The sequence below is a fragment of the Lepisma saccharinum genome, chromosome 11, assembly GCF_977018435.1.
Source record: "Lepisma saccharinum chromosome 11, izLepSacc3.1, whole genome shotgun sequence".
In the NCBI taxonomy this organism is placed as follows: Eukaryota; Metazoa; Arthropoda; class Insecta; order Zygentoma; family Lepismatidae; genus Lepisma; species Lepisma saccharinum.
The window spans coordinates 15,523,027-15,981,924 of record NC_139239.1 but is presented as its reverse complement, the minus strand read 5'-3'; the positions used below and the strand labels follow the sequence as shown (position 1 = coordinate 15,981,924).

The 458,898-nt window shown below is 39.3% G+C and overlaps 1 protein-coding gene across 1 annotated transcript; it reads left to right on the top strand.

The window, feature by feature from the left end:
- Nucleotides 1–5,010: 5,010 nt before the first annotated feature.
- LOC145995381 (uncharacterized) lies at nucleotides 5,011–424,973 on the top strand. Its single transcript, XM_083131984.1, has 7 exons — nucleotides 5,011–5,613; nucleotides 81,645–81,655; nucleotides 182,785–182,827; nucleotides 278,681–278,739; nucleotides 390,672–390,805; nucleotides 418,280–418,584; nucleotides 424,818–424,973. Exons 5-7 carry the CDS (start codon nucleotides 390,745–390,747, stop codon nucleotides 424,971–424,973), a joined length of 522 nt encoding a protein of 173 aa, XP_082988110.1. The 5' UTR covers nucleotides 5,011–5,613; nucleotides 81,645–81,655; nucleotides 182,785–182,827; nucleotides 278,681–278,739; nucleotides 390,672–390,744.
- Nucleotides 424,974–458,898: the final 33,925 nt, after the last annotated feature.

The window sequence follows — 458,898 nt, the reverse complement described above, 5'->3', positions numbered from 1 at the left end:
CTTCCGCCTGTGAAGACTAGGATTCACTATGTATTTATAGCTCGGATGGATCTTGGGCCGACGCCAGTGCAGCCGTTTTTCGAATTTGCCCCTTCTTTGGAAAAAGCGCTATGGTATTAGAAAATCTGAAAAAATTACATATGGTTAGAATTGCTTTTAGTACAACATCCACGTGAATCTTCGTGTGGTTTGCTTTTCTTGTTACCTACAAGCTATCAATAGTTCAATTGACTTAAGTAGTAGGCCAGAACTATTGAGAATATCTAAAACAACAGCGAATGCAAATCATATGAAGATGTGGATGTTGTAGAAGGAATTCTAAGCATATGTAATTTTTAAGGTTTTAGAATATTATAGCGGTTTTTCGAAGCAAGAGGAAAATTCGGGTAAGGATGTCGAATCGACCCTTCCTAATACAAATATGTATAATACATCGTTGGAAAGGGTATGAATTGAGGATTCCAGAAATGTAGAATTAGTGGTGAGGAAACAGTTGGAAGTGGAAATAAACGTAGTTTTTAGTTTGAGGAACCTCCATTAAAAATGAAACATAATGAGCCTCATTTGCGTGAAGATGTAAGTTAAATGCCTAATTTGTTACATAAGGGTTGTTGGGTTTAGTTATCTTAGCATAAATAATACATTTACAGTGTATTTATGCTACCAAACCTAACAACGTAGGCATTCCTCGAGAGACGTCACAACGCAAGGTTGTCCTCACGTTGTGCGATAAAGAAGACAAGTGAAGTCAGGGTCTCCCTTATCGTATAACGATCAGACAACCTTGAACAATAAAATAAACAAAAACCATATATTTCAAAAACAAATTGAAGGAGAACATCTTATAACAACAAGATAATTTACAGCTATTAAAAAATAGAAACTTCAATATCCAAAAATAAAATGAAAACCATAAATACGAATGAAAACACGAAAAGAAGAAAGTTGAATCCTAGTGGAAATTAGCATCTACATCCACGTTAGAAACCAAAGTTCGACCTGGCAATACTGTGTGTTTACAACATGGAAATACGATCAAGGAAAGCTGTTATGGTGAGTAATGTAAGAAAGTTTGTATTATTTCACAGAACAGGAACATCTAATTGAAAAATGCACAGTGCCAAATCGAAGCTCGAATTAAGTACTACGAGTAAACATATATTTTTCTTACGCCGAAATGGTGAAACACAAGGGTCTATTGTACATTATAGCTAAAATTCGAAAAACAGCTGCACCGGCGTCGATTCTCAAATAGACTGGCGATTCTGGATGCTCAGCCGTGGCGGAGTGGTTAGCACAACGCGCTACGACACCATGGGTGATGTGTTCAAATCCTGACGTAGGTGTATTGTGAGTGTCCCTTCTTTAGTTTCATCATATCATCATTCATCTTTGAATTGAATTAAATTGAATTTATTTTATTGCTGGACGAGATTCGGCTGCTGCTGGTAAACTATATAAACCTAAAATTGATTGATTGATTGATTTGATGTTTTAAGTCCACTTTATTCACAGTAAGGCTAATTGGGACTGGACCTACAGTTTAAATTGGGATCGGAACCACTATATGCCTCCTCCAGGTATCGAACCCACAACCACTTGATCACAAGACAACGACGCTACTACTACGCCATCGGGGAAGTCCTCATCTAAACCTAGAAGTACATATAAAATTAAAGATTACGAAGAAATGAAAGTAGAAGAAAATACAATAAGAATAAAATCCTAAGAAAATTTGAGCAGTAAATTAGTAATTGAGTTGAACAAAGTAGGCCAAAAGTGGAAGAAAAGCGAAGAAATAAACTAAATCAAACTAAGAAACTGGATTCTGGAGCGCTGTGACAAAAATTTTACAGCATAAAATTGAAAAGAATCTAAAATACGCCTTAATTTTAGTATTATGCTATCTTTCCTTGATTTATCTTATGACCTGTATAGGTATAATTTGTGCTTTTAAGGCGATTCTCAGCAACATACACAATATACACAACTATACACTTTTGAATCTTTTCCCCCAATTTCAAAACTTACAGTACCTGAAGTTCTGTGGATGCTAGTTTAGGCAATAGACACGTACGTCTTCAAACGCCCATTTCCTTTTAGATATATATAGGTTTATTCATATTATATTTACATAAGTTAATTCTTGTCCGTTATTCGCAAAATTACATTTCGGTCCCCCCTTCCGGAAGAGAGAGTGTAGACTCGCGTAGCCACTGGCTCCCCCTCAATACCAAAAAAGGTGGCTGAAGGTATGCGTGTTGTGTACCCGGTTTCCCACATGAAATAAACTATTGGAATAATGTGAGCAAGTGTGTATATTAAAAAAAAGAAAGTCAACATCCCCGTCGGTTCACATAGTAAGGAAAGAAAGCTCGCCCAGCCGCTTCCCTCAGAGAAAAAGATACCTCTTACATTGCTGTACTCCGCCAAACATCTGAGGCCGACTGCTCCCCTGCCCTTCCTATTTATAGGCCCCGCTAATGACCTAAACCGTTACTGAAAACTTACTGCTCCCCAACGGCCAAGAACTCAAACGTACAGGAATACATAGACATACACAATATATAACATAAAAAAGGATCCAGTAAAGATCGCATCAATACAGACCATAGAAATAACTCAAGATGTGTTTTCAGTAAAAGCTGATTCTAATATCCTGGCCTATTCATTTCCTTCAGAACGAACACTTGATATTTTGCCATCTGGACATACATAGCGCTCCGCTTGAAGTCTGTTGTGAATTGCCCTAGGTTTTACGCCTTCATTCGCTAGAAATTTCATCATAATACGTATGCTGTCCCAACCATAGGCTTGTTCGCCATGTAACAATTGACTCGAGTTGGCCTCGACGTTAGCGCTCCATGTGGTAATAATAGACCATTGCCTCTTATAATCCAAGTCTTTCATGTAGGTCTATGTGTGTTCCGTTATCCCGAAAAATCGAAGTCCCGGTTAGGCTTGAACAACCCCCTTACATACTCTAACAGGCGTGGTTCAATCGAGATATCCATTAAACTTACTTAATATTCAGTATGGTTCTTTCGGGTGCTCTATGGATAGTCAACAGGTCCCTGGTTCAATTCTCTTTTAGTTTATTCTGATTCCATGTAAAAACCCCGATTATCTTAGTATAAAGTGAATTTAATAACTTTAATACACCCTTATGTTCTTAATTTTTATTGATGACTACTCCGGATAGATAGACGGACAAATGAACACAACTGTTGGCCTCCTACGCGTCATAGTTCTCTATATATGTATCATTCGTTCGGTAGGCTGAATGAGAAACGTTTACTGAATTAGGATAGTATTTACAAAATTACATTTTGCATCTTCTGTATCCAGCGCATTCAGCGATACTCATGATCACTTTACTGAACCTTCCAGGGGTTACGGGTTCAAATCCTCAGTAAGGCATGATGTTCGTGTTTGTCTAGCCTGGATGAAAATTAGAGAATTAAGTCGAATTTACATGAATTGGAATGACAAGGGAAACTTCCGTTTAGGTGTTCCCTTTTCTTAAAATAATAAGAAAAATGGTTGAATGACGGCACCATATGCCCTCACTTTTTCTATACAATCCAATGGAGTTAATTTCGTGACGGTCCCGTATATCCACACAATATGATTATATGCTTATTTTAAATGTTAATTTATGTTAGGCAATTCACTTTCTATTAAAAGTTGAAAAATATTACTTTTGTATAACTGTTTCTGTTATTCATTTTCGCTAAGCGCTGTATAAATGATGAAATATTGGAATCTTTCCGTTACTATGGTGAGGACTCAACAACCGTGTATTGGCTGATATTCAATAACCGAATACGTCGTCACCTTGTAATCAAGGGGTCCCAGGTTGAATACCCGGTGAAGGCACATAGTGGTTCGGATCCCACTTTAAACTGCAGATCCAGTCCCAATTGGCCTTACTGTGCATAAAGTAGACTTAAAAAAAAACAACTCAATATCCGAATAGAGTTAAGAGTGACCAGCAGCTTGCATTGTTTTATTTCTAATACGTAAACCCTCAGAAGTCATGTCTTCGCCTTCGTGTTTTTTTTTATTTTTAATATCTATCATATCTTTTCTACTAATTTTGGCTAATCGCCACGATTATGATTATTGATAATATGATGAAATTAATGAAGGTTTTCTTACAAAGAGCAAGCATTCGCAAGGTGGGATTCGAACCTGGGACCCCTGCCATCGTGCTTGCCACGGAGGTCGGCCCGCCTTTGTGTTTTCTTTACAGATGTTCATTAACAAACGAACTAATTGAAATTGCTTAATATAATAATCGTTGCAATATTTTGCACTGTATGGGTATCCTATGTACAGCCACGAACACCTCTGGGTTGTAACAACACCATTGACTTTCAATTAAATCATTACAATCCAGAATTGTCCGTACACCAGCGTTTCACCTTTAAGAGGTACTTTGTATAATGTTGCTACCTTATTTGCTTTTCGTCAACGGTTAATTTTTAAGTTTGCTTTTGTTTTCTCGAGTACTAAATTTAATAAAGGAAAGAGAAGAAATTGACTGAATATTTTTTAAAGTTCATTTTCAAGAAGCCTTTTCCTCTTAATTTAATTTCTTCTTCAGTAGCGACACTTGAAGGTTCAAAGTTCGATTCCCGCTTGACGCCCAAGTTAATTAATAAAGAAACTCTGGAATTAAGAGAGTCAGAAGGGAGACGTTTCATCGTAAGATGTTATAAAGGACTCCACAATAAAGGACGAGAGAGGGGGGAGGGGATGGGGGAAGAGAAGCACGGAAAACAAAATTAATATTGTAACTTGAAAATATCGACGTTCTAAACTTTACAACCGTATACTCTCCTAGGAGAAGGGAGCGTCCCAGGTTTCCTTGTCCCCGCTTTCTCCGGCGAGGATCGAAGCGGCAGCGTGTCTGCGTATAACAGCGTTCTCGAATTGGGTTGGGCCTCAGTTCTGAGTCGGCGCTCGATCTAGTCAGACGCGGCAAAATTTCTGGGGTCAAAAACTCTTCAGTTGTTCGCAGGTCGTTTTCCGTTGTGCGTGCGTATGTGTGTGTGTGAGTGAATGTGTTGATTCTTCTGTACTGGCATCAGCTAGAGAGGAACAAGGTTGGAAGAGAGTGGGGTGTCCGTAATCACTCAACTAGTTGTGGTGATCATAACAAAATATATATCAAAAACCAAATAAAATTTATAGAATAAAGTGCTTGTATATCTTTGGATACTTATAGCTTCACTGCAACTGAGAAAATAGACAAAAACGATGGAATAACTAATAAAAAACTACAACTTTGGAACAAAGTACTGCACATATACTTTTTAGTTCTCACTAGTGCTTGTGGTTCTATAAAATACTTCTTACTGCTCCATCTAAAGTATTCTGAAGAATACAATTTCATACAAACAGCTCAATAATAGCTACGTAGAAAAGTGAACAGTGTGGTGTTCCAACTGCATATTTGCACATCCTAAATTTTATTAAGTGAATTACAATTATTAGTGATAGTAATCGACTACAAATTGTTCTGTGTTAGTGATTTTTTAATCGAACCAGCTGCAAAGTTTTATCATCCAAGTACATCAAACCTGTGATTCTTTTTTCTATACGAAGGTAAGTGTTGCCATCGCACTGTGAAAGGGTTGCATTTAGGTAAGTTAGTGACTATATTGAAATATACACACACTGAATTTATCACAATGAAACATATCGTTAAATTACCTTCCCGATGGTGTAGTAGTATCGCTGTCGCCTTGTAAGCAAGGAGCCCCGTGTTCGATCCCCGGTGGAGGATTATAGTGGTTCGAAACCATCTTAAACTGTAGGTCCTATCCCTATCAGCTTATATAAACATAAAGTGGACTTAAACAAACTTTATCACATCTTTAAACATTGATGATAATTTGTTTCATTGCGTTTTTGTCGAGCTGTTGATTTTGTTTAAGGGTCTAACTTCGCTCTGTTTATGATGACCGCGACGAAATGGCAGTAAGACAATACTTGCAACAAACAATGACTAACAAATATCAAGGCACTTTCGGAGACTTTACTTAAAATATACTGAATGATTAAGAACGCACAGCAGAAAAGCTTCAAGCAGTCCAATCGGATTAATCCCGGAATTTACCGAATCCGAGTCTCAAACCAATTTGGTATGAACGGCCACAAGAACTCTACTCTCGGGTGTAATTTTATCAACTCCTCGTCCTGAGCCATTGAGCATCGAATTTCATTTCCTACACTATTCATAGACACGGAATATTTCCGCACTCTTCGCCAAAGAAACTTTCAGAAATTTTCATTAGATACAATCTGACTTGAATATTATATTGTACCATTAAAGTTTTAACTTCGTTGGTAATCATAGTATCTTGAGTTCGACTCCCTGCGAAACACATTCTAATACTTGTGTTCTAGTTCTTATTTGGTCCGCTCATCGTTGAATAAAAACACTACTTTTCGAATTTTACGCGACTGAAAATCTTATTCATTACACTAATAATTATTCAGTTAATCTTCGTCTATGATAGTTATGTAGATATGTTTATAGTTGATGAATTTACCATATTACTTACTGCAAGCTAACAACATCGTGAGTTAGGTATCACTTAGACAAAGTTGGGTCATTTAGAAATTACATGTATTTTAACAGTTTTCCAGCATCTCATTTTTTTTAACGTGATCCCTTACAAAGTTAAATTTCCTCTTATAGAAACCCTTCTGCAGGTGAAGGTTGAGGATCCTAGACTTCCAAGCGCCCTCTCCTGACCAGAGAAAAAGGATTCATAGAAATGTATTTGGAATATTTTGTTTTTCTCTCTATTTTGATTAATTTTGGTTAATCGCGACGAGAAGGATAGATGGTGAATAGATGAATGATGGGACAACAACAGTGATAGGATTCGAACCTGAGACCTCTGGCTTTTGTAGAGAGTAACGTTGATTGCTCTCAGAGAATTTGATATACTGACCAGGTGTACGTTAGTGTTTTTGAACTACACTACTTATTAAAGGTTATTGAAATTACTAAGCCGTGTGTCTCTGAATAAAGTTCAAATTCCAAAACATTAGATACGTTATTGAAATATCGTTTTCCGAATTTGTTATTGAAACCGGACATATACTGATCGTGAGGAACGTGTAGTTTTACTTTAGCCTTTCGAACACTCATTCTCCAAGATCCATCAACGCTAGGCAAGCCCAGGCAACTGTTGACCCCTTGGGTGAGAATGAGAAAAGTACCGTAACATTCCTGTTCTCTCAAATGTCAATACCAACTACTGTGGAAAATTCAAAGAGCAGACGAAATTTTAAAGGTTAAAGAGCACTTAACATGATCAAGAGTTCTCCCAAAATTCCTGTGGTATTCTGAAGTACGTATATGTATTTTTTCGAACTGTAATATGCCGTTAAGGTTCATACGTAAAATTCAAAATATTGTATTAACGGAAATTGAAATATCCTGTAATACTTATAATATAATGATTGAATGATTTAATTGATTGATTCAGTTTATTTTACGTCGCGTTTTGTGCCTCTTGGCTAATTTGCGAAGATGGGGATGAGTGATGAAATGATGAAATTGATGAATGGACACTCACAAACAACCGAGCCCGAGCGCGATTCGAACCCGTGACCCTTGTCGTCGCAGCGCGATGTGCGAACCACTTATTATTATTATTATTATTATTATTATTATTATTATTATTATTTAAGGAAAGTCCCTAAGCGGAAGCTTCACCATCACACTTCATTCGCTCACATAATTTCATTTACATTTCTATTTCAGGACTTTTCAGGACAGACAATCACAAATACCCATGTCTTACTCGGGACTCGAACCCGGAACCCCTGGCGTTGTAGCGCGCTCTGCTAACCACTTCGCCACGGAGGTTGATATCACTCGGCCACAGGGTCCGGCATTATAATATAATGAGTGTAATACCGCAGTGCCACCTATGTTCTACGAATAAGATATAAAAAAAACTAGAAAAGTGACAGTCTGGGGGGTAGATTTTTAGCAAATATGTCTTTAATGGCATTCCCTGTTTTCGAACTCAGGAATTCTGGCGTCAGGAAGTGACACGCTAACAAGACTGGCACGATTGTCCTTAGTGACGCTAAGTGATCTAAATTTAACATAACGTGACCGCTTTTGTTCACGCAGAGGTTAAACGGAAGTTAAAAGTTAAAAGATCCCGCAATCCTAACTTGCGGTTTCTTTGTTGACAATGCACAAGAGACTACGGTGCATTTAACGGCGAACAGTAGTTCGAATTGTCGTATACAGAGGAATCTCGCTATAACGGACACGAATTAAAGTTTAAAATGTCCATTATTGACAAGTGTCCGCTATTTGGACAAGTTTGGCCTATGAAAATTATATTTGTGAAATAATATTTGTTTAAACATACATTTTATTAAATAAACTAGCTGATTTCCAGGCGTTGCCCGGGTATTTATTTATCTTAATGTTCTATTACACAGGAATATAATGAATTCTAACTATAGTGTAAAATGAACTTGGAGTTGAACGGCATTGGGATTGTCACTATTCATCTCAGCAGCCCCGAAAACTATGGACTCCACACTAATATCGGTCGTTGTACATGTCACCCCCTTCCCAACCCCACCCTAGGGGTGCCAGGGGTGTCTTGGAGTTGAACGGCATTGAAAGTGTCACTATTCATCTTAGCGACCCCGAAAACTATGGATTCCACACTAATATAGGTTGTTTTAGTTTATTTTTACATGCCACCCCTACCCACCCCCATCCCTAGGGGTGCCAGGGGTGTCTTACCCCCACAGTATTTCTTTATAAATTGCAAGTGATACGCGTACCAAGTTTGGTTGAAATCGCTCCAGGCGTTCGAGAGTTATGCCGGAACAAACACACACACACATACATACATCCATGTTTATATATTAGATTAGATATAAACCATTTTACTTGAGGAACATAAATACTTCAGGTTCCTTCTAAATGTAACGAACAAAATGACTGTGGATATTACAATATAATGTAGTCACAAGAAATAAAATGTGAAATCTAAACCCTGAAATAATGGCTTTCCTGCAATGCGTTGTGTGTGTTGCCCAACTCAACGGCGAAAAGAGATATTTTCAATTACAAGTTCGGCTGTCACCGTATAAGTTAGGCCAGTTAGGCCATACGCATAACGTATTCCAGGATCTATACTCTGTCCCAGCTAACTGTGTAGCAGGCAAACGAAAACAAGTCTCTGCGCAAGTAGTGACGCTAGACAGCTCCACCAATGAACACGTGTGAGGAACGGAATTGCTTGGAGTGTGGGAAAGCGACTGAAGTTACCAGCCTTCCCAGCAGCGTGTACTGCTTTGCTCTGGCCAATAAGATTCCTTCGTATCTCTGACGCTATGCGCACCTTGCTCTACAGTTAGCTGGTACAGGGTATAGGTTCCATATTAGGTTCCATATTAATTGCCCGTGACTGTACATAGAGTTTCACAAGATATTCTCTGATTGGACTATTGTTGAGTGGATCCAAATGATTAGGACTAATCAAGTATTTCCGAGTAGCACGACAGAACCCTGAAAAATTATATTGTCTACTTCAAACCAGAAACTTTGGGAAGAGCGTATTTACCAACATAGTTTTCATTATCAGTTCAAGATAGGAAGATAATATTCTTGATACTTAAAATTTCACTGCTCTGCCTTTTGTCGACAGCAAATTGTGCGGTAATATCTTTAACATTCTCTGACATCGATAACTTCGACTTCTTTATTAAGACAATTTCATTGTAATCATTACTCAATTTAGATATTTCCAAATTCCAGGAATTTGTATTTTATTTTACACGCGTCCATTATTCTGAAATTTTGAATCGGTGACGTGGCATATTTTTTATGTCTGTTATTGATAATGTTATTTTTTTTGGAAAGTAGCTCTCTCCATACTGTTATGTATTTCTTTCTGGGAATTTAATAATGTCTGTTGGGGCCTCCGCGATGGCGTTGTGGTAACTTGGTCGCCTTGTAATCAAGGTAAAGAATGACGCATACGCTTTCTGGTAGCTAACCAATAGAGAAAGTTTCTACCGTGAACCTGTCAAACTAATTAAAATCACACAATTTCGTAAGATTGCAATGTTTCTCCAAATTTTGATGGAGAAATTTTTACCAGACTTTCGGACATCTAGAGAAAATATTGTGACGTTTTTGTGGTATTTAGTCAAGGTAAAAATTACCCTTCGCTCTCCTAACGGCAAACACTGGAAAGTAGTAGGCAAGCGTAGGAAAGAAGAAGAAATTGAAGGAAAGAGTAGGAAACAAAGAGAGAAATTCAAGGAAAATGGGTACAAAGAGAAACTGAAGGAAAATTGGGAAACAAAAGAGAAATTGAACGAAAAGTAGGAAGCCAAGATAGAAATTGAAGCAATAGTAGGATAGGAAGAAAATAATTGAAGGAAGAGTAGGAAACAGAGAGAAATTAAAGGAAAATTAGAAAATAAAGAGATATTATAGAAAATTAGAAAACAAAAAGAGAAATTGAAGGAAAAGTACTCAACAGTAAGAGATATTGAAGGAGGAAGATTGGGAAACAAAGAGAAAAATTGAAGGAAAACAGAGATCAAAGATAAATTGAAGGAAAAGAAACAAAGAGAGAAATTGAAGGAAAATTGGGAAACAAAGAGAAATTAAAGGAAGATTAGGAAACGGAGATAGAAATTAAATGAAAGGAAGAAAATGTAAGAAGTTGAGGAAAATAGTAGGTAAGAGAGAGCGAGAGGAAGGAAGATAGTAAGAGAAAGAGCGCGTTGGGAGGAAATAATGAAGGATAGTGAGAGCGAAAGAGAGATAGCGAGGGAAGGAGTAGAGAAGAACAAATAAAGAAACAGAGACTAGACAACATGAAAATTATTCATCCCCCATGTATCCCACCTAAACAAAATTTTCTGGCGACATCACATTGTTTACGTTGAAAAATTTTGTAATCGATCGCGTGATCGAGTCGCATTACGGAAGAACGAATACATAAAAATAAAATAACTACGAATTCCACAATCTCATTACGAACACATTAAATCTATTCTATGAAAACCTAGCCACACAAGCACGCGCCCTAACTTATTGCGTCGTTTCTCCAGACTGCAATACAGTACGGAGAGCCAGTTGCATTACATTCAGTAGCCACACCCACAGTTCATAGCGTCATCGGCATAACTCGCGGTCGTTAATTCCCGCGTATTCACCCGCTTGCATATTTTGTTCCGTGAAATATGACCTTTTCCCTCTCCGGTTCACTTTTTTTTCGGTTCAACAGGAGGAAGCCTTTATTATGGAATATTGTGACTATTTATTTTCAGGCCGGTTTTCGGTGTAGGCTCAATATGCAGTGGGAGAAAGGTTGGTGGGGGGGGGGGGGGGTATTTTGTGGAGGGGGTCAAAATTGTAGCTCGTGCGTTCTGGCGAGGTCGGTTTGTTATTTATGTACCGATTGCTTCCATGCGGTCTCACGCTCGCGGTGCAGTGGTCACGCGATTAGGGGTTTGACTCCTGGGCTGACGTCTCTGGTTCGATTCTAAAGGACAATATTACTGAAATAAGAATTGCAATACTCCTGGCAATGCGTATATCAATTGTGTATTCATTAGATAGTACTTTTTGCCAGGATGTTATCAAAACTAAATCCACGCACTAAAAAAAATGTACAATTTTTGCAATGTTCTTTGTAGAATATGTGACAAACGTGAAACATTAGATTTACATACAACTACTCTGTTCAGGGAATCTCTGGAGGAAGTGAACGAAAACAAGTCTCTGCGCAAGAAGGGTCGCGAAGCGGCTCCATCAATGAACACGTGAGAGGGACGGGATTGCTTGGAGGGGGAGAGCGTGTGCAGTTACCAGACTTCGCAGCAGCGTGTACTGCTTCGCTCTGACCCACACTATCCCCCCTTTTCTGCCGCTATGTGCTGCCTTGCTCTACAGATACCGAGGATAGAGTATAGCGAGTAACTATTTCTTTCTTTTTCTCATGTATATCAGGAAACAAAATATTTGCATCATTTAATTTTCACATATTTATGAACTTCATTCCATCGTCTTTTAAATGATAAGCGAACATTGCCCTTTACATGCAAATCAATTCCAAATATTAAAAGTTCTGTGACGCCCTGCGTTTCATAAAAATCTCACTCTATCACGTTAATCTCTGGGGCAAGCAGGACTCGAGACAGCTCGACCAATGAACGCGTGTAAGGCAAAGTGAGTGCATGCAGAAGTAAATGTGTCTCCAGCTACCAGTCGTTACAGCAGTGCACACAGTTTTGCTCTGCCCACTCGGTTTCTTCCCTTCTATACCGTTATGCGTGGGTTCGATTCACGGAGTCCCGAGACAGACTGTAAGGTATTTTCAGCGCAAAGTAAAGTACCTAACCTACAAAATGGCGGTCGAGAGTACCCATATGTAACATCAGTCTTCGTCAAGTGACTCTGAGGTATATGGTCAGGAGTCGAACCAGCACTCGATTCACCGTTTTATACAGGGTGATTGGTAATTCGACCTATTCCTGGAAAGTGGTAATACTAGAGCATATTTGCAACAAATTTGACCCTATGCACTGGGGGTCGGAAATCAATGGGTTTCGAGTTATTGCAGTTTGTAGATTCTCGTGACATATTCCGACTTGCGACCAAAAGAAACTACTAATTGTGAAAAAAAACTACTACACCCTGGGCACTTAATCGACACGTTGCTAACAGCTGACGAATGAGTGACTACTGGAAAAAAATCATGCCCAAAATTCCCATACCCACAGAAAAAAAGTCATTGGAGCACACGTCATTAGGAAATATGAAAATTATCTTTTAAATCGAAGAGGATTACTCAAAGAATGGTAACACACTTAGCGTAAAAATTACGGAAAATACTTCCTATTTCATAAGCTCTCCAAAAAGATACAAATGTTGTTAACTGGCACACGGGTTGGGGGAAAAAACTGAATAAAAAGCGGAGAAGGCGCGTTGTAGACCTCTTTGTAAAGTGAAAAGAAGTTATTGCAATCACATATACATACACATATATACACATACTTTTACGTCAATATAATTACAAAGGCTCGTTCCAGGTCCACTTTGTGGTCAGATAAACTAATCGGGACTGAACTTTAAAATTGGAACTGGGATGTACCTCCTTGGGCGTCTGCAAGGGTAGGGGGGGGGGCACGGCTCCGCCCTGAAAAATGGATGTTACCATAAAATTATATATTTCACACAAATATTTCACTTCAGTCACGGTAATTCATGTTAATTATTGAAAAACAGTGTTGCAGGAATATGATAACTTCAATCTGAAGAAATATTTTTGAGGTGGCAACACTACTATGGGGGAAATGTGTCTCGTTTGCCCCCTCCTGCAGAAGTTACCTTTCTTGCCCCTCCCCAGAAAAATTCCTGCGGATGTCCGTGTGTACCTCTACCAGGAAACGAATCCTGGCTCCTTAATTACAAGGTGACAGAATAAGGAGATAGATTTATGTGAAACTGAAGTAGTTATACGTTCTTTGTATTAACAGTGCTTACAGAAGGATATAGTCTAAGCTTGAGAATACATTTCCTCAGATGATTCATTGAAATATTTGGCGTAGAATCCCTTCGCTTGTGTCAATCAGTTAACTTTATTGCTTGGTAACTAACAAACCCCGGATTCGATCCCCAGTGTCGACTTAAATAGTAAATACAGTTCAAATTAATGAATGTTTGCAAAATTTTATTTTGTTTTGACTTTTCTGGAGAAAAGATTGCTAAAATATTTCTTGTTCGTTTCACTAAAATGCTATCAATACTTTTTATAATACTTAGTCAACAAAAACTTCCGTGTACATTAGGGCATAATTTAAGAGAACGTTTTTGTTGATTTTGCTTATTTTCCTAACACACCCTTAATTTCCAGCACCCATCCGCCTTGTTGTCGATGCAAACGCAATTATGTTTCCTCCTCTCGCGAATTCTCTAATGGGAATAATCTTAATTAAGAATGTATCGTACCGTATGCTTTCGTGAGCATTTCCATTCGCATCACCAACAAAAGACGCTATAAATTATCGGGTTTTGCGACAAATCCGTAACTATCAAGTACTTTGCCAGTTTTCCTTCCATTTTTGTTACACATCCATTCGCTCGAATTTAGAGATGTAATTAAGCAATGGAAGTTTGATTCAAATGCATACAGGAAAGTGGCAACGAGATTGGTAATTGCAACTCAAGGAGATTAAATTAAGAACTCAGCCACGGAAATATCCGCCCGTCTGTCTGTCAGAATGAATCAGTCGAAAAAATTATTATCATGAAATTTGAATTTTATAGCAAACCCACTTCACGAAATTACTTTCATGTAATGGCCGAGGTAATCTTACATTCGTCTCTGTTCCGTATCGAGACGAGACCAGATCTTTCGAGAGCGATATCGACCTTTATAAATCGATTTATGTTCGAGGCTTTCGATCGCGTTCCATACTTTGGTAATGTTATGATATTTAAAATCCAAATTTCTTCAGTTTTCTACTTATCCATGTATACCATGCCCCTAATTATTTTGATAATCAAAATTGCAAGGTTATTTCATTGTTAGCAACTACAAACTTTTCATCATGGTTGCATACATTCAGGATAAAAGTCAGATTTTTCGAGTATTTGTAAAATCGAAATAAGACATCAGTGAGAGAAAACTTGTTGCGTTTATGACGACGTAAAAATTTATGCGGTGACATACTTATCAGTGTTTGAAAGTAACCAGTTATTAGTAAGACAGCTACAAGTAACAGTTACTTTTTAAGAAATTTAACTGTAACCAGTTAGTTTGAAAGTAAGTAACTTACAAGGGAGGTTATCTAAGTGTCCTCCTCCGATTTCCATGAAACTTGGCAGGTGTATAGAGCGGCCCAAAGGAAGAAATACGTGTTTTGTGTTTCAGCTAAAAAAACTGTTTTAGGGGGCAAAACCCCTACTTAAATGTCAAGATGAGGACAAATTGAAGTGGGGATCTTACAAAGAAACCACGTAAATATGGCATAGGAAGAACACGCATATATAATTGGAACACAGACAGCACAGAACTGTAGGATTGTCGGTACCAAACGCAAGTGCTATCGTGAAATACGATGGCGGTTGAAGTACTGGCAGATAAACAAGTGGGACACTTGAGATATGAAGTGCTTATCACTGGCAAACACAGCTCTGTGCTGTGTGTGTTCCAATTATATGTGCGTGTTCTTCCTATGCCATATTTACGTGGTTTCGGGGTCAGATCCCTACTTCAATTTTTCCTCATCTTGATATTTAAGGAGGGTTTTACCCCCTAAAACAGTTTTTTAGCTGAAACACAAAAACACGTATTTCTTCCTTTGGACCCCTCTATACACCTGCCAAGTTTCATGGAAATCGGAGGGGGACACTTAAATAACCTCCCTTGTTAGTTACGTTTTTTGCAATATATGTTATCAACGTTATCAATAATTACATTTACAGTTACTTTACGACATTTAAATTATTAATAATAATAATAATAACCCGTGGCGCAACAGCCCGTGAGGGCCAGGGACTACCTACCGACTGCCAGCGTCACTCCTACCTGCCGAGGTGGTTCATCGAACCGGTTACGAGGTGATGTATGGTCACTTCGACCAACCCCCACTCATTGTTGTTGGTTTCCGTGACCGGATTATGCTACTCATTCGTAGCTCCATAATTTCCTCACAATGGTGGATGGCCACCGGTCTCGTGCACACGCCGAAATCTCAGGAGAGAAGTTGTTACTCTTCCCCCAGGAGACTCGAAAATGCGCGAAGCCTGACACTTTATATTGCTCGGCCACGGTGCAGAACACGACACTTACTAGGTATATTGTTAACTTGAAAGTTTCTAACGTGGAGGGAAGAGCTACAACTCGTTCAACTATGTGTATTCTCTGGATGCTAAGGTGAAAGTATTTTTGTTATATTGCCTTAGGCAAGGAAATTAGGCTTCGTCGCATGCTGAATTTGAATCATCCACACTTTTCTTCAATTCATCATTTCTAATTTCGGATGGATTGCTGTCATCATCTGGAACGTGGTAGTCAAGATAGAAACAAGTCATTGTTTAATGATCGATCATTCAGACGACGCTGATTCCTTGTTCCATCAATTATTTTGTTTTGTAATATAAATGTATAAAGGCTTTATATTTTGCACCAGAAATATAAATAAAACACCTGTAAGTATTGATTTGTGTAATTTGCTTACAATTTGCAGCAGAAAGTAACTTTAAATGTAACTCATAGTTACTTTTGAATTACCAGTAATTACTTTTAAAAAGTAAGGTTCCGAACACTGCGTATAATACGAATTTGGGGACGAGAATGAGATGGTTATTTATAAATGAAATCATGGTTCAATATTAGGTAAAAAAGATAGGAGGAAATTTTATAAAAAATATATAGAGATTATCGGAAAATTTGTATTTGTCGGACTTCTGTTTTTGTTTTATCACGCATGTCTGCATTGATGTTTTATTTCTATTGTATCTAACTAACTTTGGTGGGGTGTATAATGAATAAATATAATAAATAAGAATTGTTGCGGTAAAGCAGGTCAAATTTTTAGAATACGCCACTGGGAACTAACGATATTTATCTTGTGCACTTCTTTTTCCAACTCCTGGAATTTGGAAATATGAGCATATTTTGAGGAAATGGAAAATTTGTATTGTATGGTTATGAATTAAAGCTATGTTAAAATGTCATAGAATATTAAGATAATAATTCAATATAGGATAACCTGGAGAAGCCTCTTGAAGACAATCTGGAAATTACTGCACTTAAAAGCAATTGTAACGTACGCAACTTGTTGCTTACATCACGGGTTTATATGTATATATACGCATTGCGTGTATGTGTGTGTTAAATTAAATGAATTTATTGTAGAATAAAGACACTATATACGTGACGTTTCAACCTCATAGCAAGATCTTCCTCAGACTCTGAACCAAATTCAAGCATCTTCAAGAGTCTGAGGAATATCTTGCTATAAGGTTGAAACGTCACGTTCATAGTATAGTATTTTGTTTGACAATACATTCTGCATTGGTTAGCATTTTGAGTGTTATATTACACATGAAAACAAGGCTTAATGGAGTTAGATATGTGTGGGTGGGTGTACGTCAAATATAATTCAGTACAACCATCTTTCGAAATAATTTTCTTGGTGCGCCTAAGCTCACAAACACCTCTATTCCCAGACCGGGATTCGAACCCGATACCTTTGGTGGCAAGATCGTTACTGGGTCACATGTGATAACAAACGAACGTCCTAGAATCATAATGATGATGATGTGTATAGTCCACGTGTTTACTTCGTTAACGTCGAAGAACTAAAGAAAGTCGCCGCCACAAACGTGGGTGGGGATAAATAGCGGGCGAGTTGTTCTCGTCCAATAAACTTAACCTTCAGCCAATGGGCGCAGCTGTCATTCTGCTCGTCTACTCCACATGGAGTCTCAGTCACGTGACTTTACTTTGCAACTTCAATGTGGAAACCGTGGGAAGGTTCTTGTGCGCGGATGGACAAGGTGGCGGAGAGTAGATGTGTGGCAAAACTTTGCGTTGAATGAGATTGTTGCAGCTGGTGGGCGCGATCCGTGGACTTCAAAGCCAGCCGGTCGTTAACGTAGCTAACGCGTCGACTATAGAAACTTATTTATTGACGAGTGTTTATGTAGTGAAGTAATGAGGACGATGTAAGAATGAAAGAACAAAGGAGATTTGGATATGTGAAGAGAGAGAGAAAGAAATTCACAACGAGGCGTTACACGGAGTTTAATTAAAGGCCACAGTACATTGCGAGGCATTCTACAGAAACTGTGGAAGCTGCGAACTTTACCTAACCCTGACGTAACGAACTGTGGCTAATAGTCGGTTATCCTGGTCGGAGCACGAACCCACCACCAGGCCGAGGGGAAATTGAAAATTGATGAATGCAGAATGCTTGATTCAATTGCTCTAATTTCCCCACACCAATTGCAGATAAGGCGTAAGGTATTACAGCGGAAATTGTGTTATACTGCCCAGATTTGCTTTGCTGTTTTAGGCAGATTACCTGAAGATTGGAAAATCGTTATCAGCTTATGAATGTATACACAGTAAACCCTCGTTAACACGAATCCCAAGGGACCGAAAAATCAAGAGTTCGTGTCAAAAAAAAATCGTGCTAACTGGGGACTCAAATTTTATTGTTGCAGTACAGTTAATTCTACACATTAACCATTTACAATACGTATTATGTATGTCATTAAGTATTGTAGACAATGTAGATTTGGCAATTCCATACTGTTTAGCAATTGTCGTTTTGTTCAATGTACCACGGTCTACTTCCTCGAGGATTTTCTGTTTTGTTTGCAGATCTATGCCTGTCTGCTTCCTCTTGGCAATGACTTCCGTCTTACTGCTTGCAACTTGATGTTACTTGTACTGGCTACGTTTTAAAGAATAGAAAAGCAAATCTGAGCACAGAACTGAATTTGTTGGTTAAATACGTATAAGCTAATTGTTGACGCGATGATCGCGATTGTCGAGCAATTGCACCCAAGTGTTAATCTTGATGTTACTCTTACTGGCTATGTTTTCATGAGTAGAGAAACACATTTAAACACATTGTAGATCTGAATCTGTTGGTTACAATACTATATAAGTTGATTGTTGACAAGTTGATAGAAATTGTTGAGCGATTTCTTACATATCCAGCAGAGGAACGACAGAAAAAATTATGAAAAACTTTTCAAGTTCGTGTTAAATGAGATCTGATGTCGTAACGGACTAAAAAACAGTTCGTAATTCGTGGTAACCGAAATTCGCTTTAACCGATAAAACTTTCTATAAGATATAATACATCGCTGCCGGGACAAACATTTTGTTCATGTTAACCGAGTGTTCGTCTTAACCCTAGAACACTACCGTACGTGAAATTTACGTATGCTTCGCGCTCAATTCCTTCCCCTACCTCCCACATCGCACCCACCTACCCCTCCACCTATGGTATTCCTCGAGCATTCTGTCAGGTGCGTGGCAGCACTGTGGTAAGGAGGGCGGAAGCAGTGAACGTCTTTAGTTTGTGCGTTATGTGAGACTCTGTACGTCAATAATACGTAGCGATAGTAACACAAGAAAAATCTTGCACGTAATTTTGACGTGCATGTAGTAATAACGCCATTTGTATTCACGTAAGATTTGCGTGAATTTTTCTATAATATCTCATTTTTCTATAATATGATCAACATCGCAGCGATCAATGTATACATTATTCACACTCACAACTTCTACAACAATCAGGGCAACTCAGAAAAGAGACCATTCTCACGAATTCAGTTCATGCTTCACCTCCATGAGAACTTGACCAAGATCTGGCAGGAGCAAAGGCTAATAAATCCGGGAGTGTCACAGGAGTTAAGAAAGTTAATTTTGAAGGTACTGGGGAAGGAAGAGACAAATACAGTACAGTATCAGCCACGTCACAAGGGAACAGAAAGTATTGCAGTTTCTGCAACTACAAGAAAAGGAGGATGACAACTAAGTACTGCTCCTGTGGGAAGCCAATTTCTGGAAAACTACCGTACGTAAAATTTACGTATGCTTTGCGCTCAAATCCCTCCCCTACCTCCCACCTCGCACCCACTCACCCCTCTGCCTAGCAGTGCCTCAAGTTGTCTGTCAGACATAAGGCAGCACTGTGGTAAGGAGGGTGCAAGCGCTGATCGCCTTGATTTCGTTTGTTATGTTGTGCACTGTACGTCAATTTTACGTAGCTGTGTAAAACGAGAAGTATCTTCCACGTAATTTTGACATTTGTAAATTCGATTTGGATACTTAGATTTTGAAAACAAAAGTTTAGAAGCATGCACTATTTTCTTGTAAGACTTTAAAATTACATTTGTTCCTTATTTACAGCGTTATGAATATTATTATTGTTTGCTTTCATTGTTCGAACTTTTCGCCTTCATTCTCAATGTACGAACGGGCTTGTCAAGCAAGACCTTCTCTTAAAATATTCTATGTTTAATAAAACCATGCTTATACATTTTAAAATGAAGAATAACATTCCAATATAAGGAAAAATAAACAAAATAATGTTCACAATGAATAGAAATTTGTTTTCATGATGTAGAGGTTGTTTTAAAAATAGATTTCTTCATGTACGTAAAATTTACGTAGCGGTAGTTATACTGTAATATTGGAACACGGTAGTGTTCTAGGGTTAAGCGGGTTTTTGATAACGAGACTTGTTCACAGGACGTAGAAATGTGCAAAATGGGCACAGAGATAGTGTACGTTGCATTATGTTTCTGTTGTAAGTAGTAGTTTGTTTAAGAATATGATTGATTATTTTTCATGTAAATATAATTGAGAGATACTTAGTTACATCTTGATTGCGCCTGTTGACTTTATTTCGACCTGCTAGTGTTGCCAGCTAAGGTGATATGCTTCTAAAATGGCACTTTTTCACTTAACCCATATACTCGCCAACCTCAAATTCTGTGCGTGGTTCCTCTTGGTCACAAGTGGCAAATGAACATAGCATCTGTTATTAGACGTATAATTAATTATGACTCTTCGATCATTTCTTTAATATTTTTCTCACCAAAAAATAGCATTTAGGAGAAAAATTAATGCTGACTTACGCTATTGTTTAATTTATAGAATTTATAGAAAGCTATATAATGCAGAAAACCAGGTGTAAATATATCTGGTTTTCATCTTATAAGTGGTCAAAATATAGGTTGCGCGACTTTAGAAACACACTGTATTCTTCGGTGGAATCACGTAGTGGTTCGGATCCCACTTTAAACTGTAGGTCCAGTCCCGATTATCCTTACTGTGCACAAAGTGGACTTGAAACACCAAATCAATCAATCAATCAACACTGTATTCTTGTGCTAAGAGATTCAACGTTATATAAATTATGTAGCAGTAAAATATATAATTGCCAGTCTCCGTGGCAGAGTGGTTAGCACAGCGCTCTTCGACGCCATGGGTCTCCGGTTCGAATCCCAGCCTGGACAATAGTGTTCTTTGTGAGGGTCCCTTCATCAATCTATCAAATCATCACTCAATCTGATCAACGCGATTATCCAAAAGTTGTATAATAGAGACTCAAAATAATTATAATCGAATCAAAATCAAGGGTCGCATATCAGTCTTTTGAATGTCCGTTGAAGTTAAAGGAACACACATTACCCCTCACGCTGTACTCATAACCCTGTTTAAATGGCTTGTTAGAAATATATGCTACCAGAATCGTTACACAACACCTACACGTTGTCATTCTTTCCGCTGATGCAATCCAGTTTTTTCTCCCAGCAGGAAACAGTTTCGAAAATCGACTCTCTTCCTTTGAAGATTTCATACTGTTGTTTCTTTCAGGCAACCGTTCAGGCTTTCGGCTGAACGACTTTTAATTCTCGTCCGTTTTCCCAACGGGATCTGGGAAACTCCCAATAAAGGAGGGAAAGCACATACTGGGATTACTTTGGGTTTAGCTGGAGCAATTAATCCCTCTGTGGGTTGAGAGTTCCGTCAAGAACTTGGTAGAGGGACGCTTTGATTTCAGGTAGCAATCAGCTCCCGGGCTTCGAAAAGGCAGCTGTTGAAACAGTAATTCTTTAGGTCTCACCCAGCCACTCCGTCAACACACGCACTCAAACAAATTCAGTTTGGTGTTTCCAGTATTTCTAGCGTTTGTAACGAGTAATTTAGAAATGAGTGTCACATTCACTGCTGCTTAGGCTCCACCGACTCAGCGTGTTTCGTCACCCTGCGCATGTGCATGAGCCATGCGCACATTCACTGCGCAGATTGGTTGACTAGCTTGAGGAATCAAGGCACGCTCTGGCTCTGTCTAAAGGGTACAAGTATGAAGTATCGTCTTGACGAAAGTGACGTCACCTAGTATGGTTCGAAAATGTCAAGTTCACGAGGTATTGATACCACAGGGCAGAGCACGCCAAGTTGCAGGCTTGGTCACGTGACAAGCAGACTAGTTGTTCATTTGTTTGAAATCGCGGTGGTAGAAAGCCAGCAAGTTGTTGGTTGCAGTTCTTCTAATGTGTGGAAATGTATGTATAAGAACATTTGCAAATGCTACGTGATTTCTGTGGTGAAAAACAAGTGTCCAAAACAAACGTGACCTCGGTAATATCTACTGATCGTATTTGGCGCTGCAGTCGAAGTGCAGTTCGAAAGATCTTCACTTCCAGTCCACGACTTCAAGACCGCACTGCGAGACCATTCTCAAAGTATGCTCGCTTCAAGTACGGTCTTCACCTTTCGGACACGGCCTCTATCTCCGGAATCTGAATAAAGGGCGCGCACAACGACAGAGAAGGGGGAAAAGCGAGTGGGTGGAGCAGAGCAGTGCGCTCTGCTGCAAACGGCTAATAGCTGCATTTGTCGAGTCACTACTTGCACAGAGATTTGTTTTCGTTCGCTTTGCTCCGGAGATTCCCGGGCACTGAATGTAGATATATCACGTGCTGGAATAACCTCAAATATGGCTCTTTAGTATGTTAAGTTTGGATTCAACGCAGGAAAATAATGAACAATGTATCGAATCTTTCTGTTACAAATGATGTGAGGGGACAAAGGATTGTCGCAAATGATCAATCTTGCGGCAACTCTATCATAATCTTAGAGCCTTTCACTGGATTTTTTAAGTGTTCCAGGTATACTGGAGTACGACAGAAGCATACGCAACTTGTGACAAGACAGATACAAGCATCTAAAACTTAAGACATGACCGAAACGAGCTTCTAAATCTTAAGACAAGACAGACACAAGCATATAAAACTTGGGACATGACCAATACAAGCATCTAAAACTTGGGACATGACCGATACAAGCATCTAAAACTTGAGACAAGACCGATACAAGCATCTAAAACTTGAGACAGACCGATATATGCATCTAAAACTTGATACAAGCATCTAAAACTTGAGACATGACCGATAAAAGCATCTAAAACTTAAAACTAGACCGATTCAAGCATCTAAAACTTGATACAACACCTATACAAGCTTCTAACAATTGAGGCGACACAGAGACAAACTTTTAGAACTCGGGACAAGACGGAGACAAGGATTTACAAATCGAGATAAAACAGAGAACGAGTCATACAGTTATGACTCTCTGCCTGCTCTTGTTTCGTCTCGACTCGATCCATTTCATTCCTACAGAGTGTTGCGATTTAATAATAATTTTGTCTAATTTAATATAAAATAATTAAGTTACAATTAAGTATTAATAACGTAATAAATAAATTAATATTGTATTGCTATTATTACATCAATACGTAGAAATACGATATAAGAATAGAGATATAACAGCAGGTACTCATTATCTAGCTTGAGTGTATTCAAAATCACAAAAGCAAAGCATGGATATTAATGTCAAATAAATAATGAATATTTATAGAATAAGAAGAAAATGATGTTAGATCCAGTTAACGAAAAGTAAAGCTTCTGATTAATATTTTAATATCATAAGTAGTAGTATTCAGATATCTTCTTTGGTACTTCCCTTGAAAGCCATATGATCCTAATATAATTCTTGCCTTCCAGTAACTTCAGAGGAAATAAATAAGCATGGATTATACAACAAATGCTAAACAAGTACATTTTCATTATTTAATTTATGTACTTCAGGAACCCCTGGACCCTCCTCCGTAATACGTCCTTGTAGACAAGGTATTGCATGGCGGCCATAGTGCGGGGGCAAAAGTGGCAAAAGGAATGAGGGAACTGACCCCGATGCCCCCCGAATCGCCGCTACTGGTTTTAGCTTATGATACTCTACTCGCATTAAGAGGTTGTGTGACACCATTTAACACAGAGGAAAACCGCTTGAATTTTTCTTGTATTCTTATAATTGCTTTCTGCAGTACTTCGGAAACATGGCTGCCATGATAAATAGAAAGAGTTCCAATCTCGCCCTACCCCGCCGGAACATTCCCTTCTTCCTCAATTCGGCGAGTTGTTAGGAAGGAAAGAAGTCATTGGTAAACAGTTGCATTTCCCCAGAGGATCCATCCTCATCCCACGGGATGTGCTCACCGCCAACAATTTGGAAACTTGTAGCTCTTCTCTCGTGCATCGAGTAAATATATATTTAGCAGATTTAAGATGGAGGTTTAAACGAAAAAGCCCTGCTCTTAAATGAATTTCTCAGAATTCCTTTCCGGGAAAGGAACAAAGGAATGAGATTTGCGTGTTGCGAATGTAGTGAAGGAAGCAATGAAAAGTAATGAGAGCAACATTCAGGAATTCTTGGGGGTTACCTCATGAAATATGATCTTGATTCAACATCTTGCATATAATTCGTTTCTCTTTGTCGAGCGTCAATCGAAATGCAAATTGGACAAACATGTTATGACGAAAGGTCATATGTGGCCGTTTAATGCAATTGATACTTATATGAATCATAGATGGTGCTGGCTGCATTCATATGTTCAATTCGGTAATATGAGCAAGCTTAATTAAAAGTTTGAAATATGGTCAAGAGATGGAACTCTCATATCAAATGAAACAATTAAGGACTGAAATTTTATCATGATTTGCATCAATATTTAGTAAATTCACACAACGAGAAGTTCTAGCGATCATTATGGTTAAAAGCATCAAGCAAAATTAACAAATAACCTTTACGCAATAATTGTACTAAAACATTAGAAACCTTTTATACATCACGTTTGGCGACAAGTCATTATTCTGTGATATTATGAAGAAGCGGGTTGAGTCACTATTAAGTGTGGTGTGTGTCTGACGTGGGCATTAAAATTTTGTAAAAGAAATTAATACATTAGAATTTACTAAAGACATTTCGATGAACTATAAACAAACAGATATGGTTTTCTTTACATTCCATCTGAGTCATACCGTGTAACGCGAGAAGTACCCACTAGCATCCCTTCTTTCTACTTCTCCGAACTTAGCGTCCTGGCTGCAGTGTTGCCAGGAGCATAATATCTTTGCTAGATCATCCCCAACACCAGTTCTCTAGCCGACCATGGCAATAGCATGTTATGAGATGCTTTCTTGCGACGAAGAACACGCTGTCTTTGGCGTAAAGTGGCCACGACATTGGCAAAGTTTTATCCGATATAACTTAAGTGAATACAGGAATTTCGCGAAACAGGAAGTTTGTGAAATACCAGCGCTGATGGAACGTGTGGTTAAAATCTGTCACACAGAAAGTGCTTCCGTGTAGGAAGTAGTTCAGTAGCCTTAGCAACGGTTCCAGAACGTGTGAAAGATGTAGCTTGCATATCAGCCCTTGGGTCTACACTTTTTCAAGTGGATCACTAAAAAATGTAACTACGGAAAACTCAAAATTTTCAGAACAGGAATGAACTTAGGATCGTACAGCATCTTAATCATTGGTATAAACTTTAAAAAATTCGATCTTCCACATTCGGTCAGATGAGATTCCGAATAGTTTTCCAAGTACTTAGCAATACTTTTCTCGTATAGCAATGTTATTTAAACCTACAATAGATCAAGCTTTTTCTAAAATATTTTCCCATGTATTCACCTCTTTATTGATAGACTTTTTGAAGCTTTATTGCTTTAGCTGATGCAATTGCCATCTAGCATTATGTTAATAACTATGCAATAGTAGTTTAGCAGGGTAAACAGTGTTATGAACATACAAGTAATACGTATTTATATCAAAGGCGCAACCACAAAGTTTTGTCTGGGGGGCATTATTATTATTATTATTGGTATTTTATCCTCGTATTTTGCCAACACGTTCCATTTTACATTAGCTAATAATGGAAAACAAGGACACAAACCGTATTTTTTAAATACACAAATGACGAATATAGTCCTTTTTGTGCATTTGACATGTGTAACTTTCATGTACAACATATGTTTTACACATATGCAACATGGAGCTACGTAAAATAAGAAAATACATGTGCAACATGTTAACACTAAATTGTGTACGTATTCAATGTTTCTTTAATGCATATATATATTATTTAAATACATTACACATCAGAACCTCATATCAAACCAACAAGATTTATATGTAGCGTTTACCAGTGCTGTACAATTTTTAGTGTGTACGCCAAGTTTCATTAAACCTTAAATCGAGACAATGTCAGATTATGGTTACATTATACCTTCTGTCAAAAAAGTACCGGGAATTTGTAATTTAAAAAACCCGCGCAAATGTTTTTTTTAAAAATCTTTTTTTCCGTACGTTGATAGCTCTGTACTTAATTACTATGCCAAACATGAGCGCGATCTGTCAACCAGTTTGTTTACAGCAGGAGGTTGAATCAGTCGACTTAAGTAGTGCATCACAATTTTTACAATGAACGAAATTATTGAACAAAGACTTTGCCTTAAATTTTGTGTTGCGAACGGGATTTCGTGTGCTGACTCGCTAAAAATGTTAGAAAAGACTTATGGAGAATCAGTTTTATCAAAAACACGGGCTTACGAGTGGTACAAAGCGTTCAAGGAGGGCCGAGAGATCGTCGAAGACATGCCTCGTTCTGGACGACCTTCGACCTCTTCAACCGATGAAAACATCGAAAAGTGAAGGACATTGTGCTCGACAATCGCTATTCCAGCTTAAGAGAGATAGCTACTGACCGTAACATCTCTCACGACTCTGTTCGTTCGATTTTGGTGGATATTTTGGGCATGAGACGCGTCGCCGCACGGCTTGTTCCAAAATAGCTGAATTTTCTTCAAAAACAGTACCGTGAGCAGGTCTCTTTAGACATGCTGGATCGCGCCAATTCTGATCCCACATTCATGGAACGCATCATAACTGGTGACGAGACATGGGTTTACGAGTTTGACATGCAAGCAAGTGAACAGTCATCAGAATGGAGGGCAAGAGACGAGCCGAAGCCGCAAAAACCACGTCAAAGTCGCTCAAAAGTCAAGGTGATGCTCATTGTTTTCTTCGATATTCCTGGTTTGGTGCATCATGAAATCGTTTCAGAGGGACAGACGGTTAATAAAGAATACTATTTGGCCGTATTGAAGCGTTTGCGTGAGACAATCCATCAGAAACGGCCAGATTTGTGGAAGATCAATTCGTGGATTTTACACGACGATAATGCGCCATCGCATAGAGCGACAGTTGTGACCAAATTTAAGGCCAAAAACACAATAAACACCATCGCACAACCATCGTATTCACCAGAACTGGCCCCGTGTGACTTCTTTATGTTTCCAAAACTAAAATTGCCGCTCCGTGGTACCCGTTTTGACTCGATTGAAGCCATAAAGCAAAATTCGTGGAAGGAGCTGAAGGCCATACCGGAAAGCGCCTATAAAAAGTGTTTCCAAGACTGGAAAAAACTCTGGCACATTTGTGTTGCATCAAATGGGGCCTACTTTGAAGGCGACAAAATAAATAGTGATGAATAAATGAAAATTGTGCGTTTTATTTAACAATTCCCGGTACATTTTTGACAGAATATATATATATATATATATATCGTATATATACGAGGGCCATTTTTTTTCAACCTCCGAAGGATCATAAACATTAGACAAGTGTAAGTAACAAAATTAATTTATTACCAAACGTTATGTTCATACCTGGTTACTTTTCGACATAATCGCCGTGAAGATTCAGGCATTTGTCATATCGTGGGACGAGCTTTCCGATCCCCTCTGCGAAGGACGTTGCCGCCAGTGATGTGAGATGGGGCTGAACGTTGTTTTGAAGCTCCTCATTGGTGTGGAAACTTTGGCCTCCTAACCATTTCTTCAATGCAGGGGAGAGATGAAAATCACTCGGCGCTGTAACCGAAAACCTTCTGGAGCAGTTTAAATGGAAAGTTTTATTTAGGGATATTTCACACCGAAACGACACGTGTCGCTTGAGGATATAGGCCACATTACAAACAAAACGAAAGTAGAAGATATAAGCATCCTAGCAGATTGTCAGATTAACGAGAGGGTATACCCTTGACTAAACACAAGGCCATAAAATTTGGCGGATGGCACAAGTTCGCGCTGTTGAGAAGTTTACATTGAGTTTACAGCCCTGGCGTTTATGGAATTACCTAATAAATTTAGTTTCATCCTTGCACATCTTCAAAGTAGTAAGAACATGTACACTCTTTCCCGGGAATAACTGTAGAAAGCGAACGGAAACAAGTCCTCTGCGCAAGTAGTGACTTGATAAGGTTCGACCAATGAACGCGTGATAAGGGAGGGGAAAACGCGGCTGCAGCTACCAGCCTTTTGCAAAAGAGCTGCGCGCACTCGCTTTCTCAAGTTATCTACTGTTATGCGCGACCTTGCTGCACAGAATCCGGATTTTAGTGAGGCGAAGATTAACATTGTGTATTTGACGTTTCCGGGAAGGAAGGATACTAACGAAACTAATGTTCAAAAATATCACTGAAACATTAAAATGCATACTTTCGATTAGTCATGAATAAGTCGCATACTTGTAGCCCTCTCCCCAGATAAATACCATACGTGTATTCCAGATAGAAAGTATTTAAGCGGTCTTTAATATCTTAACAAACTGTATCTTGCTGTGTTTAAGAGTTCACTTCTGCGCATGCGCATGGGTAGAAATATAGCGGAGCTTATTCTGAGACGCCAGAATTTAGACTCGCCTCGAGTATGCCCATAAGATATGAGCAGGAATGTTCTGAAACTATTAGATTTACCGGAACCGAGAAGACAGAAGCAAAATGGACATATAACTGCTAGGAGTCGTGCGCAGATTCCAGTGTAGTTAGAATCATTGCAATTCATTCAAGAACGTAGCAATACTACCTTCAACTATTCCCCAAAGTAGCTCCACATACACTGTAGTGTAGTAATTCATTAAATATTATTACCACATACCACACATTAGTACACTTTAACAAGTACCTCCATTATAAACGCCTGAAACAACATTCAACGCAATACCAGTGCGTGGCACTGGTTGCAGCCCCTTTGAGGGTATGAATCTTTTTGCCTTGCCCTTCTCAAAACGGCAATACATTTCTCTCCGATACGCCCTTTCCCTCTGACCCACTGGGATAAATCAGGTTCTTACAGCAAGGGCTGGATGTTTTTCTGATATTCTCCATCGTTCAGCGGAATTTATATTCCAAGAGTTCCAGCCGGGAAAAGATATCGCTTCGCAGAAACTGGGAAAGGTTTCTTTCCCTTCCAAGTGGCTACTGAAAAAACAATGTACAAGGTTACGCAGACAATTGAATTGGCATATATTATTTGGTTAAGAGGAAGACAATTGTCCCGAAAGAAGTAAGATAAGTAGGCAGTGCTCCAAGTTGTTCGATAAAATACATTTTCGCCTTTGCAGTGTCCTAATGCAGTTTCCTAATATATGTACTGTCTGCTGGAATTTTGCCCAAAAAAACTTTACAGACTTTCCCTCTACCCTCGAACCCATGCGCTGCCGAAAAAATCTTCGTTGAAATTTAAAGAACGATATCATAGTATTCTTTTATTCGTGACTGAGTTTCTTTCTTTGTTAGGTTTTGCTGGTAAAGAAACTTTTCTTCTTTTCAAAATTCCTGATTTATTAATGCGGATGTGTTACCATAACAACAGCATATTGTTGCAACAGCACCCATCTCCCCATTCATTTGGAGTTATGAGACATAGTAACTTAAGTCGGGGCATAATGTTGACCATGAGCGTAGTCTAGGACGGTGAAGAGTATCGTAACCTTATATGCCATTTTACGTAATGTATTTTAATATTGATAAAAGACACATCCACATGACGTTTTCAAAAGCAAATATAATATTACAATTTAATCAAGTCCGGATTTACATATTTGGAGGTAAGGTCTATCAAAATTGATAGCCTCCCCATATTCAATTTCAACTATAACTTTTGGCTAAATTAGTATGCCCTTTTGATGATCATGATCTGGGACTGTAGCCCCACAAGCCTCTCGCTAAATATTCGGATATGATTTCAATATACGTAATATTTTGTAAAGTAGTGATTATCGTTCCACTATTACAATCGTTTGTACAGAGAGAGAGAGAGAGAGAGAGAGAGAGAGAGAGAGAGAGAGAGAGAGAGAGAGAGAGAGAGAGAGAGTATGCATTATCATGATTTTATCAGGTTGTATACTTAATATCTATCACGGGAAACAATAATATTTATCCGTACATACTGAAGTATTTATTGAAGTTGATGCCTTTTGAACTTGAAATTCTTCCTTTAGAAAAAGGAGCAAATTTTATGTTGTATGGTTTCACGGATAATGTAGCCCGAATAATGGTAGTATGCAGCATGTGCACATGCCCTTCCCCTCTGGAAAACGATTTATTAAACCTTTTCTCCTCTTCATCGTGCTTTTTAAGGTGGAAAGTAAAATAAATGTTATTCCATTCTCGAAAAATTCCAAATGAAGTATTGCACCCCGGGAAAAGTGTTTTTTATCCCTCTTAAAAAGTGGTGCGTTTGCCTTCCTGGAAAAAATCTAGGTACGCCTGTGTCCGAAAAGGCACCAGAATGAGCACGAAAAATACAGAGATCACGTACTCTTTAATGCATTAAAAGTACATTCCTCCATTCCAACACTTTTAACCTATAAATATATGCACAACATATGAAAAACAGTACATCATAAGCAGACTACAATACGAATACAAGACTACACCATTCACGAAAATGTACTATATGGCCAGTGGAAATTGCACAAAGTGCTACAGAATGCTATGACACGTCTAGTTCATACTGTAGTTTGGTTCTAATGTGCATAATTGTTTTAACTATTTCTCTTGCGTATATTAAATCGTTCAACAGTAGGTTCCAGGTACGACTGTCGGACGGAACCTTGAATGCGGTTTCCAAGCTGATCGATCGTAACATGCAAAGCAGGGAGATGCACGGAGGGGAAAGCTAGATGCGAGCGCTTTTTGCTCCCGCACATACCCTCTACCTGTCAGTAATAGTTATAGTCGGTTTGATTGTTGGAAATTGAAGCCGACACTATAGGCATGCAATTATCTGATGCACCAGTTAATTTCTAGAGCTCTACCTGAGGTTATTTTGTTTCCCGCGCTCAACGGCACTAAAAAAAAAATCGAGTTACATTGGAAGTAAATCTGCATTATACAGATTTGGATAGAATTGACATGTGACACGTAAAAAGTTGTGAAATTTGCCAGAAAAATTTGCTATGCATAAAATAATTCCTTCTAGTTCGCTGCACTCTGTACTCTCTCACGCGTCTAGTTGTTTATACGGTGCAACACCGGCTCGTCTACTTCGTTGATTTGGTGCTAGTTAGTGTATTTGGTGTCTGCACCGTTTGCACTACGTTCTGGAACGACGTAGTGTGTGATGTATGATCACGTGCTGCGTGCTAACTTATCAAATGAACGTTGAAAGCAGCAGAAGGACATTTGTTGAATCTTCTGAACTTGAACACCCCTATTCGTTTACTTAGGTTGACGTCATTTCCTTTCACCAGCCTGACACCATGATATAAGATAATAAGAACATGTTAGGTTTCATGTATATTTTACTCTATCATGGTAATCCTTTTTCAGGTATCTTATTTATATGTTAAAAAAGTTATTTATTGGGGTTTTATTTTATGGTTAATAAGTAGAATCTATTTATTAAATAATACACCTGCGCTACACAGAGTGTTAAAATGTGCAGCGAACTATCCGGGACAAATATGTTTAGCCTATCACTTTATCAGCTTTCTGTCAACGATCAACGGTTCTCGGTATTAGGATGATTGTGAGAACTCATGGCGTGGCTGTGTTTTCTCCCCGCCAAAGTATTCTGATGTTATAGCACACAAGGTTATAATTTACATAAACAATGCCATTAATGCCAGATAATTACAAACATGTACGTAATACTGAGGTGATTTTTCTCTCGTATCTGGAATGAAAATATCCAAGAAACTTTAGATAGGCCTAATCATAGTATAGAAATACATATGTGAGAATTATGCACTTTGGTACACGATCATTCGAACTTTCCAGTCTGCCTTGATATCCTAAAATCGGGAAATGGTTTACAGAAAGAAGGAGGAGGATATTTCCCGATCCTGCCAACGAAATTTCGAAACCTCATGGTTGATTTTTTGGGGTTATTTTACTTGTTTCTTCTGCCACGATCTTGATCACACTAAAGAGGGGACACTCACAAAGAACACTCATACCCAGAACTGAATTCGAACCCGTCGGCACGCAGTGCATGAATCCCAAGGTGATTTGCAATTGAAGTGAGTGATGACAATTTTTCCGTCACTCGCAGGGCAAAATCAAATTAGTTTAACAAAAGCGGTCCACACGGGCGAAAAGAATGCTTAAAGAGTGCTTAGCATTTCAGCACTCTTTACGCATTGGTTGTTATGGCTGAAGGAAGTAATAGGAACGGCCACACGGACTGACTAGCCTGCGGATGCTGAACGTCTGCCGCATTCCGTAAGCATCACCCATAGCGGACAAAGTGCGGAACGACGACTGGGCTGACTGCTATTTCTCTTGCGTCTTATGGTATCGTCCACATGAGCGGAACGTCTGCTGGGCTGAATGATCACGTCACGCGCTATGTGCATTGTTTCACACCACGTGGTGTTGAGTTCTAGCGTTGTGTTTCTGATAAACATTGTTTTTGCAAGTGAAGATGGGTGATCTAGATATAGATAAATTAAACACAGAAGTATTTATTATGGAAGTGGAAAAGAGGCCATGTATTTGGGATATTCGGTGTGCGGAATATAAAGACAGAAACAGAAAAGATTCGGTGTGGAATGAAATTTGCAGTACTTTGTTACCAAACTTTGCAGAGCTTTTAGTAGTTGTAGTACAACGAACCACTCTTTGGTTTATTCACACGTTCATGCTTCCCGCTTATTGCTCCTGTGCAGTGTGGAAAATTAGTATGATTTTGGAAGCAGTTTGCAATATTCTTCCTCTTCTTTTCCGTTGGTTGAGGTGAGGAAAGCACTGGCTCTGTAGAGTGTCCCATATTGCACGACAAACTGTTCTGACAGCCTCACTGGCCGTAGATTTGCCAATTCTATTGGAATAGTGCAGCTCAGTAAGGTAGCAACCAGTTTCGGTCCAGGAACCTTTTTTCCCCGAATCAATTTTAATACGGTCCAGGAACCTTTTTTCGAGAACAATTCAAATACGGTCCAGGAACCTTTTTTCAGCTTTCAGATACAGAGAGGAAATCTGTTGGTAAGTCATGACTCATGTACGAGAGCTTATTCATAACACACGGCATGCAAACACATTAATCCGGATGAGTAATAGAAGAAAGGGTTACTAGTAAATATCTCAAAATACACCGACATAAAACCAATTCCCATCTCCCAAAATGGGAAGGGGCTCAACTTTTTTGTTTTGGTGAAAATATTTTTTTTAAATGTTTACATTCCTCACCAAAATATAATTGGCTGTCACTTGAATAAAAGTTACGTATTTTCAGTTTCCGCTGAGTGTCAGCATTTTCTCTGCATTACCTTACAGACACAATGCGGAAAGAATGCTTAGACGTTAAGCACCTTTTAAGCATTATTTCCGCCCGTGTGGATCGGGTTTACTTTGCATAAGAACTAGTGAACTTTTACAGCAATATTACACTTTCGAAGGGGGATTGAACCCTAAAAACCCTTCCCTCACGGCATGCCCCTCCTCGTGAATCGAACAACAAATCAGGTTCAGTCGCATATCAATGAATAGGAAGTTAATTGTTTATATGCAGGTCTCAGTCATAACATGAGCAACAACTAACACAGTGTTCTGACGTAAGCCTTCGTTGTTAAGTTTAGTTCTGTTAGCATAAATACACTGCAATTTTGTTTGTACTTGACTACAGCATATTTTATGCTAAGAGAACTAAACCAGAGAAGCCTCACCTAACAACGAAGGCATTTCCGCACTGTTCGAACACGGTGTTGGTTGTTGCATCTGTTACGAGTAACACCCGCTTTAGACGAAAGCATTTTCCTTAGCATTTTTCTTAACATTTATGCCATGACCAAAAAGCTACCGTGTAAAGTGAGAAATGTTATGGCATTTCAGATTCCATGGTATATTTCATGGCATTTCTCAAGGATAGGCTCGGTCCGTACCATTTTTCTTAGCGTAACCAATCAGAAGCGACCTCTAGGTCACGAGTGCAACTGTAATGGCGGCCGCGTGAGATGTAAACAATCTACCACTTCACATTTTTAAAAGCCTATAAGTATTCAACCGAGAGGAATAATGTTTTATATAAAACGGTATTAGGTACAAAACAATGGCGCTGCTTAAATACATATATTACAACATTTACGGTATACGTATGTAAGAATATTTTAGTTGTTTCAATTGTAAACACCCTGCACTCAGCATAGATGGTGTAACTCGACATGCCTTTCGTGCTGTGTATATTATACATTGTAATCGCAAAAGCTTACCGAAATTTTACATAGAATGCTTCCGTGTGAAGTACCATCTGCTATAAGATTTTTGGAAGATTTTATGCAGCATTTATGCTAGTAAAAATGCTTTCGTCTAAAACTAGCGTATGACCTGTCTATCTGGTAGATATTTCAGTTGGCGCACTTTAGAATATGGCGGGAGAAGACAGAGAGACTCTAATGCACAGATTGACGGTAAGAAAGTGAAAATATCCAGGATTGAAATCCATCTCTTCTCTTCACGAAATATAGACGCCAGTCCAGGTCGCTTTTTAATGCATTTTTATTTGTACAGCACCTCAGCATAATATTGCACTTTCGATGAATATCCTCTTATCTCCCATCATGCCTAGCGTACTGGGAAGAGCGTTTCGTGCGAAGTCTGCTTTAAGCTCTGAATGGATTCATGCTTCATATATATTGAAACGTCTCATTCTCTCTGACGTCATCACTCAAGAGCAGCTGACTCACGAAATCTAACCAAATATCTTCACGGTTCCCGGAAGCTATTAGCACCGCTTCGCACGTAAGGGACGATATCGTGTTGAATGCCGTATCTCAAACAGTGCACTATAGCATCTGTTGCGATAAAAATATACGAGTGACAAAAAGTAATATATTTTATATATTCTTCCAGAACGTTATAATATTACGGATAATAGACTTGGTAAAAGCTGATTATGGAAGGAAGAATATTTTTATTGTAAATTTGCATCCGATATTTTTGTAAGAAAAGTTACTGTTGTGAATAACTTGTTTATTTAATTGTGTTTCGGTTATTTTAAGTTGGACTTCGAATTAAACACAGCCATCTTGGACACGATCATTTTCTGTAAGAGTTGGATCTTGAAATGTGTTGAGTGTGTAACGTTCTCTTAAATTTTCTATATATTCTTATCGAATGTGGAGATTAAAACTTTTAGACAGTAAAACGTAAACATATCTGACATTGTTTCCACCAGCAGCAACAATATTTAGAAATAAACTACATTGGTCAGCTTCTTCCCAGTTTCCTCGTAAGCTTAGCATTATAAATATTAGGTTTGATAAAGAAGTTCTGTCAGTGATTTATATTTATAATCACTTAATGTATAACACAAATATAATTTAATGTGCAAAATTATATTTTTCAAGCAAACAATTTGAAGTGAAGGTGCTTTATAAAACTGGAAAATGAAATGGCGTCATCTATCCACTGACACACGAAGCACTGCACAGATTTTGTAAAAGAAAGTACAAGGAACAACATACATGCATGATGCATGCGTCAATTGTGGGAAAATAATTATTATTTTCTTTCACTTCAAATCCAAGAAATGTAATATAAGCTTAGTTGAGCGCTCTCGTGTAAAATACATACTTCTCCTATATGAAGAAATTAGAATGTAGAAATGCTCATTAATGTCGTCGCTGAGCAAGCTGTCCTTTTTCCCACAATTGACGCATGCGTTCAGGAGACACCTCTGCATGCAATTAATGTGGTTCTACAGTGTGGTTAAGTTAGGAATGCTCTTGTAGAAGATCCTATATTGTGTCCTTGTAGTATTTTGCTGATTTATTTTGTAGTCACTGCAAACTCGATCGTAATCTTCATGTTTGCCGCTTAGCATTGTATAAACCAAACAATCTCCTTCCTGAAGTCAATGTACAGTAATTAAATACAGGAGATTCCTCCCAAATTCTTGCTGAAAAGTGAACATGCATGCGCAGAACACACAAGTCGAACACTATGGATTCGCACACCTCGCGAGGTTCGTCGACTAGCTTAATGATTAGATCAGGATTTTCTGTGGCCAAAATTCTTGCCAAGTTGATAAGTGTAGCCTCCACTGCTCTTCCTTCGCGCATTTCATGCCACCGCAAGCGGAACAGCAAACCTCGCTTGGACAAAATGTCTCTTATATAGCTAGAGGAAACGTAACTGTGTGGTGACAAAGGTTCTTCGCACTTGGATGCGTCCCTTATTTCCGCTCAAACTTGCAAGTCCTTTCTTGTTTGGAGGGAACCACAGACAAGGAGACCTTGATGCGGGAAAATCCAAGACTGTAGTTACCGTAGTCTACAACGCTTGACCACAATGATGTTTACGCAATCGTGTCTTAGAGCACAGTTCCATAGGGCGACCAGTAACTATCGTAACATTTCCTTTCAGAATTTCATTGTCATCTTAATTTCTTGTTATGAATTCATCTTCGTATTGACGCACTGCATTCAATGAACTAAATAGAAATGTTCTGCATGAAGTATTTTTCTCCTTCATGCTCATCCGACAACTGTTTAAAAAGTAAAGACAATTGAATGAGCATACTGCCCAGTAGGACCCTATAATGTATGCATGTATCGGCTCGGTATACCAACATATGTAAGCGTATTTGTAGGTAAACACTTACAATCCCTCTGCAATGGATTATATCAGTATAGAGCTACGTAAGTGCACCACGATCTTCTTACGAGGTGTAAAGAAAATACAGGCACTTACAATTAACTATATCGTTGTGTTATACGTATACACTCACAACACGTATACACTTTTCCGCACTCCTGCCTAGGGAAACTGTTTACATGAGGTTGGAAGCCGGTGTTCCAATAACACGTCACTAGTTATTGAATAAATGATATCGAGCACTGTAATGTTTCTGTGATAATCAATTACATATCACTGCTCTTCACTCAAATGTCACGAATGAAACGTATCCACGTTGGGCCTCCGTTAGCCTTAAATGCCCGAGTGGCTTCTACACGAACACTGAAACTGCAGAGTGCAAAGATATGGCGCTAACAAGACACCGCGCTCAGAATGAATTAACCAATGGGAGTGCAGGTTTCAAAGTAAACAATTGAAGTTATGGAGAAACAAATTTATAGCAAAATGAGTAAAAAAAAGGTCTGTTAATGCGAATATAAAGATATATTAAATAAAGATAAATCTGAATAGTTCTTTAGCAGTAGTTTGCCATCTTAATTGGCCAATATACGTATATTGCCTTTCTTCTCTCAGTATTCCTTCAAACCTCTGCCATGTCCAATTCGCAATGCCCGAATTCTAATATGGAAAGACCTGTCCAGGAGTCTATGGCACAAGCGAACAAATGGAAGTCCTCCGAGCAAGTAGTGACTCCAGAGGGCTCGAACAATAAACGCGTTAGAGGGGAAATGGTTGCATGGAGGGGGCACCTCAACTCGGCTGCAGCTACCAGTCGTTTGCAGCAGCGCGCACTGTTGCATTGCCCACTCGGTTTTGCTCCTTCTCTACCGTTATGAGCACAAACTCCTGATATGTAGTATAGCTTGTTGACGTGATGTTTAATGAAGAAAAATCAGGAGAGGAAACGAGAAAACGAGTGCTTTGAATGAAAGTCTATGGTATAATGAGAAAGGAAAACTTGATATTGGGAGAAAGGCTTAGTTGCAGATAGCATAAGAATACCAGAGGTTTCAAAGAAGATTTGAGATGGAAAAAAGTGTCGAGCGTTGATAGGCTTAGAGGAATAGCAAAGAGCAGACGGTTGAAGGAGCCATTAGGAGATAAAGATAAGAGATTTCAATGAAGGCTCAGGGAGAAGAACAATGTAATCACCAGAGGTTTGAAGGAAGAATTAGGGGAGAAGAAGATAAGAAAGAGAAACATGCTATAGGGTTGAAATGAAGCTCAGAGGGGGAAGAGGAGACCAGAGCAGAGGGTTAAAGATGTGGTACATTCTTCTAGAATAAGAGAACCGGAGGTTTGAAGGAAGCCCTTCGGAAGTAAAAGAAGAGGAAGGGCTATACTGAAAGAAGATAAGAATCACCAACTTGAAGGGCCTAGTGCAGACCAGAACAGTAGCAGAAAGTGGACTAATGGCACGAAAATTGTGACTCACAGATCTTACCAACGAATAAATGAGTGTGGTGATACTATTGGCACGGCACTTCCCCGCTTTTGACCTTAGATATTCATTACATAGGTAAATTAGTTCCTTTCCGCAACCACCGAGGAGATAATCTCCCTACAACGACATAAAAGTAAAGAAATCAGATCCCCTGACGCCTTATCACCTTGACAACCACAACTCCAGCTTTCAGCGCTCTAACACTCCAGAGCATAGACAAGGTTGGTTACTTAACGCAAAGAGACGGTTGGTTGACCTTCAGAAAAATAACCAGAGCCGTTCGTAGGAAACTCATGAATGTTGAGGCAGAGAAAATGGATCCCACGCCACTGTGCCACTATGCAATCCCTTTGCCGAGGTTCCGTTACAAGCTGTGATGTGTTCCGAATAATTAATTATTTGTAAACAGGTCTCGAACAGCTTTCGACTTTCAATTAAGTTGCCTCGTTCAACCGACGCGCTGCCTGACAATGTAATTTTGGAGAAATAGACTGCGTACCTTTACATGACGTCAGGAGTGGTTTTGGAAAATAATTTTTGGAGGACTCCATCAATTTGTATATTTTAATTAGTATGTGGGGGTTACAACTTTTTCTTTGTGGCACCTCTATCATATTTTTCGTCTTGGTGCCACAAGTCAGAATTTGGCCTTAAGCGTACTTGAAGCCAGTCAGGATCTTCTCTACGAAGAAAAAAGCACAATAAATTTTTAGCATTAAATAAACACCATTCTTGATTTTTCACAAAATATCTGTTATATCATTCATTCATGGATTCGTACGAAAAATTACGTTACGGTAACGTAAGGTACGCTTTTGTCACTATCTGATTTAAGAACTGAAATAAATATCCACGAGATGGCCTTAATTAAAAATCACATTTGAGATGGAAATCTAATGTTGACTTGATCCAGTAATATGGGCTCCACATTATCTAGATACCGCTTTTAACATGAAACTGCAACTTCTGTACGCAGAACAGGAATCTATGCTTTTGTTTGATTGTGTACATGGAACATGGCACTGGAGTAATAGTAATGTGCCAAAAATATAATTTTCAAATTAGGACATACATTATATTAGAATGAACAGCAGGAATTAAAACCATACTTCCGAAATTGTCTTAGTTATAGAGAATCGTCTTTCTGAATAGTGAAAAACAAACATAAAAGGGAAAACCGTGTTTCGTAGCCCCCAATGTGTACATATACGCGTATTAGATCCTTCTACAAAACCATACACATAATTAGTTCCTTTTAATATTTTCCATTCAATCATTTGTAGATGTTAGCAGATGACTGTTGACCATTTCTACTCTTTAAGTCTCCACACATCTCACTTTGTTTTCTGTAGTTCCTGGTGTATATAATACAGAGCTTACAAAGTGGTTACAACAACACAGATTTGGAGTTGAACTTACGTGTAACTTCGAAGACTCTATGTAAATAACTTACTTTGTAATCAAAAGTTTGCTCGTTTTATTTCTGGTGAGAAGTGTTCTTCAAGCTCATTATAAACTGTAGGTTCTGAACCTATTGGCCTATTTTTGCGTAAAGCGTACTTTGATCTAACTTTTCTTCAGTAAAGTAGCCCTTTAAGCTTACTGATTTGACTAATTTCACTTCGTGTTTTTATGCTTACACAAAAATTCTGTCTGCGCATGTAGCTTTGCACATGTTGTATGGTACAGAGATTAACAATTGAGCATGTGTAACAATGCTGAAAAAGCTAAACGAGTAAAATACAGAAGCACCATCTTGTTATAAACTTGATTAAAAATCTGACACCAGATGCCGATTAAAAACGCACCAATTTAAATTTATATTTGGTGTCATCTTACACCAGTCTGCTCTTGTAGGAGTGGTGTCCGGGGCGACACCAGCGCCAAATCAACCACCGCGGAGGAAGGAAATGAAATTTAAATAGAAATTTCACGCACACCACTTCCCGGATCGTTCGATATTCAATTTCCTGTCGGGACATTGGCCTATGCACCTTTTCCGGAGTGACGATCGTGCCAGCATTAATTTGGATTTAGTTGGTACTGTTTTCTCTCTCTCTCTCTCTCTCTCTCTCTCAATAACTGTATATTGTTATATCAAATGTCATCGTCCTTCATGGTTTTAAGCCTGAATAAATGTAATTCAACCAACTGAAATTTAGCATCTTTTCATAAGAAACTATTGAAACTAAGAGACTAATACATAAGCAATAAAATACCCTTCTAAGACGATAGAAGTATCCCCCGTACTTCAACCAAGGTGATGCGTTTTATTAAATGAATCCTAACTTTGAATTAATACGCGAACAAGTAAAATATTGAACTAAATTGAAAATTAGTTAATGTTGTAGAAGTGTTTATTCGTAATGTAAAAGTTTCTCCTCTTTAATTTTGATCTCTAATTTTTTCTTTCTATTTTTCTGAGAACTTATCAGGATTATCGTGAACTTTACTTGTGTGGATTATGATCGATTCTTGACATATTTTATATTGATTTTCAGCAAATTTTGATGTCTATGTTAATTAATGTTGCAATTAATTCCAATTTCAAATTTATTTCATTCCAAACAAGTACCAATCAAACTATTAGATTCACACGATACTATTTCCACAGTTCAACTTTAGATGTGTGGTTATGTATATATATATATATATATATATATATATATATATATATATATATATATACATATATACATATATATATATAAGCCTTTGAGAGAGTGAATTGGGTTAAACTTTCAGAAATCCTGAAGAAAATTGGTGTAGATTGGAAAGAGAGAAGACTTCTAAGCAACTTATACATGAATCAACGAGTTAAAGTGAGAATAGGAGAGGAAATGACAGAAGGCTGTGAAATTGGAAGAGGAGTACGACAAGGATGCTGCCTATCGCCTACTTTGTTTAATATCTATTTAGAAGATATAGTGAAAAATTGTTTCCAGGACACAGGAGGTGTCAAATTGGGAGGAAGAAGAATAAACTGCATAAGATTTGCTGATGACATGGCATTATTCGCTTAGGATAAAAGAACCATAAATAGTATGTTAGAAGGGTTAAACAGCAGCTGTGAGCAGTATGGGATGAAGATTAATGTAAACAAGACAAAGGCAATGGTTATAGGACGGTAACCAAGGAATATTAATGTGAGAGCAAACAGTGAAAGAATCCAGCAAGTGGATAGCTTCAAGTACCTCGGATGCACTATAAGCAGTGACACGAGGTGCAACCAAGAAGTGAAAATGAGAATCTCAATAGCAAAAGAAGCTTTCAATAGAAGAAGAAATGTTTTTTGTGCACCCTTGGAAGAGATTTGTGAAATGTTTTGTGTGGAGTGTAGCACTATATGGTGCAGAAACCTGGACGTTGTGAAGAAATGAACAAAAACGACTCGAAGCTTTTGAAATGTGGACATTGCGAAAAATGGAGCGTGTAAAATGGACGGACAAGGTAAGAAACGAAGCCGTACTGAAAAGAGTTGGTGAAAAAAGATCTATGCTGGAGACCATCAAGAAGAGGAAAAGAAACTGGTTAGGACACTGTCTGAAGAAGGAACTGCCTGCTAAGGGATGCCTTGGAGGGAATGGTTAAAGGAGGAAAAGTCCGTGGAAGAAAGAGATATCAGCTTATGGATGATATTAAATTAACTGGGTCCTATGCTATTACGAAGCGTAAGGCAGAGAATAGGGAAAGCTGGAGATTGCAGTGAAAACGTGCCAATTAGGCAGAAAACAATGAATGCATGAAAAAATATATATATATATACATATATATATATCTTCTTCTTCCATTAGCATCACAACCCTTTGTGGGTTTTAGCTTTCTCAGACAAATCATTCCAATCTTTCCTCTTCTTTGCCATTTCTTTCCAATTTCTAACTTTGAGAATCTTTAAATCTTCGCATACATCTTCAATCCATCTCATCCTAGGTCTTCCAATTGGTCGCCTTCCCATAGGTTTCCATTCTAGTATACGTTTTATAGTTCTCATGTTATCCATTCTTTGTATGTGGCCTAACCATTTAATTCTTTGACTTTTAATATGTCGTATAATGTCTGCACCATTGATTAATTTTTCTAGTTCCACATTATTTCTTATTCTCCATATATCATGTTCTATCTGTACCGGGCCAAAGATCTTCCTTAAAATTTGTCTCTCAAATATACTTAGTTTGTTTCTATCTTTCTGTGTTAGGGTCCAGGTTTCAGCAGCATATGTAACCACTGGTCTTATCATAGTAAGATATATCTTCATTTTTGTATTTCGTTTCAGAAGTTTCGATTTTAGCAGGGATACATTTGCATAATAGGCCTTATTACCTTTCCTTATTCTTTCATCTATTTCAGATTCTATTTTATTGTTTTCATTAAGTATAGATCCAAGGTATGTAAAATTACTAACACATTCAAAGGAGTAATTATTTATTAATATTGATCTATTATTATTCATGTTAGTTCTATTAATATTCATGTATTTAGTTTTCTTTTCATTAATTTGGAGTCCTACTCTTGCAGCTTCCTCTACTAGGCTTATAAACGTTTCTGAAAGAGCTTTCTTAGTTCTTGCTACAATAGCTACATCATCAGCATATGCTGTGACTTGTTTTAGTCTCGTACTGATGTCTCCTCTCACATCTAATTTTTTAATCACCGAGTCCAAAACTAAATTAAATAATGTTGCTGAAAGAGGATCTCCTTGGCGCACTCCTGTCATGACATCGAAAAAGTCCGATCTTGCATTTTCAATTTTAACTGAGGCTCTAGTGTTTTGAATTGTCATTCGAATTAATCTTACTAATTTATTTGGTATTCCAATTTCTTGTAGCCTTTGTAGTGTTGTTGGTCTATATATTGAATCGAAAGCTTGTTTGAAATCAATAAACAAGACATGCAAATCTATATCATATTCATAGCATTTCTCAAAAATCAAACGCATCATCAGGATGTTATCTGTAGTACTTCTGTTGTTCCTAAATCCACTTTGATACTCTCCTATAATGTCTTCAGCATAATCAGTTAATCTGATGTTAATTATTGCTGCAAGTATTTTATATAGGTTGTTTAATAGTGATATGCCTCTATAATTTTCACAAACTGTTTTATCTCCTTTTTTAAGTATAGGGCATACTAGTGCTATGTTCCAATCATTTGGCATTTGTTCTCGATTCCATATATTAATTATAAGTTTATGTATTCGACGATACATTTCTTTTCCGGCTGCTTGTATAAGTTCACTATTCATATTGTCAATTCCTGGTGCTTTCATCTTTTTAAAGTTTTTAATTACTGTCTCCACTTCCTCGTATGTTGGTGCATCAACTAATATGTTTTCATTATCCTGCTGATTCATCGTATTCCTATAGGGCACTTCTAAATCCTGGTTGTGTTTAACTCCCTGGAAGTGTTCTTTCCATCTATTCATTATTTCTGCTTGTTCAGTTAGGATTTTAGGTTTCTAGTTCTTGGTTTATACTGTTGTGTTATAACTTTCTGGGTTCGATAGAATTTTCTATATTCTTTTTTGGTGTTTAGATCTTGTAACATTTCTATTTGTGTTTTTACTGCTTGGCGTTTCTTTTCTCTACACATTTTCTTAGCATGCTTTTTCAGATTTTCATATTTTTCTCTATTTGCTCTTGTAGTTCTATTAAGACATCTATTTCTAGCTTCATTTTTTGCTTTAACCACCTTTTTACATTCTTCATCATACCAATCTTCACTTTTTTCATATGCTTTGGTTCCTAAAACCTGATTAGCAGTACTATCTATGATGTTTCTTAAATTATCCCACTCCACTTCTACATCATCTTCTTCTCCTATTTCATCAAATTTTGTTTGTATTTCTTGTCTGTATGTGTTTTGTATAAAAGATTTCTTCAATTTTTCTATGTTCCATTTTTTAGTTTTCTTGTATATTCCTTCATTAACCATGCTAATTCTTTGTCTTATTTTAGTTCTAACAAGATAATGATCCGTATCGCAACTAGGTCCTCTATATGTTTTGACATCAATTATTAATGTAGCTCTCCTCTTATTGATCAATACATGATCAATTTGATTACATCGTTGTTCACCGGGTATTTTCCAGGTCCCTTTGTGGATTTTTTTATGCTTAAATCTAGTGCTACTGATATCAAGATTTTGTAATTGTGCTAATTGTATCAGCTTTTCTCCATTGTCACTTGTTTCTTTGTGTAGGGAAAATCTGCCTGACACTCCGCTGCTGCTGGATTCATTACCTATTTTCGCATTAAAATCGCCTAGTAGAATTAGTGTATCATGTTTTGGTACTCTATCACATACATCTGACAGTTCGCTATAGAAATGTTCAATATCTTCTTTGTTTGTGTCTTCAGTTGGTGCATATATAGATACAAAGGTCATATTGTTGAATTTTCCTTTTATTCTTAATTTACATATTCGGTCATTTATTGGTTCAAATCCAAGTATACATTTCCTCACATTTCCAGTAACTAAAAAACCTGTGCCATTTCTTCCTTTAATTGTTGGATGCCCACTATACATAAGAGAGAATTCTTTCTTTTTAATCCATCCATCCCCATTCCATCTTATCTCTTGTAATGCTGTTATTTGCATGTTATATTTTATTAGTTCATCTGCAATTTCATTCATTTTGCCTGGTTGAAGCATGGTACGGACATTCCAGGTTGCCACGTTAAAATCCACATTCCTTAGCCTTTTACATTGCGTGGGTCGTCTCTTATAGATCCGTCCGGCTTTGCTTGTCTGAGAGTTCGTAGCGGGAGGTTGTTTTACGGGGTAAGGGTGCTGGCCTTACGCCCAACCCCCAACCTGGAGGACCAGGGATTTGTATTCGAGGTTCCTACCCCTAGGAAGACGGGCTTCACCATGCCTAAGAGCTCTTCCTACCCCTTGGTTTTCTGTCAGGGTTTTCCTTCCCTTAGCCTTTAGAGATCCCTCTCTTACCTGCAAGGCAGCAGGGGCAGTGCTTATTTAATGGCGGCACTTACTCGCCATGTCTCAGTGTCGTCGCTGGATTTTTGTGGTTTTTAAATGAGAGTTATCCTGCCAGAAATAACTCTCTCCACATCCTGTTGACACTGACGCTCATTGTCCGCAACTGCTTATTTGTCGCAGCTAGCCTACATACCTGTAGGCCGTTCCCCTATCCGCAACCTGGGGATGCGCTCGGCAGCATAGAGCTCTGCTCCTGGGAATGTTGCCCAATATTTTATATATATATAAAATATTGTGCGTGTGTATATGTTGGTGTTTTTCCAAAATTGCCCACATTTAAACTCTCCAAATACATAGTACGTGTATGGTAGTTTTACTCTGCTAGTAATGGTTACTCGACCCCGGATAGTTATCCATTTTGCATGTGCAAATGCATATTATAAACGTAATAAATGCACATTGCATATGCAAATGCATATATGAATCATGTACCTACATAAACGTCTTGCATATTTTATAGCTAGCAACCATTACTAAAATTGTATTTTACGTCAGTGCGTTAGGCGAATTGTCTTCTTCATAAAATAACTTCTTATTTCCTTCCTTCGCTGCTGTTTAGTTTCTACTTCCTTCTACGAAACAAGGAGGTAAGACTTCATTCGTCGTCCTCGCGGGAATATTAGCAACTACTCTTGAGAGATGCACAACAACAATGCAAAGGATAGTCTATAGATATCTGAACATGTCAGAAACTGTTGGGTTTTTGCTGTAACTCAAAATAAATAATATAAGAAGGTATTGTGTTTTCTAAAGTGCATATTTGTTTTTTCATATTTTGCACCTTTTTAGTATTATTTGCATGCATATTTTAGGTATTTTAAGTGGATAACTATCCGGCCCCGAGAGATTACATTCTTCGAACTTATTCATCATAATATATTTAAAGTTCGTTCTATTTTTACATTTTGAAACTTGCCTTATAACTAGTGCCCTGATTTTATTTTAACCTCTTTTTCTACCATCCCTTTTGACGCTATAAAAACAAGTGTTGATCTCACTAAGTCTATAACATGTTTCTTATCGAATCGCAAACGTGAGAACCATAATGAAAGTGCGTGTTTACATTGAAAACAATTTGTTGTTTTCTTTTGTAACTTTTACGTATGAATTGCATACAAAATTTTAATTAACAGTTCATAAATAAGTGGATTTGTATATACCCTGCTAATGCATACAGAATATTGATTATTTTTACATAACTGAACTGACATGTAATTAATTTTAAAACTGATTTGCAACCATAAAGCTGTTTTGGATCATTGTACATGAAAATCCTCCCTTTTTGCACTCTCACATATTCATTAAACTGGTGTTGAAAATTCGCACTTATTATGAACTGAGCTACAATTCGATAATCTGCATATTCCCAGCACAAGGATCAGAGTTGATCAAAGGTTTAATATTAAAATTCATGAATATTTCAAATGCCGATATAGTTGGCTATCGGAAGAATGTAATATTTTTCAAATTTCAAACATTCAACATTTTAATTTTGAATTTACAAATTGATTGTGATTTATGAATATTTCAAACCCAGATAGGCGTTTCAAATTTGTCGTCGTTTGTTCACATTATATCCAATGATTTGCTGTTGGAGCTGCTCGTTGCGTTAAAACTTCCACGTAGGTCATATCGACCGATTAGTAGACTGAATTATTGATACTTTCAATGCCTTGTGGAATTCTGAAAATCTGTGTGACGTCATACAATATGACGCAATTGGCATGCTTCGAATTTGATAGTAAATAATGCAACCAAAGTCGATAACAGTTAATGTTAGCTAAGATCTGATTACAGATTTTGAGAGGTCGTCTGCATGTACTCTTTCATGCACAATATGTCTATGGATCTCTCCTTTATGGTTTGTGAATGGCTAGTGTGTAACGCTATCTAGATGCTGGAAATTCTTGAATGTTTGTGTTAACTTGTGACGATCTTAGCACAATTGGACTTATCCAACTCGGCTATACTAACACCATCATTCGAGCGAGCACCTCTTCTGCACTGTAAAAAATGTTGGTGTTAAAACGACACAGAGTGTGCTCCCTGTGGTCTACCCCACATTTTGGTCAACGTTTAACCTCACTGGTGTAGAAATAACACAGACAAATGGTTGCAATCAACACCTTTTTGATCGTGTTCTAATAACTAAACGCCAGTCTCCCTTTTAGTAGTCGGTTATCGCGCCAGATTTGTAGTAAACCACAGGTTAATCGTAAGTTTGATCTCCACCACCGGTTGGTATAGATCCATTGTTACCAACGTTCAAACCAGTATTGTAACTTTATGTACTACTATTGAGAGTGTCTGCGATTTGGGAGGCATGCTGGATCATTCGGCTCTACGATAAAAGTCTCTGATTGCACTTTGGAATAAATATACATATATTTCGCCATGTAAATTTATACTTCGAAGTTTATAATGATATGGGACAACAGGTTAGGATCGGCCGAAATCCTTTGAGGTTAATGACTCTTGCCTATTGGACATGCATTTGTCACTGTTGCCCCATATGTTTTCATTCTTCGAATTTTCTTTTGACCTTCTTCAAAATTTATTCAACATCCATTTACTTGGGCAAGGAAGCAAACTTAGACATGCAATGCAATGTCTTTCGTTTTTCAATAGACAATGTCACCATTGGCGTGGATCTTTATGCAAAGCTCAGTCTACTAAAATTTTTCAATCCCGAGTAACCAGTAGAGTTCGTAACTTTCATTCTGCTTAAATCTTGCCCATATTGAAATCTAATTATGACACATTTTGTCGCAATACTGTAGGAAGGGGCACGTACGTAAGCTTTTGTTTGCTACTGAATGGTAGGCCGTAAGCTTCGTCTACGGTGAGAAAAACGACAGGGTTCTCTTCCCTGGTACGGCTTCCTCCTGGCAACACACACACAGGTAGCTACTTCCTGCACATATATTTGGATTTTTCCATGAAGACTTGCATCAAATTAGGAATCTGGGTTCATCGAATCTAACATTCAAAAACAGGGGATTCTGTATTTTAAATTAAGGACATTTATGGATTGTAAATTGTAACTGAGTGTAATATAAGATTTCGTATGTGTGGAAATAAACCATCTTCTGGATAAAAATGAATCTAAAAGATAGGTCAAAGTAATCTCCCAGATGGTGCAGTTACCGATTGTTTAACAAAAAGAATCGTTGATTTATTTCATGCTTCACCAACATCTCCCTTAAGGTCTCAATAGTTTATTCACTGCCTGTACCTGAGAGGGGTCAGAGTATCCCAATTAACCGTCTGAGTTTTAGCCGAAGTGTAATTAGAACATTAATGTATTGGAAGACAAAGGCAGGCTAGGGTTATCATAATTGGCAGCTGAGTGTGTTATTGAAGGAAAATAGTGAAGAGCGAAATTATATATATATATATATATATATATATATATATATATATATATATATATACGTAGATGAACTTCGTCTACAAAGCTAAGGTCAACCCTCGCGTATGAATAAGCGCGCGTAACGGCCATAGTAAGACTCGCAGGTAAGACGAGCAGAGCCGCGCTCGCTGTGTGAGAGAGGTTGAGTTGACAGTAGCGTAGAGAACAGTGTCACGTCCATTCGTCAGCTGCCGTGCGACCGAATCGGTTGTGCATTTTCGCCTGTGCCTTAGCGTAATTGCCTTTGCATATTGTGCAATTGACTATGTGAGTGATGCAAGTGCGGCGTCGATCCCACTTCATGACAAACTGTCCTCCTCCCCTCCCCCTCAGTTTTGACACCTAATCGCCGCTACTGAGTGCACACATTTCTAAGCAACAAAAACATCATGTAACAAACGCAAGTGAACGAAACACTGCAGAAAAAATATATTTCGTTCTTACCTTTATCACAAGAAATGGAACTTGCAGGGAAACAAATGACTCTGCTTTAAACTACATATCTCCTCAACCCCTGACTCTACAAGCATGAAACAAAAACCACTCTCTAGAGGAAATCATGAGCTATGCATTTGATCCAGTGACTTTAGGACGTAAATTACAGTTTGTTACATTTTTGGTCTTATTTGTGTCGGAGACGAACTTTTACGCAAATTCTACAAATTAAAGAAAATATTTGAATCTTTCTAATTCAATAAATTTTTACGCTAGCTCTATCAAACAAAAACCATAATTTAGCAACTTTTCTGGTCTTTCATTTTGGTTATATTAACCTTTTGCGTACAATGCGCCGTTTTCGAGATATTATATTTTTTTACTTGTCAAGGTGATTTTTTAGCGACCTTTTTACAAGATGGCGGCGAACTTACAAGTCAGAGAGTGATAGTCTCTTCAAAATCGGATTTTTCACTTTTTTACTACAGAGGCAGTTGGTTTAATTTCTGTTGCAATTAGTTCCCAACACATCATTGTCTTTCCTCGACTATACCTACAATAAAAATCAAATACATAGATTGAAAGCGCTTTAATTGCTCTTTTGTTTGCACATAGAGATTTGTGTACAGTCTCACTTACAAGTTGTGAGTTAGTAACGTTCAAATGTAGGTCTGCATACCGTACCACTTACAAGTTGTGAGTTATTAGCGTTGGAATGCAGGTTTGTATAACGTACCACTGGGCCAGGATTTTGATGACATAAAAATCTTTGAAAATTACCTTTAAAATGACAAAAAAAAAATGTTTTTAAATGACCTAAAACCTTTGAAAAATGACCCAAAAATTCGTACAAAACTCAATCCGCTTATTGAAAATAGTACGCGTATATATAGGCCTCGCTGATTGTCTGCTTCAAATGAGCAGCTTTAGATGGCTTTATCGTCGGCATTTTAAGTCCACTCGACACCTATTTATCGTTAATTTTCAAAATAAACTTTCTTTGTTCATTCCGAAACAAGCAATTTAATTTAACAATTGCTTCTTCACTTTGGTGTGTTGTATGGACTGTGAATAAGAAACTTGACAATGGTGCATTTCGCGATTTTCAGTCAGGCTTTGTTGCGCTGGTAGTTAAACACAGAGTAAGTATCGCAAGATAACTTTCAGACAAGGCAGAAATTGTTGAACTTCTTATGTTTCAGCATGCAATGATACAAAATTTTAAAAAAACAACTTAGAAGTGACGCGAAATTTTAAAAAATGACATAAAAATAAGAAATGGTAACAAATTTCCAAAAAATGACCCCAAAAATTATATTTCTTCAACCTGAGGAGGGTGTTCAGGATTTCTGTACTAGTTATCAATGTCTGCGTTGCACCAGTAAAATAGATGAAATATCAACAAATTCCGGGTCCTAGGTTTGTTTACCATACCACTTACAGGTCCTGAGTTATTAGCGTTACAATGTAGCTAGGTTTGTATACATTATTATCTACTTAAGGGCTCAGAGTTATAAGCGTTACAATGTAGATTTGTATGCAGTATTATCTGCTTAAGGTCCAGATTCTTCGATTTTGATTTGATTTATTTTACTTCGCCTTTTATGCCACTTTTGGCTAATTTGCGAAAAAGGATATGAGTGATGACATGATGAAATTGATCAATGGACACTCACAAACATCCACGCCTAGGCTGGGATTCGAACCCGGGACCCTAGCATCGTACGCGATGTGATAACCACTCTGCCACGGGGGCCAGCTTAAAGGTACAGAGTTATTAGCGTTTCAATGCAGGTTTGTATTTTGTACCACTTACAGGTCCTGAGCTAGTAGCGTTTGAAAATGTTAACACTTTCGCCGTGAAGCTTTAATTCTGGTTTGTTCTCCCAAATAGACCTTAGTCATGTTACAAATTCTCAATTTCGAAATTTGATGGTGGTGGGCAAGTTCTAATATCCCGCAGTGATATTGTTTCCGATATTGCTTCTACCAAAAGCTGATAACATTTCAATTCGTTATCTGAAACGGTATTTGATACAATCATACCTATCCTTCCAAAGTGTGCTAATTAGTATAATCCCAAGCGCGCAGGCAATGTCATCAAGAATTCAGGTATCCTCTCATCCGCAGGATTAGATATTAATGAAGAGGTGAAGGATCGCACCGTTATCGGTAGATTCGGTCTTGTACCCCTGTGGCAAATTGCAAAGAGACGTAATCTCTCTGTATTACAGCTGGCATTTTGGACCTGGATTGCTGAAAATGCTATTTTGGTTCTATGAATAAGTGATCGAGGTAGTTAACTTCAGCGAATTGTATCTCCACCCCTTTTACACACACACATACTTCTACATAACTCCGATGTAAGCGATTTTCTTTTTGAATGAAAAATGACATGCTCATAAACCCTATTCGTTGACCGGATTGTTGGAATGGGGCAGGTGAAAGATGCATGCTTCGCAATTCCACGATGAAATTAAATAATCGTCGAAAATTTTAGTATTTATTTTGTTTCTATTCAATTATATAAAATTTTAAAATTTTACAATAGCATTTATGTTATACAATCAGATTGAATTTATTATTTTTATTATTATTATTCTGTCGCTAAAATGCCCGAAAGCATTGAGTGACCGATCCATGATCGCACCGTGTAAAGTTCCGTGTTTGAATCCTGGTTTGAGCATGCGCTTCCTTCAATAATTTCAACTGATAATAATTTATATTAATCGTTGCGATTAGTCTAAAGTGCTATAAAAGCGATGTTAAATATTTAGTTGTAAATGTCAAATTGAATTTTTTGAGTTCTGTATGCACATAGATTACATTTAGCTTACACCTTATACTTCAAATTTAATGTTGCTTGTATTATCTTATGCAATTCCTAATTTCAATATCTACTTTATTCTGTTTTTTACAATTTAATTTTCAAATACTGTATTATTTAATTGCCTATGTATTCAATAACTTAATTTTTATTAACAGACATTATTCATTTAAATTTTAACCTCAGACAATGTAGAGCATTGTTTATTGTTTTCTAAATAAACTGCACAATACATCTGCAAGACTTCCTATGGAATATTATTGCAGGGTGGCTACTCACAGGGAATTCCTTGAATTCCGGGAATTTTGCGTGAACTATTGGCTCCACAAATTCTGCGTGAATTTTTCTCCGTAGACATGAAAAATTGCAACTTTTATTAATCCAGATCCCAAATAATTTATAATCGTTTATAAATGCCCTGAGCCATTTTTTTATCTGTATCGAGGAAGGAAAAGAGAGCTGCATGGAAAATAAAATAGAATTATCTCAGTCTGTTTACTTCGTTAGTGTTCCTTGCAGAACAACCTATCTGATAGACGTAATTTTATTGCAAGATAAGATATCTTGAAATTGATTAGGTAAATTTGAGTTTGAAATTCCTATAAAATTAACAATTTTTCGTAGATTACTATATCCTGTAACATTTGTAACTTTTGTTTGGATATTCGAACCTGAGTATGTGAAATGTAAACTCCTCACCTTAAGTTAAATATTTTAAATATATACCATTTAATTAAATTGAATTAGAATTTAGGATAAGTTGGAACTACACAGACTCTTTACATTGTCAATATATTTGTGTGGGTGGTGATAGGTGGCAATGCTTGAGGATGAAATAGAGAAAACCCTTTGAATATTTGGAAAGTTAGCCTTGAAAACCAGGAATTACACTTGAATTTCACCATGGTCCTAGAGTGGTCACCATATAATGATATGTGCTTCCAACCTGCATGCTGAGTCAAATCTTCCATACAGCATATATGCTTCTTTGTTGGCTTCGAGCAGCCATGCCTCAGGCCAGTTCTTGTAAACGTACTGAACCTGGTTTACGATGGTGCATTGTGCAATATTCGGTGTTTTAAACAGAATCTTACGATATGTCACTATATTTCGGTGAAACAACAAACAAAATTGACCGAAAACATGGCGGCTTGCGCATCCTGTCTTCTTTCGTTTTATTAACCCTTTCTTACTTCACCGTTTTGGGAAACTGTTATTGTCAGCAGTTTTATGTATAAGTATACACTAAAATGACGGTATAAGGTCGTCGGTTTCCACTACCATGACAACTGTTGTAAAAATGACAGTAAAGTATTAACGGCTATTGTATAATATGCACTCATTCATGACAGACTAGGGATTCAATGTTAAAGAATATTTATGATCCAAAAAGTGCAATTTATTAACTATTTAAATGCAAATTAAAATATTCAAAGTTTGTTTTAAAGGTTTTTGTAGGCCTATGTTCTCGTGTTTATAACATGTTTGAGTGTGTTTTGTTTCTCAGTTTAATGTTTCAAGCTTTTACTGACACCACGTTCACTTCTTGTTCTGACCACAGAGAGGCACCTGAATTAATGAGAAAAACAATTGCGTTACGTTTCTGCAGATGAACAGACAGGCTCTTAAATTTTAACGACAGAAAATTGCAAAATTTACCGTAACTTTTAACTGTGTGGAATTAGACACAGTGACTGAATATTATGAATCCCACAATAACAGTTATAACTTCAATTTCTGAAACCTAAATAAAGCGCTATGTTCAACAGAACTATCTGTAATAACAACTAATAATATTTCGACAGATTAACTCTGGTAATTCCATACTGCGATTTGACAACCAATCACGTTCTACCGGCAAATGCATTTTCCAAACATAAATCACTTCCGTTCCCAAGGTGGTACTTAATATTGCTGGAATTATCAAACCTGATTGTGAACTATTGGGTTGGGATTTACTTGCACCCAGAAACCAATGTATTCGTAATATACTATCTAGAATCGACCTGCGTTTACTCGTAATATGTCCGTTCGTTGCATCTCTACATATATATGCTGCTTCGAATTATGGGCTACTTAACAAGCACACCGTGAGGATGGAGTCTGTTACCATTAATACAATATATTAACTGTGTTCCAGTCATGTGCAAGTACTGTCGCCAATAACTTGTTTGCAATAGATTAGTGGGACGACCTTATTTGTCCCCGAAACATCCAGTGTGTCCACCGCAAAAGATGATATATTTTCACAGATTGTAGATTTTCGGTGATGCGATAAATGCGAAATGTTACCAATTGCTGTGAAAATAAGTGTATTTGATATTTTAAAGGAAATGAAGAGCATGAACGGGAGTTTTATAATCTGAAATAAAATGCGAAATTGAATTCAAATTGTGAAATGAATGTTTCCGGGAAATGAGGCCTAAGACCAAATTAATAAGACAATTTAATTAATGTTTAAAAGTATTTGCCAGGTTCCAGTGAACTTTCAGCGAGTGTGCTCAAATGACATTAAGTGCACGTTGTATAGCGATGTTGTTAAATTTATGTTATATTTATTTCAACTGTGTTCGAGCGGTAATAGTCTTTTAAAAAAATAGAATAATTTGTGTTAAACTTTTAATTGGTGTGTAATTTGTAGAATAAAACGAATTATTGTAACCTTGAATATTGATTTTTAAATGCGTCCATATTCGCTCATATATTTGTTAATTGCATTACGATTTGGAGGACACAGGAGATATGAATTTGTTAATGCTCACAATTTCACTTTAAATTTATGTGTTCTTTTAGTTACTTTCAAGAATTGCAACTGTTAAATCTAGAAAATCCTGCCGTTGACAAGCTGATTTTTTACCATTCAATTCTCCATTCAAGAAAATTACTTCCATCCCAGAATGCTACAAAAACTACATTTCATTAAATTTTATTCAAAAAATGTATTTTTTAAAACTTTTAAAATCTGAAAGTTTACCATAAAAAATATAGACGATAGTGGGGTTCCGATCGATATTGTTCAAAATGAAGGCGCAAGTGGGGGAACTGGGCTTTCGAAAAATAGTGATTCATAGTAGTTAGTTAATTTTACTTAGTTGTTATGGATTACACATTAGTGCTTCTGCGATCGAGCGCGTTAATCGATCGGTTCCATATCTCGCGACCCAAGGGTAGAGGTTCGACTCTTCGCTTGTCAAGCCCACTCTCACATAGTACATGCCGGCAACTGCAATGTTACAGGGCAATAAGGCTCTGGTGCTTTGGACCCACAAGTCAGTATAATCATGTGTGAAGCCGTGTGTTGTTCTGTGTTTTGTCCATTTATGTGCTTAGTGCCTCAGCGTTTAGCATAAGTATGGACATTTTCCTCGTCTCCATATATCCTAATGAGTTTTTAATTAAGAATGTTTTTTTTAAAGACGTGTTAGTCATGTAGTTATTGATAAGGGGAAAATAGCCTTAGTGCTGAGATACCATCCAATTTCGACCATATCGAATTTGGCATTGACAATGAGTGTTTCTTTTGTGTCTTATTATTAATATCCATTGTCGGGATTAGTGATGGTGGCAGAATTTGTGAATTAAGACAACAAATACAGTTCTTCCTAAATTTATAGTAAGAGTTAAACAATAAAAGCACTCCTATGTGGTTTCGTCCTCTTCTTGCTTATTTACTACACTGTGTTTGGAGAATCTGTGGAGCAGGGGTGTGCATAACGATAGAGAAGGGGAGAAAGCGAGTGGGCAGAGCAAGCAGTGCGCCCTGCAAACTGCTGTCGCCGCTTTTACCCCTTCGTTCACCAACTCCCCCTCTCGCGCGTTCTTTGGTAGAACCTTCTCGAATCGCTAATTGCGCAAAGAACTTATAACACCATTAAGCCTTGTTTCCAGAAAGGCAGAAATTTAAAACATAAACTAAACGTAACGTTTCAACTCTCTAGCAAGGTCTTCTTCAGACTTTGTACCAAGTACAAATGAAACAAGGTACAAAACAGGAAGACATATATACACAAATCCCCTCCAGACACAAGATTATTAGAAAGTTGTTTCTGGAACATTCCAGCAGGTGGCCTTCCCTTGTCAACTGTACTTTCACCTGACAGGCGATTTAGCTAAACATTTCCTTCATCTGGAAAGTTGTTGGACTCTTTACGTCACGCTCCTTTTCCTTTCTTTCTTCATTCCTCCTCCTTCTTCTCTCCTCTTTCGCTCTTGTCCTTTCCACTCTTTCTAACACCTTCTTCTATTCTTTGTTTATCTTGAGTCCCCCATTCCAGTTCATTGTGTCTTCTCCTTTTTTCTCTATTTCCTTGGCAAATAACTTGTTTTCGTTTACCCTGGACAGTGTGTAGCTCTCGTTCTCTCCATCACACACACAGGGGGAGACAGAGGTAAAGAGAATGGTGAGTAAGGAGTTCTTCTTTTGCACCCTCTTTCTTTAATTGCTGACAGTTTGAACATGGAGTGAGTTACGCTCTCTGAGCAAAGCGTCAACTACCTGAGCGAACCCTGGTGCGCAAATTGCAAATTTCACCCTACTTTTACAAACTTTAAACCCACGAGTTTTCAGAGGCGTGTCTGATCCAAATGTTAAGGTACATAAAAGTACCCAATACGGTAAACAGCCTAGAGGTAAAAGTTTATTGTGCAAACCTTCATCCAGACCACTTTGCAATCTTCAAGAGTCTGGCTCACAACTTTGAAAACGAGGTCACCCAACTCCCTCAAAATCGATGTGCAATAAGCTCGCACCTCAGAAGTGCAAGGCATGCAACTACCCCCAACCCCTCTTTCATTTTTACCACCACCTCTTTGACAGTTCCGGGCGAGGATGATACTGATAATTTCGTCAAACCACGTATTTGGTACGAAGCCATCATTGAGATTGGCACAGAGGCATTATGGCGCACTGGGGACGCCGGGAAAAATTTTCTGCAGCCTAACGCGGAGAGGTTGAAGCGTCCAGTCAGCATTGAGGACGTGACCGGAGTACGAACCCGGATCCATAATGTTCGAAGCAGGCTAGGGAAGGGCATCCTACTTGATGCGAAATCCTCCTCTCTCTCTCTCTTCCTTCCCCAATTTCTAAATGTGGCTGCCATCCAACAAATTCTCTTTCAGCGTTGTTGAAGACGAAAGCAGTTGGGTGAACAATGTGTATAGGAAGATGAGATTTTAAACTTGTTTTCTCCCTAGATTGTGTTATTCTTCATGAACGAGCGGGAAAATATTGAAACTGATCAAGCATTTTGCATGTATTTTACGTCGTCTTTATGCCTCTTTAGGCTAATCGCGACGATGAAGAAGGTTTAATATTACATGAAATCGATGAAGGACAGACAGTTGATCCAACCATGCCCACGTAAGACCAGAACCTTGGACATTGTGTTCGCGAGTCTGGAACGGATTAAATATGAACTGAATAAAGTGCTAGGAATCTATGTTCTTATTAGTTAAGTAAAGAGATTCTGAGTCATTGTACAGTTACAAACAAGATCGAGCTTTGTTTACTACGAAGAGCGATGTGCTTCAGAGGTACTGACATGCCGGTAGTGTTAATTGCTGATATATACAGTATGTAACATTCTTATTCGTACACACGGATTTTTTTTTAAAAAATGCTTTAATATCTGAAAGGAAATACACTCTATTGAAATTGTTTCTTTCCAATTCAATAACTAATATCATTAGGAACATAAAATCTTACCCAAATTCTGTATAACCAATGACAATAATAAATTTATATGAAACTGACAGAGAAACATGGCATTTTTGTACAACTTTTCTATCCGTACACTTAATAATATTAAAGAAAAAAGTATATTCAGAGCAAATTGACTGACAGTTCTAATACTTTGATCCGTATCCTTTTGCTTTAATTACTGCTTGACACCTGTTCTTCATAGAATTAACCAGTTTCAGAGTTTATTTTATTCCACTCGGCTTTCACAACAGTTTTGTTTGGACTCAACCGATCTCAGACGTGTGTTGTAGCTAATGGTGATTACTTTGAAGGCCAGTAAAGGTATTTTGTTTGTAACTCTTGTTTCCTTTATTTTCTGAGACCATTCACCGAACTTTTCAGACGCACCTTGTATTACAATTGTTTCTTGTATTGGGCATTTTACCAATAATGGGTGGGCGTTTTACCCAGAACACGGGGTGATTTGCCCAAATTGACGTTCATCTGTATATTTTTTTATGGTTCTTTTGCTATAACACTTACAGTAATAAAACTTATAGGTAACAATAACAAAACATGTAGCTTTCATTTGACATGCTTTTCATTGCGACACTCCTTCATTTAGCGAAGCTATAAACCGCCCAAAAAAATTGGGCGTATTCCCCCGAGTGACTCTACATACATGGAGGGGTGACTTCACAGAAAGCACGAAAGTTAACCTCACTTCAACGTAGTACCCCTGGTAACTCCAACTCCAAAGAGGCTCTGGCGTCTGACTATCACTCGTTGCCGTCTGTGCGACTTGTGTTGTGATAGCCCCTTCTATTTCATCTTATCACCTTTCATCACTATCGTCACGATTAGCCAAAAGTGTATGAAATGTGACATTAAAGTAAATCAATGACTCAGTCTTTATATATATATATATATATATATATATATATATATATATATATATAGATAGAGAGAGAGAGAGAGAGAGAGAGAGAGAGGTTGCACTTTGTACACTCGCTTCACTTAGTACTCCGGCAGTTCATTCCTTCGTAGAGCTTATTTGTAAAACATACATACAATTCAACCTACGCGAGTGGATTATGATATAGCCATAATTTCTATATCTTCCTGTAATCTAATTTTATTCTCATTAATGGAGGTGAGAAAATCTCCTGTGAATAAGAAGTGAAGTGAAAAGTAAGGGTATCAAAATACATTGTAGTAAACGCACCGTATTACTAAATTAATTGAACGTGTACCCCCTCATAATTTAAACAAATGATTCTGTATCACTGCCAATGCAATCTTTGATCTAATGTTAATTTGCTGGTGGTGCGCTATGCTGCTTAAAGTCAGTATTGTAGGTGCCGTGCTACGTGGTATGGTACACACGAAGGCGTACCAAGTCGATCAGAAAATGGCGCTTGTACTGGTTCAATCCACGAGGAACCTTCGTTTCTTTGAAAGAGGTCAAAGTCCACTTGGAGAAGGCGAGGGGAAGAGGGCGCCACTCCAGTCCGCTTTGTGCTGACTGATGTGAACCTGAATCAGTCCTCGAGGACTGTGGAGCTACTCGAGTTCGAATCTGGGTCCTTGCTAAACGAAAACGCCAGTCGCAGACGGAAGTGGTTGAAGACGACCATCGACTTCTTTGAGCGAAGACCCTTGTCCACGTTCCTGAGAAGTATTCGGCTCAAAGCGAGAATCTGAGAACATGGGAAATTTGGGCAATCAGGTCACATGCAGGCCAAGATGCTATTAGAAGATTGGCCGCCACCTTTGTTGTTCTTTACATTCTTGAAAGGTAACTTAGATTTTTGAACTACACTTTGTCCCAGTTATCCCAGGAGCAAGCGAACGAGAGCAAGTCCCTGCGCAAGTAGTGACGCGAAACGGCTCCAACAATGAACACGTGAGATGGAATGGGATTGCATGGAGGGGGAAAGCGACTGCAGTTACCAGCAGCGTGTACTGCTTCGCTCTACCCAATCGATTCCCCACCCACCTTCTCTGCCGCTATGGGCGACCTTGCTCGAGAGATAACCGGGATAGAGTATATATAGTGTATTTACAGAGTTTGACGTATATTCTCAACTTGTATTTTCCTTTAAAGCTCATTTAACACGAAATTCTATGGAAATTCTTGCAAATAATCAAATTTTATTCGCTGACCTCCGTGGCGTAGTGGTTACCACGACACGCTACTACGTCAGAGGCCACGGGTTCGAATCGCAGACTGGGAATGGGTGTTCTTTACGAATGTCCCTTCACCAGTTTCATCATATCATCACTCATTGTCGCGATTAGCCAAACGTGGAAGAAAAGAGACCCAAATAAGAAAATTGAAATAAACCTCTCCCCTCACATTTGCACACTACATTCTTTTACAATTCTAAAATCTTGATTTTTGGTTTGATTCGGTTTACTTTTACGTAACTTTTCTGCCACGCACAAAACCTTATTTTTATCCAAAAAGCCACGGTATCCAAACCCCCCTCCCCCCCTCCCGCTCAACCTGATGTGGTTACATCTTGAGTAGTACACTAGGAATACAACATGAAACTTGTAACGGACATAACATGTGTAGTGCGAAGGGAAAAGTAAATTTCATGTGAGACTAATCCGGTTTTATGCCATCAACTTCTGACTGTAGAAGGTCATCGCATGTAGTTCATAACCACTGCGAATATGACAAGACCCTTCGAACAGCCTCATGCGTCAAATGCTTGAAAGTCTGCAACGGACCTAACGTAGCGACGTCTACTACAACTGCCCGCCTACGTGGCTCCTACAATGAACTATATGACTGGCAGACCACACGACACAGGGTTGCCAACCACATGTATCTTTTTTGTTGAAGCCATACATGTTATTACTTAGCCCGGGCCCTTTAGGTGCTGCACCTACAAAAAAAAAAGAATGTTGGGCGCTTCATATATGGAGGCTCGCTTCTTATATATCGCCAGACCCAGTCCGTGGTACATTATTCCCCTTAACTTGCACCTACAACACCCTTCTGCACCTAAACATGAATTTTGCACCCATTCTGCCCTTAAAACATGGTTGCAGTGCAGTGAGCCAATTAAAGTAAAAATGTACGATTGTATGTGACGTTCTGTAAATCGAGGGAATTTTGGGAAAAAAATTGGAAATTCTTGCCTTGTGGGAGGGAAATTCTTCATGACCGATAAACGATTAAGCTTTCAGTTCACGAACATAGAAAGGTACAACTTAATTCAGTTCAACTCATTCATTTTGTATTCAGAAACTAGTGCAAGGGATGAGTGAAGGAAAATACTCAAGGACAGAACACATTCTTTGTAATGTTTAAAATGAAAAATATATGATAGACATGCACTTAAGGTTTTCTTGATTTTTTTACACCTAAATATGCTCACACCTACTTTTATTTTCTTGCACCTTTTTTTTGCACCTAAACTGTCAAAATATCCGATCTCTACTTAAGACCAACAATTCGTTTCATTTTCCCTGGACATTTCTGTGTCTACATTAATTACCATGCGCCTCTAAAGTGGGGATGTATGAATAATGTGCCACTCCAATAATAAGAAGACAGCATTTTTAATGCAATAAATATGCATTGTATCTCCCACAATAATTTTAATATAAATACGCATATTTTGTATTTTTTAACAATGGTGTTCCGGAATGTATCAATAAGGGGTCGAGCGACAAACAACACGCGACACTTTGGAACGAACAAATCAGTAACAAACATTCGACTACACAAGAAAACTACTGAGTGGTTTTCATGCAACACGGTTTCGAATAAAGGCCTGGGCATATGTTTTCTTTGTGAGTGTCCCTTCATCAATTTCATCGTGTCATCTTCATCTTCGTAATTAGTCAAAAGTGGTAGAAAAGCAAAGTAAAATATACCAAATCAATCAATCAATCTTGTGACACGCGACACATGCCTTTTGTCTCTTCAACGTGAAAGCTCCCGAAAATTAAGCCCTTAAAAAGCGACATTAAATTAAAATAGTACAGAATACGATATCCTATGAGGTATTTTTTTACAACTATAAAGTTGATAGGGTAGTAGTTCTAACATTTAAACCTATAATAGTTCTGGAAACGTTTCAGCGGCTCAAATAATTCTCGTTTTTTGTTAGACAATATTGTATATATATACGTATATAATATGTAATATCATACTTGCCCTATGAACCATTCTTCGTTCATTTGTAGTTCTTGTGTTCAAAAATTTGAAAGCCTTGATATATTTCAGGGCGCTTGCATGTGTTTATTTCACGCAAACACGAAACCTTGTTACCCCCCGACAATGTGTAAACAATGCGTTTCGCATCTCTGATTACCTTCCCTTTTAGAGGCAACAACAAGTTCGGTTCCCTTTGAGGTACCATTTGCTCTAGTTTTTATTTCAAAGAGAAGAGAAGCCTGTGTGTTATGTTTGGAACTTATTAAAACGTGTTCCTCACTCGCCCTCTTTTCCTTGTTTCTACATATCTACCCCCCTTTCTCTTCTACCATCTATTTTTAATTCGTTGCTTCCCCCTATCTATTTCATAGTCCCTCTCTCCTTTTCTTTATTTCCATATTTTACCTTCACTTTTATGCTTTTTTTATTTCCCTTTGTTACCTATTTTTTATTTTCGATTCCGTCTAGCTTTTTTTTTCTCCTGTCTCTCTCTCTCTTTTACTTAGTCCTCTGTTCTTTGTTTATGTGTGTCTGCCTTTTGTTGTTTATCTCTCTTTTACCCCTATTTTCTTTTCCCTGTTTCAATAACTCTTTTTCCTGATTCTACAACACACTTTTCCCTATTTCTATAACTGTTTTCCCTGTTTCCATATCTTTGTTTTCCTTAATTTTATACCTCTTTTTTCCCTGTTTCCATACCTCCCTTTCCCTGTTTCCATACCTCTCTTTTCCCTGTTTTCATACCTCTCTCTTCCCTGTTTCCATACCTCTGTTTTCCCTGTTTCCATACCTCTCTTTTCCCTGTCCATACCTCTCTTTTCCCTGTTTCCATACTTCTCTTTTTCCTGTTTCCATACCTCTCTTTTTCCCTGTTTCCATACCTCCCTTTCCCTGCTTCAATACCTCTTTTTTCCCTGTTTCCATACCTCTCTTTTCCCTGTTACCATAACTCTTTTTTCCCTGTTTCCATACATCTCTTTTCCCTGTTTCCGTACCTCTCTTTTCCCTGTAGACGTACCTCTTCTTTCCCTGTTTCCGTACCTTCTTTTCTCTGTATCCGTACCTTCTTTTCCCTGTATCCGTACCTCTCCTTTCCCTGGTCCATACATCTCTTTTCAATGGTTCCGTACCTCTCTTTTTCCTGTATCCGTACCTCTCCTTTCCCTGCTTCTCAATACCTCCCTTTTCCCTGGTTCCATACCTCTCTTTTCCCTGTTTCCATACTTCTCTTATCCCTGTTTCCATGCCTCTGTTTTACCTGTTTCTTACAGCTTGTTACAAATTTATTTTGCTTTTTATTTTCCTTTTTCTTTCAGTCTTCCCGTATTTCTAATTTTCATCCTCTTTCTCTTTCTGCAATCTTCTCGATTTATTTCTGTTTCTTTTTATCTTTCTTTCCCTGCCTCCTTTTATCTCTGTGTGCGTGGTTCTTGTGCCATAGTAAACGGTTCGGAAAATTTATTGTGAGGGCCATTTAGGGTGTGGGGCGAAGCCTAATTCATAGTGGTCTAGATCCCACTTTGCCCTTCCGATGGCGACGCAACTGGAGGGTCAGCAACCACCATGAAGTCTTCGAAGTCTCATCTGGTCAAGCTTCATACAAAGAAGCGCCAAGATTTCTGAAACCTCGGTAAATATGCTAACTACAGGCTTTCCCGTTGCTTAACTTAGCGATACTAGCGTCAGTGCGTCTGAACCAGGGTTTCATATGCGGTGGTGGATCTACATAAAACGACCATTCTTTCGAACTGCATGAGCCAATTTTAGGAAACTATTTTTTCCTGCTCTTTGTTTCTAGTTGAAACTACAGTGCAATTGTTTTCGTAATATTCTGTGCTGCAATAGCAGCCCGAGAGCGAGTTGCCCATGGCGAAGCCTCCAATCACGTAGCCTGATTCCTAGCGATTTGCTGCGCCATCTTGACCAGCACGTAATGCTCGAGCGATCAAGGAACTAACTGGATATTCTGTTTTTGTTTTCCGTCGAAAGGCAGGGAGGGGTCATATGAACCCATGAGCCAATTGGCTTGGTACAGTTTCCATTCTCTGTTGCCAAACGTATGCTTAACAGCAAAAGGTTTCGAACAAACAAGGTTAAGTCGCGGTTAAGCACAACGGTTGTATCCGGATAGCAAATTAATGGGTCTCTGATTCCTTGTCTCAGTGTGCGAATTAACGGGAGGGTGCAGGGAATTTCGCACATTTAGCCCCGGCAGAAGAAGACAAGATTAATCCCTGCCAGGGACTTTTTATCCCCGCCAAAGAAAACGGAATGGAAATTTTTAAATAGCTCATTCTTTATTGCCATTGGATGCAGAGATTTTACAAAAAACTCCCAGGCTAACACCGTTACTCTGTTCATTGTCAAATAAACTACAACTCAAGTGTCGCGTTTTGCCATTTACGTGTACGTTTATCACCTCTCGCACATTTCCATTAAGTTCACCATGAATGGAGAGTTGCTCCATAACCAAGGACGAATGATGAGTGAGCTACACTACCCATGTTCGATCCCAGTTCCCTTGAGTAACGTTACGATATAATTTCTCGCAGTACGCCGTCATTGTTACTAGTTCAATAGCTCATTTTGTGTTTGAGATTTCTTACAATGTAAATATACTATTTCTGAATTACGACTAAATGTTATCTTAAGATTTAATGTCCTAAGTACTTAGAACTGGAAGGCAATATTAGAGTTTACTAAGTGAGCACACATACAAATTTGCATACCTAAAAGAAAACCTACCCCCCCCCCCCCCGAACACCCACCGGGAAATGAAATCAGACAATTCGCACACTGCTCTGTCTCTCTCTGAACTGCGAGCGGAAGGCGCATGTTTGCAGCAGAAGGTGTCTTTTAAGACAGCAAAAATCAGCATCGCTTTTAGAAACTTCGAAACTCCCACATCTGGGGACGAAAGCCTGGGTTTGTTCTTTGACAGTGTGGGCGTTATCCCACGGCGCTCTGTATCATTATACTGGTTGCATTTCCAGCGGGCGGCTGGGAAACAACGAATCAGCGTTCAGTTGAATTCTCTTCGACTGACATCGGGCATTTTCGTATCACCGAAAGTTCCTGGCGGAACGAAATGAATAAGCGTCGGGTACACAGCATGTTGCCAAACATACTGTAAAACGAGGGGCAGGAGAGAGTGGATCAGTGACATTACTGGATAATAGTTGTACAAAACACCCAAACACTGTACAGGGTCAACGAAGATAGTAACAAGGTATGTTTTCGTAGAAATTTCAAAGAAAAGTGCAGGCTCGACCAGGACTCGAACTTGGGTCCCTAGCACACCGTTCCATTGCTCTACCACTGAGCTACCGAGCCAGCCTGGCTTCGCCTGATTTTTTGCTTCCGCTGTGTACTTCGTAGATATTTCAGCGAAAAATTTTCGCTCAAATTTCTACAAAGTACATCTCCTAAGGTGTGCCTAATCTTCATGAAGGTGTGTTTTATATAGCGCATATTGATACACTTGTAGATTGACTTGTATCTTCTGCAAATATGCTGTATAAAGAAACAAGATGCCGGAGTACTAAGTGCGGTGAGTGTACAAACAAGCTAATAATAACAACTGACACGCTTTGCAACGTCGCAAAGGAGAGCAATGTTACCCCTACAGCTTTTACCTCGCAACTGAGGTTGTCGACACTCATCGAGCCTCACACCCACGAACACGATTGGTGAACAGATGGAGCTATGTAGGTCAGCCGCCAGTTGGGCCCGCGATCAGTATAGGTAGGTTTCATGTGACGTCAGGATTCGCACCGCCGCCATGTTTGCGGCGAAGTTGCTTGTCGTCTGCAAGGAAATACCCACCACGTAGCGTTCGTTACACCTGCGTCAACTGTACGTTTGTTAGTAGTGTGTAAAATGTCGGTAACATTGCATAAAATTAATGACAATGTTGTGCATTCTGAAAATAGCCGTAATCTTTCATATGTTCAAACTCTTTGCGCAGTCGACAGAAAAGATATGGACAAAGAGCGAAGTTTTGCGATGTAGATTCATATGAACTGGACGATAACGAAATGAAAAGGGGCCTAAACTTGGCCAACTGTAGTTGACGTGTGTTTATTTACTTGGCCCAGCTATCTGGAATTAATTTGTTTTTGTATTTATTAGTGGTTCGGATTCTGCTTGAAATATTTACATCCATACAGATAAATTGTAAATTCAAAAGCTCAACCATTATCGCCTGTTTCCTTTTAAGGTTTTTTACAAGCGCTGATCGAATAACAATTAATAACAGTTTGTGTTAACGAACGAAATATAAGTAATCAAATACAAACGTACAATTATCAAGATGAATTTAACTTTGAATGTTATCATTTCTTTTTATCGTTAAACTTAACGCACGTATCAGCACCTTTCTACCAAGAAAACAAGGAAACACTATTGTAAGTATGATAAAACACACCAGTTCGATCCATTTGTACTAAAAGTCGCAGAGAAATGTGACTATGAAATTACATGAGAGGAAATGTTCACTGCACACTCTGTAATGTTCACTTTGTTCATTAATGTTGGCACGATATATTCTCGCCAACCAGACGACGCGGCATCTTCTGATCAATAATTATAGAGACCCGTGCCGTGAAGCGCAACTTCTGTTCTTTCTCCGAAAATTCGAGGATAAACTTGAGTTTCTCTTAAACAACGAAAACTGCACAGTACCATCGTAAACAACGTTGAAATCTCCCACCGCCAGCCTGAATTGCGTATGTTTACAATAAGGACCGGCCTTAATCATGGCTGCTCGATCCCACAATGCAACAGTTTGTGACGTAGTAGATTTGCTAGCAAGACTCGACTTTACGAGAATAAGCTACCTCTACCAGAGGGCTCTGAACTGAGTCTTTCTAGCGAAAGAAGTGCAGAGGCTCGCTTCAAGCGTGAGGAGATTTGTTTGGGATGCTCCTCTAATGTGTGGACTTATCCATGTTCGGGTGATTATGCGCTCTGTTGGTCCGCGGTTCCATGTCGGAACGGGGAGAGAACGATAAACTTCATTCGTGCTTGTGTTCAACGTCTCTGTGAAGAATAACAAAATCTCTTTTGAAAAAACTTTTTTTAGGCAGACTGAATTCTCAAATGTAGTGGGCGGGAACCTAAAAACACAATCCAGTTTTTTTTCTCAGTCCTCTCTGGTGTACTTGGTGCGTGAAATTAGCGGGTTGTGCCGGGTTAAAACAACCGTAATGTTATTCTTATGAGAGTTCCTATTTTTTCTTTTTTTTTAAACAATAATAACTATACATTATCAGAGTTTAGAACATGCCACCTTTACAGCCAGCGCGGGGACTGAATTTATGGCAGTGACCCTCTGTTGCCGCGTTTACCTACGAAAGAACTTGCGGTCAAACAGCCAATTAGACCTACCGGTGCCCCCCTCTGGGCAACAATCGGCAACTTTTGAAACCCTCCACTCCGAAGCAGCCAGTATGAAAACACGATTTTGTCAATATAGCCATTCTGCGCTGTGATTGGGGACCGGTTTGTATGGCGGCACTATTATAGTGACAAGCGGCCAGTCTACATATTCACAAGGCGAACGATACCGTATCATGACAGAGTTGAGTGTACTGGCGCGGTGGAATGAATGAATGATTTACGTTCCGTCTGGAATGACTGGCGTGGTTGACTGAAACCACGTTCGTATACGACACCTGGTATATACTGAAGAAAAAAACGACGTACAACACGAACATTCGTAGGTGCTCATGTCATACATAATTGTATTTACTCTTTATATTTTGGACATTACAATTGATGATTACTAATTAAGAATTTTTATGGGGAATCAAATCTATAATTATCTTCCAAGATACAGGAATTTTGAAACTATGGTTCCACATTGGGTCTATTGATTGTAATTATTGCATTCTTATTGTTCATTGTAGTTGTATTTTGTAATTATTTTTCCGTTACTCGGGTATAAATATAAGTTTGGAACCAAAATGGCCATAAATTCGGCTTCTGTAAAGACATTTGGGGGAGGGGTGAGTGTATAAATCAATGCTTCACTTCTTGCTAATCGCGATGACGAAGCTGAATGATGATTAGGCAAAACTGAATGAATGTAATTATGTTTTAAGTATACTTTATGGACAGTTAGGCTAATCTGGACTGGACCTACAGCTTAAAGTAGGATCCGAACAACTATGTGCCTCCACCGGGTATCGAACTCAGGATCTCTTGATTGCAAGGGAATGACGTTATCACAACACCACTGGAGAGGCCCTGCAAAATTGATGAAGGGCATCTCACAACGAGACATCAACACTCAATCCAGGACTTCGAAAACTTCGGTGGTAAGATCATCGACCTATCAGTGCGCATTCGGACACCGAGGTACTATTATTATTAATAATAGCAAGAAAATTAACTTTAACGATTCGGCTGTCCAAATTTTGATTTGACGATGCAAGGTGCTACTTAATACTTTTGAAGTGTCAGTTTTGGAGTGACGGTATTGTGCCTCACGAAGACTAACTTGTCTACTGATATTAAAGCTTCCATCAACTCTAACACAAGAGACGGAACGACAATCAGTTTGCATTTCCTTTGTGAGATTTTTTTGCCGATTTCTACCTTAACAGTCAATACTTAATGACAAATATTTGCTACTTGATATCTTCTCCCAATTATGTTCCTCGCAGGAAATCGACGAACTGTGAAGACTACAACATTACATCTCCTTCCCACTTTTGCGATGAACGCTTTGGAGTGTTCGCCTCACGGGGCTCCTCCTCTTCTTTGAAGTGACGCCTTTGCCGTCCCAGCGAGAATAACATTTTGATCGAATCTCCTTCCTCCCATTGTCCTCGGCCGATGCTCGAAGACTTTTGCATGAGAAGAGGGGAAGCAAGGTATCTACGTCATAACGGACCTTTCGCTCAAGGCTCAATATCCCCTTTTAATCTCCTGCGAAGTTATAACAGCGCAAACACTCGCATCAATCAAACAGCTCGCGCGGAAAACAAGATTTTCCGCGTCCTCAATCAATTCCTCTTCCTCGTCCCTATTTCCTTGCCTCTTTATTTTGCTTTTTTCTTACGAACCTCTCCTCCTCTCCTTTGCCTTTTTTGTTCCCTGTCTTGTCTTGGAATGCAAAATTGTTACCACTGGTCCTGAGTGATTTTCGTCCAGTGTTTCCAACTGTTTTAGAGCAATGCTCATAATGGACGCACCCTGCTTGGAATAATGTTCTTAACGTTAACATACGCGCCTGCTTACAGAAATGTTCTTAACGGACGCTCCTTGCCTAATGCAGTGTTCCTGACGAACGGTCCTTGCCTAGAGCAATGTTCCTGACGAACGGTACTTGTCTAGAGCCGTGTTCCGAACGGACGGTCTTTGCCTAGAGCAGTGTTCCTGACGAACGGTCCTTGCCTAGAGCAATGTTCCTGACGAACGGTACTTGCCTAGAGCCGTGTTCCGAACGGACGGTCTTTGCCTAGAGCAGTGTTCCTAACGGACGGTTCTTGCCTAGAGCAGTGTTCCTAACGGACGGTTCTTGCCTAGAGCAATGTTCCTGACGAACGGTACTTGCCTAGAGCAGTGTTCCTAACGGACGGTCTTTGCCTAGAGCCGTGTTCCTGACGAACGGTACTTGCCTAGAGCAATGTTCCTAACGGACGGTTCTTGCCTAGAGCAATGTTCCTGACGAACGATACTTGCCTAGAGCCGTGTTCCGAACGGACGGTCTTTGCCTAGAGCCGTGTTCCTGACGAACGGTACTTGCCTAGAGCAGTGTTCCTAACGGACGGTTCTTGCCTAGAGCAATGTTCCTGACGAACGATACTTGCCTAGAGCCGTGTTCCGAACGGACGGTCTTTGCCTAGAGCAGTGTTCCTAACGGACGGTCCTTGACTAGAGCAATGTTCCTGACGAAAGGTCCTTGCCTAGAGCAATGTTCCAGACGGACGAGAGCCTCCAAGATGCCGCAGTGGTAGCGTCGTTGCCTTGTAATCAAGGGGTCCGGGGTTCAATACTTGGTGGAGGCAAATAGTGGTTCGGATCCCCCTTTAAATTGTAGGTCCAGTCCCGATTAGTCTTTCTGTGCATAAAGTGGACTTAAAATGTCAAATCAATCCAATCCAGACGGACGGCCCTTGCTTAGAGCAATGTTCCTGACTTAGGTTCTTAATTAACCCTCCTTACCTCCAAAATAACACATTGTCGTTAATGTTGCATTAAACGAAAGACAACATGTTCACTTCATATTTTGAGAAATAGGAAATAATCCATACTTTTATGAATAGGAGCGGTGTCTGGTTAAAAATAGAACTTAGCAAAGTAACTGAATATAGCGCTAGTTGCCAGACAGGTAACATGTCATAGTTACAATTACCGATACAACTTTTGTAAGATAATACTAATCAGCCCTCCAGTCAGGACATAGACCTGTGTTTGAATCCAGGATAGATGAATCAGTTAGAAGTAGGGCCTTCTCCCGACCATCGAACCTTTCCTAAATATGTAGTAATGGCGTCCAGAGCATTGTGCTGATCATGTCATTTTCGCTTGTTACGACCAGTGCTGCTTAACCTATTGCATTCCTGATGCTCCTCCTGCCGTGGGAATGACTACTCCGGATGGCCTGCACTGAAAATTCTCGGATAGGGCTGAAGTGAAATCAAACGCAGACGAAGTCAGTTTGAAACTGTTTGTTTTCTTTAGCATTTGACTACAACGACGTAACTTGAGTACAGGAATGCGGAAAGCAAAATATCGGCGATTATTTTTCCCTTCGGGAAGTCTAATATAAGAATCTCAACCCGGTGGAGGGATTTAGGGAGAACTTTCTTCTTTTGGTACCTCATTAGACTTGGCTCGGCTCAAGAACCAACTTAAGCCAAGGCCCCAATAATCTACAAGTGAGACGCAAAACACGATGCGGTTATGGAGACGATGAAAATAATTGAATCAGACTTAAGTCCGAGACAAATATCTCTCCGTGTTGATACTCGTTGTTTAACCTTTAAACAGCCAATGGGTCATATATGACCCACAGAAAGTATAGGCGAAAACAGCCAATGGGTCATATATAACCCATAGTGCCGATTACAACATTCACGTGCTTGTAGGACCTTCATATTTGTATGTGCCCCTCCCCATTTCTCTAATATGCAAATTAGCTATTTATAACCAAAACGCAGGATTGTACATATTGCGTCATATTTCAGCCTGTATGAGAACTGGGGACTTGAAACAAGTTTCACTTTGTTGCAAAAGGTCTATTATTTGAAAACAATGCAAAAGTTTGCGCCCTTTTTTGAAAATAACGGGAGAAGAGGAGGCGAACGTCAGATTCTATTTATTGAAATTTGGGTACTTGGCCCCTCCCAACCCCGTTTTTCTAACTTGGGCTTTCTGAATTGTACACGGTCGCGTGCTCCGATGTTTTTGCTTTCAAACAAAAGTTATCCGAAGTAGATTGCTCAAATAGTGTCAGAGATATATCGTTTTTCTGAAATAAGTGTAAAAATTTAAAAATCGCGCGCAAAGGCCGCGGCGAGAGAGGGGTTACATTGGAAAACCGGCTCGGCTGTTTAAAGGTTAAATCTCGTACTCCTATTTCACCAGAATGAAATATTCTTTCAATGGAATACATTAAAAATATTCGAATATACAACAGATAAAGTTGACAAATTACTTTAATCATATTAACATTCAAACTTAGCAATATTTTCTTCGTACAGAAATTTGTTAAGAGACTTCCATTAGAGAATTAAATACGTGAATGTATTGAGGAAGTGTATCAAATGTGGCCCCCATTTTGTTTTTGCCGCATATCAAGGAAACCATCAAGCCAAAATGAATGGCAGTAAGGTCTGAAATAGTATGTTATGTACTTGTTTAGTATGTCTCCTTACATAGCGAGAAAAAAATGGCTTCATTCTGAAAATCTTATATTTTCAAAGAGATGCAATTTTGAACATTGGAAAAAAACGTTCCTAAAGTGGGCCCTCTTAAATTTACTCCAATTAAGAACAGAAACAGCATAAAGTATAGTAATATAAGCTGAAATACAATACATGGAAGGCTGTGGAATACAATAAAACGTTTTCTGAATGTTGAGCACAAAACATAATGCAAGAATATGAGCTTTTTATCAAATCCATCGTTTTAATTCGTATGGATTTACGTGGCCATGTTATCTCGATTTCCCGTTCTTATTTTCTTCCGTTTTCGCCATATCTATTCCCTTGGAACTTGTAGCAGAATTCCACGATTAGAATTTGTGTGAAAACACATGCTGTGCTTGTTTCACAACACAGGGGGACACTTTAGGAACGACGTGGCACCACAAGTGCTTATTTTTCGATGCTAATTTTTTCTCTTGCATTCTCGTCAATGGCTTTCCAATTACATACAAAGATATCTCCTATATTTAGGATTAAGCATGTAGAAGAGTTGACGTATTTACCTCTCAAATGACCGAAGTAAGGCAATTGAATGTGGGAGCAATAAAACTTTTCACTTCCACAAAATCACTAACGAGCTGATTGGGGAACAATAGATACGGTAATGAACATGAGCGCAAGCAATGAATGCGAAAATAACGTAAGCTACCAGCTGCATCTATTTCCGCCAGGCTACAACACCATCAGGAGCAGAAATGAATGGGGCCCGCTTTAAGGACGGGGTCCGTATTTGGTACACTTCCTCTAACCTTTGCGATTATAAGGTCATTAGAAAATAAGAAAATTCCACAATAATATTTAATTATTATTAAATGTTTTTGGAATGCTTGAAAATTACGCAAATGTACAAAGTCGCAACGGAAATGTCATGCTTTCATTGCACGATGTAATGTAATTAAAGGGAGACTGGCGGTACACTATCAGCATTTGGTTAGATTCACGTTCATCCGGAATTCCGTCCATCAAAAATATGTCCGAAAATTCCCTACACGCAGGAACAAGTTCGTACGTTTGGCAACCGTGATTTTCGTCTTGTCCTCCTCTTCTCATTTCGATTCGGCGATGTGCATTCCGGAGGGGTCTAGATTGTTACGTTCGGCTCGGCTTCTAAATTCAGATGTCGTTTGTGTTGTATTGATTCCCAGTCGTCTTGGGACTCTCTCTCTCTCTCTCTCTCTTTCTCTCTCTATCTCTCTCTCTCTCTCTCTCCCTCTCCCCCTCTCTGGTGCATTCAGAGGTTTACGACTGAGAACCGCTTCCCCCCGATAAGCTCCACGAATCAAAGTAGAGCGAAACGTCGTACATCCTAATTGGCTTGAACGACAAACTTTCGGTCCGCTGTCCTTTTAGTGTACTAAGCAGTTGAGAGCACTCTTAAAAAGAACTGAACTCCACGCTGCCAATCTTTATAACTCGTTGAAATCCCAGCTACAATACAATAGCTAGAAATATAGTATAAAATGTAGACTAGATAAATGTTTTACATTATTAATAGGTAATTCTTTCAACATTTGTTTCTATCTTCACATCGATAAGAGCATCCAGAGATCCATATGGAGATAGTGTGGACGCGATTAAGGTTTCACAGGTAATTCTTCCAACATTTGTTTGGATATCCATATCGATAAGAGGATGAAGAGATTCATATGGAGATAGTGCAGACGAGATAAATGTTTTACGTTATTGATGTGTAATTCTTCCTATATTTGTTTGGATATCCATATCAAAAACCGCATCCAGAGATCCATATGGAGATGGTGTGGACGCGATTAAGGTTTCACATTATTATTAGGTAATTCTTCCAACATATGTTTGGATATCCACATCGATAAGAGGATGAAGAGATTCATATGGAGATAGTGCGGACGAGATAAATGTTTTACGTTATTGATGTGTAATTCTTCCTATATTTGTTTGGATATCCATATCAAAAACCGCATCCAGAGATCCATATGGAGATAGTGTGGACGCGATTAAGGTTTCACATTATTATTAGGTAATTCTTCCAACATATGTTTGGATATCCACATCGATAAGAGGATGAAGAGATTCATATGGAGATAGTGCGGACGAGATAAATGTTTTACGTTATTCATGTGTAATTCTTCCTATATTTGTTTGGATATCCATATCGAAAACCGCATCCAGAGATCCATATGGATATAGTGTGGACGAGATAAATGTTTCACAGGTATTTCTTCCAACATTTGTTTGGATATCCAAATCGATAAGAGGATGAAGAGATTCATATGGAGATAGTGTGGACGAGATAAATGTTTCACAGGTAATTCTTCCAACATTTGTTTGGATATCCACATCGATAAGAGGATGAAGAGATTCATATGGAGATAGTGTGGACGAGATAAATGTTTCACAGGTAATTCTTCCAACATTTGTTTGGATATCCACATCGATAAGAGGATGAAGAGATTCATATGGAGATAGTGTGGACGAGATAAATCTTTCACAGGTAATTCTTCAAACATTTGTTTGGATATCCACATCGATAAGAGGATGAAGAGATTCATATGGAGATAGTGTGGACGTGATATAGATTTTACGTTATTGATATGTAATTCTTTGAACATTCAACTTGATTGTATTTGTATTACTTAGCGTAGCTTTTCTGCCACTTTTGGCTAATTGCGAGGATGAGGATGAGTGATTATGATGAAATTGATGAAGGTACACTCACAAAGGAGATCCATGTTCAGGCCTGAAATCGAACTCGGGACCTCTGCCGTCGTATTCTTTCCACATTTATCTGGATCTCTGTCAACAAGAACATCCAGATATTCATATGGAGATAGTGTGGACGAGATAAGTGTTTTACAATAATTAGTAGTAACTTTTTCATAATCAGACAAGCTTAGAGGTAACATTTGGAAGAATTTGTTTTCACGACATTCCTCAAACTTTGAAGGAAATCAGTGTAGCTTTATTTCTGTGCTCTCCAATCCAGTATAGTGAACTTCAACTGGATAAATGAACAAAGTGACCAACTTTTGCTACGTCGATCGCGATTGGGTAAAGAATGGTCGACTACATTTCATTGCTGCTAAAGAGGTGGTACTAACGTTCACTTCACTGCACGTGGCAACCATCTCCCCAATGCAATTTCCGCAGACGACTAAGTTGGTGCTACAAAATTTCAGAAGTGTCGAGCTGTTGTAGGCGTGACGTAATTTACCTCTCCCCATCCTCCACGCACAGCCGTTCTGAAGTCGATAATCTGTGTCATTAGGTAGAAATTGATCCACGAGTTCAGGCTCTGCGCTACATCATGCGCTTTATTAAAACCGGTGGCAAGAGGGCGTTAGGTCTATGGTCCCTTGAGGGGGATGGGGCGGGAGGGGGGGGGGCTGTATCTGAACCCTTTTGACTTCCAATGAAGCCGAGGGAACCCTGAGTTGTAATTTAGATACGCATTTAATTAAGGAAATGTGCGTGGTTCAAAGTTAATTTCATTTAATGAGTTTTTTCTTTAATATTTCTTGCGTAGCGCTGGGTGAAAAATTCAAACCAAGTTCTTTTATTTTCTGGACTAATGAATCGGCAGGTAGCTGGCTGTTGGTGTTTCTCGGGGAATGTATCCTGAAAGGTTATGGAGTTTCTGTGCGTTGTATCTTCGGAATGTTATCCTGAATGTATGCAACCACGCGGAACATGATCGCAGATGCCTCACAAATGGATTGATTTTTAATACAATGCACACAGCATATGGCATTCTAGGTATATTTTTGTTTGGAACATCTGAACAAGTAGTATAGTAAAGTAAATTTGGTTTCCAAATATATTACAGTTCGGTTGACTATAGTTTAGAACGAGACTAACAGTCTCGGATACTAAACCTCGTTTTGCCTCGATTGTCCTGTTCTCGTGTCTCGATTTTACAAGGGTTTGTCCTGTCCTTGGTCTCGTCCCTGCAAGCCTCAAAATTTTTACTCTTGTCCTTTTTTTTTCGATACCATCCCCATACCTGGAAAAATAAAAGTTTTTTCCCCTGCTAAAGCATTACCATGGGTTTTTACCACAATAGGCCTATTATCTGGGATTCTTGGTCAAAGTTAGTTCAATGCTATTCTTTTCACGGATTTCCCCAGTTATCTTCACGATGCTGGATCAGTACTCATATTGAATGCAACAGTGTTATTGCAAGAATATCAAGCGCTATGTTGGAATCACCTTACGGGGAGGGTCGTTAATCTAAACTCACCAGATATTAACTAGCAGAAGCACGTTAAATTAAAAAATAACATATTCATAGATTAAGTCTTAAAAATAATGTTATGTCGAAAAAAAGTGTCAAAGTTTAAATTCACTTTATGCTCAGGTAGGCTAATCGGGACTAGATCTACAGTTTAATGTGGGATCCGAGCTACCTTCCAAACTTCTGCCAGGGATAGAATCCGAAACGCCTTAACTACAAGGCGATATCATTACCAATACGTCATCGGGGAAATCCGGAATGATGAGCAATGTTTTATAGTTCACACAAAATAGCAACTATATAATTACAATTCAGTTCCAGTGGCAGGGCGTGAGGGGGTGTGCAGTGGTCCAACACCCCCAACAAACAGAATAAACTACAATAAATGAATGTTCTTTGGCACATATAATCATTTGTATTAGAAGTAAGTGTATAGTAAATCCCAGAAAATAATATCATCCGCTTCCCCATTTATTTTTCTGATACCAGCTAGCACATCGAGCTGCGACGCCAAGGGTCCCGGGTTCGAATCCGGCTCGGGCTTAGTTGTTTGTGAATGTCCATTCATCAATTTCATCATGTCATCACTCATCCCCATCTTCGCAAATTAGCCAAGAGGCACAAAATGCGAAGAGAAATAAACTAAATCAATCAATCTTCACACCAGCGACGTAAGCATTATCTTGTCTTTTCGCCTTCCTTAGATTAACTATATTACCAATTTTATTCATTCAGTTTTTAACAGTAGATGACGCTATTTAAATACTATTTCCGTTATGCTGAATTTTAATTCTCTACTGTGTTATTCATAGTAGAAAAGCGAAGTAAAATAAACAAAAATCAAATAACTTTGCATTTTTGTTATTTAGCGTCGCTTTTCTTCCATGTTTAGCAAATCGCGACGATGAGGATGAAGTAAACTTAGGTCGGGCACTGAACCGGCCACATAAAACTTTCAAATGGTAGGGGTGAGTGACGTGGTAACAGCATTGCCCGTTCGGAGAAACGCGAGCGCCACTGAATCAGTAATATCTAACGATCCCTCTTATATTTACAAGACCCTTGACACACATGCGGAGAACTATATTATATAAGCCTTTCAGCTAATTAATAACGCCATAGCCGATCTTCTGGAGGCGACTCCACGCCACGCACTGCATCAAATCGAGAACTACAGGGTGTTCCACGCATGAAGACGAGACAAACTCTCATAAATCACCTTCTCATTTGGAAAAATACATTACAAAGTTGAGAGATTCCCAATCAGCGTACCTCGAAATTGAGAGCGAGTTTTTTTGATTCCATTCCAAGTATCCATTAGATCCTAAAACATTGGGAGAGGGTCTGTTAGCGTCAAAGAAGCTTCCGAAAACGCTATAATAACGCTACCATTCCGCGAAAATCCCTCCGAGCGCCCTCCGGCTGAAAGAAGATGTAATTCCTGGCGCATATCCAGCTGGATTGGTGTCAGTGGCCGACGTTGATGGTCGAGTAACTCGCTGAAGATGGAGGCGTAAGCCGCTGGATATGTTTTATACTCTGGTTGAGTTTAATCTGAGGCCCAGAAATTTCGGAGCGTGGTCTCTGGAAACTAACGGAACGGCGCAATCCTGCATCCCCCCTTCTCCCACCCCTTTTCCGTCCCCATCTTCATTATTCTCCCGCCGAGCTAGGCATGGGACGTTTCCTCATTAAAGAGTACGGAAGGAGTGCAGTCCCCGTGCAACAAGATAGTAGTCATCCTGAAAATGTTACCCACCCATGATCTACTCTGCCCGGTGGAGCGTGGGATGACAGGGCTTCCGGAAAACACCGACGCGAGCTTGTATCTCTTTCTCTCTCTCTCTCTTTCACGTTATCCTTAGATCTTACTTTTCTCTTTCTCTCCCTCTCGGCCCCACTACCACTTTTTCACTTTTTTGTATTTTTATCACCCCTCTCTTGTGCTTATGCTCTTTCTAACTCTTCATCTTTTTCATCCGTTTTTCCATTCTCTCTTCTTCTCTCACGTCTCCTTTTTCTTACTCTACTTCCATTTTTGTTTTCCTCTTTCTATTATCACTTTTCTCTTTATTTCTGTTCCATCCCTACCACTATCATCCTTTTGCTTCTTGTAATTTTCATTTTCATCTTTCTCTGTCGTTTCACCATTCTTTTTGTCTGACTTCTTACTTCTTTTTCTTGCTCTTTTTCTATCTTCATCTTTCTCTCTTGCTTTTCTCTATTTCATCCTGTTTTCCTCTGTCTTCGTCTTTCTTTTCATTCTCTCTGTTTCTTTCTATTTTCCTCTTTCAGTTCCTATCTCTATTCATCTTCCCACCCTACTTCTTCTTTTCCTTTCTTCCTACTGCCATCTCTCCCCCTTTCGTACTTAAGCTCTTTGCAACCCATCATTTTCACCTTTCTCTGTCGGTTCACCATTCTCCCTCTTCCTTTTTCTCTAACTTCTCACTTGTTTTTCTTCGTAGTTTCCTCTTTTTCATCTTTATTTCTTCATTTTCTCCATTTCTTATTTTCCTAATATTTCTTTCAGTTATCTCTATTACTCTTCCTATCTTACTTTTTTCCTTTCTCCCTGTTACCATCTTTCCGTATTTTGTTCTCACGCTCTTTATAACACTTCATCTTCACCTTTCTCTGTCGTTTTCCCATCCTCGATTAATTGAGCACCGGGCTCTGCTCGGTACACTTCGCTTCAGCTTGTCACATGAGCAGAACGGCCCGAAATGTCTACCGGAGAAGTAGACCCTGGACCTTCGTCCGGTCTTTGCTGGTGCAGATTCTTTATTTACAGTACAAACCCTTGTGTGCGAAAATGAGCAGGAAATACGAGCTTTTAAAAGAAGCCATGAGATAGTACTCATTACTCTATGACGTCCTCGATCCAAGTTCACCATTCTCCCATCTCTATAAATAGATCATGCGCCCAATATCTGTGTTTCCGTTTACAGCATTTCCGTTCCTCTTTCCCCACCCTTTATCACTACTATGAAATTCTCTGATGATCTCTCCCGATTGCAACTTCTTGTTGTGCTGTGTTGTGCCGTGCCGTGCCGTGCAGAATCTTGCTGTGCCGTGCCGTGCCGTGCCGTGCCGTGCCATGCCGTGCTCTTCCGAACCGTGCCTGCCGTTCATAACTGGTTTCCTGCTTAAGAATCATTTTCAAGTTGTAGGCAGGCAATTACTTTTGGGAACGTTTACGTTTCAAGTAAGTTACCTAACAAAAGTTCGCAGTAATTGGGATAATTTTAAAGTTGAGTGTTCTGTGATGTAACGCGAGGACAAACCAGAGAATAAATTTTTCCATTCCACTCTCCAGCAGGGAGAGAAACTATCAAATTACCTCTTGCAGCAGGTCCCCCCTTTGTAGCGGAGGACCCATGTCCCAATTTAGAAACTATGGCTCCATTGTCTTCCGGGCATGAAGCATCGACAAATTAAACGAGGTCGAGTCCTCCGGGGGCGAACGGTCCGGAGGGGATTTACCCCGGAAATCCGGCCGAAATTGAAGATGTTTGGCCCCTCCCCCGGCCTCTCTTCGCCTCTGCTCTTTATGCCATCCGACGTGATGCATTGTCTGGTCTTGAAGCGATCATATCACGAGGCTGGCTTTTCGGCGGATCCAAGCCAAGAGGATAGGGGACGCCCCGGTCCGGGCAAAGAGGCTGGAGAATGAATCACCGACATGTTACGACGGGTTTAATCTTCATCCAGGAATTTTGTCGGAATAATTCCAGGATTCTCGGTGTTCTCTCTCTATCTCTCTCATCCCCGAGTACCAATTTCTGAATCTGGAGCTATCTGGAAAAAAAAGGCCTCAGTTTGAAATGGTGCTGAACTGTGGAAGCATGGGTCCCAGGTCCACCTTCCTTTCTACTATTGTCACCAGTTTTGTACATGTATTTTTTGGTTTCTCATTCTTGCTCCAGTATTATTTGAATTGAGGAAGATGACTAGTGTTGACCGATATATCAACTAGACGATATATCGTCACGATATTTTGGGGATATATATCGTGTCGGCGATATATCGTCACGATATTTGGCGATATATATCGGTGTTGGCGATATATAGTCACGATAATTAACGATATATATCGTGTCAGCGATATGTTGTCACGATATTTGCCGATAAACGTATATCGTGGAGACGATATATCGCCGATATCACGATACGGAAAAAATATGGTATATCGTCTGTGACGGTATTTTCTTGACTATATATCGGGATATCAAATTTCCTATATCGTCCGTCCATAGAGATTACTTCATGGACACCAACGGGGGAAGGGGGTCCACGGAATATGAAATAATTTCTTACTTATTATTAATTACTTATCTACACTATTCCTCTTTGATTTCTATATTTCTCTCTCTTTATTTTCCTCTTCCGTACTAATTATGTATTTTTAATTTATTTCTTATTGTTTCATCTCTTGTCTTTTTTTTTATTATTTCCTATTTTATTTTCTCCCTTATCCGTCTTGTTCTCTTCTTTATTCTCTTCCCCACATACTTTCTCTTGTTTCTTTTATTTCTATCTCTAATTTTTCTATCTTTCTCTCTCCGATTTATTTCTGCTTTTTACAACATTTTTTCTCTAACGTACCTTTTCCTCTCTCGCTCTCTCTCTCCCTGAATCTCTAAAAATATTTCTATTTCACGATGACTGCTAAACATGCTGGAACACCTTTTGGAGAATTTTCTGAGTGTGCTCAAGATCTCCTTCATGGATATTAAATGAATGATGACGTCAGTACCGTATACGTAATGGGAGATTGCATGCAGGGTAGTCTTAAATTGTAGTAGGTATATATAGTTTAAATAATTTACCAAGAGTTAAAATGTACTATGTTTGACGGAGAAAGTGCTTTATAATATTTTAAAAAGAAATTAAGTTGTATATGAAATTTAAGATGTGATTTGTTTCAGATAAGAGGCATAGCCTCCCGATATTTTCTGATATGTTGTCTGATATTTTACACTTTTCTTATTGTTGACATAAGTGATCCGACTTTAAATAACCACAGGCTTTATATCGACTCATGAAATTTCTTTTCAGACACTTAAATGCGGAATATTTCATATTGTAAATAAAATGTTTCCACGATTGTTTTGGAGTATTATATACCCTTATAATAACTCTAAAACAATGATTATTGCCTCTCCTATGTAAAACCTTTAATATATTTCACTCTTAAGCTGCCTGGTAGCTTTCCTTAACAAGCTGCACCTTCTCGATGGTGTATTGTCCTTTTGCAATCAAATGGTTCCAAGTTTGATTCACAATATAGTGTGTTTCGATTTCCACTTTAAGCTGTACGTCCAGTCTCGATTAGCTTATCTGATCATAGTGTGTTTTTAATCCTTGACACTCCTTTTCGTTTATTATTAATGTTTTCTATTTGTTATATTATTTCCTTTGGTACTGTTTTTAAATATAAACTTCGCTCGTTGTTGGATGCTTTATTTTTACAGATGTTAGGTTATTTATTATTATTATTTTTGCTTTAAAGAAAGTACGCCACTCGAATCACTTATGTACGAGTAGTAATAATTACGAAAATGTATCAATTAGGATGCATAGAAAATATGTTTTTCCAATCTTAGTTGTTAAATTTCTTTTCTTTCTTTACAGATCACTCTAAGGTACGTACATGATGTGACTTCCTTCTGTTGAACTAGAGTAAGTAAAACTAGTTTCTTTCAGTTTATTTATTTGTATGGTTCTCACTGTATCTACAAATGCAGAGTGAGGTCACCAGAGAATTTCTGTTGATCTCAACGGGGAACGAATTATTTCCCAGCGGATTGTGCTTACGGGACCATAGCGACCACGATTCGGCTCCTAAAAAAGTTTTTATATCGCCTCTTAAGACTTTAGTCTTCACAAGGCAAAGGAAATTTCAGAACTTCTTTCGGAAAGATCGTAAAAGGGAGCCTCCTGAATTCATATAGCTACAGTTTTTGGAGATATTATACGCGATAGTCTTGTAATAGGATGAAATTCCACAAGTTGAAAAGCAGTCTGAAATAGATTAGTAATAGCAATGCGTCTGTTAGAAAACACAGACAGTCTTTGAGACTCAGACATTCTAATGGAACCACGAGATGGTCCTTAGGGAAGCCGAGTTATTTCCGCCTGTCAGATTTTGTAGTCTTCAGAGTAAAATAGACCTAAATTTCATTCTTTCTGCATTGGAAACCACGCTAAAATGCTAATGTTCTAATAATAAGTCATACATTGAGCATAACATACAGTCCACACAGTATGTGCATGTGAAACTAAGTAATTATATCTACACTATACGGGTGGAGTATACGTGATATTGAAATGTATATGAGGGAATTGGGAAATTATAGACAAAAACAACTTGAAGAGCGTATATTTATTTTTTAAAACTCTGCATTTGAAAAGTGGAAAGAAGAGGTGAATTGAGGTACAAAACTATGCTCTCACTTAATTTGTCTTCACGTTGATTAAGTTAATATGGCTTTTGGGTAAGATTTATTCTACATTATATGTACGTTGCAGTATTGGGTAACACAATTGTGGAGGCTAGCGAGTGCTCTGTACGGTGCGAGTTTGTAGCCTGCAAAGGAGTTGAGAGGCAAAAATGCTGTTAGGGGGGGGGGGGAGACGTTTGACTTTCACGGAACCACCATCTTTTCTTCTGACAAGATTACAATGTCACGCCTCAATGTGAACGAATCAGATGGCGAGAGGTTTACCACAGCACGAACGCGATCGACGAAGCCTTCCATGTAGCTTACTTCTTCTTTTCCGCCCCTCTTAGAATAATACAGTATACACATGATACGGCGGATTGTCTTTGTTGTTTGACAAACTGCTCAAAAGGAGAATGTAAAATACCTTGTCAAAATTTTTGATACGAGGAGTTAAGAGGTTTAATTCAAAGATCAGTTGCAAATGTTTGGTATGTATCTCATAATTAAACAACGATAAATAATGTTACTTTTTAGCTCACTTGTATGTTTTCTGAACTAGTTGGGCTATCGCGCTGGTTTAATGGAAACTCTCTTGTCTTGTAATCAACGGGTTCGTATGAGTAACAATAACTCAAGATTTTGCAGAACATACTTCATTTCGTAGGAATGAAGGCTTCAAAATCTAGTCCCTAGTCCCTCAGTGACCATCTGCTTCAGTGGTGAAAATATGCTCATGTTCTGATATGAATGCAAAAGTGCACATTGTCAGAAATTGTCTAAGTACTTATATATTGCTAGGTATACACAAACTCTAAAGCGCCTATAAGTGTATGCTCAAACTGTGTACCGCCAGGCCATAATAATGTTGATATGACAAGGATGGAAACTATGCGAGGGAGGACTGGATTCACACGTCTTCACTTCTTGAGAACCACGTTGGAACATGTGTTCATGAACAGCTGCTCTATTTATTCATGCAGTCCAATGCGTCCATGATTTGTCTTTAACAAACTACAACACTGAAATTGCATTGCTAGTAATTGTAATGAACAATTGGTCAACTTGATGACTTTCCACATCCTCACTCCTTGAGCACTTCCGTTGGTGTACTGTCAGGTGCTACTGTTTATTCATACGGCTCAAATCGTCCATGATTTGCTCTTAACAAACTACAACACTGAAATTGTATTGCCAGTAATTGCAATGAACAATTGTTAACCTTGATGACTTTCCACATCCTCACTTCTAGAGCACCTCCGTTGGTGTACTTGTTCATGATCAGTTGCTACTGTTTATTCATACTGCTCAAATCGTCCATGATTTGCTCTTAACAAACTACAACACTGAAATTGCATTGCCAGTAATTGCAATGAACAATTATTAACCTTGATGACTTCGCACATCTTCAGCGCTTGACCCGATATTACACCCTTTTTGCAAAACAGTATTATGTTTGAAAAATTGGGCTGTAGAATGCAAAACGTGGTAATAGGTACCGTTGATTGTATCCAAAGGCAAACGGCGTTGTGCGGCATCATAAACAACAGATACGACCAATTTGTTCCCATCATGAGATCACATTGCAAGATTAAATTCCACCATCCCGTATTCCTATACCCGGACGGGGAATTCCAACAATTACCAGGTACGGTTCCATGCGCCTGATAATGACAGTTAAGTTGAGGGATTCTTCATGATACGATTCCGATGAGGTAATCTGTTTTAGCTCTTTTGTTTTTTGCTCGTGTGATTGCCAGTAGATGGCAGTAGTGGGAGTAGAAAAATCAATTCACGGCCTCTCCAAATGGCAGTTGTAATTGGATAAGTATTCTAGTTAGATAATTGGCATTATTTTGTTAGATATTAAAACTTTCTGACAGTCTAAAAGTTAATATTATTGCTTTGCTTTATACTACTATTAGAACGAGCATTCACGAGCAATATACTTAGTACTTCTATTAACAACAATTAACAAAAACGTTTGGTCGGTCGTTTTTAATTGTGTTCAATACACACGTTAGATATCTCGATAGAAGAGCTTATTTTTATCACCAAATTTCACTATTATTGTGATTGATCTAACATTTGATATTTACAGTATATTATATGTACCATTCGTCGTCATGGCTAAATTATGGTAGGGGGTTATGACATGTAGTATGTTTAGAATAAAATCAAAACTAGAATTTGAATTTAGCATGATGTACATGTATTTCATCTTCATCGTCGCAACTAACATCACAATGAAAAGAAATAGTAAAATTTGTTGAGCTCTAACCAACAATGTTATTTGCCAAGTTAGTAATTGTGAAGGCATCCACCTAAATATGTTCTTAGTCTTCACATAAGGGAAAATAATATTTCAGTTGTGGCTTTGGAAACTTGCATTTTCAGGGTTAGACTATCACAATAACAAGTAATTAAGATGTACCGGGTTTGATACCCGGTGGAGACATATTGCACAGTGCTTCGGATACCACTTTAAAACTGTAGACCCAGTCCCGATTAGCCTATCTGTTCATACCAAATACAATAGTAGCATTAGGCAAATTTTTAGATGGCTTGAGCCCCACGAATCTATTTAAGTCGACGCCACTGAAGATGAGTGATGAGTTTAGGAAGTAAAAGGGAAACTACCCATTGCACTGTGGAAGTAGGACATCTCACAATCACAATCTCGGACTTGTATGGTGCTGCAATCTACCCTCCCAAGGTTGACCGCAGGTACACATTTATTAGAGGGGGACGTGCTTTGCTGGAAACTTTCTCCCACTCGGAGGAACGAACACGGATCTCCCACATGGCAGTTAGACGCCCTCGGCTCTGAGTCGTAGCTGAACCGCGATTCGAACCCGGGACGTAAGACTTACCATCCCGCTACACACAGACCAGTGCAATTCTCATCCATTCACTAAAAGAGAGAGATAGATAATACTTATTTATTTATTTCGTCTTCTCTTACATGGCGAAGTTAAGGCTGTGGAGCCTTTTGTTCCACTTGACCTGTTTACAAAAAAATTTGAATGTGGAATAATTAAAATATTGAAAAAAGAATGAAAGAAACATATATAAAAATTACAGAGAAATAAAAAATATAAAGAAAAATACATATAAGAATGGTAATCTAACCAATAGATACGGGCACATACACTCACACTAACACATACATACGCGTATTTTTGCCCTTACACATGTACAAGCAAATACATAACATTACACTTACTTAAACACAGTCCAAAACTGAATACTTTGACGATAATTCATCTTAACTATTACGTTAAATCATTTTTGCGCCTTACGTCCTTCTATCATTCTCTGCACCCGCCACATTATTAGGGAAATCAAACATATAATTTTCATTATATAATATGTGTAACTTTAACAATTTTTTGAACGTCACAATTGAGGAAGAGACATGCATTTCAGGTGGCAACTTGTTCCAAAGGCCTGCTGAGGTAACAGTAAAAGAATTTGCATAAAAGTTGGATTTGTGGAGTGGAATGGAGAGCAGAGACCTTTCGCGCGATCTGGTGTTGCGGCTGTGAAAGTCGGAAAGATGTTGAAATCGGTTATAGAGATATTGCGGGTCTTTTATTTGGAGCATTTTGTACAGTAAAATTAACTTATGAAAATTACGTTTATCGCTTAATTTAAGCCACTCGACCTTCGCAAAGTACGATGTCAAATGCTCTGAATATTTATAATCGAAAACGAAACGATTGCAGGCATTTTGAATTCGCTGCAGTCTAGCTTGCTCGTGATTGACATCCAAGAAAGCAATGTCGCAACTTAACTAGTTGCAACACAAACATGGCTGCAGCAAAGACTCTTCTAACATTACCTCAAATGCGTACATGCGCTGCTAGGCTGTTTTGTCTTTCTGTGTGCTCTTGTTGTTGAAATGCAGAAATGTCAAAAGAAATTACATTAACGCTCGAGAATAGTTTCTCAATGGTACATCTGCTTTAACCTTTCAGCGGATGCTACAAGCCTTCCTTCGGAAGAAGAGATTTGCCCTGCATTAAACTGAACCTGCATTCAGGGTATATTGAAGCAGAAAAGAGAGGAGAGGGAGGGTTGTCTGTTGGCTGGATTCAAGCTGAAACCATCTTCTGCTTATATCTACTCTGGCGGCAAAAGGTCTGGAGGATGACGTAATTGGGAATAGGAATATGTTGTACCCAAGCTCCTTGTTCTTGCGTTTAAGAGGATAAAGTAATTTGCTCTGTACTCCGGGTATGCGAAAGAAAGCAATGTTCTCACGCGGTAACAGAGTGTAGGAAAACAGAATCTTCAGAGAGACGAGACGTGGTTTAGTCTCGAGTTCTAAATACTTTTCTCGTTCTCGGTGTAGCCTGAACTGATGACGTTTTCAAGTAAAATAAAAGAAACGATACTTTCGTGATGAAAAAGTTTAAAATTGAAAATCAATGGAAATATTTTTTACAACATGTGCATTGTAACTATTTCATATTTTTACAGAAAGGTTGGCATTTTCTTGACAGAACACAGTTTCCGACAATCGTTAAGAATGTGGTTAAACGCGTTCAGTAGCTGACTCATGACACAACTACAGAAAGTTCCACGTTTGAATTCATAGATGGACCTAGCTGTTTACAAGTCCCTGTTTATCAGTTTTTTGTCATTATTGTTCATCCTCATCAACAAGTTTAGATCAGGAAAGCAGAATAAAATCAACTAAGGATAAGAAAATACAAAAGTAACGAAAACAATACTTATTCACATCTTATTTTTGATTATACTAAACACACACAGACACTACTTACTTAATTATTGTAATGTTAGATATTAGTATACATTTCTTGTCACGTTTTTCCTTTGGTATTCAGCTTGAACGAGATATCACTTCAGAGAACAAATCTTTGATAACAAGAAAATTAGTTGAATTTTATTAAATGAATGAAATGAAATTACTTCCACGAAAGCTGCAAAATATGCATGTAGCCTATATCAACATTGTTATGAACATGAACGACAGATGTCCATAAATATTTATCTGGAGCTGTTACGCACAAACTGTTCTATTTTTAACTTTTAATGTCTTAATTTGAATTTCTGAATTGACATCTTCGTTTGACGAACTGGCTCGGTAGCCGAGCACGTTAAGTGGTTGATTTTCGACCTTGCCAACGAAGTTCCCGGGTTCAAATCCATGGGCATGGGTGATCTTTGTGTATCTTCATCAATTTCATTGTTGTCACTCATCCTCATCGTCGCGATTAGCCAAATGTGACAGAAATACAAATACTTCCTTTTAGGAGAAACGTTTAACACTTTCGAGACAAGTCTTCCATCCTTTCTAATTTGTCACGATTAAATCTTTGGATGATCTATTTGCCAGCCACATCAATGTATTTATGCACCATTTCATCTGCGTATACAATTTAGCAAAGGAAACTTGTTTGGGCATTACCCACAATCATTTTGTAAAAGTTGTATTTTTGGTGACGAAGTGTGCAGCTAATTTACGTTAAACAATCAGAAAAAGATTAGAACACTGTTAAAATGAATGGAAATATATTTATTCTACTTTGGTTATTATAGTAGATTTTCTGCCTTGTAGATTAATCGCTACGATGATAATTTATGAAAAAAAGATTAAATGCATGAAGGAGCAAAGAACAACTTGTCCAGGATTCATACCTGAGACCTGTGGTGTTCCAGCCGGCTTGGAACAGCCACTATCTGGTATTTTAATACAGTGTGTCTGAATTTGTACGATGTTAGTATACTAGCTTCTATCAATGTACGTTAGCTAGATGTGGCGTTCTAACAAGGAATTCTCTCAGATGTCTTATAACAAATTAGTTTTCCACGATATGTTTTAGTTGTTAAGCCCATTTTATGCACAGATAAGGCTAATCGGGACTGGTTAAAGTTGGTTTTGATTTTGATTTGATTTAGTTTATTTTACTTCGCGTTTTGTGCCTCTTGGATAATTTGCGAAGATGGGGATGAGTGATGAAATGATGAAATTGATGAAAGGACATTCACAAACAACCAAGCACGACCGGGATTCGAACCCGGGACCCTTGGCGTCGCAGCGCGATGTGCTAACCACTCGGCGACAGGGTCGGGCTGGTTAAAGTTGGATGCGAACAGTATGTACCACTCCCTAGTATCACACCCACGAGCTCTTCATTATCAGGCAACAACGTTAGTACTACGTCATCTGGTAGGCAACAATTTCATTTTGAAATTGACATCAAGACACTAATAGAACAGAGCCGTGTTGGACCAATCGGATCTCTTGCATTAAAGGTGACTTTCTTAGCTAAACAAGAATCCTTGACTATCCTTAATGGGAACCCAGGGGACATGGTCCCCCTGTAACTGCGTCAAACGTTTCCTCCTTCTCCCTTGTGTTCCTGCTCGTCAGCGGTAATCGTGGTATTCCAAAGTGGCGGGAGCCGCTGTCAAAATGAGGTCGCTCGCCTACATCCACATTCTCATCGAATTCCAGCTTCAACCGAACTTCGTGCCAGGTTGGGTAAGACATTCCGCCTATATATTTCGCGTTCGTGACATACTATAGCACAGGGAATAAATTAGCAAGGCTTGTTTCAAGCATGCGCCAATTTGTTAATCGGGCCTTCGCCTACCGCGTAAATCAGGATGCGAACAACAGTAGTATGACGTCACTTAGAAACTAACCTGGATAACAGAAAAATTACTTGAATTATCTCGATGAATGAAATTACTTCCGCAATAACCGAAACATTTGCAGTTTAAGGCTTGCTACACATCTGGAAAACAGGGAAATGTCCAAGAAATTTTGCAGATAATCTAGAATTTACGCGCATGTTGGACTATGCAAGAAAAAAAAGTTGCAAAATGAAACAAGTGGTTCATTTCCACTTTCGGATTCGGTTCTTATGATTCTACTAACTAAAAAGATTCAGGTCAGAAACTTGTTACTTTTGCCCTTATGATTCTCAGTCTGGAACAAAATTATGGTTCCTTTGACTTTGGGCTCTACATAGGCTTCGCAGGTAATATACTGTATTTAATTTTCACTTTTACATGCTAGGTTTTAGAAAGAATATCAAAGTAAAAGTTGTAGTCCAGCTACACTGATTGATAACTAAAGCAGATTGACTGACAATATGATCATATTTATCGGAAAGGTTGGTGAAGAAAATATTGTATAGGGGAGACCGGGGCACTTTGCCACAATTTTCACATTTTATTTTTTTGTGGCTCTCACGTAAGGCCGAGAATTATAATTTTTTACGTGCAAATACTTAGTTATCTTGTGCACAACATATGTTCCTCTGTACAATGTAACTCATCCTGAACTGGACTTATTAACTCTTCTTTATGATCAATACAGTTGTGACAATTTACCCCATATGCGGGGTAAGTCGTCACAATATCTGGGGCAAGTTGTCACATGCTATTATAGTGGCAGTTTCATTAAATAGGTATATATTATTAATGCAACTCCTAGAAAAAGACTGGAAATGTTACTAGCACTAAATACTTGGCATGTAAAAGACACTTAAAAGCTAATTAAATTAAAAGGTAAATTATGGTAGTTAAACAGGAAATAAAGTAGGTGGGCCTGTATATTTTCACATATATTGTTACATCAATCTTTGTAGGTAAACCAGAACTTCATGAAAACAACACTAGCTTACAGAGTAGCTAATGAATTAAAACTAAAAACTTAAAGGTTACAGAAAACTGTTTCAGTAAGAACATTTGCAAAAGATAGGGCTACACTTCCAACACACGAAATTTGCCAGTGGCATTCAACTTTCTTGTGATTTTAGAGATAATAAATTGCAAAAATATTCCTATATATATGTCCGAAGCTTGTTTTAGGCATGATACTAGTAAATCTTCCTCATGTTCCGCTCATTGTTATCTGCTGATTATGCATAATAGTATAACCTAAGTACATTAATAGTGCAGAAAGCGAATATAGTGTTCCAGAAAATGCTGCTTCTTTGCTTACGTTTATAAGCCTACAGCATCTGAATATTTTTTTGTTGCATATAAGAATTGTGTAGCAAATCTGCTTGAAAGTGAAAAGTTTGGTATAGTTTATGAAGATTATTTGTCCTCCTCCGTGGCCGCGCGGTCTAAGGCGCTGTGCTTTGGGCTCTAACTGCGGGACGGCATGGGTTCGAGACCGCCTGGGTTCAGTCCCTGGGTTCTCGGCCTGTGTATAGGACCGGTGGCAACCCACCATCGCGAGGAAATTGGGGAGCTACGAGTGAGTAGCGTAACCCGGTCTCGGAAATCTATAACGGCTGGGGGTTCGACCGCTGACTCCACGTCACCCCATTACCGGTTGAAGAACTCCACACCTCTAGGTAGGATCGTGGGAGGGAGACTGGCAGTCGGGAGATAGGCCAAGACCTTTTGAGGGCTGTCGAGCCACTGGTTGTTATTATTATTATTTATGAAGATTATTTTGTTTATGAACGTTTTCTGTTGTTTTTGGATCAAGATGATGAAATAATGTACCTCTGTTACCTTGTCTGTAGGTTGGTTGGTCGAGTTGGTGTTTTAAGTCCACTTTATGCACAGTAAGGCTAATCGGCACTGAACCTACAGTTTAAAGTAGGATCCGAACCACTTGTGCCTCTACCGGGTATCGAACCCGGAACCCCTTGATTACAAGGCGACGACGCTACCACTGCGCCATCGGGAGGCCCACCTTGTCTGTTGGCTAGAAGCAAGAGATCATAGACACGTTTGGTGCCGATTGTAATTTGATGTTATTCCTTGAATTTTCACGTGTTTTGTGCGTGTAGAATGAAATTTTCTTTTAAGAAAGTGGTTAGAATACTCATAATCATTATCGGGCTTGTATATTTAATTTGGTAACACAAGGTTCAAAAGCAAAAATCATGATGATAAACGTGCCTGAAGAAAATTCATTTTTACCAGAGAACCTCTGGAGCAAGTGAACGAAAATAATTCCCTGCGCAACTAACGACTCGAGATAGCTTGATCAATGAACTCGTGAGAGCGAAAGTGAATGCATGGAGAGGGAAACGCCTTTGCAGCTACAAGCAGTTTGCAGCAGAGTGCACGGCTTTGCTCCGCCACTCGCTTTCCCCCTTTTCTACCGTCATGCCCGGCCTCGGTCTACAAATTCCAGAGACAGTGTGTAGGAAACTCGTCTCTTAAGTTTGAATAAGCGACGTCACAACAATCTAAATTCAGAGACGGTAATTATTTGAGCGATGGGTCGTCTGAAATATTACGCTACACATGTACTAGAGGCAATACGTAGCATGACAATTTCTGTTTTTGTACGTACAAGGTCAGTCGAATGGAAACCACAGCAGGTCGGATGTTTTAGCTACTATAGATACCTGAAGTGGTTTGATTTATGTATACATAGGCTAATCGGGACTAGACCTACAGTTTAAAGTGGGATCTGAATCGCTGTATCATGTGTCTCAACACACAGGAAAGTAAATTTATCAGTTGAAATAAAAATGTTACCAGTTTGTAATTCAATACCAAATATTTAAGTGCATCTTCGAGAAAAATGATGGAATGTTCATAAAATTGATGCATTGAAGTACATACAGAAAGAAATTCTCACTAATATTATGTGATATGCACGGAAATGCATCAAACTGTAAACATGAGTCTTGGCAAAGGCTAAGAAACACACATTAGTGCATCCATAGACGCATACATGGAGGGGAAATACATTCAAATAAATTTGAATCATTTAGTTTTCTGTGTGAACAAGGAATCGAACACGAAACCCATTGATCGCGACAGCATTACCACCATATCTTCTGGGAAGCTCACGGAGGCACGTAACGTCCAACTATCTATATTCATGTTTTACCCCGCCTTTCTACATCGCTAGATTAATCGCGACGATGGTGATGATATAGAAGAAGACTTCAATCTAAAGACACGTTCACGCCTTATTCAGGAGTCGAACTGAGAACCTCTGGCTAATCACTCCGCTCCAAAGGTTGGAAAAGTACCAAATTTCATCCAGAATACCCATAAAGGTATCGTTGAGAGTTTTGTGTTTCCCCGGTCACTGAAGCTGTGCGATAGTTGCCTTATTTAATGACTGTAATATAAGGATTTTCAGATATAAAACTCGCACTTTATCGTCGCTAGTTACGACATGCAGGGACCAAGCAATTGGCTCGCTCTGTAAGTACTGAGACTCAAACTCTGCGACGGAAATTCAAGGCTCGTTTAGGATATAGCCGCAATGCACCAGGCGGTGCGTCATTATGATAATTATATATAATTATCCTAGAAACTCTGCAATCAGGATGGCATTAGATTAGCTCAGATTGAGAGAAACGCTACTTGTATTTCGCCACGGGCCAGTTTCATGCCATATGTGTACTGTGCTTTTCTTTCAGTTCTATCAATGTATTTTCCTAATTGTTTCTCTATTTCTGTATTCTTCTTCATTTCTTTTAATATGTGTACCATTATCTCCTACTTTCTTCATGTATTCCTCTTTCACTTGCTACATTTTTTCTTTTCCGCTATCTTTTCCAATTCTCTGTCTGTCTTCTTCTTTACATATTTGTATTTTTGTGTCTCCTTCTCTCCAACTTTCATTGTGTTCTCTTTCAATTTCCATCAATTCCCATCTTCATTGTTTATCTATTTCCTTCTCCTCCCCTCTCTCTATCTCTCTCTATTTTTGTTTCTTTCTCGTACTTTACACCTTCAGTCTGTTTTACTTTAAATTTCTCTTCCTCATCATCTCCATCTCTCACTATCTTTTTATTTGTTTGCTTCTCTCCTATTTTCTTCCTTTGTTTCTCAATAATTTCTCTCCTTCATAGTTTCTTCTTTGTTTTTCTTCAGGAAAGAATTCTGAAATTTCCTCATCATATTTGTGTGGTAGGAGGCTAATGTAAGATTATTTCACAGAGGTTTAGAAACCCGTCAACCCGACATTGGCGACGCTCCTGGTACAACAAAAAGGAAACCAGCGAGCACAAAGCTATGCAAAGTTTGTAGGGCAGCACATATATTGATTGGTTAAACGAAACGGTCCGTAGAATACTATAACTTTTTCATCCGACAGAATACATATACGTCAGTGGCAACAATGGATCAATTCGGCACGGTTGCATACCTTCAGCATATAAATTCTGGTTTTGCGAAACATGGCATCGGAAAGAAATAAAAAGTTGTTCGCCTTGATATCACCACTCGCGTTTTATCATTTCGGCAGTGGCGGCACGCTTTGCACAGCTCATGGTTGTGAATGGATGTAAAAGAAAAATCCCCCAATTCAATGTGCTGCCACCTAACGATAATACAAAGAAGCTTTGTGTTGGTGACCGCTGGTGCTGACGGTATTGTCAATACTGTGCCGTTCGGTCATCAAACAGCGTTTATACAGCTGTGCTGTATCTAAATTGCCTCCCCCTGTGGTATTGTTTTTCGTTTACAATCCCCAACCTAGGCTGCGTCAACACACGGCGATAAAGGAACCTGCTTCATCAGTAATCGATTCCAGAGAATTCAGGAAACATGACGCCGTTTCTGTCTATTTAAGAGGGGGGGGGGGGTGTGACAACCAACTTTGAGAGGTACATACCTTTGTTTACCTTGAAAGAGATGGTACGCCCAAATATGGTATCGCAAAGATACGTGTATTAGATTAGAATTACGAATGAATCTCTGTGCTAGTAGGAACTTGATCTGTAGTTTACTGAACCACTATGAACTTGTACCGGGATCGAACCCGGAACCCTATGATTATAAGGCGACAGCGTTATCTCTACGCCATCGGGAAAGCTTGTTAAAACGTATGAGTCAGTTGTTACCATATATTGTTATTTTCAGTTGCTTTCCTGTCACTTTTGGCTAATCGCAACGATGAAGATGAGCGATTATAATAATTATTAGATGAAACTGATAATTAATCACAATTAATACCCATGCCCAGGTCGTGACTCGAACCCAGGAACTTGAGTGGCGAGATCCACCATATAACTCACTCTCCCACAGAGCTGGCCAATCTTTAAGTTAATCGCGAATCCGATTAGAATAAACGTTGATTAATTGAAGAATATATGTAGTGACGTGTATTCAGAAATGCCCCTGACCAGGTAGTGACTCGAAGCAGCATTCGTATGGAATTGAAAATTAGTTAAAGTGGGAAGTTTTCCAGTAAAGTTTAATAAACAGCTAACATTGTTTTTATACTTAGAGCTAATAATTGTATTATTACTTTGCATAAAAGTTCCCGAAAGAAATCAATCTTCAAATATAGTAGTATTTCTTGGCTTTAAATTATATTAGTTCTTTCCTCGCATGTAATTAATTAAAAATCGTCAAAATCACGTGTGTTCATTCCGATTTATTTTAAAGTACTTGATTGAATTAATGTAACAACACTATCTTTATTTTATAGTCGTAATTGGTACCATTTTATGATGTTATAATCTATTTAACATTTACACTAGAATATTCTTAAGAATTCATATAAAATAAATATTCGCAATTTACATATACTTAAAATTTCATTTCTTTCAGATAATAGTCTTGTAGACAAGAAATGCCTGATTTCTTATCTGATTATTTTAATTTGTATTATCTTCTTTGCTATCTTATCTGATATATACAGTTTTTGTATGTTGTGTAAATTACTAAAAACGTTCTCTGAGTAGGAGACATCTGTACTTTAGTGCTATAACTACACATGTCAATTTGTAACTGATCACGTGATAAAACTGATACAAACTCAAATAATACGGAAAGTAACGTATGCACATCATTGTAATGGGTATATACTGTGAATGTTTACAAGAAATGAATTATATAATTACGTGTGCGTGTGTGTATGTGTGTTTAATAGAATAATGCACACAAAATTAAAAGATTCTTTGGCAAAAATAAACCAAAATCCACCAATAAAAATCATTCAATGGTTTACCAAAGAGCAGAAGTTGAGGGGAAGTATATTGTATAAGAGTCCATAATACAATTTGACCACACCTCGTATGCAAGCTGAAAATATTATTATATGAATAGAATTTTATTCTGGAAAATCGCAAGCTTTTAACCTGTAAACGGTCTCTACGCATTGAAAACCTGACGTTTCATATTCATACGTATTAGACATCGTGAATGTAGCATGAGTGTTTTTAGAAGCAGTCTATCCAAATGTTTAAATTGAAAAGTAAAAAAATCTATAGAGCGTGTAATTAGCAGTGAATAAACTGTGAAAAGATCTTGAAAATGTATTCTATGGTAATTATGAAATTGAATGGCTCTTCTCGTCTATAGCTATTTGTTTATGGGAGGAAGCTGGCGAGGGGTGGGGTGTGAGGCAGCTGAATGGCTGGGAAATCATCTTCACTTTATCCGCACCAAATATTTTCAAACAGTCACTCACTGAATGTTTATAAAATTGCAATTACATGCGGATATTTCCAACTAGCGTGGTCAAAGTTTGGAGAGAAAAATGAATATCGTTTTCCAATTGTGTGTGCGTGTGTGTGTAAGTGTAACGTGTGTAGCATGTGACTGCTTTTTACAATCACAAATAACAATTTTTTTCTCTTGTACGCGTACATTTATTTGTAAATTAACAGAACAGTTAACAGTCATTCCACTCATTAAGAATAGCTAAACTTTCAAATTTACCAATGAATTTTAATACATCCTCGTGAATGTTACCTTGAAACTGGATAGTTTCGAGAATGTCCGGGTGGATAAAACTAGATAGAGCCATGATTCTATGATTAGCCTATGCTGGATTAGCTTAAAATAAGCACTAAGTTGCTTATTTACATTTCTCATCCTCTGTGGCTTTGATAAGACATTATTAGCAATTGTTTTACTCCCCAGAAAATTTGATAACTTAGGTTCCACAATCGCGTAACAGATTGACAAAAGTACCGAACACATCTTTGAAATAGTTAACCAACCTTTATGCAATATCTTAATGTTAATTCTCATTATTGAACCAATCAATCACCAAATAACCTAGTTGAAAACATAACTTAATCTTATTTATTTGTGTCTTACCGCGTAGCATATTGCCAGGCCTACCTTTTGTTTTCTTTTTATTCTTGTAACAAATTGTAATTAGTACAACGTAAAGCGCCATCTCACGTATGTAATTTTAAAAGCTAAAAGGCTATATTATTTTTATCTTATTTCTGGATGAAATAGAGAAAAATCGCAGCTTTTCATGTAACACTACTTTTTCTCATCGCATTTGCGAAAAATGGATGAGAAGCCCGAAGCAGCCTCCATCACGTAACGCGGCTACATCACGTAACGCAACGTTACTTCTGCGTTTGGGATCGAACCAAGAACCTTTAGACTGAGTTGGGTAGTGTAGTTATTCATCATTCATCTTTCAGATGGTTATCACTCGCTTGGCCTAAATGTGATAAATGCAAGAGGTTACATTTAAAGGAATGGCGATAGAAATTAACTTAAGTTAGATTTGGGTTTTTGTACTCTCCATGACTGAACCGATATGGATTGGTTTAGAAAAGGATATTACTTGACTTACTATTAGATGAAGATTATTCCCACACTTGTCCTCTCAAATATCACTTGTCATTCCATACCCGTCTCCCAAGTCAATCACCTAACGTTTGCCTAATTGCTTATTCCGCATTGCTTTCTCTGCTTTCTGCTATGCTAAGACCTTATACATCTTACTCAATACCTTGTGCACGTAATCCTCTGATGTAAACTTTCCTCATTACAACTTGTTTTTGTTTCCTTTTTGTTAAAAATAATACTGTTCCCAATAACAAGAGAATACATATGTTCAATATAATGCATTCATAATTTAAATCTGTAAGCGAGAAGAGGAGTAGTCATTATGTAATATATTGAGGATGATCACTGTTATTGACGTCCCAAAAGCACCAAGTACGCTACTGAAGTTTCCTTCAGTCACCAACAATCTTTGAATATCCTCAGGATTTCCTAATTTATTTCAAAAGCAAAGCTTCAAGCTTCAAAACGGCAAATATAAGCGACCTTGTTCCTTGTTTGGTTGGCCTTTGCGTAGGCAGTATTAGTGTTTCCTCTTAGTCTTCTGACTTTCATGTGCACACGCATACAAAATCACTTCACTGAACTGTACTTCCGCCCAGCGTAACTCAGTATTAAACAAATGAGACAGGGTGTCTACCGTTTAAGAATGTCAAGATAGTCAAGGAGATGTCAAGAAACCAACAGGTACGTCAAGAAAATTAAGAAAAAGTAATGAAATTATGCTTGTGGTCAGGAATGTTTGCTTTCTTTATAGTATAGCGAATTTACATTGTTATATATCTGGACTGGGATTTGATAAAATTCAATATTTTGAAATCTAAAATTGTATCGAGTTGTGGTTAAAAAAAAATTCCACTTTGTTTCGTAAGATTTACATTCTTTCATGCGTGAAGTTTTGTATCTGAACTGGCCTTGTGGCAGGGACTTTTTCATTGAATAAAAATATATATTTGTCTTAATTTCCAAATATACCTAAATAGAAGGAAAGAAATGTCAAGAATTTTGAATTTGTTAATTTGATAGACACTCTGTAAAAGTAACGTTGTGTTTATAAGCATGCATTACTACCATATATAGGTTGAGGCAGTCAAACGGAAAAATTTAAAAAATTCACACTAAACAGACAGATCAAATATTAGTTATTTTTTGAACATGAATGTACTGTGCATGAGTTGAAATTACTAGTGTACATGAAAAATGTTCACACATTGCTGTAAAGGCGTATTACAATATCTCGGATAGTTTTGTTGGTGATCAACACGCTTTCCGTCGAGAGTTTTAGTTACCCCCGCAACTAGCCATACGGCCAGAGTGTGTATGGATGTGCTTAGACTCGCATTTCCTGGTCGTCTCATCAGCAGATTCGGCGATATTCCGTGGCCTGCCCGTTCACCCGACTTGCCGGCTCCTGATTTTTTTCCTTCGGGGTTACCTCAAATCCCTCGTATTCAAGGATAACCCTCCCAAGGACCAGGGATGATTTGAAGGAGCGAATTCGGCAAGAGATCCACAACATTCCGTTGGAGAAGCTACGCAACGTCATGGGGGGATTTACTCTGAGACTCCGAGAATGTGTGCAAAACCAAGGACGCCATCTTCAAAATATGAACATTTTCCAGGTACACTAGTAATTTCAACTTATGTACAGTACATTCATGTTCAAAAATTAAATAACCATATATAACGAAATTTACCGGACTAATAATTTCCATACCGAAGGCCACAAGAAACAAACTTTGCATTGATTTCCATACTCTTTGTGCATACAAGTGAAACACAGACCCTGGAAAACTTACTCTGTAACGTTTGGATGCACGAAGCTTAATGGCAAACTAAATTTGATGGCATGGCATTTAATGTGTTAATACTTACAACGAAACTTTGTACAACATTATAGAAAGACCCAGCTGAGCTGACCAAAGACATGCAACTTTGGAATATGCCCCATCCTTCGATGCAAGATCTCACAAAAAGAAATGCTAAAAACAATCCTAACCTAAGTAAATTACCTCTAAACGTTCTTGTTTTGTGACGTGACGCATAGAATGATAGAGATTGTGACGGTAGCGTCTCAAAAGTGAAACCTTACCAACTACACGTTCTGTGCTAACAGGTTCATTTAGGAAATAACACCTGATAATATTGTACTTAGTCCTTGTTGCACCCCTCACCACACATCAAACTGTAGTTTGGTTGCACATTAGCTCAAAAGCAATCATCGTAAAAGCAATTAGCACGAACAGATCATCAGAATTATGTAATGACCACTTGGAACTGCATCACGGAATCATCAAAAACTAACGCAACCCTTTCCCTGCCGTTGCGTGTTCAAGACATAAAACCACGAGTCGTACCAAAACTTAATTTGGCAATAAGCGGAAACCATTTATTAACCTCTGCACGATTAAGCCACACGGATTTCCAATTCGCTTTCGGTCATTTACTTGAGTGCCCCATCTAAAGAGATTCGCCTGTAACCAGGTATAATTTCATCTTCTTCAAGCACAGACTTCCCACCACAACCTTTACAGAGATTACAGTGTTTGGTCGTTGTTGGTCGACCGCTCGAAAGTTTTGCTACATTTCTTGAGGCAATCATGGTGCGGTGTTCCTGCACGATATTCTCTCATCTCGACTGTCGGAAGAGATAATCAAGGCTATCAGTTAATTGTCGGAGTTTTCTCATAGGTAAGTGTTTAATGGGAGATGTCAGCTGTTTGCATTGGTGGGTTTGTTCGTGGAATCTCCTTGACAGGCCTGTTGGATTTTCAGTTATTTAGCATGCCACCTCGTGAGAGTTTTGGAACTACACATAGTGAGAGAGAAAGAGAGATAGAGAGAGAGAGAGAGCATCGGTATGTAAACGAGCTTGAATAAAACATTTAAAGAGTATCTTAATTACTTGTAGTCCAGAGGCACAAGTCAAAATGTTCACTTTGTGTGTAATAGTATTCGAATAAAATCTGTCATGTTTGTTCTTGATAAGCATTGTATAAATCTGCAAAATGAGTTTGAGCCGCCATATTGAAAAATGGCGACCACAAGCTGCTTTTAGCCTGTAACTTTTGAACGTATGATATGATCTTAATTTATCTTTTTTTAAAAGCTCTTTGCAAGACATAAGCTTCATTTCATTACATTCATGCTCCATACCATAAAGGTTCCACAGAATTTTTAAAAATGAAATAAAATGCTAAAAAAGAGGTGCACAATCTCACTTTACATCCAAAATATAGGAAAAAGAGAACATCAACATGCACAATTTTGTTGAACTAGTGATTTAAGCCTCTCGACTATATTTATTTGTAGTGCTTGTAACCAAAGATAAATACACCCTGCATCCTTCTTCACATCTTGTCAGTTGTACGTTGTACTGGCATGAGATTGAAGTCAATGCATCGGAAAATATATACAGTAACCTTTTATGTTGTTGTAAGGCTTTCAATATTTCAGTTCACATACAACATCACGAAATACTCAATTGCCAAGCCAAAAATTATTGTAAGCATCGTAAAATGTGGTATTAGCCTAAGCTGCAAATTCTTAGGCTTGCAGTGTACAATGACTTTGCCAATAGTATCTCACCGCTTCCATATTTACATACAAAATGAGCTGAAGCTTTGCATATTTAAGTAAAATGTTTAAATCTAAATTCTCAGTTATGAGGTACGATTCATCACTATTTTAGAATGCTAAAGTATATAGGATACTTATTCTGACTGCATTTTCTATGTAGCTACTTGTTCCATGATATAGTAGATCTTTACTCAGAGATTTTACTCTCAACTTTTCTCATATAGGTTGTATTCACAGTGCACGACAACGATCTACAAGTGCGGTTTTCTCCATTCTAAACATAATATCAAAGTATATTATGTAATGATAACTATAAACAAACATTGGATCTAATATCCAGTGACTTTATTGCTAGGGATATTAGGCACATTGTGGTGTTGTAAAGTCTTGTAGACTAACGATGCTATATTTTTCTGGAGCTACAACCAGTATAATCTTTTGGGGATTATGTTATTTATGCTTAATGTATGCCGGATACCTACCTCTATGGAGATTCTGCTCACCAGATAATATACAGCGTGTCCAATGGGAAACTATAACAGTCTTGAATGTCGTTGATATTTTACGTTTCAGTTTATACAGTTGTGATTCCTTGCGGAACGGAACACACTAAGCTTAATTGGAACTTCTGTGAAGAACGTCAGAACAACAGAAGTGCCACAATAATTTTCTAAAAGGGCGAACCCGAGCTAGCGAGCTCGGGTTTTGTAGTACTCAGAATCAAAATAGGTCTGTTCGGACCGTGTCTTCAAAAACGACTCCTCTACAAATGAAGAACTTCAAAAGTAGTGTGTTCAGTTTTCGGTCTCCAGCAGTGTGTTCAAAGGGCACTGGGGCGGAAATCTAGGTGGCAGCACGTTTCCTACTGCCTCGTCCGAGATGCTGAAGTTTCCTCAGCAATGACTTCAAAATGTTGGTGACCCTGTATATTATTTTCTTGTTGGCAAGTTCATCTCCGCACGTGTTTATTCAAGATATTTCCTTTTAATTCAATTGCGTGTGCTATATTTGTTTTTGGTTTAAAAGGCTTGAAAAACTATTATTTCAAGAGTGTGAATAGTGTGTGTATCTCGCATTCAGCATGTTACTTTGCTTTCACAAAATGAATTAATGTCTAATGGAAAGCGCAGTACTGTTCCTTAAACATTAATGTTAATACTCATGTACTTCGAATGCTCTTATCTTACCAGTAATGGTAAAGGTAGCTAATGATGCACTGCAAATTAAATTTTCATTATGTAACAATAGAGGATTCGAAAATGAATTGCCACCTTTTTGATCACAAGTTAGCTCAGCCTTTTAGAACTTTTTGCAGGTCTTGAACTTTTCTTAAAACCATCTTTTCCCTATCTTCAAGCGGAGGAAGCGAAGTCTCTCATTCTTTTGTTAGGAATTCATGAGGCCTGAGCATATTTGTCACCCCCAGCTAAAGACCCACGGCTTCCGACGTCAGAAGCTTGCTGATAAAGCACCACTTACACCCTCATTAATTCCAAAGGGGAAGACTTTATTTTCACTACGTCATCCGAGGAAGCTTTTTTTGTTTCAAAATCTGGAAAAAGAATTGCGAATATTAATATGCTTTCCCAAGAGGAAACGATATTGAATCAATAAATTACTTTCGAACGACTGTGTGTAAGGGATAAGAAATAAATGAGCTGATGCGTTGCGGTGGCACGGATAGACGAATAGATCTGTTTTGGACATTATGCTTTACATTGTGTTACACTGTTAGATCCCTTCCAACTATGAAATCATCTGCTATTTTGCTGACATATTGATACGTTGATGTGTCGATTATTGTCTTGTGGACAACAGGTGGACGATTTTTAATAATTTATATTCTACTAAGCTTGTAATAAAGGTGTCCTGTGTACAGTCGCTCGGATTCCAATTTAAACTGCAAGTACAGTACCAATTATCTTTTCTCCAAGTATCGATTTGTAATCAAGGAGTCGCGGGTTCGATACCAAGTAGACGCACATTGCACACTGGTTTGTATGGCACTTTAAGCCGTAGGTCTAGTCCCAATTAGCCTATATGAGCATCAAGTAGACTTAAACAAACAACTACACTCTGTCCCGGGGATGTTTGGAGCGAGCGAACGAAAACTAGCATCTGAGCAAGTATACTCTGTCCCAGCTTTCTGTGGAGCAGAAGAACGAGAACAAGTCTCTGCGCAAGTAGTGACGCGAGACGGCTCCACCAATGAACAGTGAGAAGAACGGGATTGCATAATGGAGGGGGGGCGACTGGAGTTACCAGATTTCCTGCTTCGCATTGGCTTTGCCCACCCAATTTCCCTCCTCCATCTCTGCCGCTATGCGCAGCCCTGCTCCACAGTTAGCTGGGATAAGGTGTATATGTGGTGTCTCGAGAGAGATCGAGCAATTAACTCGTGAGAGGGGAAGTGAGGGCATGGAGGGGAAAACTCTGCAGTAGCTACCAGCCGTTTGCAGCAGAGCACACTGCTATGCCAACTTGGTTTCTACCCTTCTGTTCCGTTATTTATTTATTTATTTATTTAACCAATCGCCTATAACAGAGCGAATGCTCCAATTACAATAGGCATTACAATTTGCTATATACAATATAATTTACATAAATATATAATACATGATACAAACACATAGTAATTATTACACAAAACATTAGATAAATATGAATACAAAAAGTTATACAAATACAAAAGTTACACAAATACAAAAAATTACATACATATACATATTACAAATTTTGAACAGAGGAGAAAACTAAAGGACAGAAGAAACAAAACATGAACAAGTAACAAACTATAAAAGCTTGAGAAGAATAAAGAAATTATACGAATACCACTATTTAAATAGGAAACAGGAATCAATACAAAGCAAAAGCTCAAATTTGAATTCGTTTATATGTATACAAAATTTAGAAAGCTATAAATTGTATTTGAGACAATAAATAAATCACTCTAGAATTAGATCTGTTTTATTTGTATATTATATCTAATATGTTGTTTAAACTATATAGATAGTTTTTAATATTAAAAGCAAAATCCAAATCAATTCCATTCGGGACAATATTATTATGTTTACTTAATAATCTAATGATTGGAGAATTTTGATGGAATTTTGTGTTTGATTTATTGCAGTAAAATGGTTGTCTTAATCTTAATACCTTATAATTGACGTTAAAGTTTATCAACTGTATAAGATTTTCACACTCAAGTATACCATTGACAAGTTTGTATAGGAATATATGGTCAGCCGTTTCGCGTCTTCGTTCTAGTGTATCACATGAGAATTCATTTAGTAATTTAACATAGGAGATGCGATCTGCATATGAAGATCTCTTGTATTTTTTGTAGTAAATATGTCGTAAAACTTTATTCTGAATTTTTTCAATTTTATTGATATGGCATGAGATATATGGGTTCCATACCGTACTCCCGTATTCTAATTTTGCTCGTACAAGATTATTAAATAAATATACTAAAGAGTTGATATTAAATAAATCTTTGGAGTTTCTTAAAACAAAGCCAAGCATTTTATAAGAGTCGTTAACTACTTTTTCAATATGAGTATCAAAGGTGAGTCTGTTGTTTAACCATATTCCTAAATCCTTGGTAATGCTTTCTCTACTTAAAGAATTACTGTTAATTATATATTTGTGAGTGTATCTCATATGTCGTCGAGCAAAAGAAAGTACAAAGCATTTATTGACATTAAAAGAAAGCTTATTTGTTTGTGACCAAACGCAACATTTATTTAAATCGGATTGGAGAGCTAGACAGTCAGTCTCATGATTTACTCTCTTGTATATTTTTACATCATCGGCAAACAATAAGCACTTGGAGTATTTAATTGTTCGTGGTAAGTCATTAATATATAATAGAAAAAATAAAGGGCCCAAATTTGAACCCTGTGGTACGCCAGAGTGCACAATCAACGGAAAAGAGGTTACCTGATTATATGTTACAAATTGGGTTCGATTACTTAAATAGGAAGCTACTAGTTTTAATAAACTTATGGAAAAGCCAAAGTTTGATAATTTCTGAAGCAAAATTGAGTGGTCTAATTTGTCAAAAGCTTTGGCAAAATCAATATATATTACATATACTGGGGATCCCTCATTAAATGAGTCAAAAACAAATTGGGTTAATGTGATCAAGTTAGTTGTAGTACTTCTGTTCGGGTAAAACCCATGTTGCTCTGTAGTTATAAATGGTTTGACATGGTTAAATATTTTTTTATAAATAATTTGTTCAAATATCTTGGACGGAGCGGATATAAGAGATATGGGTCGATAGTTTTTTACATCACAAGCATTACCAGATTTAAAAATGGGGACTGCTTTACTAATTTTCCAAATATCGGGAAATATTTGGGTTTTTAATATCTGATTAAATATATGACAAAGTGGTATGCGTAATACGTCAGCGCAAGCTTTAAATATATAAGTAGGAATTTGATCCGCACCACTAGATTTACTCGATTTTAATTTTTTTTACAGATTCGTTATAATCATCATTAGTTAGTGAGTGAATGTTAAGACAATGAGTTACTTCAGTATAGGAAGGTTCAGGAATTGAATATGATGAGGGAGAAGAGGAATACACACTGTTAAAATACTTAGCATAGGAATCGGCAATTTCCTTGCTGGACTCAAGATTTTGGGCTTCATAAGTCATTTGTTTCTGTTTACTTAAATTTCTCTTTTTGTTTTTAATGAAATTCCAAAACATCTTTGAGTTATCAGTGATATTTTCTTCAACATTTCTCAAATAAGACTTGTATGCTTTACTTATCATACTCTTTAAATTCCTACGTGTCTCTATAAACATAATGTTGTTATAATAGGATAAGTTCTTCCTTTTCCTATAATATTCTTTGTTCTTTAAAGTTCTTATTATTTCAGATGTGAACCAGCTTGGATATGATCTTTTATATCTTTTCATTTTAGGGACATACCTACTTATAACTGCGTCTAGTAATGAGTAGAATTGTGATAATGCAATATTTGGATTATGATGTTTAATTATTTGATCCCAATTTACTTTCTCCAGGTCCTTATATAGGCCAAGAAAATTCGCTTTTGAATAATTATAAGTGGGTACGCCACTGATCTTTTCTCTGAATTTTATAAAAGAATTTACAATTTCGACAATCAATGCAGGGTGATGGTAATCTTCAGGTACAATGGTATCAGTAGATCTAATGACATTAATATTAGTTAAATTAGTTAATACTAAATCTAAGGTTCTTCCATTGCTATTCCTAATACTATTGGAAGAATGGAGATTAAACATGGAAAGAAAATTTGCTAATGCTAAACAAATACGATCACCTTCCAATAGATCATAATCTGGACCAGTTACAAGATGTAGATTAAAATCACCAATAAGTATAATATTATAAGGGTTGAAATTAATGACATCAGTAGAAGGTAAATTAGATAACGGCTGTTGCTATTTAATATTCGCAATTCATTTGCACGTACTTAGAACTAATTTGCACGGGTTTTAATTAATTTGTATGTACTTAGAATTCATTTGCATGTACTTAGAATACTTTACATTTATGTATTTGCATGTTTATAACTTTTTATGAATATATAATTATTTATTTTATGAAAAATATGTATATAGAAGGTAATTAGAGGTACTAAACGCTATGCATATGTTTTTATATTTATTACTGCAAAGTATGTAATGTATAAAGCGATAATATTAATGTTTATAGTATTGAAAATAAGTTTTCTATGGTTTATGAACCGCTATGAACGGTGGTAATGGCTGTAGGTTCAGGTCCAATTACGAAAGAAGACGGTCCCGGTACTCGAACCCACGATATGTAACGGTAATAAATATAGTGCACTATATAATAATGTTATATGGCATGTAATATATTGAGCGGAGACGAACTATGTATAACGTGTGAGCTGAGTCTGATGCAAGACAGACAAGGGTGAACTCCGCGCAGGTAGACGAGAAAGGAATTTGGGGAGTGTGCGTTCAAGGTCAAATGACGTCAGAACGCCAGGACAAAGAAGGAACCCGATTGACCAATCAGAGAACGCGTCGGTAGATTTTCAGAACCGGTTTTTTCAAGGTTAACCAGTACGCAAGAACAGGAGAAAGGTATGCAATACTGTAGGGCAGGGGAGGGATTGATCCAGACAACAAAGGATGTCTGGAATGCGCAGCAATGGTCAAATATCTGAAGCTATGCGTCGCTTGTAGAACTGGTTTCCGCCGCCAATTAATATTCCGCTCAGGGTTGCCCCAAGGCACAGGACGCTTTAGCGCAGGTTTTTTTTTATCTGTACTATGAAGAAGGGAGAGCTATCAGGGACGGGGCCTACAGTTTTCACCATTTGCTTTTATCACGGGGTAACGAACCTAGGACCCTTTGATTATTGATTTAGGTAGTAAATGTATGTTACTGTGTGCTATTTAACTTAATTTTGAGTTTATTTTTTACCAAACTTTGACTTTATGTCAAACATTTTCACAGCTTATCCTTATTTTTACAAAAATAACACTATTTGTACTATTCAGGCAACATTTTTTATTAAATTTCGGACTCGCAAAGACATTTTTTCAACTTTTAATTTATTATTTTACAATTTTATGTTAATTTTTTACCAAAATAACACTATTTATACTAATCAGGCATCATTTTTTATTAAATTTTGGACTCGCAAAAACATTTTTTCAACTTTTAACTTATTATTTTACAACTTTATGTTAATTTTTTACCAAAATAACACTATTTGTACAATTCAGGCAACATTTTTTCATTAATTTTGGATTCACAAAGACATTTTTTTCAACTTTTAGCTTATTATTTTACAACTTTATGTTAATTTTTTACCAAAATAACACTATTTATACTATTCAGGCAACATTTTTTCATTAATTTTGGATTCACAGACATTTTTTTCAACTTTTAACTTATTATTTTACAACTTTATGTTAATTTTTTAACAAAATAACACTATTTATACTATTCAGGCAACATTTTTTCATTAAATTTTGGATTCACAGACATTTTTTCAACTTTTAACTTATTATTTTACAATTTTTATGTTAATTTTTTACCAAAATAACACTATTTATACTATTCAGGCAACATTTTTTATTAAATTTTGGACTCTCAAAGATATTTTTACAACTTTTTAACTTATTATTTTACAATTTTATACCTATTTTTAACCTAAATAACACTATTTATACTATTAAGGAAAGATTTTTAGTTATATTTTCGACACACAAAGTGTGTGTTCTCAACTTTTATCTGTTTATTTCCCAAGTTTAGGCTTATTTTTACCAAAATAACACAATTCAATCTGTTCAGGAAAGACTTTTAGTTACATTTTCGACACACTAAGTGTGTGTTTTCAACTTCTATCTGTTTATTAGGCTTATTATTACTCAAATAACACAATTTCAGCTGTTCAGGCAACATTTTTTATTAAATTTTGGACTCACAAAGACATTTTTTTCAACTTTTAACCTATTATTTTACAACTTTGTTAATTTTTTACCAAAATAACACAATTTCATCTGTTCAGGAAATACTTTTTATTACATTTTGGACATACACACACACACACACACACAGAAAGAAAGAAAGAGAGAGAGAGAGAGAGAGATTTTCCAAGTTTACAGGATTATTCTCTAGTTTACTCAAATAACACAATTTAGATGTGTTTTGAATTAAATTTTGTACACATGAAGTGTGTTTCGTCAAGTTTTACCCTTTTATTTTACAAGTTTAGGCTTAATATTACTCAAATAACACAATTTAATCCAGTCAGGAAGGATTTGTTATTATATTTTGGATGCACAAAGAGATGTTTTCAACTTTTTTACTGATTTTTTGCAGGGTATGTATTAATTTTTATTTATTTTGTTTTGTATCATATATACATTTACAAATTTTTAACTTAGATTTTAGTATTTATTTAAATCTTTTCAAAAACACTAAAGGAAAAGTACTTTTAACTAAAATGTAACCCACAGAATATATTATTATTATTATTATTATTAGGGTTTACTGATTTCCACTATGCTATTTTTGGTTCTGTATTTCTATATGTATTTATTTAGGCCAGGTTACGCCTGCTACGTAGGAAAGTTTGTTTATTTTAGAGTTTGCTGAGTATTTTGTTACTCTTATACTAAGTTTTCTAAATATATCAGGTAGAGCTCCATCCATATACTTTTGTTTTTGCTGTTTGGAGATGATGCGATCAGCATCACTCTTCATCTGCTTTTTATTTTATGTACCCAATATTATTTTGAGGCTTAGTGAATTCTAGAGCCTATTTATGCAGGAGAGAGGGCTTGAAAATTTTGATCTCAGATAACCCACAACTATTTGTCAGAGTATTTTAAAGAATATTTTATATTTATTATGTGCCACTAGAATATCAAAGCTTGCTTAATTTTTATGTCTGTAACGCTGTTATTGTATTTCTAGCTAAGGCTTACTGGATAAGGTACACGAAATGTTTATCATTTCGACTATTTATTTTTATACGAGGCCAAATGTTTAGTGTAACGAAAATTATTGTGTGTCTATAAAGACTGAAATTCCTTTACCGATGGGTCCATAACTGGACGCTTACCAACATTGTTCCTTTTTTAAAAAAAATAAAACCATTTATCAATATATTGACAATTCACAGGACAAGACGAAGTTCACAGACGACTGACTACGTATATGAACCATAGGTCCACTTGCTAAACTTTTTTTTCTATGCTAGAAGAATAATTTAGCCTTATAGCCTTTTTCAAAGTATTTTTGAAGTATTACTGGTTTTTTGGGTGCATCAACACTTGGGTTATTTCCATTTGTTATATTATACGAGGTTTATTCTTTACTCTAAGATCAATATATGTCTCCGAGGACTAAAATACACTTATTGAAGCTAAAAGCTTAGGCTGTAACTAGGGACTTAGCATGTATATCGACAATTTATAGGACAACACGAATTTTACAGAGGATTGTAGGTGATGTAGGCCCACACGCCAGAGCTTTGTTAACCTGCAAGAAGCACTTGCAACTAATGCTATGAGGATATAAGGTTGATTTTTACTGTTTCACAAGAATGCTATTTTTTACACAAGCAATATTTGCTTTTTCAAGTAACTACATGTACCAGAAGCACACAGGCCAACACTAACTAGATTTTGATTTATACTATCTCAGGTGCTAAATGTATCAAGAACATTGATTGTACATATTTCTGAGGAAGTACGCAAAAGCAGATTACCCGATTAAAGTATCTGAAAAACAGATTTTTCTATGCAAGTATATTTTTATTGACTGGATTATTTAACAGATCAAACAGGAAGACTGCAAAATTCATTAAATGTAGTTCTATAGTATAGGTGGTTTCAGAGATATAAAAAGAACAAATATAAGATTTCGCTTTTTTTGCTTCTGAGGCTAATCGCGACGCTAAGGGTAAATGGCGAGGAAATGTAACGGAGGAAAAACAGTCCCAAAAGTTATGGGCTGCATGTAAGTTAATACCACAGAGATATTACAGTAGGTGTAGGTTCTACCACCAGAACGTTTCTATTATAATAATACTGGTTATGCTGTACTGTTAGCTAAAGATGCTGATATTTGAGAAACTTAAAAGCTTATTTGCAAAATTTTAGATAAATAATAATCTGTTAGACTGTAAACATATTTTATATTCATTCTGCAAAAGATCCGATGTCAAAATTTAAAAATTGTAATCGCCCAGACAGGGACTCGAACCCTGGACAGATAGGTTAAAAGCCTAACGCTATACCAACTAAGCTATCTGGGCACAAGGTATTTTTTTCTTGAAAAGTTAGTTATGTTAAGAAATATATTGAAACATTTGAGAACACTCTTGGTCTGGTTCGCCAGAGAAGGAGACAACATTTCCAAATTTTTACAGACTGGGTGTATTTTTCCACTATAGAGGCCTTCACTATATGTAATTCGAAACGCTAAAGTTCAGCTAGCTTCCAGAATTGAGGTAAAGATTGTGTTTGGCGAGATTAACAAGTTACATTTATATCCAGTTACGGACAAATAAAGCTAAAACTCTCAGATTTACTGTACTAGCCAAGTTTTAGTAACATTTTCTTCACTTTAGTACAAATACCAAAGAAATAGGTATATTTTATTTATAATTTGACAAAATGTACTAGTATTTAATTCACAAAGTTAGGTAAAAAACGGTATTTTTTAAAAATATTGTTACTGCCTTCAAATTTTATGTTATTTAGCCACTAACAACTGGTTTACACTGTTTGGCATCCTTTAAATAGGAAAAGAAGGAATTATTTGTTTAGTATTTTTACTACTTTAATATATTTATTTAAGAAAACAATTCTACAGTTTAACTTAATTTTAACAAATTGTTACTAATTTATATATCAAAGTTATGTTATTTAGAGTGTATGAAGGCGTATAAAGTTAATATTTGTACTTATTAGTTCAACTACCAATTATATTTTACACACAAAAGATAATGTATACAGTTAAATCACTTGAATCAGAGAATAATATTTTACAGTAATTGATTCATTCAGCACTAGTCAGTACTTTTATGCATCAGAAAGTTTTCTTAATTTTCTATTATGCATGCTATTTTGGGCTATTCTTAAAATGTATTTCTAAGGCAAACTGGTTTAATTTTCTGCTTACAATGCAAAGTTGACATAGTTTTCACACAATGCATTGTACATTTGTTACATTCTCTACTTACAATCCAAATATTATGCTTATTTAATGTATAACTAACTAACTCTCTAGCCTTTTTAAACCCGAAGGTTCATGGCTGCAGCAACACATGCCTTTCATCTGTTCCTGTCCTGAGCAAGATCTATATACTCCTTTCCTTCCCTACCAATTTCCTTTAGGTCCATCTCTACATTATCCCTCCATCTTTCTTTTGGTCTTCCTATTGGTCTTTTACCATCAGGTTTCCCAACAAGAATCCTGTATACTCTTCTTTCCTCTCCCATTCGTACCATACGATCTACACACCTAAGTCTTTTTGATTTAATCATTCTAATAATATCTGGACATGAATACAAATTATGTACTTCTAAATTATGTAACCTTCTCCCCTCATCTGTCTCCTCATCTGTTTTAGGCCCAAATATTTTCCTAAGGATTTTATTTTCAAATACTCTCAATTTATGTTCCTTTTTCACTGTAAGGGACCAGGTTTATTTACTGTATTTAACTTTTATTTTTTGTAATTAACAAAAATTAAAAGCTTATACTGTAGTTATTATCTCTTTTTCTATCAGCTTATTTTGAAATTAATATTATTAGGTATAGTCTTTGATATATAACTATATTGCTTTTTTATCAATTTATCTAAGAGTACACGCAGACAAACACATGTGTACACACTTTTATGTAAATAGATATGCCTTTTTTCAATATTTTAGTATGAAGATTGCACTTTAGCTATTTAAGCAAGGGTAGGAAAGGTAAGATTTCTGAGAATTTGTTGCAGGATTTTGTTGTCCAAGTATAGATGAGAACTAAGCTGGGAGACTGTTTTGAACCTTTTCATGAGAGTTTGCATGTGAACTGTATGCAAATTGAGCACTATTGACTGTGCATGCTTCTGAGTTTTGCTGTTATTTCACATCAACTCTGTGAGACTGTAGACAGTTTTCCCATTTCAAGTAGTTTTTATTGATTGTATTTGTATATGTTTTGGGGACTTAGCAGTTTTATGTTATGAGGCAGTTTGTTGTAGAATATTTTTACCGGATTGTTTTGAGATATTGAGTGTCTGCTGTTTTACTTGTAATTATTTTCCTTTTTGTGTTGTGTATTTGACTATATTTTGTCCAAGTTCGTAGTATTTAGAATAATTGTTATTGACTTGTAGATGTAGGGAGTAATAAACCTTTGCAAGATGCTCTATACTTTAGTATGAACATTATTCTTAGTGTTCACTTTTGAAGCCTTAGTATTCTGGTAGTATTATTAATGTAGAGGTAAATTAGGCTAAAATGTAGGCATTTTTCTGATAAATTATACTCACTTAGTTGTTTCAGCAGGTAGAAGTTGCATGATGGTTTACTGCTGATGATGTTAATTTGCTCTTCTTATGTACTACGCATGATGTAGGTTACTTGAGTAATTGGAATTTTCTACTGAAAAAAGGATTGCTTGTCTATTTTATTCTTATGTTGTTGAGTTTGTCCATAAACAAACCATGTTTTTACTCTATCCTATGCCTTGGAAGAATCTAGATATATTGTGTTTGCAGTTTTATGTTTCTCTAAGGTTTCAGCTATGTAGCTTTTTAAATTGTGCTATGGGTGTGACTATTGATTTCTCTTTCTGGATCCCATGTTGGTTTCTGTGTATTCCTCTTGCTGCTTGACTTTGACTTTAACAGCAAAACTCAGAAGCATGCACAGTCAATAGTGCTCAATTTGCATACAGTTCACATGCAAACTCTCATGAAAAGGTTCAAAACAGTCTCCCAGCTTAGTTCTCATCTATACTTGGACAACAAAATCCTGCAACAAATTCTCAGAAACCTTACCTTTCCTACCCTTGCTTAAATAGCTAAAGTGCAATCTTCATACTAAAATATTGAAAAAAGGCATATCTATTTACATAAAAGTGTGTACACATGTGTTTGTCTGCGTGTACTCTTAGATAAATTGATAAAAAAGCAATATAGTTATATATCAAAGACTATACCTAATAATATTAATTTCAAAATAAGCTGATAGAAAAAGAGATAATAACTACAGTATAAGCTTTTAATTTTTGTTAATTACAAAAAATAAAAGTTAAATACAGTAAATAAACCTGGTCCCTTACAGTGAAAAAGGAACATAAATTGAGAGTATTTGAAAATAAAATCCTTAGGAAAATATTTGGGCCTAAAACAGATGAGGAGACAGATGAGGGGAGAAGGTTACATAATTTAGAAGTACATAATTTGTATTCATGTCCAGATATTATTAGAATGATTAAATCAAAAAGACTTAGGTGTGTAGATCGTATGGTACGAATGGGAGAGGAAAGAAGAGTATACAGGATTCTTGTTGGGAAACCTGATGGTAAAAGACCAATAGGAAGACCAAAAGAAAGATGGAGGGATAATGTAGAGATGGACCTAAAGGAAATTGGTAGGGAAGGAAAGGAGTATATAGATCTTGCTCAGGACAGGAACAGATGAAAGGCATGTGTTGCTGCAGCCATGAACCTTCGGGTTTAAAAAGGCTAGAGAGTTAGTTAGTTATACATTAAATAAGCATAATATTTGGATTGTAAGTAGAGAATGTAACAAATGTACAATGCATTGTGTGAAAACTATGTCAACTTTGCATTGTAAGCAGAAAATTAAACCAGTTTGCCTTAGAAATACATTTTAAGAATAGCCCAAAATAGCATGCATAATAGAAAATTAAGAAAACTTTCTGATGCATAAAAGTACTGACTAGTGCTGAATGAATCAATTACTGTAAAATATTATTCTCTGATTCAAGTGATTTAACTGTATACATTATCTTTTGTGTGTAAAATATAATTGGTAGTTGAACTAATAAGTACAAATATTAACTTTATACGCCTTCATACACTCTAAATAACATAACTTTGATATATAAATTAGTAACAATTTGTTAAAATTAAGTTAAACTGTAGAATTGTTTTCTTAAATAAATATATTAAAGTAGTAAAAATACTAAACAAATAATTCCTTCTTTTCCTATTTAAAGGATGCCAAACAGTGTAAACCAGTTGTTAGTGGCTAAATAACATAAAATTTGAAGGCAGTAACAATATTTTTAAAAAATACCGTTTTTTACCTAACTTTGTGAATTAAATACTAGTACATTTTGTCAAATTATAAATAAAATATACCTATTTCTTTGGTATTTGTACTAAAGTGAAGAAAATGTTACTAAAACTTGGCTAGTACAGTAAATCTGAGAGTTTTAGCTTTATTTGTCCGTAACTGGATATAAATGTAACTTGTTAATCTCGCCAAACACAATCTTTACCTCAATTCTGGAAGCTAGCTGAACTTTAGCGTTTCGAATTACATATAGTGAAGGCCTCTATAGTGGAAAAATACACCCAGTCTGTAAAAATTTGGAAATGTTGTCTCCTTCTCTGGCGAACCAGACCAAGAGTGTTCTCAAATGTTTCAATATATTTCTTAACATAACTAACTTTTCAAGAAAAAAATACCTTGTGCCCAGATAGCTTAGTTGGTATAGCGTTAGGCTTTTAACCTATCTGTCCAGGGTTCGAGTCCCTGTCTGGGCGATTACAATTTTTAAATTTTGACATCGGATCTTTTGCAGAATGAATATAAAATATGTTTACAGTCTAACAGATTATTATTTATCTAAAATTTTGCAAATAAGCTTTTAAGTTTCTCAAATATCAGCATCTTTAGCTAACAGTACAGCATAACCAGTATTATTATAATAGAAACGTTCTGGTGGTAGAACCTACACCTACTGTAATATCTCTGTGGTATTAACTTACATGCAGCCCATAACTTTTGGGACTGTTTTTCCTCCGTTACATTTCCTCGCCATTTACCCTTAGCGTCGCGATTAGCCTCAGAAGCAAAAAAAGCGAAATCTTATATTTGTTCTTTTTATATCTCTGAAACCACCTATACTATAGAACTACATTTAATGAATTTTGCAGTCTTCCTGTTTGATCTGTTAAATAATCCAGTCAATAAAAATATACTTGCATAGAAAAATCTGTTTTTCAGATACTTTAATCGGGTAATCTGCTTTTGCGTACTTCCTCAGAAATATGTACAATCAATGTTCTTGATACATTTAGCACCTGAGATAGTATAAATCAAAATCTAGTTAGTGTTGGCCTGTGTGCTTCTGGTACATGTAGTTACTTGAAAAAGCAAATATTGCTTGTGTAAAAAATAGCATTCTTGTGAAACAGTAAAAATCAACCTTATATCCTCAAAGCATTAGTTGCAAGTGCTTCTTGCAGGTTAACAAAGCTCTGGCGTGTGGGCCTACATCACCTACAATCCTCTGTAAAATTCGTGTTGTCCTATAAATTGTCGATATACATGCTAAGTCCCTAGTTACAGCCTAAGCTTTTAGCTTCAATAAGTGTATTTTAGTCCTCGGAGACATATATTGATCTTAGAGTAAAGAATAAACCTCGTATAATATAACAAATGGAAATAACCCAAGTGTTGATGCACCCAAAAAACCAGTAATACTTCAAAAATACTTTGAAAAAGGCTATAAGGCTAAATTATTCTTCTAGCATAGAAAAAAAAGTTTAGCAAGTGGACCTATGGTTCATATACGTAGTCAGTCGTCTGTGAACTTCGTCTTGTCCTGTGAATTGTCAATATATTGATAAATGGTTTTATTTTTTTAAAAAAAGGAACAATGTTGGTAAGCGCCCAGTTATGGACCCATCGGTAAAGGAATTTCAGTCTTTATAGACACACAATAATTTTCGTTACACTAAACATTTGGCCTCGTATAAAAATAAATAGTCGAAATGATAAACATTTCGTGTACCTTATCCAGTAAGCCTTAGCTAGAAATACAATAACAGCGTTACAGACATAAAAATTAAGCAAGCTTTGATATTCTAGTGGCACATAATAAATATAAAATATTCTTTAAAATACTCTGACAAATAGTTGTGGGTTATCTGAGATCAAAATTTTCAAGCCCTCTCTCCTGCATAAATAGGCTCTAGAATTCACTAAGCCTCAAAATAATATTGGGTACATAAAATAAAAAGCAGATGAAGAGTGATGCTGATCGCATCATCTCCAAACAGCAAAAACAAAAGTATATGGATGGAGCTCTACCTGATATATTTAGAAAACTTAGTATAAGAGTAACAAAATACTCAGCAAACTCTAAAATAAACAAACTTTCCTACGTAGCAGGCGTAACCTGGCCTAAATAAATACATATAGAAATACAGAACCAAAAATAGCATAGTGGAAATCAGTAAACCCTAATAATAATAATAATAATAATATATTCTGTGGGTTACATTTTAGTTAAAAGTACTTTTCCTTTAGTGTTTTTGAAAAGATTTAAATAAATACTAAAATCTAAGTTAAAAATTTGTAAATGTATATATGATACAAAACAAAATAAATAAAAATTAATACATACCCTGCAAAAAATCAGTAAAAAAGTTGAAAACATCTCTTTGTGCATCCAAAATATAATAACAAATCCTTCCTGACTGGATTAAATTGTGTTATTTGAGTAATATTAAGCCTAAACTTGTAAAATAAAAGGGTAAAACTTGACGAAACACACTTCATGTGTACAAAATTTAATTCAAAACACATCTAAATTGTGTTATTTGAGTAAACTAGAGAATAATCCTGTAAACTTGGAAAATCTCTCTCTCTCTCTCTCTCTCTCTCTCTCTCTCTCTCTCTCTCTCTCTCTCTCTCTTTCTTTCTTTCTGTGTGTGTGTGTGTGTGTGTATGTCCAAAATGTAATAAAAAGTATTTCCTGAACAGATGAAATTGTGTTATTTTGGTAAAAAATTAACAAAGTTGTAAAATAATAGGTTAAAAGTTGAAAAAAATGTCTTTGTGAGTCCAAAATTTAATAAAAAATGTTGCCTGAACAGCTGAAATTGTGTTATTTGAGTAATAATAAGCCTAATAAACAGATAGAAGTTGAAAACACACACTTAGTGTGTCGAAAATGTAACTAAAAGTCTTTCCTGAACAGATTGAATTGTGTTATTTTGGTAAAAATAAGCCTAAACTTGGGAAATAAACAGATAAAAGTTGAGAACACACACTTTGTGTGTCGAAAATATAACTAAAAATCTTTCCTTAATAGTATAAATAGTGTTATTTAGGTTAAAAATAGGTATAAAATTGTAAAATAATAAGTTAAAAAGTTGTAAAAATATCTTTGAGAGTCCAAAATTTAATAAAAAATGTTGCCTGAATAGTATAAATAGTGTTATTTTGGTAAAAAATTAACATAAAAATTGTAAAATAATAAGTTAAAAGTTGAAAAAATGTCTGTGAATCCAAAATTTAATGAAAAAATGTTGCCTGAATAGTATAAATAGTGTTATTTTGTTAAAAAATTAACATAAAGTTGTAAAATAATAAGTTAAAAGTTGAAAAAAATGTCTTTGTGAATCCAAAATTAATGAAAAAATGTTGCCTGAATAGTATAAATAGTGTTATTTTTGTAAAAATAAGGATAAGCTGTGAAAATGTTTGACATAAAGTCAAAGTTTGGTAAAAAATAAACTCAAAATTAAGTTAAATAGCACACAGTAACATACATTTACTACCTAAATCAATAATCAAAGGGTCCTAGGTTCGTTACCCCGTGATAAAAGCAAATGGTGAAAACTGTAGGCCCCGTCCCTGATAGCTCTCCCTTCTTCATAGTACAGATAAAAAAAAAACCTGCGCTAAAGCGTCCTGTGCCTTGGGGCAACCCTGAGCGGAATATTAATTGGCGGCGGAAACCAGTTCTACAAGCGACGCATAGCTTCAGATATTTGACCATTGCTGCGCATTCCAGACATCCTTTGTTGTCTGGATCAATCCCTCCCCTGCCCTACAGTATTGCATACCTTTCTCCTGTTCTTGCGTACTGGTTAACCTTGAAAAAACCGGTTCTGAAAATCTACCGACGCGTTCTCTGATTGGTCAATCGGGTTCCTTCTTTGTCCTGGCGTTCTGACGTCATTTGACCTTGAACGCACACTCCCCAAATTCCTTTCTCGTCTACCTGCGCGGAGTTCACCCTTGTCTGTCTGGCATCAGACTCAGCTCACACGTTATACATAGTTCGTCTCCGCTCAATATATTACATGCCATATAACATTATTATATAGTGCACTATATTTATTACCGTTACATATCGTGGGTTCGAGTACCGGGACCGTCTTCTTTCGTAATTGGACCTGAACCTACAGCCATTACCACCGTTCATAGCGGTTCATAAACCATAGAAAACTTATTTTCAATACTATAAACATTAATATTATCGCTTTATACATTACATACTTTGCAGTAATAAATATAAAAACATATGCATAGCGTTTAGTACCTCTAATTACCTTCTATATACATATTTTTCATAAAATAAATAATTATATATTCATAAAAAGTTATAAACATGCAAATACATAAATGTAAAGTATTCTAAGTACATGCAAATGAATTCTAAGTACATACAAATTAATTAAAACCCGTGCAAATTAGTTCTAAGTACGTGCAAATGAATTGCGAATATTAAATAGCAACAGCCGTTATCTAATTTACCTTCTACTGACATCTTCAAATTTTACAAAAAAATCATGATATGTTTCAATTTTTGAATTTGGTGGAAAATATACTGAGACAATAATGTAGACATTTCCGTCTATTACAACCTTAATAGAAACCACTTGTACGTTGTCAATGTTAAATTCAATTTGTTGAGCACGGAAGCAATTTAAGATAGCTATTAATGAACCACCCCCATTTCTATAATTTCTGTCTTGACGAAAGACAAGGTATCTATCATCTATAAATTCGCTGTCAAAATACTATTATTTAACCAAGTTTCAGTTAACAATATAAAGTCATAATTGGCGGTTAATATACTCCTGTATACTTGATCTAATTTAGTTCTAATTCCTCTTACATTTTGATAATATATTGAAAAATAGTTATCGGTTTCGGTCATACCTTTACTTCAAGTTGAGGACATCATTTATTGAGTTTAGTATATGAACCACCGAATCATTTGTTTTCTTTCTTAACTTAACATTACCAGATATTGTTATGAATACGCCTCCTCCTCTCTTATTTTCTAACCTGTCATGTCGGAACACATTATAGTTATCATCAAACAATTCATTACTGTATTCACCACTATTTAACCAAGTTTCAGTAATAACAATTATATCGTAGCTATTCACAATATTATTTACATAAAACTCTTGTGTTTTTGTATTTAGACCTCTAACATTTTGATAGTAAATGGAAATGTCATTTGGGGAAGCCATTTAAAGTCATGCCAATTTAGTAATATTTTCAATTGTCTTTAAAACAAAAACATTTCTGTCGCCTTCTCTTTTTCTTAGTTTAATCGTACCTGAACTGTCAACCCACAAGAATGCATAATTCTTCTCTCGTTCTATTTTTCTTGCTTGACCATATATGGTCTTACGAAGTGGTGTTAAGCTTTCGTTAATATATACACTGTAATTACCAGAAAATCCTACATGGGTACAATTAAGATTCCTTTTAACCTTTCGTTTTTGTACAAATTTCTCTTTGTCTGCCCGCCTTACAAACTTGACAATAATACCTGCTGATTTTTGATAGGGAAGTTTCCTTAACCTATGGCAAGTGTCTATCATTTCCTTTTCCACTTGCATATCTAGAGCCCGTCCTACATTTTTCACAATTTCATAAGGATCTTCATTTGGGTTTTCGGGAATGCCGAAAATTTCCACTGTATTTCTTCTCCCGTATTGTTCAAGTTCATCAAGCTGCAACTGCGTCTCCTGAAGTTGTTTCTTGAGTTGAGTGTTCTCCTCTTGCAGCCGTTCCACCTGTCCAAGACATGTGGCGATGGTCTCGGATTGCTTTCTTATTAAATCAACATTTTCATCCAGTTTTTGATGAGCATAATCCAATGATTTGCTCAATTCCCGCTCTGTCTCTTTATTTTGCTTCCTCAGTTCCTCCACTTCCTTTGATAGCGTTTGCAATAGTTTGTATACATCCATCATAGACGGCTGACTCGTTTCACTTGGTTCCGAAACACTTTCAAGAGATATACTACTGCGTCTATCCTTTACACAATTTTTACAGCGCCATACTTGTTTCGTAGAATTTATAAATTCTACATCTGCGTCTTTCAGCTGAACACATTTCGTGTGAAACCAATTAACACAGTTGCTACACTGTATTTTTTATAAAAGTTCTTGCCTCGAAACAGGTTTCGAACACACTGCACACGCATTCATGCCGAACGATTGTCCTCCAATCGTGCTGTATAAACGATGTGACTACACTTGTCGTTGAAACTGCTGTTCTTTGTTTACATTGTATTGAGCGACGAGAAATGATTAAATATATCACTTAACATTACTAGTTTCGATTGATTTATGTATGTATATAATCTACAGTACTTACTGCATTTGTTTTATAACAGGAATATCCAGTATAGACACAAAAACTGAGTAAATTAAACAAATTTGCTGAGCACAAACAAACGTTCGTTACTGCATCTTCTTCTTCTTCTTTCCGATTGTTATGCGCTGCCTTTCTACACAAATTACAGAGATCGGGTGTAAGCTAGTTGCCCATACCATCTTTTCTTTGCTTTCTAAAACTGGCTGCAAAGGAGGGGGGGAGTTAAAGCTCCCTACTTTGATTCATTAGGTTTATTCTACTTTGCTGATCTGCCACTTTTGGCTATTTGCGAAGGTGACGATGAGTGATGATCTGATGAAATTGATGAAGTGACACTAACAAAGAACACCCAGGCCGGGAGTTGAACCCGGGTCCCATGGCATCGTAGCGCGTTGTTATAACCACTCCGCCAGATTGGCCCGTATTCCACCCCTACAATTTCCATTGTTATGCACGCTGTTGGCGCAATATTAAAGAAAAACTTGTTTATTTTTGAAAGGATGTAATTTCAAAATAATCACAGCGTAATTGTTTATTTTCCAATACATGCATATGTAAAATCAGAGATCATTAAATGATAATCAGAAACTTTGATTAACGAATGCCTATGGTAATCTGTCTTACATTGGCCATTTCCTTGTTTTCCTCGAACCAATCACATAACTATGCTAATGGTGACGGGGAGAGATGTTGTTGATAATTCATCAAGTAAAACATGCGACCGGCAAATGGGTGGATGAATGACCGACCCTTTTATCAGGCGAAACAGAGAGGGGCGCCTGCAAATGGATTTACGATTCTGGTACATCGTGTTTTGTTATTGAAGAGCAACACCCGCTGTGTGATCGCCATGTTTATTTGTTCACGTTCTTTTTTTTCTGGTTGGCGGCTTTTGCTTTGATGGTTTGTCTCAGATACAATGCAGCGTTGATTAATTAGTTGCCCTTTTAATGGGAGTGCTTCATTGAATTTTTTGTTTGCTTGGATTATCTATGTCGTGTTTAGGTACGCTTACTCTATTATGAAATTTTCTTATCTCTGATACCCGCCGGCTGCACTATACTATTATCTGTTACTCCTAAATAGGCGGTCGAAGGTCATTATGCCCAACTCTTTGCCCCTGTATTGTCAGTACGCTCCCCTTTCCCTCAGTGTTGTAGCTCTAGTGTTTTGCTGCCAATTTTTTGATTGAGTCTCCATTTAACAAAGTCATTATCTTCAGCTCCTTGTCCCTAGATCGTCAGTAAGTTCCCCTTTACCATCAGTGTTGCCAATCTAATATTTTGTTACAATTATCAGATAAAATGGATAAAGCTGTTTCTCGCCCAAAGATAAACGAATGTGATGTTCTGACTTTCTGGCCTCATCTAGTTCGCTACTCTTTTTAACTTTGCACTCACGTATCCAGTTCGTTACAAAGTGCAACACTGAATCGTCTACTTTCCTGGTTGGGTGGCACGTCATGTCTGTATCGCTTACACTACGTTCTGTAGTGGTGTACAATTTATGTATGGTCACGTGGTATTGCACGTGCTAACCAATCAATGAACTTGAAAGCGGCAGACAGGTAGAACTTCTGACCTTGAACTCAGCTATTCTTGCGTTGAGCGTCCACTTGGTTGGACGCAATATCCTTGCACTAGCTTGACACTGGAATGGTTGGTTGGTTTCTCACCATCTTTCCCAATCATTAACAAAAAGACGTACTTCATAACATTGCACGTAGGAAGAAAGATGAGCTAGTTGATTTGTGCATATTATTTTTCATTTGGGTCTCCTCGATTGATTGATATTAATATTTTAGGCACGTCAGCACTTAGGCTACTTGTACGTATCACATTATATCAATGCGTTTGTCTGAGGAATAAAATTTTCATACCTAACAAAAGCACAAGCTATAAAGAGATACTCAGCACACAAAAGGGTATAACACAAGACAATACACAACTCTACAGAGAAGTTTACTAGATGTTGGTGGAGGCGCCAGAGCCACACTGGTCTGTGAAAATGGTGACTCCTCCGTGGCGTAACGCTGTTGCCTTGCAATCAAAGAGTCTCTGGTTTGATCTTTCGGGTTAGCATATTTCACAATGGTCCACATCCACTTTAGGGAAGCAAGGCGCTTTCTGCCCCTGCCAAAAATTCATCAAGAAATATATTTATTATACATAAAAAAATGTTGTCAATCATGCCCTCCATCCCCAAAAATGTATATTAGAGCCAGTGGCGTGCCAAAAGGGGGGGGGTCGGGGGGTTATAACCCACCCTTTGGCCTATTATTTCTAAAAAAGTACGTCAAAGGTAAGAAATTATAACAAAATGATGGCTGACTACCAAGAAAAAGTATACGTAACCCCTCCCTTTCGAAAATCCTGGGCACGCCACTGATTGGCACCTATGTTCATATCTCACTTTAAACTGTGAACCCAGTCCGATAAGTTTGTCTCCAATAAAATGGACTCAAATCAAACTTTGTGGGGAACAAAACACACAAGGGGGAATCCACTGCCCCCTTTCAATTCGACCACTGATCCTGAGGTGTGCCAACTTTCTGATAAATAAACGCCAACGAAAAGTAACCACTACATGTAATTATATACAATTTCATTGCGACTTTTCAAGTAACAAATATGTGAATGTATATATTCGTCATATTAGAATGGGAAACTTTGTGGTTACAGTTGTTGATTATGCTTGCTTCTCATTATAAACTCTTCTATGCATCCGTTATTAGCTCGTAATTAACAGCACACAATTCAAACGCGTTTCCCCAGGAGGCTTGGGTAAATTGTCATTACCTCCCTCGTTAATTACATTATTATTTATGCATGAGATAAATGGATATAACTTTGATATTAAATTTCGGCAACTGTGTGTTGACAATGCTACCTGTCGCAATCAGCTCCCAAAGGTGTTCTGAATTAATGAATGGGGACAGTGGTGCTAAAAAGCAATAAGTTTCTGTCGCATGGTGCAAGTTAAGAAGTTCGTATCCGCGTGTTAGAATCATGGTATTTGTTCCTGGGTAACTTCAGGTAGCTTACGAAATTGCCACAACTGTTTTCATCGAGGTGCTACCACTTGGGACTTTTTTGCGAGTGGTCGTTGAAAGGCATGGTCCCAGTGTGCAGTGCTGACGTGGTTGATTAGGAGGATCGAACAGCATTGTTGAAACACCATATTATTGTTTGATCCCACGGCACGTTTCAGGAACGATGCTGAATTCATTCTGGGGATATTTTCAGTGTAAAGAAACAATATTACAAAATGTTAATGTTAATATGTCTGTTAGTGTAAGCTTAATTCCATGGCATAGATCGATCAGATATTCATGCTGGGTTGTGTTCGTGTTTCTCACACAAATGAGACATCGTGTCTGTTAGTGGTTTATGCGTAGATAGGGGAAACCGGGTTACTGTCGAACACTTAATTTTTGATGGTGAATTATGGAATAAATTGAAAACATTTTAGACACTGCATAGATTCTAATATCTAACGGAAACTTAACACCTCCTCTTCAAATTTAACTCTGTAATAATGTTCCCAAACTATTTGTTTTACACAGGAAACAAAGAAAAAGAAGAAAGTTACCATGTTCGGCATTGCCCTGATTTTCCTGGGTAATGCCGAACTTCATGTTCAATATTATCCTTTATGATATATATATATATATATATATATATATATATATATGTGTGTGTGTGTATGTGTGTGTGTGTATGTTTGTTCCGGCATAACTCTCGAATGCCTGGAGCAATTTCAACCAAACTTGGTACACGTATCACTTGAAATCTGGAAAGAATATTTTTGGGGTAAGACACCCCTAGGGGTAGGGTGGGAAGGGGTGACATGTAAAAATAATCGAAAACCACCGATATTAAATTCCGCACAAACAGACATCCGTGACTTTATGCAATCCGCACAACGATAGTGTTTCTCGGGTTGTCTAACATTCAGGCTGATATGACTTTGTGTTCCGAAAATGTGACTGATATTAGTGTGGAATCCATAGTTTACGTGGTCGTTAAGATGAATAGTGACACTCCCAATGCCGTTCAACTCCATGTTCATTTTGCACTATAGTTAGAATTCATTATTTTCCTATCTAATAGAAGATTGTAATAAATAAATACCCGGGCAACGCCGGGTAATCAGCGAGTAGTTAATATAAAGATATATGAAATAGAAAATAAGGAACGTAGACCCTGTTTTTAAGTACAATTTTACCAAAATATATAATCATATTCAATATGAAACATTAAACATTCAAGGTCTCAGTCCAAAAAAATAGTGAAGTGTGCTCTTTTCAATATCCTGAGCAAAAGCAACGCGAGTATGCTTTTATTTTCTTTCCCATGAACTATACCTACAGTTCTTACATTTTTATTATTTGAGCATTTGTACCAAAATTCTTTATATCTTCCAAATTATCCAAATATCACATATCTCCATGAGCATCCCAGTGTGATTGAAAATTTCCTAACTTAGCGTAGAATCTAAATGAGTAATCGACATTAACAAATAATATAACATTATCTACTTATTCGAAGCAAATACATCACATAAATTACAAGCAATGTTGAAGAAAACAATATTTGTCCGCTGACTTCGATGTCTCAGAATAATGACGATGCAAGGAGCTTAACGCATTGTCCGTGACAGGCGCTAGGTGGCGGCACCAAATTCGATCACTCTTATCAAGGAAGCAAAGCAGAAAACTTAGTGTTCTGTATTACCTCTGTGTTCGGGATTACCCCGCTTTCCCCTATATTAAAGCTTTATTATTATATAACCCATTGTACAGATTTACATATAAATAGTTACTTTTATCCACTGCATAATTTCAAATTTACCGAGCTAGTTGAGCGATCTCGTCACCAAAGTTTCATGGTTCTGGTCCGGGCTTACAAACAAGTTTATCACCATTCATCGCCCATCGTCGCGATTAGCCAAACGTGGAAGAAAGGGGCGTAAAATAAATTTAATTCAGTAAAGAAATCCCCTCATGCGACACTGACTTGCGTCTTTTTGTTCTTGCCTTACAACACTACGCAGGTGTGACAATATTACACCACCATTACCGCAAATTATCTCCGATAAACACATAATTACGCGTAACCAATGCCTGTTCTGTAGCTTTGAATGTTATCCGTGCACGCACACAAAGTAATCGATGAAGATATATTTTTTTTGTGTGTTGGAGCAAGTAGCTTCACGCCGTCACGCCGTCCACACAATCATTTTAATGTACACAGCCCAGAGTTTCCAATAACAGCGGATGGGATTCGTTGATAACATCTCGTATGTACTATTTACGACTGTGGCAGATACTAAATGGATATTGATAACGGCCGCACGGCAGTAAACAGGTTATGTGATTGTGTGCGACACGTCAGCTACATTTGGGCGTCCGTCCACTGCACTTACGTCTTTTTCTCTTTTTAAATGCCGCCCTTAGGAGTCACGGCACCGAATCAATCCCCGTGCAGTTTTTTGTAAAGGCAGGCGAGTTTCTGAAGGCAACGATTTTGGTTGCCATGGTGACGTCGCTGCCCCGAGGACGCTCCCGCCCGGAAAGGAAAGTGAAATCAATCACGTGTATGGTAATAACAATAAACTTCGGCACACATTACAGCGTCGGCTCGATTTCCAATAAGTCTCGCGGATCGAAGCTTGGCATCGGACTGGTTCGGACGAGAGTTTACGAGAACAGAAATTCCAGTCCCGAGAAGATTGCGCTGATTCTTTCTCGGTTATGAAACGATTGTAGCGTCCTGCCGATCTCGGTGGTAGAATGGTAAGCACAGCGCCAGAGAACTCGGGTTCGAATCCACGCTTGCGCAAGTGCGTTCCTTATGAGTGAGTTTCCTTTCATCAATTTCATCATATCATCACTCATCCTCATCGTCGCGCTTAGCGAAAAGTAGCAGAAGAACGAACCAAAAATTGTATCATCTTGTTAGGGAGTTTTCACACCGAACTAAACTTCAGTAACAACGTTCATATATGATGAGATCACGTATTCTGTGATGTTGTATAATGTAGTACGAGTAATTTAATGTATTTATTACATAAAGTGTTGTGTAACTCCTTTTATGCCATTTTGTGTCTCCGTAATTGTATCTCTTGTACTAATAGATGTTCTATAGCTATTTATATAATCTCTCTTGGATTGAATCTTAATGTACACAGATGTGTTGTTCTAAGTACGTATATTCTAAATCAGTACATTCAATGTAATATTGAGAATCATATATAGTCTAGCAGTGACATTTATCCTTGGGAAAGGAACCCCAGAAAAATTAAGAAACTCAAGATTATCTAACGATCTGTACTAAGTGACTATTTGCTCATGTTATTTCTTGCTAAAAATGTTATTTGTTTTCAATGTTTGCAAAGAATCTTTCAAATGATCCCGCTCATGCGTAATATGTTATTCTTATGTCAAAAATCATTTTTTTGTTTCTCTATTGTGCTCCAAAGCTTCTAATTATATTTTTTTTAAAAAAAAAACCTCTTTGCTGATCTGCCTCAACGCTGGCAATGGCATTGGTGTACAAAAAACCCTGGACGTAGATATTTAATTTAACCGTATTGTTTGCGACACCACGGTAGGTACAGCAGCAGACCTCACTGATGGTACTGCATAGAAGCTGGTCTATCAAATGGTTAAAGGCTACAGTCTACTTTTCATTTCTTGCCTCCCCTAGGTCTAGAATGTTGGGCGAAATATACAGATGTTTTTGTCAAATTGCCACAAGATGGTGCTATGGGTTACCATCTTAAAAACAAGCTGACTGGGAGGACTACGAGTTCATTCCTTTGAGATGGTAGAAAGCAATTATATGAAAAAAATAAGTGAAAATTAGGAATTTTGTAATTGAGGTTAGAGCGCCATACAGGACAGAGATCCTGCTATTTCATATCACGACCTTGCTGTAGTGGAATGCACACACATGATATATAGTCGGGTTCTATCCGAGATTATCAGAACGTCGTATAGCATCGGCTGACGCAGTTGGTGTTACTTGCTTCCTTTGTGCAGTTCGAAGATAAAGCTATACTCTCCCAGGGAATCTGTGGAGGAAGGCCGTGCGTGAAGGTAGTGAAAGGGAACTGCTGGTTAGCTGTAGCTTAGTTTTCCCCTTCGAGCACCCACTTCCCATTTCACACGTTCCGTGGGCGAGCCCCTCGAGTCACTAATTGCGCGGAGACTTGTTTTTGTTTGCTTGCTCCAGAGATTCCCGGGGCAGACTATAGGTCTATACTATTAGTATCAGAGATTTGCGATAGCTACAATGGAAAGTTCTGTGTGATAGTTCAGTCATTTGTGAATTGTAGCCATGAGCTCGAGTTTCGAACTTTGTTACATCTCCATATGTAATCAGCCAGTGGTCGTAGTGTAAACGACTTTACCCATTATTCCAGATATAAGACAGAACCTGAACTAAAGGAACGAGGTCTTGCGATTTCTTACATTTGTAAGTGGTTCTAATCCTTGTGCAAGGGGCCTTGGGTCTGGTTACATTTTGTAGTACAACCATCCAGCCGCCTCCGCAGAAAATCATAAATTATAAACTGAGACAGGGTATTGCTTCTTGGAGTTCCTGGGCCATCTCATTTCATACGTTGAATTTGAAAACAAAAAAGTACTAATTGTGGCTGAACACTATCCCTGTACCTGAGAGGCATCTGTGTACTTCAAATCTATCATACGGAATACCAATACTTGTAAATTCTGCTAACTATAGCGAATTTAAGTAGTGACAAGAATATGTGTTACACTTTCATACGCTTCAACTATTGAAAAAATTGGGTTCGTTTTCAACTTTTGCAATCCTGTGGTGCCTGTTTTGATGCAAATAAATTAAATAGAGCTGTTCTGGGGCCGCTTAGAGATTTCACCGCAATTAGGTACCCCATTTTTTATTTCTTGCGTCATTAGTTGAAACCATAATATTTTGTTCTTCTCATACCTTTCGTTTCTTACTAAAATGTGAAGAGCCGGCCCTCGTGGTGGAGTGGTTAGCACATCGCGCTACGACGCCAGGGGTCCCGGGTTCGAATCTCGGCCTGGGTATGGATGTTTGTGAGTGTCCATTCATCAATTTCATCATATCACTCATCCCCATCTTCGCAAATTGGCCAAATGTGGCACAAAAGCGAAGTAAAATAAAGCAAATCAATCAATCATATGTACAAGAGATACAAACAATAATGGTGAGCCTATATATGAAATAGTATTCCAAATTGGAACACCCTATGGTATTATGAACCTTTCCATTGTTGTTTTAACATCCTAACCAATTACCGAATTACCTACACTGCAAATTCTCACCTTTATAATAACCCTCATTATGTTTATATTACATTAGAACAAGAAAGAACGTAAAAAACAACTCACCTCTGATACTCCACGAACTGCAAATAAGACAAAAGAATGTCTCCCCGCCTTTTTAACACATGTTTACAACAAGCTGAATAGCTATGCACCACTATACAGCTTGGACATTATTTCCTGCTCTCGCCATCAGGTTAGAGTGCCATACAGGAGAGAGATCCTACTATTTCATATCACAAACCTATTCCATATTTATATACTTTCATCTATCAGTTATGCACACATATTAAGCTTGTATTAATATCAGTCCTCAGATAAGCTAATTGGGCAGATGCTTGCACTTGTAGAGACTAGCGAGCTCTCCATGCGGTGCGAGCTTCCGGCCTGCACGCTAACTTCTAGGCCAGTAAGCTGCCGAGAAGGAGTGCGGGGAGCTACTTGCTTTGAGAGAGAAGATATACTGCTGGGATGACACTCTCCATTTGACGGAACCACCACGTGATACACTGCACTGCTACCAAGCACTCAGATGTCGAGAGGTTTCCCACTGCAAGAACGCAACCGACAAATCCTTCTGCCTCATACCATGTTACAGTACTGCTTCTTGTTCCGCAGTGTATAAAAGAGTGTTCTTTTACAAATACGGCAGGTTTGCCAGGTCTACTGGGATCCGAACCACTGTGCAATGTGCTTTACAACGAACCAAGGGCTCTTTGATTACATTAAAACAGCGTTACCACTAGCCCACCGGGAAACTCCAAAGGTTCGTACGATAGGGGAGAAGTTGTCCCCTAAGTTTCACCCCAGGATAATATTTTGGACAGCTTTAAATTCTACGCTATTAAGAAAAGAACTGAATATAGACATATTGAAAAAGCGTTCTGAAATTTAGTACATAATAAATAATATCTGTGATTTGTGTTTTGTTTTGTAGCGTCACTCTTCTGCTACTATTGGCTAATCGCGACAGTGATGCGTGATGATATGATTAAATTGATGAACCGACACAAGATGCCCAGCTCGGGATTCAAACCTCTGGCGTCGTACGATGTTCTAACCACTCCGTCTCGGAGATCGGCGAAACGAAACACGCAACGAAGCTGAGACAGCTTCATATAACACTGTTCGTATTCTTTCTTGAAAAGTCGCCATGATGTACAATGTAAAACTCAAATACACTACAAGTAATTAAGTGAAAGAACTTTGGGGATTAACCCAGAACATCCTGATAAATTATTCTTTCTCAAAACGTGATCTACGACATAAATAAGTAACGTAATAGGCCAGAAAAGCGTCCGTGACAATTGATGCCCTCTAGTGAAGGTGATGTAGTGAAGGAATTTGCCAGTGTTAAGCTCGAGAAGCCAATAAAAGAAGCTTTTCTTCCTCTCCAATTCTTCGCCTTCCTATTTCGTCGTTTCTCTTCTCTGGCTGCTTTCTCGCTCTCAATCGTGGTCCACTGACAGCGTTCCGTTTGGGAGAGCTGTGACCACAGAGCAACTTACGAAACGAGCGTCATCTATCCTGTTGAGCTGCAGATGCCAATCACATCCTAACTTCACTTGCCTATTAATTTACATTCTTTCGCGTCACATTTCAGCCTAACTAGGTTAATCGCGACGTCGATTTAATAATTAGGATACGTGCAAACAAACACAATGCACATGCTGTGCACGTTAGTCGCGACCATCGATGACGGTGCGCATGCGCGAACTGGACGAGTCTATTGACAAGATATGGGTGAGAGCTGCAAGACGAACGCAGGTGGGAGCATGTTTCTGTAGCTGACGTTTCAAATGCAGGAAATTGTAGTATTAAAGAAAAATGAACGATAATGGACGCACCCACATCGTAGTTTCACACATTCTTTCCTCCCGCTGTGCGTGTTTTCTGCAAACAAGTACAATGCATTAGTTATGTCGAATTCATAGCGTTTTACGAAACAAGATGTCGCGCCAAACACATATTATAAAGAACAAATATATAGGACGGAAAACGACGAGGTGCATGCAAGGATAAAACAATAATCCAAAAAACTTGCAACTTATTTATGTGGAACGAAGTTATTAGGCAAAGGAAGTGCAATGTCAGTATCCATATATCAAAATCTCAACTAATCGTTTAAATTTGACCAATCTTTCCCTTACTCAGTTTGTTGCAAAATTTAGTGTAAAGCTGGTGAAATATTGAACATTCATTTCTAGCATATCAATTTTCCTATTTTTAATTTGAATTTAAAGTTTTGATTAAGTCCACTTTATAATCGGGACTGGACTTACAGTTTAAAGCAGGATACTAACCACCATGTGCCTCCACCCAGTATCGAATCCGAATATCCAGATTAAAAGCTTCGATGTTACCACTATGCTATCGGCGAGGCCCTGTGAAAGAAGTAAATTAAGTAATATAATTAGAGTATGCAACTTGAAGACAAACTCGAGTTTTACTGAAAAAAAAAATCGCATGCTGCACATGTACATTGAGTTATTGAAAACCGTACGGTTTCTCATATGCTTCTTTTGTTTGAACAGGGTAAAGCTGTCTATAACCACTTTCCTATCACGGGTCCTTCAACATCTGGTACATGATAGAAGCAACAGTGTCCTTTATGTGCGTATAACATTTTTTGGGGTCACTAATATAGGAGTGTTTTTCAAGTCAAGCCGGGACTTTCCACGTACGTAAAATATTTTACTTATACTATACAAGTGTCTACTCTTACCGTGGGTCGTGGGTAATGAGCAGGGGCGGCTTTGCAATAGGAACTGCAGAGCTGCAGAACCACCATATTTATTATCAAAATAATTTACTTAGGAAATTAGTTATTTTGTATTATACGAAGCAAGAGATTTTGCTCTTTAGACATTCGATCATTGGTTGTACGCTCCAGGCTACCCAGCTGTCTCCCTTGCTTTGTTTTCGTCTTTGAGTGCTGGAATCTCAGGGTCGCTTTCCTCTCCGTGTATATGAGGTTTTCCCGCGCTTTAGCCTGTTCTCATTGCTTTGCATAGAGTGGCGTTGAGCTGCATGGTTTGCAGAAGTAAGAAGGGTTGCCAACCACTGGGAAAGGAAAATTTCTATTTTAGGTGCGAAATAAAATAACTTCCACTACCTACCTTTACTATCGACATTCATCGCCGTGATAAACTCAATAGGTAGAAAAGCGAGGTAAAATTACGAAACTAGATACTAGACGTACCGCCGATTTGTTTATTTTATTCGGTCAGGCGACGCAATACTAATTCCAGAAAGAAAGATATTGTTCTAGGATTGGCACTGCTGATTCGAAAGCCATGACAACCCTTTCCCCGAGCATCTTCCCTCCTGCTGAGTAGAAAATCATTCATTGTGAAAAGTTAAAACTATCCCTTCCTTTATCACAGTATTCGAGTCCGAAGCCGAGGGTAGTGAAAGGCGTTTATGAATTTCGTGTATTTTCTGTGCAAATATTTGAATAATATTTGATGAATGGAGTTCATTTACAAACGATAAGGTATGTTTGTATGATACCTTTTTAAATTTTTATTTTATCTTAATCAAAATGGCTTCTTTCTTCCTCTGACTGCATGATCACGTAATTTTGATGTGCAGATGGGCGTCCGGAAGGGGGCAAGGGGGCCGTGCAAATTTAAGCAATGTTTTTTGAGGCAACAACACTATTAATGGGAAAATGTGGCTTATTTGTCGCTCCTGGAAAAAAATACCTTCCTTGCCTCTTCCTGGAAATAAATCCTGCGGACGTCCATGGATGTGCATATACCTTACAACCAAAATTCGTAGTTAAGTTTTTTCTTTGTGCAGAACCACTAAATATTTTTCTCACGAGTCGCCACTAGTAATAGGAGTCACTAAAATAAGATGTCGGACAAACCTATGAGTGCAAACGTGGAACAGCGCGTATGATGACATTTCTTGTGAATGTCGTAAAACCGAGTTAAATTCACAGAAGACCCAACAACACGAGGATAAGCAAATAACAATTTGAAAAATAATACCAGCTAGTATTTCTCAAGCGACGGGCCGCTGAACGGTTCAAGATCCTGGTATCAATTATACTGGGCCGATAGAAGTTCAGAACTTTGTCCTTTTACTTTGCGCGGCAATTTTCATTGGTTGTGGAAATGTTCTGAGCAGAAGATCGTCTAAATAAAGTATCCAAGCCACATAGTTTTCAACATGGATGTTAATTGCATGAATGTTTCCTCACTTTATTTTTTCTACAACCAACATCACTGAAATCAAATTAATGATATAGTCGTCAGCTTTCCGATTATAATTATTTAGCGGCCGATTTCCAAATTGGTATTTATTATAATTTTTCGATGTCCAAAGTACAACATGCAACTGAAATCTGCACTTGAAAAATTAATTCAACGATGTTGGCCTGAAGAAATTAGATTTCATTATATTGATTGATTGATTTGCTTTATTTTACTTCGCCTTTTGTGCCACTTTTGGCTAATTTACGAAGATGGGGATGAGTGATGATATGATGAAATTGATGAATGGACACTCAAAAACGTCCATGCCCAGGCCAGGATTCAAACCCGGTACCCCTGGCGTCGTAGCGCGATGTACTAACCACTCCGCCACGGAGGCCAGCTAGATTTCATTAGATCCAGTGGTTGACAACTAATTTAATTTTATATTTTTCACTAAGCTTAGACAAAATGAAACTATTATCCTTTATTATTATACTATAATTTATTCGTTATTATTTAATTTCAAGAATACGTATTAATTAATGTATAAAGTAAAAAATAAGAACGGTATTCATGAGTTCAAATTGTTTTGATCGGTAGTCAACTTTTAGAAAATTATTTACGGACTGTGGTCTCTCGAAGGTTGCGAATTATTACTCTATTGTCCATAAAGATACCCTATGACTTGTTTTATATACATAGTGTGTCCGAAAAATAATGGGGGTATTTTAAACAGTCATAGTTTGGGAACAAAGCACGGTAGAGAGATCAACCATACGTCAATGCAAGGAGAAACTCTCAAAGTTTCTTACCAGTTCAATAGACTTCCATGTGTGAACCTTTAGTTCCCCTGCAGACGTCAATACGATATTTAGTCTCTTCCCATACACGGCAGAGAAAACCTGACGTGATTGAAGAAACAGCTTCAGTGATCTGTTTTGACATAACGCCACAAATAGAAATCCATGGGTTTAAGGTCTGGAGACCGTAGGGGCCAGGAAATTCACCCTTCTCGTCCGACCCATCGCTGAGGAAATGTTTCGTTAAGATAATCCCGCACGATTGTGGAAAAATGTGGAGGAACACCATCTAACTGGAAAATGGAATTATCCGGTATTTGGGGCACTGCATACCCTTGTAACATATCCAAGAATGTGGTCCCCGTTATTGTTTGTTCAGCAAAGAATAAGAGGCCAATAATCTGATGTTCTCTGCCGTGTATGGGAAGAGACTGATTATCGTCTTGACGTCTGCAGGGGAACTAAGGGTTCACACATCGAAATCTATTGAACAGGTAAGAAACTTTGAGAGTTTCTCCTTGCATTGACGTATCGTTCATCTCTCTACCATGTTTTGTTCCCAAACTAAGACTGTTTAAAACCACACCATTACTTTACGGACACACGGTATTATCCTCAAAGGAACACTGTCGTTACCACAAAACAAATGATTCGTGATTGTAATTCTTCTTTGCAGATTTAATTGTATTCTGCTCCATGCAGATTAATCAATCAAAGAACCTCACACGTACAGTCACTCGGAATAAAAATGGGATCGCACACCCAGATCCTGCTTCCTTGCAATGTGTTGTGTGTGTTGCCTAATTTTACCGCGATGAACCGACTACAATAGCCACTTTTCAATAGGAAATTCTGCTATTAACAAACAGTTATGCAACACACACAACGCATTGCAGAGGAGCCATTATTTCAGGACCTAAGTGTCCCTTTTTATGCCGGTGACTGTACATGTTTCAGTTATAAAATAAAAAAGATGTTTCGAAAGGTAGATAGATAAGAAAGCGAATCACCTTGTGAAGTCAACACGATCCACCTGTGTGCTCACACGCATTTAGCGGTTTCGGCCTTTCCCGCGGAATATTGTGGCTTCTTCTGGCGGAAGTAGTACAAGATCCCCTCGATAAGCAGAAGAAAGTCTGAAGGTTTCGCTTTAATGGAAGTTACAGCGAGTTGCAGAGAAATGGTTTCCCCTGCGTTGGATAAAAGAGGTGGTCATTTTTCTCCTTTCCTTTCCCTCCGCATGCAGCGCCATTCTGAACCGTGAGTTACGCTCCCTGCGGGGCCGCAAGTAATGACCGGGAAGAGATTGCGGCCAAGGCAGCAGCTGCGACTGAAGGACAGCTCCGCTCAGTGGAGGCAAAAAGTCCCTTTTTTTCACCCCTCGGCCTCCTTGTCTTTTTCCAGATAAGGGAGAAGTAAGGTTTATCGTCAATTGAGTGGCACAAGACGTGGGTTAAGTAAATGCTCTTGTTCAGGTCTCTGCGATGGCATAGTGGGTACGATTTCGCCTTGTAATAAAGGGCATCCGGGTTCGAGCCGCGGTGGAGTCACATTGTACAGTGAGAAACACCTAACTACATTTAGAAAGGATATGTATGCTTCGTACTTTATATTTTACTCATCTTAATCTGACGTCTCACATCTTCGTAGGCGCTTAGTTTCAGGACCTTCCTTGATATTATCAAGTATGCGAACCGGATTGATTGATTGATTTTCAGCAATTTGTGGCTAATTACGAAGATGAGTTAGAGTGGAAATATGATGAAATTCATGAAGGGACACTCGTAAAGAACACTCATGCCAAAGCCGGGATTCGAACCTGGAGTCGCTGGCGTCGTAGCGTGCTGTACTAACCACTTCACCCCATACAGCACACGAATATCCAGGTGACGTCTAATGGATGTCTTCTGGATATTCATGCTGAAATTCTGGATATCCATATGTCCGTCCAGGAAACATCCATAAGATATCCAGGAAGCACGTGTTTTGGACATTCTGTGGATTTGTTTTCGATATTCTGGACATGTTTTGGACATTCGGTGGAACGGTTTTGGACATGTTTTGACATATGTTCACGTGATCGGGACATTATCTGGATGTTTTTATTTTATTGTGGATAAGGATATTTTCTGCACTTAAATTTACCTGATCTGGACATCATGCTGATATTTTTCGCACATATTTTGGCTACGAAAAGAACTTTCCTCGACTAGATTTACACATATCGAAGACCTAGGGTGCACATATGATTATAACAAGTACTCCACTCTCCCTACCTCTCACTCTCACCCATTCACTCGCTCTCTCTCGCACACATGCACAGACGTACACAAATTCACACACACATATCTACACATTCAAAAAATGCTTTGTATTCACACGCGTATCAATGATAAGCAGAGTACAGAGCTCATTCTTCCCAGTCACGGCCAAACAAGTTAACTTCCTCAGTGCAAACTGGTGTATGGCGTTGTGTTCGAGGCACAAATAATGCCTCATGGCAAAGAAAGTTCACCTGGACTGGCGCGCATGCGTGACTCGCTGAAACGAAAATGAGCCTACTTACGGCAATTCCTTTTGGAGATGTTTTTAAGTTACGATTTAGTACTGAATCACAGAATTTGAGTCCTAACATAATGCACTTGCGACTAGACACTCTGAATGTATATGTACACGAATTTCAAAATATTTATGACATATTTTTAATAACATGTGGACGTAGTATCACATATCAAATAAATATCCAGGACAAGAGATCCCCTGGACATCTTCAATGGGAGTTCTCTGTATATCCAGGAGGGGATTTCCCATGGCGGTTCCATGGATGTCCAGAGCTGGATATCCACGGAACGTCTATGGGATATCCACAATATCCGTGGATCTGATCTGGACATTGTGGATATCCTATGGATATCCCTTGGAGATATGTGCTGTGTGTGACCACGTAGGTCATCTTAACGGTAAGAACATTAAGCACATAACATATAATTTAATAATAGTTTATTACTGGGATACCATCAGCTTAACGTTTTTCTTGGTAACAATAAACATTTGAAAACGAAAGAATATCAAGATCATTGTTAAGATTGAAATATCCAGGTTAGAAGTTAACCACTGGTTGCTAGAAATACGTCATATTATTACAGTGGACTAGCCTACCTGAACTTAGAGGCTACTTCAACATTCTTAAAGATAGTATCCAAAAAGGTAAAGTTGTCTCCGGTGCATTGAACCGTGCCATGAAGTTATGTTGATAAAGCACCACACATTCTCGATATCTGGTATTTCCCTGTCTTATTTCATTTACTCTCCATGATCGTCCTCAGATACTAATTGATGAGATACTAAGTAATGGAACCAGCGCAACTGAAACACTTTGGACTTGTTCGCCCAATATATATCCTGATGTATATGCGGCCCGGAGAGCTCCAGAGTTTATTCAGTTGCATAAATTGCAGGCGTTCTACTTTTGAATAACGAAGCTAATCGTTGAAACGGTTTGTTTCAATGTATACACACGCCTTTGCTTGTTTGTTTCAAGCACTAAAGCCCCGTTTCCCTTACCACAAATTTGCAGCGCAACGTGACGCGCGGCATGCGACGCGGCATGTGCTAAGCATTGTTGAAATGGAAACTGTCTGCAACATGCAGCGGCGCAAGTGTCGGGGAGAAAATTGCGCCAAACGATTTTGACGCACAACATGCGCCGCGGACAATAGAAACAACCTGAAACAAGTTCCTGGGGCACGGGAATGCGCACTAGAGTAGAAACACACGACGCGACAACAACCACGTGCTCGCTGTTGAGTCTGAAGCGGCGTCACGACACAACGTCCTGTTATTTGAGTGTAGTTGTTGTAGTTGGTTGTGTAGTTGTACGTGAATGTTTTCTGTGGAGAATATTGAACTGTCACCTGTTGCTAGGAAAGGAAGGGGTGCCGCCAACATTTCACCAGGTGCAACTTGATACGTTCAAGCCTGTATTATTATACTAGTAAACGTATTATTATATTTATTAATAATAACTTAACAATAATCAGCGGTGAACGATGAGACTCGGTGAAGTACACAGACTCCTCTCAGGTACAAGGATAGTGTTAGGCAAAGACAATATTCACAGCACAGAGAAATAAAACCACATTGCTGCAGTAGATAAACTAAAAGGTTTTATTCTTTATATATGGCAATTATAATGCGAATATACTTGAGACGAAGGCGAGGATTTCGCTTTGTCGATGAATTGACTCAACTAAAACGCATAAAACTCAATGCGTGGCTATCGGCATGCCTATGATCACATAGACCTAGCTTGCGCCCCGAACTACCACACCAAGAGATATGCAATAATAACTGAGCCAATATTTGCTCTTTAGCCTTTTATTTCCAAATTAATCCTTAGGCTAGCTCTATTATCTAACGTAGAATGGTTGCAGTATTGTGCATATCATGAATGCATGGCTATCGGCGTACCTATGATCATATAGGCCTAGCTTGCACCCCGAACTACCATACCAGGATGTATGCACAACACCGAGGACTTCTTTTTAAGTTTAAAAGCTTCGTCGATCCGTGGCGAAAGTGTGTGTTCTTTCTTACGCGATATCCTCGCCTTTATACTATTTTCGAGAACACAGATTCAAGTACAGATGAATCACTCACTATCTACAAAAAGATTCTACCAACAAAACTGACATCTACACATGTTTAGAAATACAAATTCGTATAGTGCACTCTCTCAAACAAAGAAACATTAAATTACCCATAATGTAGCATAAAATACAATAAACAATAAACAAAAGATATACATTACAAACAAGGTGCATTATTACATATAATAACAAATAAATTACGCTTTCTTTCACAAAAATAAATACATTAGTGACATATTTTCCACTGGTGACGTCACATAAAAATATGGATCATATCAAACTGGTCCTCGACATTTACTGGTTTCCGTAATCTCTGGTCCAACAAGATTTAATAAATTCACTTCCAGTCATTCTTACAAAGTTTTCGTATCCACTTTGAAGACGTCAGTCTCTCATCAACAAGCTACACGTTCCTTCCGAATATATAATTTCTAATCCACAATGTAAGTCGTGTTTGCCTCTATTTTAGAAGTTCATAGTACGCGCCTGCCATAATCACAAAACCCGCTATCTTTACATAGGTTAAATCACCACCAAATTACAATAAAACAGAAGAAACACTGAACTACTCTAAAGCACTTCACAACGCTACAGTGCGGTTGCGGGCGTATTTTGCAAAATTAGTTTTGAATTGGAAACAGTGCACTAAATGCAGCGCGCAACATGCGTCGGCGCATGTGGCGCGTCATGAGTCTGGAAGTTGTCAGGCTTTAAGCCTACTTTCCATTCTGACAAGTTCCAGACTCATGACTCGCAACATTTAGTGCACTGTTTCTAATTCAAAACTACTTCTGCAAAATACGCCCGCAACAACACTGGACCGCAGTACAGCTTTAGAGAAGTTCAGTGTTTCTTCTCTTGTATTGTAATAATTTGGTGGTGATTTAAATTGGGTAAAAATGGACAATACAGCTATGGCGAGTTTTGTGGTTATGGCAAGGGCATACTGGTGACATTCCACAACACTGACTCCTGTTCATATTGCTCTATAAGTTTTACTAATTTATCTTACGACTACTACATATTGTCCACAAAAAAAAAAACATTCAACTACAACTACACAACCAACTACAACAACTACATTCAAATAACAGGACGTTGTGTCGTGACGCCGCTTCAGTCCGAACAGCGAGCATATGGTTGTAGTCGTGTCGTCTGTTTCTACTGTAGTGCGTATTCCGTGACCGAGGAACTTGGTGCAGGCTGTTTCCATTGTCCGCGGCGCAAGAAGCGGCGCATGTTGTGCGTCAAAATCGTTGCGCCGCGGCATGTTGCAGACAGTTTTCATGTCAACAAATGCTTGGCACATGCCGCGCGTCATGTTGCACGGCAAATTTGTGGTAATGAAAACGGGGCTTAAGAAAGCTCCTCAGAACAAGAGGAATTATGAACACTTAACATCATTCTCTACTAAAACCCATTTCTACAACACTATAACTAAAACTATTAGATGTTCCTCTCTTCTTACAGGATAATTCCCTTCTCGGTTTAGGCTCAATAAAAAATAAGCAAGACAGACACAGGAGGTATAAGTACATGCACATGTAGTCGTCAATCCTGTTGTCTAGTTTATGCCGGCCGATTTCTAGCATCTGTTGGTCATTAGGCCCTTGATGTAACACGGCATGAAGAAACCAAATTGGGTGAGGTCGGGTGACGTTGATGGCCAGGAGAGATGAGCGTGCAATCCAAGAGTCTTGCTAGGGGCTCAGCGAGTCTGGTCATTTAGGAGCGAACAGGCGACCAGTACTGCATAATTTTCCGTACTAGTCAGAAAATTGTTTTGTCAGGTGCGTCTTTGTGGTATGTTACATGAAAACTTTGTTTGTTATTTTTAATTTTTTGCATATTGCCGCAGATAAAACACTTCTTGGCCTCTCCGATGGCGCAGTGTAATCAACGGGTACCGGGTTCGATACCCGTGGAGACACATAGTGGTTCGGATCCAACTTTAAACTGTAGGTCCATTCCCGATTAGCCTTAATGTGCATAAAGTGGACTTAAAACACCAAATCAATCAATTTTTTTTTATTGTTCCACCGATACACATGCCTGTCCTGATTGCTCTTTCTATCTAATTCAGGAAACTTCGGTTTGAGTTATGAATTACCCTGTATTTTGGACTTCCATATCCGTAACACAAGATCGCACGATATACTCCTACGCTATCAATTGCATTCTCTAACTTCAAGGTAAATTCATCTAGTTACTTTCGCATGCAATTGAAACACGTTGTCTTCTGAAACCCAATACTCTTCTGAGGTTTAAAGTTCAAAAGCAGTTAAGACTTTATCTAACAAATAATTATAATTTTAAAATAATGATGAAACAATTCAACTTGGGAAGAGGCACAAAAGCAGATACCCTTTCGCTTAATAACTAAATCTATAGAGTAAGAATTAAATCTATGTACCTGTATAATTAACATTATTTATTTCTTGATATTTACGGTGCTAGCCTACAGATGTCTCCAATTTACAGCGCTTTCATACTAAGTTACAGAACATAAAAATACAATACACATCAGTTGACACAACACAGAAAATAATACAAATTAATTTTATAATATTCATATTAATATAAATATGTAGAAACCACATATTTATTATTTACAGCACTATTATAATAAGTCACACAAGTTAAAATAGCACATAACAACTCATAATTAAATGTAGTTCATTTAGCTTGCCATATCTTAAGTATGGGATGTAAATATGGGAAATATCCATTGCATGTAGCATGTAGCAGATCATGGCTGTTTATTTTAGATGTGGAGTTCCAGCTTCACAGCTTTGCCTCCGGGCATCTTTGATGGTATTGTAACTGGCGGTTCTGATTAACATTGTACTTCTGTTGAAGCCGTGGTAAAATGGCGGTTGGTAGGGATGAGCCGTCGCGCTCCGTCATAACGGTCACCCACACCAGTGTCCCAGCATAACGCTGCTTGCATTTGAATACCCATCCAAGTGTTGTCCAAGCGTAACTCTGCTTGCCTTTGAATTCCGCTGGAAAGTCCAGTTCCTTACTGGAGACGTGGCAGTTTGTGTGTTCGTCTAGCCGGTTGGATATGTACTAGCATCTGGATAGTTGGGTTACGATGATGAGGTTGCATGGCCCAGAACTTTGTTTTCTCTCTCATCATGAACTCAAAAAGAATCTCCCGTTCCAGGTCTTCGTTGATCTGCGGTGGTGAAACGATCAGCTGCGCATATGATGCGGAGCGCCCTGTTTTGGACACGTTGTAGGGCGTCTAAGTGCCCTTTGGCACAATGCAACCACACGGCACATGCATATGTTAGTAGCGTGCGAATAACTTGAGTGTATATTCTGAGCCGTATACAAATTGGCAGTATAGGGCTGTGGAAAACTGGATATAGCTGGCCTATCCGCTGTGTGCCTCTGTTAGTAACATATTTAATATGCTTCCCAAATGTAAGGCCGTGGTCTAGAAGTAAGCCGAGGTATCTGGCTGATTCTGTCTGTGGGATGTTCCTTTGATGGAGTCGGAGCTGAGGTTGAAATCGATTTCTGTTCTTGGTAAAAACTAGCACTGAGCTTTTCTCCGGGTTGACTTTTATTCGCCACTTCTTGGTCCATCTTTCATAGAGGCGTAGATATCTCTGCATAAGGATTTCGCTGTATATCTTGTTGCCGCGGTGAAGATGGCTGTGTCGTGTGCGAAGACTGCCAAGGTAACCGACGGCGGGGCTGGCATGTCCGCGGTGTAAAGAGCGTACAGCAGCGGAGAGATACAAGAGCCTTGTGGGACTCCAGCAGTGATCGGCTTTAGCCCTGAGGTGGTATGATTAAACCTCACCACAAATTCCCTGTTCTCCAGGAAGCGGCGGAGCAGGTTCAGTTGGTGTGCAAGGAAGCCCCGTCGGTTGAGTTTGAAAAGTAGTCCCTCGTGCCAGACTCTGTCGAATGCTTTCTCGACATCGAAGAACGTTCCCAAGGTTGTAGCCTTCCGGTTAAAGTTGATAGTTGCCATATCAACGACCTCATCAGTTGTGTGAACATGCTGTGTCTGGCCCGAAAACCATGTTGAAAGTCAGGTAGCAGGTGAGCCTGTGTGGTGAATTCCTTGAGACGGTTTGCAAGCAGTCCTTCAAAAACTTTGGAAACGTGACTGAGAAGGCTGATGGGTCTATAGTTGACTGGAAACAGGGCACTCTTCCCGCTCTTCAGAATTGGGCAGATAGCAGCCATTTTCATTGCTGTGGGAAGTAGGCACGTAGGAGCATTGCGTTGAAGATACGCGTGATGCCCTTCCATAGATCGTCTGGTACTATCTTGTCGACACCTGTAGCACGGTGAGGGCTAAGATGTGAAATAACTACAGCTACCTGTCGATGATTGAAGAGTTGTGGTGCCGGATATTATAAGTTGATCTGCGGGAAATTGGAAGCCCACTCTTCCACTGCTTCTATGGTGTAATCGTCATATGGCCATGGATTTAGCGATAGCTGATCTTGATAGTGTAGGTCATGTTCTACCGCCTGCTCCTTGGGGTCAAACTTTATTCCCCGTGTTGTATAAAGAACCGGTGTATGCCGCTTCTTGCGCTTCCCTTGTAGGCTGCCCGTAATTCGCAAGAATGCAGAAGGCTTTCCCTGCGTCTCCTGAAGTTCATTATCCCAGTTGGCGTCAATCTCTCTAATGGTGTGGAAGTGGAGTTGGCGTTGCATTTAGTTTTGCAGGCGTTTACATTGTGGAAGCCGAGTCGTCTGGTACTTGCGTCGAACCCATCTTTTAACTTTGTTGAGGAGGTGCAGCTGTGGATCATCCTTCTCAAGGTAGTTGGCCGGAGATAGATAGGTGGTCGTTCTTCTTTTGGCCTCTAAAATGGCTGCTGTTAGCCGGTGAACTGCTGTTTTTTATTTCATCAGGTGATTGGATGGAGTCGTGCAAGTTGATGTGTGCATTGATCTCCTGTTTGTACATGTTCCAATCTGTACAGCTGATTTTTCTGCTTACATTTTCTCTCGTTAGAAGGTTGTGTGAGAGGGTGAAAGTGATCGGCTCGTGGTCAGAATTCAAGGCTGATAGTACTGAAGGTTCTGCTAGGAGTTGTAGTCCTTTAGTTAGCACAACATCTAGGACGTCTGGTCTGCCTCCGGTCTTTGGGTAATGGGTTGGATCTTGTGGAGCTTGGACCACGAACCCAATGTTTTCCGCCAGCTGGTGCAATGCTATACCAGCGTTGTTGGTGTTTCATGAATGCCATTGATGGTGTTTGGAATTAAGGTCGCCTGCAAGGATGACATTTCGACCCAGATTGAAGATTGCACGGAAGTCCGCATCTACGATGTGTGCTGGTGGACGTGCGTAGGCTGATATGAATCTCGACTGCGGAGAATAGATTTCCACAGCGAGCGCTTCTAAGTGGTTAAAGTTAGGAAGTTGAATCTGGCGAGCCGGGATATTAGATTTCACAAGGAGGAGAAGTCCGCCCTTGCGTCCTGTTGTTCGGTCGAGTCGGTAGACTGCAGGGTTGGATATTCTAATCTGCTACTGGCTATGGAGGTGAGTTTCATTGATGAGAAGGATATCTGGATTTTGCTCTCGTAAGAGAAGCTGTTGTCGTCATAGACCGTCTGCATTCCATGCACAAATGAAGATCTGATGATGTAATGTTGTATGTCTAGCGTCCGCTATGGAGAAGCATTTCCATGAGGATTTCGTCACTTTGCCTGGCTTCTCCGGTGCAGCAGCAATTCTCTGAAGGCCGTTTTTTATTGCCGGTAAGTACTGTTTGAAGATGTCGCCTCGTAAAAAAGCGATGATGGACTGTAGGTCTGCGTGAAGCTCAGGTTCGGCTGTTTTAGTGGCCCTGTCTGATATCTCCATGTTATCGATCTGGTGTTGCACCTCCGTTATCGTTTCGGACTCAGCTGGTGTTCGTTTCAAGTTCAGGGGAGCCTGTGGATTGGACTTCTTGATGGCCTGCAGCGAAGAGCCTCCGCGCTCCTTCACAATTTGGCGAGTTTCGATTGGTCGAATATCTGCCTTCTTTTGTGACTTAGAAGGGCCGTTTTTTACTTCTATTCTTCTCCGTTCCTATTTGTAGGATGACTGTGGTGGAGGCGTAGCGATCTTTGGCGTTGTCTTAGGTACTGCAGGCCTGGATGCTGGTGGTATGCCTTGAATATCTGTGTCCGGCCTCATGGGAAGTGGAAGGAAGTCCCTCTGGTTTGGTGCCCGTGGGGTTGGTCTTGTCTGCTGAGTGCCTGGAGGAGGTCCCGCTGATCTAGCTGCTTTCATGGCCTTGATAACTGGGTAGCCACGATAAGTGGCAGGATGCTCACCAGAGCAGAGGGCGCACTTTGGTGAAAATTTGTCCCCCGTCTTCAGACATTCATTGGTGAAGTGTTCTGCACTTTTCACGCAACGAGGATTGGCGTAACAGGTCTCGGAGCCGTGTCCCTGGCGCTGACATCTATAGCACTGCAGGAGGATTTGTGCTCGGCAGGGTTCTACCGTTATCTTGTTGTAGTCAATAAATTCCAGCTTGGAAAATTCCAGCCAGTTGCCCTCCCTGGAAAGGACTACCAGGAATAGTGGAATTGGGGATGAGTACATTGGTGTCCCCACGTCTTGCTCGCTTGGTGAGGATGCTGATGCGCTTTACAGAAAATCCCATGGCTGTAAGATCTGTGCGAAGTTCATCTTACGGCGTATCTACAGGAAGGCCCCTAATGCCTTTGTATGGTCTATACCTCTTAAGGATGCCTGCTGCCATTTGTAACGAGTTGACGTCACAGTAAATCTTTGAAATTCTTCCTGGTTCTGGCACTGTATGGTAACACAGGGCGCTGTATGCTTGACTGACGGCTGTGCAGTTAGTTCGTGGACTATTTTAGCCATAGTGGAGTATTTGTTCTTAATTTTATACAAAAATATAGGAGGTGGTTTCTGTGCAGCGACAGGAATGTTCACTGAAGTAGCCGGTGTAGGTTGTTTGGCGTCTTTATTTACTTTCCCCGTTGCAGTGGCAACTTGTTGGTCTGCTAATGGTTGGATGGTGTTCTTCGTTGGCAAATTCTGGAGTTTGCGCTGTTTTATCAGTCTTACAGTTCTCTTGGGGGTACTGAAAGTCATCGGTCCCAGGTATGATATCATCGTCGGTCGGTTGCATTGGCATAGAATACAGCGCCGATCTCCGTGCCATCGTGGTAAACACAGTGCGCTACGATGCCAGGAGTCGCGGCAATTGGTGTTCTTTATGTGTTCATCTTCGCAATTAGCCAAACATGGCAGAAGGAAGAAGTTAAATAAACTATATCAATATAGAATATAGACAAAGAACATGTATGTACTGGTTAAATAAAAGAAAAGTATATAATTGCAAGTCAAATATCAATATAAACTCACCACCACTTCGATAGAAGCAGAACTTCCATGTCTTTTCTGCTCAGCTAACCAAACGTAATAGCTAGTGAATCGCTTCTCCCCGATTTACAACGAGATAGGGGCGAAATCCTCTTTTTCCCGCTCTTTTCCCGGATGTAAATTAAGAAGCTTTCCGTCAGGAGGCGTTAGCGTCGGCGAAGAAAGAGAAAGAGAGAGAAAATTCCACTAGAAGAGGGAAAAATGAAGCTGAGTCAGTTTTGGGAAGAGGAAACTCTTACCTGTGACATCACAATGGGAAGATCCTTTGTCCTTTGTTCTTAATTTACAATGGGGGAGAGATGGAACCTACTTATTCTCTCCATCCTCTCCTGCTTCTTTGTGAAGTTAAGAATCTCGCAAGACAAGCAGTTGAATGGAGGGAAATTTAGAATTAGTGTTCTTTTTCAAACGTCTTATGTTCGCAACAAGTACTTAACGATAATAACGCCGTGGAAAATATCATAAGCTCTGTCTACTTTCTCTTCAGAATAATATTAAGATCGAGCTCCATATTAACTTTTGTGGGGAAATATAATGTACACTCGCTTCAGCAGTGCTGCAATTCGCTTCTTTATCCCATTAAGTGTGGGATTTTTTGTACAAGTCGCTACTGGAAAATGTAGGTTCTTTCGTCAAATTTAGTTCAAAACACCTTAAGTGTGGATGGCGTATATTGTAGCGTTCTACCCTGTGGAATTTGGGATCGAAGCATTGGAGTTGTAGTTCACCTTGAACTACAAATGTTCGCTTGGCTGCGATGTCCCTAAAGGGCCAGATATGAGGTACTAAAGTAATGCAATTGGGAAAATTCTTCTTCTTTCTTTTTGTCTTCTTCTTTCTCGTCTTTTTCTTCTCTTCCTACTATTTTTTTCTACTACAACTAGAACTATCTCACCAAACGTCTGTGTGACTATATGCGCCACAGTAAATCGAGTATAGTTCAAACAAATATAAAGCGTATATATACGCCTTCCGCACTACAGCAGCACAATGCGGAGGGCATATACAGGGTGTTACTAAAGTTCGCTTCAACGCTTAGGAGGTGATTCTACAAGTGAAAATAAACACAAAAGTTCATGTGACGAAATGTCGAAAACGGCACCCATTCGGAGTTATTGAAGTGGGAAAAAGTGTGAAAATAATTTTACCGCGGGTTGAGAAGGGTTTAGCGAGAAGTGTTATCCACGGAAAGTGATATGTGGAGACTGACAACTAAGAAGAAAGCGAATATCCGTAGTGGACATCACCATTACGTAGAAAAACAAAGATGGTGGTGGTGCTGCGCTAGGTTGCATATGTGTCGACATGTTCACTGTGTGCAGAGTGGAGGGGCCGAGGGAACCACATCACAGACGATGTTCAAACTGTCTGCCATTAACTTCCACGCAGAGATGACAACGACGAATCAATGATTGTCTAGTGCGAGCAAACAACCCCGAGGTGTCTGCTATCGTCGCTGCTGCGACATTAATGCGAGCAACGAGATCCTCAGAGTACTGTATGTATGGAGCTCTGTCTCCGTATCCCCTCATACGAGTCCATGGCAGGCTGCATTGTACAGGAATAGCCTTACCTTTTATGTATGTATTTCATAATCACGACAATTGCTGGTTGAAATGATGTTTTTTTATCTACACTTTGACTCGGAAATCTGTGGCGCAAGGCAGCGTATAACGGTAGAGAAGTAGAGATTGATTGATTCATTTATTTAGTTTATTTAACTTCGCTTTTCTGGCACTTTTGGCTAGTCGCGAAGATGAGATTGAATGGTGATATGATATAATCGATAAAGGGGCAATCACAGCATTGTCGTCGTTGCCTTGTAATCAAGGGGTCCCTGGTTCGATACCCGGTGGAGGCACATAGTGGTTCGGATTCAACTTTAAACTGTTGATGCTGTCTTGATTAGCCTTACTGTGCATAAAGTGGACTTAAAATACCATCTCAAAACAAAGAACACCCATTGCCCACGCCGGGATTCGAACCCCGGACCACTGGTGTAGAGAAGGGGAGAAAGCGAGTTGGCGGAGGAAAGCAATGCGCGATGCAGCACAGATCTGGGAATTCCTCTACATGCACTCACTTTCATTGGTTGAGCCCCCTGGAGGCACTTGTTTTCGTTCGCTTTCTCCAGAGGCTTCCAGGATAGAATGTACTTGGATGATCTACCATTATGTGAATGCATTTTATTCAAGAGGGAAGGAGGTGTTAAATTTAGTCAGAAAACACCTATGACGGATGTCAGAAGCAGGTAGCTGTGAGGGAGGAGGTAAGGCGATGGCAGAGAAGCAATTTTCCTAACTCTGGAGGAGCTTTCACTTTTCAGACGCCACGTGACGTCCTCTGCCGAAAAGCTTTCAGAAAGGCTTGTCTATCCCACCTGCACGTTGCTGTTTCGCCTCACTGCCCTCCGCCCTTTTTAATCCAATCTCATTCCGGGCGTCATTCTTACGCAATTACTCACGCCAGTTTGAATTAAGGGCATTATTGTTAATGAGACCTTAAGGCCGGAGGGATGTTGCTGGCGTTCTGGTAAGGAGAAGGGGGGTAGAGGAAATCGAACAGCGTGGCTATGTTTTCTCCAGAAGAGAATAAATCCTATCCGCTGAGTTTGATGTCTTTTGTTTTGAGGTGTGGTCTTCTAAAAAGGTTCCCAATATTAAACCTCTCTTCCACGTAGTACACCAAGTACCTGATGTCTTGGAGGCAAATGAGGCTCTGGCGCCTGAACACAGTCACTATAATTCTCTGTGAGGTCGTGTTGCCCTGTGTTTGTAGATACGTGTAATGTGTACCCCTTTACAACCTCAGATTGTAACCTGGGTGACAGTATAGTTTTCGCTGTCGATACGGTTTGATTGATTGATTGAGTTGAGGTTTTAAGTCCACTTTATGCACATTATCGGGACTGGACCTACAGCTTAAAGTGTAATCCGAACTACTATGCGCCTCCAGCAACGACGGTACCACTGCGCCATCGGGGAGGCCCACTATCCATATGGAGCCTATGACAGTGTTACTTTTAGTAATTGAGGAAACTTTTATTTCCTTATCCTCAATGTTGTTTTAGTTAAGGGAGAATTCACACCGAAAAGACACGAGACATGCGACACGAGAGTTACACACCGAAGAGCAGGGTTGGCATGTTTAAAACAAAAAGTGTTTTAAACAACTTGTTTTAAACGTCTATAACACATGGCTTTGTTTTTTAACAATTGTTTAAAACGTTTAAAACAAAGTGTTTTAAACGTTTCTTTCAGACTTGTTTAAAACACATTTTGATAGTTGGCGTTTGATAGTTTGTGGTTATTTGCGTGTTTTATAACTTTCATGCAATGTGTGTTATTCTGTTTATTGTGTCTAGAAATCTGTTCAGTGGCTGAACATGTATATTGATTTACAAAGAAACATATGAAGAATTCCCGTGGGTCACGTTTAAAATACCTGGCTGTTTTTTTACAGGTGTTTAATATATTTTAAAAATTGAATACTACATGAATGGAACAGTTTTGTTCCTGAATTAACATACTGCAAAATGTGCACATTGTTGATAATGTCAGTCGCATCAACGATAAAATATATTTAAAAACAACAAAAAAAGACAAAGTAGCTTCCACGTAGACTCAGGGGGTCTGGCAACTGTGGATTAGTTGAAGCTTCTCGAACAGCCTACATGCGAGATTTAAGACTATAATGCATGTGTATTTTAAGAAGTTAAGTCAAGTATTTACTTTATAATAGGAACACAGTCCATTCTTGGATGATTAACAGATTCTTTATTAATCATTATCCTTTGAAAATAAGTCTTCTTGCCATTATGTTTTAAACGTTTTATTTGTTTAAAACATGTTTTTCGGTTCTTGATTAAAACATTTAAAACGTTTTCAAAACCAAAAAAACTTTGTTTTGTTTATTTTAAAAAAGAAAAAAAACAAATTTTGCCAACCCTGCCGAAGAGACAAGATGCAAGCGACACGCAGCAAGCAACATTTGTTTCTTTGCTCCTTTCGCATGATGATGCCGATAGAATTGCATTAATCAGTTTATTAGTTACCCGAAGGAAACGTAACGAGAGACATTGTTACATCTAAATCGCATTGTAAAATTTGTGCAAGTTTTTGAAACTCGGGAGAGGCATATTGTGCACGAGTTGTCAAACATTTTCAACAGAACCTTTCGAAACTCAGTATAGTTGATACGAGGTCACAGTATCGGGTCGCGGGCAGGCGGTTGAGAAACAATACACTAGATTACTTTACCATGTTGACTGATCTATTTTGGACTAAAGTGCCTCCATAGGCTGTTTTTTTTTCAAGTTAAAACAGTCCCGTCGTAAAAGGCGAAAACACAGCCTCTTTACATGATGTTGAACGCAAATCACAGCCCATAACTGCATCAAAAAAATTGATAAAGCTAAAAGAACATTGTGTTTAAATCTTAAAACATTGTAAAAACATTGTACATATTGATACTTTATTATATCAACAAATTTGAGCTTCAAATACGTTGTAAGGCCTCCGGTTGGGCTGTCTTCTAAAGTCTAAATATACCTCGTTGGAGTGAAGGATTCACTGCGCGAACACGAACAACAAACTGAAGCGACACAATGCACTATATTGAGAAAACTGTACAGTCCGAGGGACACGTAAGCGACATGCGACACTTGCATCTTGCTATGTCTCTTTGGTTCGAAAGGTTGCGTTGATTACTGAAGGTTCGCTTCCAAGCGACACGTGTCTCATGTCGCGTGTCTCTTCGGTGTGAATTCTTCCTAAGAGTCTATATATATATATATATATATATATATATATATATATATATATATATATATATATATATATATATATATATATATATATATATATATATATATACACACACACACACACATATGTATGTATGTATGTATGTATGTATGTATGTATATATACGTATAGCTATATGAATAAGAGAGGGAGACGGATCCGCGGTATTATAATGGGTATTGCGTCTGATTGCTACGCGGGAGACCTGGGTTCGATTCCCGGGCTGAGCTGTCTCCGTTCGCAATTTTTGCTGACAGTTCCCTGCATAAGACGACTCTAGAGTTCACCCAGCTTCCAAAAACATGAGTTCCCGACGGAAACTTGGGGATGGGATAACGCGTGACGAAGTGTGGTGCTGATCACATCACTTACACAATGGTCCACCCACACCCTGCTATGACTCTTGAATTGTATTTGTATTTTATCATGTAGCGTCGCTTTTATGCTACTTTTGGTTAATGGTGAAAACGAGGATGAATTGTCTTTAAATTAAATTCGTGAGGGGACAATTGAAAAATTGTACACCAGGATTTGAACGTAGGAACGTTAGTAGCAAAATCATGAGTATCTGTCTCCATGAAGGAGTGGTAAGCACTACTCGCTACTAAGCCAGTGGTTACAGATTGGAAGACTGGTTAAGGCACTGTGTTTCTCTATAGTTCTTATTTCTAGAATGCTGAAGGGCTCACTTCTTAATAATATAGCTCAGAAACAGTAGAATTTGCTACTTGTTTCTCATAATGTGTCTTAATTAAAATCCGTTAGGTTTGAGATTCAAATATTAACATACAATGCATTCATTATCTACAGAATTGAAACCATGAATACAGAGAATAACACGTTTTGAAAAATGAAATATCTCAACACTTTGACTAGCTGTTTCTCACCCTTCGTCACTGCTAAAGTGAACTTATTGATCTTCGCTGCCCTACCCTCCTTTTCCCTTCGGGATTCCCTTCCCTTGGAAGTTCCCTATTTCGCATCACATGCTCCTTTCCTTAGGGCAAACAATCTTACACAGGGGTTGAAAGGGGGAGTTGTGAAAAAGAAATGATATTTCAGTGTTCAATGTTGTCGCCACAATCTGTCTGATTGCTTGTCTGCTGTTTTTTCTCTCTCCTGCGTAAAAAAAAGCTCTTCCGGGTGTTGCCGTCTCGTACACACGAAGAGCTTCCTTTGATTTCTTTCTACAGTTGTTTGTGAATGTATTTCTCTTGGTTCCTCTTTTTACTTTCTTATTTTGTTCCCTATTTCTGGTATACCTCCAGTTTTTCTTTCTATCTTCTTATGTACAGTTTCTATCTTCTTATGTCATGAAAAATTACAAATCTGTCAGAAAAATGCATAAATATTCGCAGTAAAGCCAAAAATATGCACACCAGTACTCTCGAATTTCTCCCATGCCCGATAGAGTAGAGTAGGGGCTGTAATGTACCGAATATTGTTTCTACTTTTGACTGATTTTTGTGAAAAGCGAAAAAGGCAAAGAAATGAGAAAGGAAATTCTTTACTTCCCGTGCAACAATGAGAGAGAACATTTTTCCTCAATAATGTTTGCATGGATATCAATTCTCGGCGAGATAAAAAAAGTGGGATATTATTGTTCTGTACTAAGAAAAGACGGACCATTCTTCCTACCTTTCCATATCCTGCTATCGACAATGTGAACTATCCGCTGTGCTAAAGCTACGAAGAAAAAAATATGAAATAACCGATTATGTGCGAGAGAATTACGAAATTATACAGAAATATGTCTTATTACAACAAAATTTAATAAATATGTTGTAAAAACTCGAAATTGGTAAAATATGTCAAAATATGCTTTGTCAAGTTTGTCTATTTCGGCTGATTTTCATCAGATATGTAAAGATCTCACCCCAATATTAGATCCGAAGCCAAATGAAAAATATGTTATAACGTAAAGTCCCGGGCACTAGCGATAACATAGGGGTCCCATGTTCAATATCCGGGTACTGTAGGTCTAGTTCAGATTAACCTATCTGTACACAAAGTGGATTTAAAATAATAAATTCGTCGATGTAGCGGTAACTTCGTCACCTTATGATAAAGGGATCACGGGTTCGATATCCGGTGAAGGCATATAGTGATTTATATTCCACTTTAAACTGTAGGTCCAGTTCCGATTAGCGTACGTATGCAGAACATACTTTCTGATAAGGCGATCGTACGGAAGACTTTCATCAAAAAACGGTGTGGGGAGATTCCTCAAAACACAAACACACTAATTTTTACATGGCCTTATAAAATGACCTGGGAAAGATATTCGAGAGTAATGTGGAAACGGCGCCAGAAGAAGATATGAAATCACCGAGGCTACGTTAAGAGCCATTGTTGTCCAATCTGACTATCACGCGGAAGACTTGGGTTCGATTTCCGAGGTAGGTTATTCTGGTGTGCCGTGCCGACTTATCATATTGTTTATCTTAATTTATTTAGTTTATATTCTTTATTTCATTTTATTTTTCTGACACTGTTGGCTAACTGCGAAGATGATTTGATTGATTGATTTGTGTTTTAAGTCGACTTTATGCACAGTAAGGCTAATCGGGACTCGACCTACAGTTTTTAAAGTGGGATCCGAACCACTATGTGCCTCCACCGGGTATCGAACCCGGGACCACGTGGTTACAAGGCGACGACGCTACCACTGCGCCATCGGGGAAGCCAACTGCGAAGATGGAGGAAGGCAGGGGTGCCCATTCCCCTTCAAGGCCAATGGCGCATTCCCCAAAATCATATCATTCAAACCCTCAAACCATATCGTAAGCCCCGCAAGGTATTTAATTACGACAGCGTGTCTACCGAAAGTAATTTTTTCTTAGCTTTACTGAACACTATACTTGATACAAGGGTGCCCGCCCCTAAAATCGTTCATCATAATCCCCCCCAAAATAATTGATGTCTATTTGAATTAAATACCATGTGAAATTGTCCATATTTTTTGATTGTTCGAATTTCGAAAAAAAAACTTAAAGCAAGCATAGAAAATTCAACCTTGGTAAACTACATAACATGCTCCAGCCGCATGACCGATTCAATTATTGTTTCACGAGACATTACAGAACCCTAGCCAGAAATTCTTAAGCTCAAGGCAACAATATGATACGGTTCCTCTTTCAAAGAACGCACACAACCCCCTTCGTTTTCTAGGGGTAAATATAATTACTTTAGTAACCCATAACAATAATTACGTGGATTTTATCTTCAGTAAAATTTTCCTGTGACAAGAAGTTAGAAATGCGGATTCGATATTTTTTTGTTCCAAATGATGCATCTGCTTTAAATTAAGCAGTATACCAACACTAAGCATTATATTTTAAGAAGTGATGTTTTAATATCGATAATATCGCTTATGTCTTGTAATGCAGCTATAGTATAAAACTTTCACATTCACCTCAGTAAAGCACCAAACACGCATTCTCGTAACACATCATGGGGAGCGAAGCAAGCAAGAAAATTTTTACATCCATTTCTTTGCTGTCTTTCAAGAATATTAATTTGATGGGGTGTCAATAATTTGTTAGGATCCCGAGATATTTAGTTTTTCCCAGCTTCTCTTTTGGCACGTTCAGTGTCGAAAACTTGTGGATACCATATCGCTAAATACAGTCTCCAAAATTTAATGTTCGAACTCTCTCTCTCTCCACTACAGAAATCCCTTGCCAATCTAAGATTTAACGCTTTATCAAGAGCTTCCGATCTCCCCCTTGTAATTTAATACTCAATCCTACCACCAAAATTGCCATGCCAATTTTAGACTTACTGTTGATATTGGTGAGTGAGAATTAATTTTTTTGGAGGACGCAATATCCAGTCTCCAAACCAGAATTTCTGCTACAGTCTAGACAATAGTAATACACAAGACTTGGATACCTCTCCCTCAATTTAATGCTCAATTCCCCTCTGACAAAATAGCCGCCATAATCTAAGACCTAGAGTTGGATACTCCCCCTCCCAACGTTAATTTCAGAATCCCCCCCCAGAACCCACGTGTCAATTAAGGCCTAATATGTAAGAGTTGGATATTTTTCTCCTCCCCCCTTTTCGATAATACTTTAAACACTTCCTTTTCTTCATCTAATGGATTAAATATGGTGCATTTAAGGTGTAAAATTTTTACATCTATTTTGGAAAAGTGTAGCTATTAATGGTGAATTTTATATTATTTGAAGGGAAAAAATCTTCTCCTCAAAAAAAATCCCTATGGCACAACATATAGCGACGCCACAATACGAACCCCATAGAAAATTATTCTGGCCGTGAGTCCAGACGCCATAACCTCGCTAGTGTGCAAAATGCAGTCAGGGGTGTACTACGCGGAAGGGTAGTTGACATTTGAATGTCTTTGGAAGCGGTCACCCATTATACATTTTACTGCTTATCTGTCGGATACACTACTAACTTTCATGCTAACCTCCGTGACAGAGTACTTAGCAGAGGCAGACAGAGTAGTTAGCAGAGGCAGAGGTCTTGGGTTCGAATCCCGGCATGGGTTTTCTTTATGTGTCCCTTCATCAATTTCATGAGATTATCACTCGTCCTCGTCTTCGCGATTAGCTAAACGTGGGAGAAAAGTGAACCATAATCAACTACTAACTTTTTTGGACACCCTATATAACAATTTCTCGGCCAATTTGGATCGCGTTTCACAAGTTCTCCTCTGAGGCCTTCTAAGTGGCGAGAAGATATCTCCACCAGGAGAGAAAAACATAGATTGTTACTCTGATAGCTTTCTTCATTATCTTTCCTTTTGGGAACCTCAATGCCCCGTAGATGTTGCCGAAAGAAAGTAATCGAAGAGGCAGATGATGAATGAGCCTAGTATTGTGTGGACAGCGGGCGATCCTTTTCGACCACCCATTCACGTCACCGCCTCTCCCCATCCACCGAACCCTCCAACCACCCTCTTCATATCATGGTTCCCTCCCGCGGCGTTTGTGATTTTCTGGAAGTGAAAAACGCGTACGTGGAATTCAGCTGGTGAAAAGAAGATGTGCTGCTTGTATCTTGTGCCTAACATGGTTGGTTCGATACATTCCAGATGCCGCTTTATTGAACGGGGTCGTCTCCTGCTTTTGATATAAGTTCTGAAAGAAGCAGTGTGCATTTTTTTCCCTTCATTTCTTTCCTATTTTTGTTTCCGTCGTTTCTCTTTCTTAAGTTTCCCGACTTTTTCCTTCATTTTATACTAATTCTGTTGCGGCTTCAGACTGTCGTGCAATTATTACATATAATTACATATTATATTCCTTTCTAGATCCGGAGCGAATTGACAATATAGAGAAAGTCTCCAATTTTGTTGATTTTCGGTATACTAAATAATTTTGGCCTCCTAATCACGAATCTGTTGTAAAAAACCGGGGGCCACGTCTGGAAATTTGAAAAAAAGCCAATTGAATTTTTTCTATACAAGTGTATATACGTCGTTTTACAAACGAAATGTTGTACGAACGAAATATGATAACTATGCTTGCCTAACCTAACTAAACCTAACGTAACCTTACCTGAAATGGTTATCCGTGACTGATTCGTGGGCCAATGATAACTTTCAATAAGCAATTCCTAGTTTTGTAGTACGTAACCGACGAACAATGTTTCATCACTAAGGAAAACGCCATTTTTCGTGAAATCAACGGTGAAGCACTGTTGCCAAACTTACCTGTAATTGAAGCCCGCATTCCTCTCCCGCCTAACCTCAATCACCAATGCTCTGAACAGTGTGGCAACGCTGTACACAGTGCAACGAATTTTGAACATCATTTGTTCTTACATGAAAGATGGTTTCTGTATTTCTTTACGGAGAATTATCGCGGTAAATAACAACGTTATTTTACAACTTCTACACGTAAATGTACAATTTTAACACGCGACCCCCAAATCGTGACTCCACATCGTCAGCAGGAGTGCATAAGAAGTGAGTATTAGAAGTAGGAAGTGAATTACAGACTTGCTCTATATTGTCAATTCTTACCCTAGATCCATGCATTGAACAGGAAAATGTCGACGAATTATAGATCTTGCATACGTTTCATGTTACATATTTTTGCATATTTGCCAGGATATTACATATTTTACATATTTGCTAATTTACTTTATATAAAACAACATATTTCGGTAATTATTTTCTATCTTGATCCTTCTCCCTATATTTTTGATCTCTGAAACATGATCATGAAAATTGATACCTCATGTGAATCAATGAGATGTAGAGTGCTTACGGCCTTCTAAAACTGACTGCCAAAATTTACTTACTTACTTGTTCCGATCCTCTTCTACCGATTGGTGTCGAGGTTTTGTAGAGAGCTCGCCATCTGTCACGATCTTCTGCCACCTTCCTTCCTTCACTCCACGAGATGTTCCTCCTGCTCAGGATATCCTTCATTCCCTCATTCCATGTCCTACGTGGTCTTCCTTTCGGTCTCTTTACACCCAATCCTCCCATTCTTGCTTCCCATACCTGTTTAGGTATTCGATGTTCAGGCATTCTGCTGAGGTGTCCAAACCATCTGAGTTGACTTGCTCCACATCCTGATATATTGGTTTTGTGTTTAATGTTATTCTGATTGTTTGATTTCTGATTTTGTCCCTTCTGGTCTTTCCCACTGTTCTCCTCAAATATTTCATTTCTACTGTTCGTAAGTTTTGTTTTTGTTTTTCATTAATTATCCAGGATTCACTTCCATATATCAATGTTGGTACATAAGTTGATTTGTACACAATCATTTTTGTTTTTTGGCTTATTTCCTTTTTCCCTAAAAATCCTTTGTTTATGGCATAATATAATCTGTTTGTATTCTTTATTCGAGTGTTTAATTCTTCATCTATTTTTCCATTACTATTGATTGTAACACCTAGATACTTAAAACTTTGTACTTGTTTTAGCTCTGAATCTTCAAGGCTTATTATGCAGGGTTTTTCTATTCTCCCTATCCTTAACACAGTTGTTTTATCTTTGTTTATTTTCATATATTTCTTTGACATATTACCATTTATTATTTCTAAACTGCCAAAATTCACAGACTGAAAACCAAAAAATTACGGAAACTGTTATTTATCGACGAGATCAAGGAGTTTCACGGCAGTGTATGACAGTTGAAAACATTGAAAAGTACCTAGTGGTTCATACCGGACTGATATTACGTTTGAACAATATCGCTCAACGCGTCTCAAATCCGGCATGCCTGGTGCGCGAACCTACTTGTTGCCTTCTCGTGACGTCACTACACGAAGATTTACTTGCCGCAGAACTGTCCTTCGACATCTCCGCTTTAAGTTAAGCATCCCTTCCCGGGGACCGTTGATGTCTCTAAACACTCCCAATTGAAAATTGATCACCTTGTTTTACGAGCTCCGACGCGGGTCCCCAATGACTTGGTGCCGCTCAAGAGCAGCCTACGACGTGCATAATTCAAGCCATCGGTTCATATCCCGTTCTGGCGTCGGTTTATTATATTTCGGCACCGGACCCAACGCAACGTTTCGCCACTCGCGTATACAAGAGACAAGAGATCTTATGCATCCCTGAATCAGAGTTTACGATGTGTTTCAGTTTGGGAAGATACTTTGAAGATGCGACGACAGAAAACGAAGGGTAATGCACTCCTTGGGGGCGTTTTATTACGAACACAAGTCCTGTGCTCGGGCCATAAAATGGATTTTTTTTTTACAGCATGGTGGATATTTCTCTCGTGCGTTGAAATGGCATCGCTATTCAAACCAGGCACCTCGCGTTGTCATGAGTTCTATGAAATATGTAACGTTTAAGCGGATATATACTGTCTTTATGAAAGCAGTAAAGTTCAGTTCTGCATGGACTCATTTTCGCCGGGTTGGTTTCAAGCGTGGAAACTGGTTACCTGCTGAAATGAAGAACATTAAAGTTTGTGTATTACCATACTCCTTTTCTTTCTTTCCTGCTCTGACTCCTCCTGTCTAGGTTTCTTCATTATCATCGCCTCATCTCATGCTTTCTCATCGGCTCGATTAGACCAAAAGTATCAAAGTAGAGAGGAAAAACAAGAAAATAGAAAAGCAATTCTATACCCTGTCCCAGCTATCTCTGGATCAGGTGAATTAAAACAAGTCTCCACCAATGAACACTTGAGAGGGAAGTCGATTGCTAAGAGAAGGGGCGAGCGACTGCAGTTACCAGCAGCGCTGTTTCGCTCTGCCCACTCGATGCACGGCCTTGCTCCAGAGATAGTTGGGACAGGGTATATTATTCAAAGCGAAACAAATATATCCACTACGTACGGTAAGATTTAACTTGATTTTCGTTATTTAGCGTCGTTTCTCATCCACTTTTGGCTAATTGGGAAGATGGAGATGGATGAAGGGGCAATGACAAACACGCAGGGACGACACAACACGAGCTCCGCTAAGGATTATACAGGTTGAGTCCAGACGCCACAGACTCGCTAGTCTGCAAAATGCAGTCCAGGGTGTACTGCTTGGAAAGAAGGTTAACATTTTGGTGTCGCAGAAATGGCCATCCATGCCCAGGTTAGGATTCGAACCTTCCGGCTGTGCTACCCTGAACTAACCACGCCGTCACTGAGTTTGTCTACATCGGGTATGGCATTGCAAAAACATCAGATTTCCGGGATGTGAAACGTTTACCAAGGTTTCCAGGTGCAGTATGCATCTACGTTATTGGGAACAAATTCAGTGATCTTAAGTGTTTCAATTGGGTTGAATTTTCAGTGATACCGCCTTCGAGCAAATATACTTCGTGAGAACCTTGACATCCGCTTTAGGAAGCCTCAATATCTCGTAAATGTGGCCGAAACAAAGTAATCGAACAGGCAGAAAATGAATGAACTTAGTACTTTGTGCAGAACTGAAATCCTTCTCGACAGCCCATTCACGTGACAACGCCACTTCAACTTCATGTTAACATCAAATCGGTAGGGCAGGACACCCAAGGGCAGGAAACAGCACGGCACGAAATGACTTGTCACAGCACAGCACAGATCAGCATGATTCATACTGAGTTTACAGAAATTTAACGGGAAGTAACACATTTTGAACGATCGGCTGGGTTCGGCACACATCGGTTCAGATCGACACATGCGCCGGAGTCTGGAATGCCTCATTGAGAATTAGAACAGTTTTTCTCCCTTTGGATACCTTGATGTTAAAAAGCAAAGCTTACTGTTCCAATAACTTCCTGCATCAAATATATGATTGCATGCGTTTTTCATGATCAGAAAGACAATTAAAATTATTATGTTCCGACCAAAGTCTGCCTCAATGCAACCGTACGTTCTACCTGACTGTGAGAGACGACTGATCTAAATCTCAGAAACGAGCACATGTTAAGTTCTAAAGTGTTCTAAAGTTCAAGGCCCATAAAAATATACTTTACTGCGGCATAAGCTATTTAGATTGTCTCGTCCGTTTGTCTTTGGAGATTTTTCATAACATTTCATTATTACCACAGGACAGCGAATGTTGTATTCACCAATTCAGTTTGCAGTCCTGTTCTTTGCATGTGCAGGAATCTTCCATGTGTAGTTAGCTGCAACGCTCGAAATCAGCCTTCCATTAACATGCATATCTTCTCTTCAATTTAGGACATCACACTATTAAGGATTAGCGTCTGTTATATCGGAGACACATTAAAATAGGATATTTTGTGTTTCGGATGGTTCGTACTTACCAATTGTGTATTGCGGAACATAGTTGAAGGTTCCATTATGCTTTTTACGCGAAAATAACTTCGATTTTTTACATTACGAGCAATTCTTTTGGTACTTTTCTTCCGTTGATGAACATACAATATGGCGCGCACAGCTGTGGATCATCGTGCGTCGTGCTTGTGTTTTGTCGATTTTGAGTGAGTATGCACTGTTTCCACCTTCTTAACCGAAAAATACCTACTTTCGTGTTCATTATGTCATCACAAACCATTGACGGATAGCCCCAAAAACCATTCACGATAGCCCCACGACCCATTGACGGATAGCCCCAAAAACCGTTCACGATAGCCCTAAAAACTATTCACGATAGCCCTACGGACTATTTCCGGCAAGGTTAGGTTGGGTTAGGTTAGGTAAGCATAGTTAAAAAAAATTCTCGTAAAAAAATGCACGTTTGGAAGCACTGGCGAGATGGCGTGACTTTCGACGCTCGCGCCATCTGCAGGAACATAATGGAAACAACAGCATAATGTTGTCGCTTTGCACAAAATGCAAGTTTATTATATCAACGTGCTTATTTCTTGTTGTGCAGAATTCTACGGTGAGAAAATACCTCCACGAACTTTCAAAATGCTACAGCAACTCATTTCCGTAAGTAGTTTCTTCTGTAAAAATGAAGAAATGTGTCTCCGATATAACAGACATTTACCGGATTAGCAACTGCATATTACTCGCCATGTTAAAAATGTACAGATATCAATATGAATGTTGATGAACGACGATAAGCAAAACGGCTTTACTCTGATCTACATTCTACCAAGTCTCGTGTTACTCACCAGATGGCGCTGTCACATTATGAGGCATAAAACAACTACCACAACATTGCATTATTTTTCAAATTAACTTATATTTTTACATCAAAGACGAATATGTAGTACTTATTTTCGGTTGACATTAAATAATTTATATGATGTTTTCGAAGCAATTTGCTTAGAATGCGATTTTATTAACATCTGATATTTTTATTTTATTTTCACTTAACCTCCTTTCCAACAACAGATGGTAAAAGTGCCCTCACAATTCTTAACGTACTCAGTACTACCGATATCTGTTCTACGTTTACAACAGTAGCCTTGAGCAGGACCGGTAAGAGTTCATATTTTACATTTCCGTGCATAAACTGACTTTTCGTTAAGAAGTCTCAGGGCACTTTTCTCAAGAGCGTGATGAGAGGTGGGGTGTGTGTGTTCAACCTCCACGAAATAACTGCGAAATAGTAGTGCTAAAATTAAAGCATCGAAAATTAGCTTCCGTTTCTCCACTTGTTTTATATTAGCAATAATAAAATCGCAAAACTACCACAGGTGAAGTAACATTGTATGGAATGAATTACACTGTGTTGTAGTGAAATATTTTCTTAATGTTTACACACCCAATCACACAAATAGAATATAGTTCTAAACAGTGGCGGCGATTAGGGGTGCGAGAGGGGCAGTTGCAGTTGCCTCCCCCCACTTTTCACCAGTTTTGCTCCCGCACTATGCTAAACCATATGTACAAAGGGAAATATACTGTCTTTGCCCCCCCCCCCGTTTTGGAACCGCCACTGGTTCTAAAACTATATAGCAATGCACTAAGCGAGTGGAAGCTATTTCGACTTTACACTGCAAATGACTGACAAAATCTCATTATACATTTCAAGATTTTGCAAATCACTGCGGGAATGCAAGATTCAGAAATTTTGATACTGGCATAGTGATGGCAGCCTCCCGTTAGGATTCGTGAAATCATTTCCTTATTTGAGGAAATCCTGCGCAGTCGAAGATATGAACCTTTAAAATTACAGTTCTTCTTGAAAGTTTTGAATTTTCTAAACATTTCTGGAAAAAACTGTAGCCCCATCGGATCCCCCCTGAGTACGCCTGTGCCTCCATTTATTCTCAAGAGCTTTCTTGCAAATAGAAGCATGTTAACACTATACTTGGTGGGCAAACCGTTAATGTGAAATTAAGAGTAAATTAGGATCGAGTAAATAAACTTTCACCGCGGACCACAACATTTCATTATACTAATGGAAGCGTAAACGTGTGCCCTGGATTCACATCTTAATGTCCCTCCAGCAAATATAATTCTGAGGAGAGGGTAAAGAGGAAACAGACCTCCCAGCTCAAAAGATAAGCCGGGAAACTCCCTAACTCTTTTCCGAGTGTGTCAACAAGAAGTGTCGTCTTTCACGAGTGGAAAATTAATTAAATGCAAATAAAATTTGCGATTGGGGCCTCCTTGGGGAAATACGGGCGCCGCTTCCTGAGACAGGATTTGATTTTTTTAAAGGATCTCGTCGAGGAGCGGAAAATTCGCTTGTAAGGTCGAGGATTTTGAAGACGAGATCATTTCTCTTCTCCGAGGGAAAGTAATTTATGCAGCGTTCGTCATTCGGAAATAGTATAGTGAATTGATCCAGCAATGTTCCTGGAACAGTTCATGAGAATGTGCAGATAGTGTATATAGCATAGCCCTAGGCAACTCGTCGTTTTTGTGCAAGAGCGCTCTCGTATGCACGTGATGTGTGGAGAGCGAGCTGCGATACTGTAATGTTGTAAGAAGGGTGGGAAGGACGGAGCGAGTCAGGAAGCTCTTTTTTACCGTTAATTTTACAGCACGACGATCAGGATGAATGATATGATGACATTGATGAGGGGACACTCGGAAAGAACGCCCATGCGCTTCATGGACTCGAACCTGGACTCCTGTTATTTTACCGCCATTGTAATGATAGCAGAAAGAGCAGGAAATGATTCTGTGAAGAGGAAGGTGCCTTTCCCGTAAGAGTTTTTTAACTTCTCAACACAAGCGACTCCCCAACATCTCTGCTGCTAGACTTCAGGCGCAGCATGAAAGCAGAAAGCTCGAACTGCACTAATCGTCCGCGGGCCTCAACAACGGAGCGAGTTGCTCAGGTCTGACTGAGAGGATCAAAGGTTCATATCCCTCAACTTTGACTGAGATTATATCTGATTTCACTCTGTAATTCCACGTGAATTTTAAACAAAGGACACCGTCATTATCTCCTGCTTGCCGACCTTCGTGCTTGACTGGTCCTCGTAACGCTCTAAGGAACCAAAGGAAACACCCTGTTTGTTACACAGATTTGTTATTATTTTGTCCATCATCCTTTTCAAGAACTCACCATTTATCATCATCGTTGCGATTAACCAAAGCATCTACACTCTCAAGGAAGCGAGCGAGTTTGAGTTTTGTTTTCTCAGTGCAATCGGGACTGGACCTACAGTTTAAAGTCGGATCCGAACAACTGTGTTCCTGCACAGGGTATCGAATCGGGGACCCCTTGATTACAAGACAACGACGTTACCACTACGCTATCAGGGAAGCCCAGGATGCGAACGAAATCAAGTCTCTGTAGTGAATCGAGAGGTCTCTGCAAATGAGCACGTGAGAGGAGAAGTGAGTGCATTAGGAGGAAAACACGACTGCAGCTACCAGCCGTTTGCAGCTATACGCGCACTGCTGTGCTCCGGCCACTTGCTTTCTCCCCTTCTCTACAGTTATGCCGAGCTTTGCTCCACAAATTCCTTAGAGTTCAGTTACAGGAAAGCATTAGAATATTCATTAAGTTTCATCATTATAATTTATTTCGCCCGGAAATTGACATAGATAAACTTTATCTTACAGTGATGCTTGTAATCATGATTGAATTCTCCCATAGGCTATAGCTTGATCCAGGAGAAAACAAAGAGAAAAAAAATATGGAATTGATCCATTCTATGATGGGGTAAAACCCATAAATTGTCCCCTTACTTCGCTGATTGTCAATATATTGCTTCTATGTACTTGACATGTACTTTCTTTTCACTTTCGGGGACCTATATGTATGTATATAGTATGGCATACGCCGCTAATGGCTTTGTGCAAGCCACTATGGTTCTCTTTGATTTTTATTTTCTGTTTTCACGTATTTTTATTTGACTTTATGTTTGTCTTTGATGTTTTATTTTTATTTTCATCTCTTTCGTGACATATTTTTCTTCCCACCTGTGACTTTTTATTAGTGTTCTATATTTTATATTTTCGCTCTGTCTGGAAAATGAGCAATAGTCAAAGCATTGAGAGTTGTCAAGTTTTAAAAGTACAATTCATGTAGAGATGGCTTGGCCTCCATCGATGGCATAGTGGTAACTTCGTCGCCTTGTAATCAAGAAGTCCCGACTTTGATACCCGGTGGAGGCAGATAGTGGTTTGGATTCCACTTTAAACTGTAGGTCCAGTCCCAATTAGCCTACATGTGTGTGTAAAGTGAACTTAAAACAACAACGTAAAAATGTACAGATGACTGATCGGGACTGAACCGGCAGTGGAATCGGAAGTACTGTGTGTCTTAACTGAGTATCAAATCCGGGACTCCTTTATTTATAAGGCGAATACGCCATCGGGAGCCCTGTAATGAAATGTATTTATGGCCGTATGTAATGGAATTCTTTTTTACATTTATATTATCGGCTTGATCAGAAGCTAACGTTTTGAAATATCAAGAGAGTTCAATTGTCCTAAGAGAGTGTCAGGGTAATCTTTCATTCATCAAATTCCGGATTTTCATATTTCTTGTGTTTATGTAAACTCTGTGAATTATTCGTTATTTTACGTAGCTTTTCTGCCACCTTCGATTAATCGTGACGATGATGAGGAGTGATGATTCGATGATTACACTCTGTATCAGAGGCCTGTGCATCAAGGGAACGAAAAAAGAACTGCGCAAGCAATTACTCCAGGTGGCTCGATCAATGAATGCGTGAAAGGAAAAGTGATTGCCTGGACGGGAACAACTCGGCTGCAACTACCAGCCGTTTTGCAGTGTGTACACTGCTTAGCTCCGTCCATTAGCTTTCTCCCCTTCTCTACTGTTATGCGAGGCGTTGCTCTACACACTCCTTGGGACAAACTTGTAGAGCCTAGAACCTTTGGTGTCGAGATCGAAAGTCGACCCCTTAACGCGCTGGCTCGTAAGATACTTTCTAATTGTTCATCTTGCAACTTGCTTCGATACAAACCCTTCCTTTCTCTCCTCTTTTACAACTCTCACGGAAACGACGCTCTACATACACAGCACATACAATAATACACAGAGGATGCCACAGCACTTTCACAGCATGTAAAAGGCATGAAGGAGATAAACTTTTCGTAAAGTTTTGTTCACCGAAACTTCATTTCGATACCACGAGCCTTCAAAGAACGGCATTTTTACCCAGTACAGTCCTGCAGTCACTCCGGCAATATTCAGGGTTGCCACTGACATTAATTATTTATTCCGGTTAAGATGCAGAATGCGACAGTCCGGTATGCAAAAACTATTATTTCAGCAGAAACTCTGTCTCGGTATATGCATTTATCACCCCAACCATACACACATGCAGCCAAGTGCCTTATCATACTCAATTTGTGCACATGGTTGGATGCGTAGGATAAAAAACACCATATTTCGAAGGCTCGCATTATCGGCACGATAATATATATTCTCGACACCCTGTCTATTTCAACATTTAATGTAGTGCTAACTAAATGGCCATAATGTCCTATAAATAATGGTTCTTCAGTGCACCAAATGTTACACTTATGACGTACTTTATGCTACATCAATAGATTAAGGTGACGCTGATTTCCAATTAAACTGTTCTGTACAAGCTCTTCCGACAATTGAAATTTTAGATTTTGCAGCTCTATTTCTTTGTGCTACATCTAGATGTCGTTGTCTCTCATTGGTAAATAGACAGGTGGGCCGAGATAAGTTTGATTGTATTGACTAATTATATGTCAGGTCTGCACAGCAAATATTATCCCTTTTATACAAACAGTTCGTGAGATAACTATATGTCCACACCGGCAGTCAGACGGACATGGGCGTTCGTACACCCACTGCTTAAAAGGGGCAAAAACCGAATTTCAATGGGGAAGTTCTACCTCTTTATTTTAAAAAATTTGTTCTGCATTTCTAGGCAGATTTGGTGTAGATTTAGGTAGTGATCGACGTGAAAATCCTTATCTGCGGGATAGGTGGGTGATGCATGTATGGATCAATATGGAGACAATGCAGTTGTTGGGGAATGCCTATTCAAATTATCCTACCTTGGAGGAGGGGGGGGGTCATTTCTTATTTGTTTCTTAACTGGGGTATGGCATATCCTCACCATCTTCCCCTAACTGGTTTTAGGGTATTTATATACGTACATGTCATCTCTGACGTGAAAATAGAACTCATACTTATTTCAAGTAAAGAGAAACCAAAATATAAAAAATCACGGCTTCTTAAACTAAAACTTTCACTACACACTCGCTTGCGAAATCAATGTACTTACATTTACACTCCGTCTCTGGAATCTGTGGAGCACGCAAGGGCAGAGAAGGGGAGAAAGCGAGTGGGAGAAGCAAGGCAATGCGCGCTTCTGCAAACGGGTCGTAGCTGCAGTCGCGGTTTCTCGTCCATGCACTCAGTTCCCATCTCACGCGTTCATTGGTCGAGACCCCTCGAGTCCTACTTGCGCATAGGACTTGTTTTCTTTCGCTGGCTCCAGAGATTTCCGAGACAGAGTGTACATCACGGATATCATATAAAACACATTTGACCCAATATTAGATCACACTTATGCAGCCTTTAGACAATACGCTATCCCATAGTATTAGTAGAAGGGCCTCCCGATGGGGTAGTGGTAACGTCGTGGCTTTGTAATCAAGGGGTCCAGGATTCTATACCTGATGCAGGCACATTAACACAGTGGTTAAGATCCCACTTTAAACTGTAGGCTTAGTCCCGATTAGCCTGTCAGTGCATAAAGTGAGCTTGAGACAACAATTCAATCAACGAATCCATAGTTCAGTTGATACAAGCCCCGGCACTAACTTGTCCGGCAAGATTTTGCTCAACGTAAGACATCAGATAATTTTAACGCGCATCTGATGTTGTTGATTGCAATTTATTTCTTGAATATGCAATCTTAGAGAACACTCCTTTACACAGTCACAGGAATAACAGAAAACAACTTCAGCCCTTTCCCAATATTTGTATAGGTTGCAGTTGAGGAAGCATAAAAATCAGTTAGAAGGGACCTCTCCGTGTGCACGCCTATGCTGGAGAATGAGGGTGCCGTAAAACCAGCATTTGCATGCATAATACTGACTATGATACGGACACTTGCAGACATAAATATGAGCTTTACGCGAACGTATAATTCCACCATCCTCGGCGCGTAAAGAAATTTTGCCTCGGTCTCCAAATCACATTTACAGCCGGGTCATAACAGTAGCAATGCCACGGCGTCGAAATGGCCACTTGCTGAGTCAATTCTGCCATTTACTGCTCAGGATATGGAGCGACAATACTGCAGCAGCGGCAACTCCCGAACTAGAGGCCATCTTGGATTAGAAGCCATCTTGAATTACCCCAATTTCCTTCCATTATGGGCTCTGTGGAAACGCCTCGGCGACTGCCTAATTATGGATGGTGCAGTGGACGTTGGAGATTCGTTTTTGAGACATTAATTCTGATTTGCCCAATACGGTCTCCCAATTTTACTCTACTTTTCGCTTGTTATATGGCCGTCCCGCTCTTTTTCTTTCCTTTCGCCTTGAGGTCAGGCCGCCAGAGTTGAAGGATAATGTTTGGGAGAATTGACTGGTTGTTCTACCCTGCCTCTTTTCTGTTGACCACTCAGGAGCCGAAATGGTCTTTCAGATTTCCTATTGAGTGTCGAAGTCCCCTTGTGGTTGGAAGAACAGAAAGGGGTAGCCTTGTTATCTTCAAGGCCACATCTTTTTAGTACAACGTTTAAAGATTAAGTCCACTTTATGTACAGATAGCCTATAGCTCTTGTCTACTCTTACGGCGGGCGCTCTACATGCTGGTAAGGGAAGTGGAGAGCGGGGAATATACAGCAGACCAACCAGACAACAGCTGTGGCGCCGAGAATTACGAAGTCACGGGAGGATGTGCTGCGTGCACCTCATTCTGCAGGTTGCTGCGTTTCTTCCTCGCTTCCCACTTCCTTTGCCAGCATATAGAGCGCCCGACGTAACAGTAGACAAGAGCTATAATAGGGGATGCGCGAAGCAGGAAGCCTTCAGGTTCAGTCTGTTGGCGTAAAGCTCCAAGTACACGGGACACCCTTGCCCTCCACAAGTGCGCACGAGGTGCCCAAGACTGATATAAACCATACATCTTTATGGACATACAGGAAAAACCCACTGACGCCCACTGAGACGCGGAGACACGCGGCAACATAAAGCAACAGAACTTCTGTTGTCTGCTTGTATTGAAATCAAATTATGTAACGCCCACTACAGGGAAACGTGCGGAACCGAAGCGGCAATTTCCGTGCCAGAAATCTGCAAGTTGTCTTCAAGGTTTCTCCGCGTCTCAGTGGGCGCTAAGCTTAAGGGAAAAGGCACTGATGTACTTCGAGGATACAAGAACGTTGAGAGTTGATGTTGCAAAGGGGCACTACACAAACAAAGACAATATTAGCTGATTACCCTGGCTGTGGTTGGAGGCTTGAAAGGCTTGTTAAGCTGCAATGAAACTATTGTTAAAGCGTAATGACGGGAGGAAAGGTTGATACTTATTAAAAGATCGCCCCCTTTTATCCTGTAATATGTTTTCATTAACAACACAAGGAAGATAAGTTCGCTGCGATATTAAAGGGTGCAGTTTGGAACTTCCTGCGAAGCCTTTACATCCATGTAATTAGCTCGGTACTTCACAACCTCAGTTGCTGGAGCTGTCCAAGTCAATATAGTAGGCGAGAGCAGGACGAGAGAGAGAGAGTAATTTTCGGAAACTTTCCCTGCGCCCCCCGAGAACAGAACCAGCCACCCCGAACCCAGGGCGGCAATTGCGGAAGAATTGTTAGCAAGTTCAGCGGACTGAGAGAGGACGGGGGGCGCGAGGGTTAATTGTCACATCCAAAAGCTTTGCAACTCCCCCCCTCTCTGTCTACAACCGCTGCTGCCGGGAAGGTTCCGTAGCAGAACTGCTGACTAGGATGTAAATCAGATCTCAAAGATTTCGCAGCCCTTGTTTTGCATCCAGCATCAGCGCGACGGAGGCAGGAACTTCGCGACAAGTGTTAAGAGCAAGTCTCCCCCTCCTTCCCGAGGGATGCTGCGCGCGGAAATCTTATCCCTCGCCAAGTCGTGAAGGGTTTTTAAGACGCCGCGTGCCTTCCGCCTCGCTGCGTCTTCCCTGGCGCACTCTCGCTGCACGAGGAGTTTGGTAGACAACCGCGATTTATGTCAAAGGGCATTTTCCCAAAGGTGACGTGCAGAGCCGCCGGTTCAAGCTAGGAGGGGAAACCCCGCCTAAGCCACAACGTCGACTCCGCAATTTATTTCGCACTGCTCCAGAATGGATGCTGTATTTTTGAGGGGGAGAAGCAAAGATGCAGGATTGGTGAATTCGTACCTTTCGGGTTTGGCAAAACGTCGTCTGTTACCCAATCGGAGAAGTTGTACGAGGTGAAATCAGTGAATAGATCCCAAATTGCTCTAAAACATGAAAAATCTAATTACATTTACATATGCTCTTATTTGAGAACTTAATGTCAATCAGTCATTGAATCTGTCGGTTTTGTCTATGTAGAGTTTGTCTTTTGACTTTGCCTCTGTAAGTACATTGTCATTTGTTTGTTCTTTTCTTCTTGTCGGTTTTTCAGGTGTCGGTTTGTCATACCCTACAACTGTCGTAGGGATTTAGGTGTGGACTGGCGGTCTACTTTTGAATTGTGACCCGGAGATAGTCCGGAGGGTCAAATTTTTGAAATTTCCTTTTTGGCATTTTGTGCACGTGACTTGTGGGTTGATCTTGGCCAATAGGGTGTATAGTTGGGTTGAAGTGGTGCTGCAGCATCGCCCAAACGTTTGTTCTCGTACGTTGCATGAAATCGTACAGTCTCTCTATGTCCGTATCTTCATGGAGTTGTACATTGCTAGCGTACCTGTCAACTCCAGATATAACTCGGAGTGCCCGGTTTTGTACACTTTGCAGTCTTCTCAGTATGCTAGGAGCTGCATGACCCCATACCACGCAAGCATAGGTTAGCGTGGAACTGATGATGATTTTGTACATGGTCACCCTCGTTTGCAGGGGCAGCACTTTGCTTTCGAAAAGGCTGAAAAGTTTTCAGATGCACTGCGAACCTTGTTCTTAGATATTTATACTTTTATCTCGTTGCTTGACCAGTGTCTATACACTGTCCTGGGACTCTCTGTAGCGAGCGAATGAAAGCAAGTCTCTGCGCAAGTAGTGACTTGAGAGTGCCTTTGTAGCAGCGTGTACTGCTTCACTCCTCCCACTAGCTTTCTCCCCTTATGCGCGGCCTTGCTCTACAGATTCCTGGGATGGAGTATAGATACCCGTGAAGTAAAGGCCTCTTTTCTGCTGTCTGAGCTAACCTCTTCGTCTTGGCACACACCGTGAACAATGTTTCGGAAATTTGATTTAATTTTTGTTATTTAGCGTCGCTCATCTGCCACTTTTGGTTAATCGCAACGATGAGAATGAGTTGTGATATGATTAAATTGTTGAAAGAATACTCACAAAGAACGCCATGCCCAGATCGGGATTCGATCTCGGGACCCCTGTGCTAACTACTACTCCTATTCTGAAATTCCAACTACCATGCATTATTTAGTAGCTTGAATTATGTGGACACCCTACTCCAGTTGTTACACTGTCTATTGTTACCCGCCCGTCAGCTCGAATCGCCACCTCCATGCGCATTTACTAACTCTGTCATTCCTAAACTCGAAGATATATTCCCGGAGCAACATAAATTTTCCATCTTTCCCCATTGTAGGCAACATCAATCCCCATCCTTATCAATTTACTTCAGGTTCGTTTTGGTATTGTCATTCTATCTTCCCCTTCCTACAGGTCTCTTACCATCAAGTTTGCCTACAAGAATCCTGTTAACCTTTATACTTTCCCCCATGCGTTCTACATGGGGCCTTCTCAACGAGGTATTCATGATTTATACATATAACAAAGGGCATAAGTTTACCGATTTTCTCTAGTTCGAACCCTGGGCTGGACATGGACGTTATTCGTGTTTCTTAATCAATTTAATCATATAATATCCCATTCTCATCTTCGATGCTATCCAAAAGTGGCAGAAAAGTGAAGTAAAACAAACAAGTCAATAGTCCTACTCAATCACAACAGCAGTTGCCATTTTCGATGTTGAGCTGGGCATGTAGTACAATTCTCTTTTTATACAGGTATATGAAAACGGAAGGCACAGTATTGTATAAGCAGTAACTATGCTCATGACAAAAGTGGCTGCTCTCATACTACAATATCTTCTAATATTTCCATGCTATGTTGCTAAATTTTACAGTTTCTTTACTTGCTCACATGAATTAATCTTAATAGATAAATCTTTTGTGATTTAAGTATTTCCTGCAAGAAGAATATCTAGACTTGTCATTAGATAACTTAATAATAAATCTTTTCCTGCCGATCTTCAAGTAGAGTTGTACCTGCTGCCATCTGTTGACAACTTAATCTATTATTATCAACCATGAAGATCGTGACTTGTTTACTGATATTTCCTCACACACAATCAGTACACGTCTCACAAGGATCCTGAAGTTTCTTTCTCAACGCCAGTTTATTGATAGAAATGCTGATCATACCAGTTTCTTTTTACTGCTCTTTGCACAGTATTGTACCACCGTTAGCCATACGTACATGTGTCCAATACGAAAACCGTATCTGTCTTTCATCGGTGGAAAACGAGTTGTCCAATCAAACCTCAATTCTTCGTCCACCGAAAGATGGGGATACGGTTGCGTTCTCGTTCCTCACTGGAAAAAGTGCCTCTGTGTTCAGTAGAGATAATTTCTTGGCCTTGCAATTTATACGGCTCCCAGAAGTCCAAAAATGTTGCGTTACACAACACGCTTTCATCCTCAATTCCAGCAATTTCTGTGTTATCTTCTTGTCTCGCTCTGTGTGTATTCAAACTCATGTTTCTGAATACATACGTGCTTACGTGTTCATAATTCTCGCATCCTCTGTGATTTATATAGTTCTTCGCTTGCTTCGCTTGATGAAAGCTAGAAGCTGCGATGAATAGAACAAATCCTTTGAGGAGAGAATGTGTACAGAAGCAGTCGAGGGATACCCGCAATAAAAGGAAAAGCTACTCACCTCTTGGCTTTCATTTTAATTTTCTCAGTACTGAAAAGGAGGACATGAGTTCAACACCAGAACACAATACAGCACACAGTGATTCAGGATGCTGCATCTGGACCATTCATACATGTGCAGATTAATGTTGACGGTGGGAATGTTTTCACTGCAATGCGTACCGCAATCTCTCTTCAAAGACTCATGCGGTATAATGTGTCTTGTGCGAGGCCCATCTGGTGACAGAATGGTTTTGCTTGCATTGCCAGCGGTTGTTGTATTCTTGCTTTGGGAGCTTTGGTAATGCGTCTTACGGTTTCTACATTTTTTCCATGCACTCAATCTCATACAGAACAGAAGCGGTGCTTTATTTTCGCATCACTTTATGCAACTTTAGGATCATCGAGACAATGTGAAAGAATGAATGAATGTGATTTTAAATTGACGAATGGCGAGTTAGAAATATACATGAACTGAGTGCAATACTTCCAGGCATCAGAGATCTGTTAGCTTGCGTGAATGCAGTTTTGAGAGTGTAGCTACTTACACGAAACAGTACTTAGTTAAAGTATTACTTAACAAGAAATTTCCCCTCTATATTGGTATTGTGTACTTCCCCCCCAAATCAACTAAGGCATTATATGACAAATTTTACGACTTTGTTGAAACCCATACTAAACCAGGAGATAAAATACTATTCTGTGGTGACTTTAATTTACCTGAAATTACAAGTGTGGATGCTGATTTATTAAGTCTTACGCCAGTGTGTCAAGATCTACAACTTTTTTTGTCTTACCATGCTCTCAGAAACGTAAACAATATTCAAAATGTAAACAATAGGTTACTTGGCCTTACATTAACGAATGTTGGTATTGTAGATGTAAGCAGAGAGTTGCACCCTCTCCTGCCGGAGGATACACATCACCCCTCAATAATAACTGAGATCCAATGCCTTTCCGTAAAATTAAATAAAAAGTCAAAACAAAACATTTCCACATACAACTTTAAGAAAACCGACTATTCAAAACTCTTCAGTTTAGCTTCAGAAACGGATTTGACACCAGTAAATAGCGCTGTTAACGTAAATGAAGCTGCCGATATTTTCTACAGATTAATTTATAGCATATTTGATCAATGCATTCCCCTTAAAAAACTACAGAACTCAACTTATCCTTGCTGCTTTACGTCTGCTATAGTGAAAAGAATTAAAGTTAAAGCTTACCATTGGTTGAAATGGAAGCAAAGTATTACAAACAAAGAATATCTTCGGGAAAAATTTGTTCAGCTCCGCGCACAGGTTAAGAAAGACATAACTGTAGCTTACACTAATTACATAAAACAGTCTGAAGACCAGATGAGTGTGGACTCTTCTCGATTCTGGTCCTATATCAAAAGTAAAAAGTCCCATCAAAACTGCGAAGCTATTAAAGTCGGCGCAGACTTATTGACAGACGAAAATGACATCGCGGATGCCTTTACAACTTACTTTCATTCTGTGACGCAGCCGAAAGAGCTAAATATGACGTAAATAATCTGAAAATAGAAATTGCTAACGAACAACTTGATATTTTCACTTTGCGCAACATCCGCGGAAGAGAAGTAGAAGCTGCCATCAAGAATTTGAAATCCAAATCAACGACCGGCCCTGACAACATACCACCATATATAGTAAAAGGATGTTGCGATATTTTAAAATATTCCTTGCTGCAAATTTTTAACCTTTCCCTTGATACCAATACTTTTCCTTCAAAATGGAAAACATCGTCGGTCTGTCCTATCCCCAAGTCTCACCAAAGATCAAGCTTACAAAATTATAGACAGGTAGCAATCCTCTAGTCTTGCTAAAGTATTTGAACAAATCATTTACAAGAGGATGTTAGCACACGTCAATTTGATTATCTCTCCTTATCAGAATGGATTTACTCCAAAGAGGTCTACCGTAACAAACTTAGCTAACTTTACCCATTACGCATTGCAATGTACTAGATAACACAGGACAAGTGGATGCAATATACACTGATTTTACTAAGGCATTTGACAAAATTGATTATGATATATTATTAGTCACTTGGGGGAATACGCACAACTTTTCTTTGGCGGTTTATAGCTTCGCTAAATGAAAGAGTGTCGCAATGAAAAGGATGTCAAATGAAAGCTACATGTTTTGTTATTGTTACCCATAGGTTTTATTACTGAAAGTCTTATAGCAAAAGAACCATAGAAAAATAAACAGATGAACGTCAATTTGGGCAAATCACCCCGTGTTCAGGGTAAAATGCCCACCCAGTAGGGATAAAATGCCCAATACAAGAAACAATTGTTGTAATACTTGACATGACATATTTAAAGGAAAATAATACACAGCATTAACTGGAAGATTATTAACGTTTGTTTCGTAAACAGAATCATTTGTACAGATAAGCATGGAGTTTCTAAAAATATTTATTTTGAATTTACCATAGCCTCTTTTACTGTTTACATTTGTGAGAAATTGCATTGCCCTTTGTACACATGGAAGTGAATTTGATACATATTTCAAGCATTCACATACTACAACGAATACACTGGATCCAGTCACAGTGTGGTCGTTTCTTCTCATAATAATGCCCATGGGCATATTGTACTTAATTTCTGTGGGCATATCACCCCACAGCTACAAGCAGAAAATTGAATCACTGGGTTGGCAACTCTGAGCACCATGCGGCAGTTTCACTCTGCAGATATGTTTCCCTGACTCTTGATCTTTACACCAAATATAATTCAGTTTCTTTCTCTCTTGGGAATATTATTGCACTGTTAATACAGCAACGTCCAAAAAATTATTACCTCAACATTTTCTTCTTACCTCATGAAATTAACCCTGAATGGCTTCAGATTCTTCTCACAAGCTCCAAACCTGCTGCCTCGTCTCACCAGGGAGGGCGCTTTCAAACAAGAGTCGCAGAATTGTCATAACATTAACGTTGCGCGAGATACGACGGGGTGGGCATTTAACACTGATGGGCATATTCCCCCGAGTGACTCTACAGAAAATTGCGGTAACAGTTTCACACATCGGAGACACATTTCTTCAATTTTACACAAGAAACTACTTACGGAAATGAGTTTCTCCAAGGTTTACAACGTTCATCGAGGTATTTTCTTTCATCGTGGAATATATTTGACTGGGAAATCATGTATTTTTCAAGAGAAAATTGCCATTGCTTTCATTTACTTGCCCTACGACAACCGGATACTGCGTACGTTTGATGACGTAAGCCCCTGTCAGTGTTTCAACCCCCCTTTTTTTTTTACTATGCTTGCCTAACGTAACCAAACCTAACCTAACCTTATCGGAAATGGTTCGTGGGGCTATCCGTGAATGGTTCGTGGGGCTATCGGTCAGCTACCGTGCATAATGGTTCGTGGGGCTATCAGTGAATGGTTCGTGGGGCTATCCGTGATTGGTTTTTGGGGCTATCCGTGTATGGTTCGTGGGGCTATCCGTCAGCTACCCGTGCATAATGTATTATTTCCACCGGTGACGAACACGATAGTAGGTATTTTTCGTTGAAGAAGGTTGAAACACTGCATACCCATAACGTGAGTCAAGATGTGCCCGCCATATTGTGTGTTCCGGAAGCGAAGAAAGGAATAAAAAAAACACTCAGAATGTGAAACATTGCGTTTGTTTTCGTGTAAAAAGCATAGTGGCACCTTCAACTATGTTCCGCAATGCACAATTGGTAAGTACGAACCATGCGAAACACAAAATATGCGATTTTAATGTGTCTCCGATCTATGAAACTGGTACCAAAATTGCTTCATTCAGTATTTCACTTAATACTTAAAATTTATTTGCTTCATATTTAGCCGATCGAACGCAAACTGTAATATACAGGAAAATCAAAAGTCGCCGCTTCACACCATATTCTGTTGTTCCCCAAGGGTCCAATCTTGGACCGCTTTTGTTTTTATTACTTATCAACGACTTACCCAATTGCATACAAAATTCTCAAAAGTTGCTTTTCGCCGACGATCTTAAGCTTTTCCACAAAATAACTACCTCTGAAGACTGTTTGAAACTAGAGGAAGATGTAGACACAGTGATCTCTTGGTGTAAAAGTAACAAGTTGGATCTTAACCCAACAAAATGCAGCGTAGTCACTTACACAAAACGCAAAGCATCTTGTGTGTTTCCATACCGTATTAAAAATGTACAAATCACGCGCAAAATTGAAATGAAATACCTCGGAGTGACCTTCGACACCAAGCTCAAATTTAATAAGCATATTGAAACTGTTACTAACGACGCTTTCAGAAACTTAGGCTTTATAATCCGGTCAAACCACGACATCACGAAAATAGAACCAGTGAAAGTACTTTACTATTCCCTCGTACCGTCAAAACTAGAATATGCGTCAGTAATCTGGAATCCCACTCAAATAGACTTAATTCATAAACTAGAACGTATTCAGTCAAAGTTTCTTAGATATCTCAAATTCAAAGCCTGTGGAGAATATCCAGCATTCGATTCATACGATAATCTAGTCTCAGAGACCAATTTCAACAAACTAGCACTCCGACGACAAGTAAATGACCTGCTCTTTGTGTATAAAGTAATTAACGGTATAATAGTCGATTCCAACTTATTATCAGCCGTATCATTTAATGTTCCCATTCCCAAAACTCGTCCCAAGCACAAAATCTTCCATTGCCAGAGAGCGAAAACGTCAATTCTTTCTACCTCTCCGGTGTGGAGAGCGTGCAACTCTTTCAACACAATTGCATGTGTAAATAACACAATTGATATTTTTGCAATGAGTTTACGCAATATTAAAAATACTATTACTGGAACACTGAATCTATTGTAGTAATATTATGTAATTAGAGCACTATAATTGGGCTCGCCTGTTGATCTTTATCAATAAATACATAAATAAACAGAAGTTGTTTTTTTAGTGTCTTATCAATAGTGTAACTAGGTTACGAAAAAGTACTTGAAACAATCATGTGTAGAGTTCAACAACATGAGATTGACAGACAGAAATGAAGTTTTTCTGACGTAAGTAAAGCAAATATTTGCATGCAGGTCATTTTAATATTTTCAGAATAAGACAATTAAAATTGTATATTCTATCCATCTACAGAGCATGGGCTATTTTAAAATGTTAGAAAATATTAAAAATTTTGTTTAAATGTAGCACATACGAACAACAACATGAAAATGTGTGCATTTTTGTGGAATGCAGCGAGAGTAGGGGAGCGCACATAGCAAGTGAAAACGCGCTCGCGCGGTCAAACTTTACTCGATACAGGGCAAACGATATTAGCAAGCTTGTCATTATTGGTATCAAATGAAGGTAATTTTATACTCTACAACTTTTGTTCAGATAATTTTCCAATATTATCATTAGTAACGAAAATACAGTGCCAAAAAGAAAAAAAAGTAAATGTACAAATTTACATTTCTTACATTTTGTTTTAAAATTACTCAAAAACCAATGGGAATATTTAAAACATGAAGAGGACCAAATTTATAGAGAGTGATATTGGCACTGAAACTGCAAAAAGAACGTCCCGACATGTCCAGTAGTTTCAGAGATATGGACGTTTTCCTAAAATACTGCATATTGAATGTTCAGGGGTACGTATGTGGGGAAGCTACGGGGCGAGGTGCGGGGACTTTTGGGAAAACTCATCTCTTATGATGGTCCAACATACACCAAAACTCAGCTTTCCCCTAATTATTTCCGACAAAAATCCTTCGTTTACTGGACTACAGGTCACACCTTGCACTCCAGGTTGGGGTGCAGAATATCACACGCAGATTCAATATAAATTAAATAACTCAATTGTGTTCGTAAGTCCATTGTCTGGATGACGTGACGTCTTGATGTGAAAGCAATGTAGGGCCGGTATGCCCAAAATTACCTTACACAGGATATCATTGATTCGGTTCATTTTGCTTCGCTTTTCTGCCACCTTTGCGTAGTCGCGAAGATGAGGATGAGTGATGGATGATATGATGCAATTGATCAAGAGACACACACATGAAACACCTATGTTAAGGCCGGGCTTCAAACCCGGGCTTCTGGCGTCTTAGCGCGATGTGTTAACCACTTGGCGTAAAAAAATCTAAAAGCACACGTTGTCCAGTTGTAACCTTCACATGATTCTCTACCAGATTGGAGGAGGGGGAAGTAGAAAGTGGAAACTTTGAATATTGGGATAAAGATACAATATTTATCAGAACAGAACGTTATGCGACAAAGCCAAGCGAATTCCGTCCGGAATCCAGACCTTTAGTCGTGAACGATTAGAACAGAAAATAAAACAAAGTGAAGAGTATTTGCTGTTCACATAGCGCAAAATATGTTTTACCTATGGTCGGTCTGCAGTATTACATCTATAAATAGTATCATTCGGAAATTCCTCACGGACCTTTTATTCGGAAGAAGTTCTGTAAGGCATCCGAGGAATCCAAGCAACTTTTTCTCTCTCTCTCGACTTGGCACGAAGTTTAAATAACAGCAAGATTCAAAAGGAACCAACTTTTGAATAGGAAAATGTAGTATCGTTCCTTCCCTCTGGATGAATCCTGAGGTCATAGATTTCGAGCACGAAAGGGCGCGAGAAAGACGAGAGAAGATTCCTGGAAGCAGGCCCAAGCCTACGGCTGTGATTGGAGACCATACATTAACGTCCACGTCAGATCTTCTGAAGAAATTTCCTCGCGCAGAATCAACGATGCCGCTGGGAATATTTTGAAAGAAATTTCTGCACTGTCGTTCGTTCGTTACGAAGGATTTAAAACTTGGAAATATACCCTGCTATCCTCTTAACGGCATGATCATTAGGATGTGGCGAAAATAAAAACTTTTGCAAGCCTCAAAGTTGCCTTTGGACCTCAGATGTATGCGAAATTCCAACCCCGATACGTCACCTTCAAGGCCCACCACAAGCACTTTTTGTATGATCGTAAGCAAACCCAGAATGGACCATCGGTGTTTATCTTTGAATGGTATTTCGTGACATCCCATTGTCTCATTCCACTCCATTTCTCTTTAGTGAATATCAAATTGCGTCTGATTGGAGTACACAGAATTGTAAAAAAACTGTACCGTGATATTACTTTTCTATAACATTGTATCAAAGCATTGTATACAGCCACAGACAGTTCTTGGTTGTAACGGCTACCATTGATTTGATTTAGTTTATTTTACTTTGCATTTCTGCAAATTTTTCACTAATCTTGAAGATGAGGAGGAGTGATATGAAATTGATGAAGGGACACTCACAAAGAACACTCATGCCCAGACCGGGATTCGAACCCGGGACCACTGGATCGTAGCGCACTATGCTAACCACTTCGCCAACAGACTTTCAACAGAATCGTTACAACCCAGAAATTTCACTGATTGTATCATTGTGTTAAATTTTGTGTACAAAATATGCACTTAATGAAGGTTTTTGTATTACGAAGCCCGTTAAGGTGTTAGAGTTTTGGGTATGAGCAAAATGGTTGAAATATGGCAGGTTTTGAAATGTGACAACTTTTCGAAGCACGTCACTTTTTCAAATATGGCAGCTTTTCAAAATATGAAATCTTTGATATATGACACATTTGGTGTTGTAAATTTTAGTTTCACGTCTTTCTGCACATGAAAAGTTCTCTTTTTGAGACAATCTTGTATAACCTACACCCTCTGAGAATGTCCACATTTGTATTACAGGAGAAGGACACATTATTTAATCTTATGATGATATTAATAACTCATATCAAGAAAGTTTGCATTCGTAGCTATACCTTATGAAACACCAAGCAATTACCTGTGGGTTTCACTCTTCAAACGTCAATGTATAAGCAAGACCGCCCTTTGATTATGACGTCATAAAATGATATACAACCAAACCTGATGCATAAAGTATACAGGATTGTTTTAACAACTCGGTAGGCAGACATGCATCCATGCACTATAACCGCGTTTACGTTCCTTCTGAGGGACAAATGATGAAGGCTATATACAAATCAATTTTAAAAATCCATATTTAAACTTGTCATTGTTTCCTGAAGTGACTAACGAGGATAGCCGTCAAACAGTATATTTTTAATTACTTCAATGTGATCAATTTATTTGTCTCACCAGAAATATTATTATTCATTTTGACGAAGCCAGAATATTCGAAATAACTTCTTTTTGTAACCCCCAACCGTGGCTTGACAGCCTTTGAAGGACCGACTGCCAGTGTCCCTCCCACGATCCTACCTAGAGGTGAGGAATCCCAAAAATTCATAATGAACCATTCTATTCTGAACAATCTCTCTGTTCTTCAACCGGTAATGGGGTGACGTGGAGTCAGCAGGTCGAACCCCCAGCCGTTATAGGAGATTTCCGAGACCTGGTTACGCTACTCACTCGTATCTCCCCAATTTCCTCACGATGGTGGGTTGCAACCGGTCCTATACACAGGCCAAAAACCCAGAGAATGAACCCAGGCGGACTCGCTTCTTTTTTAAATTAGTTCTTAATTATTTTATCCTGTTCTTGCTGATTATCTCGTGGCATACATTGTTGGAAGTTGCCGCAGAATTTTCAATATTCTACCGTTAAAATTTAACAGTCTGCATGTTAATTCCGAAAAGAGGTATGCAAACGTTTTTCTTTCTCGTGCGCTCAGGCCCATTTGTCCTCTCCATTCTGTCCTGCTATTAGAATAAGAAGTAAAGATGGCGCTGGTAACAGCTGGGATGTTAAACACAGAAATATACTTGTGCTTTGAAAGATTCAAGAAAAAATCAGATTTAAGTTTGAATACTTCTTGTGTAAAGAGGCATGATTACAAACTGCAGTTGTGTGCACAACTAATATACGGTAAAATCTGAATAATTACGGTTGGTCATGGTCATTTTTTTATGGTAGCTTTATGGTAAGGGAAATAAAATAGATCATCATAGATCGATCAACGCAGATGAAAATCTCCAAGCGACAGTGGCAGGAGTACAAGAATACAGAAATACTACCAACACGTCAATAGTTCACTCGTCACAGAAGAAATAGAAGCCAGGCCTGATAAAGGCGACACTTCACAAAACAAATAGTCAAATAAAGATGATGATCATCATAGATCTATTCTCTCGAGTAATCTTTTCACAGGTTAAAATGAGAACGAGCCAAATGTGGCCAACTGTACGAAAATCATATTAGTAATTAACACGGCCAACAAATGACACTACATCAATGTACCCAGTTCTCTTCTGGTGCACTGGAGAAAACGAACTGTCCCGGGCTGCCAGCAGCCATTTTATGTAAGTTATTGTGTCAGTGATCCACATTAGTTGTTATTTTCAGGTGAGTAAGAAATGTGTGTGTGTCTACGTCCTTGAAATTAACGAATGTTCATATATTATACATATTTTGAAATCTCATTTAATTATCTTTTTGATCACATAGTTATATTGCTTTTTCTGTCAAAGGAATTATACCTATTTTTGTTGGAAAACGTGGTCCAGAGAGGAGTTCCTAAGGTGTGCATGGTCTACTCGCCTCTTTAATTTACTCTTTTATTCACATTAGAATACTTTTTATACGTCGTATAAAGTGGGCACCTGGAGGAAACTCGAGGGGTGGGGTAAAGGCGGCCAGGGGAGTGGGGCTGATCACATCACCCCCACCTTCGGCCGTGATCAAGAAAGTGTGGGGCCATAACTCCACATCCCCTATACGCCTTCATGGCGTGGTGCAAACCACAGGGGAGCACTTTACCTTTTTTACCTTTTTATATACGTTTTATCATTGAATATTAGCTAATAATGTTAAATTTGCACAGACTTTCATGAATCACTAAATATTAATATGTTCAGATTATATGTCAAATACTTCATTGATAATTTTTTGTACGGAAGTGTTGCTTTTATTTATTTTGAAGACAATTAATATAAGGTACTTATGAAATTATTGTTGTTCCTGATATAAGACAAAAGTAGCAGAGCCCACAAAATGTCTAAATATTATTGAATTTTAAATGTTGTCTTTTGTTTCTTGTAGGTCTGTTTGACCGAAGAATGCTGGGAACACACTGGTTGTAGTGGTAAGTGTTTAATTTAAACCTTTTTCAATTTGTGTAAATTGATTTTCCATGTACCAAACCATTATCTGAACAAACACTGTGATTAAAAATGAACAAGAGCGTAAAACATGAAAATGTGTAAAAAGAGGCGTATATCTTTATCGACACAAAGCACATAATTGGATTCGTCGGATAAACCATGCTCGCGTTATCTGTACGTCCGTGGGTTGATGCGAATATGAACAGTATTTCATATCTCTTTAAAAATGCGATCCTAGTTGGCGAGATACTTAGAGAGTTGCAAAATACACTCAGTGCAATCACTGAGATTAAGTTTCAGATTCATATCACTGTAATCACTGGTATTGTGGTTCGATTCCTGTCCCTGTAATCACTGGGATTACGGTTTAATCACTGCCACTTTAATAACTGAGATTAAGATTCGATTGATGTTCCTGTAATCACTGTGATTAATGTTTTATTATAGTCACTAATATTGTGGTTCGATTGCTGTCACTGTAATCACTGTGATTATGCTTTATTCACTGCCACTTTAATAACTGAGATTAAGATTCGATTGTTGTCCCTGTAATCACTGTGATTAATGTTTTATTATAGTCACTGGTATTGTGGTTCGAATGCTATCACTGTAATCACTGTGATTATTGTTTAATCATTGCCAATTTAATAAATGAGATTAAGATTCGATTGATGTCCCTGTAATCACTGTGATTAATGTTTTATTATAGTCACTGGTATTGTGGTTCGATTGCTGTCACTGTAATCACTGTGATTATGGTTCAGTTGCTGTTACTGTAATCACTGGTATTATGGTTCCAGTGATGTCACTATAATCACTGAGATTATGTTTCGCAGTCAGTTTGTTGATTCGGATACCATGAAATTAGTTGTACATAATGAAATAATGGTCCTAAACAGTGGCAGCGATTGGGTTCCAAAACTTGTGGGGGGCAAGGGCAGTTTCCCTTAGTGGATAAGGTTTAGCATGGTGCAGGGGCAAAAGTGTCAACAATTGGGGGGGAGGCAGCAGCTCCTCTCACGCCTCCCCAGTCACCGCCACTGATCTTAAATTACAATGAAGGAGAGCACAACAGATCTTGTCCTACCGAACAGTTCACGTTAGTCCAAGATTATGGAAGAGAGAAAGGGTTTCTTTTTGCGCTCAGTAGTAAAAACTTTATGTTCGAGACTACCAGATAGTTACTTGGTTAGTCTTCTCTCGTCCTTTTCCACTCTTCTTTGCTGGTTTGTTGCGGAAAATGAAATTTGATTCCCTCAACTTTCCATGGATTTTCGTCGGGATGGCGTTCGTTACCGGCATTAGCGCCAAGACTTTCGCTCGGGTGTTTTATATTCAAATTCTTTCATCGACTTCGCAGCAAGCTTCGAAGTTATTCCGTTTCTGCTCTGGGACAGATTCTTCCAAATGAACTCAGAGAGGCGGGGAGATGTGGAGAAAGGACTTCGCCTCCCGTAGGTGTGGTACTCCCCCTCCGCTTCGGGCGAGAACAGTGTGAGACGAAGGGACTGAGAGGGGGGACTTGGAGGTACATTGTATTCTTGTCGCAGTCCCAATCACGCAATTTTTATTCAACAAGGAGACATACATTTGTTTGATACTCATCGTTCGTGAAGGATTCAATTATGCAAATTTCTTGTCCCTACAGAGATTCCTCTCACTCGTGCTCCATTCTCCGTTTCCAATACGAAAAAGCAAGGGGGAGAAAGCAATAGAAGGTATATATTTTCTTCCTCCACCTCCACACGAACCATTTCATTTTCTTCCGGTATTTCCCCATGCGTCTGCAATAATTTTTTAGGCAGGGGAGTGTGAACGTGGAATTGAACCTGTATGCTTGGAATGCCTCTTGCTCAAAGCTCTCTGTCCTCCCCTGCTCAAAAGAAAATTTACACCACCTTCTTTCCATTATCAAACTTCGTTTCAACTTTTGATGGGTTATTGTTTCGTCACTCACTCTGCAATAATTCTCTTTGCTACGACTCCCGGCTAGGAGTATGAGCACTGTTCTACACCCATGGCTTGCTGGGTTTAAGTAACAGTCTTTATAAAGCATAATTAACGATTTATTGACAGCAATAGCTTTAACTAGCAACTCGTTAACAACACACTTTTAAAATACACTTCCACTGAGATATTTAATTTACACAAGCCTTACAGAGGCTAATCTTTTAATTTACTTCCAGCTCTGCTATTTCCAACAGATTATAATCAGTAAAATAATCACGGTGAATGTGTGTTATATCGGAGACACATTTCTTCATTTTTACAGAAGAAACTACTTACGGAAATGAGTTTCTGTAGTATTTTGAAAGTTCGTGGAGGTATTTTCTCACCGTAGAATGGTGCACAACAAGAAATAAGCACTTTTGATATAATAAACTTGCATTTTGTGCAAAGCGACAACATTATGCCGTTGTTTCCATTATGTACCTGCAGATGGCGCGAGCGTCGAAAGTCACGCGGTCTCGCCAGTGTTTCCAAACGTGCCTTTTTTTACGAGATTTTTTAAAGTATGCTTACCTAACCTAACCCAACCTAACCTAACCTTGCCGGAAATGGTCCGTGGGGCTATCGTGAATGGTTTTTGGTGCTTTCTGTCAATGGTTTATGATGATGTAATGAACACGAAAGTAGGTATTTTTCGGTTAAGAAGCTTGAAACACTGCATACCCACTCCAAATCGACAAAACACAAACACGACGCGCGATGATCCACAGCTATGCGTGCCATATTGTATGTTCCGCAACGGAAGAAAGGAACCAAAAGAATTACTCGTAATGTGAAAAATCGATGTTATTTTGGTGCAAAAAGCATAATGGCACCTTCAACTATGTTCCGCTATACACATTTGGTAAGTACGGACCATCCGAAACACAAAATATCCGATTTTAATGTGTCTCCGATATAACAGACATTTACCATAATCACAATATTATCACAAAAGGAATTGCAATAACACAAACTTAGACTTACAATAAAGTCATCTTTCATATTTTCTTTCATAACCCCAAAAAGCCAGCCAAATCTCAATCTTTTTTCATAGTTACCAACTCGCTTATTTTTACGGAGTTGCCAGCATGTGTGATAACACTAGATATGACAATACAGACCCTCCTATACGTGTGGTACACTTACAGAATAACATTGATTCAAACGAACATGTACATAAATTAAACAAATAAACAATAAATATTTTGCTACGACATAACTTGCGTGGTTGCATCTTGTACACCCAACGGCGAAAGAAACAGTAGGCAAATTGTCCACCACCAGTTTCATTCTGTCTGTATTACACAATGTGATGACAATGAATTGAAATAATGACTTCAATAAACAGAGAACAATGCTGCTTCGAGCCAACATAGTTTCATTCCTTAAAACAACACAGGATGTAGAATAAAAAGTAATGAAAATAGTGGTGCACAATTTGCGTACCATTATCTTTGCCGTTGACTGTACACTAGAACCTAGATGTCCCCGGACCCTTACTAGCATGTATCCTGTTCCACATGTATTGAAAATTGTCCGGTATTCGGTTTCTTCGTTTTCGTGGTTGGCGTCCCTGCTCTGAAGGTCACATGGAACCACTCGAGTTCGTATGTCGTTGTTGCACCATGGCTGATATGAGCGACGCAGTTAGGGGGCTGAGGAACGGCAAGTGACGTGCGTGTGGGTGCACGAAGGACAGCGCACCTGGCAAACGATGTACTGTAACGTAATGTAAAGTTTTCAATATATTATAATGCAATTAAATACACTCTCTCTCGGTATACCTGGAGCAAGCAAGATGTGATGCGAGACGGCTCTACCAGTGAGCACGTGAGAGGGAATGGGATTGCGTGGAGGGGAAAGCGACTGCAGTTACCAGCCCTTGCAGCAACGTGTACTGCTTCTCTGCCCATTCGATTACCCCCTTCTCTGCCGCTATGCGTGGCCTTGACATAGTGCAGATTCATAGTGTGTGTGTGTGTGTGTGTGTGTGTGTGTGTGTGTGTGTGTATAGGGATAACATATGATATATAATATCATCTATGAGCACGGCGACTTCTCGAACAACCTGTGTAGAATAATTACATATTTGTAACAGAAAAGGACCTCCCTGATGGCCCATTGGTAACGTCACAGCTTTGTAATCAAGGGGTCTGAGGTTCGATAACCGGTGGAGACACACAGTGGTTCGCGTCCCACTTTAAACCATAAATATAGTCCCGGTTAGCGTATCTGTGTATAAAGTGGACAAAAGAAAACTCAAACTAAAAAAAAAACAATTAGCAGTGAGATAACATCCTACGAAGCAAAGTAACTCTTGTGTCGAATGTTTAAAAAGCAGAAAAATTTCACTCGGAGAACTGTCACGAGAAATTTTTTCTCATCTCTACCAACAAAACCATTCCTTGATTTCCAAAAGAGAACTCTTGCTTTATTTTCGCAGCGTTCTGCTTAAATTTAAGAGGAAAAGGAAAATGACAAGCTGTTTCCACTTCTTTCACTCTCCCCAGCTCCTGTGTTTGCGTCTCCGGAAAGTCTTGCTTCTTCTGTTTGTGAAGCCAAGTCTATTCCCTGACAAAGATGGATGTCCTGTCTGCTACAGTTGGACCGCTCTCTCCATCGTCCAAAACGTGCATGGACCACAGCGAAAGGATTTGTATCCGGATAAATTGCTGTGCGTTTTTTCCTCCCTGACTTGACAACTCAATTGCTGTCGCTGTTCTGTGCAACGAAGCCGGAAAAATGATAGCGAGACGTTTATTTTTGAAGGGAATGTGTAATTTGTGACGCACGTTTGTCGAGTTCATTTGGCTACTGTGACAAAGTGCAATATTTGTATGTAAAATGGACAGAAAATTCAATCTGCGGGTGAGTTCGTTTCTAATGGGTGTAAACCAAATATAACACTGTACCTTCGACGAAATTTTTAATGGTCTGATTGTGAATATTTAGTGTTGTAACAAAACAATATTAATTTGAGCATCATGAATTCGTTCCTTTATTAAGAACATGAGATTTTTATTGAAGAACTTCGTGGTAAATTTCTCGTAAGGGACAGACGGATTTCATTAAAGTTACAGGAGATATTACTTACCGAATGCAGTTTCTTTATACTTCTGGAGGTTCGGGGAAGTGTTTTCTCGCATTGTTCATTGAATTTTGCCGGTAAATCATCTATTTTTCGATATAAATGTGTGACCGATGCATGGAAGCTCTTGCATCCATTTACTTCCAGGTGGATGTAGCCTGTGTGTAATGACGTAATCCCGGTCAGTGTTTCCAAACATGTGTTTTTGTAACTGAAGAAGGTACGTTTCCGCAAATGGTTTGTGGGGCTATGTGTCGATGGTTCGTGGGGCTATGTGTCAATGGTTCGTGGGGCTATGTGTCAATGGTTCGTGGGGCTATGCGAGAATGGTGTGTGGGGCTACGCATATTTTTTTCGAAACTAATTTTTAACTATTGTAACCTATATGTGACCCTACCTAACCTAACCTTACCGGAAATGTTTCGTGGGGCTATATATGAATGGTTCGTGGGGCTATGCGTCAATGGTTTGTGGGCAGTGATGTGCCGTAGACTATAAGTTTACATCTACGTGCGTAGTCTACGCGTAATCTACGAGTAGATTACATTGGGTTGTAGTTTACATAGACTACGCAGACAATTTAAAGTGCATTAAAATTAATTTTCAAGGGTTTCATGAAAGAAAGTGACATTTTCAACTATATGGTTCCTAACGAAATGAAAAGAATCATATTTACAACAAAATTTATCTTCTCTTCTGTCATCAACTATGGAAGAAGATAAATAGTATGCAAAAGAGACAACAGATGGCAGTCGTGAGGCAAGAGTGTTTTTCCCCCCACAAAACACTAGAATATTTTCTATATTAGGTTTCTTCCTGTTCGAATTTTGAAGAAAGAGCATGAAAAGTTCTCCTCACACATCAGCAACTGATACGTAGTATAATATTCTTTTAATTCCACGGCGCCCTTTGCTAAGTTATCACCTTTCGCCATGTTGTTTACATAGATTACGTAATCTACGTGTATAAAATAGTCTACGTGTAGAATGTAGACTATCGTTGTTTACGCGTAGAAGCATATCACTGTTTGTGGGGCTAAGTAGGTATTTTTGAGTGCAGTGGGGTGGAAACACTGAATGCCGAGTACGGTAGTAAAACTGTGACCGCCATTTTGTGTGTTACCGAAGGCAAATAGAAATGAAGAAAACTTACTTGATATGCCGCAAATAGAGCTTATTTCCGTGAAATAAGCGAAATGCCACCTTCAGCAATGTTTCTCAATGCAGAATACGTAAGTACGAATATTCAAATTAAATGAACTAGCAAATTTCAGCTGTCTGTCCCTTACGAGTTATTTGATTCGAATACCAATTTGTCAGAAAATTATTTAATAATTACTATGAAAACCTTTTAATAGATACCTTGATTTCATTTTCAGTGAACGGTTATATGTGTGTGACATAAAGTCAAGAACTATGACGTAGCACAATAATACGATGGTTTAGAACGTGTTTGCTTACCTTTGAAAAATGTCGTTATGTATTATTTTAAGTTATCAAGAAGAACAATAAATCTTTCTCAATATTTACTACATCTAGGAGTAATAATTTCAACTTTGAATAAACATTTTTAGGTTTACCACTTACCGTACGAATTTTTTAGTATAGAAATCATAAGAACTGAAAATAAATCTTTACACGTCGGTCTTACAGGCTTTGCCTGTCTGGTCATAAAGTAAAAAAGTAAAGTGCTCCCCTGTGCTTAGCACTCCGCCATGAAGGCGTATATAGGGTGTGGGGGTAACGCCCCACACTTTCTTGATCCGGTCGTGATTGGGGGTGATGTGATCAGCATCACGCCCCTAACCGCCTTTACCCCCCCCCCCAGGGTTTCCATGTCATTCGACGCTTCCAACGTTAGAAAAGTTCCCGGATTTGAACCGGCCGGGGATCGAACCCGGGACCTTTAGCATGGTAGTCAGACGCGCTACCAACTGAGCCACCGCGGCCATAGCCAGATAAAATTAAATAAAATAAGTGAAAAATATCAAAGCTGAATTTTTACATAGATATTTAGAATCTTATGCGGTACAGCCAATGGCGACGATTAAGGGTGGCGGTGTTGCAGGATAACGAAGCTCTGGAGAGTGAACCTACAGCCAGTATAATCCTATGTATGGCTTTGTGTTGTCCTGTGTTTTGTCCACGTGTGTGCTAAGTGCCCCTTACAGCTTTTAGCTAAGTAAAGCGATTTTAGTTCTCATAGAGAGATATTCATTTTAAGAGGCTGGACCCTGTGTAATATTACAGGGGCAAATAGCCTAAGCGATGACACACCCACAGGACTTGTTTTCGTTCGTTTGCACCACAGACTTCTGGGACAGAGTAGAGTCCAACACAGATATTTCTGCCGTGCGATGCGCGACACAACTCAAGAAGCAGTGTTGCTAATGGAGCAGATAGAAAAATCGCTGCAGTGCGCCGATGCACAGCTGTTACGTACAACAAGGAAATTAGAGAATTCAGGTCTATCTAACGTTGAGTTTTAAACGTCATGCATTATACCAGGACTAGGATTAATATGTACTAACAAGTGGCTTTGTATGTAGCTACATACATATAGACTAAAAATTCGCATAATATAAACTAACACATACGTAAAATTACCAAAAATGCTGCAAAGAAGACTTCTTCATACGATACCTTATTTGAGTGATTTCAATCAAAATAAAAAAAAATAAAAAAAAATTATTATTCATTGCATTAATACACAGGTGGCGTTCTAACTGTTCACTCCCAAAACCCGTATACACTGGTACGGAACTGCAACGGCAGATAATAACATGCTAACGTGTTAAACCGCGACAATTGGACCACAACACTCCCCCTCAAGCAGTATTATTATTTCCTCTCTGTGATCGGCGACAGTCGGTTGCCTTTCTTGTACATTTACAAAGGATGCCGGTTTCCACAACAATAATAAGTACATATACTGCCACTAGACGATAAGCTGCGCGGCTTTTTCTTTTGCTATGAATCAGGGCCGGCGCTAGTCATTTTGTCTCCCTGGGCGGTGGCGGCAGATGCCGCTCCATTTCGACCCCCCCCCCCCCCGTCATTACGCAGCAACGTAAATTGAAAATCAATATATTCCTAAGTAAAACATCAAAATATAAAATAAATAATGAGACTTCTTATGCTATTTCAATACTATTAAGCGGAAAATAATATCTCGCTCGACCACAGTTTTCAATAGGCTTATTTTTTTCTTCTCTTCAAATTTTGCCGCCCTGAAAATTTTCCGCTCTGGAGGGTGGCACGGTTCGCCCTCCCCTTCCGCCGGCCCTGCTATGAACTTGGTCACCCATCAAAGCATAGCAAATTTAACACAGAAAACAATATGCATCGCATTAAGTAGCAAAAATGACAGCCTCCTCTATGCAATTTCTACAAGAACACGTGCCGGAATCAAGAGTTGAAATGCTGTTGGAGCCACATAATTTATTTATTTTGAACAATTCCAAAATTATGAAATATGAACAATTTGTGAATTAAACCAGTTGAAATATGTAAAATTAAGTATATTTTCCTTAAATATGTAAAAGTAAGTATTTATTAAAGTTAGAAATATGGAAAAATATTGACAATAATATGTACCTTAAATCACTACAAACATTACTATTCGCAAAGATATCACAAAATTTCAGCGATATTTCGTCAAACTAAAAGTATGTATGTACCTATAAATCCTAGCCTTGATTATAACCAGTAGATAACATTGAACACAGCTAGGGTTCGGTAAATTTTCTACAGTTCAGAAGCACTCGCACACAACGTCAAACCGGTCAAATACTTAGTATAAAATAAAAATATGGTGCTTCCAATCCAACAAAACTCACCGTCACTTTACCTGCCTTTCTCCTTCCGTAACAGAAATAGTGCTACATTATTACAGTTGGCAACACTAGTTCCTAGATAGCCAATCAACATGCACTGCATAAAAGAAGCAACCACTACGCCGTGCAATATTGCCACATTACCGTCCCTGCCGAACGGTGTGAACCGCGAGCTGGAGCGCTATTCAATTGTTTTCAATGATGTTTGCGCGAGTGTGTCCAGGAATGGAATGACAATATGGCAACAATAGCGAAGGTTGGTGAGCAGCGTAGAACACGTGATGCTAAGAGAGAGGGAGACGAAACGAAAATTGGTATCTACGCAACGGCAAAGATATGTGTGTTGTACTCTATAGTTTTTCAGGACCTCGACTGTGCTACCATCTGCCTGTTGAAACCAAACAATCGAAATTTGAGAATAGATGTACTTTTCAAGCTTGCTACACTGTCTCTGGACACTGTGGAGCAAGGCCACGCATAAAGGAGGAGAATGGAAGAAAGCGAGTGGACGGAGGAAAGCAGTGTAAGCTTGTGCAAACGACCGGTAGCTACATTTGCGTCCCCCCTCCATGCACTCACTTCCCTCCTTGACGTTCCTTGGTCGAGTCATTACTTTGCAGATGACTTGTTTTCGTTCTCTTGCTCCAGAGATTCCCGGGACAAGAGTGTCTTATCACTGAAACCATTCGATCTGCAAAGCTTTTGTATTAAATGTCAGGTAATTATTTGATGATTATTAGAGAAACAGTATGAAAGTTAATTTTTAGATAATTGATAAATCGTGAATGCACTAAATCTGAAACCATTAATGATCACAATAATACGGCAATTTTAGTACGTTATTATATCAGTCGTTTTGTATTATTTGAACGCAGTGGCGTATCCTGGATTTTCATAAAGGGTATGCTGTACACAATTTTTTTAAAACATTTATATTATAGAATGGGGGATAGCATTATACGTATTCAATAGTTGACGATTTGCACATTAACATTACTAAATATTGCATAACGTATAAAGTAATGAAATATGGATATTAAAAGTTTAAAACTCACCAGGTTTGATGTCTGACGTGGAAGTCTTCATAAAATTATAAAATCACTTGAAATGTCTTAGGTACTCCTGTTTCTTATCCTTATGATTACTACACAGGCCGACATCACGCTGCGACGCCAAGGGTCCCGGGATCGAATCCCGCTCGGGCTTGGTTGTTTGTGATTTTCCATTCATCAATTTCATCACTCATCCCCATCTTCGCAAATTAGCCGAGAGGCACAAAACGCGAAGTACAATAAACTAAAAAAAGTGCGTCGAAAAGTAGTAAATTTCAAGATGTGCGAGGACTATACATCTTCCTTCCTATGAGTCTGTGGAGCAGCGCCATGCATAACGATAGAGAAGAGAAAAAAGCAAGTGGGCGGAGCAAAGCAGCGCGCACTGCTGCAAACGACTGGTAGCTGCAGTCGAGTTTACCCCTCCATGCACTCACTCCCCCCTCAGACGTTCTTTGGTCGATGTCTCTCGAGTCACTACTTTGCAGATTACTTGCATTCGTTCTCTTGCTCCAGAGATTACCGAAACCATTCCAGCTGTAAAGCGTTTTGGTAAAGTGGAGGAACTGCAGAATTTTAATGTGATCTCTTATGTATATTCCCGATTAATTTGACCACTTGATTGTACTAATCAATAATAATCGATATGTATCTGAAACTACTAAATGAACACTAAAAATAATTTGGCGGAACGAAAGATCTGAAAAATGCGCGGGTTGTTTGCGACTTTTTCATGGTGGACGACTTTATTTTAGGGCATATTTGTTAGTTTATTTCTTGGGAATTGTTATATGTGGTAAGCGAACGACAGATGTTTCACGCGGACCGAGTCACAGTGAATGAAGAGACGTAACCATGTGAGTAATTTAGCCGTGAGATGTCTCTGCGGTGCGCAAAACAGGAGAGACACATTTTCGTAATTTATCATGGAAGCTGCTCCCTAGCGTCCATAACAAAACATGACAACGGGCTTTGTCTGCCGCGCGACAAGACTTTCCGCGCTCTTTCCACAGCGAGCGTCATTACCTCGGTGTTATTTAGCTGAATCGTTGATAGAAGTGCGGGAAGAACGGAAATATAGCCTTTGTTTATATCACGTGTTCTCCATTACGGGGCTTCAGTGGTGTATTTAAGGGTGAAACTTTTGAGCTTTTAAAGTACCACCGATCCGAAAAAAATGAATGGTTACCTTCTTGACTTAAGAGCTGCCATATACGACGGAGAGTCAAACGAAAGCATTAAAAGTCCGTACAAAATTGTGGGACAGATTGTATACTGCTCAAATTTACATCTGGGCCTTACTAATGGCGCAGTGGTAGCGTCGTCACGTTGTAATGAAGGGATCCCGGGGTCGATATCCAATGGAGGCACATAGTGGTTCGGATCCAACTTTAAACTGTAGGTCCAGTCCCGATCAGACTTTCTGTGCATAAAATTTACTTAAAGGAAAAACCCAAACTCAAATTGGCATCAGGTATTATCTGTTATTTACAAGACCACCTTAAGGCTGCAACACTGATCAGTGAGCCTCCAAACGTAATTTTTTTAAAAAACTTTGAAATATAGCGCCACCTCCACACACTTGCACCATCGAAGGGCAGTATTTTATTTCCCTCTGAAAGCCTTAAACTTAGAGAAATTTGCCGTCAAATGAGAATTCAATATCTCCATGCTTGCTGCATCAGTCAGTTTACGAATGTGAGAGGAATTTAGGCAATGGCGCCAGTTCGCTGCCAGATGCGTGGAAAGAGATACTCACAAGGGACTGCACGTGCATCCTAAAGTTTCCTCTTCAGGCACCAACTCAGATTTGAAAATATATTATAGATTAACAATGGGTCAGTGCTAAAATGCTGCAAGCTTGTGCAACTCTACATGGCAGAAATTTACTAGATAAAAAACAAATTAAGGTATTTTTATTTTGGATGTCAGAAGGAGCAGATGAAACGAAATACCAGAATGAAGACTGGCAACACATTGGTCCATACAGAATTAGGATCCACCCACCTTTCCTTCCCTAAGCGAAATTACAAGTTTGTTTCATAATGGAGGAATTTACACTGCGAGATACGTACGATTTTATTTTCGAGGGTGTGAAGCTTATATTTTCTTCAACGTGCCGTACCATGAAATTTACAATTGCATGGAATGTACTGTCTATGGATACTGACGTTGTAATTATACATGTAACGCATCATTACGTTTTACAGAATAACTTTTAATGAACAAGCGTTAACTACAAGACGGAGTTTTGCATTAATTCGTGCTGCTTTCCTCTTGAAAATTCATATAATTCCTTTCAGAATATCTAAATTGATGTGGCAAGTTCCTGCTGCTTAACCGAGCGTATTGAGCAGTCGACTTCTTATACGTATATTCGCACACACTTCCCTGACTTGTTTTTGTTTTTACAACAGGTCAATTCTTCCCATCTCTAAATGAACGGGAGATATTGCATACGTGGGAAAGGAAATTACAACTGACTCAAAAATGCATGAACAACAGGTCTAAATAAAGAGAGGACGTGGAATAGGAAATCCCAAGCACAAAGCTACCAGCACTCGAGCAAGGGAAACTTGATATGGGAGAGCGTTACGTTAAAAGGCCATTACGATGAACCCGCGAGTTCCGTACACCGCTCAACAATCTCGTTACTGAAGACTGTGGGTTCAAGTCCCTCTTAGTGCATTGACCCGTGTTTATTTTTTAATGAATATCATCATAATTCGTCCTCATTACTTGAGAACCGATGTTAATGAGTCAAAATGTACATACAACACCAAACGGATAACAATGTTAGTGAACACCTACCAAAACTTTCCTCCTGCTCTGCTCACAAACAAACAAAGCGTACCGAACATATACCTGTATAGCAGTGGCGTATACAGTGTCCAAGATCTGGGCTATCTCACAATGTCACGTGGTCCTAGGCTATGAATAGAAATAAATTTACCAACTCCTAAGAAATCAGGTTGCCAACTCATAAGGAATCAGGTTGCCAACTCATAGGAAATCAGGTTGCCAACTCATAGAAAATCAGGTTGCCAACTCATAAGAAATCACGTTGCAACTCCAGAATCAGCATGACCATCTCACCGATATGAATAATATTATTTACAATTTCTGATCTATTTTTCTCCTGTATTTTATTCTCTACACTTCAGGCTTCGCAGATAGGCTAGCTAGCGTAGAATATACGCTCCTGCGGTATAGTTTGATGTACTGAATGACCTCCGGAACTAATAAACTTTAGCAATATGCATGCTAACACGGATCATTTGATAAAAAACTGAGGGAATTTCGCTTTGAACATCTTTCCATTTTGGTTTCCAAACACAGCATCCTACGTAAAAATCCGGGATATTTGTTTGAAACACGCGCATGCACCGAATGCAAACACTGAGCGACTCAATATATTATACATGTCAGTAAATGGCAAGGTTTCCGCGAAACACGAGCCCGCCCTCAATTTGAGTAATTACATCTTCATAGAATCCGTTTGTGAGAGCCTTTCCCTTTGTCGCAAAAAAAAAAAAAAAAAAAAAAAAAAAAAAAAAAAAAAAAAAAAAAAAAAAACTGTTAGACGAAAGCGTTATCATAGCAAAATGTGATTTCGTTGTGTTCTTTTTCGTCGCTTCTAATATATATTCATGCGTGGGAGTGTGTGTGTGTGAGGCGCAGTGCCGTGCATCACTTCCAGAAAAAGATTTTAACAATAATGTACAATTCTGTGGTTTTAGAGGTAATCTTTTTAGAAGGGCTAGGAAGTTGAAGACCTATAAATTGCCAAAAAAAAGACCTATAAAAAGACCTAAAAATATCAAAAAAGGACCTAAAAACTAAAAAAAGGACGTATAAATGTGATCCAAATTAATTAATAGCTTCAGGTTTAATTACATATTTAATGAATAAAAAAATTTAAAATTCTGGTGGTATGGAACACACAGTGCGAAAAAAACTATATGAATGAAATGCATCTTCTTTCAGTCCAAAAATGTTTTTCTCTCGTTTCAGGGATAATTCAAATATATTTCTTTCTTTCTTTTTTTCTTCTTTACTACAGACAGGATTTTTAAGAAGTGATGAACTGATGACGATTCGAAGTGAGAATGGGCAGTAAAAACGTAGTCGAAAGAAGGTAAAGTTGCAAAACAAGCCGTTAAGACCTAAAAAAAGGACCAAGAAGCCAAAAAACTCCGAAAAAGGCAAAAAAGGACAAATAAAACCCACCTTTTTCTGGCCTACAATGACCCAAAATGAACATATATTATGTTGGGACTCGTCTTCGGACACTTGGGGAAATAAAGATTTTTCCTCAACTTCCGAGCTCTAGTGATTACTGAACCGTATCATAATATGCATGGGTCGCCAGAACAACCGGGAAATGGATTAAGCACGAAAGTGAAATTTCGCTGCTGAACCTTTCGGGCTTACACCTTTGCGGTTATTCCGTTTCACGCTTAATCCGTTCGCTCTTAGTCCATTTCGCTCTAATTCTTAATTCGTGTTTAATTTTGATTTCGGGATTAATCCATTTCGCGCTTAATCAATTTTGTTAATGTCCCTTTCGCGCTTATTTCGGTGTTCAATTTTTGTTAATTTTTGTTGCGCTTAATCCCTTTCGCTGTTATTCCACCGCCCTTCCTCCAAGCACGTAGAAATAGCCTTACAACCATGTGGCGATGATTAGCAATTCTTTTTAAAGAACTTGGACAAGGAGTGTAAAAAGAACCAGATTTAGTTTCGAAATAACCGAGTTGGCAGCACTGTGTCATCCCTACCAGCACCGCCTTCAAGTTAGGATGTTCTTGGGTGCGTTAAGAATAGAAAACCCATATTCACTGATGCGTGCAGAAATACGATATTTGTTCATGCTAGACCGGGCTCGCGACACAGCAGAAGGGTCTCGTAGGAAGAGCGGCCCGTTTTGAAGTCTGGCCTTTAGTTTTCTCTCTGTTTCCCTTGTTGTTCTTTTCCGGTCCTCTTTTGTTGTCCAAACAATACATAGAAACGGCCAGTTCCGTTAAAAGCAAAGGCACTTGTTATGCTCCCTTCCCTCAATTTCAGAAATTCAATTTTGTGTGTGGTCGAATTCCCTCTGTTCTCCCGTTCTACCTAAACATTTGTTTCTTCTTTCGAACGAGGAATTCTGATTTCTTGAATTTCACGTTGTCATTGTTGCTGCACTTTCGATTAGTTCCTTTTCCAATGTGGTCATTCCGTTCCGTTTTCTTCCTATCTCCCCGTAAGCAGGGTTGTAATCGATGGTATACGACGATTGACCACTTACACCCTCTGGTTAAACCTACCCATTAGTATATACAGGGTGTTTCAATAATAACAAAGTATCCAAAACACACAATATTCAGTTACCTTTTTTATATAACACCCTGTACTTTTTTACTTTATATTTACTTTATACTTTAATTTATATTGATGTCCGGTAATTTGGCCAAAACTCTAGTGAGCGTATTACGGTCAAATACTTCTGCTTTTAAGTGATCGGGAATACATGCTGAGATGGGAAGATGGTATGAATACATGATACAAGTCAACATTTAATCATCATTTGACTCCTACAATGATTTTGTAATCCCGGACTGGTATGGGAGTTCCTTGCGAGTGTCTCTTCATCATATCATCATCACTCATCCTCATCGTCACGATTACCCAAAAGTAGCAGAAAAGCGACTTAAAATAACCTAACTCAATCAATCAATCAAAAATCAACGATGAAGTTCGACAAAATGTGACAGATTTCAAAGTATTCAGATTCATGCAAAAGTCACGTCTGACTACAGGCACATCCAGCTGATATAGCTCTTGTTTGTTCTTACGGCGGGCGGCCTACATGCTGGCAAGGAAAGTTTGGAGCGGGAAACACGCAGCAGACCAACCAGACAACAGCGGTGGCACCGAGAGTTACGACGTAGCGGGAGGTGGTGCTGCGCGCACCCAGTTCTACAGGCTGCTGTTTCTCATCGTGCTGGATTGGTCGCTTCATCGCTACCCTGTAGGCCGATCACCGTAAGGATCGACAAGAGCTTTAAGTCACAAAAATTGATTACTAAGATTGATTGATTGGCTTTATTTTACTTCGCCACTTTTGGCTAATTTGAGAAGATGGGAATGAGTGATGATATGATGAATGGACATTTATAAACATCCATGCCCAGTCCAGGATTCGAACCTGGAACCACAGTCGTCGTAGCGTGATGTGCTAAACACCTAGCCACGGAGGCCGGCTGATTACTAAGAGCTCTAAATCTAGCCGTCATAACCTAACAACAAATGCATTATTAGAACTAAGCGGAATTGTCAATGCAATAAAAACATATGTTGTTAGATTAGGAGGGCTAGTTTTAGAGCCCTTAGCAATCACTTTTGGTGACTGTTAGGAGCTGGATGTGCCTGGAGTCAGACCTTGGGAAAGTCTAATTTTTCCTTGCCCGAAACAACTGGAGGAGGACTATATTAGGAATGACACTATTTGTAGAAAATAGTCCATTCATTCACACATTTGATGAAAACGTAATCAAAAGTTCATGGAAACATGGCTTTCGCTTTACGTTTGACAAAACAGTGAAAATTTTGGGACTGTAGCACTTTCCATAAGCATGTCGTTCCACTTGCCACAACTCCCTACCCTTCCACGCGCTTCTACGTGTTTTGTTTACTGTTTGTTTTGTCCGCGGACTACCTGGAGTATTATGTTGCCAGCGAAAGGCCCACCAAATATTGATTCCCAAGCGCGCTTTCTGTCAGCTGGCCCTGGAGGATTTTCAATTTGCTGGACAACAGAGGCAGAGTATTACCTGCAACACAACAAAGCTTGTTTTTATTTTTTTTACCCTCTGAGCAGGAACAGCGCTGGAGGATGGACCACCGGGCCTCCAGAACTGGTCGTGTTACTCCATGTGCATCTTTATAAAAATAACATTCTGGTGTTTATTGCATACATTGCTCAATTAGATGGAGTTAGCGTTGTGAACCATGAACACACACGCTAAGACTCTTAACAATTTACAACGCCAATGTATCGGCCAATACCAGTGGTATCGGTAAGTATCGGTTGAATTTTCCTCGCCGATACCAATCATCTTCAATGACTAGAAGAGCGGCCAAGAAGAACAACTCATTTGTCAAGATTTGTCCCATTTCAAAGGTTCGTTCACCCTTTCTTGTGACTTGGGTGTCCAACGCAGCAAGTTCCATGTAGATATCCGAGAAATGCTGCACCCTCCTGGGAAGCAGATGCCAAAATCAAAGGCAGGACTAAAGTGCTGGACCCAAATATGACATTGAACGCATTTAACTGCTGGTGGTCTAGGCTATGTGGAAATAAAACAAACCATTCATTGCCAATTCTTCCTCTCAAACTCATGGGCTAAGATTATTACCATGGTATGCTGATTTCAATGTTCTTGGGAAAGGGAAGAATGTCGCTTGCGTTTTTTTTCTTGTGCTGTATCCTTCTGTGTGGCTGCTCGGCAATGTCGACACTGTAGCGAGTTGATTTTATTTCAAATGGCAGAGAATAATGGACAGCAGGGCATAAAGAGAGCCGGCCAAATGAGTAGTATTATACGATCTGTACTTGTATATATATTTTACGCTGTTTTCCTCCCTCACCAGGTTAACCCAAACGACAGGAATGTTGTTTACATGAAACTGAAGCAGGGACACTAATAATAATCCACTGATTTTTCGTTGTAATTGCAACACTTTAAAAAGGCTTGCTCCATTTAAAAATAATATTCTTCTTTATTTGAATCTTCTTAGTCTAGAAAGAAGTTCACATAAAATATTATAAGACATTTTAAAGTGTTAGAATTAGGGCTCGGAAGTTGAAAACCTTTAAATGGCAAAAAAACAACCTATAAAAACACCTAAAACTTCAGTTTTAATTACATATTTAATGAATAAAACATAAAACATTCTGGTGGTATGGAACACACAGTGCGAAAAAACTGAAATCTTCAAAACAAGAGAAAGTTGCCACTTACAACGCGACCTTCCAGACAAGTTACAGTTAAAGGATCTTGTACCGTACCTGCTTCATGCGTCCAAAAATGTTTTTCTCTCGTTTCAGGGATGGTTCAAATATACAGTGTATATATATATATTTAAAAAAATAACTACAGAAAGGTTGTTTAAGAGGTGATGTACTGATGATTTGAATTGAGAATGGGCAGTAAAAACTTAGTCGAAAGAAGGTGAAGTTGCAAAAAAAATGCCGTTAAGACCTAAAAACAGTCTAAAAAGGACCAATAAGCCAAAAAACGCCGAAAAGGCAAAAAAGGACAAATAAAACCCACTTTTTTCTGGCCTACAATTGCCCAAAATAAACATATATTATGTTGGGAATCGTCTTCGGACACTAGGAAAGAAAAGGATTTTTATAATGCTTCATGAGCATAATTTGGGAGTTATTTAGTGGTATTAATAGACATGATGACTTATTATGCCTTAGTAACTAGCTCTTGTTATATTAAACTGGAATAATACAAGTACCTGTATCGGTTGGAATCGGTTAGAGTATGGCAAATGGTGTCATTGGTTCAGTCCTACGAGGGTACTAATACTGGACATTAGAAAGTTGGGTTCTACAATACTAAATGTATTTATTTGTTTCCATGCCGAAGATGGGCCTCTCCGATGACGTAATCGTAACGTAATTGTCTTGTAAGCCAAGGATCCCATGTTCGAAACCCGGTGGGCGCGCGAATCCCACCCGCCAGGTCCAGTCGCGATTAGCCCCTCTGTGAATAAAATTAACTTAAAAACTCGCATCGAAATTAAGCTGTGGAGTATTTTCTTCCACTTAACTGCTTACGTTTTGTGTGTATATGTGTGTGTATGTGTGTGTGTGTGTGTGATGTGTGCGTGCGTGCGTGCGTGCGCGCGCGCATGCATGACAGTTTGAATACAACATATAAGTCGTTATGTAAAAGGGAACGTTTTCAAAAAGATAATGTAAAGGATAAAGAAAATAAATTTCATCGAGAACTAAGCAGATCGTTGCTATTAATTTTATTATGTTCTCGCTGTCCTGCTGCCTTGAAGACCAGATACTGACTGCCAGTCTCCTTAACGTCTTGTGAACAGTGTAAAAGACTTGAGTTCTTTAGGCGTCCGTCCAGATATACTCAAAGATTCTACAGGGTGGCTCAATAAGTCACTTAACACGCCCACTACAAGGTCACTGCGGCATGGGACGTGAAAATGGCGATAACCAATCGTTATCGGGCCAAGGGGGAACCACATCGACGTCACCCTCATGGTCGGCAGCCATCTTGATGCCCGCCATCTTGAATTCAACTTCAGAAATTTAAATGGGAAGGAGGTCGTGCGACATATCAAAATGGGCTAGAATTCCACCAGGAAAACAACTGTGACATTTGTTTTCACCTAACTTTAATTGTTGCAGAGTTAACAATACCACAAAGTTATGGCTCAATAAGTCACTTAACACCCCCAGTACAAGGCCACTGCGGCATGGAACGTGAAAATGGCGATGACCAATCGTTGCCTGGCCAAGGGGGAACCACATTGACGTCACCCGCATGGTCAGCAGCCATCTTGATGTCCGCCATCTTGAAATCATCTTCAGAAATTTAAATGGGAAGGGGGTCGTGCGACATATCAAAATGGGATAGAATTTCACCAGGAAAACAACTGTGACATTTGTTTTCACCTAACTTTAATTGTTGCAGAGTTAACAATACCACAAAGTTATGGCTCAATAAGTCACTTAACACCCCCAGTACAAGGCCACTTTAGTATGTAATGGTATTAATTGCCAACTTGTCTTAGTCCACAGGATAATAATGCCATTTGTTGAACCGAATCTGTTTTTCAACCAATGGAAGTACATTGAATATGAAGTAAGACTTGAAGCTTTCCTGGCGAAGAGTGACGAAAAGATTCCCTCGGGCTATCGACCAGGTGAGTTGTGGAAAACTTTCCAAGCTTTCGAGAGCTAACGTCACTCTCATCTTCAAGGTAAACCTGGTCGATAGCCCGAGAGAATCTTTTCATCTACATTGGGTATATTTGCTGTGCAATTAACCGGTATGCACTTGAGTTAGATTTCCTGAAAGAGTTCTCAAAAATTCAACCAAGTATATTCGTATAGCGCCAGAGACTACATAAAGTAATCCTTCTTTCAATGAACGATGGCTGACATTGGACTTCATTTCATTCAGTACACTATTTAAACTGCTGATAAGCAACGTACGTCTAAGCACTTCACTTAAGTCATCGTGGGTTCGTGCTCCATTAGAGGTAATCAATAACCTCCACTTTCCGCACGAAAGAGTTAATGATGAAGTTGGTAACCATGGAATTTTGAAAAGTTCCCAAGCATGCGTTCATATGATGGATTGCTAATTGACTTTTTTCCCATTGGGTCAAATCAATTATGTAAGAATTGCCCACATTCTAAAAGTCTTGAAAGCTTAGAACCTCCTATTTAACCTTTTGCATGCCAACCAGAAGAACAACATAATTCATCTTTCCTTTCGTTAAAGCACTGGCGAATTTGTGGCGTATATTAGCATAAAATTGGATGTAATGATAACAGAGTCACGGATCTGAGAATAAAAATAAATACCTACTGATCATTCCCTTCTTCATTTTCTTTCTCGTTTTCTGGTATCTTCCGTCTACCTTTCTATCTTCTCTTCTCCATTTAGTTTGTTTCTTCATACTTACATTCCGTATACTTAATCTTTTCTAGGATTTCTCTTATCGTTTCTGTGACATTTACTCTCTCTCTCTCTCTCTCTCTCTCTCTCTCTGTCTGTCTGTCTGTCTGTCTTCCTCTCACTTAAGAAGTTTTTCTGTCATCAGATAAACGTGACGTAAACATATTCCACATAAGTACACCACCTTCCAATTTTGTCCCATCTTGGGAAATTTTTCTCTGACGTATGTATGAATATATATGTTTACAGTTTTTAAAATTAAATAGAGAAAACTATAAAAGAGAAAATAATTGTATTAAACAGTACAATTACATTAAATTTTAAAAATATATTTTCTAAAATATTAGTAAGATAATATATTAAATATTGAACGAAGTATCTACTTCACCCAGTAAATTATCCAGGAAGGTTGATTGATTTGATTTGATTTATTTTGCCTCGCTTATCTTCCACTTTTGGCTAATCGCGAAGATGGGGAATGATATGATGAAATTGATGAATAGACACTCACAAACACTCATGCCTTGACCGAGATTCGAGCCCAAGACCTAGCGTTGTAACGCGCTATGTTGTAGATGAAACATTATAATAAGAGGTGTAACAAATTTTTGTGAGTACTATAGGCAAGTAAAGATTGTATGTGAGGTTTGCAATAAAACAAGCTGATACAAAACCATTAGAAAGCGCGTCACCTCTTTAGAAATCTTCCAGAATTATCATAGCAGAGAATATTGAAAATTCGTTTATTGTTTTTTTGTGGGATTTGTGTCCCAGCCGTTTACGCGAAAGTCCTATTATATTGTTGCATATTTAACCTATCTACCTGTGTTGAGGTTGATGTGAAATAATGTAGACGATTTGTTTATTGTTAAGGACGAGCATGTGGTCAAGGGTGTCTGACTATCCTGCGGGAGACCTGGGTTCGATCCCCGTGGTGGGTGATCCTTTAGGTATTTTCAGTTCTTACGACGGGCGCACTAGAAGCTGGCAAGAGAAGTGGGGAACGGCGAATTCGCCACAGACCAACCAGACAAAAGGGATGGCGTTGAGAGATACGACATGGCGGAAATAAGTACTACGTGAACCTCGTTCTACTGGCTGCTGCGTTTCTTATCGCACTGGATTGGTCGCTTCCACGCTTCCCACTCCCCTTGCCAGCATATAGGGCGCCCGCCGTAAGAACTGAAAAGACCTGTAGGCGGAAATTATTCAAGAAATGTCTCTGCACTGAGTAACTCTGGGGTTCACCTAGCTTCTAATAATGCTTAATAGATTCTTGAATGTTTCGAAAGGATTTATTATACATTTTTGTGAGGACTCGAACTATGTACGAATAATTTCCTGCATATAGAGCGATTTCTTAGTGATTTGCTTTGCGCTTCTCCAAAATGACGTCGAAAACCATCCCTTTCACAGCCACTCTCTCTCGGTAATGTGTGGAACAAGGTCGCCCATAAGGGCAGAGTGGAAAGCAAGTAGGCGGAGCAAAACAGTCCGCGCTGCTGGAAACAGCTGGTAGAAATTCCGGGAATAGCGAGCTCCAGAGATTCCTGGGACAGAGTGTAGCAAATAGGACGCGGCAAGCTTTGGCATCGGTTTCTGGGCAGTTTTCACAGGGGTCCCACTTATTGCACAATACACAAACACCTTTTTGGTCAAGCCCCGCCCTTCGTCTCCTGACGTAAGCAGGGATTGCTTTTGTTGTTAGGTTTAGAGCTCTTAGCGTAAGCACACTGCAGTTTTTCTGAGCTTAACCTTATGCTAACATACCTAAACCTAACAACGAGAGCAATCCACGCTTATGTTGGAAGACAAAGGGCGAGGCTTGACCAAAAAGGTGTTTGAGCATTGTGCGATAAGTAAGACATCCTGCTCACTGACGTTGGAAGACAAAGGGCGAGGCTTGACCAAAAAGGTGTTTGAGCATTGTGCGATAAGTGTGACAGTCAGATTTAGCGTCATTATTATTATTATTATTATACATGTCTGTAGCGGTAAAAAGATGTGTTGATTCAAAGTGTTGAGTGTTTTAATTTGTAAGGATAAATATTTGATTTTTGCCAAGCCGACGGGAGGAACGAGACGTTCGCGTGTCTTAAGGGTGATTACCTGAAGGGTCACGTTATGCGTCTAAAGCTTAGGAAATTCGACCGTAGTGACAAACATTTAAATATCTCGGTTTCCAGCGGTCAGATTCATGTGAAACTTATACCAGCGCAGCGGCATGTGTGCAAGGATGGATGTGTGGAGTTTCGTCGCGATCAAGCAACAATTACGGACGCCAGATCAAATCGGTTGTAATTGATCAGTTTGTGGACACCGGTTGCAATTGAGCTACGGCGACAGCGAGGCGGAGGCTTAATCCGCAGAAACTGAACTTCGAGCACGGTCCGTCCAAGTTGGGAGACAATAGAGCAAAGTGGAATGACCTCTTCGGAAGCGTCACTTCAACGAGCGCCTAGCGTCCTTTTTCAAAATCCAAATAAAACGAAGGACATAGTTTTTCGATACACAGTCTTACCGCGAACCTTGTAGCGAGAGCAGCTCCGTGCTACCTCTCCGTGTACAGTTTTGCCGCGATTCTTGTGACGAGAGCACCTACGTGCTACCTCTGCGTGTACAGTGGACTTTGTTGTGTTTTGCGAACACCAGTGTGTGTGATAGACAGTAAGTCTACACGAGTGCGCCTACCTCAACCGCTGGGAGAAGTTGAAGCGAGACCGTGTTTCCGTGATTACCTTACGCCGTTTATAATTTTTGAGAAACGAGGAACACCGGAAACTATGGCGGGCTAGAGGAAGAAGAGAGATGAGGGCGTTACCCTCGATTCGCCCGATGTCAGAGGAGTCTACGCCGATGATGCCTACTAGCCGCCACGGAGAGAGAGAGGAACGACGAGCCACGCCGATGATGCCTATCCGCCGCCATGGAGAGAGAGAGAGAGACGTCGAACGCCGCCCTATTGATGCGCCGATGATGCCTACCAGCCGCCACGTTGACGTCCCGACGCCCAGACCACGGAGATGTTCACCGATCCCGAGGGGAAGAGAAACCGAGGAACCAGAAGTATGAACACTTTTCGCATCTTCATCGTCGCGACCAAGGAAACCTTTCGCGTGAATACTATGTGTTTTTCAATCACCCATAAAGACGCCAGGATGCACCTCGGAAGCTGAGAGATGGTAATGTATTCATCTGTGTGATTGTCAGCACGTGACGGCCCGATTGATTTAGAGAACGCCCTTGAAATTCGTCAACATTTTTGAAAACGCCCACTCAACTCGAAACTTCATATCAAACTCCCGTCGCGCTTGTCACTTGTAATCTATTCGTCTCAGGTCAATTTTTCTTATTCCTTGTGATATCTTGTTAATGATCTTAAATTCATTGTTGTTTGTGCTCCTTTGTATTTGTTTAAAGTGCGTACCATTAGAGTAAAGCGCCGCCCACTTAATTGTTTAATCTACTGGAGGTTTGATCATTTTTTATGTGTCAGTGCTGTGTCGCTGCTAGCTATGTCAGGCCGCATGTGTGATTATTTGTTAAAAGTATTTGCCTGGTAATATGAATTGCTCGTTGCGGCGAAGTGTTTAAGTCCCGCCTGCTAGAGAGTATATGTTTGCGTCACTCAATGGAGGTTATTTGTTACGTTTGGAACCACGTGAGGTCTTGTAGAAGGAAAACGTCCGCCCACGTGAATGTAATTGCCGTTGAGACGCCTTTGTTTATGCTGGTCAAATACTGTATTGTCACCGCGCCGACCTAGTTTCTTTTTAAAAAGGTGAACTTAAGTAAGGGCTGGCTAGGATTTGAGTAGCACTGGAGCAAAATCACAAATGACCTGATTAGACAAAAATTCAAGGTAAATTTAAATATGAATGTGATAATTAGGGCTTGTAGTCATATAAACCTGTGCATGCTATGTATCATTTTTGTGTTGATGACCCCGTAGAGAGAATCTGTGAGAGAATGTGTGTGGAATGCAAGAGTGGGGACCTGTAATAATTCCATTGTTTGTTGGTTATGAATAGAATATACTTTTTATTTTTCATGTTAATTTTGGGCTATATCATTTCGTACGCATGTCGCTACCCGTGATTTTCAGGTATGCAGCTAGCCGCTTCCCGGCTACAGGTAAAGAGGTGGTAATTTGAAAGTATATATGTTTTTTTTTTATTCGATACGGCTAATTACTATGCACTGTTGGTCACCGGTTCCTACACACGAAATTAACCTGGACCGTAACGCTATTTCGCTTGTCCAAGGGAGATTTTGCCGCCTCTATCTAGGTAGTGGTAGCATTTGTTTTCCCGGGCAAGGGAGGGCGTTTCACATAAGTAAGACACATCTTGCTCAGTGACGTTGGAAGACAAAGGGCGAGGCTTGACCAAAAAGGTGTTTGAGCATAGTGCGATAGTTAAGACACATCCTGCTCACTGACGTTGGAAGACAAAGGACGAGGCTTGACCAAAAAAGGTGTTTGAGCATTGTGCGATAAGTAAGACACATCTTGCTCAGTGACGTTGGAAGACAAAGGGCGAGACTTGACCAAAAAGGTGTTTGAGCATTGTGCGATAGTTAAGACACATCCTGCTCACTGACGTTGAAAGACAAAGGGCGGGGCTTGACCAAAAAGGTGTTTGAGCATTGTGCGATGAGTAAGACACATCCTGCTCACTGACGTTGGTTTTTGCTAATACAATACTCGCGTCTGCTCATGGGAGAAGGTTTCGATACCTCCCCTCCTACGAAAGCATCAAAACCAACCCATTGGTCAGGGCTAGCGTTCACAATAGCAATGCCAGCGTCAAAAGCACTCACGAAATTTAGTTCGGCATAAGCACCTTGTTGAACATTCTTGTAGCATTTGTACCTATTAGGCGACAACAACAGTCGAACACATCCCTTGAGAAGCTTGATCGTTTGTATCCATTATCTCCACCCTTTCTTACAAATGCCTCTCGATTGAGGGCTCCACACAGGTACTTTGTTCACCCACGGCTTGCGCGGGAGTCTCTTCATTTTGATAAATCACTGATCCCTAGTGTGGAAACGAGGCGGGAATTTTCTTCGCTGACGTCACCTTTGTGTGAACAGAAACCGGATTTGTTAACCTTTCTCTTGCTATACACAAGGGAGCTGGGAACTTTATCATAGATTTTTTAGGACTGCTTTCCGAGAAAACTCTAAAATTTGTGATTTCTACGGAAGCTGAGATGCGAAGGCAACGTGCACGTGCTCAAATATTCTCAAACGGCTCATTGTTGCTTTTGCCGCAGTGCGAACAATGGCGCCACAGGTACCAGTGTCGGATTACAAAAGCAGTGTCCTCCGTCTTTCACAGGAACATAGCTTCCGTTCTGTGTACATAATTCAGTAGGGTATTGTGTTCTTGTGCTTGTATGAATGGCCTGGTTGGGTGTCGGTGAAATATCTTTTCAAGAGCCATCATCCTTTGCTCGAATTTCTGTCAATAGTCAATTTGTCATAAGTAAATGATGTTCTTATACCCTGTGCTGTGCTAGTAGAGTTTCAAGCAAATAGAACGATTCGAAAACAGTTAATTTACGTCATTCTGCTTCCCATACAGCCTCTTTGTGCTGGTTTCATCACTCTTGAGAATACAGGAAAGTGGAAGGCATAGGGATGCAACAGTGGCGTATGCTGAGTCTAACATCTGGACTAACTCACTGCGACACCTGGTCCTAGACTATGGAGGAAGGGAGAAGACTACAAGTCGGGCCGCGATAAGAAGCAGTGTGAAATCAGAACGCAAAACGGCAGAACGTGACCAAATTCTGTCTCCTCGTTGGCTGCCATGTGGCTGGGGGTTTTCTGCGTTGCCACGTTCGCACAAACAGGCGGAAAGGCTAATTAGCTGTCGGCAAGCTCGGGAAAAAATTAAACGTCACGCGAAATTAAGCACGATTATCAGTATGATAATATGTGTTATTTTCGTCGTAACTTGATAAATTAACGAATCTAGAAGTTTGAATCTGAAGTTTCTTGTAGGTTAACGTTAACTTCCCGTGTGAATTTTACTTTCCTGCAAGCATGAAACATTTTCTCTTCCTGCTCTACACAGCAACCGAAAACCTTCACTGAAAGAATCTTTGTTGTGTTTTTATTATGGTACATTGCAAGCATCAGCTACCGGAATCTTTTTACTTGTGTTGTATCGTATCACAATTACTAACAAAAAAAAATGCTTCTTGTGTTATGAACAACTGTGGCAAATCGTTCTCCTTTGATTTCATGCCGCCTCCCTTTGCCTTCTTTCTCACGCCGCGGCGTTCGCCTTTTTCACAACTCGATACCAACCGCAGCTATACCCGCCTATTGTTTTTGTATACGAAACTCCTCGCCCTTTGTTTTGTAAAGACATGGAATTTATACTTCTGTAACATTGTCGAAGCTTCAGAACGTTCAAATGAAATGTATTTCTTGAAAATTAGGGCGAATTACGTATAAACAAATTACGTACAACTTGGTTTCGTTAACAAGTTTTAAAATTATATTTTGCGGAACCTACAAAAATTCACCTCTAAAACAGAATTTCACTGAACTGAGTTACTGTATTACGGAGAAGAATTTATCAAGAACAAATCAATTGTGTGTGAATTGATTGATTGAGTTGGTGTTTTAAAGTCCACTTTATGCACACTACGGCTAATCTGGAATGGACCTACAGTTGGAAGTGGGACCCGAACTACTATGTGACTCGACAGGGTATTGAACCCAGGACTACTTGATTACAGGGCGACGACGCTTACCCTACCACTGTACCATCGGGGAGGCACATGTGGGTGTGTGAAGTGAGTTAATTTTGGAAGCTACATGACAATACAAGCTCTGGCAATACAGAGTTCAATAAATTACAACGAAACGCTTGGCAATTGCTCGATTTTCGTAACATTAATGATACATTTGGTACATGTGTTATTAATGCTTCGATCTACCTGTATGTAAAAACATAAAAAATGAATGAAAGAACAGAAGTAGGTAACGTGGTTCCTTCAAATATGAACAGAGTCGGAATGAGAACAATGGAAGGGTATCGTTGTAAACTTTAAGCAGGTGTTTAATCCTACACGTGTTTCTGTGGGCTCGCGAAAATCCTGAAGTAGGTCAATCCGGCAACGGCGCGTCACTACCAAAGCGGGAGGTTCCACGCCGGTTGCTAGCGCGTCCCGACTTTTTTTTGTTTTTTGTAATAGGCTCATTCTTGACGTTTTCAAGGAAGCCACGTTGCCATCCCAACGGTAGTCAGGTTGGAAACTTATAACAATTCAGGTTGCCAACTTGTAAGAATTGAGGTTGCCAACTTCTAATAATTCAGGTTGCCAACTCCTAAGAATTCAGGTTGCCAACTTCAGAATTGCTATTATCTTTAGTATTTTACTTTCTAGGCTTCAGGCTTCGCAGATAGGCTAGTTAGCCTGTAATATACGCTTCTAGGATGCAATATACTTATAACAGCTTCCTGACCATCAAGAACGCTTCAACAACACACTGTCTCTCTATATTCTGTGGAAAAGGCCGCTCATAACGGTACAGAAGAGGAGAAAGGATGTGGGCGGCTCGAATCTGTAGCCGTGTTGTCCCCTCTGACGCATACATTGGTCGAGCCCTTTAGAATCCTACTTGCGCAGAGGATATGTTTTCGTGTGAACACGGCTTTTGCCCAAGTCTAGCCTTCTCAGTTCTTTAATGGGTTTGCACCATGTGTCGAATAGAGAGCGCCCTTGTGCGAATCATAATTAGAAGGAAAATACAGTTGTAAGTTTAGAAGTATGTAGTGATAACTGTCGCTTTTATGGAAACGGACAGTAGATGGCAAACTAATCAGTGGATCCAAAGGAATAAGAACAAATGTTGAAGAGGAGAGAAGGCAAAGTAAATAAGTTCTTTTATATACAGAATCCAAATGTATGTGTAATATCTCGGTGAAGTATGATTTTTGGCGATATATCTAGTTTCAGTTTCTTGCATGTCACAAATATCCTGCATTTAAATATAATATATTTTATTTTGTCAAATTCTATAAATATTCATTGTCCATCCTTGTTCATTCACTCTACAGGATCATGGATTGAAATAACACAGCTAAAAGCTAGTTAGAATCTAGTCTTAAATATTTTCATGCGAATTTTCAATTTTGGTTTTGTCTTTATTTGAACAACCCAATTAGTTCAAATTGATTTTTGCCCTTAAACATAGGTTCCCTATATTTTATTTCTGCCTTTGATTGACGTTTCGATGTCTATGAACATTATGTCAGCAATAATAACAACCCGTGACGTAACAGCCCTGAGGGCCATGGCCTACCTACCGATTGCCGGCCTCACTCCAACCTGCTCCTACTCACTCATTCCCCCGAGGTTGGAGATCGTCCAACCAGTTACGGGGTGACGTGTGGTCAGCATGACGAACTCTCAGTCGTTGTAGGTTTTCTATGGCAGGGTTACGCTACTCATTCGTAGCTCACCAATTTCCTCACAATGGTGGGTGGTCACCGGTCCCATACACAGACCGAAATCTCAGGAAGAGTTGTTACGCTTCCCCAGACTCGAATCTGCGCGCGGCTCGTAGTCGGAGCTAAAAGCTTGCGCCTTAGACCGCAAGACCACGTTCGGAACATTTCTAGTGTATTATTGATGTAGCTCAAATCTTCGACTTTGCATACGCCACTGAATATCAATACAAAGCTATGCACACCACAGAACTGACTCAGCATGTCCTAATGCCTCATCCTTTGTCTTGTAACCAGTGATGTGCGTCTACGTGTAAACAACGATAGTCTACATTCTACACGTAGGCTATTTTATACACGTAGATTACGTAATCTGTGTAAACAACATGGCGAAAGGTGATAACTTAGCAAAGGGCGCCGTGAATTAAAAGAAAATTATACTGCGTATCAGTTATTGATGTGTAAAAAGAAATTTTCATACTTTTTCTTCCAAATTCGAACAATTTCTCACCTAGGAAGAAACCTAATGTAGGAAATATTCTAGTGTTTTATGGGGAAAAGACCACTCTTGCCTCACGCCTGCCATCTGTTGTTGTTTTTTGCATACTATTTATCTTCTTCCATAGTTGATAATAGAAGAGGAGAGAAATTTTGGTGTAAATAGGGTTCTTTTCATTTCGTTAGGAACCAATATAGTTGAAAATGTCACTATCCTTTCATGAAACCCTTGAAAATTAATTTTAATGCACTTTAGATTGTCTACGTAGTCTATGTAAACTACAACCCTATGTAATCTACGCGTAGACAACGCATGTAGACGTAAACTTATAGTCTACGGCACATCACTGCTTGTAACCCTACATCCGCACCCAGTTTCCACACCATCTCTTCTCCTCCTTTCAACGGTGCCTCTTTATGAATGGCAACGTTGGCCTGCCCCTATTCTGAAGCATCTCCCTTGAAATTTGCCTCCTTGCGTATCCTTTATCAAGCATCCATCCTATCTCTTCCCTTTTTTTTATTCCTGGAATCGCCCCCCCCCCCTTTTCTAGTCTTCCCACTTCAGGTTCGATTCCGCTTCTCATTAACAAAGGGACTGTATCAGTTGCAAATCTGCTATAAATTATTGGGCTAGCGGTTATCGATCTCCAGGCGGCGGTTGCTTCCATTGCGAGCGTTAGCTCAATCCCATTCTAATCTGTGGCCACTTTGCTAGCCGTTGCATTGACTGAGCCTCATTCAAGCTCCCTTTTCTCCATTCAACGAGCATAAGTTTCAATACGGGTTTAATTAAAACTTGCTTCATGTCAGAAGAACCTGAAAAAATGCACCTTTTTATATTTTAACAATATCCGTTCCTCATAGAGCACTGCTCTCATAAAATGAGCGACGCATTGCGAAATTTAAAAGCAACAATATGATCTGAACGAGAGAAACTTGAGAAGGAGCACTGTAACCGCAGTGTAACCAATTTGCAGAGAAGATGCAGCATTTGTGAATTCATGCACATTTTGAAATATCACGAGAAATTTGCGTTTCTATACTACATACTCTCTAGGGCATCTGTGGAGAAAGGCCGCGTATAACCGAAGAGCAGGGAGAAGACGAGTGGGCTGACCACACCAGTGAACAATGCCTCCCCGATGGCGCAGTGGTAGCGTCGTCGCCTTGTAATCAAGGGGTCCCGGGTTCGATACCCGGCGGAGGCACATAGTGGTTCGGAGTACACTTTAAACTGTAGGCCCAGTCCCGATTAGCCTTTCTGTGCACAAAGTGGACTTAAAACACGAACTCAAACAAAGCAGTGAACATTGCTGCAATTGGCTGGTAGCTGAACTCACTTCTCCTCTCATGAGTTCATTGGTCGAGCCCTCTCGAACCACCAATTGTGGAGAGACATGTTTTCGAACGCTCGCTCCAGACATTCCTGGGACAGAGTGTAGTAAAATTTATATATTTTTATTTTTGTTACGAAAACTTATAGGGTGGCCCGAGGCTATTTCGATCATTTCAGATTCAAAATTCAATTTCCCTCACAAATTAAAAATTTATTAAACAATAATGGGTTGACACATTACATTAGTATCCACAGTTTATGGGAAATAAGGCACTGGGCCTTTGAAATGAAATACATACATAAAAAACCAAGTCTGGAGTAAGAGAACGCGAACTCGTCCTGGGCGCATGTTACGGGTGTGCGCCTAGTCCAATGAATGCGCGGAGGGGAGGTGTCGCGCAGGAGGGGGCGACTCGACTAGCCAAACTCATCCTTCTCCACCTAGTCTGGCCCCGCCCACAAGCTTTCGCCTCTGCGCGTCGCTACTCCAGACATTCCGGAAAAGTCGTATAGTTGCACAGTGCGTATTATTGGAAAAGTTTGGGTAATTATGATCACGTTTGGGGCTATTGCGATCACTAACACAGTCGTGATTTTCAGATGCACTTTGCACATGTAAATTACTTTCTGCCGAAAGGGTCAACACAGATCTAGTGGAACCACAACTTGCACTTCTGCCATTGTATCCAGTCTCCTTTTGCTGCACTTTCTTCCGAGTAATACTTCATACCACAGAAGCCACAGGAGACTCTCTCATCCTCTTGTGTGATGTCACTCCTAGATTCTACATCACTGAGAGGAGACTATTTTTCTCCTCACTTGATTTTTCTTACGAGGCTTCACATTAAATGCAGTTTTCTCTTGAGCCAATGTGGTCTTCTTTTCTTCAACTACCTCATGGAAAACTTGATCAGATGTCAAATGGCGTTGTCCTAGTTTCTTCCTGCATTTCAGGGACACTGTTTTAGTAGGGGTAGGAATGATTTCTGAGAAGGGAGCTGTATTGTTTGAATCAGGGGATTTATGTGGAGTTGAAGCATCGGGAATGGAAGAGACAGGCATTGCTTCTGAGGTAGATGGGCTGGCTTCATCAGGAACTGAATCATTCAGAGCATGTTAAGAAAAATCAATAATGTATTATTATTAATTATATAAGTTATTTTAAACATTTACAGTTCAATATAATACATTAAGTAATAATAATAGGCACCGTTTTCATACCACGCTCCTGTTCGTACACATGTATTAATCTAAATGAGAGAACTTATTGATATCTCACATGTTAATATATAAAAATAGTAAAAGTTGGTTTTCCATATTTTAAATTTTTCTTTGTTATACATTTTAGTGTACGAACAAGTATGTGACATACTGTATACGTTTCAGTTTTACATAACTAAACATCGATCACAAACAAGTGATGATGCATTAGAAATACGTCGCAAATATGCGGGCGGCGAGAAATCTGTCTCCTTAGTTAACACAGCAAAGCAAGTCATACAGGAATGCCACCAATTCATTCAAGAGCTACAGCTTATGTTTTATGGCGTAAATATTTAACTACTGAAAAGTAGAGTTCTGTTACATACCTTCTTCACAGACAAAATCCAACGCTAGAGCTGAATCAAAGGTAAAATCGCCGTGCCAGTACAAACAACTTATTTCCACAGCACGTTCCACTCTACTAACGGTGTAATGGTCGCCAAACAGCGCAAGAGGCATGCGCAGCAGAGCATTATACTTGTTTTGATCAGAATAGCCCCTTGGTCCAAATTGCCCCGGCCTACCCTAGATAAAATGGATGAAGGGACGTTCGCAAATAACATTCATGCACAGCTCGGGACTCGAACTTGGGAACTTCGATGCTTTCTTCTAAAGTTTACTACATAATGCACTTTGTCACCGAGCCTACGATTGTTTGTATGTGGATATATACAGTGCCTCCATTTTGTTATTGTACCACTCGAACGCGGTCCGTACAGCGATTGGAAGCACGCTGCTTGCCGGCGAAATCGAATGTACATGCGTCTCAACCCAGGCGCACAGCTGATTTGAAAGCTTTCCAAGCCGAGGTTTCGTCATGTTTGTGTTCAGTAAGCACACTGAGAAACACTGCAACAGAGTTTTAACTGCTCAATCAACAACATGTTATCGATGTTACCCATGTCGTCGGAAGGTGGCATCTCATGTGTTGTGTTGAAGAAAGATTTATTATAGTTTCTGTTTAGTTAGCTAAGGTGATAAGTAGGATACCGATGAGTGTTGAGAAGTGTTATTTTAAGTACAGTTTAGATCAATTAATGTTTATGTACAATTCTTATGTGAAAAGAGACTCCTGCATCAATGTGAGAAGACTATGTTTAAGCGAATTTTCTCAAAAGATGTGGAAAATGTGTGACAGAACAAGGGAAGTATTTCCAACAAAATTACACGATTGTTTTACATGTAATTTTGGATTTTGTAAATTAAAATAAATATATGGGTTTGAGTTGAGGGGTTACGCACATCTGATTCCAATGACCAGCTGTGCGCTTCCCGCCGCTGTACGGGCACGCGTTCGAGCAGCTCAATAACCAAATGAAGGCAGTATGTATACGTGTAATCACACACAGACACATAAAGTGTGTCGTGATATATTTTCAAATCATGTAGATAACATCAAGGAGAACAACTTTTCTTGACAATGTTTATCTTCTCAACGCTTCACTGAATTACTTCCAAAACGGGAATTTCTGCCCTATTGTGTATGCAACCATGAGCACAAAATCACAGTTACCCCTGATTTTTCTAGTTTTGGGCAGTGTTTTAATTTTTTGCAAATTATTCATTTAATGAATGAATTTTACTTCCTGTTTTTTGACCATTTTGGCTAATTGCAAAGATGAATGTTGATAAGATTAAATTGATGAATGGGCAATTACAAACACATGGACATCACAAAAGACAAGCCTCACTGAGGATTACACTGGCTCTCTGAGTCCAGACGCCAGGGCCTCAATAGTCTGCAAAATGCAATCCAGAATGTACAATCCAGAATGAGGTGAGGTTGACATTGTGGTGTCTACAGAAAGAGTCACCCCTTATTGATTTAAATTGACTGCATGTTAACAGGGCATAAAACATTATTCAACGCCGTACAAGGTAACAATGATTGACAACAATATCGGGATTCACCTGATGGGAAGATTGCATCCTGAGGAAGAACGGAAACATGACGTGTCAGCACGCAACTTGAAGATTTTAATAATTTGTCATAAGGGCGTCGGTCGGGCGCCTGTTGGAGTCAAGGGAAGGACTGTTGCGTTGATCACGAGAAATCAATACATTTGACCGAGGAGAAATCGCTGAGAAGTTATTGCAATGGGAGCGCAATAAAGTGGTGAAACCGCGACCAAAATATCGAAGCAGGAATGTACTCGAGAGAGAATAGTTCGAGAAAGGTTCGAGGGAGCTATGCAATTTTTATAAAATCGTTCTGTGGGGTGACGTGTTGAGTGCTGGACTCACGATGTCAACCGTCTCAGGTTCCAGTCCTGGCGGGGTCATTGATCTCTCATTCATCACTTTAATCTAATAACCATTCATCCTTAGCGTCGCGATTAGCCAAAATGGGAAGAAAATTTAAATGAGAAAACCATAATTACTACCCACTAGACCCGTACTACACGTAGTTTTCCTGATGATTTGGCACACTCAGGAGTTGCATTACGTAGAAAGTTAAGCGATAATTGAGGCTCGATCTGGATTCGAACTGTCATACCGTGCCATTACTTCATCAACTGAGCTACCGATCCAGTCCTGCCTTCGCCTGATTTTTCGTTTACACTGTTTAACATGGCACCGCTTGTCAGAGACCTGCGTTCGAGTCCTGATAAAGCCTGCATTTTTCGGTGAAATATCTGCATAGTACGTCTAATCTGGCATCGTGGACGTGGTCAGTATATTTCAATGGCAGAATATCCCGTTGCGTTGTCACCGACCGAGACAATTTTCACACTGGTAGCAGAGCGAAAGCGAATAATCAGGCAAAGCTAGGGCTGTCTCGGTATCCCAGTTGATAGAACAATTGCCTGAGACCCGTGTTCGAGTCCTGCATTTCTCCATGACTTTGGACGCGGTAATAGCCTAAGTACTGATGCACCCGGAATATTAGAATCAATCAATGTAATCATGCTTGCTGGTCCTACTTCATATCTTCTATACGAGCTTAAGAATGCGCAGTCCCCCTACTGCCAACATTGTGTACAGTCTATTAGTGTGAATATTTCACAACACCTTTCAGCCTCTTTGGGGAGCCGTGGTGGTGTAGTAAGTAGAGCGTCTCACTGCCACGCTGCGGCCTTGGATTCCAATCCAAGGTTGGGTAATCTAAGTTCGGAATTTTCCCGAACTTGTCCCCGCATAAGGCAGCTCTGGGGCTTACCCATTCTCAATAAATGAGTACCCAGGGATAAGGGCTAAAGGTGACCGGAGCGTAGTGCTGATCACATCAACTTCAAAAGGGCCCTACATCTACATCTCCTTATATTTGTCTCCGGATATGGTGCAAAGTGCACGGGGAACTTTACCTTTTCTCCCTCTTTAGGTTAATCGCGACGATGGAGATTAAATATGAAAGAACACAGGACTCAAGCCTGGCGAAATTGTGAGACAACGCGTTCAGTCACAGAGGCGACGTTTACAGTATATTAATTGCCCCGAAGGAAGTGACTTTGTTTTGCGCCCCTCGGTCGACAAAGCAATGATACTAAATTGCTGTACCGGAAGTGTCCTTCACTAGCATCGGCCCCCCTAAGAAAGCTTCTCAAAGTAAGGACGCCCCTTTTCCTTGGTTCCAGTTTGATTAAAAAGGGGGCAGCTTCCTTTCCCGGAACAAGCTCCCCGGGCATGTAATCGTGACGGGGCTGTTACTCACGATGAAAGGGTAGCCTTTCCTTCCGCAAGACTTCTTGCGCCCGAACCGACGGATCTGCCCCGTGTTAAGGACTATATCATTACGCACGCCATTAACCTCCCTGCCTGGGTCGTCGGTCGATGGAAATCATCGAATTTTCACGACTCGTTAAATGTGCTTTACTCCTACACAAACGTTCCTCTCTTGTTATCGACTTGGCGATTTGTTTCTTCATGGCTCTCTCCAGACACAATGAAAGGTTTCTAGTCAGTTTATTATGAAACAAGATGGCGCTGTACTTAACTTTGCGTGATATCGTTGCTACAGAGCTTTCCTTTACACTCGATGGATCAGATGCACTTCAGGTGTACCATTTCTTTATTCTTCCTATTGTCCTTATCATTCATGTTCACTAAGGGATTGTATTATTTTTAGCTTTAGGATTACACTTAAGCTCACAGTTTCCTTTTTACACCTTTTCTACATATTTACCTTTATGATTTCCTCTTCTGAAGATCACGGAAGCTACGTACTATTTTCGTATGTTATGCCATTCTCGTAGATGCTGTAGGACAAATGTTCACGATTTAGAATGTAGTCAATAAGAGGATTCTATGAAAAATCGAACTAGATCGTACAACTTAATTCATGATTAATTCCACTATTACCCAGAGTTACACTGTGAACACTACCGTACACATAAATGTCTTAGAGTTTTTCAATTGGCTTATCTGTGCACTTAAGTGGATTTTATATAGAACTCAAACAAACAAACACATTAGTATTTTACATTAATACGACAAATTTTATTTATTTTTTACCTTTATTGTCGATTATTTCAGTGGAAAATGTTCAATGCTTAATGTACTTGGAAATGTTTTAAGAAATCAATACGTATAGGCTGAAAATGAACAAATTTTAACATTGTACATCAGAAACGATTCTTTAGGACTTTCTAGAAAAAATCTCCTTAGGAAAACACACCGTAGAAATAACATTAGCTAAAAACGACAGTTCAACAAGTTTTGGTAAATATTGAATATGTAGCAAATATCATACAACCCTCATCCGTACGAAAAATCGCAAGTAACGTGAAAATTAAAAAAAAAGTTCTCAAATAAACCGAAATAAAAGAATAACAGGAACACTGAATCATATCATATCACCAGAAATAAATCTGTGCCCAAAGTTCACATACAGTTTCGCTCCGAAACAATTTGCTTTCTGCATTGTTCCTTGGTCTCCTTCTCTCTGTTGTTGTAAGATGCTTTGTGTCTACTTGGTGAAAGAGCAGTCTACGTCGTAAAATTCTGCTGTCTGAGGGTCAGCCATTGCTCCCCCCCCTGCCCTGCCCAAACAGGGTTTCTGGGTTTTATGGGAGTACTTTTGTTCCGATCAAAAAGTACCGAACTTGGATCTCGTCCATGTTCACAAATCATAAAAAAAGATGATGGTAATAAAACGAAAGAATTCCGACCCAGTAAATGAGTCTAGTTTCCATCTCCTTGCAAGAGTTCCGTTATTATTCTGTATGAGCTCAGTGTTTTTTCTTCACTAAAATATATTTCTGTGGTGCAGTCGTTTTGATACTGTAAGAGGAAGTGTCTAATAATCATGAAGATATTTCTAAAGTGGAATGACAGGAAGAGATGAAAAACTTCGCAATTAACAAATATGGGCAACAGGAACCAACCAGCATAACGGCATGGTTATTGTCAGACCTTGATTTATATAGCTTGTGGCTAACAACATCATGCAGCCTCTCTATATACAATATCAGTTATGATGCTAAGGTCCAGTTTTGTCAGAATGTTTCTATACATTTCTTAGATTTTCACTACACTTAAAATATATCACTTTTATATGCCGTAACACCCATAGGCGTAGCTAGAACTTTATATTTGGGTGTGCACAAAGAAAGAAAAATGAGGTCTTGTACCTTTTCAATAGCATATTTTGCAATACAATCACTTGGCTCTTTAACTGCACTGATCTTTGTAAAGGAATATAAATTCACTAAATGACAGTGTTGAAAAATGACAGTGAAAAAAAATCAAATTGCATAGAAATTACACAAACAAAAAATGTTCATAAATGTTACAAACAAATTCATCAAAATACACGTCATCTATAGCAAGAGACGTCTGTCAAAAGGTACAATGTTCTTAAACTCATCAATAACTTCATTTACATCAATAGACGAAGCTATTTCTGTTCCACAAATAGCAAAAGCAGGGCTTCCAATCTATCCTGCTTCTGATTTGCTCTAAATTTAGTTTTAACTTGGGAAAGCTTGGAGAAAGCTCTCTCACACGTGCATCTTCTGACAGGTATAGAAGAAAAGCGCTGTAGTACAGAATAGAATGCAGTAAATATCTTCTTTCGCTCTTCTTTCGCAAATATGTTACGGTGACATTGTTGTTATTGTTATACATATTGTATCCCTGTATTATATCAGTTTTTAATTTCGAGCGTTCAGTAAAGAAAAGAACCTACTTCCACAAATATAGGTAAGTTTTAGACCAATATTGAGGAAGGGGGCGGGATTCGGGGATAAACTCAGCGAGTTCAATATTTCGAATAATCTCTACTTTTAATAATTTTGTCCTGGAAAAAGAAAGATGCGCTTATTTTCTCTCTTATTGAAATATCTGTCTTTAATTTTCTTTGATAAAGCAGCTCATTAGGGTGTGCCTAGGCACACCCGGCACACCCCGTAGCTACGCCTATGGTAACACCTTTTAAAAGCATATTACCCTATGTTGAGGTTAATGCATAGATTCCCGAGTTGTAGCCTGCCTAACCTCTACTTGGATACGGGCTTGGTTAATGTAGTGCCACACGAAGCAAATTCCTTTTGTACATTGTCATTGTAGCTTTATCGAATTCTTTATCTTCACCAACTCCAACACACAATATACCTTCTGCTAGTCACTCGCCATTTTGCCACACTAGCGATCCTAGCGGAGCAGCGGCAAAGCAGAATGCGAGCGCCACGTGGGAATAACACTTCCAGCATATTTCTTTATTTTGATGCCTTATTTGATTTTGACGTCAAAATAACTGTGTAAAGCTATTCGTTCTTCCTTACTTACCCTGTATTGATAGGATAAAAATATGTTGTAGGTAATGTGTATTTTTATTTTTCAAAAACTCTATACCCAATTATAGTGACAAGAAATCCAGTCTGTAAAATGTTTGATAATAATGAATTAAAATTTTAACAATGTAGGAAAACTTCCCGATGGGGAGGATATGGTATTTTTATTTCGTGTTGAGAGGGTTAATGTATCCGCAGAAGTTGCCCCGGCGATTAAAGAGGCCTATTGTATAGCCTGGATGAGCTAAAAAATCACATCGTAACTGATGTGGAGTCCGTGACAACGGACATGCTGCAGTATGGATGGCACCTTGACCGGGGAGGGGGGGGGGGGCAATGGCTTGTTTACCTAGTGATGACGAAACGACGGTAAGAGGTGAATTTAACCATTGGAACGAATTGCAAATCTATGCGCTAGTGTTGCAATATGCAGATAGGAAAAAATGTCAGAACTGAAAACAACAATGCGCATTTCCTGATGTACGATGCTTTTTATCCATACGCATAATCGCAAGTAACGTGATTGTCATTGTGACTTTATCGGAATTCTTTATCTTCACCAGCTCTAACACATAATATGCCCTGTGCTAGTCACTCACCATTTTGCCACATTAGCGATCCTTAACACATAATGTGCAATAAAAGCTATTGTCCGATGTTTAAAACGAGCAATGTTTTTTCTGTTTCAATAAGTTGTAAACAAAAATGTAATGCAAATAATACACCCTACAATGATATTTGATGAAGTTTGGTAAATCACACTGAGTTTCTTGAGCCGCGATCTATGGTTTTGTAAACTTCAAGTTCCCTTCCTACCGCATCTCCGTTTCCTACAGGCTATGGTAAACATTCTTACCTAGAGATTGTTCTTGTTCCGCTGTTTAATAGCTGCATATTGCAACACTGTCCTTTCATCCTTCATGTGGCTTCACATTCAAGCGATACATTCACTTTACCGCTAACACGTCATTGCACACAAAAACGTGAAACGTAACCTTGGATACATTGAAATCTCTCAATCATTTTGCAACACAGTCCATTCGGACACAAACATATGAAATAGCTTGTATGAATCAAATCCATTCCCTTTGACCAGTTATTGAGCATATATTCACACCAAAACCTCACACTAGAGGCCAAAATTATGGAGATTTCGAATAACGCCAGATACAAATTGAACTCCAGAGCAGTTAATAAGTACATCACTGCAAGGATGTCGCGGAACGTTATTTCCTAAAATAAGGCGATTTTTTAAGTGGCTTTGCATTTAACTTGCTTCCCCACTCCCCTTCTTTTCCTCATTCCCGCCCCAATTAGGGGAAGGACGGAAAGTTTTAAAGGTATTAACTCTACGCCCCGGAGTGTAATGCGATTAATTAATTTTGATGGATTTTTCTCCCTGTTGGAGGTCCTTACCCATCCTTGCTAGCAGAAGAGAATTTTTCCTCCTTGAATATGTCCGTTACTGCGTATAAAATTCGAAGTAAATTAACAGACCACATTCCATTTTTGTTGTATTAACCAACAAAACAAGTATGTCTATAATTGAAAAGTTGATTGCATTATTTGATTCAACTGATCTTTTCATCAAAAACATCGAGTAAATATTTTACATTCGTTTCAGTTAAGGATTTATAAGATAGAGATTGCTGCTACAACTGTTTTAACCATTCCCATTGGCTGGTAGCTTTGTGGGGTCTAACTTATCGGACACAACTTAAACACCATCGGTGTTTTGACGTCAGTGTGGAATGCCTTTTTTATTAAGTTACCCTTGTCGGGTTTAGTTATTTTAGCACTAAGTACATTACAGTTTTTCGGGTCTTCACCAAAAATGTATTATTTATGCTTTATCTAGCAAGCCTAACCTAACCGATGGTGTTTAACGTGTGTTCGATAAGTTAAACCCTACGTTGTATGTTTGTAAACATAGGCTAAAATAAAACAAAATTGTGCGTTTGAAGAAGGAGGAGACGGCGAAAAATAGTTGTAGCAGCATACTGACAGATTAATAAACGCCATAGCCTACCAGTAATGACGTCATAATACGGGAGAACAGTTAGAGATTATGTGTGGACCAACCTTTATGTAGATATCTAGAAACCGGGATTCAGAAATGATAAAAAGTGGATCTAATCTCCACGACAAGGCAGCAGATGTCAACGAACGAAAAGTATATAGCATGACAAGCAGTGGCGCTAGTATCGCTAGTTTATATCACGGGGAAGCCTGTAGTTTGCATATTTTCCGAGGTTTCAGGATTATTTGCTAGAGTATAGTTATTTCCATCTTCAGTTTAGCCTAATAGTTAGCACTCTTGCCTTTGGTGCAAGCCGTCGCAGATTCGATCCCAGGTATAAGCTCGAAAATATTCGTGTTTGTCCAGTATCGTGGAATCAATTGGAGATCTACTGGGAAGCAATATTATAGGATCTTGGTCTCGAAAGCCAGAAAACAGCGGCAACACAAAGAAAAGCCGCTTGCCATGGCCTAGGCCCTCATCGTTTAGTCAGCGCCCGGAGGGGGAAAGGGTTATTTCATCATTTCATGATTCATACTCGTCTTCATGGCGTAAAATAAGTAGGAAACACATATTTATCAAGGGCGTCTGGTACTTTTAGCAGTGAGGACTTCTCATTTTTTAAGTTTCACGTCACATATTACACCACCTGGGTTCCAGCATGATGGCATATGAAGGTATGTGGAAGCAAACCTTACTCGGTCACTTGTAGAGATGGTGTGGACCGTCTTTTTATCACCAGGTACACATTTATCACAGGCTGAGTGAACCACAGAGCCACAACATGTAGGGCCATCCCCACCTGAAATCACCAACCCCGGGAATTGAACCCGAGACATCTGTGATGCAGTCAGATGGCTTTAATAAATAATGATGACATTATCAAAGGAATAACAATGCTTTAACCTGGAACTTCAAACCGGGTCTCTAGATGTCTCTGCTGTACTACGAAGGCATGGTTAATTCATGCAAAACAATTCCAACATAAAGATTCAAAAGGTTTTAATATCATTGAGCAACATATAAATAGATAACAAGATTGTTGTGTAATGGTTTCTAGCCTTCTCATTTATATGTTGATGTTAGTCGAATTCAACACTTTCATAAATATTTAACCTAATTTAACCATTACCTATAATTCATATATACATATAATTGGCACGTTTGTTTATTTGTTCAGCCATGCCTACTAAATGCAAATATCATGCTTCGCATCTACTAACTTCAATTACTGTTATAAGAGTTTGAATGGACCATACCCAGTGACGGCAATTATGGAGGGCGAAAGGAAGGGGGGAGGGGGGCTTTTGCCCCACATTTTTTTCCGATTTGATCCCGCATTATGCTAAGCCTTATCTACGAAGGGAAAGTAGACTGTTCTTGCCCCCTAGTTTTGGAACCTATTCGCCGCCACTGATCACACCACATATTGAATATGCTCTTGTCTTAAAACTAACCTCACCTACAGCGCTACCATGCTTGTTGCCTCACAACCTTCTGGCTAGGATATACTTTATGTAAAAAAAAATATTGTTTCTAAAGTTGATTCGTAATATTGCATATTACAATATTAATCACTATTAACAATTATATTGATATGAACATATGGTCCTGGGTTCGATACTCAGTGGAGGCAAATATTGATTCGGATCCCACTTTAAACCGTAGTTAAGTCCCGATTAGCCTTACTGTGCATAAAGTGGACTTAAAACACCCAAATAATCATTCAATGATATGAAAATATTGTTAAGATGCTATCATTACACAAAAATATTTCCCTTGAAACTGGATTAGATGAGATGCGAATTAGGCGAAAAGGCACACTCGTTATGTTAGATTATCTTAAACTGATAAGCCATTAGGCGAAACGGGAAGTTACCCACCAAGGTAACTCCTTTCATAATGACCTTCAGAAAGAAAGGATGGAGTTTTCCTCCCCTTCAACTACTTTCTTCTTGTGAGTCAACTTGTGACGCAATAGATATTGCCTGGGTTCTCGTTCTGTACTCGTTGGAGAAGGACCGAAGTGACCTCTCGTAAGTGATGCATATCGCAACGTTTTGGATCTGACGTAGTCTGCAGTAAACCAATCCGAATGCAGTCGACCATCTGACGCAAATAATCGGTTCTCCGTAGAGAAAGAAATGGCCCGACTTCCTCTACGAGATAAAAAAAAATAACCTAGAGAAGAAATAATACAGGTAGTTCCCCCCGCCCCCTACGGTTCAGCGTAGGGAATTTTCGTCCGCCCTATATTTCATTCCAGCAAAATATCTCACCGGAACTCGACGTTCTGAACGTGAAACTTCACTGCTTCATAGATCGTTTCCAAGATGGAAGTGTTAAAGAGTAGGTTTCAGAACATTGGAGGCTATTGATTTATCGACCGAGTAGATAGATAAACTCATTTTGTCACATTATTAGTACTAAAACAGTACAAAAATAAATGGAAAGCACATTGTGTCTTTTGTTAACTTAACCATTTCTTGGGAAAGCCATCAAGCCCAGGCACCTAGCGACCCGTTTGATGAGAATGAGAAAGGGAGATTACTTAAACCCTTCCTTCGCCTCCCAAATATAGGCATTGCTAAGCTGAATACTTCAAGGAACTTGATGTGCCATACGTTGTGCACTGACGTACAGTGGGATCCATGAGTATTACCGTGTAAATTGTCCATCACGCATTCGTGCACTTTATTTGACCCAATAAGAGCTTCAATAATTAAAAGAAACATCAAAACAAGCATTTGACAACTTCTGCATCAGCATACATAAAAATCCATTGCTTAAAAACACACAGGACGTGAGAGAAAGATTAATGAAAATAGCCATGAACAATTTACACGGTAATACTCATAGATCCCACTGTACTACACTCTCTCTCTCTCGGGAATCTGTGGAGCAAGGCCGAGCATTACTTTTGTGGTTGACCACAGATCATTCCTACATATGACTCAATTTGCGATTACGAGGTAACATCGCTCTCCCGTTTGTCAGATGTTTTATTACCTTGTTTGTGCAGTGTTTGTGTGTTTTGTGCTCTAATTTTCAGTGCTTTGTGCACTATTGTACAACTTTTATCCAGTAAAATGTTGTATACTGTAGTCCTTAAAATATTCTTTCTGTCCCTTAATGAAAGTCTTGCTTTTAACTATTTTAAATAGCAGAAGTGTGTGTTCTAGTCAAAGAGAATTATATCTTCTGAATATGCTGACCAAGGCAGAAATTTATTTTATTTTAAAACATAAATTAAACGTAACGTCTCAACCTTCTAGCAAGGTTTCCTTCAGACTCTGTACCAAGTACAAATGAAACAAGGTACAAAACAGGAAGAGATATATATACACAAAAATCACTCCCCTCCAGACACAAGATTATTAGAAAGTTGTTTGTGGAACATTCCAGCAGGTGGCCTTCCCTTGTCAACTATACTTTCACCTGACAGGAGATTTATTTAAACGTTTCCTATCATGTGGAAAGTGGTTGGACTCTTTATCTCACGCTCCTTTTCCTATATTTCTTCATTCCCCTTCCTTCTTCTCTCCTATTTCGCTCTTGTCCTTTCCACTCTTTCTAACACCTTCTTCAATTCTTTGTTTATCTTCAGTTCCCCATTCCAGTTCATTATGTCTTCTTTTCTATGGATATTGATGGAACTCGAACTAGAAGAAGATGACAAGATAAGCTACCTAGATATATTGATGAAAAAGAAGAGACGACAAGAAATTAAAACCGCTTGGCGTCAGAAGAAGTGTGCAGCAGGGGTACTCTACCACAAAAGAAATGATGTAAGTGAGGTGACAAAAATAAATTTTACAAAGAATATGGAGCACGGAATCAAGAAAATATGCAGGAAAGAATGTGAAAAAGAAGGCAAAATAAATAGCCTATGGAAGCAGCTGAAAAAGAATGGCTACGAGAAGGAGGATAGACTGGACATAAACAGATAAGGAAGAAAAGTGACTTAGGAGAAGAGGAAGACAAAGAAAAGAGGAAAGAAAGAAAAAGAGAGGTGGTTTGGAATAAGGAGTATGAGGAAGACCGCAGAAAAGATATGTTAAGTGCTTAGGAAAGCGGGCATTAAAACTTATAGGAAGGGAGGGCGAAGCATCTTAAGAATAGCGAGGAATGCAAACAAGAAAAAGGAAAACAGAGAAGAGGAAGAGGAAGGGATTATCTACGAAGTGAAGTGTAAAGAATGTCAGAGTATGCACATAGGAGAAACGAAAAGAGGCTGAAAGACAGGTTGAAACAACATAGGGATGATGTACAACTTAAAAGAGATAGAAATGCGATATTTAAACACACGAGAGAAACCGGACATGATATAGAGTGGGATGATAATAAGCAGATAGGAAGGGAGAGGAGAATACTAGTGAGAAAATGGAAGGATGCCAAGGAAATAGAGAAGAAAGGTGAAGATGACACAATGAACTGGAATTAGGGACTGAAGATAAACAAAGAATGGAAAAAAGTGTTAGAAAGAGTGGAAAGGACAAGAACAAAGAGGAGAGAAGAAAGAATAGGAATGAAGAAACAAAGGAAAAGAGCGTGAGATAAAGATGATAGGAAACGTCTAGCAAAATCTCCTGTCAGGTAAAAGTACAGTTGACAAGGGAAGACCACCTGCTGGAATGTTCCATAAAAAACAAGTTTCTAATAATCTTGTGTCTGGAGGGGAGTGATTTTTGTGTATATATATCTTCCTGTTTTGTACCTTGTTTCATTTGTACTTGGTACAGAGTCTGAAGAAGACCTTGCTAGAAGGTTGAAACGTTACGTTAGTTTATGTTTTAAAATAAAATAAATTCCTGCCTTGGTCAGCATATTGAGTTTTTCATAATCATGGAAACAAGGCTTAATGGTGTTATTTTAGCATGTCTTTATCCTACTGGACAATTAATAAAGCTTCAAACTGTGTCAAGCATTCGCGGTACACTTGTGCTCATTAATAGTTTCTCCTGAACACTAGCGACAAATGGGTCCTAAAGTTGGGGGGCAAGGAAATTTAACTTTCTCTTGGTAAAAAAAGCAACACTGAGAGACCATAGTGCGGGGCAAGAGGTAGTAAACTTGGGTGGCAACTGCCCCCCCCCCCACGACACCCTAATCGCCGACACTGGTCCTGAGTGTTAGTATGAAATGAAAGTATCTTCAAGGGACGTAGGCACTATTTTATTTGGCAAATGACATTACCATCCAGTGCATTGAAGTTTGCTAAGATTTTTCCCGTGTCTAAGAAGTTAAATGATTGCATATCCTCGGTTTGCAGAGCAACCAAATGCGGTATGCGTTTGAGTTGAGGGGATGCGTATATTCGATTTCAATTGCATGGGAGTTGCGCTCCCAGTCGCTACACGGACCGCGTTCACGTGGTAATATAACCAACGAAGGGACACTATTTTACCAAAGCTTTCATCGAGCAAAAGTGATTGATTTGGTTTATTTTCCTCCGCTTTTCTGCCACTTTGGCTAATATCAAAGATGAGGAGGAGTTGATTGATTGAATTTGTTCATTATGCACATACGTTAATTGGGACTAACCTACAGATTAAAGTTGAATACGAACTACTATTGCCTCCAATGCGGGTTCAACCCGGGATCCCCCTCTCCGATGGCGCAGTGGTAGCGTCGACGCCTTGTAATCAAGAGGTTCGATACCCGCTGGAGGCACATAGTGGTTCGGATTCCACTTTACACTGTAGGTCCAGTCCCAATTAGCCTTGCTGTGCATAAAGTGGACTTAAAACACCAATTCAACTCGGGACCCCTTTGTTACAAAGCGTCGACGCTACCACTACGCCATCGAGGAGACACGATTGATGAAGAACACCCCTTGCACTGGCTGGGATTCGAAACCGTGACCCCTGGTGACGTAGCGTACTGTGCTAACAACCCCACCATGGAGGGCGGCGACGAGGAAGAGAGTTTCAGACACTAAATCTAGTCTCGATCGCACAGTCGTCCCTCTCTTTCTCGTAATAATGGAGATGCCGCCGCAAAAGGCTAAGTGAAGGAGAAGAGCGATGACCTTTAACCACCGCCCGTTAACAACCAGCGTTTCCCTCCAAACTTCTCTCAATCACTCTGAGTTCGGTTTGATCTCTGCACGCATACCCCCAGGCTCTTTGAGACCTCGCATCCTGCCGCTACGACAAACGAATCGCGGGGCATCTTCCTCCGATAAGGAATCTCTCAAATCTGGAAATTCTTGCGGCCCCAAAAATGTTTTCGGTAATCAAATTCCATCTCCCACTTTGTGAAGCGAAATTGAGGTCCAATCGTAGCCTTTTGTGCGGCAACGCTTTTGTGCAAACATTCCATTACTTTGAAGAGCCGGCTAATGTAATTGAAAAACTCCAGTGTCGCATTGATTCGTGCCCCGTGGAAAAAGTTCCTGGCAGATTAGCATGAAAATTCAACTTTCATTGATTGCTTTTTATGGTTTAAAAAAGGAGAAAGAAGTTTCGTTTCTTCATTGCTAGAAACAAAAGCCAGATTCTTAACAGAAAAAAAATAGACCGCAGAAAGTAAGGGGAGGGGAGCAATTACCTAAAATGTTTTCAACGCCGGTGCTTCTTTTGTTACTGTCGTGAAAAGACCGCTCTTTATCCTTGAAAGTTATTTTATAATTTTAATTAATTATATTCATTGCCTTCTTCTAAAGTTCCCCGTCAATATTAAAGACATTTAATTTGTTTTGATTCTCTTTTCAAGACTTAACATTTGCTACAAGTTGTTGAAAGATATTCAGGCTCAAAAATATTGTATTGACATGTAGAGGAAAAGGTTTAAAAATGGCCCCCCTTTTTATGTTGTCATTTTCGGAGGAAAAAATAATATATAAGTACTTGCCTTTAAAATGCATATCTATGAAATATATACTTAAATGTAATAGCGTGCTAAACTATAGAAGGTCTCTATTTTTTTTTTTAAAAAAAGGCAATTTCCAAAAAATTGTAAAATGATGTATTTCAAAATTGTGGTCTAAATATGGGCTACTAGTGGCAATATCACAAAAAGCAATTCAAATTTTAAAAAAACAGTCATTTATCGCTAAAACATTATAAAATTCATATTTATGAATAATCTGTTGGTTTGAAAATCACGTGGAGTGTCAAAAATCGAAATTAAGAAAAACACCCAAATATTTGTTGAAAATGTGATCTCAACATTAGACCTTATGTCATAGACCATATTTAGACCATCACGCTATTTTTCTTCTTCAATTTATTTTCGCTCTATATTTCACAAACAAATCATGGCATTATAAAAGCCCACATTTATTTTATGTATCGCTAATATCATAACCTGTACAAAGCAGATGAGAATTCAGAAAACGTTGAACATACCTGCAAAAAGTTTTCGGAGGTCGCAATTCTATAACAGCGTCCAAGGCCGAAACTAACCACCACTTTCTCTTGCGAATTGGCGCCGCAACCTTTGTCCTTGACAGATAACCAGTTCCAATAGCCTCTGCCAGGCTGCAGCACCCGCGAGCGCTGATAACTCCAAAACCCATATCTAAACCTTCGCCCATATTTAGACCTTCTCCTCTACTTGCTTCAGGATAATCTGGAATTAGCGCAACAATCTCTGCTTAAGTTGTCTCTTAGGAGTGGTTTGAGGTCTCGTCAGCCTGCCGTATTTGTGAAAGAGCGCTCTCCTACGCACACATAGACTGCAGAGCGGGCACTGGTTATGTAGAATTGTAAGAAGGGCTGAAAGGAGTCAGTGAACTAGCTAGGAGGCATCGTCGGTGACGTTCGTCCACTGGTAAACCACTATTCATGTGGCACAAGAGTAACATTCCTATGAGGCATCGAAATTATAGCAGAAGGAAAAGAAGGTGGTGCGTGAAAAAAAGAACGCCTTCGTCTCGCAGTATTTCTTACTTCGGCTCTGCCATTCCTCTTTTGCTTACTGGTCTTGAGGATTAGTTTGCAGACGGGAAGATCGCACTGCACGAAGCGCTCGCTTACCACGAGTGCAAGAGAGTTGTTCAAATATGATATAGGTACTATCCATCCATAGGAAGGATATGTCTCCGGGCAGGTGCCATAATTTCGCAACGGTTACTTCCAGTCGCAGGTGAATAACGTATTTACTGTGTGAATCAATGCGACAACACCATGAAACATCATACGTTTTTCCTAGTTTTTATCGATACGTTTTACAGTATCACCACTAAGGATCACGGGAACTCCTTACAAGCGGAGACAAGGATCACAGGAACTCACAATCAGAGACAATGAATACCAGAACACCATACAATCAGTGGTAAAGTTAACCGGAACTAAAAAAAAAACAAGGTCAAGGATCACCGGGAATGGTGCAAACAGAGGGTTGGATCACCGGGACTCATACAAGCAGAGGCTTGGATCCCGGGACTCATACAAGCAGAGGCTTGGATCCCGTGACTCATACAAGCAGAGGCTTGGATCCCGTGACTCATACAAGCAGAGGCTTGGATCCCGTGACTCATACAAGCAGAGGCTTGGATTCCGTGACTCATACAAGCAGAGGCTTGGATCCCGTGACTCATACAAGCAGAGGCTTGGATCCCGGGACTCATACAAGCGAAGGCAAGGATCACCTAACTCATACAAAAAGAGGCTTGGATCACGGGACTCATACAAACAGAGGCAAGGATCACCGGGACTCATACAAGCGGGGGAAAGGATCCCCGGAACTCCACACACGCAGAAGCAAATTTCATCGGAACTCCACACACGCAGAAGCAAATACGTATCATCGGAACTCCACACACGCAGAAGCAAATATCATCGAAACTCCTCACCCGCAAAAGCAAATAAAACCGGAACTCCACACACGCAAGAAACAAATATCATCGGAACTCCACACACGCAGAAGCAAATATCATCGGAACTCCACACCCGCAGAAGCAAATATCATCGGAACTCCACACACGTATAAGAAAATATCATCGGAACTCCACACCAGCATATAACTTGTCAAAATATCGCTGTCAGATTCTTTCATGTGAAGTTCTGCACCTATCCTCCAATCAGCAACAACGGAGAAGCAATCTAAGGAAAGAAACCATTCACAGATAGAGCGAAGCAAGAAAAAACAGACGAGGATCAGGCATTAGGCAAGCGCTGGGAGAGGAAAGGGAGAGGCTTCGACACCCTGGAAAACACCCCAAGGAATCCTAAAAACATTCCCTCCTTCCGATGAAAAGCCAGAAACTTTTCTTCCCCCATCGCCTGCTCCAGCTCCCGGTATTGATTCTGGAGAAAGACCAGAACTTCCGCATTACGCGACGAGATGGCAAGACTTTATACTTCATTTGAAATCAAACCTTCCCGGTGAAGTTTTTCACTTCCACCAATAGCATTGCATAGTTTTAGCTGGAAGGGAATGATGCCGACCCAACCAACCTTTGTTCCAGAGGCCTTCTCCGCTAGACTTATTCCATTTGCATTTCTTCCATGGTACTCTTGGACAATACTACTTTTCTCAGTGTAGTATTTTCAACTTCACCCGTGATAATGAAAATAATTCTCTAGATGCAGACATATTCTTCTCAAATAATGCAACTCCTGTATAAGATCTATGTATGTTCATTATTATCTCGGTTACCTTTCAAACATAGCTTCATACAGGGTGCTCCCAATGTATTTGATCAATTTTGGAAAGAACTATAGTACTAGAATCCAACAAGTGTACTTTCTAGTCTGCAGCAGTATAGAGCACGAGAGTGTAATAGCTGTTTCACGAATGTGGCTAGAAGGATGACATGACTGGTTCTTCAATGGACATCAGTGACATTCGCTTGTGTGACGTAAGCCTTTAGCCTACCGGGTAAGGTATGGACTTTTTCTTTGTATTAACTTTCAAATCTATCACCAATTTACCGTTAATTTTCAGCGTCAAGATTAACTTTTCCAGCTCGAAAATCAACGTAAGTTTACCAAAAACAGAAAGATAAAAATAGCTGTTTTCGTCACCTGCTTATGTAGTATAAAGCATATTTTTTCTTTACACATTTCGCCATACTTGATCGAAACTCAAGAGAGTACGTCATCAAAACAAACATTTTAGATGAATTCACTGTTTAAGCTGGCTCATGGTCCGGTCGAGCTTGAAGTTGAGTAATCTGGACCTGTTCATAAGTAATATTTACTAGACAAAATATTCCAGAAGAACAAAGACCATGTGCTACTATTAAAGTAAGGCCACCATTTATCCCTGTTTTCTGCACACATCTAATAATGTCAACCTCCGCGACGGAGGGGTTAGCACAGCGCGCAACGACGCCAGGAGGTCTAGGGTTCGAATCCCTGTCTGGGCATGTTTGTTATTTGTATCCATTCATGAATTTCATCACTCATCTTCATCGTCGCGATTAGCCAAAAGTAGCAGAAAAGCTACGTTAAGTAACGAAGATCAATCATTCTGTATATTGCAGTGACGTATACTGAGTCCAACATCCGGGCTATCTCACTATGTCACGTGGTCCTAGGCTATGAATAGAAAAAAAATACCAACTCCTAAGAAATCAGGTTGCCAACTCATAAGAAATCAGGTTGCCAACTCATAAGAAAACAGGTTACCAACTCAGGATATCAGGTTGCCAACCCATAAGAAATCAGGTTGCCAACTCATAGGAAATCAGGTTACCAACTCATAAGAAATCAGGTTGCCAACTCATAAGAAATCAGGTTGCCAACTCCAGAATCAGCATCATCATCCCACTCCTATGAATAATAATATTTACAATTTCTGATCGACTTTTCTCCTGAATTTTATGCTCTAAACTTCAGGCTTCGCAGATAGCCTGGCTAGGCTAGAATATACGCTCCTTTTATATTGGTTTGTTACAATAATCACCTGACTTTCCCGATTGCGTAGTGGTAACATCGATGCCTTGTAATCGAGGGATCCTGGGTTTGATACCCGCTGTAAGCACACACTGCTTCGGAACCCACTTTAAACTGTAGGTCTCGTCCCGATTAGCCTTTCTGTGCGTGGATTTAAGATTATTACTGTTTGAATTCTAAGTATCACTCAGTGGAGATGACACTGTGAATTAGTTTGTGGAAGTGGCGCAGTGGTAACACTGTCACCTTGCAATGAAAGGATCTCTGGTTCGATCCCAGGGCTGTGGAAGGGGGGTACATTGCGTAGTGGTTATGATCTTACTTTAAATGGATTAATTTGGTTTATTTTACTTAGTTTTCTGCACTTTTATTGGCGAAGATTAGGATGAGTGGTGATATGCTGAAATTATTGAAGGGATACTTACATATAACACCCCCGGGACTCGAACTCGTGACCCTTGTGATCGTAGCGCTAACCAGTGCGTCACTGAGGTCGGCGATTTCACATTAAACTATCGGTCCAGTGTATATTAGCTTCTTGAGCATAATGGTGACCTTTAAACCAACTTTCATTATAAACCCTCCCAGAAGAAGCAATTATAGCACAGATGGTGAAGACGTTTCTCTTCGTATCACCAAAGCGACTGCATGCACTAACTCGAAGCACCGCTTCGCGACATGGCCCTTTGCAACTCATTCCTGTCCGCCAGTTTACTTTACGGTTCACGCCTCTGGAAGACCCAAAATTAAGGACACTCTTTCGCAGTTGGCGAAACTGGCTCAACACCCGTGTCTCCTTCATTGTTTTTCTTGAGACGAGAAAAAGAGATGCCCTTTCCGAGCTCCATAAAAGACGGTCCAGGGACATTCCTGTCCGTGCAGAAACGGCTTGCCGAGATCGTTCCACGTTGCCATCCAGCTTTCTTCACCTCAAATTTTCTCCTTTCTCCTCCATTTAACTGAAGCGAATTTGTGTAAAGCGCCCGTGCTGTGTCTTAACTAGAACACTGCGTTAGTTTCAGAAAGCGGAAATTGCGTCAGACGCTGCCTGCTTTAACGTTTGGTTTCCACAGATCACTGCGTCCAATCCAATTGCTTCTATCGTCGCGTGAAGTTGAGAGGGAGGTGGCTTGATGTTGCATCTGTCTTTCGCCACATCTTCACCGTTCCTGGCCTGGCGTGAAACCTCTGTAATGGATAGCTGCTGGTTATATACCCTGTCCCAGCTAACTCTGGAGCAAGGCTGCGCATAGCGGCAGAGAAGGGGAGGAAATTGAGTGGGCAGAGCGAAGTAGCACACGCCGCTGAGAAGGCTGGTATAACCTGACAAGTTAAGTCCCGATATGCGCAGATCGCTGTGGAGCACTTCCTATTACGTCATCCACTCCACCACTCTTCTACGCACTAGTCTGACGTTGAGAGTACGAGTTGTGCCAACTCAGCAAAATTAAGCTAAAACAAATATGACAAACGATTTTTACTTTGTAGATTGACGATGCCGGCTCATATCAGTTTATCAGTGGTTCATTTGATTTAATCCGGTCTTTGAAAATGCGTGCGGTGCGCAGATCATAAACTGTACTATTACGCACGCGTGTTAAGTTTTATAACGAAGAGAAACTACGGGGCGAATTACTTCATTTTCTGAATGCGACATCGAGCAGTGGCCTGGTGGGGTGGGGGTTCTTTTGTTTATCGTACAACAATCGCTACGAGAAGGCAATCTGATAACATCCTTGCCTGTGTTCTTTTTTAAAGCATTGAATTGTTCTTGCTCTTTACTCTTGGCTGCATATTTTTGAAATGTAAAAATCAAATCATGCCGGGTCCAAAGAAATCCACAATCTGCTCTGGAAAGCCCCTTACAGGACAGGCCAGAGAAATTGTTTACAATGTTGCAACATATTTTAATCAGAAGGAGTTATATAAACTTAAGTATAATGTTGTCGAGTCCACAAGCGCCGCCACGGGAGTATTTAAATGGATGGTTTCTCAAGTTTTAAAAGAATTGGATTGGATTGATTTGTTGTTTTAAGTCCACTTTATGCACAGTAAGGCTAATCGGGAATGGACGTACAGTTTAATGTGGGATCCGAACCACTATATGCCTCCACCGGGAATCGAACCCGGGACCCCTTGATTACAAGGCGATAATGCAAGCACTGCGCTATCGGGGAGGATAAGTTTTAAAAGAGGAGAAGAGTCGTTGGCGAAAGGTAAGGTGAATTTCTGTACTCCTACAGGTAGAAAACAGCCTTGGGAAAAGATAATAAAAATTTCGTTGAAAATCCTCAGACCATTCCGCTCCCTCCAGGCTGCAACACTGCGAACCAACGTCGCTGCGGAGAATGGAGTGGGGAACTGTGGTGTGAGACGCGCAACAGCTATTTGCAGCGTCCTGTTTTTAAACTTGTCAAGTTACAACTGCAGTCACTCCTCCCCTTCACGTAATACCGTTGTCTCTCATGTGTTCGTTGGTGAAGCAATCTCGCGTCACTACTTGCGCAGAGACTTGGTTTCGCTTGCCTGCTCCAGAGATAGTTGGAACAGGGTATAGCGCATCTCACGTTCACTTCTGGTATGCTGCGACTTTTTAATGCAGTTCCCTGCCTTTGACATATCGTTTCCCCCCCTAATATTCATTTCCCGCCTTTTCCAAAGCCCCTCTCCCATTTTTCAATTCGTTTCCCGACTTTTTATCGGATTCCCTTCTCTTTTATCTCCTTTGGTTTTTGTCTTTCTCAGTGGCGGCCGATGAGGGGGGGCTGCAGTTGTGCAAAAATTTCATTTGTCAAGGTCAGTGCATGAACTGTTTCAGTACGAACACAACAAAACAGTATTTTGCAAAAGAATCTTGAGAGGTGGAGTCTCCACGTAATTAGTAACTGGTTGAAAATCGCCTAGTGATGACGCACTATTTAAATTTGGAAGGGACCCCCGACTACAAAAGAGCCTCCATTCGTGGAAAACTGCTTTGAAAATGGGCACAAAAATGGGAAGTAGAATCAAGTTTTTAAATGTAGTCAAATTATTACAACATGGCTAACCTTCATATAATTATTTTTAATTTGTTCATGTTATATAATTTATTTTAGCGTCATAAATACAAACACTGTAATTTCTAATTGTCCAGGTTTACATGGTAGAGAAGGCTAAGACTGATCCTCGCTCTCAAGCAAATTAAAGGGCTTTCCTATTCTATAATTTGGCCTAAACTAGGAACTGAAATTGTGTGTAGGGAGACCTAAAGATAATGTCATCTTCGATCATGCATACACATCCTGGCCTGATCTGACTCTCATTAGACATGGCAAAAATTCTACATAGAAAGTACGCTTAAATCACAACAGATGGAGCAATACATAGGAGATAATTTTTGAAAGAATCTCTTTATACTTCAACATTATTACAAAGATGAATCATTTGAGATTGATTTTTTATTTGTAATTTAGAATAAATCTTATATATACTTTTTCTATAATGGCTCGCAACGCTTGCGGAATGTAGATGTGGTCCAACTGACATGGAAAAGTGATTTCAGTTTTTCTTGATATAGCAAATACTAAACGAATTCCTTAATGAGAATAAGTTATAAATGTCCGTTTTGTAGTCAATCAAAGTATGGTGTCTGGATAAAACCATGCTAATAATGGTCATTTAAAATTTGAGCGTACAGAAATATTGATCTAAATTTCTAGCAAATCATTTAGATGACAGATTGTCCTTGATCTGGTTTAGAATCTCGTTCGTGCTACGATAAAGAATGGGTGAAACCATTTGATTTTTTCTGGTAAAGCTAATGACCATAGTGGGGCAAATAGTGACATGCGAACAGCGAAACTTATGAACACTAATTAATCATTTCGGAGATTGCATCAGTAAATGCAATAACTGTACGTGCTCACGTAGAGTAGTTTCTTCTACTGCAGGCACGAGGGAGTGGATAATAATTTTTAGTTTAGTGATCACTTTCATATATAAGCACACAAATGTTAACCTTTCTTCCACGTAGTACGCCTTCGGCTCAAATTTGCAGACTAACGAAGCTCTGGGGTTTGCATTCTCAGCCAGTATAATCATCTGTGGGGCTTATATTATGCGATGATTCATCAATTTCATATCATCACTTTTTATCATCATCTTCGCGATTAGCCAAAGTGGCATACAAGCGCAGTAAAATCAAACAAGCAAAAACATATTTTATTGCAAGCAAAGGTGGGATATAATCAACATTCAAACTATGAATATATAACTCATTTTGCAAACTACTATTCATTGTGAATTATGCTTAGAATGCTAAGAGCCGGCCCCCGTGGCGGAGTGGTTAGCACATCGTGCTACGGCGCCAGGGGTCTGGGCATGAATATTTGTGAGTGTTCATTCATCAATTTCATCATATCATCACTCATCCCCATCTTCGCAAATTAGCCAAAAGTGGCACAAAAAAGCGAAGTAAAATAAAGCAAATCAATCAATTAATCAAGAATGCTAACATTTGAACAACATATTTCATTTTTTTCTGGTCATTTACATTACAATTCATCACTAGATTTTTTCTATATTTTCTAGAGTTTTGATGATGTTTGATGTAGGACAAACCCGTAATGAACGGTTGGATGCTGTCGCTTTGATTTCCGAAAGCCAAAGACACGAATAGATCCCGCAGTAAGTAACAATTTTGAAAGGACAATAATTTTTAGACAATATTATACAAAATAGGCATTTGTGAACATTATAATAAAGCCTCATCAATCTGAAAGCAATATAAAATGGATTTGAAATATTACAGCCTGTACATACACAGGCCCTTCATGTTGTTGCTGGACCGCTAGAACGCGGTCCGTATATCGAATGGAAACGAACTGCTTGCCGGCGAAATCAGATGTGGGTATCACCTCAACTCAAGCACATAGATGATACGATCGTGTCAGGTTCAACAATAGAATATTTGTAGTAGTAGTATCAATATATTAATACATGAACAGCATGAGACTCGATATTGGTATACTACAAATGACACCCCTCAGAGCACGGGAAATTATTAAGATTTGCAGTCAATCAAACTCAGAACTAACTTTTGAAATATAGGTTCCAGAACCTATTTCTTTATTACCGAATACGAAGTTATTATTTTTAAAAAACAAAATGTACATAAGTGTTTAAGGGCAAAACTATACAAAACAATAAACCAATTTAAACTGCCCTGTCAGTCAAGAAGAACATACAATGGCACTGACAAAATAAAAATGCTCAAATATATCACTCCGACACAACGATCTCAACAAGGGTTGAGGGTTCGAGCCCAGACAATAAGAAATCAAATAAATTCTTCCGCACAGAGACGCTTAACAAGTGCCAGGGCGAAACCGAATTGTGTAGAAACGAGAGGCCCGTAGGGTGTATTGCACCCAACACTAGTCCTTTCATTTCTACCGAAACACGTACACACGATTCCATGGTGAACCAAACACGTCATGTCAAGCTTCTTACATTGAGTTCGTGTTAATCACACACAGATAAGGCACCAACACAACAGTTCGGCATAGTTGCAATGTGCAAAGGCAAGCTTCTCCCAACTAAAAATAACACTGTCATAAGTATGTAGTGGGAAAAATGAACTTGCTCTCGATCTCGGCGCAACCACAAGGGAGTCCCAGGAAGGACATGTCATAGATTGATTGTAATTAAAATATTTCATAATTACAAGTAAAGTAATCACGTATTCTTGTCACAGGAGACTGAAATTTTTCCCTTGTAATGCCAGATAGTTTTCACACATTTTAAGAAACCTCCCTTTCAAATATCCCCTCACACTTCTGCACGAGTTTGTTTTCACACGGGAATTGAAGAATCGTTTAAAATATGTCTTTGTTCTAAAATATACTAACGTTGCGGCAATATTACAACACTAATAATATGTACCAACACTCAACAGTTCTCGGTTTATCACTTGTCACCTTAGGAAACTACACAGACGCGAATGTATATTTCTCTTATAACATGACACATCCACTCGTATTAAAGTAAATACTGTCATTCACGGCAGACAGACAGACAGAGAGAGAGGTGCCACTTTTAGACTGTATATATATGTTCTCTATAACATGTTTTTTCATCAGAGTTACCTGTATTGCAATTTTCCGCAGAGAAACGTGCCGAAATCCCGCATTGGAAAGCTAACAATGAGATATGTGCTTGAGTTGAGGGGATGCGTACAATCCCGCATTGGAAAGCTAACAATGAGATATGTGCTTGAGTTGAAGGGATGCGTACATCCGATTTTGCCAACAAACGGCGCTTTTCCAGACGCTACACAGACCGCATTCATGGGACACAATAATAAAATGGAAGTACTGTACTGTATTTTATTGCAAAAAACCATCAAATGTAAAAATCTTACCCCTCTAGTTATGAGTTACGTAATTGAAATAATAGATGCGAATCACTCAACTGACGCGAAGTGTTTTCATTCTGCGCATGCGCAGCAAACTTCAGCGCATAATACTGCGCAGCTATATTTACTGAGCTGTCGCCAACAGAGGGCGTAAGTTCACTTGCCGGCTTCAGAACAAAACTAACAGATGTTACAAGCATGGACGTGAAACCGCCAGATTGTAAATAAACTGTCTTTATTGTCTTGCAAGAGAACGACGAAAAAGGTTAATCATTTCTGTTACCACAACGCCATGGATGTAGCGTACTGGGACTATCTCATACGTGTGTCAGAGGAAACGGTGCTTCAAACTAGATGCACGATTACTAAACTGGTGTCGCCGGTTTTACGAAGCATCGGTTAACCGACGCCTGGAAGTACCATTACAGAGTGACAACATGCCCTGGAGCAGTCCACACCGTGCACCCAACCGACTTCCCAAATAGCATCCGATCTTCGCCCAGCTGCATAATTGCCCTGTGACGCTCCGGCCGACAGAAGCTGTCTAGCTACTCGGATGCCGGTGATGACCCCGCGGTTTCTCTTAATTGCCGTCATTTAAAACTGTCGTCGCGACGATAGAGGCGTTACCAGGGGGTGGGGGAGTAGGTGGATGGTGAGGGGAGGAACAGTCAATCGATGCGGTGGCATTAGCGCAGCGAAGCGGCAACCAGAAAGTCAGTAAAGTCAGTACATTAGTCAGTCCTGGAGGATGGTCTCTTCTCGTTTGCGAGAGAAGTGTTGTTTATCTGTCCAGTGATAACTTTCGCGATTAGAGATACTAACAGACGCCTGGGGGCGATCTCTGAGTATTGCGGAAGTTGGACCACGTTCTAGGATATGTCAAGATTCAGCGTTGCCAAATGTATAATTATTTCGCTACAAGTACGATAATTTCATGTTCAATTACGTACACACTGAACCACGGACACTTTACTCAAATTAGAGAAAAATATATGAACACACACTCAAACGAGACGTACAGGAATGAAGGCATACGTCCCAAACAAGGGCGTATTTAGAGAAGTGTGCGAGGATTCTGACCCCTCGAAAGAATTGACAATTCAATAACTAAAACTAAAAATGGATGTTTCAGTGCTAAAATAACCAAAGTTCCTGTATTTCGTTCGTTGTATAATATTAAATTAATTTATATCCGTTCCAGAGGATTCAATTAGGATGATTCAGTTTTTATTGACAGTGTGATCTTGAACGGCAAGTTTGGCTACCACCGTAGAGATCTGTAGCCCACATAACATTGTAGGGAAGCGAGAGAATTTCAGGATATGGGTTTATCCCTCTTTATTGCTGATCACTGTACATGTAGATGAACATGAATAACTCTGTAAGTCTTTAGCCTTAACCAGTCGTTATGTGTAAATAAGGTAGGTAACATACGAATTGTACAGAAGTACTGTGAACATTTTCATGTCTACATTTACTTGTTATTAAACATTTCACCAGCTTGTTAAGCTTCCTGCTAAATCATTCTTCAAGTTTGAACTTACAACTTCTGTCCAAACCATTCATTCCTGTTCAACCCCCTTCTTCCCGTTCAGACTTCCTCTTCTTGTTGAAACTCCCTCTTCCTTTCAAACTTCTTCATACCGTTCAAACTCCTCCTTCCCGTTCAAAACTTCTCGTTCCTCTACAAATTCTCCTCTTATTCAAACTTCTCGCTCCCGTACAAATTTGCTCCTGGTTAAACTTTTCACGTTTTCTGTTTCATACTTGGTTGATAGCTTTATACAGAGTGAGAAAGATAAACAGGAACTTTTGAAAAACCCACCAGACACCAGAGAAAACATATATTGACAGAAAGTGAACTGTTGCAACTTTCCATTTAAGATACAGTAATCCACAGTATCACTTTTTGAAAATTACGTCCTTGAAATTGAGTCCCCTGCTACCTTTGCATTCTTGCAATCTGCCATTGAGGTCCCTCATTCATCGCTGCAACATGTCAGGTGGGATGGCACGAATTTCGTTTTTAATTCGTTGCTTCAATTCATTCCTTGTTCTTGGCCGAGACGTGTACACCTGACTCTTAAGATGGTCGCACAAGAAGAAATGACATACGGACAAATCCGGCGATCTTGGTGGCCAGGGAATGTCACCAAATCGAGAGAGAACATTTTTATGGCGAAAGCACGATGTTGACCGTTCCACTGGTCCATGATAACTAAATGGCAAGGTTGTCTGTTGCTCAAGATACCGTTATGCAGTGCTGCCATCTACGCAGAGTTGCCAGCTACGCTTTTCAAATGTTCCCGCTTTTTCTGTGTCACCCTGTATTACATTACAGAAGCTGAGTCTTGCGTAACTTTCAATAGATAAGGGTATTTCGTAAAAGGCCAGAGATAAACTTCAAAATCAAAAGTGGAATGCGAGAATTGGAATCTATTGTCCTCACCAGTTTTATTTATGATGCCCTTGATGTTCTTGATCACTTTATACGGGATACAAAAAAAACGTGATCCGTTGTATGTTCAAAAATTGACGATGAGGGCTGACCAATAGGACCAATTACCAGAAACTGCTGACAAGTTCGTTTCTGGCACGCATAGATCCTTCCGAACCGTGCGTCATCAAAGCATATGGTTTGGAACTTATTTTGAGGGGAAATTGTCATAATACCTATATTGGTTTATTTAGTTTAGCTTATTTAATTGCTTCAAGTCTTCTGGCATGTACGTGATGATTCGACATAAATTTGATACGTTCAAGCCTGTATTATTATACTACTAAACGTATTATTATATTTATTAGTAATAACTTAATATTATAATTATTATAATTATAATTATAATCAGCGGTGAACGATGAGACTCGGTGAAGTACACAGACTCCTCTCAGGTACAGGGATAGTGTTAGGCAAAGACAATATTCACAGCACAGAGAAATAAAACCACATTGCTGCAGTAGATAAACTAAAAGGTTTTATTCTTTATTTATGGAAATTATAATGCGAATATACTTGAGACGAAGGAGGATTTCGCTTTGTCGATGAATTGACTCAACTAAAAACGCATAAACTCAATACTTGGCTATGATCACATAGACATAGCTTGCGCCCCGAACTACCACACCAAGAGATATGCAATAATAACTGAGCCAATATTTGCTCTTTAACCTTTTATTTCCAAATTAATCCTTAAGCTAGTTTTATTATTTAACGTAGAATGGTTGTTGTATTGTGCATAGTATCAATGCATGGCTATCGACGTACCTATGATCACATAGGCCTAGCTTGCGCCCCGAACTAACATACCAAGATGTATGCACAACACTGAGGATTTCTTTTTAAGTTTAAAAGCTTCGTCGATCCGTGGCGAAAGTGTGTGATATTTCTTACGCGACATTCTATATATATTTATACTATATTTGAGAACACAGATTCAAGTACAGATGAATCACTCACTATCTACGAAAGGATACTATCATAAAAACTGACATCTACACATGTTTAGAAATACAAATTCACAGAGTGCACTCTCGCAAACATGAAGATACATTAAACTACTCATAATAGAGCATAAACTACAATGAACATTAAACAAAAGATATACATTACAAACAAGGTGCAATATTACATATAATAACACAACATTTACGTGTCCTTTCATAAAAGTATAATATATCAGTGACATATGTTAAAGTTGTGACGTCACATAAAAATATGGATCATATCAAACTTATGCGAGAAATGTTACTATTTAAAGAATAATGTCTTAACGGAATTCTAATTAAGCAATTGTCTAAAGTAAGTGCTCATTGTGTTAGTAGTGGCTGTCCTTTTGTTCTGGGGTGCAAACGAGCAAATGTATCGAAAAGGAAGAAGTTCGAAGTTTAATTTTTAAATATGTGTTTCATTATTCGCTTTATTGTAATTCTTTTGTTGAAAGTTATATTTTATTTTCTGAACTCTTTTAAAGTTAACTATAGCATCCGTCATATTCAAATCCCTTCTTTACTCTAACACCGTAACATTTTGTTAGCCCAGTCTCAAATATTGAAAATAATTTACCTTGAGAAAATTATTTCTTAATCCTTTTAAAAGACCTGAAGACGTTAAAGCGATTCTGTTGGTTTATTTAATTCTGATCCACTTCAAATTTGTTCAAGTCACAGGCAGTTGGGTTCAGGTTAGATGCCGCATTGTATGTTCATTGTATCTTACAAAAACAAACGTAATAATGTGACAAGTATGGCGTAACACTCTATCGAGATGGTAGTGGGGAATATCGCTGACTAACTTGTATGCAACTCCCTGGCAACGGTACTTTGAAAGTAAACAAAGTTGCGATCTCCTTGACAACGAGCTAACAGAAACTAGTAATGGAGTCATATACACATAGGGAAGAAATGGGACGAGAGAACATTCTGTCCGTCGCAGCCGAAATGAAAGATAAAGCCAACAGAGTTGAAAACTTTTCCAATTCGATTAAGTAACATTACTTGGAAGGTAAATAGTAGCCTAATTAGCTCAATATCTTGTGACGTCAGAGTAAGAGTTTCAGTGTTGGCGCTGATAGACAGGGCCCCATGCAATTTTGATCTTAACTGTTGAAATTATGTCTTTGTAACTTGTACAGTCAAGGACACAGTTGTAGTGATCCCATGTAAAGTCAGTGGCGTTGCTACAATTCAAAGCTGTCCGTGACTGTACAGGGTGACCGAGAAGTCCCCGCAGTCCTGATTATATTACATAGTACATAATCCCCTTAGATATGACATATTCATTTATTATAACAAATGTGTATTTATTTACATTAAAACATGTTTGCGAACTTTACATTACGTTACAGTACATCGCATGTCCTGTGCGTTGTCGTTCGTGCAAACACACACACAAGAGTTTCCTCATCACTGTAACTACTGCATGTCCGCTCACATCAGCCATACGAATTTGATGTGACTTTCAGAGCAGGGGGTGCCAACCAGAAAAAACTAATAATTACAAAGCAACCGAATTCCGGCCAATTTTCAACACAGTTGAGACGGAATGCATGATTGGTTGATTGATTTTATATATTATGCACATATCAGCATATAGGATATTTTTGACCTACACACAATAAAGAAATAATAAGCCCCTTACCGTAACTAGAACAAAATTCTTGACAGGCCCCTAATAAGAAAAGAAAATACTTGTTAAAATTTTCTTTACTCAATTTTGAGACGAATGCATTTATTAGTTAACAAGACCCTAAACTATTCTGTCTCTGAGGACTAAAATCTCCTTACAGTTAAATGCTGGGGCTGCAAAGGGACACCGAGTTCATAAAAATACAAAAGACATGGCCCTACAAAGGGTTATGCAGACTCCCTACAGAGGGTTATGCAGACTCCATACAGAGGGTTATGCAGACTCCCTACAGAGGGTTATGCAGACTCCCTACAGAGGGTTATGTAGACTCCCTACAGAGGGTTATGCAGACTCCTTACAGAGGGTTATGCAGACTCCTTACAGAGGGTTATGTAGACTCCCTACAGAGGGTTATGCAGACTCCTTACAGAGGGTTATGCAGACTCCTTACAGAGGGTTACGCAGACCCCCTACAGAGGGTTATGCAGACTCCCTACAGAGGGTTATGGAGACCCCCTACAGAGGGTTATGCAGACTCCATACAGAGGGTTATGCAGACTCCTTACAGAGGGTTATGCAGACTCCCTACAAAGGGTTACGCAGACCCCCTACAGAGGCTTATGCAGACTCCTTACAGAGGCTTATGCAGACTCCCTACAAAGGGTTATGCAGACTCCCTACAGAGGGTTATGCAGACTCCATACAGAGGGTTATGCAGACTCCCTACAGAGGGTTATGCAGACTCCTTACAGAGGGTTATGCAGACTCCTTACAGAGGGTTATGCAGACTCCCTACAGAGGGTTATGCAGACTCCCTACAAAGGGTTATGCAGACTCCATACAGAGGGTTATGCAGACCCCCTACAGAGGGTAATGCAGACTCCTTACAGAGGGTTATGCAGACTCCCTACAAAGGATTATGCAGACTCCCTACAGAGGGTTATGCAGACTCCCTACAGAAGGTTATGCAGACTCCCTACAAAGGGTTATGCAGACTCCTTACAGAAGGTTATGCAGACTCCCTACAGAGGGTTATACAGACTGTAGACCCAGATGCCTGCAACATTGCAGTAACTTGCGTGTGTTACATGGAAGTGAGGTTTTGTTTTGGATGCCTTACCAGAATGTTGCCGCTTAAGACATGGCAATAGAGGTACGGGGACTTCTAGGATACCCTGTATAGGAGGCTGAGTAGGTTGAAAATCCAGAAGAAATCCAGTTATGACATAGATCGCTCCGCCGTCATCCGTGTGGAAATCTGGGAACATAGCACTGAATGGTAACTTATTAGTTATTCATTGAAGCGTGCCCTAACAGTGCGTGCCCCTCGCAATGTTTGGTCAGGGCCACATGCTCTATCATCTGTTCGATACGAAACAAGGCAATAACTTCTCCATATCTAGTTGTGACCCGGTGACTGTGTATTGTCCGCCACCATTGAAACGTCCCCTGCCACTGGCCAGAAAGATGTACGGTGCATGTGACCCACGCGGTCAACATAATGCACACAATCACTTTCAACCAACTTCGCGGTTCGATGACCCCCGCAGGAGTGCGGGGAGGAGGGACAATTAAAAATTAACCAATGGGTGGGTTCACTCGTTTTGCTTTCGTGTGGATGAAGAGGAATTGGTGGTGCAAACGGTCTAGATATGGCTGGCTTGTTGTTATTTAGCGTCGTTTTCCTACCACTTTGAGTAACCGCGACGATGAGAATCAGTTATGATAAGATGACATTGATGAACACTCGCAAAGACGACCCATGTTCAGACCGAGATTCGAACCCGGGAGGGACACCTGTGCTAACCACTCTGCCATGGAGATCAGAGGTCTTTGTGTGGATACATAACAGTGTTATTTTTCCACTGATGAAGCGAGACTCACAAAGGATACCCATGTCTAGGTCGAGATTCGAACCTTGGATATCTTTAGTTGTTCCGCTCTGAGCTAACCACGGCGGTCTGCAGTCTTGATATGGGTACACAATGGTCGCATCTGATCAACAATCACCCTATCTATTTTTCCCGTACTTTGGCGCCATGTTGTTTTTTCGTGTACTCCCTTAAAACAGTTTACCTAACTTCCTAAGCACACGCAATCAGTGTGTAATTAAATCGCTCGTTAAAAAAACAGCGAGACACAGGGAAAGTAAGGCAAGCCTCATTCATATGGAGTAGAAAAAGGGAATTCAGCGACGCAGTTGGGTAATACCACGGATGAGTGGACGTTTACCCGACCCCCTGCAAACCCCTCCCTCCCCCCAAACAGTGGACGCTCTGAAAAGCGAAGAGAGAGGTCAGCCTCTGCGTGAAAAATGTCGCCCCGAGAGTACGAAACAATTCGCTAACATCAAAATGCTCTTTGGCGCAATACTTTTCCTGCGACACCCCTCGTCTCTGTGAGCAGTCAACAAGCTTTTATTATCCTCACGCCAGGGCGACCAGAATAAGGTGGTTATATAATGTGGAATTTGTGGGTTTAGCCGGTAAAGGTAATGCACACGTCACTTTAATTGCGTTTTGTACATCTTGAGGGCATTACCTAGTCCCACCTTTGCTCACATTAGGGTATTTAACATGCACCGTGTCTTCATTTAATATTCTCAGCAAAATAATGGAGGCGGTAAGACCCTTGTCACCCTTGAATGGGTGATTTTTAATTTCTGCTCACTGAGAAGCACCATAACACAAGGGAATAAACTAAATAATCAATTATTGAAGCCCAAATCTTTCATATGAAGCACAAGTTATCATGGCTCGCTACCAAGTAGGTTCAAACCATAGTTAAATCATGGTTCGTTCCTTCTCTGTTCCACGAATTCATTGTTTAGTCTCATGGCCAAGATTATAATAGCAAGAAAACACACACACACATCCTCACATCCTCATGACCTACTTAGAAGCCATTAAGGTAAACCAGTGCCCTACTTTCGTGCCACTGCAGGGAAACCAGTGCCCTACTTTCGTGCCACTGCGGGGAAACCAGTGCTCTACTTTCGTGCCACTGCGGGGAAACCAGTAACCTACTTTCGTGCCACTGCGGGGAAACCAGTAACCTACTTTCGTGCCTCTGCAGGGAAACCAGTAACCTACTTTCGTGCCACTGCGGGGAAACCAGTGCCCTACTTTCGTGCCACTGCGGGGAAACCAGTAACCTACTTTCGTGCCACTGTGGGGAAACCAGTGCCCTACTTTCGTACCACTTCGGGGAAACCAGTGCTCTACTTTCGTGCCACTGCGGGGAAACCAGTGCCCTACTTTCGTGCCACTGCGGGGAAACCAGTAACCTACTTTCGTGCCTCTGCACGGAAACCAGTAACCTACTTTCGTGCCACTGCGGGGAAACCAGTGCCCTACTTTCGTGCCACTGCGGGGAAACCAGTAACCTACTTTCGTGCCACTGTGGGAAAACCAGTGCCCTACTTTCGTACCACTTCGGGGAAACCAGTGCTCTACTTTCGTGCCACTGCGGGGAAACCAGTGCCCTACTTTCGTGCCACTGCGGGGAAACCAGTAACCTACTTTCGTGCCACTGCAGGGAAAACAGTGACCTACTTTCGTGCCACTGCAGGAAGACCAATGCCCTACTTTCGTGCCACTGCGGTGAAACCAGTAACCTACTTTCGTGCTACTGCAGGGAAACCAGTAACCTACTTTCGTGCCACTGCGGGGAAACCAGTGCCCTACTTTTGTGCCACTGCGGGGAAACCAGTAACCTACTTTCGTGCTACTGCAGGGAAACCAGTAACCTACTTTCGTGCCACTGCGTGGAAACCAGTAACCTATTTTCGTGGCATTGCGGGGGAAACTTGTGTTCTACTTTCGTGTCACTGTGGGGAAAGCTAGTGGCCTACTTTCGTGTCACTGCGGGGAAAACCCGTTACCTACTTTCGTGCCACTGGGGGAAAATACGTGACCTACTTTCGCCCTACTGCGAGGAAAACCCGTGACCTACTTATGATGTCCAATGTGGTGAAAACCCGTGACTTACTTTCGTGCCACTGCGGAGAAAATCCGTGACCTCCTTTTGTGCCGCTGCGGGGAAAAAGTGACCTACATTCGTGCCACTGCGGGGAAATCTCGTGATCTACTTGCGTGCCACTGCGGGGAAAACCCGTGACCTACTGCCGCTGCGGGGAAAACCTGTGACATACTACCTAGGTGTACGTACATACAACGACGCAACCGACATGTGCTGGTATATCAGTTAAGCTGTAGTAAGGCAGGAAGACAGACAAGCCTTATTGTTGTGATTGAGTCCCTTGAAAATTCGGTAGCTGTCATCGGGTCATCAGCTTGAGTCACACACCGCTAATAAAAACACGCTCTTGGATCCCACACCCACATTTACTGGTTTGTATGTATAAATACCATATACTCGTTATTCTCATTAACTCCTATTCACAAAATCAATAAATCGTAGTCACATTATGTAGCTTCAGGTTATATCTCTGCATCCGCATTTAATTACTTGACTTCACGCCGGATTATTAAATATCGTGTTAATATGTTACTGAAAGTTTTAATTAAATTTCATAAATTCATGATCACATATTTCTTCCATTTTCAATATTATTTAGATTTAACAACTTAAATTCTGTATTATCCATCGAGATGATGAATGAACATTCTTTTACTGATTCGTGGAAAATCTATTAATTCCTTAAAAAAAATATTATCATATTCTCGGAGAGGATAAAGAATTTATAGGAAAACCATGATACTTTTCATGTTATCTACATATTATTAAGACACTATTTCTTGAACAATAATAAAAAAAACAGTTGCTCTAGTTCTTGTGTAAAATGTTTGTTACTCAGTATTCAGCCAATAGAAAAGTTACTTCTTCAATGCAATGTAATAGAATGAAAGAAAAACCAAAACAACTCGACTTTATTAATGATAATGATGAAACTTTTTTTGATGACACATGAAAGTTTCCAGAAGTGTTCATTCGCCATTCTTAATAATAATTCCAATTTGATAACATCGATAAGTACAGCTCTAGGAATTTTTCACTAATATATTCAATTAACATGAAAATATTTATAATACAACCATCTTATTAAAAAGTAACTAAACATTGAATCTTCTTGTAAGGTGTAATATAAATACACGAGGATTATAGTTTAAAAAATTGTTAGTAAAATGTAACTTAATTTTGTTAAGAAAATACATACAATGAAAATTAAATTTTAATGGAATCTACGTATATTTTGATATGTCAAGAAAACTACTGCCATCTTGTATTGTCACTGGCATTTTATCTCTGATTTCAATTTGTCATTGTTTGGTTGACACGTCGTCTTGACGTAAAATTAAACATGAATGCCAATACGGGAATTCAAGTAAAATACGTATAAAAGTGCAAACACAAGGCTTCAACTATGACGTACTGAACAAGCACGCGAGTCGATTAACAAGTTCTAAAACATTCAGAAGTCGAGAAAGTAAAAATGAAACACCAAGAGCTTGAAAATGTGTTAATGGTGAGAGACTTCACCCTCAGACCAAAGTTTAATTATCATGTAAATCGCGAAAAGAGCCAGGTACAAAAAACGCCGGAGAAAGTTCGCCAAAAAAAAGGAAACTTACACGAGCCTACATTGTAGATATAATCCGCAAGGCTCTTAAAGGGGAAAAAACTCAACAATGTAAAAGGCCCTGCTGATGACGCTGATTCGAATAGCACATCCTCCTATTAACGTATTCAAATATTAGCTCCCACACACGAATAACCTGGATTTCAAACCCTGTGGTACTATTCCTTCGTCAGATCCAAAATTGAACTCGATTAATTATGCATGGTTTAATTTCAAATAAGAAGAGGTTTAATGGGGATGTTAAAGTAAATGGAACGGTCCTACGTCTTCGTCCCCGGGGCTTTACCTTTAACAAGATATATATTTAGGAAGCAGAAAAAACTACTCTTTAATCTTCTTCCATTCCTCACCCCCCAAACCTGTCTCACTCTGTTAGCTCCAAACTCTGGAGGAATTCATCTAAGCATTTTCTCCCCCGTTCCTCTCTTTTCCCGCCTTCTTGCTTTCTGAAATGAAACTGCAGAAACCGGAACTGCGAAAGTAGTCGTGTCATTTTTCATTCTACGCGACAGAAGGTTTGAACTCTCCTATTTAATCTCGGAAAGTCATTGGTTGGATTTTTTCCCCAAGAAAACTTGTTCCAGATCAAGCGATAACTGCTAACGGAGAGGGGGTATTAAGAGTATGGAGGGAGTGGACAAGAAAAGAGTGGAGGTGTGGTGCATCCTCGCTTTCTCAAGGACCAGCCAAAGGATAAGCTAAATTAAAACCTTAAACCAATAAGAGCCAATCCCAATCCTCCATTCGTGCAGGGTGCAATTTCAATGGTGCTGACTCAACTGTAAACGGGCCCTTCTGTGCACTGGACACTACTGGACATCTGTCAGAGAGACCAGCTGTCCTGAGTCTCAGAGACACAGTTTGCAGACGAGGCTGCAAGCTCCGAGGACAGTCGTCTTGCAGGCTTCGTCCGGTTTCGTTTTCCGCTTAAGGCCATATATCGGTCCTGTTGTGGCGTTGTTACTCTTGGACTACCTTGTACTTGCTTACGATGAACATCTCCTGTGTCTTGGAATCGTCGCCAAAGCCTAGAAATGACACTTCATAGCACATTTAGATCTGCTGCTGAGACTTCAGTCTGTGTTTGACCTGCTTCCAGGCATGCGATGATTCTTCCAACTGGCGTCTTTGTGGCATGCTCTTAATGTACAGTGCTAACTTTACCAGTAGATTGCCCTCCAATCACAATGAGCGTTCTCGATACAGAACGAGGCACTCTTGGTCTGATACACTGTGTTTTGTTTGCCTTTCGAACACTGGCATATTTGGCGCTGGCAGTACTCTTGCCTATGCACGTAAGGTGAGTTGCACCCCTTGATAATATGTACGGTGGTCGAGAAACTCTGCCCCATCCATTTTTCTAGTTTACTAGTTATGCTTAACTTGTGGACACTTGTGTACAATAGGTTAACGAGTTTTGTTTATTTTGGATAGGGAGTTCGGTTCAAAGGGTATACATTCCATTGAGATGATTCAGAGAGTATTATACTCCCTTCTAAAACTTTGCGCCACTGGTGACGGACGAACAGTGCTTTCCTGCCATCTGGGAGGCTTCTCTATTTTTTTTTTAACAAATGAAAGTTCAATATCCGCAGGCATGCCTACATGCAAGTTTACGACAGGATAACCGGCTTATGCAGAGGGGGCTGATGGGGCTACAGCGTAATAATCCTCAAATATTAAAATATATTAGATTAAAATGACTCCAAATACCAGACAGTAGCTATCATTTTCCAAACAGGAACTTGACAATCAGGAATGCAGCGTCAAAAATTACCTAAACTCTTCCTGATCACTAGAGCCCGGAAGTTTGGCAAAATGCCTCTTTTTATCTACTGCATATATTGATACAATTTTTCCGGATATACGTTTCTCATGTTGTTTCGAATGTTTTAGAAGCCTTTTCATTTTGCCTATTTGGAACCCCACTGCCTATTTTTAATTATAATGCCTTTTTTTGCCTTTTTCAATTAAATTATTTTTCTCCCAAGAAACGTTGTTGGCATTTATTTTTCTTCCGTTTATTATGTGAATAATTTTCGCCTTACTTAAGTAATATTGAACTCATGCATGTTTCAACATTGCAGAAGGAGAAAAGTGTGAGAAAAATTTATTTCATGCTGAGTTAGGATATTGCCTTTCGGTTAACATTTCTTGTGCATGATTGACTGCTGAAGTGGACAGGTTGATTTCGAACACAAATAAGATATTTCTGAAATCTCCCTTTCGAACCCGAAAATTTAAGGAAGTTGCATCTGAGCTTAGTTTACCTCCGCAACCAGTCTTGACGAGATGGGAAACCTGGATATCAGCAGCTATATATTATGCTAACAACCTTGAAAAAATCAGTGAGGTGATCGATGCTCTTCCAGAAAATGAAGCGGCTTCAATTGGTGAAGTGAAAAAACTCCTGTGCTATTCAAGTTTATTTTTGCACATTATGGTGCATTTCCAGAGACAATTACAATTACAGAACTTAAAAAAACACCTTGTAGCATCCATGAAAATGTACGAGGAATCTATGCAGCAGATGATGGAAGTGCCAGGAGAAAAGGGGTCAGCTGTTGCGGAAAAGTGCAAACGTGTAGTGAGTGCAAATAATAACTTGAAACAATTGAAAACAATTTGTGATATTCTAAAAGGTGAAAATGCTGTTACCAAAATGAGTCCAGCTACATTAGCTTGTTTTATGTATGCTCCAATAACTTCTGTCGAAGTAGAAAGATCATTTTCTATTATGAAAAACATTCTCTCTGACAGACTACAATCAATGAATGTTGAGAACTTTAAAAAACACCTTGTAGTTATGTGCAATCAAGACGGAGAAAATTGAAATGCTCTTTCCAATGTAGATTTTAACATGTTGCCAGAAGTTATAGATAAAAGTAAGCGACTTCCAAAGGTGCCTTTTTTTGGTTTATTTTGCCTTTTTTCCCCATTTTTAGTGCCTATTATCCACATTATAAATGCCTTTTTGCCTGCCTATTTTAACGAAAATAAATACCCGAACTTCCGGGCTCTACTGATCACCAACGGCGTAAACATGTAAACAGGTGAATCCAGGAAGAGGATACAGGTAACTGACCCTGCATTTGTTTAGTAAAATCGATCATAATAAATATCTGGGAAGATAGAGGTCATTAGTGAGTTTTAGAGCGAACTACGACTAAGCGAGGAAAGGTTGGGGCGAGTTGGAAGTCAAACTCTCGACTTACCGTACAGTCACGATCATAATTACTCACCGTGGGAAGTCCATCTCCAGGCAGAGACAGGTATACTTCGCCATTTATCATGTTGATCCAATCTTAGGGTGTACAAAACTCAAATGTTGTGTTTTGCCATTCATATGTGTGTAGTTATCAACTCTCGCACCTTACCATCAAGCTAACCATAAACAGCGAGTATGCTATTAGTCGGGAACGAATGATGAACGAGCTACACTACCATACCGGAGAGTATGTTATGACAGCCCCCTCCGAAATTTAAGAAAATTAACTTAAAATAAAAGCAGTAAACTCAGGAAAAAAAAACAATAGTGGTAAATGCAACCCTTCCTTTAAAAACGACCCCAAATTGCCATTTTTTGAGAGTAAAAAGTTCAAAATATGCAAAATATCTTATTGTGTCTACATCCCCCTAGAAAGCAGCTATGTAGTATCCACTTTACAATTCCAGCCCCTCCCCCAAAAAAATCCGCCAGTGGACAGGATGAAGACCCAAAATTGAAGCAGGTCGATGAATGATGCAGAAGACTGAATCGAATAGCAGGTTTTCCCTAAATAGACGTTTCATTATATGCATTAAATTCATAAAGGTTCACAGATCAGCAGAATGCGAATGTCTCCATAAATAATTCATCCTGGATGAAGGTGCTGGAGCTGCAAGACTCCATCTTATTGCACGAACAGATGTTATCCGAAACTCGAAAGCAGGAGGATACGCTGCTAGACTCTTGGTAGTTGCAGAATTGCTCGTACAGACTAAACTTTTACTGTTGTTGTTTAAGTCAAAGTTTCCGGGCTGTTCCCTAACCCGGGATGGGCCTGACATCTGGTGGGAGGGCCTGGCATCAGTAGCACGTGTCATCACGTCAGGGACCATCCCTTGCTTCAACTTCCGCTAAGTTGGATTGCAGCCAGAGAGGATGGTGGGGGAAAAGGAGGGGGTAAAGTTGCTGACTGCTCTAACAACAATGTGCACAACCAAGGAGCACGGAAGTTATGGCTTCAAATGACGCAATAATTGTGTCAGACATGCAACGTATTGTTCCCATTTGATGCTTGTTTCTTCACTTGCTAGCGTAAAAATTTGGGGATTGTGCCGTTTTCAGAGGGGATCATCGGGCATGACGTATCCACTGAAATTTTCTTATCCACGTCATTTCCCACACGTCAGTTGGCAAAAATGCATTAACAACTGCTACTGTCAAATGGCAAGTATATTACCTATTCACAAGATGGTTCGTGCTGGTGTTGTCAAAGTATATTCTTTGGCGTGCCTGTTATTTCATTTTCACCACGTAATTTAAATTTATTCATTTATAAAATTGACACATGTTACAATTGATATGGATTAATGCATATTTTGAATAATGTAGTAATGTATTCAGCATCGTGGAAATGTTATAAAATCCACCCATGCAATCTCGAATGTCGCCGCGATTTTAAGCCAAGACGTAGAAAAGCGTCATCAAATTGCAAAAATTGAAAATAGTATTCGTTGCCTGGTTATCAAAACGTTGAGAAAAGGCTCTTAATTTTGCTGAATAATCATTGTAAAGCTACTCTTTAAAATCGACTGAGTTACTTTTAGTTTGTCCCCCTATCAGGCAGACAATCAAGAGAAAGTAAGAATCAGGAGGTATTATACCATACAAGTTTCGAACAAGTGTTCTCGGATTACCAGCCAGGTTAAATCGATGCTGGCTTCCAACGTTTCGAGCGCATACATTGCTCTCACGATCAGGGAATATAGAAATGGAGACCAGTGTAGGGTTGAATATATGACTATTGTGAGGAGGAGTTTGGAATCTGTCTTCCTATTGGCTCGCTCTGGATACTAGTGTTCTTATCGGCTGGAGTGAGCCAATAAGAATACTAGTGTCCACAGCGAGCCAATAAGAACACTAGTGTCCAGAGCGAGCCAATAAGAACACTAGTGTCCAGAGCGAGCCAATAGGAAGACAGAGTCCAAACTCCGCCCCACAATAGTCATATATTCAACCCTAAACTGGTCTCCATTTCTTCCCTGATGAAGAGAGCAATGTATGCGCTCGAAACGTTGGATGCCAACATCAAGTTAACCAGGCTGATAACCCGAGAACACTTGTTCGAATCACGAAATCTACAATTCCTATTTAACTTACCATACAAGGTTTTTTTTTAGTCGTAGATAAAATGTGCAGAATTTTAGCATGTTTCAATAACTCCACACAAAACTAATGTATCCCCAATGGCCCTTTGGAAATTTGCTTTCATTGTTAATTTTTGATGGATATGTTTTACTTCGCTTTTCTGACACCAAAAGTAGCTAATATCGTAGATGAGGATGAATGGAGGCAAGATAAAATGGATAAAACGAAATCACAAACTCTCAAGGACAGCACACAACACGATCCCCATGGATGATTATACTGACCGTGAGTCGAGACGCAGAACCTCACTAGTGTGCAAAATGGGAGTCCAGGGTGTACTATGTCCAAGGGAGGATTGACATTTGAGTGTCCTCGTAAAGGGTCATCCCTTACACCAACAATTTTGCGTTGAAAATGTTTGATTGATTGATTTCGTTTATTTAGCTTCGATGATCTGCCACCCACGCTGAAATCCAGGCAAAAATATGCATTTGTACTCAAAATTCGCCAGGCAATCTGCGATCCAATAACACCAACAGTATCCGAGTACCAAAGTGTAACAAGGCAAAATCCCTGTCATCTCTGGCAAGTAAAGCGTGGAACCAACTGCCTGTAAATTGCAGGAAGGAGAGAGATGAGGACATTAATCCATGAATACTGACACCGTGCCTCATCTACCTCATTGGCTCCTTCATATAACGTAGCTGCAAAAATGTTTATTTTATTCTATTTCTTATATTTTTCAAATATATAAATTTATAATACAGCGTGAGCACAAAAACACTCCCTGGTTTTGAAAGGGTATTATAACTTTAATACCAAAAGTAGTATTCTGCAGAAATGTTCACAGTAGTTGTAAAAACTCATAAAGTTTTCGTTGTGTTCATTGGAATTACAAATGCTCAATGTGCGCACCACCACGCGGGAAACATCGAGACGATAATCCAGCTCCAACCACACCTTCTCAAGCGTATCCGGTGTGATGAAGTTGACAGCTGTACTGATGCGTTTCTGAAGGTGATTCAAGGTTGTGGGTAGTGGAGGTACATAGACCTGGTCCTTCACGAACCCCCAAAGGAAAAAAGACACAAACTGTCATGTCCGGTGATCGTGGGGGCCACTTGCATAGACTTTGATCATTGGGTTCAGCTCGTCCTATCCAACGGTGTGGGAGGTTGTCATTCGGAAAGCTGCGTACAGATTGATGCCAATGTGGGGGCGCTCCATCTTGTTGTAGAATGTAGTCACCTCTCTCTGCAGCAAGTTGAGGAATTAACCAGTCACATAGCATTGTTAAGTAGCTTTCACCTGTGATTGTTGGTCCCTCAAAGAAGAACGGACCGTACACTCGACGCTCTGACACTGCACAAAAAACATTCACCTTGGGTGAGTCACGTTCCACATCAAGAGTGGCATGCGGATGCTCGCTTCCCCAGATCCTAACATTATGCCTGTTCACTTTTCCACTCAAGTGGAAGGTCGCCTCATCACTAAAAATGATCTTTGTCAGAAAGGTTTCATCGTCCTCCATTAAAGTGTGGATAGTCTCGCAAAACTCAAGTCGGTTTACCTTGCCTTGTGGATATAACTTTTGAACCAATTGCAGCCGGTACGGGTGAAAACGCAAACGCTTCCGTAAAATCTTGCTTACGGTAGTTTGTGGCACCTACAACTGCCTACTGGCTTGACATGTTGATTTTCTGGGACTGCGTACAAAGGCTTCTCGCGCAAGCTCCACAATTTCCTCAGAGATGGACGGTCGGCCAGAATGTTCTTTTCTTTGATCACAAATGCATCCTCTCTCAACAGATGTTTTATGCTACTGCAGAATGGATTTGTGTGTAGGTGTATCAACATTAAACTTCCGTTTAAATGCACGCTGCACTCTCACAACACTGCTTGTTTTGGCAAATTCTAACACGCACCAGCTTCTTTGCTGCGGAGTGAACGCCATTTTCGATGTTACTGTCCTCTAGCTACCGAATTCACAACTAGCAATTCTGAAAAGAAAGATATTAAAATATTTTGAGTTAACTGAGCATTGGATATCAATTTTATCAAAATATTCAAGTAACTATTAATTTTATGACATCTTGAAACCAGGAAGTGTTTTTGTGCTCACGCTGTATTTCATTTTATATACGTATACGTATACTTATAAACAATTAGAATAACTGTATATTAATTCATGTACGTCAAAGAGCTGTATTTGTAATTACAGAATCTGTGCAAAGAAAATTGTAAGTTTAATTGTAACCCTACTTTAATAATAATAATAATAATAATAATAACTTTTGGCTCATCCTATGATGAAGGAACAGTCACAAATAACACCAATATCGAGGCAGGATTGAACCCCTGGCGTCGTAGCGTTGAAAATGTGTGCAATAGCAAGGGAATGAGCGAGTTAAAAAGGATGCCTGAAGATAACACAACGAAAAGAACAGGAAATCACGAGAGAAAGAATGGAGATTAGAGAGACAAGAATTAACACTATAATGTGCATCAGAGAAGACAAAACAATATGAAGACTTGATCGGAGGATATGATTGTGAAGGGAGAATGTGGAATTAAAAACAATGAAATTATAGGATTGGTAGGGAGAGAGAAAATTATGTGAGCCTGCAACCTAACAGGAAGACGGTTTCTTCTACCAACCTCACCTACGAACAGCAACTGTTTTTGCTATGACGTAATGTTGCTCAAGTTCCTTCAAGGCTTCAGATAAGTTTTGCCAGAGTTTGCGTGATCTTGGAGGTGACTTTGCGAAGGGATATGAATACTTTTGGATGACGTCTTGTGAGCAGATATTCTCCTTTGAGCTTCGAAGCGCGAATTCTTAGAAGGAACGATTCAACCGACCGCAAATAACCTACAAACGGAAGTTCGGATGACACTTTGTCTCTGTGGAAACTGTGCATAGAACCGTGACAACAGTTTGCAGTTTGCTCTAAACTGTCTATTTTGATAACTTGGTTCTTAGAACTAGGACTTACGCAATGAATTGACTTTTCACGGAATTTGATCCCACGAATGCTCGTTTCGAACTTTCCACACTTTGAGAGTATCGGCACATTCAGTGTGGCTTAAGGATGTCTTCCGTGACTCGATGGTTAGAATAACCTGCTGCCACATCAGCTTGATTATTACCTTGTATTCTTAAGATACACATGGAGAGTGTATAAACATATCAATGGGTAATGTTTCTACTACTGTTATTGAACTGGACTGTTCAATCAGTCGCAAATTGTCTATTACTACTCGTTCTTACATCTTCTAAATTGTACGTGTATTAGAGAAAGAACTAGAGGTAATGTCTCAGGCTTATTTGTGCTTTCTGTTTCAATTCCTAAACAATTTACCTACTATTGTATTTGCTATTGTATTCATATTTCTCGAAAATAGTAGACCCTACACATGATTCAGTTTCACACCTTCTTAATGATCGATGAAATCACACATTAACAAGAATTAGTACAACCTGCAGATCGTAATACTCGATACGAATTTTCAGTGCAATGAATTTGAAAATACACTCCTTACAAAAAGCTTGGAATATTGTTATACAGCAATAGGTAATAGGCAGGATCGTGGAATTCAACGAAACATGGTATCTGTCTGCTGGCTGGACGTTCTCGTGCTTTCGCCGACATATGCCACCTGCCTATCACCTATCGCCTAATCGTCGCCGCCTCGTAATCAAGAGTTCCCGGGTTCGATTCTCTGTGGAGGCACATAGTGGTCCGGATCCCACTTTAAATTGCAGATTCAGTCCCGATCAGTTTTACTGTGCATCAAGTAGACTTAAAACACCCATCAATCAAAACCTATCACCGAATACAACAACATTCATTCAAAACTTTTTTGCTTAATATAACAATATTCCAAACTTTTTGTGAGGAGTATATAAAGTGATATCTGATTATATCCCTCGTCCTGCAGATTTAGTTTACAAACATGCGTTATGTACGATTATGTGTGTCATATTGTCATCCAGTTACATCTATACGCATTGTTATCAGTATCTTTTTGTACAGTATTTAAGACCTTTAAACAAGTATTAGCGAATGTTTGTCCAAGGATAGCTTGGAAGGCAACTTGGGGAGAAGTGATTCTTCTGCCTAAAACTTTAGGAAAGAAAATTATGTCTGGAATCAATGTGGTGTCAACAGGTAACCAAATGAGGAACCGCATGGTGAGTTGGAATTTTTGTTTTAAATCCACCAATCGGGAGTCCACCTAAAGCTTAAATTTGGATCCGAACCATTATGTACTTCCACCGGGTATCGAAACCGGGACACCTTGATTACAAGGCGACGACGTTACCACTACGCCATCAGGGAATTTCAAGGAACTGCATGTATTCGACCCATTGCAAGTATTGCAACAAGTGGGGTACTATTTTTATACGCCGCAGCATTATTACAACAGAACCCACTACACCGAGCGAATATTCCTTCGTTCTATTTCACTTTGAGGCCAATGCGATTTCTATTTTGTGGTCATAGAATTCCTTCAAGGGGGCGGAACCCTCGTTTTATTTCAGGTTTTAATAACTAACTTAGCGAACAAGGAAAATTTTTGAAAGAATAAAAATCCGGATTTTGTAAATGATGTTTCGTTGTCTCTTGCAGCATTTGCCAACAATGGATAAGAAAGAGAGGCCTTTTTTCACTCCAGGGGAGATGTAATCCTCCGCCTAATTCCTCCAACGGGATGAGGAGATGGGACAGTAATTAAATTTCTAAATTAAATATTTAATTTGGAAGTTGAAGGACTTATCCCTTTATATCAGTAGCCAGCAAGCAGATTAAAAATGTGTTTCTTGGAACCTCGGCGAAAAACGCCGAAGGAAGGCTTTTTGTAACTTCCTGCGGTCTCCTGCAATGTTTGAGTTTCTACTATTTGTATTGTGTATATATTGTGCGCCTACATGGCATTTGAATAACTTTATCGCATCTTTAAAAGTATTAAAACTAGACGAACGAATAAAAGATAAATTCTGATAAATGGAAAACTTCAAAGCATAATTTCATAAAACAATTCAATTTAAATATTTAGTGCATTTTAACACAACTTTCCATTTATTGTCATTTTGAGAACGTCTAAGGGGACACCATACATTGGGAGGGCTCCCCGATGGTGCAGTGGTAGCGTCGTCGCCTTGTAATCAAGGGTCCCGGGTTGGGTACCAGGTGAAGGCACAAAGTGGTTCGGATCCCATTTTAAACTGTAGGTCCAGTCCCGGTTAGCTTTACTGTGCATAAAGTGGACTTAAAACACCAAATCAAGCAATTTTAACACTGATAAAATACACCGTTGCAATGCTGAAATAGCTGGTGGATGGATGCTACTAGAACACTTCAACACTTTTATAATATACATGAAACCTTTAGGCCAGAATTCAGCTCAACAGTAGGCACTTTACAATGACTTTAGTGGCAGTAATAGATCATTCGTCAAGAACACCGCTACTTGCCTCACTGCGATAGCAGGAAGGGCCTTCACACCTTTGTCTGTTTTTTTCCACGTTTGCAAGCAAGAATCGCCTTAACTACAAATACAATGAGAGCCAAATATCAACGGAACTCTACACTACCAGAGGCAAAGATCAACAGAAATCCACACTAGCAGAGGCAAAGATCAACAGAACTCCACACAAGCAGAGGCAATGATCATCGGAACTCCACACTAGCAGAGGCAAAGATCAACGGAACTCCACACTAGCAGTGGCAAAGATCAACGGAACTCCACACTTGCAGAGGCAAAGATCAACGAAACTCCACACAAGCAGAGTATGACGACGGAAAGTAATAAGAATCAGTTTCCTTGACTTACTATTTATTCGACACAAACACGTAATTACAGGTATTACACCCCGTACAAACGTCAAGCCACTGCTCGATACCCAGTCCGACGTCAAGCGATCTGCTGTTTCAACTACTAGCACCGCCCCTTTTCCACCTCGCTCGAGCCGCGAGGCATGAGGAGCTCTGAGGTAGTCTACCACGTCACAGCGACGTTCCTACCTCAATACACTCGAGTACAAAATTAATCAAATGATACAACTGTCATAAGAGGCAAAGATCATCGGAACTCCACACAAGCAGAGGCAATGATCATCGGAACTCCAAACTAGCAGAGGCAATGATCATCGGAACTCCACACTAGCAGAGGCAAAGATCAAAAGAACTCCACACAAGCAGAGGCAATGATCATCGGAACTCCACACTAGCAGAGGCAATGATCATCGGAACTCCAAACTAGCATAGGCAAAGATCAACGGAACTCCACACTAGCAGAGGCAAAGATCAACGGAACTCCACACAAGCAGAGGCAAAGATCAACGGAACTGCATACAAGCAGAGGAAATGATTACCGGAACTGCATACAAGTAGTGACTCGAGAAGAGTCGAGCAGTGCACTCGTGAGGGGAGTGGGCGAAGTGGGCAGCTACCAGCTGTTTGCAGCAGCGCGCACTGCTTCGCTCCTCCAACTCTCTTTCTCTCCTTATTTTCCTTCGAGGCACATTGTGGTTCATATCTCACTTTAAACTGTAGGTCCAGTCCCGATTAGCCTTACTGTGCAAAAAGTGAACTTAAAACACCAAATTAATCAATCAATCAAAATCCCCTTCTTTTTCATTATGCGCCCTTGCTCTACAGATTCCAGAGACACGGTATACAGTCACTGTGCGTCCTCCAGCTTTGTAAGAACTGCCGACCAGCCAAATGACAAGCAGTTGCTACTACGGAATTGTGTTGTTGCATGGAGTAGTCAAGGTCACTCACAAAGATACAGCTCGTCAACTCTAAGTTCTGTTTGGAGTTTTCCACATAATGAATGATACAGAATTAAGATGGTGTGACCCACATGCGTCATGATTTATCTTTCTTCACGCGCTTGTAGCAAGGAAGCCTATTTAAGATGCGCATTATTTTTGATTGTTGCAGAAGCCACGCCCACGGTTGCCATTTCAATGTAGGTTTTGTAAATTCGAGCCCGGGAATGGGGATATTGTTTGTGCCAGATTTCATAATTTCGTTCTCAATTCATACGGCACAGAGAACGCTTCTTTGCTCCCCGTTTCCCTTTCTCTTCATTACATCCATTCCTCTATTTCTCTTTGTTCCCGTTTTCCATTCTTTGGCGCGTTTGCTCCCGAGAGACGGGGACAGGTTCACGACTCAATTTTCCATCCACACCTGGCGACGATGCCGCAGAAACAAAACACTGCCGACGCGGACCGAAGACGAATGAGAAGACGCGAAGAGAGGCAGAGAGACTGGAGAATAGCAGTTGGTGAGGATGGGAGAGGAATTCTAATAACGCGGGATTCAGGATACGGACAAGACGGGACGAGGATTTCTTATCCAAACTCTCCAGATATACCCGAAGCCAGACAACGGTCCCATAAATATTTCACTGATCCGACCGTCCTTTCGCAACACTCTCAATTCCCATAAGGGGATGTATATGTATGGCGGTATATGCACACGTTATGCCGGCGCATATAAACTTTAACGTGGAGGTCTTTCTTGTGCTCGCATTGAAATTCCGCGCAGATATTCTCATATTCTTTACGAGTCCTGGATGCGAGCGGCAATTTCTCATGCGTATGTATGCGAGTGTGATGGAGCATGTCCCCACGGTGGGTATATATTTCGTGTTTTACATAGCTCATTTATGAACTGATGATAACGAGTTCTGGGGATACGTTTAGGTGACACGGAGATATTTCACAGTGCACGTTCCTTGCATGTGGAACAGTGTAGAGGGTAAATTTTGCTCGAGACAAAAAAACAAACTCACAATCTGGGCAGCATTCCCTAATATTAACTAACATTTTTTAACCCTGAACTTACTTGGTGCGGCCATATCTGATACCAAGCAGCAGTAGCTCCAAATCATGTCCCAAGACGGATCTATCGTCTTAACATACTGCAGGGTGGTCCATAACTCTAATTACAAAATTGCATTATAAACGTAAACACGTTTTACAAGCGTAGAGCCATACAAATATTGTTTGTGCAAAACGGTAGTTGTGTAATCTGTAATAATATATCGCTTATGTCCTACAGTACATACTCACCTACGTATGTTAATACAAAAATGAAGGTAGGTCAACAATCCAGTCTATTCAAACGTTTTTGCGACGGTGTTTGAAAAACGTTCCAGAAGTAGTTCAACACCAAAACACTGCAATTCTTGTCATATTTTTCACCGAATATGAAGTACATAAACGTACTCTTCTGTAGATAAATGTCGATTCATTACGTACTTGTTCGCTATTCAACTTACATAAGCCGGATCCTGTGGCCGAGTGTTTAGCACATCGCGCTGCGACGCCAAGGGTCCCTGCTTCGAATCCCGCTAGGGCTTGGTTGTTTGTGAATGTCCATTCATCAATTTCATCATTTCATCACTCATCTCCATCTTCGCAACTTAGCCAAGAGGCACAAAACGCGAAGTAAAATAAACTAGATCAATCAATCAACTTAAATAATGCTAAAACTCTCTAAGTGTTTTTCAATAGCCACCACTCACTAACAAAAACATAATCTCAAGTAGATAATGCTCTAATCAAGCTGTGCTGCTATGCTAGTTTATGTAGAGGTGAATGACTGTAAGTATCAATTTACTTATGGGCCACTTTTGTATGTGTCAGGATACCAATATTGTGTCAGCACTCTCTAATATTATTGCTCACCTAAATAGTGGAGTGGTTAACAGCGAACTACAACGCGTTCGAATTCCTGTATCGGCATGGATGTTCTTTGTAAATCTCGCTTCATCAACACCATGTATCATTACTCATTCTTCTCTTTGAAGGTCCAAACTATTTACAGTTAAATTAAAGCGTATTTCTCATTGGCTACCTCCCCGATGGTGGAGTGGTAACGTCGTCGCCTTGGATTCGATACCCGGTGGAGGCACAAAGTGGTTCGGATTCAACTTTAATCTGTAGGTCCAGTCCCGATTAGCCTTACTCTGCATAAAGCGGACTTACAATTTCAACTCAATCAATATTCACGATTAACCAAAAGTGTCAAAAAAAGCGAAGTAAAATCAACCAAAACAATTAATCTAATATTGTTGAATGATGGTAAATCAAGCGGTTTTGAAGGGAAATACAATTACTAAAGGAGTTTCAGTGTAAATACATTTTGGGTTAAATGTGAATCCATTATTTAAATGCGCAGAAAAACTCATATTGTGAACAATGCCTAACTTACGTAGTACAGTACGGTGTTGGATTAATATAAATGCCATTTTTAAAGACGAAGGATGTGGCAAGAAGACATTTTTCTGTTCTGTCGATTCTTGCCTCTGTTTGTGTGGAAATACGTTGATCTTTGCCTCTAATTGTATTGAGTTCAGTTGAACCTCGCTGCTGCTTCTATGTAATTCCGGCCATTATTTTTGTATCTGCTTGTATGGAGAGGAACCTTGCCTCTGCTTTTCTGCAGTGCCGGTGACGCTTACCTCCGCTTGTATGGACTTCCGTTGATATTTCAACTACTTTTGTGAGTTAACTTTGATCCTTGCCTCCGCTTTATGGAGTACCGTTGATCCTTGCCTCCGCTTGTGTGAACTTCAATTGATCCTTGCCTCCGATTGTATGGAGTTCCGTTGATCCTTGCCTCCGCTTGTGTGGACTTCAATTGATCCCTGCCTCCGATTATATGGAGTTCCGTTCATTCTCGCCTCTGGTTTTATGAAGTTTCGTCGATCCTTGCCTCCGCTTGTATGAAATACCGTTGATCCTTTCCTCCGCTTGTGTGGGGTTCCGTTGATCCTTGCCTCCGCTTGTGTGGAGTTCCGTTGATCCTTGCCTCCGCTTGTGTGGACTTCAATTGATCCCTGCCTCCGATTGTATGGAGTTCCGTTGATCCTTGCTTCTGGTTTTCTGAAGTTTCGTCGATCCTTGCCTCCGCTTGTATGAAATACCGTTGATCCTTTCCTCCGCTTGTGTGGGGTTCCGTTGATCCTTGCATCGGCTTGTGCTGAGTTAATTTTATTCTTGCCTTCGCTTGTATGGAGGTTTAACACATTTACACTCTGTTTCGAGAATTTTTGGATCAAGGCCGCATATTAGGGCAGAGAGCGGGAGAGAAAAGGGGACGGAGTAAAGTAGTGCGCGCTGCTGCAAACAGCTGGTGCCTGCAGCTGTGTTTTCCCCTCCGTGCAGTCACGCCTCCTCTCATACGTTAATTGATCGAACCTCTCGAGTCCTATTTGCGTAGAGGACTTGGTTTCGTTTGCTTGCTCCAGAATTTCCCGGGAGAGAGTGTAAGCTAACAACAACATGAAATTCCTAATCGCTTCTAACCTAACAAAAAACGTAAAAATATTAACACCGTAGAAACAGTTTCTTCTTCACCCAAAACATGTTAATATTTGTGAATTATCTTGTTGCAATCTTATTTCCTGTTCATCACCAACTTCTCTAACTTACCCAAAAGACACCGAGATACGAACGAAGAGGATAAGGAGAAAGAAAACTAACAAAGTTCGACAAGCAGTGTGAGTAAAGCATCGAAATTATTATTTGCAAAAAAAATTTTGATTTGATTTGATTTAGTTTAATTTACTTCGCGTTTTGTGCCTCTTGGCTAATTTGCAAAGATGGGTATGAGTGATGAAATGATGAAATTGATGAATGGACATTCACAAACAACCAAGCCTAACCGGGATTCGAACCCGGGACCCTTGGCGTCGCAGCGCGATGTGCTAACCACTTTTTTTTTTTTTTAATTTATTACATTTTGCAATTTATTACATTACATTTGCAATTTACATTTCAACTCATTGGGCAAGTAAACATTACAGTAAGAAAATTAGCATACAATCTATTTCTTTTACAGTCAGGTATCCTGTGGTATTCTTGATGGAGGTAATTTACAAATTGTATATTAAAATCTGGTTGCCGATATGTCGATAGGAAATAGGCATAGTGTCCTAGGAGCCATTGTACACTTTTACGTTTTGTTTTTGGGTAATATTCAAAAGCTGGATATAAAAGAATATCTACAGAGATGTTATACACTGATGTTCGACAAATAGTACTCACAAGTTTCCTTATATAAAGCCATGATGTTTCTATTATTTGGCATTCACTCAGTCTATGGACTAAACTATCAGATACATTACATTTGGCACACATTGGCGTATTTATTAATTTAAGATCATAGAGTCTCTCTCCAGTGATTTATTTTTGGTGGACAATTATATACCATGCTGATCGGATTCGTGATGTAAGATGGTGAGCCTGAATATTATTCCATATTTCTCTCCACTTCATTCTGGGATTTTGCTCAATAATTTTACATGTTGGTTGTTCTAATTTACATAGTCTGCGATATATTTCCGATGTCACTGGTATTGTTAATATCGGAGATTGTAATAGGGCATAACTAATATCCACTATTGTTGACTTAAAATACCATAAAGTGTCTACCAGTCTAGTAATATCAATAGGAGCTTCTAGTGAAATATAGTCCAAAGCGCTTCTCAAAACTTTACTTGTGAGGCTGAGTGGATGCTGAATCAATGTCTGCGTGTCAGCTTGAATACGTAAAGCCTGGCATTTGAGTTCTATATTCACAAGATTCATTCCTCCCTCGGCAAAAGGCAAACAAAGTAATACATGTTTCACCCTCAATATCTGACCATTCCAAATAAACCAATTTACTGCACTCTTAAGTTTATTTATATCTAACTTCCGTAGTGGAAGGATTTTTGCCATGTACCATACCTTTGACAGTGCATAGACATGTACAAAGGTCACCCTTGACTGTAAACTAAGGGTGCGAAATTTATTTGTTTGTAATATCGCTTTAACCCCAGTTAATACTCTATCATAATTTAATTGGATCATACTTTGGATAGAGTGCGTATATATTATACCTAGTATACGTATCATTTGTACAACCTTAAAATTACCTCGCTGCGAGTGAGAATGAACAAAATTTAAATTCAAAATGGACGATTTTTCTTGGTTTATTTTTAATCCCGACCATTTTCCAAATTTCTGTAATACTTGACATGTTTCATCAATATCAGACTGTTCATTTATTAATACAGTAACATCGTCAGCATACGCTAACACCTTAATGGTAGTAGAGTGTATGTTAATTCCTTGAACTTTTCGGCCTATTTAACACAGAATGGGTCTCAGTGCAATACAAAACGCTAACATCGACAAAGGATCTCCTTGCCTTACACCTTTATAAATATAGAGTTCTTTTGTCAGAAAACCATTTATTTGAATTTTTGCTGTTGCATGACTATAAAGACTTTTAAATACTGAAAGAAAATGTCCACGTATACCGTAGCCCTGCAAAACGTTAAATAGATATTCATGATTTATCGTGTCAAAAGCACGTTCAAAGTCTAATGCTAATATAGCATTTTCAGAGTTTTTGTTCTGTAGTCTATAACATGTAATTATTTCACGCATCGTTTGTAAAACATTTGTGATTTTCTTATTTAAACCAAAAACATATTGATCCTCTCCTACTAATTTGTCGACATAAGGCATAAGTCTGCCAAGCATACATCGCGCCAATATTTTATAATCCGTACAAAGGAGGGTGATGGGTCTATAATGACCAGGTTCGCTTGGTTTTGGACATTTTGGGATTAGAATTATAATACCCGTATTGGAAGATTTACCCATTTGATACTTGCTAAACACTGCATTTATCCAATCCGTTATTGTTTGACCCATGAATTTCCAAAAGGTTTGATAAAACTTATTGGGTATCCCATCCCAACCAGGAGCTGAAAATGATTGCCCTACCTTAACCGCTCGAAACACTTCCTCACTTGTATATTCTTTGTTTAAGTTTTCACTTTCTTCATCTGTAAAAACCTCTGATTCGGATGCCAATTCATCCATTAAAGCTCCATTATGTGACGCTGGTTGGGAATATTGTTGCTCAAAATAATTATAAATGCAATTACGTACTTCAGGGGCTGAATTGATCTTTGTTCCCCCATTATCAAATATTTCACTAATACATTGTCTTTTAGCATTTTTTCTTTTATGAATTACATGGCTGATAGAAGCGACCTCATCGTTGTCAAAATGAGGAAGTCTACTACGAATTTTGACCCCTTGACGCCTTTCTGCAGTCATTTTTAACAATACAGCTTGTATACGTTTGACTTCAGTTTGCACTTTTTTTCCGTCTGTTGCTTGCTGAATTTGTTCACGCAATACCCTGTAGTAAAAATTATATTTATTTGTCCACTCTCTCGACCGTTCCTTACAGTAACTGATACAAAATCTTTTTATACCCGGTTTGAGAATCTCCTCCCACCAGCGGATTATATCTATCCTCCTCAGACGGTGTGTTATCCATCTCGACCATTGGTCATTAAATGCTTGTTGGAAATTTTTCTCATTAAGAATTGAAGCATTTAATTTCCAACAACCGTACCCTCTCGGGACTATTGGAATGTCCACATTTATCATCATAATGACAGCACTGTGATCTGAAAAACATGTAGGTGTTATACTGATGGACTTTACGTTCTGACGTAATGTGGGTGTGACATAAAATCTATCCAAACGGGATGCACAATTGTCACGTATATACGTGAAACCCCTCTGCCCAAAACATTTGTCACTCCAGACATCTGTGAAGTTAAAGCCAGTTACTAATTTTTGCAATGAATTCGACGTGTTAAATCCAGGTCTTTGATCCTGCGGATACAATACACAATTGAAATCTCCCCCACATATTATGTGTTCTCTCCTACCCTGCATTTCAACAGCAACTTCCTGCGCAAAAAACTCATCCCTTTGTTTTCTACACTGTGACCCGGATGGAGCATATATGTTATATATCCATACATTTGCAACTTTTGCTGATATGATTCTATTATTAGGATGACATACCACATTTGTGAGGGGAACCGTATTACGTGTTAACAAAGCTGTTCCTGTCGATTGGAAATTTGCATTATTATGAACTCTTATCGTTGGGGAAAAATTGAAATTCATTTGTCCACATTCTTGGAGAAAGACAATATCTAATGATGCTTGTATAATAAAGTCCTCTAACGCCGCCTGTTTTGTAAGTGATTTCATTTTGTTTATATTTATTGTAGCAAAACGAAGGGTCGTCATCATAAATACTATGAACAAAATTTTTGGGATTGGGTATTCCCAATACTTATACTTCCACCTTTGCCCCATCTAAGAGTAATAATTCTTACACTATTTTTATATGCCCCTAATGTTATACACCAAAAATTAACAAACACACTAACAATATTATTTTAGTAGGGGGGGGGAGCAAATACCCCTTCCCTTTGTATAGCTTAATCCATAAATATCTACCACCACGCAATACAATATCATTAACTTTCTGACAGTCCATATAAAAATATTCATTCCAAATAATACTATTTTCTAATCTTAAAGTGATTACCTGTATCCAGTATTCACAAACTTTCATGGCCTATCGGACTTGGATCAATAACCATGTCTTGGACATTTGTTTTTACATGTCGCAATGATCGTCTTTTCGTCCGATTGCTGCCTGACACTTTCCTTATACTCTTTGGTCGTTTTTGTGAGCCGGAAACCGAACGACCCGTACTATTTTGGACACTTCCACTTTCACTATCAGTTTCCGAATCTTTTTCCTGTTTAGCTTCTTGTCTCAAGTCCTTTTGCTTGGTCTGATTCTGCTTCCTCTCCTTGTTGCTCTGTAGCACTTCATCACTCGATTCCTCTTGCACTTTAGTTATGTCTTCTTGTCGTCTTAGTGGTCCATCCTTCTTCTGCTCCATAGTATCCAGGGACATTTCTTCACTTTGTCGCGTAAGTTGAACATTTAACACAGGTTCTTTTGGTTGATCTTGCATATTTTCTTCAGTTCCTTCCTTGGTCAAAGTTTGTTGATCATTCTTGTGAATATTTTTCTCTTCCTGTATATGTTTTCCCTGTTGAAGCCCTTCTATCACAGTCAGTTGTGCTGATTCTTGACTCACATTTATATCTTCGTGTGTAGATGTAGACGGTGCAATTGCTTCGTTATAGGACCGAACTGCACGACCCATGACTTTGAACACTGTTGGTTTCCGTAAGGTACAATTAAACCGCATGTGATCACTACTACCACACCATTCACAAGTCGGGATTTGACCATTATATACTACATGTGCCGTATATTGGCCTATTTTTACAAAGGAGGGAATTGGCTTCTTAATTGCCATCAAAACCTGACGCACCCCATTATACACTTTGTACCTAAATTTGTCACTCCAAGTTTCTGCTTTCAATTCATCGATTGTCCCATATTCACTCAGTTTTTCAAGAATTTGTCGTTCTGGCACTTCCAAAGGAAGATTAAACACTCGAACCGGCTTCAAAATTCGATTCGCATCACTCAGTTTTACTTGTGTCACAGCTCCACTACTATAATAAAAATTCACTTCACCAGTATTTTCTTCTAATATTTTTCTCATTTTTCCCGGACGCACTAATTTCAAAAATACACATTTAATCGTCGTGGAAATTTGTATGGCTGCAATTTCATCCACACTCAGTTTGAATTTATCATGAATAAATTCATGTACTTCCAAAGGACTAGGTTTCAAAGTTCCCGTTTCAAAACTGATTTGTATCGTATTTTCGCGATCCATTCTATATTTTACTTTTGTCCAATTCTTCACTAGCACAGTTCAACAGCACACCCTCTCCCACACGTACGTACCGATATCGCGCTGAACTTTCACTTTTAATCAAAGCACAGAGCTCGTACAGCACGACCTACCTGTTCCGCGCTAGGCGCGAGACTGACTCCACTCGGCCACAGGGTCGGGCATTTGCAGAAAATGTGGAAACTAATACTCTCAGATTGCAACACTGCTCTCGACTCTCCTTTCGTATCATCCAGGAACCCTAGTGTCTTCGGAGATCTGTTATTAACCTACGCTTTCAACTTATCTCGCTGAGATGACCACAATTTGAGTCAAAGGGGGACAACAATATATTTCCTATCTTCTCTGTAATTCGGCTTCGATCTTCGCTCGCCCTGGTGACGGTAGCTGGAAGCACAAGACAAAAAAATCTGAGCATCTTTGTTTTAAGAAAAAAGGCCTAGTTTGGGACGATCCCTAGGAGGAACAAGTCAAGCGTATCACGGAAAGAACTTTGTTCAGAAATAACCTTGTTTGTATCTTTATCTCAGGTCCTGAACAGGAGTAGCGATTTCATCAGGTTAAGGATATAAAAATCAGAGCACGTTTAGTTTCAAAAAATTTTCTTTTTGACAAACAGGATCTATCTATGATAGATCCTTAACTACTACCAAGGGCAATCACATTATTCAGGATCCTATTCTGTTACGATAGTTTCTATTTAGCCCAGCAATTTTAGAGTTTTACTTTGCAAAATATAGTGTAAAACTGAAAATTGACAGAACAGTTATTTTGGACCTCACGGAATGACACATACCTCGAAATCCCATATTTGTTTCAACCCAAAATAACGGCTACCACATTTCATCTGTTGTCTAATATGGGGCGATATATACTTTGTCTATGGAATCTGTGGAGCAAGGCCGCGCATAACGTAAGGGAAGGGGAGAAACTAGTTGACGGAGCAAAGCACTACGCTCTGCTGCAGACGGCTGGTAGCTGCACTCACTTCGTCTCTCATATGTTCATTGCTCGAGCTCTCTCCACTCACCACTTGCTCAGTCAGAATCTTATTTTTGTTCCCTCGCACCACACATTCCCGGGACAGAGTATTAATATTTCCTCTTATCTATTTCGGGAGTGAGGTAGGGGTGGGTAGTTTGAAGATGGATACAAGGGGGCGGAAGCCACCTTTGGTCTCCGGGCAAGCTAATCTAATATTACTGCAAACAAAAGTTCATGCAATTACGATAAATTGGTTATACAGTTGACTGACATGATTTGTCATCATATGTGTATATTTTATTTCATACCTTCCACATTATGAAATATAATTTATTCAACTTGCACCTACTTGCAATATTATGTGCTTTCCTTTTTGTAATAACCTTGTTTTTTATATGTCCCATAGTTACAGAGTTATTTGTCAAATTACGTCATTAAAGTTCCAAAAATCTAATTTGCAGGCTAGGATTTCTATTTTCATAAAATATGCGTTAAAGAGAAGTCCGGCTAACTTGCTCTTGTTACATTCTATTACAGTTGGTGTCAAATTGTTATGGGTAATGAAAACTATTATGTCATCAAAAATAAAACAGCAGCCATTTTTGGTTGATGCAAATCTGAAGTTTTAGGGGGCTACAGTATCTTATTCAGGGAGATCTAAAGTAATTCTTACGCCAATTTTCAGCTTTACACTATTGGAAGGTTCTGTATTTTGCCTAAAATTATTGCGCTAATTGATACACACACTATTTATCTCGTTGCAATATCTTTGATGTTTCATCTAGGTCCTTCTGGAGAAGCCCCTGAAACTTAAGCCTTAATATTAGCCTAATCCCAAATTTAAAAAGAAGAACTAAAATACTGCTTATAGTACAAAGGGTGAACATAAAGTCTTTCCCTTCTCTTGTGTTTCAGGTAGCGTAATTTTCAGATGAAGCAACGTTTCACATATCTGGGAAAGTAAGCAAGGCATAATGTCCGGATATGGGGGTCGGAGAACCCACATGTCGTGTTACAGCACGACGGGTTGTGCACCGACACACTGGGAGTTAACTATTCACCAGTTCTTGCATGACACCTTTCCATACAGATGGATCGTTAGAGACGGTCCCATATCATGGCCACCGCGTTCGCCGGACATAACCCCTCTTGACTTCTTTTATGGGGTTACGTTAAGGACACAGTGTTTATTTCACCAGTTACTGATATGCAAACTCTTCAGACACGAATACAGGATGCTATAGAGACGGTGACGGAAGAGATGTTGGCAAGGACATGGAGAGAAATTGAGTATCGCCTGGACGTTCTAAGGGCAACAAAGGTAGCTCATGTCAAAGTGTACTGAAGTGTACTGATAACAAAACATTATGAGTTAAGCTACCATTTCTAGGAAACCGCATTTCTGTATCTAGCATAGTTCTTTAGCAATAGAAGTTTGTAATCAGGGAAATACTTTATGCTCACCCTATATCACAATGTTTGAAACACCACTCGTTATTTAAAAATGAATTGTATTGAATGATGTCTGCACGTTCTGCTTTATTCTGCAGAAAAAAAAGAGAGAGAAAGATAGAGGAGGGGGGGGGACATGTGGCGATGGTTAATTGTAATTATACACGTTCGAAATTGTTGGAAATGACTTAAAAAAACCGAATGTAACATGCAGTAATAGAGTGTAAATCCAATTTGTGCTTTCAGTGGTTTGACTCGTTATTGTCATTGCTTATACATGATAGGAACCTTCACTGTTCATGTCATTTTCCGTGGATTTGAAAACAGTACCGTTAAACATTCTACGAAATACATTTCACTTTGTGACGTATACTTTCTAAAACCAGTAACACTTCACCAATATCGATATGGAAATTAAAAATTTAGAGGCATATATTTGTTGAAATAATTGAAGTTTAAACACAATAGGTTATTTGCGTCACATATGCAGATTCCAGTGCAGTTAACGGATAACTCAATGCGACAAATGTCTGGGATACTTCTGCAATGAGATTACTCACCAAACAGTACTTTTGTTAGCCACTACTGTCAGCTCAAAAAATGATATGCAACCTCAAATATTGAAATTAGTGAAGAGCTGTTTAGCTGAACTCGCTAATATTAGGTCAAATAATGGTATATGCAACAGCAATAAAACGACTTAGCTGCACAAGGCGGTACTGAACCTGTATTGATTCATGCTTCTCTGAGTACGTAGTGGGTTGTATACGTACACGGATAATTTGCAGTTTACGTAGCGCACATTAAATACTGAGTAACATAAAAGGCGGTGTATTTTCCCCGTGTCATGAAGGCACATAGAGGAGAGATGAGCGGATATGGATCCACACATTCACGATCTCGACCATTGTTGAGGTGATGTGATCGGCTGCCTTTACCCATGATTGCTCTAATTTCATTAGAGGATGGGTGGATCCTTTATTATTTTGAATTCTTGTTATGTTTTCTTAATAGTTAGTTTCTTTTGCTCGTCTCCCTTCATTTATTCAATTCTTTTTGTTTAATTATTATCTTACTTTTGTTTTATTTGTCTGTTTTATTCAATAGGGCATGTTTCTTGTTTATCTCATTGACGGTTTTTTATTTTTCATTTTTCTTTTCGATTTACAGCTTTTAGTTTCACAGCTGGTGTATTTGTTTTCCTTTCCTTTGCTGTATGTTTGCTCTCGTTGCATCCATGTAATCCTTCAGATCGCTTCACTTTTAATAATTTTCTTTCATTCTCCATTTACATTATCAATATTTCTATCACGATTATTTTGTATGCTTTCATAAAACAATTATTTTAAATTTTGCCATTTTTAAAAAAAATATACAAAATTTGCCGGCCCCCGTGGCGGAGTGGTTAGCACATCGCGCTACAAACTCGGGACGGGTTCGAATCCCGGCCGAAACATGCATGTTTGTCCATCAATTTCATCATGTCATGACTCATCTCCAACTTGGCAATTAGCCAAAAGTGGCACAAATAGCGAAGTGAAGTAAAGTAAAGCAAATCAATCAATCAATCAATATGCAAATTTGAATTATGTTGTTTCAAGCTGCTGCCATTTCTTGGACTTGTAATGAAGATTCCTGGTCAAAAATGATTTTTGGAAACACCCAACTCCTTCCAAAGACACACAGTGGGTATCCGACCGAAAATTGAATTCCACTTTCCCAAATAGGTTTTTTGGTGAGCGTTTACCCTTCCGTTGCGGAATCTTTTGAAGAGTAATAAAAAATAGTATAAACTTTTTTTTTGCGACGGTGCAAACGAAAACATTTTAGGGGGACATCAAAGACATTTTGAGGATATTTCGACGGGCACTTGAGTTGTCAAGAAAAAAATATGACGTTAGCACCCAAGTAATTCCTAGAATTTCTTTACGCTCCCCTGCCCCCCTCCCCGTTTCACGGAAAACATTTCATTATGTAGATTTTTAAATCTATGCGAGCTCTGTGTGGATTTCAATTTAATTGAATTATGGACGCCCGAGTGAACAAAATTTTAATTTCCCTCAATACTGGAGTTTTGAAACTGCTAGTTGAATAGAACTCACCTTCTCCAACTAAAACTTCAAATATTGTTTCTGCACCGGGAAGGGTAGAAAGAGGAGGGGGCTAAGGGGGAGGAATGCCCCTCTTTCTATCTCGAGATTTAAATTTTCCAACATTTGTTAACAGTAAGAACGGTGTGCAGTGACAGAAACGAGTCCCTGTTTGCATTTCATTAGTTCGGGCAGAAAAGGCGGGAAAAGTGTGACTGAAATTGTTAGAAATATCACAGAACTCATTTTGTTCAGGGATGATTTTTTCTGGAAAGTTTGCGCAACCAACATACCGGAATAAAAAATGTTTCGCTCGTGTTTCTGCTTGTATGAACTAATGGGGCAACTTACGGTGTCGCCATCTAAGATTCCTTGCAGTGGCATTACTGAAGAATTTTATTCGGATGTGGTTGGTAATATATTTAAGTGCACCAGCTTTCGTCGCTATGGCTAACAATATTATCTGTATTTTACTATTTTTCCATTTGCCTATTTTCTTTCCTTGTTTCTCTTTCTCTCTATCTTCCTCGCCTTCCTCTGTATTCTTCATTTTATATTTCTTCATCTCTGTAACTTTCTCCTAATTTCTCTATCTCTCTCCCTCTCATCATTATCTTTTTCTGTTTATATATTTCCTTGCTAGTTTCTCTACTTCTTGTTTTCTAATTTTTCTTCTCTAGTTTTGCTGTTTTTCTATCTTTACTTCTCTATTTGTTGCTTTCTTTTTCTTGTACTCTAGTTTTTCTGTATTTTTTCTCTATTTCTCTATCTGGTCCTTTCATTTTTTCTTCCCAATTTTCTCCATGTCTTTCTCTTTCTTCCTCTTTTTCTACACGGACATTTCTGTTGTTGTTTTTCCCTAGTTTCTCTTTCTTCTTTTTTTCTGTATTTTCTATCACTTTCTTTCAATTTCTTATCCTCCAGTCTTCCTGCCCTTTCATTCTTTCTTTCTCTCTCCCCCTTTCTATTTTTCTTCTGTAACTTCACTTTTCCTTTCTTTGTCCATTTATCTGGTTCTTTCTATGTAGCTTCTCCTTTAATTTCCTATCATTTTCTTTCTTTCTCTGTTTATCGCTACGTGAAAAATGACTCGGCAGAGTAAGGATCTTTATGCATTTTCCAGTGTGTCTCTAGATGCACGAGTAGTATATATTGTTAATTTTTATAAATATATGCAAAAAATTGTTTTGTAGTCTTCTTCAAAGAGTTTGCTCAGGTTTAATTGTTTCCGTGAGAATGAGTTCGTAGTGCTAGTGCTACTATCCAGAAATAATATTACAATAAATTGTTTTATTTGTTTCAGATGTTTATAATTGACGACCATAAGGAAGCCTAATGAATCAAGGCCTGGACTTCTTCGAGGTAAGTGGACAATATATATTTTACTCTATGTACATTTATTACGTTTGATAAATTGCAAATTTTTGGCTTTGCCAATTAGTATTTCCATCTTTCAACACACTTACATGAATTAGTCTCTCATGACTTAAATTTTCATTTTCTAATTTCAAGTTAAAACTAGGTTTATAGTAAGTTCTGGATTGAAGATAAGGTATAAGTGAGAAAAGGCGAACGATTCTTCAAAACGGTTGACTCATTTTGTGGACACTCTGTATAAGATGCTAAATATGTGCATTGGAATCTACGAGACTAATGATTCTTCAAAACGGTTGACTCGCTTTTGGGATACCCTGTATAATATGCTATGAGATTTGAAATATGCAAGACCATGATTCGTGAAAATGATTGGCTCACTTTTGTGGCACTCTGTACAAGACCCTATTAAAATGTCTGCACCTTGTCTGGACCCAAGTTCTGGAAGGAGATGAGAATTCGACTAACGCAATTCAACACAGCTCAGATTGGCTATCAGGTTTCCTGTGGATTGTTTGATTATCGGTTTTCCTCTGAGTTGTTCTAAAGCCCATTCCCTGTCCCGGTTGGTGGGAATGAGGTAAAATAGGAACGTGGGACCTACTGTTGAGCAGCGTGCCTCTCTGTATTGATTTTTCTCTCTGGTGGGAGGGGGGAACTGCAAGAGCGAATTTCTCTCTGTGGCGATACGTAAGTGCATGTCCTTCGGATTTCATTCAGTGTAATCGAGGGAATGTGCGATATGTGTTTTTGAATTCGAGTCTCATCTTTTCGGAAAGAGAAATGAAGATACTGAGAGAGGGAAGGTGAAATTCCTAGACATAGCATCCTTCTCTATGTTTCTAATCTTCTTGTTCATCTCTCCTTGCTCTCGATGATACGAGAACTATCTAAATTAGAAAATAATTTCATTGAGAGAAAGGGTATATCAATATCGAACGTCTTAAGGTGAGAGACTCGTACTCAGGATGTCACAGGTTCAAATCCAGAGATGGTTATCCAGAAAGAAGCTTTCTTGGGTTTAATACGGCTGTCATTGTGATTTTAACTAAGACAGTAAGCATCTTCTTCCGCCTCGTTTCTTCCGCTGGCACGGTCAAGCGAATGGTACGGTCACGGAAATTTATGTATTGTAACAACACCAATGACTTTCAATGGGATCATTCAACTCAAAAATGCCCATGACTGTACAAATAAGCGTCATTAAATAAGAGAACCACAGTAATATTCAGTAAGTTGGGAATTCAAAATGTTATTGTTTACAATACGAAAGTCGAAACAGGTACGGTATTTGAACAAAGCTTATTGTATAAGAGAACTAGTATAAAAGATAAACGTATATCACTAATGTTGCATCTTACCATGAAGACACGTGGTAGCAGGGCTCGACAATATCTCGATCTCGGCCATACGGGAAGCGATGGGATCTGCACCAGGCTCCGGCCGTCTTTTCCACAGCTAAGAAGCTTTATGAAGAGACAATGACGAAACACTTTCCACCACAGATCAGCACCCTGGGGATTCGAACACATGTCTCCTACGTTGCAGTCAGGCAGCATACCGATAAAACCAGCTTGCTCAAATTATCAGGACTCATCGAATGAGACAATCTAATATAGTTATTTGAGGACCCAACCATAAAATAATAAATAGAAATGAATTGTCGAATCAAATCGGAGAGTATGTTTTCAAACCTGCAAACCAACAATGTACAGTCACGGCAATAAAAATGGGATACTTAGATCCTGAAATACCGGCTTAGATGAAACACTTTTCAATTTGAAGTTACTCTATCGCCATATAGTTAGACAACACGCATAACACATAAATGGAAGCCAGTATTCGAGAATCTAGATGTCCCATTTTTATTGCCGGTGACTGTACAAACGATATTGCTCTAACCTTGAGCAATACTTTCCTAACTGTCATAAAGACCATAAAGTGGACAGGTTGTGAAATATTAAGTGTGCTTAAAGAGACAAAGTATGTTTTAGTCTAATTTAATCTCGGATGGAAACACTGCAAGTCACACATACAGAGCATAATAACATACTCAAAATTATATGGTCACCTTTAATATCTACACCTACCAGAATAGTATTTCATCTCCTTTAAAAACCATGATAGAGGATAACGTTCCTCAGTTCGAGAAACGTGTAGGCAAATCACACAATCAGGATTCAACGTCCACATACGTGAATCCGCATAGAAATATGAATTTTTTGAGGACACACTGTTTACAGTTAATCCCATCATCTTTCTTCTCTGCTATTGGACGAGATAATCCTTGGAGAACTAATCATTCCAACGCAATCAGCATCACGTGCCATAATGAAGCTGATTTTAGTTTACATTGGATTTCTCAATTCAGCCACCCTTATCGCTACCAGCTTTTAATGTTGAGTATAGTCTCTGAATATACACTCACCTAGCTCTACGGAAATTAGTGGGTTTTATTGAAAAAAGTTTCAATGACAGTTTCTACTACCGCCATAGAGTTATGCAACACACATAACGCCTTGCAGTATTTCAGGATCTAGGTGTCCCATTTTTATTGCCGCTGACTGTACAGTGTATCAGTGCAAATACAGAATACATAGTAGAAATTTACCATATTTGTGGACGCATTGCACTGGCTTTTAAGAAGCTGAGAGTTTGCAGAATTGTTTCAAGGCGTTCTAGAAAAGTTCACAGACTTTTAAAAACTTCTGTCCTCAGCTGACGAGCACAGTTGGATAAAAAGTAGACATTTTTTTCTTTACACTACCGCAAAAATTGTGCTTGTGATACGTGTCAGGAACTAAACTTTGTTGTAAAATTGCCACTACTTACATAATTAAGCAATGAATATAACATTGGCTTGAAACATGTTCTAATTTCTTTGCACGTTTATATCAATTTAGTCGTATATCAAACAGCAACATAAGTGGTCAACATTCGATCTGGCCACCGAATTTCCCGGGTTCGAGAACTGACAGGGACGTGTGGGTGTCCTTTGTAATGGACCCACCATTATCAATTTAATTTAATCATCACTCATTATCATAGTCGCGATTATCTAGAAGCTGCAGAAATGCGACGTAAAATAGCAAATATAAGTACTAAACTCTGGTCCTTTCTGTCTTTATTTTCTAGTTGATATTTTCTGCTCTCTCTCTCTCTCTCTCTCTCTCTATGTTTATCTATTTTGTTTCTCTAGTTTCTCTGTCTTTCCTTTATTTATTTCATTCTCCTTTTCTTATTTAATATCTTTCTATTTAATATCTAAGAAACTAAAAGTTAAAATATACAAAACAGTACTTTTGCCTGTAGTATTATATGGGTGTGAAACGTGATCCCTTACATTGAAAGAGGAACATAAATTGAGAGTATTTGAAAACAAGATCCTTTGGAAAATATTTGGACCTAAAAGGGATGAGGAGACAGGTGAGTGGAGAAGGTTACATAATTTAGAACTACATAATTTGTATTCATGTCCAGATATTATTAGAATAATTAAATCAAGAAGATTTAGGTGGGCAGGCCATGTGGCACGAATGGGAGAGGAAAGATGAGTTTACAGGATTCTTGTTGGGAAACCTGATGGTAAGAGACCTGTAGGAAGGCCAAGACGAAGATGGAGGGACAACGTTGAGATAGACCTAAAGAAAATCGGTACTGATGGAAAAGAGTATATAGATCTTGCTGAAGATAGGGACAGATGTACGGCCTGTGTTGCTGCAGCCATGAACCTTCGGGTTTAAGAAGGCTAGAGATTGCTTTCTATTTTTCTTCTCAGTTTGACAAAGATTCGTAAACAAGAAGCGCAACGTGTTACCTTTTCTTTCATATTTATTAAGGGTCCCGGATTCGATACCCGGTGAAGGCACATAGTGGTTCGGATCCCACTTTAAACTGTAGGTCCAGTCCCGATTAGCTTTTCTGTGCATAAAGTGAACTTAAAACACCAACTCAACAACAACTCTTTCATATTTCACAGCTTCCCTTGCTACATTAACACGTTCGAATAAATTCAGCACAACGCCTGATATTTATGCAACCCAAATAACATAAGTGTAGTTTTGGTTGCGTTCTGAGATAGGATCCTTTCTGAGTTGCTTCTTGTTTTGTACCTTCCATATTCGGCATATAACATTTGTGGCATACTATAATAGGGCAACATACATTAGACATGCCATGGAACACGCGAATCGAACCTTGAATATATGACCGAAACACACAAGCTGGTATTGACTCAAATAGCCATCGTTAGATACTGTCACGCGCCCCTGAAAATTAGGCCAGTGCAATTATATGTTGTGTTGTGTTGCCTACATACAGGATAGGCTCTAAGCAATTAGTATAGATCCGAAACTAAACGCTTTCGAGGTAATGTTTATTGGAAACCATTTCTTTTTTTCATGGTATCTTCAAACACCCAAAATTTGCTGTAAACATTTTTCAGCACCCTGTATATTTGGTTACTGAGGACGTTTTGGCTGACGTAACCAGCTCTTGAAGTGAGAATTGTTGGAGAAGGAATTTGCTCGAGCCTCGAGGATAGCTGCGAGTATGTTTCTATGATAATTTGATGCCAGTCAGACAGGTGGGGAAGGCTTTGACTAAATGTCCCTAGCTGGAGGGGTTCCACATGCATAACGCATGCTCCGGGACATATATTCATCCATGAGGGGTCTCCGAGATAGTTGTGTTTCAAGGAAATAAAGTAAAATGAATGTGAATGAGAAAATGATCTTGTGCGAAACGATATATCGATTATTCGTTATGTGAGGAAAAAAGGCAAATGCAGGATTTTTTCTCAGGGGGAGAGGGTAACGTTGGGGATGCTATCCCCCAGTTAAAATAAAATCTTATAAAGTATCCTCCCCACTAGGATAATTTGCATAGGCATTCCCACCCACTGCATGTTCTCCATGTTGGTCCATACACCTGCGTACAGCATCCTCCCAGCTAGTAATTTCGAATTTGGACTCGGGGGGGGTTAGAGTACGATTTCATATGTTGCCCTTCAGCAATAAAAAACTGATTCCTTTATTATTACTATTATTATTATTTAATCATAAAATTGAAATTGAATAGAAAATACCTTGGTGTTTCTGTCAAGTTTGGACTTGAATTCTCTTTTCAAATAAAAACTGGATTCGACGTGCTTCCTTACATAAAAGTCTATCACTTTGTTGATGAGCATTTCTTTGTCTTTTTTGTACTTTTTCATGTCGTCTTAAAAAAATAGGATCATAGCAAATACAACAATGGGAGATAAGGTGTCATTGTTGCCGAAAAAATCAATACAAAGACACGAATTGTGTTGAAATTAAGAGAAAAATACTGCAGCAATGCTCAGTTAGCGTTCAGAGTAGGATAATCAATTATTTTAAAACTTCTGTATTTGATTGCTGAGTTGGTATGTTCGTGTTTTCACGCAACAATTTCACCAATTTCAAGATTTTCCTTATATCTCAAGGGGCAATTGTCCCCCTGGTTCCCCTTCTGCGGGCGCTCTTGCTGGGGGAACAAGCAAGGAATTTCTCATTAATATATTTCGTTGTGTCTATTTAGATATCTTGTTTTGATTTTTAAGCTGTAGCAACTTCAAACTTAAACGTTTACCGTCTTTTGAAAAGCTGTACGGACCGAAGAGACAGGCGGTCGACAACGACCCAGATATGCTGATGGCGAGAGGGCCATTTCTGCACAATTTCACCCACACCAGTTCCAGGCAGGAACTGTCAGACGAAGATAACATCCCCTCCTCCCCGTCTTTCGGTCTGTACGATGACACCCACACGCATGCACACGCTCCAAAAAAAAAGAGCACGAATCGGACAAAGGACGTTTTGATGAAGGTAGAGCATACGGATGGACCTTGTGCCCCATTTTCCATTACTTCTTCCACTGTGTCCAACTGTTCCTTTCACAATAATCGCCCCCCATCCCCATCCCGAGAATCGCCGCTTTGGATGGAACCCTCATTGAAAACTGCTCAAATAATGGGGAAAAAAGCGAGCAATGCTTTCAGAACACACCACCGTCCCTTTGAAACGTGATGGTCCACCCCGAGAGTTAAACAATAGAGTGAAAAATGAAAGAGAGGTGGTTTGGGGGAGGCATGGGGGTTGACGAAGGGAGGGTGGGGTCAGGACGATGAGTGTCTAAGTGCGGGAGAAATTTTAAAGTAGAATATTCCCGCCATTTTCCTTCATGAGGCATCATAAATGTTTCGTGCTGCCTTTCTCCGGGTGTTCTCTTTTGACGTGGACAGGCATTCTGTGCAGGAGTGGGCTCCGATGTGAATATAATATTATGGAACCTTCTCTCGAAAGGCGACCAGATGTAGTGAATAGTGGGACACGCAGATTTCATGTAAAATGCAGACGGTTCTCTCTTTTCACCAGAAAATTGCTTTATATTTCCAGATATCTTGAGTTTCCATTGAGACAGGAATTGAGGTTTAGAAAAAGGATCCAAGGTAATTTGAATCTAGTATTTTTCATACACGGAACTTTTCAATTAGATATATTGCTTGCAAGGTTTAGAAATGTGTGGGTACAGTCAAATAGGACGTCCTAGTTCCGGTAATCTCTTGGCTACGAATAAGCTTTAGAATGTGTATATTAGAAGAGCACACAGAAATGCAAAATTTATGAACCGCCCTTGCCAGAAGTTTATTGTTGTACTTTATGAACACCCTGTATATAGATATTGGGAATTTAGAACTGAAGCTGAAATTATCAATTAAGCGAGGTTGAAGAGGGGCTAGGTCATGCCACAACCACGCGATACATTCTCGAGGTCATATACAAAGAATAGGGGGAGCTTGTTGAGACTATGAGAATGAACAGATTGACCGAATTTCGACCTATTTCGATTCTTTATAAAATGAATGGAGAGTATGGTTGTTGAATCCTACATGCAAGTGATCTCTGTGGTCAATCTGTTGGCCTCTCGTGGTGCAAAGAAGAGCGTATTGTTTCGAACCACTGAAAAGTCAAATATATTGCAAAAATTACAAATTTAAATCAACACAAATAACAGTATTTAAACTAACAAATATATCAAACAGATGTATGTGAAATTAACAGAAAACAAATAAACTATTACATATTATCTTTCATTTCATCATACACATGTAGTTGCTGTTGTCAACGTTTCGTTAAAAATTATAAAATGTTTATAATTTGTTTGATTCGATTTTTGATATTTAGTGTCTTTTTTCTTTGACTTTTGGCTAATCGCAACCATGAGGATGATACGAAATTGATGAAGAGACAAGCACGAAGATCGCCTATGCACAGGTCGGGATTTGAACCCTAACCCCTTGACTTCGTAGCGCGCAATGCTAGCCACTCCATGACGGAGATCGGCTATAATTTGTTTATATAACGTAGAATTTACCCTAAGAAACAACATCGTGTTTCTTTCAATGATATTATGCGTAAGAGTTATGGCTATTATAATTATTTGCATTGTGTGGAAACTATTAGAAACTACACTTTGTCTAGGGAATATCAAGTAGTGAGTAGTGACGCGAAAGAGCTCGACCAATGCGCGCGTTAGAGGGCAAACGAGTACATGGAGGGGAAAACGCGACTGCAGCTACCAGCCGTTGGCAGCACCGCGCACTGCTTTTCCCCGAACACTCGCTTTCTCCCCTTCTCTACCGTTATGCGCTCCATTGCTCCACAGATTCCCGAGACAGAGTGTAAGTCTTATACCATATATGCCATGTGTATGTATTGGTCTACAACAAAATCTTTGTTCATTTGTCCCTCATCATCTTAATACACAGAGTTTCATAAAATTCCGTCTACAAATTCTCGAGATATCACAGCAACATTCTTTTTGGTAGAACTACAGAAATGTAATTGGATCTCTCTTTAGCGCTTGTAAAAAACTCTAATAAAATTTCAGCAGAGTCCGCCCATATTTTATTACGTAATCCGGCCAGAGACAAACCTTTTTAGTGACAAAATAACCTACTTGTAGTAGTAAATATGATCAAGAGATAACACGCCATATATGCATATATATTTTCTAAAAAAAATCTCGTTTATCTAGAAACATTGCACACCGTACTGTTGTAGTGACCATAATAGCGGCCAACAATTGCTATGAATTACGACGAGCATTAGATGAAACTGCCGCCCAAACGCAGGCCGTTCCAGCTCTGAAACTGAGATACAGGAGTGAATCCAGGTCTGCCATTTTTATCCTGGCAATAACCTGGAACGTACGAGCCAATAAATCTTGATTATCATCACTAGAGAGGTCCCGGGGGCTGCAGTTTTCATTACACCTTGTGGCAACTATGATTTTTTTTTGCCGCAGGTGAATATTTTATTCATTACTGGACCTCTTCATATAAAATTCATGTGGTCGCTGCGAAATATCTGTTTGGGTCCAGCGTTGGCGTTTCTGCTTTAGACCTGAATTGAAAAGCTACAATTTACAATAGAAATAGCCGCTTATTATTTGCATTAAAGTTTCTGGGCAGCTAGAAGATGAAAAGTTAGTGTCTGGCCTATAGGAGAGATGCACAAATTCTTTCATCGCGCTGTCGTGATAGGAAATTCTACTCTGGCACAATTATTTATGTCGGTGAAATTCTTGTCATTTTAGGTTCTTTGCTAATTTTACGTCACTGTTTACCTATTGGGTTAATCATAACGACAAGATTAAATGATCAAATGATGAAATTAGTCATACCTATCCAGGGTTTGAACTTGAGACCTCTGGTTTCGTAGTGTATTATGTTATTACTATGTAACAGAGGTTGGTGTGTGTGTGTGTGTGTGTGTGTAAGATAGAGAGGAAAACACCCATAAACTTTCTGGTGTGTATGTTCTAGGGGTTGAGACTGATCGACATGAAAAATTAAAACACCTTAAGGGGTGAATTTCGAAAAATTCTACCTTGGTGGAAGCTTACGTCATAAAGGGAGGTACCCTTAAACGTTCAAGTTTCTAGGTCTAGGGATTTGTGCCTATCGTTGGTGAGTCAGTGAGTGAGGACAAGTTATTTTCAGTGGACCAAACAACACGACTGGATACTACTTATAGCATAAGAACGTACGTATTATCCGCGAACGAAATTCACGTAGAAAGTTATCGCATATTGAGATAAATGTTTAATGAAGAAATATAAATATGCTGACCAAGGCAGTAATTTATTTTATTAAAAACATAAACTAAACGTAACGTTTCAACCTTCTAGCAAGGTCTTCTTCAGACTCTGTATCAAATACAAAAGTAACAAGATGCAAAAACAGGGCATTATATATACACAAACATTACTCCCTCCAGACTATTAGAAAGTGAGATATCAAAAATAAATTTTAAAAAGAATATGGAGGACAGAATAAAGAAAATATGCACGAAGGAATGTGAAAAAGAAGGCAAAATAAATAGCCTATGGAAACAGCTGGAAAAGAATGGCTATGAGAAGCAGGATAGACTGGACATAAACAGAAGAAGGAAGAAAAGAGGAAGGGGAGAATTGGAAGAGAAAGAAAAAGAGGAAGCGAAAGAGAGAAGGTTTGGAATAAGGAGTATGGGGAAGACCACAGAAAAGATATGCAAAGTGCTTAGGAAAGCGGGCATTAAAACTTACAGGAAGGGAGGGAGAGGCATCTTAGCAATAGCGAAGAATGCAAACAAGAAAAAGGAAAACAGAGAAGAGGAAGAGGAAGGGATTATCTACGAAGTAAAATGTAAAGAATGTCCGAGTGTGTACATAGGAGAATCGAAAAAGAGACTGAAAGACAGGTTGAAACAACATAGGAATGATGTACGACTTAAGAGAGAGAGAAATGCGATATTTAAACACACGAGAGAAACAGGACATGACATAGAGTGGGATGATAATAAGCAGATAGGAAGGGAGAAGAGAATGCTAGTGAGAAAATGGAAGGAGGCCAAGGAAATAGAAAAGAAAGGTGAAGAAAACACAATTAACTGGAATGGGGGCCTGAAGTTAAACAAAGAATGAAAGAATTTGTTAGAAAGAGTGGAAAGGACAAGAGAGAAAGAGGAGAGGAGAAGGAAGAAAAATGAAGGAAAAGAGCGTGAGATATAAATCCCAACTACATTCTATATGGAAGTAAATATGTTTAGCCTTTTAGGTGAAAGTACAGTTGACAAGGGAAAGCGACCTGCTAGAAAGTTCCAGAACAACTTTCTAATAGTCTGGAGGGAGTAATGTTTGTGTATATATAATGCCCTGTTTTTGTATCTTGTTACTTTTGTACTTGATACAGAGTCTGAAAAGACCTTGCTAGAAGGTTGAAACGTTACGTTTAGTTTATGTCTTTAATAAAATAAATTACTGCCTTGGTCAGCATATTTATATTTTTTCATAATCATGGAAACAAGGCTTAATGGTGTTATAAATGTTTAATGTCTTCACATACGTTGTGTGGTAATAATTAGTGTGTTTTCCGAGAGAATTCCGTCCGAATACTGCAGTAAGAGTTGCACTGACATTGATCTTACTCTCAATCATGTTCTATTTCACTCTAATATACACAGTCTGACTACTAGTAATAACAGTCGTTATCAAATTAAATGAAACAAAATTGTTTGAACATTACCTATTTTTTACTCAAGGGACATTCATTGATACATCAGTTGGAACGGTTAACAAACATTTGAAAGTCTTCATGTGGTATGACTTGAAGATTCGACGTCATAAGCTGTTGGATGTTTCTGTGTTCACCCAAATTACCTGCTTTTAGCCAATGTATTGTTTACACACTTAATAATGGAAATAAAGGGCCTCCCTGATGGCGCAGTGCTAGCGTCGTCGCCTTGTAATCAAAGGATCCCAGGTTCGATATCCGGTGGACGCACATAGTGGTTTGGATTCCACTCTAAACTGCAGGTCCAGTCCCGAATAGCCTTTCTGTGTATAAAGTGGACTTAAAACAACAATTCAATTTAATAGAAATAAAGTCTTAAACCTCCAGTTGCAAACCACACAGGTTCTACGCAGCAGGTAGAACTACGCAACTGCCAGTCCTAAGACTAAATAAAGCATGAAGAGAACGTTTGTAAAATGGCATGTAGCAATTGACCTCCTTTCCCTCAGATATGTAATCAAATTCCACGTCACCTGCCACTTCCAGCAATATATGTGTTGCCCCACCCATGCAGAATTTCACCCCTGTACTCTAAATCCAATAATTTTGCTTGTACGCATATTCCTTGTACGCAGCGTCCTCGACAACTCCTATACACACCCATGCATACACACACATACACACACACACACACACAGTATTTGTGAAAGGTTAAATGCCTCATGCACTATGCGAATCAAGTTTTTTGCTTTTGGGGGCTGTTGCCCACTCAGTGGCGTACTTGTGATTTGGTTTTAGCAAATAGTTTTTCTTTTCGTTATGCAAATTCAAATATATGTCTCTAGTCAGTTAGTAAACTATACTATTTCCTTGCATATTTAAGTACATTAGAGCATTGATTCTAATCTAAGTCATTAAATCTTATGATAACACTAGCTGATTACCCGGCGTTGATTGGGTATTTATTTATACCAATAATGAATTCTAACTATAGTGTAAAATGTAACTAATTTTAAATGTGATCATGAATGTTCCACGTAGCTTAGCGACTCCGAAAACTGTGGATTCGACACTAATCTAGGTCATTTGTGGCGTTTTATTTTTCACCCCTCTCACTCCCCATGCCGATAGGAGATGAACTTGGAGTTGAACAGCATTGGGAGTGACACGAAAACTATGGATTCCATTCGCAACACAGCCTGATTGTTAGACAACCCGAGAAATACTATCGCTGTGCGGATTGCATAGAGTCACGGATGTCTGTTTGTGCGGAATTTAATATCGGTGGTTCTCGATTATTTTTACATGTCACCCCTTCCCACCCCACCCCTAGGGATGCCAGGCGTGTCTTACCCCAACAGTATTTCTTTCCAGATTGCAAGTGATTCGTGTACTAAGTTTGGTTGAAATTGCTCCAGGCGTTCGAGAGTTATGCCGGAACAAACAAATATACATATCCACACATACAAATACAATACATCCAATTATATATATATATATATATATATATATATATATATAGAAGATAAATAGATAGATTTATAAGTAATTTAGAAACAGCATATTTATATTATAATATAACCCAAAAACCGTACACAAGAAGAGCTATCGAACTAGTAACATAGAAAACTTTGCAAAATTTCTATTGCGAGGTTCTAACTTTATTTCTATTTAACCTACCCACAAGTTTCTTGTGAGCACCTAAATAAATGTTCGGTGAGGTTTGTCAGTTGCAGAATGATGACCTCCTCTAATCCACAAGGCTATATACTTTTCGGCGTGGAAATATTTAGTCACTGCAGTATTAATAGGCACGAACGATTTTTCAGTTGGGTTGGATTCACAGTTAATAATAAATACAGGGTGGCCCAAAAAAAGGTAACCGAAATGTAGAACCGTTGTATTATGTGTTTGGTTACATTTTTTTGGGCCACCTTGTAGTATACTATATCCTTTCGATTCCACTTTCCTTGAGGGAAGTAAAAAATATTCATGGCAGGGATGAAAATAATTTTCTTTTGCGGGAATAAAATGTTTTGTGGGATTAATCCCAGCACTCCCCCCCCGCCTCTCCGTTAATTCGCACACTGCTTACTGCTTGGAATCGTAGCAATGAGATACTTGGAAGAGTATAGAGTTCTTTAACATATAAGGATATGAGCATATGAAAAGCGTATCCGTATTTCTGATTCTTGAATGCTTATCAACTAAGTGCCAAAGATATTTCCATGTGATTGCAATGCAATTTTCTTCTACCTAACCATCAGAACACGCTTGTTCGACTTCTTAAGAGCAATCGAAGGAGAGAACTTCCTCTCTCGCGGTTGTAAATTTATGCGGACCTAATCAGCTGTTCCGGGGAGCGGACTTTCTGGATGACTGTCATTGTGAAGACGACGTTGTCGGATGATGAAAAGCGTGACGTCATCCCGCGGGCGGGTTGTTCCATTTTCGTCCTTCCCACGCACTTCAGGCCCATCATCGCCCGTTCCTTATTCAATTTGTGATCCGGACGGTGATGCGGGGATGGTTTGGAGTGATGCTCGACTCCTTCCTGGGATTGGTTCATCATTTGGTCCTCTCAAGCGAGCGGAGGCAGTGTTGTCGCACAGTGCGCCTATTTTCCACGAGTCGTGATTAAAATTATTCACTTTGTTGCACTTTTTTGGAAGAGGAGTTTCTCTTTTCATAGAAGTCGACGAGTTTCAAGATGGCGGTTGAACGTGGAAAACTTTCGAAAATATACTTCACACGGTACACTCTGCCCCGCGTAACGGCAGACCAAAGTATACACATCAAAAAAGTTTGGAAACACCCACAGTACCGGGTATTAGAGAAAGAAAACGAGGTATAGACGTCATTAAAAAAAATGAATAGTTTATTTGTGGAAATCTTTGACTACAGTACAGTGAAACGAAATGACAATCCCAGTCAAGTGACAGACGAAAAAACAAAGTATGCCATTATGGCGAAAATGGAACAAAAAAGATAGCACATGACCTGATCTCTGCATAGCACATGGTCCATCTCAGTAGTGAGTAACGTCTCCTCGTACACGTCTCAGGTCATTCACACGTTGTGGCATACCACTGATGAGGCTGTCGATGAACTCTTGGTCCATCATATCCCACTCGTCTTCTGCCGCTCTTCGGAGGTCGTTCAGTGTTGAGGGAGGTGGTACACGCTTCCGGACAGCCCTTTTCAGCCTGTCCCATACATGTTCGATGAGTTCATGTCTTCGGAAAATGGGAGCCAGTATATTCGAGTAATACCTGCATTGTCGATGAACGCTCCTACAATCCGCGCCCTGTGACATCGAGCATTGTCATCCTGCAACATGAAAGCATCTCCCACAGCAGCAGAAAAGGCGCAACAAACGTTCCAAAATACAGCCCCGATATGTGACAGCATTCATAGACCCTTGGACAGCAACCAGTGGCGTGCGACGTCCCATCGTGACACCACCCCAAAACATGACTGAGCCACCTCCCTGTTGATGCCGCTCCACCACATACCGAGCTCGAGCAATGCTACCTGACTCTCGCCACACACGTATTCATCGCTGAATGTCCCAGTCGTGGTGTTGTTGAGCCCACCGATATCGCACACTACGGCGTGTCGTGGTTAACGGGGGCGCTCTCCAGGGACGTCGTGCATGGAACCGTGCAATATGGAGCCGATCGCGAATGGTTTGTGGGGCCACATGTACCTGTAGCTCCGAACATGTCATTTCTGAGGTCTGCAGCAGTGCGTTCGGGGTTTCTCCGTGCAAGAATTCGCACATAGCGCTCCTGTGCTAGGGTGGACGAACAGGGACGACCACTGCGAGGACGATCGACGATGCCTCCAGTCTCCACATACTGTTTCCATGTCTTGGACACGGCAGATACACTCACACCCACTCGTCGGGCAACTTGACGATAAAAATAACCTTCCTCCACGTAAGTGACAATTTGAACACGAATGTATTCTGATATCGCTACTGGGGGCATTTTTCTACCCAGGCAGGTGCGTTTCACTTACAGCAACACACGGAAACACAATGCGTCTTACCGTACTGAAAGCTCGGAGTGGTTGTGAGTTGAACTATTCCCATGCAAACGGCTGATAGCCGAAGTTACGTTTTCCCCTCCATGCACTCACTTGCGCTCTCACGCGTTCATGGGTCGAGCACTTTTGACTCACTGCCTGTGCTGAGATTTGTCTTCGTTCGCTTGCTCCAAAGATTCTCGGGACATAGTGTAGATACGCGGTAGTAATGGGAAATATTCTAAATAAAGGTGTTTAGTGCCTGTGTGCTACTGTAACCAAACTGGGACGTAACTTCAGACACTTTATTTCATTTTCTTGTCCGAATATGTCTTCTACCTTAACGAAACAATACTAAACTGTGAAATTCATCCAAAGCTTGAATTTTCATTTGAAGTCCAGTTTACACATATATCGCAAACATTTGCCTACTGTATCTTTTTTCCTTTTAGATAATTTCCAAAAAAGTGTTTTTCTTGGACAAAGAATAAAAAGTACATTATTACTTTAGTTAGTGAAATAAGGACGAGTGCAAACAAGTTAAAACTCGAAGTTGAAGTTGCAAAATGCGTTATGCTCCAGAAAATGACTAACAGTAGGTTTCGCTATTAAACAGCAGTTTTTTTCAAGATAAACTAGTTGGGACTGGACCTACAGTTTTAAGTGGGATCTGAATCAGTATGTATCTACCTGGTATCGAACCCAGGACCTGTTGATTACAAGGTGACGACATTACGCCACCAGCTAGGCCCAAAATTAGTCGCAAGCAAATAAATAATAGAGATATTAGTGTATTGCTTTTCTACCCCTTTTGGTTTCTCACGGCAATGAGATTGAACTGAGAATAAACCATGAAAATATATTATATATTCGCCTTGCTCAGGAACACAAAGACGCTAGCACTTTACTAAAAGAGTGAGCCACATAGGTCAGAAAAAATGAAGCTTATTAAGTGCCTTCCGTAGCGCCTAATTATACCTGGCGAAGTACAGTCAGAGAAAGTAGTTCTTGGGCCACGAGACCTACGATATCATAACATCTTAGAGACTGTTGTCTATGCAACCCAAATAACAAAATTGTCACTTAGGTTTTCCTGGTGAACCTGGCTTCTCGGGAACGATTGAATAGCTATTGACAGCAGCGTGAGTCATACCCCCAGGCCCAGCCATAACAAACAACAGCTGGTTGCAGTGAGACCAGCAGAAAAAGTTTCAGGAATTGGTTTCTTAACAACAGCTACTCGTAAGGATATGTTCTCTTTACTGATATTAGAGTCATTGTCAAGAAAGTTCACTGAAATTGTGGTTTTCATCGAATCATCATCGCGCAACACACATGCTGTCAACCCAGAAGTCCTTGAAAAATATTGGAGTTAAAAACAACTACTTGACAAATGATAAAACGAATCGATATTCATTAGTCCCAACTTAGAATTTTGTGTAAGGCATGGATCATCATGTCCTATTATCCATTTCATAGCTTCATTAATTACCTATCCTCATCGCCTTTGTTGACGCAAGTGCTAGAAAAGCAATATGAAATAAGCAAAATCAAGAAGTTACATTTTCATCGATTTCACGCGGCGATAGACAAAGTTTCATTAATCGGGAACCAAGGCCCTCCTCGTTCTGCTTCATTGTCATTTTCCCTCCAGTTTGCCTGGCGCGATTAACCTGATGTTGATTAATGCAACATTAATTAAAATAACCAACCAACGAAACAATACACAAAGTGCACCAAAGCGGCGCATATTATGAATAGGTAAACTGTGATATTATGCTAATTTAGAATTTAGTAATAAAATGGGAATTTTGGGGCGTTCAGTTAAGTGGCTGCACATCCATTACGTTATCGCGATATCATCAAATTGTACGAAGCGTGTCTACACCTACGTAAAGTGCCAGTCCCCGTGATGGAATATTTAGCGCAAAGCCAGGGCTTTAAGATCAAATTTGTTTTGTTATTGTTTTTATTAGTAATTTTCTCAGTTTTCTTCCTCTGAAGTTAAATTATTCATGACAACGATTTATGATTACATTAAACACATGAATGAACATACACAATGGACCCATTTTGGTTGGAACTCGAACTCGGAACCTTGTTCGGCAAGAAATACAAATATCCATAAGGCATGAGTGTTTCATTGGAGATGTTCCTCTACTTCCGTCATTTTATCACTAATATATTTCTTTAATATACAATAATAAATCACAACTACCTAAAAATAAATATTATTTTGCATTTTCACGTGCACATGTTTTTTTACGGTTAGAGTGTGAACTGGCACCTGTTTATTTAGATTGTTCATTATGTTTCGTGTGTAGTTAAAGATAGGGAAAATGCTTGTGGATCGATTAGGGCAATAAGAATTCCGTCCGTGACGGAGTGGTTAGCACAGTGTGCTACGATGTCTGATGTCCTGGGTTCGAATACCGTCGTGCGTATGGGTGTTCTTTGTGAGTGCCCCTTCATCAATTCTATTATATCACTCATCCTCGTCGTCGCGATTAGTAAAAGGTGAAAGGAAAACGACACTAATAAGAAAATAAAAAGAGGTTATAAGAAGCATTCTTATTTCCGGACGTGTCCTAGATTTTAGATTTGTGTCTGGCCTCCGGAAGAATTTGAAAGAAATCACAAATGTCTTATACGTATTTTGGGCATCACGTAACTTCAAATTAGATGGAGAAACAGAAAATCTGAGGGAAGTCTGAGATAACGTGATTCCTTGAAGAAGTATGCTTACATCAAAGAGTGTGCATGGTTGCTACTGGATATTCGGAAAAGCAATTACAATCCCAGCTCAGAAATTACTTCCCGATTTTCTAGATCCGGAAAGGTCCAGATATATGTATAAAAATGCTTACTTTGTGAAGTTTTATCGATACAATAAGTGTCGGTAATTTGTTCGAAGTAACAAGTTTCATTCCAGAAATTACATAAACAGTCCTTATTGGATTGATTGATTTGGTGTTTTAAGTCCACTTTATGCACAGTAAGGCTAATCGGGACTGGACCTACAGTTTTATAGTGGGATCTGAACCGCTATGTGCCTCCACCGGGTATCGAACCCGGGACCCCTTGATTACAAGGCAATGACGCTACCACTTCGCCATCTGTGGGGCCCTCAGTCCTTATTGGTAAAACAAGGCACAAAATTCTGTTTTTTTTTCAGTGTATAGCAGTTTTTTACATTTCAATAAACAAGAACTTCCAGACTTTGTTTACGAAATTGTGAACTTTTTCCTTCCCGAATTCATGGATTTTTTTCCCTTCCTGGCCCCGTCTCGACGAAAAACGTTCTGTCTTGCATACACAAGTTGAAATCACGTACGGCTGTGCTATTAGTTAGCAGTTGAAGAATTTTTAAATCAACCTTTCACTTCAATATTAATTTTTGAGCTGAAGATGTGTCATATTCTCGTTATATGTTAAGATGTTCTAGTAACCTATTATATTTACTGGAAATGCGATCGTGTCCAACATTTGGAGACAATTTGTCCTACTTTCCGCTGAAGAGTGATCTGATAGCCCTATGTGTGATAAGAACGGTTTTTACTCAATTTCTGATATAATTTATTCCAGCATTTCCTTCAACTTCTATTACCTTGTTATTACCTTAAATGATTACACAACTTTTCCTTCGTGCTCGACCTTTGGGTTCAGAAATGTTTACAACACCCCCATCTCCCGCATGTAAATAGCAGGAGGCAACAACACTCTGGAAGACCATAATGTATACAACTTGTTTACTACATATTGTAGAATGTTAGCTTGATATAACTGTGGATTGGAACGAACGAAATAAAATACCTGTTTCATACGCACACTGGAACGAGCGCAGGCCTGCTGTGAGTCACTCCGGCAGTGAAGGTCACTGATCGAAGCAGTTGTTGCTTGCTTGCTACAAGCAGGCGCCTTATCTCTGCTCAAGGAAACACAGAAATGTTCGTTACTTTTTCTTTCGCCAGACTAATGGTGAACATTTACAGGAACGTAAGGAGTAGTATCGTATTTTATTGGAAGTATGTTTCGTGACGTATAAAAGATATCATAACAATATGTAAATCTCTTTTGTGGCCTACACTAAACTTATGTTAAAGTTTCATTGACATGTGAAAGCGGAAATTTAGAGATCCTTCTTCCTTACATTTCTAAACAACCGAAGAGTGGGGTGAACGTGAAACTACTTATTGTTCGCAACACCGATATGTATTATACAAATGGTCTCTAATAAAAAACCCTATTACATCACAGGAAGTGATTTTAAGACAATTCTACCATGTATCCAACGTAACCAATATTCAGATTGATTCCAATCTTCTGTTTGGCTTTTTTTGTGTCGCATTTTTATATCTTGCGATAATCGCGACGATGAAGATGATGGGTAATGATGCGAATGCAATGCTACATCTAAGCCTCGACAGGTTTCGAACCTGGATCCTCTGGCTTTGTAGAGAGTTACGGTGATTTTTATTTTTATTTTCATTTGGTATTTAAGTCCACTTTATGCACAAAAAGGCTAATCGAGACTGCTTCTACAACTTAAAGTGGGATCCGAACCACTATGTGTCTCCACCGGGTATCGAACCGGGGACTCCTTGATTACAATGCGACTCCGCTACTACTGCGCCATGGGGAAGGCTAAGAGAGAGAGAGAGAGAGAGAGAGAGAGAGAGAGAGAGAGAGAGAGAGATTTACGGTGACTACGGTAATGAAGAATTGAAAGTAGCAGAACGACTAAGCTATTCTTTAGTCAATGAATATTATGAATGTCAGTTCAAATTGGAAAAAAAATAATACGAAATTTCCAGAGTGCGTTATAAATCGTAATTTTTCTCTTTTCACACATTATTTTGCTACTAGATAATTGCATGCTAAGATGTAGAAAATGCTACATTTTCAGTGTGTCGAATTGAGATTTATTTCTGAGAATGGAGTATTGGGAAAAGGATCACCTCACATGTTTAGATGATACCCTCCCACCACACACACACACACACACACACACACACACACAAAGGATAACGTCTATTGTTCTTATATCGAAATATAACATGTATAAATTGTGTCACGAAGAATTGGAGCCTATTCACATCCCTACGGAATTTGGAAGAAAGCCCACGTAGAGATTGGGAAGTTCTGTTCCGACAAAATCGGGATGTATGTAATATAGTAAATTAAAAAGCAAAGTGCTACCTTGTGCTTTGCACCAAGCCGTTAAGGCGTATAGGGGGTGTGGGGTTAGGGCGCCAAGATTTCTTCATCAGGCCGAAGGTGGGGATGATGTGATCAGCACGACGCCCCTGGCCGCCTTAACCCCCCACCCCAGTTTCCTCCAGGTACCCACTTTATACGAAGCTGGGTGGGTACCAGAGCAGCTTGAACAGATGGACAAAATTCCGATTCTCCCCCGTCGGTGATCGAAGCCAGATCTCTCGCATGATATTAAAACGCCCTAACGATTGAGCTACTGCGGCACATATAGTGTAGTAGCCTATATAATTAAGGCAAGAATTGTTTTAGTGTTTCGTTCAACGTTTTTAGGCGCATCATTTTCGGAGATATAACGTGTAGCTCTTGTCGGTTGTGCGACCTGGCTTGAGAAAAGGCGATTTTCTGACGAACAACATTCAACCTGACAGGTCACGTGACTTTCCTATATTTCCTGTGCCTGTTGGCTTTCGCATGAAAGACGAGTTGCTCTTAAAACAGACAGAATCACCCGATCACCTAAAGGTGCAATGTGTGTTGCCTACCCTTCCGGCATTATTTACTGCCATTGAAGTCTTATGGGGAAGAACTTTTTTCCACCACTGTACGTGAGTTAGTAAGTTAAAACTCGATTAATACATAATCTCCCTGTCCACGAACTAAGACCAGCTAAATGAATTCGTACAAGTTCAGCGACGTAGCTCTCAGAAGCTAACGCAAGTCTCCATTTGACGAGAGAGCAAAGAAGATATATTTTCCATTGGCTCGATAGAGCACCAGAACAGTCTGGTTAGTTTCCAGCGATGAACATCAGGGTATGAGAGGGAGAAAGTTTGCTATCTCAACTTTCTTTCTGTGGAGGGGAGAAGAATTTAGTAGTGACAGATGAAGACGAAAATCGATAGCACGTTAACAAACCTGTAGAGCGGAGTTGTTCACGCTTCCTCCCAGCCACCACAATAAGAAAGTTTCCGAGTCTCTACAGAGGTATGTAATGCACGGTTCGAGCATATCGTGTAGGTTAGTGTGTGTGTGTGTGTCGCTCTATCCGTACTAACGAGAACATACTCTCTTAACGGTCTGAGGACATTTCGCAGCAACATTAGATCCCAGGACTTCCTCGGAACGTTCAGACATTGCTCATACAGCCTCTGGTTCTTTTCCCAAAAGTTTCTTGGTACGCACACTCCATCCCAATCTCTGGAGCAAGACGAACGAAAACAAGTCTCTGCGCAAGTAGTGACTAAAGAAGGATCAATCAATGAACGCGTGTGAGGTAACGAGATTGCACGGAGCGGAATAATTGACTGCAGCCTTTTGCAGGAGTGTTCTGTTTCGCTCCGCCCGCTCGCTTTCTCCCCTTCTCTGCCGTTATGCGAGATCTAGCTCCAGGAACTCCCGGGATAGAGTATAGGAGAAACCGCGGCTGCAGGTACCAGCCGTTTGCGGTGCTTTGCTTCGTCCACTCGCTTTCTCCCCCTTCTATACCGTTTTGCGCGGCTTTTTTCCACACATTCCCGAGACAGAGTATAGGTTCGATATTTGTAACACGAAACACAAGCGTGTATGCGTGTTGGTATAGCTGTGTAAACGAAGACCTAGAACTGCTAACACATAACGGGTCGAGAACATTTTACCGGAATCGTAGATCCCAGGACGTCCTCAGAACGTTCTGGCAATTTTTCTAATATTTGCAGGTATTTCACACCTTCTAGTGATTTTCGCAAGCTTGACTCGGAACATTGGATTGTTGCTCACTGTTTTAATTTCACCAATTGTATTTACTATGTACATTGTTTTGTTTTTTAAAATGCTACTATGTTCCAATGAACAGGTATCAATGTAGTGACCATCTAAACCTAAACGCCGTACCAGCTAACTGTAGACCAGGCGAACGAGAACAAGTCTCTGCGCAAGTAGTGACGCGAGACGGCTCCACCAATGAACAGGGGCAGAAACGGGATTGTGTAATGGGCGACGTGAGTTAACAGTTCTCTCTGCAAGCGTTGCAAACTTTTGTAAAGGATAATACCGAACGCACATGGCAAAAGGCCCGTATTTTTATCTGCAGGTCCGTACGATTGGTTTAAGAATTTCTTAGGGAAATATTAAGGATAAAACTGAAAGAGAAAATTTTGACAAGCCGTGCATTTAGCGTACGGACTAAGGTCTGGACCGTACTGTTGGCAACGCTGCACTTTCACCACTCGGTTTTCCTCCTCTGCCGATATGCGCGGTCCTACTCTACAGTTAGCTGGGACAGGATATAGTGTTACAGGCTTCCAAACTTTGTGTTAATAAAAGCCAATTTTGCACCAACACTAGAATGGATGTTCAGTTACACTAAATCTAAGTAATTGTAAAACAACAACCTTTACAGTGTAAACTTAGAAATTGGACCTTCACACTTTTAATATTTTAGAAAATATTCACTTTATCTCTGAGCCTAAGAGACTAATTTATAAAAATAAGAAACATATTTCAAACGATGCAACAGTTCTAGATAGGTTATAAGAATTCTTCAATTCCTACATCCATTTTAGAGTTGCCAAAGAGAAAGGTGCTCTATTCCTGCACTTATTGTAGACGCACTAAAGTATTTTTCCAAAATTTGTTTTTGTACTGGAGTAAGCTAATCAGTACTGGATCTGTAGTTCATATCGTGAACCGAAGCACTTCACCTGAAATCGAACCAAACACTCTTGATTGTAAGGCAACAGCTTTAGGTTATCCAGTATCGGGGAAGCACCGCCCCTTTTCGAGTCGGAATACCTTAACTGCTGAAATCCCTGCACCCATTTTATTACTTGCAAATTCACAATAAAAATGTCCAGTATAAGTGTTATTGCATTACTTTACATAACAGAAGTATGCAAAGCTCTAGTTTAGAAATTCATACTTTTCTCCAACATATGTATCCCACGTTACAGTTGACAGAAACATAAAGTGCTTTATCCTTTTAAATATTCATAAATAGCACTCGAGAGATTGAACATAAATTCGCCCAAGTTTCACATTGCTAGGCAAAACTTTATAAGAGTCGTTTATAGCGAAGAGCACCTAAAGCTAGATGGCAGAAACAGTTGGGGGGGGGGCTATTTTCTGGAAAAGTATGAAAACTTGACGGATCATTGGTTTGGGGGGTTAGGAACACAGTTTTAACGCTACTTCAGACGACAATAAAGAAGCACTCAGACAGAGCGTTTCGAGCGTGGACACCGGGCCTGCACCGTGTCATTATATTCCCATATATCACGTTAACGTTGTTTATATAGCCGCGTGACCGAGTGTCTGTCTTCGCCGCCCCCTCCCCTTGCCACGGTGCCAGTTACCGAGTTCCTGCTCAAATGGCGTGTTGTCGGTTTTGACATGGTTCATAAATTTTTTTCTCGGCTCCCGTTGCCTTCTGAGGGAAGCTGCATGTTGCTATTTACTTAGCTTCCCCCCTATTCGATGGTTCTGCGTAATGATTGAGAACTCAATTGCTTGTCATTATTGTCGACAGCTGCGGGTAATTTACCCAAAGTGCTAAGGGTTACAATTTCTTACAAAATTGGCGAATTTAGCTACCAAGATTCTTCTTAGTGTATTAGCTTTATAGATGGCAAGCAAGTAACTGGGAACTTATTCAAATAAAACGTGCTGCTAACATGTTGATTAAGTTCACGTGTTACGAAACACCGTCAAATTACATGCATACTGAGATGTAACATGTCCTGTAACTTTGAAAGTAACGACCTGATAATGGGGTAAACTTCGATTACAGAGACTGACACGATACTTAATGTAGAATAACAGAGTATTTATCCACACTCATAAAGAGTATGACTACGTGCTCAGCCTTAAACGTAACGAGCATGATTAGGTGCTCAGCCTCGAACGTACGGAAAATGACGTGGTCCTCGGCCTTGAACGTAATATGCATGAGGTGTTTCTCGGCATGGTCTACGTGGACACTTTGTTGAATTATGGCAGTTCCGACGCCACATTAACATCAAAATGAACAAATCAATAGAGACATTGAAAGCGCCTTATATGCTACCAATTTACTTGTTTTTATTTGACTAATGATGCACCCGAACTACTAAATTATAAGCGTTCAGCTCACTTACGAAGTATGTCATTCGTAAACACCTCGAAACACATACTAAGCATGATTAACTTACAGATGTAATATTTAAACAAAATCAGTCAAAATGACGTGCCTTTGAAACCTGAACCCTTTGAACACGATGTTCAGTTCTTCACATATCAAGAACTGTTTGTGTTTTCTGTGGATGTCTTGTCGCATAAATTTATTAAATTAATAGCCTACATGCTTAGTTATAAAGTCAACTGATGTTAGGGGCAATTCCCAATCGAGACCGACAAGAACAAACACCAACATATTCTGCAGCGAAGCAAATCAATAGAGCAAACGGCACGAGTTCGAATAATTAACGTTTATCGGCGGTACCACGGCATTAAAAATATAAAACGGAACAGAGTGGGGTAAACAGTCCACATAGCTTTCAGCTACCAATCAGTATTTGGATGCAATTTTTAAAAGTGAAATTTGCTTTTTAGGGTAGTAATCAGCAATAGCAGAAAAGTGTACCTTTATGGTGTTGGTTTATTGTCCGTCCATGGCAACTGTTGATACAGAGACACGTTAGCCTGCTCGGAGGCCGAGCGCGTTCCTTAAGTTCCAATGTTCGAGTCCCTTTCAATCCATGGGTGTCCTTTGAGAGTGTCCCTTCATCAGTTTCATTCTGTTACTCATCTTCATCGTCGCGATGAGCCAAAAGATGCAGAAAAGCGAGGAAATGAACCAAATCAATCGATCGATCTTGACGAATTTGGTGCTACCCTATCAAAGTCTGCACCAATGTTGGAATATAAGTCTCCGTCACGTGGAGGGGCGATAAAGTGCCTTCATACCCTCCCAAAGTCTGTCACGTTTCAAATTTACAAACGCCTAACTTTTTCTCGAGCTCAGAGTTTGTTGTAAGTCCATTTCAGGCTGTGATAGGCTAATCGGGACTGAAACGGAAGTGACATCGGAACAACTGCGCAATTTGACCCACCGGCGATCTAATCCAAGATCCTTTGATAACAAGCCGACATCGCCACTACACGATCGAGAAGTCCCAGGGTGTTTTGGGTCTCTTCTCGATTTATCTGTATTGGTTCGTTTTAGTGCTGACTTTTAAGCAGTAGCCTTTGTACTATCCTTGAATCGAACTGATAGGGGAACAACCATAGAATTTGGTGAAGAAGAGAGATACGTTCCAATTTCTCAAATACATCTCCGATACATACAAATGTGACTCAATAAGGTTTACTGAAGACTCAGCAAATACCACCCATGCAAATCTGAATAATTTTAGTTCACTGGAGAGGCATTACAAATACCATCAATTTATCTTGTATATATCTCCGAATATTCGTATATATCGTGAATATTCCAACCTTATTGGAGACCAAGTAAATGCCAATTTAAAATGAGAAATTGAATTTTCTGCTATTCTGCCGCATTTGAAAAATCGTGACGATGACCATGAGTGATAAATTAATTGAGGAACATTCTCAAAGCTAACATTCACACCTACGCTCAGCCGGGGACTCGAACACGAGACTTTCGGTTGTCTAATTGAAATTTTTGTCGAACCGAATTTACCATGGACGTGAATGGGTACGAGAAAGATTCGAAGTTCAGACCTCCAAGGAAGAATGACTGTAATGATTCAGCCCCGACATAATGGAACGGCCACTGCACCTTCTGGTGCGTGTCTGTTAATATCTGAGACTGACGTCCCATATAATCAAGCGGGTTTGGTATTTCCAGCGTACCGCAAGGTTTTCAATCATCAGGAGAGACCCCTGTCTGGCGCAGAACGGCGGAAATGTCAGACCCTGTCAGAAATATGTCGTTGAGGCCTGCCTAAGCAGGGATATTTGGGCAGAAGCGAAACACGGCCTTATGCCTTCGTTCTGGATGGAATGTTCTTTTTATCCCTTCTGGAGAATATGACAGATGCAGCGGAACCGAAAACAAAGGGATTGGTCTTCCGGAAAACCTCTCTTCTGTTGCTGTCTTCAGCTATTGGATTCAAGCACCGTGAAGCCAATTGTTTTGCTGTGGTTTTCCCTATCGAGGCACATCTGTGATCTCAAGCGGTAACTATGTCTGGAGCGTAGAGGTTTTGGGGAAAAAAGGGGACGTTCGTATTGGCTCGCTGGCTGGACCTTTGTTGGCATCTGGGCCTCAATCTAGGTTCGAAGCTGAGTCTTCGTGATTAAAAAGGCAACCTTGATCGATAGACTCGCTGAAAGGGTTACAATGAGTTGTAGACTCTCAGTATAGCATTCTGACAGTTTTTACTTCACTTTCCGGACAATATGTTTTCTAGTTTCCTCATAGAAGAGACAAGAATATATTTGGCAGATGTTGAACGATTAGCAGTATGAATAAATACAGGTGGATGAAGGATCTGTGTATTTTCTGAATGTTTAATCATGCGTCTAAATATGAGCCATAGACCTGACATTTACGTGCTCATGCACAAAAATACGTAACAATATGAAGAAAAGTTTGAAAGCAGGATCACGCTATACAGGTCCCGCAAGGTCAATGATGCATTCACCTGCACACGACAAAATCATGTCAAAATCCTCACAAAGTATTTACCGTATTTGCTGGTGTATAAGACACATTTCGTACATATTTTTGAGGAAAAAACGTGATCACTGAATTTACAGTATTTGAAGTATCATGTAATATGTTAGTCTACTTTTAAGAAATAACTTGTCTAATCTAAGTAGGAAAGAATACATATTAATCTTCTTCATCACACACCGCAAGGAAATCGTCTAACTCAAAACAGAGAAAATTTCCAGAAATGAATGTAATCAAAAAATGATTATCGACGTATATGAGGTACCTTGTGTGTCAGACCTATTTTTAAAGGGAAAAATTGCGTCTTTTACGCCTCCAAACACGGTAATTACTACAAACGTATTACTGAAAGTCACCTATTATAGCTTTAACAAACACTTTACTTGATTTGCCTCCTTTTCTTCATCTAAAGGATTACATATGGTGCACCTAGTAGCAAAATTGAATCGAAATAAGATACTGTAAAATAATTACTAAGGAAATAGCTATATAGTAATTTTCCACCTCGCCCCACCCCTCACGCGCATATTGCATATGTTAAAGCCTGGTGCCAAGGTATAAACGTTCTTTATTCTGAGGAAACTCCCCTCCTCACAAATTTTGATATCGATATCCGCCCTGTCACCCCTGTCACCCCTGACTCTGTGACCTGTAATCAAGGGGTCTCGGTTCGATTTCAGATGGTTCGGATCCCACATTAACCTCACTCATATTCAAATCCTGAATAGCCTATTGCAGCATAAAGTGGATTGAAAACAATTTGCTAAAGAGATAAAGGCGCTTGCTTTTTTTATTAGTAAATATCATAGCTGCGTTGCGATACAGCACTCTCGTTGTGTTAGAGTTTGTATTAAGCCTTCTTATGATTATTTACGCTAATTGGGACCTACAGTAGAAACCGAACCACTGTGTAATGTGTTTCATCAGGAACCACGAAGATGAAAAACTCAGTACGCTGACCAAGGCAGAAATTTATTTTATTTTAAAACCTAAACTAAACGTAACGTTTCAACCTTCTAGCGAGGTCTTCTTCAGACACTGTACAAATGAAACAAGGTACAAAACAGGAACACAAAAATCACTCCCCTCCAGACACAAGATTATTAGAAAGTTGTTTTTTCTGGAACATTCCCTTGTCAACTGTACTTTCACCTGACAGGTGATTTAGCTAAACATTTCCTATCATCTGGAAAGTGGTTGGACTCTTTATCTCAAGCTCTTTTTTCTTTCTTTCTTCATTCCTCTTCCTTCTTCTTTCCTCTTTCGCTCTTGTCCTTTCCACTCCTTCTAACACCTTCTTCCATTCTATGTTTATCTTCAGTCCCCCATTCCAGTTCATTCTGTCTTCTTCACCTTTCTTCTCTATTTCCTTGGCCTCCTTCCATTTTCTCACTAGTACTCTCTTCTCCCTTCCTATCTTCCTAGCCTCATCCCACTCTATGTCATGGAATGTTTCTCTCGTGTGTTTAAATATCGCATTCCTCTCTCTCTTAAGTGGTATATCATCCCTATGTTGTTTCAATCGATCTTCAGCCTCTTTTTCGTTTCTCCTATGTACACACTCTGACATTATTTACACTGAACTTCGTAGATGTATCTGGAGGGGAGTGATTTTTGTGTATATATATCTTCCTGTTTAGTACGTTGTTTCATTTGTACTTGGTATAGAGTCTGAAGAAGACCTTGATAGAAGGTTGAAACGTTACGTTTAGTTCGTTTTAAAATTAAATAAATTTCTGCCTTGGTCAGAATATTAAGTTTTTCATATGGAAACAAGGCTTAATGATGTTATAATACACCAAGATGAAGGTATTTGCCAGTAAGCGACTAGAAATCTGTTTGGGAAAATATTTTTGTATGAATCAGAACTTTATGACTTTTTTTCTAAAACAATAGCTTCCTTGCCTGAGGTAAAACCTATAAAAACATCAGTTTTCTCAGAACATTTCAATTTTCTCATCCTTCCTGTACTTAAGGGGTCAGCCTCCGTGACGGAGTGGTTATCACAGCGCGCTAAGACGCCAGGAGTCTCGGTTTCGAATCCCAGCATGGGTGAACTTTGTGAGAGTCCCTTCATCAATTTCATCATATCGTCACTCATCCTCATCTCCGCGATTAGCCAAGAGTGGCAGAAATGCGAAGTAAAATGAACCAAAACAAACAATCAATGTACTTAAGGGGTTGAATAGGGGCAATGTAGAAACTTAAAACACCTTCACCTTATCTCAGAACACATGTAAGCAATAGATTCATTAATCAACTTCCTAACGCCATCTTCAATAAAACCAACACAAGCGTATCAGTAGAGACATGCATTTCGTGCACATGATTTTGGCGGGAAAAGAGGGAGGTAGATTATCAGCACGCCAGCTTTCCGCGCGCGGGAATTTCTATTATTCACCACGGGTCAACATATATTGCCCACATTCAGTACAGCGTTCTAATGTTATTGCCGATGTTTTAGCTACAAAATACTGCGCATTCGCCTGTGCAATTTCTAGCCGAACTGGGCGTTTTGGGGTGAAATTTAGTGACACTGAACCGAGATTTATTACAGAGGCTGCCGAGTTGTTTTTTGCACGACAATGCGAGAAGACCGAACAAAAGGATACAATTTACTCTCCACGCCAAAACATAATCTGTGTTAAATATATTGTTTCCATGCCCCCGATGTTCCGATTTTGATTGGATGGTGTAAATTGGAGGTGACAATTTAGAGTTGGGTCATTTAAAGTGATACATAGTTGTCGCTTGTAATGGGGAGAACTGAGTCGCCGTACCGAATGTGCTTGGCATATATTCCTGCCATCTGCCCAGTGCATAGGCGTATTCACGAGGGGGAGGGAGAAAAGGGACAGCTCTCACCCTTAACATTAGAATTTTCATTGATCGATTGAAAAAAAATGGTGGCGTCAGCACTTATGTACCTGTAACATTATAACGGGTTCAGCTCATTGCTGTAACTAAAATCAATACATACTCTTGGGACTAAAATATCTTTACCCATGTTAAAAGCCAAGGCTTCAAAATGACACTCAGCGCACACAACGACAAAATACAAGACAATGCACAGCCCTTCAGAGGATATTTCTGACCATAGGTCAAGACGCCAGAGCTTCGTTGGCCTGCAAGACTGCAACTGTCGGGGTGTAGGGGAGACAGGGGTCAAATGTAACACGGGTCAATTGTAACAGTCGCGATTGTGGGTTTGTTTTAATTGACTTGAATGCCGGCAGATGGCTGAAGTAGCCGGAGAGACAAAGTGAACAAAGCCACGAAGGACCGTTAGTGTCAGTTCCAATCGAGGCTGTGTACGAGCGAAAAAATGTTTTTGTGTCGCAAACGTAAAAAATACACTTTTCAGGTTTTTCATTGTCTTGTGCTTCATGAAAGTGATTGTTAGCATTCCAACATATCAGCACACGTGCATTTGTATCCTGTTTCAGCTCACGTAAAAGTAAGTAGAAGTTCTTTTTTGTTTAAAAATAGTTTCGCTATTCTTTCAATATGGCGTTGCTGGGTCAATTGTAACACACCGAGCGGGGACGGTTGTAACATGTTACAATTGTCCCCATATACACTCACGTTGTGTGCTAAATTGTTTTCTTTTGTAGTTCCCTTCAACAATTTCATTACATATTATGTATTTGTTTGTTTCAGTATGCCGCGTAATCGTGAAAGACGAACGGACCGAGGGACACCCCAAGAAGTGACAAAGCTGCTGCTTCTGCTGTTATGGACAATGAGTAGATAGTAAATATGCCTTTGACGCCAACTCTGATTTCTTGACCAAACGACCACAAAAAGTTGAAAAACTCACTTTCTCTCCCCGTTCCGCGCCTCATTTATTGCGCTGACGATGTTTCACGGGCGCAAAAAGGCAGTGATGAGTGAAAGATGAGCTCTCATCCTCTCATCCCTCTCATCCCTCTCATTCCTCTCATCCTCCTCTCATCCTCTCATCCGCGCCTCCTCTCATCTTCTCATCTTCTCATCCTCTCATCTTCTTATTTTTTCATCCTCCAAAATGTTTGTAGATCGTGACCTTTGTAAACCTCTCTCTCGAGAACGATGTGCCACACACACACACACATACACTCACTTTCTCTCCCTGTTCCGCGCCTCCTCTCATCTTCTCATCTTCTCATCTTCTCATCCTCTCATCTTCTTATTTTTTCATCCTCCAAAATGTTTGTAGATCGTGACCTTTGTAAACCTCTCTCTCGAGAACGATGTGCCACACACATACAGACACACATACACACATACACTTATATTATAACACAAACAAACAAACAAAATAATAATAATTGTTGTTTTTTAGGATTCCTGTCCTCCATAACCCCGCCAGGAGTGCGTGGTGCCCAACCAAAAAAGTAAAGGTTTACAAATAGGAATTGGCAACACTGACTAGTTGCTTCACAAATCTTTTGTTTTTTAAAAAAAATTGCCATATGATATTTCAGAGGCGAGGCTAACCTACAAATAGGAGTTGACAGCGTAGCCTTCTAAGATGATAAGTATGCGGTAAAATGAAGAAGAAGAATTAATGACGCTAACCGGCGGTGCAGTGTTAATGCTTTCTCTTCTTCTTCTCCCTTTTTTTTTTGTATTTTCTAGCATACTGATCTATTGCATGCTAACCAAACCTCTTGGGAGGTGGGCCACGGGTCCTCTACATGTATGTATGTATGAAATGCGATTTGGGGGAGGCCAAATTTTAAATTTACAACTTAATTAATCTGCATGCATGCTTAATGTTTGATTTTTTTGTTTCTAGTTCGACATGAGATACACACAATTTTATTTTTTGAAGTACAGTTAATATTACCTAGGTTAATCTGTGACATACAACTAGCGATCGACACGACCACCTGACACACAGACACAGAGAGAGTGAGCAAATTTAAAATGTGATCTATCGTGAATTAAACTAAGCTCCCTCACCTACCCACATATAGCCTTACAGGTGACTCAAAAAGCAGAAATTGGTCATAGCGTGACAGGTCGATCTATCGTGAACTAAACTAACCTCCCCCACTCATACATACACACTATGTCTTACAATAAGTAAGGCTGCTATATCACATGTAAGGGCTGACGGTTGCCAACATACACAAGATCTATTGCAAATTTTATTAACCTACGACATAAGCCATGGACATACACACACCAAGCCTTCCAGATAGGCTATAAGCAACTCACCTCTTGCAATTGTATAACGGGGAAAATTAACCTACAGCTAGCAACACTGTTTGAGCTGCTTTCGACGAGTAGTGTTACCAAACTTATTTTTTTGCAAATAGGCTCTACAGCTAGAGGCTTGAAACATATACCCTACCAGAGTATGCCAACTTACCTCATGTAAAAATATTACCTAGTACGGGTTAAGCTGTGACATACAACTAGCGAACGACACGACCACCTGAAACACAGACAGAGAGAGTGTGATACAGCTTATACGCAGTTTTTCCTACACACGTACTGGGTTTAAAAGATAACTTGCAACAACTATTTCACTCACCTCCTATCATATAATAAAATTACCACAGGTTTTTGATACTTGCTGCCAGAACATGGTGGTTTTAGACTGGAAATTCAGCCCGATTATTCTATTTGTGCAAGAGAAAAATGATGATGCCTGCATTTGGAATATATAATTCTTCTTACGGTATTTTGCAAGCCCCCAGTAACCTTGCTTTCGATTCACGGAAGCTATGACGTGTATTTCCTGTTTCGCGAACATACGAGAACCTTTCACAATGTCGCATCAGATAATATATTGCAAGAGCGAGTTGGTTGTGTATATAAATCTAGTCTTGGGGAATGGACATGAATATAATGTCAAAATTATTGCATAACTTAAAAAGAATATTTATTGCACTGCGCTTTCTAGCAAAGGTAAATGTGGAATGCCCCGGCCCCTCAGAGATTCGAATACTGTTAGTTAAACAGCAAGTATTGTCATATGGACTGACGATTATTATTTTTTTTAAAAAAACAGACCTCGTAGTAAGTTATAACCTGAGCTGTCTTGCAAGTCTCTCGAGTTTGATATCTGGTGAAGGAATATGATGCCACTATAAACTGTATACAAGATATACCCAGTCCCTGGCATGAGATGGACGAGAACCTATACAGTTGTACAATGGTTGTTTTTTTTATTAAAGCATAGCGCTTATTTACATGTCAGCGCAACATGCATGCAAAGAAGGGAGGGAGACCATAACGGATAATTCTTATTTCGATTTCAATATTTTTGCTAGTCACGCTATCTAGACGAACACTGGAAGATGGGCAAAAGCGAGGGAAAGAGAGAAATGTTATTTTTTGCCTCTCTGCCTGTGTGTGATATACTAGTTTTACATGCATACGGCTGTATCGTGAAGCGAGGCCGAAAATAATTTTTGAAAGCAGTCTCGAGCATCTTCGCGTTCAGCCAACAAGAGAAATAAAATATTACACATGGGTGTGGGGCGCAACAGCCACAGTACGGTAATGTGCATGGATGTTAAAACTTTTGGGTTTTTCTGAATAGACATACATATCAGTTTTGCAGTCTCCAGATGGGACCGGAGCTTATTTTTTATTTGGACAAGGGGGTTCAGATCAACTATAATTTTTGTTTACATCAAAATGAAACAAAGGATTTTACTCCACTGCTTACTTATTCAATATTTTTATTATTGTAAAGAATGGGGCGGTGTGTCTTATTGTATATAGTCTTCCAACAACCACCTCGGGGGCGTAAATTTATGTTTCTGCATGTATGCAAAATGCACTTAACTTCTGTTGTGAAGTTTGTTTTGCTGTTGTGATTAAATACTAAACCAAAATCTCACTACATAATTTTGAATTATATTTGTTAAAATCGATCTATATTATATCATCGCTATAGGTGGTCCATGTTATGTGCAGGAGAATTTTTTAAAAATGTCTTGTTTCTCGAACCTGTGGCCTGTAGATTTGTTTTGTTGGCAAACAGAAACAGAAAAATGGCACCATGTTATTCTATACTGATATACTGATAGTCAACAACTATGTCGAAAAGCAATGATGGGGGGGGACTTGTCTGTGTTGGGTCTTATTAACAACTCCACAGCTGTACCTGCACAACTCATCGACAACAAATCAACAATGTTAGGAAATGTGTGCATGGCCCCCGAGAATACAATTTAAAATCACTGATGTGATATGAACCCCCTTCACTTGTGTGTATTTGAATATGCGAACATGAGGCATTTTGAATAATCGAGGCGGACAATCACGAAAACAGCTTGCAACAGTATGGAGAGTTCAAACTTCAGACGATTTTTGTTAATCTACGAAAAGCCAAGGGGCGAACGGAGATTACTACGAAAATTGTAACGCGAGGCTATTTTGGCTAATGGCAACGATGAGGATGAATAATGGTTGTTTTGATGAAATTGAAAAAGTGGGGCACGTCTGCTTCGAAGTGCATTACACCAACAACTACAATTGTCCCTCTTCCCCACACGAGGCGATTAACAGAGGTGTATTTTTGCCGGTCTACGACTCTGAGGGCTCAAGTTACAATGTTTACCTATAGCTGTACATATTTAAAAATGACCTGAGCAATTAAATGTTACAATACCGATCCTGATTTTTGTCGGATGACGTAGGTTGCAATTCCACCCCCGATGGCGTATAGACTTAAATGTTTCCATAACATGAAATACTGTTAATGGAAATCTGTCGTTTCTAATGTAAAAATCATATAACAAGAAAAAGAAGAAAATAAATGTTGCGAGCAAATACGGAGCCTCAACCCAAACACATAAATAATCAGACAAGATGTCAACGGTGCGTTCATAACTAACAAGTGATTATTCAAAAATTGAAATGGTGCAGGGGGAAACAACCAACTAACTAACTAGGTTTCTTAAACCCGAGGACAGCAAATACAAGCCTATTCTGATCTGAGAAAGATCTCTATCCACTTTTTTTCCATCCCAACCGATTTTTTTAGGTCTATTCAACCCCTCATGGTACACGAGCTCCCACTGCCCTGATGGTGGAGGAAGCGAATCTATTTGGACATGAAAGAGCATTATGTGTGGGAGACTATAATTTATACATGTGGTTGCTTGGATGCTTACAGAGGATGCCATAGCTCGTGCGATTGAGGCATTTTATTAAGCACATATTTTGATGAGTGTAAAGAATTAAATAAGTCACAAGGGGGCTGAGGCATGGTTCGAATTTCTCGATCTAAGTATGGATGCAGACAGACACGAAGTTTTGTGTGTGGACACAAATGATAATGGAAAAATGCCGTTCACCCCGATAGCATAGTGGTAATGTTGTTCTTGCCTTGTTTCCATCGACAACATAGTGGTTACACTGTCCAATATTAAGAAGTTCTCAAAATTATTCAATTATTTTCTCTCTTCTTCTTCTATCATCTCGGTAACCAAAAAAAGGTTTTCTCAAACGTTTAGACGACTACGAAAACGTTGAAATGTAAAATATTGTTGCATTGTAATCAAAAAAGAATTCGTTGAATATGCCTAACCTAAAATAAAATTCAAGAATTAATAGAGTTAAATATTTGCCACTCTGAAATGGCGACGGCTATCATAATATTATTTTCAGCAGGATAATAATGACAATATTATATATATTAAGGATTAGGCCCGAGGGATTCTTATTCACTACACTCGTTTCTAACCTGTCCACACTGGAAACCGAAAACACAAGTACGAGACACTAACTTGGGAGAGGACATGCAAAAACTCTGCGGGGGCTCATCTTAAAAACTTCAGTAGATGTTTGTCATGGAACTCCCTCCTTAAATTCGATTCGAAAGGCACAAATATTCCGGTTCTTGAATAAGAAGCGCGTATGCCTTCGGAAAGAGAGAAGAAGAAATAAATAAATCAACTCATGCATATTCTTCATGTACGTACGCTTGGTGACAAGAAACAGTATTTTTTTTTCTCTTCAAGAAATTGTTTTCAACTTTTTGCTAGGTGACCCAACAGGAGTGGACGAAATAGCTTATTCATTCAAACTGGAAGCTTGCTTTTTTTTTTCAACAATGGAAAACACATTATTTCCAGTGAAATATCGACTCAACTACCTAGAATGGCTACCACGGGCTTGGTGACTGAATACTAAAAAACTATCGAGCGACCTACTTCACAGCAGTGTCACTTAGTTTCAACAAGAACAGTTCAAGGCTTCCCGGGTGTCCTGCAAGGTTCGGCATTTATTTTTTTTAATAGCAAGCAGATGAACTGGCCTTACAATATGAAGACCCCTCTCACTGTGTCGGTTGCAGTTATTTTCTGGTAATTATGTCTTGCCGATGGCGTTGTCGCTTTGTAATCATACTTAGGAGTTATTTTCTTTTTATTTTGCCTTTCGCGACATGTTCGACTAATCGTGACAATACGTTTCAACTTTTCTGCATAAACGTTGATCATCGTTTATCTTGTCCGCATCGATTAATCTTCTTATGTTTTTTTTTGTTTTTTCGTCGCGTCCATCTCTTCTGTTATCACAATCGAGACTTCTAGATTATTATTTTTTCTCCCTGCAATTTTAGAAATGTAATTTTTCATGATCATCCAGCGAACGCCTGAGACATTTCAGCAAAATGTCGATTATTCAATGGATGTTGTAAGGTTCCATGTTTTTTTTTCACTATCTCTTGTTTGGTCGATTTTGAATTTGGGAGTTATTTTTTTTTATTTTGCCTTTCGCGACATGTTCGACTAATCGTGACAATACGTTTCAACCTTTCTACATAAACGTTGAAACGTTTCAACGAACAAACGTTTGTTCGTTGAAACGTTTCAACGTTTATGTAGAAAGGTTGAAACGTATTGTCACGATTAGTCGAACATGTCGCGAAAGGCAAAATAAAAAAAAATAACTCCCAAATTCAAAATCGACCAAACAAGAGATAGTGAAAAAAAAACATGGAACCTTACAACATCCATTGAATAATCGACATTTTGCTGAAATGTCTCAGGCGTTCGCTGGATGATCATGAAAAATTACATTTCTAAAATTGCAGGGAGAAAAAATAATAATCTAGAAGTCTCGATTGTGATAACAGAAGAGATGGACGCGACGAAAAAACAAAAAAAACATAAGAAGATTAATCGATGCGGACAAGATAAACGATGATCAACGTTTATGCAGAAAAGTTGAAACGTATTGTCACGATTAGTCGAACATGTCGCGAAAGGCAAAATAAAAAGAAAATAACTCCTAAGTATGATTACAAAGCGACAACGCCATCGGCAAGACATAATTACCAGAAAATAACTGCAACCGACACAGTGAGAGGGGTCTTCATATTGTAAGGCCAGTTCATCTGCTTGCTATTAAAAAAAATAAATGCCGAACCTTGCAGGACACCCGGGAAGCCTTGAACTGTTCTTGTTGAAACTAAGTGACACTGCTGTGAAGTAGGTCGCTCGATAGTTTTTTAGTATTCAGTCACCAAGCCCGTGGTAGCCATTCTAGGTAGTTGAGTCGATATTTCACTGGAAATAATGTGTTTTCCATTGTTGAAAAAAAAAAGCAAGCTTCCAGTTTGAATGAATAAGCTATTTCGTCCACTCCTGTTGGGTCACCTAGCAAAAAGTTGAAAACAATTTCTTGAAGAGAAAAAAAAATACTGTTTCTTGTCACCAAGCGTACGTACATGAAGAATATGCATGAGTTGATTTATTTATTTCTTCTTCTCTCTTTCCGAAGGCATACGCGCTTCTTATTCAAGAACCGGAATATTTGTGCCTTTCGAATCGAATTTAAGGAGGGAGTTCCATGACAAACATCTACTGAAGTTTTTAAGATGAGCCCCCGCAGAGTTTTTGCATGTCCTCTCCCAAGTTAGTGTCTCGTACTTGTGTTTTCGGTTTCCAGTGTGGACAGGTTAGAAACGAGTGTAGTGAATAAGAATCCCTCGGGCCTAATCCTTAATATATATAATATTGTCATTATTATCCTGCTGAAAATAATATTATGATAGCCGTCGCCATTTCAGAGTGGCAAATATTTAACTCTATTAATTCTTGAATTTTATTTTAGGTTAGGCATATTCAACGAATTCTTTTTTGATTACAATGCAACAATATTTTACATTTCAACGTTTTCGTAGTCGTCTAAACGTTTGAGAAAACCTTTTTTTGGTTACCGAGATGATAGAAGAAGAAGAGAGAAAATAATTGAATAATTTTGAGAACTTCTTAATATTGGACAGTGTAACCACTATGTTGTCGATGGAAACAAGGCAAGAACAACATTACCACTATGCTATCGGGGTGAACGGCATTTTTCCATTATCATTTGTGTCCACACACAAAACTTCGTGTCTGTCTGCATCCATACTTAGATCGAGAAATTCGAACCATGCCTCAGCCCCCTTGTGACTTATTTAATTCTTTACACTCATCAAAATATGTGCTTAATAAAATGCCTCAATCGCACGAGCTATGGCATCCTCTGTAAGCATCCAAGCAACCACATGTATAAATTATAGTCTCCCACACATAATGCTCTTTCATGTCCAAATAGATTCGCTTCCTCCACCATCAGGGCAGTGGGAGCTCGTGTACCATGAGGGGTTGAATAGACCTAAAAAAATCGGTTGGGATGGAAAAAAAGTGGATAGAGATCTTTCTCAGATCAGAATAGGCTTGTATTTGCTGTCCTCGGGTTTAAGAAGCCTAGTTAGTTAGTTGGTTGTTTCCCCCTGCACCATTTCAATTTTTGAATAATCACTTGTTAGTTATGAACGCACCGTTGACATCTTGTCTGATTATTTATGTGTTTGGGTTGAGGCTCCGTATTTGCTCGCAACATTTATTTTCTTCTTTTTCTTGTTATATGATTTTTACATTAGAAACGACAGATTTCCATTAACAGTATTTCATGTTATGGAAACATTTAAGTCTATACGCCATCGGGGGTGGAATTGCAACCTACGTCATCCGACAAAAATCAGGATCGGTATTGTAACATTTAATTGCTCAGGTCATTTTTAAATATGTACAGCTATAGGTAAACATTGTAACTTGAGCCCTCAGAGTCGTAGACCGGCAAAAATACACCTCTGTTAATCGCCTCGTGTGGGGAAGAGGGACAATTGTAGTTGTTGGTGTAATGCACTTCGAAGCAGACGTGCCCCACTTTTTCAATTTCATCAAAACAACCATTATTCATCCTCATCGTTGCCATTAGCCAAAATAGCCTCGCGTTACAATTTTCGTAGTAATCTCCGTTCGCCCCTTGGCTTTTCGTAGATTAACAAAAATCGTCTGAAGTTTGAACTCTCCATACTGTTGCAAGCTGTTTTTGTGATTGTCCGCCTCGATTATTCAAAATGCCTCATGTTCGCATATTCAAATACACACAAGTGAAGGGGGTTCATATCACATCAGTGATTTTAAATTGTATTCTCGGGGGCCATGCACACATTTCCTAACATTGTTGATTTGTTGTCGATGAGTTGTGCAGGTACAGCTGTGGAGTTGTTAATAAGACCCAACACAGACAAGTCCCCCCCCCATCATTGCTTTTCGACATAGTTGTTGACTATCAGTATATCAGTATAGAATAACATGGTGCCATTTTTCTGTTTCTGTTTGCCAACAAAACAAATCTACAGGCCACAGGTTCGAGAAACAAGACATTTTTAAAAAATTCTCCTGCACATAACATGGACCACCTATAGCGATGATATAATATAGATCGATTTTAACAAATATAATTCAAAATTATGTAGTGAGATTTTGGTTTAGTATTTAATCACAACAGCAAAACAAACTTCACAACAGAAGTTAAGTGCATTTTGCATACATGCAGAAACATAAATTTACGCCCCCGAGGTGGTTGTTGGAAGACTATATACAATAAGACACACCGCCCCATTCTTTACAATAATAAAAATATTGAATAAGTAAGCAGTGGAGTAAAATCCTTTGTTTCATTTTGATGTAAACAAAAATTATAGTTGATCTGAACCCCCTTGTCCAAATAAAAAATAAGCTCCGGTCCCATCTGGAGACTGCAAAACTGATATGTATGTCTATTCAGAAAAACCCAAAAGTTTTAACATCCATGCACATTACCGTACTGTGGCTGTTGCGCCCCACACCCATGTGTAATATTTTATTTCTCTTGTTGGCTGAACGCGAAGATGCTCGAGACTGCTTTCAAAAATTATTTTCGGCCTCGCTTCACGATACAGCCGTATGCATGTAAAACTAGTATATCACACACAGGCAGAGAGGCAAAAAATAACATTTCTCTCTTTCCCTCGCTTTTGCCCATCTTCCAGTGTTCGTCTAGATAGCGTGACTAGCAAAAATATTGAAATCGAAATAAGAATTATCCGTTATGGTCTCCCTCCCTTCTTTGCATGCATGTTGCGCTGACATGTAAATAAGCGCTATGCTTTAATAAAAAAAACAACCATTGTACAACTGTATAGGTTCTCGTCCATCTCATGCCAGGGACTGGGTATATCTTGTATACAGTTTATAGTGGCATCATATTCCTTCACCAGATATCAAACTCGAGAGACTTGCAAGACAGCTCAGGTTATAACTTACTACGAGGTCTGTTTTTTTAAAAAAAATAATAATCGTCAGTCCATATGACAATACTTGCTGTTTAACTAACAGTATTCGAATCTCTGAGGGGCCGGGGCATTCCACATTTACCTTTGCTAGAAAGCGCAGTGCAATAAATATTCTTTTTAAGTTATGCAATAATTTTGACATTATATTCATGTCCATTCCCCAAGACTAGATTTATATACACAACCAACTCGCTCTTGCAATATATTATCTGATGCGACATTGTGAAAGGTTCTCGTATGTTCGCGAAACAGGAAATACACGTCATAGCTTCCGTGAATCGAAAGCAAGGTTACTGGGGGCACGCAAAATACCGTAAGAAGAATTATATATTCCAAATGCAGGCATCATCATTTTTCTCTTGCACAAATAGAATAATCGGGCTGAATTTCCAGTCTAAAACCACCATGTTCTGGCAGCAAGTATCAAAAACCTGTGGTAATTTTATTATATGATAAGAGGTGAGTGAAATAGTTGTTGCAAGTTATCTTTTAAACCCAGTACGTGTGTAGGAAAAACTGCGTATAAGCTGTATCACACTCTCTCTGTCTGTGTGTCAGGTGGTCGTGTCGTTCGCTAGTTGTATGTCACAGCTTAACCCGTACTAGGTAATATTTTTACATGAGGTAAGTTGGCATACTCTGGTAGGGTATATGTTTCAAGCCTCTAGCTGTAGAGCCTATTTGCAAAAAAATAAGTTTGGTAACACTACTCGTCGAAAGCAGCTCAAACAGTGTTGCTAGCTGTAGGTTAATTTTCCCCGTTATACAATTGCAAGAGGTGAGTTGCTTATAGCCTATCTGGAAGGCTTGGTGTGTGTATGTCCATGGCTTATGTCGTAGGTTAATAAAATTTGCAATAGATCTTGTGTATGTTGGCAACCGTCAGCCCTTACATGTGATATAGCAGCCTTACTTATTGTAAGACATAGTGTGTATGTATGAGTGGGGGAGGTTAGTTTAGTTCACGATAGATCGACCTGTCACGCTATGACCAATTTCTGCTTTTTGAGTCACCTGTAAGGCTATATGTGGGTAGGTGAGGGAGCTTAGTTTAATTCACGATAGATCACATTTTAAATTTGCTCACTCTCTCTGTGTCTGTGTGTCAGGTGGTCGTGTCGATCGCTAGTTGTATGTCACAGATTAACCTAGGTAATATTAACTGTACTTCAAAAAATAAAATTGTGTGTATCTCATGTCGAACTAGAAACAAAAAAATCAAACATTAAGCATGCATGCAGATTAATTAAGTTGTAAATTTAAAATTTGGCCTCCCCCAAATCGCATTTCATACATACATACATGTAGAGGACCCGTGGCCCACCTCCCAAGAGGTTTGGTTAGCATGCAATAGATCAGTATGCTAGAAAATACAAAAAAAAAGGGAGAAGAAGAAGAGAAAGCATTAACACTGCACCGCCGGTTAGCGTCATTAATTCTTCTTCTTCATTTTACCGCATACTTATCATCTTAGAAGGCTACGCTGTCAACTCCTATTTGTAGGTTAGCCTCGCCTCTGAAATATCATATGGCAATTTTTTTTAAAAAACAAAAGATTTGTGAAGCAACTAGTCAGTGTTGCCAATTCCTATTTGTAAACCTTTACTTTTTTGGTTGGGCACCACGCACTCCTGGCGGGGTTATGGAGGACAGGAATCCTAAAAAACAACAATTATTATTATTTTGTTTGTTTGTTTGTGTTATAATATAAGTGTATGTGTGTATGTGTGTCTGTATGTGTGTGGCACATCGTTCTCGAGAGAGAGGTTTACAAAGGTCACGATCTACAAACATTTTGGAGGATGAAAAAATAAGAAGATGAGAGGATGAGAAGATGAGAAGATGAGAAGATGAGAGGAGGCGCGGAACAGGGAGAGAAAGTGAGTGTATGTGTGTGTGTGTGTGGCACATCGTTCTCGAGAGAGAGGTTTACAAAGGTCACGATCTACAAACATTTTGGAGGATGAAAAAATAAGAAGATGAGAGGATGAGAAGATGAGAAGATGAGAGGAGGCGCGGATGAGAGGATGAGAGGAGGATGAGAGGAATGAGAGGGATGAGAGGGATGAGAGGATGAGAGCTCATCTTTCACTCATCACTGCCTTTTTGCGCCCGTGAAACATCGTCAGCGCAATAAATGAGGCGCGGAACGGGGAGAGAAAGTGAGTTTTTCAACTTTTTGTGGTCGTTTGGTCAAGAAATCAGAGTTGGCGTCAAAGGCATATTTACTATCTACTACAATGACCAATCAGTGAAGAGTGCCGCTAAGGATTTCGGACTTTGCCATGTCTCCCTCTACAGGTTTTGTAATAAGAAACGCGAAAACAAGAATCTATAAACTGGATACAATCTTCATAATCGTGTCTTCCAATCGCATGAATAGGAAATATTGACAGATTATGTGAAGAGAGCTGCTGATTTATATTATAGACTCTCCACCAAGGATCTGAGGCGGCTTGCCTATCAGTGCGCCGATCGCTACAGTTTAAATTTTCCGAAGAACTTGAGTGACAATGAGATGGGTTGTGTTGACAGGTTGAGTGCATTTTTGAAGAGGAATCCGTCCCTGCCCCTTCGCCGACCGGAAGCAACAAGCCTTTCCAGAGCAATGAACTTCAATCGAACAAATGTAAACAATTTTTTGATAATCTGTCAAATGTCCTAGACGAGCATAAATTTGAGTCAAACAATGTCTACAACGTAGACGAGAGGAGAGTTCAAACAGTCCGACCAAAATCATTGCTTCAAAAGGAACGAAGCAAGTTGATTCCATAACGTCTGCAGAACGAGGTACTTTGGTAACAGTTTGCGTGGCAGTTAGTGCGGTGGGGAACTGTGTGCCACCAATGTTTATATTCCCCCGTAAAAACTTTCTCGAGCATTTTGTTAATGGTGGACCTGTGGGGTGCATTGGGGCTGGAATAGCATCTGGCTGAATGCAATCAGAACAATTTCTTGAATTTGTCAAGCATTTTGCTAAGCATGCAAAACCAACGCAACAAAACTAAGTTCTTTTGCTGCTTGACAATCACAACAGCCACCTATTCTTACCAACCATTGAGTTCTGCAGAGGAAACGGAATAATTTTGCTATCATTTCCTCCCCACTGCTCTCATCGCCTCCGACCTCTCGACGTCGGAGTGTACGGTCCATTCAAGAAGTATATGAACTCCGCAATGGACACTTGGATGAAAAGCTACCCAGTTTCTAGGATGACCATATATTATATTCCGAAGATAGTTGCACTTGCACTTCCGCAAGCTGCAATCCCAAACAACTATCTGTCGGTGTTCTCTTCTACAGGCATCTGGCCATTTAATAGAAACATCTTCGATGAATCTGACTTTGCTCCTTCAGATGTCACAGACAGGCTGAATAAAATTCCAGCCAGCCTGACTCCTCCGACAACCACCAGTGCAAAGGAGGAAGAAACAGACGAAGAACTGCAGTGTTAACAGATACACCAGAGAAAGAAGTGTTAGAACAAGAAAGTAGAAACCGCTCCATGAAGAGATGTGATGGCGATGTGAAGAAACAAGTCAAACTGAAACTATTGCTACAGAAAAAAGAGAACATACGCGTAGTTGGATTATCATCAGAAGAAGAAAAAGATTGTTATTGTCTCGTTTGTCTTGACAGCTACAGCAACAGCCGCCCTAAAGAGCAGTGAGTTCAATGCATTACTTGCAATGAACGGGCTCATGTTCGATGCACTAAAGGTGAAATTAATTTTGAGACTCCAAACTGTTTCTCAGACTAAAATGTAAGTTAGTCTGCTCATACTCTGAGAACCATGTATGAATGTTTGTATGTATGTTGTATATTAAGTACTCTATGTGATCAAAAGTATACGGACACACCGCGAAACGTGTGTTTATCATAGAGGGCGACACAGTACTGCCATCTACCGCGTGGAACACATAGTCAGCGAACTCAGCAGTCTGCAGACAGTGTGAGACAGCAGTATGGGATGCACTGAGGAACTCACAGACTTTCAACGTGGTCAGTTGGTTGGGTGCCACTTGTGTAGGAAGTCTGTGTGTAAGATTTCCACCCTCCTAAATATCCCTCTGTCCACTGTCTCCGATGTTATAGTGAAGGGATGTGTACAACCCAAAAGCGTGCAGGCCAACCTCCCATGTTGACCTCCAGAGACCATCGAGTGTTGAAGAGGGTCGTACAGCATTATCGTCAATCATCCATCGCCACCGTCACACAGGAATTCCGAACTGCATCAGGATCTACTCCAAGCACCATTAATGTTTGGCGCAAGGTGCGGCAACTTGGTTTCCATGGCCGAGCAGCTGCCCATAAGTCAAACATCACACAGACAATTCCAAAAAGGCCGCCTCGTGTGGTGCAAGGAGCGTCGAAACTGGACCATAGAACAGTGGAAAATCGTTGTGTGGAGTGATGAATCACAGTACACAATGTGGCGATCCGATGGTAGGGTGTGGGTGTGGCGAATATCTGGTGAACGACATCTACCAGCCTGTATAGTGCCGACAGTGAAATTCGGAGGTTACAGTGTGGTCATGTTTCTCCTGGAGGGGGCTTGGCCCCCTTGTTGCTTTACATGGCAATGTCACGGCACAAGCTTACGTTAACAGTTTAACAGCTTTCATGCTGCCTACCGTCGAAGACCAGTTCGGGGATGACCATTGTGTCTTTCAACACGACCGAGCACCCGTCCATACTGCAGGGCTTGTGGGGGAGTGGTTTGACGACAACAACGTCCCACTAATGGACTGGCCTGCGCAGAGTCCTGATTTGAAAACCCATAGAACATCTCTGGGAAGTTTTGGAATGCAGACTTCGTGCTAGACCACACCGATCCACATCAATACCTCTTCTCATTTTGGCGCTCTGCGAGGAATGGGCTGCGATTCCTCACGAAACCTTCCGGAACCTGATTGAAAGTATGCCTGTGAGAGTGAACACTGTCATCAAGGTTAAGGGTGGGCCAACACTGTATTGACTGCCAGTGTTCCCGATGAAGGGTTGCCCAAACTTGTACTTTATTTTGAGGTGGGTGTCCGGATAATTCTGATCACATAGAGTATGATAGTACACTATACTCACTAATTCTTTTAATTTATTATGAGTGTTACAATTGACTCATATGAGTATTACAATTGTCGCCATTAGTGGGGACAATTCTAACAGTACACCCTTCCGCACTTATTTGCACATTTCACACATATCATGGATCATAAATATGTTTTGTGTGCGCACAATGATTGGCGTAGGGTGAATAGATGCTTTCCAATAAAAATCCTTGATTAATTATTGCAAATGTTACAAATTTGCCACAGCATTCAAATTTTGTTACATTTTACCCCCGTCTTCCCTACTATGTGAAAGTGAAACTTTTGTGTGCGCTTTCAGTACATTCCTTACATGCACTAATATTGCAATTCTTATACCAACTGAGCGAAGATTAACATACATTATAGGATTGGATATATTCGTAACACTTTAAACATTCATTCCAATGTTGGACCAATATGCCAAAAGGTGCAAGAAAAGCAACGCTAAATCAAAATCATGAGTTATGTTTCCGCATCAGAGATACATCCAAAGGATATCCAGGCAGGACGTTCCATGCTTATATTTTCAAAATCATGCTATAGTCGACACGCTAGCTACGTTAACGCGCCCACCAGCTGCAACAATCACATTCAACACACAGTGTTGCCACACATCTACTCTATGCCACCTTGCACAAACACCTTCCCACGGTCTCCACCTTGAAGTTGAAAAGTACGGCAACAGCATATCCGTAGTCATATGACTAAGACTCCACGTGGAGTAGACGAGCAGAATGACAGCTGCGCCGATTGGCTGAAGGTTGAGTGTGATTGGACGAAAACAACTCGCCCGCTGTTTATCCCCACCCATGTTCGTGGCTGCAGCCCTCTTCAGATCTTGGACGTTAACCAAATAGACGCGTCATCTATACTTGGTCACATAAACGGGACGTTATACAACATGTATGAGTGTGTGTGTGTGTGTGTGTTTATTATGTCAAGCAGTTACCGACGGATGTTTACGTCTCATACGTGACGACATGAATGAGCCTGTGCTAACAAAAGGAAGTTAGTATACCGCGTTTTGTAAATTATTCGGCAGACCGTTAAGATTTTACGGTAGAAGATCATAATTTTTACGGTAACCTTTTACAGTGTACAGTCACTGGCAATAAAAATGGTGCACCTAGATCCTGAAATACTCGCTTCCCTGCAAGGTGGTGTGTGTGTTGCCTAACTCTACCTCGATAAGTGGATTTTAATAGCAAATTTTCAATGGCATTTTCCACCACCGCCTTGCAGGGAAGCGTGTGCTTCAGAATCTTGGTGCCACATCCTTATTGCTGGTGACTGTACCTTTACACAGGTTCGATGCTTTGGCGAAGAAAAGAGAGAATTTGCCTGGATTTAACTGAGAGAGATTTGATTCACAATTTCGCAGCAGAACTGCGATCAAGAGGGAAGCTTTCTCATCATATCCCGCGTCTGCTTTGATCTTCGGTTTCCAAACATGGGGAAAAAGACAACGAAGGCATCTGCCGAAGATTCATCTTCTTAAAGCAGGCCGGGATGATCCATTGGGCAAACATATTCGCATTAAACGTACAACGGAACCCATCCCTGCCCGTCTGCTTTAAGAGCAACGTCTACACTGACACACTTCCCTCATTGATAAAGTGGCTTCTGGTTGCCAGGCAACGGCATTTCCCCAAGTCGCGCTGAAAAGGAAAAAGGAAGATCCAGGAGGGAGAGGGAGAAAATGTTAAACATTTCGCATGTCCTCCTGAGCTCTAGGGATAGCCTATTCATCTCTACGTCACGCGCGCGCCTTGTACGCGCGAATGAACAAGCCGGGTTAAAATTAAATGGATGAGAAACAACCAATCACAATCATGTGCCAATTAGCGCTTTCCTTTGTGGGTTGATTAGCATGTGTGTGTGCGTGTGTGTGTGTGTGTGTGTGTGTGTGTGAGAGAGAGAGAGAGAGGGTGGGTGGATTGGGAAGGATACTGTCCTAGGGAAGCGATCATCTACTCCATTCTTCAAGAGTATTCAAAGGGTATTTGTACATAATTAACTTATCAATCAGATTTATAATACAACTAAAGAAGGGAAATCCCCGAATATAGCCATCATCTACCCTCATACATTTGAATAAATGCACTTATGTCCTGGAGTCTGAAATAAAAACATAACATTCGAACAACTTACAGCTAATACTATAGTTACAAATAATATTTGAAACTGCTCCACTTATTTGTAGACACTCTGTATAATCTAGGACGCATTATCTTTTTTTATTTCTATTTTTTTGTTCATAGAATTACAATTATGATCTGTAGTATTCCTAAGTGTGGAAAATTGAAATATTACAAAACCGATGTACTAACTTTATTTTCGGAAATATGAAAAAAGTTAGTTTACAGAACATACTTACGTAATCATAATTAACTGGAAGTAGAATCCGAACCACTCTGTAATGTGTCTGCACCAAAAATCTAATCCGGGATCCATTGATAAAAGCAAAAGAGTTAGCCAATGGGAATCCCACTTTCGATTGTAATTTCTGTTCATAATTCTTACGGCCTCCCCGATGGCTTAGTGGTAACGTCGGCGCCTTGCGATCACTGCTTCAAAAGCACATTGCATAGTGGTTCGGATCCCACTTTAAACTGTAGGTCCAGTCTCATTGGTATATCTGTACATAAAGTTGATCTAAGAAACAAACCAATTCATAATTCCTACTCAGAAATGAACGTTGGTTCGTATGTTTTTAAGTATTCCAAACAGATATGATTTGAAGGATGTTTCTACAAAAGGGTTTTCAGTTACACCTTCATATTATCTGTTCAAAGCTTCTGTAACTTCGGCTGCATTGTACAAGGATATAAAACGAGAGCAGTAACATTTCGCTGTGGCTTTCAAAGCTAATACCATTCCTCCACTATAAAGATCAATGAAGCAAACTTAGTCAAGAGAAAGCTCAGCTCGCTCAAAGAGGAGGACTGTCCTTTTCCAGTTATGACTCGCCAAGCTAAGAACCGATACTCCCCGTCCATGCCGAACTTTGGATATATTTATTACCATGATCGAAGCATTACGAGCGTTATTGACCCTCGCGCAGTGCATCTTGGGAAGGGAAAATTACTATGGACGCCGGGTATCGGAAATAACTTCCTAAACGACAAGCTTCCTCCTCGTATTCGTTTAAGGAGACTCATCTGCTTCGGATATTTCTTTTAGCCTTGAAGAAGAGAGAGAAAAAAAAGTCATGAATTATTCAAGAGAAATTTATCAGTATGCGATTTCTGTCCGCTTTCCAAAAAACTTTCTTGTTGGAGAAGATGCTGCATAAGATGGAATTTCATCTCGGAGCAGGTAAGCTCGGGGTTTCCTTCATGAGATGAATTGCATCCTCGTATTTACCTTTCATAAAATTCGTCAGCGACATCTCTAGCGGGGAAATCTATTAAACGTCCCTCTTGTCGAGTTCTCAGCATTGTAAATGGCTTCTATTCGATTATGGATTTTTCTGTTTGTTAATATCGGCTGTTTTCTTTCCGGGTCCGTTTCATCTTCAAAAATTAACTGGAGATTTCCCAAAGTACTTTAACAGTCACTGGTGCGGGAGCAGTTGACTTCAAACTAAAGATATACCCAGAATCCTGATGTAGAACAACTTCACACATCAACCTAAATTGCAATCCTGGATATATCATTGCGTTTGTTCCATTCTGCTTTCATCAGTTCATATTCATCGTCGCGATGGCCTCAACAGATGGAAAAGCGCAGTCAATTACTGAAATTTAAAGAAGAAATGAAATTATCGAACCAAAGCTTAATGAAAATCCAATGGAAGTAGCTGTCAGGGATAATAGTTCACGGATACTTGGGCTTTTCAAGGGCGAAATCTCAACATTGCTGGTGAATTATTGCACGACACCTGAGTAAAAGGGAAATTATATCGTGCATAGTATTAGTAATAGTTGTAGGATAATTCACAGCGGTGAACAATGAGGCTGAAGGACACACACCCCTCTCAGGTACGGGGATAGTGTTTACACACCGACTAGAATTAAGACACAGAGAAATGAAACCACAATAGGCTATTATTTTGTAGGATTTATTACTGTATAATGCAAAGGCAATGTAGATAATCTATGCCAAGTAATGGAATGTGGGATTTCTCTATTTCCTTTCGGTCAATACGCAAAAGTCAATCTCTTCCACTTAATACACCCTGAACTGAATTTTGCAGACTAACAAGATTCTATCTTCTGTGGAGCTCGTGTTACGTCGTCTTTATGTGTTTGTTCTGGTCCCTTTATCCGCATCATCTTATCACCATTCATCTCCATCGTCGCAATTATCCAAAAGTGGCAGAAATACGATGTCGTAAATTAATGAAGTCACGATGATCCGTGGAAAAGACACAGCAGCCTCTGGTGGAGTTGCTCAGGTTAGTAATAGAACCTTCCGTGGTGTCTGGATGGTTGTACAGTCTTTGACACACCTGGGTTGTAACGACCCTGCTGAAGAAATATTGAAGTTGACCCTCGATGTCCGACCGCCAAGCGCTTTGTAAATAGATAACCCAACCAACATTGAAATTCTGAGGCTTGCATAACATTCAAGGGTATTTCCATGACACGAAACATTACGTTCGGTAATGTTCATCTCGTATTTCTCATTGGCATCGCTGATCTACTAAGATGTATAACCTTGAATGTTATAGAAACAGCAGAATTTTAATGTTGGTTGGGTTGTCAATTCACAAGGCGCTTGGCGGTCAAACATCCATGTTTCTTCAGTAGGGTCTTTTAACCCAGCTGTGTCCAAGACTGTAAGTTAATATATAAACAGACCTAAGATCCCAGTATCTCCAAACAAGAGTTCGATCAACTAAACGCATCTCAGAAGTTGTAAGACCTCGTTAGCTTACCTCAGGTTCATACCTCTCTCCGTAATTTGTAATATTAAACAAGTTCTGTTCCTTTTTTGGCAAATGAGTCTGTGATGTAACAAAATTCAAATCCTAAACATCACACAAAGTTTCTGAACTCTTAACGGCAACCGAACGGGTTTTCTTTCCACTTTGTCTACATAATATATTTGATGACTAGACACCGTTTTTCTATGTAATATCAAAGTATAAAATATGTACATAAATATGTAACAATAATTGATAAATATGTACCTAAATATGTATTATCAAAAGTTATATATAGCTAAATATGTTGAATCAAAGAATATGTAATATTAATAAGAATCAAGTATATAAGCAATTTCAAGAATTCTGCTAGATATTTATTTTATTTGAACATATTCAACATAATTTTAAGGAGATAAGTTGTTCAAATTAAAATTTTTATCAAATTAGTAAACTCAAAAGAGCAGAGCGACGTGTACATATTTTATAAACTAATTTTGTCAACTATTAATTACTTTCACATCGTAGATTATTGTAGTTTATAAATATGTAAGAGAGCTATTTGTAACTACTTTCGAATTGTAAAGAGAAGCATCTACAGAAATAATAATTGAATGAAAATACATAGCTACTTGTGTACAAGGGAACATATTGTGTAACTCGCTACGTACAGGAAAGTAGATTTGATGTCCACCAATCCCAAGTTTCTAGGGGCTTTGTCTAAACCTAAAAGCGAAACGAAAATAACATTACATAACGAGAAGGGGGAGGGAGAAACTCCAGCATATTTCGATAAATAACAGTTCCCGTCTCTTTTTATCTTCAACGTGTCTGTCGACTTGACAGTCAATTTTAGGTGCCGTAAGCACTAAGCATCTCATTAATTAGAAAATGTGACATCTGAGCTATACATTTTTTTCATCAAGTTTCAGAGATCGGAAACATAGGAAATGGATCAAGATAGGAAAGAAATGCCAAAATATGTTGTTTTGTGTAACATAAATGAGCAAGTATGTAAAATTATAAACTTATAATAAACATAAAACTTATACAAAATCATGTCAGTTATATAATTCGTTGACATTTTTCTGTTCAAGCTATGTATCTAGAAAAGAATAGAATACAAATCCGAGGTCTCTAAAAACTTCGCAACACAACCTCCAAGCACCGGCGAGTCTATAATGGTAGCATATATCTAGTTTTCGCCGAAAATTCAACACCAACAAGTCTGTGGAAAAAACCGAGCCAATCTTTTGCGAAGCGTGTCCTCTTCTGGCCGACGATCTGCGGTAACTATGATATTCGCTGGTAAAATTTGTGTATTTATACTTTCCAAAATGAACATAAGTGAATTCATTTTGAGTACTAAAAATATCCAAATCAACAGTGACATCTACACAAGATTTATTTCAATTGATGGAAAATAGACGTTTATCAGTACAAATGATGGAATACATAATACAGTCTATAATTAACCAAAGAGATTACAAGAATATGTACGATATTATACAAATCATATATTCCATTAAAAAGGAGTTAAGTCATAACATAACTTATGATGTCATCAAAAAATACGGCTTATACCAGTTAGCTGATCGGAAATGTAGATATTTCAGACGTGATTTCTTTCTGTGTTGGTCTGTTTTACATATCTTGTACAGGGTACAGGGTACACTTTGAATCGAAAGGTGGAGTACAAACGATGTATAGCATTATAATTTTGAAAGTAGTGTTAAGTGCTACATTAAGAAGGAACATGGATTCAATTTTATTGCTTGTCAGTCAGTCAATGTCAATGCTAGAACCTATTGATTTCAAAAATTCATTCAATATTTATGTCTACAAAATTATAGGTCATTCCATTTATTTTTGCCATACAAACGTGGTCTTGTCTAAGTGCTTAATTGGCAAAAGGTAGATTTTCCACTTTGAAAATAATTGACTCATCAACAAATTTACTGCGACATATTCTTGTTTCAACGGGGGAAAGAGCGCAAAAATCTGAATAATTGAGAAACGCGAGGAGCCATTTGAGATCATCAAGTGGGAAAATCCTGTTCATATGCGTGCTATAAACATGGTAATTTTGTTTCCTGACGTTTGATTTACATTTTTTAGCTTGTTGAGCCAGCCTTTCGATTATCATGCAGCGCAGAGAATAGACAGCGTTTGTGAAAAACGAGCCACGAAAAAAACATGTCGATGTATTTTTTTTCCTCTCGTACACCGCAATGTTAGAAGGTTGACAGTTAGTTAAACATTTTTCCATTTTTCCTCGACGGTGTGATGAGCGCATGAAATATTCAGTAGTCTGTCACTTCCTGTGAAGATCTGGCTCTCGTCTCGCTGCGAATTTGCAATCCAGTCCGTGATTTTTGCACTGTGCCATTTAGGCATGGTAATTAGCAAGGATGTGTAAGTTCTCAGTTTTGATAGCGTCGTGTTCACTGAGGGAAGTGCGGTACTTTGTTCAAATGGACATTCGTTGTAGTGGATTTTGGCTGAGTTCGTCGCACCCTTCAGTAAATGCGATCCTTATTCAGAAAGATTATGTTCCAATTTCAGAAACTGCAATCAGGGCTCCTGACTGTAATGCGGACGACCTGGGTTTGTTTTCCAATGTGGATGAGCCCAGGTGGAAAACGTTCTGTAAGATATCCCTGCATGAACAGTTGTGGAACAAGTTCTCATCAATGAGTACCTGGGGATACCCCTCGCGTTTTAAGGATGGCGGAAGCGTGGTGATGATCCCTCCTGTCATTTATTTTCTACATAAGAGGAGAATGCCCAATTACATTTTCTGCTTTGAGTTGTGATAAAAAAGTTAGATTGAAAAGAGTGATATAAAATATCAAGCTATCCTGTATAAATCTTTATGAATACAAAATTTCAGATATTACAATGTATTTTGTAATATCCTTACACTCAATGTTTCATATATGAACCACTACTTACGAACAAATACAGTTTATGGAGATACTGATATAATGCATTATAAATTACATAAAATATGAAATTAATATGAACACAGTAAAATTCAAGGATTGAGGATATAACGTCAAGATTTAATGTAGGGGCGCGTCTGAATTATATTCTCAACTACAGTGAATTGAAATTAAAATTTCCTTTCATCCTGAGTATGTGATTTAGTTAATATTTAAAAAATATATTAATTGTCAGTAGCATAATTTTACAATTCCTGTTTATTTTATATCTAGCCGAGAGCGAAAATACGTGGGAGTTTTACTTTCACACCCTATACGACTATTCTTGGCAAAGCCCACGCTCTTGAAACCAGGTGACCGTGGTGGCCACTCCACAGTTCCCCTTCTTCCACCTGTAATCATGAAATAATATAGTAATTGGTTCCAAACTTTTTGACCACCCTGTACTTCAAAATTCCCTAATCTATGCGAATCCTTGTTCAGAAACGAACATCGATAAGCATACGATATGAATTATTACACACAACTCTAACCGGTGGTTTTTATGGACTGCTCTTGTTGTTTTCATTTTTAAAGCCAAAATCCTCTCTGAAGTTTAATCCTAGTTTAATCTCCTTCGGTTAAACTTTAATCCAGGTTCAACAAGCTCCGTTACGAACACTCGCTGGTTAAACACTTCGTTAAAGCTCTAACAGATTGGATTGTACCGTTCAGTGTTGATGGCCATGGTCTTTCCCCGTCGCGTGGATATTGGCAGCTCAGGAGGCGACCGCATGAAAAAGGATTCGAGTTACAGTTTCAATTCTCAGGAACTTAGTTTATAGTTTTTGGGATCGGATCGCCACGGGATGTTATTCTGAATTTATGGTTGGGGGTCCAGGTGAGGGAGGTCCAGGAAGAGCGGGATGTCGATAAAAGAGAATATCGACTCGTAAAAGAGAGTGGAGCAGAGACAATCGCCGATGTAGAAGGATGCAAGAGAGAGAGTTGGATGAGTCGCTGAAAAATACTTGCCGAACGCAACTCAAGTTGCCTGGTTAGCAGCGTTGATGACACGTCGTGCGCAGAATGCAGGGAAACTGTTTACGTGACACATCTCTCCCCCTTTATTTTTTTTCAGTTTTCTTCCTCAGTCTCTTCGAAGTTCTTCCAATCTCATCACGCTTGCCAACTTTTTTAGAAGATGGAGGAGAGCAGCAGAAAAGATGACAAGATTACTGGGTAATCCTCTCTAAGTTCTCTCCCTCGTCAAACGTGTACGGGTTTCGCTCCCTGGGTCTTTCGGGTGTTACGGAGAAGAACGTCATTTTCCTAAAGTTGGGTCGTGCTGATGAATCTGAGCCGCGGATAACACCTGCGGTTGCACTGCCAAGATACAGGCGGCGTTTGCAGATAATGAGGCATGTAAGCTTATCGTGGTGCAGGCTCCAAGAAATCTCTTGCTGCTTATGTTCATCACGATTTATAGTGATTCGTTTTTCGATCTTGTTCCTGGTTCATTTCTCTGTACGGTTGTTGCCTCATAAAGTGGCACTTTGGGTCGATTATATGATTTAGAACCAGAGAGTTTAGTTACTCGTAGAGATTGGATTCTTGTCAGGCAATATGCTATTGTCAGATGAAATGCTCTAGTTCTTCGGATCAATTGGGTTATTGCCAGTTCAAATGCTCTAGCTTTTCGGATTGATTTGGTTATTGTCAGGTCAAGTGTTCTAGTTCTCTACGATATTTCTGAATTGTTTAATGATAAGGTTGTTTGATATGCAGTTTACGTTGACAGCCGGCTAGGAGATGAGGTTGCCGATGGCAACCATCGATAGGTTTGGTTTCAGTTCGTGTTTAAATCCACTTTATGCACAGTAAGGCTATTCGGGACTGGACCTACCGTTTAAAGTAGGATCCGAACCACTATGTGCCTCCACCGGGTATAGAACCCTGGACCCCTTGATTACAAGGCAACAACGCTACCACTGTGCCATCGGGGAGGCCACAACCATCGCTAGGCATTGAGGCTTTCTGTGCTAACTGTAGATAGGCGATGGCTACATATGGTAAGTAATGGAGTTTGAGATACCCACCTTTGCTAAAGCATGTGGTCTTTACGATGCTAAGCGATGCAGTTTCCGTGGCAACGGTTGTTGCAAGAGACACGATGGCAATGATTGTCGCCTATCTGCCACTTTCGTTTAATCGCGATAATGAGGGATGAGCGGCAATTAGATAATGAAGGGACTCATGCTAAGTCAGGACTCGAACCCGTAATTTCGGTGGGAACTTTCGAAGTCCACCAATGAACGAGCTTGACCACCGAGCTGGCTAGTAGCAATTATTACAAATGAAAATGAATAATGCTACCAAATATGGTGATGTAGTACAGATTTTGAAGGGAGACTGTTATCGTTGGATTGCAGTCTGTGATTAAGAGCATAACGTAGTTTTCGATCATAGGAAGAGAATAATAAATACAGGTGTTTATACAAAAGAAAATGTTTTCTGCATGATCGAAGAAGAGGTAATTATCTCTTACGTACACGTTCCACTTGCTTTGCATATCGCATTTGCCTACAGGGGCCATCATGAACACTAATTACAGATCATTATAGCAACTACGTATGCATATGGAGAAGCAGGCTGGCAAGAAGATCAGCACGACGATACCACACTTTCCCCTGCTTCTTACCCTCCATCGCCCCGGAGGTATATATATGTTTATAATGCCATGCAGAATGACGTCACCTGATGGTTCCCATTCGGGCCTGTTCTTGCTACAATGGTCGTTGAGAACCGAGGGAAGGAAAATCTGCAAGCATGGCGTAGGCTTAGAACAAAGGCCCGTGGAGGGATGGAAATTTCTCTACGGGCTGGATTTCCTGGCTGGGCTCCAGCCTGGACAACACATGGTCCAAGAAATGGGAGCAGAGTCCTCCCTCCCTCACCCGCTTTTGAAATTCAGGAATGCCCTCGGGAAGGAACAATGAGAAGACCGAAAAAGGACCTGGAGGAAAAAGGGAGCGCTGAAATCTATAATCACTGACACGGAAAGATCTAAAAATTTCACGAACAAGAATGGTTCTAATGTTCAAATTTATGTCAACGCATAAACTACGGCATGTGTGATGTATTTTGGATGTCTATATTTACTGGAAATAGCTTGAAGAATTTACAGGCCTTCTAGGATTGCCTTTGTTAGCAAAACAATGATGTTGGACCCTTGGCGCCATGCAAACATCCAAGTACCTTCCTCCGTAACGAGTGTTCCTCAGTTGAGTGTATTTTCATCAAAAACCAGAATATATATGATCAAGTCATGGAATAATTTTGCTTGGCAGGAAACTTTACTTCGTAACTTTCGTGCAAGTGTGAATTTGGAAATTTACCTTTGAAATAGAAAATGAGGTAAAGGTGTTGTGTTTCGTATTTTTCTTATTCTGCGTCGCTCTTTCTTCTCTTTAGGTTAATCTCGACGATAAGGATTAATAATGATTACGTGGAATTGATGGAGGAACATTCACAAAGGCACCTTGGCACCAAAACCTGAACCTTGAACCACCTCTGGGGCTCGACCACCGAGATGGGAGATCGAGTTCCGTTTTCTTCTTTAAGTCCATTCTATGCAAGTGCCCATTCCACGCGACCCCATTCCCCACTTGTTATCAGAAAAAAATACCTCATTGATTCCGGATATTATGAAAACCCTGTTCAACATTACGTATATATTGTTGACTTGTAGGTAAAAATTAGAAGGTGTACGTGAAAACGAAACATTACGGAGACAGGATGTTCTCGTCGGTTTGGAATGCAGACCTTACAAATTCCATTATTGACTCATCCAGCCTGACAGACGGATATGAATCGACAGGTATTGGAATTTGTATAGCGAAGCAACCAAACCGATCTGAGAAGATCGGAAGGAAATTTCGAGATCAGTTTTGGATTTGGTTTGAGTGAGTCAACATCGTGGAAGAAAGAGCACAGGTATGTACCTGGAGGACGGAGGCGTCACTCCGAACTTATAAAGGTCTGAGCCTATTTACACAACCTCTCACTAGTCCCTTTTCTTCACCTTATACTTAGATCCCGGTAATAAAATAAGGGAAGGAGGAAACAATATTGTGATTTTACGGCACTGAGAGTACCTGACTGGACCTACAGTTAAAATTGGGTCCGAATCAAACCCTAAATCCTTTGATTACTAGGCGATGACGTTATGACTACACGAAAGAGTGTACGTCGATATAACGTATAAGCTTTATGTATAATTTTGGATGTTAGCGTTATTTTACTTTTTAACAATTAGCACCAATATTGAGGTAGAAGTTCTCTCCTCTTTTCCTTTCTCGTGGACCACTGAGCTCACATGAATTTGTTTTTAATTTGACCTGGAGAGTAAAATGCGTCGTTCATCCCTGGTACGAATGCTTGTTACGGTATCGACGTACATTAGTGTCCAGCCCATTTCATCAGTTTCGTCATTAATCTTCATCATCCTGATTAAACCGATAAGTACAAATAACCCAAATAAAAGGATAGGCAAGAAAAAAGTGGTGTTTATTTTATACCAAGCTACCAGATAAATGTCTGTTACGTTAGTAAAGATGAGGGTAACAATTCCACACATTGAAGACAATTTAGATAATGTCTGCATACGTGGTCGATGAATGGCGTCACCATCGAGTGAGAAAGGGGTGGGTCCTCACATTATGAAGTTAATTTGGTCCACTGTGCTGCGTAGCTAAATATGTTATACGAAACATCTAGGGTAAGAGAAGAATTCGCACACAGATGGATCAACAGAGAAGAAGGAAAGAGTGAGATACATAATAGAGAGCGAGAAAGAAATATATGGTGAAATATGAAGAATAATACGAAGAAAGAAGAAGAAGAGGAACAAGAAGAAAGAAAGATATATAGAGAAACGGAAGAAATAAGAAAGATTCAATGACAAGAGAAATTTGAAGGAAGAAGAAAAATCGGAAGTAGAAGAGAATTAGAAGACGAAAGAAAGATTGAAAGAGAGAGAAGAAAATACATAGAAGAAAGAGAAACATAGAGTAATAGAAGAATAAAGATTTAAAAAAGAAGAAATATAAGAACAAGAAGAAAGACAAAGTAGATAAAAGAGACAGAAATTTAGAGAAGCAGAAGGTAGAGAGATTGAAAAAGAGAGCGAAAGAAACAGAAAAGCAAAGTAAGAAATACGACAGACGGAAAGGGACAGAGAGTAAGAAGAAAAGAAAGAAAGGTAGAGAAAATCTTAACAGCAGAACCCGCCAGAAGAAAATTCTCTGGCGACGCAACTGTGGTCGATGTCAAATGTATATGTGCATCCAGTGATCATATTTTTCTATCACTTTCACTATACATTGTCACTAGTAGTACTTACAATCAAACAATTTACAAGCTTAGTTCAATTACTCTTACCAATACTATACAAAATATGTTTCGGCAAAGACAGCGTCCTCTGACGTATAGACTCTCTCAAGATTAATCTTCAACCAAAAAATTCTTCGATAGGACACTGTTCAATATAATGCTTCTGCAGGCACTTTTCAAGTTTGTATGCACCTCTTCTTTTTCATGTTTGGAATTTTCGTCTCCGGGGGCCCTCTTTTAACGATAAGAAGAGCTACTGCTCCCGAAGGCGCTAAAAGCAAAGAACATAAAAACGGTTAATGGATTTTTCGGAGCGTCGGTGGAGATGAAAGCAAATGTAATGCAGGTTTATGGCCAGCGAGCTGGTCCCGAGCGCTCAATCGACGTTCAGATTTCGAAAATGGTTCTCAATGAAATGACATCTGCTAGGAAACGAATGCCCCTTTTAATGTGAAGCAAATTTCTCCTTTGTGCTTTCATTTGTTTTTCCTTCGTTCCGCAAGAGTAATTTTGCTATTCGTTTTTTTCTTTTTTTTTAAAGTCCGTCGGGGAAATGATCCTCAATTCCTTCTCCTTTCTCTCTTGTAAATCGTTAAATTTGTTTGAACAGTCGTTTACACCTTTAGTTAAAAGTATTGTTAAAAGGTGGCTGAATCAGAGACGGAGAGAGGAAAAGAGAAAGAGAGAAATAGCTCTCTCTCTCTCTCTCTCTTTCTCTTCAGTATTAACAGAAGATGGCGTATCTGATTAGTTACTCGCAAATTGTTGCAGTTCCGTACGGATATCTTAAAATTTGCCTTTAGAAATAAAGTTTCAAAAACATAGGTATTCCATTCAGTTTAAAACACCCAACTCTGTCTTTTTATTACTCGGTTTTATTGCCTCACTAAGACTAAATGTGCTGGAACACTCATTATAATGTTTATATTGAGCACTCATTTCAATATTTATATTTATCACTAGAAAACACAAAACTTTGGTTTGAGAGTTATAAATTTATATAGTAGGGAAAAGTTTCCAGGTTTTTGTAAAATGGTGAAACGGGAAAAATGAGTACAAGCAAGTCTCTCATATTCGCATGAGTGATAGGTGTATTCCCCGTGGATCTACTGCAGTCATCAAAATCGACAACCATGTAGAATGCATAAAATGAAAAATAAAAATCTGACAGTACTACTTTTCACCATATTACGAAACCTGGTTCCTAATATGGGGATGTGAGATTGCCTTATGGATTAAGAATACTGCAAAGAGAAAATCTAAGAATTGTAAGTGGCATGCGTCGTATTACTATTTAATGCACATCTAAGAAACGTGAGAAAGAACAAAAGTATCTGTCATGTCATGTCTGCCTCTTTATTGAAATTATTGGTACTATCTAGAGACAATCTTTGACATAAGAATACATGAGATGAGTATCGTGCTGAAGTGATAAGTAATTAATTTTGGTTTAGTGAGTAAAAGGCAAAGAGTCAGAAAATTGCCTCAATTAGAACATAGTTCATAAATTAAAACATCTTTTTCCACACCGGCACACAGAATATGAGCCCACATGTAACACACTACACATCACACCCATTCTTTCCCTTAATGATCCACGGAAAAAAGTCCACTGCAATATAAGCACTCAGTGTCAGCCGTAGTACAGTCATCTGATGCAGTAGATTCTGAATTATGGGAACCTGAGTCTATTACATTGGGAACAAGTTTCAGTTTCTTACAAGCGGACCCTCATATTGAACTTTTTTGTTTACCACACACAGCAGAACGTGCACTCTTCTTACACATCTGTCGTCCTCTGGATGAGTCTGAGGGTTGAGAATCAGCTCTGTTCACGCGACTATCTCCTAGGTTCTGTGCAGCACCTCCAACCAACAAACTATTTTTGTAAGGTGAGATCGTTATGGCATTAGCAGATCCTTTGCGCTTTGTTGTAGGCCTAAGGAGGCGTCCAACAAGGGGAGGAGGAATGTCACTTGCCTTCACAGTAGAACGTGTAACATGCGGTGTAATTGGTGTAGGAGAAATGTCCGTGGACGGAATTGAATGTCCTGCTGAAGTGGATGGCAGGTCTAGAGCTGTAGCTGGGCTTTCGTCCGCAGGCAATGTTTCCGTTGGAAAATCATGATCTCGGAAGATGTCTCTATTGCATGGATATAATCCTGCTTTCTTAAATCCGCTGGCAGCATTTTCAGCTGTTCCTGCTCTCATGTATGCATTCCCGAACAATTTCCCAACTTGATAAATTGTTACAACACGACCTGCATTTTAACGTAACCACCGTTCTATTTCTTGAGAATAATAACACTTCAAAGGCCCCATGATCGACAAGTCTAGGGGAACAACTCAATATGCTGCCCAAGGCAGAAATTTATTTTATTATAAAACATAATGTTTATAATAAAATACATTTCTGCCTTGGTCAGCATATTGAGTTTTTCATATCATGGAAACAAGGCTTAATGGTGTTATAAGTCTAGGGGTTGCATTTTGTGAGTTGCGTGTGGTAGTAAGGATAATATGGTCTTTTGTTTCTCTTCCTACATTCATGATATCTATATTTCTCACATGTGAATAATATCCGTCCAAAATCAGAACAACAGGGTGTTCTGCACTGGGTTTAATATATTTCACGAAATGTCTAAACCAGTCTGTAAATATTTCACTTCGAATCCAGCCTGACGGATGTCACGCGTGAATATACCCTGGAGGTGTCCCATTCATGAGTTCCATTTTCATATATTTTCTGGGAAATATTAGGAGAAGCTGAACATAATTACCTGCTGCACTCATGCATGTTACTACAGTGATCAAGGTTCCTCTTTCAGCTGACTGCAGGGTAGAAACCTGACGCTGCCCTTTCAAAGCAATGACTTTGCTGTGTTTACTTTGAACAATGGAAATACCCGTCTCATCACAGTTCAAAGCCGTTCTGAGGAATGCCTGATTTTATCCATAGCCGGTTCGAATGAATTGAAGAAATGATCCACTGCTTCACGAGTGAAAGACATTGCTCGAGCGTTAGACAATCCTTCAGGTGTTCTAACTGCTAGTTGTGGATGACGTTGTAGAAACAGCTTCAACCACTTCTTCCCTGCCTTTTCACTTACCTTTGAAAGTGTGTTAGGTATACCACTGCGAACTGCCAACTGGTAGGCTAAACGTCTTACATCACTCATAGACAACCCGAAGAAACATTTTTCCATCGTAACACAATTGTTCACGAGATCATCTTCCACATCTGGAGGCAACACCTTTTTCCTGCCGAGTTTTGTTCTTACAGTAACCTCGTCACGGTCCTCCCCTTCATTAAGAGACTTATACAGTTTAACATATCGTTCTAATGTTGTCTGTGGAACACAAAAAATGCGCGATGCCTTGAAACTTCCCATTTCTTTCTTCCCCACAGCTGCAATAGCTGTATCCATGTTTCATTGGTCACATTGCTTCCTTTTGGCCATCTGAAAAGATGAAATGTCACCTTCAGTATCAAAAGTCCAGTTGCAGCTCCCAATTTGGGGCTCCCCATATTAGGCAGCTTCGTTCGGTATGTTATTTTCAGTACTTTCTCAGTAACCATTGTTTCGGCCTGACCTACCTTTTCACAGTATATTGCAGCTACCAACCTTATATATATATATTCAACTACCAAAACAATACAATACTTACATTTACCAGAAATGGTTATTTCTTCACGTGGCTCCGAATATTCGTGACCACAACAAAGAAAAACAAAGAAATTCCCTCCACTACTGCAGCGCACCAAGTGAGCCCGCCAATGCGTATTATCAATATTGCCAACCTACTATGCGAATAACCTCCCAGTACAATTTCCCTCCTTTCAATTCCCTTTATTGACGAGGAATCCCACTTCCCCATATTAGGAAACCTCCCCATATTTGGCGATTTTCCCCTAATATGCTTTGCTCAAAGAGTTGACAGATATATTAATACAAACTTATTTTAATTTCTTTCAACGACATTCGTTAATTAGGACTATGCTCTGACCCGGGAATCTCTGGAGCAAGAGAACGAAAACAAGTCCTCTGCGCAAATACGACTCGAGAGGTTTCGACCAATGAACTCGCTAGAGGGGAAGTGAGTACAAGGAGGAGAGAACGCGGTTGAAGCTACCAACAGTTTTCAGCAGCTCGCACTGCTTTGCTCCGCCCATTCGATGTTTCCCCTTTTCTACCGTTATGCGCGGCCATGACTCACAGATTACCGATACAGAGTGTAGATTTACATGGATTTCGATTCATAACACTAGACTCCTTCTCTCAAACCTAGATCGAAAAGGCATTCAGTGTAAATGTTATATTAAGTAATTGTTAAAACCCTGCCATCTATAACTTCTACAAATCTCCAATCATCGGCTATAGGCCTATTGTGTATTTTTAGACGAACTCTGAAGTCGGACGTTTTAGGTTCGAATCGTGTTGTAGACGATAGGAATGTTTCATTTCACTGCTTCGTGAGGATTCTGTGGACGACCAGTCGGATGAAAATGAGAAATAATGAATATCAAGTATTTCATAATATTCTCTGTCAACAAAAGATATTATTTTCTAGTTTTCGTCGTTAGTCCAAATTATTTACTTTCAACCAAAATAAAATAGCAGTTATTCCGATTTTTCAACTGTGACGGTGACATACTAAGCACTACTTACATTTTCTGCCTGTGTTTCCGAATCAATAAGAAATACAACTAAGCAGATACTACGAATAAATTAGGAATTATTATTATTAGAATTTAAATAGAAATATACAAGATAGAAAATTAAATACATAGGTAGCGCCATCTATTATTATTATTTATCGCTATCTTCAGTACAAGATTGGTAATGGTGCATTGTTGCTGCTTGATTTTGCAGTGCTATATAATGATGAGATCCATGGCGCCTGCCTAGTACGAGGGAGATCAGGGTTCGATTCCTGGGGGTTAGTGTTTTCTGGTGGGAATTTATCCAGTAATGTACCTGCATGGAGCGGCTCTGGGGTTTACTCAGCCTCTAATTGGTATCTTAAGGTGTAGGGGAAAGGCTGTCGGAGCTTAGTGCTGATCACATCATCTTCTCAAATGACCGAGATTGTGAATGTGCGAAGCCTACTTTAACAACTCCTCCCCTATATGCCTTCATGGCAGTGCGCGGGCAAGGGGTAGCTTTACCTCCATCTTCTTACACGTTAAACGTCCTTAAGATCAACAAAATAACGGTCTGTATTAAAGACATCAAAGAATGGCTGTTAATTTGGTTACACTAATCTTTCAGACGATTTTATTACTAAGTAATTAGATCTCCAATTTGATATCTTCAGTCTACACTGTGTCTCGGAAATCTGTTGAGCAAGACCGCACGTAACTGTAGAGAAGGGGAGAACGCGAGTAGGCGAAGAAAAGCAGTGCACGCTGCTGCAAACGGCTGGTAGCTGCAGCCGCGTTTTCTCCTCCATGCACTCACTTTTCATCTCGCGCGTTCATTGGTCAAGTCACTAATTGCGCAGAGGACTCGTTTTCGTTCGTCTGCTCCAGAGATTGCCGAGATAAAGTGTATCTCACAATCAGTCAGGATAATATGAATGTCATTATTATTATATGGTACTTAATATTCTTTTATTTAAAATTATAAAGGCACATTGAGGATAATACGAATATCATTATTATTATACAGTACTTTATATTATTTTGTTTAAAATAATATGACAGAACTTTTAGTTGCTGTCACTCCATATTTTTTAAATGTTTGCGACCCTGAAGCAGTTGATGATTTAGGTAATATACTGTGACTACTTTAAGTACATAAGTAGTGTCATCTATTATTATTATTTATCGCTATCTTCAGTACAAGATTGGTACTGGTGCATTGTTGCTGCTTATTTTTGCAGTGCTATATAATGGTGAGATCCAGAGCATCTGCCTGGTACGAGGAAGACCAGGGTTCAATTCCCGGGGTTAGTGATGTATACGGTGGAATTGTAAGTATATACGAAGCACGTTTATCTCGTGGTAACCACAAAAAAATATTACGCTGTAGCAGTAGCGTACGCAAGATTGTTTTGGGAGGAGACTTGAATTACACTGGGGAACAGTGAAATTGCGGCACAGTGTTTGAGAGCTAATTTAGGGCGATTTTATGCTGCTGAATAATGATATAATAATATATTTCCTGAATTGGCTCTAATTTATGAAATAAATGGAACTAAACCAAAATGGCGGAAACCTAAGACATACATATAAATGAATTTCCAACAACAATTTAATATTTCTTTTTGTGATTACAATCATTATTATAAAAATAAATTTATATAGGCCTATGATCATAATAATTACGAAAATATATACACAATGAAGTAACAAACTATGTGAAACGTTTTCTATACGATTTCCTGCTGTATTGCTTTTTAGGACAATCCCTCTGTAAGCTCCAACAGTAGTCGGCCATCATGTGGCGATCACACCGTCCTTGGTACCTTTCTTCCCTTATCCTTATACCCTGATGGAACCTTTCTCTCTGTTCTTCACTTAAATCACCAAGGTTCTTAGGGAATCTGTCAATGTGGCTATGTAGAAAATGTATCATCATACTCATATTACCTCCCAATTTCTCAAAATTTTTCAACATATTTCCAACTATATCGCGGTAGTTTTCTGCTCTGTGATTCCCCAAAAAGTTTTTGACGACGGACACAAAGCTCAGACAGGCCTCAGATTCGATGTAAGACATATAAGTTGTAAAATTGGCATAATTTATAAGGGAACGAATATGTGGTCCGTCAAAGATTCCTGCCTTCAATTTTTCAATACTTAGTTATGGAAAACTTTGGCATATATATTTTAAACAATCACCACTTGTATCTAAGGCCTTGACAAACTGTTTTATCAACCCAAGTTTAATATGCAGTGGCGGAAGGATGATTTTGTCCCTATCTATCAGCGGTTCATGAATGATATTAGCTTTTCCCACTGTAATATTTTCCCTTGGGGGCCAAACTTTTATCGTCCACTTTTATTACTTTCGTTTTTATTGTCACTAGCACTTTCATCTGATATCTCAACGTAATCGTCGATATTTTGCGAAAAGGTACATACTGGTAAAGGTAAATTTTCACTGTGCTGTATTGGCGGCTTTGCTGACTCTACATTAGCGTACACCCAATTACGCGTTTTGAATCTATTCATGCCTTTAACATTCACAGCACAAAACTTGCAATCATTAACATAATTTTTTGGTTCACTCCAGTCATGGGCACTCCAAATTTGAGTCCCTTTCGTCCGCCTTGGCCCCAATAACGAAGTGATTCCAAACAAGTTTTGCAAACTATATGTGGGACCCATTTTATATTTTGTTGTCCCAGATTTTTGGTAAAATAAGTGTGATACAAATATCTCACTACATCCGTGATATTTCTTCTCTGTGATGGTAGACAATATATTCCACATATATAGCAAAAAACATTTAGGTTATTGAAACACTTACTACGTGAGGAACTCATATTTCCAATGTATTCACATTAAACGCATTTTGCTTAGTTATACTACAAAATTCAACATTAAGAGATATATTGCCTAGCAATGCTTCATAAGTTGCCTAGCAACAATTTACAAATAAATAAATAAGTTTCTAAATGGGAATTTCATCCCATTATCAAATTTTGATATTACCGAGAAAAGCGTGGAGTAATTTTACCTACATTTTCCATGGTGTGTTTATTTTTATAACTGGAATCAATTCAACTGAACCAATCATACAATTGGCAATCACAGCTGTTTTGTGTGCTTAAACTGTTATTAAACTTTATGCCACAAAATAAAATATTTTTTTTGTTCCCCAGTGTTATCAATGTAGATATTATAGAGCTTTGCTCTATGGAAGAACGGGATATGGAATAAAATATTTCGTAATAACTACCCTTAACCTTCGTTTTACAAGTTGTTCAAAGACAAAATGGTCACGGGGGGTATCTTTAAGGGGAGTTTGCATTTCCCAATACGGTTTATTCCCAAGTTCTATACTGCTTTTTTGAAAATTGTTATTTTCTCAAAATTTTGGGAGGGCTGTAGCTCCATCAGTTGCCCCTACGTCAGTGCACTGTGGAAAAATCTTCAGTCTGACAAGTTGAATGGAGGAAAAAAGGAAAAAAGCACGGGACAGGGGAGAATTCTTCGCCTCAGGATGTGATGTTTTGTTCACTGCAAGGACATTAATGCGAAAGTGAAGAAGAATTTGCATAAGCTCCCTCTAAGGACTTGTCGAAAAGTGGCTTTTCGTATTCTGAGAATAGCTTCCGGACCGCACTCTCGGTATCTGCGGGAAGTAGCGAGATAATGTTCGGAGGGGAGATCCCCGGAACAGCCTCCGAGCTCAGCTAATGTTCCTGGGACGCTTCTCGAAGGCTCAGCATGGAAGACTAACGTTCATAGCCTTTGATATCCTCTCACCGGGAAGGCAGGGGAGAGGATCCTTGCTGTGGATATCTTCAGGATGATCCTTTCCGCTGGTACAGATTTATGGAAGGAGGAGTCTTTGGACACAGATGGCGGGGCGATCGTGTGAGTTGGTGTCCAGCTTGTGCATCGGTTCTTATAGCTTCGTGAAACTCGAGAATGTTACCGGTCCTGATGTTGCCCGCCGTATCTCTGCGGTGAAAGGACCCGAGTTCGAATCCCACCTTAGGCTATAATTGGGACGCTTACACTGCAAGAAAATACAGTTCTACCGTTAAAAGAACCATACCCGTAGAGGGAACCACAGCTTAATTAAGTTTGATTGAGTTTGTGTATTAAGTCCACTTTATGCACAGTAAGACTAATTGGGACTGGACCTACAGTTTAAAGTGCGATCCGAACCACTGTGTGCCTCCATCTGGTATCGAACCCGGGACCCCTTGATTGCAAGGCGACGACGCTACCACTGCGCCATCGGGGAGGCAGACAGCATAAGATAGCCTCCCTGATAGCTTAGTGGTAATGTCGTCGAATTGTGATCAAGAGGTTTCGGGCTTCACTGGCGTACGCAGGATTTTTTTCCCCGAGAGAGCTGTAGTTGTAAAAGTGGATTATAAGTAGCTGCGATCTTGTGGGAAGGGTTACACTATAAAAGTTCTCCCCGTGTGTTTTGCACCACGCCATGAAAACGTAAAAATGGTGTGGGGTTAGGGTCGCCCCCCATACACACTTTCTAGATCTCGGCCGAGCTGGGGGTGATGTGATCAGCACCACGCCCCTGGCCGCCTTTAACCCGCAGATTTTCCCCCAGGTACTCACGCTGCGTGGGCGCTTGAACAGGTTGAAAAATTCCCGGTTCTCCCCCGCCGGGAATCGAAACCGGGTCTCTCGCATGGTAGTCAGACGCGAATATAAAATATTTCATACTTACCATGTTTAACCTTCGTATTAAAAGTTGTTCAGACCAAAAAAGTGTAAACGGGAGTTATTTTTAGGCGGGGTTTCAGATATCACTTTGGTCTTTCACGAGTTTTTTTATTTTCCCAATTTCGGGATTGGCTGTAACCCCATCAGCCCTCTTCTGCCTGGTGAATACCCAGACCGGGATTCGAACCCGGAATCCTTGGCGTCGCTCGCAGAGCACTGTGTTTACCAAAGTGGACTTAAAAACAAATTCAATTCTTGGAATGCCATAAGCATGGAGTTCTTCGTCTTTGATTTGTTTGCATGAGCAGTGGCAGTAGAGGAAACCTATTGTTACTTAAATATCGATTTTTGTGTACAGTCACCGGCAATATAAATTCTTAGGATACTCGTTTTCATGTGGTGTTGTGTTTGTTGCCTAATGCTACAGCGATGTCCTAAATTGCCTTTGAAGATTTGCTGATGACGTTCGCTCACCGCCGGGACGTAAATATTTCAGGAATAAGTTTCTAATTTCTACTGTTGGCGACTGTACTTTCACATATATTATTTTGCAGTTTAGTATGAATATTCACCTTTTACCCTAACAATGCATTCAATACTGTTTTACAATACATTTTAAATTATTGTCGTCGTGTATCGGAGCATTTCTTTATAAGATAGAAGTTGGTTCAAGTGGTTTTAAGTTTTCTTAAAACAGTTGGAAGACTCTACTGTGTCATCGCCGTAAAAAAATATAGGTATTTTTACAGCGTAAGGATGAACAATGATTGCATGAAGTATTAGATGGGGATACTTCAGATCTGCAATAATCGTTCGATGATTTGAGCACAGAATTTGACTTCAGAACAAAGAATTCTTTCCTGAACGCGTTATGTATCTCCCTTTTTCGATGACCTAGACTTGACTTTTCAGTCGCATCTTTTCTCCAGTTTCCCGAGGCTGTAACAGAGAGATGCTGCATCCTTCTCTCCAGAGGGAGAAAATGATATAACCATTTCTCGAGGGTGTATCGCTCGGCAGTCTATAACCTCATATTCAAGAATCGTGTTTTATGCGAATCTTTGAATGGTTGAAACCGCACATTTCAGTCACCGCTCCATGATAACTGTAATCGAATTTCGGTTCATTGCCATTCACTCAAGACATAAAGGGATTCGTCGTTTTCTGTGTGACGAACATTCGACGCGGTCATAACGACCGCGTGTTCGCAGCCTTTAAAGTATGAGAGACGGCATTAAAGCAATAGTCATGTAATTTCAAAGCACTGTTGGAGGCCACTTGGCAATAGTCTAGTGCTGCAGGGTGTACCATAATAACAGCAAAGGCTCAAGGGGTGCCAGGTTCGATCCCTGGTAAAGGCACGTGGTGGTTCGAGTCCCAATTTAAACTGTACGTCCTGTCCTGATTAACCTATCTGTGCATAAACTTGGCTCAAACAAGAGCAATGAGGAAAGTCCAATCGGTATGTGCATACACAGGGTGGTTATAATTAATGTTCCCATACTCAAGAGCCCTCTGGAGACCGTTTGAAGCAACGGATTGTGGTGAAACTAGCTAGAGGATATGAAGACCAATTTTTCTAAAAAATGATGTCAGTACAGCAGTGTTCAGTATGCGCGCCGTGAGCGGTAATGATTCTTGGAAACGTCAGACAGCGTGATCAATGATTCAGCAGGAGGATGTTGTTCACTGTCCAACAGATTTCACCTCCACATTTCCACCTGGTGGTGGAAGTTTGAACTATTATTTTTTTTCGTCAGCATTCGCTTCCTCATAGTCTCTATACTTAGTTTCATCGCAATCTGTTGTTTCGGAGCAGGGCAACTTTAATTATACCCACCTGGTACCTCGTTAACCTACGTTATTGTCGCTAGCATAGAGTATAAAACACCAACTCTATTCATACGGTATATATAAGACCTTCCCGCTGCCTACGTCCATGATTGAACATATTTCAAGTCCTACGCAAAATAATTAATACGTATTTCGTTATTAGAACTCTGATTTTTATTTGTTTTAACGCTTGAAATTTGTTTGAAGTTCATTTTATGCTGAATAAGGCTCATCAAGATTGGACCTACAGTTTCAAGTTGCATTCGAACCACTATGTGCCTTCACAATGTATCGAACACGAGACCACTTGATTACAAGGTGATAACGTTACCACAATGCCACAGGGAAGTCCTAATTTACTTTAATGCGCAAAATATGTTATACAGGGTGTCCGAGAAGATCCCATGCCCCTATATAATTATACATTACAAGTCGATATGCAAGATATTTTTATCGCGCTACGACACCAGGGGTCTCGGGTTCGAATCCCGACCTGGGCATGGATGTTTGTGAGTGTCCCTTCATCAATTTCATCATGTCATCGCTCATCCTCATCTTCGCAATTTAGCCAAAAGTGGCACAAAAAGCGAAGTAAAATAAAAGAAATCAATTAAGTAGTATGACATATCTAGTTATTATATGTAGGCTATCTATATGCGTATTTACATTACGTCCAGTACATCTTTTACCCCGTGTGTTGTTAATGCACTCACACATACACGTCACTAGCCGCCCCACAGCACTGTAACTACGTCCGCTTATAACCTCACTGCCTGAAGGTGTCAAACACATTTTGGGTTATACAATAAAAAATACAGTTTAAGTAAGATATATGTAATAGCTCGCTTTCATACAACATAAAATTACATTTCGGCAAACTCACAAGCAACATTTTGAAGCAAGGGTCCCGGGTTCGAATCCCGGTCGGGCTTGGTTGTTTGTGAATGTCCATTCATCAATTTCATCCTTTCATCACTCATCCTCATCTTCGCAAATTAGCCAAGAGGCACAAAACGCGAAGTAAAATAAACAAAATCAATCAATCAATCAACATTTTGAAGCAACATTGCACGTCGCAAACTTCGTACCGAACTATTTCCTTTGCTTGACTCTGGTACAATAAAAAACAGACAACCTCTCGCGCATGCGCGATACACAAAATCCTGTACGACAGAAAATGGTCATACGCTCACATCAGCCAGCAGGGATGCCAACTACGAGAACGAAATCCCAGGCAAACGACTACCGGCCAATTTTCAACACGGTCGCAACAGGATACATGCAAGAAGGGGTACGGGGACCTCTCAGACATATTTAAGTATCCAATATATTACTAATAATTAACAACACTTGTCCCAAGTAGAGAAGGAGGAGCCACAATCTGTTCTCGCCAAGGTCTCTAGCAGTGTGCTCTATGACTGCAGGACAATGTTATATTGATTCAGTAGGTTTATACTCATTTGTAAACAATGCGGGCATGGACACGCAGAACCATATTTACAACAGAAGCTTTGGAACTTTTCCCAGCCATGGACAGCCGGTGTGGAATTCCAAGCATTGATGCTGTAGCAACGTCCAGCTCTGTAAACGCTAAATGCTTTGAGCTTTCCGCATTTGCTAAATAGTCTCGTATTTTGTTTACCAGCAGAGGAGAATCAAAACATTACTGCTACGGGAAATCGTTGTTATTGGAATTTGATACCGCATACTTCGGTATTTGATCTCCAACGGGTTTTTCCCGAAAATAAAATTGCGTATGGTTAATTTTGATTTAATGCTTGCGTCTCTGCTTTGTGTTTATTTTTGATGCGCTAAATCTCAAGAGTGAAAGTGTTTAGCATCTGTTTGAAGAGGTTGGTTCGACATCTTGGTGTACGTGGAATTTCTCCAAACTCTTGCGTCGACCATCATGGCGGAGGGGTTAGCACAGTGCGCTACGACGCCAGGGGTCCCGGGTTCGAATCCCTCTAATAATTTGTTCTATCTGGAAGTATGTGTACATGTACCCTCATTATATCTTTACCTGAGCAGAAAAAATGAATCATATGCCTCTTAACTTTTCTAACGTACCTTACTGGGTTGTATTTTGCTAAGATGTGTATCGGTTAGCGTCTGATTCTGTAACGATGCTTACGTTGATTCTGTCATTCACTTCATGATCATCATCATTTAACGCAATCGCCATCATCATCGAAATTATATATATATATACATGCATACACACATATCTTTCTTTTCTTAATTTTGTTTACTTTGTGTCGCATTCCTACTTCTTGTGTTAATCGCGTCAGTGAGCTTGAATGATGGCCTGAAGAAATAACTAATGTACAAACACATTTGCCTTCTGGCTTCGTAGCTCGTTACGCTGATCGCTCCAAAACACAGCTCGCCTATACATACATACGAGTAAAGCTATCCTCCCTGCATATTGCAACATATAGTGAAGGCATGCAAGAGCGTTTGAGTGTATTGTACCGCACATTCACAGCTACGGTCCTTTGTAGAGGTGATGTAGTCAGAGCCAAGCTCTGGCCCCCTGTACCTCCAGGTACCCACATATTAGAGGCTAAAACTTCAGAGACGCTCCATACTTGCCAGAAATCACCCAGCCGGGAATCGAACCCGGGTCTCCGGCGTGACAGCTAACTGCCTTAAAGACTGGATCACCATGGCTCTCTGTACATACATATACCATAGAAATTATTATACTGCTTTTTTCTGGGATGTCGCGATATGATAATTATCCTTCTTTTGTTTATAGTGATAAGTAGGGCTCGTAATATATGTTCATTTTGGGACATTGTAGGCGAGAAAAAGGTGGGTTTTATTTGTCCTTTTTTGCCTTTTTCGGCGTTTTTTGGCTTATTGGTCCTTTTTTAGCCTATTTTTAGGTCTTGACGGCTGTTTTTTGCAACTTCACCTTCTTTCGACTAGGTTTTTACTGCCCATTCTCAATTCGAATCATCATCAGTTCATCACCTCTTAAACATCCTTTCTGTAGTAAAGAAATGAATATATATATATATATATATATTTGAACTAGCCCTGAAACGAGAGAAAATAATTTTTGGACGACTGAAGCAGTTACGGTACAAGGTCCTTTAACCGTAACTTGTCTGGAAGGTCGCGCTGTAAGTGGCAACTTTATCTTGTTTCGAAGCTTTCAGCACGGTGTATACGACCAGACAGCACGCGCCTGAAAAGATCTCAAATCAGATAAGGAGGTGCCGCGCATATTCATTAAATATGTAATTAGAACTGAAGTTATTAATTAATTTGGAACACATTTATAAGTCCTTTTTTTCGTTTTTAGTTCCTTTTTTGATATATTTAAGTCTTTTATAGGTCTTTTTTTGGCAATTTATAGGTCTTCAACTTCCGACCTCTAGTGATAAGACTATCTGTAAGTGGATCCCCGTGGTGGAGTGGTTGGCAAAATGCCAAGGGCCTCGGGTTCGTATCCCGGCTTGGATACGGGCGTTGCTTGTGAGTGTCCCTTCATCCATATCGTTGTATCATGACTCAATCTCACCTTCGCGATTGGCCAATAGTAGCGGAAAGCGAAGTAAGATTAAACAAAATCAATCAACAATCAACAGTATATGCAAAACGAGGATAAAATTAAGGGAGTGTCTAAATTTAATTTCATGTCAAATTTAAGGTCATATAGGCTAACCGGGATTTGACCAAAATTTGAACGTTGGTTCCGAAGTCCTGTGAAATGTGCCTAAACCGAGAATCGAACCCGAAAACCTTTGATTACAAGGAAACAGCTTTAACACACTGCAGAAGACAACCTGGTATAATTTATGCGATTTAAAATAATACTCAATATGTAGCCTGAAAATGTTACTTTCCTGTGTGAATGGAAGCATTTTCCAATCGATAATACTTTCAATTAAGATGCTGTTTTTTCGACAAACCTTCAGCCTTTACGTTATCGTTTTGGATTTGTGTCAGAATCTTGAGATCTGATGGACGATAAGCACAGTTTTCCCCTTACCCCGCCAAAAATACCACATTCGAACTTATCGCTTCCACGCAGCCTTCGAAACGACCAAATGGAGTGTGTGCTAACTCGATAAAGCGACGAGGCATGTGTGGCTGCTTTCGTTCAAGCACTCAAGAACACTTTCCTCCGAATTGCAAAGTTCGTTTTCGTTCCAACATGCTTTTCACATTATAGCCCCACGCTGGTAGCAATATTTGCTTTTATATTACTGGGATACATCGGTCTGTGGTAGCGCATATGCGTCGTTTTACCGTATCACCGTGCGGGTGTGGGGTGGGCAGTTGCGGTGCTGTATCATATATGTGACAAGAAGTAATGGAAAATATTTCATGTATTTATATTTGTCATTCACCCTTACCATCTCTCTCTCTCTCTCTCTCTCTCTCTCTCTCTCTCTCTCTCTCTCTCTCTCTCTCTCTCTATGTGTGTGTGTGTGTCTGTCTTGTCTATCCCTCTGTTTATTCCTATCTCTCTCTCTCTCTCTCTCTTTCTTTCTTTGTCTATCCATATCTCTCCCTCTCTGATTATTTCTCTGTCACTTTGTTTTTCTTTGCCTCTCTGTCTTCCTTTGTGTTTATTTCTCTCTGTTTTTGTCTCCCTTCTATCTGTTGGTTTATATCATTTCCCTCCCCCTCCTCTCTCTCAGTCTATGTGCATTTTCCTCACTCTGTCTCTCTGGATGCCTCTATCTCTCACGGTCTCTCTCCCTCTCTCTCTGTCACTCCTCCTCTCTCTCTCTCCTCCCTCTCTTCTCTCTCACTCTATCTTTCCCTTCCTACCTCTCTTCTCCCTGCCTCTCTCCATGTTTATTTCTCTGTTTCTCTCCCTTTCTCTTTCCCTAGCTATCACTTTCTTTGTTTATATCTGTTTATTTGTCTGTCTCTCTGTGCCTATCTTTGTTTCTCTGCCTTTATCTCACCTCTCCCTTATGTGTATGTGCGCCCTTTAAAAATCAACAAGGACTGAAATGCGACCAGGAGCGTACAAGGGGTGTAATTTAATAACTCTCATGTGAGCAATAAAATTGATACAAAATGTGCGCTTCCTTATTTATAAAATAGCCCAAACAAAAACCACTAGATATTTTTCTCCCTACTATGGAGTATGTATTTGTCTTGGGACAATGCTATAATTAAGTGAATTAAATTCATTCTGATACAGGTTGTTAGTCAGAATTCACCGTGGTTCTAAAACGGAAGGATGCAAGAAATATTAGAATATTCAGTGACGTATAACTTTCCTAATGTGGTTTTGGTATGTTACTTAATATATTTCGCAATACACGTGCTTTTTTTAAAATTTTGTATATTTATGAATTTCATCGCTATGAAGTCATATTTTCCACAATATTTGTCTGAGAGAAGGATACATCAACATTATTGGCGGAGGTTTGAGCTACACTCATGACTTCATTGGTTTCAATCTTGCCGGAGAAATTCTCTGATAGCCGTCAATTTCTCAGATTTCTCTGGAAGAATACATCCTAGGGACTTAAAATAACAAAATTACAAATAAATTAATTATTTTGCCTTAATAGTATACCCCGTACACGTTTGTTTTGGAAATTTCAAAATGGTGTGACTGGCTCATCAATGTTCATTGTTTACTTTCTGTTTACCTTTTTTTTTGCATCACACTTACGATGTGATACATTTGTTGTTATTAATTTCAGTTTTCTTAAATTTCGCGAAATATTTGTTGAAATAATATGGTGTATAATCATGATCACATTACTATTAATGTAAAACTGCGCTGTATAAATCGATTCTGAATGTGACAAAATAATAAAACAAATGAGTGTAGCTTTCAGTGGGGGCGATTAGGTTGAAAAACCGGGGGCAAGGTGCCAATACTGGGGGGGGGGCAAGTACAGTTTATTTCCCTTTGTAGATAAGGTTTAGCATAGTGCGGAGGCAAAAGTGACGAAAAATGGGGGGCAACTTCTGCCCTAGCCCCCCTAATCACAGCCACTGGTAGCTTTATAATATTGGAAGAAATCATTTGTTAGTACAAGGGGATAAAATTGCACGCTGAAGCTTAGCGAAAGGTATTGCTTCACTGGACACATTGGAACCTTAGTTTTTTGTAATAATCCTGCAGGGCACTTCGGTTTACACACATGAATTCATAGACACAACACTTCAAAACATTAAGATAATAATTGGCACACAGTCATTAACAGTCCAATTCTTATCTCATGCGTCAATAAATATATGGACTAAAATTTTCATCATCATTCTTTCTTTGATATTATAAATGTATTCTTACCAAAGCAGAATTTTCCGGAACTTTATGTGCCCTTCCTCATTTCCTAATTTTCTTCTTAAGATATTCTAACTTTTTCTCCCCCTCCCATTTACTCCCGGGTTCACTTCCCTGCAAAGTAATCTCATGAAAAGCCATAATCTTGACTGTGATTTGCAACCCTCGGCGTTAAGAGAATGCTCATTCAGTTTCAACGTTAACTTTCCTTCCCTCGCAACGTCCCCTAACCTTAAAATATGACCATTTAGGCCCCGATAATTACTTCGAATATAGTGCTTTGTGATCCAGTTCAAAAGGGAAGAGTGAAGAAGAAAGAATCGTTGGAGAAAAATGCTAATGGAAAATGTTGAGGCAGAAAAATATGAGCCTTCTTCTTCTTTGGAATTTCGTAGTTCTCAGCATCTGCCGTTGCGATTGCTGCGATGTTGAACAATTTCTAGCTAGAAACGTGATTGGAATTGCTACTGGTATTCTCAGATCAATGACTTAAAATTGGTATGTTGATGCTGTGCTTTATTACAAAATTGGGAATTGTGGACCAATGATGAAGAACCCTGACGCACATTAGCATACCTTGACTATAACATCTTGACTTCCAGGGTTATTGTCATACTACAAGGTACAGGGTCAGAAAAGTCACGTAACCTAGACTTTGAACGTATGTAAATTTTGTACAGAAAGCGATAGACATATGAAACTTACGCTTATACAGGGTGGCCCAAAAAAGGTAACCGAAACATAATACAACGGTTTTACATTTCGGTTACCTTTTTTGGGCCACTCTATATTAACTTAATCTATGTGTAGATTTTTGAAACATTAAACAGGAAAATCACGCTGTATATGAACGTTCAGTACGCGGAAAAGTTAAAAAAAAAGTTTTATACGAAATCAAGGGCTCCCGCAGGATATTTTCTCAGGCGGGCAGAGTCATAGGAACTTTTTTATTATTATTATTAATATTATTATTACATCTATTATTGTTATTACTACTACTACTAATATATATTTTTAAAAATTACATACATTTATAATTTTCATATTCTGCATAACTGTGCACTTAACATATTAATTCATGTAGGAGATTTTTATAGTAAGATATTATACTGAAAGCTTAAATGTAACCCTACTTAAATACTAATAATAATAATTGTTGCTGTAACTTACGACCTGTAAGTCACAAAAAACAATATTTTTTGTTGTAAAATATCTACAATTTACCATTCGAATTACATTAGCTCTTTCCAGAAATCTCAGGGGGGCATGAGCTCCCTGGCCCCTCCCTGTGGGCAGGTATTTATCGAATTGATAAAAGAACGATAAATTCTTAAGCATTTTATGCGTTACAGACGATTTTATGGGGTTAATTAAGGCATATTCATAACAAAGTGTGTGTTTTTCGAAATTACAAAACGTCCTGGCAACATTGGTCCATGTCAGGGGACAGTATCATGTGTGCTCGACATCTGAATGTGTTATTCAATCGTTTCTCAGATGAAAGAAAAGATTTTAAATGTATCATACAGAAACCTAACCTACTTATGCTTCTGTGACGACAGGTGTGTATTGAGTTCCTATCATGTTAGTCTTCCCAAGGAAAGTTCAACAAGAGGAAACTTACACGTGGTGGGAAATTAATTGTGTAAAACTGTTGAACTCGATGACACACGAAACAACTGTTTCACGGGTCAAAAGTGATGCCATATATAATCGACTAGTCCCTCCAGTACTTCCGGGCGGAACATGATAAACCCAACCCGACTGAGGATCTGCAAGCACTCTTTAGGCAAGACAAAATGTACACCAAAGTAGAAGGGTAAAAACCTAGTTTGTGAAGTTACGGGGATTTCTTGTTTAGGTTACCAACATCTGTCCTGTTCGAGAGTAAAAACTGGTTTACTTGGCAAGCCCAGGCACTTAGCAATCACTTGGGTGGGGGATAACTTTAAACTTGCTTTAGTCATTTCGAGCAGGACTTGTTTGCGGGAAAACATCTGATTTGAGCAAACTCGGACACTGGCAACACCGAGGGTGGTTGATTTCTTTTATTTTGCTTTTCTGCCACTTTTGTCTAATCTTGAAGATGAGGATGAGTGATGATACGATGAAATAAAGAAAGGACACTTGCAAAGAACATCAATGCCAAGGCTGGGATTCGAACCCGGGACTCTGGTGTTGTAGCGCGCTGTGCTACCCACTCCGCCACGGAAGTCGTCACCGAGGGTGAGAATGTGACAAAGGATATCACTCAAACCTTATCTTGTTTCCGAAAATCGCTAGGCTGGCTAGTTCAGTATACTAACTACTTCTTAAGCAAGGTGTTTACTCCTTTTGGGGAAAATAGCTACTCCAGCCTTTATTTTAACACAGGTCAATCTCATGAAAGAGGGTAAGGACACGGGTGAGGACACACTGACATTGTTAGATGTTTACTCCTTTTGGGGAAAATAGCTACTCCAGCCTTTATTTTAACACAGGTCAATCTCATGAAAGAGGGTAAGGACTCGCTGACATTTGTTAAATGTTTACTTCTTTTGGGGAAAATAGCTTACTCCAGCCTTTATTTTAAGTTACACAGGTCAATCTCTTCAAAGAGGGTGAGGACACACTGACATTGTTAGATGTTTACTCCTTTTGGGGAAAATAGCTACTCCAGCCTTTATTTTAACACAGGTCAATCTCATGAAAGAGGGTAAGGACACACTGACATTTGTTAAATATTTACTTCTTTTGGGGAAAATAGCTTACTCCAGCCTTTATTTTAAGTTACACACGTCAATCTCTTCAAAGAGGGTGAGGACACACTGACATTGTTAGATGTTTACTCCTTTTGGGGAAAATAGCTAATCCAGCCTTTATTTTAACACAGGTCAATCTCATGAAAGAGGGTAAGGACACACTGACATTTGTTAAATGTTTACTTCTTTTGGGGAAAATAGCTTACTCCAGCCTTTATTTTAAGTTACACAGGTCAATCTCTTCAAAGAGGGTGAGGACACACTGACATTGTTAGATGTTTACTCCTTTTGGGGAAAATAGCTACTCCAGCCTTTATTTTAACACAGGTCAATCTCATGAAAGAGGGAAAGGACACACTGACTTTTGTTAAATGTTTACTTCTTTTGGGCAAAATAGCTACTCCAGCCTTTATTTTAACAGGTCAATCTCATGAAAGAGTGTAAGGAGACACTGACATTTGTTAAATGTTTACTTCTTTTGGGGAAAATAGCTTCCTCGAGCCTTTATTTTAAGTAACACACATCAACCTCCTGAAATAGAGTGAGGGCCCGCTGACATCGATACAAAATTTCATAAAAGAGGGTGAGGGCACTCTGACATTGATAGATAATCTTTATGTCTGATATCTTTAATATTATACCTATGGTTATTGATAGTTATAGTCCAAGGACAGTTTATTATTTCTTTTGTATGAGCCTTGGTTCAACCAACACGAATAGTAATGAATTTATCTATCAGTTTTCCCTTTACAGTTGAATCTTTTACACTTAACTACAGCTTTATAATAATATTAACAATTTGAGCTTATCAGTGCCATCTAACGAGTGAAATATGGACTCCATGTAATTCCAGTCAGCATCGACACTCGTTTATAAAAACATGTTCAATTCTCTCATCCATTAATCTGCTATTGTAACTGATTTTATTGAACATCATTTTATTCAATTAAAATCTGTACGGCGGTGCCAAAAACCCCTGACGCATTTATGCCGAAACGACTGCATAATCATATCGGCGGGTGACCTGCAGATCAAAATATTTGCTCTGCAAACAGGTTTGCGGGAAATATATTTTTGTGATAATTAGCTCTTCTGTGCAATTTGAACTTTACTACATTAAATCATTTTGAACGCGCGTAATTGGCCAGTGGTATATTCACGATTTAATTTCCAGTTATTTCGTTTCCCAACGAGATGAGATAGAAATAATGTTCTCTTTATTGACCAGTTTGCTATATATCGAAGCTTCCAGGAATTTTTGGGATAATATTTACCAGGATTCCAAACGTAATCGACTTTGTGATTGACCCATCGTCTGTTGTGATCCGCAAGAGACAAGTTACGTTATTTGCGCACTGTGGATTGAGTTTCCTCGATGGCCTCGTTGTAATGTTGTCGCCTTGTAATCAAGGGTCCCGGGATCGCACTTTAAGCTGTAGGCGTAGTCCCGATTAGCCTATCGGTGCATAAAGTATACTTAAGAACAGCAATTCACTGCAGATGGTAGAGGTGTACAGACCTTTGGACCTCCCTGTACTGTTTATTGATAAAATCCTACACGTTTTAAAAATCTCGTTTCCTACATTCTGAAGTTTCGCCCGCGGTCATATTCTGAACTTTTCATATGTTCCTAGGCTAAATAGGAGCTACGGTAGTCCTACCAGGGCGTCTGACTGTTACGCAGGCGACTCTGGTTCGATTACAGGCGCGTGTGAATTATTTCGACCTTGTCAATGAACTTCACCCAGCATCTAATAAATGGGTACCTGGGGGTAACCGTGAGGTTAAAAACTGGCGGAGCGTGGTGCTGATCACATCACCTCCAAAACTTCCCTGAAATTGCGAATGTTTGATGCGTATTTGGACTACAAGAGCATTTATTTATCTGCTTTCCCGGGGGCAGTACATAGACGGATTGGGGCTTGCAGTCCGTTCTCCTGCCTCCCTTTGACGTTGCCACTGTTCCTCTCGGATTACAGCTGTAAGATTTCGGCCTCAAACTTTTCTCACTTTGTTAGAACAAATGCGAACACAAAATCCTTCCGCCCGCTTTTCGTTCGCAACAAACTAAGGCAATCTATTAACCGATTCCTTAGAAACAGTGGCTATGGTTTCTGTTTAGGTTTGAACGTCAGACAAATAAGTGCAATCCATCATTGCCTTCTCCGAAGATGCGGTACATACCAAAAAGGATACCAGGGTGAAAACATTAGCTTCTGGAACTTTGACTAGACCAACAAGCGTTAACCGCCGTGCCGATATGTGTGCTGTTCCTTTGCATTCTATCGTCCAAACCGCAGGGCTGCGTCTTTCGGTCGGTCACAAAGTTTCGACGTTTCTGCCTCCTCGGAAGCTTCTGGGAAATTGTTTGTTTGGGTGATTAACGAGCCGCTCCAGATATATATGGTCTGCCCTGACAGGAACCTGGTCCGCCAATTGTGTTCTCCGTGTTGCTTGAGAAAGTTTCTCATTGGTCTCCATTGAGGAAACTGAAAATTCCGAGAAGAACCGGGGGAGATATGCGGGTTGCGGAGCTTGACCATCAGAAAAGTGAGTTTTCAGTAGGTCTTGTGAAAAGACTACAATGTTCACACACAAAAAGTGTGACATCAGTGAAAGTCCTGTATTGCAAATTCCATGAGATCATGTTCTCACCTTGTCTTGTTCTTATTTTACGTCTCTGATATGTCACTTTGACTTATCGCAGCAATGTAGATGAATGATAATGGAATTTGCGAACACCTAATGTTACCACTTCTAACACAAAACCGCTTTAATGCCAAAGTAGCTTTAGTTTACATTTATACAGGGTGGACCGTATTAAATCTACCAATTTAAAATAACAACTGAAATACGGTGAGTGTTTATAATAACTTTGTATGGCTATGATATAAAAATACATACATGCGCCTTTAATACAGTGTATAATATGAACAATACAGACATCAGTGCACCTTCAAAATAACGTTCTTTAAAGTCCTTCTTCTGCTTGGATGCACTGTTTGAGGCGATGCGGGAAGGTTTTAATGACGAGCGTGTCATTTCCCGCAGAATGGCTCGAATTTCACGTCGACTGACTGTTCACAACATTAACACTGTCTAACCTGCCTAAGAATCCTGTGTGTCTCTGAAACAGGGGCATGGCGATCTTCATTGTTCCGCCGCAGTGTCCCCCCCCGGTGCCTGTTTGGATGAAGACTTCCACCACCACAATCCGCGTCTGCACCAGAGGTTCAACCACGAATTTTTGTCTTGGGGGGGGCAAGTACCAGGATAAACATACCAATAATAATAATAATGCTAATAATAATAATGTTAATATTATAACATTATTATTATTATTATTATTAGTAGCATAATTATTATTGATTTGCTTAATTTTACTTCGCTTCTTGTGCCACTTTTGGCTAATTTGCGAAGATGGGGATGCGTGATGATATGATGAAATTCATGAATGGACACTCACAAACATCCATGCCCAAGCCAGAATTTAAACCCGGGACCAACGTTATTAATATTATTATTAGTAGTAGTAGTAACAAAGACGTTATTACCCTTGTAAATTATGCAAAAAAGGGGTAGAAGTTGGTGCTAAAGCATTTGTGTTCGAACAAATCATTTGAATTATTTTTTCAACACGTTCAATTTCACATTAATAATGGAAACAAGCACACGAACTATTTTTGAAAGACAGAAAATGCTTGATAAATGCATTCCAAATAGAATTATTTTTTACATTAACATGTATAACTTTCATACACGATATATGTTTCACATATATGCAACATGGAGCGACGTGAACACTAAATTCAAAAAGTGCCTGTGCATAGCACCACGCCATAAAGGCGTATAGGGGGTGATCCGGTCGTGAGTGGGGGTGATGTGATCAGCATCACGCCCCTGACCGCCTTTACCCCCCAGGGTTTCCCCCAGGTACCCATGTTATTCGAAGCTGGGTGGGCGCCGGGGCCGCTTCCACCGTTAGAAAAGTTCCCGGATTTGAACCGGCCGGGGATCGAACCCGGGACCTTGAGCATGGTAGTCAGACGCGTTACCGACTGAGCCACCGCGGCCACTAAATTCAAAGTTTCTTTAATACATATTATATACAACATATATTATTTAAATGCATTACACATACAATTCATCCATCTCACAATAAACCAACAGCAAAAAATACATAAATTGTCTCTGAAATGTGCACGTTCCCTTTCCTCAAAACAATTGTTCATGCATTTAAAACAAAATCAATTAAGACAAATCTTATTTCTCTGTCTGGAAATTTACAATGTATTATAGAGAACAATGACAGATTGTGAGCGAGAAAATGTTTGGATCTAATTTTTTTGCAGGATCAATATTGATTTATTAGGTCGCAAATAATTTCATGGGACGCCAATGCATTCTCTCTTTTACAACTTTTGTGCCTCCCTGATGTTGTAGTAGCAACATCGTCGCCTTGTGATCAAGGGGTCCCGGGTTCTATACCCGGTGGAGGCACATGACACAGTGGTTCGGATACCACTTTAAACTTTAGGTCCAATCCCGATTATCCTTTCTGTGCGTAAAGTGGAGTTAAAATAAAAAATCAAGCAATCAAACTTACAACTTATATTCATTTCGATCGTTCGGCGCCCAGAACCGAAACAGCCGCCCCCTAGCTACGGTTCTGAATTTGATACGACTAAGAAAAGCAGGTAATGCGAGCGAAGCGAGTGGATGGAAATGGTTTATTATCCATTAATGGAGATGAAATTTCATCCAAAAGTACATTTCTGAAGAACTGCAACTAACAATATGATGGGCATGCCTTTGTGAGGTTTTGCATGTGGCGGCGCGTATGGGTAGCCCATAGGTGAATCGCACGCCAATTACAGCACCTTCGAACGTACTTCATTGGATAAATAGTGGCGCGTAGCTCCCAGGAGAATGCGCCTTCCAGTCGCTTGCCTCTGGAAGCTGTGAAAGTATTAGCAGTGTGTTTCAGACGTATCACATGGCACAATTAGAGAAATGTGAATGTAATATTAGCGAAGCCTAAGAAAAGTGACAAGAAATTCTTTTAAGAATTATAGTGCACGTGTATGCATCTCCATTAATGTTAACGTATTGTTATTTTTTTATAATCTTTTGTAACTTTCTACTGGTTCTTGCTTCTAATTTTTGGGAGTTCTATGTTATTTAACTTTTATACTGATTTCCGGGATTATTTTTGGTAATTCTATGTTAGTTTTCAATTATTTCTCACATTTTATGAAGTTCTGAAGTGTTTTATTACAAAGTTTCTACTTTGAGACTTTCAATCATCTGGTGCTGCCATCTGTTGTTTTTCTAGGTTAGCCCTAAATATAGTGGCTAATTTTTAAAATATTATGCCAAGGTCACAAACGAGACCGGTGGTCTAAACCAGTATATGTCAGTCTCGTCTGGATTTTGCAGAGGTCTGTCTGGTTTACGGCCTCGTCTCGAAATGTCTTGGTCTTGTTAGCGTCTCGAGATACCATCTCTACCGTAACTGGTCATGAAAACGGTCTTCAATTAATTCTGCGATTACATAAGTGACTATGCATGTAGGCGACAAACGTGGCTGCAGCTACCAGCGCGCACTTATTTGTTTAGCCCACTCGCTTTCTCCCCTTTCCTACCGTCATGCGCGGTCTTGCTCCACGGATTCATGACAGAGTGTGTAGATGATGGAATCTTTCGTCGTGAAAAAGAGGTGTTGCCATTGGCTACTGCCACTAGCCACTCCCACGGTTGCCATTTTCACTTACATTTTGTAAACACGCCACCGACTTTCTTCAGTCCACATTTACCTCAGAATCGCCTAATGAAATTTCCGTTCCAATCGCTTCCTTCGTTCTTTTATTCTCGGCCGGCGCTCGTGACCAGCGAGAGGCGAAGAAGGAATAGGAAAGACTCCTCCTATCTACCGAACGCACAATGGATGTCAGTCCCTTCACTATTCACGCTTCGGCGGAAGGCGAACGAGGTGAAGCGTGGAAAGGCACTATTCAAAGACGCAGCATCTCCTCCACTCTCATCCGGGACCTATCCGCGGTGAGATAAAAGAGAATGTCACATTCTTATCCCAGCGGGGAGGACTTGAAATTAACCTCAGCTCGATTCGCCCTGGTGAATTGAATTAGTCCCACCCTGTAAGACAATATTGCAAGTAGCTCAGTGGGTTATCCATACCGTTGCATAGTGCTCTCATTTAAAAAGACACCGGCAAATACGTTTTCTGTTATCTTCGTACTAACTTTACGAATTCAAGTATTCGTACTAATAAGTAGTTCGAACACATTTGCTTGGGTATTTTAGGATTCAACATTTGCCAAACCATGTCTAATATTCTACACTCTGTCCCAGTTATCTGTGGAGCAGGCAAACGAAAGCAAGTCTGCGCAAGTAGTCACGTGAGACAACTCCACCAATGAACACGAGTGAGGAACGGGATTGCGTGAAGGGGAAGACAGCGACCGCAGCTACCACCCTTCGCAGCTTCGCTCTGCCAACTCGATACCACCACCCCCATCTACCGCTATGCGCAACCTTGCTCCAGAAATATCTCGGACAGGGTATACTTCTGAAACTGTTGAAGCATTTAGTAATTATGCGTTTTTAATGTCGTCGATACTTAAAAATATTACTATATTTATTTGTCTATGGACAGATAAATATATGTGGCCTCATAGAAGTGGTTACATCGACGACTCGTAATCAAGAGATCCCAGGTTCAACACCCGGTAGAGGCACATACTGGTTCGGATCCCACTTGAAACTGTAGGTCAAGTCCCAATTAGCCTTTCTGTGCACAAAGTGGGCTTGAAAAGGCAAATACATATCCAATTATTAATACAAAAAATTACACATGTAATCCTATCTAACATACACTTACAGCATACATAAACATATATTTTCTTCTTATGACAGATACAAACGTAGAATGTGTGGGTGTGTGTGTCTGTGTGTGTGTGTGCGCTTCCATGCGTACATATTGCTGCACAGATCAGTCTACTTAACTAGAACACATTCAATAAACTTGTATACTTAATGTAAACATACAAAGTACAGTTAACGGCAAAGAAATGGAACATATAGATCCTAAAGTAGTCGCTGGCCTGCAATATTTTTAAGGTTTTGCCCTACTCTGCGGAGAAGAGCGAATCTCTATACCAACTTTATTCTCAGATATGCTAATCGTGGGCGGACCTACAGTTTATAGTGGTTCAGATCAAATGTCATTAGTTCGTGTGGAATAAATAAGACCCAGGGTATCTTGAATATAAAGAAACAACCCGATATATATACGCCATTGTATGAATATGACAATCAAAAAGGGTAAAAAATATTTTAATGATTTGTTACTCTACCCATCACATTTTAACTGGACAATGAATTCATAAAATTTATAAAAACACTCAGGATTTTCTTTGAGGAACATTTTTTTGAGGACTTATATCACAAGTTTGGACTCTTCAAGATATTGGCTGGGAATAACCCAAAGTTTAAACACATTTTCGAATCCTCGCGTCACTAAAGTTTAAGGATGTAAATAACTTCGAAAGTTTGCTGGGAGTACTTTTTAGGAGTTGAATCAACTTTCCAAGATATTGACTAAGATAGATTTCCGATGGAAATGCTATTCTTTCTAGGATTTCTCTTTATCTTAAGGCAAAGTTTCATTTATGTTCGCAGAAGTATGAAAGTTCGCTATGCAAAAAAGACTTAGAAAAGGTTTAGATAGCGAATTCAAGTTCGTTGTCCTTATTACTCCAATGTTATTGCCAGGATTTAGCAAAATTATGCAAAAGTACTTTAAAAAGTTACCTAAATACTGTACAGGGTTAGCCTAAAATAATTGGAAATTTTAAACGCTTTGTAAATTGAAATATGTTTGTTACACCAGAAAGCATTTAGTACTGTTGTATAGAGAAAGTCTTCACGTTTACGACCTCCACTTTTTGTGACGTCAGCATCACGTTAGCGCACTTGGCGTCATTGGAGCAATATGGCCGGTAGCCAGGTAGAAAGGGCTTTGTGTGTGCTTGTGATTTAACACCGTGTGACTACTTCTTGTGGGAACACATCAAGGACCGGGTTTTTGTTCCTCCCCTCCTTACAAGCGTGTACTATCATAAACAACGCATCACAGTAGTTGCTGCAACTGTTGTCATGGGCATGCTGAAACGTGTAACACACAGAACGCTTGTAACTTACCAATGTAAACTTCAAGATGTACGTACTCTTCAATCCATTTAAGTATTTCAGCCCTATTATTAAAACTCTACTTTCTGTAAAACTTTGAAAGTGTCTATTTTTTTTAGGCTAACCCTGTATACGTTCTTCATATGCATCTTAAAACAAACATATGCATTTATGTGCACAATGAACCTTCGTCCAGCTGAAACATTACAACGAAATGACTGTATATTAAAGAACATGGATATTATAAAAGAAACAAATATGATCCATACTTTCACTCGGAGAGTTGATTCAAATATCTATACAGCTCGTCACATATTATGGTCGATGATTGCGCAGGAAGAGTAAGAAACACGCCCGGAGACAGGCCAATAACGTTGCCAGAATGTTTGGTGGTCACGTTTTGGCTAGATAGAGCTTGAATACAAGGGAAGTGGATTGGCTGTCGCGGTCACGTGAAATTCCACGGTTTACTGCGCATATGCGTTCATCGGCTTTCAAATATGGCAAGCTGTATAGTTTACTAAAGAACAGCGAAATATGTAGACCTATTTGCAAACTCATCTCTTATCCACTGTCGCTCCCGCACCTAACCTTTGCACTACATTACTAAGCCCGTATTAAGGAATAAGAGGAGAGAAATGAGAATAGGGAAATGAGAGGAGTGAAGGAAGGGGTAAATTTATAATAATGAGATTACAAACAGAGTGTAGATGAACTGAAAAACCTTCACAATTTAACACAAAAAGGTAAAATTTAGTAATATGAATATAAAATATACGTCGTAAAATATTTTAAAATGTGGACATTAATGTAACAATTACTAAAATATGTCATAAAAGCTAATATATGGAAAAAATATGGAAAACTAATATAGTATTTTCGAGTTTACACAATACAATTCGCAAAAATAATACAAAATAACATTGATTTTAGCACCGTGGGGATATATGCATTTAAATATAAACCCGTCCCCTGATAATAAATTTGGTATAAATGTATTTATTGTTATTAGTTTTAATGTTTATTATTTCATAATAACAATCATTAACATTATTATTTTTTATTGTTTCTACTACTCCAGTTTTATCCTGACCTGATATCTGGTGACGCCAACAGTAGTTATGCAACACGTCTAACGCCATACAGGAATCTAGTATTTCTGGATATGAGCGTCTTAAATAACAAAATGCGAACAAACGCAACTCACTTCTGTTCGTGATTGTACAATGCAGAGGCAGATCGATGTCTGCCATATAATAGTCCTTTATGCTTTATGAGTGACAAGCACCATGGACGCGTTGAAGCTGCAACGCGATGACGTAACAGCCGCACACTCTCGCCTCTTTGAAATGGCGTTACAAATAAAGCATCGTGTTCGCGACCAAGTGACAGTTTCATATACGACCGGGCGAAACTTGTGTAATTATATTGTTCCATCTCTCCGCTCTGCATATCGATCCAATATTTTAAAGTACTCGAGAGTTGGGGGAAAGGGGGAGCGTAGGTCACGCTGCTGCAGAAGGGGGGAAGCAAGTTTCTCGACCTTTGGCCACACTCCAAAAATGAGTATGTTTTGTGGTTAATTCAACAATCTGATTTAATTCTCAGATCCCAAAAGCGTCTTCAATATTCGTCCACGGCGATTTAATCAGGAGTCGAATCTGCTGTTTCATCTACGAGTAGGCTATACTGCAGGTCAAAGTGGGACGGTACTTTTTCAATCATGTTTTTTCTCATTTCTCTCCCTCAAGGCTATGTTCCCTTCGAAAGATTTTTCATCGCATATTACCTTTTATCCAATACAAAGTTGGGCCTTCCAGATGGCGTAGTGGTATCGTCGTTGTCTTGCAGTTGAGGGATCCCGGGTTCGATGCCTGGTGGAGTCACATAGTGGTTCAGATCCGCATTTAACTAGATCTAGTCCTGAATTGCCCATTTGCGCATAAAGTGGACTTAATCTGCTCGCTGGGGTGGGTGCGGGAGCTGCATGCTTTGATGTATTGTTTGAATTAGCTTATTTTAAGCAATGATAAATAGCAAATCAAATCATTGAATTTAAATAAGCTTTTGTAGGATAAAATAATAAGCGATTAATAACAAAGGTAAGAAATTTGGATATAATTATAGGGTTCTTTTTGGCAATCCTAATGACAAAAGACCTGTGGGTATACCAAGACGAAGATGGGATGGCATATTGAAATGGACCTGAAGCATAGTGAAGGAGCGGATAAAGAGTGGATAAAGAGCGGATATAAGCCAGTTACTGAAGCAATAAACCTTCGGGTTTAGGAATGTCAGAGACTTGTTTATTTTAACGGACACCCACACAGCTGATGTCAGAACACATCGGTTATATGATCGACTTACCAAAGATCCAGGGTTTGAATCCCCACCAGGACATGGACATTCGTAGTGTGGGACTTGCGAGACATTTTTCAGGGAAGTGGACAAGCGTAAAATGTCAAAATCTATCCCTGAAAAAAATTCTGCTTCAATTTGAAGTTACAGCGATGATTCTGAACGATTATTACTTGTAATTAACAGTCCTTATATAAAAATTAATGCAAATCATATGATTGAAATGAAATTAAGGGCTGACATTCGTCCTCCAGAGGGGTCGTCCCCTCCCGGACGACCATAAGCATGGGTGTTTTTTGAGGGTCGGTTCAAAATTCCATCTGTCATCCTCAGTGTCGCGATTAGCAAAAGGTTTCTTTGAAAATAAGAAAAATATTACAAATTCTGAATGCATGGGGCCGAGGTACATTTCAACAACATAACTTCTAAAAATTGCTTTCCGCACAAATAATTTCACACCGTTACAGAATGTCACACGGCATATGCTTTAGATTAACGCTGTCAGAGCGTGTAAACACGATGAATCCTGGCTGATTTTCCGGAATACCTGTTAAATCCCGTCTCCTTCCATAATTGCCACCGGGATGGCCGATAGAGGGCCAAAAACCTTGGCTTCTAAGCTGAAGAAGAGACAAGGCTAGTTTATGGCTCGCCCTGTCCGTTCTAAATGTTCCACGCTAATCCGTTCCCCGGTTCTTGTCCAGGTTCCAGCTTTCAGGAGCGAAGTGGTCCATTCCCTTGCTCTTCTCTTAACGATGAAGCTTCTTGCTTCCGTTGTTATGGATACTGCTTTCTGGCCGTATTTTTTTCACAGATCTCTGAGATCTGTGAAAGATCCATCAGCTCGTGGTGTTTTGATCAGATAGGCTGAACGTTTATAGTTCGACCAGCATAGAGTATAGATGGGTAAGATTGCGCACTTAGGTTTTGATTGCATGTAACTAAGCTACCAAATCAGTGAGAATCTTAAAATGTATACCTAACAAACTACAAACATTCTTCTTTCAGTTTCTCTAGGCCCCATATTAATATTTTGAATACCTTTGTTGTAATATACAAGTATGTTTTTGTAACGAATGATTGAAATGTACTTTTACCCCCACCGGTCGGGTACAAATTTGCATGCGGTGGGGCAAAAGTTCGCATGTAGGAAGGAATTTAAAAATAACATTAGACTTCAAAATCGGTATAAAATTTGTACGGAAAGTATTGTAATAGTAACTAATTTAAAATTAAGTAGAAATTTACATGCAATATTACATTCTTAAAGGAAAACTCTTTTTGATTTCAGATTCTTGGCTTTTTCTTATTTTATTCTGAGAAATCTTTCTTTTGCAGAGTGGGATGATTTCGGAACGGGGGACTGATTTTGATGTTCTAATCAGGCACAGAATCCGAATCAGAAAAAAAATGCACAGATGCAATTTGCACAGTTCTTTGCGCGAACGTTTACCCCACAACATCGCTTTTTCATTACCAACAGGTACTGTAATTTATGGAAAATAATTTGAAACATCATTATGATGACACACACCACACGTGCCTTACTCAAAACATATGTTCAACGATATACTGAAGTTAATTTGTTATGAAACACAGTTTGTAAAAAATCCAAATATTACATTAGGGAGACAATAAATGAAACTTACTTCATGGTTTCAATGTTCTTTGTTTCAGATGTCTGTAACTACATACAATTACATTCCTCCATGACACCTTTCAGGCTGACTCAATGTTGCCAACCTAACTTCCTTTGAACACGGATATTTGAACTGGGAACTTTTACACGCCACTCTAAAGCCGGCTTTAGACGAATGCATTTCCTTTAACATTTTTGCTAGCATAAATGATACGTAAATGCATCCAAAATTCTTATAACATATAGTACATTTCACGAAAGCATTTTATGGAACATTTCGGTTAGCTGTTTCAATTACAATGTACAATACATACAGCACGAAAGGCAGGTCGAGTTACACCGTCAATGCTGTGTGCACGGTGTTTACAATTGAAAGAGCTAAAATATTCTTCCATACGTGTACAATAAACATTGTAAAGTATGTATTTCATCAGCGCCATTCTTCTTTACCTAAAACCATTTAATACGAAGCGATATTCCTCTCAGTTGAATAGTTATTGTCGTTTAAAAGTGTGAAGTGGTACTTTGTTTACATTTCACGCGGCCGCCATTACAACTGCGCTCGTGACCTAGAGGTCGCTTGTGATTGGTTACGCCACGAAAAATGATTCGGACCGAGCCTATCCTTGAGAAATGCCATGAATTATGCCATGCCAACTGAGATGCCACAAGATTTTTCACTTTACACGGTAGCATTTTGGTCATGGCATAAATGTTAAGGAAAATGCTTTCGCCTGAAGCGGTTCTAAGGGTGAAAGTTACATTGGAATTATGCATAACACCGTGTTTCTCGTAAGTTTTCTAGCCAGTTCTAGCATTCTGTATTATGTAAACAATCCGTAATCATATCAATATCATTATACAAGGAATTGTATTTATGAGCCTTTTGTTAACTTATTTGTCAAATATTTGAACCAACCAAAGTTGGCACCTTGATTCCAAGATGGCAGGATCCAAGATGGCCACCATGTTGATGACACATCAAGTTCACCATGTTTGATTCGTGTTTCCACATCACATCCACGCCAAACACACAAACACGCTCATAACTCTGCACATGTAGTAAACGCATAAACGTACAAATGCCGAAAGAGGCATATCAAATAGCACGACAATCACACGTGGCGGAATTTACTGTAACCTGACACCTCGCCTCGGGTATTGAACTTTTCAGCGTATGCCACCGTTTCATAACACATGTTGGTTTGGCGGATGACAACAGATGGGGTTGATTGACGCAGTTTGCAATCGCCCGTGACACAGACAGCTAAATTCCCTACAAGTAAGCTCTCAATCTGGCCGTGTGGTGACAGCTGATGCCATAATCTAGTTACGAATGCAGCAGTTTTTTTCTCTCTCTGCTCTATTGTGCAGGCTTTTGCAGGACGCGGATGAAACACGAATGCTTTTACAGGGATGTCTGGCGGCTGAAGTGAAAAATTCGAATGCGCCTTCCTGTAAAAAAACGCCAAGTCGAATTATTCATAAATGTATGAGATTTGGTAAGGGAGATATGATGAAAAAACAAGTTCGACAACTTGGATGACAAAAAGCTGTCGCAAACAATAAGTTGAAGTTTTTTTTTCTTTATAATAAAACGTAAAGTCTCCCCAGTGCATTAGTGCTGTTAAACAAATAACAGGCGTGGAGTTAAGCCTCCACACGTTCCCGATCTAGACCACTTTTGTCACTTAGGTCTCTATTGATGGATGAGCTCTAGAGATGATTATGAAGGGATGTTGACAAAAATCCTGCCTATGCTGTGTTTCTGGAATGTGTAGACCAAGGCCGCCCATAACGGAAGAGAAGGGGAGAAAGCGAGGTGGCAGAGCAAAGCAGTGCGAACGGCTGTTAGCTGCACTCATTTTCCCTGTCACGAGTTCATTGGTCGAGCCCTCTCGAGTCACTACTTGCGCAAGGACTTGTTCTCGTTTACTGGCTTCATAGATTTCCGGGACAGTGTGTAGAACCACGGACGTTGGGAATCAAAGCTATGTTTGATGCGATATCTACTATACTCTGTCCCAGTAGCCTGTGGAGCAAGCAAATGAAAACAAGTCTATGCGAGAGTAGTGACTCGAGAAGATTCGACCTATGACCGTTTGAGAGGGGAAAGTTGTTGCAAAGAGGGGGAAATGCAGCGCATAACAGCAGAGAAGAGGAGCAAACGAATGGGCGGAGCAAAGCAATGAGCGCTGCTGCAATGTGCTGGTAGCTGCAGTCGCTTATCTTCAAACGTGCATTCCCATTCTCTCTCAAGCGTTTATTGGTCGACTCACTACTTGCACTAATAATGGCATGTTTTCCTTTGCTTGCTCCATAGGTTCAAAGGACAGAGTGTGGAAAAACGGCTTATGATAACTCGAAAAAAATAATCAGTCTCAACTTATTGAACGTCCCTCGTATATAGTGTTAGTCGTCTAGCCATTTCACTTCCCGGAATTCTGACGCCAACTCATAAATAGTTGTGTATGGGAAATAATAGCGTGCCACATTAGCAAGGGTCCCTGAAAGGGTTAGAAACCTAAATGCATCACGGGGTAGTGTTTACTTTGCATTCAGCCGCGAACGGAAACCAAAGGATGCATTTCATCAACACCGTAAGCCACTAGGGAGTCCTGCATTTTAATACCGAATCATCATCGAACTTAACACAGCTGACGGAGCAGTTAAATGCGAAGAATCAGTATACCACGAGCTCACGTGACAAGAAAGGGACGAGGCGAGAGAGAGGGAGTTGTTGCCTTGCGGACAGATGTTCGTCAGTGGGATGCTGGGTGGACCAGATTTCCGCATGATGAAGAGTCACATCCTGTAATTTCATTCCAGACGACGGAGGATCGAGTTTTGTGGACCGTTGGAGATCAAAGCGAAGCCTGAGATGCGGAGTGCTCACTTGTAAGGTATGGGGAATAGGTGATACCCATTAGGATAACTGGCGGCATTGTCTTTGTTCCTGGAATTGTTATTTTTAGCTTGTGTAGTCGCGAGAGTGCATGTTGACCCTTGTGGTTACAACAATAGGCCATTGTTATGGCTGTCGATACTCTTTCCGTTTCCGCTATTTCTTTCGCTTATTTCGCGTCACTTTTCTACTTCTTGGGTAATCCGACGATGAGGAGGAATGGGAGGAGCGGTCCCGGTTCGATACCCGGTGGAGGCACATGGTACAGTGGTCGGATCCCACTTTAAACTGTAGGTCCAGTACCGATTAGCCTTTCTGTGCATAAAGTGGACTTAAAACCACAAATAAATAAATCAATCAATCGATTTGGAGGAGCAATATTTTACGACTGCTGTTCAAATAAATATATGTAATTCGCAAAAACCCAACTCTGGACTATAGAATCAATTTACTATTTAAATCTTAATATATAATATAATTAAATGAAGGAGAAAATATATTCAACATGTAAAATTTATTATTAATATACAAAGCTGTTTTTGACTTTGGAAACTGGAATGGGTTTCTGGGTGCTGATTAGGCGCCAGTCCTTGAGGATTTCTACCTACTCTTTGTCCTCAGTTTCTGCATAGAGTAGTGGTGATACCAGCCACGTATCCAGGAATTCCTTTCGGTGGGGGGGGGCTGGACACCATTTTTAAGAGGTTTTGATACAACCTCACAATTGTATGTTTAAGGCCAGTGGTGGAAATTTGGTTCCAAGAAGGGGGGGCGCAAGGAAAGTTTACTTTCTCTTGGTAGAAAAGCTTTAGCATTAAGAGGCCATAGTATGGACCTCTAAATCGTCGCAACTCTGTTTAAGGCTGTCATTTTAATCAGAACGTGATATCGGAATATTTTTTACCTCACGACTCCTCTGTTTCCATTAACTTTGTGTGCCGGAACCATGTTAGTATGTGTGTTCCTTCATTTCTTCTCATCATCCATCAAAACATCTGTATGCCAGGTAACCAGAAGTATTTTTACGAAGCTGTTACACATGCACGGGATGGACAGTCCGCTCGACAACGCGAGATTCAAGTTGTGGGCTGCGAACTGGACGCAAACAGTTCTCGAATATTTCTCACTGAATCGAGCCTGAACGCCACTAATGTGTCTTGTCCTCCCATCTTTGCAGCTCTAATAAAAGCCGAAACCCACCAAATTGTTCATATTCAGGCCTATGCACTCGCAAGTGTTCAAAATTGTCTGTCACAGCTTCCGCCGTCTTATCATGCATCGGCACGAAATAAAGGAAGTCTTCTCGAATACAGCTTGATCCAGAAACCCCAATATGATCAAATGCTTACTCATTTACCTCCAATGGAGGGTTGGTGGTGTCATAACCCCATTCGACCCAGTATTCCTTTAAAAAAGAACGTCAGTGATAGGAAGATGAAAAATAAGGACTGACCACTAAAAATAATATGCGTAACCCCTCTCCCTTCCGGAAATCCTGGTCCCGCACTCCTTATCTGGGACACATTTTTTAAAAATCAATTCACCAGAAGTTTTTATCATTTCGTGTTGACGTCTGAAGTACACGATCAAATTAAATTTTAATCGCTTAAAAGGTAATGATGTCAGAGACAACGCCATTTTTGTCATTGGATCCAAGGTTCGGTCAAAGAATTTATATTTAAGAATAGTTCTAATTAACGCGTATTTATATTCTTATTATATTCTAGAACGTTTCGCAGATAAACGATTTCTAAATATTGCCAATATTTGGACTCCTCTTTTTCAAGAACATTCCCTCTCGCGCCTTCCAGAGATTAAAAATTACAACGAATCGCCCTACGTGTGGCGATACCTTTGCTGTGCAGCTTCCAAATGCTGACAAGTCTCTACACATTGCTCAAGTTTGCTGCGACAACACTGAAAGCTCAAGAAAAGTTTACGTGCAATAATATCAACAACAGGGTTGTGCCTTGATAAGTATTTCTCTCCTTCAATTATCGTCACATTATTCAAGAAGACAGAAAACTAATTATATGTAGCGTAAACTGAAACATTCCCTGAGATCGCTCGAGCCACCTGATCCCCACCTTGGATACGCGCTTGTAACAATAACAGGGTCATAGAACATTCTCCGTCTTGCCTCGATAATAATTTCTTTCCTTAAATGATCGTCACATTATTCAAGATTATTATTATCATTATTATCTAGTGCAAACTGCAAAAAATCCTGGGGAGGCTCGAGCCACTTTGTCCCCACCTTGGATACGTGCTAGTAACAATAACAGGGTTATAGAACACCCCCCATTTTTTTCTAGATAATTATTTCTCTCAAATTATCTTCGCATTATTCAAGAAGCCTAAATCCTAATATTATCTAGTGTAAACAGAAGGGGGGCTCGAGCCTCCTAATTCTCACCTTGGATACGCGCTATTAACAATAACAGGGTTACAGAACATTCTCCGTATTGCCTCGATAATTATTTATCTCCTTAAATTATAATCACATTATCTTATTTCACACCACAATAAACCCAAAACCTCATTTTATCTAATGTAAACCGAATACTTTCGAGCGGGGCTCGAGCCCCCAAGACCCCCCCTTTGAGTACGTGACTGGGTGACACTGTCATTGTTTGGCGAAGATTAGGTTCACTTTATGTTGAGATAGGCTCTACAGTTTATAGTGAAACCAGGACTATTGCACAGGGGCACAGTCTGCAAGTAGGATCCTACCCTGGTTACAGAATGGTTAGCACAGCGCGCTACGACGACAGGGATCACGGATTCGAATCCTGACCTGGTCATAGGTGTTCTTTGTGAATGACGCTTTTATCAATTGAATAATATCGCCACTCATCATGACTTTCGCGATTAACCAAAAAAAAGCAAAGTGAAATAAATCAAATTAATCCATCAAGTGTGCCGTTATATTGTTCCCTGTCCGGTCTTGTGTCATTGAAATCGTCCGAATCGAAAGGCTGCCGAGTAGTATACTTGCCACATTTTCCACCAGGTGTCAGTACGAACGTTACTCACAACACTCTTGGGTGCAGGCGCTCAAAATGGAAGCAGAAAGTAGACACCGACGAAACATTATGATGATTTACTCCTATTTACCACTGAAATTAAAAATGTTGCATGTCATTTCTTCTTAAATCGATAAAATCTCCAAGTAGCACTGAATTCTAGAAAGTCTATTTAGTAAAGTTGCCTCTACAAAGCGAAAATTGCAATATGGCTACTGGGCGTGGTGCTATGTTAAGTTGAAGAGTGAACTGCCACCTCTCCTCCCTAATTGAACCGCGGATTTGAACTAGAATGGTACAGGGGTTGTGTCTGAAAGGTACAAAGAGCAGATTCAAAGTATGGTCTTCTCGGAATGACGTCATCTAGTGCAGTTCGAAAGCGTTAATTAATCGAGCCCGGAACACGCATCGTTGCAGGCTTGAGTACTTGACTCGTGCACTCGTTGTTCATTTGTTTGAAATCAAGGAGGTAGAAAGCCAACAAGTTGATTGAAGTTCTTCTATGTGTGGAAATGTATGTATAGGAACATTTTAAAATGCTATGTGATTTCTATGGTGAAAAACAGGAAAATGCAGGAAAAACAACGTGTCCTCAGTTTTATCTACTGATCGTATTTGCAGTCGAAGTGCAATTCGAAAGACTTTCACTTCCAGTCCACAACTTCGAGACCGAACTACGAGACCGTTCTTGGATTAGGGGGAGGTTATGATTCGGACACTGTGAGGAAGGCCAAGAGTTTCCTAGTTTGAATTCCGAAGAGGAGGGTGAGAGGCAGTAGTTTTGATCGAACGTTAGAATGTAGGGATCTTCCCAATTACAAATGCATGAAGTTATCTTTAAATAAACCTCACTAAAGTCCATTCATTGCACTCCCTGAACTTTTAGAGTCAAGAATATACCTTCAAAGAGTTACTAAAGGAGTGAAACCACTTACTCTCACCCTCTGTGACGTCATCGACCGTCGTGCGTTCATCCTCTCCTCCCAAGTCCTTCAGAAAGTACCGGCACATCTTGGCGGCTTATGATGAATTAGGTATCTGCCGAAGGAGAGAATCGATATATCGAACTTCGAGACAGGAAAGCGAGGTAAACGTCACGTCCGGAGGAAAGAGGCGGAAGGAAAAAATTGGAGAAGTGTTTCGGCGGAGAGAGAAAGAGAGGGAAAAAATAATGAGTTGAAAATAAAACGTGGGGAAGATACAGGAAAGCTGATAGTTCCCTGAGGCATGAAATTTCTCATGAGATAAGATGCAAGAAGACAGCTCGCTTCTGGGATGCTGACGTCTCTCCAATCTTAGACGTGGTGAGAGGAGAGGAAGGAGGGATGCAGGTAAGTGTTTCAGTTTTAACACAATCGCGGTGAAATCTCTCGGAGGGAAGAGAAGATTAAATTCATCTCTCTTGAAAGTGATCATTCCATATCATCATCTTGTGCATGTTAAGGTTGAACATTCCAACTGCTCATTACAATTCATAGGACTTTAGGTTATATCCTGAATTGAACATTCGGCATCGACTTTAAATCTTCCAGTTTCAAAGTAATTGATTTGGAGTTACTTAGGGAAGAACTTGATCTTGCCATTATGATGCATAGTTTTAGGGCTTTATCCTGTAAATGACGGAGGCCTGGGGTTCAATCTTATTTACCTAAAAACAAGCTGGGTAACTTCCATTAAAGCGATGCTTACGAAAAGTAACATATTATGTTCAGTTAGTTTGAAAGTTGCAATTGGTGATCTTCGGGAACATTTTCCTGTCACTTACTTTTAGAAAACGGTGACTTTTTTATCACATATTTTTTGGAACTATTTTCAAATTATACGCTGTTTCGGGAATCTTTGGAGCGAGCGAACAAAAGCAAGTCATTCCTCAAGTAGTGACTTCAGAGGGCTCGACCAGTGATCACGTGCAAGGGAACTGCATTCGTGGAGGGGGAAAAGCATGGCAGCTATCAGCCTTTGCGGCAGAGTGCACTGCTTCGCTCCGCCCACTCCCTCTCTCCCCATCAACTTTAAAACGAATACGTTACCCGTGTAGGAGCACTAGATGTTAATTCTCACAAATTCCGCACAAAGTGAAATTGAACAAGGCAACTTGAACATAGTTTCAAGTTAATAAAACAATCAAATTCTGACGAAGCAAAAATTCATTGTAGAAAACATTTATACAGTAAAACGTAACGTTTCCACCCTGTAACAGGGTCTTCTTCAGACAAAGATTCACAATAATTCCGGTACAGGGGGGAAACGTTACATTTTTGTGCATATTTTTTTTTCTACCAAGAATTTTGCCATGGTCAGCATTTCATTGTTTTATTAACATGGAAACAAGGCTTAACAGTTACCATAGTTTCAAGGCTATGTCCTAGTAGTCAAGGGGTCTCAGGTTCAAAGTAAATTACCTAAAACAAATTATGTTAAAACCATTAAGGTACTGCTTAAGAAAAGTGTGAAGTTATGATTATTTCAAAATTTTCATTTTAAAATTGTCTTATGGGCTTTTTTAAGTGTTAATCAAGATGGCACGAATTAAAGCTCCATAAATATTAGAAGTTTTAAAGTCCATTCTATGCACAAAATGGATAATCGGGACTGGACCTACAGTTTAAAGTGCAACCACTGTGCAATGTACTTGCACCGGAAATGCAACCCGGGACCTCTTCATTACAAGGTGACGACGTTAACCAACACTTGCCTGACCTGACACTTTTCTTGCAATAATTACCTGATTATAACGTTATTAAATATTTATAAGCCTTGAATAAATGTTAAATTGTAGTCGTTTATGCAGAAACTGCCTGTATTAGCAGTAGCATTGGTGCTCCTATTGTTGGAAAAGCTCAGTAAAGGGACTTCCAACGATAGAGCCTCACAAGAATTTCCACTGACAGCTGAATTGTGTTTCTTCCAGGACTTTTCAGAGCTTTGGTCACGATACGATCGCTTGCTACTCGGAATACTGATGTTGTTGAGACCGTAAGATTCCAGGGTTTTGTGCAGCCTTATCGTGGCGAATAATCAACCATTCTCCCTCTGCTTTCTTTGGATGACGTCATTCTAGGGCTGTAGGACTTCAAAGTTAATTATACTAACTCCATTGTTTACCTCAGAATAGATACTTAACTTGCTGTGCACGACACTACCTTCACTATTAAGATTCTCCCAATCTCGCTGACTTTAATGTGACCTGATTTCCGCCCTCTAGGTCAGTTTAATACACTGGATGTGATGCCTTTTCTCTTTAATGTACACAATCTTTCTCCAGTCTTGCTATATTTACATGGTCTAAATCTTCCCTTTTTTATACCCATGAGCTATCATGCTTGTTTACATGCTAACACAGTCTGTCTTTCTATTTTCAAACGTGACCACATTCTCCCTTTTTATTGCTCACAATCTCATGTTCTAAAATGCCGACAAACTCACAGATTGCCGTAAGGTATGCTCACATGTTTACAATCACCTTTTTTATATCCGCTTGTCTCTGTGGCGGAGTAGTGTTTAGCACAGCTTGCTATGAAGCCAGGGATCCCGGGTACGAATCCCGGACTGGGCATGGGTGTTTGTATATGTCTTCATCAATTTCATCGAATCATCACTCATCCTCATCTTCACATTTAGCCAAAAGTGGCAGAAGAGCGAAGTAAGATAAACTCAATCAATCAATCAAAAACCTTTCATATCGCGTGTGTTAACAATCCCCCTTGTTACATCCTCATGTGTTACGGGTCTCCCTTGTTATATCCTCCTGTGTTAACAATCTTCTTGTTATATCCTCGTGTGTTACCGATCTCCCTTGCTATATCCTCATGTGTTACGGGTCTCCCTTGTTATATCCTCCTGTGTTAACAATCTTCTTGTTATATCCTCGTGTGTTACCGATCTCCCTTGCTATATCTCTCATGTGTTACGGGTCTCCCTTGTTATATCCTCCTGTGTTAACAATCTTCTTGTTATATCCTCGTGTGTTACCGATCTCCCTTGCTATATCCTCATGTGTTACGGGTCTCCCTTGTTATATCCTCCTGTGTTAACAATCTTCTTGTTATATCCTCGTGTGTTACCGATCTCCCTTGCTATATCCTCATGTGTTACGGGTCTCCCTTGTTATATCCTCCTGTGTTAACAATCTTCTTGTTATATCCTCGTGTGTTAACGATCTCCCTTGCTATATCTCTCATGTGTTACGGGTCTCCCTTGTTATATCCTCCTGTGTTAACAATCTTCTTGTTATATCCTCGTGTGTTAACGATCTCCCTTGTTATATCCTAGTGTGTTAACGATCTCCCTTGCTATATCCTCATGTGTTAACGATCTCCCTTGTTATATCCTAGTGTGTTAACGATCTCCCTTGTTATATCCTAGTGTGTTAACGATCTCCCTTGCTATATCCTCATGTGTTACCGATCTCCCTTGTTATATCCTCGTGTCTTAACGATCTCCCTTGTTATATCCTAGTGTGTTAACGATCTCCCTTGCTATATCCTCATGTGTTACCGATCTCCCTTGTTATATCCTCCTGTGTTAACATTCTGCCTTGTTATATCCTCGCGTGTTAACAATCTCCCTTTTTATATCTCCCTTTTGTATATGCTCACGTGTTCAAAATCTCCATTTTTAATGCACAAGTCTCCCTATTTATGTGCTTACATGTTCACAATCTCTCCATCATATGCTCACTTGTTCACAATCTACCATTTTACATGTACACATCTTAACAATTTCCCTTTTTATATGCTCACGTGATCACATATCTCTTTTCGTGTTCACAACTTCCATTTTTCTGTGCTCACCTGTACACAATCTCCCATTCTCTACACTCGCCTCTCACAACCTTTTATGTGGTCACAAAATCACTCACGCGTTCACAATCTCCATTTATATGAAGGCGTTCCCAAAATCTCTCACCTTCCTTTTTACTAACCCACGTGTTCACAATATTCCTTTGTATATGCCCAGAGACTCAATTTTCATTTATGCATACTCATGTGTTCAGAATTTCTCCTTATATGTGCCCACGTGCTCAGAACTTCCTTTTTATATTCTCACACGCCCACAGCATACTCGTTTATATACTCAAGAGCTTCCAATATTCCTTTTAATTTGTCCACCTGCTCAAAAGTATCTTTTTATATGTCCATGTGCCCACAGGCTTCCCATTTTGTAATCGTGAGTTCCAAATGTACCATTTTACACCAATACATACACAACTTTGCATGTTAACACATATTTATTTCACATTCAGCAATGCAGAGGGATACAAGTTCCGAATTTAGTTAGCCAGTTGAGAAGCAAGTTAACGCAACGGTTTCGTACCTAGCATGACACTCAAGTAAGGCCGTCCCCAGACTTTTTCCTCCGAGGGGCAGCAGTACTCAAATTGGGGGAGAACAGGGGGCGGTTGCTATCCTCCAGTTAGGACAATTATCATAAAGCATTCGCTCATTAGCATAATAGGTACCTCCTTGCCCACTGCATTCTCTCCATATTGATACAAGTATCTCCCACCTTTCCTCAAACTATCCCCCAAGCTAAGAATTTTCACTTCAAGCACTAAGGGGCAGAATGAGATTTCAAATTCTGCCTTTCAGTTATAAAAACTCAGATAATATTTTAATATTATTATTACAAATCATAAAATTTATGTCGAATTGAAAATACATTAACGTTGTTATCAAATTCAGACTTGAGTCCACTATTTAAATAGTAACTATATTTGTCTTGATTCCTTTCCATAAACATCAATCAATTTATTGATAAAAAAATTCATCTTTTTTACTTTTCCACGATGCACAGAGACAACTTATTCTGCTGTCTTTCATGACACCCCTCATTCATGTTTTTAATCTACACTCAGAAAACTAAATGCATCATATCGTTTGATACACCAGAATGCATCGACTGATGCACTAAAATGTGTTTTATGGCTTCTTCAGAGAATGAGATTCACATTTGATGCATTTGGGTGTATTTTTGTAGTGAAGTGAGGATTCCTTTCAGTCGAGATGCACTTCAATGCATCAGTTGATGCGTTCTCATGCACCTTGATTCGTTTTGATGCACCTTCCTGCATCTTTTTTGATGATGCACTTAAACGTTTCGACTGAGCTACATAAACTCTGTACGTTTAAGTGCATCATCCAAAAAAGTGCAGGAAGGTGCATCAAGGAACATCAAGTTCCTTGATGTGCATCTGGACTGAATGGAATCCTCACTTGAATCTGGGCATATACAAAGGGATGTTGTGAACACTTTGGTGTTTCTTTCACGACATACAAAAATACACCCAAATGCATCAAATGTGAATCTGCTTCTCTGAAGAAGCCATAAAGCACACTAGTGCATCAATCGATGCATTCTGGTGAATCAATTGATATGATGCATTTAGTGTTCTGAGTTTAGAATTCAGTGATGTCCCAATTCATTAACAATGACGAAAGTTCCCAATTCGGGAACTGATATTTTCACGTGAAATGTTCCCAACTCGGGAACCGTTGCTAATTGCATCGGGAGGGAAGGGAAAAGGACCGTTACCGCACGTTACCCTGAAATATTAAGTACATAGCTAAACACATACGTATATGTACACATCGATTTGCAGAAAAATTACCGTCCTTTCCGGGAAGTTTCTTCCTTTCTCTAACAGAGCGGTTCTCAAACTATTTTCTCATTGTACCCCTTAGTAGTGTAATGTACCCCCACCATAGGTTTTCTCCGAATAGTGCTGCCAGATTTGGTGGGGTGTTTTTGACATGTTGGAGGCGTATATCCGCAATAGAGCAAAATGGCATTCGGGCTGTATGTGGGAAGATGTTAAACAAATAAACATTAGGACCCTACTTTATCATTTTATTGGCAGTTTCTACGTTTACAATCTTTATGATTGGTTATAAAAATAAAAATGTGAAGCACATGTATGCTAAGAAGTGTATAAAAAACTTTAATTTTCATATATTTTTTCCAGAGTTATCGAAAAAACGCAAAGAACAAAAATTACAATTTTGAAATTTTTGTTGTAAATCCTCAGTTTCTAGTGAGAAGGATCTGCCTGCATAGCCTGACCCAGTTTCTTGATGTCTGGCTGTGCACTTGAAACTTGCAAGCTGAGATTCGGCTCTAAACTCTGCAAAAAAAATTGTCGTTTGGGTATTCGCGACATTTCTCTTCCGAGCTGATCGCGTACCCCCTTCAACTCGTTCACGTACCCCTGGTGGTACGCGTACCACAGTTTGGGAACCAGTGCTCTAATTTATTTTGAGTATATTGCAGATCTTTTTCTGTTAGGTTACGTTCGGTTAGCTGTTACACAGCTGTGCGGAATGTCAACTATTTCAAACGCCAATTCATCCTCTTCCGAGGCAATTTGTAGAACTTCCTGATTTGGGAGAACGTTTCACTGAAATGTCCAACTGGTAATGGACATTATCTGAGATGACAATGTTTTCATTGGGGTTTCCATAGTGCATAAGTTTAGGAAATTCTGAATCTGAAATTAATCATAATTTCACTATTCGAATTATGTGAAGTTTTCCTAATATCTCAGTGGAGCAAGCATCCCCTGTCTTTCCTCTGCGGGCGCTCTTGCCCTCAGGTAAGCAATCTAGTTCCGTACTGTTGTTGGTAATGATTCTTCGCAGCGAAGCCATCTTGAAATCTGAGAAGGAACATGAGAAATCAACTTCGGAGCCTCTTCTAGCTCTCTTCAGAGGGCGTTGCGGTTTGTCTATCCCGTTGTGGACCAAGAAGACCTCTTGCCTTAACCGTAAGGACTCCCCCCCCCCCGTCTCCTCAGCCACTCGCTGACGACCCCAGTCGGTAATTGCCTTAATTGCAGGCATTGCTTGTAATTGGACGATCAGCTGCGTTGTGCGTTATTAAGAGACCCTCTTCCTCTCGGGATCGGAGCCAACCGAGTGGGGGTAGGGGGGCGAAGGAGGTGTGGGGGCAGTTATAATCTGTAACAGTTTGTCTTCCAAGTGTCGACCTCTAAGGCAATTATCAAGAACTGCTTTCGCAATTCACAGAATGATTCGCTTTAAAGTGTCTGTCAGGGTATTAATTACCAAAAGCTCAAGACGACATACCCGTCCATTCGTCTGTAGATGCCAATCAGTACTTTGTAAAGATAAAATTTGGTGAGCTGATAGATACTACAGATCGATCAAGACGAAATAACCCTCTTGCGCTGGCGTCGAATTCTCAACCCTAAGCGGGGGTGTAAGGGGTAACCTTTTCTAGAGATGCTCAAATGTCAACCTCCCTTCCACGTAATACGCCCTGAACTGCATTTTTCAGACTAGCGAGGCTCTGGCGTCTGGACTCGCAGCTCGTGTTGGGTCGTCCCTATATGTTTGTGAATGTCCCTTCATCCATCTCATCCCCATCGTCGCGATTAGCCAAAATGGCAGAAAAGCGAAGAAAAATGAATTAACCAATCAACCCTGAGCTAGCGAATGGGGCGTAGGCAATGCAATCAGCTGCTTGCCATGCAATGTCGTGACCTTTACTTCATGCCAAATGTATGTATAGTCATGAAGCGTAAAACCGTAAACAGCGAAAACACAGACGTAATATTTAACGTTGTCGATTTTTTTGACAACATAGCAAGGGAAGAACGTTACTAATGTGGCAACAAGGGGACACGTGAGTACAAGGAAAATGGAAGCGAGAGTTGTTGTGGAGCTCTGACTTTTCATCAATTTAATCTTATCATCTTTCATCCCCATCGTTGCGATTAGTCAAAAATGCAGAAAAGCGAGGTAAAATAAAACTGATCAATATTTTTCTTCCTTCGCCCGACATCCAGCAGCAAAACTGCTTGATATCTTTCAGAAACATAAGAATATTGAAATTAGTAGTGTTTGACGCAATTGATAATGTGGATTATGTGGTGAAATAATAATTTGTCTACATATACATATGAAGGGCCAGGGGGAAAAACGATGAATGTTCATTCGAGACGATTTGCCAGGAAATGAAAAACAAAGTATTTCTTTTCATAAGTACGTTAATATATGCCAAAATAATAATGCGTTTTTCAGGCACTTCTCATCGTTTCCCAACCAAGGCCGTTCTCATTCTTATAGTACAGCTTCTGAACTATCAGATGGCGTTGCGATCTCAAAATGGGCGAAAAATCGACATTCATCGTTTTTCCCCCTGGCCCTTCATATATGTACATATATCGTTTGCGGAAATATTTATGACGTTTTAGCCTATAAGGATAAAACTCTCCGTAAAATTTTAGCTCGACACGCAACTGAATTACGGTACAATACCAGTGAAGTCATCAGTAAAGCACATAGACGAAGTTGAAATTGAGTTTGCTGAAAGAGGTACTGCGAAGCGGAAAATTACAAAAAAAAGAAAAAAAGAAAATAATGGGGTGGAAATCCAAACGAACAAAAATGTTCTTTTTTTGTTTTTAGTGTTTATTTTGCTTTGAGTTTTGTTGAAGTTTCATAATTAAATCTCGCAGTTCACTGTTCTATGTCAAGCCTTGAGGGTAGCTCTACACGGTGCTGGTCAGGCAAGAAGGCCGTTTCTTTCACTCTGACCCGCAATTCTGTGAAGCAAGCGAACGGAAACAAGTCCTCTGTGACTGTACTATACTCTGTCCCGGAAACCTTTGGAGCAAGCGAATGGATACAATTTATCTTTGCAGGCAGAACTCGAGAGGGCTCGACCATTGAACGCTTGAGGTAGGGGGAAGTGAGTGCATGGAGGAGAAAACGCGGGCTGCAGCTACCAGCCGTTTGAAACAGCGAGTACTGATTTTGTGCGCACACTCGCTTTCTCGTCTACCGTTATGCGCGACGTGCCCCATAGACTCCTGTTACGTAGTATACTCCCTTCTTGTACGGACTGTTGGTCTGTGCATTGTATGGTGAAAAGTAATTGATTGTCCGTCAACCGTATACATTACAGTTGTAGACCTCAACGTTAGCGTAGCGTTTGACACGAACTGTCAGAAGTTAACAATATTCTACAGTTAAAATGTAACATCCGGCTTGATAATTTACAAAAAAAAAAGGGACGCAACCGTTTTTTATTTAAATTTGAAAATTTATCATGCATAAAGATATGTAACGTTTATTGATTGATTGAATTGGTGTTTTAAGTCCACTTTATGTACAGTAAGGCTAATCGGGACTGGTGGACCTATAGCTTATAGTGGGATCCGAACCACTATGCGCCTCCACCGGATATCGAACCCGGGACCCCTTGATTACAAGGCGACGACGATGTATGAACTTTTTCTTTCGTACACCATAAGTACATATTAAAAAACTTGAATCATTAAATTAAATTAATTAGGTTAACTATGAAATAACCGTTAATACTTTTGAAACCGTAATGGCTATTCTCACGGTCGGCAGAGGATATTAACGTCTTAGACCGTATATCTTTCAGTCACGTTTCCACAGTGTAAGCAACGGTTTTCTACTACATATTCTTGGTGAGGGAACGAATTTAATTGGTTAGGATCCTATTTTCAACTCAACGTTCGGTCTCTATACGCCTGTGTATTAAGTGGACTCTGAGCAACGTTGTTAAACTTTTATGAAGGGATTAAGCTTCGATTACGGTTAGACTTGAGCTTGAAACTTCAGATCCCACTTTAAGCGCTACGCAAACCCCAAGTATGTTTGTGCTGAATTTTTAATGTGAAACTTTGCCAATTGTCAATATGCTAGGAACTTTTGTAACTAGAAACTTAATTTTTGTTTCTCTTCGCTTTTCTATTTCTTTATGTTAATAGTTAATAGATAAATAATAGAAACTTGATAAAACTAATAGAAGTATTTATGGTTATATCATGATGCACTGCAGACTATAGACAATAATACCGATAACGAAGAAATATTGCTGAATTCATGTATTAAGAACGATTTACTCAATACTTAATTCAATTTCAATATTGTCTGAATTCTGAACATTCTTCCATTAACAGCTATAAACTCAGTTTGTACCATAAATGAAAGAGAATACGAGATTTTTCTGTCAAGACGCATCCATATTCACAAGCATATCATTAGGTGATAGAAGAATTTTCGAGACGGATAGCCAATGAAAGTCAGATTAAAGTCCATTGTTGGCATCTATGGCTTCTATTGTTCAAAATATTTGATGCACGGAATTAAATCATATTTTTGTCGTAATTTATTTTCCTTTTGATTGCAAACGAACAAGAAAATGATATTTTTGAATAAAGTGGCTCCTGTGGCCATCTTTTGGATGGAGAAAGAAAATACTTTTCAATTCTTAAAGCATAATATGTTGGCGTGTTGAAATTCGTAGTAATATTTATCAGCATCGGAATTTCTATGGGAGAGGGGAAAATTCCTTCTATGTATCCTGGATTGACATACATTCCTATTGACTTATACAGTGCCGGTTCAGATAAATTGACATGCTCTCTGAAGTCATTAGCCACTTCATCGACGTACTGTAAATTGTTGTAAAAAATGTTTATTACCTAGATATCTTCTATAATCACTGTTATTCATTTTAATGTTAAAAGTCTAAGCATATAAGTTGCTGCAGAGCTATGGCTTACTTTTCTGTTTCTCCATAATTTGTGGTATAACAAGTCCTCTGCGCAAGTAGGACTCGAGAGGGTTTGACCAATGAAGGCTTGAGAGGAGTGCATGGAGGGGGAAACGCTGCTGCAGCTAGAAGCAGTTTGTAGCAGCACGCACTGCTTTGCTCTGCCTTACTCTGCAAATTCCCGAGACAGTGTACAGTCACGGACAATTCTGGCTTGTAACAATACCATCGATTCTCAATGAAATCGAAGTGCCCGTGACTGTAATACATTTTTCTGCCTTGTCAAGGAAGGTAGAGACAGGTTAGTCCATTTTCGATCCAATAGTTAACTGGATAAGACCTCCCTGGTGCGCAGAGGTCCGTGTGAAGTCAATGTGAATCACCAGCCTAATATGTCTGTTGAAGAATTTCGGTTCAAGAAACACAAATGTCTCTGTTTGCGATAATATCTGTGCCGATGAATTCACGGTCGTTATCAATACAATGTTGGGTAGCTTGTTCTTTATAACGATATTTTTGATAACGTTGCGTAATGTTAAACAGGCATTGAAAAAGATGTTTCGTCCCACAATGAAATATCCTCTGACTTCGAGCTCTGAGGAAAATGTATCTGGTTCCTCTTGCAGCATTCCCAGGCCACACCTCTTCTTACATTAGAAGCCCCCAGCTTCGTTTAGTGAAGCTCGTAGCGTCACACACACACACGCTCACATATACGCGGAGGCGTGCATATCCATCTGATTACCCGACATATCCGAGCGAGAAATTCGCTGTGTGCCTTATGTTCTCTCACTGCTCTTCTTCATTTCAGACTGTCCTCTCTCTCTCTCTCTCTCTTTCTCTCTCACTCTCTCTTTCTCTCTCCCTCTCTCTTTCTCTCTCCCTCTCACACCACTCCCCCCTGCTACTCCTAAATCCCAGCGAGTTTTCGTCCTCGTGACAATATTTCCATACATTTTTCACTTCGCATATATTACAATTACCACACCCTTCCGTATTCTCGTCCCTTTTCCTCTTCAGTTAGCACCCTCATCTCTCGCAGAACTCTGTTTCAATTGTTAGTCCGGCATCCCTCTAAGCGGTGCGTTAAACATTTTAGCGATACCTTCCAAGATAATGATGTTCCGGTACAGCTGCCACAATTTCGCGGAGAAATTTGCAGAGATTCTATATATTTTTTAAAAAATGACAGGGTAATATGCAAAATTCGCGCTAAAATCAACAGGATGGGAAGTCGTCACAGAAAACTGACAAAAGTAGCTAACAATCGTACCTTTATTTTAGAATAGTATTCTTCTCAGCGGATTTTTACAAGATATGCTGGTATTGTTGTGTAGATGATATTTTTATGGGTTGACATTTATCAGAGAAACGTTGTTTTATTAGCTAAACTCTCCCATTCCCCTCGATCGTATTGTCTGTAGCACTCCAAACATACAATGTTTGTCCAAGAAGTTCCCAGACTGGTTCTTTGGAGAATGAGATGCGGAAAGGCCCCTCTGTTAGCGTAGTGGTAGCGCTGTTATAAGCAAGGGGTTTCAGATTAGATTCCAAATGAAGGCGCATTTCACAACGATTCTGATTGGATTTTAAACTGTAGGTTCAGTCCCGATTGGACAATCTGAGTATAAAATTGACTTAAAACAAGCTTTGGGTGTGAAAAAAAGTGAATAGAACCTACTAGTTTGATCCTTCAAAGTAGACTACTTGCTTAGTGATGCTTGAGGTTCCTACAATGCTGCAGATCCTAAAGCAGTTCCTAAACTTTCCTTCCTGAGTGGAGCTGAGTTGCTGTTGGACAGTCTGCTTGATGACACGCACAACATCGAAATATCTACAACGTAACATCGCTGCAGATGAAACCATCGAAGAAAAAGAGCATAACGATTTCTTATTTTTATGAAGAGCGTATCTTTCCTAAGAAATTGTTTCTCGAGAGAGTACTGTTAACTAACATCTGTGGACAAATATTATACGAGTGACTACTAGTGCCATGAACATTACCATTCTCACCAATTGTTCCCCCTTCATGACAATGCGAGACCTCATAGTCTTATCGGTACAATACTACTTACTATCTGTCCTCTCGTCTGAACATGTTCAAGAGGCAGACAATGTGGACGCACAAAACGGACTGTCAAACATGAACTTACATACATTCAAGAACAGGAGTTCCACAACTGTCTTGAGGACCTTCAGCGCCGTCGGAACCGTTGCAGCACTATGTTCATTCTCGGAAAAAACACCAGTCTGGGAACTTTTGGAACAACAGTTATGTGTTTCAATGACAGAGATAATTCTTGCTGAGTGTGTAAACGAAATACTGGTTATACACTCTAATTTCATATTTAACAGACGAAGAACGTAAATACCATATCCACTACATTTATTCGGCTTTATTTATATATATTTCAGTCTCCTTGCCTTTCCCATATTTACACACGCAAACGCCCGCTCACGTACGCATGTTTTACTCTATCGGCGTTAATGTGCGCTGTTTAGAACAAAATGTAACGGAGCAATTGGAAACTAGAGGGAGAGAAAGAGCGAGAAACACGATCTAATTTTCTGTTCTGCTTGCCTGACTCGCTGCGAGCATTGTTTGGAAACCGATGAAAGCAAACATCGCTTCAGATATTTATTTTTCTTTCAACAAAATTGAACGGACCGACGCTCGATGAAATGTCCTTCGTAACCACGCCGCTAAAATTAATTTAGGAAAACGAACAGAGAATGTCGCATGAATATAGCTTCGGATGGTATTCCTTGATTTCATCAACAGGGGAAACATTGGAGAGAAACTAAAGTGGAAATGATAGAGGTGGGCCCGTTCAAGGCAGTCAACAACGTTCCACAAATGACGTCACGTCAGGGATGGGGCTTGATTCTCTGAAGGATTCTAATATAATTTTAACAATTTTGGAGCAATGTGCAAATCCTCGTAAATAGAAAAGTCAAACACTTCTGGTTTGTAATACAGTAATTCCATTGAAATTCAATTGGTTCCTTAAGTCTTCAATAAATATCCTAAATTATGTAGTTGAAGCCATGAAATCATAAATTTAATTTTATACAAGCTTCGAAGGTGTGACAGAAGAGTCCAAAATACATGGAAAAGTAATCATGCTATCATGAGTGATATCTTGGTGACATAGAAACATAAACTAAACATATGTTAGTCTGTACATATTTTTTGTATTACAATTAATGATCATTGATTGTGTGTAATTTATTTCCAAGCACATTTTCAGCCTAAAGTAACTAGTAAATGTAACTTAGTTCCTTTTTATGGACCGATTACTGTAACTAAGTTACTTTTTAAAATGAGTAACTGTAAGTAAGTTACTTTTTGAATTAAGTAACTGTAACTTAGTTACTTTAAAATTAACTTGCCGAACACTGTTCTCTAGGTCTTGGCATTGAAACTTTGTGTATAAGATTCTCGGTATGGGTTTATCAGCCAATCAGCATTTATTGTCATCGTCGCACTTGACGTAAAGAAAGAGAATAGCGGCGTAGAAAGTAATATATGAACGAACAAGGTACACAGTAATGAATAAAGAGTGATGTAGTTGGTCTACTTGAGATAACATTAAGAGTTTCTAATGTTATTCTCTTCTCATGTATATTTCAGGTCCCTTAAAAAATGAGCGTCGAAAGACCCAAGAAAAAACATCGAGCGGGTATCTCTGGCTAAGAGGCATAAGATGACCCAGCTCCTTCTCCCCATGGTCTCTTTGATGGCGGTGCTTGCAGCAGCCGAAACAGGTGAGTGGCGCTCCTTATTACCTTTGTGGAGAATGGAAGAATTAGCGCTTACATATACACTTGAGAACTGATTTGTAGATATCTATCAACTATGCGCAGTACGTTTTGGATGCACTAATGTTACTAGGTACTAAATAGGTCTTAATCTGCAAAACATTTTCATTTTAATATTGGTTTTTGTTAGTGTGCTGTATTTATTTGAAACGTAGGGTATTGAGAAAAAATAACAGACAAGGAAATCGGATAAAGGAAAAGAAGCCGAGAAAGTAGAGAGAGGGTGTGGACAAACAGAACGAAGGGAAAAGATAGAGACGGCTGTATGGAGTGAGAATAATAAAGAGAAGGAACATGAAGAGTGAGAGGACAAGGAAATACTGAAAGAGAGGAGAGATAAAGTAACATGAGAATCCGGGAGAGTGAGTGACAGGAAACCGAGAGAAGCAGGAAAACAGAGAGTGACAGGAGAGTGAGGTAGACAGAGAGACAGGGAACTGAGAGAAGCGGAGGGAGGGGTGGGAACTGAGAGAAGCGGAAAGAGATAGTAACAGGAAACTGGGAGAAGTAGAAAAGAGAGAGTGACAATAAACCAAATGAAGAAGAAAGGAGAGACGGAGTGACAAGAAACTCAGGGAAGGAAAAAGAGAAAAAGAGTGACAGGAAATCGAGAGGAGCAGAAAAGTAAGAGAGACAGACAGGAAATAGAGAAGGGACAGAAAGCGAGGCAATCATGGGAAAAGTACGTAATAATCAGTTACTTAAAACGAGTCCATATAATTTGTTAATTTCTAATATTAATGTACTGAAGTAATGAGTTCATATTACTAATTATATTTTAAAAAAAAGTCCAAGTTCATTTCTGCGCCGGATGATAATCTAGAATAGACTCAAATTTAAACATGTGACATAAAAATCGTGCATTTAAGTATAAAAATATGTTATTGAACTTATTTATAATCAATTTAGTAGAAACTAGTATTTTGTTCCTTTCTAGAACAGAGTATTAGATGGAGGGAGGATGTCAATATGAGACTTGCACGTTTCAAGGGCAAACGCTTTTCAGAGATCACTGGTTCAAGTCTCCATGATTCTCATCGAACTCTAATAGCACATGAAATGCTAAGTGTGCCTTAAGTGCACTTAAAAACAAGCCCACAAAAAACCGTTCTTTGTTTCGATTCCAATACACTTTTCCTTTAGAAAAACGTCCAAGGTTTTATCAATTGGAATCTCATGCATGCACAATGTGAAATTTCGAGACAAAAATTAGTTCAGAAGCAAAGTTCCAGAGTTTCCGAAACTTTCTCGTCCTTTGTCTATCTATTGGTTTCCCCCTCTGCTTCCTTATTTATCTCGACTTCCATCTTCAGGGTCACGTAGCGGTAATTTGAGAAGAGAGAAACAAGTAAAGAACACAGGAATACCTCGTAAGAGTTAGATTAGAAGGAAGCAGAAGGAAGACTGCGATACTTTAATTCTAGGTCAATATTTGGAGTTCGATCCTTCGAAGGGGCGAGGGAAGTTCCTCGAGGATACTGAATCTTTCCTCCTGCAGACATACTCGTTCCCAATCGACCTTCACAAAGCCTTTTACTGCTCTTAGCTTGCTCCCAAATCGTCTCTTTACTTTCCATTCATCCTTGGAACTTTCGGACAGTCAATCCTTCGAAGTAGAGGCGTTCAAACGAAGCCCTACAGAAGGACGTAAGACGAACGTGCTATACGCTGAGAGGGAGATTAGGACATTTGCAAGTGTGCAATGCGACAAGGAGAGGTGGAAAGGTTGAAATTTGTTCCAGGATAGGGAGATGTGTAGCTTGTGGATTGGTGTAAGGGGTGATCTGACATTCTGTCCCGGCAATCTCTGGAGGAAACGAACGAAGACAAGTCTCTGCGCAAGTTGTGACGCGAGACTATTCCACCAATGAACACGTGAGAGGGCACGGGACTCTGCCGCTATGCACGGTCTTGCCTCACATATTCCGGGGATAGGGTACAGAGGCCTCGAACAATGAACGCGCGAGAGGGGAGGAGGGGCTGGATCGCTTTGCTCCGCCCACTAACTTTCTCCCCTTCTCTACCGTTGTGCGCGGCCATGTTCCACAGATTCCAGGGTCAGAGTGTGAGAAGGCACTCAGAAGTTAACCTCACTTCACGTTGGTATCTGCAGTCTTGCAGGCCTACGAGGCACTGTCGCCTGAACTCACGGCCAGTATAATCCTATATGTGATCGTGATGTCCTGTGTTTCTCTTTATTTATGCTGATCCCTCCCCCCCACCACCACAGCCAGGTTTTTACTATGGTATGGAAATTTTATCACGGTAGACACTAGAGCTGTTAAGAAATTTATTAATTTTAAAAACTGAGTGAGGAAGTATTTATCAGACATATTTTCTTTTATTGTCAAGGCTCCGTCTATAGCTTCCTTTTAGTTAAGAGCTTATCCCCGTATTGTGTGACAGGCAACAATAGCCTGTATGTTGGCGTCCATCTCTATATTATAAAAATGGATATGTGTGTGTGTGTTTGTTTGTTCAGCAATAACCCTGGAACGCCCGGAGCGATTTCAACCAAACTTGGTGCATGTATCACTTGCAATCTGGAAAGAAATACTGTGGGGGTAATACACCCCTGGCACCCCTAGGGGTGGGGTGAGAAGGGGTGACTTGTAAAAATAATCAAGAACCATCGATATTAAATTCCGCAAAAAACAGACATCCGTGACTATATGCAATCCACACAACGTTAGTGTTTCTCGGGTTGTCTAACATTCAGGCTGTGTTGCGAATGGAATCCATAGCTTTCGTGACGCTCCCAATGCGGTTCAACTCCAAGTTCATCACCTATTGGCATGGGGGGTGAAAGGGGGTGAAAAATAAAATGCCACAAATGGCCTAGATTTCCCATAGTTTTCGGAGTCGCTAAGCTACTTGGTGACATTGACGATCACATTTAAAATTAGTTACATTTTACACAATATAAATACTAATAAATTCAATTCCGGTCCGAGAGAGAAAATCAACAAGCGTATAGTCCACGGCGGGCAAGTTGTTTTCGTCCAATCACACTCAACCTTCAGCCAATAGGCGCAGCTGTCATTCTGCTCGTCTACTCCACGTGGAGTGTCAGTCACATGACTGCTGTTACGCTGTTGCCGTACTTTGCCACTTCAATGCGGAAACCGTGAGAAGGTGCTCGTGCCCGGAGGGATAAGGTAGTGTAGAGTACATGTGTGAGAACGCTGATAAGGTGTGATTGTTGCAGCTGGTGGGCGCGCTCCGTGAACTTCAAAGCCAGCTGGTCGTTAACGTTGCTAGCGCGTCGACTATAAATGTGTTCTTGACTGTAAAGAACCTTCCTATCTTTAAAGTACGTAATTTAAATTCGGTCCCGGAATCTTTCTTCCAGATCAATTTAAATACGCTCCATTTCGGCTAGGAATGAAACAATACGCAACTTGGACCTAATTTAAATTGTGCGAGAGAGAAATATTCCGGTCCTGTTACTGAACCCAATAGAACCCATTGAAATTTATGGGTTCCAAGCACCTTTAACAACCCTAGTTTTAGCATATCCTTTTACGTGTTTACTTCCTCTACTTGATCATTTCTCTCTAGCCTACCTCCATGGCAGAGTGGTTAGCCCAGCACGCTACCACACAAGGAGATCTGGGTTCGAATCCAGGCCTGGTCACGGGTGACCTTTATGATACATTATTAATTTCATCATATCGATTAGACTTTAAAACAAGAGAGCACAACAGCAATATAGCAATATCTTCCTACTTTCACTGATCCCCTTTCGATTTTCCATAGTTTCTTCGTTTCCCTCAACAACTTTCTACCGACTTGGTAAGTTAATGTCGTCTCTGCAACCTGTCTCCAGGCGCCAATTCCCTCCACATTTATCCTCCTTTACAACTGCGAACGCCGCCCATCAAATTCCTTATGGATCCCAGTTGGGCCCGTTCTCAACGCTGAGCGATTTGGTTCCTTTTGATTCCGTACAGTGCTGCCATCTGTCGATAAGAAAATAAAAGAAATCGCTGAGGAGTAACTATTTCCTTTAATTTATTGCACTGATCTTTTTAATAAAACTAGTTGATAAGCTGATTTGGTTATCAAAGGACGAGTGATGATATGATGTGATTAAATTGATGAAGAAAGACTCCCAAAGAACACCCCCGTCCTGGATTCGAACCTGGACACCAACCACTACGGCACGGAGGTCGGTCGACTTTTTACACATAATTCAAATAATGGTACATATTGTTTTAAAGCATCTTTAGACCGAAGAGGGGGGTGACAAAAGTGGCGGGTACCAGAGTGACGCACAAGTATGACATTTTATGGCTAAGAAGCATTTATTTATCTACAGTTGTTGTTTTACCGGGGATGAGACTGGTTAACCCTCAAGCATCCACCCCCTGCCCAATGTAAATCTTAGTGTCGTCACTGATTCAACCTGGGCGCTAAGGAAAAAGGACTGAATTATAAATGAAAGGCTTAACAATCTGCCCACATGCTCGTATGGTTGCATTTCAAGATTAATGTTGGCAGTACAACATTTCCTTGAAGCGTCAGATGTAGTCGAAATACTGCCATCTCTAGCATCGCGCACGTCCGTGGGTACCCGCAAGGAGGGCCAGTCACTTGAACCTCCTTGGAATAAGAGAAAATTGCCTGCTTCTCATTTCTTGCTCCTACCCTTTTATTTGTAACTTTATTGTTTGTGTTTTCGAATTTTTTTGTTTTAGTATCTATTCTTTCGCGTTTTTGATCTTCTTTTTCTACGTTTTCCTACATTTTCTGTTTCTTTATATTCTTTCTCTTACCTCCTCTCTCTTCTTTGCCTGTCTCTCTTCCATATTTCTCTTCTCTCGGTTCTTTTTTTTCACTCTCTGTTTTGTTTCTTTCTTTTCTCTGTCATTATTTTTTCCCTCGCTTTCCCACTTGTTTCTCTATCTCTCTCCAGTGTATTTTTCTCTTCCCTCTCTCTCTCTCTCTCTCTCTCTCTCTCTCTCTCTCTCTCTCTCTCTGTACTTGCTTCGTTTGTGTATTTCATTTTTCTCACCCTCTCTCTCTCTCTCTTTTGTTTCTTTCTTTTCTCTGTCTTTATTTTTCTTTCTCTCGCTTTCCCACTTCTTTCTCTATTTCTCTGCAGTGTATTTCTCTCTCTCTCTCTTTCTCTCTCTCTCTCTCTTTTGTTTCTTTCTTTTATCTGTCTTTATTTTTCTTTCCCTCGCTTTCCCACTTCTTTCTCTATCTCTCTCTCTCTCTCTGTGCTTGCTTCTTTTGTATATTTTATTTCTCTCTCTCTCTCTCTCTCTCTTTTTCTCTTTTGTTTCTTTCTTTTCTCTGTCTTTATTATTCTTTCCCTCGCTTTCCCACTTCTTTCTCTATTTTACTACAGTGTATTTTTCTCTTCTCTCTCTCTCTGTGCTTGCTTCTTTTGTGTATTTTTTCTCACCCTCTCTCTTTCTCTCTCTCTCTCTCTCTCTCTCTCTCTCTCTCTCTCTCTCTCTTTGTCTCTCACTCTGTGTGTGTCCTGTTCTTTGTCTTTATTTACCTATTTTCACTTATGTTTCTCTTCTCTCTCTCTGCCTCTTTAATTCTCTTCCTTTTTTCATTCTTCACTTATTCTCTCATCTCTCTTTTCTTCTATCTCCCTTAAAACACTTCTCTCTTCTTATGACAAAAAAATGTGATGTCAATATACCGTATCTTTCCTAAAGGCACAACTTTTCGAACTTCCTCTTCCTTAAAAAAAATTCGGTTTGTGCACATGCCCTCTGTTACACTCAAACTAATTTTTATGAAGGCCACATGCCCTCTGACGCCATGATTCAGACGTTGGTAATCATCTCTGAGCGTGCGCGTGTGTGCACTTTCGTATATCCGAAACAGGTGACAAATACTTTGACTAGCATTAGGAATGCATTGTCAGCTGCAACACTAACTCCCCCAAGCCGCTGCGTTCTGGAGGAAAATCGACTATGCAGAATTAACCGGGTCCTCCGACCGAATGCATTTGCCAACACCTCCGGCGGAAGTCCGACGCCTGCGAGGTTCCAGGGCATAGATCACATTCCCCGTCCTGATTTGACAGGCAGGTCCGAGCGCAGATGGCATTTGCGGTGTTGGGCGAACCGCAACACGACATCCCACGTGTACGACCCGTTGTGAATGTCGATCCCATGCCGATTCATCTCAAGCATTCCCGGAGCTGGTTTTAGCGGCAGACCGCGATTAGGGAATTCTTAAGGACTCTCCGTCGGAGTGGAGGGATGCATGTGACTGCGGTCTGCATGTTCCGGTGGCATTGCACTCGTGCTTGGAAGGGTTGAGGCCGTGTGCCAAGACGGTTAATCCATGCTTATCGTTCCATTAAGTTAATTACAGACTAAAATCAATGCCCCTGTCGCTTGATTAATCCGTTTGTAATCAAGCGGTTTCAGTTTAAACCCGTGACCACTTCAAACTATTGATTTAGTCCCGAATATTTCTGCATGGAAATAGAGTTGACAAAATTTATGATTTGAGATTCCGAGCCCAAATTACAAGTGCCACAGAGATATTTCTTCATGATTAATTTATACATGTCATTCATTCATCTAAGGGTCTTTCATTAAGAGTGATACTTTTTAAAATTTGAAACAAAAATAAACCACTCAACGTATCAAAGTAAATTGTGCTTTATTTTGAAGCTTAGCCACTGCAGTTATGTTCCGAACAAAATATCGTTCAAATGTCTACCACGGCTTTGAACACACTGACGCACACGAAGCTCCAATTGTTAATCACTCTGTCCAACATTAGTGGCGTTATGTCTGCGATATCCTGACGAATGTTCGCCTCCAAATGTTCCAAAGTTCGTGGCTTGTCAGCAAAGACCTGGGCTTTGATGTAGCCCCGAATAAAAAATTCCATGGGTGTTAAATCACACGACCGTGGCGGCCAATTCACACATCCACGTCTTGAGATGATCCGGTCGCCAAACTTCTCCCTCATCAAATCGAGCGTAGCATCAGCTGTGTGGCACGTAGCGCCATCCTGCTGGAACCACATGTTTTCAATATCTATGGTCTCAAGTTCTGGCCACAGAAATTCACTTAACATGGATCTGTAGCGGTTGCCATTGACGGTAACTGTTCTTCTCTCATCATCTCGAAAGAAATAAGGTCCGATGACGCCGCCACACCATAAACCGCACCACACAGTGAGTTTTTCTGAATGCAATGGCACCTCATGGACCACTCGTGGGTTCTTCTCGCTCCAATAACGACAATTTTGCGTATTGACGAAGCCACCAAGACAAAATGCTCCTCGTCTGACAAGATGATTTTCCCACTGAAATCAGGATCAGCTTCCGACTGCTGTACGGCCCAATCAGCGAACTCACAACGCAATCTGTAATCGTTTTTCTTCAACTCTTGAGTCAATACAACTTTGAATGGATGCAGGCCCAAATCCTTTCGCAAGATTCGCCAAGTTGATGTCTCAGATAGCCGCAACCATTAAGATCGTCTTGAAACTGACACATTCGGCTCTTCCTCAATACTGGCCGCTACTGCTGCGATATTGTCCTCACTTCGTGCTTGACGTTGTCTTCTTGGTGGCTTCTGGTCGTGTAGAGTAAAATCCCCCTCAATTTTGGCAACAGTGCGGCGTATAGCCTGAATAGAGAAACGGTGATGGCGACCCAATTCGCTGGTGAACAAACGATGAGCACCCACAACTGAGCTGCCACTTTGGCAAAAATTTTTAATGATTTCTAAAAGTTCAAGAAGCGTGAGTCGCTGCATGATGAAACTGCAAATTGAGCTGGATATTTTCACACCTGGAAGCACACAAAAACATATATTAGAAACTGGAAATTACAATTTTAAAAAGTATTACTCTATTATACCGTTAAAATATAACAGTTTGCCTATTAATTTACAAAAACGAGGTACAACCCTTTTTATTTAAATTTGAATATTTTGTCACCCATAAAGATATATAATACCGTTGCATGCACCATAACTGGTAACTTTTCAAAGCTTTCAACCCTCACTGGCAGTGGTAACTTTTCAAGTTTTATAACACTCACAGGTAACTTTTCCAGGCTTTCAACACTCACTGGTAACGTTCTAAAGCTTTCAACACTCACTGGTAACTTTCTAAGGTATCCAACACTCACTGATAACTTTTCAAGGCTTCTAACACTCACAGGTAACTTTTTAAAGCTTTCAACACTCACGATAACTTTCCAAGGCTTTTAACATTCGCTGGTGACTTTTTAAGATTTTCAACACTCACTGGTAACTTTTCACGGCTTTCAACAATAAGGCTAAAATCGCTCACAGGTAACTTTTGATGGCTCATACCACACAGGTACATTTCATTGACTTGCATCACCAGCACGTAGCTTTCCCATGCCTTCCATCAATCATAGGTAACTTTCCAATGTGTGCATCATTTTCCAAGGAGTAGAACACTCTTAAATCATGTCAAATGATATTAAAACTCACATTTCTTAATGAAATTCTCGCACAAGAAATGTACATGCAAACAGCATAAGGAGCATTGAAACAAATAAGTCATTGTTGCAATTTATTTGCAAGAAACAGCACACCCCTACAGTTCTGGAAGTAATGCGGATTGCAAACGAAATTACGCAAAGCTCACAACTTGCATGTAAAGGAACACGGCCCTTGTATTAGATAATTGAAAATGTATTCCCTTCAAGATAGATGTAAGCCATAATTGTAACTTTCCGCCTCTTCGTATCTTTCATTATGCAAATATTTCTGATCACGCGATGACTGGCGTTGCACGCAACAGTTAATATCCCTCTGCAATGGGATCCAGCTTCGTTGAAGAAAGCACAGTGCAAAGGGTGATGTTTCCCGAAGCAGGTGTCTGCAGATTGAACGAGTTTATTTAATTGAGTATTTTGTAACTGTTTCCATGTTTCATTTAATGAACTGCTAATTGATTGCACATACATGTGAATTGATTTATATCACTTTATAGAAATTATTTATAGAATAATGTACATAAGTACTTTGTAGATATCAGAATCACTTTTGGTGAAAGTACATTAATCTCGTAATCTTTTAATAGTGTTTATTAGGCTCTAAGAAAGAAAACAAAATATATGTACTGATGGGGTGAGGCTCATACGATAGGAAATGTAATAAGTAAACTGTAAACACCCTTAATTTTTCTTGATTTAAAATTCAATTGCTTTTTGTAGTCAAAAATAGCAAACATTTTTTGTACAATAATACACAGAATACTAATTATGTTAAACAGTAAATTGTGTCATTATCAACTGTATATAAACATGGCAGCTGATATTTAGCAAAACTATCATTTAAAAAATTGCAAGAATTCACCTACAAAGACACTAATATATATGTAGTACATCGATAGTGTTTTATTTTCACTAGAAGAAATGTTACTGAAATTATTTTATTATTATTCTGTTTCACCAGAAACAGAATAATGTATATTTACATATACTTTAATCAAACTGTTCAAATATTTTACAGGCCCTTTTACCCAAAACAAACATTGGTCTACCTGTATGGTGCCAAAAACCCATACAAGAATTAAGAAATCGTTTTAAATAAAAAAAAAAATTTTTTTTTTTTTTTAAATCAAAATCATGATTCTTATCCACCCTGTTGGACATTATTCCAGAACCGAAAGTATTTAGAGCTATTCATTAAGAAAGATAATAAAACGATTTATGAAATGAACTAAGAGCACATGAACATGTACCTAAATTTTCAAGGTTTCCATGTTTCGAGGTTTCTTCGCTCGCATGTAACTCTCCAAGACATACATTTGCTCACATAATTTGCAGACATTTCTTTATTTGAGTTTTTCTTTCTTGAGTTTACTTTATGCACATTCTATTCGAACCACTGTGCGAAGTGCCTCCGCCGGGTATTGAACCCGAGGCACCTTGATTAAGGCGGCATTACGACTACTCCATCGGGGAGGCCCCTCCAAAGCTTTCTTCGATCACGGGAAACTTTTCAAGACTTCCATTGATTACAGGTAACTTTTTAATTCTTATATCGCTCAAGAGTAACTTTCCAGTTATTAGAACGGTCACAGTTAAATTTCCAAGTCTTGTCATCACTGATAAGGTGACTTTCCAAGGTTGCCATCACTTACGTATAAATAACTTCCTAAGGGCTGTATTAGGAAAATTTTGCAACCAACGTATCACAAGTAGCCTAAAGTCATGAAAATTACTTAGCATGTCATGTTAATAATGTTTACTTCTCTCTATTATTACTTTCATTCTACTCGATAGTAATGTTTTTTACTTACTTTCTTGGCGGGATGCTGTTACCTCCAGAGCTATGAATAAAATGAGAGACGTGATCTCAAAAAACTTGTGTTTCTGGGAAGCATTCAGTGAGAATTTAAATACATTTTCTTTCAGAAATTGAACTATCTTCGTTACTTTTGTACGCGTTTCTTAAAGGAGTTGTTAAAACGCCGTAAGTAATAATATTCTTTCTCCCTCCCTCCAAAGATAAGTGATAAATTCTTTCATATTTAAGTAGTTAAAATGAATCTATATGAATGAGAAAAGTCATCACGATTAAGATATATCCTTGCCTATTGTGCAATGGGAGAATTCATTACACACGATATTTATTTATTTATTTACTTCTTGTTTTGGATGGCGAAGTTAAGGCACAAGCCTTTTCTTCCACTTAACCATCTCTACTTTACATTTTATAAATTGATTTTTATAGCTAAATGTATGTTAAATATATAAAAACTAAAAACATTAAGATACCAAATAATGAAATATATAAGAACTAAGAACATTAAGATACCAAAAAAAGAAAAAAACACAAGAAAAAGAAAAGAAAAACGCGCAGAAAACATAAAAAATAAAAACAGAGAAATACATACACAAAGAAAAGTAAACAAAATACACGTTAAACATAAACACACACACAACAAACATATTCAAATTACAGAAAAAGTCGCTGGGTGTTGGTCCTACAAGTTGCAGAACTACTGAGTCCTTACCTCTGTATTTCCATGTTAGTTACGTTATTTCTCTCCTCTCTACGTTTTATGTTTCACTGTTAGCTCCACCGAGATATATTTGTATATGGTCTATGACCTAACAGTTTCTCACGTATTCCATGTTTCACGATTAGCTTCACTGAGAGAATTTTCTATTTTTCTCAGACTAATCACTTTCTCACATATAAAATGTTCCACGGTGAGCTGAGCTTAAAGAATTTTCGATTTGTAGGTCGAATGAACAGAGCCACCGTGTAGTAGATTGTGAAAAAGCTGCCCCCTTTGGTTTAAGCGGTCCCGTGTTCAGTTTACTGCAAAATTTCAACGTTGAATCACCAACTTGAGGATCAGCTAGAAAGCAGTAGTGGGGGACTCCGCTCTTTAAGGCCAGAAAGTCGATGTGATGACCACGCATCACATAAAGAAAAGCCTCTCTGTAATCTCTGGCCCTCGAAGGGCTGTTGCAGCACGGGAGTTTATTTAGTGTCCCACTAATAAGTTTTTTTCCACATATTCCGTGTTTCACGATTAGCTGCACCGAGAGAATTCTCGATTAATTCTCGCACCAGTCACTTTTTCACACATTCCATGTTTCACGGTTAGCTGCACCGAGATAAATTTCTATTTATTCTCACACTGGTCACTTTTTCACATATTCCATGTTTCACGGTTAGCTGCACCGAGATAAATTTCTATTTATTCTCACACTGGTCACTTTTTCACATATTCCATGTTTCACGGTTAGCTGCACCGAGATAAATTTCTATTTATTCTCACACGGGTCACTTTTTCACATATTCCATGATTCACGGTTAGCAGCACTGAGAAAATTTTCAATTTATTCTCACAGTGATTAGCTATTAATGATTGCGCATCAACTTGTTTCTAGGTTGATTTGCGCGTATGAGGACGAATGATGAATTCATGATAGAGGTGTGGTGGACAATCTGAATGACACATACCTACATGTATTGCCAATGATTGGAACCTGTCCCTGGTTTCGTAGAGCCTTACGCTAGTTACAGCGCCGCACCGAGGCTACACCCTAACTTTTGTTCCTAACCCTTTCCGACGCCCGTGATAGCTATATCCTTGGTAAGAGTGATGCAAATTTTATTTCATCTACAAATTTTGCACCGTATGCAATTATATTTACACGATGTTCGCCAGCGCTTCCAGAATCATTTTTTTTAGTAACCGCTGTTAATTTGCGCAACTAATTAGTCATTCTCGCATTTCAGAAATATCGTCGTTAATCATTTTCGCGATCGGTCTACCCGACCCCCCTCCCCCATCCTTGTTTCCTATTCCCTCGTGCCACAAAGTGTTCCCTTTTCATGCCGTTTCAATTGTTGAAATAAAATCATCTGCGTATGTGCTTTCTCGTTTAATATACGCCAGGACGTGCAGCCTTTGTCGTTATGTGGAAGAGGGATCACATTATCGTATGGTTTAATACATATGGATTCAATCAAGTGTTGATGGAACAGTCACACATTTATAGTATTAGTAGATTCTATGCAATTAATATCGAAAAAAAACAATCATCAGATTTTTAAGATCAGCACAAATTTCTATCACATTGCATGTTACTGCAACACTGCACCAGTTGGCTACACTGAGAAACTTCTACATTTTATCTCATACTTGTTGTTTCTTTGTACATAAGGTTAATCCATGTCAAATCACCTAGACCATGTCACTCACCGACATGGATGTCCATGATATTCTGTATACTTGTAGCCTTGACATAGACCACCCACTTTATTGCAATTTCGAATCCAGGGTCTGAGCGTGGATATTGTTTGTAAGTTTTCCTTCATCACTTTCATAATATCATCGCTCATCCTCTTCTTCGCGACTAGCCAAAAGTAGCAGAAAAGTGAAGTAAATTCAACCAAATCAATCAATTTACGCGCGCAGGCTTCAGTGTTTACGTAGATTTCTGCATTCATTTGGAATGTTGTAGTGGAGCTAGGAAGAAGTCATTCTTTAATAAGAGACAATGTTTAAGGTATACTATGTATAGCTATATAGAGGAACGATCATGCAATTGATTGATTTGATATATTTTACTTTGCTTTTCTGCCACTTTTGGCTAATCGAGAATATGATGATGAGTGATAATGAGTCGCAAAGAACGCCCAGGCCGGGATTCGAACCCGTCACTCCATCGTCGTTGCGCTCTGTGCCTATCACTCTGCCACGGAGGACGGCAAAACCATCATTAAGGCAAAGCTCGCTCCTTGATCCATGATATATTTGTTGTAATAATATATAAATATATGAAGATTTATGTACCAGGAACAAATAAATCGCAAATCTTGATATATATTTATTTTATTACAATTGAAGAGTTCATTGGGAAAACCTGGTTAGTCCAATGTTATCGATTCGCTGTTGTCGATGGCATTAAAGAGATCCGTCAGTGTAGTTTTGTATGGTGTAAGTACACAGACGGAAACTTTTGTAAGTCCTGAGAATTATGACAGTTTACAAATGGTATACAGGCGGGAAAAGTTTGAATTTGTTCTCTTGTAAAAACAGGAAAATTTGACATGTCAATTTTTTTTTCTCCTGGACTCTTCAATTAATCATTATTTATTGCGTCTCGTTTGCACGAAAATGGTCAGCAGATACTAGTAACTGTAAAAGTAACTTACAGTTACTCAGTTACTTTCTGAATCAAATAAATATAACTAAGTTACTTTTTAAAATAACTTTCCGAACCCTGTCACTGGCACCTCCAGTTGCCCCACTAATAACGTGTAAAGATTACGTCGTGGTTGGGTTCCTCAGGAAATAAACAAAAACCACCAAGGCGAGAATTGGAACGAGTTTCTTGCCAATAACATCGACCTCGGCGCTTGGGTTACTTGTCATCTGCAACTGTTCTTTGACGTCATGTGCACGATGGCCTCGTGGACTGTAAGTAAACTCCAATAGCCCTTTACCTCCATGTCCTCAGTTTGCACCCAATTAGGCTGGGGGAGGTACGACACAAGCCACTGGGTTCTTCCCGGCCACTGATTTCCCCCCTTTCAGTAGATGTCATTTTGTGTTGTTTATTGGTATCCTGGGTGGAGAATGCGATTGGAAATCAATGTTTCTTTCGCTTCTTCTTTCCTCTTTCCCCTTTCCGGAAAGGCGAGTTTCTTGTTTGGTGACCTTCTCGGGAAGAACAGAGGACTTTTCTAATTTTTTGTTCGAGTCTTTTCCTGCTGAAAGAGCTGATAATTGATTATCGGACGGAGCAAAAGTAGCTAGGTAAATAAAGGGTTGACCCCAGTACTGTTGCAAGAAAATTATATGGTTCAAAGCAGCCTTCCTTGAAAACTTTTCTCTCTCTCCTTCATAACTTTAGCTCCGAAAATATACAGTGTGTTCCAGAAGTCGCCGTACCCCTATATTCCGATAGTGCATATTACGCCTAGATATACAGGGTTGTTCAAAATGATTGTCGGGGTTTCAATATTCTTTCTGGGCAGATCAGGAAAAAATGGCGTTGATAACCATGCCAATTGATACAAAGTCGACGTTTTCTTCCGTGACGAACGGCTGGGGACAGCCTTAGCAACTTGGAAATACGTGCTAACAGCACCAAACTTGGCCTGTTTGCCTAACCTATTTACATGCTTATTTCTGCTATTATATACCTAGTGCAGTGGCGGCGATTAGGGTGGGGCGAGGAGGGGTGCAGTTGTCCCCCTGACTTTGTGCCACTTTTTCTCCCGCACTATACTAAACCTTATCTACCAAGAGAAAGTAAACTGTTATTGCCCCCCCCCAACTCAACTTTGGAACCAAATCTCCGCCACTGCCTACGTGGATAGATTATGCAGGTTAGTTTGCTGCTGGTGTTGCTAAGATTGTCGCTAGCCGCTCGTTAGGCAGTGTCCTGTAGTTACGCATTTGACAGGTTTTACAACATGGCGGGTCTCGGCTCTGATAAGGTGTTTTTTGGCCGCCAAATTCTTTCAAAGTCAGTCAGTTACCATTGACCTACACACTTCTCTGAAAGTCTTCTTTCGAATTTGGGTTAAATAAATAAAATCAAAATCATTATAATTCTTGTTGCATTTACCACTTTAATTTTCTTTTTCAATTCAAGTCTCACTTTCAATTTAATTTTCATTCTAAACCTAATCATAATAATGTCATTCGACTTAGTTCTATTTCCACCTTTTTGAATTCCATTAATATTATTTGTAACAATTAGGTAGGTAGTGTAAATTTTTTTTTACATCAAACAGCCAAAAATTAAGTTAATTCCACAATTATATTACTTTAAGTATACTATACCACGTTTTGACTGCTTACAGCGCCATTTTTTACCCTGGTGGCGAGAATTGGTACTATTTTTTTCATAGCTAATTCGCGAGCGCATTGCTTCATTATCATATCTACGAAGTTTCAGACTGCTACTCTCATTACAGCCCGTGCTGTACCACTCTGAACACCGTCGCTTTAAATATAACCACCTGGTACGTTAAAATGTATGTCTCCGTATCATAATATGTATGTATCCTTACATTTGTGTTCTTGTAAATCCACAAAACCCATCTCCATGTAAATAAAATAAATAAACAAACACTGAATACTAAAAATATGACCTACTCTGGAAACCAGAGTGGATGAAACACCCTATTGCAAAGTGTAAACCTAACCAATCCCTATTCACACAACCCAACTAATAAACAATTACCTCATCACCGGACCTAGTACCTATATATTCATTCACAACATATTTACAACTATTTTGGATCCCTGAATGGTTTATTCCACTTACTTACTCGCAACCCCGCCTCCCAAGAATAAAATATAAAAACATAACATAAAATAACTTACATACAATAATTAACCAAATTCCAAACTATCCATATGCTAACAGAGACGACTTGTTCTGGATACCAAAATAAGTCTTAATATTAATACACATTTAACTATTAAAACATAAAACATATCATAGCCAAATTATGTGCGTAACATTGTTTTATTTATTTTCTTTTCTTTTGTAGTATATATGTAATTATATATTATCAATAAAGAATTTAAGGAAAGGAAAAGCGGGGGAACCGATAAATTCAGAGCAACTGACGTCCTGGTTTATTTAAAGTCACTAGGACATAAACTCATACCCTCGAATGTATGCGGGTGGAGGCGGGCTTACTTCGGGGGTCCGCCCTCCCTTATAATTCTTTATTATTCAGTCTTCTTTCGTGATCATCAGGTGTTAAAGCCCGAAGCAGCATAGGTAACATGGCTTCATTCGTAGTCGCTTTGGTTTCCCCAGTTCTCTCTGATCTTCAAGGATTTCGCTGGAATGCCTCCCTAACCTGGTCCACTTGTACAGTCAACGGCAAAGATAATGGCAGGCAAATTGTCCACCACTATTTTCATTACGTTTTAATTCTTCATCCTGTGTTGTTTTAAAGAATGAAACTATGTTCGTTCGAAGCAGCCATTGTTATCTGCTTATTGACGTCATAATTTCAATTCATTGTCATCACATTGTGTAATACAGACCGAATGAAAATGGTGGGGGACAAATCGCCTACAGTTTCTTTCGCCGTTGCGTGTATTTCTGTTTCTTCAATATGCAGACACCCTTTCTCCTGCACCCACACAATCACCTCACTAGCCGTTCCCCAGCACTAACTATGTCCGCTCACATCAGCCATGGCGCAACAACTGACATAAAAATTCGAGCGAGTGTTCCATGTAGCCTTCAAAGCAGGATACATGCAAGTAATGGTACGGGGACTTCCTGGATATAATGTACAGTCACCGGCAATAAAAAGTGTACACTTTGATCCAAAAATACTCGCTTCCCGTATGGCATCATACTGAAGTTCGCTCCTCGCAGTAGAGTTAGTCAACACAGGCAACATCATCCAGGGAAACTAGCATTTCAGAATCTAGGCAACCCATTTTCATTGCCGGTGATTGTACAACGCACACTTCTTCGTTCCTGGGCACATTTAAAGAGTTGGAGCTACGTTGCGGCACTATCTTCGTATGGCAATATAGCTCTCGAACGAGTATAAGACGCAAAACTCAGCCTTAACTCTTTTTCTATATAATGGAAAAGACTAAGTACAATGAATTGTAGGCCTATATTTAGAAATGTATTCGCTAACATCTCCAAAATATTTGTGTGCCCAGATTTAGTTAATATGCCAACAAAGTCCGTCAACTTATTATTACACATCAGTTTTCAAAACACTATCACTAACAATTTGCATTCGGGGTGTAAGATGTGCCTTCGCTATAAGCATTCAAATGTCAACCTCTCTTCCATGCAGTACACAAGGGCTGAATTTTTGCTGTCCACCGAGGCTGTGGCGCTTGGACCCATGGCCAATATAATCCTCAGTTCGTCATTGTTCCTCCATCCTTGTCATCACAATGCATCCACATCGTCGCGACTAGCCAAAAGTGTCAGAAAAGCGAAATAAAATAAAACCGTTAAAATCAACACTTTGTGTTCACTCATATCATGAAGTGACAATACACAGACTAGCCTTATAATACACAATAAAACAGAAAAGGCAATAATAATGTAACAAGATATTTAACCATTCTGCGTGTTTAAGATGAAAGCATAGATTGTTTTCAGCTACGAAATATTAGACTTCGTAGGAAATGCTCAACTTCAACACACAGACAAAACTTTGTCAGAAGTTAATCTATAATATTCTGCACAATCCTGATTAGTATTTAAAAATGCATAAACTAATTAATCAGTTAAAACAATTCACCTGGTCTAAAGTAGCACACTTTAAATCAATGCCATTTCGAATTGAAGATTCCATTGTTCACCTTTAACTCTACAACAATACAGTCACGGAATTAGTAGATTACAAAATGATTTTTAGGAATTTTATTCTAATGAATATAACTCGGACCTCTTCCATTTTTGAAAGACGACCACGAAAAATTTAAATGGTTGAAATTCATGGAATTTGTGGATTGCAAGTGCTGCCCTTGTGGTGGTACCTGATACTAAACATTTCCACTCTGAGAAACCAATATGAATTTATATATACCTGAGTGAGTCTCCAACTTATATAAAATTTAAGTGGTATGAAACGCAAAAGTGGCGGTTATATTACTTCCGTGTGTTGCGGCTTGCGTGCTCTGCAGGATGAGGAGAGATGTGTAGTGGGTTACCACGGAGAGATTTGTTTCCCATTTGCTGGTCAAAGAATCTTTCCAATTATAATTAAAAAAATTACTTACCTCTTGTGCAAATGGGGAAAAAGGAGGAATGAGCCTTTTTTCCAAAAGCCACACTTTTAATTTTTTTACTGTGCGAATGGGTCAATGTTTCTTTTTAATTAAATTCCGAGTTTCGCTTTTCTAGAGACGAATTTTCTTCTTATTTTTCTCTCTCGGAAGTTATCCGCTGTCAGAGGGAAACTTTTGACTTCAGCCATAGGCTTAACAGTTGAAACAGTGTATCAGAATGATCCTGGGTTCAAATCTTTGTTTCGACATGCTTGTGTCACTCCTCACCGCATACATGATCCTTGTCTCTGTCCATATGTTGAGTAGGTATCATCATTAGGGAAAGGATTTTAAAGTGCAGCACCATTTCAAAAGTATAGCTGTTTTCACACCGATCGTTTGAGATATGTATTTTAAGACATTAAATCAAGTGAAATGAACACACTTTGTTGCACCTTTTCGTAAGATTAGCACATTTATCCCCTTCTTACCCACTCTGATGCTTCAGCACCCTTTCCCTTCCTTTTCTTTCATGTTTTGTTAAAAAATTCGACGAAAAATAAATGATTTTCACTATTCTCGAGCAGCTACATAAAATCCTTTAGTCCTATTTGCCAAACCCAAACTTTGATTCAATTTGAGGTACAAACCGGATGTGGAAGTCTTTGCAACTTCGCCTGAACTCCCTTTCCGTGTGCTTACATCATATGCTCCATTGGTTTTAGTTGATGTTGAGCGGAGTTTCTACACATATAAGGATATCCTGAGCTCAAACCATCAGCGACTTACATTCGAAAACAGAGATGTTGAGCGTAATTCAGAATAACAAGCTGGTTGAAACCCAGTAAATGCCACATTCACTTCCTAAATACTGGTTACTTTATGTAATTATTACTAATTATGTTATTTGATAGTGTTAAATAGAGAAAGTTAATGTGACTGAATTAGACCTGAGTAAAGACCATTTATCAGCATCTTTTTTTTGCACCTTTTTGAAAACATTTTTGAACCTTTTTTCCCTTTCTCTACCATACACTCAGAGAACTAAATGCATCACATCGATTGATGCACCAGAATGCATCGATTAATGCACTAAAGTAAGTTTTATGGCTTCTTCAAAGAATCCGATTCACATTTGATGCATTTGGGTGCATTTTTGTATGTCGTGAAAGAAACAGAAAGTGCATCATTTGATTCAAGTGGGGACTTATTACACTTGAGATGCACTTCAATGCATCAGTTAATGCGTTTTGATGCACCTTAATGCATTTTGATGCACTAGAATGCATCTTTTTCGATGATGCACTTAAACTCTGTAGCTCAGACCAAACGTTTAAGTGCACCATCCAAAAAGATGCAGGATGCTCGCAAACTTCTCACCTGAAACATTCATTCCGGGAATCGAACCTGGGCTTCTCGCATGTGAGTATTACGCCCTATCGACTGGATCATCATAACTTTAAAATAAGAAAAGTTGAAAGATCCGTTTATAGTTTTTAATACAGCGTCCTGTAATTAGTCAAACAGTCCTCAAGTAAAATGTAGCTGATAGTATGATACTGCTTAGTAATGCTATTCATTGACAATAAGGATCCTAAACAAGTAGAATTTATTCTTTTCACGGAACACTATGTTCTATCAATAGTAATAACTATGTAAAAAACATATGTATTTTTATGTTTGGTACTACAGCTCTTTGTTTCAAAGTCTCGTGTGTCATTTTCAATTCTCTTCCCAATTCAGAAAAAATCGCCATCTTGAAAAACGTCAGCCATGTTGGGTATCTTTACATGCATCACCTTACTTTTTTGACCATATGTTATCAAAAATCAGCAGACTTGATCTTATCTGGACCCTTCCGTGCCTTTTTACCCAGAAGAGAAGGTTATCAGCATCTCTAAGGACATCTATTTTTTTCGCAATTTCAGAATAAATTTAAAAAATACTATGTTTGAGATGAAAAATCTATCCTAAGTTTCATATTAAGTGTATGAAATAATATTGTAAATCTTGGTAAAGTTCCTTCCTTAATTCTCATCATTCCTACTCTTACATTCTATTCATTTTCGCATGAGTAGCAGTGGGTGACTTACAAATTAATAATTTGACGTTTCCAAATGAATGCAGAAATGCTAGTCGTGTATTTTACCTTCTCATCCTAGCTGTATTTCCTATATTATTACAGCTTGATTAGAGTTGACAGAATGGAATGAAATTGCCTCGCATGAGCTACAAACACGTCTCCTCTCATTACCGTTACAAACAAATCGTTTTCCAGTGCATGACATCGACACACACATACGCAGAGAGAGAGAGAGAGCAGTGGGGCTTATTTTGAAGTTGGTAGAGATATCAAATCAATCACAAAATAAATCATTTGATGGTTGTACACAAAAAACAATATGTTAATACACTCATTAGGAGGCAACTTGAGTATTAATTCCCTTCCAGAAGATGGCAGTGTTAACATAGAAAGGAATTAATCATTTCTGGGAGTCTGTGTTCCACATGAACTTATTTTCCACTACGGGAGTAACAGTAACAAAGCCTTATCGACAAACTGATCTTATTATTAACTTTCAAGTGCACAACAACACATAACAGGAAGCAATGTTTATCGGAACTTTACTACTAGTCCTAAGGAATTAGACGTAACCACACAAGATAAAGCAACAAAATTTCCATCCGGAAAGATTAGCTGTGTTGAAGTTTTTACATCACATTAGTTTTTGTCAATATATCTACCAGTATTACCAACATGTACCTAAGAAGTAATCATATTGTTAACTGTACATCATACATTCTTCAGAACTACTATGTATCCGTAGGCACGACAAGAAAAAATGACACCGCACTTATCAAATTCAGGCCATCATGGTTGCAATCAGAACATACTGTCCTCCCTCACCGAGTTCAACGACTGATAAGTTCCGGAAGTTACGTCATGGAAGTGCTTGACCTGATAATAATCATTCCATGACGAAGCATGCTTCTATTTCTTTTTTAACAACTTGGACATGGCCAAAGTGACCAATTTAGCTTATTATTCTATCCACACTGTCCATCTTCATTCGAAGACGTTCTCTTCTAGTCTTCTCACAGCTACTATACAGATTTTCAAGATTCGGTTTTCAGCCTGTCGTTTACGAGTATTAGCAAAGTTTTGAATACTGCTATGTAGAAATGTGTACCCCGGAAATTGAACCTGGAAAGTCTTAAGGTTGATGAGAATAACTCCATTAGATGGCTTACATGTGATTCGAGGTAACGCTTTGACACATATAACAGACTGTAAAAGCTTCACATTTCAGATAAATTTAGATAACTTCCTAGCAAGATGGGATTTAATTGATGGCCAGGGGGTGTCAAGGACTTCCTCCAAAGGACTCCGGTAGCCCCGTCTACAAAAGCATCTCTGCCTGGTGCAATATTATGCACCAGGGCACTATAATATTCATATTTGTAATGTAAAATTAAACATGTTCACGAAGCAAATGCTGTTTCCATCAGAAGTAAAATAACTGATAATACTGTTAGTCCACGGAAGACGAATCTGGCTCGAATGGACGAGTCAAAATGCGAAAGGGGAAGTAGGGAGACTACTACTCTGTGGTTTTCATATCATGATTTCGCTTGTATGCTTTCGGTTGTGTATTATTGCTCAACTTTTACTACAACTATATTACTACACTTCGTTTGAAACTCCTCTGTTCTGTCGATAGCGGGTATTTTTAACTGAAACATGCGTTCCACTAGCACCCATCACCCCTACGTTGTTACTGGACTCGTCCAGTTATGCTTGATTGATAGGCTTTCCGTGATTGGTTGTACAGTTTAATGTACGAGCCAATGGAGTGAAATCTACCAGAAACAAACCAGAACCCCCTTGATAACTTAAACACAATTCATTATGCTCGCACTATTAGACAGGTGCATCTCACTTGCCCAAATTCAACCATGCTAAGGAAATTTTTCATGCACACTTTTTCATTCTGATCCATTGCTTTTTTTTTCTACTTCGGAGCTTTAGAACGATAATGGATTGGCATTATATAATTCCAATTCAATTATCTGTGTATACTTGCGGAGGGGAACATATATTTCATTACTCATTTCCTTAATCTACTTTGGCATGATTGGAATATTCCCGGATGCGTTCACAGATCTGATTACATTTTAAATCTGGACGTCAATCGTTTCATTTTTTCCCGGTGAAACGACAGCCAGTTGCATGATATCGTCCCAACCTCCCAACCCCCCTTCACTCAAATCTCGCCAATATAAGCCACGTATTATTGGGTTCTGACAGGAAATTATATAATAGAAGAGATTACAGATTTTTTTCGCCAACATATTGAAATGGTGCCCAGATTTCCCTCTTTCAGAGGTAACCACATTCTAAGCATGGATTCCCTTCCATTTTTATTGATTTCATCTATCGCAGTGCGTGTTGTACAGCCTTCAAGCATATCTTCTTCTGTGATTATATCACCATATATATTCTATGTATCATTTCATTTCTACTGTCAGTTTTTTGATGTTCTCGAAATTAAACAATCTTAGTAATGGCCCCATTATTGAGCAGTTGGACTTGAATTAGTCTGTGAGATTGCTTGCACTAAATGATTTTATCATAAAAAAGTATTCAATCATACAAATATAGTCATTTTCAGTTGATAATGACGTTCTCTCATATCGCTGAAATATTGAAAGCTCACAGCGTAATTACTCTTGCAGTTGTAACACCATTAAGCCTTGTTTCCATGATAGGAAAAACTCAATATGCTGACCAAAGCAGAAATTTATTTTATTATAAAACAAACTAAACGTAACGTTTCAACCTTCTAGCAAGGTCTGCTTCAGACTCTGTACCAAGTACAAATGAAACAAGGTACCAAACAGGAAGATATATATACACAAGAATCATTCCCCTCCAGACACAAGATTATTAGAAAGTTGTTTTCTCTCTAGGACATTCCAGCAGGTGGCCTTCCCTTGTCAACTGTACTTTCACCTGACAGGCGATTTAGCTAAATATTTACTATCATCTGGAAAGTGGTTGGACTCTTTTATCTCACGCTCTTTTCCTTATCCTCTCTTTCTTCATTCTTCTTCCTTCTTCTCTCCTCTTTTACCTTGTTCTTCCCACTGTTTCTAACACCGTCTTCCATTTTTTCTCTTCCGTTGCTTACACGACAATCACATACTGAGGCGCGGCGGTGACTAGCAATGATCGGTACCGTATCTGGCCGGAGTGGAAAGCGCGGTGCTTACATGTGTCTTACCACGTCATCTGGTGGCATTACTATACACTAGGCCAACAACAAGATAACAACATTTAAATCCGTTAAATAATTTCCAGTAGAATTACGCGCTGGATATAACATGTTTTATTTGTTACATGTCCCTGAAGCTATTAGCTATTTTCACATTCAAGTAGGCCCGCCCCCGTGGCAGAGTGATTAGCACATCGCGCTATGACGCCAGGGGTCCCGGGTTCGAATCCCGGCTTGGGAATGGATATTTGTGAGTGTCCATTTATCATTTTCACCATATCATCACTCATCTCCATCGTCGAAAATTAGCCAAACGTGGCACAAAAGCGATGTAAAATAAAGCATATCAATTAGAATCAATGAATCACATTCAAAAACAATCTCTGGTATTGTGTGGTAGATGATATGGTTCCCGGAAAATATATGTATATTAGTGTTGCAGGGGCGTAGTTAAATGGCATTCTTAATAAATGAATTCCCTATCTTGGACACCCAAGGATTCCTCAATATTTTAATGAAAGTTTACATGTCTATCGAAGCAGAACCATCACACCCTTCGACCAAATAGACTGTACCCATGGCCTTGAGATGCCATTCAGTGTAGGGTGGTGGCGTGTGCCACAAACATGTACTCAGTTTGAGAGCGTGTTTATTGTTAGTGAATGCTGGCGATCAAGTTAATTTAAGCAGTGTAAACGAGAATTTGGGAAGGGCAAAGGAAAGTCCAAATCATGTATTCACATATTGCACTCTGGTACTCTCTGGAGCAAGCAAACAAAAGCAAGTGCTCTGCGCGAAAAAAACACGCCGTTTGCTCCGGCCTCTCGCTTTATCCCCTTCTCTACCGGCATGCGCGGCAGATTCCACGGACGGAGTGCTTATATACCCATTTCGTTTGAGCTTTCTCAACAGCGAAGTTCTCGCCATCGGCAAGGGTTGGAGTGGGAAGGAGAGAGACTTCGAGATGGAAAGGGACATCCAACGGGAAAGGGGGCACGAAGAAATCCGCGAGATGAATAGGTACAGGGCGTGTGGATGCTGCATGAGGACGTTAGGCAGAAATGTGGAATATCGGCAGGTGTCCATTCGGATTCAGAACTTGTAAGTCTTACTCGCGGTCTATATAATTCAGATTCCGAGAGCTTTCCTGTGTTCGGGACCAGTTTGAAGGAGATTGTGATGGTGAGCGACCGGTCCAGCAGACGCAGTCAGGATTTTTTGTGCGTGTGTGAAGGGAAGAATTCTCAGTACGTCTGGAGGTTGTCACAGCCTAGTTCTTTCCCGTCTCCCTTCCCTATTTCTCCTGATCTTGTCGCAGGTGACACGAAATTTCAATAATGCATTGAATCTCCCTCTTAGAATACATTTTCGAGTCCAACTCGCTGTACAGCTTGTTTTGAAATTCCTACAGGATTCTAAAACTCCAAAACTTTAAAGTAATAGGTTTTTCTACAACGAAATATTGTAAATTGAATTGCGGTGGGAAACACAATTTAACACTCTATAAAAGTAATTGCTTTTCTACTTCGTTAATTTCATTTGTAAACGTTGAAATTTACGTCTGTATCACCTTAGTGATTACTGATTGATTTGTTTCATTTTGCTTTGCTTTTCTGCCACTTCTGGCTACTCGTTAAGATGTGGAAGAGTCATGATAAAAGCCCCCCCCCTAATCAGAAGGTCTGACACGCCTATGAACTGGAGCATATAGAATTACACGTTTTCGAGGGAGTTGCAGATATATAATTAAATTTAAGTGCTTTTTGTTACGGAGAAGAATAAAGAACTTCAATATTCATGGGCAACAAAGCAGAATTCAATCTATAAGAGGCTCATCTTGATCACGATGAAATTTAGCTAATGGTGGAGCTTTTGAAGTTTTGTTTCTCCAATGACATTTGAAAGTTCCCGTGTCTCTCAGACCACTGAGAAATATGGGCATGGCGAAGAATAGAGCGTGTGAAATTGACAGATAAATTAAGAAATAAAACAATATTGGAAAGAGTTGATTAAAGAAGAACAATGCTGGAAGAAATGGGAAAAGAAAGGAAAATTTGATGGACACTGGCTTAGGAGGAACTTGAACGATTGATTGATTTGTTTATTTTACTTCGCTTTTCTTCCACTTTTGGCTAATCGCGAAGATGAGGATAAGTGATGATATGATGAATTTGATGAAGGGACATTTACAAAGAGCACCCTTGCCCTGGCCGGGACTCTAACCCCAGACCTTTGGCACCGTAGTTCAGTGTGTTAACTATCCTGACATGAAGCCGGCGCAATATCTGAAAGCTTGGAGTTGCAATTACAAACCTGCCTTCCTCTTGAGGCATAAAACGATGAATAAACAGTAAACAATCGATAGAAACAACAAAACATTTCTTACAAAAACTTTAATCAGGATTTATTAACTCTAATTACAATTATAATCGCCGTGGTCACTATGCAAGATCATATCGTACCTTCCATCTTCGTCTAATTTACCATTATTTTCCCAAGGGGTGGAAAGGGTGTTATTACGTCACCCTTCTATCTGTGTGCTTGTATCCTGCAATCAACTTGTATATTAATGTTCAATCAAAATGGAATTAACAACTTATCCGAGAGTCGCAATGGTGCCGCTAACATTGATCACGGAGCGAAAAGAGAGAGGCTTAGTGGACCCCAGAGTACTTTGAACCGGATAATGACGGCAATATCAGTGGTATCAATGGGTTGTCTAAATAGGAATCATGGAGCTATTTCATTTTGGATTACTCGGATAATTCTTTGAGACAAATGAATGGATAATGTCCAAGTTCCTGTCATAGCCGTTTACATGTGCTAAAGTTGTTAATTTATTACGTATTTTATGCCCTTTTGCCATGTCTCTGTGAAATAAACTGTTGCTGAAGGTAGATATATTTACACATATAAGCAGAAATGAATGAAGCACTTTTGACGCATAAGGTTGATTTCCTTGAAATAATCGTGTCTAAGTTCTCAATGGATGCATTTTATATGCATCACACTGAACAACAAGGAATATGTTATACGTATATAATAATTAATTATTTGTAGCATAATTAATTATTATTTAATATATTATTTTTATTGTTCCTATTGCTTAAACAATTGTATATCTAAACGTTCTAAAGTTTGCCTGAAGTTCATTTTATGCACAGATAGGCCAATCGGTACTGGATATACAGTTTAAAGTTTGTTCCGAATCCGGGACCTATTTATTACAAGACGACGACATCTCTATGACATCATGGAGACCATAATTAATTTTATATCGACGACTGGCCTAAAAACCCCTGATAACACTCGTCATATCCATTAAAATGTTCTAAGAGATAAGTTTCTTAATATAAATTACAGAAACTGCATTATGGTACAAATTTTCTAAAATATGATTTTAAAAATGAGCCTTATTAGTGACAGTATTAATCATTGTTATTGATTTTTTAATATTACTATTCCTTCTTAATCAATTTTATATCTAAACGTTCTAAACTTTGTTTCAAGTTTTCTTTATCCACAGATAGGCTAATCGGATCTGGACCTACAGTTTAAAGTGGATCTTACTCCAGGTATTGAAGCCGAAACCCCTTGATTACAAGGTGGTGAAGTTACTACTACGCCATCGAGAGGCCCTAATCAATTATAAAGCAACGACTGAAATACAAAAACCTCTGGTATGTTTCATAATATTCATTAAACCGTATAAGGAAGGGGTGGAAAGATTTTAAAATTTTACAAAAAAAATTGCATTATGGTACACTCCTGTTCACATAAAATTGAACACTTTATAAGCTTGAACAGTTTAAGTATGTGCCACTTTATCTGAACAGGAGTGAACAAACCTCATTAGATATGTTTCAAACACTGATCATTGTCGATACAAGAAAGGTTAATTTATATGTTGTTTTCTTTGCAGAAAATGAGACCATAACCCTTATGGAATCGACGACGACGGAAGTTCTGCTCGGACTATGGTCATCGTCTACAATGACGTCATCTTCAGAGCAGACGACCACCTCGTCCCCACCGACCACCCCGAGGCCTTCGAGCACGACGGCGAGGACCCGGTACGGCAGCATCCACCTGGACCACGCGCATCATCATCAGGGGTCTCGGTGGGGTCCTTACTTCGAGGATGGAAGCAACGTCACGAACATCACAGCGAAACTCGGAACAACGGTTCGTCTTGACTGCAAAATCGGAATGCTTCAGGACAGAACAGTAAGTGCTACGCTACTAAATATTTCTTCTCTTTAATGCGCTGACTTACCTGTCCAATACAGATATTCGCAGCGGAAACTGTAGAGGGAAATTTAATAATCCAGGATTTTGGGATTTCCATGGGAAATTTTCAGGAGAGGGAATCTTCATGATTTCCCGATTGTAAAAGTCCCGAATTCTACGCACGAATGCTCCCTAAAGTGATTGTCCACGCTTTTCTATTATGAAATTTGTACAGTGGGATCCACTAGTATTGCTCAGCAAATTGTCCATCACTATTTTCATTAATTTTTCTATTACATCGTGTATGTTCTTAAGCGGTGGATTTTTATGTTTGCTGGTGCAGAAGTTTTCGACAGCTTGTTTTAAGTTTTCTTTCAATTCTTGAAGCTCTTATTGGGTCAAATAAAGTGCACGAACATGGTGACGGATAATTTGCATCCCACTGTACATTCTATTAGTATTCCAGCATCCTGAAAACCGGGAAATCATTTTCCAAAATTTAGGGCGAGAACATTTAATCCGATCCTGGTTTCGACGTTTTGAGATCCCGCACAACCCTAGTTTTGAGAATTGTTCTCCGAGGATACACTCATTCTAAAAATTTCCGGATATTTTCTGTTTTCTCTGCTGAAAGACATATTCCCTTAATGCAAATTGTACAATGCTCAAAATGTAGGACATTACATTTTTAAAAAATCATTCCTGGCAGTGGGCATAATACTTTATGTAGAACATGTCTGGAAAAAGGAGGACCTCTGGCAACACTGCGATTTGTACGAGTTTCTTGAAGAAATTTTGAGAAAATGAGAAGATTAGTGTTATGCCAGAAAAATCTAGCTGAATGTAACTGATGTGGGTTGCAGATTAAGAACGACGAGTTTTTCTGTTCCGAGTTATCTGAATGTTTTACGAATGTAGATAAATATTAAGGTTGGTTAAGCTTTACTTCACTTTTGAACTGTTCTTAATAGTTTTGTTTGTGTTGCGAATTATGAAGAGCTTTGCTTATGTTACCGAAGAGTGCACCCATTGTCTTGTACATTGTTCTGAAGAGTTTAGCTTGTCTTGTGCACTGTTCTGAAGGGTTCTGCTTGTCTTGAGCATTCTTCCGAAGAGTTCTGTATTGTTCCGAAGCGTTTTGCTTTCATTGTGCATTGTTGCGAAGTTTTGATACGATTTATGCATTGTTGCGAAGAGTTCTTCTTGTCTTGTACATTGTTCTGAAGAGTTCTGCTTGTCTTGTGCATTGTTCCGAAGAGTTCTGTTTGTCTTGCACATTGTTCTGAAGATTTCTGCTTGTCTTATGCAATGTTCCGACGAGTTCTGCTTGTCTTGTTAATTGTTCTGTAGAGTTCTGCTTGTCTTGTGAATTGTTCCGAAGAGTTCTGCTTGTCTTGTGCATTGTTCCGAAGAGATCTGCTTGTCTTGTACATTGTTCTGAAGATTTCTGCTTGTCTTGTGCATTGTTCCAAAGAGTTTAGTTTGTCTTCTGCATTGTTTCGAAAAGATTTGCTTGTATTGAAGATCAAACAAGGAGAAAATAAAGCTAGCTGGAATGGGATAAATGTAATGTTGTTGCAGGTGTGTCCTAAGTGTACTTTTATTAGTGTAGAACGTTGTGATATTGCAATAGTTTGAACCATTTGTATGTTTGGATTGTTTTTCTTGACAACTGCATCCTGATATGATTCAAAACAGTTTCAGTGCTCCGTACATTTGATAAAAGTTGTTAATTTACTTTTGTAGTGTAAAAGAAACGTCACAGCTTCAATTTTTGAGGGTTAATGCAACGCAGGTACAGATATTCTCAATAAAAGTGGTAGGGCCTCCCAGATGGCGCAGTGGTAGCGTCGTCACCTTGTAATCAAGAGGTCCCGGGTTCGATACCCGGTGGAGGCACAAATGGTTCGAATCCCACTTTAAACTGTAGGTCCAGTCCCGATTAGCCTTACAGTGCATAAAGTAGACTTAAAACAACAAATCAATCAATTAAAGTGGGTCACCTAGATCCTGAAATTCTCGATTCCCATCAATAGCAACTTTTCAATAGAAAGTTCTGCCATCGCCGGAGAGTTAGGAAACACACAAAACGCATTTCACGTAAAAGAGTATTTCATGTAGGTGTTCCACATTTATATGAGAATACAGTAACGCAAAAGTTGATTTTATATTAACATTGTACTTTCTGGCAACCATGAGTTCGTGATAGCTTCCAGAACTTGGTTCCAGAGCGATTTGATGGATGCCGACCAAAGGTTTACGCCCGCTGGAGGACGAACCGCTGCTTCTGGAGTCACTTCCAATAGCCGTTAATCTGCCTCAGGAACCGTCCAACGAGGCGGGACAATAGGGGGAAGGGAGTCCTCTGGCACGATCTTCCAGAAAATCACCATGGAAACGACGTTACCTTTGCTTATAAATTATGACTTGTCAATATAGGTTTCTCCTATGGGTGAGATACTCAAAACTAACTCGATATTGCAGATATGGGATATTAGGAAGGATAATATTGCTCTCCGGGAGCGAGTTTGATGGAGAGTTCGACCTTTCCTTTATCAACTCGCTCGGGCTGGCGGTTTTTAATGGTTCGTCCAGTAATAGACTCTTGCTGTAGATAGATCTGCACTCAGTCACTGCAGTGTACAAGGTAGGCAATACATTTCAGATCAATGATCAAGATAGAGAAACACTTCAGAAGAGTGATCATGAGAGAGGCGAATCTCATTAAAACCAATGCTCGTAAAAGGTATAACGGTACCTCTCCAAAACAGGGTACAAGACAAAAACAAAACTCTTCGAACAGTGCCGGTCACCGTGGCGAAGTGGTTAGCACATCGCGCTACAAAGGCAGGGGTCCCGGGTTCGAATCCTGGCCTGGGCATGGATGTTTGTTAGTGTCCATTCATAAATTTCATCACTCATCTCCATCTTCGCAAATTAGCCAAAAGTGGCACAAGATGCGAAGTAAAATAAAGCAAATAAATCAATCTTCGAACAGTGTACAAGACAAAACAAGTAAAACTATTCGGGAAAATGCACAGGGCGAGCAAAACTCTTGGAAACAATACATACGACAAGTAAATCTCTTCGGAACATTTTACAAAACAAGCAAAACTCTTCGGATTTAAGTAACAGTCATGCAAAACTCTTCGAAACAACTAGCAACAGAAGCAAAGCTTTCTAGAATAATTCGCAAGAGAAGTAAAACTGTTCTCAACAATTTTCAAGTGACACAAAGCTCACCATAACAACATTTCAGAACAAATCAAAACGCTAAAACTGTTCAGAAAAATATAGAGAGACAAAGAAAGCTCTTCAATAAAAAATGACTCAGAGATATGCAAGGGACGAAAAGTTATTTTTTAATTGCTACTTGACACTGAAATAAATTTTACAAAAATGTGTTACTGACTGGTAATACAATACAACATGGCAAACCCTAACATATATTATTAACCAACTTCCACACAAAACTTTAGAACAGGAGAGATAGGTAGAGAGAGATACTATCTGAAGCCTGTTAACACGAGGAGGAAAATCAATTGAAGCAAGCATTCGCTGCACAAGGAAAGTTTCTTATGTATTGGACACCCTTTTCTCGTAGCTACGGGCGAAATACAAACATCGTTAGCGATCTTACCGATAATTTGAACTGTTGATCACAAGATAAGGCACACTTAATTAACTTCTGTGCAGCATCTTATAGTGGAAACTAATGCTCTCTTAGACTGCAGGCTATACGTGCTAAACGTAATGTACACACATACGGAAACGCATCCAGACTGCCACCATCATTTGATAGAAGACAATGGCATTGTCATCTCAAATAATTCTCACATGGAGTTCCCTGTATCTGTTTCCAGGAAGCTTATAACAATTTCCGGCAAGAGCTTTTGGTAAGGGTATTGGTGTAATATTTTATTTCATTATCTTTGAAAGCTTCTTCTTATTTTTAAAACCTAGTCTCTTTAACCAAAAAAGTAGTAATATTAGACCTACTTCTGATGAAAAAGTTAGTTAACAATTAATAATAAAGGGACCTAAATTATATATATATAAACATACTTTTTAATCGTGTATCCGCACAATATGAAATATGGTGTGTGCAGCGAGTGAGAAAATAATACTTTTGTGTGTGCGCCCGCGCGTGTCGTTCAATTGTTTTCAGTCCACATTATGCTCAGATAGGCAAATCAAGACTGGGCCTACAGTTTAAAGTGGGAGCATTACCACCACGTTACTGGAGAGGCCTACAGCTCAAGGTCAGTTAACAGGAGTGTGAGAGCGTTTGAGTTTGAGAGGTAATATAATATGTATGCAATTCACAGGGTTTTGCCAATATTTCAGTGAAATAAAGTTTGTACTGCACACCAGTCTTAAAAAGTTTTACCAGGCAAGCCTGCACGTTGAGAGGCTTACGTGACTGTGAGCGATCAGGTGATTCCAAGATGGCGTCTATTCAGAATTAGGCTCAGTGCGTTCTGTCCTATGCAGAGCTGATGCGTACCGTTCTGGTGCGCGAATTACAAACACACAAGAGGGATAATCGAAAAGTGAATGTGGTGCGCTGTTTCGACGGATCATCTAATCGGGCCCTTCTTCTATGATGAAGATACCGTGACGGGCACTTCCTACCTCAACATGCTGCAGACGTTCCTTTTTTCCCACCTGGTTGCACTTGGTACCAAGGATGACGTGCAGTACCAGCAAGACGGGGCCCCTCCCCACGTCGCTGCTAGTCAGAAACTTCCTGGATCAGGAATTTATGGGGAGGTAGATTAGCCGCAGAGGAACAACATCATGGTCCGCAAGGTCGCCAGACCTGGCTCCGTGTGAATTTTGGCTGTGGGAATATGTCAAGACGGAAGTGTACGCGGATAAGCCAAGAGATCTGGGTGACCCCAAAGCAAAGATATCTGCAGTCATCGCGGGGCATTGCAAATGAGCAGCGCCGGAAAGCCATTCTGGGTTTCAGGACGATATGGCAGGAATGCATCGACGTGAATAGTGCCCAGTTGGAGCAGTATTGCCAGGTAAAACTTTAAAAACTGCTGTTAAGTACAAACTTTATTCCAATGAAATACCTCTGTTCGTTACAAAGATAAAGTGAATTTAAATGTGGGAAGGATGTTTGGAAAACATTGGATACTGTGTAATAACACATCCCCCATTTCACCAGAACCACCTCCCGTTTGTTCTGCTATGATTACAATGATACTCAGGGTATAAGGGGTGACCCCTTCTCAAGATACACAAATGTCAATCTCCCTTCCACGTAGTACGTACACCTTTATCTGCATTTTGCACACTAGCGAGTCAGGCGTCTGCACTCACAGCCAGCATAATCCTCTGAGGTGCTTGTGTTGACCCTATATGTTTGTGATTGTCCATTCATCTCACTGGCGTACGGAAAGGTAGAGCTGATGGGGCTACAGCCCCTCCAGAAATTATGAGAATAATATTACTATTTTCCAATGAAAGGAGGAAAGAACTCTGGTAAAACCAAGGTGGCAAGTGCAAACTCCCCTTAAAATTACCACCAATTACCATTTTTGTGTTTGAACAACTTTTAAAACGAAGGTCAAAAATGGTAATTATAAAAAAAATATGTTATGCTGTATCTCCCCCCCCCACACACACACATCCGCCACCTCCATTTCCAGACGCAGCTATGTAATATCATATCCAGTTTTACAATTTCAGCCCCCTCCGGAAAAAATTTTGATTACGCCAGTGCTTCATCCATTTCATCTTAGCATTGTTTTCATCCTCATCTTCGCATTTAGTCAAAAGTGGCAGAAAAGCGAAGTAAAATAAATTAAATCAATCGATCGATTACAATAATACGTATCATGTTAGAGGTTTTCCATTGCACGAACGCGACCGACGAAGCCTCCTTCCTCTCACTTCCTTCTTTCCATCTCTTTTACAACGCTATAGTGTCGCTGCTCGCTCTGCAGTTCACACGTGCATTCGAGAGCGCTCTTCCACAAATGCGGCGGGTTGCCCAGGACGATTAGTGCGAGGAAATGAATTATTTTTCACGTCGTTACTAATTGTCTTACTAGTAGTAACGGCAACTAGACGAAAATATTAACTAATTTTTCACACTGGCAGCTAGGTACACATGTCTTCTCCATTTAGTTTCGGGGAAAAGTGTTTCAATAGAAGTAAATAATATCGCACGATTTAAGTTTCATTCTAGCACTGAAAGGGCAAATCTATTTAAGCTGCTCCTAAAACTGAAAATGACAGCCAATTCCCTGGAGTTTGACACTCGGAATGGCGGATGTCCCCAGGCAAGACAGGAGCGTCTTGAGAAGATCCTGGTGGGGAAGCATTTGAACCCAGTAATCCCATTATCAGGTATGAACCTCTACATTTAATCTGATTCTCACCACGACGTCCTCAAAACTGGATTGCTCCGTATAGGAACTATGGAGGTTCACCGAGAGATGTCTCTGATCACACGTCTTGCTGTTGCTTCATCTTATAATGCATTTTGGCTTTGGATCCTTCCCTTCGAAGCCCTTTCTGTCAAAGGAAATTTAGTAACACATGAAGGCTGATGCTGTCTACGTTATGCTCCTTTGTGAAGCTTCAACGTTGGCATGTGCTTACACTCTCATGGAGACCTTAACATGCATATCATTCAAGAAACGCATGCAATATTGAACACGCATATGTCCAGATGTATCCTCGTTATCAATTTTTTGTACGTAAATTACTGTGGATCCCAGCAAAATATAATTTTAAAACGTGTTAATTAAATCTTATTTGTACGTAATGCATTTATAAATTATTCAGTGTTCTAACCAGGATCTTCCATCCACGTAACCAGGCTACAATAATGTCACAGAAGTGACAGTTTACAGTTCTTGGTGGTCTGCATTGGAGAACAGAAAGGAAAAGTATCACACTTGATCAGAAAATAAAATTTATATCGGAAGTGGATTGTAACCCACATAAAATTAAAACTGAAATAGCTGCAGTTTTAGGCATCGCTTATACCACACTTTGCACAATCATTACTAAAAAAAATGCTATTTTAGACGGCTTTTTAATATTGGGCAGTAAAACTGTCTGTCTACTCTAGTATTTCAGTATGAGTGTTCACTAATAAATTGGCAAATGTAATGCATTTAAGAATCAAACTTTTAGATTCGTTAATTTACTACTTTATGACAGGATTAACCTGTATTACGTATAGGGTATCCTGTTCCTCAAAATAGATGCACTTACAGTATTTTAATAATGATATGACATCGTATCTAAATCTGATTCTCAGTAATACGTATTATTTTCTCTTCACCTTGACATACGTGTAACTCGGGTATATATTTCCTCCTGTGCGTCTCTTCTGGGACACCTTTGGCTAACTAACGAACTTTCGATAATCACATATCAACCATCACAAAAAAGGCAATGCGTATGCTAGGCTTACTTTGCAGATTCACCGAAATCCATAACCAGAAAGCAATTTTCATATACTTCAAAACATTTGTGTCCCCCATTCTAAAATACTGTTCACCCATCTGGAACATGGCTGCCCCTTCTCGTACCTTCAAGATCGAGAGTGTTCTCAGCTTTTTCCTCTCCATCTTTCGACATAGAGTGAGACACCTATCTAAGAAAGATCGGCTTGTAAACTTAAACATAAATACTCCAGAATCACGTAGATACGTTGCAGATATGAAATTACTACATAAGATCATTAATGGAAACGTAAGATGCAGCATCCCACTCCACGAACTCTCCCTCACAGTGCCTAGACATAAGACACGATGATATGATCCACATTGTTATGTGACGTCATCAGTAGAAGATATGTCGCTAATGTATTTATTTTTGTAAAATAAAGCGTAATTTCTTTGTTATTAAAGGTAATGATGCACTTTGTTTGTAATATATATCTTTTGTTTAATGTTTATTGTATTTTATTCTCTGTTATGAGTAATTTAATGTATCTTTGTTTGCAAGAGTGCTCTATACGAATTTGTATTTCTAAAGATGTATAGATGTCAGTCTTGTTGATAGTATCCTTTTGTAGATAGTGAGTGATTCATCTGTACTTTAATGTGTGTTCTCGAAAAGAGTATAAAAGCGAGGATGTCGCGTAAGAACAACACACTTTTTCGCCACGGATCGACGAAGCTTTTAAACTTAAAAAGAACTCCTCGGTGTTGTGCATACATCCTGGTATGGTAGTTCGGGGCGCAAGCTAGGCCTATGTGAACATAGGTACGCCGATAGCCATGCATTGATGATATGCACAATACTGCAACCATTCCACGTCAAATAATAAAGTTAGCCTAAAGATTAATCTAGAAATAAAAGGTTAAAGAGCAAACATTGGCTCAGTTATCATTGCATATCTCTTGGTGTGGTAGTTTGGGGCGCAAGCTAGGTCTATGCAATCATAGGCTTGCCGATAGCCACGCATTGAGTTTTATGCGTTTTAATTGAGTCAATTCATCGACAAAGCGAAATCCTCGCCTTCGTCTCAAGTATAGTTGCATTATAATTGCATTAAATAAAGAAATAAAACTTTTCAGTTTATACATACGGCAGTAATGTGGTTTTATTTCTCTGTGCTGTGAATATTGTCTTTGCCTAAAACTATCCCTGTACCTGAGAGGAGTCTGTGTACTTCACCGAGTCTCATCGTTCACCGCTGAGTATTATTAAGTTAATATTAAAAGTAAAATAATACGACGCGTGAAGTAATCGATGCGTTTATCCTGAACGTGTCAAGTGGCAGCTCAACGTGTTGGCTCGATTTTGTAGTGTACAAGGGCAAGACAATTGTTTAAAGTTTAGATTCATTGTGCAAGAGCACTAAACTTTTATATTTATAGAAAAGCACAGAACTACTTCGTTTGAAATGGAAAGAAAACATTTGCGTAGCGCAAATAGAAATCTTGCTTCAAGTTCAGAGCTTAATGTTCCCGATTGTTGTCGGAACATTGATAAAGAAAGAACCACATTTGTATGCAAGAAATGTACAAGGCTTCTACATTATGAATGTTGTGGCATAGATATTCGAACTGAAAGCCACGATGCTACCGATTTGGTTTGTAAAGATTGTGAATCATTGTCTACGGATAGTTCATCTGATCCATTAAATATGTTCAAAGCATTAAAAGCCATGATTGAAGGAATTAGCAAGCAACAAGTCGAAAGTATGGAAACATTGCAGGCTGATATTAAACAGCAAGGTGATTCCATTACCAACTTGAAAGCTGATATCTGCAAACAGTCTGAAACATTGCAGGCTGATATTAAACTGCAAGGTGATTCCATTACCAACTTGCAAGCTGATTCCATTAATAACTTGAAGGCTGATATTAGCAAACAGTCTGAAACATTGCAGGCTGACATTAAACAGCAAGCTGATTCGATTAACGACTTGAAGGCTGATATCTGTAGACAATGTGCGCTATTAAAGGATGATATCGGTAAGCAGCACGATGAATCTATGAAAGCTTTAAGAGCTGAAATAGGCGAGATGGCCTGTGAAATACAACAACTAAAGTCTGAGAACGAGAATACTAGGGCCCGATTCTCTGAAGAAATTCGGCAGGCTAGAGAGATGGACTTTGATGAGTTCCGGCGTAGCTTGGCAGCCGATGTTAATAAAGCCACGGAAAGTGTTCGCATCGATGTAGAGGATATTAATTCGAGATTCACTGAGGAGTGCAATAAGATTATTGAAAAACAGCTGACGATGGAACAGATATTGGCCGAGGCCGAGACTGACAAAATACAGTTCCGGGCTGAGGTCCAAGAAAATATTAGTCAGATTTCCGTCGTTGTGTCTCAAAGAAGTAAGGATGTTGAGGAAATAAAGACTCAGGTAGAACAACTTACGAATCAGTTAGAGACTATGCACGTTTCCCGGCAAACGGAAACAGAAACTGGATCTCGAACAGCTGGTCACCCGTCTGCGGTTGCTGAGAGTGCAGTGTTGCCAACCATTAACATTGAACTAAATGAAGCGATGGACAGAACAGGTGGAGAGAGATCTAGAAAAGACAAACAAGTATGTCGCCCACGAGTTACTGCTGATTCAAGAGCTAATGAAGTGGCCTCTGCAGTTCCACCTACCTTAAGTCTTTCGGCCGATGAAAGAGGTTACAGAGAGCGTGAATCTCGCCGGGCACGGCATCGTCCTTATGAAGAAGGGGCAAAGAGGAAACGTCTAGCAAGGAAGAAAGATCGCAGTTCCTCCGCTTCCAGCACCAGCTCTGACTCTCAGTATCAAGCGAGTATCAGGAAGCGAACACGAAGGCATGGAAATGTGAGAAGCGGGTCAGATGAGTCACCACCGCGAACTCAGCGATCAGCAACGACAGGAACCCCAAGGATGGCAGACCTTAATTCCTTGTCCAAGTTCAAGGGAGACCTGGAAGCCCAGAATGCTGAACAATATTTAAAAGAACTCAATATCAACTTTGATTTAATGCAAGTTCCATACGAATATCGATTGGAAATTATTCCTCGGTTATTCAAGGGCCAGGCTGAGCATTGGTTTCGAGCAAATCAGTTGGAGTTCAGGTCCTATTCCGATTTCTGCCGCCGTTTTCGCAAGCAATATGCCTCTGAAGAGGCCAAAGAGAGGCAGCTGACGGCAGTGAGATCTCGTCGATATTCAAAGCAGTCTGGTATGAGTATGGAAGAATACGCATTGTCCATTTACTCAGCCTACCGCAATCTGTCTGCCCGTTATGTAGAACCAGAGATAGTGAACTTAATTATCTCTCAGCTTCCATATAGAGCCCGCAGCCTGAGTTTGGCTAATTCTCCTCGAACTGTACGACAGCTTGCTGATTTTTTGAAAAGATTCGAGGTGCTTGAAGAGCAGGACAGTTGGAAGCCTGTGTGGAATAGGGAAGGTGCAGGCCAGGGAAATGCTCCCAGACAAAATAGAACTGGAAACCAACAACCCAGAGTCAGACAAGTTATGCAGAACCAGAGGAATGGATATTCCAATTACAACAGACGACGTAATCCTCCGAGAAGGGATGGGAGGAACAACTACGCACGTGGGCCGCGTCGTTCCAGATCTGATCCAGAAGACCATTCCCGTGACTCTTCACGTAACGCCTCTGAACCCAGTAATTTCAGAGCGACGGCGCCTCCGTTTGAACCTTCTGCTTCACGTTTGACGAACGAGCAACGTCAAAGCGTCGACATGACAAGAGACTTTTGTTGGGCACCATCGACTAGTGCTAATCCGAGTGGTATGCAGTCGGATTTAGCCAGTCGCCCAACGTGAATTCTTCGTTCCCGATCACGGTTGGGCTAAAATCTTGGACTTCTCTGGGAACCGATGACAGCGTTATAGATAGTGAAGATAATCATCTTTTTGTTGTGCTGACTCTCAATGGAGGAGAACAAAGTTTAGAGAGAGCACTACAACAGGCAGTTAGAAAGGAAAAATTACCCATGGCTCCGTTAATTAAAGCAACTGTAACAGGCGTCGATTTTATTTGTGTTCTGGACACTGGCAGCGAATGTAATCTCATGAGCTACGCCATTTGGAAGAAGATTAAAGAGAAGCTGCCGTCATTGCAGTTACAAACATGTCCAGATGTTAGGCTGACTGATTTCACTGGGAGAAACAAAACTAGAGTTGTGGGATGTAGACAAGTATATCTGGAGATTGCTGGAAGGAATTTATTGGAGGACATGTTTGTGTTGAAGGGTCTCGAAGCTGACTTTATTTTGGGCTACCCATTCCTCAGGAAATATGAAGCAGGAATTGACCTACAGCGCGAGAAGTTATCCCTCACCGTAGACGGAGTTCCGGTAGAGCAGGACCTCGTGAATAATGGATCTTCGACAGGGACGTATGTAAGAAAGGTCCGTGAAGATTCCCATGTCGATCAGTGGACGGCTAGTCCTGACGACATTCTGCAGAAGGTCAATGCGAATGAGATTTTATGCGAAAGGGGTAGAAGCCAATTGAAAGAAGTATTATTGAAGCATAGAGATGTATTCTCCGAGAGACCAGGTACTATTAAAAACTTCCAGTGTGAGATTGAACTCACCACCACAGAACCTGTGTATCGATCTCCATATCCCATACCTATAGCAAAAAGGAAACTCCTGGAGGAAGAATTAGAAAAGTGGAGACAATGGGGTGTTATAATGCCTTGTAATTCCCCTTACTTGAACCCTTTAATTGTAGTCGACAAGCCTGACGGTACAGTACGCCCATGCATTGACTTCAGAAATTTGAATAAAATTGTACGTGTTCCACGAAATTCAGTTGAACCCATTTCGGATGCCTTACAAAAATTTAAAGGTGCTCGTTATTTTACAAATCTGGATCTGGCTTCTGGATATTTACAGATCCCTGTAAAAACTGACTGCCAACCATGTACTGCCTTCTCCTATAAAGGACGTCAGTGGATGTTTGCTCGAATGCCTTTTGGTATCTCTAGTGCTGTGTCAATTTTCATAGCTGCCATGCATGCTGTATTTGGTCCTGAAACCGAAGAGTATCTAACTCAATATATGGATGACTTGCTGATTTTCGACAAAGAACTCTCCAAGCATCTCGAACATCTAGACGAAGTGTTGCAGCGACTCCAAGAAGTGGGCATGACTGTAAAGCTGCGAAAGTGTGAATTTGTCAAAAAGGAAATCACCTACTTGGGTCACGTTGTTTCTGGAGATGCGATCAAAATCCAACCAGACAAAAATTCAGCCGTTAAATTATTTCCTAAACCTAAAACTAGAAAGGATGTTCGGAAATTTCTTGGCCTCGCCAACTGGAGGCGGAAGTTCATTGAAAATTTTGCAGCTAAATCTGAACCGCTCGCCAAGCTGTTAGGTAAAAATCAACGTTGGATTTGGAGAGACGAGGAAGAACAAAGTTTCCAGCTACTGAAGAATGAACTTGTAAGAGATGCTGAATTAGCACAGCCTGATTTTGAACAGGAATTCTGTATCCAATGCGATGCTTCTGGGAAAGGATTGAGTAGTATTCTTTTCCAAATGGATGGTGAAGAGAGAAAGGTTATTCAGTATGCAAGCCGAAAACTGAAGGAGAACGAACGCCATTACTCCATCCATGAGTTAGAATGTTTGGCCATAATCTTTGGAGTTGAGAAGTATGCTGTTTATTTGAAAGGTAGGCCCTTCACTATCTACAGTGATCATAAAGGATTGGTATGGTTACAAGACGCCCGTAACTGGAACAGTCGTTTGACTCGCTGGTCTTTAAAACTCCAACAGTACCAGTATAAAATAGTATACGTCTCTGGTCGCCAAAACGATCTGGCAGATATTTTATCTCGGTATCCTGCTGATGATATACCCCAGATTCATCCTGAAAATAGCCAGCAGACATTCAGAATAAACTACCTGTGGGCCGAAAGAGGAGAAATAGATGACGTCGACAAGTGGAGAGAGGCACAACCTGAAGATGAATTCTGCAAAAATTTACTCCAATCTCTAAATTCTCAGGAACCTAACCTCAGATTGCATCGTTCCTATCGCATTCAAGAAGGAATTTTATTTAAGAGAGGATCAGACAATCAGTCCCTTTGGAAATTGTGTGTTCCGGTGGTAATGAAGCAACCTCTCTTGAAAGTAATTCATGATGAAGCTGGACATTTTGGAGTATCCAAGACATTGAAGCGACTTGCAGTACGATACTTCTGGAAGGGCATGAAGGATGACGTGATACAGTACATCCGAGACTGTGAAATTTGTGCCCAAAGTAAACCAGACAAATTGGGGATACTCAAAGAGACCCTTCATATCAGTCCCAAGCAACCTCATGAGATGCTTTCTCTGGACTTGATTGGGAAGCTTCCTCGGTCTAATGGATACCAGTACATCTTGAGCCTTATTGATGTGGGTACACGTTTTGTCTCTGCATATGCTTTACGGACTGCCAGCACCACAGAAATTATAAACACGCTTCAGAGAGGATATTTTGCTCACTATCCAAACGTTACGTTTACCCTGAGCGACAGAGGAGCTCAGTTTACCTCTAAGCAGTGGCACGAATTTACCAAAAATCTTGGTATCCATCACGTTTGCACAACAGTTTACAATCCAAAGGGGAACATGGTAGAACGAGCAAATCAAGAGATAGTCAGATTACTTCGTTTATTTTGTTATCGAGAACATCAGACTTGGTCTCGATACATATCAAAAGTTGTTTGGTTAATTAATTATTCCATTTCTGAAACTACTGGATATTCACCTGCTGAACTATTCTTCAACCATCCCATACCCAGAGAGATCCTAACCCATTTCAATTGGCCCGAAAGGGAAGAAGCCCAACCGGATTGGAAGTCCAAATTATTCTTAGCCCAAGTCAGGGAGAAGAAGAAGCTGTCGAAGAATTTAAAACAGAAGGGAAACGCCAAGACAGTGACAGTTGGAGACTTCGTGATGGTTAAAAACCATTCCTTAAGCTCCTCATTAGATAGGACCATTCAAAAGTTATTTATGTTGTGGATAGGGCCTTATCTAGTGGACAAAGTGGAAAATAATGTTGTGACATTGCTAATTCCAAGGACTAAAGAATTATATGATAAGGTTAACTTGGATAACGTAAAACTGGTGCGTTTTTCAGAGGATAAAAAGAAAGAATTTGTAATTTAAAACTAAGTTTCCTCCAGGTAGATAACTTCCTTCCTGAAACTTAGTTTCCGAAAGGAAGGGGCAGATGATATGATCCACATTGTTATGTGACGTCATCAGTAGAAGATATGTCGCTAATGTATTTATTTTTGTAAAAGAAAGCGTAATTTCTTTGTTATTAAAGGTAATGATGCACTTTGTTTGTAATATATATCTTTTGTTTAATGTTTATTGTATTTTATTCTCTGTTATGAGTAATTTAATGTATCTTTGTTAACAAGAGTGCTCTATACGAATTTGTATTTCTAAAGATGTATAGATGTCAGTCTTGTTGATAGTATCCTTTTGTAGATAGTGAGTGATTCATCTGTACTTTAATGTGTGTTCTCGAAAAGAGTATAAAAGCGAGGATGTCGCGTAAGAACAACACACTTTTTCGCCACGGATCGACGAAGCTTTTAAACTTAAAAAGAACTCCTCGGTGTTGTGCATACATCCTGGTATGGTAGTTCGGGGCGCAAGCTAGGCCTATGTGAACATAGGTACGCCGATAGCCATGCATTGATGATATGCACAATACTGCAACCATTCCACGTCAAATAATAAAGTTAGCCTAAAGATTAATCTAGAAATAAAAGGTTAAAGAGCAAACATTGGCTCAGTTATCATTGCATATCTCTTGGTGTGGTAGTTCGGGGCGCAAGCTAGGTCTATGCAATCATAGGCTTGCCGATAGCCACGCATTGAGTTTTATGCGTTTTAATTGAGTCAATTCATCGACAAAGCGAAATCCTCGCCTTCGTCTCAAGTATAGTTGCATTATAATTGCATTAAATAAAGAAATAAAACTTTTCAGTTTATACATACGGCAGTAATGTGGTTTTATTTCTCTGTGCTGTGAATATTGTCTTTGCCTAAAACTATCCCTGTACCTGAGAGGAGTCTGTGTACTTCACCGAGTCTCATTGTTCACCGCTGAGTATTATTAAGTTAATATTAAAAGTAAAATAATACGACGCGTGAAGTAATCGATGCGTTTATCCTGAACGTGTCAAGTGGCAGCTCAACGTGTTGGCTCGATTTTGTAGTGTACAAGGGCAAGACAATTGTTTAAAGTTTAGATTCATTGTGCAAGAGCACTAAACTTTTATATTTATAGAAAAGCACAGAACTACTTCGTTTGAAATGGAAAGAAAACATTTGCGTAGCGCAAATAGAAATCTTGCTTCAAGTTCAGAGCTTAATGTTCCCGATTGTTGTCGGAACATTGATAAAGAAAGAACCACATTTGTATGCAAGAAATGTACAAGGCTTCTACATTATGAATGTTGTGGCATAGATATTCGAACTGAAAGCCACGATGCTACCGATTTGGTTTGTAAAGATTGTGAATCATTGTCTACGGATAGTTCATCTGATCCATTAAATATGTTCAAAGCATTAAAAGCCATGATTGAAGGAATTAGCAAGCAACAAGTCGAAAGTATGGAAACATTGCAGGCTGATATTAAACAGCAAGGTGATTCCATTACCAACTTGAAAGCTGATATCTGCAAACAGTCTGAAACATTGCAGGCTGATATTAAACTGCAAGGTGATTCCATTACCAACTTGCAAGCTGATTCCATTAATAACTTGAAGGCTGATATTAGCAAACAGTCTGAAACATTGCAGGCTGACATTAAACAGCAAGCTGATTCCATTAACGACTTGAAGGCTGATATCTGTAGACAATGTGCGCTATTAAAGGATGATATCGGTAAGCAGCACGATGAATCTATGAAAGCTTTAAGAGCTGAAATAGGCGAGATGGCCTGTGAAATACAACAACTAAAGTCTGAGAACGAGAATACTAGGGCCCGATTCTCTGAAGAAATTCGGCAGGCTAGAGAGATGGACTTTGATGAGTTCCGGCGTAGCTTGGCAGCCGATGTTAATAAAGCCACGGAAAGTGTTCGCATCGATGTAGAGGATATTAATTCGAGATTCACTGAGGAGTGCAATAAGATTATTGAAAAACAGCTGACGATGGAACAGATATTGGCCGAGGCCGAGACTGACAAAATACAGTTCCGGGCTGAGGTCCAAGAAAATATTAGTCAGATTTCCGTCGTTGTGTCTCAAAGAAGCAAGGATGTTGAGGAAATAAAGACTCAGGTAGAACAACTTACGAATCAGTTAGAGACTATGCACGTTTCCCGGCAAACGGAAACAGAAACTGGATCTCGAACAGCTGGTCACCCGTCTGCGGTTGCTGAGAGTGCAGTGTTGCCAACCATTAACATTGAACTAAATGAAGCGATGGACAGAACAGGTGGAGAGAGATCTAGAAAAGACAAACAAGTATGTCGCCCACGAGTTACTGCTGATTCAAGAGCTAATGAAGTGGCCTCTGCAGTTCCACCTACCTTAAGTCTTTCGGCCGATGAAAGAGGTTACAGAGAGCGTGAATCTCGCCGGGCACGGCATCGTCCTTATGAAGAAGGGGCAAAGAGGAAACGTCTAGCAAGGAAGAAAGATCGCAGTTCCTCCGCTTCCAGCACCAGCTCTGACTCTCAGTATCAAGCGAGTATCAGGAAGCGAACACGAAGGCATGGAAATGTGAGAAGCGGGTCAGATGAGTCACCACCGCGAACTCAGCGATCAGCAACGACAGGAACCCCAAGGATGGCAGACCTTAATTCCTTGTCCAAGTTCAAGGGAGACCTGGAAGCCCAGAATGCTGAACAATATTTAAAAGAACTCAATATCAACTTTGATTTAATGCAAGTTCCATACGAATATCGATTGGAAATTATTCCTCGGTTATTCAAGGGCCAGGCTGAGCATTGGTTTCGAGCAAATCAGTTGGAGTTCAGGTCCTATTCCGATTTCTGCCGCCGTTTTCGCAAGCAATATGCCTCTGAAGAGGCCAAAGAGAGGCAGCTGACGGCAGTGAGATCTCGTCGATATTCAAAGCAGTCTGGTATGAGTATGGAAGAATACGCATTGTCCATTTACTCAGCCTACCGCAATCTGTCTGCCCGTTATGTAGAACCAGAGATAGTGAACTTAATTATCTCTCAGCTTCCATATAGAGCCCGCAGCCTGAGTTTGGCTAATTCTCCTCGAACTGTACGACAGCTTGCTGATTTTTTGAAAAGATTCGAGGTGCTTGAAGAGCAGGACAGTTGGAAGCCTGTGTGGAATAGGGAAGGTGCAGGCCAGGGAAATGCTCCCAGACAAAATAGAACTGGAAACCAACAACCCAGAGTCAGACAAGTTATGCAGAACCAGAGGAATGGATATTCCAATTACAACAGACGACGTAATCCTCCGAGAAGGGATGGGAGGAACAACTACGCACGTGGGCCGCGTCGTTCCAGATCTGATCCAGAAGACCATTCCCGTGACTCTTCACGTAACGCCTCTGAACCCAGTAATTTCAGAGCGACGGCGCCTCCGTTTGAACCTTCTGCTTCACGTTTGACGAACGAGCAACGTCAAAGCGTCGACATGACAAGAGACTTTTGTTGGGCACCATCGACTAGTGCTAATCCGAGTGGTATGCAGTCGGATTTAGCCAGTCGCCCAACGTGAATTCTTCGTTCCCGATCACGGTTGGGCTAAAATCTTGGACTTCTCTGGGAACCGATGACAGCGTTATAGATAGTGAAGATAATCATCTTTTTGTTGTGCTGACTCTCAATGGAGGAGAACAAAGTTTAGAGAGAGCACTACAACAGGCAGTTAGAAAGGAAAAATTACCCATGGCTCCGTTAATTAAAGCAACTGTAACAGGCGTCGATTTTATTTGTGTTCTGGACACTGGCAGCGAATGTAATCTCATGAGCTACGCCATTTGGAAGAAGATTAAAGAGAAGCTGCCGTCATTGCAGTTACAAACATGTCCAGATGTTAGGCTGACTGATTTCACTGGGAGAAACAAAACTAGAGTTGTGGGATGTAGACAAGTATATCTGGAGATTGCTGGAAGGAATTTATTGGAGGACATGTTTGTGTTGAAGGGTCTCGAAGCTGACTTTATTTTGGGCTACCCATTCCTCAGGAAATATGAAGCAGGAATTGACCTACAGCGCGAGAAGTTATCCCTCACCGTAGACGGAGTTCCGGTAGAGCAGGACCTCGTGAATAATGGATCTTCGACAGGGACGTATGTAAGAAAGGTCCGTGAAGATTCCCATGTCGATCAGTGGACGGCTAGTCCTGACGACATTCTGCAGAAGGTCAATGCGAATGAGATTTTATGCGAAAGGGGTAGAAGCCAATTGAAAGAAGTATTATTGAAGCATAGAGATGTATTCTCCGAGAGACCAGGTACTATTAAAAACTTCCAGTGTGAGATTGAACTCACCACCACAGAACCTGTGTATCGATCTCCATATCCCATACCTATAGCAAAAAGGAAACTCCTGGAGGAAGAATTAGAAAAGTGGAGACAATGGGGTGTTATAATGCCTTGTAATTCCCCTTACTTGAACCCTTTAATTGTAGTCGACAAGCCTGACGGTACAGTACGCCCATGCATTGACTTCAGAAATTTGAATAAAATTGTACGTGTTCCACGAAATTCAGTTGAACCCATTTCGGATGCCTTACAAAAATTTAAAGGTGCTCGTTATTTTACAAATCTGGATCTGGCTTCTGGATATTTACAGATCCCTGTAAAAACTGACTGCCAACCATGTACTGCCTTCTCCTATAAAGGACGTCAGTGGATGTTTGCTCGAATGCCTTTTGGTATCTCTAGTGCTGTGTCAATTTTCATAGCTGCCATGCATGCTGTATTTGGTCCTGAAACCGAAGAGTATCTAACTCAATATATGGATGACTTGCTGATTTTCGACAAAGAACTCTCCAAGCATCTCGAACATCTAGACGAAGTGTTGCAGCGACTCCAAGAAGTGGGCATGACTGTAAAGCTGCGAAAGTGTGAATTTGTCAAAAAGGAAATCACCTACTTGGGTCACGTTGTTTCTGGAGATGCGATCAAAATCCAACCAGACAAAAATTCAGCCGTTAAATTATTTCCTAAACCTAAAACTAGAAAGGATGTTCGGAAATTTCTTGGCCTCGCCAACTGGAGGCGGAAGTTCATTGAAAATTTTGCAGCTAAATCTGAACCGCTCGCCAAGCTGTTAGGTAAAAATCAACGTTGGATTTGGAGAGACGAGGAAGAACAAAGTTTCCAGCTACTGAAGAATGAACTTGTAAGAGATGCTGAATTAGCACAGCCTGATTTTGAACAGGAATTCTGTATCCAATGCGATGCTTCTGGGAAAGGATTGAGTAGTATTCTTTTCCAAATGGATGGTGAAGAGAGAAAGGTTATTCAGTATGCAAGCCGAAAACTGAAGGAGAACGAACGCCATTACTCCATCCATGAGTTAGAATGTTTGGCCATAATCTTTGGAGTTGAGAAGTATGCTGTTTATTTGAAAGGTAGGCCCTTCACTATCTACAGTGATCATAAAGGATTGGTATGGTTACAAGACGCCCGTAACTGGAACAGTCGTTTGACTCGCTGGTCTTTAAAACTCCAACAGTACCAGTATAAAATAGTATACGTCTCTGGTCGCCAAAACGATCTGGCAGATATTTTATCTCGGTATCCTGCTGATGATATACCCCAGATTCATCCTGAAAATAGCCAGCAGACATTCAGAATAAACTACCTGTGGGCCGAAAGAGGAGAAATAGATGACGTCGACAAGTGGAGAGAGGCACAACCTGAAGATGAATTCTGCAAAAATTTACTCCAATCTCTAAATTCTCAGGAACCTAACCTCAGATTGCATCGTTCCTATCGCATTCAAGAAGGAATTTTATTTAAGAGAGGATCAGACAATCAGTCCCTTTGGAAATTGTGTGTTCCGGTGGTAATGAAGCAACCTCTCTTGAAAGTAATTCATGATGAAGCTGGACATTTTGGAGTATCCAAGACATTGAAGCGACTTGCAGTACGATACTTCTGGAAGGGCATGAAGGATGACGTGATACAGTACATCCGAGACTGTGAAATTTGTGCCCAAAGTAAACCAGACAAATTGGGGATACTCAAAGAGACCCTTCATATCAGTCCCAAGCAACCTCATGAGATGCTTTCTCTGGACTTGATTGGGAAGCTTCCTCGGTCTAATGGATACCAGTACATCTTGAGCCTTATTGATGTGGGTACACGTTTTGTCTCTGCATATGCTTTACGGACTGCCAGCACCACAGAAATTATAAACACGCTTCAGAGAGGATATTTTGCTCACTATCCAAACGTTACGTTTACCCTGAGCGACAGAGGAGCTCAGTTTACCTCTAAGCAGTGGCACGAATTTACCAAAAATCTTGGTATCCATCACGTTTGCACAACAGTTTACAATCCAAAGGGGAACATGGTAGAACGAGCAAATCAAGAGATAGTCAGATTACTTCGTTTATTTTGTTATCGAGAACATCAGACTTGGTCTCGATACATATCAAAAGTTGTTTGGTTAATTAATTATTCCATTTCTGAAACTACTGGATATTCACCTGCTGAACTATTCTTCAACCATCCCATACCCAGAGAGATCCTAACCCATTTCAATTGGCCCGAAAGGGAAGAAGCCCAACCGGATTGGAAGTCCAAATTATTCTTAGCCCAAGTCAGGGAGAAGAAGAAGCTGTCGAAGAATTTAAAACAGAAGGGAAACGCCAAGACAGTGACAGTTGGAGACTTCGTGATGGTTAAAAACCATTCCTTAAGCTCCTCATTAGATAGGACCATTCAAAAGTTATTTATGTTGTGGATAGGGCCTTATCTAGTGGACAAAGTGGAAAATAATGTTGTGACATTGCTAATTCCAAGGACTAAAGAATTATATGATAAGGTTAACTTGGATAACGTAAAACTGGTGCGTTTTTCAGAGGATAAAAAGAAAGAATTTGTAATTTAAAACTAAGTTTCCTCCAGGTAGATAACTTCCTTCCTGAAACTTAGTTTCCGAAAGGAAGGAGCAGATGATATGATCCACATTGTTATGTGACGTCATCAGTAGAAGATATGTCGCTAATGTATTTATTTTTGTAAAAGAAAGCGTAATTTCTTTGTTATTAAAGGTAATGATGCACTTTGTTTGTAATATATATCTTTTGTTTAATGTTTATTGTATTTTATTCTCTGTTATGAGTAATTTAATGTATCTTTGTTTGCAAGAGTGCTCTATACGAATTTGTATTTCTAAAGATGTATAGATGTCAGTCTTGTTGATAGTATCCTTTTGTAGATAGTGAGTGATTCATCTGTACTTTAATGTGTGTTCTCGAAAAGAGTATAAAAGCGAGGATGTCGCGTAAGAACAACACACTTTTTCGCCACGGATCGACGAAGCTTTTAAACTTAAAAAGAACTCCTCGGTGTTGTGCATACATCCTGGTATGGTAGTTCGGGGCGCAAGCTAGGCCTATGTGAACATAGGTACGCCGATAGCCATGCATTGATGATATGCACAATACTGCAACCATTCCACGTCAAATAATAAAGTTAGCCTAAAGATTAATCTAGAAATAAAAGGTTAAAGAGCAAACATTGGCTCAGTTATCATTGCATATCTCTTGGTGTGGTAGTTCGGGGCGCAAGCTAGGTCTATGCAATCATAGGCTTGCCGATAGCCACGCATTGAGTTTTATGCGTTTTAATTGAGTCAATTCATCGACAAAGCGAAATCCTCGCCTTCGTCTCAAGTATAGTTGCATTATAATTGCATTAAATAAAGAAATAAAACTTTTCAGTTTATACATACGGCAGTAATGTGGTTTTATTTCTCTGTGCTGTGAATATTGTCTTTGCCTAAAACTATCCCTGTACCTGAGAGGAGTCTGTGTACTTCACCGAGTCTCATCGTTCACCGCTGAGTATTATTAAGTTAATATTAAAAGTAAAATAATACGACGCGTGAAGTAATCGATGCGTTTATCCTGAACGTGTCAACGGAGCAAGAAAACTTTCCACACTGCAACTCCCAGTCCCTCAGTCATACAACGTCCACTATTCCACAGGCTACCGAAACAATTCAACATCATCTCAAACCAAGGAGATATATTCAGTTCATATTTGTCTTTCATCACCAACTTAGGAAAAAATGTACATGAGTAATGCATTGTGAAAATAATCTGTATACCTTGGTACTATCTTGGTTTTTTTATATATTATTAATTTTTTTATTATTATTGTGTGTGTTTTTTAACACTAGTGTACTATTTTACTGTTGTATCTTTCCGGTTTAAAACGACTTCTGCTGTACTGGAAATTTCAATAAATAGATAAATCCCAATGATTAGTAGGAATGACTATGGAATTCATAAAAGTACATTCACTACCGAATTGCATAGCCCAAACTGGCCTATATTCTGATGTGAATCCCTCTTCATTCCGAATAAGACAAAAGTGAGATTTCTGTACAGTTGGAAGCGTTTTGAGTAGTAGCAATAAAATTTATTTTCATTTCCTTCTCCGTCAGCTGTTCAAGAATACTACTTGGCAACCTATTTCACGGGATTTAAATCCTATGAATTAGGATGTCTGACGGAGCTAGTACACCAGGAAAGTTCACAGAATTTTTGGGTGATTTTGGAACCAACACGCAGAACCCTCATGGAAGTAACTTCTTGTATTTTTGTACTTATACATCCCTTTTCTACAAGGTAGCCATGAGTCCCGGATTGTAAAGGACGGTCCCTTATTTAAGTAATATGCCCCACATCCCATAACAATCTTTCACAGAACGTAAATTGTCCCATATTTGGAAATTACATTTTTCCTCACTGCATCCACGTTTCTGAGCGTCCAGAGATTTTTTTTATTTCCTCGGTGGTGGGACAGATATTAACTTCTGCTTCCTCACTTGGTTGTTACTTCTACCCTCTCTGCACTCGTTCTACTCCCAGCTAGTGATCAAAACCAGTTAGAGGATATATTAGTGTATTTGATTGTCGCGCTACGACACCAGAAGTTCTAGGTTCGAACCGTTGGTAAATGCATGAACCTAAGCTTCCCCTATCAGGTCCATTTCTTCGTCTTAGACATGCTATAATATTTATTTAAATTTTTCTATGGTTTGTTGAACAACACACAGAGACAGGTGCTCACTTGCACACGCAAATTACCTCCAACACACGTCATGTTACCACACTTTCGGCTGCTTAACCTTGAAAAATTACCTCCGGTACCCGAATTACGGCTCGTTAGAATTAGCAATCAGTGCTTACTGACCAAGATAATCAATCGATTAATGCTCTGGTGTGTATTCGCAACAGATGGTGAACTGAAGCTCCCTGGGGAACTGAGGTACGGAGGCTCCAGAATTGACAAAGCGAACTTTCGACATCACGTTCTAACATGTGACAGGAAGATTCGGTATTGTTCTCCTCTTTGGGCATATGGTGTTCATGTTTGACTATTGGCATCTTTGTTATTCAGCGTCGTATTTCAGCCACTTTTGCCTAATCGTGACGATGATGAAGAGTGGTGATTACACGAAAATGAAGGAAAGGCACTCGCAATAAACACCTTTGCCTAGGCAGGGATTCGAACCCAAATTAGAAAAATTGCTATTGCAAAATTTCTTGATGTATTTGTGTAGAATTGCCACGATATTTACATAAATCACAGGGGCGTTTTTAAAGGAAGCTATCAGCATTTACCCACGCACAAAAATATCACTTCTTGACGTTAATAATTTTCTTCAATTTCAAAGCATATACGATATAAGCGCCATCAGCTGTCACCATGATAGCCTGAAGTTATGTGAGAAACTTAACTGAAAAGTCATCGCATCTGAATAAGATCAGACACTGGCAACCCTGTGTATGAGAATAGCCTTTTCCTGCTTCTCTCAAAATAGAAAAGTAGCTAAGTGGTCAATCCAATAAACTAATCTATTCGGTTTTGCTCTCTTTCCCTGATTGGGTGAGCTCCCTGGTGAGGAGTGTGGAGTGAAACTCTTGCCTTCCAAGGTTGTTGGTTGTTGTCACTGATGCAGAAGCAGTGTTTGGAATTATTTTTAAGGAATTCTCACTGTAGCTAGTTACTTTTAAAAGTAATTAGCTGCAACTGTAACAGAGTTACTTTTTCCAATAGAAATAATGTTAATAACATTTAGTTTTACAGCTACTATATTACAGTTAAACTGTTAACTTGAAAATTTGGCAACCTTGTTTCTAACTATGTCTTCTCTTGATGCTAAGGTTAAAGGATTTTTGTAGAATCGACTATGCCAAGAAAGCTAGGCTTCGTTACATGTTCAATTTAGAACATCTACACTGTATTGCAATTCGTCATTTCTTCATATTTCGCCACTTATCTTGAAAATAACTTAGGACAGCACCCACTCGACAATCGTATACAGTAATCTATCCTCTAACTGGTTTTGATCACCGGAAAAAAGTAGAGCGGGTGCAGAGAAGATAGTGGTTATGAACAGATAGTAAAGCGAAATAGGAATGAAGATCTGTCCAAAAAATGCAAAGCCACGGGTGAAAGAAAAGTTGATGATCTAAGGGATCAGAAACATGGATACAAGCGGGAATATGTAATTTAGAAATACAGGACATTTGATGTCCCTGGGAATATATTGTACTAGGACGCGGGGCGGGGCATATTACTTAAATAAGGGACAGTCCCTTTAATAAGAGACGCCTGGTTGGTGCGAATGAAATAAGAATGAGTTACTCGTAGTAATAACGACGAGACGAAACTTAGTAACTTAAAAATAAAAATTCAAAAACTTCCTTCTACAAGAGATCTGCGTATTGGTTATAGAGACACTCAAACTTACGTGAATTTTACCGATAGCCTAAAACTTTCAGACACTCTACTTTCGAGGATTTAAACCCCGCGAAGCAGAGAGAGGAATTATTTATTCTAGAAATCATTGAAAGTATTTGATAAAGACTGTCTTGCGTCATCTGCTTGAAATAATGTCTGTTAACAATGTAACAGCATGTTTTTCAAGAAAGTCTCGATATTTGTCTGTTCTTATCGTACTGTAGTACAATACTTGCAGTGGGATATAGTATTGTAAAGTGCTGATTTTTGTGAACACCCTATACGAATAGTTCAAGAATAGTAGAAAACATAGTGTGAATCACTTGTCGTTCACTTTTAACTGATACATGGTGGATGCAATTGGGCAGTTCGTTCTAAACACTTCAATAGCTGGAGAAAATGAGAAGTGAAGCCTGTAAGACATTGAGAAGAAGAGGGCGAGAGATAGGGGAAAAAGGAGATTGAACCCAGAGGAAATCGATGGAAGCTGCCAACATGCAATCTTAAAAGCCACTCAACGGGAGTTCATCCCGGCTGAATGAATTCCTAAATCTCTTTACAGTAGTTGAAAAGAGGAGGGTTGCGAAGGGAACAAAGTGGGTTTGATTCAGAAGGCAAAAATGGATTCCTAATACACTCTCGATATTCAAAATCACGTCCAGAAATGAGTCCAACCTAGGTTTTTCTCCCTCGTTCTGGTTTCTCTGGAATTCTTTTCTTTAGGCTTTGCTGGAATTTATGAATATCTTTGGAGTTTTATTTCTTCCTAAAATATTCCATTTGGGTATTCTCAATGGTCTTTAAAGTTTTTAATCCATAGAGACGAGCTGTGTTAAGAAATTCATATCTGTGAATTCGTACTATGTATAATGATCGCCGTCATATCATTATAATCAAAAAGATCGTAATGCATTATAGCTATTACATTATTATTAGGTTGATAATCTCTCAATTATGAAACATTCTTTTTCTTTTACAAAACACAATATTGTTACGAATACAAGACAACACGAACATGATACTCAATAGCACACTCAGTGATGGGAAATGCTTCTTTGCCCATTCCTAAATAAAAGCCACTCCAAACTTTAATGAATTTAGTATCTTAAGATATTCTATGCCTTTCTTGCTAAACCTCACGTTTCAAAGAACAATAAAAAACTACATTTTGTCTGCAATGGAGAAGACGTATCAATTTTAACTCTGAATAAATTAAATTTCAACAATTGCTATAAGGTTCAAGATGACAAGTTTAGATTAATACAGGTGCTGAAGTTGGTTTTAAAGCTTTGTTAAAAACAAGTTTCACATTAGTTCATCGACTAGTAAAAGTGCATAGTCACTAATCAACACAAAATTTATATTTTAGTTAGCAAATACTAGACATACTTCAAAGCTCTTGGGAAAATTAAGTCTCATGTTACACATTTTGCAGCCAGGAAACTGCTCGCTTAGAAAAATTGATACATAAGAAAATGATCAACTTTTATTCCAACGAAGTAGAGATTGTGAATAGAAAGGAAAAATAATATTTTAATAAGTTTATGAAATAACAACTTAAAGTATGTTAATACTGCGGCGCCAGGGGTCCCGGGTTCGAATCCTGGCTTGGACATGGACGTTTGTGATGTCTATTCATCAATTTCATCATATTATCACTCGTTCTCATCTTCGCAAAATAGCCAAAAGTGGCACAAGAAGCGAAGTAAAATAAATCAAATCAAATAATGTATGTTAATAATGATATTCATTGTTCGATAAAAAACATAATGATATTAATGTAATATCTTTTAGAATATTATTATAATACAGTTTCAGCAATAACCAATAAAATGTAGTAGGGTAGATGTAAAGTAATAATTCAATGCTCTTACACTTTCAACCAAAAAATTGTACTGCTTCCTTAGCTTAGCACGGCACTACGCCAACTACTGATTCCTTTTGATGTTGTCCGATTTTCTGGTCTCTTTCGTGCGAGCTAGCCCTGGCGGAGTTTTTATCACATCGCGCTACGACACCAGGGTCCCGGGTTCGAATCCCGGCCTGGGCGTGGATGTCTTTGAGTGTCCATTCATCAATTTCATCATATCACCACTCATCCCCATCTTCGAAAATTAGTCAAAAGTTTCATAAGAACCTAAGTGAAGAAAAGCAAATCAATCTTTCATGCGATATCAGCGGTCATATTGATGCACACTTCGTCGCATGAATAGCAGAACTGGTAGGGTACTTGCTAACACTGTTACTCAATAACCAAAGGTTCCCGGGTTCGATTCGCGATGGAAGCACATTGCATCGTATTCAAATTTCACTTGTGGGTCCAGTCTTCATTGACCTATCATTGTTTAAGTTCACTTTTACTCGGAGAAGCTAATCGGAACTGGACCTACAATATGGGGTTGAATCGGCATATCCGTGTAATGTGGTTACCAAATTTCCATCAGGGAAGCTGCAATTCTTTGCATGCTAACGAGGCTCTGCTGCCTGGACTAACAGACATTCTAATCAGCTGTGTGGGATTTGTTGTATCATCCATGTATGTTTATCCTTGCACTTATCCTATCACATTCATCATCATCGTCGCGATTAGCCAAAAAGTGGCAGAAAAGTTATGTCAATCACAATCTAAAATCACATTAAGGCAGGTGATATGATATTAGTAATTCATAATAACTTGTATGCCACTGTTGGCTAATCGTGACGATGATGAGTAATGATCTGAAGAAATTGATGAAGGGATGCTCACAAACAACATCAACGCCCAGATCTGGATTTGATATTGTTCTTAAAAACTCAATATGCTGACCAAGGCAGGAATTTATTTTATTATAAAACATAAACTAAACGTAACATCTCAACCTTCTAGCAACGTCTTCTTCAGACTCTGTACCAAGTACAAATGTAACAAGGTACACAACAGGACGATATATATACACACAAATACTCCCCTCCTGACTATTAGAAAGTAGTTCTGGAACAATCGAGCAGGTGGCTTTTCCTTGTCAACTGTACTTTCACCTGAAAGAGAATGTGGCTGTACTCCTTATCTCACGCTCTATTTCCTTCATTTTTCTTCCTTATCCTCTCCTCTTTCTCACTTGTCCTTTCCACTCTTTCTAACACCTTCTTCCATTCTTTGTTTAACTTCAGTCCCCCATTCCAGTTCATTGTGTCTTCTTCACCTTTCTTCTCTATTTCCTTGGTCTCCTTCCACTAGTATTCTCTTCTCCCTTCCTATCTGCTTAGCCTCATCCCACTCTATGACATGTCCTGTTTCTCTTTTGTGTTTAAATATTGCATTTCTCTCTCTCTTAAGTCGTACATCATCCCTATGTTTTTTCAACCTGTCTTTCAGCCTCCTTTTCGTTTCTCCTATGTACACACTCTGACATTATTTACATTTCACTTCGTAGGTAATCCCTTCCTCTTCTCTGTTTTCCTTTTTCATGTTTGCATTCTTCGCTATTCTTAAGATGCTTTTCCCTCCCTTCCTGTAAGTTTTAATGTCCGCTTTTCTAAGCACTTTGCATATCTTTTCTGTGGTCTTCCCCATACTACTCATTCCAAACCTCCTCTCTTTTTCTTTCTCTTCCTCTTTTTCTTTCTCTTCCAATGAACGAAAGAATGTGAAAAAGAAGGAAAAATAAATAGCCTATGGAAACAGCTGGAAAAGAATGGCTATGAGAAGGAGGATATACTGGACATAAACGGAAGAAGGAAGAAAAGTGGCAGGGGAGAATTGGAAGAGAAAGAAAAAGAGGAAGAGAAAGAAAAAAAGGAAGAGAAAGAAAAAGAGAGAGGAGGTTTGGAATAAGGAGTATGGAGAAAACCACAGCAAAGATATGCAAGGTGCTTAGAAAAGCGCAAAAGCCACCTGCTAGATTGTTCCATAACTACTTTCTAATAGTCTGGAGGGGAGTATTTTTGTGTTTATATATCGTCCTGTTGTGTACCTTGTTACATTTGTACTTGGTTCAGAGTCTGAAGAAGACCTTGCTAGAAGGTTGAAACGTTACGTTTAGTTTATGTTTTATAATAAAATAAATTACTGCCTTGATCAGCATATTGAGTGTTTCATATAGTAGTTGTATTTGTGGTATTATAAACCCACGAAAGTATGAACCCCCCTCAAGCAGGTTTGGCTACACTTAAAACAAGCTCAACATGCCCATATGAGCTTTTTGCTCTAGTGTGGAACCCTGTCTAATCCAAGATTTTTGTAAAAATGCCCTCGGGAATTTCTCGGAAAGTATGACCCCCCTCAGATTGATGTGCCTATACTTATAAAAGGCACTTCTGTGAGATTGTTGTCCATAAATTTGTTAAAAATATGCCCCTCTTGGGGCCACACTTAAAACTAAGCCAAGCTGCTTATAAGAGCCACCTATACACACACCCATACATATTTACTTCCGGTTTAAGTTCAATTGGATACCAGGTTCAATTTGTTTATCTAATATTAAAACAATGTAATATGCAGAGACCCTCTAGAATTGCTCTGTGACCCTCTCATTTCTTACATCATAAACATATGATTTTTCTCCTATGAGAATAACACTACAAATGGTGTCATCAGGTAATGCCTCATGGAATTCACAGATAATTTTAATGTTTGTCCTGTCATTCACCACAACTTGTTTTCTTTTTGAAGTGTTGATTACAAACATGGGTCTCTGTGCTTTGAATTCATCTGGTGTGTAATACATGTCAGTATTGCCAATTGTACAAAATTTGCCTGTTTTAGAGATTTGATAAGCAACAACAACAGGGCCATCTATGTGCAAATGTCTGAACTCGGTGAACACTTGGGAACAAGTCAATTTTTTTCAATATGTCAATATTTTTAACTCTTTTTGCCAGTAATAGGGAATGGTAGTAAGCATTAGACAAAGTACTTTGGAGCCGAATATGCCTTTCTTAAGACGTCGTATATTGCTAAAATATCTTTAATTCACATATTTCTCATACCGCAGTATCTTGTTCTATTAGGCCTCTTCAAGAAAATTGCATATTTGTGAAAATTAATTGAGCACAACAGCAAAAGAGGTGATAATAGGGCAAGCATACAAGGATATGGGGAATGACATCGAATTGAAACTGGGATATTTTGCATTTTTGTATACAAAATCTGATATTTGTTACATCCAGCTTGTTTGTTGTAATCTATTCATATTTAGAGTCAATATACATGGTATTAGGTCAGTGCCTTCTGGGACATGCATATTTGTGCAGGTATTTGTGCTAGGTCAGTGCCTCTGAAGGCCGCGGAGTTGTGGGATCAATATTCGGGGCAGTTCCTCAGATTCACGCGGCGCTAGTGGCACCAGCACCGAGGCGTGTGGGATCAATATTTTGTGCGGCAGTTCTATTGCCTTCCTTCAGCGGTTCTTATTAGCAAAGCTCCAGCAGTCTTATTGACAATTAGTTCCGGACAATTCCACCGCCGCGCTGGGTATAGCGGCGCTGCGGTATGGATTGCATGTACGCTCAGCAGAAAAACGGGATGTACGCTCAGAAGAAAGTACTCAGTAAAAAATATTAGAGAAGAGCTCATGTTTCTGAATGCACCCCCACCCACCCCACCCACCACCATACCCACCCCACCCACATCCATACATATTTACTTCCCGGTCCACTTCTATTGCATCATGTTGTGCAATATTAATTGATTAAATGGTTATGACATAATGTGATGATGTGGTGTTTTCTGATTGGTTTAAATAAGCAGTGTTTCTATTGGCTCTGTAAATCTATATAAGCCAGGGCACAGTGCAGATTCTTCACCATTGCTGGATCGGCAGTGGAACCCACATCGCGGGGGATAGAACCTGAACAGGCTCCACCAAAGTATAGGAGACTTGAAGCATATAATTTGGCGGAATAACCCAAGTAAGGTCATAGAGACAATATACACTGATGCAATAAAAGCCAATTTTTGGCAGGGGGGCCAAAGTGGTTCCTAAATACAAAATCTCAAGAACTAATTGACATAGAGCTATGCAGTTTTTTTTGTCTGCACTGAACCCAACTGATATATTTTATCCAGCATAGAGTTTTGATTTGAATCCCAAGAAATTGTATATAAATACCAAAGCCAAAAATATTAAGTGTATACACACATACACACACACAAAGTACAGTGCTGAACCCAACTGATATTTTTATCCAGCATAGAGTTTTGATTTGAATCCCAAGAAATTGTATATAAATACCAAAGCCAAAAATATTAAGTGTATACACACATACACACATACACACACACAAAGTACAGTGCTGAACCCAACTGATCCAGCATAGAATTTTGATTTGAAACCCAGGAAATTGTATATAATAAACAACAACAAAAATGCCAAGTCAAAAATATTGCAATCAGTGCAATAAAAATATATCCAGCCCCAATTGGGCCAAGCACCAAAAGATTTGTAATCCAGACAAATACAGAACTCCCACAAAAATTTGCCCCAAATGCAATAGAAAATACAGCATGCAATACTTCACATATACACATAAAGATACTTGCTCTGCACAGTCATCAGCACAACCATCTACATCTGGTCTGAAAAGAAAGCACGAAGCACCTCTTAATGCCAGAGCAGCAAAGGAGCCACGCTATGAACCTATCCATAGCAGTTTTAATAGCCAATTAAGAGATTATCGGTTTGTATCAGAGCCAAGATGTGGCATTGAGAATTTTTTGAACAGTGTAAATCCTGATGTACAGGCAATTCTTAATGAACAAAATGGCTCTTATAAGCTCTCCTTCAAATTGTTTACACAATATAAGAAACCAAATGGCACAAAATTTACACAGCCCCACATAACAGAAACTGTACCGGTATATTCAAATACAAATTCAGACAGAATAATAAGCAGTTTGATAGATCAATTAAATATTAAACACTCTGAATTTGCGGCAAAAGAGTCTGGATGGAGCCTATGTGGCTCTCCACACAAGTTATATGTTAATATTTCTGAATTCAGCCCATTACAAGGATCTACATATCTGCCATTACCTGATAATATTAAAAACAGAAGAGCCGTGGTTAATATAGAAAATACCGACCAGAAATGCTTTTTGTGGTGTATATTAGCTGCTTTGTTTCCAGTTTCAAGGCATCCTGAGAGAATAACTTATTACAAGCAACATGAACATCTTTTTGACGATGCAATGGAGGGTTTAGAATATCCAATGTCTGTTCAGAATATTGATAAATTTGAAAAAAAGGCCAAGCATATTAATGGCAAACAATTATCTATTAATGTATTTATTTGTTCTAGTGGCCGTGACAATTGCTTGATAGATCCTCTCAGAATCAGTACAATTGATGATGAATCTGCTATTCCAATTGATCTGCTCTTAATTGAAGGGGATGGCACATATCATTACACTCTGATACATAATCTTGAAGCTATAGTCAGAACACAACTTGACAAATCTAATAGAATATTTAAGTTGTGCAGAAGATGTTTAACTGTATTTGATGGTCAAAAAATGGTAAATGGGGTTCGTGAAAAAAATGCAGAAATTGCCAAAAACAAGTTAATTGAGCATCTGAAATACTGTGGCAACCATAAACCTGTTCATATGGTGATGCCTAATCCAAGTGAAAATGCAGAATTCAAAAAGTTTGAAGCCTTGTTGGAACACCCAGCATATATTGTCTGTGATTTTGAATCAAATCTCAAGCCTCTTGCATTCTGCAATCCAGATCCTGAAGAATCTTCAATTACACCATACCAGCTACATGAACCTTCCAGTTTTTGTTATGTGATTGTACAGGATGGTGTTGTTACTAAAAAAGATTCATACTTGGGACCAGATGCCATCAAAATATTTGCACATAGAATAGAAAATGAGTGCCGTGACATAGCATCTAACATCTTATTAAAATCAAAACCCATGTTGCCTTTAACAGAGAAACAGATTGAGGATTTCAACAATGCAGAAAAATGCCCGGTATGTGATTCTGAATTTTCAGATACAAATATCAAGGTGAAACACCATTCTCATACAGATGGTAAATTCTTAATGGCCCTGTGTAATAGCTGTAATATTAAGATCAAGAGACCAAAATTTGTCCCCATATTTTGCCATGGAGCATCCAATTATGATTTCCATCATCTGATCAGGTACGAGGGGTTTGAGAAGCAGAATTTAAATATTTTAGCTGAAAATTATGAGAAATATATTGCTATTAGCAAAATAATTAAAGTTAATGGTGTTCCTATTCACATAAGATTTCTTGATTCTTACAGAATTTTGTCTGCTGGCCTGGCTACACTGGCCACTCAATTATCTGATGATCAATTTAAAATCACACGTGCCTTGTTTCCAAATCAGGACCTGAAATTAATTAGGCGAAAGAGTGTATATCCATATGACTATGTTACAGATTTTTCTAAATTTGATGAGTGTTCCCTGCCACCACAAGAAGAGTTTTACAGCAAAATCAGAGGATCTGGAATCACTGATGATGATTATCGCCATGCCCAATTGATGTGGAACAATTTAAATTGCCAGACATTTGGTGATTATCACAAGGCATATTTGAAACTTGATGTGACCCTCTTAGCTGATATACTGCAGGCATTCAGAAAATCTTCCATGGAAAATTATAAACTGGATCCAATGTATTTTTTCAGTGCCCCGGGCCTAGCATGGGCCGCAATGTTTTTCAACACCAAAAAGCCATTGGATCTGATCCAAGATCAAAATAAGTATCTGTTTATGGAGAAAGGTATAAGAGGAGGGATGGTGCAATGTTCCCAGAGATATGCCAGAGCAAATAACAAGCATATTCCCAATCATGATCCAGCACGGCCATCAAATTATATAGTGTATGTAGATGCAAACAGCCTCTATGGTCATGCCATGATGCAAAAACTGCCATATTCAGGGCTTGAATGGGTTGAAGATTTTAATATTGAAGATCTTCAGGACTTTGATGACAGTGACTATGGCCTCTTCTTAGAGGTTGATCTGACAATTCCTGATGATTTGCACAATAAATTTTCTGATCTGCCCCCAATTCCTGAGGTTCAGTGCTCACCTGGCTCCAAACAGAAGAAGCTCATGATGACTCTAGAGCCGAAACAGGGTTATGTCATATATTACAAAAACCTCCAGTTCCTGATGAAACATGGTGTCCAAGTGACCAAACTTGGCAAAGTCTTAAGGTTCAGGCACTCAAGATGGTTGAAACCATACATTGATACAAACACAGAGCTTCGAACATCTGCAAAGAGCCAATTTGATAAATCTTTATTTAAATTGATGGTGAATTCAGTGTATGGCAAAACAATTGAAAATGTCAGAAAACATACCGATGTTAAAATAATTACTGACCCCAGCCTGAGCAAAAAATTGGTTGCAAAGCCTAATTTCAATTATAGAAGAATTTATGATGAGCACATGGCACTTTTCAACATGAAGAAAACAAAGATTAAGTTTGATAAACCTATTTATGTAGGGGCTGTGATATTAGAATTGGCCAAATTACATATGTTAACATTGTATTATGATGTGCTGAAACCTTTTTATGGTGATAATATAAAATTGATGTACATGGATACGGATAGTTTTATTCTTGATATTAAAACAGAAGATGTTTATCAAGATATGTTACAGCCTGAATTGCTTGAATATTTTGATACCAGTGAACATACAATAATTCAACACCACAACAAAAAGGTGCCTGGCAAGTTAAAAGATGAGACACTTGGTGATGTTATTGTGGAATTTGCTGGGTTAAGTGCCAAGATGTATAGTTTTAAAACACGTAGTGGTGTTGCTGCAAAAAAGGCCAAGGGCATTGGCAAAGTAACTGTGGAAAAAGATCTTGAATTTGAAGATTATAAAAATTGCATCAAATTATGTAGCACAATCAAAACATCAGAATCCAGAATTCAGAGTGCGGATCACTTTTTGACTAGCAATATTGTAAGAAAAGTGGCTCTGGACCCACATGATGACAAGAGATGCATTTTATCATGTGGCATACATACTCTACCATGGGGTCATTGTGATTTGAAAAATGGGAAACAATGCCCAAACACAGAGCATGATTTGAAATAAATAAACATGCCTATGAACTTATTTGGGTTCAAAAAACAGGCTATTATGGAGCTGCCAACACCACAACCCTCTCCTGATATGCTGTCTAAACTGAGTGGCTTGTTAATTATTCATCTGAACAGCATACTTACAGATGTTGATGATGAAACAGGCAAAATATTGTACATATTTAACAATAAGTTAAATCATTACCAATTACCTGTAGGTGGGCAATTGCAATTTATTACAACCCCTGAGGGTGATGTTAAAATTTCAGTAGGGAGAAATATTTACAGAATTAAGCACTCAAACATGATTTCTGGCACTGTATATACTGTTTCTGCTGGTGACTGCTTATATATTGAGGTCCCTGGATCCTATGATAAGCTTATACCCTTTTTTATAGAATTAAGAATCAGATACTCTATAATAAATAACCACTAAATCAAAAATGCCTAATGATATATTTGGCCATACAAGACATGAAGATCACAGTGATGAGATTCTGATGCTTGATGTCAGAGTCAAGAAATTAAGAAGTGATTTACAAGCTTTACAAACCACACTCAATGCCAGTCTTCAACTAGAAATTACAAACTTACAATCACAATGCATGGACCCTCTTCTTAAAATTGATTCTGAACTCAAAGTGCTGCTTCAGAAATATACTGATTTGGCCACATTGGATAATTTTCAAAGTTTAGAAGAAGCTGTAGCAGCTCTTCAAGCCAAATTTAAGACCCAGGCCACCAACTCTGAGCAATTGAAACAACAATTGGAAGAACAGATTAATAATGTCCAGGCACAGCTCCAAACAATTGTCAAAAGCATAAAATCACAAGAAGATTTTGATCTAGTGATTTCCACTCTAAAAGAACAGATTCAATCACTCCAAATACCTAATCTGGACCCTCTGAACAATGCCATAGCCGAGGTTAAAGAAAAAATTGAGACACTTGAAAATTTTATGAACAACTTGCCATCTTCTGATGCTTTGAATGCAATAACTCGGAGTGTAGCAAATATTAAGCTGCAACTTGAAACATACGAAGATTTTGGAAAAATTCAAAGTTCCATAACCCATCTTGAAGGTACAATAGCAGCAGTGCAAAGTGATTTGGCAAATGTACTAGAATCCAGATTGCCTGGGATTGTAGATACCCTTGTCAGTGTCCAGCACCAAATCACAAAGCTTGAAAACCTCGACACTGAATCTGAACTATCTCATTTTCATCACTTGATAGATGATATCCAAACAAAGCTTGAAATTTTACAACAATCAACACCCTCTCAGGCAGATATAGCCCTGCTCCAAGATGCTATGCAAAATGTGGCTGATGCTTCTGAATTAAACAATGTGAAATTGGCACTTGAATTTTTGCAAAATACAGTATCAAATCTCCCTACATCACAGGAACTTAAAAATATAAAGAGGGCAGTGAATCGCATATTGAAATCAGAAGATATCAAGAATATCCAGGCAGAGATCAAACATCTCACTCAGACAGTGGCCACTCTACCAACAAATCAACATATTAATGAACTGCATGCCCTGTTTGAGGATATCAGAAGACAGGTCCATGATCTTACTGCTCAAAATTCAAAATTGGCAATTGTTGAAAATTTGCAACAAATTGTAGCTAATATCAAGCAACAGCTAGGGACCATGGAATCCAATCAAGCAAATGCCCTGTCTGTTTTTGCAACCCAACTACAAGAGATTGTGCAACAATACAAAAAACTTGTCGTGGACATAAAGATCAAGCCAGGCCATGATGATGTTGTTAGGACCATCAATGAGCACCTTGAATCTGTAACAAGCAGATTGCTCACAGCAGAAAAGGAAATAACAGGCATAATCGAGAATCCAAAACATTCAGTAATTCTTGAATTGTACAGCATCCCCAACAAAGAATATGATTCTCCATTTACACCAGGAGGCAAAATATATATGCTGTCCCCTGCACAATTTTATTACCAATTTTTTGTTGGGGGCACACTGAGACCAATCAAGATCAAATATTGGCTTCAACCACAGGCACACCACTACCCCACCTTATCAATAACAAATGCTGACAACAAAGTCAAAATCACCAGTGTAGAGTTAGAGGATTTTACAGATCCCAATACATTAGAAACAGCCTATACTGAAGATGATGGCACTTTGGAATTTAAAATACATATTGGAGACAAATTATATTTAGAAAATCCTGCAGTATCAGCTGCTGAACACCCTATAGTTGCAATATTCTTGTTTTCATATTATGTCTAGACAAATTATTGTTGATGAATTACACAGACAAGCCCGACATAATTTTAAGAGACTCCCAGTAGTCACAAAGGGCATAGATGATTTATGGCAGAGCGACTTGATTGAGTTGTCAAGTGGGCAGTTGAAAAACTTAGACAAAATCAACAAGGGCTACAAGTATCTACTCACTGTAATAGACACATTTTCAAAATTTGCCTGGGCTGTGCCACTCAAATCCAAGACTGGAAAATGTGTTACAGAAGCCATCAGGACAATTATCAATCAGAGTGGAAGATCACCGCGCTATTTGCAAACAGATAATGGCAAAGAATTTTATAATTCTGTGTTTCAACAATTTATTAAAAGCCAGGCAATAAAACATTATTCGAGTTACAGTGACCTCAAGGCCTCAATTGTAGAGAGATTCAACAGAACCTTAAAAAATCTTATGTATAAACAATTTACCCTCCAAGGTAATTATAAATGGATTAATATTCTTCCAGAACTTCTACATAAATATAACAACTCGGTCCATTCCACAATCAACATGAAATCCTCTGAAGTAACTCCATCTGATGAGCAAAAATTGATCAGCACTGTTTATTATCCTAGATACCAGCCAACAACAAGAAAGGCCAAATACAAGGTGGGTGATCAAGTAAGAATCAGCAAATATAAGCACTTATTCAAAAGAGGTTTTACAAGAAACTGGAGCTCTGAATTATTTACAGTGGTTCAAGTTAAACCTGGGACCCTTAACACATATATAATAAAGGATCACCGAGGAGAAATTCTCAAAGGCAGATTCTATGAACAAGAGCTCAGCAAAACTAAACAGCCTGACACATATCTCATAGAAAAAATCATCCGCAGAAAAGGCAACAAGTTACTTGTCAAATGGCTAGGACTTCCAGAACACAGCTGGATCGATGCAGACAAAGTGATAATATGAGCACCTGGGATGTTATAAAAAGGCTGCCAGAACCTGAACAGCAGATTAAGAGAAATGGCAAATTGCTACCTGAAAATATTAGATGTCTTATTGTTGGGCCATCTGCTTGTGGTAAAACTACACTAATGGTTGATAATTTTTTATTGGCACCCAACTGGTTAGACTGGAAAAACAGGCACTTGTATATCTTCTCTAAGAGCTTGGAACAATTAAAATATCAGCAGCTGATGAAGCTATATGATGGATTGGATATTGCCACTTTTGAACCAGATGTTAAGCCACTTCATGAATGTCTCGATAATTCTGTTGTTGTGTTTGATGACATTATACTGGATAATCAAAACAAGGTTAGAAACTTTTTTACACAGGGCCGACACAAAAACATTGATTGCTTCTACCTGGCACAGACTTTTTCAAAAATACCGAAGCAACTGATCCGAGACAACAGCAATTTTATATGTGTGTTTCATCAAGACCATACCAACCTCAAACACATACATGATGAATATGTAGGTGGGGACTTGAGCTACAATGATTTTTCTAAATTTTGCAGCAGGTGCTGGAACCAGGACAGTTATGGGTTTGTCACAATTGATATGACAAGAACACCTAATACTGGAAAATACAGAAATAAAATCAACAATTTTCTAGACATTGAAACATAAATAAATAACCATGAAAAGGCCAATTATTGATGATCTTAAATTAAGAGATTATCTTGTAAAAAGATTTAAGGGATGGAAATCAGAGAACCGGGGAATTTATGAAAAACACAAACAAGCAGAACAGCCTGTAATTGATGCTATTAGTGAATTAGGTAAGAATATCAAAACTGTTACAGAGCAAAATCAAAATTTGATCACAGAGCTTGTACCTGTAGCTGCAAGAAACATATTAGATTATCCATTCACCCCACTTTCCAGTATTCATACACCTAGTCCTATTGCTCCTCGAAGAATTGAAGCTACTCAGGATCCTATTGAATTGGGTCTTCTTGCTCAAAAATATTTAACCACACCTAAAGACAATAAAGATGAGGTGTTTGGCTTATATGCTGACACAGAGCCTGATGGTAGCATCATACATAGAATTGGCAATTTCAGAGTAACATTTATGGGAGATGATCTGATTGTTTATTCAGAATCTCGTCTCGGAGAAAAAGGTGCTTTTGTTAAGTACCCCGGCACACCTGGATTGTGGGAACTGATGACTAGGAAGAGACCTGGCAGCTATACGGATCAAGATTATGATTATTACAAAGAAATATTAATAAAATCAGATGCTCTATACCAGAACAATGATCCCACACAAAAAAGAGTCAAGTCTAGCAGTGGGGCAAAATACAATAATTTAATCAAGCCCATATGGTCACAGATCAAGACTGGCAGTGGAATCAAACAATACAACACCCTGCCTAAAGAATTTGTCTGGGTTGATGATGTCAGGAAACTTGTAGATAGGTTATTGGTGATAGCTGGGGAGGAAAATGCTGGGAACCACAATTTTTACAATGAAAAGGTTGGAATTATGGACATGATAAGCACCAAATTGTCTAATTTTATAGTGAATGACACTAAGGGGATTGGATATCTTATAAAAATTATTAATACTCTACCCCCTAAATTTTGGAATATCTCTGAGGGTCGGGG

Excerpts from the sequence above, each read along its gene's own strand:
- LOC145995381 (XM_083131984.1), top strand. The coding sequence starts at position 390,745 with ATGACCCAGCTCCTTCTCCCCATGGTCTCTTTGATGGCGGTGCTTGCA. Across the intron at positions 390,806-418,279 it reads GCTTGCAGCAGCCGAAACAG|AAAATGAGACCATAACCCTT; the intron begins GTGAGTGGCGCT and ends TTTTCTTTGCAG. Across the intron at positions 418,585-424,817 it reads GAATGCTTCAGGACAGAACA|CTGCTCCTAAAACTGAAAAT; the intron begins GTAAGTGCTACG and ends AATCTATTTAAG.